The 468,297-nt window shown below is 39.4% G+C and overlaps 1 protein-coding gene across 6 annotated transcripts; it reads left to right on the forward strand.

The window, feature by feature from the left end:
- Nucleotides 1–62,154: 62,154 nt before the first annotated feature.
- On the forward strand, nt 62,155–418,408 carry DPH6 (diphthamine biosynthesis 6). Of its 6 annotated transcripts, none has more exons than XM_065593239.1 (15): nt 62,163–62,406; nt 67,371–67,465; nt 69,848–70,041; nt 160,606–160,679; nt 168,907–169,025; nt 189,616–189,677; nt 207,059–207,153; nt 214,249–214,336; nt 233,465–233,615; nt 236,503–236,634; nt 240,457–240,586; nt 247,738–247,912; nt 326,823–327,065; nt 354,613–355,018; nt 361,677–361,832. In XM_065593239.1, exons 1-15 carry the CDS (start codon nt 62,384–62,386, stop codon nt 361,796–361,798), a joined length of 2,109 nt encoding a protein of 702 aa, XP_065449311.1. In that variant the 5' UTR covers nt 62,163–62,383; the 3' UTR covers nt 361,799–361,832. The 6 variants fall into 6 exon arrangements, with proteins under 6 accessions (XP_065449313.1, XP_065449311.1, XP_065449315.1 ...); XM_065593240.1 differs by lacking the exon at nt 361,677–361,832 and adding an exon at nt 360,574–361,584 and having other exon boundaries at nt 62,172–62,406; XM_005299968.5 differs by lacking the exon at nt 361,677–361,832 and adding an exon at nt 418,069–418,408 and having other exon boundaries at nt 62,175–62,406.
- The last annotated feature ends 49,889 nt before the right edge of the window (nt 418,409–468,297 follow it).

Below are 468,297 nucleotides of genomic sequence, written 5' to 3' on the forward strand. Positions count from 1 at the left end.
GAAGGGATTTGAAAGCACAGAGAGATGGCACCTAGAGGAGAAGAAATGTGACAGTTTCAAGAATATATTTTATACCTGAAACACTTGCTAGACCCTCTGGAAGTTTTATTATGCCAGTGCCATTTTAAAAATATATATCACTGAGATGGGGTATACAACCCCCTCACAGGTCAGAAAGGGGTAAATGAGTTGCTGGGGGTTCAGTCAGGCAGTAGGTATCAGGCTTGGAGGGAGGGATCTGTTGGTAGTTGACTGGGAAGGACAGCAGACTTCCAGCTCTCACTCTGGGCGAAAGGCCTGGCTTGAGCCAGGAATAGCTTGAGATTGCTGACTGCCAGAGCCTCCCTGAGGGAAGGTAGGCCTAATATGAGACTATTGTTTGGTTTGTCATCAGTGACTTACCTGCTGGTGCACGTGAAGGGGGTGGCAACCAACAAGTCCATTTTGTTTCTTTACACCTGACTGGGGACCTGGTGGTAACTTATACTGAACCCAGTAGTGACCTAGTTATAATTACATAAGTTATATTTAGAACATAAGAATGGCCAAACCGGGTCAGACCAATGATCCATCCAGCCCAGTATCCTGTCTTCAACAGTTCCCAAAGCCAGCGGCTTCAAAGGGAATGAACAGAACAGGCAACCAACAAATGATCCATCCCCTGTCATCTATTCCCAGCTTCTGGCAGTCAGAAGCTAGGGACACCCAGAACATGGGGTTGCATCCCTGATCATTTTGGCTAGTGATGAACCTATCCTCCATGAACTTATCTAATTCTTTTTTGAAACCCACAAATTTTGTTTTGTGGGGGGAGGGATAGCTCAGTGGTTTGAGCGTTGGCCTGCTAAACCCAGGGTTATGAGTTCAATCCTTGAGGGGGCCATCTGGGGATTTAGTTGGGGATTGATCCTGCTTTGAGCAGGGGGTTGGACTAGATGATCTCCTGAGGTCCCTTCCAACCCTAATAATCTATGATTCTATGATAGTTTTAGCCTTCACAACATCCCCTGGCAATGAATTCCACAGGTCAACTGTGCCTTGTGTGAAAAAATACTTCCTTTTGTTTGTTTTAAACCCGTTGCCTATTAATTTCTAGGGTGACCCCTGGTTCTTGTGTTATGTGAAGGAGTTAATAACTCTTCCTTATTCACTTTCTCTACACCATTCATGATTTTAGAGACCTCTATCATATTCCTCACCTGTTGGTCATCTCTTTTCCAAACTGAAAAGTCCCAGTCTAATTAATCTCACCTCATATGGCAGCCATTGCATACCCCTAATCATTTGTGTTGCCTTTCTCTGTACCTTTTCCAATTCTAATATATCTTTTTGGGGATGGGGCGACCAGAACTGCATGCAGTATTCAAGATGTGGGCATACCATGGATTTATATAGTACATTATGATATTTTCTGTCTCTTTCCTAATAGTTCCTAACATTCTGTTCACTTTTTTGACTGCTGCTGCGCCTTGAGCAGATGTTTTCAGAAAACTATCCACAATGACTCCAAGATCTCTTTCTTGAGTGGTAACAGCTAATTTAGAGCCCATCATTTTGTATGTACAGTTGTGACTATATTTTCCAATGTGCATTACTTTGGGTGACAAAATGACAGATGAAATTGAGTGTTGGTAAATTCAGTCACCCAGTTTTGTAAGATCCCTTTGTAAGTCTACACAGTATCTTGAGTAATTTTGTATCATCTTCAAATTTTGCCACATCCCTGTTTACACTTTTTTCCAGATCATTTATGGATATGTAGAACAGTACTGGTTCCAGTACAGATCCTTGTGGGACTCCACTATTTACTGCTTTCCATTCTGAAAACTCGCCATTTATTCCTACCCTTTGTTTTCTGTCTTTTAACCAGTTACTAATCCATGAGAAGACCTTCCCTCTTATCTCATGCATTTTGATTAAAATTTTACACAAATAAAAAAATAAGGATATTCAAATTAAAACTGTCTATACCTTTCCCTGTCTGGTCTAAATATTGTAGTATAATATAAAGCTTGGTAGGTTTGTTGATGATGTGGTAGCACTTGCCCTTAGTCTTTCTAAATGTGTAAAGAACACTTTGATGACCACTCTCTGGTTTTGCTTTTTATCTTGAAATGACTTGGATGTTGTCAGACAATATCATGCATCATTTGTTGAGTATGGTAGCCAGATTTTATTCTGAGTTATGTTGGTGTAAACTTATTAGTTCTTAGCTAAATTAAGGTAAGAACAATACACTGTAATATAAACATTGAACTGTGAAACATGAAAATTCAAATGTCCATTATTTCCAATGAATCCTGATGCAGTAACAAACATCTGCATAGTCAGCACCTCAAACATGTAATTCTTTTTCATTTTGCTGCAGTAATTAAAATTATATTTATCTGTGGTCTTTTTCAAATGTATTAACTGTGGCCATTTCAAGCTCCTGGGGCATTAGACATTTAAAATTGTTTCACATAAATATTTAAATGGGACACTCAAAACAATATCTATACCAGTAGATCATACCAGATAAAATAAAGACTTCCTATAGTATCTTCCCAAACCCAAACATTTTCCATCCCAGCCTCAATAGAGACTACCAATCAACCTTTTGTCATCTGAGGACAATCCTAGAAGAAGAATTAAGTCTTGCTGTATGTCTTGAAAATAATCGAATCTGATTTTTGGTGACTCAAGGAGGAAATGAATTCTGAAATCTGGCACCCTTCATTGACAGTGTCACTGACACCACCCTCCCATGTATGTGCATTGTTTTCTGGCCTTTATATCTGAAGTATTTCTAAATCCCTATTTATCAGCATTAGAACTGACTGAAGTTTTTTTATTAATAAAAAACACTTTTTTGTGAAAAATTCACATTCAAAATAATACAATGGTCTCTTTATACTATGCTTTGATAATTTTACAAATCAATATGTTGTATGTATTGGATGGTCACTTTACTTAGTAAGTCACTTCAGAATCTTAAGTCAATAAGGCAAAAATAATTTTGTACAACGGATTGTACATTCATTTTCATTCAGGGCTCAATCCTGTTCCCACTGAGGTCAATGAGAAGAGGACTGGTCCCCTTAAGGATGAAATTAACATAATTTTTTAAACTGGTCTGTATAGTAAATGGGGTGGGGAGGAAACATTTCCAAGGACAAGCAAAGTGGCAATTGCCAAGTATCCATTTCAGGGACAAATTGTGATACGACATGGCATGGCGACACTAGCCAACTCTTGTAAAACTTTTGACAGTTGTTTTATCAAAAGCACCCGAAAGACCTTTAGTTCAATAATGTGCTGTTAGAATTCTGCAGGAGCTCTGTAAAAGCTGCAAATTAGTGGCCAAATTCTACCGAGACTTGAACCATTTTCATGTAAATCTATGTGAAATTTAGCCCTAAATGTTTATATTTAAAAGCTAGACAAGTTCGACCTGTTCTCTTTAGGAAATGTGAAAAACTAGCTTACCGGGAATAAATTATCTTAATTTATTTGACAGTAAATTGTACAAGATGCTGTAATTCACCAGCACTGCATTCTATTGGTTGTATACCTAATAATCACACTATTAAAATCAATGGATTGGTGTGCTAAGTGTTAAATGAAAGTTTGTTCAGAATGAACCACACTCATTTATTTTAAATAATTAATGCTGGGTATCTAACTCTACTAAGATATGGAAGGAAGTTGAACACTTGGTTATATGTATTTCATTTACAAAGTGAGATCTCAGTCATCCACCCTCTTACACCTCTATACAGTGCAGAGGTTCAAAGCAATGGAGTTTCCAGTGAAATATCCATGCAAATAGTGGAGAAGACAGTGCAACACTGTCTCCTAGACTCTGAACATGCACAAATCTGTCTTTGTGAACACTGCATATGGTGCAGCAAGGACTCCACTGCATTTTGGTTCATAGTAATGAGAAACTGGGAAGCAGTCACAATATATCTAGCTCTTTCCATTTATAGAAGTATTCTCATCCCAAGAGCTTCTCATGCTGCTCAGAGGTCTGTGGTGTCACTGGTCTGCAATGACCCTTAAAAAAGAAGCATACTAGCTCAAGATCTCCAATTATTTTAACTGCTATGATAACACATTTTTGCTTCTCCTCCTTTTTTCTCTCATTTTTCTATTTTTGCCCTCTTTTTGCCAGTGACTGCAATAAAGTGAACAGGATTTTTTTCCTTTCCCTTTTTCCACTTGGTAACTTTTCACATATTCTCCAACTTTTGACAATTTACAGAGTGGCAACAGGAAAAAGAAAATTCAGTAACTTTGGCACTCTATAACTTTTCAAAACTTCAACTTTTTTCAAAGATGGAAAAAAGTGGGAGAATGGCAGAAAAAATTAAATCGAAAATTCCAACATTTTTCAGTTTTCAAAAGCCAAAATAGATTTCAATTAGATACAAAACAAAACATAATTTTTAGTTTTGTTTCATTTCTAACTTTGCCATTAAATATTTAATCATTTCATCAAAAACACATTGTCATGTGAAAAACTTCATTTTCAACAAAAATCTTTTTAGTAGGAAAATTATTTAGCTGAAAAATTTTGACTAGCTCTAATTCATGCACTGAGTGAGATTTTCAAAGTACACCTCTACCTCAATATAACGTGACCCGATATAACACGAATTCAGATATAACGCGGTAAAGCAGTGCTCTGGGGGGCCGGGGCTGCACACTGCGGTGGATCAAAGCAAGTTCGATATAACACGGTTTCACCTATAATGCGGTAAGATTTTTTGGCTCCCAAGGACAGCGTTCTATATGGGTAGAGGAGTACTTAGCACTGGCCTTCCTCTGCTTCCACGGAAGTCACTGGGAGTTTTGAATTCACTGGGAGCAGGTAGCCAAAAGCTGAGCTCTTCTGAGAATCCCACCCTTATCAATATGTAAACCCTAACTTGAGATTTATTAATACTATTCTGAAGAATTAAGTTTTCCATCTGAAGGGGTGATACCGAAGTGATCTAATTTGACCAGTCCTCTATTGGAAACCAACAATCAAAAGTATCCCTTAATAAAATAGAACCTTGCTATTTTAAGAAAATTACACTCAGGTTTGTCACCTTTTCCGGAGCTAGAGTAAAAAACCATACTATGTGAGCTCCTGACAAATTGATTAATCATCTTCAGCTGCTGAAGTTCAGTCTAGTGAACAATTAAACATTCTAAGCAGCAATGAACCTTCAGAGATAATTTATGATAATTTTATGCACAGAGCTCAGTGGCTTTTTAATTTGATAGAATGTTAGTAGCAAGGATTTCTAACAAGGGAGTGTCAGTGCTCCATACATCACTGAGATTATTTAAACATTTCAAACGTGGTTGATGAATGAAGTTTCTTGAGATGTGGGGAGATACAGAAGGTGTTGGAAGGTTGAGATTATTCATCATATCAATTATTGAAAGTGGAGTCATTGACATCATACTCCCAGCTCATATTTTATAGCCACTGTATGGCTACAGGATCTTCAGGAAATCTGATCTCTTCCCCCCTTTTCTGGGGACTCATTCTCCTACCACAGGATGCATGTCACTTCCATTGGCTTCTCTGAAGGTGACTCATAACCTGTAACAGGAGAGCTGGACCCTCTGGGTATCAGAACTTAATACTTGGAAAACCTCCCATTTAAATGAATGGAAAAGAGAAAGTTAGGCCATCCATATATGTCCCTTTTGCTGATGGATGACAGGCTTCCCTGCCAGTGAATTGTATTACCCCAACTTTTGTCCTTTCATTGGCCTTACAAGGGAAGGGTGGAGGTGTTTAATAACTTGTCCACTCAAAGAAGCCAAATCTATTTCTTTCCCAGGATATTTTGTCCACTTTTCATTTATTTCTATTTATCATGCCCCTGTGATCCAAATATAATGTTTTAAATCTGGTATTTCTGCTAGTCCATTAATGTTTTTATTGCATGAAGTCTGCTTGTAATAAAAAAAATAAGGGATCCTGCTGGCCAGCCTACTTCCAAGGGGTCCCTAGATCTCTGTTTCAAGCAGAGCTGGTGAGTCAGGTAGGCAACTAGTGGGATATTCCTGAAAGATGACATGTTTACAGAGGACACATGATTAGCAAGACTTCTTTTTTACTTCCTCTCTCTCATCTCTAGCATATGTTTTTAATGTGTCACTTCCAACCAGATGTATAAGCCCCACAGGAAGATCAGAAGCTCAGTCTGCTCAACATCACTCCAGGACTTGGAACTCTCTCCTGCCTGAGGGTGGCAACAGACTCCCCAGGCATTAGCCTGCTTCAGCCTTGCTCTTGCTCCAGCCTTGCACCAATCCCACCCCGGAGGCCAATTTTAGCTCCAACCACTAGGCCTGACTGCTCCAGCTCTGACCACTAGGCCTTCCCACTTTCTGACATACTGGCATTTCAGTTGTGCTAGTGGCAATAACATTTACAGTGTAAATGGCAAGTGTAACAGCCACAAAATATGAAGCTGAAAACAATCTTCAGAAAGCCCAGCAACTGATACAAAACCATCAGCCCCATGATCCCTGACCAACCCTTTCGTCTCCTGCCAATCACTAGAAGAAGGTACTGGAGAGTCTTCAAGCAACTTATTTAACAGCCTAAGTACAGATTTGGTCTGAGATGTGTGTCACTGGAAGCTCCCATTATGATTCTGTGTCAGGATGTGGGATGCTTTAGCTGGTTCTTGCAGGAAAGGACTGATACTGAGCCAGCTCAGCTAATTATGTCATCGGGGAAACTCTGCTAAATCCCTGCCCCAGCACCTCCTCCTTCCTTCCCCATGTGGAATAGCTACCCAACTCAAATATAACCAAAGAAAAAAAAAAGTCAGCTAGGTTTGGGGCTTCTAGAAGCTTCAAATCCTACTCAGCCATGGAGATTGTCTCAACCCTGGCCACATGAAGATAATTCTTCTCCTGAGAGGAGGAGATACTAAACTCAAACCCCCACATGATCAGAATCCCCCTCCTGAGAGAAAAAGGGAGAGGACATTCATCTAGGCTTCAGCCCTCTGAGCAATGGGTAGTGAAAGGGAGATTAAGGCTGAGAATGGGAACTGATGCATATGGTGTAGATGGGGTGTCAAAAGACTTATCTGTGTATTTCCATATATTTTATTGTTTGCCTTGGTGATATATGTTGTCTGGTAACTTTAACTCCTGTGGTTCACTAGAAAAGAGTCCTAGTTTGACAGAGCTGATCAGATCCATCCTACTGGGCCTACTAGTGGGCATAGAGGTATGAGGGGAGCACAGATGGGAGGCCTAGATGTCCCTCATGATTCCCACAAATTCCTGGCTCTCTTCCTAACTGCTCTGCAATGATCACTGTTTCTCTTTCCTTTGAGGGTGAAATTTGGGGAAAGGGGTGGATGGCGGCATATATGGGGGAAAGAATGAGAAGACACTGATGCCTTCCCAACCCCATGACCCACATTTCCAGTTCTCCCTTCCCTGAGCCATTTCCTATTCACTCCTGCCCTCATATGCCTAACTCTGATTCCTTATAATCCCCACATTGCCTTCCTCCCTGCCTCTTTGTGGCAGTACTGACTGATACACAGAGAAGCCAGAACCAACACTTCCAGGTTCCCGTGTTTTGTTCATGGCATACACACAAAGAAGTTAGATAAAAATAGAAAATATCCTTGCGGAAGGTTGCAACATAACAGTACTTTATTTCTTAGAATTCAGAAAATACACAAGAACCCAGAACACACAGAGACAGAAGGAGGCTGCTCCCTAAAGCAGAGAGGCACAACTCAATCCATCTTGCTCTAGGCTGGCTCTCTCCAGATTGTACACTTCCCTACAGAGCCCCATTTCCTCTCACTCCAATCTGCCCAGGTAATCCCCATCTTTGTTCCCTCCCCTGCATTATTTTCTCCCACATGTGTCTCACAGACCCCTGAGAACTGCTGCTGACCAACCTACGTCCCTTGCGTCCCCATAGCGTTTTGAGCAGTGCTGGTGAGTCAGGTAGGCAAACTGGCAACTTCAAAAAAATGGAAGTAGCAGATGGAATCTGAAAGTTCCATTGGCTAATCTTGCTATAATTCAGTGTGAAATTAGCCATCTGTGGGGATTGTAGCTGTAAAGAAAAAAGGGGAAATAATTTCTAAAAGGGGCATTTTAAAATATTTCTTCTCCAAAAGTAATTAAATATAATACTAAAGGAATAATATAGAAAATGCATTTGTCCTCTGAAGAATTATTATGCCAAGTTTGGAGAATAAATTCAGTCCCTGAAGTGTGTAAAAGAGAAATGTTAGTCTTGATTTAAGTGTAAACCTCAGTACAACCTTGACTATGGAGTCACATTTTATGCTTCCATAATCTGCCAATCAATGTTCAAAAGTATAATTATTTGTTTGTCTTATTGAGGGAGATGAACAAAACCGTTCAGAACTCCCATTTTATTAATACATAGTAATGAAAATAAAATAGTAATCATTCAATCAACCATATTAAAGACCTAAAACTTGCATCTGTAAATACTCTCCATGTTTTGACAGTCACTTTATTAGCTAAGTTCCTGCCACCTATATGGTTGACATTTTTCAGGCAAGGATGGCAACAACATAAAGAAGACTGGTATATATTGGGTCAAATCCTACAGTCCTTTCTCAGACAAAATGTCAATTCAAAGCAATGGAGTTACACCAGGGTAAAACTGGAGTGACACGGTGGTAAACCAGGCCCATGGAGTACCTTGAATTTCCTGCAAAGTACAGTAACATGGTCTTTGGATTTGACCTATTGAATATTCTGATTTTCCAGTGGCTGTTGAGGCTGCAATGCTCTTCATTTGTTATTCATTTTACCTTCCCTGCTTTATTAATTTATATTAGCTTTAATGGTGGTGAAAAGTCCACACCTGTTGCTACCTAATGGCTACATTCAGCATAGACCCCTCCTTATTGCCATTCTAAAAATCCCAGTTTCAAACTTGCCTAAACAGATGAAGTCTGACAAACTCCATGAACGGTCCAAGGGACTGAGAGCAATAGGCTAACTGAGAGGGTCTACATTCAGTCGTCTCGGGATTTTCTCATGGGTTTGATAGAACTACACTATTATTCTTGTGCTCCCATTCCACTTCTTCTCCATGTAGCTACCCTCTCCCTAAGCCCATGGAGCCCCAAATGCCTTTTTCATGCAAACAGTTTTCCACACAGGGTTGGGCACAAGGGGGGAGGGCAAGCAGGGGCATTGCTCCCCTCCCCAGTATTCATCTAAAATATACGTATTTCTGCTTCAGCTCTGGCCCCAACCCCAGGCTGCTGACTGCGGTTTGCTGCCCCAGCCCTAGCCGCTGCTTCAACACCCAGCTGCTGCCCCTGCCCAAATGGCTGATCGCTGTTTGCTGCCCCAGTCCCTGCTCCAGTCCCAGCCCCAGGCCGCTGCTCTGGCCCTGGAGCCAGCAACTGCTCCATTCCTCAGCAACTGCTCCAGCCCAAGTAACTTGTTCTTTGAAGAGAGCATGGTCTGAAGGAATAAAGCCACAAGGTTATCTCAGGATTTCCTGATTCTTCTGAAGATGTGCCACAGACTTGCTATTTTAGCAACTCAATGTGAACCACTTTGTTTCAGTTTTCCACTCAGAAACTATGTTGATAGGCACTCTAGGCACACAAGCAAAACCAACCACTTCTGTGAAAACTATGACTTAAAACACTTGACTGGGAGTCCATCACCTCATTTCCCTCTTAGCCTTAGTGTTGCAATTTTAGTAGTCTAGCAATTCTTTTACTCCGAGACCTCTTACACATATCTATCTCACAAATCTATCTCACCAATCAGCACAACTACTATATCAAAGTGTTAAACATTTCTTTTTCTTTCTCTTTGAAAATGAACGTCAAGTTTGTTAAAACAGACAGACTAAGAATGGGTCTAGACAAAACCTAAGATTTTCCCATTTAGATAAACTCCTCTTAGGAAGTTAGCAGTTGAAAACAACTTTATTTGTATTTTGTTTTCCCCTGAATTTCTGACCAATTCTTTTTTAGTATGATTTTCACTAAGGGCTTGTCTACACTTGAAATTCTACAGAGGCACAACTGCAGACTGTAGCGCATCAGTGTAGATATTACCTATGCCAACAAGAGGGGTTCTCTAATCAGCATAGGTAGCCCACCTCCCTGAGAGAGGGCAGCGAGGGCAATGGAAGAATTCTTCCATCAATCTAAGATGGATTTTTCACCCCTGAGTAACATAGTTAAACCGACTGAATATTCTAGTGTAGGCCACACCTAAGAGTTCCTATCACAGCATTTTGTAATACATGCAATGTAATAACTATGCTTTTTAAAAACATATTCCACCTACTTCAGTGTAGGACTCAAATTTTCTTTACCTTTGGTGGTTTCTGCCCTGTTATTCTCATTTTTAAATGTAATTATAAATATACAGTGAATATATATCTTTTTTATTCCATGAAGCATATAGCATACCTTTCTCCAATATTCCAAATGTGGTCTCAGTCTCCAATCCCTTTATATAATACTCTTTTTTTCAATGTATTTGACTATTCCATGTAAATATTTCAACATTCAATTTAATTTTTCTAGTGATTCTAAGCAGTAGCAACAGTTATGTACTTTTATGCACCAGATCTATAGTTTTATCTATATTCTGTGGCCACTGAATACCCACAATTTATTTTAACTTCATACTTTTTCTCTGTCTTCATCTTTGTATTTTAATCTTAAAATATTTTGTCCTAATCATAATTGTAAATAATTTGCAGTTAATAATTTATCCAGATTTAGCCTGTCTTTCTGCTTGAAAAATGTCCAATGAACCTGATCCAAAACACAATGAAGTAAAAAGAAAAACATCTGTTAACCTAATGGACTTCAGAACAGGCCTTACTTAAAATTATTTTATTTTATTTTACTTTATTTTATTTTTGCTTTTTTTAAAAAAATTAGTCTCTGGACTAAGCAGTTTTCTGTGAGTTTCTGATATTCAGGGTTTTCTGTTTGGGCCCTGATTGGTCTGCTAAGTGACAGAGTATTGTTTCTGTGATGAGTGCATAAGTATTCAGCTCCAAACAGAATGCTAATCCAAAATCTTCTTTCAACAAATACTTGTGTGGCTTTTATATTTAATTTTGGCCAACTTTAATGCCAATGAAGCTTGATTGCTTGAATTTTTACAGAAAGTGAACACAAAAGTAGTGTGAATGCCTGAATCCCATTCATTTCAAAGTCAGAATGAATAAGTGCAGACAATGTTTTGCATTATTGGTTCATCTCTACTAATTATTATTAATTTGATTCCTTTCCAAGAGTGGACAGCAATCAGACTAGCAAGTTCTTTCCCTCCTTCACTCTCACCTCTGCCTTCTATGTGCCCAACCCTGAAAACATTACACACATGAGTAACTTCACTCAGATGAGTAATTCCATTGAACTCACTTCACACTTTAAATTCAAAAGGACTGCTCTTCTAAGTAAAGTGACTTGTGTGTGTAAGTGCTTGCAGGACTGAGACCTGTGTTTGCTGTTTTGAAATAGAAATCTGAAGAAGGAATAAAGATACTTTACAAATGATAAAGGAAATACCTAGTGATGGCATCATGCATTTTCAAAACTTAAAAAAAAAGAAGACTTATAAAGGCCAATTTGAAATTGCAATTCAATAGTCATTGAGATAACTGAGTAGAGAAAGAATGAGAAATCCTCTAAGGACTCCTTTGAAAGTAGTTGGTGAGTAGTTAGAACAAAGCATAATAGTTTTTATATGCTACCCCTCATATGAGAAGGCAGGAAAATATGGCTGAGGTAGAGATACTGCTCCTCTCCCTCCTAAAGGAAGCAATGCTGCCACTGAAGTCAGTGGCAAAATTCCCATTGATCTCATTGGTTGGTTGCAGCATCATGCCTTAGACTGCAAAAGTAGAAAGGAGGTGCGTTTTTTGCTTTGTTTTGTACTCTTGACAGACAGAACGAGAATGTGGCAGCCTGGAATGAAAGAAAATGTCTAATAAAGAAAGTGGAAAGGAGTGTTAGAGGCGGAAGGGGAGATTTAACAGTAGAATAGCCTTCCGAGGAAAAGGGGAATAACTGGCAAAGCAATTTTAAGGGCAAATTGCTTTAGGCCCTGGGGACAGAGTTTGTAGGCATGCACTTCTCAAAGCCAAGTTTCAAAATGATGTAATTACACACACAAACTGCAATTTAAAAGAAAATATAAGGTCTATATATAGTATATACATACACATATCTGCCAATAATACAAATTTCATATTTCAATGTGTGTTTCTATTGTTGTATTCTTGCTCACTTTATTTCATCTGCTACAACAATGTGAGCCAGACTCCAAAAGAGGCACCTGTTCTAAAGACATACATATAGTGGTTTCCCTTGGCAACAGGCATACATGAGAGCTCCCAGAAAAGCTTTTTTCTCCACACACGCTCAATTTTTCTTTCAGTTTGGTGCTTCATATGTACATGTAGGCTCAGGCTACAAAGTTTCTCAATTAAACTAGAACTAAACAGTTTGATTTCTGATTTATATTCTTCAGTTCTGCTTTTTAGAGTCTTGTGCTGCACATCTGCTGATGAACAGACTGAGCAATGTCTGGCAGAACATACAACTGAACTAGAAATAAGAAAACATAGACATCTGTGGTATAACTGTACATAGCATTTTCACAAAATTTTGATATGGGGGAGTATTTATACCTTAAGCCAGGGTGTCTATTTTCAATATAAATGGAGGAGGGCTTAACCAAAATTCCAAGGTTGAATTCTCCTCATGTTCTGACATGGTACCTGAATATAATTAATCTTATATTCTTACTTTACAAAAGTATTATCATCCCAAACACTCAGATGGAGAAAATGAGGCACAGAAAAGCAGTGTAAATCCAAGGTCACATATTGCATCAGTGGCTGAGCAAGGAAAAAAACTAAGGTTTCCTAATTCCTAAACCAGTGCCTATAAAACAGAGCTCATTCCCTCTATAATAATTGAATGTATGTAACTTGTATGCAAATATTATTTACGTAACCTATTTCACACAGTGGACGTGTCTAAGATCAGTATTAGCTTGTATATGAACGGTATGAAAGTGGCCATTTCATGTCTACATCTATTTCAAACATATATGTCTGCATAAAAATCTTACACTTTTCAGTATACTTATTAAAGTTGCTACATATAATTCAAAAGGAGACATGTCAGTAAACACATCACTAAAAGCTAAGGGCCAGATGGAGCTATAGTTTACATCACTTTGAAAAAAATCACTAACTAAGGTTACAGAAATAATTGTGACAGTCACCTTAACACCCAGTTCACATTCTTTAACTCTACTTCTATATATTTGTTCAGCATTTTGCAAATAATATTTTCTAATATTTCTATAGTCTCAAGAAGAAAACATGAAAATGTGATGTACCCAAAGAATCTGAACTCTACCCTGTGCAAAACATTCCTAATGCATACGGGGTATCAATTAATATTAGCCAGCCATGGCATAACTTTCCTTCATAACTGTGTATAAAAACCATAGTGTCTTTATGATTTTATACAACCACACTCAGTCTACAAAAATAAAGATTTTAACAATATATAGGACTTAACAGCTGCTCTTCTGCAGATGCAAAAAAATGGGTTGTCTGAGGAACTCAGCAGACACTCTCTTCTCCTGGTGAGTTCAGGTATACAATGCTATTTAATTTTTAAATCCCTCATCCCAAAGAGCCTTTTAAAGTTTAAATGAGTGAGATCTCCTTTCTGATGTGAAGATGTTCATCTAAAGTATCTGAACTTATCCATGTTTTTATGACCTCCCAAACAATTCAGCTGCAAAGTACAAGTTTAAGTGGAATTATGGTATCCATAAATATAAAGCTATGGGACAAAGGAGATGGATAAATTATGTTCCAGTAAATTGATCGGGATCAAATTCAAAGGTGAATCATCGAAAGTTAACATGCATTTTATGCCAACTAAACCTCCATTAAATTAATTGGGCCTGAGTCTGCTCTCAAGCCAGTTTTATACAAGTGTAGTTGCATTGACTTAATTGGTGTTAGTTCTGATTTAGGTTCAGATCCAAAGTCCTCTGGTGTCATTGGAAGTCTTTCCCCATGAGCTTCACTGTGCTTTGGATTAGGCCTTATGATAACTTAAGTGAGAATTGAATTGGGTTCACTTTTATACTTGTATCTATTTATATCATAGTATAACATGCCTTCTTGCACAAAATTGTGGCCTGGAGTCTAAGATAGGCTATATGAGTTTAAGACTACCTAAAAGGAGTCTCAGTTGGTGCAACATAAAGATTTGAGTGGGAAGGGGTTGGAAGAAGGTGTAAATTACACCAATTTAGACTCTTTTTAGATTTATTTAGATTTGCCTCTGATTTTGCCTAGTAACAGGAATAACACCTCAAGAGACATGCAAGAAAAAAACAGCGGCTCCTGCAGCGCCTTGAAAAAGTGCTGCATGCACTCCCTCCAGGTTTGGCCACATCCCTTGATCAACTCTAACACACCTTTCCGGGATGGTTAGCACAGCTAACGGTCCTAGAAATCTCTAACATAGCACTTTTAATGCTGTAGATCTCAAAGTGATTTACAAAGGATGTGTGCTGAAGGAGTACAGTAGTAGCATCTGAGTTGACTCCCATGTGAGATCACTAATGTCCTGATCCAAAGCCCATTGATTTCAAGTGGCTTTGGAGTAGGCTGCAAAGGTGGGATCTATGAAAGTACTTAGGTACCTAAACCCTAGAAGTTTAAGTGCCTAAACCCCAGTTTTGGCTCCACTGCCATCCACAAAACTCCTGCCAAATCCTATAGGTACCTAAACTCACTGGGTGCCTTAATTTTTCGGCATAAAAGGACCCTAGATGCCTATGTTTCTGCCTTCGGACATGTGCACTGCTGCCTTGCTATAGGTATCCAAATCTCCTGCCTAGGATTGCCAACTTTCTAGCTGCTGAAAACCAGACACCTGGCAACCTTATGCCTAAACCCCAGAACAATCCATGAACTAGGAGAAGACAGGTATTTAGCCACCTAACTCAAGTGCAGAGCCTGATCTGGCAGATGTGCTCAGAGTGTGCCTACCAGATGTGGTACCATTCAAAATCTGGATGGAAGAGGAGGGGATGGTGCTACTCACCTAATAACTTTTAATTCACTTGGGTTGTGGGAGACCCAGATTCAAGTACCCCATCTCCCCTTCTGGCTGTTTTGAGTGGAGTGAGGCAGGTGCCTAACTCATTCCTGGAAGAAATGCTTTAGGTGCATAAGTTGTCTGACTCTAGGCAGCTGGTTCCTGTTTGTGAATTGCTAAGCAGGGCAAGGTGCCCCCCTGCAGCCTAGATTTAGGCTTATCTTTGAGACAGGGTTGGGTCTTAGCACATATCCTTCTTGTCGGCATCTCCCACTGACTATCTTAGGTGTCTCCTTGCCTAATGTGCTGGCTTTTGTGGATCACATTCTTAGACAACTATCTCTCTCCATTCATTGTATAGGGAGCCTAGACATCTAAATCGGCTTTGTGGATCTCTGTGTCGTTCCTGTGCAGCTCACTGTATAGTGAGTAAGGTGAAGTGTGAAGGAAAGATAATTAACCATGGTCTGAAGCAGTATTAAAGGACATTTCTAACACTGGCTTTTGTGATTTGGGCTTCCAACTGTAAAATGTGGTACATAATTGACACTTTGATACTTTTAGGCTGTGGTGTATTCTCACACTCTCATGAAAAAAAATCACTTGCTGACACAATCAGGAAACAGATGGTGACAAAGATCTTGTATTTAATGTGCCAATCATTATGCTTTACTTGCATATTGCAAATCTCATTCATGAGGCCACTATATGAAGGAATTTTGTTGTGCCTCTGCAAATCAATCAAGATTGCTTTTAATACTTTTACTTGGCATAATTTAGGCATTCTTTTTCTTTTCTGTTTTTTAGTATATTTCAGGGGGACTTTCAAAGTGAATTTATTGCCCATGAAAAGTGCTACATTGACAGCACTGTAGTTATGTACAGAACAGATAGTGGTAGTGCAAGTTTCACTATAAACAATGCATCACTACTGGGTCTCTGCCCGTACTGAGAAGGACCACAGCAAAGGCTAGGGCGTGTGGATAGTTCAGTTCCCGTGTCCTGATCTCTCTGCTGAGACTATCAGTAAAGATTTCAGGAGTGAGGATGGGATTTATGCTGTAAACACCTATCCATCAGGAATTGCAATCAACACCTTATATAAACCACCAAGCAACTGTCAGATGGCAGGTTTATGCCTTTTCCAGTCATTAATGAGGAGTACCATATATGAACAACTGACCTAGAGGGGAGAGATTCTATATGATGCCATCATTTTCCCGAGTCATTCAGCCCTTTACTTTAGCTCTGACTACAGAAGTTCTCCTTGCAAAGGTCCTGACTCATGTGCCCACCATGGATGACTGGTTTACTGGCTCATGGAGAGGAGATGGGGCTTCTTGCAGTGCCTGAGAATCCTTGGAGAAACCTCTGTCACTGCAGATGTCAGCACTTCCACATGGATAGGCAGCCCCCCTTGCCCCATATTGCTGTCCAACATCCCCTGGCAGGATGCCCCTTCATGAACAGTGCATATGTTTAGTGGAAGTTCAAGAATCACTCTAGGATAACACCTGTTTCTTCCATCTCACACTCTCCCTTCTCCCACAATCAGTATCTTTTTCCATTTATAAGAATAAAAAACAATGTATTGCTGCTGCTCTCTGTCCAAGCCATTTGTCTGCTAAATAACATCACCAGCAAGGGGACTCAACATGTGACTTCACCAGTAACAAGTATCCAACTACCTAGGATGGGCTGTACTCATGAGTGATGTATAGGTATGCATCAACTCTCTTCCTCTCCAGAACCCTTCCTGCAAGGGGTATTAGACAAAGAACAGAGTTAATGCTGCTCTTCATGGGATTACATTCTATGAATATTTGCACTCTAAATTGTGTGTGTTCAACAAAAGCTCCAATTTACACCTCGTTAACGCTTCTCTCGGCTTTTGGGAAGGGGAGCGCATACCAAGGAGCCATAGCTCCACTCCTTAAACTGTGTTTTGAGCATTTTCCCCAGTGATGTACTGACCAGTATTGTAACAAGGGGCTCCTGCATAGTCTTTTAATCTGAGCTAACCCTACTATACAAGGCTAGGGTGAGTTTACAGAAAGGAGAGTGAGAGACTGGGGGAATCTATTCATTTTTTCCTCCTTAAACAAAAAGCTCTCTCATAACCATAACCAAGGGACAGTGGCAACTAATACCTCTGGATAAACAAACTTACATTAAGTGCAGTTGATGGAAATGTTTATATTTTGCTTCTGAAATATACTGCAGTACATCAAGGTGTTCAGCCTGTGTAATTTGAAGGTGGGTAACAACCCAAGGGGAACTTTCAAGAGGGATACTTCCTGTGATTTTTTAAATTATTATCTGCCATTTAGTGTAATCTACCCCATTCCATAATAAGGTTGCTCTTCAGAAGTATTTTTCTGCACCACAGGTATAAGTCTTCCGACAGAAGATTTATCAGCAGCCAAACAGGCAAGATGATCAGAAAGGTAAGGGAAACCAACCCAATTTTCTCTTCAGATTGGTGAAACAATTTTAACAAGGGATTTCTGGGACTCTCCAAGAGTCGCCTCTAGCTGGTTTTCACCTCCTTTTATTCCCCTTTGCTCACCTCCATGCTGTTCAACAATATTTTCAGGCTATTTGTAATGTACATGATTAGCCTATGTAATTAATAGCTGAATGTTCCATTCTCTCCCTCTCTCTTCCTCTTTCATAGGCACCAGGTGACAATTCTTTCAATCAATCCCATTAAATCTGTGATTAACAAAAGCAGAAGTCTTCAAAGGTGTAATTCTGTATTCCTTTTAATTGTTACAAGAAAAACAATATTAAATTCAGTGTTGTGTAACAGATGAGCTGTTCTTAAACAGGGGGTCAGATTTATTGTTCGTTTCATCACTTATCAATAAAAATGGCTTACACACCTTGCACTATCTACACAGCAGTCTCTTTGGACGTCAATAGTGAAGGTTTACATAGGCTCTTGACTTTATCCAGACTCTATGATGTACAATGTCACTGTAACAGGACACTTCCTCTTTGTTCTGGGGGAACTTGAGTCATAATGAGCCTGACTAGGGTGTGCTCAGATTGAGATAAAGAGCTATACACATAGGCCCTTTTTACAGAGAAACAGGTGTTGGCCTTGATTAGAGAAAAATTACATCATCTAAGGGAGAGAAGAAAAAAAGCAAAGCAAAGGGAAAGCACAAATAGAAAAAAAGTCGTGACCAGACACAAGTACATTTGCACATATAAAGCTGTTCTAATGAGAGCCAAATTGATTTGACATTCAGTGGCAGTTTGAAGCCAAGAAAAGTAAAGCAGCCTACAAAAGGCCCAGCTCATTGTTTATGGAGTGTCATACTTCATCATCTGTGAGACCAATAACAGTGATGGGAAGACCTTTTAAAACCAGGGAGTGTGCATGGAATGGCTATATGGATACCACTGATGTCAGATCCAATAGACCGATTGTGAGCTATTTCCTGAATTGAGATCATGTTTGTCAGATGAGGTGGATGTTCTCTACAGATTATATCTTCAAGAGCAGATTCTGTAAATTGTTAGAATTCTCTTCTGATTTCTGCTAGACAGACAGAGTCACAATGTCTGTTACTGTGACTGGTACTAATCATCAATCAGATGCAAAATAAAAATAGAGGAGATAAAATAAAAGGCTACATAATATGCAAATACCAATTTATGCCTCAGAGGAATGACTTTCTTTATGGAAAGGTACTGTGCATAAAACTATGCAAATTAATTTAGAATTCCTTGTATCATTCTTCTTTTCAAAGGGACTCTTGTAAATATTTTTAATACATATAAATTTCAATGTTGTTACATGAACAGAGCCCCCACCGTGAGTACACTGTAGAATGCAACTCACATATCTCTGCTTTCTGTTAGAACACCTGGTGTAGAGTGAGATGTTTATTAAATGTCAGTGCATGCCAACATGAATTAAATAGGCTTTCAAAGAAATATGTGAGACACTGCAGTGTTGTAGCAGGAAAGTATATGTGTAGAGAACAGTCTCTCTCTTTCTGCCTTCTAGCTATGAGCTCAATCTAGGTATCACAACATTGATATTAGGCTCTGATATTAACGTTGCTATTTGGATTTCACAAAGAAAATCTATTTCTTTCCTCAGGGAAAAAGTAAGGAATTTTAGACTCTTGGGTCTCAATTCTCTCATGATTCACATGAATATAAATATGTTTTAACCCTAAATTAGCCACTGTGAATTCACATTTTACACATCTTACACAGCACAGATTTATATTTCAAGCTGTAGTGCCAAAGTGACCATAGTCATAATGAAAGAGATAACAATAGGCTAATCAAAAATGGGAGACAGACAGGATATATGGATGTAGGGATAAATAACTAAGGAAACATTTCTTTTCATTCATGTTGAAGAGCAAAATTCAGTTCAACTTTCTTTGTGACTCTTTGCTTCTGGTAAACACTTGAGTACATGACTTTACTAGCACAGATATTCTCCACAAAAAAATTGTTTTTTGGCTCAAATGCTTAACTACTCACAAAGCCAAATGTCCAATTATACATTCAAATGTAAAATTCACAGTTCCTGGTGTCAGTTAATTACATACCATAAATCACATAGTATTGTTTCTGTTCTCTGAGTAGAGAAATCAGGTAACTAACCAAGCCAAAATAAATTACAAGTTGTGAATGTTACAAATGAAGATACAATTCCAACTTTATGCTGTGTTGGTCAGATACCACAAGCAAAGACCAGAGTAGGGTGACCAGATGTTCCGATTTTATAGGGACAGTCCCGATTTTGGGGTCTTTTTCTTATATAGGCTCCTATTACCCCCCAACCCCGTCCTGATTTTTCACACTTGCTGTCTGGTCACCCTAGACCAGAGTGCTCTGCGGCAAGCTGCATCTGAGTTTTACAGTAAAGCCTATGGTTGTGTTTCTCATACATTTTGGTGCAGCAACTAGGCTGGAAGTCCTGCAGCAGCAGCAACATTTATATTTAAAAGATAAGGTTTGATTGACTTAAATATGAACAAGCAATCCGTAGAGTAAGCCCCTGTGTTATCTATTTTGATAGCATAGTCACAGTTTGTTTTACACTGTTTTGATATGGTGTCACTTTTCTTATTGATGATGCATAGCTGCATTGTGAAAGCTTTCAGGAGGATCCAAGGGGGGTTGGCAGCTGGAAACTGTTGTGGGCTTTTGGCACCTAAGGCACTGGTTTTGGATTGTCAAATAAGCACATTTGCCTGGGTATTTCTACTAAATGAAATGTTTCTAAATGTTAACCTTTAAGCTTTGGTTTCAAAGTTAACACATGAGAAAGAAGGAGGTAGGCAAGACACTTGTTCAGTTTTAAACTGGACTGTCCAGCTTTTGTAATGTTTGTTCCGCATCCAGTACTGAGACAAAACCGGATGTGGTTTTGTCCTGTATTGGATAGGGTATGCATAACAGAGAGCACGCTGCTCTGCCCTCACCACATAAGGTCATGCCAATGGGGCGGCACAGTCTTCAAAACAATACCCAGTGTGCAGCGTGAGAGATCACACCAGTGAGGTTGGGTCACTCCAGCAGGAGCAGGCCCATACCATTCCCCAAAATACCAGAATGTCCAGTATTCCAGGAATTTGCAAGTGGCCACCCTAGGAGGAATGGAGCAGTTTACACTTTTCTTAAAGCTACTGTTACACACTGCCTGAAGACTCAGGCTATGTCTTCACTGAAAAAAAAATGTGTGTTTTAAATCAAGTTAGCTATCTTGCTATAAAATTCTAGTGTAGACAGGCACAGGTAGTTTTTACCTCAGTGTAGCTAGTCAAGTTCAGCAGTATGCCCCCAATTGGGACTTACCCCTACTAGCTACATCAAGGTAAAAGTACAGTGACTTGTCTACACTAGATTTCTTTATTGAAATAGCTAACAATGTGAAAACATGGCGCTTTTTTTTCCAATGAAGACATAGCCTCAGTCTGAGAACACTACATCTGTACTCTGTTCATGTTGAAAGATTCTCTCCACAGTCACAAGGGCTGGAATTTTTTTTTAACCTAAAGTTTACATTTTGCAGCACAATTCTGGAAAAAGGGGAAGATTCTGCATCAATTTCCTAAGATATAGAATCACAAAATGCATAGGCATACATAAATTAGTTAAACAAATCAGATACATTTTATTGGCACAAGTTACAGGTGTTAGTTACACAAGTTACAGTGAGAATTTCATTTCAGTTATAAATATTCACAATTTGCACTATGAATAACTTCCAGACCAAGACTTACTTGCTAAAGATTCATGAATCATCTCAAATAGTGACTAAATTTTAAAGTTGTGCAAACTGATCATGGACAATTCATAAACTGTGCGGGGGGGAGACAAATTCAAAAAATCCTTTTTTAATTCTGTTTTCTCCAGCTATAGAAGCATGCAACTCAAGGGAGGAAAAATGTTTTGAAGTGAGAGACTTAAGGAGCTCAATCTGTGCAGGTTATCAAAAAGATTGAGAGGTGACTTGATTATGGTACGTGAGTACCTTCAGGGGGGAAAAAATACCAGATGCTAAAGAGTTGTTTAATCTAGAAGACAAGAATAACAAGAACCAGTGGCTGTAAATTAAAGCCAGATAAATTTAAACTAGAAATAAAGCATTTTTTTAACACTGAGGGTTTTTAATCTTTAGAACAAAATACCAAGGGAAGCGACAGATTCTCCAACTACTGAAATCTTCATAACAAGTGTGGATGCCTTTCTGAAAGATATGTTCTAGCCAAATACAAGTTACTGGGCTCAATACAAAAGAAACCAGATGTAATTCTATGGCCTGTGTTACACAGGAAGTCAGACTAGATGACCCATTGGACTCTTCTGGCTTTAAAATCTAAGAATCTATGGACTCCTGTTAACATGAATAGGGCTTACATGTACACATCAAGAGGAGAAGGAAACCTGATGGAGGTCAGAAAGGTGAGAATTACAAGAATTCAATATTCCTAGACATAAATGCAGTTATACTCTGAAAAGTTACTATGTCCCCTGTGTGTATTCAGTCATATCTGCTTTTCCTTTAATGACAAATTTATTTGCACTGTTGTTTTTTTACTTCTATTAGCCCTGTAGAGTACACGTAGCCAAGACTGACTAAACCAGATTTTATTCTATTTCGTCCATTTTCAACAGGATTGTTTACTAAATCCCAATCTGTTACATCTGCCACAACCCATTAAAGCCAGTGGGCTTGCACCGGTGTCACTGAGGCCATAATCTGAAGAAAATGGGGTTGCACAAATGTAAGTAAAGGCCTGTTTGGCCTCCCCAAGCCTCCATTACATGCTGCCCATGCCACTGGTGCTTGCAATATCATAGAGAAGTAGCCCTTTCAGTTGATGTACTCCATCACAAGATGGTCTGAGGCCAAAATTGGGATATGATTGCCATCTATTGCCTCGCTGCAGTTAGGAAATCCCATCATTGCAAAGCCATCCACTGTTTCCTGCACATTACCCAAAATCACAGTCCTTGATTTCAGTTTATGATCATCGACATAACTTAAGTCGATTTAATTCTGTAGTGTAGACATAGTCTGAGTGTTCCTCTGTTTTCCATCTCTGTAGGGACAGGCTTGACTGTGCTCTCCTGCTCCTTGGGTGAGGAAATGCCCAGACAGGAGAAGAGGTAGGCTAAATCCCACAATCACCTAACTTTCCCCATTGCTCTAGGGACAGGCCTGTCCCTACAGGGAGATGTTTAGAGGCACCACCTCCATATCAGCCTACTACTGGGACCCCCATCAGCTGGCTGAGCAGCACTGCTATGAACCCCTAACTTGGTCACTCCAAGAGGGAGTTTTGTGCAGCTCCCTAACACTTCCTGCCTTGAAGAAAAGTCACCAATTTCCCCTACATGATCCCCCTGAGCAGTGGCAGCAGGTTCCACCTGCAAAGATAGAAGGTGGGTGGAGATTAAAAACATGCTGTGCCTCCTCCCTCTTGACGTAATGGATGTTTACAACGAGAAAGCGAATGGCTTTGCATTGGGAAGTTAAAATAGAGAATGAAGGCTGTGTCCAAGAAACCACAAGAAATATACCCACATACCCACGTTGGGAAACACAAACTCACCAGCTACACGTAGCAATACTGATGCACCTACACTTTTGGTGCACATCTTGGTCACTACTTTTTCAAAACTTTGACTGGTAGAAAGTTTTGCATATATGCTACAGAGCCTTCTTAGCCATGGTATTAACATCATCCTATATGACATTTAACTGCCTTCAGTAACTGAGGATGAAACTATGAAAAACAAATCAAATGGACTTCAGAGAAGAAGTTCAGGTAATTTGAAAGTTACTTAGTGGTAGGTTGAATTTCTCAGATGTTACTGTTCTGAAAAACAAGCAACAAATTGCCTTAATTTTTTGCCTGATGGGATTATTATTCTTAACATATTTTTCTGTGAGTAATAAATACCCTCCACATAACTGAGTGTTTTTAATGTACTGTTCCAACTTAATAGGCTCAAGATTATTATTGTTTGATATTGATTTTGAATTTAACTGTTAAATGTTGCCTAGACGAGTAAAACTTTGGAACAGACAACTGACCTATACAGTGGACATCATTTTCACTTGATTGCCCTGTCGTCAAGAAGGTCATGGTCCTCTTGGAAGAATTTTTTACACCTCATCCTGCTTGTACAAGGGACAGAAGTATCCCCATTTTTGTAAGAGTGCAGAACTGACTCACCAGGAAGCCTAATAGGTGGCTTCATTAGCTCATCAGCCCATGGAACCCAGCACATGTAGGAGTAATGGGCAATCAGCTGGCAGAAGAAACCTGAGGAGAGGTTTTTGGGTTGGGGCACAGGCTAAAAGTGCTGTGAGCAAAAGAAGCTGTTTCCTGCTATTTGATTCCCTCTGCGTTCAGAGACACAGGACTGCATACTTTTTTTTTGGTGTGTGTGAATAAACAAAACTTAATCAAAGAAATACAAATCATCAATTTCTACTCCCAATTGGAACACCTATAAGGCCCCAAACTTTGACTAGCTGCTTGGATCAAAAAGGGGCAACAATAGAATCACATTATGTGCATGTTGTGTTGATAGTGTGTAAAATCCAGAAGAGTAAAGTATCAGACACCTTTTAAAATCTTCCTCACTTTACTTAATTGCTAGATTTAAATTCTTTTAACATTTTCCAGTTAAGTATTTTAAATTGTAATATTGTTATTTTAGAATAGTGGGCCAGATCCTGTGCCCATTCACACTGGATGAGTAAATGGCCCATTGTATTTAAGGGGTGATTATTCTTTGAAAACCTACTTCATTAAAATGGCATTATGGAGTTCCATATGTGACTCCCAAAGACTTTCAGATCAAATTTGCTCCATTTTTTAGAAAAAAGAATGGCAGTTATAAAAGCATCCTGTACATTCAACCAGAGATCTGAGAGCAAAGCTAGTTTTTTCTAGCTTGCACTGGCTTGTACTTTATCATCGGGGGAGGGATAGCTCCGTGCTTTGAGCATTGGCCTATTAAACCCAGAATTGTGAGTTCAATCTTTGAGGGGGCCACTTAGGCATCTGGGGCAAAATCAGTACTTGGTCCTGCTAGTGAAGCCAGGGGGCTGACTCAATGACTTTTCAGGGTCCCTTCCAGTTCTAGGAGATAGGATATCTCCATTTAAAAAAAACATCAGAAACAAATTGAAGTTTAGTTAATAATTCCACTGTTAAGTGACACCCTGAATACAATCAAATTGATCAAGATAGACCTCACTGAAGTCTGCATTGTCTCTGCAATGGTAACAAGAGTAAAGAAAATTAATTTTGTATCTCTTATGATATTATGCAAGACACTTCTTTATTCTTTCCACATATGTATGTTATAGTACCTGGGAGAAATAATTCACTGTCTGGGGTCTTTGGTCAGTTGTAAAATGCCATCTGTATGCAGAAGTAATTTATGTTTTATAGACACCTCTTTCTTTTCTACTCTTTGTTTCTTATTTATTTCAAGTTTGGTTTTACTGAATATTATATTGAAATAGCCTTGTTCAGCCAGTCCGAGTGCAGGGATGTTGTACGGTCGCTGACCTACACTATACAGTTTTTATTCATTTAAATAATTCCTTACACTCTGATTGGCTTTGGGTGTATGATCTGCAGAATCACTGTATGGTTATTTCATAACTGTATAGTATGTGAATCTCTGTATTCTGACTGGCTAACAATCACTAAAGCAGGGATTTGCACCATCCCTATACAGCTATTTCTCAATAATTGTACTACAAATATAGACATCCCTCTACTCTGACTGGCTCCTGTATTTGAAATTTTCAAGCTGTTTGCCAACAACAAAGACTTTTCCTCAGCTTCTTACCCTTTGCAGCTGAAGCAGAAAACATTAGTGATTACTTAAAAGAGAAGGAGAAAAAATACATTTCCGTCTTTTATGCATGGTCCCGCTCCCATTGGAGTCAATGATAATTTTGTCATCAACTTCAAGGGAGTTGGATCTGATTCTCCCTCTCATCTTTCCTCTGTCCCCAACCTTTCTTTGGGCCAGCAAGTTTCTTTATTCCTGCAATAACTGCCATAAAATTGTGTTGTCACTGGGCCAGATTCTGCCACCTTTTCCTCATGTTGAACTCCTGAAGAGGTTTGGCTTTTCTCTTGTCCCTTGCACAGGTCTGTGCCTAAGGGCATGATCTAGACCTTAAAAATTTGTATACATTTTACCATACTGTTTCAATAGGATAAGAGAGAGAAGACAATTTTTTAAAATCTTCCTGACAATTCCCGAAGAACAAGCCTCTATTTTTGTTTAAAACTTTCTAGTTTCTCTGGATTTTGGCCATGAGTCTCCAATATTATTGTGATGTAAAAGTGCTTTTTCCCTTCAGTCAGAAAAAAATCTAGATGCAAATAGTTGGGGGCAGGGGGGTTCCTTAATAATTGGGTTAACAAATGTCACTCACTTTAATGACCAACAGTAGTGCGCTTAACTTTGTAGTGGTTTCCGAATTTTGTATTACTGCTGAAAAGTGTCTGTAAATGGAGAGCAGGGAGAGCACAGGAGAGTCTCTGTAAAAATGTGGAATAAAGCCATTTCCTTTGAGAGTTTCACTGAAGTAAGCCAAAACAACACTTGGGTAATGATCAAATTATATTGAAAAACCTCAGTTGCGCAAACAAGGAATTTTTTGGGTTATTTTTTTATTATTTTTTAAATTGTTTTGGATTTTTGGTTTTTTTAAGGAATGATGTGATCTAAAAAGAGAGGAAAAGCTTAGTTCAGTTATAGCTTTCATATAATTACCACAAACTCTAATGCAAATTAGACTGTAGCTCTGCTCAATGTACATTTCTGTGCTTGCCAAATTATGTTTGGCAGTGTGGTCAAGCAATAACAGATGCACACTGTGCCTAGTTTTCTCGGGCTGTTCAATAATTAGGAGGGCAATGTATTATAATAAACCACATCCCCTTGGCTGATATTTAGATGCAAATTGCACACTAATTCACTTCCAAGCTTTTTGGAAGCACACCAAAAGACATGGAAATAGGGAAAATATACTATTTACTTCAGGAAATTTGTTTAAAACTAAATAAGATTCATTTGTAAGCAGTGTTTGTGTGTCTCGTGCATGGAAGAAATTTTAGCAATAACCTCCCTTTGTCTTTTCCCTGTTTTGTTCGGCAGTAACTGGGAGAAGCTGACGTGACACATCTGAAGCGCTCACAGCATCTCTGTTATTCTTGTACTGAGAAAGTACAATGTAGAAGACAGTTCTCCACTTTATGTTTCTCTAAGGTATCACTGAGGTTGAGTGGATATCACTTCAATGAAAAAAACTGAATCCCACTGCTACTGAAATTCTTTGCAATCAGTTGCATTGTAATGTCATGGTGTTTATAGCAGGAAATTCATCTTTTGAAAAGGTGGCAGATTCTTTACCCTCCACTTTCACTAAAAGGCAGAATCAACAGATTTTATAGAAAAAAATATTAACACTTAATGAGGGGGTTTCTAGGGCATCCGGCAAGGACTCTATTGCTGCATAACATGTAACTAGATCCATCTCTGAAGACTTCTGGAGCAAGACTAGACCAAAATAGCTGCGCTCCAATACTAAAGGTATACAGGGATTAAGATGATCTTGGTCATTATAGGACAATGAGCTTCACTTTGGTACCAGTTAAAATACTTTAAATATAGAAATATAAAACAACCTACAGAGGTAGAATATGAGAGAGATACCTATTCTTATTTCTTATTTGTTTTGTGGTAGTGCCTAGGAGCCCAGTCATGGACCAGGACCCCACTGTGCTAGGAACAAACGCGGAACAAAAAGATGGTCTCTGCCATGCCTCTCTTACCTGATACATTTTGTTTTGAAGTAACAAAATGGTGGGTAAAGGGGAACAAGTGGAGATAATTTATGAAGTCTTTACAAAATATTCAGACTTCTTAAAGGTTTTTGATAAAATCCTTTGTTAAGAATACAATAAGACAAAAGCTTGGAAGCCAAAAAATAAGAGGCAAAGAATAGTAATAGAGTAACAACAGAACAGAAACAAAAAATAGTAGCAAGAGGCCAGTCTAAGACTGATTGGCAAGTGGCCAATCTCAGCCACGATGACCATGGAATCAATAGAAGCAGCACTAAGAGTTGGGGGTGGGATAGCTCAGTGGTTTGAGCATTGGCCTGCTAAACTCAGAGTTGTGAGTTTGATCCTTGAAGGGGCCACTTAGGATTTGGGGCAAAATCAGTACTTGGTCTTGCTAGTGAAGGCAGGGGGCTGGACTTGATGACCTTCCGGAGATAGGATATCACCAATAATTTTAATTTATTTAAAATTTAAGACGAATGTCAGTCACTATATTTATATAGTAACAGTCTGGGGGGGGGGAGTAAATAGTGAGATGTGAAATTTTGCTGATAACATAAACTCATTTGGGTTAGTGAAACTAGGGAGGATTGTGAGGAGCTCCAGAAAGACCTTGCAGGCAACTCAATGGAAGATGAGAGTCAACATAGATAAAGGCAAGGTAAAGCAGGTTAGCAGGAGCAATTAAATTATTTGTGCATACTGATGGTTTCTGAATCAGTTGTAACCTCTCAGGAGAAAGATCTCAGCATCACTGTAGACAGCACAATGAAGAGGGTTGCACAGTGATGATTAAAAAAGCAAATAAGTTGTTAAATTGCATTAAGAAGCAAATAGAGACAACAAAGGCGAAGATTACAGTTCTATTATATAAACTGATCACACAGCCTTACATTTATCACTGTATTCAGTTGGACATTTTATTTTAAACAGAACATAGCAGTAGAAAAGGTACAGTGAAATGCAATGAAAACTATCAGAGGTAGAGGCGTTATTTTTATGGTCTTTAAAATTTCATAGTCACTAAATTGTGCCAGGCCTCCTGGCCTCCAAAGGTGTGAGGGGATAGAGCTAGACAGTGACACAGTCTGTTGATCCCTGGCTGGTGGAATGGTCCCAAGGAAACCATCAGTGTAAGTGACTGCTCTAAGCTGCCCCAGGAGCTGGTTCAGCACCCCGGTTCAGGAAACAGGAAAATGTTCCACACATCCCCATCCATGAGCCATGTGGAGAGAGAGAAACCCCAAAGAGAGTCAATCCAGTCACTGTGGGGTGGGAAAAGATAGAGAGGCCAACCAATCAGCAAAGTAAAAAAGCTGAGCAGGTGCAGCTAGTCCTGTCAGGAAAAGTATAATGAGGGGTTAGAGATGTCTTTAGTCCACCTTCAGCTGTGTTGTGCATGAATGTGGATCATGCCCTTTGAATCTAAACCAACACCTCTACTTTCAGAAATAGCTCAAATTCTTTAATAAAGGATGCTTCCCAGTGATTCATGGGGAAGTGAAAATATCCATACTACTCAAACCCCTGAGGAATCCCTTTCTTGCCTCATTTTTTTCATCCTGTCTCCCTTTTAAATAATGCTTTTACAAAAGTTGCTATAGTAGTGGCTTGGAGGAGTGCCATGCTCTTTCCAGACACAAATACATGAGGGGCAGTCATGATTTGATCACATCTACTCTTGCTTTGCATCAAGTCAGGCTTCCTCAAAGACACTAGCTCAGATAGAATGTGGGGATGATTTTCAGCAGTGTATGAACGCTTTATACAATGGAGAGAGGGTAGGGCCAAAACAAACTAATTAGTATCATAGCTACTTCTTCTCTGCAGAGGAATACATGGGGCTTCTCTGTACTCACCACTTCTATTCTCAACCTTGTCTTGCTAAATATGGAAGGAGACACTGGTGATAGAGTGAATCTAAGCTGGGAAAAGAAGTTTATAATATCCCTTTTTGCAGATGATAATTCTGCTTTATATATCAAATATGGCTGAAAAAAGCTATCAAGACATGTTTGATGTATAAATGCTCCAATTGGCCATTTTGCTTATAGATGAATATATAGCTTCTATTCAGGTTTAGGGATACACTGAGAGAAATCCATAGTACCTCCAGGAGAAGTCATTGTGCAAATACCAAGAAAAATAGCTCTTAAATAGACTCCAAATAAACCATACACATATAAGTTTTATTTAAACTTATATAAAAGTAATCAGAGATGATCTATTATAATGAGTTAGAACTAAGAGAGAGAAATGGACTCATTTACCTCTTTCATTGATTGAATATATTAATATTATTAAAATGAACATTATTGCCATTTTTAATTTTTTTCAGCCTCTGTCAATATATCTGACAAGGTAGGTAGAGGAACTGAGGATAAGCAATACTTTTATTTTATTTATTTGTAATAATAAACTACCAAATCGGAGTTGGTTGAAAAAATAATAATTCTGAAATTTTAAACACAAAAATAACAAACTTTTAGCAAAAATAATCAGAAAATAGTTATCCTGTTTTCCCACCAGCTATGAAGATGGTTGAAAAAATCTGCATTCTGAAAAAAATATGAAAAATGAGGACACATTGTCCTGAATATTTTTGCAATTTTTCCCTGTTTCTTAACCAGATCTAAACCAGAGCAAGTTAAAATAAAACCTTTTCTCCCCCGGAAAAGTGGTGAATTGGCAGTACCATTCTTAAATTATTATTTCTTAGCTGCTTACTTGTAATTCTTGTTGAGAAAAAATAGTGTGTCCATTTAGTAAAACTGCATCTGATATACTCAATATACACCTAAGAATATACTATATGATTTCTAAAGATGAGCTGATCCCTCTCTCACAAAATTATTATCATCGATATGATCTATTTTTAGTTGGCAGAAATTCTTAAAGTCCTACAATTCTCCTCAGAAAGTCTCCCCTTTGTGACTCTAGTTTATAATCCTCATATACTGGAGCTCTTAAAGGGAGTCTTTTCCTGCAGTGGGATAAACTAGAAATTATATCTTTTGGTGATAGCTACCTACATCATGACCCAGAGGCCTTGAATCCAGATCCGCAGGAGTAGCTACGCTCCAACCCTCCACTTGGCAACCTGTGGCCAACTGTTTACCAGGACCCATGAAGCCCAGCCCTAGTCTGAGGCTCTGCCCAAAAGGTCCTATTGGCAGAGTCCCAGAGCAGCCAGTTGGCCTGCTGGCCCGACTTAAGCCAGTAGTGTACAGGGAGATTTTGGCAAACCAGCAAAGTGCCTGAAACCACTATGGCTTATTGTTAAAAGCAACCTATTAAGCAGTCTCAGCTTGACCAAGGCAGGAGGGGAGGGGGTTTGGGGTGCCACAGAAGGGGCAGCTTGACCCTGCATCCTTCCTGATAAGAATTGTGTTGAAGTTGCTGATACATGCATTTTAAAAGAGCAGGAATGTCCCCCAGGAATGTCTATTGGGGTCTCAAGGCTGAAAACTCTGGAAAAACCCACACCTGGTTAATCAATAATCAGAAGGAACTGCTTGCTTGACCATTGAAACAGCTTACTTTACAAATTTTCTTTAAGGGACATGTCATTCTATTACTAATGCATAAATAAGGGGAGGAAAGCTTGAGATAGTTGGACTCGTTTGGGGACTCTTTTGGACTCTTTTTGGACTCTCCCTCTGGATACATCTTGCGGTCCCCACCGGCAGATGGAAGATTTGGCCAACGGAAATCTGACGCTGTGTCACTCAAGAGCCACACTCAGCTTTGGTAATTATCAAGGGTTGGGGGTGTTTTACTAACTTGTGTGTAAGTGCTTGAGACTAAGTAAAGTTTAGCTTTAAGTGAAAGCACTCTTGTGTTGTCTTGTTTGTGCCAGTCATCTATCGGTCAGACGGCCGTGTCTCCCCTGATTTATTTCCTGACACCACCTCGCACAGAGCTTTGGGTTGAAAGAACCCCAGGTAACAGTAGCAGGAACAGGAAGCTATCTGAACAATTGGGATATACCCTACTCTGGACTGTGTGCCTTGTGCTTCCCTTTCCCACTTGACTTCCTGGCATCCCAACTTGACTTGAATTCTGGCATCAGATTTGTGGTTCTGATCTCCAGTTTGTCTCCTGCTTCTGATCTCCCAGAATGAGTTCTCAACTCCTCTCTTGTAAGTGTGGACTCTGGCTCTGACCACTAGGTCTGGCTGCCCATGACCCAGCCGTGACATTCCTCAATTCCACTTGTACAGATATCCAGACTTTTTGGAAGAATCAAAGTCCAACCTATTGATGTCAACTAATGATTATAGAACCAGTGGCAAAAGAGTTTCTAATTTATATTGGTTCCTAATGGGTAAATATAATGGAAAGATTACAACCAATTGGAAGAGAAACTTAATTTGAAATTACTCATTGGAGGAATGGAGTAACATCTGTGAACAAACGAAAACAATATAAATTAATGAAAGACACAGGCTGGTTCTTAAAAAGTGAAATTCACTGTGTACAGAGGGCCAGCAAAAGGTCTGTTCACCACTCAAGTCCCACTTTAAGCCCTCCAAATAAGGCTTAAATGGGATTTAAGTGGAGTTTTGGCCTTGTGCTGGTGTTATGCACAAAGGTGAATATTGTGAAGAATGGTATCATAAAACACATTAGCTTTGATAACAAAAGAATTGAGTTTGAAATTGAAATTTCTGTATGCATTTGAATTTTGTTCATGGAAGGAGGGACCTGGGTTTTTTTTGTTTTTTTTTTTAAATTAATCCTGCTTGATGTTAAGGGTTTTTTTTTTTTTTTTTTTTTTGCAATATTTTCTTTAAGTCTTTAATTTTCCGTATTGGTCCTACATATGAATGCTGGCCAAAAGGGAGGTATGTAGACGACACTATGGTTTAGCTGTCTAGGGGATTTGGATTCCCAACTCCCATTCCTTTTAATGTGCCAAAATCCATTCAACTCCCTTTAATATCTAAATCCCTTAGGTGACTTTGAAAACCTTAGCAATTTTTTAAAGTAGGATATAACAATCTCACAGACAGTTCTAACCATCTGGGGAGATTTTTGTATGCAATTAACTCACCTGTCACTTTGGCGTAACACTAAGTGCCAATTATTGTGGAGTACAGGGTCATTTAAACAATATTGCATCAAAATACAGGCCATGATACAGAATCTGAATGTAAAAAGATAACACTGAATATACCTAATAACTTGATAGTATTTTCTTAGATTATTATCTAATAGCAGTTTAAAAAACTAACAGGGGGTTAATTTAAAACTAAGCAGAATCTACTTCTTGTAGGAATGCTTTTTAAATCTGCTTTTATAATTTTTGCTTATCAAGGATTGCCCTTCTGCTATAACAACTGAGCCAAGACTCAGTTCTTAAATACTATGATGGCTTCTGTTAATTAGATAGTTTATCTGTGATGAGTTGTTGACACTGAGATGATTTGTGTTAAATAATTTTAAAATATTCTGTGGGGCACTAACTTGGTAGATAGATGCCTTGTTCATTCAATTTTCAGGCCCTAGCTTCAGTCAAGCTTGCAGCCCACAGTAAAGATGAATTTGATGTTTGCAGCATACTTCTTAAATGCAGAATCATTCATATTGCAAAGTTATATTTCAGCAATGATATATCCTCTCTCTTGACACCCTAACAGGGCTTTAAATGACAAATACCACTAGGAAGTTATTTATTAATATTATTTAAACAAGAATTTCAACTTCTGCAAGTTTTCTATCTTTTTTTTCCTCTCTTAAAATGTTTCTTACGTAATGTTCTCCTGCTTGCAAATCTCTCTCTCAACCTCCAATTCTGGAATGTGAGGCAAAATGCAGGAGATATAAGCAGAATGTGACACACCCTGTTTTCCATGTATATAACGTGATAGTCTGTATTTTTTCAGGCTTTTAGTCTCAGTCACAAGATGGAAGGGCTGTGCCCTGGGTGGGCATATCATTTTAGCTGTAAAATATACTGTTGGGTATTAATGACACAATCTGTGTCTTGTTTAGCAATGCTTGTTAAATACACTCTTTGAAATAAAAAAATAAATGAAAAGTACATGAAAAGAGGGATGGTGCAGTGGTTAAATACATTTAAGATTGTGAGGTACTCAGTATTATGGTAAAGGGAGGCAGGTATATTCGATTTTCTCTTCTTCCCTCCCATTATCCCAATTCACTCCCTCTCCCATATTTCTCTGTTCTTATTCCTTATCCTTTCCCACTCTCCCCATACACAGTCCTTTTCCTGTTTAATTTCTGCTTCTCTCCCCTTCCTTTATACTCTTTCTCTAGTTCTCTTCCATCTCTTAGTTTCTGCCTCCCTTTTTAGTCTTCAAGCCCCAACACTCCCCTTTCCTCCTCAGCCCCTCATCCGCTTTGAGCCGTGGGAGTGCTGCCCAGGGTGCTATAACACCTCAGACTGTTGTGATCTCCAGTCTGCATTTGCACATGGATATAGTCCCCTAATTGAGAGACTTTTAAAAAAAATAAAAAAGCATTAGACATTTATATGTAGGAATAACACTTGCAGAGACATTCTCTAGGTTAAAAGTTAAAAGGGATGTCAATCATCATACTTGAGAATATAAACAGATTGCCAGCGTGGGTTGAAAAGGAATTTTCCCCCACAGAATGATATAAGTTTGAGATGGAAAGGAACTATTAGGTCACCTAATCCCTCTACCTGCCACTGCAGGATTCTTCCCTATTGTGCATTTTCTGCTCCTTTTGTCCAGCCTAGTTATAAAAATTCCATGTGCTGTTGTAACCCACATGATTGCATTGCAGCATTTACAACAAGAGAAGAAATAGTGGGGAGGATACATAGCTTCTTGGGATTTTGTGTTGGGGACTCTGTGTGCCTGCAGACTTGCTGGAAGTGGCGGGGGGGAGGGGAAGGAGGGGGATTTTGCAGAATAGGCCAGAATCATCCAAAGACTGGGTGAGAAGTGCACTAGGTATGCTCATTAACTGTTTGAAACTACTTAGGTGACTTCTGTTGTGGGTAAGCAGTCTGGCAGGACAATACCCAGAGTCACACTAAGTGTTTTTCCAAATGAACCTAAAGGGAGGAGGAGGGGTTTATAATTAGGAGGAGAAGGAGCAGTGCAAAGACTAGAAGGGTCTGCTGTGAGGATTGTGTTCCAGGGACCTTGCCAGTCTGTTGGGTTTAGACTGCAGGCTCCCTCACGCCACTAGAGAAGGAGAGGAGGACTAGAATTTTCTGGAGGCTATATGAAATGTAGACTGATAGTGCAAAGATTCACATGGAGTGTGAAGGAGATTGTGAGACCATCATTTATTTCCCAACTTTGAGGAGCTAGCATGCTCTGCAGAGGCCAGTCCACAGAGAATGAGAAGAGTGAATTCTTCTAGAGAAGAGCCCCACGGGATGTATGCCTGTGCCGCATATGTTGCATTTGAACTTGTAGTAGGAACACATACTAAAACTTTTGTCTTTAAAAAAATGTATTGACAATATTCACATTTGTTTCATGGGTTGTATTATGTATTTATATATACACACACAGGGAGATATTTGCTAAATGTTTTCCTTTAGAGATTTTGTTACTTTTGTTCTATCAGAGATTGAACTCTATACAACATGTAGGTATAGATATATATCAAAGTTCTGAAAAGAAAAAACAAATTCTGGTCTGTATCCCAGCAGAGTGGTAAACTGAGGTGCAGGAAAGGGGAAGGAAATATTATACCTAACATTAGCATTGCACTTTCCCCAAGCCTGTTGCACTATAACTTCCCTTGGGAGAAAATTCCACAGCCCTAATGCAGGTCACTGTCAGATTTTGTCCCCTGAAATTTCATCTAAATTCTACCTTTTATTAGTTTCATCCCACTAGTCCTAGTTACATCCTCACATATCACACTAAGTAATACCTCTCCTAAACTTCAGTGTTTACACCCTTCCAACACCTGTACATGGTTAATATGCCCTGCATGTTTATCTCTAGCGAAGCTGGTTGTTATTACATCTTTTAAATTTTGTATACACATAAAAACTGTACTGCTTCCTACTGGTACAGTTAAATCAATACAACCTCCCTAACCAGAGGTTACACTGGTATAATTGGGCTTATACCAGTATGCCTTATTCCCATACAGGAATTGGAATAAGATATAATAATATAATTGCATCTACACTAGGGGTTGTACAAGTATAACTATACTGGTAAAAAAAAATGACACCACTAACTAATATAGTTATACCAGTACAAAAACTGCATGTAGAAGATCAGGCCTTAATCTTTCCTTATAAGTCAGTTCCTCCAGCATCTTGATAATTTTTGTTTTCTCTAAGATCCTTCCAATTTGTTAATAACCCTCTGGTAATGTGTTGCTCAGAACTGAATGCAGTATTCTAGATGTTGTTACTCCAGAGCTGTCGACAGAGGGACAATATGGTACAGCATAGCACAACTGGCTATTTGTATTATGGATAATTTTCAGCCTTCTTCTATGAGATTAAGTATGTCGCCAAAGATAAGACATTGGAGCGACAATCCATTCTGTTCTGACTATTCCTGTGTTCACTATCTATTGCCTCCTTCCCTCAAGCCAAACCTAGTTCTTCCCTTCTCTTAACCCCACATTATCATCTTTCTAACACCACAGGCTTCTCAGATTTAATGTTCTTCTATAGATTCTTACACTTTCTTGGCTGAACTCTTGCCAACTATTTTCAGATAAAAGCTTCCTAGCAACTTCCAGTATGTACTGTTCGCACTAACTCTGCAGATGCCTTGTATCTTTCCGATCTCTGAAGTTTCCAGACCTCCTGGAAGTGCACATAACAAAGTTGACTCAAGTGGTCCCATAGATAAATGTCTTCACCGGGAATGTTGTATTGCTGCCAGTGTATACTTGCCATGAACAGTTTCATTTCTATGTCAACTTCTATTAAAACTCTAACAGGAGTAAATAATATTATTGTAAAAATACAAGGCATGAAATGGTTACTGTAAAGTATCCTAACTAGACATCTTTCTGCAACTGTATATTTATATTTCTTTATACTCTTTGTAGATTAAAGTAAACACAATTAATTAATCATGAAAAGCAATCGCTACAGAGTAGAAGCAGAGTTTTAGCTTCCAAAGCAAATTCTTTGCCAGACCTGAAAAATCATTGTCAGACAGTATCACTTTTCCTAACCAGCCTTTGATTCCACGAGATGCAGCAACCAAAAACTGCAGCACTCTGCCTGTTTTTGACATGGATTCAAGATAGAAATATATTGGGCTATTTGCACCATCTGGTGCATGCATTTCTGTTGAATGAAAGCACATAGACTCCTGGGAACTTTGGTACTGAAATTCCAGGAAGAAAAGGAAACAAAATCCAAGAGATTAAAAGTATGAGTAAGGAAAAGACATCAGAATTAATATCATTGCTGGATCCTAGCTGGATCATTTCTCAGGTGCCTCACATTTACACATTTAAGAATCTGCACAACTGTGGGGTAAGAATGCTTTAAGTTTGACTATATGTTCTAATGGTCCCTTCTGGCCTCAAAATTTGTGAATATACATGAATTAATTTTGCCTTTTACAGTGGTTTCTGATGTACAGGCATCAGTCTGCTCCCATTTGTAGCTGTAGCTTTTCTTCTTACTAAATTCGTTGTACTAAAAAGGAAGTCTACTTCACATTGCTGTGACATCTTAGACAGAAGAATAATACATGATTAGCAGCATGCTGAGAGGTGTCACATTCACATTAACACTGATGTGTGAACCAGTGGTCAAATGGCAGATTACATGTCTGTCACAACACATCAGGGCAGTATTCCAGACTGCCGGCTCTACCCTGCCCTGCTTCTTCAAACAACAAGTTTTTGAGAAATGTGCAGCACAAAGAGAATGTCAAGGTTTTTGGGGTGGTGGGAGTGGGTCGTCCATGCTGTGGTCAAGCTTTTGGAGGTATAACCATATCAAGCTTCAGTGTGCCACTGATCTCTGACCCTTGCAGGTTACTAAAGTAGTCCATTCAGTAGAGGATGATTGTGACTCATGCACTGCTTAAATGGTCTTTAAAAAGTTTTTCTGCATGAAAGTCGTGTTATTGAAAATATGCTAAGGCATAACATTACATTTGGAGACACTGTGCTAGCTCTGTCAAGACCACAACAATCATTACCCAGCTCCAGAAAGAAAGCAAGTTGCTAGAATATCATTTCAAGCAGGAAGTTCCAATTCACTGGGAATTTCACAAAATGTTTCCCCCTCCTTTACATCAAAGTAAGAGACACTATTTTTAAAGGGTTTAATCAGACAAATGTAGACTAGCATCTTAATTTCTTAATGGAAAACTGTTGCACGTGGAATTTAAGTGCCCTTCAGTTGGCAATAGTATCTGAAACTATTAGACAAACTGATATTGAACATAATTTTAGTCCCTTGGGCAATAGTTCTATACATTAAAAACAAAACTCCAGTCAAAGTTATGTAATACCTCAATTTTGCAAAACATATCTCCAAACAAAGGTGCAGTTGAGGTATTTGGGGACATCATGCTCACCTGACCAACATGAACCAGTGTCTGCCCTTTTTAATGTTATCAGTCCCAAAAATAGATTCCCAAAAGTTTTTTGTTCTTTCAGTAATGGTATCGCTTCATTGGCCAATGTGAATTGGTAAACATTAAAATCATGGTGAAGAGCATTTAAGTCACTTAGAAGCTCAAGTCCCATTTTCAAAATCACCTGAGTCACTGAGGGTCTGTCTACATTTCACACTAAGCCTGGGGCTGTGGGAACTGGGCTTGTGAACTTGGTGTTTCCAAGCTTGCGCTTGAGTGTCTACCCTGCATTGTAAACTTGGGTTTACAGCTGTTGAATCCAGGTCTCTTAACTGTGCTAATGCATCCACACTGTACTATGCAGACCTTCTGATCAGCTCTGTGGCTTGGCCCGTGTCCACACTGCAAAATGACAGGGCTTTGACCCAAGTCACAATGGGAATCGGGCTCTGACACATCCCACAGCAGGATTCTAGGACCTGTGTTCTGAGTGCTTGCTGAGACGAGTCATACTGGTTGGCATGTGGTTTTGGGCTCAAACCTGAGGCAGAACCCAGGCTTAGTATGCTATGTAGACATACCCTGAGGAGCCTAAATCCCACCAATTTGCAATGGGACTTAGGTTCCAGAGTCACTTAGGTATTTCTGAAAATACAGAAACACAGCTTTTGGAGGTTGCATTTCCAAGAATGCCATCAAAATACTGTAATACTTCATGCTCTGAGTGTTCAGCATACCAGCCACAATTTGGAGAGAGCTGAAATGTGCAGATTGAGTCTTGGCTCATTTCTCTCTCTCTCTCATGTGTGTGTGTGAGTGTATTATACATATTATGGACCTGTTTATGATCTCACCAATGGCATTCCATTGACTGCAAGAGATGTACTCCTGATTTACACCAGTATGAAAGTAAAGTCAGTCCTTATATGTATTACATATATATGTATATATTAGGCTCATCTATATATTATTTGATAGGATTATACACCCATTTTGAACAGATGTAAATGACTAAATAAGAGGCCAGGTATGACTACATCATCATTTAGATATTACTTTAATCCCTATCTCATTTAGGTAATTTCTAACCATTTAAAATATTCACAAAATACTTTCTATATAGCTGCAGAAACATAGGAGAATACACAAAGTATACACATTTATTTTATACACAAATGGTCTGTTCTGGTGGTGTGCATGCCTTAATTTAACTGCAAATTACTATTTTGAGAAAAAATAAGACAGTGCTCTGTTAGGAGACCAACTTCATCTTTCCCAGCTACACTCAGCTGAGCCACAGTCCAGTTTGGTTCCCCTTCATGATTTCTGTTCCAAAATGTTGAACCTGCTGCCACTGTCGTAAAATGCAAAGTTTATTTCTGTACACAATTTGCTCCTCAATTCTGTATGAGGCACAGCAATGTTATTTTCTGCATATTGAATTTAGGCTTCTCGGTAATATATGTACAGGGCATTATAGGAGAAGGATAGTAACTGGAAGGTCTGGGTTCCACCTCTAATTATATCCTTTCTAATCCACTTAACATCAATTAAATAATTATTTTTAAGCAATGATCTCACTGTACATTACAATACAGTACATACAGAAGTAATAATAGTAGGCAGCAGAATGTGCTCTTGCACATAATGCAGATATAACGTTTCACCTTCAGAAACCTGGATTCAGAGTTGTGCATGGATCAAAAATTAAATGAGTTTACTGATATTCATTTAATTAGTTTAATTTAACTCCAGTTTTCAAAGACAGGCAGTCTTAAGAGAAGTGTATTTTAAGCTACTATATCAAATTGATAAATTTGAAAGAATTGTGCTCCATATCTGTAATCTAAGTCAAAAGCAAAAAAAGTATAGCCTTGGATCAAAATGCATTTCAGAGAAATGGAACTGTTATGTAATGCATATTATTTGAAAAATATTTCAATTATGATGATAATAAATCTGAGCACTTAAAAAGTGTTTTATCGGTAGCGTTTTCAAAAGCATTTAGCAATGGCCTAACTCCGCCCCTACTGAAGTCAATGGTAAAACTCACATTGGTTTCTGTGGAAGCAGAGTTATGTGAACATTGAGAGCTTTTGAAAATGTGGGCCTGGTTTTCATTTGCACAAAGGCTTCTTTCAGTGTAAATGAGATCAGGCCCTATATTTTTAAGTCCAATGTAAGCAAGCACTAACTAATTTAATCTTATAAAAACCCATCCACATAGGCAGATAAGTAGTAGTATCCCCTGAAGTCAATGGAGTTATACAAGGGATAAATTTGGCTAAATTAAGATCCACTTTTTCAAAATCATCCATTGAGTGTCTCAGTTGTCGATAGCCCAATATTTGGGACCTGTTTTTTCAAAGGTGCTATGCATTTACAATTCCAGCTAAAGCCCACTATCCCATTTAGGCATCTGAAAATTGAAGTACCCAAAATTAGTAGATAGTTTTTAAAATGTTGGCATGAGTGACTTCCCTGTTATTGTATCAGAGGGGTAGCCGTGTTAGTCTGAATCTGTAAAAAGCAACAGAGGGTCCTGTGGCACCCCAGGACCCTCTGTTGCTTTTTCCCTGTTATTATTATTTATTTGTATTACAGTAGCACCTGGGAATTCCAGTCATGTGTCAGGCGATGCACAAGAACAAAAAGACGGTCCCTGCCCAAAGGTCACACAGCATGCCAAAGTCTTCTTGCCATGCAAATAACACATATCAATCATACTCCCTCTGTACTCTCTGGAGCTCTTGGAGGGGTTGTGTCCTTATAGCCACATGCAATTTGCACAGTTTTACCCTCTGTTTTATTAAATAACTGTAAAAATCCTCAGACATTGTGAGAGTATTTTTCTTCAATATGAAATTTTAAACAGGTTTTTTGGCACATATTTTGTTTGTGCTGAGCTTGAAGTTGTTTATTGCATTAGCAGTTTGTGTGTTTACATTCTGTCTGTTCGTGAAGTATTTCACTGGTATCCTTACCCAGCATGTGGTCTTTACTTTTGTTAGCATGTATGGAACATCACATGTTCTGGCTGAGAGGCATTTAAACAGAGGTAAGTTAAACATTGCTTCCCTACAGTTAATTAAATGCAGATTTGCAGGTAATAATTATCACAGAAGTTAGAGATAGAAAATGCCTATAAACATATTTAAAGGTGAAAATGTCACTATATACCAATTTTTCCAACAAAGATAGCACTTTCACGTATTTTCTTTCATTACTCTCAACCCCATCAACAGATGTCAACTCTATGGATAACTGGAGAATTAGTAAGTTTGTGGCACCACAGATGTCATGGAAATGAAACCTGATTAACTGAGAGTTTATCTATATTAGAAATGGTGCACCTGTTCAACTAAATCATTTTTAAATGGTGCCAGTTAAGTAGGTGCAAACCCCGGTGCGGATGCACGTAAACCAGTTTAGCCCTCATTTAAATAAGTTTAGCTTATGTTAGCTTGTGTCAGTATATTACCAAATTAAGATAAATTGGCTGAATTGATGGCTAAACCAGTTTTAAATATGTCTGCATTTTAAATGTAATCTAGTTTAAATTGGTGCAGCTTTTCCAGGATAGATCAGATCTCAGAAGGGAAGTGATGGTTATTCAATATATTTAAAACTTTGTTTTCATTAGCACCTGTTTAATTTGAACCTGAATATATATTTGGTAGCAAAGCTCTTTGTTAAAGATTCAACTGCCTGGCAACTTTAATAAGGGGATGAAAGAGCTCCAAAGCCACATCTCTGATTCTCCAGAAAAGTCCTCCAACAAAGGAGGAAAGGCCAGAATTGACATTACTGATATTTCTAATGTTAAAATATAAACAAACATAATTTGGGGGGAAGGAGGAGAGCGAGATCCTTTCTCAGTCCCTTTTTATACATCAAGCAGAAGCAAAAAAGGGTACAAAATCAATTTCTTTTTCATCTTTACACAAATCTTTGTGGTGTTATTCATTTAGTACTACTCATCCAGACTAGTCTAGATCCAAAATAGTCAGGACCTCTTTTATGCAAAAGCATAATACTTCCTGGGAATGGTAGAAATAAAACATTAGACAATCAGTGTGAGCACAAGAATAAGGAGGTAAATAGAAGTTAATATAATATTACTAAAACTCTATAATAAGAGACCTGTTAGACCACTCTACCCATGTGGGCGCACTCTACAATAGAAAAGACATTACTAATGACAAGATCACATTTTGAGTAGGTATAATGGCTTTTGTCCAGAGGGATGCCAAAACAGTTACAATCAGTTAGTAAAAAGCTTTTATAAACTATGGACCCCTTGTGGGATTAAGGAGGAGTGGTTTGACCTGATGTTGGAGGTGCCTGTTCTTAGCAAAGAAATTGAAGGCTGTAGTAGCAGTGTATCTTTAAGACCCCTATACAGTATATTTCCAATTATCGAAATAGCATGGGGGACACAGATTTCATTTGAATAATCAGGAGTTTGGGTAATTGAGAGGGTAGGAGCCATTCAGCAGAGGGGTGGCCTTCCCTGAACTCCTCCCCTTCCTCGCAGTCCTGGCCCGGAGTCTGTGCTCTGCCCTGCATGCTCATTCCTGTGACAGTATGGCCATGGAGGGCTCTAGGGTTACCATACGTCCGGATTTTCCCGGACATGTCCGGCTTTTGGGGGCTCAAATCCCCGTCTGGGGGGAAATCCCCAAAAGCCAGGCATGTCCAGGAAAATCGGGAGGCTCGGCCGGGGCCTCTTTGTCCGGGGCCGGGTGCATGGTGCAGGGGGCCGGGCTGGGCGCGGGGCCGGGAACCGGGGGGCGCGGTGCCGGTCCGGGCCCGCGGAGCCGGGTCGGGGAGCCGGGCCGGGCCCGCGGAGCCGGGAGCCGGGCCGGGGTCGGGGTGTGCGCCGGGCCCGCGGGGCTGGGAGCCGGGGGGTGCGCCGGGCCGGGAGCCCGGGTCGGGGAGCCGGGGGGTGCGCCGGGGTCAGGGAGCCGGGGAGTGCGCCGGGGTCGGGGAGCCGGGGCCGGGAGCCGGGGAGTGCGCCGGGGTTGGGGAGCCGGGGAGGGGGCCGGGGTCGGGGAGCTGGGGCCGGGAGCCGGGGAGTGCGCCGGGGTCGGGGAGCCGGGCTGGGAGCCGGGGTCGAGGAGCCGGGGCGTGCGCCGGGGTCAGGGAGCCGGGGCCGGGAGCCGGGGAGTGCGCCGGGGTCGGGGAGCCAGGGTCGGGGAGCCGGGGCGTGCGCCGAGGTCGGGGAGCCGGGGCGTGCGCCGGGGTCGGGGAGCCGGGGTCGGGGAGCCGGGCTGGGAGCCGGGGTCGGGGAGCCGGGGGGTGCGCCGGGGTCGGGGAGCCGGGGGGTGCGCCGGGGTCGGGGAGCCGGGCTGGGAGCCGGGGTCAGGGAGCCGGGGCGTGCGCCGGGGTCGGGGAGCCGGGGCGTGCGCCGGGGTCGGGGAGCCGGGGCCGGGAGCCGGGGAGTGCGCCGGGGTTGGGGAGCCGGGGTCGGGGAGCCGGGCTGGGAGCCGGGGTCGGGGAGCCGGGGGGTGCGCCGGGGTCGGGGAGCCGGGGGGTGCGCCGGGGTCAGGGAGCCGGGCTGGGAGCCGGGGTCGGGGAGCCGGGCTGGGAGCCGGGGTCGGGGAGCCGGGGCGTGCGCCGGGGTCGGGGAGCCGGGGCCGGGAGCCGGGGAGTGCGCCGGGGTCGGGGAGCCGGGCTGGGAGCCGGGGTCGGGGAGCCGGGGAGTGTGCCAGGGTCGGGGAGCCGGGGAGTGCGCCGGGGTCCAGAAGCCGGGGAGTGCGCCGGGGTCCGGGAGCCGGGGTCGGGGAGCCGGGGGGTGCGCCGGGCCCGCGGGGCTGGGAGCCGGGGGGTGGTCGGCCGTGGGGGGACCATCCTGGGCCGCGCCTCCTCCCCCCCCCTTACCTGCTTCAGGCTTCCCGCGAATTAAATGTTGGGGCGGGGCGTGGGCGGAGCTGGGGGCGGGGCCGGGCCCCCGGGGAGTGTCCTCCATTTGGAGGCACAAAATATGGTAACCCTAGAGGGCTCCCTATGTTGCCTCAGGGCCGGTGACACCCACACCCTGCTGCATGCACCAAGTGAGGAGCAGAGACTCTGCCCTGCCAGGACTGCAGCCTTCCCTCCACTTTCAGCCTGCAGGGACAGCACAGGGAGCTATCTGCAGCTCTGCTGTCACAGCCCACTCATTCACTCCTGTGAAGCAAAGCTGCAGCGGGCCTCCCCCATAGCCAGGGGCTTGCCGTTCTTCTCCTCTTCCTCCTCATAATCCTGGCCATGGGCAGTATCCAAACCTCTGCATTATCCAAATCCCTTTCTTGTCATCCAGCATAAGATACCTGGGAGACAAGGAAGGGGTTGGGATAATAGGGGTTCAGATAAACAGGAGTATATTGTATTCTATTCCTGACCCTGCCAATTATTTGCTGTTTGACTTTGGGCAAGCCTATCCTCTCTGCACAATGGAGATAATGTCACTTACTTAGGTCACAAGGATGCTTTGAATGAATGCTTAATGCTTTTAAAATATTTTGAGACTCTCAGTGGAAGCCAGCATAGGAGCACAAAGTGTATGTTTGTTGGGGTGTGTATATTTAATTCATAATAAATGCATGTAAATGAGTTTATGATTTGAAGAAAATCTCCCCTCCCCAGCCCACATGCACAAATGGGGATCATTAGTTCCCCACTGGGATCCTGCTTTCCAGATCCAGCAGGATATAGTACCAGTGGAGGGAGCACCTGGGCAATCACTACCTACCTCTCGCAAAGTGGACTTGTAGCATGACAGCTTTTTGTTAGGCTGCAGACACGTCACCTACCACTGCCTACTTCCAGGAGATACATATTGGCAGGAGATTTGATGTGTTGTAGAAGGAAAGAGTCCTGCTTGCTCCTTCCCCTCAGCGGTGAGTTTTCTCCATCCTCTCTCCCCACAGAAGGTTAATTTGGGGGCATCACATATTAGGGCATGTTTATGGTTTGGGATTTGCAATCTTTGCTGATGTGCACAAGGTTTAACAGATCACCTTTTTTAAGTAGGGTCAGAAAGGTATTTTCCCGTCATGGCACAATAGTCCTGCCACATGGTTTTTTCCCCCCTTTCTGTCTTTCTCTGGTGGCAAATAGAGCAGCTCCCTGATTTCCCATTTATCTGGTGTCAGGGTCTATGGGGGCTTTAGTCCTGGTTTTGAGATTGTCAATCATTTATTTTTGTTTCCAGTCATTTAATGTTGCAAGTTGTTTTGGAGCAACAGTGGGGCTATCTTAGTCATTTCCCAAAATTTGAACCTAGGCTCTGGAACAGACACAGCTTTGGCATGTGTTGGGTGAACCTGACTTGTCTACAGCAGCGTTTAGCTTGAGAGGTTGTGCCTAGGGCAATGCTATTCCCTTTATTGGAGTATAGTCTTTGGGCCAGTGAGAGGCACAGAAGTTCTTCAAAGATAATTGAGCATGACCTCAGTGATTAAAGGTGCCATGTGACCTAGATGTTGTGTTACAGAAAATAAAGTTGTGGCCAGAGGACTTTAAACCCAAACACTTGTCCGTGTGTTTATTGGTGCCATCACTATTGACAAAGCAATATATAGTTTAAAAAATATTGCTCTATTTTTTTAACTGGATTTGTACAGTCCAAACATTTACTTAAAAATTAAACATTTTGGTATAAAAGACTCTACGAAATGCTGGCAGTGGAATAACTAACCTACACCAGATGGCAGAGGTTAAAGAAATACTATAAAATATGGCTTCCATTCATACAGTTCTCAGACAAACAGAACCCCAAGCACTGAAAACCTGTGAAGGTGGAAAACCTTTTCATTTGCTTACATTTCTCCTTGCTACTTAGCAAACCTGAGAGGTATTGTATCATCACGTATCAAGAAAGTAATATGCCAGACTGTTGTAACAGGTGCAAAATGTTTATCTGTAGCAACACTGAATGTGAAATAAAGAAAGGGCCAGATTTACTGCAGGTTTCCATAACTGCCTCCACAAAATTTGTAAGCACATCAGTTTGGTGCCTGTAAAACACCTATTTACATAAGTAAAATGTGTACCTGAATGAGTAAGTGCCAGTTTGCATTAATTCATCTGTTTTCCCAGAGAAATATGTTTTTTTGTACATGTAAATGTTTATGGGTTCAGTTAAGGAGGCCAGGTGAAAATCAGTTAAGGAGGCCAAAGATGGGGCGGGGGGGGGAGGGAGTTATTGCCTTTTAAAACAAATTTAACCATTTCATAAATGTAAAGACAACCAAAAGAATGTTCAAATATTTAGACATTATCACACCTAATACATTATCCTTCATGATTCTGTCTATATGCTTGCTTCTACCTTCATAATTGTTTTTTGTGTATTATATCTGCATTTTCTGTGTAATCAATGGCTAAAAGAAGTCATCAGAGTAAGAATTCTTGTAAATCTGAAATTAGGAGAACGTCAGTGCGCTTAGCTACAGTATCACAACATGAAATCTGCACTTCAGCCTGCTGAAAATTATGCATATTGTATGCATTGGTTTGATAATATATTTATTAAAATTTAATCTGATGAGCTCTCTTAAAAAAGTAGTTGGAATAGTCTTAAAGTGTATATAATTGGATTTTTTTAAAAAGGTGTGCTAGAATTTATAGGGTTTGGTGCAGAAATTACTAAGGAAGGTTCTGTAGCTAGTGTTATACAAGAGCCCAGGGTATATGAGCATAATGAGCATTCTATTCTATTTCTTCAGTTGAAAAAAGTGATTACTTCTGACATTTTCTTGACTTCTCATTATTCTGGCTGCTTCTCAGCAAACCACCTTTAAGGTCTTTTAAAGAAGTTACTTACACATTTTAGAATTTCTTCTCCTGTGGGGACTGGATCCTCATGAAAGAGGAAATGGATAAAGAGCTGTTCCCTTCTAAGTTATTGGTACAACTATAGCCCAGGTCAATAATGACTATCACAAGCCATTGGTCTTTGTGCACTGAGTACATGGACTCAGACCAGTCCTTTTTTGTACTCACAAGTGATTGCTCATACAGTTATTTGTGGAAGCAAATGAAGGTATGTAGATGTCTGTCTATCTGATCCTTCTTATTTTCATACAGGCCAAAGGGGTCATGACTTCAGTGAGTTTGACACCACTACCTTAAAACAGTCTTTGTTGACCTTCAGACCTGTGATTCTGCCATATATTATGATACAAATACATTTTTTTGCCAGTTGGAAAAAACATTATAAAGCCATTTCAGGCCATCCTTCCATGGCCAATAAAAAATGTAATGGAATGTAACCCACCCTCTTTTTACACATGTATATATTAGATCAAGCTCATCTCAACAAATTTTAGTGCTGTTAAACAAAAAGTAAGTAAAACCGACGATAAATAAAATGGATCTGGGCACAATGTGACAAGCTGTTAAAGGTATTTAGGCACCTAAAGATGCAGAGAGAATTTTCAAAAGAGCCTAGGCACCTAACGCTCATGATTTTAATGGGAGTTAGGTGCCTAGAAGAATTTTCAAAATGGTCAAAGTGCCTATCTGCATCTTCAGGCACCTAAATACTTTTGAAAATCTGGATCAGAGTCCAAAACAGAATCAGACCCTCTCTGTATAAAAAACTGATTAAAAAAAAAACATGAAAAGGAAAAGGTTGGGGAGAGGAGTGGAGGGAAGAGGCAAAAATGGTCAAAAAAAAAAAAAAAAAAGAGCTGACCCAAATAGAAAGCCTTTACGCTGAACTATGAAGACGGCTAAACAGTGGCTCTGCTGGACATTCAAAGGGAGGAGATTCGGTAGAGGAGGTATCTAAACTGAAAAGGCTCGCTATTGTCTTCATGATGAAGATGAAACCTCTGGATGTAGGTCAGTGACAAACAACCCAGCTAAGCTCAGCAGTCTGGGCATAGGCATTTCTCCCCTTGCTGGCTTCTGAGAAGTCAGAGAGGCAACCTTCCACTTCAAAAGCTGCTTACAGCTCCTGATGATACTCTTCTTGTTTCTGCCCTCTCTATTTCTGCTACCCCTTTCCTGTAAGGATGATGATGTTTTGGTGTGAACACAAAGCCCCCTTTTCTATGGGTAAAGTCAGCAATCATAATAAGCTCATTTCTTATTGCTAGGCAACACTCAGCAACTTGAATTTGTCACTTCTGTTTGGTGCAACTTTCAATTTCACCTCCAACTGTAACAATATAGCCTGCTATATTTTAGATGCCACTGTGGTTGGACGACATCCCAGGAAAGATGTGAACTACTACTGACAGGGAGTGAATGATTGGCACTGGGCATAAGCAGTTTCTGATTTTAAGTCTTGGCATATCATTAATTGTTAAACTTACTCTTTTATCAATCTCTTATCAGTCTCATACTTCATGAGTCCAGCTTACTGATTGCCTTTTAGATATTATTGACAATGATGGACTGTACCTCATAAACAGGTGGATTCCTCTGCTGGTATCTGATTTCTTTTTCACATGGTGCTAGCTATATTCATACTTTCCTGCATTAATTATCATTTTCAGGGATGACTTATAAGTGAATACAAGCCCAGTCAAATACTCAATGTTTTATTTACAGCATATGTAATTATTTATTTGAATAAACAAGGTCCTTAATTGGAGAAACTAAGAGATGGAATATGAGAGAGGCTGAGCAATTCCCACAAAATGCTGAGTGGCCCAATTCACGAGAACTTCAATGAGTGTTGAAGCAGCTCGGCACCTCTCAAGATCAGGCCTTTGTGGCATGAATGGTTTCATGAATGGTTCAGGAAAGAATGTGCTTTAGTCCCACTGACATCGTAAGTGCCTTTCCTGAATCAGAGCCTGCATTACATTCTTCTTTAAAGTTGCTCACAATTCCTTTGCCAGCTCTAACCTCAATCCCTGAAGAATATTCTGAGATTAGAACTGGTTTCAAAATGTGTCCTTTTATCTGGTGAAAAAAAATGAAAACTTTTCTACCAGCTCTGTCTAAGATATAACCAAAAAGACAGATCATTTTTCCTGTCCCAAATAAAATACACATATTTTAAGACAAACATAATAACAGTAATTAAAAAATCATCTCTCAAAGTCTTGGAAACATTTCATGATAACGTTAATTATAGAAAAGTGTCAAGCAGCTAAGAGTATTAATAGGGTTTTAGTAATGTTTCGCATATTTTCACTGATTCACTGGAAACAAAAGGAGTTTCTGTAACTGTGTGAATGAACCGTGGCCTGTGCATGTTCTTTTAAGAAAGGCCAAGGGTGCAGTTCTATTTTCTTAGCTCTGCTTTCATATTTATGTGTCTCATTTCCAGCTCATTGCTGATGCCTCAGTTGCGCTATCCATCAACACTTTTATCCTCCTTGTTCCTCAAAAAGAACATAAAATCCTTTTTTATGTGGTGGTAATATTATTGCAAATAAAAGCAAATACCAAAATCTTTATTAGTCTGCCAAAATAATAAACTATTTAATAAAAGCATGCTGTAAAAATAAGGTCATTTGCATCACTCAAGTTTCTTGCAGGAAATACAGAGAATTATTGGTCAAAAAGTACAAACTGACAGCAATTATTTCTGTTGTTGATCTAATGCAGCCTGAAATAGGGTTAAAAAATGCACTGAGGTTTTGCGTGTTTGCTGTCTTTAAATGTTTTCACACTGGTTGCACATAGAAGAGACTGGAAGAATCAAAATGTTCACTGCTCTGGTTTTGCCGATTCTTTCCATAATGGAGAGGGAGAGATTGGCAGGACACCATTAGAGATCATTACTCCAAAGCTCATGTTGACCTCATGGCTACCTTACTGTACAAGGTTTATTGTCCAAATATTTAACATTTTTACATTCAGTATTGTATTTTGTTTGGATTTGTGTCAGCTTAAGCTGTATGTTTTTTTCATCTTTTCCTTTTGTTGTTCATGAATACAGACTAATATTAAAGAAGTTAAATACTAAAAGGTAGCTGAAATGTTATCTCTAACTTACATATATAATGTCTGATTTCTTTGCAGTTTCCATCTCCAGCTAGCAGACTTGCAAATCCGTTATTGATATGTTTGTAACATAGAAAAATCAGATGCTGTCATGAGGATTATAATATCATTTGTGAATTCCTTGCAAAATTCCCCAGAATAACCTGCAAACAAATATTAAAATTGAGCAAATTCTTGTCAAATGTATTCAAAAGATGTAATATATTGACATGGCCTATTCTAACGTGAGATTTAGGGCCTGATCCTTTGAAGAGCTGAGTATCTCTCATGAGATTCTAAAATCCTTCAACTCCCATTGTCTTCAAATATAACAGTAATTGTTACTTACATAGCTTTTTGAAGTCATGTAGCTGAAAGTGCTTTGCAAAGTTTCACTATTCCCATTCTACAGATGGGGAAAACTGAGGCATCGAGGGGTGAAGTGACATGCCCGAGGTCACACGGTAAGTCATTGGCCAGCCTGGAAATAAATTAAGGACTCCTGATTCCCATAGCATGCCCCATCTATCATAACACATTGCTTTCACTCCTCAATTGCAGTTGAAATGCTCATCCTCTCACAGGATCAGGCCAGTATGAGATTGACAGATTTTTTTTAAAATACACTGTTGATACTGAAATGTATACTTTATAGAACCCTTTTAGTATGTTGGTTCATGCTTAAATCACAAAATGAGCAGTGTCAACACTTCTTACTTTATAGACCACAGTGTGACACCTGAAGCATGAACTAACCCACACATGAAATAATGGTTTGGGATGTAATGTCACATGACATGCCTGGAGTAACTGCAAAGTATTCATGTTGGAAGAGGCATTTTTATTCTGGAGATGGGGAACAATTTTACACTTGACAAATCAGTACAAATAATAAGCTTTTGTCCGGCACACACTTCACTAGGACTTTAGACCCACATTTAGCTAAATGGCTGTTTAATTAATAAACTGATCTAAATAAAAAGTATTTTACTTTATATTTGCTTGATATTTATTGGGAACACATCACTGAGACAAACTATATGGCTGGATTTTTAAAAGGTCTAGATAAGTTTAATTACATTTGTGGCTATTCAGGCTAGGTTAGTAATAAACATAGCATTGAATCAAGTACTTCAGAACATAAATAATACATTAATAATCCATAGAACTCAACTTCTTTACAAGGGTTATTTAAGAATTATTCTCCCTCTGATGGGTTGCTGAGGTATAGGATTGTTAAATAAGTTGGCAATAGTTATGCAAATCAGTGGCAGATACTTCTAAATAATATGCTGGGGTTCAAGAAAGTATAGATTATTCTCATAGGGTAAAATTCACTCCACTTGCGCAGAGCTTGAATATTAGGATTATATTGATGTATAGTGAAGGGAGGTTAGGGAATTTAAATCCACCCTTCCCTACACACACACCAAGTATCCAGGCTGGAATAGAGCTCACTACCCCTCTGGGCTGATTTCATAGGGGACAGTAAGGCTGCAGGATTTGTGCAACTATGTAGATCCTTGGCTATTCCCTTTCACATGAGGCTGTGCTGATGAATGTTAAACTTCTGCTCCTGTGTCATTTCTTCCACGGTGCTGGAAAGTAATTTGAAGTGAAATACTGATCTTTTTTTTCTGTTTTAAATATCCAAAATAAAATTGAAATGTGTTGTTTAAAAAGTCTGTGATAAAATTGAGAATAGAAACCAGATGTCCTGTCTCCTCATCCTATGCCCAATCCACTAGACCCTATTGACCCAACTGTGGGAGCTTATATATATAATATATAAATTGTATATCTGCCTCTTTGTAGCTCAAAATTAATTATTGTTGGTATTTATAGATGTAGCACCCAAAAGTATGGTAGGCACCTTTCAGACAAATAAAAAATATCTCTGTTCTTCAAAGCTCTTACAACCTAAAAAGAAAGCATCCTGTCAAAGAAGTGTAAGAAAGGAGGTAACACACCCTTATTTTTAGCTCTGGCCCACTTGCCACTCTCATATTCTGATCTGCTTTTCAAATTTAGTGTAATCTAATATGCATACTATATGCTTGTACAGATAATTTCTTCATTTCAGAGTCTGTAGAATTTGTTACAGACTTTCATACATTTCTTAAACCTATTTCAGAAATAGCACTGTCACCGTTTGTCTCAGTAATGTACAGAATAATGGAAATTGACACTTTTTATATAGAAGCAAAAAGTGTATCACTTTTATAAAAGACCAGATTTTCTTTTCTCAATCAAATTTGAATTTGATCACTTCAGGGCTTGCTATGTAGGATGCTTTTAAGCAATGGTCCCAGTGGTTGCAGGCTCTATCGCCTAATAATTGACCATGACAGGAGTTATATGTCCAAAGCCAACGGGTAAAGAGAATAGCATATGTCAGGGTCAATTATAAGGTGGAAGACCCTGAAACAAAAAAGACTGCACTGATTAGATCATGATGTTGACAAGAGAGTTGACACTTCAGTATTATTTTAAAAGGGCACTGTCACAGACTCCCCTACCAGATGCGTCAATATCAGACTATGTTTCCTGCATGGGGCTCTTCCCCATACAGTATAATCTAAAGTTTTATAAAACATTCCAGGTTGGCTTATTTTTCCAGTGAGAAACTCCTTTTTTTATTTTCTGTAGTTCAAAGCCACACCTGTCTTCCCAGCTAATGAGGTCAAAACAGCTCTATAATTAATGAACTGCTTCTCCCCTGAATATTCTGCTTATAAGAGAATACAATCTTAAATGTCATGCAGTCAAAAAGAGTTTGAATTATTTGCAAAGCCAAATTTAGACAAGATAGAACATGTGGAATAGAGAGAAATCATTAGTTTCTGCTAGTAAAAGATATTTAGTAGATATTTCATGATACAGACAGCATATTGCAGAGAAAAATAAGTAAAATTTTGTGTTGACTTTTACTCCATGAGACCCCAGTGGCTTCAGTGAGTTGAAACATACTTAAAGGCCCTGAGTCAGGGTGGAACTTAAACATGTGCCTAACTTAAAGTATGTAAGCAATACCAGTGGAGTCTATAGGTCTACTCATGTACATAAAGTTAAGCATGTTCGTAAGTACCTTCCTGAATTGGGGGCCTTAGTCAGCGAATAATTCAGCCCAATAAATTTCAAAGTACCTCTTAAAAATCATGACCTGGCTAATATTTATCTGTCTGTCTATCTATTTGTCATCCATCATCATGGTATCAAAGTACCTTCCACAAGAAGTAAATATAAAAATCTCTCTTCTCAGCCCTTCTAGCAGTAAAAGTAATCGGTGGGATTTTTAATAAATATATACTCTGTGAGAATGCTGATGCTTTATTTTTACTAAAATAAAGCTAATTCAAAGAGATGAGTTTTGCATTTAGTTCTGAATGCTGCAAGAGTGTGTGGTCATCCTTCTTGCTTCTCTATCAGGAGCAGACAGACCAGTACTCACCGATGTGATTGAAATCAAAGACTCATGTATACCATAGTAATTGCCTAAAACATTACAGTATTGCTATTGTTAGACACAGAGTTTGAGATATTAGTGGCCTACATTACTGTAGAATATTATAGTATTTTATAAACATTATTCCCATAAAGTCAATTCCCTGGCTATGCCAGACCCAGCTATTTTATAATAAATTAAGGCATATATCTTTTGATTCAAAGTCTGAGATGATGGTGAAATACTTACAACTAATTGAGCCCAACTGGTTCCTTTCTTTCCATTAGGATGGCTAATTAAAGGTCTACACTTTTACTTACCAATTAAGAAGAATTTCTGTTGAGTTTTTATAGGCAAATAGTATAATTGCATGGGAAACTTATATTATCAGGTTGTCTTGGGCCCTTATTCTGAACATACACGTTTTATTTACTGTGGAGTTGGTTCTATTGTATATTTGTATCAGTGATATCAGAATCAGGCCCGCTGTAGTTCACTTCCCTGCAATTTGAAAAATCCTATCAGAAATTCTCCATGTATTATTTTGCCATTTTGGAAATATTTATTTGTTACCCACTGTTGTTTCTAATAAATTTAAAATTTAAAAGTTTACTTCTCACAAGCATTTTCCCTTTCTTAGTGGGTGGGTGTGTGTGTTTGTGTGAAAGAAAGGAGGGAGAACGTGGGTCCTGATCCTGCAAACACTTACACATATGCTTAACTTTACTACCATAGGTAGTCCCATTGAAATCATGGGGGTGAAGTTTAGCCCATGTTTGTAGAATTGGATGGGGTTTTGTTTTATAATTTAGAATTGCTTTTGAGTACTGGGATGCAGCCATTTTGATTTATTTATTTATGTTTACAGAGAAAAAATGCTGAGGAACTTTATTAGTGGGGAAAAAACACAGTAAAATTAGATGGACTTTGCAAACACAAAAGAGAGTAAATAGTTTTGTCTGTTACACTCCCAGACCATGGACAGTTTTAAAACTGGAGTTCTATTAAACTCAGTATCAAAAAAACAAACAAGTACAGCTTCCACAAGACCCATTGCTGCTTAGTCCTTTCAAAGCACAGACCACTCTGCTGCTGCAACCTAAGTTATTCCCTTTAGTTCCTTCAATCCTTCAGTCCAGACCTTCAATCCTTAAAGGAACAGGGCACAGGTAAATGTAACCCTTACATTCCCTTGCGAGCGCTACACTTGTCAACCTTGACACTGTCTCTTTGTGACAATTATTATTAAAAATAAAAGTTCTGTGAACTGAAGATTAGTCTGATTAATGAAAAAAATGTTCAGCTGCTATATTATGACAGCTCCAGCAAGCTTCTAACATGAGTTAGTACCTGCTGGAAAGGTAAGTAGATTGGATGGTGTGAGGATGATGTTCTAATAAAGCTTTCAGTAAAGGACTGATTTTATCCTTCTGAGCCAATGAAGTAGGATAGTTTAAAACTGAATTAATAGAACTGAAAGAGTCCATCAAAGGATTAGAAAAACACCATACCATCATTAATGACCCTGACCTGTAAGTAACATACATGCATGATCCAAACTTAGGGACAAATTTTGGCCTCTATTGCAATGGGAAGTGGGTGAAAGGAAGGGGTCACAGACATAGCACTTTCTTGAATACTGGGTAGGAAAAGGGGGAAATTGATACACTTCACAGCTACACAAAAGCATGGCAACTTGGCAAGTCATCTAAGGACATCACCAGATACCAAGCCCCATTGCTATCAGCAGCAGGAACTGTGAGAATCTACCCCATGGCTTTTTTGTAGCCACAGTAGGAAGCATGGCAGAGGAATTTGCCCATGGTCTTTCTAAACCATCCTGCCTTGAGAGGCATGGATTTCTGAGTGACTTTCCATTCACTCAAGTGTCATCACTCCTCAGCATGCGTTACACTTGTAAAGGCCCAGTTTTATCAAAATGTAATTTCAACATATCCAGAGGAAGAGATATGGCATTCTGCCTGTTGTGGAGGGAAAGAACTGGGAAATTACTCAGTGACTGGCAGTTAAAGGTACTTCACAAAGCTTCTTAATTAAACAGACATAAAGCACCTTTTCTGTTCCAAAACTAACAACTAAATTGGAGCAGGAAGCATTTCCCTGCCCTTTGTAAGCTGCTTAGGTGTTAATAATGGCAGGCAAAATTCTGCCCTCTGTTACACCAGTGAAATCCCATTGACTTCAGTGGAACTTCATAGCTATTCCATAACTGAGTGCAAAAGTGTCCCATTGCCAACTGCTCCAAAGAAAAACACAACATCCTAATTTTGGGACTTGGCAAGTAAATGAAGGAGGAGCTGATTTTCAAAAACTTTGTTCTAAAATGTAAATACACTTCTAATGTTATGTCTACTCCATATATGCCTTATTCTGGTATTGATTTGGGATCTTAAACAGAAAATCTTCTTTTAATTAAGAACCTTAGTGGTCCAGCTTTCCCTGCCAGTCATTGGATAATTGGCCTTTTCCTAATAGGCACTGTAGCTCTGGTTTGCAAAAAGTGACTGTTCCTCATAATATACTGGTATTAAGATATTTTTGGATCTCATTTAAGAGAGAACTTAATTAACCATTCAGGTCATTAGGGATACTGCTGTTGTTCTTCTAATCCTCTGACAGATTCCTCCTAGTAATTCATTGTTACACTTTCCAACTTTACTGACTGAGAAGTATGAGAAAAATGCAACAAACCATTGTAATCACTCCCCTACAAAATGCCACACGAGATTCCGTGGAGTGGAATGAAGGCTTTAGTGAACTCTTTGTCAAGACTGCAACAGCATGTCAGGTCTGTGGGGGCAGAATAGCTCAGCTGGGGCTACTATAGGCCCTCCCAGGATTCAAACACTGAGGAGGAGAATACCATCCACAAGCTCACCCTCCACCAACCATGTGTGCTGAAGGAAGATCTTTTGCTGGGATTGGGGACAGCTTCCCAGAATCTGCTGTACCACATGGATTGGGGGAGATCCCTTCTGGATCTCTGTGATATAACTGGAAATTTCCATTACTTGCATCTGAAGAAGTGAGGTTCTTACCCACGAAAGCTTATGCTCCCAATACTTCTGTTAGTCTTAAAGGTGCCACAGGACCCTCTGTTGCTTTTAACATTTTACTGTTTTGCTTTCAACAATCTCTCATGCAGGTGCCAAGTACAGAGACAGACAATAGAAGCAAAATTTGCTTTTTATCACATATAAACTGTGGGTCTGAGTTACATTAAGGCTTGCCTTACACTCTGGTGAATCTATTCTAACTTATACTTAGGGCTGGGCAAGTCCCTACACAGCCCCCATATACAGGGAACATAAAGGAAGCTTAAAGCCAAATTTGCCTCCTGTCCTCCCTGGAGCAGGAATGGAGTAACTGAGAATCAGGCTCTATCACAGTTATTATGAAATAAAGTGGTTTCTTCTAAAGGTTTTGGATAGCAGGGACGTGGGCATTCACCCACGAAAGCTTATGCTCCAATACTTCTGTTAGTCTTAAAGGTGCCACAGGACCCTCTGTGGCTTTTTACAGATTCAGACTAACACGGCTTCCCCTCTGATACTTAAAAATTTGAATGTATTAAATTATGTAAGAAAATTTACTTATTTTATTTTTGTTTTATTTAGAAAAACTCCTCTGCTTATTAAAAATCTGTACTCAGTATCTGCTACCAGATTCTAGGAGCCAAATCCTGCTTATTTTATTCACGTGAATATAATAACCTCTTTAGTCCTCACAGAATGAAAGCCGAAGAGACCACTCACATGCAACCAGGGTTTGATTCTGAAACTTCACCTCTCTGCCTCTCTGCCTCCTATGCTTACCAACAGGACAGTGGAATTGGAAATTATTCTTAATTTAGGATCTGTGTTGTTGCCTTTGGTTGAGATTACACTTCTGTTCTTCAAACGAAAGGGCTGAGTAGTTTATAAACAGAGTTATGTCTTTTGAAAGAATGTATAATGAACTGCAACAGACCTGGCAGATGGAACAACAGTGTTATATCAGGGTAGATTACTAATAATGGAGACTTTGAGGATGGAGTGTACTTTAGAAGAATTCTCCTTTCTAGTCTTGGAATGATACACTATTTAGAACACAGCTATTACAAGTATTGGAACTTGTATTATAAAGCTGTCTGCTTAGAGCAACTGGTTTTATGGGTTCCCCAGTTTTTCAAAAAGGCAGAATAATTTATGTACATGATTTCTTAGACTTTTCATACACTGTTGCTAAGCTTTTTAAGACAACAGCTTTTAAATGTTCACAGCTACTAGTTGAATTCCTGAATTTATAAACATAAATAAAAACATATTTAAACATCTTTCAAAGAATGCAAATGTAGAGAGGTATGATAAAATAACCACAGTTTTTGCAATACAAACAAAGTACTTTGGTGCTACATGTTTTACAGTTCTTTAGGCAGGTGGTTATTTCCCATCAGATGAGATTATTATGCATTATTGTTTCATTTAATTTGGTAATCCCACTTAAAATCTCTACAATCCCTGGATTTACAGTTTTAATTCAGAACAGGCCTGCATTCCCCTCCTCACTCCAAAAATAAGTAAATAAATAAAGTTACCATCCCTTCTGAGAGTCACTAGCATTTTACATCCAAGCCATCTGATTGAGATCATTTACATTGTTCTGAATAGTAAAAGGAAGAATTTCTGAGAATAAACATTATAAAATTATTGTATTAATGCATGATCATCAAATTAAAGAAAATTCAGACTGCTTTGTAAATGGTATCAATAAAATAAATGGTTTTGTCTTGTGAATTGCTAGTCTATGATGGTCAGAACATACCCTGAGGTTATTTAAAAAAATACATTTGACCTATATATATATATATATTTGCCATGCATTTTAATGTGCTGTTTCAGTTCATACTATATTGTGACCCAAATCCAGCAAGGGACTGGAAAGACTGTATCCACTGTGTACAGTATAAAGTCCGGATGAATGGGAACCCTTAAACACTTGTCATTTTCCACTGTTGCTATTAATGCTGTTTGCAGCATTTTGGACTTCTCTATATTTAAAATGGGGAATTATTTAAAATATTGTGATTTCCATTTAAATGGTTCAATGGGATAAATGCAAGTTTTTAAATACCCTCAGCTGTACATATGTATTCTAAATACAATAAATTTACCAGCAACCCATTTTATGGGTTACCTAGCCTTCACAAATATTTATTGCAGCTTTTACAAATACTTCCTTTGTCTTTTTACAAAAGTTTAAACTAAGGCAGCAATTAGCAATTTCATGTATTATCAATTTCAGCTCTGGATATAACTGCGAACTTTTATTTTATATTTACAAGTTCTTGTGATTGCTTCTACATAAAACAAACATTTTGATTTTAATTGTATCATGTACTATACATTTTCCTAAAATATTATATTTGTCTTACTAGGCCCTACTCAACTGATTCTGGCATATTTAAATATTATATTCCAATTTTATTTTTGATCGAGGACACTGGTTCTTAACCTTTTCCCCCTACTGGGACCTCCCATCACTCCAGGATATAGCCAGGACTACTTTCCAATTTAGAAGGATGGTAGGGGCCGGGTAGCTGTGGCTCTCTGACACTTATTTATAAAACCAGGTTGATAATCCTCATTCTAGGCTATGTTGACTCCTGTGTGGTATTTCATATTTAGGCCCTGATCCTACAAATTACAATGTGCATGGTAGACTGTTGCACTATATGGAGGCCCAAAATAGACCTGATTTATCTTCTTGTAGTTTCTCTTTGGAAACACCGCATCATTATTTTTAACAGTAATGCTAACAACTACATGTTCTTATTTATTGTTGCCTAAGAGCCAATAATATGCTCTCTGTGTGTGATGATATATATATATATATATAGTATAAACTATGTGGCTTTATGCCACGTTGGCACCTCCCTAATTCTGGGTTACTATGATGACTCTAGCACAAAGGCTCCCCAAGGGCTCCTCTAATTTATCACAAGTGTTCTGATATTTGGTATTTTCTTAAAGCCTCAGCTCCTGGAGTGGAAGTGGAGGGTCTACATGAGAATTTTTTAAAAAGTAGGTTTCAAGTCCTCAAAATATGAGCCCCAATGCCTCAAAAAACAAAGGACAATAAAAAGAACCCCAAATTAATTAGTTTTTAAAATTCCATTAATTTTAAGCCTATCTCATGATTTTTTGGGGGGCTAACTCATAATTTTTCAGTGCGTGGGAATACTGGGATGTACAGCAACATTCCATGCTCTACAGCTCCGAAATGCAAATGCCAAGTGCTCCAACCACTCCCCACACACTGCCCTGTTCTGGAGGCCATGCATGAAGGTTGAATAGGAGTGCCTAATGTTGGCCTAATGCCAACACTTCACTCCTGGAAAGACCCCAGGGAGCCATTCCATCTCTCTTATGGTGCTGGAGCAGCACATAGTGCTTGGGGCAGGGAACAAATTAAGATAGGTTTAGTTAGTTCTTATAATATACTTGGACAGCAGGGAGGCCACCGAATGAGCTATGATGGTCTGTCCTGAGCCAAATCTGACATGTTACAGGGTAGGATGCCTGTGAAAGGACATGTGTCTGTTGATACCGTCCATCCATCGTGTTTTAGGTCTTCTGAGGGGGTCTTTTCCATCCTGTTTCCACTCTGTTTTCATTTTCAAGATGATTCTCACAGGGAATTTGATGGGCATTTGGAGTTGACCCTTGTTTATCAGATTGATTTTTGTAGGCTGTGAATCAGGTTGATCCAAGGCAAACACATTTATGGCTTTCATAGTAGTTAGATTCAAGTGGAGGGTCACTAGCTCATGCAACCCTAGGCCTGAGTCCCACAGGAAGACATGAGAACACTGGGGTGGGTGGCACCCAGTCAGATAAGGTTGGAGCTAGCCTAAAGGGTGCATTTAGTGCAGGTGATCAGGATGCCTACTGGCAGTATAGTTGAGGCAACTGGCACAATCCCAAAAGTGAAACTCCTTGGATGAATGCCTCTCCCAACCAGGGAACAGATACACCCTGAAGCTTTCTCCTGATTCAGCATATGCAGCATTTTTCTTTATCCTCCTGCACCCTCAGATGGATAGGGCATCTACTAGTTTCTGCCATTTATTTTGGTCTTATGCTGGTCTGTTCAGGCTTCTACGTGTCATGTTGATGGATCTGGCTTCTTCTATTGCTCTGCATAATGTTTCTCTAAGTCACACTCTTTTTCTCTTCTAGTGGTGTCCATATTATAAAGTGAAGTTTGTTTGAACCTGTCCATCTACCCTCACTGATTCCAAGGACATCAAGACGGTATCTATCCATTTATTTTAATTGCTTGAATAGCTTTCTTAGCTTTGTACATAGTTCTCATATTCCAAAGGCTGATTTTCATTACTTATCTGGCTTGAGCAAGGGAATTTTCAGGACATAGGCTTCCTTACAACTTTGACCAATGCCTATCATATACTTCATAGGAAGTGGAGCTCTTTTTCAAGTATGGCTCCCAGTGTTTATTTCTTTAGTAAGTTTGTGTTTACATAGTGGGGTTACCAGCCCCATGCACAATCTTCAGTTCATCACTTTTAATTCTTGATTTGGAGCTGTCCACATGTGGTCACTCTCCCATCTCCTATCCTGGGGACATGTTCGGTAGCTTTGGAAGCCACAAGCTATGCAGTCATAGATGGCTAAAATAGAGTGTGTGACATATTCTGCTTTTAGTTACATATTTACAACCTTGTTGACTTTGTACCACTATTTACAAAGGGATTTTTTCTGGATCTGAATTCCAAGGTGTTTGTATTCAATATTACTATTTGATTCCCTACACTGTTGGGAATGAATTGCAAAGTTTGAATCCAAATCTGCAGATGAATATCCTTAGTTTCAGGGTGCGTGGGTGTGTTGTTGCTGCTGTTGATCTACTGATGACACTGTTATTCAACATCTGAGTAGAGTTACACACTCTCCTGTTTTTTATTTAATAACTTTTAAAATAACAAACTAACTTCCCCATTTCAACTTCCCACCCCGCCATCCTTCATCTGCAACCGAGAGACAAGTGCCTGTAAACTGTGCCAAACTCTTCTTAACTACTCCCCAAAAAAGTGGGAGAACTTGCTTTAAACTTCATTGCGCCAGGTAAGGGCCTTTCCAGACTGCGGCCGTTGAATAGGAATGAAACAAACCAGCCGTCTTACTTTCAGCACCATTCAAAACAGTGGGCAGTCTTTGATAACTATAAGCAGGGTTGTCCTGGAGTCTGCAGGAATTAAAGATTAATCTTTAATTAAAGATTATGCCATGTGATGAAACTCCAGGAATATGTCCAAACAAAATTGGCAACCTTAACTGTAAGAGCCCTAAGGTGGGTGGGGTAATATCTTTTATTGGACCAACTTCTGTTGGTGCCAGGGACAACACCGGGTACTGCATCACTGCCAATAATAACTAGCTAGAGAGGGTATTGTCAGGGGGAAACAGGTTCCGGTAAGCAGGATGAGCACACAGGGCAGGCGCTGACAGCTCAGAGGTGACTCATCCTGATGTCACGCACTGGAACGGCTCTGAGCCGCGGGCCCGACGCGAACACCCCCAGGATCAGCCCAGGCCTCCCTGCAGCGCCTCCCGTCTGCCCTCGCATAGGCGACCAGCGCGGTGCCTGCATTTCAGCCCTCGCCGCCCCGCGCCGCTCACCCGCCCGCCGCTGCAGCCGCGGCCCGAGCGGCAGGGGCAGGGCGCTGGCCGGGCGCAGGGAGAGCGGCGCGGGTCGCCCCGCACCCCAAGCCCTTTGGTTCAGGCAGCCTCGGGGCTGCCCTGGGCGGGTCTGGCCGGGCGGCAGCGGCGCGAGCGTGTAGAACGGCGCGTGGCTCGGGAAGGAGGGCGCCGGCTGCAGCCTGTAGTAGCGCCCGTGTATCTCAGCTCCCCCCTTAGTGTCAGCCCAGCCCGGGGGGGTGCGAGCAGCATGAGAGTAGTGGCCTTAATCAGGTAACGTGGCTGCGGGGGGCTGCCCTGCTGCACAGACTGAGCCACACCTCGTGCCCCTGGAGGGTGCTGCCGAGCCCATAGCAGGGACTGGGCTGCTACCCCGCAGCCTTGCCTTTGGGACCCTCCTGCTCGTGCATTTCTTGCTTTCCTTCCTTCCCCCAAACACAGCAAGGAGTTTTAAACAGCTCTGTCTTCCGCAGCTTGCTCTGCCTCAGCTGGCTGCATCTCAGTGGTGGGTGTGTAATTGTATGCCTAGTAGGAGGCCTTGCACAAGTGCCTGGCTCTGACCTGGGGTGTTGAACATCCTGTCACACTTAAAAAAAGAAATAAATAAAGACCCACCGTACCATCATCACTCTGCCCTGCGTCTTGTAATGTGCTCTTTGTTGTAAGTGGCTGCCCTCCACCCCAGAGGCAGCTGCATTTTAGGGGTGCCCTGTAATTATATGTAACATGCTTTGGGAGGAGATGTGCTGTATATATGTGAGCTGCTGCTGTTTTTTTCTACCTAGTCTCACTCGTTTTCAGTTGATTTTCAGGCTGGTTTTTTTTTTCCTTTCCAAGTATCTCCCTTTTAGGATCAGTTTTGCAAATGTGTGTTTCAATGAGACATTTAATCTCACTCATCATTTTAAAAAAGCTTACTCATTTATGTAGTCACACCGAGCTTGACATAGCCCTCTGTCTTGGACTGTTTCTCCTACCCTTCTGCTGCTTCGTTTTCTGCACTTCTTATGCTCTAAATAGGTTTTAATATTTTCAGACATGTATTTAAATTATTTTTTCATTGAAGAAGACAGCTAGATTCTTTCATTGAGAAATGATAATACATTGATGGTTCATGTAAGCCAGGAAGGTTACTCAGGAACTTGTGCTTGTGTATTGGGTGAACCCTGTGATATTTTTATTTTTAGATGCTAACCCATAGCTTTTTTTTTTACTAAGGTACAGCTTCTATATTGACTTTCATTGTGCAGAGTCCTGCAAGCTGCATGAAGCCCTGTTAAAATTTGGGTTTCGCCATGGAGCGTCAGTTGCAGGATCATGGTTTAAAATTATCCCAAAAGAAAATGTTATACAACAAAAGGGACTTGTTTTTTGTTGTGAAAAATTGTACTTTTTAATCCAGATTTGTTTTTAATAGCAGATTAACACAGTCAATTTCCACACTTTCTCCTCCCAACTCGTAGAAAAGGCAAGATTTCAAGTTCTAGAAGTACTTATTTTGATATTGGTTATGCAGTGGAATGTGTTAAAAGGAAGCATGAAATAAAATCTTAAAAACAGGTTTGTAACATGACTGGTATTTTTGTGGGCAGTTTTCCTAGGTTTGATTTAGCTTAAGAAAAAGTTTTAAGAAGAGTTTTTTGTTTTAAAGGGACATCAAAGTCTGATTTTTTTTAACCTACCCACTTGCAAGTAATGTAAAAGATAAGAGAGAGAAAAATTCTCTATTTAAAAAAAAACTTTTGTGCTTTTGATAGGCAGGAGTAGTATCTGAATCAATTTTAACTAATTTTTTTTGTATTGACAATATTTCAAATTGACACTCTCTAAGGAGGTAGTGATTGAGTAAACCTCAAACTTGTGCTAAATCAGAAACCGTCAGGCATTTTAAAGCCAGTGATCTGTCCAAAATAAGTTTTCTTCCCATTCCCCCAATTTTAATTAGTCTAGATTTTTTTTTTTTTGCATGAACAGTGACATGCAGGAATATGAAGGACAGCCTTTTCAGAAGTCTTGGATAGTTGCTAAAGTAATCTTTACATTTCCTTTTTTTTCTCTTTCATATTTCCCTTGTCTGTAAGTCTGCCTATCATCGTGCCTGTGGCCAAAATTTGTCCTAAGTGTGGCTGTGCTTCTGTTGAAATCGTTAAGTGTCTCATATCTATTGCAAGTATCAGAGGGGTAGCCGTGTTAGTCTGAATCTGTAAAAAGCAACAGAGGGTCCTGTGGCACCTTTAAGACTAACAGAAGTATTGGGAGCATAAGCTTTCGTGGGTAAGAACCTCACTTCTTCAGATGAATCTGAAGAAGTGAGGTTCTTACCCACGAAAGCTTATGAATCTGAAGAAGTGAGGTTCTTACCTACGAAAGCTTATGCTCCCAATACTTCTGTTAGTCTTAAAGGTGCCACAGGACCCTCTATATCTATTGCAGTTCCTTCTTTTATTACATTCCCAAAAGTCTAAATGTCAGGGTACCCAGAATGCCGCAACCAGAAATCTGTCTTGCTCCAGGAACTCAGACCATCTGACTACCATTTCTGGCCTCCTATTATTTTCCATATCTCAATGATACTCAAATCTCAAACTGTGGCTCTAGAGCAGTGATACTCAGACTGAGGCTCACAAGCTGCAAATGGCTCTTTAATGTGTTTCCCGCAGCTCTTTGCAGCACATGATATTAAAACACTGTGATTTAATTATTAACCAATCAGGATGCTTTTGCTACTTATTAAGCAATTAAGTTATCAACTTGTACTAAGTTATGAACTTGTTTACTGTGAGAATTATATATATATATATATATATATATACCTCTACCTTAATATAACGCTGTTCTCTGGAGCCAAAAAATCTTACCGTGTTATAGGTGAAACCGTGTTATATTGAACTTGCTTTGATTCACCGGAGTGCGCAGCCCCGCCCCCCCTGGAGCACTGCTTTACTGCGTTATATCTGAAGTCGTGTTATATCGGGTTGCGTTATATCGAGGTAGCGATGTATATAATATGTGTATGTGTGTATATAAAAAAAAACTAAATATTTTCCCTGTCATACTATTTAAATATGAGTATTTAGTACAGTAGTAAATGAAACAATGAATTCACACTATTGTGGCTCTTTTGGGTAACTTTAATAGCTAATTTGGTTCCCGAACCACTGATGTCCCAGTATATGTCACAGATACAATACAAACAGTAGCAACACAAGTTTTCTTTAGATTTGTCCCAGCAACATGCCTCAACCCTGTTTCTGTGGTACCTCTGAGGTCTGAGTGTAATTTAGTTACCATCTCTATTAATTTCATGGTCCTTCTCTTGAGAATGCTAGCAAGGGCAATATCAAGACTGGTGACTTTCAGTTTCTGAGTTTGCACCTGCAATTTTGCTGGTACAAATAATTGTGGGTACATTTTATAGTGCTTAGATATGTAGCTTCCTGATTATACTCATAAATTGTGTCATTGGATATGTAAAAGCTACACAGTTCATGTATAATTGTTTTTGGCTGTAGTTATATTTAGGGACAAAATCGGGGCTAAGTTGAGGGCCTTAGTTTTGAGAAAGAAGTCTCTATAAGGGTAAGATGCTCTGTCCCATTACTGTTTCTTGATCCATCCAGTCTTTTTTCCAGTCTCATTGGTAACTAAATGAACCGTAACTAAGTTAACTATGCCAAGCATGTTCTATCAAAATAATAGAGATAGGGCTTTAAATTACATTGTCTGTTGGCTGTTTAGAAGAAATTTGATGTCATGGTTATTTTGAAAAGTGATTGAGCATCAAACTAGAAACTTGCTGAAAACCTGTTCATTAACAAATTCATGTTAAATTTTAACAGCAATGAAATGAGAGAGAGTAATTGATCATGGAATCATAGGACTGGAAGGGACTTCGAGAGGTCTTCTAGTCCAGTCCCCTGAACTCCAGGCAGGACTTAGTATTATCTAGACCAGTGGTTCTCAAACTTTTTTTCCCATGGACCACTTGAAAATTGCTGAGGGTCTCGGCAGACCACTTAATGATCTTTCCAAATGTTATTTGTACCATTAGCTAACTGTTGTAAATGCTTTGGATAAAAGTACTATATAATAAAAACTTAATAATAATTAACGTTTTCTTTGTTCTACAAATAAAAGTACACAACTCATATTTTAATATCAGTAGTCTTACCTTTCTAATGTGATGGATATGCCTCTCCCCCGCCACAGCAGCTCCTGAGCTGGGGCTGGGAAGGAGGGCCATCTCTCCCCAGCAGCCTCAGCCCTGGAGCTGGGGAAAGTCGCCTCTTTCTCTGGCCGCTGCAGCCTTGCACATCCCAAATTTGCCCCACCCCCTCTTCTCACCCCACTGTATATACCCCACTGCCTCCCTCCCCCCTTTGGGGCTGTGAGTTCTGTGCTTTGGCTCTTAGAGAGGTAAAGCATAGACTCTCCCCTCTGGTAGTGGTGCCGTGTCTATGAATTTGAAGATGGACGTTTGAAGTATAGTATTCTATAGATCAGATAGTTTTTGTTTTATTATTATTACTTGACATTTGTTTAAGACTTGATTATGTGTAACTGAAATAGGAGTTTTGCCATTACATTCAATGGGAACAGGATTCAGCCATTGCCATATTGACAGAGGTGGAGTATTCTTTTAGCTTTTGAATGTTGGGTTATTAATTTCAAAATCAAATCTATTTTGCACTTTATTATTTGTAGTAAATATTATATTACATCAGCACCTAGATGAACAACAGGAACCTGTTGTGCCAGTTGCTTTAAAATACACCTGTAATTAATTTTGTCCGCAGTTACATCTAGGCGCACAACCAGAAGCCAGGTTGTCACTGCTGCTTTTAAAAATCAGTACTTTAGAGAGGAAACATTCTGTGATCCATCACTAATCCTTTGAGCAAAAGACAGCCTCTTCTCCAAAGAGCTTACATACAATATAAGTTTTTCTTTCTCTGCCATCAAATTAGGAATTTCACATAAACCGTATGGATTTTAGATCTAACTGAACTCTTCAGCATTTTATAAATACTTTCTTTTCTTATACAGATTTTGTATGGTACAGTCTTAGACGTTTGTTACTGTTATAATTCTCTTTAATACTTCTTATTTGAAAACTTTATTCCGTGGCCCTGCGTTGTAATTTTGAAGTAATCAGGTAAAAGTTAAAAAAGGGCGACAGTGCCTAGTAGTGGCCTGGTTTAATTGTCTGATAATTTCATTTTTTTTTCTAATTCCAGTGGTGGAAAGGACAGCTGTTACAATATGATGCAGTGTGTTGCTGCTGGGCATCAGATTGTTGCTCTAGCCAACTTAAGACCTGCTGAAAACACAGGTAAGAATGCCTCATTGTTTGTAAGTATCAGGGGGTAGCCGTGTTAGTCTGTATCTACAAAAACAACAAGGAGTCTGGTGGCATCTTAAAGACTAACAGATTTTTTTGGCCATAAGCTTTTGTGGGTAAAAACCTCACTTCTTCAGATGCAAGAAGATGCATATGCCCATGAAAGCTTATGCCCAAATAAATCTGTTAGTCTTTAAGGTGCCACCAGACTCCTTGTTGTCATTGCTCGTAAGAAACTTTCCGAAATAGGAAACAGCTGAGGCACAGCTGTCTCTGAATTAAACCCTGCTATTTTTTTGTACATATGGCAGGTATCCTAGGACATCTTTACAGAGAAAGGTGAAAAAGGGGAGAGACAATTTAGAGAATTTGTTAAAGCCACTTGTAAAGCAGCAAACAAGAGAAAACAATACAAGAAAATGAAAAATGGTAAAAGAAAGGATTCTGTAGTTTAAAAGGAGGAAAATGCATAAATACTTTCTTGTACTGTAGTAAGGGGAGAATGCATGGGTACAGTAATGAAGGTAGTGAAAAGTGAGTGAGCCTTAGCATCAATCTTAAATTAAGATGAACAGGAAGGTTTCAAGGTGAGATTTGAAAAGGAGGTGACTTTTGTACCAGTGGGAGGGGAAAGAGGCCCCACAAGTGAAAAGGGTGTCACCTTCGCCATCTGAACTGTGGAGGTTTGTGAGGGAAGCAGAGAAGGAGGTGTGCCTGCTGGGAGGAGGAGTTCATGTGTGACTCATTGGTAGAGTAGGTGAATATAAAATCAGTAGGTTGGGGCAATTTATTCCTTTGGTACTCAGGACAAAACCTCTCGAATCTTATTGAAATATGTTTGTTGTAAAACTAATGTAGCCACATCAAAAATGTAGAATGTTGTCATTCAAATCATAAAATGGCCTCTTTACGTGTATGTGGTAGGAAATGCAATGGAAAGTTAATTGAGGTACCCCAGGCAGCAGTAGGGCCTATCCCATTCATTTTATTTTATCTTGTACCACTGTTGCCAGGAGACCCTCAAGTAATAAAGTAACTGCACATTCAGAACTAAGTGGCAGCTTAAAAGGGACCCTGTCTGTTCTTGTCAGGCATCATATTTTATATAAATTTAAAAATACTTTGTTTTTCTTGTAAAATCAACTTCTCCGGTCCTGGTTAATTTGTTAAGATTACAGAACCCGCTAGACCATTTTGATCAAATACCTGCTTCTCTTACTATTGGAAGTCACCATGTCCATTCTAAAAATCGTTACACACTATAGTAAAGTCAAGTACACTTATTTATAACGATCAGTTTTAGCATATTATGGTTACATCACAACTTGTTTAACGGCTTGTTTCCGTGATACAGGGACCTCTCCTTTCAAGCTATTCCATGTGGGCTCAGAAGCCTGCCCTCACAGAGCAGGGCCGAAGTTAGGGGAAGTTCCAGGACTACTCAGGGTGGTCTTAAAATAAAGTGAACTCTATCAAATTTTACCAGTGAATTGTAGCTTTGAGCAATAATTAAGTGTTTTTTATTATTGATCAGTTGAAAAATTATCAATAAAGATCACAATTGTTGGATAACTCCTGAGATACGTAAAATGTGAATTGCAAGGTTTGCGGTTTAATTATTACAATCTACATGAGCTACCTTCTTTGTTATTGATTAGCTGCCAACCAGTCGGTAAGAATGTTTAGTGAAATTTGTCTCTTAATTAAAGCAGTAACAGCAAGAAGTTTAGTGAGTTCTATCCTAAATTTTTAAAAGGAAAGGAGATTAAAAAGTCCTGGATGCAACAACAAAGATTTCCCTTTCTTTACAGTGTATTAAACAATATAAAATTACTGCCGTAATCCTCTATTGTTCCATTTATACTGAAATAACATGCTGTGAGTATCATGTTGTCAGTATTAAATGTATTAATGGCTAAGTTTCAGGAAGTTTTGACAGCCTATTTCTAACCACCAGAGTAAGTGCTGCAGTGTGTTCTATGTATATTTCACCAAGTATGCTGAAACACAGGTAAAAACTATTGGTCTGTGCCTCTGGGGTTGTGCTCCTCTTGCATAGCAAAGCAAAATTACCATTGGCTTCACTTGGTTCTGGGTTGGATCCGTAGTGGGGGATTTGTGGAGGAAGCACTGGAAATGGTAGGAGAGAAGTGAAGTGGACACCTCCATTGAGAAGTAGGCAGTTGCATGAGACACATTGTTATAAGAGGGGAGAAATCCATTTTTGTAGAGATGCCATCACAGATGTGTGTGTCAATGAACTAAGGAATAGTCAGATTTAGGTACTCTTGGTGCTTTTTAAAATATTATGATTTTCTATAAATGCTGAATGGTGTACTTAGAGTCATGTTTGTCTCTATTTAATTGTGGCAGAAGGGACAGATGAGCTGGACAGCTACATGTATCAGACAGTAGGACATCATGCCATAGACCTGTATGCTGAAGCAATGGATTTGCCTCTCTATCGTCACACCATAAAGGGTACCAGTGTGGACACTGGAAGAGTGTATACCAAGTGTGAAGGAGATGAGGTCGAAGATCTTTATCACCTTTTGAAACTTGTTAAGGTATGTTGCATAACTCACTCCTCTTGGAAAGTTTTGAAAATTTTAAAAAAATATTTATACTCTTGTATAATATTTGTTTTCTTTTCTGTTGTTCTTCCTTACAGTATAAATTCATGTGAAATGGGGATTTACTGTCTTAATCTGTTAAGATAGACCATACTGATTATCCCTCATTTTAAACCAAAAACCTTGATCATATACAATAAATAGATGCCCATAATAATAAACAATTGTATGCAAAAGTATTCAGAAAGTATTATATGTAAAGAGAATTATTTATCATGAGACTGTGATGTAAAGCTCTCTGAGGTTTATGCAACTGATGTAATATTTTGCTTGTTTACCACTGGTTCTCATAGATTTTGTGTGCATTTTGTTTATTATTAATGCACAGGAAATGTATGCATTTGCTTTTTCATGAAGTTATGTATTATAACGTAAAACGCAAAGTGCTAAAATATTATTCATACTGCATTTCAGACTCAAAGTATTCCCAAATACTTTACAATTATGATTTTGATGTTGGTAGTGCAGTGACTATGTTCAAATACCGTTATATACTCAGCAGTAGCTTTACCCAATCTTTTTAGTAATACAATCATTCTTTCAATAAAAATGGATATATTGGCTAAGACACTTGAAATTTTTTCTGCTGTTTTTCAAAAAATGTAATGTGATCTTTATTACCTGGGGTTTGATTCAAACCCCATTGAAATCAGTAGAAAGACATCCATTGGTTCCAATGGATTTTGGATCACAGAGAGGAAAGAAGCAACTTTGAATGACAGAGTTGAAGTTTCTTCATTGTCCTGAATGTCTTACAGCAGATTATGTTTGAGGTGTCCAGAATACGTAATCATATTTTTGTAAATGTCAGAAGACAGTATTAATTGTGAAAGTTGTTACTAAAATGAAATGATTAATTGGAATATTATTTACAGTCCTAGAAAAACTTCCTTAAGTTGCCTAAAAGATAATTCTGATCTTCGATTTAAGTGTTCAATATCTGTCCAAGTATAATTTTATTTCATCAGATTTATAATTGATAAACCTGAAAACGTTATGCTTAAATGGCTTGTTCATTATTTTATATTAAAATTGTAGGAATAATTTGGTTCTAAGATGTATGTTACAGAGATCAGAAACTATCATGGGGCAAGGTGACTAAACCCATTATGTCCTTCTTTGGTTGTTATAAGTTTTATTTAATTTTAGTATCATAAAGTTGGGAAGTTCTGGATCGGTTAATCTTTCCTCTGAAATTACTTCCTTTGTCTGTTATCCTACCACAGTTTCTTCTGATGGAATGGGTGAGATCCCTGGGATCAGTGGGAAGTGACCTGAACTCAATACTCTATACTCCTGCTTTCTGAGACCACACGTTACATTTTCTCAAAACTCTTTTAATTAGTGACAAAACTCTCAGAGGCTTCAGTGGGGCTAGGATTTTGCCCATAGTATCCATTAGTCTGGAGTACAAGATTCTTGATGTTTCTTCTAAATCTTTGTGGAGCAATAGGGCATTCGAGGCTATACAACCAGTATAGAGAGATCAGTGAAGTTTTTTTTTTTTTTTTTTTTTAAACAGTGTGTGTATAGGAGGCAGGACAGTAATTTGAGGAAACATGCGGCAGCACTTAAATTTTTTTTGAAAACGACAGCATTGGAGAAGGGAAGTACAGATATGCTATCTGTTGGAAGCTTCATGATAACAGCTTTCTAAGGCTGGGAAAGATAATAAATTACTGATCAATTTAATTAAAAATGGGGAGATTAGTGGCAATTAAGATGAAATTTCCCTTTCAATCCATGCTGTCTTTGGAGAAATGGATGCTTTGCCATTATCTTTATAGTAACAGTCAGTTATGACATAAATTAATGCTAATGTTAAATCTTGACAACTTCTGCTTTGGAAGTTCGTACACGATAATTATAACTATAGTTGAAAGAGATGTTATCAAGTTGTCTGGAACTAAATAACTGCTTCTTTCTTGTGTGGAAATATGAATTCCACTATAGGATATTTTACAGACATAAATATTGGAAATACATTGCCTTTATAGTAGACATTGTGTAACCATCTCCTTACAGTCAAACTCATATATGAAATTCTGGTGTAAAAATTGCAGTGGGGTTCTTGAGTACTTTAATGAATAATTGAGTAATTATAGGGAAGAAAAGAAATCTAGAAGAGCTATCACTCTTTATGTTGTTCTTCACTAGTTTTTAGAAAAAGATGGAACTGGAATTTTTTTACCTTTTGAATGTTAATGGCAAAATTAAAATCAGTTGATTGATTTTTATTTTAAGCATTTACTTATGGTAGTATGCAGTTTTGTAGCTTTAATGGGCAAGTCTTTAACCACCAATAGCTTTTTTTCTAAGTGATTCAAATTTTCTTTAGATGGTGTTACAATATAATTTTTTATAAAGAGAGCTCAATCTGCTGCCTGTTGAAAGTAGGGGTAAAAAAGAATTGATGAAGGTTTTTAATAATTCAGACTTTTATTAAAAGTCTTGAGTTGAAATAATTTGAAAGCACTGGCCAAAATAGCATCACTCTTTTTTTAATGTAATGCTTTGGATATGAGGATGCAGGAAAGAGTCTGTCTAGATGAAAACCACATAATATGTCTAGCTTTTAGTTTGTAAAGTATCTTTATATTACAAGTGCTTGTTTAATAATAAATTAAAACAAACCACATTGAAAAAACTTATATGAATTGAAAAGTATTAAATATTTTTTAAAAGTTTTATAAAAGCAAGATTTTTTAAAAATGTAAATATTCCCCTGCAGTGTTGGAAAGCCCACCACAGCAGTTTTGTGCTAGTGTATAAGACTGAGAGAGTGAAAATGACTGCAGACAAATGTGAAACTGACCATTCTGATGTTGTGTTCTACCCTATGTGAAATGTGTGACGTAAATTAGATTTATTTTAAATAGTCTAATGTGTTAGTAGGGGATAAAGATTGTTTAGGGTTACTATCTATATCCCTACATGTTACAGATAGGGCTGGAAGGGACTGCTTAGGTCACTGAGGCCATCAATACACGTATATTTATATAAATCCCAAACCATACAATCTACGTGTATTGATGACCTCAGTTTATATAAATCCAAAATCATACAAATTACGTGTATTGATGTCCTCAGTGCCTACTCCTGAGGGCATTCTGCACTAAAACATTAAAAATTCTGCGCCAAAAAAATTTAAAAATTCGGTACCAAAAAAAATTAAAATTCTGCGCACAATATTTTAAAATTCTGCAAGTGTCATTTGTCAATAAATAAATGCAGAGGCTCCAGCGTGGCAGTGGGTAGCATGGGCCACTGACTGCATAAAGGCGGGAGATCACCCTGCAGCCCCCTCACCCACAGGACCCGGACTCAGCAGTGAGGCTGCACCCAACCCTGACACAGTGCATGGTCTGGGCTTGCCCCAGAAACACCCTGGGGCCCCAAGTGTGGGTCAGGCAGACTCAACCAGGCAGGATCCAAGTGTGGAGGAGCTCAGTGTGGGGGGTTCCAGATGTGAGGTGAGTGGATTCTGGGTGCAGGCAGCTCAGTGTGGGGTCTAGGTTTGGGGGAATCTGGATGCACAGAGGCTCGTTGGGGGGTTCCAGGTGCAGAGGCAATGGGACTCTGCAGGGGCTTCCAGTTGAACGTGGTTGAAGCAGAGGGGTCTGGGTGTGGGGGTCTCAGCGGGGGGGGAGTGCTAGGGGAGTGGGGCTTGGTGGGGTGGGGGTCTGGTGCAGCTAGTTAGGGTCAGTGGTGTGGGGCTCTGGATGTGGGGGCTCAGGGTGGTGCAGGGGTGGTGCATTAGGGTGGTGGTTTGAGTGTAGGGAGCTCAGTGCAGGGTGGTCTGAGTGAAGGGGTGGGGGTCTGGAGGCAGGGAGCTGCAGAGGGCTCCAATTGCAGGGGTTGAAGTTCAGTGGGATGGGGGTTAGAATTATAGAATATCAGGGTTGGAAGGGACCTCAGGAGGTCATCTAGTCCAACCCCCTGCTCAAAGCAGGACCAATTCCCAACTAAATCATCCCAGCCAGGGCTTTGTCAAGCCGGGCCTTAAAAACCTCCAAGGAAGGCGATTCCACCACCTCCCTAGGTAACGCATTCCAGTGCTTCACCACCCTCCTAGTGAAATAGTGTTTCCTAATATCCAACCTAGAATTCCCCCACTGCAACTTGAGACCATTGCTCCTTGTTCTGTCATCTGCCACCACTGAGAACAGCCGAGCTCCATCCTCTTCGGAACCCCCCTTCAGGTAGTTGAAAGCAGCTATCAAATCCCCCCTCATTCTTCTCTTCTGCAGACTAAACAATCCCAGTTCCCTCAGCCTCTCCTCATAAGTCATGTGCTCCAGCCCCCTAATCATTTTTGTTGTCCTCCACTGGACTCTTTCCAATATTTCCACATTCTTCTTGTAGTGTGGGGCCCAAAACTGGACACAATACTCCAGATGAGGCCTCACCAATGTCAAATAAAGGGGAATGATCACGTTCCTCCATCTGCTGGTAGTGCCCCTACTTATACAGCCCAAAATGCCGTTAGCCTTATTGGCAACAAGAGCACACTGTTGACTCATATCTAGCTTCTCGTCCACTGTGACCCCTAGGTCCTTTTCTGCAGAACTGCTACCTAGCCATTCGGTCCCTAGTCTGTAGCAGTGCATAGGATTCTTCCGTCCTAAGTGCAGACTCTGCACTTGTCCTTGTTGAACCTCATCAGTTTTTTTCTGGCCCAATCCTCTAATTTGTCTAGGTCCCTCTGTATCTGATCCCTACCCTCCAGCGTATCTACCATGCCTCCCAATTTAGTGTCATCTGCAAACTTGCTGAGAGTGCAGTCCACACCATCCTCCAGATCATTAATAAAGATATTAAACAAAACTGGCCCCAGGATCAACCCTTGGGACACTCCGCTTGAAACCGGCTGCCATCTAGACATGGAGCCCAAGAAAAATTAGGATGTAGTTGGTGAGACTTGGCAGGAGTGTCTGGGTTTGGGAGGTCCGGGAGTTGGGTAGAGGGGGGAGCAGCTCCTTGTACAGTGACCCCTGCCCCCACAGTTAAGGAGCGATGGGTACAGGACGTGGGGGGATGCTGAACTTCCTGCAGCTGGGGGAGGTTTCTTGGAGTGGGTCTGATACAACCCCAGACACTCCTTGCAGGGGAAGAGGAAGTCCTGTCCTCTTCTGCCTCCAGCCCAGCTGGGACTAGCAGCTGATCCTGGCTCAGAGTAGGAGCCACTGGCTGAGGTGTCCCCAACCCCACGGTTATTTACTTTGCTGCCGGCTGCCTGAAACAATGTATCTGCTCTGCCAGGGAGTGGTGCATGACTGCTCTTGCAGCTTCCCTATGCTCCCCTGTCAGAAAGTCATTTTTCTGCGGGAAAGCAAAGAAATCTGCAGGGGACATGAATTTTGCGCACATGCAGCGACGCAGAATTCTCCCAGGAGTAAGTGACCTAATCGGTCCCTTCCATTCCTATGTGTAACATGTAGGGATATATATATAGTCCGTTTATAGCACCATGTGTGTTGAATGTGGGATATATAAATTCTGAACACTAAAGGCTAATTTAATTTTAATATACTAGGCAGGTCACTCTGGGAGTCTTACTGAATCCATGTGTCCAACCATGTGTATTTACTTGCAGGATTAGTGCCTAAGGCCCTGTTTCAACAAAGCAGTTAAACACCTGTTTAAATACTTAAATAAAGCCAATGGGACTTAAGTGTGGGCTTTTAAGTGCTTTAATGTCTGAAGCCTAAAACGGTACCAGATTTCCCCGGTTATCTGACTTTTCCTTTTATGGTCAAATCCTCCTTTATGAATGGAAAAGTATTAAATATTTTTAAAAACAGCTTTATGAAAACAAGATTTTTTTAAAATGTAAATATTCCCCTGAGTAATTGAGTAATTATAGGGAAGAAAAGGAATCTAGAAGAGCTATCATTCTTTGTTGGTCTTCACTAGTTTTTAGAAAAAGATGGAACTGGAATTTTTTGGCTTTTTGAATGTTAACGGCAAAATTGATATCATTTGATTGATTTTTATTTTAAACATTTATTTATTACAGTATGCAAGTTTGTAGCTTTAATGTGCAAGTCTTTAACCACCAATAGCTTTTTTCTAAGTGATTCAAATTTTCTTTAGATGGTCCTCCTTGTTGTGTGTGTTCAAAGCCTGAAAAGTGCTCAAGGGAACGGGCCAGGGAGAGCCTGTACAGAGTGCATTCTCAGAAGCACCTATCCTCCATCAGACAATCATAGGTACTTAAATGGCCCTCCATTACCATAGTGCTTGAGGCACAGGTTGGAGTGGCAGGTCAGTTGAGCGTTGGAGGTGTAGGATGTTTGTCTATGACATGTGGGTCCTGTGGCTAAAACTTCTGTCTAGGGGGTAGGTACAGTGGACCTGTAGACAGTACAGAATGCAGATTACTTTGTTGGTGCTCCATACCAGGCTGATGGGTGTCGGTGGAGGATTCTGCTCTCTCTACCAATCACCTGAGTAGGTCTCCTTACTCATACTCTTCGAAGGAAACCAGAACTTGGCCCTTAGTTGATAAGGTTTGTTGCTAAGACAGTTAACCTTTATAGAGTTCTTCAGGTTCATGCTGTGCTTCTGATGTATATATGTGTCTGTGTGTATATATAATGTACATTATAGATCTTGTTCTTAATAGGCATTTTTTCTTTGAAATATTGGCTTGTCCTTTACCATAATAAAATCTTCTGACATAATTATTCTTGAGTTTCTGGAAAGTTTATCCCAAATATTTATAATTCTGTTTATAATTTAAAGAAATTTATGTGAACCCATTTATGAAGTATGATTACATTTCCATCGTCTCTTGCATATTTCCAAAGTTATTTTGAGTTCTGTGTGTGGAGGACTTTGCAAGGTTAGAATCTTAAAGATTATTAAGAAGAAAAAACACATTTGAGAAAAATAGGTATGATGGACTTGATGACTGCAGGATAATTGCAGTATCTTCTACTGATCATCAGCTGAAAAATAAATATTGCAACTAGATCAATATAAAAAAGTGTTGACAAAAATATTTTAATTATTAAAGTCTTTTCCTGCTATACCATATCATGCCATTAATTTTTTCCGTGGAGGGGGAGGGAAGAGGAGGAAAGCGGAGTGGAATTCTGCTGTAAAAATGGTGAGACAACATGGATCAGCAATCTTATTGGCTGGTAATTAAAACCCACAAAAGCCCCAGCCAGAAACATTTGCTTTTTTAGTAGCAGCAGTAGAAAGCAGTATAATGCGTTTTAAACCTATTTTTTAAAATTAATTTTCAAGCTCAGGGGTGTATGGTTTTGGAATGGAAAAGGACTGATACTTATTCAAAGACAGCACATTTTTTTGTTTACTAGGAGTAATATTGTGATAACGGTTCTCTCATATTGTCCTGCATATGTTAAGGGGTTTGGTTCTCCTTTCTCCCTCTCAGTGTATGCACAATGTGCCGAGCCATTTGATGGTGTCATAATCAGCCAGATGGAGATCCAATAGCACATCGTTGAAATAAGTCAGTGGGCACTTGTCAAGGATATGCGAAATAGTCTGAAGTTGATTGCAGCTGCATTGCAGGTCATTAGAAAAAACCTTGTTCAAAGAGATTGGCTGCACAGTTGTCCTTTCCTGTTCGAAACTGGTTCAGAGATGACCACAGGTGCCTTGGCAGATCAAAACCTAGTGGACAGATGGTTGAGTCAGTGACGAGAGAGTGATTGACAATTGTCATCGCTGACCACTTGTTGCACCAAACAGATTCCACTATCATGTCCTGTGATGGCATAAATGACCATAATGGCATCTAGAAGACAGGCAAGCTGATGGGTGGTTGAAGAGGTTTGCGTACAATGGCAGGTCGCTATTCTCATTGATCCTGGCCAGCTGCACAACAGAGGCTTTCTCGTGGTGAATATGGGGTGGTGCTATATTAGTAAATATTGGCAGCTTTACATCGATCAGCATTGTGTGAAATGAGCAACACCAGACAGCAGCTCAGTACTCTGCTGGTGAATAGCAGACGGAAAGGGCTAATGTTCTAAGTATCTGGGTGCTTACACCCCAGGTTGAACCAGCAAATTTTCTGAGCAGCTTGTTCTGAGTGTTGACTTTGGCTGCCGTTGTCTTCAAGTGGTTGAGGTACATTAATGACCTATCCAGTGTCACACTGGGGCAAACCAGGTTTGGATTGTGCTGCAGATGGCCGTTGAAGAAAACATTTATCTCGTGGCTTGCATCATGCACATGAAATACACTAGAAACCGTCTTGGAAAAGCTCAGCTGCAGGTGCCGTCGACTACAATGGACTGCCATGAGCTTCATATCATCATTCAAGACCTCATCAATTTCTGAGAAGGACTGAGCTTGGTAGCTGCAGTAGATGTTGTCAGCATAGATAAACTTGTGCAAGAGTGTAGCTGGCAGATCGTTGCTGTACACATTGAACAGTATCAGTGAAAGAACTGAGCCTTGAGGAAAGCTATTGATCGGACACTTCTGAGAGCTACAGCAGTTGCCTACGTGTATTCTAAATCCGATATTTTGGAGAAAGAGCTTTATTATTTCAACCACCCATGTGGGACAACTCGAGAGAGTTTAAACAAAAGGTGTCTGTGTCAAACAATGCCATAAGCATCAGTCAAATCCAAGAAGATGGCTCCTGTTTTTGGATTTTGTTGAAAACTGTTCTCGATAAAGTTAGTCTTTTCCTGAACCCTGCCTGCTCGACCTGCAAGACATTGTCCAAATCTGAAGCAGTTCGTTGAAGGATCAAACACCTTGAAACACATTAACAGCAAGGATATTGGGTGGTAACTCGACACATTATAGGGGTGCTTGCCTGGCTTAAGAATGGAAATAATCTTTGCTTAATGCCAAGTGCATGGTAACTTATTCTTATTAATGACCTTGTAGCAGATTGGTGACTCACCGCCGTGGCGCCTCCTGCTGGTTGTCCAGGAATTAGCTCGATTCCAGCACTCGGAGTGCTCCCTGCTGGCCGGTTGCGCTTCTGCCTCAGGCCCCTGTGTCCCTCCCGGACCCTGGTGCCCCTTACCTTGGGATGCTGCCTTACGGCAATCCCCATACTCTGGGTCTGTCCTCCCAGGGGAACCCAATCCCCCTATGCCCACCTTGCCTCAGTGGCTACTGCCAGTTATTATCTAGCCCCCTTTCTCTGGAGCAAACTGCAGTCTGTAATGGCCACTCATCATTGGCAAGGGGTTTGGACCAGCTGCCTCTACCTCTGCAGCCCCAGTACCTCCTTCGGCCTTAACAAGGCCTCAGGCTGGAGCTCCCCAGCTCTTCTTGCCCTTCCCCAGCACTGCTCTACTGCTCTACCCTGTGCTCCAAGGCAGCTAGGTCCTTCCCACTCCAAGGCTGGAGTGAGACTGACCCAGCTCTTCTCTTAGCACTTATATCAGGGCCAGCTGTGGCCTGACTGGGTGTGGCCACAGCTGTGGCTGCCTCTTGCAATCAACCTACCCTTTTCCCTAGGAGCGGGGTAACTGCCCCGCTATAGACCGGTATGCGGAAGTTAGTAAGCCACTGTGACACCTTTGGTCCAAGGTGCTAGAGGAATTCCAGCAAGATGTTATCATAGCCTGCTTTGTAATCACATGTAGTGATTAGAATAAGCCAAATTCATCAATCCCCAGAGTAGTAGGTGAAAAGGGAGGAGCATTTGTTTGATAGGCTCCCTCACTCAGATCTCATGAAACATCCTGTAGGTACACTGCTACTTCGGGGTTCTATGGTAAGGGGGCCAGGGCTGGAGGTGAGAGGATGCAGCACTAGGTCATTGTAATGTATCCTCTCAGAGATGGAAGATGTGCAACATCATCTTCAGGAGCTGATTGAAAATGGCATAATTACCGAGTCCCGCAGTCCATTGGCCTCACCCATTGTGGTGGTCTGTAAGAAGAATGGAAAAAATTGGATGTGTATTGATTACCGCACCCTAAACAGGTGCACTGTAGTTGACCAGTACACCGTGTCTCGAGTACAAGATGCCTTGGACTATTTCCTGCATAGCCAGTGGTTCTCTGTATTGGACCTTCAAAGTGGATACTACCAGATCCCTCTGGGGAGAAGAAGATAAGGAGAAGATGGCCTTTATCTGTCCATTAGGGTTTTATCTGTCCATTAGGGTTTTATCAATTTGAACGCATGCCCCAAAGAATTTCTAGAGCACCTGCTACATTTCAACGTCTTATGAAGAAAGTTGTGAGATATATGAATTTAATGCAAGTGTTAGTTTATTTGGATGACCTGATTGTATTTGGAAGAACCTTGGAGGAGCATGAAGCAAGACTTCTTAAAGTTCTAGATCGGTTGGAAGCCTATGAGCTGAAGCTTTCAATTGACAAATGCCAGTTCTGCAGAACCTTGGTGAAGTATGTGGGTCACATTGTGTCTCAAAAGGGTGTGAGTACTGATCCCGATAAAACAGATGCCCTCACTGCATGGCCTTGCCCAAGTAATTACAGACAACTCAAGACCTTTCTTGGATTTAGTGGCTACTACTGCATATTTGTGAAGAGCTATGCTACCACTGTAAAACCTCTGAATGATCTTACCAGTGGATACCAGTCCAGCAAGAACAAATCTAAGACCAAGAATAAGGGGAGGTCCCCAAAGCCTCCTGAGCAGAGACACTGTGGCCCCTTAGAACCATTTGGACCATGGTGGGATGAGAGATGTGAAAGAGCTTTTCAGGAAATCATTAATTGCCTAACTCATGCTCCAGTCCTAGTCTTTGCTGACCCAAGCAAACAGTTTGGAGGGTCTGGAAGCAGTCTTGTACCAGGAAGCGGAAGGCAAATGTAAATCTGTATCCTTTGCTAGTCGAGGGCTATCTGATAGTGAAACTCGGTACCCCATCCACAAACTGGAGTTCTTGGCCTCGAAAGGGGCCATCACTGAGAAATTTCGAGACTATTTGTCTCCAGCTGGAGGATAGAGTTCTGCTTCTAAACATGACAACTGGGCAGAGCAAAAGTGCTAGACCAAAGCCACCATCCAGGATGGATAGTGGGCTCCCTGTGACTAACCTACACCTACTCAGCACATCTGAGAGTGAGTCTGAGGAGGAAGACACTACCATGGTGTATCCAAGGATGGAGACAAGATTTCGGTCTCGATTAGCTGAACCAAGAGAGAGCTCCACCTCTTCATCTCTAAACCCTATGGAGGAAGTATTTAGGCCCGTTCCTGGCACATTTGTGCCGCCAACGAGACCGCCCTGACACACACAGGTTATTGGACAGTGGAGACATACAGGTGGAAGGTGTCCTGGGTGCCTTGAACCTTCCACTATTAGTATCAGAGATTCAGGGGCCTATGTTAGTAGCTGAGAGACCTTCAAAGGAACCCTCACCATCCATCGCCCAAGAAGATGTCCTCCCTAACCCTGCAATGCACATTCTCAATAGGTGGGACAGGGTTATAAGGCCAGTAAACCGCTTAACTTATGATGCACCTGGGGTGGCTAGCGAAGAACCAATACACTTAGCTCACAGGCTTGCTGAAGCCATAGTGGGTTTCCTGAGGCCCTTCGGAGGGAATTAATGAATTTGGTATAATAGGGAGTGTGATTTGTTGGGATGACAAATTCTCGGCTGGGAGGAGGATGTAAGCAGAGTCTGAATGAGCTCTCTCGACATCTAGAGATGAGCTGTGGAAAAGGACTTCAGGAGCCGATCTCGTTTGCTCGGGCACACCCACCCTGCGTAGGTGCTCAGCATGATGGGATTGCTTGCCCAAATGATCACTTTTGGCTGGTGTGGGATCCACAGTCTCCTTGTTATTGGGGAAGGAGTAATAAAGGTTGTTATCCTTGTTGCGTGAATCAAGGGCAGCAGAACTGTACTTGGCATTTCCCAATTGAAGGACTCACCCTCAACTGAACAGCACTTGCTAGGCAGGGGACATGAATTCCAAAGCCCAGTGAGTGGAGAGAGGGTGGGGACAGGTACTTGTATCTTTTGGTGTGGGCCTTGTCTCAGGGCCCCAGACACCATTTGACCCTTCCTCTCTCCACTGTGTAATAACAGAGCTACTTTAGACTCAATTGAGAGTCTTGTTACATGCTGCAGAGCTGAAATCAATGATACCTAGGTCTAAGTATTAGACCTGCTTTGGGACAGTGTCTCTGATGCAAGAGACTGCCCAGTGTGCACCAGCAGTGAGGCTACCCCACTAGCAGCTGAAATCACTGAGAGATGTGTTAAGTGTGGGGGACCCTGAAGACATCTTGGCACAGCCAGCAGGGTGGCTGGCAGAGAGGCGTGCCGGGCGGCCAGCAGGGCAACTGGTGGAGAGGTGCGGCCAACGGAGAGGTGCGGCGAGTGGCCAGCAGGGTGGCTAGTGGAGAGTAGAGCCCCGCAGAGAGGGGCAGCGAGTTACCTCCCCCTCCATCAGGGGGGGAAGTGAACTCTGCAGATGCAGCTTTGAACTCTGGGTCTGCACTGTCCAAGGACAGCTACTATGAGTGGGCTGCAGAGAAGGGATGGGCACATTAAAGGGACTTTTGGATTGCTGGACTTTGAGAACCTGAGGGGAAAAGGACACTGCCCAGCTTACTTGGTGGTGGGTCTTTTGCTCATGGTTTATGTTTATAAACCCTGTTTGCGGTGTTTCCCAAATTGATGCTGCATTATTTCCTTCCTTTTATTAAAAGTTTTTTGCTGCACTCAGACTCTGTGCTTGTGAGAGGGGAAGTAGAGGCACCCAGGGGGTGGTGTGTAATTGTCCCAGGTCACTGGGTGGGGGCTCCAGCTGGTTTTGTGTTGTATTGTTGAAAAGGAACCCCTAGATACTGAACCTGGCTCTTGTTGCTGCTAACTCTGACTGGCAGAAGGATTACATTGCAGAGATTCTGGGTAGTGCTGCTGGGCAATTGTACTTTGGGGGACCTATAAAGAACGAAAGATACGTTTTCAATTGCTGCTATGCTAAGCCTGGGTAAAGGGAGGACTAAAAATGTATTTCTGCTTTCATACATATTTAATTTTATCCGTTATCTAAAGTAGTTTAGTCTGGGAAGAGCCCTTCCAGAAAGGTGCAGGGTAGGGGTGTGTGTGTGTGTGTGTGTGTGTAAATTTGGTTTGGTTTTGGTTTGGAAGCTATGAATGAGTATTGTTTTCTAATAATGTACATAGATTTTTAACATTAGTTATACAAACTGGAGAATTAGTGGCCAATAAACTACTAGTAATGTATTTCAGATATTATCAGGAAAACTGAATGCATAACAAAGTCTAACCTTCTTGGTATAACTATATTGCATAGTCTGTGTTTAGATTAGAGGTAAATTGGGTTTGGTTGGTAGTTGGCCGCATAGCATGTTTCATGGTATGCATATGAGATTACTAATAAGATGGTACTATATTGTGTAATAACAGTATGGTCATTGCAACTATTATATTTTTATTGAGTTACCCACTGCAGTTGCTGTATATAAAGTATTGTCTCTTAACGTATTATAAAGTATTGTTAAATATTTGTACAACTAAACCATTTGTCAACTGTGCAACTTTTCTTTGAACAAATGTTTTAGGATAATATTATTTCATAATTATTGAATTGAAATGTTATTTACCATTTACTTGACTTAGTCACAAATTTTAAAAAGTGTTTTTATAGCTTCAGTAACCTGTAGGTCAGCTAGAAAATACTACATCCAGTTTTGTTTAGTTAAGTCTACATTTGCAGATACTTAAAACAAGAATTTGTCTGCTTCTTTTGTCTTAAAACATTGATTTTTTTCTCAAAGCATCAGTACTGTGTGCTAATTTCACCATGACCTTTTCCTTCTTCTACAGTAGTACTTACAATGTACTGTGTTCTCTTCATGATGCACGCCTTGCTCCGATTAATGTGAATTACACCTGGGTGCTGAGAGGAAATAGTACTTCATTGTCTTTACTTAGTTAATTGAAGAATGACAGTATAAAATAAGGCCTGGTCTACACTAGGCGTTTATGTCGAAGTTAGCGCCGTTAAATCGAATTAACCCTGCACCCGTCCACACTGCGATGCTATTTAGTTCGACATAGAGGTCTCTTTAATTCGACTTCTGTACTCCTCCCCGACGAGGGGAGTAGCGCTAAATTCGACATGGCCATGTCGAATTAGGCTAGGTGTGGATGGAAATCGACGCTAATAGCTCCGGGAGCTATCCCACAGTGCACCACTCTGTTGACGCTCTGGACAGCAGTGCGAGCTCGGATGCTCTGACCAGCCACACAGGAAAAGCCCCGGGAAAATTTGAATTTGAATTCCTTTTCCTGTCTGGCCAGTTTGAATCTCATTTCCTGTCTGGACATCGTGGCGAGCACAGCAGCACTGGCAACGATGCAGAGCTCTCCAGCAGTGATGGCCGTGCAGTCTGGGAATAGAAAGAGAGCCCCAGCATGGACTGATCGTGAAGTCTTGGATCTCATCGCTGTGTGGGGCGATGAGTCCGTGCTTTCCGAGCTGCGATCCAAAAGAAGGAATGCAAAGATCTACGAGAAGATCTCTAAAGACATGGCAGAGAGAGGATACAGCCGGGATGCAACGCAGTGCCGCGTGAAAATCAAGGAGCTGAGACAAGGCTACCAGAAGACCAAAGAGGCAAACGGACGCTCCGGATCCCATCCCCAGACATCCCATTTCTACGAGGCACTGCATTCCATCCTCGGTGCTGCCGCCACCACTACCCCACCAGTGACCGTGGACTCTGAGGATGGGATACTGTCCACGGCCGGTTCCTCAGACATGTTAGGGGACGGGGAAGATGAGGAAGGAGATGAGGAGGGCGAGGCAGTTGGCAGCTCTCACAACGCTGATTTCCCCGACAGCCAGGATCTCTTCATCACCCTTGCAGAGATCCCCTACGAAGCGTCCCCAGCCATTACCCCGGACACAGAATCTGGTGAAGGATCAGCCAGTAAGTGTTGTAAACATCTAAACATTTATTTTTAACAAAACAGGAATATTAACAATTAAAAGAATGGGTTGTTCATGATTAGTGTGCCCTAGGCGCTTAACGGTTTAGTAAGGGGCAGTGCAAGTTTTGAAAAGAAATCTAGCAATGTCCGGTTTTCAGTGATTGTCCTGCACAAGCCGCTCTACTGTGTATTCCCTGCTACTGCAGCTACAGTAAAATGCGGTCTATATGTGCGGGGATAGAGCAGTAATCCTCCTGGGACATCTCGATGAAGCTCTCCTGGAGGTAACTTGAAAGCCGTTGCATGAGGTTCTTGGGGAGAGCGGTCTTATTGGGTCCTCCGAAGTACGACACGTTGCCGCGCCACGAGATTATCAGGTACTCGGGGATCATTGCTCTGCACAGCAGGGCGGCATACGGCCCTGGTCTTTGGAGGCTTTCCCGGAGCATTCTCTCTTTGTCGCTCTCGGAGATCCTCATCAGGGTGATGTCGGCCATGGTGACCTGCTTTTAATTAGGTAGGGGAATGTTAGTGTTGGGACTGCTTTCCCGTTCCGCAGCCGAAAGGGATCATTCCCGGGGACAGCCGCGAGGGGGTGGGACAGGGGCAGAGTTCCCGCTTGCCGGATTGCTGGCAGCAGGGACTGACATTGATTTAAATGTGAAATGAGGCCAGTGGTAATATAAAAGTTTTAAACTGCCACAAGTGTACGGCTTACCATGTCTGCCTGCAACAGAAATTCCGTTGTGCTGCCTCGCTTCTCAAATGTGCTGTTCAAGACCCCAGGCACAGAATGCGAAGGCCGAGAATTCGACCTTGTGCTGAGTGCGCATGTGAAAGGTGCTGTGCATGGTCTTGTTCACAGAGAAAGACTATGTTCTTTGTTCACAACTACATTTATCTTTCAGAGGAATTCACTCCCTTTTTCCCATTTCCACAGCCCCGTCTGCGACTGTCTCACAACCTAGCCTGGAATCACACTCCCAGAGGCTAGCGCGGATTAGGCGTAGGAAGAAGAGGACACGGGAGGACATGTTCTCTGAGCTTATGGCCTCTTCCCAAGCCCAGGCAGCACAGCAGACCCAGTGGCGGGAGAACTTGACCCGAATGCACCAAGCCAACATGGATCGGGAGGAGAGGTGGCGGCAGGAAGACCAGCAGGCGACTCAAACGCTGCTTGGACTACTGAGGGAGCAAACGGACACGCTCCGGCGCCTTGTGGATGTTCTGCAGGAACGGAGGCAGGAGGACAGAGCCCCGCTGCAGTCCATCTCTAACCGCCCTCCCCCGCCACCAAGTCCCATACCCACCTCACCCAAAGTGCAAAGAAGGAGAGGCGGCAGAGTCCCTGCTAACTCTCACTCCACCCCTGCAGAGAGCTCTAGTAGCAGAAGGCTCTCATTTCCCAAAATTTGAAAAGTTCTTTCCTTCCCGCCTGACACAAGCCCACGTCCAAGTTTCACCTCCCAATGCCATGTGTAGTTGATAATAAAAAATTCGTTTCTGTTAACTACTGTTTCAATCATGTTCTTTTGGAGGAGGAGGGGAAAGGGGGTTGGAAATTGGACAGGACAGTCTCCTTTGGCAGGGTACATAGTCGGGGGCAGGCACAGCAGCAGGGCACATACACAGTGCAGTGATGCAGTGACTAGTTGCCCCGGTTAGTCTGGGAGGTTGTTTTGATGTAATGTTGGGGGGGGTGGGTTGCTCTGTGACTTTGTGGCGGGGGAGGGCAGTTACAGATCTTAAGCGCCGGTCCTTAGACAGGATCACAGAGCCACACAGCATGGGATCTGTAACCGTCCTCCCCCTGCCACAAAGTCAAATAGACCTCCCATACACACAGTCCCGATCAGGAGGGGTGACAGGCTCCGTTGAAACAAGCATCCCACCGCAGCGGAGCCTGTCAATCCTTGAGTTTAGAAGCTGCATTCGCATCACAACACTAGACCCGCCCCGCACCACAGTCTGCGTCCCAGTTTTAAAAAATTCCCGCTAAAACAGTATTAAAGAAAACGGTGTGCTTTAACAAAGTAGAACTATTTTTATTTCGACACGTGTGTTGGAGGGGGGGTGAAGGGGGTATGTAACTGGATAGGATAGTCAACATTACCTGGGTAAAGAAACGGGGGCAGGTTTAGCTTCTCAGTACACAAACTATAAAATCACAGGTTACCCTGCTCACTCAGGAACTTTGCTTTCAAAGCCTCCCGGATGCACAGCGCTTCCCGCTGGTCTCTTCTAATCGCCCGGCTGTCTGGCTGTGAGTAATCACCAGCCAGGCTATTTTCCTCAACCTCCCACCCCGCCATAAAGGTCTCCCCCTTGCTCTCACAGAGATTGTGGAGCACACAGCAAGCTGCTATAACAATGGGGATATTGGTTTCGCTGAGATCACAGCGAGTCAGTAAGCTTCTCCATCTCCCCTTGAGACGGCCAAAAGCACACTCCACCACCATTCTGCACTTGCTCAGCCGGTAGTTGAAGAGTTCTTTTTCAGTGTCCAGGGCGCCAGTATAGGGCTTCATGAGCCAGGGCATTAGCGGGTAGGCTGGGTCCCCGAGGATGACTATAGGCATCTCCACATCCCCAACAGTTATTTTGTGGTCCGGGAAGTAAATACCTTGTTGCAGCCGTCTAAACAGACCAGAGTTCCTGAAAACACGAGCGTCATGAACCTTGCCCGGCCATCCCACGTAGATGTTGGTAAAACGTCCCCTGTGGTCCACCAGTGCTTGCAGCACCATGGAAAAGTATCCCTTTCGGTTAATGTACTGGGTGGCCTGGTGGTCCGGTGCCAGGATAGGGATGTGAGTTCCATCTATGGCCCCACCGCAGTTTGGGAATCCCATCGCTGCGAAGCCATCTATGATCGCCTCCACGTTTCCCAGGGTCACTACCTTTGGCAGCAGTACATCAACGATTGCCTTCGCTACTTGCATCACAACAACCCCCACGGTAGATTTGCCCACCCCAAACTGGTTCGCGACTGACCGGTAGCTGTCTGGCGTTGCAAGCTTCCACAGGGCTATGGCCACTCGCTTCTGTACACTCAGTGCAGCTCGCAACCGGGTGTCACTGCGCTTCAGGGCAGGGGACAGCAACTCACAAAGTTCCAGGAAAGTTCCCTTCCGCATGCGAAAGTTTCGCAGCCACTGGGATTCATCCCAGACCTGCAGCACTATGCGGTCCCACCACTCAGTGCTTGTCTCCCGTGCCCAGAATCGCCGTTCCACGGCATCAACATGACCCATTGCCACTGTGATGTCCTCGGCGCTGGGTCGCCTGCTTTCTGACAGGTCTGTGCTACTCTCAGACTTCAGGACATCACCGCGGTGCCGTAGCCTCCTTGCCTGACTTTTCTGCATCTGCCTCAGGGAAACCTTTATGATAAGCTGCGAGACGTTGAGAGCGGCCACAACTGCAGCGATGGTCGCAGCGGGCTCCATGCTCGGAGTACAGTGGCGTCCGCGCTGTCAATGACTGGAAAAGCGCGCGAACTGTTTTCCCGCCGGCGCTTTCAGGGAGGGAGGGCGGGAGTGATGGACGGATGACGACAGTTTCCCAAAAGCACCCTCGACTCATTTTGTTACCCAGAAGGCATTGCCGGCTACACCCAGAATTCCAATGGGCAGAGGGGACTGCGGGAACTGTGGGATAGCTGACCACAGTGCACCGCTTCGAATGTCGACGCTATCACCGTTAGTGTGGACGCACAAAGTCGAATTACTGTCCTTAGTGTGGACACACACGTTCGACTTTGCAATATCGATTACAAAAATTCGATGCAAGTAAAATCGAACTACTCTCGTAGTGTAGACAAGGCCTAAGAAAGAGACTTCAGTGAAAGTAATTATGCATTTTATAAAGGGATGAATTAACTTGTTACTAATTTAGTAATAATACTTTTAAAACGTTTAACCTGAGTATCTCAATGTCCTTTTTACCTAATTAGTTAAGCATCTTATCACCACATTGATTGGTAGTACTCTCCCTCTTTTACTAATGAATACATTTTGAAGACTCAAACAGGTGGTCAGTAAATTGATCACACAGTCCTATGGTTTGACCATCATACTCCAGTCTAAGAGAATTCCATTATTCTATTTTTTTCTGTTGAATGAATCTTTAATCAGTGCGGAGGTTCCTTTAAACATTCCTGTTATTACATGCAAAAAGTTGCAGAATATTGAAATTGCAGCAGGTGGTAGGCAATCTTTATGGAGAAGTTTTCAAAAGACATAACCACTGATATGTTCAGACTTTAAAATAACTGCAAACCAAGATGGGTGAGTATAGTTCTGATTTTTGACAAATAAGCTTTATATAGTGCATCAACTGAAATTTAAATTTGTATACAGCAAATGAAATTCATAAAGTGAATATTTAAAAACTAAATATTTTTTGTTACTCAAGTTAAGGGAACAGCAGTGAGAAACACAATAATGGCAGTTATTTTTATGCCTTCTGGTGCTGATTGGGTACTAATTATGTGGTCTAGCTATAGGTGAAAATTCTGGAACTGTGTATCCTGGCTGTAATGCTTAAATGCTGTGTGTTGCTCTGGGCAATAAAATCAGTGACCTATGCTGAGAGAGAAGTAAATAATTGAACTTCTCTTTAGGGGGTGAATTTTTCAGCACCGATTTCTGCATGTAGTTTTCATGTAGTGGATAGTAGCCTCTCTTCACTTTTTGAATGACTAGATCTTGTTCTTCAAGAATTTGCATTGTCCCTTGACACTCATGACCTACATGGCCAGCAGTTTGCTTCTGTTGATTCTCATGTGGAGCCTCTTGTCTTTTCTGGTGAAGATATAGGTTACCATTGTAGTAATTAACAATGAGTGACTTGGTGGATTAATGGAAGGAAGAAGTGGTCATGTGGTTGCCTACACAGTAAGCAGTGTAAAATAATTGTTTTCCTCTGTTTTGTATGTCTTCTTCTATTTACAAGTTGAGGGTTGGATTCTAGCTTGAATTTTAAAATGAGGGGGGAATGAGGAAGCTTGCTAATCAGCAGGATGCCTGCTATCCCCCACTTCTTGTCTGAAATGTTCAGGAGGGATATGTTTTCCTTTCAGAGTGGGATCTTAAGCAACATTTCAGAGGTGACTTCTTACCGTGAGAAATGTTGAACTTTATGTAAACAAGAAAGTCAATGTATTTCTCCCTGTTAGGTGTGTGGAATTGTTTTCTTTCACTCCCAGTTCTGTTGTGTTAATACTGAATAAGCAGAGACAGGCAGGCTAGTGGTGAAAGATGGTAAGCAAGCCTCAGGGCTTTTTCTGGTCAGCCTTAAACCTCTGATTGCCAGGTTTTCCTAATTTCCCATTTCCAGGGCATCGCTAGTGTGACCTTGCTTGCTGAATATGATGTTGTGGGTCTGCAAGATTCTCACATGCATTTGGAAATGAGCAGGCAGGCATTGTTTACAGGACGCCAAATGAACTGTGCACTTATAGCAAGTTTGATAAACACACATTTCCTCCTTTTATCAGTGAGATTGCAGAATGTGAAGTATGAGTTTCCAGTTTTACTCATTCCCTTCAAACCTTTTCCTGTTTAAAAACTGGGTCTCACTAATTGGATGCTGATCTGTTCCTAGGGTTTTTTTTGGTTTTGTTTTGTTTTAAATTCTGCTACTGGTAGTTGACTGTTTATTCCAGGACTTACCTAGGCCAGGTTTGGCAAGTCTTCAGAAAGAAACTTTTCCATTTATTCAGCACAGAAGAGGTTCATCCCTATGAATGTAAAGTGAACACTAATTAACAGTAATGACTGCTAATCACGTTGCTTTTATACTCCTTTAGGAGCACTGCTATTATCCAATGTAGTTAAATGAAATGCTTGTATATGAATCAACAATGCTGTATTTCTTCTAGCAGCTATTGCTCACAATCAAGCTTTGAATAAATTAGTTAGCTAAAATCGGCTTTAATACATTGCATTGCACAGGGAGGAAGTAACCTCAAGTATCTTGTTAAATACCTTGACTGTTCAGAAAGTTATCAACAGTACTAACATTTTGGCACTCAACATTATAGTTAAATGGAAAAATTCATTAGTGTTCAAATCAATTTTGTAAAAGTTATCAAAACTTTTTTCTTGGATTTCATTAGAATTGCTTTCAAAGTGTCATGCATAGATTCAGCAATCTCAATAACAGCAGCATTTGGATCCAATTGCAGGCCTGTCAAAATAAGAATGGAATGTATCACTTAAAAAACCCATTTCTCTGAATTAAAAGTACATTTACTTTTTCGTTAGCAACTACATGTTCCTTAAATTATTAAATCCATTTGTATTATTCCAGTTTTTGTAGGAATTTGTATTCTGTGTGTGTGTATATATATCTATATCTACCTATCTATCTAGTTAGTACCTAACAAAAGCTCTTAGTTTACTTGCATGCATGTAGCACAACTACAAAAAAATATTGCCTCAGGAGGAACCTAAACAAAAATAATTTAATTAATAATTTAAGGAAGCAATAGATGAGTGTTTGGTGTAGTTGTTAACTTAATACAGTGAAGCTTTATTTAACACTTTTCTGTCTAACTCTTGTCTTTCACTAGCAGAAAATAAGTTAAGATTGTGAATTTTAATAAACTGCAAGTATATGGATCATCTTTAATAACCATACAACGTTACGATTTAAGAGTTTAAACAAGTCAAGAAGTGTGTAATATTTCAGATCTCTGCCCTATGGGCTTGTTCCAAAACCCACTGAAGTCGGTAAAAAAAGTCTCATTGACTTCAGTGGCTTTGGATTAGGCCCTGCACTACCAAGGTCTGGTGAAGATGACAAAATATAGGATGAAGCCCCCTTTTCTAGCACACTTATATCCTCCTTTCCTTTCTCTTTGGATTGGTGCTAATCTTGATTTTGATTTGCCTAACATGTATGCAGTGTAGTTGTAGCCATGTCAGTCCCAGGATATTAGAGAGACAAGGTGGATACATCAGACTACCTTTACCAGAGCTGCAGAAGAGCTCTGTGTGGCTCGAAAGCTTGTCTCTCTCTGCAACAGAAGCTGGTCAAATAAAAGACACTACCTCACCCACCTTGCTTCTAATGTGACATGGTAATCTATTCTCATGTTGGTACCTTTCTATTTGGATGTTTATGAGTGCATTTCTTTCTACAGTTATCAATATGTTCTAAGCATTTCTTTGAGCATGCATATGGGTGAATGTCCACCAGGCAATGTCCATTAGCTTTTTGGTTATTTGTGCATCAGTTGTTGCTAAACAGTTCTCTGCTTGATGTCTCCCAATGGGACAAACCCATCTGTTTGCTTGAGCATTTTTTCTTCTATTTTAGCATTTTTTCTTATTTTTCATTGCTTAATTTGTTTTTTAGCACTTTGTTTTGGCCCTTTCTCCTTAACTCACAGGTGAAGCTAACGTTCAAGAGCTTTGTCATGCTGCTGTCAATCGGCCTACTACAGGTTTCAGTATTCAGTGTTTTCGGTTTCCTAGTTGGCAATCTCAATGTGCTTTTTAAGGATAAAAATGAAAAATATTAAAAATACTACTACTGTGTGCTGAGGTAATTGATTTCTTTATATTGTTTACAATGCCCTCATAAACCAGCATTAATGTCTATTTTAAAATTTATTAGCATTTAATGAAGTGTAATTGGGATTAGTTCTAATAAAATGTAATTGAGGATAAGAAAGCTTTAATCTAATTGAACAATAAAATATTTCATCAAATTTTGTATTCATAGGCTTCTTTTTATAAAGTGAATTTTACCTAAATATAGAATTAGTTATTTATGTAAGTGTACCATTTAACACCTCTCCCCTCCTCCCCCCCCCCCAACTGATATCATGTGTGTGTCTCTGTTTCAGTGTAGCAATAACTTGACTCCATTATGTTGAACTGGACACTTATTGTTGCTAAACAGATGCTGATCACTACGTTTAAATTCATTTCTTCTTGAAAGGTTAGGATTTCATTTGATATATATTTTCCTAGCATTACCATTTTTAGAATAGAAATGGTTGATTTGTAGCTGTCATTACAACAAGATAAAATATAGAATTGGCCTTTTCAACAAAAGTGCAGTGAGAAGGTATTCTTCCTGTTGATAGAATTATAGAAGAATTGCATAACAGTCCTCACTAATTTTCATATTGATTGTGGCCAGGATTCCAGTAATAGGTTGCTGTTTGCAAAGGATAAGGAGGTGCTATGATTAGTTACCTTTTCCATGGGAAGCACTACAAAAGGAAATGCCAAATGTGTGCATTGCAATATTCCTCTCAGTCTGACAGTCTGTTATGTGAAGTTTTTTTTGTTTTTGAAGTCCAGTCTTCTTCCGAAACAGAGTTTCTGTCTTTTTGCTTTTGCCTTACTATTGTATTAGGTTTAGTATATTTGCATCCTCTCCACTTTGTGGTTTGTGTGTTTGTGCGTGATGGTGGTCTTTTTTTTTGGTGACAGTTTTCTCTTCTTGGGCCATACTTCCATTGTAAAGCTTCAAAACTGATACAACACTGCCCTCTATAGTTTGTGTGTAAACAGTTACTGAATGAATGCAGCCGGTGTGAGCACACAGGTAAAGAGTAAGATGTTTAGATTTATTTTTAGCTCATACGAGAGCCCATTTTTTTAAGGAAACGTTTTGATTTTTACTGGCTGCTTTACATTGAAGGGAGTGAACAAAATAGACTATTCTGTCTTCTTTCAGATTTATTAGCTACTGCTTGTCATTACCCAGTGGCTATTCAGAAATTTTATCAGATATTCATCACAGTAATTTAAGATGGAATTTTCTGAGCCATACAGACTGTTCTTGAAGTTTTGTTTGAAGCTGAGCTTCAAAACAGAATAATTTTAAACTCAGACTCTTTGTGCTTATTACTTCTTCGTAACTGGCTCTTGCATGGTCTGCCTAGAACTTATGCTTACTTATGAACTGGATACATAGGCTTTATTAATGATGATGTTTTAATTCACACAATGACTGAAGTATTTGTCATTCATTAGTACTCATTTGTCTCCCAAACTCATTTAATGTTTAAATTTCTTTTTTTGTATCTCATTATAGTTTGTGTGCACGTAACTTTTTATTTTATGTTTTTTCCCCACTAAAAGTGAAATTTATTGGGAGGTCTTGTGTTTAAAAAAAAAAAAACCACACACAACCAAAAACACCTCACCACTCCTAGGATACTATTTAAATATTATATGCTACAATAAAAAAGTGTGACCTTTTTAAAAAAAAATGTTTTAACTACAATTAGTTCCCTCTATAACAGCATCATAAAAGTCACTCTGTGAGAAGTCAAATGGCTTTATTTTATGATGGGGAGTGTTAATGTAAGTGTAGAACACACTCTTAATGCACTTCTATGAATTGAAAATCATAAGTCATTGCAGTAAATTATCTTTAATGATGTAACCATTGATGGCTATTCAAAACATTCCTGTATCTCTGGTGATTTGTGTTAAACACATGACTGCCCACATCCCTTGGTACTTTTGGAAGAGTAGGTGGAAGGGTAGATTAATGCACCAGTTTTCTGTCTTTGAAGACCATTTTTGCCGTGTCACAAGTTTTAGGAGTTTCATTTGTAGTAGATACTATTCTGCATCACAAACCACTCTTGGCAGTGTTTGAGATCTGATAATAAATGAAGATGAAGACTACATTAAAATGGCACCTTCCGGTCAGAGGTGAGGTGCTTTGAGAGGGTAATACATAGAAGCTTTGATTTTTGTCTACCTAGTTTATGGATAATCTCTAGCCTCTAGTCATATCAGATCGTCACTTTTCACCAGCATTTGTGATTTTTATATTCTGAAATGCTGCTGGAAGAAGCAATTATCATGGCATGGAGCGTGCATCAGCTAATACAGAAAACACTCCCAAAATCTATTGTCTGTTGACTTATATGAGATAGAGAAGTTAAAAGGACAAGGATGTATTTGTGAGCAAAGTAACTGCTAACACATTAGCAGAAAAGAAGGAAGGAATGTTAAAACTCTGTTAAATAGGAAAATGGTTTTCATTAGTTCTAATAAAATTAGATTTTGTAAAGTGATTACACAGTTATTGCCAATATATACAATCAGTTTTGGTATTTAATGTTTTCTTTGGGTTGAACTGAATCTTCTTGTTAATGGTCTGATTTGGGGCTCTGCCACCTTCATAAGCTTCATATAAGGGTGTTGAGATGTCCTAAATTTCAGTAACCATATTTTGTGGATTTTAGGATAAAATTCATATCTACAATATCTTTTCTTTTTTTCCCCTTTCCCCATATGATAGCCCAGAAACGTATCAGAAATCTGCAGTTGACATTGTGGATTTTTCTAATTTTTGTTAAGTAACCTTGCAAGCAGTAATAGAGAAATGGCAGATGTTGGCCTGTAATGTTTTTATGTGGTGGATTGCATTTCATGTGTAATTTGTGAATTGGTATTTCATCTCCATTTTAAATCTTTTGGATAGCTACTATCAATGGACCTTCAGCACTCACACTGTATTTAGGCACAGTGCATTAAAGACAATGGGAATCTTGTCTCAGTAATGAAAGTCAATTTAGGTACAATAAAAACATTTTAATAATCAAAGCAAATATGGTAGTTCTTTAATTGTTTAATAGGCAAGGTTCAGTTGCAATGAGAAAAGTGTTTAATTTTAAACTCTAACCTCCAAGACAGACAAGATGCTGTGTATTGAGAAAAAAAATGGAATAAGGTATATTTTCTTGCAATAAAAGTACCAAATTAAGATTCAGTTTAATTAAAATAGTGATAAACGTAGATTACATTACTGGAGACAGTGAATTACAGCTGCTCTGTCTAGTGAGAGTCTGCATAATTTACCAAGACGATACGAAGAAGTGACAGAGCAACCACTGCAGACTGTTTCAGGAAATGTCCTGTTTATTCTACTAACATTTCTTTCTTTAATTAAAATGTCAATGATAATTTTACAACCCTCCACCAAAAAATGCAACCCTCCTGAATACCTGCTCCCCATGATTTTTCATGTGGGTGGATTATAAGGGAAACTGTTGTGGTTTCTGACTGAAAAAGAACCCATAAAGTAAAATAATTTTTAGAGTATATTTTAATTTTGTAGGCTGCAAACACTTATTTTCAAAGAAATTACTAAAGATTAACTGCTAAATAATTTTTGTCTGTCCTTTTATGAAGTCTGAGCTGAGACAAATTTTCAAGGGTAAGATTGAAAAGGAGGTTTTAACAGACAAAAGTATTTAATTTCCAAAACTTAACTGTCTTAGAAGAGCAAAAGTTATGCAGATTGAGTATTGAGGGTATCTATTTATGATATTGTATTTCTATGCCCAATCAATTCCTTTCTTTTAGATTTTCAGAATAATGTCATAAGAAATAAACTAAATATGCTATATAGCAATGGCTATGAAAGCTTTGGAGAAGCACAAATAATAGTTTAAAAGTCAAATTTAAGATCTGAAAATGCGTGTGTGTGCGTTTGTGTGTGTGTGTATATATATATATATATATATAATCAGTGACAGTTTCTGTAATATACTGTGCCTTGTTGGTATACTATATAAAATAAAGCATTACATAACTAAAAGAAAGATGACACTTCCCCCCTCCTCTGCCCTCCCACCCCCTGAGAGTTTAAGTGTCGCTGTTACATCCTTAGTGTCCCATTTGTTATTAACTTGGAATTGAAGTTTACAGACCATATTGATATTTTTTTCTTTCTGTGGTTTGAAGGAATAACATTTTTTAACAACAAAATACATTTTGTAATGTTATGTTATGCATATTTTTAAAAGTGCTATGGGAAGTAAAGTAGTATTCTTAAGGCTGCAGTAAAATGACATTTACAGTTAGATGATGAATTAGGGATGGAAGACCACTGGGTGCTTTTCCTCTTTTCCTGGTATTTCTTTTAATTTAGAACTATTTGTTCTGCATTCTGTTGGCCTCTTTTGTTGCTGTCCACAGACCACTTGTTTCGTGTTCTCTTCCTTATTCCCTAACTTAGTAAATGATTCTCTAGATAGCCAGTGGTGCTGCCTAGACTCTGTTTGATGTGGTTTGATACAAGACTTTTTTGTCAGGTATTTCTTGGTGTCTGAAACAATGATACCATCGTATACCGGCAGGGCACAGTGTATTACTGAAACTGTCATTGAAAGTAGATGAATTGAATTATCTAGTATAGCGTTGTCTGCTTGGTTTTCTTTAGCTTCCATGTCTCTGGCCCATGTGCTAGAACAGACAGACAGACAGACACACACACACATTTGACTTTTAAACTGCTATTTGTGCTTCTCCAAATCTTTGATAACCATTGCTATATAACTATTTGCCTCTCCTACTGAATTACTCATTCCCTTCCCTGTGTTCATCTTTCATTCTGCTACAATTTGTTTTTTCATGTAAGAGAAACAATTCTCCTTTTATCACCTTCTTTTAACTTTGTTAAGAGTTACTCTTGGTCTTCAGTTGTCAAGATGTTTGGTGCTGGAAGTACCCCTGTTGTCTGTCACACCCCCGTTATCTCTATACTACTGGAGATCAGATCATTATTCTTGGGAAAAGTCTATCAGTCATTATTTATTACCCACTAGCCATAGTGACTTATTCATTGCCTGAATCATCATCCCCCAAAGTATTGCTTTACAGAAATGGTGATGTATGCTGCAGAGGGAAGATCAATAAACGCTTTCAGAACAACTTTTATTGTGAGACTTAGATCTTATTTTTTATACAAGGTCCATGATATTAGCTACAGAGTGGTTTTAGAATTCTGTCATTAAGTATTCTGCCCTCCCTAAGGGAGAGACATTAATATGTTAACTAACTTCTATAGAGCAGCAGTGACTGCTATAGTTAAGGTTGCTTAATGGTTTCCATTCTAATTCTCTTAGTCATCTCTTTTCCAAGCTGAAAAGTCCCAGTCTTATTAATCTCTCCTCATACAGAAGTCCCCAAATATTTTTTCTTGTCCTTTTCTGAACCGTTTCCAATTCCAATATATCTTTTTTGAGATGGGGCGCCTACATCTGCATGCAGTATTCAAGATGTGGGCGTACTATTGATTTATATAGAGGCAATATGATATTTTCTGTCTTATTATCTATCCCTTTCTTAATGATTCCTAACATTCTATTCGGTTTTTTGACTGTCACTGCACATTGAGTGGATGTCATCCAGAATGGCTCCATGATCTTTCTTGAGTGGTAATAGCTAATTTTGACCCCATCATTTTACATGTATAGTTGGGATTATATTTTCCAATGTGCATTACTTTGCATTGATGAACATTGAATTTCATCTGCCATTTTGTTGCCCGGTTACCCAGTTTTGAGAGATCCTGTTGTCGCTCTTCGCAGTCTGCCTGAGACTTAACTATCTTGAGTAGTTTTGTATCATCTGCAAATATTGCCACCTCACTGTTTACCCCCCTTTTCTAGATCCCTTATGAATATGTTGAATATGACTGGTTCCAATACAGACCTCTGGGGGACACCACTATTTACCTCTCTCCATTCTGAAAACTGACCATTTATTCCTATCCTTTGTTTCCTTTTTTTTAACCAGTTACCAATCCATGACAGGACTTTCCCTCTTATCCAATGACAGCTTATTTTGCTTAAGAGCCTTTGGTGAGGGACCTTGTCAAAGGCTTTATGAAAATCCAAGTACACTATACCCACTGGATCCCCCTTGTCCACATGCTTGTTGACCCCCCTCAAAGAATTCTAGTTGATTGGTGAGGCATAAATTCCCTTTACAAAAACCATGTTAACTCTTCATCAACAAATTAAGGCTATAGAGTTCTTTGAATTATGATCAGAATAACACGTTGTGGAGCTGATCTTATCACCATATGAACCTACAAAGAACACAAAACCATTAGAGATTAATGTTGGTTTCCTCTTCGAGTAGCTTTGCATATTCCCACTTACAGGATACTGCACCATGTTTTGGTGCCTTGTGGTAGAACCCTCTTCCTGCAGCATCAGTTTAGGCACTCTGGCAACCTGACTCATCCCTCAGCATCTCCAGCATACTGAGGGCAAGGCTATATAGGGGGTGGAGCACCCTCCCCACCTCAGTTCCTTCTAACTGTGTACCTGAACGGATGTGAACCCCTCTCCTGTCTCTTCAAGGCTGGAGTCTTGTTTCTTTCAAAAAAGTTAGCGTTAGCTTATAGTAAGTTAGTGAGTAGTAAGGGTTTCTTCCTGGTTTTGTGGTATGGCAGAACTGAAAAAGGCAAAAAGAGCCAGAGGTTAAAAGGTGTGCTTTCTGCCCCACTGTCTTCTCAATATCAGATGACAGCGTGCAGTGCCTGAAGTGTCTGGGAGTAGGCCCACTTGCTTTCTAAGTATTTGATCTGTTGGAAATTCATCCCCAGAACCCACAAGGACAGGGAGGTTCGTCTGCAACTCCTGCTTAAGGAAGGCCTGAGCCTAGATCTTGTAGATCCATTCAGAATTATGTTTTAAGGTTTGAAGAGTCAGCCTCGGCCCTCATGGCTGCTGTCATTTCTGATTGACTGAAGGGTTCCAAGGATGTGCAGACCCTATTGGGCTTGGACTTGGTTCCTGTGGCTCCCTCAGTCAAACCCCTGAGGTGATATATCCAAATCATATGGCCATATATTCAGATCCCACTGCCCCACCCCGGTTCCAGAAGTAAGGTCAAGGACTAGTTTGGCTGCCCTCACTGGTGCCACACCTCCTGCATCACAGCAATCTGACCCTGATGTAACCCTTCCGGCTGCGGGATGAGGATCGGTTCTGGCTGCCTTCCCCAGATCCTGGAGGATGGATATAAGTGGTCCCTCTGAACTAGGGCAGTCAGCACCTTCAGTCTTCGATGCTGCAGCACTGAGGGAAAAAAAGTATAGGAACAAAACAGCCAAAGTTAGCAGTGCCAATTCCTGCTCATCAGAGTTATTGGATCTGTTCGATTCTGAGAGGGGCAGAGACCTGGTCCACCTCCAGCTTCAGTAACTAAGGAAATGAACCCATGTGTATCATCTGATCCAATGATGTCCAGACCTTCGGCTCTGCTGTTGTTTCCTGACTTGGTCTTTGTGTTGGTTCCAGCAAGTTCTGTGATTGTGGCAGCCTAAGTCCACCTTTAAGCTCTGGTGCATGCCTCAGATCCAGGTATGATGCTCACTATACCTAAAAAGAAGCATGTGTCCTCAGTTCTAGGGTCTTTGTCTCCTTTTAGGAAGAAGAGGCCAGATCCCATTGCTGTTTCTTTCCCAGAACACTTCCTGATCTCTCCTCCAGGGACCCTTGCAGGACAGTGCTTAATAGTGCCAGGGCTTACCAGGTCTGAGCACTGGCATCTCTGGGCTTGCTGCTTCAGTTATGAATGTAAAAAAGTTGCTTGAGCCCAGGCACCTCTTTCGTTACAAATTAAGCACTGCTGCAGAGTCTCCTTAAAGAGCTGAATCCCCATTCCTCCCTCCGGATTCATTACTATCTCTGGTACACTCTCTCAGATCCAGACCACGACCCTCTCCAGGAGGAGAATAGAAGTAGAATGCAGACACCTCTAGCTGGTTTGGACCATACCCTGTGGTCCATCGCTTGTTGGCATGTTCCCAGCCAGCAGCTGTTGGGGAGACTGGCAGTCCTGGAGACCATGGCCTTATTGGGGGCCACCTCAGGACCTCTTTCATTAACCTCTGCACGGATGGAGAGGTGATGTTTCGTCTTCAAAAAATCTGAAAGCCCAAACATCCTCAAATCTGACTCCATTGATACAGACAGATACCGAATTCTCTCTCTAAGAAGGAGGATGAAGAGAGAATTCCTCTCTTTGAATAGGAGCATTTAGAAACTGACTTTGAGCCTGATCTGTCGCTAGATGAACATATGGGAATGGCGTCAAACTCCTGTTCTTCTCAGGATGCTATGTAGCTCCACAATTTGTAATTCCTCTACCTGCGGAAGAGATTTCCTACCCGGTATTTGATGACCTCTGTGCTACTGCCAAAAGTAGGATATGACTCCCTATCCTGGATAAGTTGTTACAACTGGCCAAATCTGTGTGGTCCAATCTCGCCTCATGTCAGTCCGTCTCTAAGAAGGCTGACAAATTACAGCAGATACCATCTGAAGGGTTCTCTTATTTCCATACCCACCCTGTGTCCGATTCGCTGGTGGTGGCTGTTGCTGGCCAAAGGATGGGGTATGGACAATTACACTCCACCCCAGGTGATGGAGGGGAAAAAAGATTGATTCACTGGAGAGAAAAGTATTCTTTTCCTCATTGCTTGGTATCAGGGTGGTGAATTAACAGGCAGTCATTGCCCATTACCAATTCCATATATGGGGGAAAATGTCACTTTTTTCTCCAGGACTTGCCTGCTGATAGGAGATGGTTGGCAATTGCCATCTTATTGGAGGGTCAGAACATAGCTAAACATTCCCTCAGGGCCTCCTTCAGTTCTTTGGACTTCGCTGCCAGAGCGTTAGCTTTGCCTGAGACCATCAGAAGCCATGCATGGCTTCAAGCCTCTTCTCCAGCTAGAAATAAGATGGAAGATCTCCCTTTTGAAGATCTTGTCAGTGAAAAGACTGATAATTCATTAGAAAAATTAAAGGACATGAGATTGACAACTTGATCTCCGGGGTTGATTCCATCTACTCAAAGGGAGGCCTTCCACTCCTTCTGTCAGATACCAGAGGCAGCACTGTGCCCAGCCTTCAGTATCCTATTTTTTGTCCAGTACAAGACTCCAACGATACCATCAACGTGCAGCTTCACGGAACCATTATAGAAAGAGATATTTCAAACAAGATTCCATATCCAAACAGGCCACTTCCTTGTCTGTGCCCTTGACCTGGAACAGCAAGCCTCAGTTTTGATGAGATGACAGAGAGCCAAGAACCAACCAACTAGCACTTTTCTACCCCTATCTTTGGAGACAGGCTAGCCCACTTAATCAACACATGGAGGCAGATTACATCAGAGCAGCGGTCTTAAAAATTGTGGAAAAGTACTATGCCATAAAATTCAAAGACCCTCTCCCCAAAACTTCTCCTACCCCTCCCACTCTTCAGGTATGCCTCTCATAAGGCAATTCTTCTTACAGAAATAGAGAAGTTGCTTCTGATAGGAGCAGTAGAGATCCCACTTACTGAGGAGTCAGGGTTTTTACTCCTGATATTTTCTGGTGCAAAAGAAGGATGGGAGAATTGGGCCGATAATAGACTTGAGGGAATTGAACATGTACCTCTGGAAGTTTCAATTCTGCATGCTGACCCTGACCTCCATAATCCTTTCACTGATGGTCCTGGATTGGTTTGCGACTCTCGATCTAAAGGCCGCAAATTTTGCAATTTGACAAAATCATCAAAAGTACCTTCAGTTTGTGCTGGCTGGGCACCATTTCCAGTACAAGGCTATTTGGTGTTTCCATAGCATTGATTGTAGCGGCATATCTGAGGAACCAGGAACTTTTGGGTATCCTAACTTAGACGATTGGCTACTGAAGGCTGCTGTGAGCAAGGACTGGTTGCACCACGTAGTCAGTACAACCAGTCTTTTCTAAGACCTTCATTTTTTTTTTCAACTTTCCAAAGTCAAATCTTTGTCCTACACAAAGGATTCCTTTTATAGGCACCATATTGGACTCAATAGAAAAGAGAGCTTTTCTGCCAGAAGACAGATTTCTGAAAATGAGGCAATGTCTATTAAAGTTTCGCAGTTGTCCCACACAGAGGGTAAAGTTCTTCCTGGGTCTCATGGGTTTATGGCAGCCACTACTCCATTGCTTGTTTGAGAATGATACTTGTGTACCACTGGATATCCTAGGACTGCAGTCCAGATTGGGACAGTCTTCAGTTATTGATCACCATTAGAGTAGTCAATTAAACGTAGTTAACTCAAAAAAATTAATTGAGAGTAGTCGCAGTTTTAATCACACTGTTAAACAATAGAATACTAATTGAAATTTATTAAATATTTTTGGATGTTTTTCTACATTTTCAAATATATATTCTTCTGTCTCAGATCTCCAGTCCTAGGAAGGGGACAAGATTTTTTTCACCCCAACCTGTAGTCCCTTCTTCTGATGGCGTGTGTGATCAGACTTTGATTCTCTCCACTTGAGCAGTTAGGTTCTTCATCTGTGCAGGACATTAGTTACACTAGAAAAAGTTCCACTGGAAACTGCTACCATCTTAAGTGGTCCAGATTTCAGACATGGATGCATAAGAAGTTTGAGTCTCCTATGTCAACTTCCATTCCTTGTGTTCTGGAATACTTAATATACTTAAAAAATCAAGGGTTCTCTGATGCATTGCTAAAGGTCCTTTGGCAGCCATCTTTGCCTATCTTACTTTACTTGATGGTAGTTAGCTGTGTGTTCATGTTTCAATTTAAAAGTTTATGAAAGGTTTATGAAATGTATATCCTCCTGTTAAAAACACTTTCCCTTCTTGGGACTTCAGTTTAGTTTTGACTGCTATTGGCTGAGTATCCATTTAATCATTTCTCTATCAAAATGGCTTTTATTATGACCATTATGTGAGCTAAGAGAGTAAGTGAACTTAATGGACACATGGCAGAACCCCCTTTTGATTCTTTTCGCAAGGACAAGGTAATCCTTAGATTTGATCCTCAGCTCTTACCGAGGGTAGTGTCTGATTTTTCACGTTAATCTGTTAATTTATAATTTATTTTCCCTAAACCATGTTCTAACAAACTGACTCAAAGCACTTTACAAAGGAGGTCGGCATCATTATCCATGTTACAGATGGGAAAACTGAGGCACAAGGAGGCAAAGAGACTTGCCCAGCAGTCCAGTGGCAGAGAGAATAGGACCCAGGTCTTCTGAGTCTCGGTCCAGTGCTCTGTACTCTATGCCACACTGCCTCCCAAATAACATAGCGTTTTGTCAAATGATAATGATAAAGAATCACAGAATGCTACTTTCTCCTTACACAGAACAGGAAACTTTATTAGAAACAGCACTGTTGCCAAGTCCTACCATTTTCTCATGAGCCTTGTAATATTTGGGGTTTATTTAAGAGTTCTTATCAGCTTGATTTCTACCTTTAATCTTACGAACTTTTGACTTTATTCAGAATGGCCATTACTTCACCTAAGATCTTTTAAGCTGAAAAAAATTAAAGAAAAATATTTTGTATTTTTCAGTTTGTTTATTTTGTCCATTTGACAGCTTGTTGCACATAGTATATTTCTTTGTTTCCCTTGTTTGTTTGGATCTTTCACAACTCAAGAGCAGAAGCATGCTTTTAAAATGCAGGAAAATATAACTGTAAAACCACCCAAAAAATCGGCATGGTAAATTTGGGGTGAGTTGTACATAAAAATAGTTTTCAAGTCTTCTTTTTGCGGGAGGGAGGAGAAGGATTTCCTGACTGGATTTTAAGTTGACTATGCTATTTTAAACATCTCTGTGCTTTTGTAGCTCTGTCTGTAAAATGGCTATTAGCTGAGAAGGGATTATAGACTATTTTGACTAAAAATTTATTGTATTTTTTCAAGTGTACTGTGCCTGAGATCTGATTATGAACAGAATAAAGGGCCTAAATGTATGATTGTTCTGATTTTTCTTCACTTATTGTTTATTATGAAGTTTTTGAGATAAAAGTGTACCTTAAGTTACTTAATACTCCTGCTTCTTATTCTCCTGCTTGAAGTCATCATCCTACTTGTGACATCATAATTTGCTACTATGAAAAAACTTATGGTGTCACAAAGAATTGTGAGGAGGAATATGAAGGAAAAAATGAATTAAAGAAAAGGAGATTCCATTTTCATTCAAATATCCTTAGTAAAGTAATGAGGGAAAGAACTAAATCCCTAAAGTTGTATACTTTTCATTATGGTTGTCACAGAAAATGTGGACCCTCTGGTCTTCATGTTTTAAACTAATAACTCTCCCTTTTGACATCCATTGAATCTAGAATGTGTGTGTGTGCATGCAGGTGAAAAATTGAACAGACTTTATTGAGAGTTGTGACAGAACAACCCTGAAGAACGACAATTAGAACTTAGCAAAAGGCTCAGCTGCAACCCATACTGAATAAATTCTTTCTTACTTGGTTGGTGGTGTTACGATTTTACATACTGCTAATATAAGACCAAAGTTGGGCAGGATAAAAGGATAAACCATATAAAAAGTTAGTCATAACCAGCACAGTTCCTTCCACATTTTGGGAGGTGTAAGGGGGAAACTATATTAACTTTGGCATATGGAGTACTTACTAGTGGCATGCCGAGAGCTGGTTGGTCATGAAGTTTCAGCTTTCCTCCTGCTTTTCAGCAGTTTATTTACAGAAATTACCATAACTGAAAGGAAGCGTTTACAAAACGTAGAAATAAATAATCAGATATATATCCCCTTCTCCATCCACAGCAAATTACAGCTACTTGAGTGCAGACAGACACCTAATAAACTGACCTTTAAAAGGAAAGAACAATTAGAACAAAAAAAATTGCAAGTCTTGCTAGGTTACGCTTTAGTGTTGTTTATATATTTTAATTATCTCTTTATTAAGAAACAAGGCCTCAAGCTCAAGTTTTTGTTTAATTAAAGCTGAGTCAATTTAATCTTTAAGGTGCGACTTGCATTTGCTACACTTAACCATGACCACCAATCAGAAATTTGAAACTAGCTCAGGTCAGCAAGGATAGAAGTAGTTACCATCTAGTGATTGTTTGGTGACGATCTGAAATTAATTTGGAGAACTGAGGCCCGTTCCCAACTATCAGGTATCTAAATCACACACAACCCCCCCCTTCCACAATTAGTTGATACGTTTGTTTGCCATCTTAGAGGAGGCCAAGGATTGAATGGGCATGGGAAATGAACAATACTTTAATTGCTAGAGCTGGTTCCTCCTGATCAGAGTTAAAGCACACTGATTGGGCAAGCACATAGGAGACACTGCTTATGCTGTACCTGAACTGTGCATAAACAGAGGACTTTGATTTCCAGGGCTGTAAAACACTTTTCACAAACTATAAATTCACATATGCAGTTTTTAAAAACAGTAACCATTTCCAAAGACAGATACATTGGCATTAAAGTTCTAGCTCTCAGCCACTGAAATGCGTGAAAGAGGAGGAAGTGGAATGTCATATCTGCGGATTTTCTAGTTTAACAATTCCTGCTGGATGCAGGGATTACTGGGTGATATTCTATGGCCTGTGCTATGCAGGAGGTCAGATAAGGTTATTATAATTGTCCCTTTTGGCCTTAAAAATCTACAGATCTATGACAAACACTGAAGAAATATTTGTTCAGCTGTGGGGAGTAAGGGGAGAGGATTTGAAAGTGGGAGATTTGTGTAAATGCTGATTTATGTTTTTTTATTATAATTGCAAGCAATTTTTGAAAGTATTGTATTCAATTTTATCCAGTGTCATAATATAGATTTCAGAAACAAGTAGGTTTCAGAGTAGCAGCCGTGTTAGTCTGTATCCGCAAAAAGAACAGGAGTACTTGTGGCACCTTAGAGACTAACAAATTTACTAGAGCATAAGCTTTCGTGGACTACAGCCCACTTCTTCGGATGCATCCGAAGAAGTGGGCTGTATCCGAAGAAGTGGGCTGTAGTCCACGAAAGCTTATGCTCTAATAAATTTGTTAGTCTCTAAGGTGCCACAAGTACTCCTGTTCTTTTTGCAGAAACAAGTAGATTTACTGTCAAAAAGCATGGAAGTACATTTTAGTAAGTTAAGGGACAAGAGTGCCTCATGTCTGAGCAAGCTATGCTGTTTGTCCAGATGCCTTTTTTTTCATTGGTGCATGAGAGTGGTCCGCACTGCAGCGCCAGGCAGCAGAAAATAAGGGAAAAGACTCTTCAGGGACAAAGTTCTATTTTTTCCTTTGAGGCATCAGCATGGGGCATCAGCAAGGTTCCCTCCATTCTCTGACAAGCATACAGAAAGGCAGACCAAGTCATTCCTCAACTTGGCTCCCCATGCCATGTCTGCTGCCAGAATATGGCAAGTTCACTTCAGCCTCTGGTAATCAAAATAAAGGAAAAATAAAGTCCTAGCTGAAAGTCTCTGGAGTTGAGGGATCATCGTCTGATAAGGTTACTCAGTTGGTAATCCAGCTTCTTGTCTCAGTGCCTCCTGGCTCAGTTTCCTCTCCACACCAATGGAAGCAAAATTCACATCTTTGGTATGGACCAAGTAGTCTGTGCCAGGCTCCCTGTGCCTCTTGGAACAATTTGGTCAAGGAGCCTCCTGAGTGCTCAGTTGTGAGGACAAAGAAAAGCACATTCTCCTCAGGCATGACTATGCAATGAGTCTCCCAGGCAGTTCCTGCCCTTTCTTCAGGACTGGATCTGGGAGCTGCTGGCTCTGTTGTTTCTATAAATAGAAATAAGAGAGATGAAACACTTCTTTCTTAAATATTTGGCTTAATGTACCTGGGTAGAAACCCTCTCTCACTAGCTGGCAAGTTTTCAGGCAGGAGAGAGACTCTGCCCTTCTCTGCCAGATCTAGTGTGAGGTGTGTGCGCCCCATCACAAATCAGATTATGTTATTGGTGTTTTCAATGGGTTATAATTATAATAGCAACGCAATCTGTTATTAGTAAAAAAAAAAAAAAAGACAAGCTAAAAGGGAGTTGTGATGTCAACAGCTAAGAATAAATGCTTGGAATAAGAATTTTTAAATATGCAATTAATCATAGAACTTTGTGTCCATCACTGCATCAGGGATGCAGGTTGCTTCAATTCTGTTCATTATACCCTTGGAACATTTATGAAATCACTAAACAGCACAATGAAAAAAACTACAGGAACTTCATGGAGAACCAATCTGATTATGTTTTCCACTAGGCTTAGTGATGTGGAACTTAGCAACTCATTGGGCTGAATTCTGTGGTGTGAATCAGCCATTGCAATTACTTGTGATTTACAGAGGTGTAACTGAGTAGAATTCAGACCAAGGTCTTGAATATCAACTAAAAAGGCAATAATGTTTCTTTTTGAGCTACCTTTTTTGTTTCAGTAGCTTAATTTTGTAGGAAGCAGGTCATTAGTGGGTATTCCTTTGTGTTTAAAATAAACAGCTTAGGAAGAAATTGTTCCATAAATGTGCCGTGATTGGGGAATCTCCTTCTAACCGGTTTTCTAGTTGAATTTTGGAGACGCAAACAGTGTAAAAGCAATAGGCCCCATCATGTTAAATCAGTGGTTTAGTTTGCAAAACTGTCCTATAGTGGCGTATATACAAGTTTTATACCTTAATTTCTGAGTTGTACATACTATCAATAGCACCAATTCTCTCATTTATAATATTAAGTCTGGTGATTACCATCTGTTTTCTTCCATATGCACCAGAGACAATTGCAGTGTCTCTTGTTTTTGAAGAATTTGTTCAAACAAACCCGTTTAATTTTTTTAATTATGTACTTCTATAGATAAAAAGCTTACGTAGAAAGTCACAATTTGAAAAATATCGGGATCCCTTTTGTACTAGTGTAACCGAGAGTGGAATTTGGCCCTGTCTGATTGTTTCTTACCTGCTTGGCTTTGATTTCCAGCATGGCTGACTCTCTGATTCTTGCTAGGGAGCTAGTTCAAAGAGGTAGGTGTGTGTGTGTGTGTGTGTGTGTGTGTGTGTGTGTGTGTGTGTGTGTGTGTGTGCTTAAAGAAGACTTTACAGTACATTTGACAAAGTTTTTCTCCATTGTTCCCCAAGATATTCAGTTATCAAGCTTGGAACTAAACTTCTGTTCAAACACTCTGCCTAGTGGCATATTGTCCACTTGGCTTTTTTAAGGTTATAGGCGTGGGAAAGAAAATCGGAGTTTTAGTTTAGGTGAACAAAACAGTGTATACAATTTGATTACAGTGCATACAAAATGAAGTCATTTTTAAATTTAGGTGTGTTTTTTTTAATGTTGCCTGAGAGGATTATAATAATTTTTCTTTGGTTTTCCAAATTAAATCACTATAGAGTTGTGTGTGTATGTGTGTGTGTGTGTGTGTGTGTGTGTGTGTGTGTTTTTAAATTAACTCTCTTTTCCCATGATAGCTTTTAAAGGTACCAGAGATAGCTGAACCAAGGTTAATTACCAAAACATCACATGAAGGCAGAGAGTAAGAAATCACAGGAACTTTATTAAAGAATAATGATCAAATTACTAATTTCAAATAAATTAAATCTTATGTCTTGATTGCCGAGGAGATAGTTACGCATTTTACTGCCTGTAGTCTCCAGGGAAAGGAAAAAAAAGTGGTCAAATTGTTTATATTGTTTTTGTCCTTGCCTTCCAAAGAACATCATATGTTTCAAATTGATGTAAGTTCTAATGATGAGCTCACTTGTTAAATATATGATACAGCATAGTTCTAATGTCACCAAGTCTTTTCAGTGCTTATTAAATTCAATTAGTTTTCACTATTAAGACACACAAACCCAGTTATCATTGAAATCAGTGCTATTTGCCCACCAAAGTTCATCCTGTAGTCTGTATGTACTGTGAATGGCAATCATTGTTTCTTGTTTTTTCTTCACACATTAGAAGAACTTATATTTTATATTAATAGTGTTATTTGCAGTAAAATTACAAGTCCCCAATCCATATGATCATTTTCCTGCTGTTTTATCGTTTTATAATATAAAAATAAATGCAAGTGCTAAGAAATGTGCAATGGTGTCAGACTCCTGAAGGACTTGAGAAAATTGCCATAACTTCTGAAATAACTGAAAATCATTTGCAGGTCAGAAAAAGTAACATGCGGTATCACTTAGCTCTTTGCGTTCTTTTTCTCAAGTTTGGTTTGAGATTTGATTTTATGTGAAGTACATAAAACACTGTCAGTGAAACATCATCACTTTGTAAAAACTGTTTATAATATAGTCTGGTATAAAATGTGCAGAAAATTAAACAAACACATCTACAACTTTATGCACAGAATTTTAGCTGTACAACACTTATACATGTTAACTGGAGTCATGTATCTAAACCCACCAAGCATAGATTGACTATATCTCAACATTTGCCAATAATGTGTGTTTATCATCTAAATGCAATCTCACTTAGAGCTAAAAACTCATTTTTAAAAAGTATTTTTTTTTAAACTTAAATTTTGTTTTAAAAATATAAAAAGATGTTTTTTCTTTACAGTTCTGAGTCTTTTGTCCTATCCATTTCACAGTATTTCCATTTAAATGCAGATTTTGATTTTCCATCTGGGACTAGGTGGAATGCCTTTCTATTACAACACTAAAAGAATAATCCACTTTAACACAACATTTCTCCCTAAAGGGATGGTCTTTTCTAGTCATATGGTATTATTTTTCTCAGAATGATATTAACATTCATGATGTAGTGATTTTATCTTGATTTGAAAGATGTTTTGTTCTGGTGGTAAAAAGAGATTAAGGGATGTCTGTTTTATCCTGTTGCTGGAAAAATAAATAAATTAATAAAAATATGTATCTTTACCTTGCTAAAGATTAGGTATTAGTAATGTTCAGAGTACAATTTAGAGGGGGAAAAGTGACACGTATATCTATAGTTTAAAAAAAAATCTAAGTGCAGTAAAATGGAAATCACAGAATCCATTAGACTGAAAATCTCTAAACATTGATTTATACAAATGTATTTTACAGAAAGATATAAGGTTACATGTTTGAAAATATCAAAACATGTTAATTTTGCTAGTTACATTATTTCATGCCTCTGAAAATCGATGTATTTAGTAAATAAACCAGAAAAGGAAATGCTTGTAAGATAAATCTGTTTTAGCATTGAGTGCTGCAGCTGTTAAGTTTGCTCATAATAGTACAGCTTTTAAGTTTATTAAAACTTAAAGATGGAAAGGGATTAAATTAATTAAATGTATGTCTCAGACACAAGGGGCTAGAGGGAGGGTGGAAGCCTGTGAAGGCCTTTGCAGTTTGTCGTGCAGAGTCCTGCAGTGCAGAATGTAGATATGTGAGGCAGAGTGTGTACTGGGACGCTGTGTATCGGACGCCAGTGCCATGCCCCTAGGCGCACTGTCATTCAACCAGCAGATTAATTAACTGGGGGGGTTCACAATCATCCTACACATTCAGGCTTTCACAGTTGGCCCTTTCTTAGGATTGAAAATACAAGAAAAGGTTTTAAAAACCTTTGACAGAGAAAAAAAAAGTTTTTTAAAAAAAATCTGTTTGACAAACAATAGTGATTTTTTTCCCCCTCGTGATCTAGTATACATTGCTCTTTCCATAAATGAGTGGTTTTGTTGAACCTAAGACTTTTTAATGAAGCCAGGATCTACAATTTATAAACCAGATTGAGAGCGTTACTTTACTAGAAATGTGTATCTCTTTGAAAAGGTTGATAGATTAATTAAATCATAAGGGATAGTTTATTCATAAATCTTTTTATCATTCTTTTCAGGATTATAATTAGTTAAAACCTTTAATTGCATTTAATAAACATATTTCTACAAAAAATTCCCTAAGGAGATTAAAAAAAATTGATGTGTCTTTACCTAAGTAGTTGTACTTTATTCCTTACCACAGTTTCGTTCTCTTTTTTGCAGATACCTTTTTATATCCAGTAGTACGTTTGGAAATTAAAAAATTAACACAGATTAGAGTCAGTAAATATTTATTAGTTATCCAATGAGCTGAAATTTTAATTATCGATCTGATTAGGAATCTGATTGTGATATTCAAAATCTTTTTTTGTATTCAAAATCTTATTTTTAAATTTATATCAACACCTTTTTATACCAGTAAAACATTACAAGTACAATGAAAAGTTAAATAAAATCATAAGTAACTTTTTAAAACTGATTTCTGGCACAGAATGTAACATAAAAGATTGAGATATATTCTCAACATCATGAATAGAGTTTTGCTATTATTCATTCCTTTTATATAGCTGCATGGAGGGTAGTTTTGACTGCATTGCTTATTTTAGCATTCTGAACTTTGTTAATGGTAAGCTGAGACTGAACCATTTTACTTAGGGCCAAATTCTGCCCACAGTTAGAGGCTGAAAATACTGTAACTATGGGGAAAATTTTGGTCTCTAATAGAAGGCCCAATCCTGTAGAAACTTGAACAAATGAATAACTTTACATTTTAGGCCCCAATCCTGTAATTTACAACATCCAGGTGGCAAGCTGCAGGAACAGCAGACCACCTGTGTACACTTCAGTGAGGCTATATGTGTGGATTCAGCAGTCTGGCGTACATTGTAAATAACTATACCAGGGCCTCAGGTAGTAGTATTGAACTCAACTAAGGCTGCTTACATGAATAAAGTTACTGATGTGCGTAAGTATTTGCAGGATTGGACTTTTTTGCTTATATTATGTATTTATATTGTTTAAACCGATATTAGGATTAGTCCCTGATATGTTCTTAATTTATTCTTTTATTCAATATTTTAAAAAGTATATGTAATTATGAATTAAATACAAATATATATAATCTTTAAAAATCAGTTTACACATTACTAAGTGTGTTGCATTTTATATCGTTATGGTGGCAAAATATCTTCATGACTCTTGCACCCTAAGAATATGTGAGGGAACTTTTCTCAATAGAAAGAGCAGGGGAGTGTGACCATTGATATAGAAAATATCATTTCCATCTGTTATCAACGAAATCTTTTTGTTTTTCTGACATTGTCAGTTAGTGTTGTCACTTGCATTTATTTTGTTACAGTAAATAAAAGTTGAGTCATTGTTAAACATGAAACAGAAACTAGATATTTTACTTTTTGTTTTGTTTTTTGTTTCTAGACTAAAAGCTAAATTTAGGTAATGCTCTTAAATTCTGGCACTGCCTCTCTTTGTTACCTTCTATAGCAATTTTTTCAAATGTCTTAAATTAAAATTATTCTTGACATATCTGCATTCCTATTATGCCAAGTTGATCCTGGTCAGCTTCTCTTTATCTGCCCTCCTCTCCTCCCCACAATGGAATGCAAGGAGCACCTTGTAGAACTATGTTTTACAGTGCTTGGGAGATCTGGATTCCTTACACAGCATTCTAACCGCTATGCACCATTTTTGCTGTGGCCACAGTCTGTATGCTTACCCGGTAGGGGCAGGATTTTCCCCCAAGCAGAAATGACCTGTGTTTCTCAATTATTTTATTGCTGTATGGGTATCAAGGGGTGGAAATTCTGAATTGCACTTGAGAATTTTTGTTTAACAAACGGATGTTTTACTTTCTTCATGTGTGTGAGTCTTGCCAAAGATTTGACAAATCGAGGTTTTAAAAATTAACTTTGTGATGTCAGCTATTTTCTTTAAAAGTATCAAGTTTAAAAATACTGACAACTGTGTAATAGAAATAGCCATTAAATCTCTGGTTGGTACTTGCATATATGGCAAAATGTTTTTACTGTTATTGCACTAGTTTAGAGGGCCTCTTTAATGAGCTCTATATATCTAAAATGCCTTTCCTGTTTGAGGCTAGAAAAACAGTAAAAATGTAAAGGCTGAAAACTTCTGCTTTTGTTTAGTCTACAGCAGAAGCATTAATGAAGTTTTTGTGTTCCAGTGATTGATTTAAGAGTAATTTTTCTTTGTATTGTATTAAACATTGACTCCTCTGGAATTAGCTCAGTTATTTTGATCACTGAACTTTTGACTGCTGTATATAAAACTTATTGTGCAATCACATACGTACCTTACCTATAACTAATTTAGGTTTTCAAGTGAAACTGGCAAATATATTTACTAGGTTCCTATGAAAAACTAGATACATAATTCCAGCCAAGGATTTTCTTGGCCAGTTTGTAAGGACAGATCCCCCCATATTCATGTGCCTAAGTTGTAACCTGAATGAGGAAGCCACTACTTGTCTTTCATCATTAGAAAAGTTTTACTGTGGTAGACTAAACGTTGTTTAATGACTCTCATCATATTCCTCAGCTCCGTTGTGTCAGTACTTTGTTTAACATTTTGATTGTTTGCTTAGTTATTCTGCCCATCACTGAACACCTTCCAGAGATGTATTAAGTGATGTGACTGGCATCTGTCATATACGGTGATTCATTTATTTGCCCCTGGAGAAAAATATAGTGTGAATTTTTTGTTGTGCATGAAATGCTGTGTGTTTTTTGTTTGAAATACAAAGTCCAAGAAGTGCACCTTGTACTGGAAAATGACAAGGTTTGAATTAGTCCTTAATTCCTGTGGGATTGAGTTCCACAGACTAGACTTCTTTGTGTAGGACAGGGGTCGGCAACGTTCGGCGCGCGGCTCGCCAGGGTAAGCATCCTGGCGGGCCGGGCCAGTTTTATTTACCTGCTGACGCGGCAGGTTCGGCCGATCGCGGCCCCCACTGGCCGCGGTTCGCCGTCCCGGGCCAATGGGGGCGGTGAGAAGCGGTGCAGGCGAGCAATGTGCTGGCCGTGGCTTCTCGCCACCCCCATTGGCCCAGGACGGCGAACCGCGGCCAGTGGGGACCGCGATCGGCCGAACCTGCCGCGTCAGCAGGTAAATAAAACTGGCCTGGCCCGCCAGGGTGCTTACCCTGGCGAGCCGCATGCTGAACGTTGCCGACCCCTGGTGTAGGACATATAATCATGTAAATGTTGAGTGTAAACTTTAATTGGTTATATTTTCAATAAATTAATGTTAATGGATGTAATAAGTAGCTTTTAAGCAGCTTGACTTTGCACCTTGATAGAGTGAAGTAATCTTTCACCTAATATCTCAGATGTGGTAACAGATCTGCAAATTCTTATTTTATTTATGGTGCCTTAGAATCACAGATTCATAGAAGTGTAGGAGTGGAAGGGACTTTGAGAAGTCATAAAGTCCAGCACCCTGTACAGTGGCTGGATCAAGGAAAGCTAAGCCATCCCTGACAGGTGTTTGTCCAACCTGTTTTTAAAAAACAATTCTGATGGGGATTCCACAACCTCCTTTTAGAAGCCTATTGCAGAGCTTAACTACCCTCCCAGTTAGTAAGCATTTTCCTAATAACTAACCTAAGTCTCCCTTTCTACAGATTAAGCCCATTACTACTTGTCCTACCTTCAGTGGAAATCATGGGCCGTGGGTAGCATAGGCAGGGGAAGTCTGTGCATCCCCAAACAGCCTGACGTGGCCCCGCACACGATCCACCCACAGGTCCTTCGTCTATGCCGCCTGCCCAGCGCTGGGGGCAAACCACCCACGCCATCCACCTGGTGCTCTGGGGCTGGGGGCACTAGGACTGGGTCTGGGGATTCTCTGGCCTTGCTGCCCACCCACCCAGTGCTGGGGGCACTCCAGCCATGCTGCCCACCTGGTGCTCCAGGGCTGGGAGGTACATGGGGGACCGGCGGCCGTGGGGCACTCTGGGCTCTGGATGGAAGGGAAGGGGGCTGGGCCTCGGGCAGAGGAAGAGGGGACAGGGGCTAGCCTCCCCCAATGGTGCGTTCACCTGCCGCCCATGACGGAAATGGAAAGCAATTGATCACTGTCCTCTTTATAACATTCCTTAACATAAATGAAGACTGTTGTCAGGTTCCCCCTCAGTCTTTTTTTCTCAAGACTGAACATGCCCAGTTTTGTTAACCTTTTCTCATAAGTCAGGATATCTAAACCTTTTATCAGTTTTGTTGCTCTCCTCTGGACTCTCTCCAAATTTATCTAGATCTTTCCTAAAGTGTGATGCACAGAATTGGACACAGTATTCCAGCTGAGGCCTCACCAATGCCAAGTAGAGCAGGACAATTACATACAACACTCCTGTTAATACATCCCAGAATCATATTAGCCTTTTTTGCAACTGTATCACAATATTGACTCTGATTCATTGTAGCCCCCAGATTCTTTTCAGCAGTAATGCCACCTACGCAATTATTCCTCATTTTGTAGTTGTGCATTTGATTTTTCCTTCATCAGTGAAGTACTTTGTGCTTATCTTTATTGAATTTCATGTGGTTGAATTCAGACCAAATCAGACCAGTTCTCCTTATCTGTCTTGAGGAAGTATAACCATGAGATGTGTGAACAGGTAATGAACTACTTTTGTATTTTTGTTATTTTGTAAGTCAGAGGACAATGGGTCATAAATTATGACAAGAAAAACAACAGATTCCAATAGTCAGGCGGCTGTTGAAGAGTCTCAGTTGTTCACCTAATACAAGGGGTTGAAATCATCTTGATAGAGTTGTCACCTCCCATTATTCCTTCAGTGTTGCTTATTGGGACAAACACAGACTTGTGGATGTGACTAAGCAGCAGTACCTTAAAAGAAGAACCCCCAAAGTGAACCAAGAGTCAGAATGACTTTGCCTAATTGGGACTCAATGATGCAGTTGGGCTGAGAAAACATTTGATCAAGAGATCACAGGGGAGGTTCTGTGGTATGATACCAGCTTGAGTTTCACCCATAGAAGACCAGATAAACAAGGAAGATTTGTGCTCTTCTCAAGGTTAGCCCAGTGACAACTCAATGGTTAATGTTCATACTTCCTCTTCTAAGGAAAATAGAGACACAGACATCGCAGACCAGCCAGATGACTGGAGAACGATGCTCACTATCTTGACAGTAACTGGGCTAGAAGACATTGCCTGATTCCCCAAACTGCAGTTCCTGGTTGACTCTGAAGCTCTGCAAGACAAGCAAATTAAGAGCTGATACTTTTTCTTTTACTAAATAGCTTTCTTTTTTTATCTCTTTAACAGAACATTTGAACACCTGTGTAGGGATGCCTGCTAGGAAAGATGTGCCCCAGCCTCTCTTAAGTGTGTGCGTGCGCAAGTGTACATGCATGCATGTGGGGCTGTTAATAGTAATATATTTATGCTTATAAACCCATAGTGTTCAGGTAATAACTTGACCAGTTGTTGATCTTAAATTGTTATTTTTGTAGTTATCCAATTATAAGTTGTATTATTGTCAACTCCTTGATTTGACTAACTTGATTTATATTCTAATATCAATATTCATTATTGTATTGTTTAATATTTTAGGGAAATATAAGAATGTATCTAACTTTGTAGCTATTAGTGCTCCTGAATAAAAATTGTAATAATACACCAAATTGGTTTTCTTTGAACAACTGGTGATGAGGCAAAAACAAACCCTAAATAAAAGGGACTTTAATTAAATATTCATAGGATGTTGAACTCAAATCCTAAGAACAGTCTTATAATTTCATCTGTCTCCTGCACAAATGGGCTTACCTTTCCAGTTGGCAGTTCCATTGTGCCAAAGGAGCACAGTTTATGATGATGATGTTCTTGACTATGGACTGTGACGCAATCTTTAAGTATCCTGGGACTTGATCATTAGGATATTTGAAGGTAAAGACCAAATTTCATGAGAAGCCAACATAGTAAGAAGAAGAGCAGGTTTGGTGTGTTCAGAGCAAGCCTTTACTCCTAAGCAGATGCATTGTTGCATTCTGTACTAGCAGTTAGGGATGTAAAATGTTAACCGGTAGCAAGAAGGGTTTCTACAGGTATGTTAGCAACAAGAAGAAGGTCAGGCAAAGTGTAGGACCCTTGCTGAATGGGGGAGGCAACCTAGTGATAGATGATGTGGAAAAAGCTGAAGTACTCAGTGCTTTTTTTTTGCCTCGGTCTTCACAGACAAGGTCAGCTCCCAGACTGCTGCACTGGGCAGCATAGTGTGGGGAGGAGGTAAGCAGCCCTCAGTGGTGAAAGAACAGGTTAAGGACTATTTAGAAAAGCTGGACATGCACAAGTCCATGGGGCCGGATCTAATGCATCCAAGGGTGCTGAGGGAGTTGGCTGATGTGATTGTAGAGCCATTACACTGCTCTACAGCCAAAATGCTTCTGAAATAAATGTAGTCAAATTTTAATAATTCTGGGTCACTGAGAATGAAAATGATGCTTAAAATTGTTGATTGGCTCTAGTTTTCAAGATATGCTATTGGGTCAGTATATACGACCCTTGACTTGGGAATGGCGGAGGATAAGTGAGTTATAAAGGGAAGGGATCTCAATTTAAACCAAAAATGACTAAAATACATCTTTGACTGGATCTGTGAATAAATCTATGACTGGGTTTGGACAGTTCTTGCTTTTTAGGCAAAACAATGAATGATGCAATCTGAAGCTGGTATTGCGTCCTACCCGATATGAATTGCATCATGTTATTCCTAGAAGTCATGGATGATGCAATCATAACAAAGCTTACATCACTCTGCTGAACAAATTGCCCTATATCAGCTCTAGAAATCGTACAGTATTGTGCTCTCTTATTTGTCAGTGTTTGATTTTGCAAAGGGACACATTTCTGTTTAGCCAAAGTGAGCGGAGATGCCTCGTACTTGTGTGAACAGTGCAGATAACTTGTGCTATGTTTGTGGTGAAGTGACTTTTGCATCACAAAAGCGCAGTATAACCACTATGGTTAAGAAAGCCTGTCACCTTTATTTTGGCTGCAAAATTGGAGATCAGGACAAGAGGTGGGCCCCACACATATGCTACAACACTTGTGCAAGAAATCTTCGCCAGTGGTTGAACAGGAAAAGGAAATCTATGCCTTTTGCAGTGCCAATGATTTGGAGAAAGCCAACAGATCATACCAGCAATTGTTACTTCTGCATGGTGCCTCCAGTTGGGAAAGGTGTGTCAAAGAAGAAAAAGTGGAGTGTGCATTATCCAAACATTCCATCAGCTATAAGCCCAGTACCCCACGGAGAAGGACTGCCGGTTCCTGATGCACCAGAATCATTCTCACTTGAGTCAGATGAGGAAGAGGAAGAGGATGAAACTTGTGGTTCTGAACCATCAATGTCACAGGACCCAGATTTTCTCCCATCCTCCTCCTCTGAACCACACCTCATAACACAAGGTGAACTGAATGACCTTGTCAGGGATTTGGAACTACCCAAGAGTAAGGCAGAGCTGTTGGGCTCCAGACTACAGCAGTGGAATCTCCTGGCAGGTGATGTTAGGGTTTCCATGTTCCGTGACCGTCAAAAGGATCTTGTCCCATTCTTCTTCATGGAAGGTGATCTTGTAGCCTGCAACAACATGGATGGTGTGATGGCAGCCCTCAACATCGTTCACGATTCAGATGAGTGGAGACTGTTCATTGATTCATCGAAGATGAGTCTTAAAGCTGTTTTACTGCATAATGGCAATGTTTTGCCATCAATTGCAGTTGGTCATGCAGTCCATGTGAAGGAAACCTATGACAACATGAAACAACTTTTGAGGTGCATAAACTATGACCAACATCAGTGGCAGCTTTGTGTTGATTTGAAGGTTGTTGCTCTCTTGCTTGGTCTGCAGACTGGATACACGAAATACTGCTGTTTTCTCTGCGAATGGGATAGTCGTGCAAGAGATTCCCGCTACATCAAGAAAGATTGGCCACTCAGACAGTCATTGGAGCCTGGGAGGAAAAGTGTTCAGCATCCACCACTTGTTGAATCAAGGAAGATTTTGTTACCACCCTTACACATCAAGCTGGGTCTGATGAAGAACTTTGTCAAGGCCATTGACAAAACACAAGCAGCTTTCAAGTACCTCCGTGGAAAATTTCCAAGGTTAAGTGACGCTACGATAAAGGAAGGTGTCTTTGTTGGTCCTCAGATTCGTGAACTTCTTCGAGATGATGCATTTGACCATGCACTGCGTGGCAAGGAAAAGACAGCATGGAAAGCCTTCCAGTTAGTGGCAATACATTTTCTCTGAAACAACAAGACAGACACCTACAGGTTGTTGGTGGAAAACCTCCTCAAGGCATACAAAAGTCTTGGTTGCAACATGTCACTAAAGATCCATTTTTTGCACTCTCATCTAGATTTTTTTCCACTGAACTGCGGAGCAGTGAGCAACGAGCACGGCGAGCGATTTCACCAGGACATTGCAACAATGGAGAAACGCTATCAGGGCAAATGGAGCCCATCAATGCTTGCAGACTATTGCTGGACAATGACCAGAGATGCTCCATTTAATGAATACAAGAGACAAGCCAAGAAGCGCCGAATAGACACTGAATAGGACTAAACTATGTACATACTAGTTTTTTCCTTTTGTTTCATAATAAATTTTATTTAGATAACCCTTTTGCTGATTTTTAAAGTGTTACATAAACAGGACAGGTGAAATATTGTCATGTAAAGCAACCATAAACACATGAAAAGACCTAGGTTTACAATTTATGATTAAAACGCTACTATCTACACAATATACATAGACATAAAATGTAAAAACTTAAATATCTTAGAAACAGTAGCCAATCAGTTGTTTTAATTGTCATATTTGAATTCAGCATATCAAAATACATAATAAATAGCACATTTTATCTCTGAAGCAGATGACTTCTCAAAAATTGTAGACCAGTGTTATCTTTGAAAACTCATGGTGATCTGGGGAGGTCCTGGATGATTGGAAAAAAGCAAATATATTGCCCATTTTTAAAAAAGGGAAGAAGGAGAATGCGGGAACTACAGACTCCTCACCTCAGTTCCTGGAAAAATCATGGAGCAGATCCTCAAGGAATCCATTTTGAAGCACTTGGAGGAGAGCAAGGTGATCAGAAACAGTCAGCATGGATTCACCAAGGGCAAGTCATGCCTCACCAACCTGATTTTCTTCTATGGTGAGATAACTGGCTCTGTGGACATGGTGAAAGTGGTGGATGTGATAAATCTTGACTTTAGCAAAACTTTTGATATGGTCTCTCCCAGCAAGTTAAAGTAGTATGGATTGGATGAATGGACTATGAGGTGGATAGAAAGCTGGCTAGATCAACGGCTTGTTGTCTAGTTGGCAGCTGGTAACAAGCAGAGTGCCCCAGGGGTCTGTCCTGGGGCCGGTTTTGTTCAACATCTTCAATAATGATATGGATGATGGGATGGATTGCACCGTCGGCAAGTTTGTGGATGACACTAAGGTGAGGGGAGAGGTAGATACACTGGAGGGTAGGAATAGGGTCCAGAGTGACAGAGACAAATTGGAGGATTGGGCCAAAAGAAATACGATGAGGTTCAACAAGGAGAAGTGCAGAGTCCTGCACTTAGGACGGAAGAATCCCATGCATTGCTACAGGCTGGGGACTGACTAGCTAAGCGGCAGTTCTGCAGAAAAGGACCTGGGGATTACAATGGGCGAGAAGCTGGATATGAGTCAACCATGTGCTCTTGTTGCCAAGAAGACTAATGGCATATTGGGCTACATTAGTAGGAGTGTTGCCAGCAGATGGAGGGAAGTGATTATTCCCCTCTATTCGGCACTGGTGAGGCCACACCTGGAATATTGCGTCCAGTTTTGGGGCCCCTACTACAGAAAGGATGTGGACAAATTGGAGAGATTCCAGCGGAGGGCAACAAAAATGGTTATTGGGCTGGGGTACATGACTTACAAGGAGAGGCTGAGGGAATTGGGTTTATTTAGTCAGCAGAAGAGAAGAGTGAGGGGTGATTTGATAGCAGCCTTCAACTACCTGACGGGAGGTTCCAAAGAGAATGGAGCTAGGCAGTTCTCACTGGTGGCAGATGACAGAACAAGAAGCAATGATCTCAAGTTGCAGTAGGGGAGGTCTAGGTTAGATATTAGGAAAAACTATTTCACCAGGAGGGTGGTGAAGCACTGGAGTGGGTTACCTAGGGAGGTGGTGGAATCTCTATCCTTAGAGGCTTTTAAGGCCCGGCTTGACAAATCCCTGGCTGGGATGATTTAGTTGGGGTTGGTCCTGCTTTGAGCAGGGGGTTGGACTAGATGACCTCCTGAGGTCTTTTCCAACCCTAATCTTCTATGATTCTATGATTAGTCTTACTGGTTAACCCGCCTTAACCATTAATTCCCGGGCCGGCCCCAGTGGCCCCGGCTGGATCTGCCTCAGCCCCAGCTGCGCCAGCCGGCAATGAACCCCAGCTGCTTAATCGAGTAACTGTTTAAATGAAATATTTTTAAATAGTTTAAACGGTTAACTTTTTTACCAGTATTTACATCCCTACTAGCAGTAGTTTCCGAAGTTTCATAGTTTTCATGCCAGATAGGTTACAACCAGGAGGGAATGGAAGTGTGTATCAGCAAAACCAGGTCACCATCCGTGATGGTGGGACCCAGTCAGGAGATGGTGGAACACATTCCTAATGGATTCTGCTATATGATTACTTAGCTTCAATGAAGATTACAAAAGAAGTCCTAAACCACAGACTTCAGACTATGATATCAACTTGTATAGTTTCAAGAAATTAATTTGCTCCATTGCTTTCTGGTTGGATTTCTCTTGCAAGGTCATGTTAGAGAGCTTGTTTCCACTGGCACAAGAGTTTGAGCTTCATTATACTTTCTTAATTCTTCTAACTTTGACTCTTACAGGAGATATGAATTGCACTAGTAGGAAAAGCTTTAGTTTTCTCTGCCCACAGTGGTGTTTGGAGACTGTAGTATAGTTTGGTTAACATGATACTCAAAACCTATCAAACTGCTGTGGATCACATCAATTTAAGTACTATGCTGCCTCTAGAAGAGGTTTAGTGACTCAGATTAGTATTTTGGGGCTGCCCATAATTATTTTACTATATCAGAATTTTATAAAGAAGGTTTTTTTATGTTATTTTAATGATGCAAAAAATCTTAATATGGATGGACATTCCTTACACTTTTGTACAACAAACTCTTTGTCTTCATTGTCAATTCAGAAGTTATTCTGAACTCTCATACTCCATTTAAAATGATATAGAAATAGAGCCTGTCTCTGTGTTGTTATTTTTTGATCACGGATTTCCTTGCACAGTGTTGTCTTGCTTTCAATCTGTGATGGAAGAAACAACCAATTGACCCTTTCTTTATATGGTATATATCCTGTGTGTGTGTAAATGTAAAAAAAACAAAAACAAAAACACCCCAAAACATAGAGAGGATTTGAAGGGAGCATTGTCTGCAACATTAACTCCAGAATTGCTATGATGTTATAAGCCATACCTCCTCTACTTCTCTCAATATGGAAAATAAAATAAAAAAAATCTTCAGTTTTGCCTTCAGGTTTTATGTAATGATTTTACCTATCCTATGCGAGAGACTGAAAATCCATTACTGAAGTTTCATTTGTTACTTATAGATCTTTCCTTGGGGCGCATACCTATACCATGATTGACAACATCTATTGGGTTCTTAATTTCTTCAAACAGTTGGGTAGAAAAATGAACCCTTATTGAGACAGAAGAGACCTTCTTTTGCTAGATGAAGCTCCCTCATCACTGATTACCCTTCCCTATTTGTTCAAGAAAATCAGGACAGAGAACTAAAGTTTAGGCAGCTTCCTTTTTTACCCTTGTGCAAATGTCTTAGAGCATTCGGCCAAGACTAGAAAAATCCTGTTTCTCCCATGACACCAGTGACTCATACGGCTTAAAAAACAGCATTCTGGAAAGGAGATGGGGAGTTAGCCACATGTCTTGTAATTAAAATGAGTGGCTTATCTTATGGACCTCATCAAATAGAAGAAGAGAAGATGTAGATTAGGTGTGTTGCCTTTGCTATGTACAAGGAATATTACTAACAGTAAAATGTTTAATATGATTAAACTTTCTGCATGCCAGTAAGTAAAATCCAGAATTAATGTGAACTGTCTCTTGAAATACATTTGCTGTACAATCAACCACAAATGATGCAAGGATATGGTGACAGAACTTATTTAAATTAACTAAGGATGAAAGAATCTCACACCAAAAAAAAAAAAATAATAAAATAAATCGGGAGTGTAAAGTTTTTCCCTACTAAAATGATATAGTATAGTCTGAAATCAGCACAAATAAAAAATACGTATTTGTCCTAGATGCCATAAGGAAATGAGCGCCCAAAGAAGAGGAAAATCTGATTCTTCAAGAAAGTTTTCTGTATACAATATTGTTTTTCTACTACCTTAGCTGAAGTCTTTCTTTTAGGAGTTGGAACATCGCTATCATTTTAGTAATTGCCAAATAGCCTTATTTTATTTCAGCTACAGTGATCGTAAAACATAATCCAGACAGAGTAGCACTTTATAGGCGAATACAAACTGCAAATCATGGTCTGTCACTGTTTCTCATTGTAACTGGTAGAAAATTGTGGTGTTTCCAGCTCTAAGAGTACATGATGCCACAGAAAGCCAAGGAATATGAAGTTGAAAGCTTTTCCCCCAGTTAGTCACACCATTCTCTTTGTGTTATTTTGCTGAAAATGTCTGAACTGCCAGGAACTGAAAGCTATACTGAGTACAGTGCAGATACAAGACTTGTAGAATAGCAGCCATCAAGAAAAGAGGATACTATAAGCACTTACCTCCGAGTTGCATCAGCCAAAGGACAATAAGAGAGACAATCCAACTTGTAAAATATATCTTGAAGAGAAAATATATCTTGCAAAAAGTCACAATCTCTTACTTCCAAAAATGGTCCTCCATCTTTACTTTACATTTGTACAGGCGTAGGTGTACTGGCGTGAGGGGAACTGCACAGGCATGAATACATCCTCTTTTAATTCAGTTTTGGTGAGTGGAATTTTCTGATCATTTTGAGGTGCTGTATTCTGGCATCAATGCTAGTAAGATAAAAAAGTGAAAGTTTTGGTTAAGAGTATTACTAAAAACATACATAAGGGATTTTAAGTTGATACGATGGAACAAACTTCTAGTATTGTATGCTTGAGATTCCTTGGCATTTTAAAGTCCATTCATATCCTATTCACTTTTGGAAAAGTAACACCAGAAATTCTACTAAAATCAACAGGAGAAATCCTAAATGGCAGTTTTGCCATTGACTTCAGTGGAGGCAGGATTTCATCCCTGAGTTCTTTCCAGGCTGCAGGGCAGGAAGGGAGATCATTTTCTTCTAACTTAACATTTTTAGAATGTACTGCATACTGCCTCTGTTCAAGGAGAAATGATAAGATCAGAAGAAGAGTTGACTATTGCCAATGCAGAGGTGGGTGTTCTTTTTGAGAGGGTTAATCTAGAATACTTTGTCAGTGGAATAAGTTGGAATATGTAATGCTTGTTCGAGATCTTTGTATGAGATTTAGTGTGTGATATTTCAGAGGCCATTCAAAGTTGGGGACTAAAGAGAAATGAAAGGGCTGATTGCCTGATCCTCTTTTCTGATATGCAGGCTATTTGTCAATACTTACCTAGGATCTCCTTACATATTTTCAAGAAAAAAGATTGTCTACACATCTGAGGAGACTATTAAATCCGTAACATCTTAAATCCAACAGAATAGAATGTCATACATTGTAATAAGATTAAAAACAAAAACAAAAACTGAAAAAACCTTTTGTACCCTAGATTTAGAGATCATATACATTTTTACAAAATATAACATTTTAAGACTTAAAGAAGTTAGAGGTTTACAATCCGCTTCCTCCTCTCCCACAACCCACCCAAACTTTGTTTAGAACACCAGGGAACAGGTAGATTTAGATTTTAAAGAAAAAGATTCAATTTTAAAGCAACACTGTCATCTAAATAAAAATCTATAGCTATGCCAGTTACTTAAACAAGAGTGAAAGCCTCTTGGTTTTCAACCATTCTGCAGCCATAAACTCTGAAAATGGCTCCCCAGTATACACTTTAAGGAAGCTGTAGAAATGAATATACTTATCAGCATTAATCAGATGTGTTGAGACTATTTATATATAGCTCTCTACCTGTATGACCAAAAAATATCATGAGATAGCGTGGTAAAATAGTAAGAGAGGGCAACAGAGTGCCAAAGATCTTGCAATATAAAATGGGTCACAGATCCACTGTGACTTTACTCAAGTCGCATAACTTCCTAATGTCTTATTTAGTTCATCTCTACAATTGGGTAATAGGCAGACCTCTGTGACAAAGTGATGCTTCATCTGAGTGGTCCTTCTAGTAAGTAAACCAATAAAATAAATCTCAGTTGACAAAATGTTTACTGTGCAAATGAAAGTGAAAAGTGAATATAGCATGGGTTATTTGGTTACCAACCAGCTTTAGTAGGGGGAATCTAGTATTGAAGTATATTTGGGGCTAATCCTAACCCTGTTGAAGTCCCATTGATTTCAATTAGTTTTAAATTAGTTCCTCCTGAACTGAAATATTAGGATGATGTATACATATTAGGTGCATTAGAAAACAGTGTTGCAGAATCTAACATTTTATATAGTTTCTGTAAGGTGAGAGATGACTACATATGATACTGCGTGAAACATGATGACTTTTGGAAAGTATCTACAATAATAGTTTGATTGTCCATATTGTTACCTGTTATTTATTGTAATAACATACCGTAGTATCAATTAAGATGCTAATGATTTTTGTTGAGGTGAGCATCAAGATTTTTGACTTGAGGTAAATATTGATCAAGGAGAAACCAAGATTGATTATTGCTTTCAGAATTAACATCATTCTAGTTCTTCATCAGAACATGAAGACACAATGTGCATTCCAAATGATGCTATTAGAAATACCTGAAAGGAGAGGAGAATCAGGGAATAGTACAGTGATATCTACAGGGAAAGGCCTGATGAAAAACCAAACCCCAGTACCTGCCACAGGGAAAGGGGAAGATGCTGGGTTACTAAAGTGCTATCGTTGGCCCCAGATTGGGGCATCAGTGTTTTGGTCAGCCTCTGCTTTGGTCAGGATTGTGACACATTTGAACCTCATTTTTTGCTCTGGTTGCTGGAGGGGAGAAAGAGCTTGCTCCCACTCAAAGAAGACACATGATTTTTGTTAGTTTCATTATTAATGCTCATGTTTACCTAATAACTAAAGCCAGTTGGAGTCTTCAGTTTACTCTGCAGCTATTTGGGAAAGCTGTGAGGAGGAGCAGAGACACTGGAGATATGTCTACAGATTCAGGAAGACACCATTACAGGTGCATGATGTAGGACTCAAGCTCCAATTTCACGAAGAAATGGAGAATAGAGAGGTGGATTTTTCAAGAACTGTATTTGATTATATTTAACTATAACACTGGCATTTCCTAGTGATTACTGTTGTTGTTTATTATTATCCAAGAAAGTGCAGCTATTGCATAGCAAGATTTTAAATTGATAAAATTGAATGTGCAGATATGAAAAATGAGTGACATTGTTTCATAGAAAAGTGATGAAAAATAACTGCATGCATACAGAATGTATCAATTTTCCTGTGACAGTAATGGAACTGTTAGTATACTGTAAGTCCTTTGGGCTTGATTTTCATCTCACACAATAGCAGATGAAGAGTCACCCCACTAAAATCAATGAAATTATACTATTTATTTATTTATTTGTCTTTTCATACAGGACTCCACTGTGCTAGATGCTGCACAAAGACAGGAAAAAATAATGGTCCAGGCCTAGGATTTTCAAATGTAGTTAAATAGTAAAAAGAGTGCAATTCTTCAAAGAACTATATCCTTTTATGATCTACCTTTGTATGACCAAAAAAAAGTGATATTTTATGATCTATATGCGTATATTCTTGGTTCAGGTACTCCACAAACATGAAGGGCGTTGTTTTAGGGGAAAAAATTGTGTAGCTGTCTGATCCAATGGCTGTTGTTTGCTCATAGTGGGATACAAGTGTCTGCTTAAAGGATCAAAAGACGTACATCTTCAGTTACTGAATGAGCTCAACCAATGCTTATCGCCTTACAGTTTTCCTTCTCCTTATAATTCTATGCTCAATACATTTACAATCTTGTACTCATGAGGCTGCAGTAATTTCCTTAGAGCAGATTTAACATCACAGATCAGGAATTCAGACGTTTGATGGGAGGAGATATTATTATTTATTATTATTGTAGTGCCTAGAAGCCCCAGTCTGGGGCTACAGCTCCACTGTGCTAGGTGCTGCACAAACACGGAACAAAAATATGGTTCCTGTCCCAAAGAGCTTCCAATCTAAGTATCAGACAAGAGAGAACAGATGGATACAGACAGACTATGAGGGAGTATAAGGAAACAATGAGACAATATTAGTCAGCATGGTAGGCTGTGTTCCTAGCGCGCCAGCAGTTGAACCATTGACAGGTTTTGATATTATTAGAAATATATATTATTTCCAACAGAGAGAAAACTGTGTGAGTAACGCATGGAGATTAATTTTGTGTGGCTGTTTTTTTGTGAAATGCCCATGAATAAATTAATGAAATTATTGAATGTATTCCTCATTCAAAATTATTAGTCAGTTTCTTTAATGAATAATTCTTTGTGACTATCTGCAAACAGTTGCAAATATTTGAACTCGGCATTGTGTCGGGTAGTTATAAAAGTCACTTGGTATTGTTTTTATTTCCTCATTGGATGAGTTTTATAACTAATCAGTGGTGTAGATCAGAATTGCCTGTTTGGTTGTAAAAGGCTCAATTCAAAATTTGCAGTGTTTTTATCTAGTTATGAAATTTCCAATTTGCTCTCAGAGGATACTCAGGTTTAAATTTAGTTTTTCATGAGGATTTGCCAAGATAGAGCAAAATGCCCAAAGGGACTGTCTGTGACTCCATTTTAAGGCTGTATAAGGCTAGGTCTACAGTACCCGCCTGAATCGGTGGGTAGAAATCGACCTCTCGTCCCGTTGGGACGCGACAATCGATCCCCAAATCGACGCTCTTACTCCACCAGCGGAAGTGGGAGTAAGCGCCGTCGACAGGAAGCCGCAGAGGTCGATTTTGCCGCCGTCCCTACAGCGGGGTAAGTCGGCTGCGATACGTCGAATTCAGCTACGCTATTCACGTAGCTGAATTTGCGTATCTTAAATCGACCCCCCCCTGTAGTGTAGATGTAGCCTAATGCCTGAGGAATTTACACCTGTTACTGGGTTGGTGAAATCTAATTATAGAACTCAGAACCAGTTTGGGGTTTGTGCCCTGCTTCTTAACAGTCTGCCCTGAGGTTGGTATCCTTGTTTGTGAGCTATTCTAGATAGCATGACAGAAAGAACCTGCACTGTACAATGTGTCACTGAGTATTCCCAGATATATTAAGTAAATAAAGTTGCAGCCTAATTAAACCACATTCATTGCCTCTAGCCTTTCTTTCTGTGTTGCTAGGACAAGAAGTTAAATATATGTAAGTTACCTCACTTACTTGTAGTTCTCCTAAGTGAAACTAAGACTTCACTGGTTCCACACCAAAAAGTCCTATATGATTAATTGTAAATGCATAATAGACAGGGAACTACTTTAAAATGTTTTATATTATGATACATAGAGATTTAGCTTTATCAAAAGACACCCTTTGTAATTTCTTTTTCTTTCTGAAAGCTACATTTTTCTGAAAGAAATATGGGGGAGGAGTTGAAGGATTTTTTTTGTAAATATACAGGACAGCCTACTTTTGTCTAAGGTATGTTTTTCTCCCATGAGTCTTTGTTTTGTATATATTGCAGGAGGACAATGAAATGGCAAATAAAAGCCTGATTTTTGCTAGGGTTACCATATTTTAATTTAAAAAAAGAACACTCCGGCCCCGCCCCAACTCCACCCATTCCCCGCCCCAGTCCCGCCCCGACTCCACCCCTTCCCTGCCCCCACCCCCGCCCCCACCCTTCCCCAAAGTCCCCGCCGGTCAGCTGGGGCGGGGCGCGGCGCGGCCCAGTCTGGCCCCCCCGGCCGAGCGGCTCCCTCTGGCGGCCGGCCGGCCCAGGCGAAGAGGCTCTGGCCCCGGCGTCTCCTGGGCCCTGGGGCGCCGGCCCTGGTTCTGGCTGAGCGGCTCTGGCCTGCCCTGGCCCCGGTGGCCCCAGCACCGCCGGCCCCCGGCCAAGCACCACTGGCCCTAGGCTCTGGTCCGGACCCAAGCCCCACGACCCCTCCCTCCCTATTTTCCCGGACATGTCCGGCTTTTGGGGATTTCCTCCCGGACGGGGATTTGAGGCCCAAAAAGCCGGACATGTCCGGGAAAATCCAGACGTATGCTAACCTATTTTTGCAAACATGCATGCCAGTAATTTATGTGAAATGAACTGTTTACTTACCAGAGGAGTCAAGTAATTCTATGAATAAAGTTACTTGCATGTTTCAGCGTTTGTAAGAATGTATCCTGAAATACTGCAATAAATAAAGATCTCCATGAATTTTGTCTGCTATGACATCAGTCCTTTTCGGAACATAAAAAGTCACTGCTCTTTGTGCATATTAGATTTGCATTTCCAAATTTGTGCTTGCTTGAACCTTGCTTGTTCTGTTTCATGAATGCAAAGTACATTTCTTTGATAATCATACACATCAAGTGTACTCTTTTCAAATAAGTGTTCTGGTTCATTTCACATATATATTTTTAAACACATTCCTCTCCATAAATACAGCCCTTTTTAAAGAGGCAAAATCAGCTACTGATGTCTCCTTGTCTATCTTAGTTTGTAATTTATTTTTATGTAAAAATATATCAAGAATGAATAGAAAGCAAGAAGGGAAAACTGATTAAATATAAAATGTTCTCTTTAGCATTGAAGGACCTGTTCTGAAATGTAAGCAAAGTTGCTAAAGAGTTTAATCAACCAAATAAAAAACTAATACAAATAGGCAAGGATCACAGCATGAGCAAAGGAAAGTCTAAAGACCCCATATTCCTGTTAATCCTGCTTTATTCCAGCTGTGTGGTCTTCCATTCTCCATGATAAAACCCTGAGTGTAGACTGTGGCAAGGAGTTTGATTATGGTTGACCCAGCTCTTTCAGCTTTCACCCCCATTTCATTTTAGCAGTCATTTTCCTTTCCCTTGTAAGATACCCTTACCCTGACTCGTCATGTGCATATTGGTACCATGGCTGCAACATCAGATTTTACCTCATAGGTGATTTGGCTGCAGAGGAAACTGTTTCTATGTGGCCTGTGCAGCCTTTCTCATTTTCCCACAGAATCATGATCTGTGTAGTGCTACTGCCCTGATATGGGCAATCTAGAATTTTTAATCTGCATCTGTCATGCAGCAGTAAAATACACTGTACTCCATAAGGGTGACTACGATGTTGAAAGTAATCCAAAATACTGAGATTCATTGGGAGGGAGAATTCTGGTAAGCAGTTATGCTTGGCAACACCTGTGGGGGAAGGTGGCCATTAAATTGGACAGAATATGGCAATGAAGTGCTCCAAAATTAGGAAATGTTCAGAAGTAAGGTTGTCTGCGCAACTTGATCCAGCCCCATGTGTTTCTATACCCTATAATGGAGGATGAACTTTTTATTAGTGCGTAAGTGATTAATTTAATTAATCTCCCATTTTCAAAAGTGATTTCGGAACTTAGGAAAGTAAATGGGACTTAGGGTCCTAAGTCACTGGGGTGCTTCTGAAAATTTTACCAACAGTCTCTAATTACATGATAAGATACCATTTTTTTGCAGGATCTATACCTCATTCATTGCATATGGCGGACAGTGAATGAGGTACAGTTGCAAGAAAAGAAGAATATTCTCTTGTGTTTATGGCACTGAATTGAAAGCAAGAAGTTGAGTTCAACAGGACTGAATGAAAATTTTCCTTCAGAACTGTTTTTGGATGGAAATTGGGTTTTTGACTAAATGAATTTTTTCCCAAGAAGTATCTGCTTTCCATGGAATAATTTTGACTTTTTGTTAAAAAGTTGAAATTTTCCAGAAACTGCCTTTTCCACCTATATCCTGACCAGCTGTAGTTATATACCTGGCCCTGCCACAGACTTCTTATGAGGTTTAACACATATTAACTCAAGGCTTATGTGGTTTCTACTGAATTGGATAATAGTCTGTTCATTTTTAATATTTTTGCTCTGGGCTGGCTGGTGCTTTACAAGGACAATAAGTTGGCAACAGTCCTTGCCTTGAACAGTTTACAATCTAGGGGCTTGATTTGGCAACTCATACTACGTTGTAGCTTAATCCATGAGTAGTCCCACAGAAATCAGTGGAGTTAGCAGAATTTGAGATAGTTATGCATGCTACATATAACATAGAGAAACATTTAAAAAGTCAATTGGTGGGGGAAGTTGATCACCTTTAGTTCTTTTTACAATGGCATCCATGTACATCGGAAGCAGGATTTTAGGGGCAAATTTTTATAGTTGTCTCAACCACATTGCCACTGTTACAAACACAGTTTTTCACCCATATTTAATTGCAAGTGCAGGTGTTTGCATTTATATTTCTAATTATCTGGCTCTAATATATCTGGGTGCCTAAACCTGTCATTTGCATCTATGTAATTATAATCCATTTAGAAAAATGTGTATATATATATTTCTATATTTTGTCCCAGCAGTACAGAGCCATGTTTTCAGCATTTATTGCTGTTGAGATATCACACTACATATAGTGATATTTTACACTGGACATCTGTGGAGAGCTCACCCTTCAATGTGGAAACGACTGTGCCATCACCATCTGGAAGCTTGTTGTTGCAGTTTCCCCATGACCTCTTCCACTTGGTTCCCCCAAAACTCAGTGTGAGTTCAGTCTTGTTACTTAAGTTCCTTTATCTGGCATACAGCAAAGCTACCCTGAGTTTATCAGATTTAAATGCAGGGAGTCTTTGCAACAAAACTTTTCCTTATGTACAATTTTATTTAGCACTACTCGTTGGAGTTCCTTTTCTATCCAGTCTCAGGCTGCCACTAATACTTCCCCGGGGAGTCCTGAAGGACCTCAGTTGGATCTACTCCATTCCTCCAGTACCTTGGAAGCCTCCTTAAATTTAAACCTTTCCAATGCCATGGCTTAACTGCTGGGTTGTGATCCTTGACAGTAAAACTACACGTATACTAAACTGTGCATTATCTGCTACAGATTAATGGAGTCTGCGTCACGGCACTACTATGATGCGGTTTCCCCGAAACGTCTACCACTTAGTTCCCCCAAAACTCAGTTTAACCCAAGTCTTATCACTTGGGTTCCTGTATCTGGCACATAGCAAAACTGCATTGAGTTGATCAGACTCAACTATAGGGGGTGGATGCAGAATACATTACAAATCCAGAGTCATACAACAAAACTTCCATACATTTCTTATATACATTTCTGCCAATTCTCGCTCTTATCTATAGATTGCATCATACACTTCCTGAATGGGTTAGTTAATTTTCAGGAACCAATCCCTGTACAGCGTGCTCTGTCCATGTGCTGTTCATGCATAATCTAACCTCTTATCTTACATTTAGGCTTGTTTAGGATGTTCCTGCTGATCTTAGTCATCCTGACTCCAGAATACTGCTTGTTATGACTACTTCACTTTCCCTGTCAGACTCACTAAGAAATGAGGCAAGTTGCATATGTCAAGTTACTTATGTCAAGCCTGGCCTACATTTGTCATCCCCAGTTGCTATTGGCAAGTAGCTAACCAGTTTGGTGTAGTGAAAATAAAGATATACTGAAATTTTTTTTCTCACGTAGACAAGGCCTTATCTAGAAAGACTACCCTTTGGTCATTGTAACTCATTTATATAATCAAGATGCCATTCTTTTTTTAAAAAACGGCTATTTGAGGTGATGATGGTGGTATGGGGAGTATAAAACTCCAATAGCGAAATACTGGCTCAGTTGAAATAAAGGGGGATTTTGCTTTTGACTTTAGAGGGATCAGTTCACTCTAGGCCCCAGTCACATCTCTGAATCTTCTCTTTACAAGAAAAATGATAAAAAGAAAAGTCCCTTCCTCCTCCCCATTCTCAATTTAGCAAGTGTTTTTCCATATTAGAAGACATTTGGACTCAAATTTACCTTAAACACAAATAGCTATATAACAACAGGTCAGTAGGGTAGGTCTATCTCTAGTTTCAGTACACAAGGTCTTTTTGTTGTTTTTTTTGGCTAAAGATTCTGCCTTTCTTAATTGTAGATTCTCAATTTTAAAAGTTAAACGTATCAAATTACAGTAGTTGATTACTTTTTGATATAAAGGACCAAATGGGTTTTAAAATGTGATCTGTGTGTTTCATGGATGCCATATTTAACTGTTGTCGGTTATAAGACACTTGTTCTTAAAATGCCAAACAAATACACTTTTAATTTCAATGCCTGATATAAGACCAGAAATTCGTATAGGTATGTCACCATTTTGTAGATCTTTACTGGCATCTTGTCACTACACTATAATTTTCATTTATTCATTCTCAAGTTGCCTGCTCATGCTAAATTTGGTTATAAAGTTAAGCAATCAGTCCTTGTTGAGGTCACTTTATAAATAAGATTTCCTGAAAGAAGTGTCTGCAAGCGAGTTTGTTCTGTAATTATTTGAGCATTTAGAGTAGAAAATCCCAAAGGTGGAGAAGACATTTATGTGAAACCAAATCTCTTCACAAAATGAATTTTTTTTTGGCTGCAGACTGTTGTGTATCTAACAAAGACTTTGTAGTTTCCGATGTTGATATGGTAGGCCTCTTGTGCGCTCAGCAGATTTGTGCAAAGAAACAAAATAATAATTTTGTCATTGTATAGAGAGATCCTAATTAACCTTTTCAGTAACTAAATAGTTCAGTATTGATTTGGTTTTTGGTATTCTACTTTTTGTGGTAGGTATATATCAAGGTGGATTGATTTAAATCTTGGGATTTAAGTCACGCCTCAATGTAGATCATCAATTTAAATCAACTTTTGCATATTGGTTATTTTCTAAAGAACGGTGCATTTTCATTGGTTGGTATAACCATTAAAACATGTTGATTTACAGTTATATAGAGCCTTAACACTAGATTTCATACATCTTTTTGCTACCTAGGATGGTACACTATAACTATATATTTATAGCTTAATATTTTTGGATTCTTATTAATTGTACATTTTAGTATGTTAGAAAGTGGTGAATGGTATATTGCTTACTTACTAGATAATTAACTTTTTGCTCATGATTTGTGTCGAGCTGCATTAGGATGGTAACTGGAATTTAATTAAACACACAAAACAGCATATACAATTTAAGCAAAGCAATCCAAATGTTTTGGATTCATTAACTTCTCTTAACAAAACATGTTTCACATTTACAACTAAATTATAATAAGGTTAGGCCTTAACATGTTTTTTTTTATTGAAGTCAGATTTTATTTGAAACAGGTTTATTTTTAAAAAGAAAAAGTATTATATGTTAAAATAAAAAATCCAATGTATATTAAAAAATCTGATTTTTATTTAAAAAATCAATTAACTACCCTGCTATATACACATTTAAACACAATATTTATTATTTCATTTAGCACAATATATTTCTTTTGCATAAAATAAAACTAAATTTGAAAATAACATTGAATAAATATTTGTTTATTAAAGAATATCTTGAAACTCATTTTGTACTAACTATTCCAGTACCTGTTTAAAAAGCTCTGCAAATGCCAAACTACATTAGTTGTATTCCATATCATAGCTTATATGTGAAAATATGTTTAAAAATAAAACATTCACTGTTTAATCCATTAGTGAGTGAGTTCTAATTAGTTAGGCTAATTGTTCACTTTGGGTTTCAGTTTAACTGCATTTATGGTATGTCAGCATATTGTAGTTGCAGGCTGATAGGATCTCTATAGTGAACAGTTTTCTTAGGTTTGTAACTCCGCTATTCAAAATGCAATGCTAAAATGTGCTCTAAAGATTCTCAGTCTAATTAAATATAGATGAGAATTAAATATTTGTGTGTGCATGTGTGCACGCTCTAATATTAACACTCTCTCGCCATTTGAAGCATCCAGGCAGGAGACGGGCCACGTGCTAATTGTATACTAGGAAATTGCCATTAGAAACAAAAGATGTCATTGTCCCAGAACTGTTCAGTGCTTCCGTGAGCAAAGTGTAACAGCTGTTTTTTTTGTGGGTGTAATTTTTCACCAGTTCCATTTGTACATCTCCTCTTTCCCTTTTATACCACAATGGAAGCAAAAGTGTTGAGAAAGTGTGTAACTTAAAAGTACATAATCAATTAAAAAATAATCTCAAAGTAGTCTTGGTTCTATATCTACCCTTATGTTCTCTGACAATGTGAATCATAGAAATGTAGGGCTGGAAGGGAGCTCCAGAGGTCATCTTGTGCAGCCCCCCTGCCCTGAGGCAAGGCCAAGTATACCTAGACCATCCCTGATAGGTGTTTGTCCAACCTCTTCTTAAAAACCTCCAATTATGGAGATTCCACAACCTCCCTTGGAAGCCTATTCCAGTGCTTAAGTATCCTTTTAGTTAGCAAGTTCTTCCTAATAGCTAACCCTCCTGTGCTGCAGATTAAGCCCATTACTACTTCTCCTACCTTTGGTGGATGTGGAGAGCTTTATAACAGCCCTTAACATATTTGAAGACTGTTACCAGCTCCCCCCTCTGCCGTCTCAAAACTAAAGATGTCCAGTTTTTTTTTTTAACCTTTCCTCACAGTTCAGGTTTTCTAACCTTTTATCATTTATCACTCTCACATCTTTCTTAAAGTGTGGCTCCCAGAATTGGACAGTACACAAGCTGCGGCCTTACCAGTGCCGAAGATAGCAGTACAGTTACCTCCCATGTCTTCCATATGATACTCCTGTTAATGTATAACCCAGAATATTAGCCTTTTTCGCCACTGTATCACATTGTTGACTCATATTAAATGTGTGATCCAGTATTACCCCAAATCCTTTTTCAGCAGTCATATGGCTTAGCCAGTTCACAATTTTGTAGTTGTGCATTTGATTTTTCCTTCCTAAGTACTTTGCATATATCCATTGAATTTCATTTTGCTGATTTCAGAACATTTCTCAAATCTGTCAGTTGTTTTGAATTCTAATCCAGTCCTGCAAAGTGTTAGCAATCCCTCTCATCTTGGTGTCATCCACAAATTTTATAAGTGTACTCTCCACTCCATTATCTAAGTCAGTGGTGGGCAACCTGCGGCCCGCGGTCTCCATGCGGCCCATCAGGGTAATCTGCTGGCTGGCTGCCAGACAGTTAGTTTACATTTGCATGGCCGCCCGCAGCTCCCAGTGGCCGTGGTTTGCCATTCCCGGCCAATGGGAGCTGCGGAAAATGGCGGCCAGCACGTCCCTGCAGCCCGCACCGCTTCCCACAGCTCCCATTGGCTGGGAACGGTGAACCACGACCCCTGGGAGCTGCGGGTGGCTGTGCAAATGTAAACAAACTGTCTGGCGGCCCACCAACAGATTACCCTGACAGGCTGCAGGTTGCCCCACTGATCTAAGTTATTAATGAAATACTGAATAATACCAGACCAACCATATACCCCTGTGAAATCCCACTAGATAAGTCCTCCCAGTTTGACAGTGAACCATTAATAATTACTTTTTGAATATAATCTCTGAACTAGTTTTGCCACCCACCTTATAGTAATTTCATCCTTTGTTTGAGAATGTCATGTGGTACTGTGTCAAAGCCATACTAAAATCAAGATACATCACATCTACAGCCCTCCACCCCCATCCAGTAGGCCCATAACACTATCAAAGAAGGAAATTAACTTGGTTTTGCAAGATTTGTTCATCACAAATCCATGTTTGCTATTAGTTATAACTCTATTATCATGTGGGTGTTTATAAACTGATTGTTTAATAATACGTAACAGTATCTTTTTAGGTATTGAAGTTAGGTAACTGGTCTATAATGCCTCAGGTTCTCTTTGTTCTCCTTTTTAAAGATATATACTATGTTTGCCATTCTCCAGTCCTCTGGGATCTCATCCGTCCTCCATGAGTTCTCGAAGGTAATTGCTAATGATTCCAAGATTGCTTCAGCTAGTTCCTTAAGTATCCTAAGATGAATTCATCAGGCCCTGCTGACTTGAATACATCTAATTTATCCAAATATTCTTTAACCTGTTCTTTCTCTATTTTTGCTTGCGTTCCTTTTCTCACCTTATTGTTAGTATTAATAGTGTTAAGTATCTGGTCACCATTAACCTTTTTATGAAGACTGAAGTAAAATAAACATTAAACACCTCAGCTTCTTCTTGTCATCCATTATTAGCTCTCCTTCTCTGCTAAGTATAGGGCCAACACTCTACTCTCTTTCTCTTGCTCCTAATGTATTGAGTCTCTCATTATTGCCTTTTGTCCCTTGCTAGGTGTAACTCATTTTGTGCCTTTCTAATTTTGTCCTCACATGATTGTGCTATTCACATTTACTCAATCTTAGCATTTTTCCATGTTTCCACTTTTTGTAAGATTCCTTTTTGATTTTCGGGTTATCCAAGAACTCCTTATGAAGTCACATTGGCCTCTTATTATTCTTCCTATCTTTCCTTTGCATTGGGATAGTTTGCTGTTACATCTTTAATGTTGTCTGTCTGAGAAGCTGCCAGCTCTCCTCAACTCCTTTTTCTTTAGATTTTTCTTCGCATAGGACCTTACCTATCAATTCTCTAAGTTTGTTAAAGTCTGCTTTTTTGAACTCCATTGTCCTTATTCTGCTGTCACTCCTTCCTTTCCTTTCTTTTCTTTTCATGATAGCTTTCACCCAAGTTCCCGTTCACCTTCAGATTCAAAACCAAAATTGCTGCTTCAGAACTTATTAGTGTTCGATTTAAGGATATTTACTTGGTATATTTTGACATATAATGATGACAGTGTGTATTTGTAGGGGATGGGGCATAGGCAGTCACAGCTGGGCTAAAGTCTGTCAACCAGGGACAGTAGTCGCTGGGCAGGAGCTAGAGGAATTGCAAGAGCCAGGTTCTGTAAACAATAGTCAGGGTCGGAATCAGGCTGGATTCGGAGGCTGGAGATCAGAGACAATATTAGGCTAGAATCAGGAGGCAGGAATCAGGGTCAGAATCAGGCTGGAGTCGGAATCGGAGACTGGAGCTCAGTATATCAAGCAAAGTCTGGCATTGCAGCAGGCGAAAGGTAACTTCCTGGGACAACCCTTGGGGGCTAAATAAGGCTCTTGGCCAGTCAGAGGACTGCTGGGTACCATCACCCTGGATCTCTTCGTTGGTACTTCTTGCAGTGCACACTCTCCATAGTGCTCCCTGGCTGTGCCTCTGCCTGGCTTCCAGTGGCACTTTTGGAATTCCAGTTGTCCCAGGCAATCAATTTGCAAATACCTAGAAGATAATAAGTAATAAATAACAGTCAGCATGGATTTGTCAAGAACAAATCTTGTCAAACCAACGCTATAGCTTTCTTTGACAGAATAACAAGCATTGTGGATAAGGGGGAAGCGGTAGATGTGGTGTATCTTGACTTTAGTAAGGCTTTTGATTCTGTCTCGTATGACAACAAACTACGGCAATACAACCTAGATGGAACTACTATAAGGTGGGTGCATAACTGGTGGAAAATCGTTCCCGGAGAGTAGTTATCAGTGGTTCACAGTCATTCTGGAAGGGCATAATGAGTTGGGTCCCGCAGAGACATACACACATACAAAATGGGAAATGACTGCCTAGGAAGGAGTACTGAGGAAAGGGATCTGGAGGTCATAGTGGATCACAAGCTAAGTATGAGTAAACAGTGTAACACTGTTGCAAAAAAAAAGCAAACATCATTCTGGGATGTATTAGCAGGAGTATTGTAAGCAAGACACGAGAAGTAATTCTTCCACTCTACTCTGCGCTGATTAGGCCTCAACTGGAGTATTATATCCAGTTCTGGGCACCACATTTCAGGAAACATGTGGACAAATTGGAGAAAGTCCAGAGAACAAATATGATTAAAGGTCGAGAAAACATGACCTATGAGGGAAGATTGAAAAAATTGGGTTTGCTTAGTCTGGAGAAGAGAAGACTGAGAGTGGACATGATAACAGTTTTCAAGTACAAAAAAGGTTGTTACAAGGAGAAGGGAGAAAAATTGTTCTTCTTAACCTCTGAGGATAGGACAAGAAGCAATGGGCTTAAATTGCACCAAGGGCAGTTTAGGTTGGACATTAGGAAAAACTTCCTAACTGTCAGAGTGGTTAACCACTGGAATAAATTGCCTAGGGAGGTCGTGGAATCTCCATCATTGGGGATTTTTAAGAGCAAGACCATCCCTGACAAACACCTGTCAGGGATGGTCTAGATAATACTTGAGTGCAGGGGACTGGACTAGATGACCTCTCAAGGTCCCTTCCAGTTCTATGATTCTATCTCTTTGAAGCAGGGGCCATTTCTTTTTTTGTGTGTGTACAACTTTTAGTACAAAAGGATATTACCATGATAGAAATAATAATGATAATAGTAGCAGTAATAGGTTAAACATATTTCTAACAGAAGTGGAAATTTCCACGTTTTAAAATCAGAATTTAAGTAGCTGTGAGGCTGAGGGATTAACAGTGGCTGCTTTTGGTTCTTATGGTGTTGGAGCAGGTAATCCATCTTGTTTACCAATGGATCCCACATTATATATAAACATTGATTCTGCAGACCTATACACTGACTAAACGGGCAATAAAATAAAAATAAAACATGCAAATTATCAGAGCAAATCAACATTTAAAAAGAAAGTTGTCAGCATAGCAAAATGAATATAATGAAAATCTAATGATGGAGGAATCTCAAAATGTTACGTTTGGAGGTTTATCTGATGATGCCTCAAGGCCACATGTCCCTTGGCTCTGCATAAGATTTCCCACCCTTATCTTGCATTTGGGAGAAGGACTAGTGGATAGCGCCCTCCCCTCCCCCCCCCCCCCTTCTGTGGTGTCTTTAGCTAACAATCTTTCCTGGGATTCTGGAGCTGTTAGGCTGGGTTACCGCTGCCCGCCTCAAGTCCTTGGTGGGAACTCTGCAAGTGACAATAAGTGGCTTTCGTCTCCCACACTGCAGCTGGAAGCAGCCCAGAGTCTGAGCTCTGCAAGTATCAATGTGTGTTTGTTTTGTTTTGTTTTGTGTTTGTTTTTTCCTGGCCTGTGACAGAGGGAGCACAGAATGCACCTATATCTTTACTGAGACAGTTAGTCAAAATGAGTTTGATTAACTTACCTGATCCCAGAGGATTGGCTCAACCAATCAGAAAAGCAGACTCCAAAATGTGTGACTTACATCATTCGCCACAATTTAACTCAGCTCAAAGTTTGAAAATATAATATGAACATATGTCACATTTTGTTCAGCAAAAACATTTGTGAATGAAATTTCATGAAATCATTTTGAAATGTTATGAAAATGTTTCACTTAAAAAAAGAACACTTTATGATCTTGCAGATAGGCAGATTTCAATGAAAAGATACTGCATTTTGCTGTGACTATTTCACTCAGCTCTAATATTTAAAATGTATTAATAAGTTCAGTCCCTAATGATGAACAAGTATTTTCCCTCACAAAAAACCCACCACATTTGGCTCTGATAGGCATCTTTGTTGGCAACCTCAGCAAATATGCAAATTACCCTCTTAGACCAATACATGGTCTAAGATGAAGGCTGATGCACATTGGCAGAGCAGTTTGAGGAAGTTTTCATTTCTCCTCCTGCTGCTTTGCCTGTTAAGTGGACATCAGTCTCGAGGGCTTATCAGCTTGGCACTTTTCATCAGCACTGAACTCCATAAACAACATAGAGTAGAAAATAACCTATAAAAACATGCTTGATAGTGGTGCTTTACAGGTGTGATTTAAAGCCATAAAAGGAAAGAAATGAGGGGACAGTGGAGTTCTCTATCAGTAGGCTTCTGTGTAGAAAGTTATTCTACAGAGACAGTCAACAAAGACAGTCTGTCTGCTACCTTGATACCAAGGATTACTTGCCTCTCTTAAAAACTCTCATCCATAAACTACAGAGTGTTTTGCTGGGTCTCATCCTATCTGTCTGCCTCTCCTTTGCAGGCCTTCCCTCTTTCTCCATCGGTTTCTTTCAGGGCTCTGTTTTACACCATTCTGTCTTCTTCCTCTCTCTGTCTATGCGTCTTACTCCTGTCTGGACTATCTCTAATCCTCTAGCTTCAACTCCTGTCTTTGTGATTAGGGCACACTAGCTAGCCTCCATTCACACTCTCAGCCTCTTCAATTCCCTTCTACCATTTCTTTCTGGGTGTTCCACTGCTAATTTGACCTCAATTTGATGAAAACTTAAGTCAGCTAATCTTCACTTCCAAACACTCCCAAACATCTTCCTTTATGTGCTGCTGTAGGTTATTTTTACTATCCTCTTATTATCTCTTAGTCCCTTAGACTCACAACCTTGATATCATTTTGACTACTCATTCCATGCCAGGTATTGATACTAGGGCTTTATCTTGATTTTCTGTACATCATCATCAATAACATTCCTTTATTCCTCTGTATTTTCACTGCCAGCACTCAGTGAACACCTGCCCTAATCTTTCCTCACATTGACTACTGCAAACGTTTACTCCCTGGCTCACCAGAATTCTTGCCTCAGTCCATTTGCTTCCTAGACCTGTATACTCCCTCCTGTCCTCTCCTGAACTCTCCCACCCCATCTCATTTTCTTCTAGTCTCTCAAGGCTATGCCAACACTGAATGCTTTTGAAAATCTCCCCGTATGTATAATGAAACTTTAAACATTGTTCTTTCTATACTTAAAATATCTCTTTGTAAACTTCCTACTCCTCCCCACGCCCACCCAACAGCATCTCTAAAAATATTACAAGGCACTTTTAATTAGCAAAGCCTTCAAAATACGACAGATTTGTTGTTTGAAGACATCTTGGTAAACGGAAGAGCCAAAAAAAAGTTAGGACAATTTTTAAAAAGTGAAATGCTAAAAATTGGTACTTGAACACTCCTTTTCTGAACATTACCAAACTTTCCAGCTGAACCCTAATTTGAGATGAGATGCTGCATGCAAATTTAATGTAGATTATTTTTTTAAACAATCAAATTTGTAATGGGATGCCAGTTTAAACCTTAACTAGGGAATGACCCCTACCATTCCTGAATCATTACTTTTTTTACAGCCTTAGCTATGACTGCATATTATCTTGTAATATTATTTTCATTCATTTACTAAAACTGGTTTCAGACATCATTAGTTACTGTCTTTGTGCAGTGTTGTTGTAACTGTGTTGGTCTCAGGATATTAGAAAGACAAGTAACACCACTTCATCTTGAATGGTCCCTAAGAATATGTGTTAACTATTTATGCCAAACTATCTGTTCGATGTTGTATTTAACTGTGACACTTAGTACCTTTCCTAGACCTGAAGAAGAGCTCTGTGTAGCTCAAAAACTTGAATCTCTCACCAACAGAAATTGGTCCAATAAAAGGTATTACCTCCTCCACCTTGTCTATTTTTGTAAAATTGCTTATGTGAAAACTTAAGTGGCCCGAATATGCCCGCAAACTTTCACTACTTGTGTAAATCGTGGACTATGCATACAAAGGCTAATACACAGGACTGCCAGATATTCATCGGTTCATTCATAGAGTTTAAGGCAAGAAGGGTCCTTAGGTCAACTGGTCTGAGTTCCTCTATATCACAGGCCATTAAATTTCACTCTGTTACTTCTCTATTGAGTCCAATAACATGTATTTGAGTAAAGCATAACTTATATTTGGCTAAAGCATACCTTGCAGAAAGCCATCCAATCTTAATTTGATGACACGAGACTCCACCGCTTCCCTTGTATTTTGTTAATCATCCTCACTGTTAAAAATTGCTTTATTTCCTGTTTGAATTTGTCTGTTTTCATCTTCCAGCAATTGGTTCTTACTGTGCCTTTTTGCACTAAGTTAAAGTGTATTTTAGTATCTGGTATATTATACCTGTGAAATTACTCATACTGTATAATCTAGCAGGGTAGATTTGATTTAAATCATTATTTAAATCACTAATCATTAAGACTCGATTTAATCATGGATTTCTATTCTACATAAAAGTGCATTCTTGTTGGTTGTTATAAACTTAATACATTTTCTTCACAACTCAGAGATAGATGTAGGTTTCATTTTTAGAAGGTATACACTAAACATTTTTTAAGTGATTTATTTTGAAAACTTTTCAGATTAGTTTTACAGCTATAGCAGAAAATGAATGATTGTTTGGTTATTTCATTTATCAAAGGTAATTGAAGCAGTTATTTATGAAGTCATTGGGAGGTGAACTATCTCCAATTAAACAGTTTAATCATTAATATTTGGAGGATTTTCTTGCCATACTGTATTAGGAGGAGAAGATCACCAGACAGACATTTAAATTGTTTTATTTAACTAAAACAACAAAGTTATGTATTCTGGATTTTTTTCTTCAACAACAAACCTATAATATTTTAACAAAACAAGCATATGAATTTCTGAATTTAGTTAAACATTCAAGTTTTTTTAAAATCAGGTTTGTTTTTGTTTAAATTGTTTTTAACTAAAATAGTTAAATGAAATATATATTATTAAAAAAACAAAAATTAAATCGACTATGTCAGCCAGGTCAACATGAGAAACTTAAAATGTTGCTTTAGGATTAGGGTTAGTCCAAAGGAAGAAAATATTCTTTCTACACTGGCAAAAGAAGCTACTGCTGTTTAAAGTGAGATAATCACGTCAACAGTCTCTGAATCCAAGTGCTTAAGTGACTTCCACCAGTTCACTGGTGTGACTTTCTTTAAAACATCATCAGCAAACATATATTTCTTGAATGGTTCTTATTCCCAAACTGGGTCTCTCTTACGGCCTGCTGCCATTACAGGTTTTCCCTTCTAGTGAGAGAATGGTATAGTAGATCTCAAATCAATGAAGGCTACACTCAGAAAAACCTCAAGGCTTCTGGAATATGCTGCTCAAACAGTTTCACTTTTCTTTCTACTGCCTTTTTTCCTCAAAAAGCATTTTATCAAAAAATCCGATTTAAATAAAAAAAATCCGATTTTTTTTAATCATTGATTTTTATCCATCCTGTAATCTAGTCTCTCTTCAATCGTCTCTTTGTTTTCTCAACCCTTGAATAATTTTTGTGGCTCTTTTCTGCACCCTCTCCAGTTTTTCAACACCTTGTTAAAACTGCATTCATTGTTCCAATTCCAGTCTCACCAATGACATATACAGAGGTAAAATATCCTCCCTTCTTCACTCACTACTCTCTTGTTCATGTATCGAAGGATCGCATTTGCCTTTTTTTTGCCACAGCATTGCACTGGCAGCTTATGTTGAGTTGCTTATCTGCTCTGACTCCTAAATCCTTTTCAGAGTCACTCCTTTCCAGGATTCAGTGCCCTGTTTTGTAGGTATGGCCTGCATTCCTTGTCCTAGAGGTGTATAACTTCGCGTTTGGCTGTATTAAAACACTTTTTGTTTGAGAGGGCCCAAGAAGCAATGGCCTCAAGTTGCAGTGGGGAAGAACTAGGTTGGATATTAGGAAACACTATTTCACTAGGAGGGTAGTGAAGCACTGGAATGGGTTACCTATGGAGGTGGTGGAATCTCCATCCTTTTTTAAAGCCAGGTTTGACAAAGCCCTGGCTGGGATGCTTTAGTTGTTGTTGGTCCTGCTTTGAGCAGGGGATTGGACTAGATCTGAGGTCTCTTCCAACCCTAATATTCTAAGATTCTGCGTATATTTCTTAGGTTGCAGATAAATAGTGTGATACTGTCTAATTAAAGAACTGAATCATACAGTCCACTAATATTCTATAATACATATTATGCATGTGCACAAGGGGACAGAGTTAAGATTACATATGCAGCCTTAACATTGGTATTCCATAACATTTTATTCTTAACCATGTCATCTTACCATTATTTTTAACAATTTTTGTATAGAGTTTTTAGTTTTTGAAAAAAAGTATTAAGATGGAAAACAGGGGAAGAAAAAGCCCTGAAGAGAAGGAACCTAATTATCCTGTACTTCAAAACTGTGCTGGCTGATACAAATAAATAAATGGCAATAGTGCATGGGAATGCCATGCAATGGAAATACTAAGACACCACCAGAATGCTGTGTCCCATGCACCTTGGGAGGTCTGAAACAGAGAGCATCTCCTGAAAATGGTAGGAACTTTCTGCTTGGGGCAATCATTATTTTCTCTTATGGGCCTCTGTCTTGGGGTCTTCAAAATAAAGCACATCTTGAGAGCATCAATACCTAGGCACTAAGGAATGGATGATCTTTTAACTGATTTTTTTTCTTTTAGTAATATAGAAGCCTATTCTGAGACTTTGCTGACAGTGGACCTCTCAAAATCTCTTTCCTGTTATATTTTTCAGCGACAGTTCGATACCATCTTTGATTTAGTGTTTTCTCTGGCATATCAGAACTCCACGAAATAGTGTAGTGTAGTTGAAATCAACATAATCAGGGATTCTAGAATGCTTTGAAAACTATAATGCAGAACTGAAGTGTAAGAGTTTGCAAGCCAACTGAATAATAGTGAAGGTCTTAAAATCCTGTTATTGTAGTAATCAGGCCCTTGACAATATCTTGCATTGTAATTGGTAATACTGCAAATTACTGGTGAACATTGTTCAGAGACTAAAAATGATCTGAATCTTTAATTAATTTAAAATTTTACAACAGTTTAGTGTGACTAAGGCAAGCTTCAACTGGCTATTAATTTCAATTATGAATTTATTTACAGATAATCTATCATACTCCCTTGCCCTTTTAAGATGTTTTCTGAGTTCCATTGTTTTTTGTAAAGCTACTGTATAAATATTCAAGAATATTCAGTGTCTGTTTAAACATTAAAAGTAGCTATTGTCCTTTACTAAGCTGATTTGTCAAGAATACCTTTTTCTCCCAATACATGTTTGGTACGAATGGTGTTTATAGTACACTAGCCCTTTCTTTCTTTCTTTCTTTCTTTCTTTCTTTCTTTCTTTCTTTCTTTCTTTCTTTCTTTCTTTCTTTCTTTCTTTCTTTCTTTCTTTCTTTCTTTCTTTCTTTCTTTCTTTCTTTCTTTCTTTCACAGTTGTATGCAACATTTCTCTAAAGACAGACATTATTAAGGTGGTGAACAATTCTGTTTAGTTATATGCTTATCAGTAACCTTTACTCATAATGTGATATTGTCTGAATGTCTTATTTTGTTCAGCTTTCTCTGGCACTGATGAAGCCTAAGGCTGCTGTTTCTTTGAGTTACTGATAATTTTTTATCTGATTAACTGACACATTTAGTTGAAATCAGACACAGCCCTTAGGCTGGGCATGGATTTAATTTAAAAAGTATCAAAGGTTTGCACTGTGTGCTGTTTAATCATCATGTTTATCAGGCAGAGAAAAATTACCGGAAGGACCATAGGGAGAGGGTTATCTTAAGGAGCAGTAGCTTGGGAAATTGATAATAACTACAAGGTAATTTACTGCTAACTTTTACATTCATTAATATAACATTTCCCACTAATAATTAAAGTGCATGTAATACACTAATTAAATTGAAAGCATTATCACTAATTTTCTTCTTGCTGAACTCTGAGAGTGTTGGATAAAGATGTAAAAATGTGAAATTAAAAAAATCCCTTCTGCACTAATACTATTTTAAAGAGAATGTTTTGGTTTATAATAATGTTTTGGTTGATACTTTCATCAGTACGGTATGCCAGAGTGCAGTATATGTAGAGATTTCCTACCACTGCTATTCACCACCCTTAAATGAATATCTGTGGCTGAAATAAAAAAAAATGTTAAATTGAAATCACAATGTACAAAATGTAAACTATACATCATCTGTGAACCAGTGTGTCAGAATTACGTGTGTGCATGTGATATAACTACTTTAACAACTGGATAAGGAATAGTCTTGACATTTATGATTTGAGGCCTTTAGAGCAATTGTTTAATAATTTTTATACTACTTTCTAACAGAAGATATTTTAGAGTTAAAATATGAGTTTATGATGCATGAATCACAATACCTTTGAATTAATATTTATTAAACTATTTTAAAATAATATAATTTAAAATCTATGCAACTTGAAACACGATTTGTAAACCTTATTAAAAATTGTAATTGTCGAGGTCTACATGTTAATCTAGCACTAAGTCTTTAGGGGGATTATCCTTTGTTCATGAATTAAAAGCGTTGGGAATATATTAATTGTTATAATGGGAAATCTAATCATAATATACTCATTTCACCTACAGTGAATAATAAAGCTAATAATACTTACCTTTGTGTACAGCTAAAGTAAAGCCACTGCTGAGCCTTTTACATCATGTTTGATTAATAGATTTTTGTTTAAGACCAGTGATGTGTGTGATTTTTAAAAATTGTCAGACATTGATAACTTTAATGAGGAAAAATACTTTTTAAACATTTCAGTAAAAAAATTAAGTACATTAATTAGCATCCCAGATACATAAGTATATCTGCCTTTCTGGGTATACTGTCTACTCTGGAGATAAGTATGCTGTGAAGTGGTATATCACGGTGGGAATAAGTGTTTTGCGCCCTGTGCAAATTTTCTAAAGAGGAAACAGAATTATTACAATAATAGAGCATTAGTGTACAACTGTATTGGCAAAATAGGTCATGAGTAGAGCTGGTTTGGAACTTTTCAACAACATGTTTTTGTCACTGGAAAATGCTTATTTGTTGAAATTGAAATTTTTTGTGTGAAAATGTCAGGCTTGACAAATCTTTTGTATGGAAGGTTTCTGTGGTCAAGAATGGAATTTTGCTCTCTCTCTCTTTCTCTGCTTTTTTGCAAACAATTTAGAAAAGTCTCTGGTTCATCCCAAAAAGGAATGGGAAATGTTTTTAAAACTCAAAAATTATCTTGGGATGGGAAAACAGTTGGAATTTTAACCATCTTCTAGAAAAACTAAAATAAAGAAATAAAAACTTTCCCCCTATTGTTTTGCATATTTTTTTCTATTCCCTGTTACTTTGTTATATAAACAGAAAATTTAAAAACCTTTTTTCAAAGCTTTCCTAGGTTTGCTTCCTTGGCTGCTAAATTACTCTTGATGCCAGGGACTCGGTCCAGCAGAGCCCTTTGACTAGTGGGTGGGACTTTGCCTATGCTTAAATTCAAGCATGTGCTAAATTTTCTGCAAGATTGAGGTAAACTAAGTAGGAGGGCAAATTGAGACCAAATGTAGATCAGTTTATGAAAGTTAACACACAACATAGTTTACTTTTATCCCTGTATTCCCCTCATCCTCCTTTTTAAAAAAAATAATTTTGTTGTGTAAATTTAGAGCACTTAAGCCTTGAGTCCGGAAAGCACTGAAGCGCATGCCAGTTCAAGAAAGCATAAACAAGTGTTTTTTTCTGAACTGAGGTCTTTATTAGAACCATGTTGTAACAGTGACTTTACTAGGCCTAACAGACACTAAAAACCTAACAGTGATTTGTTTTAGTGCTCTTGGAAGATACCACATGGATAACTGTAGAAGTTGACATTCTCTCTTTAGCTGCAGAATGAATAAATCATGAATATTGGCAGTGTAAGCTTCCACAAAATGCCTGAAGCCTAACCTTGAGATGACCACTCACCCCAGCTACAAAATGTCACATTAAGGGCTGCCCATTCAAATAGTAATGTTTAAATAAATGTCATTAAATATTTATTGTGTTTATCAAAGGAAAATATTCAAGGAAGTAGTATAATCTGTACCTACTCTATACTGCCATTTAGATTGGGTCTAATATGGCTTTTATTTTCATCTAATGACCGACATGTAGCCATCAGGATAGCTCTTTTGTTATCACTTTCAGGACAGAGATAACTGACATGTTTAAGAGTGGCACCTGGGCCTTAGTTCCAACTGTTGTGCTTAGGTATTACAGGAGTTTATTAACAATACACGATGAAACATACTATTCCTTTTCACAAAAGGGTTATTCTGAGAGAGAAAAAAGTACTATACAGCGGTTGGGAGCACAGGATTAGATTTCTCAAAACTCTGAATAAATGGGTCTTGAAATGTACCCTAAAGGTTCACACATCTAAGCCATTTTAGTCCAAGGGGTATAGGGTGTATGTATGAGAGCAGAGACTAAAGTTGAAGGCTTCTTATGGAGACTATTCTTTTACTAGCAACTTCTCCTTTAAATTGAGTGTGTCTTCAGTTTGAGCACCTCTGCTGATTGTAACTGTGGTGGAATGGTGCAATTATACTGAGTGAGAAATCAGCAATATTCAAAAATGTATTATACGTTTGCATGCATAATAAAATATCATCTGCATTTATATATATAGAAACAAACCTATAAAGGTTATCAGTAAGGAAAGAATTTAGTGCCACATATACCACTGCAGCAAATACTGATCCCTCAGTTCATCATACATGACCTATATATTATTTATTTTGGTAAGGAAGGGGAAAGAGTAAGTAGTATGGAAGAGTGTGGAGAGCTGTGTGATGGATGATATGTATAAATATCAAATAAGTTTGTTTTTGAGACAACATTGTTAATGCCCTGTATTCATATATACCATGCAAGGTGGTGTAGTTTTTTTTTAAATTAAATGTAGTTGAGAGTGCAGCTATTCCTCTAGAGACATAGAACTGAAGAGTTAAGGAAAAAAATATCAGTATAATGTTAATCCCAGAATGCTTAAGTGGTCTTAAATATTATGAGTCTGTTTTCCGAAATATGCGAACGTGCATCCTGTGTTGAGGATATGGATATAAAATAGTGTAAGTGTTCTTATGGCAAATTAAATGGGAATTTTCCATGGGAGATGGGAAAATGCATATTGGAAACACTTCTGAATGCTGCTGTCAAGGCAGCTGCTATAGCTGAACACTTTTGAACACTATTTATTTCTGTAGATAAAGATTATATTAGTTAGTTGTATAATTCTTTGAATTTTTCTGTAAAAGCCCTGAAAATGTCACTTTACCTTATTAGCAAGGAAAAAAAAACATTCTTGAAAAAGTATAATAAAGGGCTTCAGATCCCTGTTGTATTTCATACTGTATTGGTTGCAGTGTGTGTGACTTTATTGTGTTGTAAAACAGATAAAATCCTCAAACTGAAAAATATGCAGATTTAGAGTAACTATAGAAATTAACAAATGATATAGGTTCAAAAGCTTGTGTCTGACCAACAGCAGTTGGTCCAATAAAAGATATTACCACACCCATGTTGTCTCTCTATAGAATTTCATTGTAATTTAGTCGCCTCATAAGGTAAAGTATCTACACACAATGTTTTTCTTTTGGTAATGTAAAACAGCACATAAATGATTATCATAATTATTTAATCAGTCACAGTGCTGAGACTGTGTCAAGCTCTCTACTTAATCAGACAGCTCTGGGTGTCAGCCTTTGTGAGTTTTTAAAATGCTTTATATTGCTGATACTCAGTGAAACATTAAAAAAATAATCCCTTGAGAAACCTCTTTCAAATAAATAAAAGTAAAATTTTTGAGTCTAGCTCCTTAAACCTCAGTAGTTTAAAGCTTCAATCATCTATTTACTTTCCATATGACATAATGTTCTAAGAATTCGCTTCTACCAGTTTGGACCTGATTGGTATTTGCCAAAGGGTAAAATTCAAAGATTTAAGAAAGGAAATCCAGTGTTGCTAATGACCACAGAAATTACTTGCATGACTAAATTGTATTCCCAAAAGTTCAGCTTTGTCTTTGCAATCGGTGACAGATCAAAACATTATTTTTATGAAGTCTCTCTGTTGAAAAGCCTCTTTGGTGAAAAACAATTCTTTGATTCAGCAGAAGAAACTTTTTTTTTCTGAAAAGAAGGAAATTAACAAGCTTTTTTATTTTACTGTGGTAAAGACTTCTTTCAAACAAACAAACAGTCCCCTTGTTTATAAATATATACAACATACATTTTTTATCTGTAGAGCATCGTGTCATCTAACAACTTACCAGCGGTCATTGTGGATACTCCATCACTGACCATTTTTAAATCAAGATTAGATGTTTTTCTAAGAAGTATGCTCTAGGAATTATTTTGGGGAAGTTTTATGGACTATTTGTACCAGCGGTCACGGTAGATGATCAAAACAGTCCCTTCTGGCCTTGGAATCTATAAATCTGTGAATGTCAAATAATTTACTTTCCACCTGTTCTTTTGAAACACCTGATTGTGAGACTTAATTTATATCTAGGACTAATTTTGTAACTCAGCCTGCTAGCAATGGATGCAGTATAACACTACAATTGAGGACAATGTTTCAGTTTCTGGTTGTGTTACCAGTAGCTGGTTATGCTTGTTACAGACATGATGATCATTTATAAGCTGGCTCTTCATTAGATTAGGCAGGGATGGTGATCATCATAATTTGCTAGGGAGTGTAAGAGAATTTAGCATTATTTACTGCATAATATCAATTAACGATGCTACAGAAGAATTCAACTCCAACAAAAAATACTGAAATGCCTTCTAATATGGTAAAAGTAATGATATCTGATATGACTTGGATCTGAAGCATCTAGAAAACTGGTGATGGGCATGCAATGTGTAAATTAAAGATTGTTTATGGTGTGACAGAATAGTTTTTTAACTTAAGGCACAACTTTGCAAGGTGCTCAGCACTCTGGTCTTGATCCATCAAAATTTAAGTGAAGTCAAAAGGACTACTTCAATGCTTAAAATTAGCAAGTGCCTCAGTGCTTTGATTAAACGAGGCAGAGAGCTCAGCGTGTTGCAGGATCAAGCCTTTATTTGGCTCTGATAAAGCTATGCATTCTAGTGTTCATATACATTTATATTCTTCAAAACATGTAAAATAGTGGATGCTACATCTAATTTGCAAACCCACTAATGCATAGAATACTCTTTAAGAGTCAATTAATTAGTGCACTACTGGAATCCTTAAAAGTAAGGTCTGGTTAGACCTTGCTTTAATTTTCAGAATGTAATGCTATATTATTGGACATCTTCAACTAATCATTTAATAAGGAAAAATTTACTGTTCTGCTAAGTAATTGAAACATCTGTGTGTTTCTTCATTCATGCTCTCCCAGCTTGTGATCAGATCTGCTTTACTACACATTTGAAATTCATTCAATCAGAATTATGTTTGAAAAACAAATAAATAGGGATGGCATGATCTCTACTACTTTTATTCGAAGTTGAAACTTTGTTGGTTTATACCATCACAGCTTGGTCTTTTTTAGGTGATTACCTTTAGGACCAAATCCTCCTCTCAGATGTGATCCATTACACACCAAAAATGAATCATATTGAATGAATTGACTTCTGTTTTAGTTCAGTGCCTAGAAACTACAGTGTTGGTTGCCTGCAAAGTATGTACACCTAGTTATTCTCAAAGTATTTCATAGTGTGGAACACAGGGGTAGATCATTTTTCCTGCTATTCATATTTGCAGGGATGCAGAACATCTCTGTGGCAGTTACAGTAATTGCTTCCATAGAAAAGTAATGTTAGGAAAGGATTTGAATTTTTAGCTGTCTTTAATGTGATATGTGTTTGTCCTTTTCGAAAGACACTACTCATATTTTCGATTTTTGCTATTCACTGCAGCATGTTCTTCTTTTCTTCATTTCTCCTGTCTTCCTGTTGCTAGGTCCTTGTCTTCCTCTGCATGTACTTACCTGTTATTTGGCTCCCCTTAACATGCTGCTCAGTCACCTTTTCCCCTCTTGTCTCTCAGCTACCCTAGATATAGTTACTAGTTGCATCATTTCTTTTTCCCATGGACATTCCTTTCCCACTGATAGGTCTTTACAGTGAAGAGCCCAGAGGTCTATAGAGACAGCTGGAAACAAGGAGAGAAGTCAGAACCCTGTGACCAGCCATCTATTGACATACTACCAGCCAGTGTTCTATGGGCCAACCAATGAGACAGAATAATTTGCAAACCAGCCAGTTAGATAGATAGACCTTGTCTTGAATAGTGATATTATTGTGTATTTGAATGGAAGATCAAACTCCTGAGTGTGGTTCTGGGGGCATGGATCAGTGTTCACGTCGCACTCCCCATCATTACCCTGCCCAAGCTGGGAAAGCTAATGATCCAGTCAGCGGACCAAATTCGGTTATAAATTTTGGTCGCATGCCACCTGAAGCATGTTGTACATACGCGAAGAAAAAGTGTGGTTCTTTTTCTGATTCCTATCATGTCTTTAAGTTTTGATTTAGCTTCAGTTTCAGTGCTGCTAGGTGAATATGGAATAATAGCATTGCAGATCCAAGCAGTAGTCAGTATTTAAATTATAACTAGAACCAATTTTAATTTTCTTTTTGAACTTTCGGGTTTTTTTTGTTTTAAATATAGCCCTCATACTTCATCTGTTCTTTACTATAAGATAAGAAAAAGTAGGTACACAAAAGACATGGAATTGTTAATATTTATTACATTTTCTGTATGTCTTCTGTGTTCCATATTAGTAAAAAAAATTATACCATTAATAATATCCATATTTAATTACAGTTTGCTGAGGAAAAATGACTGGTGCTGTAAAATTGCCGACTGGATAAAATTATTGCTCTTCAGTATATTTTATCATTGGGAAGGATGCAAGATGGAACTTAATCTAAATTCTAATTGACTAGTCAACAACAAATGACAAAAGTAGATTCTGCATTTGCACAATACATAAAACAAAAATAGCAAATTAATGTAATAAACTCTCACAGTGATGTAAAATCATTCATAACAGGAGAAAGGATTGTAGGACTTGATTCTGAGTAATGCTGGGCATCTGCAGTTCCTTTTTACTTCAGTGGATGCTCCACACCAGTTAGGATCAGGACCTTGGTCCTTTATAAGTAAGTCATGCAGACGGGACTAGATAAAGTCAGATTACCCACCAAGTGTCATTAGTTATCAGCATATTTGTTTAAGGTGTTAATCTCCTCTCACATTGGCAGCTTCACAGCTAGATTTGCCCTATAAGATGCACATGCAGCTCCTGTGAAGGAACGTTTTGGGGATGCTGTGAAACTGAAGAAAATCTGAGTGACTTAAATTGCACATGCATGGGCAGTTGTAAAAGTCAACCAAAAAAATAGAGCCAAATTTTATTGACTACAGTGGAATTAGGCCAGCAGAAAATTTGATTCATAATGAAGTTTAATTTCCTGCCTACTTCATACTGATCGATTGGGAATACAATATATGTAAGTCACTTATTTTTAGCATGTCCATTGCATTCTGATCTGATAATGGCCACGTTCATTCTCTTCTCTATCAATAAATTCCATATCTTAGTGACCTCTTCCCCCAGCAGTCAAAAGGGCGTTGTGGTCAATTAAAGGACTTTGAATTGGATCTGGAATTGAATGAGTAGCCACTATTATGTGTATTAGCAGCAGTGTGATATACACATAAGCTTGCTTGGCTTTGGAGAAGGCTTGCTGAATGCTGTACAGACTGGAGTGTTTATGTGGCCTTCACTTTCAGCCACCAGTAGAGTGGGTTGTAGTTGCTTAATCTGAAGTCTGTGAAGAGGATCACATGGCAAGGCCTTTTATGAGAAGAATGGGCATAGTCTCCTGCAGGTGGAAGAAGACATTCTTCTTTCCCTCACTTGCTAATGTTTCCAGAGGAAGGGATGAATCCAGTAAGATTCTAAGGCCTGGGCTACACTAGTGGGGGGGTTTCGTTATTCGCGTAGCTGAAGTCGAAGTATCTTAGTTTGACTTACCTGGCCATCCTCATGGCGGGGAGTTGACCCCCGCGGCTCCCCCGTTGACTCCGCTTACTCCTCCTGCCGGGGTGGAGTACAGGCATCAATTCGGGGATCGATTTATCGTGTATAGATGAGACGGGATAAATCGATCCCCCATACATCGAACACTACCCGCTGATCCGGTGAGTAGTATAGACGTACCCTAAGAGTGATGATTGGAGGGCTGACACCTTCACTGAGGTTAGTGATCTAGCCAGTTCTTTGAAGCATTTTCCATGCTTCATTTCTCTCTTATCTCAGAGGATTTTTGGGCCTACTTGCAGCATCTTACTGCCCTCACTCAGGTGTTTATTTCTCTTAAACACTAGGCCATCTAGATAACTACGCTGGTGGCAAGTGCTGAGAGAGAATCATAAGGCTAGGTGGCATTGGAGTAAACCATATCTCATGACTTCCCCAAGCAGCCTCACATAGCATAGGTGCTAAAAGAGAGAGAAAGTGGAAGGGATCATGACTTTTGGGGCTGCCCATCATGACTCTGGGATCTGTCCCAGAAAAGTGAGTGAAGCCAACTTAGTTGGACTGCCCTCTTCTACTAGGACTTTTATGTGAATCAGCAGTGCATTCTGAGTGTCTGTGTTGCAGACTGCTGACAAAAGGGTATTGATGTTTGTCACCTGTCTGTAGCAGTAAAGAAATTATTCATAAACTCTTCCAACATCCTCTTGTCTTGTATAATTGCGAAAGAGATTTAGTGGTCTTAGTTTTGACTCCAGCGTCCGTACTGGGAGCAAATCTGTTGAGAAGGTGCTGGTAGCCAAAGTCGTTTGTTTCTTGAGAACTGGCCAGGTTATAATTTCTTCTCTCTGGGTGTGTATTCAAAGCCATATCTGCTCACATTACTGAAAAGATTCTATTCAGATGTAAAAGAGAGAGGAATTTCAGTCAACTACAGTTCCTTAAATTTACAGTTAAACACGTGTGATGTAAAAAGTTACTATGCTACAATTTGTGCAGTTTAGAATGTCTGTCTATGCTTCTGAATTTTTGAGTCTTCTTAGCAAGGTAGATAAAAATCAATGATTTAAAAAATAAATGAAAAAATCAGATTTTTTTATTTAAATCGGATTTTTTTGATAAAATGCTTTTTGAGGGGAAAAAACCTGTCTGAAGATACATTATAGCTCAAAGATCTCTCATATCTCATCATAGAATAGGGATTATAAATTCAAATTCTATAGTATGAGACAATATATTCATGTAATGTTGAAAAAAATTTTTGTAAATGAGTTCCAATATTTCATGGATTAGGGAACCAATTTTATGGGGCTCCAGAGGCCTCTGTATAGATTATTTAGATTAATCTTTCTATTATCCAATGGGACTCAGTGCTTAGTCTAAGAGATACCATCAGAGATGCTTAGTTTTGCAGTTCTCAAACTGTGGATTTGTGTCTCCAGAGATAACATGCTTGTTAACATCAAAAATGTTTTAAAATAAATAAATAAATAAATAAATAAATAGAGGTGAAAAATAACAGACCTCAACCCTATTGTTGCTCTGCAAATTTCTGTACACAGAGTCAATCCCTTACCTCTCTATAAAAGTGCAGAGTTTCGAAAAGTTCAATGAATAGAAGATTGTTGGGGGTGGAATAGATCTGGACAAGGAGAAGAAGTCTGGAGATAAATGTGAGAAGGGAGGGAAAGGGAGTAGAAAGAAAAGTGAAACTGTTTGAGCAGCATATTCCAGAAGTCTTGAGGTCTTTCTGAGTGTAGCCTTCATTGATTTGAGATCTTAGGGTTACCATACGTCCTCTTTTTCCCGGACATGTCCGGCTTTTCGGCAGTCAAACCCCCGTCCGGGGGGAATTGCCAAAAAGCCGAACGTGTCCGGGAAAATGGCGGCTCTGCTCCTCCCCGACTCTTCGGCTCTGTTTAAGAGCCGGGCTGCCCGAGCGCTACCGGCTTCGGGCAGCCCCCGTGCCTCCAGACCCTGCGCCCCCAGCCGGGCACTTCCCCTCCCAGGCTCCGACAAGAATGCACTTTTATGTAGAAATCCACGATTAAATCAAATCCACACTGCTTCTTAGAGTCTCTCAAAGTGATGTTCTCTGACAATTGACCAGGTAAATATGACACTGTGGGGCTTAAATTAATATTTTTAATTTGCTCTGATTACAAGTAAAAAGATCTTGGGATTTATATAACTACAAATCTGAGATCTGAAAGTAAATCTCTTCTTTTTCTGGTTCATACATCATCACTAGTAAAAGGTTTTATGGCCCCAAATTTGCCCTCATTCACATTTATGCAACACCATTGCCTTTAACGTAGTTAACAATTCTGTTGATGTTACATGAGATCAGTTCACTTTCTTTTAGCTAAGTTGTTTTTCAGGGATCACTATAGTGAGCAGATATGACTTTGAACACACATAGGGATTCGATTTGTTGAGGGAAAAGATGCGGTTGTAGTAATTTTTCTAATATCTGAACTTTAAAGTTTAGTAAACTTTTCTTGATCTCTTATATTGATAATCTTAGTATTTTCAGACTCAGTCCCATGTCTGACTAAGCAGGTCGTATACTCCCAGTTTATTTACAGCACGTTTTCTGACAGCCTTATAATTCCTCACACTGTACAGTTTGTACAGTGCCTAACACAAGGGGGTCCTGGTCCATGACTAGGACTCCTAGATGCTACGGTAATACTGTACTACTTCTTCTAATGGTACAGAAACGTGGTTACCTTGAAACGTCTGTCATCAGGGTGCGGACATGAGGGTGGGGCCGGGGATGACGGTATTGGGGTACGGGAGAGGGCTCTGGGCTGGGGCAGGGGATTGGGGTATGGGGGGTATGGGCTCTGGACAGGGGGTGCGGGCTCCAGGTGTGGCCAGGAATTAGAGGTTCACGGTGTGGGAGAGGGCTCCCAGCTGGGGCAGGGGACTGGAGTGCGGACTCCAGCTGGGGGGATGGGCTCTGGGGATGAAGGGTTTGGGGTAGAGGAAGGGACTGGGGCAGGGTGTTGGGAGTTTGGGTGTGGGAGGAACTCCGGGGGTGAGGCAGGGGGTTGGAGTGGAGGAGGGTGTGTGGCATCCCGGCGGTGCTTACTTCGGTGCCCAGCCAATGGTCATGTTTCCTGCCAATGGGAGCTGCAGAGCCGGCTCTCGGGGAGGGGGCAGCGTGTGGAGCCTCCCTGGCTGCACATGTGCCTAGGGGCTGCAGGGGCCTGGTGGCCACTTCTGGGAGCCACGCAGCGCTAGGGCAGGGAGCCTGCCTTAGCCCCGGCTCCCGCTGCGCCGCCGACCGTACTTTTTACGGCCCGGTCAGCAGTGGCGACTGGAGCCGCCAGGGTTCCTTTTCGACTGGGCATTCTGGTCCAAAACTGGACGCCTGGCAACCCTATATATAAGCGCTACTAGTATTACTAAGAGCAGTACAAGTATCTCACATATCAAAGACAAACAGAACAAAGAAATACTTGAGAAAAGCTTTCAAATGTATAGTATACACGTTAAGTAGACCCAACAAGGCTCCCTGGAAAAGTATGAAAAGAATTCTATTCAGAGACAATTCTGCTTAGCTTGATCTTAGCTTGATTACTCTTTTTATTTTTAAATATAATAACGGACTGGGTGGGCAAGGGAAGTGCAATGGATGTAATTTATCTGTATTTTTAAACGTTCTTTGACTTAGTATCGTACAGAAATCTCAAAGAGAAGCAGGAGGAGTATTGTCTGGATAATAATATCAATGGATAATGAACTGCTGACAGATAAGATATCATAACTTATTATCAATAGTATTACTTAAGAATGTGCAGAGACATCAAGTGGAATCCCACATAGAGCTTGGTATTGAGATCAGTATTATTCAACATTCATTAATGACCTGAAGGAGAATGTAAATTCAACAGTGATCAAATTTGCAGATGATACAGCTAGGAGTTATGACAAATAGAATGGATTTGCAATCAAAAATACAGTTGGATATGAACAACTTGGGAATTTGGTTGGACTGGTATGAGATGAGAATTAATGTAAAGAAATATAAAATGATACACTAAGGAAAGGATAATGCAGCACAGGGAATTGTTATCTAAAAATAGTTATGAAGCAAGTGACTTGGGGGGTAATACTGATAAGGAACTGACTATGAGTTTTCAATTGAATGTCATGACAAAAAAGATGAATTTCATTCTGAGATACATATATGCATAGGTATATAGATGAAAGTTTTGTGAGAAAGTCTTGCTGCAAACTTCAGAGGATTGGTACAAGACCGTGTAACCTCAGAGGAGAAATTACACCTTAAAACCATGATCAGCCATGGCAGGAAAACTAATTCAGCTCAAGTGAGTTTTATTGGGTGAAAATTTATGAAAAAAAATAATGCTACTTCTGTTCCAGTATATTGGTTCTGATTTGAACTCAAGATAAAAAAACAAAAAACAGATGCTTCCCATGAATCATTTAAAAAGTACATTTATTTTAAAATGTAATGTTTCTACTATATTTGCAAAAAAAGAATATCAGCTTAAGTAATTAAAAACAGAAACAATGATCATATGGGAAAACAACCCAGAAAATCTGTTTTATAACAGAAGCTATCAAAGTCAACAGTTGCTCACAGTTACCACAGATATCTACTGTTCTGTGTATGGGAAAAAATCATAATCTCACACTCCACTCTGTCATAAACGTTGGCAAATAGTGTTTAATGGTGATCACTGTATCTTGATAAGATTTGTTTGTTGATGGAATGATTTTCCTTAGGGTGACAGAGGCCTGTTTTAAGGAAAAGTAGTAACTGGCTGTATAGTTTTTCCCAGGTTGCAGAGGTTCATTGTTGTGGCATAGGACCTTGTATGGGAGAAGAGCAAAGAATTTAAAGTAGAGAAAAATCATTAGGAATCCTCAGAGACTTTCTCTGTGGTGCAAAACATCCCAGCATAGATTGTAGGAGGGAGGAACATAATAAGCCTTCATTTGTGCTTCTAGGGGCAAAATGGCAAATCCTGCCTTTCTCCTGTTGGAATGAAGGGTACCAGGCATAATAGAACCAGAGCAGCTATACTGAATGGTGGTAGGAATTTTAGGAACAGGGAGCAGGGTAGGGTCTGATGCTTTGCAGATACACTGGACATTTCCTTTGTAGAGTAGTGGTACTAAGGTAGCAGAGTACTGTTCCCTCTGAGGTTGGAGTAGTATCCACGGAGCAGATCGGCCTCACAGCCTACTCTTTTTTTTTTTTTTAAATACTAGGTACTGAGAAAAGGATCCATCCTTTCTGGTTGGTTTTCAAAGTGAAGTACTATGTATTTCTGAATCTCCAGTCTGCCGATGAGTATGTGCATTAACATATCTGTAACACTACTATTCCTTTTTTTTCCCCCCAAAGGACAAGGAAGGAGTGGAAGGTGTCTCTGTAGGAGCCATTCTTTCTGACTATCAACGAGTTCGAGTGGAAGATGTGTAAGAAAATATTCTTGAGAAGTTACTTATAAACTTAAAAAAGATTTTTTTGTCAGTGATGTGAACAAAACCAACGAAAAGTCTGTAGTATAGAACAGAAACAGGTGCTTTTATTCCATTTTCTAAGATACCCGATTCGTAAAACATACTAACTGAAAGCACTGTGCTTTTCTCTTTGTATGTATATCTTCCATGTATACCAGTAGTGAAATTATAGTACATGGATTTGATGGAGTCTATAGCAGGGGCGGGGAAACTTTTTGTCCTGAGGGCTGCATCGGGTTCCGTAAATTGTATGGAGGGCCGGTTAGGGGAGGGAGTCGTGGCCCGGCCCCCACCTCCTATCTGCCCCCCCAGGACTCCGGTCCCATCCAACCCCCCCCCTTCCCTGATGGCCCCCTGGGACCCCTGCCCCATCCACACTCCCCCGGTCCCTGTCCCCTGACCACCCCCAGACACCTGCTGCCCCATCCAACCCCTCCTCTCATTCCTGATGGCCCCCGCAGGACCCCTGCCCCATCCAACCATCCCTCTCCCTGTCCCCTGACTTCCCCCGGAACCCTTGCCCCTGCCACCCCATCCAACCTCCCTCCTTCCTGACTTCCCCCCTGGGATCCCTGCCCCCATTCAACCCCCTGTTCCCTCCCTGACCCATATCCAGAGCTCCGCCCTCTGACCACCACCCCGAACTCCCCTGCCCTCTATCCAACCCCCCCCCCCCCCGCTCTGTACCCCCTTACTGCGCTGCCTGGAGCATCGGTGGCAGGAGGCGCTACAGCCGCGCCACCTGGCTGGAGCCGGGCCATGCTGCCACCATTGCCACCATGCAGCACAGAGCACTGGGTCAGGCCAGGCTTTGCAGCTGCGCTGCCCCAGAAGCTCACAGCCCCGCCGTCCAGTGCGTTGCGCTGGCAGCGGAGCAAGCGAGCTGAGGCTGTGGGGGAGGGGAAATAGCAAGGGAAGGGCCCGGGGTGAGCCTCCCAGGCCAGGAGCTCGGGGGCTGGGCAGGACAGTCCTGCGGGCCGTAGTTTGCCCACCTCTGTTCTACAGGCTTCTTTTTGTCTAATCCTGGATCCATTGAAATTGTTGAGAGTTTTGGCATTGATATAATGGGAGAGGTATTGGGCCATTTACTTCCACTGACCTTTCTCAGTTTCAGCTGGAGGATCCAGTAGTCCAAGGGAACAATAGATTCACTGCTCAATTCCAAAATCTAGAATTGACCAAAATAATCTGGTGGTCACCAGTTGACATTTTTCAACTGAAATTTCCATTAAAGACAGGAAATAAAAATGAACTATAATAAATATAACTTTGACCCACAAGAGTCTGAAAACAAAGATATATTGTAGAACATACAAAGCTCATCCACTGATTCATCCTACTTTCCCCAAAACCAGCTGAATCTAGCATCTCCTGAAAGATGATCAGGTATTAATAGAAAAAGCACCATAGCTTTTTCAATTAATAAAATAGATGTGACACCTGATATTGGCTGTACTCCCATTACTTCCTTTTGAAGACAAGCCAAAACTTACCAAAGTCTGTCACAGAAGAAGTTTGTTTAATAATAATTATAAAAAAATCATTAAGCAGCAGCTTGCATTTCTCATTTGTAGTGAGAAGATTCTTTTAATGTGGGTGTACCATACTCCCTCTTCTGAGAGTTTCAACAAAGATTGAATGTATCAAGATACACTTGCAAATATACACACCCTAGCAACATGCAGAAGACTTTTTGTGCTTTGTTGGGCTTTTAGAAAGTCTATTTTCAAATACAACTCTTGGAGCTTTGAAAACCTTAACATGAGGCTCAGAGTTTCAGGTGAAGTGACGGGTAGGATTTAGGTCAAAATGTCTGCCTCCATGGCTGCAGAGAAATCAAATGCTAGCTCTTCCCTGGTTAAATTTAGGCTAATGAAAAATCATTGATATTCTAAAGTGCAGTTAGTATAATCCATTTAGTCGCACAGCTTGTCCTATGCATCCATGTCATCCTGGGTGGTGAATACTAGTGGGCTAGTTGTGATTGTCAGTGCCTCTATTAGGGAGAGAAGGCTGCCAATTTCTCTTAGAGAAGCTGTGGTGTGTCCTATACACAAGAAAACACTACTTGATGCTCACCGTGTTTTCAGTATGCTGATGGCACTCCGTGCAGTTATTCCTGATCCAGCCAGTGTCTGAGGGAGACTTAGTATGCATGAGAACTGGTTGGCTGAAGCTCAGATGGGATAAGAATGACGTGATTCAGGTAGATTGGGGGAAGCAATTGGATGAGATATCCAGAATGATAGTCCAGTGAAGGAGGTGAGTTGGTGCCATATATTACATGGGTTCTCAATCTATGGGTTGTGCTAGCTCTCCGGCTGCTGTTGGATGATGATACAGCAACAGCATCCAGGATGCTTTTTACCATTTGAGTCTGACCAGGAGACTGCAACCATTTCTTTTGGGTGAGGACCTAACTATTATGATCTGTGCCTTTGCTGCCTAAAGACTGGATTACTGCAATACACTTTACATGAGGATATACTTTAGGTCAAACCAGAAATTTAAGCTTGTGCAGAATGCATCTATTAAACAGTGCTCTGAGGTTGCAGCATGTGTCACCAGTGCTGCATAATGTGCATGGCTATATAGTGGGTTCCATATTGAATTTAAGGTGTTAGTTTTGATTTATTAAGCCCTAAATGATGTGGTACTTTTCTACCTTAAAGTCCACCTCTTCTCATACCATACTGCCACAGTTGCTGAGACACTCAGTGAAAGTACTTGAATCTCCCTTAATTTGGCTGGTGAGAGGGCCTTCCCCATGCAGGGCCCTCAGCTTTGGAGCAAGCTTCTTTACTAGTCTGAAATATGCTGGGTATGTTGGCCTTTGGAGCATGCTGCAAGGTGCATCTATTTGTATGAGCTTCTGCAGAGGTAGTCTTTTCAGGGGAATCAGATATGTGGGTGGTAAAGTTAATTCTGTGTTCCTCAGGTTGTTTAAATTTTTGTTTTTGTAATTTACGGGAGGAATGCCTAGAGCCTTGGATAGGGGCCTCTTTTTATTTTTATGAATTTAAATAAATACAATTCTAGTGGTTTCATGACTAACTCACAAGTAGGATGGTTTAAAAAAAAGGTTCTAGGGAGACATTCCTTTTTGCAAACCAGAGAAAAATAAGAACTACATTACATTCCTATAAAAATCACTATTTATTAATAATACAGACTTCATGAAGATCATCCAATTTTCCTTCTTCTTGAAGGAGGAACTGGGAGTTTAGGATACCTAAGTCTATGTAAAAGTACTCAGTGTGAATGCTTGACTTATACAAACTAAGTAGTATTTTCCCCTGTCATAAGATAATTTAAGGAAATTTTAAAAGCTAAAGAAATTCTAAGAAAAACAGAGTATAGAATTCTGACTCCACATTCAATCTGGGAATATCAGAATCCTTATCTGTCCAGTACATAATATAATAACCTATTTGTGAAGCCCACAACATTTTAAAATTAAAATCCTATACTCCACTCTATATCTGTGTCAGTCAAATTAGGTCATTAAATAACTCTGCTCTACAGCCAAAATGCTTCTGAAATAAATGTAGTCAAACTTTCCTAATTCTGGGTCACTGAGAACGAAAATGATGCTTAAAATTGTTGATTGGCTCTAGTTTTCAAGATATGCTTTTGGGTCAGTATATACGACCCTGGACTTGGAAATGGCGGAGGATAAGTGAGTTATAAAGGGAAGGGATCTCAATTTATACCAGAAATGACTAAAATACATCTTTGACTGGATCTATGAATAAATCTGTGACTGGCTTTGGACAGTACTTGCTTTTTAGGCAAAACAATGAATGATGCAATCTGAAGCTGGTATTGCGTCATACATGATATGAATTGCATCATGTTATTCCTAGAAGTCATGGATGATGCAATCATAATGAAGCTTACATCACTCTGCTGAACAAATTGCCCTATATCAGCTCTAGAAATCATACAGTGTCGTGCTCTCTTATTTGTCAGTGTTTGATTTTGCAAAGGGACACATTTCTGTTTAGCCAAAGTGAGCAGAGATGCCTCGTACTTGTGTGAACAGTGCAGATAACTTCTGCTATGTTTGTGGTGAAGTGACTTTTGCATCACAAAAGCGCAGTATAACCACTATGGTTAAGAAAGCCTATCACCTTTATTTTGTCTGCAAAATTGGAGATCAGGACAAGAGGTGGGCCCCACACATATGCTGCAACACTTGTGCAAGAAATCTTCGCCAGTGGTTGAACAGGGAAAGGAAATCTATGCCTTTTGCAGTGCCAATGATTTGGAGAGAGCCAACAGATCACACCAGCAATTGTTACTTCTGCATGGTGCCTCCAGTTGGGAAAGGTGTGTCAAAGAAGAAAAAGTGGAGTGTGCATTATCCAAACATTCCATCAGCTATACGCCCAGTACCCCACGGAGAAGGACTGCCGGTTCCTGATGCACCAGAATCATTCTCACTTGAGTCAGACGAGGAAGAGGATGAAACTTCTGGTCCTGAACCATCAATGTCACAGGATCCAGATTTTCTCCCATCCTCCTCCTCTGAACCACACCTCATAACACAAGGTGAACTGAATGACCTTGTCAGGGATTTGGAACTACCCAAGAGTAAGGTAGAGCTGTTGGGCTCCAGACTACAGCAGTGGAATCTCCTGGCAGGTGACGTTAGGGTTTCCATGTTCTGTGACCGTCAAAAGGATCATGTCCCATTCTTCTTCATGGAAGGTGAGCTTGTAGCCTGCAACAACATCGATGGTGTGATGGCAGCCCTCAACATCATTCACGATCCAGATGAGTGGAGACTGTTCATTGATTCATCGAAGACCAGTCTTAAAGCTGTTTTACTGCATAATGGCAATGGTCATGCAGTCCATGTGAAGGAAACCTATGACAACATGAAACAACTTTTGAGGTGCATAAACTATGACCAACATCAGTTGCAGCTTTGTGGCGATTTGAAGGTTGTTGCTCTCTTGCTTGGTCTGCAGACTGGATACACAAAGTACTGCTGTTTTCTCTGTGAATGGGATAGTCGTGCAAGAGATTCCCACTACATCAAGAAAGATTGGCCACTCCGACAGTCATTGGAGCCTGGGAGGAAAAATATTCTGCATCCACCACTTGTTGAATCAAGGAAGATTTTGTTACCACCCTTACACATCAAGCTGGGTCTGATGAAGAACTTTGTCAAGGCCATTGACAAAACACAAGCAGCTTTCAAGTACCTCCGTGGAAAATTGTCAAGGTTAAGTGAAGCTAAGATAAAGGAAGGTGTCTTTGTTGGTCCTCAGATTCGTGAACTTCTTCGAGATGATGCATTTGACCATGAACTGCGTGGCAAGGAAAAGACGGCACGGAAAGCCTTCCAGTTAGTGGCAATAAATTCTGTCGGAAACAACAGTCAGACACCTACAGGTTGTTGGTGGAAAACCTCCTCAAGGCATACAAAAGGCTTGGTTGCAACATGTCTCTAAAGATCCATTTTTTGCACTCTCATCTAGATTTTTTTCCACTGAACTGCAGAGCAGTGAGCAACGAGCACGGCGAGCGATTTCACCAGGACATTGCAACAATGGAGAAACGCTATCAGGGCAAATGCAGCCCATCAATGCTTGCAGACTATTGCTGGACAGTGATAAGAGATGCCCCATTTAATGAGACAAGCCAAGAAGCGCCGAGTAGACACTGAATAGGACTAAACTATGTGCATAATAGTTTTTTGCCTTTTGTTTCATAAAATTTTTTATTTATATAACCCTTTTGCTGATTTTTAAAGTGTTACATAAACAGGACAGGTGAAATATTATCATGTAAAGCAACCATAAACACATGAAAAGACCTAGGTTTACAGTTTATGATTAAAATTCTGCTATCTACACAGTACACATAGACATAAAATGTAAAAACTTAAATATCTTAGAAATAGTAGCCAATCAGTTGTTTTAATTGTCATATTTGAATTCAGCACATCAAAATACACAATAAATAGTACATTTTATCTCTGAAGCAGACGACTTCTCCAAAATTGTAGACCAGTGTAATTGCTTGCTAAACCCTCTAAACAAACTGCAATACCATATGCATAAATATGCTAATAATATTGCTCTAAGTTTTAAATCATTTGGAACAGAGTGTTATTGTTCTTAATAATCAAGGAACACCCCAAAAAAATTAGGAGTGAAGATTATCTTCTGAGGTGAGAATCAGTTTGGGGCAATCAGAGTTCATCTTGTTGAAAATATTTTGTACAATAATTATTTTTGAGTAGATATATAGTTTGAAACTTTCACATGGTGTAGATTCATAAGGATGTTTCTTCCTTCATTTTATATTTTCACCCTTTATAGTTAGGCATATCAGTAAGATGCCGCTGTTTCATTTTGCCTATTCCATGTTTTGGAAAATTCAGTGAAAGCATTTGAGCAACTTACTTTGCATTGAGGCCTAGATTTTCAGAATGGGTTCTAACTCCATATTTAGACACTTATAGGATGGGAGGAATATGAATTTATTAACTTAACTTTGGGCCTCTAAATGTTAGTGTTTATTAATGGTGTTTAACTATTAAAAAAAAAAAGTACCTATTCAGGCCAAAATAATTAAACAATCTCAAATCCACTCCAAAACAACAACTAACCAAAAATGACTACTCTGTATTTGAACGCTTTAGAGGCTGTTTCGTTCGTTTTGCCCTCACCAATGGTTTATGTGCAGGTTGCTGAAAATTACAGAGAAAAGCAATAGAACCTTGCTAGTTATACACCTTAATCTAGCAGAAAATATCCCAACTTCCCAGAAAATATGTAATAGTAATTACATTACTGAATTGCTAAGACTTTCTTTTGCAAAAAAAAAAACAAAAAACAATAGAACAGTTAGGCCAAGTTTTTAAAAACTGAGGGTGGGTTTTTTTTTCAGGAGAGCTCATTGTTGACCTTTACATTGAAGTCAGTCATCACTTTCAGTGTTAGCAGAGTTAGGAAAATGCTGAATTCTTTTGAGGATGCGACATGAGGTGTCTAAATTTAGTATTCTGAATCCATATTTAGGTACCTGATTGTCAAAGTTGCCAAGCACTCAGCAGCTGCCTTGTACTTTTCTGCTGGGTGCTCAGCATCTTAAAAATCAGACCACTTATTTAAATGCCTAAATATTCAGGTGCATAACTGTAGGCAGACAAGTTGGCTAAGATAATATATTTTATTGGACCAAATTCTGTTGGTGAAAAAGACAAAATTTTGAGCTATAAAGAGCTTTTCTTCAGGTCCTTAATTCTAGGCACACATTTAAAAATAAGGTTAATTCTTCTAATACGCGGTCACATGTGTTAAATAATTGAAACAATGATGATTGACAAAATAAGTCTATTTTGTATGTAATTTGAGTAGTTCCATTATTTTAATAGGACTGCTCATGTGAGTAAGGTTATCCACTTGTTTGTGTTTGCCAGGTTTGGGCTGTAATGGACAAAGTCCCCTTGCTTTATTTTTGTTTTTATCCACTTTCTCACTAATTCACAAAATTTACTAATTTGCAATGGGTCTCTCCCTGTCAGTAGTGTGAATTAGTGATCATCTAATGTGCTAAATACAAATGCAATTTAAAGAGTATATAGCAAACTAACATTTACAAGTGTAAGTACAGCAGGTGAAAGTAGTCTTCTTGGGTTGGTATTTTGTATCTCTGGTACAGATTCTGTACTCATTCCATATATGGCAATCCAGTTAATCCCAATGTATAACAAATTCAGAATATACAGTGGCGATCTGCTCTGTGCATTCCACAGATAAGCAGTGTTGTCCTTAATATTGTGGACAGAAATATACCGTCTTCTGTATTTATATGGGGTTATGCATATGAAGTTTTGGGGCTTAATTTTGCCCTTGTTTATACTTATTTTACCAGTGTAACATTATTAACATCAGTGATTTATACAGGTATAATTAAAATCAGAATCAGGTTGTTTAGTTTTCTTTTTTCATACAGTACACACACTCACTGTTCTCTATAAAAGATAACATGTTTTTAATACATTCATTATGATAAAATATTGAAGGTTTAGAAAACATACACGTTTAATAGTAGGACACCCAAGAAATGTGTTACGTTTATTGTTGAACACATTTTTTTCGTGTAAAAGAGCATAATATTTGGAATTCACCCAATGACTTGTCTTTATTTTTCTTTTAAAAAGGTGTAAGAGGCTTAATCTGCAGCCTTTAGCTTACCTTTGGCGTCGAAACCAGGAAGCTTTGCTCAAAGAAATGATAACATCTAACATTCAAGCCATCATCATAAAAGTAGCAGCTTTTGGTAGGTATCCAGATTATGAACAGTGCTGTATGTTAACACTTTGGTAAACTTAATTTATTAATGAGCAACTGCAAAAGCATAGCAAGGAAAAAGAAAACAAAAACTCTGTTTTGTAATTTAAGGTGAGAAACAGTAATATGAAGAGGTGAAGAAGGATAGATTTTAAAATGAGTATTGCCAGAATATGACAATATGTCTGAACAATTAATGGAACCTATAAATAATACATAATGTACACAATAGATTTTTGTAGCTTAGTCATTAAATTCCTTCAGTTATTCCTCCCCCCCCCCCCCAGTATACATACATATATAATGCAATGGTCCACAGTACTATCATTCATAGGGAATACAAATTGATGGCTAGAGATGGGTTCAGAATTATAAAATCTCACAAAAAGATTTAACAAAGAATTAACAAATGAACATCCAACATTTATATTGGGACTTAAAGAACTTGTATAACAGCAGTCTTTAAATTTGTGAAGCTGATAGCACACACTAGGTGGTGTTCACTGATATTTGTTAAAGAATGACAGTTATAGTTTAGTTGTTTGAGGAAATCAGAGTTCAAAATCAACATATCATTTGACTTTCATTGGCGGTGGTTTAAAGCGTGACTTTTATATTGAAGCAAGCCGTTACAAATGATGCCCTGAATGTTTGCAAAGACAAAAGATGTACCCTAGTGGACTATTAAAGAAAGCTTTATTGAGTGGCATGTGTTCTATAACTATACAGAAGCAGATGAGTACCTTATTAATGGCACAATATATCATTTCCAAATTACAGGTCTCGAAGCAGTTTTTAATGTAAAAGTATCGGATTAGGGTTTAAGAATAAAAGTAACAAAACCCCCTTTTTCTTTTGGGGTCACTAGGGTTTTGTGGGTCATTAGACCAAAGAATGGCTAGTATAATAGAAGAGTCAGTTCTACATGGGTGAATAAAAATATATATCTGATAAATTGTGTCATATAACTTTGGTGTGTGACAGGTCTTACATTCAGCATATATGTGACACTTTCACATTGTGTCTAATGCCTTTTTCTACTTCTTTAAATACCCTTTTTTAAAAACAGGGGTAATATTGTGGTGTAATATTGTTTAAGAGTTATGTAGAGTAACTTTAGTTGTTTATTCATAGCCTGGCTTGAAACTACCATCACTTTAAACATTTTCTTTGTTGAAGTCCTTTCAGCTACATCTGGGTTTCCCTTGTCACAACCCTTTAGTTTTACAGCACTTACTAGTATGGTCTCATTTCATTGTTCTCAGTGGATCTTTCAGTGCTGTTAACATTATTAAAATGACTAGAAACACAAAATGTTGTCATTCACTCTCAGTTTACATGAGATGTTCCCATTTTTAATAGCATTTTCTCCTCTGGTGGGGGTGATTGGGTACAATATATAGGAATTAACTGCCTCGCTTCCTCTCTGTCTTTAAATAAAGAAAAAAGCTCAAGATCTTTTATTTAAAAGAAAGAAAGTTTCCCATTCATGTACAGCAAACAGAGAAGGGATGTTGCTTACATTTTTACAGCACTTATCTCAGTGTGAGACAAAAGAATAAGATTAACTAATATGCTTTTTCAGAACTAAGTACTTGTACGTCACCAACTGAACTTTGTTTCATTCGCTTTGCTCATAAGCAGCTCTCTTGAACTGTATGACAATTCAGTACGTCTTACAAATTGTTTAGAACCAAAATAATTTTTAGTTTATAAACCAAAATCCATTTAAAAAGTGGTAAGTGATTCAAAAAGTGACTTCAGGGGTGACATCGTTGGTGACCTGTATCATCCCTGAAGCAAGATAAACTTGTCTTTTGTATCTCAGACGCTTTTAAAAAGTTAGAATTGACTGGTTAGTACACAAAGAATGCTTTGTGGAGTATTCATTTAAAGAGCAAATACCGTAAATAGTTGTAGATAGTAATTAGATAGAAAATCACTGCTGCCTTTATTTTTTTTTTTGTTAAGGTAAAAAGAAAGATCTTATCAGACTCAATTTCTCACCTGCCTCAGGCAGTCATAATTAGATATAAGCAAATTTAATGGAGCTTGTGTGCTCTGGGGCCATTCTGCAATGCTTTAATAATTGCATGCTTTATTAAAGTAAGTTTAAGGTATGAAGGCTGTTTAACATATCAGGTGGCAAAGAAGCTAAAGATACAGGTTACCTACTTGCCTTTTAGTTTAATAATCAAAGGCGCTTTTAAGCCAAATTGCTATGAATGTATTTAAAATAACAGATTTAAAAGTCTGAGAGGTGATGCATTAGATGGTATACTGTACAGATGTTAAAACAACAAGCAAGTCAGGTAACTTGAGCTTGACATTCATCAGCATTGGCATGCCCACACACCCTCCCGTGTCCTGTTTTCCATTAACTTAGTGCTAATTTTGGAAAGGTAAAAGGCTTTTTATGGTTTATGTAGACAGCACATAATTATACAAGTAAATGAGCATTAATTTAGTACATTTCCTTAAATCCACCTTTACAAATAGTTAGCCTTGCCAGCAGCAAGAGTTTTCCACCTTGGAATAGAGTGCTACTCCAAATGATGGGAGACCAAGTATTTTCTCCTGTGTGCAACAGAAACACTGTTACCAGCACCGTACATAATGTATCTTCATGTGCCTTCTGTTATATGTTAGTTTTGGTTTGTCCCAAGGCCAAAACTTAAAGTGAGTATGTTTCAGAGGTGCCAATAATAGGAGATAAACACCCAATAACTCTGAGCAGATTTGACTAGGAACAGCAGAAAATTGTTTAAACACATTTATTTCCAGCACCCTCTTTGTGGTGCTCAGAGCTGCCTACAAAACTGTAACTGTGATGAGCTTTTTCCTAAAGTATTTCCACTTTAGCAAATTTAAATGATACAGGTTAGCCAGTATTAGCTGAAAAATTACCACAAGATCCTGCTATATCAATTGTCCAAAGGAAGCAGATGAAACAGAGCATAATAAAGGGTCAGCATAATCATGAAAGGCCTGATTTTGATCCCCTCACTCACCCTAGACTTCAGTTAGGTCATTTGTGGGTTAAAGTACTATTCAGCTTGAGTAACTGTGTCAGAATCTGTACCTAAGGGTATGGCTACACTTGCAGCTGTACAGCGCTGTGAGTAAAACCCGCCTTCTTACAGCTGAGTAGGGAAAGCGCTGCAGTCTGTCCATACTGACAGCTGCCAGCGTACTGGCGTGGCCACATTTGCAGCATTTGCAGCTGTATTGGGAGCGGTGCATTATGGGCAGCTATCCCAGCATTCAAGTGGCTGCAACGTGCTTTTCAAAAGGGTGCGGTGGGGTGGAGTGTGACAGGGAGTGTGTGGGGGAGAGAGAGTGAGTTTTTGGGGTGCTGAGAGCATGTCAGCATGCTATCTTGTACGTTCACACCCCCCTCTCCCCCTGCTTCTCACTCGGTCACTCAAAGCAAACAGCAAAATGTTTGCTTTTTCTCTCTGAAATGGAGCTTTGAAACTGCACTTCTGCATTCCTGCAGCCGATCACAACAATGAGAAGAGTGGCCACTTGATAAGGGGATTATCCAGCACAGTAAATTAACTCCTCATTCACACTGTCACCCGGGAGTTGTAGCCAAGGCACAGCAAACGTTATTCCTCTTGGGGAGGTGGAGTGCCAGAGGTGTTGTAGCCAGGGAGATACAGCGCTGTACGTGCCTTGCCAGTGTGGACGGGGAGTGAGGTACAGCACATCGGGCAGCATATTAGATGTACCTGTGATAGTTTACTTCCACTCCAGAGCAGTAGGGAGAGTACATCTTCGGGGATTCCCCACACCTCCCAATATGATCTATCTCACCATCAAGGATAATATGAAGATAACATTTATATTTAGTCTGATTACAGACCACTTTGGTAGACTAGTTTATATGACCCGAGTCAAACGTTGTCTGTAAGCCCTAACTACAATGATATATTAAATAACTAAATGATAAATTTGAGTTTTATCTATATCACTTGAATTATTTTAATGTCTTATTTACAGTTAAATTTACTTAACTTCAGAGCTGATAGCTTTTCCCAGTATTTTAACAATAATCTTCTGAAAGTCTATTAATCTTCAATACATTTTATTAAGGACTAGTACAGATTGTTTGCTTGAGGATCCAAGAAAAAATGGCTTATTCAATATTTTCATCAAAATCAGAATTGCAAACCAAAATTTTAGCTTTTATGAGATTAATATGTATTACTTCAGTCAATTTATACATTGCAGTTCCTTCCTGTTCTCTTACAGTATAATAATTATCCATTGTAAGATTAAACCTCTGAATAATAAATTGTAATTGTTAGGTCAAATAATAGAAGCATTCAGCTAAGAAGGCAAGTCTCTCAGCTTCCCATGGTAAATAATATTTCTTAATCCTAGCCCTTTTATTAGACCTTGTAAAATAAAATATATTGTAACTCTATTTATTTGTTTGGGAATAATGGAAGCAGAGAATATTGATTATTTATTTCCATTGCAGTATTGCACCAAAGGCAATCCTGGCCCCATTGAAGTCAATGGCAAAACTCCCATGGACTTCAGAGGAACTAGGATTTTTACCCAAAGTCTTTAGGAAAGACCTCAGCACCCAATAGCTCCCATTTAGGTACATAAGTGGGAGCTTCTGGCTGTTGAACTGTTTTTGAAAATCTGCCTCATTCAGTTAAATGGGAATGGGGTTCTTTTAAAAATTGTGCTCCAGTTGTCGTTTCTGAGTAGTTTTGAAAATCTGTTCCCTGAATCAGGATTGAGGGGCGGGGCTTCATGCTAGGTGCTATCAGAACACAGTGGAAGACCGTCTCTTCCCCTAAAAATTTGCTGTCTGATTTTCCCAGACAATTAAAAGACATGATTTGACAAGTGAGTGTTAACAAACAAAAGGAAAGAGGAGGAGAAGGGGAACAGATAAAAATCAATATAAGATCCCCTCATAGTCCTCCAGACTCCACTGTAAATACAAGCACTTTTTCACATTACATTAAAATTAAAGAACAGGATATTCTTTCTTAGCCAGTTAAGCTTATTTTAAGTTGTTTTTCCATTGCTTTTTCTGAGGTAGTCACCGGAGCTTTAATAGAGTTTCTGACAACATTTACAGCCTTTACTTTCAATGTTGTTTGTTTTTACTAATGGGAAAAATACTGCTTTCATTTATCATAATTTTAAATAGAAGATAAAATGGCAAATAATTTTCTTATGTATCACCAAATACAAGATTTTAATGATTAACTATTTTCTTGGAAATAAGATAAGACATTCTCAAACATGGCCTTTAAACATCTGTTAAAAAGACCCTTCTTCAACAAAGTTAGCCTAAATGATTTTCTTATGCACAAATCTGAAGGCTTGTAACTCGTTTTTATGATTGTATTCGTTGTACCATTGACATAATTGGTAAATCAAGTGGATGCCTGGCATGCACTTGAAGAATGGCTATCATGTTACTCCTTTTTTTTTCCTCCTTAAAAACCTTGTTTGTTTCCTAACCAGCACATACTATAGTAATTACATTTTTGAGTAAAGCTTCCATAATCTGCTCATACCCTATGGAATGTAAATGTATTTGACCTTTTTGCTTCAGTCATGTTTCCTTAATGCATTTGTGTGCTGAATTCAGGTAGCCATACAATTCACATTATTTAACAATAACGAAAAAGAAAGAAAGCTCTCTGTCACTTGTTTGTCCTGTACTATCAGAGGGATCATGTCTCTTGTGGCACCAGGAGCCATTTTGCCTTATTGCAGATATTCCCATTCCATACATAGGGCTCAGCATGGAAAATGAAAAGGTGGTTGTGGGAGTAGGAGGCAAAAACACAGTCAAAGCTAGCAAGGGATTCAAGGATGATGTGGTGAGAAAAAGAGTTGATAAGTGGGGAGAGATAAGCTGTGAAGGGCCTTGAAGAGAAGGAGAAACTTGATTCCAAGAGAGGGGGTGACATGAGAGGTTGAATGGAAGGAGACAGGCAAGGGATAAAAAGGTAGATTTTTGAGTCATCACCACAGAGATGGTAGTTGAAACCAAATGAACAGATGAGATCATCCAAGGAAAGGATGAAATGGGAAAAAGGGGCTACATATGGAGCATTGTTAGTCCACTCCAGAGAAAGAGAAAGGGAGCTACTGAAAGAGATGCTAAAAATAATGATCAGAGAAGTTTGAAATGGAAAAGGAGACATTGGAATCACAAAGGCTCAGGTAAACAAAGATTGTCAAGGAGAGAATGATGGAGATAATCAAAAGCAGCAGAGAAGTTAGAGTATGAAGGAAGCGAGGTCCTGGATTTAGCCTTCATGCTCTTAGTGAGAGCAATTTCAGTGGACTGAAGGGGCAGAGGCAGTACTGGAAGGGATCTGGGATGAAGTTGGAGGAGAGGCATTTGAGGTATCAGTTGTAGATGTTGTACTCTGAGTTTGGAGGTGAAGGGAGGCAGTACTAGGAGAGGATACCGTTGGGGACTAGGAAAGGCTTTTGAGGATGGGCTAGATGGGGGGAGGGATAGCTCAGTGGTTTGAGCATTGGCCTGCTAAACCCAGGGTTGTGAGTACAATCCTTGAGGGGGCCAACTAGGGATCTGGGGCAAAATCTAATACTTGGTCCTGCTAGTGAAGGCAGGGGGCTGGACGCAATGACCTTTCGGGGTCCCTTCCAGTTCTAGGAGATAGGATACATTTAAAAAATTAAATTAAAAGATCAGAACATTCTTTAATTGTGAGAAAATGGAGTCAAAAGAGAGTGAGAGGGTCAAGTCATGAAGAAAGATGGTTACTGGGGCAGGTGGAAGGATTAATGGAGGAGAATAGCCAAGAAACCTTATACCAAAAAGTTTGTAGACTTAATTTCATTCCATACCTTGAGTTTTGTAGTTGACCATTTGTGCCTCAGTGAGAGTGACTGTGTGCTCAGCACTTGGGAAAGTCAGCTCACTTATTTTAGGTGCTCAAATGTAGATTTAGTAGCCTGACTTTTGGTTCCTATTTTTGGAATTATTGGCCTATGATAATAGAGAGACAGGTATTGACCTGTGTACTGGAGACAGGTAACCAGAGACCTCCTGGTCACACAGTGTCTGTCTGTAGATATTTTACTAGAGGCATTGATAACTCTTAGGCAGAGGTGGGTAAAACAAAGGCAGTTGATACATATACAGTCTCCCTTTTCCCAGTTCTGGTGCCTAGCACCTCAACAACCGCGGGCTGCTTGAAGGAGGAATTGTAGGGAAAGTCTTGCTCTCAGCCCCTGCAATACTAGGCTGGAGCATGTTCAATCGCTCTGTGAAGATGGTGCATGCGCAGTCCAGTTGGTATATAAACTCTGTGAGGGGATGGAGCACCTCTGAGCAGTTTGTATCTTCAGAGAATTTATCTGCCAACCTCTAACAAGTCTCTACTAAGCATGTGCAAACTGTGATTTTTCACAGGTTTATAATTTGGGTGGGTTTTCATGGGGATAGTAAAAGGGAAAATCCTTAACAGTTGGGTAAGATCTACTCCCCTTACCCCTGCCAAATTTTAAATTCCTACTCCAAAGTATAGAGATGCTAGAACTTCTCAGTGAAACAATTGTAAGAATTTTTTTAATGTGGGGGCCGGGCCGGTTTGTTTACTTGCCGCGTCACATCCCTCGTTTTACCCACATTAAAGTCTTGTGCTGTCCGCGGCTTCCCGCAGCCCCGATTGGCCTGGAGCGGCGAACCGTGGCCAGTGGGAGCTGCGATCGGCCAAACCTGTGGACTCGGCAAGTAAACAAACTGGCCCGGCCCGCCAGGGGGCTTACCCTGGCAGGCCGCGTGCCAACGTTGCCGATCCCTGGTATAGACTTTAATTACATGATCACATACTGTTTTTTCCACAGACCCGCTACCTCATTCAGAGTACAGGATAGACTTGCTCTAAGGATGAATGAGGGTTTTGTTGTCTATTTGGCTCATTTGTTGCAGAAGTTGGAATGTGTGTAGTGACTAAGGTAGAGAACTGCAGAAAAAGAGAGAACATTTTCATGCTTAAAGTAATTTAATGCTGCTCTGGAGAACTGGATGCTCTTTCTGCCTCTGCCACAGAGTTCCTGTGTGATGCTCGGCAAGTCAGTTAAACCTGATTCTTTACAGGGAGTCACTAATGGAGTGTTCCTCGGTTTCTTGGAGCCTGATGTCTGATTTGAAAAAGTGCTAAGCACTCAACTGCAACTGAAGTCAAAGGAAGCTAGCTGAACTTATAAAGTGCTATATAATGCTAAGTACTCTGAAAAAAAGGGTCATAGGTGTCTCAAATACAACATCCAAAATTAATGGATACTTTTGACTTTACGGTGCCTCAGTTCCCCATCTGTAAAATTGGAATAATGCCACCCTCTCACCTCACAGGGGTGTTGTGAAAATCAATTAATAGATGTTTGTGAATCATAGTGATGAGCACCATAGAAAAACTCAGTAAATTAATAATTCTGCCTTCAGAGTAGGGTTCAATATATAAACCTTGGGGGTCACACACTGAACAATTAGGATAAACAAAATATTGAATAGCTGCTCATTAAGAGACTCCATCCTGTGCACTGAATGAGGCAAGGGTCTTGTGGAAAAAATATAATCATGTAATTAAAGAGTTTATCATTATGCACAAGGGACCGAATTAAGATGGAACAGGTGGCCTTAATTCTGATATTTCCTAACTTTTGAACATTTGCCTTTGCAATTGAATATTCTTTTAACATAGTTTTTTGTGAGTAATATTATATTATTGACAGCACAGGTAGTGCAGTTTATAGTTATAGTTTCCATTATAAGACTTTGCTTTCAGTTGTGTAGGAGAAAAACAAGTTTTTACTTTTTGGGGTTAAAGCAACAAGCCAAAGGCAGTTTATTTTGAGCAACTGTAGTTAGTCGGGAGAGTACACACGGGCAGAGTTTTTCCTTTCGAGCTAGGTTTTTGTTTTTTGATAAACAATTAAGGCAAGCATTTATGTCTGTTTTCCTTACTGACTCCCAATTCCAGCCTCCACCCTTAGAGTCCCTTGTCTAAATATTCCCAACTTCCCCTCAACCCCTTCCCAGCTTTAGTCCCTGTCTCCTTGCCCAGCCAGTCCCAGTTTTATTCCCTTGCCACCCTCCCCCGTCGCAATCTTGACAGATAGAGTCCAAATCTACTCCTTTCCCTTCCCTCTGTATTAAAATAAGGAAGCTTCCTACTCCTGGTGTCATCACTGAGAGCACAGAAGATATAGGCTCACTGCTCTCAGTTTCATTGGCCAGCACAGAGCAGCTATTACACTGAAAGTCAGAATGAGCATGGTCAGTTGCTCGGTGGAGATGACACATACACGGTCTGGTCAGCACTAGGAGCTCAGAGAAGCTTGAGCATGGTCAGTGCAATCTTTGCAGATTTTAATTGCTAAAATTGAAGAATTTTATACTGAGCATGTGCAAATTGTGACTTTCGAAAAGCTTATAAATTGGATTTGGATGAATTTTCACAGAGCTGGCAAAAGGCATGTCTCTGATTCAATGGCCTCTCCTCTGCCAAATTTAAAATCACTGCTGCAAGGCATGAGGGTGCTAAAACATTTCAAAGAAAAGAATGACAGAATTTTTTTACATAGGGAAAATTACTTCATTTTTCCCAACCTTGTTCTCTGACATGTACAAACTGTTTTGGCTGAAATTTCAGGAAAAAAAAAAGAACTTAGATTGAGGCAGACACCCAGCGTGGAGTCCTTGCCAAACAGTTGAAGGTTGTCAAAGTTATAAACATCTGAAAATGGGAGGTCTTATAATGGGAAATGTCAGACAATCTTAATAATAGGTAGTACTACCAGCCCCACCAGTCAGAAGTTCTTTTAAGGTTTTAGTCAGCTTTTGTGATGACTGAGTAAAACTGATTAGAACCTACCAATTTACAAGTTTTTGTGTTAACCATATTTTCCCAACCTGCTTCCTGATGAGCTGCAGCATGTACTGTATTGAATTTTGTTTTGTGTGATGGGAACACAGGAAATGGATGACATAGAGTTACCCAGTACTAAATAAAATTTCCCTACAACCTTTTTCTAAACCATAAAAATTTTAATGCTTTAAAAATATTTTCCTGAAAAAATGTTGTTTTGTCAGTTGATGAAACAATCAAAATTCTTCAAAGAGTTACACTTTTTAGAGAGATTTCCTTTACCTACATGGTCAGGCTAGATTGGCTTTGAAATCCTATATGTAACTGGAACAAAATTAGCTTTGATGTTCCAAAGACTCATTAGAGAGTAAAGATAAAATTCAATCTGTTAATATGAAGAGTTTTAGGATCTTTTACCAGCTAGAATTCTGAAATTTGATATCAGATTTTATTCTAGTTAACAAATATTTGATTAACTTTTGAAAAGCTTCTTTAGAACTGGATTAACCTGGAAAGTATAAAGCAGAACTGGCCTGGAAGAAGACAGTTATATTTAGCTTGACCACCTATCATTAGAAGGGTTCTGGAATCTCTACGTTCAGCCTTGGCATAATTCTAACACTTGGGTACATTATCCTTTAGAAAAACACAGTCGAATTAAGTTTATTAAACTATATTATACAATAATTAAAAAAGAATCAAGGTGGAAGATATATTTTAATGGATCTAACATATTCTTGCACCTTCCCCCTTTACATATATTTACAAAAATTCAACATTTTAAAAAAGTTAATATTTTCCAAAATTACATGTCAGGGAATCCATCCCACTAGCCATTGTTACACAGTCTTTCATTATATATCAACTTGCCCACATTATAGCACCCAACTAATGTTAACTTTATCTATATATAAAATGATGGGGTCTAAATTAGCTGTTACCACTCAAGAAAGAGATCTTGGAGTCATTGTGGATAGTTCTCTGAAAACATCCACTCAATGTGCAGCAGCAATCAAAAAAGTGAACGGAATGTTGGGAATCATTAAGAAAGGAATAGATAATAAGACAGAAAATATCATATTGCCTCTATATAAATCCATGGTATGCCCATATCTTGAATACTGCGTGCAGATGTGGTCGCCCCATGTCAAAAAGATATATTTTAATTGGAAAAGGTTCAGAAAATGGCAACAAAAATGATTAGGGGTATGGAATGGCTGCCTTTAGTGGGGTGGTCACCCACTCCAGCCCTGAAGGGGTAGAAGCAGCCCAGGGAAAGGGCTGTCCTGGAGAGTCAATAGGCGCGGCTGATTGGGGAAACTGCCTCAGCTGGGGCCATGCCCCAACCAGGCCACAGTTGGCCCTATAAAGGGGCTGCTAGGCTGGAGCTAAAGAAGTCTCTCTCTAGCTGTTGAGAGAGACAGGCCTCACTGCTGGGGAGCTGAGCAGGGTACCTGGAATGTAGCAAGGCTGGGGGAAGGCGAGAGGAGCTGGGGAGCTCCAGCCTGGAAAACCTCCAGGCTGCAGGCCTTGCTAAAGGCCAGGAAGGGTACTGGTGTTGCAAAGGTGCAGCCTAGGGTAGGCAAAGGCAGGAGGTCCAAACCCCCCTTTGCCAATGATGAATGGCTTGTACACTAAAGTCTGCCCCAGTGAGTGCGGGCTATATGGAGACTGGCATTAGCCACAGGCTGAGGCGAGGTGGAGATAGAAGGTTGGGGGTTCCCCCGTGAGGGGAGACCCAGATCTGTGAAGGTACTGCTAGGGCAGAACCCCAGGGAAAAGGGCACCGGGGTCCGGGAGGGACATGGGGGCCAGCTACAAGCGGGATGTCGGCCAGCAGTAGGCGCTCCGGAGGCTGAAAGGCTAATTCCCAGGATGACCAGAAGGAGGCGCCGCAGCGGTGAGTTTCGCATTGCTACACTGCCATATGAAGAGAGATTAAAAAGACTGGGACTTTTCAGCTTGGAAAAGAGATGACTAAGGGGGGATATGATAGAGGTCTATAAAATCATAACTGGTGTGGAGAAAATAAATAAGGAAGTGTTATTTACTCCGTCTAATAACATAAGAACTAGGGGTCACCAAATGAAATTACTAGGCAGCAGGTTTAAAACAAATAAAAGGAAGTATTTTTTCATACAACACACAGTCAACCTGTGGAACTCCTTGCCGGAAGATGTTGTGAAGGCCAAAACTATAACAAGGTTCAAAAAAGAACTTGATAAGCTCATGGAGGATAGGTCCATCAATGGTTATTAGCCAGGATGGACAGGAATGGTGTCCCTAGCCTCTGTTTGCCAGAGTCTGGGAATGGGTGAGAGGGGATGGATGACTTGATGCTTACGTGTTCTGTTCATTGCCTCTGGGGCACCTGGCATTGGCCACTGTTGGAAGACTGGATACTGGGCTAGATGGATCTTTGGTCTGATTCAATATGGCCGTTCTCGTGTTCTTACCTTCTTGTTTTGTTTGGAAACGGAAAATTCTCTTGGACATATGCTAATTGGTTTTATATTATTTACTAAGGGCTTCATTCTGCTCCATTAAAACCAGTAGGAATTTTTCTTTTGACTTGAGTGGGAATAAGGTCAAGTCTAGAATGTGTCATACATATTTTGAATGACTTGTCCCGTGATCCTTCATTCCAAGTATGAGGAGAACAGTTCCAATCACCCTTCCATGTGGTCCTCCCAGTCTTTTGTTCCCCATCCATTCTTGTGTGTAAGCTAGATGGTTAGTTTCCCAGTTCCTCCTCGCTGGACTGTTTTCTTCCTGGACTGAAAAAAGATGGCGAGAGAGATTATTTTTCTTCTCATGAATTTTCCCTCACTTTTTCTATGTTCTTTTTCGCCTCAACTTTCATTTGAAACCCTCTCTAATGAACTCGAGGTAAACCCCTTTCCTGCCTACCTTATCTCACAAGTGTGATCTCTGTCTTTTGTATCTTGGTAAGTCTATCACTAACCCTCCCAACAGTAAAAGGAATTTCTCAGCAAGGTCAACCAAACCAAGGATATTTAGAGAACATGATGGATTAAAAAAAATGTGGGAATGTTTTTCAAAAGGCAATGATAGTGGAAAATTTTAAATACCATAGCTATAAACCTATTTTCCAAGCTTCCCGGAGAAATTTTATCCTCATGAGATGTAGCATGTCAAATTTCAGGGAGATGTATTTTTGAGGGGTGCAGGGGGAACACAGATAAGAAGGGTTGGAATATCAGGCAATGACAAGGAAATCAGCTTCAACCTTAGCTATGGAGCACCTATTGCTTCTCTATAATTTGAAAAAAACAAAGTGGATCAGAATGGGTAGCTTGCATCTGGGATTAGAATCTGTCACCGTGTGGTTTATTACAAGAATTGCACAGCAGACTATTCATTGGAAGCAATAAATATGACTTACTGTATACACTCGTTCATAAGCTGAATTTTTTTAGTAAAAAAGGGAAGCACCAGAGAAGGGGGTCAGCTTATAAATGGGTATAGAGAAGGAGAGGTGGGACACAGCCCCTCCCCCCAACAGAGGGAGCAAGAAGAGGCAGCACAGCCAGCAGAGACATAAGGGAAGAGGTGGGACCAGAGTCTCTCTGCTTCTGGCCACGCTGCTCTTCCCCCAGCCTCTGAAGCAACTGCAGCTCCCAGGCTGGCAGGCTGCAGCTGTGGCCACGCTGCCCAGCCCGCCGGAGCACGCTCCAGCCAGGCCAGAGACAACTTCCCCGGCCCTCCCCAGATAAGGTGAGAAGGGATGGGATGGGGAGAGTGTGGGGGTCACGGACCGGGGGTGGGGTCATGTGGGGGGTGGTCACAGAGGTTACTCCCCTAACGCCCAGATTCTTCCCTCCCAAAAAATTTCCCCACCAGTTGCTGTCCCGGCCCGTCAGGGTAAGAAGCTGGCACGCCGGGACACTTTGTTTACTTAGGTTTACCTCCGTGCCTGCAGACGCTCGAGGTAAACAAACCATCTCAGCCCACCAGTGGCTTATCCTGATGGCCCGTGAGCCAAAGTTTGCTGACCCCTGAATTATAGGGTCGGCTTAAGAATGGGTCATAAAATGTTTCCGTTTTTACATATCCATCTTGGGGGGGGGTGTTGGCTTATAAACGAACCAGCTTATCATTGAGTATATACGGTACTTTGATTTTCCTTTAGGATTATTCTTTGTTGAAATAAAAGGAAGAAATTGAGATTTCGTCTATTAAAATATTTCATTTAAAAGCATATAGTCACTTAAATTCCAAAACATGCATACAAGAGAAGATCTTTTTCAAACTATGTTTTCATAGATATAAGGAGTTGTTACATTTTCTGTTGTGTTAAGTGAACATTATGTTATGAAAACAGAGCCTTGAGGGTTTTTTTAAATATCATAAAATGTATCTACAAGAGTGTGGATTTAATTTTAAGACTTTATGGTATACTTGTATGTGTGAACAAAATGGACAATTTAAAATATACTTTGCAGTCATGTAATGCACTCTGACTTTTCACTTCTGAAATGCCTGACTGTTAGTGGTCATCTGTACATTTTATGCATTTTTATGCACAACAGTGTGAGGATTGAAATTTGGTAAGTTTCTGTATAAGTCCTTTTACAATGTTGCAGTTAATTCTAGCAGTTGTCTTGTGGCATTGTGCAAAGTGGGTATTAACAAAAGATTGCTCTGCAGTCCTTGCTGACTAATGCAAGAAGATATTCAGCTCTTGTCAATGAATTTATCAGGAATTACAGATGGACTAGAAATTGCTTCTCAAAGTGATTACACCATTTGTACTACCGCATACTGATTTTACAGTAAAACTCTTGGCCACAAAAGTTGAGATGACCGCACAATTCATTTTACTGGGCACTGTTAAAAACAGCATTATCAAATCTTTCATGATGTTTCTCTCATCATATACTGGACTGTCTCAAAGAAATAAAGCCTCACTTGCTTTCTTGACAGCAGATAATAAATGAATGGATATAATTCAATTGGGGAGTTGAAAAATGCATTGAAAATAATGGGGCATAACATTCTAGGGTTAACATTTATTCATAGATGATGCAATTAAATAAAACAGGCATTAACTTCAAGGTCAGTCAGTAAAGTAATAAAATTGAATATTTTAATTGAATCGTAATTGCTTCCCGTTGATACATGCAAGTAAAGTAAAATAGATGTCAGCTCTGCAAATTATGGTTCTTCCTCCTAATTAATTTCTTAATTCTGTGTAGTTATCCAGGGTTTGGGCCTAGTTGTGGGTTTATCCACCCATCCAGCTTTCTTCAGAGCTGGTCACACTGAGGAAGAATCTGTATGATGTGATTAAATAACATGTAGTAAGGGTTTACAGTATATTCTTCTGCTTTAATCTATATTGTTATGAGACTCTATAAAGTAATCTATATCTTTCTTTAAGGAAAAAGAAATACCAAATAGTTAAAGTTAAGTTGGGTTCTATGATATATGATTATATATAAATATTGATAGTTCATTACATTGATAGAAAAAACAGGATTGGTAATTGCATCTAACTGATTATGAGAGCTTTCCTAGGTTAAATGTATACCAATAGAGAATCACAATTTGCAAGTGACTGGTTCTGAAGGTACTGTAAATTCATCTGGTTCTTAAGGCCTTTATTAAACCACAGTTTATATCCACTCCCCATATAGATTTCATTGGAAAGGATCACTTCTAAATTGAATGAAACTTCAAAGGAAATACATATTTTTCCTAAGAAAAATTGAAGTTGTTAGATAAGAGGAAGCTATACTTAGAAACTGAAAGCACGGTGACATTGCATTTTCACAGATTTTAACATAGCCTTAGACTATATTGCAAGTTTAATCTTGTGTACTTCCTACAGTATGGGTTTTTATTTGTAGATTGTGTACGTATTACATTACCATTATACGTTTCAAAACTATTCTGAATTCATGTGTGCCAAACAGGCAAATATAGTTTTCTTCATGCCTGGGGAAGCTGTGAAACTTATGAGTGATACAATGTGATATGCATTCTTCACAAATATAGTGCCAATCTATAAAAGGTGGAATAAGGACAACCCGGGGAATTACAGACCAGTCAGCTTAACTTCAGTACCTGGAAAGATAATGGAGCAAATAATTAAGCAATCAGTTTGCAAATACCTAAAGATAATAGAGTGATAAGTAACAGTCAGCATGGATTTGTCAAGAACAAATTGTCTCACCCCAACTGATTAGCTTTCTTTGACAGGGTAGCAAGCTTTGCGGATGGGGAGAAGTAGTAAATATGGTATATCTTGATTTTAATACAGCTTTTGATACTGTCTCAAGTGACCTTCTCATAAACAACCTAGGGAAATACAGCCTAGATGGAGCTACTATAAGGTGGGTGCATAACTGTTTGGGAAACTGTTCCCGGAGAGTAGTTATCAATGGTTCACAGTCAAGATGGAAGGGCATATCAATCCCACAGGGATCGGTCTTGGATCCGACTGTGTTCAATATCTTCATCAACAGTATAAGGGCATAGAGCGTACACTTATAAAGTGTGGGAGGGGTTGCAAGTGCTTTGGAGGATTGAATTAAAATTCAAAATTATCTGGACAAACTGGAGAAATGGTCTGAAGTAAGTACGATGAAATTCAGTAAGGACAAATGCAAAGTACTCCACTTAGGAAGGAACAATCAGTTGCACATACGTAAAACATGGGAAATGACTGCCTAGGAAGGAGTACTGTGAAATGAGATCTGCAGGGTCATAATGAATCACAAGCTAAATATGATTCAGCTGTGTAACACTGTTCCAAAAAAAAAGCAAACATCATTCTGGAATGTATTAGTAGGAGTGTTGTAAGCAAGACACGAGAAGTAATTCTTTCACTCTACTCCGTGCTGATTAGGTCTCAACTGAAGTATTATGTCCCGTTCTGGGTGCCACATTTCAGAAAAGATATGGACAAATTGGAGAAAGTCCAGAGAAGAGCAACAGAAATGATTAACGGTCTAAAAAATATGACCTATGAGGTAAAATAATAAAAATTGAGTTTGTTTAGTCAGGAGAAGAGAAGACTGAGGAGGAACATGATAACAGTTCTCAAGTACATAAAAGTTGTTACAAGGAGGCAGGAGGAAAATTGTTCTCTTTAACCTCTGAGGCTAGGACAAGAAGCAATGAACTTAAATTGCAGCAAGGGTGGTTTAGGTTGGACATTAGGAAAAACTTCCTAACTGTCAGAGTGGTTAAGCATGGGAATAAATTGCATAGGGAGGCTGTGGAATCTCCATCATTGGGAATTTTTAAGAGCAGGTTAGACAAATACCTGTCAGGGATGGTCTAGATCAGTGCTTCTCAAAGTCGGGCCGCCGCTTTTTCAGGGAAAGCCCCTGGCGGTCCGGGCTGGTTTGTTTACCTGCCGCGTGCGTAGATTCGGATGATCGTGGCTCCCACTGGCCGCGGTTTGCTGCTCCAGGCCAATGGAGGCTGCGGGAAGGGCGGCCAGCACATCCCTTGGCCCGTGCCACTGGTTTAGATAATACTTAGTCCTGCCTTGAGTGCAGGTGACTGAACCGGAAGACCTCTTGAGGTCCCTTCCAGTTCTGTGATTCTGTATCTATTTGTTATTGTGTCACATATTTGTAGCATGCATATTCCATGCTAAATTTTTAAGGGAAAATACTAGGTTTATTAAAGAAACTGGGTTGATTTTTTCAGAAAAGAAAGGTAGTGTGCTGATACACAGTCCATTTGGGTATAATGTGGATGGAAATTTGTAGAAGTTATATATATCTTAGTAGCAAACAAGTATACAACCAAATCCTGGATCCATTAAAATCAGTGGTTCAGGTATTAAACGAGTGTAAACTGGCATATCTCCATTGAAGTCAATGGAGTTATTCCAGAGTATCAGCTGAGGATCTATGCTAATAGGTTTTTTGCCATTGACTATGATGGTATGAGGATCCGGTCCATAGGAAATATGTAGGCATCCGGTTATACCATGTAAATAGGGTGGTTGTGATAGTTATAATCTCCTTAGCTCCATGATCATTGCATAAATTGAAAATCATTAGATAAATTTACTTTCTGCATCACTGTGGATATTGCTCATCTCTGTCCATAACATTGTTTCTCTTGCTATAGCACTTCATGGCAAAAAGCAAAGTAAGCTCAAAAACAATAAGCAAACAAAAGACAAATGCATTGTATAGACAAAATATGTGAAGGAATGGGGGCAGTAAAGTTTTATTACCACTTTTTCTGGAAAACCTGCACCAGTTGTGGCTGTACCACTCATGAATAATGATTTCTTTCCAAAACAGTAGTGATAAAATCTTTATAACACCTAACCCTATCATATATTCTATATTTGTAACATCATTGTGAACTATATCTTCTTGTCATAAATTCATGCATTTTGGATAGTATGTATATAGTTCCCCATTACTAAAATAATAATAAAAAATAAAAATATGCAAAATGGACACAATCTACCAGCACAGGTGACCAGATCTAAAGTATCAAAATAAGCAGGCAAACCTAGGCCAAAGGGGGGAAAAAATGATAGTAAACATAAAAAATACAAAAATGCAGATACAGTATTTCATTGATGAAAATTAAAAGAACGAATCAAAAATTTACAAATACTAAAAGAAATTGCAAATAAAGCATACAGAAATCTCTTCCTGTTCTATGGCTAATTAACAGATAACTGAATCTCCAACCCAGATTTGAATGCTTAGAAATAATGCACTGGTGGCCTGCTCCTGTGCAACTAAAATCAGCGGGAGCCTTGGTATTGATTTCAGTGGAACCAAGATTCTCTTGCGGTGCCCGATATAACCCCCAAAAGAAAATTAAAATATTTTAAAATGATTCTCATATTGGCCACAGTAATAATTGGATAGCATCTTATCTGAAATGCAGATTACATTATCAAATCTATACCAACACGAAGTTTCACTCTATTAATGACATACAGGAAAAAAAATGCCTGTTTCCATTTTAAAATCTAATTTATTTAAATTGTTTCAGCTTCACAAAATTTTAAATAAGCTGAGTCCGTTATCACCAAGTTCGAATGTTTGCCAGTTACTTGAAATTAGCAAAAACTTTATAATAATAATAATAATTAATATATCTTACATTTATGTAGTGACTTTCTTATTGAAGGATCCCAAAGTGCTTTACGAGCTATACTGTAGATATTGCTTCATCCGCTCCTGAAATGCAGCCATCTCTGATGGCGGAAACAATGTAGCCTAGGAAATAAGGGTAAATACTGTGTCCAGTGAAAAATATTGAATAATTTAGGTACAGTTGGCAGAACGTAACTATTCAGATTTTGTCAACATTCCTCCTCTTTCAAAAATCACCACTGGATTTTTATTAACTTCAAGTAGTTAGGACCTCTGTTTTTTTAAAGTTTCAGATGAAAGATGACACTTACAGTAGCATAGTGCCCCCTCAGAGCTAACTAGGATATTTGTTTTGTATTGACTGAGAAGGAGAAAAGTTACCTCGCACAACAGGTTCTGAGGTGCTATTGGACATGAAATTTTTTTCCATCCAAATACTGACTAGCTCCAGTTGTGTGCTCTGCTCCCAAGAACTGACTACATCATAGCCTAAAGTGATATGTCTGTTGACAAAACACAAAGGCAAAAAGCTAATACAGGAGCAAAGGCAGCCAGTTAAATGATTCCATTTACAAAAGGAAGGTCATCATCAATATTTACATCTCAATGAAAACCTAACTGTTCAGTCAAAATGAAAAATGGAAATACACAAACATTAAAAACACTTAAAAGAAAATTCAAAGATACAAAAAGAAATGCAGCAACAAAGGAGCCGCCACCTTCCAAACTGAAGAGACACTGCAAGTATAAACCGCTTTTATGCTGTGTGTGTGCGTGTGTCAGAGAGAGAGAGATACACATACACATACAGTATGTGGCTTGGCAAAGGCATATGTAAAAAAATAGTAGGGGTGCATTGGCAAATTTATCACTTCTGAATAATGGAGGAACTATAGACTTAGTTTTTTTTATAGCACCTCACTGTTATAAACAGCAGAGTTACAAACTGGCCAGTCAACCATGTACCTCATTTGGAACCAGAAGTGCACAATCAGGCAGCAGAAGAGCCAAGACCAAAAAAAAAGCAAATACAGTACAGTACTGTATTAAAAGTAAACTACAAAAAAAAGGAGAAAGCGGCATTTTTCCTCTTCGTAATAAAGTTTCAAAGCTGTATTAAGTCAATGTTCAGTTGTAAACTTTTGAAAAAATATCCATAATGTTCAGAGTTACGAACATTTCAGCGTTATTGAGGTGTTTGTAACTCTGATGTTCTACTGTATCTAAATACATAAACTTGCACAGACTGTGGTAGTATTTTATTACTATGAAACTGAATTATCTATATTCCCTTGTGCTTGATGAAGTTTCTTAGAAATGAAATCATACAGTAAAACAATACATTTTCCAGTTGACGCAGTGCAAAGGAAATAAGCCTTATTTTTTACAAGCATGGAAACTGGTTGCCCAAAGGGAATAAGTGAGAGAATTCCAGCTCAGTACATTTACTTTAGGATCAAAATGATTTTAAATATACAGGAACTGACTTCCAAAGGACAATGTTACAAAAAAAGTCCACTTTGATGTCTAAACTACTTTCATTTATTGTATTTGTTAAATATATTTTAATATATCTTGGCAGGTTTAGATCCAGATAAACATCTAGGAAAAACATTGGATCAAATGGAGCCTTATCTTTTGGAGGTAAGTATCACTTAAAGCATGCTCAAAATATGCAGTGTTTCAAAAGAGAAATTATATATATAGAAGCTCACTTAATAAAATTAACTTAATTCTGGAAACAGTTACTTACTTTCAGAAACAAGGTGTTAGGCTAAAGTTCGTTTTACAGAAGACATGGACATCTTCTGTGTACTTCATATGAGAATGGAACTCCTGTTAAAGTCAGTTGGCAAGAGGTGTCATATTGTATGTTTTGAAAAGTAAGGTAGAGGGTAAGAACCCTCAGTATTAAGGGCAAACTGACTTTTAGGTAATTATGATGGTCTTAAATACCCAAAAGTAATGTTAAAGTGGCTGATCATGACAGGGTCAGAATTAGATAAGTATCTAGTAGTACTGAGATATAAAACATTTTGGAGTTTGAAGTGGCAGCCATGTATTTGGGAATCTCTATGAAGCAGTTTTGTGCTCTGAAGCAGATGTGATGTGTGCACAACAATAAAGATTAATTTTAAGGGTTTTCTGGGAAGGTGTGGGCTGGAAAACTAAAGAAGGAATAAGTGGTTGTTTCCTTTCCCATAGCATCAAGGATGATGACTCCCTCAAAAGTCACCAACTCTCTTAGGAATAAGAGTAAAGAGTATGTATTGTAGTTAGAATATAGTTGATTATCTGCAATTTTTTTTTTAAAGTTTTCTAATTTTAACTAACAGGGATAGTATATGCTAAGCATCCAAATATAGACAATATTTACCCTGACACTTCATTTACAGGGAACTCTTTTCTCAGTATGGTCTCAGTAGCTTGTCTTGGCACTGAGATTATCTGAGAAAGAAAAATCTAGGCAGGAAACCTGCCTATATGCTAAAACATTTTATTGGCTGGAGTAACCTCCAAAGCCCGCTCCACTGAAAGGGGTCAGCTTGGAAAGACTGGAGCATGCACTTAGCCCCAGAAACATCGACCATATGCAGCCTCCCCACCATTCTTTGACCAGTTCAACTGCAACAGTTTTACTGCCAAAAGATCCCCCAGACTTGGAGTAGGGATGTAGCGGGAAGGATTTGTCCTGAAGTATATAATTAGTTTCTAGTGGAAAGGAATGGATTGTGTAATGTCCCCAGGAGCATTGGCGGGACTCTTTTCCTTACACAGACTAAAATTAGATAATCATTTGGCTGGATTTTTCGTTCTCCTGAACATGAAACACAACACCTAGATGTGTTGTTCACTATTTTGAGGAACCAAAGATTGCACATCTGAACCTGGTTTTCTATATTTAATTGTATGTCATGTGGAGTTGTGTGGCTGCAGAATGAAAGATGGATGCCACAACACAGACGCAAAGCCATCACCAAGATTACTTGTGGCCTTATACAGATGTTCAAACTTCTTTGTGACTTGAGTGTTTGTCAAGAAGGTTTTCCTTTAGGAATTATGTAAATAACTTTGCTGAATAGAATATCATCATAACCAACTATGTTTCTTGGAAGCTAAAATACACCACTAAGTTTTTTTTTTTTTTATGGAGATATCCCATCTCCTAGAACTGGAAGGGACCTTGAAAGGTCATCGAGTCCAGCCCCCTGCCTTCACTAGCAGGACCAAGTACTGATTTTGCCCCAGATTCCCAAGTGGCCCCCTCAAGGATTGAACTCACAACCCTGGGTTTAGCAGGCCAATGCTCAAACCACTGAGCTATCCCTCCCCCCCCACTGTTTAACAAAGAAACAGTGCTGTACCATGAGTTTTACAGATGAGGAAACTGAGTTACTGTGAGGTGAAATGATTTGGCCAAAGCAGCATAGGAAGTTAGTGTGAGAACTTGGACTAGAACCCAGTTTTACCAACTCCCAATCTGGTGCTCGAACCACTAAAGCATGCTAGCTCCTTGTGTTTACCACTTGCCGGTTACATTTCTGGGATAGCTTCACATTTTATAACATCTGCCCAGAAACATAACTGTTGCAATATTTAACTGCTGATTCAGTTTTTGCTCCTTGTCTTCTGTGTGTGGTGGGCTACCAAGTAATGCCCACTAGCTCATATTGCATTTGAGGCTTGGTATCCAAACCAGAATCCACGTGCAGTCCTGACCAAATCAGTACAAGATAAGACTTTGGCATTTGTTTAGCACAACAAGAAAGAAACCTCTCTCTGGGAAGCAGGTTTATTGACTAGCATGTGTTAGCTATGTGAGTGTACTACACAGGATGCAGTGGAGATGGCTTGGGAATGGTAAATTCACTACGTTCATTATTTGGAGACTCTCTGAGGCCAAAGGTAATGATAGACAGTTATGTGTAGATTAAGACCATAATAAACACTAAAGTGGTTTATTTTTTCCCACTGACTTCTGAAGTTCCCTTAAAAACAATGTTTCCATTATGCAGAAGTTGTTTCTACAAGATTCTGATAACTGTTTGCAAATGAGGTAATAAGATACTTTTGTGGTGATCATGGAATTATGAATAATGTACTTCAGCTCAGACTGTGTACAAGAAGCAAAAGGAACTGGAGCTTGGGGTACTTGGTGAGGGAGAGTAGAGGAATAATGTCTGGCTGTTGGAACCCTGCTAGATTAATAGGAGTGGGAAGATGCCCTAGAAATGGGGTGGTGAATCAGTGAACCCAGACAATATGAGGAAAGATGGTAGGATGGACCTGACCAATCTCTGGGAGCAAGAAGGGTGTCTCTGGCAAGAAACAAAGTGAGAGGTGAAAGCAGGAGAGAGGGAGAGAAACACACACACATGATAAGTAAGCCTTTCCTATGTTATTTTTCATATCTAATGTAAGTGTCAAGATATTAATTAGTTGCATAATAGTGACAACAAATTTATCTATGTTGTTCCACAACAGAAACTTCATCCTTGTGAACAAAGAGGGCCAGATCCTCAACTATTGCACATTGGCATTGTTCCATGACCAATAGCTCTGTGATAGGGGTTTTCAAACTTCATTGTACTGCAACCCCCGTCTGACAACAAAAATGACTACACAACCTCAGGAGCGGGGACCGAAGCCTAAGCCCGCCCGAGCCCCACCGCCCCAGGTGTGTGTGTGTGTGTGGGGGGGAGCGCAAAGCCAAAGCCCAAGGGCTTCAGCCCCAGGAAGGGGGCCTGTAACCTGAGCCCTGCTGCCCAGGACTGAAGCCCTCGGGCTTTGGTTTTGGCCCCAGCAAGTCTAAGCCAGTACTGGCGTCCCCATTAAAATGGGGTCGCAACCCACTTTGGGGTCCTGACCCACAGTTTGGAACCGCTGCTCTATGACCAGTTACACAATCTGAGGAGCTTACCCCTTTGTGAATAAGAAAATGGGAAGTATTTTTAACAGCATAATAATTGTGTCTTCAAACTATTGCATGACCATTCAATAATTGATTTTAAATAATTTTGCTTATAGGCTAAAACATATTTCCAATATTTACTTTGTATATGTGAATGAGAGAGAGAAAAATGATGGTGGTGTTAGTCCTTTTTGATTATTTTATTTGCCTCACACATTTTTCCCAATCCTTGTTGTCTATGGTATCCAAAGTTTCAAAGTAATTCTTACCAAAAATGTGAGCTTGGAGCATAATGTAACTGGTAATGAAGTAGAGAACATTTCACTGCTATGAATGCAGCACGTAGTAGTAGTGACCAGAAGTCATTGCTGTCTGATGTCTGTTCAATGACCTGTGTAAAATGAGTTGGCAGTCTCATTGCAGCTCCTAGTATACTGGTTCATGCATCACAAAAACTCTGTGGCTCCTTGTTGACCATCTCAAAAGAAAGGCAAGGACTGAATGGGTATAAAGGACAGAACTAACTTCTTACCAGGGTATCCCTCCAGGAGAGTACTGAAATAAGTTGGCAGGACAGCATGAGGAAGCTTACACAGCTAACATTGTTCTGTAGCTCTTTTTGTGGTATGCATGCTATAAAAGTCAGCACAAATAAATTACTTTGACTAGATAGGTGTCTTTGATTTAATGAAACTGAAGCATTAACTACAAACTGAAGATAAATGCTTGGGTTTATGAATTTTAAAAACTTATTTTCTAGCAACCTGATGAGGTCTTTCACATCAGAAACACTGACAGACACGAAGGGATAAAGAGAGAGCCCAGACATCATGGTGAGGGGGCAGAGAGGGGACATGATGCCTCAGCCAAATCAAGGAAAATATCACATTAATTCCATTAATAAGGCTGCAGCTCTCACAGACCCCCATAGGCAGGAGGAGCACAGAGGCTCCTGGTTCCCTCGGGGCAGAATGTCTCTATCTGCGGAGCCCTTTCAGACCCACCTGCTCAGTTCCCCAAGAGCTGTGATAATAGAGGCCATCTCCAGGCTCTCCTTTTTCATTGCTGCTGTTTGTGCTCCTCTCATCCTAGTCCTGTATATCTAAGGTATTTATATAACCCACCATGACTGCACTATTCGAGTGCCTCACAAGATTTCATATATCTATGAAATATAGCCAGCTAGGTTGTGAGGTACGTCCATTTTACAGATGAGGGAACTGAGGCACATAGAGACTACAGGCCAGATTTTCAAAGGTGTTTAGTCACCAAAAGATGCAGATATGCATTTATTGGGATTTTTTGAATAGCACCTAAGCAGGGTAGGCACCTAACTGACACTGAAATTAATGTGAGTCGGGTGCCTAACTTGCTTAGACACTTTTGAAGATCCCACTAGAGGTGGAGATAGGTGCCAGCTACCTTAGTAAATCTTGAGCAAAGTGACTTTCTTAAGGCCACCCGTAAAATCTGTGGTGTAGGAGGGAATTAAACTGAGGTCTCCCAAGTCCCAGGCTAACACACTAACCACTGAACCACCTTTTCTTTCCGGGCCACGCTCCCACTGTGAAAACCCTTCGTGGCTGCAGTTACAGAGACAGAGGCACTTTGCCCCCCAAAATGCCCCATTGTCTCTATGCTCTGATTTCTGATAGGCAAGAAAGGTGAATGATTTTATAAACACACACCTCTAGTCTCTATGGTTTATGCTCCAGCCATATATTAGATTAATCTAGCTGAGTCCGTAGAGACTATTCATGTTTAAATGTAGAGGGTTCCACTTCCTGTTTTCTTATTCTTTCCTGGGGAGATTCTGGCTTAGCCCATGAAAAAGCACTTAAAATCAAGAGTCTCCTGGTGTGGAGAGTGACAGAATGGGCCTGCAGTGCTCTCATTGTGCCATATATGTGGCTGTGATGCCACCTTCTTGCCCCAAACTCTGATGTTCTGTGACCAGAGGCAAAAGCATCAGGGTTGAGTTGTTGCATAAAAAACCCCCCAAAACACTATTTTCCTTTCTCCCCGTCAGCAGTGGAGATAGCACTAATAGCAGGTGTAAAAAGCTATTTTCTTTTTGCTGGTAGAGTTTGGCTGTGAAATGAGCTTTCTGAAAAAGGTAGGTTAAACCAAAGGATTCGATTTAAAACCTTTGTCTTTGGGAAACATTTCCCATAATAACCAAAGTGATGCGAGGAGAGGGGAAGAAGAGAGAGACATTGGATAGGGGAGAGCCAAGGGAATAAAGGGGCATGATTGCTGCTTCCCCCCTCAGTTCCTTCTTACTGCTCATGGTGAGAGGTGGAGCTCCCTGCTGCTTCTGAAAGCTGAACTTTGGCTAGACAGCCTTTGTAAAAAAGAAGAAAAAATCTTGTATATAGTTGTAGGTTATTTAGTTTAGTGTTAATTTAGTGTAGTGAGTAAGTTAGTTTAAATTGGGATTCACTATGGAGAAATCCCCAAGTTTTAAATGTGTCGTGCAGGGCCAAGACCCCTCTTAGCGATAAGCACAAAAGTTGCCTAATCTGCTTAGGTGAGCGACATGAGGGACAAATGTTCTATTTGTACCTCCTTTGAGACAAGAATGAAAAAAAAGAGGGATTTCCTCCTTAAAATACATCTTCTCAAGAAGGCAATGCATCCTAGAGGGTCCTTCTGGCTGCCTAGCCATGTATATGTTGAAAGATTCTTGTGCTGCCTTTCGATCACTGGGTATCTACACTCCAGTAACAAAGAGGAAGCAGTTCAAGTCCCAAACAGAGTACAGATCTTACCACTATCAGAGATTTCAGAATGCCTCTAGAAGTTGATCTAAGCCTCCTAGACATCGCCCATTGGCATTGTCCACAACACACCTTTCTACACCAGACTTTGATGACTTTGAAGCAGTCATTTTGATATCTCAGTTGAGGACAATGTCTCATCTTCTACATACATCCAAACCCTGTATTGTGGAAGTACCTTTCTCTCTTTTACAATGCATTGGTAGAGATTACATCAGACAAGTGGGTCATCAGCCCAGAAAAGGAGGGTTACGTTATCCAGCTCACCCTCCTCCCTTTCCCCAATCCACCTTTCAGGAATCTGTCTTACAAGACTATTTTAGATCAAGAATTATAGTCTCTATTGGAATTGGGGGCAATAGAGGAAGTTCCTTACCAACACAGAGGGAAAGGCTTCTTTTCCTGCTGTTTCCTGATTCTCACAAAGAGAGATGGTTTTAAGAAATCTGATTGAATTTATCCAAAAGATGAAATTTAGGATGGTCACCATGGTATCTGTTGTCCCTTCCTTGGAGACTGGAAATTGGTGTTTGCCAGTGACCTGCAAAATGCTTCTTGTCATGTGGAAGTACATCCCAGCCACTGAAAATATCTTCAATTCATGGTACCCATCATGCACTACCAATACACCGTGCTATTCTTCAGCCTATTGTTAGCCCACAGGGTGTTTTCCAAGTGTATGATAACGATAGCAGACCATCTGTGCCATGTAGGAGTTCAAATATTTCCTGACCTAGGCGATTGGCTAGTTTAGGAAGGGTCAAGGTCTCCCGTCCATAACAGCATCCTCCTTCTCAGACATCTGTTCTGTTGTCTAGGTCTAATATTGAATGTACAGCAATCAAAATTACATCAAACACAGCAAATACGTTTCATAGGGACTGATATCAGTGCCACGACTGCCATGGCTTACTTCCTGATGGACAGGTTCCAGTTCATAGCCTCTGTCTGAGAGCTCAAGACCAACTTGAGAACAACGGTGCATTCTTGTCTACAGCTCTTGGGACATATGGTCTTTTGTATGTACATGACTTAACATGCCAGAATTCACCTCATATGTCTGCAGGCCTGGCTACTGTCCAAGCATACATTCGCTGGACATACTCATTTACATACCCGTATGAGTGTGTAAGTCCCTGAATTGGTGGTGAGACCCTCAGAATGTATGCATAGGAGTTCCTTTCCTGCCACCAAAGCCAATTATGACATTGATAGGAGACGTGTCCACTAGGTGTTGGGGACCCATCTGGGCAAACTTCAGGTTCAAGCCCTTTGGATGCCTCTGGAACTTTCATTCCATATAAATATGCAGGAACTTTGAGGTATCGGGCCTCTGAGATGTTCATTTTCAAGTTCTCACTGACAATGCCATTAGTATGTTTTATCAGAACAAGCAGGAAGGTGCAATGTCATCTCAGCTGTGCCAGAGAGCAATCCACTTCTGCATAAAGAACAGTATCTTCCTAAAGGCCTTTCATCTCCCAGGGTTGAGGAACACTATTGTGAATTCCCTCAATAGGAATTTCATAGACCATCACAAATGCTCAATAAAAAGGGGTGCTCTGCAAGGAAGCTTCCATGAATGGGAATACCCAATAACAGACTTGCAACCACTCTAAACACCAAATGGAAGAGATTTTCTTCCAGGTTCTGACACAGATGCCTTTCTTCATGTCGTACCACTTGCGGTACATTTTTCCTCCATCCCTCTAATTCCTAGGATGATCAGGAAGCTCAGAAGAGACAAAGCAGCCTCATAGCATTTACCTGGCCACGGCAGTGCTGAAACAAAGATTTACATCAACTCTCCATTCATCCACCACCTCTGCGTGAGGATCTTTTGTCTCAAAAATCAAGGCAAATCACAGCACCCAAACTTGCAATCTCTTTACCTAACAACATGGATGATCTCTGGTTGAGCAATGAAGAAAGAGTTTGCTGCTGAGAAGTCCAAGCCATTCCGGTGAACAGCAGAAAAAATTCCACCAGAACCACTTATGCAGCATAATGGAAAAGGTTTTCAATCTGGGCAGAATCTCATCAGCTATCTCCTGATAATACAGACATTAGACATATACTAGACTACCTGCATAGTGTCAGGTCAGTGAGAGTCCATTTAGCAACCATTTCTGCAATACACCCCACCAGAGGATGGGGTTTTTTGTAGCCCTTGATATTTGGATTTTTAAAGGGTCTTATCAATGTGTACTCTTCAGTGTCCAATGCATTACCTTTATGGGACATAAACTTAATATTGATGTGTCCCCCCTTTTAACCTTTCTCCTGCAATTGCTGTCAATTAAGACATTGGTTTTGGTGGCAATTACCTCTGTAAAGAAGGTGTCAAAGTGCCAGGCACTTCTAGCTGACCCTTCTTTCTCTCAGCTTGGCCGGTCTTAAGATTCCTTCTTTCACGACCTGCCTATCTCTGAAATCTCTTTGCCAGAGGGCTACTTTCCCTTCCTTACATTCAGGGTGGAGTTTATTGAGCCATTTATGTCCCAATCCTGCAGTAGTAATTATCCTGTAGCTCTCTGCAAACAGAGTGAAGCAAAAGGAGAATGTTGCACCCTATATTATTGAGAAAATGCTGTTACCCAGTTAAAACCTCAAACATTTATTTAAAAATTAAGTGATTTTCTTTCCATGAAGAATTATCAAACCTCACAGCCCTGAAAAGTGCCATTGTTGAATATGTGAGGAGTTTCCACACAAGATTGTTACCTACATGGTACTTTTATTGATTCATGGGTAGTTGAAAGTAGTCTATTGACCATTACATTTCAAAATTCATTCATTATTTTGATGTCAGAGGTCAGTATTTAGAATATGGTCCTACAGTATTATTTTTGACATCATAACTTCTGCCTAGAGCAATAGAAAACAGTACACCCCAATGAACCCACTACAGTAACTCCTCACTTAAAGTCATCCTGGTTAATGTTATTTCATTGTTATGTTGCTGATCAGTTAGAGAACATGCTCATTTAAAGTTGCGCAATGCTCCCTTATAATGTAGTTTGGCAGCTGCCTGCTTTGTCCACTGCTTGCAGGAAGAACAGCCCATTGGAGCTACTTGGGGGGACTTGGAACCAGGGGGGACCGGCAACCCCATATCAGCTCCCCATTCCCCTAAGTTCCCTGTGCAGCAGCCGCCCAACAGGCTATCAATTGCCATCAGTTCAGCTGTCCCTCCCCCCACTGCCATGTGCTGCTCCTGCACTCTGCCTTGGAGCTGCTCCCTGGAGCCTCCTGCTTGCTGTGCGGGGAGAGGTAGGGGAGGTGGTAAGAGGGGGACTAATGTCAGGGTGTCCCTTTCCCTCCTGCTCCTGCACCCCGCTTACCCCATTTCCATAGAGCAGGGGGAGAGGGGAAACATGACAGGGCTCAGGATGGAGGGAGCTTCCTGGCAGCAGCTTCTGTCTCAACTTGCTGATCTACTTAAAAAGGCAATGTACTTAGAGTAGGGTCAGCGTACTTAAAGGGGCTTTGTGAATCTCTCTCACACACAGGGTGTGTGTCTCTGTCTGCTATGCTGTCTCCCCTTCCTCCATTCATGCTGCCTTGTACAGTGTGAGGCTACATTAACATCAATGGGTTAATCCTTGAGGGCTCAACTGATTGCTAGTTCATCATTTAGCAGTAAGGCATTCCCTGGGAAATATCGCACCTTCTGACTTCACCACCTCAGCAAAGCTTGACAATCATCATCGCTGTGTACCAGTATTAAATTGTTTGTTTAAAACTTATAGTGTGTGTGTGTTTGTGTGTGTGTGTATATTGTCTGGTGGAAAAAAATTCCCTGGAACCTAACCCCCCCCATTTACATTATTTCTTATGGGGAAATTGGATTTGCTTAACATCATTTCGCTTGAAGTTGCATTTTTCAGGAACATAACTACAACGTTAAGCGAGGAGTTACTCTAAGGCCAAAATGTTTTCATGTCGCAATTTTAGGTATGGAGAGAATTGTGTGTAGAGTAGTTAGAGGACTCTCTAGCTGTGGTTTTGTAGAATCAGTTTCTCTGTAGACAGAGATTGACTCTGCCTGAGTAATTTCATTAGATGTTTGGGATTATACAGTTTTCTGGCTAATAAAGTTAAATAAAGTAACTGTCTCTTATGTTTAAAATGAATAAGTGTGTAATAGATTCCCACTTTGGTGCTTCATTTTCCATTTGGAAAAACATGTTGTCACCTGATTTTCAGCTACTTCTTATAGCTTTAATTTATATGTTTAAGTCAAACCATATGTGTTGGATAGAAATTGGTCTCCCTTTTATATTAAATGGCAGGTGATTTCTGATGCCATATTAACTGTAAAATGGACATTAGCTAAAGTGAGATCTATTAAATGGAACAAACTTTGAATTAATTACCGTATATACTCGATCATAAGCTGGTTCGTTTATAAGCCGACCCCCCCAAGATGAATAAGTAAAAATGGAAAATTTTTATAACCTGTTCATAAGCCGACCCTATAATTCAGGGGTCGGCAAACTTTGGCTCACGGGCCATCAGGATAAGCTGCTGGTGGGCCAAGATGGTTTGTTTACCTCGAGCGTCTGCAGGCACGGAGGTAAACCTAAGTAAACAAAGTGTCCCGGCGTGCCAGTTGCTTACCCTGACGGGCCGGGACAGCAACTGGTGGGGAATTTTTTTCGGGGGGAGAAGCTGGGAGTCAGGGGAGTAACCCCTGTGACCACCCCCCACAAGACATACCCCTAGCCCGGGACCCCCACACTCTTCCCATCCCTTCCCTTCCCACCTTATCTGGGGAGGGCCAGGGGACGATGTCTCTGACCTGGCTGGAGCTGCTCCGGCAGGCTGGGCAGCACGGCCGCAGCCTGCTCCGGCGGGCCAGACCGGGCGGCGCGGCCACAGCATGTTCCAACATGCTGGGCCGGGCGGCACAGCTGCAGCCTGTTCTGGGGGGGCCGGGCGGGCGGCACGGCTGCAGCCTGCCAGCCTCGGAGCTGCAGCTGCTTCGGAGGCTGGGGGGAGAGCAGTGTGACCAGAAGCGGAGAGACTCTGGCCCCGCCTCTTCCCTTCTGGCTCTGCTGGCTGTGCTGCCTCTCCTTGCTCCCTCTGTTGAGGGGAGGGGCTGTGTCCCACCTCTCCCTCTCTATACCCGTTCATAAGCCAACCCCCTTCTCTGGTGCTTCCCTTTTTTCACTAAAAAAAATTCGGCTTATGAATGAGTATATACAGTAAGTTCTTTTCTGATTTATATCCTGGAGATTAAGGTTATGAGTGGAATGATGTTCTTCTGTGGCTTCTATTTTATTATGGATAAGGCCCTATGTGAATTGCAGGATGATTGTCAAAAAATTGCAGCTGAGTTGCAGACAAACCATGGAAAATTGCGGAAAAGTAGTAACAGACTTTATTATTTGCAATAAAAAAGTCATTATTACTTTTCTGCAATTTTCCGCTGGTGGGGGTCTGGGGCTGAGAATGAGAACAGGGGGCTGGATAGTGCGGGCTCCCACTGTCGGCCGCCCGGGACTGAGAGTGGCCACTCGAGGCTGACAGCGGGGGAGCCCACTCTCAGCCCTGTGGTGGCCAGGACTCCTGCTGTCAAAATTATGGTGGAAACCTAATATTGCAGAATTTGCAATTTCCTCAATATCGGAAGTTAAGTAGGGCCATAATCATGGGTCATTTTTATCAGCACAGTAAAATAATTATATTATTTCATTGTGACAAGAAAAGTTCTTGATTTATTTTTTTCTAAATAGCTCGGTGTTGATTCATTATGTTAAATTGAGATGATTATATTTGCGCTCTTGTCCAACTACTTGCCTTGTTCCAAAGATGCCCAATCCTTGCTAAAGTAGATGGCTCTATTGTCAACATGCCAAGAACCCTAATCTATGTAGAACTTTTAAAAAATCAAAATCAAATGCATGCAACAGTAATATTTGCTTGTACAGTATTTTTCCTTGATAGAGAATTAGAAATTGTTTGTGGTTTGAACAGTTGCACCAGAATTTAATTATTACTTCTTGGCCTGTTGGTGAAGATGGAGTGTATAGAAGGTTTAATACCTGATATGTTCTCTGACTGGGAGCTATAAAATCTTTCCCTTGCAGCAGGTTGGATTCAGTAATTGAATTGGCCTTTCCCATCTCTGACCACTAAAATTCTGTGATAAACTCAGCCTTTACCCTGCAGTTTCATGGTCAGGATAGCGGGAGGATGAGTTGTATTGAGTATGTGGGCTTCACTTTGTATATGTAATGAAAGCTTTATTTGTATCTTTGTTTGATGCTGGATTTCATCTAGTGTAAAAGTTGTTTCCATGATACTCTGGTATTTGTTTTAGGTTTAGAATTGCACTGGATATCAACTTTTCTTGAGTGGTGTAATTTGTAAATATAATGAGAGGCGAGGTTGTTTTGACCCATTACAACTATGAGGCAAGATCCCCCTCTCATGAAATTTAGGTTTAGCTTTAAAAGTTATTCTTATTGAGTTGTCATATTTATTATGCATGTCAGATCTAGCTTGCAAAACAAGATAACACAAGTCTGTAAAAAATGTTAGTATTTTAAAATATTTGAAAGCTGGTTCCTGTCTCACTGATGGCAGCTTGAAAAATATAGCTCAGCTTCTTTTACTTCTAAAAGGCACATTAAGAGCCTGATCCTTTGAGGTGCTAAGTATCTTCAGTTGCTAGTGATTTCACTTGGAGTTTAGAATGCTCAGGACCAAATATGATCCTAAGCCCAATGGCACTGAAAGTTGGGATTTCCCAACAAGGACAGCAAATTTAGACTCTCAGCTTTGAAGTGTTTGATGTTGGTTTCCAGGAAGAACTCACAGCAGTCAAGGCTTAAAAGCAGAACCATCAAGTTTAGAAATAACTTACACAGTAAACATTCATTCCTTATTCTCACTGTGAAATATTTTTAGTTAGGCTGCACCTGGAAAAAAATCAGACAAACTTCTTTGTTCCTCAAAAATACACGCATTTCATAGTTTTTTTTTTTTTTAAGACAAACAAACCTGTGTATTAGTTTTATTTTTCAGTAGTTCTATTTAGTATTCATTGCAGCAGAAGCTCTTGGCAGGAAGAAGAATAAAAGGTTCTGACTAACTGTTTTGTAAGTTGTCCATTCTTATTGTATCAACATTAATTATTTTTGATAGATTTGTCCTATAAAAACCTTGCTGCACTTTTTGACAGGTGAAACTGTCTTGTATGTCAGGAGTATAATTTTTGAAAATGAAAGCTTGATTAAATGTATGTTTGGTTATTTTTACACATGGAGATATTCTCTCTTTAGGAAGGAAATGCCAGTGATAACATTGCCTTTAAAAAGATAATTTTATCTTTATTTAAAACGAGATTTGAATTTTCCATCACAAAATGGGTAAACAGTCATGTAGAATTTTATGACAGATACCATCTTTGTCTGAGCTATTAGATATTTTTCAGAAATAAAAGGTTGAAGATAGTGCAAGCAAAATGGTATTTAACATTTTCCAGCTTCATATTCAGTGTCAAAGGGCTATGATTAAAAATGTGATCTTTGATCCTGTAAAAGGATTAAGTTCTTTGTACTACTTTCTTTTTTTTAGGTCTGTGTTCAGAGTCCCTGGTGTTCTTTATGCTAAGGTGATGACTCAAGTCATCCAGATCTGTTAAAAAATATTTTAAAAGAAATACTTATTAAAGAAAACTGGAAGCTTAACTAACACTCTCCATACTCAGGAATACTAGTACAGTTTTATTGTAACATATCAGACACATCCATTACCTGAAATCCTCTGGTAGCATTGTAAAAATAAATCCCCTAATATAAAAGTAACCTTAGTCTTGTGTAAAATATAAACAGTTTCACTGAAAATGTATCTATAAGACTAAATGCTTATAAAATAATGTTGCCTTAATTTTAGCCTGGAAAAAAAAGGATATGGGGGAGACTAATATTTTTGATCTCTCTCCAGTTAGAGACAGATACAGACAGTTGCTCTATCATGTATGAGGAATGAGCTGAGGGTGCTCAACACGTTAAGCATCAAATGCATAGTTTACAATGATTCAGAATTGAATTGAAGTCACAAGGAGTTGGATCAGCAAGGACAATAATAATAATAATTAATAAAAATTACACATAATAGATTTTAAGGCCAAAAGGACCATTGTATTATCTTGTCTGACATCCTGTCTATCATTGGCCATTAATTTAATCTAATTACCCTTGTATTGAGCCCATTGACTTCTGATTCATTGACTTCTAAACCACATCTTCCAAAGAGGAATCTAGTCATGATTTGATGAGCTCAAGACATGGAGACTCCACCACTTCCTTTGGTACTTTGTTTCAATGGCCAATCACCCTTACTGTTACCAAAAAAAAAAAAATATGCCTAATTTATTATTTGAATTTGTTGGGCATCAGCCTCCAGCCACTGGATCTTTTCCCACTAGATTAAAGAGTCCCTTACTACTCGGTATTTTCTCCCAGTTACTTGTACTGTACAGTTTAAACAAGTCACCTCTCAATCTTTTTTTGATAAGATAAACAGATTGAACACTTTAAGTCTCTCACTGTGAGGTATTTTCTCCAGCCCTTGAATAATTTTTGCGGCTCGTTTATGTACCCTTTCTGGTTTTTCAACATTTTTTTTTCAAATGTGGACCCCAGAACTGAACACAGTATTCCAGTGTTGGTCTCACCAATGCAGAATACAAAGTACAGTCATAGAATCTTAAAAATGTAGCGCTGGAAGGGACCTTGAGAACTCATTGAGTCCAGACCACTGTGCTCAGACAGGACCAAATAAACCTCCTTACAGCTACTCACTACTTCCCTGTTTATCCATTCAAAGATCATATTCGCCTTTTTTGTCACAGCATTACACTGAGGGCTCATGTTGAGTTGCTTGTCCTCTGTGACACCTAAATCCTTTTCAGAGTTACTGCTTTTCAGGATACAGGCCCCCATTGTCTTGGGCGCACACACAGACAGAGAAGGTGCAAGTGATGTGGTTTAATTAGGCAGCAACTTTATTAATTCAACTCCACTGGGAACTATCCAGCTAAAATATGTACAATGCAGGTCATGATTTCCCCTGGTGGAGAGCTGCTGTTAGCCCCCCACCCCGCCATAGCATGCCCTAGTCCATTGCTGGAAGCCCAATGCCTTCCCCTTGTTTGAGGGTTAAGGGTCTGGAGAAAGGGGGTTGTCTCCTCACTTTACCAGACATTAGGAATCCTAACCTCATTCCCCACGTTCTTTAGGGGATGCCTTCCACTAAGTCCTCTTCCAATTCCTTATTATCAGGGAATCAGATCCTCTATGGAATGAGTACCTCCACTTTATACTTGCCATGAGGAGGTGCCAGCAATTAGTTTGACTGCCTCCCTCCCACCCCAGCTTGTGTACCCAGATGTACTACGTCTACACGACAAGCTAGGAACCTGATTCCCTGCTAATGTACACATACCCCCACTAGCTCTCATTGAGCTAGCACAAGTATAAATAGCAATGTAGCATTGGTAGCATCAGTGGAAGCATAGCTGAGCCGTGTCAAGTATATACCCACTGGTTTCAGGCAGGTTTGTACTCAGAAGGGCTCAGCCAGGCCTCCTCTGCCGCTACCAGTGCTACTGCATCTACACTGTTATTTATACTTGTGCTAGCTCAATCAGAGCTAGCGTGAGTATGTGTACACAAGTAGGGGCATCATACCCCTAGTTTGTAGTGTAGATGTATCCATAGTTAACAGTTCCCTCCCTAACACTGGTCAAAAATATATCGATTCCCCAGTCAGAGAGGTGTACCCTATTGTCCCTGAATAATTCATGTAACATATATGATTTTTTGGTGGCTAATTGCCAAAACTCTCCATTCCAGATGCTTCACACATCTTCTGGCCTTGTCAACCTGTGGAGGCCTGGTGGGTTCCTGCTGTGTACTCCACTGCAGCATTTTAGATCAGTGTATAGTCACCTGCCTGGAAAAGGCCCTGGATCCTGCCCTAAGTCTCTGCCCTGATCCAGTGAGCTCCATTTGCCCTGATGGAAACCCCAGACCCAACTCCTCCGAGTGCATTCAAATCAGCTTTCAGGGCTGATTCTGGCATCCAGTCTTCCCATTCAAGGAAACCCTCCATGCACATAACTCCCAGTGAAGTCAATGGAAATTCCACAAAGGGAGAGATTGCAGGATGAACCTCTTAAAGGATAATACAAGTGCACAAGTAACAATGTTTATAACTTTCTTAAAAAGAATGAGGACCACTTAAAAGTCAAATTATAACCACAAAATCGTGAGGTGCAGGAGTGGAATCATGAGTCTAGAAAAGCTTTGTACTGTGTCCAATTAGCATTTTTACTGTATCATAGATTTAATGTGTGCTCTTAGCATAATTAAATTCCTACATTGCATGGTTACCACCTACCATTACACTGTTGTTAAAACAGAATTAGAATGTACTGTTCAAGAGATTGGCTCTACGCTCTTTACTCAAGCAAAACTTTGGATCAGACCTCAAGTGAGAAACTGCTAAATTGAGGATTTAGGATGATTAAAAACAGACAAATAGTATTCTTTTGCACTTGTTACATTTACTTTCATGTATAATGTATCTGACTTGTCTATCAGGTAAATACAAAACAAAGTGCAAAAAAAATATGAAAAATGTTCAGGGATGTAACCAAAAGAAAATGGCTAATGTTTCTTCCCCTCTAAGGGTAAAATCTTGGCTCCATTGAATTCAGTAGGAGTTTTGCAATTAACTTTAGTGGGGCCAGGATTAACTCTTTTACTTGAAGATTTGGGAAAGAGTTTGAGCCAACAAATACGTAGAGCACAATTGTTAAACCTGTTGCTATAATAATATTATGTTTGCTGAATTCAGTAGCTTCTGGTCAGAGCTTACAACACAAGATATCTCACAGACTGTATAATGAGGTCTGGGAGTGGATGTAAAGGTTATTGTTATTTTCTAGCCATTTCCTAAAGGAATCTTATTTCAACATCCTTCCATTTCTACCGTGGTGCAGTCACTGAGATTTTTTATCTGGATGGTGAAGTGTAACTATTGCAGAGATGAAAAACAACATGGCAGTAATTTTTGGAACATTAAAAATATTATGAATCAGTTTGTATAAAGTACTGTAGAGGAGAGTCAGAAACTTACAAGTACATCCAGTGCATTTTAGAGTTTGTTCCTTTTTTTTAGAGTTGTAGTGAGACACTTACATTGAGAAAATTACTATAAGCCCTGTACACACATACATTTTCAGTAAAATACATTTGACGCTATGTGTAAGAGCAGCAATTATTCTAACTACCTGTTTTTTCCTTTTGTCTCAGCTCTCTAAGAAGTATGAAGTTCATGTTTGTGGAGAAGGTGGGGAATATGAAACATTCACTTTGGACTGTCCTCTGTTTAAGAAGAAAATAGTTGTGTAAGGAACTGTTTCTTCCCCTTCCTTAAATTTAAGTGATGGGAACATATTAACATTTAGCTTGAGGCAACATTTGTTGGCAGGAGTAGAACATGTCCTCTAAGTTCACAAACAGTCACTTTGTTTAACGCTGGCAAAGTCCTCTGAAAACCTAAATCAATGCCTGACAAGACGAGGCCTTCATAGAAGGCTATAAACTTTTTAGACATTTGCACTTTCGTTTACTTGCTGATTATGGCCTGCAGTAAAACTGGTACCTACACACTGACACTTTTATCCTTTCATGAAGTGCGAATTGCCTGTAATATTTATCTTTCATTACAGCTACATTTGATAAACTGCCACATCAGTAGCCTGTGGGTTCCATTAACTCTGTGTCTTTTTTTTCTTCTTCTTTTTTTCAACTTTAGTGACTTAGAATGATAATGCTAAACATTTTCCATCAGTTACTAAGGGGACATTTTTGAATGTAAACTTGCTTGAATCCATCCAGCTACACTGAGTAGCTTATTTCTTTGCTGAAATTTGTTAAAATGTGTTTAGAGGTATATGCGAAATTTCTCTGTCTTAATTCAAGTTTCTCAGTACATGACGTTGAATAGCTTAGCCGTCATATTTTGAGATGTTTTGACTATTATTCCTATTCTTATCCAAGTAAACAGTCTCTAATAACGGAATGTCACTTGCATACCATTTCAGATACATCAACTTATGGAAGGTCAGCATTATGGCACATATGGACATTTAGTGCTGTAATGAAACAGGCCTATTCTTTTATATCTTCTTCTAGCAGTAGTAAGCAATAGAGGAAATGTGGCAAATTTACTGTGCAATTCAGGGCTGATACTATTCCTGTTGAAATCAATGGCAAATTACCATCAATTTCAGTAAGAAAAGGAGCAAGCATTTATGGCACTTTATTATTTTAGAGATAAGATCTGTTTGGTACAGTGACTTCATCAAGGTCTCTATTTTCAGCCAGACAAAATGTTGTGGTCTGATCAGCATTGTATTGTTAATTGGTAATATTGGTACACAACAGCATCATCCAGAAAAAGAGTGGCTAGCTTTCAGTCTACATTTGTTATAAAATTTGTTAGTTGACATCATAAGATATGTTCATATCAATGCATTGAAATTTGTTTGGCTGCTTTTCTTGCTTGCTTGCTTTCTTTCTCACGCTCACACTCACACACATTGGGATTGGGTGCCTAACTCCCTTAAGCCCTTCGAAGTCCCTGCCTGAATAAAGACAAGTCTGCAGTAAAATGATTTCATGTCTTACCAGAAAGTGTCAGTTATTGTTAAGGAGAGGAGAGGATTAATATGGAGACCTATATTATGCTCCTTAGTCTCAGGTCTAGTGGAACTGCATTTGGTACCGAATCTAAGGGTAGTTTCTTTGAGGTACCACCAGACTCCTCATTGTTTTTGTGGATACAGTCTAACACGGCTACCCCTCAGAAAATTAAGATGGAACATATTAAATGGATTAAAAACTGGCTAACTGATAGGTTGCAACACGTAATTGTAAATGGGGAATCATCACTGAGATGATGGATTTCTTAGTGGCATCCCACAGAAATCAGTTGTTGACTATCCTGTTTAATGTTTTTCTCAGTGACCTGGAAGAAAACATAAAATCATGACTGATCAAGGTTGCACAATACAAAAATTGGGGAGTGGTAGATAATGAAGAGGGCAAATCACTGACAGAGAACAAGCGAGATTGCTTAGTAAGCTGAGCACAAGCAAACAATATGGCTAAATGTAACTATATATATCTAAGAATAAAGAATGTAGATCATAGAGGACGTTATTCTGGGAAGCAGTGACTCTGAAAAAGATTTCGGGATGGGGTGGATAATCAGCTGAACTTGAGCTTCCAGTGCAACGCTGTGGCCAAAATAGCTAATATGATCTTTGGATGCATAAGCAGTGGAATGTTGTGTACAAGTAAAGAGGTTATTTTATCACTGTGTTTGACACTGGGACATCGGCTACTGGTGTCTCCAGTTCAAGAAGGATGTTGATAAATTGGAGAAGGTTCACAGAATAGCCACAATTATTAAAGGATTAGAAAATGTGTTTATAGTGATAGACTCAAGGAGCGCCATCTGTTTAGCTTAACAAAGAGAAGGTTAAGGGGTGACTTGATTACACTCTGTAAGTACCTACACGGAGAACAAATATTTTATAATGGGCTCTTCAGTCAAGCAGACAAACTTATAACAAGATCTAATGGTTGAAAGTTGAAGCTAAACAAATTCAGACGGGCAATAAGGCATAAAAAAATTAACGATTAGGTTAATTAACTGTTAGAACAATTTACCAGGGTCATGGAGGATTCTGTATGACTGACAATTTTAAAATCAAGATTGGATGGATTTTTAAAAAGATATGCTCTAGGAATTTTGGTGGCGGGGGGTGAGGGAGGAGGATTCTATGGCTTGTATTATACAGGAGATTGGACTAAATGATCACAATGGATCCATTCTGGCCTTAGAATCTATGAATCTGTGACTCTATTATTGCTTTTTTAGAGGTCCTTGACTATTTTGATAGATACTCTAGAGACTGTAGGTAGGCTATTCCATTCACTATGGTGGTGTAGATGCTAGGTGGTTAGATTGTCATAGTTCAAATATATTTCACTTCAGTAACATTTTGAAGCTTAGATGAAGATATACAAGTACCTCTAAGGACTTTTAAAGTAACAAAAATCCTATGTACTAAACTAGTCCAATTCTTCTCCCTAAAAATAACTTTGTCTGCATGAAATGTAGATCCCAGCAAAAAACAGTGAAGATGAGTCTTCCCCACAAAAATTGGAAAAAGAAAATCTAACTCACCTATTATAGTAAATAGACTCCTGGGTAGTATTTTTCCTGGATGATGTTTTTATCATACGTGTAATGTCTGACAAAATGCATTTCCTCAAATTTTTCTCTGAACAGAAAGGCAATCTGCTAGATTTGTGGATAAGAGAAAATTGCCAGTAGTGATGCTTGCTTTATTACGGACTGATGGCAGTCTAGTTAAGACTCTGTGACTTGCCTTCCCTTATAAGTCTGATTTTTTTCCTACCCTTCCCCCACCAAGCTCCCTTTGAAAATATCTCTTACTGCTGAAATTTCTCATGTATCCTCTCATGTCAGAGGAGAATTTATGAGGGACATGCTGAGTTAATTGAATTAGACATCTGAAGATGTACAAGTTTAAAGATATGCAAAATTTAGGAGAGAAAGGATGAACTTATGGCCAAAACAGGAAGGAAAGTCAGGAGATCTGGTTTTGCCAGAGTCTACTATAATTTGTTCACCAAATCACCTAGACTTGCTAGTTCAGAGGTGCTGAGCACTTGTAATTCCCATGGAAGCCAATGACACCTGTGGATGCCCAGCACTTCTGAAAAACAGACTTTAACCTTTTGCTTCAGTTGAAGGAGCCAAACAGTCTTAACTTGGCCCTGCAATGATACCATGCAATAACCATACATTCATGTTTAATGCATATTAGTGTCTTTGGTCCCAGATTAAATTAAACTGTTGGGTGTTTTTGGGGGGTGGGGGGGGGGAGGGAGAGGGTTAGTTGGATTGTTTCATATTTTTTTCTGTCATGGTATCAGTACTGGGCAGTGTTTGGGTTATTTGGGTGCCCTAACTGCATTTCTGTAACTTAGCATGTTTGGAACACTTCGAAGTTTAACCTTAACTCTGAATTTTCTGGGTTTATGCTATTTGGTTTTGAGATGATTACAGCATCCCTGAGATGTTTTTTTAATCTTTAAATTACTTATATAAAAGGCTAAGATTTAGTTATGGATATTTTTAATAAAAGTCATGGACAGGTGACAGGCAATAAACAAAAATTCATGGCCCATGACCTGTATTATATACCCCTGACAAAATCTTGGGAAATCTGATGGGAGGGGAGCAGCTCAGGGGCACTGCTGGTGCTCCGGGAAACTGGGGACAGCTGTGCGCGGCCCAGGACTGCTGCTGGTGCTGGCGGGAACGACCCGAGGCCACTGCTCGTGCTTCGGGGGCCCTGGGGTCAGTTGCACCGGCCGCTGCAGAAGTCCCAAAGGTCCTGGAAAGTCACAGAATCCGTGGCCTCTGTGACAGACTCGCAGCCTTACTTATATATCCACAAATTCCCTTCACTCCTGTCCTACTCTAATAGAACCCATCTATCCAACCACAGACCATCCTCAAATTTATCCTCACAGATTTAAACAGACTTCAATAACTGCCATGAACTACCATTTCTCTACTCTTTTTGTTCAAACCCACTGTACCTACCTTCTTCTTCTTCTTGATGGGGGTCTGAAATCCCCTCTTCTACTGCAGTGTTTCTTAGTTTTTTCAGCTTGGTGACTTTATTTAATGCCAAATACAGTAAAAACAAACAAACACCCCATAGAATGTCCTATATTTATTTATACATACATACGTACATACATACATACCTTAACATCATCATTTCCAAGTAGGAAATGTATGCATCCTGGAAAAGAAATAGACTTCCCTAAATATTTCCTGGAAATTAATCAATAAACAAGAAACATTTATCAAGAATATCATCATTAAATCCTGTGGTATTCCTACAATCCATCTCTTATTGTATGTTTTTATTCATGGCGCGCATGAATTTTATCTGTTTCCACTTCCTGCTTTGCATGAGAACAGAATTCAAAATGAATGACTAAAGATAATTATTTGTTTTCATACAGGAATATTTTATTGTCTTCATTTAATAACTATATACAACCGAGCCACAGATTTCATTATCAAGAATTTCTTCGTAATCCTGATTAAAAAATGCATTAGCATTCATTCACTAAAGCTGTCCTTTGGTATTATGTTATCATCTTAGGAGTTTTTAATGATCAATTCCAAAGCATGTTTATAAAGAAAAATGATATTTTTAACTGAACTCTTTAAGGAAATCATTCAAGTCTGACCAGATGCTTTCAAATGTTTCCAGTTTGGTTGGTATTATTTAAAAGGGTATATTAGAACTGAATCCCTGCACCTATGAAGTCTTATGTAGTACTGTGTCTTAGGGCTTGTCTACACGAACAACTAGAGTGCTTTGAGCGAGTTTCATTTCAAAGAGGACTAGATCAAAGTACTCGCACGAACTGTTCATGGGCATCAGCAGCACATGGACAGTTAGACCATGCCAGGCTAGCACGGGGTAGAGTCATACCCCAGCATGACATGAACTAATTATTCATGTAGGCAAACCCCTTATTTAAAGTATGCTTTACCTCTGAAAAATCATTATGTAAAAATGGAATTTTGGGGTTCCATGTTTATTCTCTCTCAGAGACTCAATAAAAAATTTGTTCAGTTGCCAAGTAAATGAGAGGTTTTCTAACTTCCAGCCCTACAAATTGAACCTGGGATCTGGACGGTAAGGTGGGTTCTTTTACAGTTTAGCAATACCAATGGAACTTAGAGTTAATTATTCTGTTGATGTGTGAACAACTATATCACCCATATCTCTCTCATTGTATCGATTCTTCAGAGCAAGGTATAACTTTTTGAAGTATTGGTAATAGAAACTTATTTTAGTTAGTGAAGTAGAAAATGAGAGTCTGAATACAGAGCAAAGTAGGTATCTTCTATAAAAAGATATTTTTTCAGTCACTTTTTGCCCATTGCTGTTCTTTAACGTTTTCCAAAGAGACATCTATTAGGTGTACCAAAGTAGTGAACCCTTGGGAACAAAGCAGTTGTAAAATTCACCAGTGGATTTTCAGCTTAAATCTTTCTGCTCCCGATATTGCTATTTCTAACCTACATTGACTGTCGTCCTGATAAAAATAAGCCAGATCATCACCTTTTGGAAATTGATATAGCTATACTCATTTAGACGAGCTGAGGATCTGATCCAAAATGTTTTAGGGAATATTTGCAATAAGAACACTCATTGGTTGTGTTCTGACTATAAACACTGGTTTCTCTAGCTGATGCCAATGTCCTTCCTTTAACAAACTTAATTTTATCATTTGACCCCCTGGATATCTTCCACTTACTCTGTAAATAGATTACATCCTGAAAGTCTTAGTTTACAAAGTAGAGTATCTGTACGTACACTTCCTTAGTGAAAATGTCAAGACTGGTTACTTCAGTGTAATTCCAAGTGAACTATCTGTGGGCCAATAGCTTTACTGAGTACAAAAAAACCCCAAATTAATAATTTTATGCATATGACTTTCTCTTGCACCTTCTGAGATTTTTTTGTATCTCATCTTCTGATACTGTATTTTCCCTTACCTATCTTAATTCCATTGCTAAATGTTCTAATTTTGAAACAGTGCAGGCAAGTGCAATAGATACTGCCTCTTATGAATTGGAGGTTGACAGATTAGGACTGTAAAAATGAAAACTAATTATTTACTAGTTTCAGTCAGCGTATCTGAAGCTTACACCATTCCCATTAATGCATTTGGCATTAGCAAGTTGTGTCTAGTAATCCTTCAACATGAGGTGTAAGATAGTTAAATGGCACAATCAGATTTCTCAATGGAACAAATATTATAGTGATTCCTGGAGCATTATTTAGTGGGAAATGAGGTTATCCCAAGATTTAAAATGCTGATAAAATAAAAACTTAGTGGTTCTCTTGACTAACAAAGGGTTGGCTTACTGTTGTGTCATCAGAGCTTCAGTCATCATGTCATTTATACCTACAGACATTCACACTAAGGCCTGGTTACACTGCTCTGAAAGTTTGAAATAGACTTAAAATGGGTGTAAATTGCATTTATTTTCCACACATTTTGCGGTTGAAAAGGAAGCTGAAGCTAAAACCCCATTGTTTAATGTTTTATGTTTTCTGAATTAAATTTATGACAAGGAAATAAAATGCAAATTATGAGAGTCTGCTGAGGTTTTTATTATATTAAACCAAAACTTCTGACAAAAAGAGTTTCTCCCAATTAATCATTTTTTTTTTTAAAAAGCAACAAAACCCTTGAGCAGTAGTTGGTAAACCATGTTGAATAGTAGTTGAGGGACAATGGGCTTAGCCTATCCATAAAACCATGCATTAAAATACGGTGTTTATGATTCTGTATTTCAGGGACTCATCCCAAGTAGTTGTACATTCAGCTGATGCATTTGCACCTGTGGCTTACCTCCGCTTTTTAAAATTACACTTAGAAGATAAGGCAAGTACATCTTTCTAAATCTTATGTTCCGTTTAATAGACAGTGAAGACATATGGACTACTTCCTTTTTATGTTGCTTTTCACAATTTGGACTTGAATCCTAGTTTTTGGCTCTGTCCTTCTATTTGCTGTAAAACCTGTACTTACTTTAACTGGTTTTTGGGAATTGCCATCAGAAAGACCCAACACAGATGCTCACTTGTGCCAAATGAATGAATGGAAGTAGTATTTGTATAGCATTTTTCATCTTGAAACCTCAAGGCGCTTAGCAGACACTGTTCAGCCAAGCACATGTGCAACCACTGAAGTGCAGCCACCCACGCTGTGGAACACAACTGATACTTTTGTATTAGCAAACCCTATAAACAACGTTCAGTTGTTGTGTGGTTGATTTTCTTATTGCTATTTTTGGTGAAAAGTAGATGTCGTTTAGAGACCTGTTGATCCCCAGTAGATGAGTTGTATCTACCAGACCCTCATTTCACATATGGTAGACAACCCAAGCTAGTAATGATTCTAAGTCTGGGAGTATCAGAGGGGTAGCCGTGTTAGTCTGAATAAATCTGGGAGGTGAAGCATCAGTTCCTAATCCTATTCCAGTCAGCTACCCCTCAGTAAGATGAGTTTACTGCAGAGGAGATATTCTGTCATATAAGGAGAGAGCTGACCAGCCAAACTTGATAGAGAGCTTAAGAAATATTAGCAGTAGTTCAAAGGGATTCAGTTTATTTTTAACTTATGATAGCATGGAAAGTGTGCAATGCAGGAGTAAGAGCTCTAGTAATGGTAATGGTAGAGGTACATGTGTGCTGAAAGATTCTTGAGTATTGCAAATTTACCCTGACTATAGCATTGCTAATGAGGTTCAAAGACAACATTCTTTTCTTCCTTTTTGTGAGCACATTTTACCATTCCATTTTCTCTTGATTATTATACACATGCAGTGAACCTTTCTGCCTTTTGCATGTTTGTAAATGGTAACATTTCATTTACAGACTTCTATACCCTTAGAGTAATTTTGAAATTTGGTTGTGCAATATTTCTGAATGATAAAAAAGAACATATTGACATGTTTCTGCAATTAATGACATGTTAAGAATTTTGTAAAGGGCTGCCAATAGTACATCAAAGTAGGACTTTTTGTTACCAACTTTATTTTACAACATTAAACTTAGGCACACTTACTAAATAATGTTAAAATGCAAGTAAGTTATATGGATAATAGATTTATAAGAGATTTCCTTGATGGCTTTTGCGTCAGGTATGAAGGAATTTCTTCTTTTAAGATCTATCTTGAAGACTGCTTTTGTTGAGGAAACATGCCTGTTGATCTTCCTGCTGTGCTAGAAACCTTCTTGGTATTCCTTGGGGGCGAGGAAAGGGGGTTCTGGTATTGCAGCTGATTGTAGTTTACTTTCCTTTTCTGTTTATTTTTACAGTCTGAAAATCAGTCAAGCTACTTCATATACAGGGATCATTACTGAATGCATCAGCGGGGTTTGGTTTTTTTTGTTCATCTGGTGACTTTTGAACACTTCAAGTACACATAGAGTATCAATTGTCTTTATTTAGGAGAGACAGATTGTATATTTTTATCAATAAGCAATACTGTCTCAATTTTTGCATTCTCTCTCTCCAAAGAGATAAAATGTTTTCCTATTTTCTTCCCAAATGACCTCATTCCTAGCTTTCCAACTGTGGCAGGTACTCCCTGCTTCATCCTATCCATTTCTTCTTTGGGATTTTTTAAATGTAAAATTTTAAAATATTTGTATGAGAGACTGTGTGAAAATGATGTCAACCAACTATGTGAAGTGAAACCAAATAAGCTGAATAATAGAAAACTCTGGTGAGGGAGAGTAGTGGAAATATATTAATATTTCTTTGGGGGCACTGACTTTATTGCTCATGGCAAACTTGATGCTAAAATGCACCATACATCACTACAGTGTGACAGGTTAGGGAAAATGAAAAACACAAAGCTTTACATAAATCAGGCAAAAAAATCGTATTAAAATGCATTACATTTTATATAAGAATCAAGATTTTACTTTTATCTATTCAGAAGCTCTTTTCCCCTTCTTATGTAGATGTTTCAGATTTTGTTAAAGCCTCACAGTTTCAAACAGTTTTATAGCAAATCATATTTCAAATTCATTGTAGACAAAGCTGTCACATTCTTAAAGAGGTAGGGTTATAGAAGCATGGTCTGGATTTTGGTATACACTAACATCTTCTAGAGTTAAAAAGGAAAATAGTTTGTTTTCTAATGATGGTGTCATGGGAAAAGGCATTAAAATCTTTTGGCTCTAGATTAATTTATGTCCTGGTATACTAAGCTATGTTTTCAAGAAGTTGTTACTATGGAGAGGCAGTCAATCTTTGAAGAGTGTAACATGTTACTAACTTAGCATAGTTTAACCACGAACTGTTTAAGTGACACTGTCAAGATTGATAACCATTGATAACTCTTGTAGTACGGTACCTTTTCTTCTCCATTATGTGTTTACAAAACCCATGAATTTTTTTTTTAATCAGTTGGTAATTCAGCCCTTGAGAGCTACCTTACCACAACAAATCACTGTGTATACACAATGGGAAAAATGTACTTCAGTAGAGAAATTGATTTTAGTTTCAAGAGGTTATTAAAAGCATGAGAAAAATATTTGCAATTTATGAAAAATATATAAAAGTATTCATTTATAGAAGCATTTTGGAGAATCCATTAATAGACTGCATAGTATTTCCAAACACTAAAAGGCACAGTGATATGTGGCTCTAATATAAATCACAATATCAGTTTTGTTATGCATATCTCATCGCTGAAATAACATGTCTATTTCTATGTTGTAAAAGTCCCTTCTCTTAGTTATGTTTCACAGGCATTAATTTTACATTCTTTGAATTGACTATTTTATAATCATTTCCACAATTTTGGGTAGTACAATAAAAGAAATCTGTGCTCTCTTTGCCATTCTGTGGTGCATTTTCTTCAGATAAATTTCTTCATGTTTAACTACAAAGACTGGGGGGAAATTTGTTTTAGATTGTTTCTGGCAGCACAATGAGCTGTTGTGCCTGAGGGAGATTAACATTTTATTCATTGTTCTCGTTTAATACATTACTGTGCAACTTCAAGACGTATTTTTGCATAATAATTGAAAAGCTTTTTCTCCACCCTCTTTTCTTTCATTTCCAATGATACAGAAAAGGCTAAAAAGATAATTTTCTTAATGTTTTTATTAAAGTTTATAAAAACATTGGGTATCAACAGATCAAATAAGCTTTTTTGCTTGGTTATTATAAACAACTAAAAATAATATTGTTATTAATAGCACATTCATTTTGATAGTCCATTGAGGCCTCATTTACTTCATCAGAAAAAACAAGGTCACCATTGTGTTGTAGAAATCTAGCTTCATCAATATTTTACTTCTCCTAGAAGAGCTTGGCTTTGTACAGCTAAAATGTGAAAAAGCTTTTCACTTGTTCATTGTTTGCTGTGCTTGCTGTCGATTCACACATACCCCTCCCCACAACACACATCCCATTACATGCATATAATGAGTGAAATCTTAAACCCATTGAAGTTGAATGGGAGTTTTGTCATTGGCTTCAGTGGGACTAAGATTTCACCCATTGTATTTTGCTTTATAGTGTGCCCATATGAAATCAGATGCTTCTACAGAAGATCACTGGTTTGAATCTGACCCAGGTGGTAGTGAGCTAAAATTGTTACTGTCTGATAACTGATCATTGGTATGTGAAATATACTGGTAGTCTTTGTCAAGTTCCTAGTGGACATGTGTCCATATTACAAAAGATAACATGACAAGTAACACCAATTGGCACCCTTGTTTATAATGTTTATAAAGAGGCCAAGGATTAAATGTAAACTGAAGTATGCTTTCACTCCTAGCAGTGGGCACTCCAGACTAGGGCTGAGGCATATGGAGCAGTGTGGGGAATCTGTGCTGTGCAAGTTTCTTGGAAACAGAGGATTTCAGTCTCCAGGACTGTCAAGGGGGCGTATCTTTCACAAGCACCCACATTCACTTCGCCAGGAAAAAAAAAAGACTCTTGAAACCTAGAGAGCTTGGTTGAAAAAGAACTGGTTCTGTCTGTGTACTTGACACTCTTGCGACCTTGGGCAAATTGCTGAATCTCTCTGTTCCCTAGCTTAATCATCAGTAAAAAGGGTATAATGTTATTGTAAAACAGCCTAGAGTGCTTTGGCATGCTGAAAGCATGCTATGATGTCAGGAGAAAGGGCAGTTACCTTGCTAAGTTATAGTGTCTCATGAATAACAAGGGATAGAAACCAATGCCACATACCACTGGAAAAATGAGAACCACACCATTTTAATGGACAATAGTTTTCTCTAATTCTGGTGAGTCATATAATATGAAACATTAAATCACATCCACCTTATAACATCCCCCGCCACCTTCATTTTTCTCCTAATTTTATTGGCTGATGTTTTAAGAACTGCTGATTTCATAAGCAGTTCTTGTTTTCATGTTCAAACGCAGGAAAAATTGCCCAGTAAAATTAAGTGGAGAAAATGTTAGGCTTTGAGGGAAAATAAAGGACTATAAGTCTGTTTACCTCCATTAGGATGTTGTAGCTCTAGTTGAATGCGTAAATTGGACCGGCTTATTGCCACAGCAGCATGGGATTCCACTGCTCTACAGCCAAAATGCTTCTGAAATAAATGTAGTCAAACTTTACTAATTCTGGGTCACTGAGAACAAAAATGATGCTTAAAATTGTTGATTGGCTCTAGTTTTCAAGATATGCTATTGGGTCAGTATATACGACCCTTGACTTGGGAATGGTGGAGGATAAGTGAGTTATAAAGGGAAGGGATCTCAATTTAAACCAGAAATGACTAAAATACATCTTTGACTGGATCTATGAATAATTCTATGACTGGGTTTGGACAGTACTTGCTTTTTAGGCAAAACAATGAATGATGCAATCTGAAGCTGGTATTGCGTCATACATGATATGAATTGCATCATGTTATTCCTAGAAGTCATGGATGATGCAATCATAACGAAGCTTACATCACTCTGCTGAACAAATTGCCCTATATCAGCTCTAGAAATCATACAGTGTCGTGCTCTCTTATTTGTCAGTGTTTGATTTTGCAAAGGGACACATTTCTGTTTAGCCAAAGTGAGCAGAGATGCCTCGTACTTGTGTGAACAGTGCAGATAACTTGTGCTAGGTTTGTGGTGAAGTGACTTTTGCATCACAAAAGCGCAGTATAACCACTATGGTTAAGAAAGCCTATCACCTTTATTTTGTCTGCAAAATTGGAGATCAGGACAAGAGGTGGGCCCCACACATATGCTGCAACACTTGTGCAAGAAATCTTCGTCAGTGGTTGAACAGGAAAAGGAAATCTATACCTTTTGCAGTGCCAATGATTTGGAGAGAGCCAACAGATCATACCAGCAATTGTTACTTCTGCATGGTGCCTCCAGTTGGGAAAGGTGTGTCAAAGAAGAAAAAGTGGAGTGTGCATTATCCAAACATTCCATCAGCTATAAGCTCAGTACCCCACGGAGAAGGACTGCCAGTTCCTGATGCACCAGAATCATTCTCACTTGAGTCAGACGAGGAAGAGGATGAAACTTCTGGTCCTGAACCATCAATGTCACAAGACCCACATTTTCTCCCATCCTCCTCCTTTGAACCATACCTCGTAACACAAGGTGAACTGAATGACCTTGTCAGGGATTTGGAACTACCCAAGAGTAAGGCAGAGCTGTTGAACTCCAGACTACAGCAGTGGAATCTCCTGGCAGGTGATGTTAGGGTTTCCATGTTCCGTGACCGTCAAAAGGATCTTGTCCCATTCTTCTTCATGGAAGATGATCTTGTAGCCTGCAACAACATCGATGGTGTGATGGCAGCCCTCAACATCGTTCACGATCCAGATGAGTGGAGACTGTTCATTGATTCATCGAAGACGAGTCTTAAAGCTGTTTTACTGCATAATGGTAATGTTTTGCCATCATTTCCAGTTGGTCATGCAGTCCATATGAAGGAAACCTATGACAACATGAAACAACTTTTGAGTTGCATAAACTATGACCAACATCAGTGGCAGCTTTGTGGCGATTTGAAGGTTGTTGCTCTCTTGCTTGGTCTGCAGACTGGATACACGAAGTACTGCTGTTTTCTCTGCGAATGGGATAGTCGTGCAAGAGATTCCCACTACATCAAGAAAGATTGGCAACTCCGACAGTCATTGGAGCCTGGGAAGAAAAGTGTTCAGCATCCACCACTTGTTGAATCAAGGAAGATTTTGTTACCAGCCTTACACATCAAGCTGGGTCTGATGAAAAACTTTGTCAAGGCCATTGACAAAACACAAGCAGCTTTCAAGTACCTCCGTGGAAAATTGTCAAGGTTAAGTGAAGCTAAGATAAAGGAAGGTGTCTTTGTTGGTCCTCAGATTCGTGAACTTCTTTGAGATGATGCATTTGATCATGCACTGCGTGGCAAGGAAAAGATGGCACGGAAAGCCTTCCAGTTAGTGACAATAAATTTTCTTGGAAACAACAAGGCAGACAACTACAGCTTGTTGGTGGACAACCTCCTCAAGGCATACAAAAGCCTTGGTTGCAACATGTCACTAAAGATCCATTTTTTGCACTCTCATCTAGATTTTTTTCCACCGAACTGCGGAGCAGTGAGCGACGAGCACGGCGAGCGATTTCACCAGGACATTGCAACAATGGAGAAACGCTATCAGGGCAAATGCAGCCCATCAATGCTTGCAGACTATTGCTGGACAGTGACAAGAGATGCTCCATTTAATGAATACAAGGGACAAGCCAAGAAGCGCCGAGTAGACACTGAATAGGACTAAACTATGTACATACTAGTTTTTTGCCTTTTGTTTCATAATAAATTTTATTTATATGATCCTTTTGCTGATTTTTAAAGTGTTACATAAACAGGACAGGTGTTTATGGTTGCTTTACATGATAATATTTCATATGAAAAGACCTAGGTTTACAATTTATGGTTTAAACTCTACTATCTACACAATATATATAGACATAAAATGTAAAAACTTAAATATCTTAGAAACAGTAGCCAATCAGTTGTTTTAGTTGGCATATTTGAATTCAGCCCATCAAAATACATAATAAATAGCACATTTTATCTCTGAAGCAGACGACTTCTCAAAAATTGTAGACCAGTGTAGCCTCTCAGGCTGAGAATCACAGCCGAAGTACTAATGTTAACTTTTCTTTGTCTACAAAAATATGAATTAAATAATTGAATAAAATAGGTAATATTCAAATTTTAAGACTAAAGTCATAACTTGTGCTGATCCTAGACAAATGATTGTAAAATGAATGTTTTGTTCCCTCAGTCCCAGTAGTGCCTGCACCAGTTGAGCAGGACCATTCACCTGCACCCAGTAGCACAATTCATAGCACTATCTGCTATCCCATAAGGTGGGTATATCCCAGAACTGGAAGAAAGAATAGTGAGGTTTCTTCCTGTAGCAGGCAGTAGAAAGAAGAAAGACGGGTGGTTGTTTTTCAGCCTGTGATAGGAGGTGGTAGCTATGTCTTCTGTGTTTTTTGGCTTGTAAGATGGCATGATGTCCTGTAAGCCAGCCAATCCACCTCTGTAAATTACATACCGAATCAAAGTCATGAGATGAAGCTCACTTAATTGTTTGTGAAGTTCTTTGAAATCCCTCAGCAGAAAGGTGCTGTAGCAATGCAAACAATTTCTAATACTCTTATGACTCTGTAAAAGGCTAGCAAATCTTTCTAGCAAGTCAATTTGAGGATATATTTGTAAATGCTAGAAAATGTGTCTGGGAAATGTTTTCATGCCTTATGAACTAAAGAAGTACAATACTGCATGTTAGATTTGATTTAACTACATCTAAATAAACCATTTCTGTCCAGCTTCTTAGAGCATGATATTTTCTGCTAATCTCCATTTGATCATGCTTCTCATTTTCAATACTACTTTGAAAATGCTGAAAAAAGAGCTTTGCATTTATTTGTACACTGAGCGTTAAAAACATCACCTAATCCATAAAACTTCTTCATCTTGGATTCAGACTATCAATGGCATATGCTGGGGAATGGAAAAACAGGAAAACCCAATCTACATCCATGGAGTGTTGTGTCTTTTTGCCCATTTGGCCTTCCATCTGGAGAATCTGCCACTTTTGAATGTCAGGTCCTTTCCTTCAGCACATTTAGGTTCTCTCTCCACATCCTAAAAGCGTAACTAACTCTGGCTCTAGGCATGCTTTCAAAACCTTTCTTACAAATGAAATGGAAGTTCTTTTCAATGTACACTGATTTATCTGAAGAGCTTAGTGAGCATCTCTTCTGTCGTGCTATTTGGAGTGGCTCATGACCATGAGTGCAGACCTTATGGCAGACTGTCCAAAACAGGGCAGACACCCTTGACTGGTGGTGTATTCTATAATTAGCTTTTATCAAGCCAGTAACAAATGTGAACTCCTGGATCTCTATAACAGGAGTCATAGACAGTCCCCTTAGACTCTCCAGTCTATCTTGCCACCCAGATAACCTGGATTTCGTGATAAATGGTCACTTATAACAAAAATCATAGCACATTCAGGTTTCTTCCTTTCTCAAGAGACCAATCACTTATACCCAGATCAGTTGGTATCCTAGATCTTATACCAAAGACAACATATGTAGCCAGTCCAGTAATAAATTATCTCAAGGTTTATTAGCTAGGAAAAAGAAATGAGAGTTATTTACTGGTTAAAGCAAGCAAACATACACACACACAAGTTACATTCTAAATCCGAAGAGTGACAGAACTGTAGTGATCTGTCAATACAAAGTGTCTTTCAGGTGGACCCAGGAGGCAGCCCCTGGGGATCTCTGTCTTCAGTTCAGAGACTCTGGCCCTTCAGAGTTCAACAGCCAAAAAGATGGAAAATTTTCCTGTGGCTTTTTTTTATTTCCTTCATTCAGCTTCCAAGCCCACAGGATGGGCACGTAGCATTTCCCAGGTGTAATAAGGCCATTAACCAATCCTTTGTATTGTGATAATAATTGATGGCCCATGTGATTTTGATAGTCTTTCTGGATGGGCCGAGGTGAGGGGGAGGGATGATTTCCAGACCTGAGTTAATAAATTTAGAGCAAACATTTTCAAAGTTATAAAGCAAAACTTACCTATTTTCTTACAGCATGGAATACAGACATTAGAAGTTAGATTAATGCATGCAGCAATTTACAAGCATTTCATAGAATCTGAACACTAAATACATTCTTATAAGACTAATGCCTGTTTTGAGCAAAACTAACATACAGGTGACCTGTCTGGTCTCAAGTTGCAAGGTTGTCATTTCTTAGCTAATGCCTGCAGCCTGAGTAAGAGCTGGCATCTGGCCTGCCAGTGCACAATATCCTCTCTACTTTATTCCATCCCAAAATTGCTCTATTTCTCCAATAAAAGGAATAGTTCTTTTTCTGTCCTTTTATATTTATCAAGATCCTTTTATTGAACAAAACCCTGATATTTCAGAATAATTTCTCTTGTGTCCCTACACAGTGCATGAATAACTGAAAGAAGCTGCATGTGGTCCTCCTCTATATGTTTGTTTTAACAAGCAATATGATCAAGTTAGAAAGCACGGAACAAAGAGATTATCATAATCTTTCCTTACGTTTTACGAGTTCTCTGCCATGTTCTATTCTGATTGCTATTGAGTGGGAGAACTCATTTTTAAATTTTGGTTGCAACAAGCTACCACACCTGCTTCTGTGATGGACAATTTAAGTTTCTTAATAAGACAAACACTAAGAGTCTGGTGGTTACTGGTGTTTCATATAACGGTACTGATGTGTGCGTGGAGCCTTAGACACATAGATAAGGTACCTGCTTACAAACTAAAGGCCTCTACCTAGAAACATGTATGCATGTGCTTGACTTTGGAACACTTTTGTGTTTGCTCAGCCATTAGAAAACCGTATCAAGGGTTTCTGTGGATTCTCCGTCACTGGAAATTTTAAAATCAAGTTTGGATGTTTTTGTTAAAAGGTATGTGGTAGTTCAAACAAGAATTTAATTCAAGGAAATCCTATAGTCTGTATTATACAGGAGGTCAAACTAGATGTTCATGTTGGTCTCTTCTGGCTTTATAATCACTGAATCTATTAATATAACTGTCAAGGCTGGATCCCCACTTTGAACTTTAGGGTACAAATGTAGGGGCCTGCATGAAAACTTCTAAGCTTAACTACCAGCTTAGCTCTGGTTCTGCTGCCACCATTTCAATGGATTCCATTCCTGGGAAACCTTGAAAAACCTTCACCAAATCCCTGGTGAAAACAGATCCAAACCCCTTGGATCTTAAAACAAGGGGAAATTAACCATTCCCCTCCTTCCTCCCACCAACTCCTGGTGAATCAAGATCCAAACCCCTTGGATCTTAAAACAAGGAGAAATTAACCATTCCCCTCCTTCCTCTCACCAACTCCTGGTGAATCAAGATCCAAACCCCTTGGATCTTAAAACAAGGAGAAATTAACCATTCCCCTCCTTCCTCCCACCAACTCCTGGTGAATCAAGATCCAAACCCCTTGGATCTTGAACAAGGAAAAATCAATCAGGTTCTTAAAAAGAAGGTTTTTAATTAAAGAAAAAGGTAAAAATCATCTCTGTAAAATCAGTATGGAAATTAACCTTACAGGGTAATCAAACTTAAAGAGCTCAGAGGACTCCCCTCTAGTCTCAGGTTCAAAGTACAGCAAACAAAGATAAACACTCTGGTAAAAGGTACATTTACAAGTTGAGAAAACAAAGGAAAACTAACACGCCTTGCCTGGCTATTTACTTACAAGTTTGAAATAGGAGAGACTTGTTTAGAAAGATGTGGAGAACCTGGATTGATGTCTGGTCCCTCTCAGTCCCGAGAACGAACACACTCCCAAACAAAGAACACAAACAACAGCCTTCCCCCCCCAAGATTTGAAAGTATCTTGTCCCCTTATTGGTCCTTTAGGTCAGATGCCAGCCAGGTTACCTGAGCTTCTTAACCCTTTACAGGGAAAAGGATTTTGGAGTCTCTGGCCAGGAGGGGTTTTATAGTACTGTACACAGGACAGCTATTACCCTTCCCTTTATAGTTATGACAATAACTTTACTCATGTCGTATGTCAGTACGACTCACATGAGTAGAGTGAAGCAAATGCATAAGTGTTTGCAGGCTCAGAGCCAAAATTAGATTGATATCATTCCATAGTGGATGGGGAAAGGGGAGAGAAACAGTAATTAATAGAAATGTTTACGTGAAAGAGCATGAGTGTTGTTTTGTGGTAACAAAGATCCTATACTATTTTTTATTTTTAAATGGACAAACACAGAAGGGAAGATGATTTGTACAACATCAGTCCCTTTATGGCAGTCTCTTCATCCTCTGTTTCAAGTTTCAACCTCCTAGGCAGATTAGTTTCTCTGTAGGCAGTAATGGCAGGCCAGTGTTTGTACTAGCTTTGAAAACAGCAACTAAACAGGATCTGGCAGCTCTGCCTATGCTGGCATTGAGCCCATAGCCCAAGCTAGTGCCAGGTCCCACACCTAATGCTTCTGCTGAAGCCTGCACCTGTGCTGGTTTTGATACTGATTGATTACCTGCATTGTTGGAGTAATCCAGGATTCTGCCTTGAAAAACCTTTGCCATTTATCCTAAGCCTTGCAAACAACAGGACTGCATAACTGTTTGTGCAGTCCTTTGTGTATTTACAGTGACATCAGACAGTTCCTACAGCTTGACAGTAATTTCCAAAAGGAATGTTGATGAACAGGTGTTTGTGTAAATGTATGTAATTATATTCAGTATATCCATATCTGTAAATGGATGTTGATAGGACTATAATATATACACATGCGTGCGTGCGCACACACTCATACATATAACTTTATCAATATTAATATATTTTTATTTACAAGAGAAAGAAGACAATGGTGGGAGTTACAAAGGTTTTATTTGGCTTAAGTTTGGGATGCTTGTATTATTCATAAATATCAGAGTCACAAGAGAATTCTGCAGGTGATCCTGAGCAAATGCTCATATAATCCTCATACCCCACACCATGCCATCATGAATTATGTGTATGATGCTTATTTTACAGAAAGGGTGTTTAGAGATTTACTTAAAAGTGCATGCTATAGAGCAGTGGTAGGCAACCTGCAGCCCGCAGGCCGCATGCAGCCCTTCAGGATAATCTGATTGCGGGCCACGAGACATTTTGCTGACATTGAGCATCCACAGGCATGGCCGAATGTAGCTCCCATTGGCCGCGGTTCGCTGTTCGCCAATGAAATGCTAAGGGAGATTAGAGAGGCTATCAAAATAAAGAACTCAATAATAGCGGGAGATTTCTATTATCCCCATATTGACTGGGTATATGTCACCTCAGGACGAAATGCAGAGACAAAATTTCTTGATACTTTAAATGACTGCTTCTTGGAGCAGCTGGTACAGGAACCCACAAAGGGAGAGGCAATTCTCGATTTAGTCCTGAGTGGAGTGCAGGATCTGATCCAAGAGGTAACTATAATACTATATACTTGGAAATAGTGACCATAATACAGTAACAATTAACATTCCTGTGGTAGGAAGAAGACTTCAACAGCCCAACACTGTGGCATTTAATTTAAAAAAGGGGAAGTATGCAAAAATGAGGAGGTTAATTAAACAGAAATTAAAAGGTACAGTGACTAGAGTGAAATCCCTGCAAGCTGCATGGACACTTTTCAAAGACACCATAATAGAGGGCCAACTGAAATGTATACCCCAAATTAAAAAAACACAGTAAAAGAACTAAAAAAGAGCCACTGTGGCTTAACAACCATGTAAAAGAAGCAGTGAGAGATAAAAAGACATCTTTTAAAAAGTGGAAGTCAGATCCTAGTGAGGTAAATAGAAAGGAGCATAAACACTGCCAAATTAAGTGTAAGAATGTAATAAGAAAAGCCAAAAAGGGGTTTGAAGAACAGCTAGCCAAAAACTCAAAAGGTAATAACAAAATGTTTAAGTACATCAGAAGCAGGAAGCCTGCTAAACAACCAGTGGGGCCCCTGGATGATTGAGATACAAAAGGAGCACTTAAAGACGATAAAGTCATTGTGGAGAAACTAAATGAATTCTTTGCTTCAGTCTTCATGGCTGAGGATGTTAGGGAGATTCCCAAACCTGAACTGTCCTTTGTAGGTGACAAATCTGAGGAATTGTTACAGATTGAAGTGTCACTAGAGGAGGTTTTGGAATTGATTGATAAACTTAACAGTAACAAGTCACTGGGACCAGACGGCATTCACCCAAGAGTTCTGAAAGAACTCAAATATGAAATTGCAGAACTATTAACTATGATTTGTAACCTGTCCTTTAAATCAGCTTCTGTACCCAATGACTGGAAGATAGCTAATGTAACGCCAATATTTAAAAAGGACTCTAGAGGTGATCCTGGCAATTACAGACTGGTAAGTCTAATGTCAGTACCGGGCAAATTAGTTAAAACAATAGTAAAGAATAAAATTGACAGACACATAGAAGAACATAAATTGTTGGGCAAAAGTCAACATGGTTTCTGTAAAGGGAAATCACGTTTTACTAACCTAATAGAGTTCTTTGAAAGGGTCAACAAACATGTGGACAAGGGGGATCCAGTGGACATAGTGTACTTAGATTTCTAGAAAGCCTTTGACAAGGTCCCTCACCAAAGTCTCTTACGTAAATTAAGTTGTCATGGGATAAGAGGGAAGATCCTTTCATGGACTGAGAACCAGTTAAAAGACAGGCAACTAAGTGTAGGAATAAATGATAAATTCTCAGAATGGAGAGGGGTAACTAATGGTGTTCCCGAAGGGTCAGTCCTAGGACCAATCCTATTCAACTTATTCATAAATGATCTGGAGAAAGAGGTAAACAGTGAGGTTGCAAAGTTTGCACATGATGCTAAACTGCTCAAGATAGTTAAGACCAAAGCAGACTGTGAAGAACTTCAAAAAGATCTCACAAAACTAAGTGATTTGGCAACAAAACGGCAAATGAAATTTAATGTGGATAAATGTAAAGAAATGCACATTGGAAAAAATAACCCCAACTATACATACAATATGATGGAGGCTAATTTAGCTACAACTAATCAGGAAAGAGATCTTGGAGTCATCATGGATAGTACTCTGAAGACTTCCATGCAGTGTGCAGCGGCAGTCAAAAAAGCAAACAGGCTGTTAGGAATCATTAAAAAAGGGATAGAGAATAAGACGGAGAATATCTTATTGCCCTTATATAAATCCATGGTACGCCCACATCTTAAATACTGCGAGCAGATGTGGTCTCCTCATCTCAAAAAAGGTATTTTGGTATTAGAAAAGGCTCAGAGAAGGACAACTAAAATGATTAGGGGTTTGGAATGGGTCCCATATGAGGAGAGATTAAAGAGGCTAGGACTTTTCAGCTTGGAAAAGAGGAGACTAAGCGGGGATATGATAGAGGTATATAAAATCATGAGTGGTGTGGAGAAAGTAAATAAGGACAAATTATGTACTTGTTCCCATAATATAAGAACTAGGTGCCACCAAATGAAATTAATGGGCATCACGTTTAAAACAAATAAAAGGAAGTTCTTCTTCACACAGCGCAAGGTCAACCTGTGGAACTCCTTGCCTGAGGAGGTTGTGAAGGCTAGGACTATAACAGGGTTTAAAAGAGATCTAGATAAATTCATAGAGGTTAAGTCCCTTAATGGCTATTAGCCAGGATGGGTAAGGAATGGTGTCCCTAACCTCTGTTTGTCAGAGGATGGAGATGGATGGCAGGAGAGAGATCACTTGATCATTACCTGTTAGGTTTACTCCCTCTGGGACACCTGGCATTGGCCACTGTTGGTAGACAGGATACTGGGCTTGATGGACCTTTGGTCTGCCCCAGTATGGCCATTCTTATGTTCCCAGCCAATTGGAGCTGCGGGAAGCAGCGGGCCACAGGTAGCCCACCACTGCTATAGAGAGGTATTAAAAATACAATTGGTACTGTTTCTATATCCCTTCACTTGTAAAATGCCTTCATACCACAAATTCAACCATACAGGATTTGGAACAGAGAAAAATTATAACAAACGTCTCATAATCATGTAAAAGAGCTTTCTACCTATAAGGTAGTGACTTTAAAGAAGCTAGTTTATCATCTACAAAGGCTAGAAACAAAGAGATTATATCAGTGGAAAGGGGGAATTCGTTCCTTTCTAATTATATATTCATAGTCATGATGGATCATGAAACCTCTGATTGGTAGAGGATCATGTTCTTTTTGAGCAGTAATTCAACATTTTGGAGGAGAAGGTAGAGAAAGTATTGTGACAAGCTGTTTTGGGGGCAAAACCAAGACCAACACCACGATATTGGCACTGGTATTATGATGGTTGTACACATGCTTATATAGGGGGTAGAAGGAAGGGGCACAACCAGGCCATCAAGGTACTGTTCAGCACTGGCTAATTTCATGGCAACACTGTTTTAACCTGCATTCACTGTGGTTCCAATGCTAAATGCCTGTTTCATGATACATACCGTCTTAAAATTAACCAGAGAAAGCAACTGTAAATTAATGAAAAACTAATTACATGCTAGCAGGAAAAGTAATACCTTTTTCTGCTTGGTTGCATTGCACAGCTTATAGACATATATGAAAGGAGGCAGCTCTTGGAACATCACTGTTTCCCATGTGGTTGCTCGTGGGGGGCAATCTAGTTTGAGTGTTACTTACATGCTGTCTGAGAATCCTACCCCTTTATTTTCTAGACATACTTGAGGGGTTGTGGGTCTCATGTAGCCCTGTAGACAACAGCAAAACAGAACTACCCACAGAAATAGTATAATTTGTTCAATTAACGGGAAATTATATGGATGCTGTTGGATACTAGTATGTTGTAATGTATGTAATGTTTGGAGTGCATATGTTGTTTGTGCTTAGTTGCAGCCTTCATCTTTCCACTATTACGTTACATTCGGTTGACTTGTTTTAATGTACAGTTGGCTCACATAAAATAGACTATTGCCCCGTCTTTTACACCTTCCAAAGAGGAATGAATAAAATGAGGTCCAATCAAAGTGCGTCAGCTCCTCTTAGAGCATAGTTTTAGTGTTTGCAGTTCTTGCTAAATTCCCCTTGAGCCTTTTTAGAGGCAGCCAGAGCTAAGGTTCCTCTCCGAGATAATGACCTTTTTGTAATTTAACCTTTTCTGAGAATTTCCAAACATACTGCTTTCACTTAGCTGGATCCTTTTACTCCCCAGTGAAGCCAGACATTTATGTAAATGTTGAGTTCTCAATGCAGACTTTTGACCCAAGCCATTGTGTGTGTGTTGGGGGGGGGGGGGGGGGAGTTTGCTAGGGATCAGCCCCATAACTTAAAGAGAGCACTTTAATACTGGAATGAACTATATCATACGTGTTTGGAGGGGCTTTTTTAGGAGAGAGGAAAAATACAAAAAGGAGATTATGTGGCTAATTATGATGGCCTAAATATTCAAAAGTGACTACTGATTTTTGGTGTGTCTGTTTTTGGATGCCTAGCTTGAGATACCTTGAAGGGGCCAGATGTTCAAAGGTGAGACGCACAGAGGAGCCAATTTAAGGTTAGACCAGTAACCTTAATTCTGGCATTTGCAAGTTTTGAGTGCTTCACTGTACAACATAAATTTGATTATATGTAGTTTGATGTATGTATTTCAACATATAATGTGTAATTTGTCTGCGTGCTTACAGGATACTTTCACCAGGTTCTAATTCATGCTAGAAGACTGCAGAATTGTTCATATTGTTTTTTGTATTCCTTTTTTATCTTGCTTTACTCTGTTTTTTCCTCATTTTGTAGATTTAGTGTGTAATAAAAATGCAATAATGTACATAGTTGCATAAGTTGCACACTGTAGGAAAAAATCATTTAAAATTATGGGCCATTGAGCAGCAAATGAATTAATAGCATATGGAGGTAATGCTTATAGTAATATTCAGTCAAAGACTATGGGCAAAATTCTACCCTAGCTCAGCATTGATGTGTTTAGATGTAGAGAAGCAGTATTAGCAAAGCCAAGTCTCTAGGAGTCACCATGCCATACAGAATGGGGTGTCTCATGAGGACTTGGTAAAAACACAGCGTACAGTGGTTCTTTTGTTGCTCAAAAAATGAGAACCATGCACACTCTTTCTTCCCATCCAATATCTGCTGTTGAACACAGAGTGCATGAGGGTGCATTGGGGCCTGGCCATGACCCTAAACCAACTAGTTATGCTTCCTTGGGTCTACGGAGTACTTGCAGATACATTAGTTAGGATGTCCTTTAAAATGTTCAAGAGAGTGCTAGTTATGTCAAGGTACAGGAGTAGGCACTTTGCATTTTTTCCTTCCTACTGCACTGAGCAACACAAGAAAAGAATTTACCCTTAGGGAATGTCTACACTGCAACTAAAAACCCATGGATGGCCCGTGCCCATTGACTTGGGTTCGCGTCGCTCAGGCAAAGGGGCTGTTTAATTGTGGTGCAGACGTTTGGGCTCAGGCCTTTAGTCTGAGCCCTGTGATCCTAAGTTTGCTGGCACAGGCCAGCCATGTGTTTTTAATCAGAGTGTAGACAAATCCTTAGTTTATACATTCTGGAAGGTGCTGTTTTCCATGGTCTAATCCAACTGCTGTGGATTTTAATAGGTGTTGATGATGCTTGTGGACTCACTAGATCAGTCCAATGAGTATTTTTAGGATACATTCATTTTTTGAAGTCAAACAGTCAATCACTGGAACATTTTTAACTTTCCTGTTATACTTTCCTAGTCCTCTGTGTCAAATATTTTATGTCAGAGATAACTATTGAATTCTATCTTTCTATTTTCCCTCCTGCCTTTGAATTGTACCACTGTCCTTTCCCTATCAGTAGTATCTCAGGAGGATGTTGAACAGCAGCTACTAAAGTTAGACATTTTTAAAATCAGCAGATCCAGATAGCTTGCATTCAAGAATTAAAAGAGATGGCTGAGAAGCTTGCTGGACCATTAATGTTGATTTGCAATAAGTCTATGGAGCTCAGGGAAAGTCCCAGAAAACGGGAAGAAAGTTAATGTTGTGCGAATACGTTAAAAGGGTAAACGGGATGACCTGGGTAATTATAGGCCTGTCGCCTTGACAGCGATCGTGGGCAAGATGGTGGAGCTGCCGACATGGGACTCGATTAATAAAGAATTAAAGGATGGTCTCTTCAATCTAGCAAAGAAGGGTATTACACAATCCAGTTTCTGGAAATTGAAGCTAGTCAAATTCAGACTGGAAATAAGGTGTACGTTTTAAACGATGAGAGTGATTAGCCATTAGAACAATTTAACAAGGTTTGCGGTGGATTTTCCATCATCAGCCATTTTTACATTTACATTTTCTTTAAAATATGCTTTAGGAATTATTTTGGGGAAGTTGTATGGCCTATACATTGGCCTGCTAAACCCAGGGTTGTGAGTTCAATCCTTGAGGGGGCCACTTGGGGATCTGGGGCAAAATCAGTACTTGGTCCTGCTAGTGAAGGCAGGGGGCTGGACTCGATGACCTTTCAAGGTCCCTTCCAGTTCTAGGAGATGGGATATCTCCATTAATTTCTTAATTTCTATACAGGAGGTCAGATTAGATGTTTACTAAAGTTCCTCGTGGCTTTGGAATATCTGAATCCCTCATTTCTGGTAAAGTATATCTGTACTGGATAATGGTGGTATAGCTTTTATTTATTACAGTATTGTCTTGTCTCTGTTACCTTGAATATCGTCAGTCCTTAATCCGTTGTTTTACGATGCTGAATCTGTGTTATAATTCCATACTTCACATCAGCAATATCATATTGTATTGTGCTCTTTTGCGTTCCAAATAATGATGAATCCTGTTGCCTTTCCTCTATTATTTGTCCTAAGATTAAATTTCATTTTAGCGCTAATATTCCTTGTTATAAAAATCTTAACGGTTGTTGTTTTTTTTTAGATTTGAACATGACGGTTTACCACAGCCTAGCACAATATTCGCTTGCTTATGTCAGAATATTTGTTTCAATCAGGTGGAAACTTCAGACAAGTTTATGATCTGTAGCTGTTCTTGTGAGATAAGCTGTAATGAGGTTAGTATGCCACCTGTATCTGAGGCAGATGGACCACAGAAAACCCCTCCTATCATCTGGAAATCATTGGAACATACTTCTCTGCAATACAGTGAGTTTTGAATACTACATACCGCTCTGTCTTTAGGCGAGGGAGTTATATTTATTTCATATACTATTGTGGAACATAATATTAAACATTATAAAAAAATTGTAATCTTTTTGCTGTCCAGACAGTCTGAAGAAAAAAATGCATCTGGGATAATGCATATAAGGAGAAATGTTTTGTCTCTGCCCAAGGAGATCATCTTGTGTGATCACATACAGTATTTATGCTTATGCATTTGAGATTAATTCCAGGACTGATGCTGCTTCTTGAAAGGATAGCCCTGTCAATTTTTTATAAGAGAAAACACCGAGTTTTCACAGCACTGCCTCTGTCCATGTAATTTAACCTGTTTTATAATTTAACCTTCAATTAATTGGATTAGAGAAAAGGTTATGGTGGCTTAAAACAAATCACATGCACTCCCCCCAGTCCCTGCATCTTTTAAAAATATAAAATAACAGCATGCTCTGCCTCAATTTTCAGTGTACCAAAAAATCCCTTATGTACTTTCTCTTGTGGTTGGAATGTGAAAGTGGTACTGTGACAACTTTCTTTTCAATCAAACTACTTTCACAATTTCATTTGGTGTCCATGCAGCTTCTTGTGCTGAGAAGTGACTTCAAGCTGTTCTGTCTGGAAGTGATTGACTCAGATTTATTAGGGTTACCATACGTCCGGATTTTCCCGGACATGTCCGGCTTTTGGGGGCTCAAATCCCCGTCCGGGGGGAAATCCCCAAAAGCCGGGCATGTCCGGGAAAATCGGGAGGGCTCTTTGGCCGGGGCCGCGGGGCCGGGGGCATGGTGCCGAGCCCGGCCGGGCGCGCGGTGCCGGGCCGGGGTGGGCGCGGGGCCGGGCGGGGAGCCGGGGGCGCGGTGCCGGTCCGGGGGCTCCGCGGGGCCGCGGGGCCGGGGGCTCCGCTGGGCCGCGGGGCCGGGGGGTCCGCGGGGCCGGGGGCCAGTCCGGGCCCGCAGGGCCGCGAGCCGGGGGGGCCGGGGGCTCCGCTGGGCCGCGGGGCCGGGAGCCGGGGGGGGCCGCTGGGCCGGGAGGGTCCGCTGGGCCGCGGGGTCGGGGGGTCCGCGGGGCCGCGAGCCGGGGGGGCCGCGGGGCCGGGAGGTCCGCTGGGCCGCGAGCCGGGGGGTCCGCAGGGCCGGGGGCCAGTCCGGGCCCGCGGGGCCGCGAGCCGGGGGGGCCGGGGGCTCCGCGGGGCCGGGAGCCGGGGGGGGCCGCGGGGGCCGCTGGGCCGGGAGGGTCCGCTGGGCCGCGAGCCGGGGGGGCCGCGGGGCCGGGAGGCGGAGGGGTCCGGGGGGTTCGCTGGGCCGGGGGGTCCGCGGGGCCGCGAGCCGGAGGGGCCGGGGGCCAGTCCGGGCCCGCGGGGCCGGGAGCCGGGGGGGTCCGCTGGGCCGCGGGGTCCGCGGGGCCGGGAGCCGGGGGGGGTCCGCTGTGCCGCGGGGTCCGCGAGCCGGGGGGGGCCGCGGGGCCGGGGGGTCCGCGGGGCCGGGAGCCGGGGGGTGCGCCGGGCCGGCAGTGCTGGGCGGGCCGGGGGTGGTGGGCTGGGGCCGGCACCCCAGGGCCCGAGCCGACCCAGGCTGGCCGCCTCCATGGGGCCAGCCTGGGCCGCGCCTCCTCCCCCCACACCACCCCTTACCTGCTACAGGCTTCCCGACTCAAATTTCGCGGAAGCAGGGGAGGGGGCGGAGACTTCGGGAGGGGGCGGAGTTGGGGCGGGGGCGGGGCTGGGGGCGGGGCTGGGGCTCCTGGGGGTGTCCTCCATTTGGAGGCACAAAATATGGTAACCCTAGATTTATATACATTGGTGAATTCATACATGTAATTCTAATTAGTGTTAATGAGCAGTACAACCTACCAATGTTGAACTCCTCCTTGATGACATGTCTATGCCTCCTAGCATTTGAACTGTAATGTTCTGAATCTTATTTATCTGAATTAGAGCCAGTTCCTGCAAATAGTTACTTCTGTCAAGGAATTACATTGACTTGCATAAAGGCAGTGGTACTCTACACAGAGCCCTGCATGGATACAAAATTTGTATCTGCATCTGATCTGCAATCTGCAAATATGGTCCACAGATATAGATATCTGCAGAGCAGGGCTTGAACTATACATGCAGGGGATTGTAGATTCACGCCCTTAGACTACAGCTCTGAGACAAGAGACTTTGGGTGAAATCCTAGCCCTATTAACATCAATAGTAAAACTCCCATTGACTTCAATAGAGCCAGAATTTCACCCTTCATCTTCCTCCACGTTATAAGGCATCATGTACGTTTTAGAAATAAATTATAACTCCACCTTGCATTAATGGAAATATGCACTGGGAGAATGTTGTGTTCAAGTAAGATGCAGAAAATATCCTCCCCCTATTTCCTGTAATTGTTAATTGAAGAAGTATTCTTAGAGTAATATTTTCAAAAGTGCCCAAGTCCCATTTTCAAATTGACAGTTTGACTTCTGAGTTCCTAGCAGCCAACATTTTCAAAGATATTTAGGCATCAAAAAATGTGGCCTGGGGCCTAATTGGTTAGACACCTACCTCCCATAGACTAGGCGGTATAGCTAGTGAAATTGCAAGACAGACAAATAATAATGCAATTTTTAAGAAAAGAATATATTCTGGAGAAAATCTGTGGGAGATGATTTTGTCAGGTTCCATGTGGAAGCGCTGATGACTGCACATTTATTTTTAATAGTTCTGTTATATCTTACTGTCTATAAATCATTTTTGAAGATGATCTAATATCTATAATTTTGCTCTAAAAGTTTTTTCTTCCTGAGCATAGACAATTCAGTTTAAAAGATTTTCTTTGATAAACCTTAATCTGATGTCTTTTGTTTTTGTAATCAGATTGATTTTCTTTCATTCCTTTAGGTAAGCCATTAGAATGTTCTGGAAAATCCCTAAGTGGTTACCAGTGGGTTTCAGGCATCACTGCCCGCTTCCTTCCACTAGAAGGAAGGAGTATTCAACATGCAGCTCAGGAAGCGTTCTCTTCCCTCCAAGGTGCTTTATTAATCTGAGCCATTATTTATCACTAAAACAATTGTTTTTTAAACACAGTGCAAAGTAAAGAGCTGATATATTTTTATGTTTTGATAACTTTAAATTCTATGATTATAAACTTACCATCTCAGGCTTGCCTCAGGCTGGCATCATGCTGTGAAGACTGCTAACTTTAATATTGAACACATTGTAATGTGCACAGATTTTGAAGACCCTAAAAAGCAAGGATAGGGGATAAAATCAGTATATCAGAATTATTTCCAAAATATTCTTAACAGCTTTGTGGAAGACAACTCTATCGTTTTATGTAATGGAATATATATAGTATATATGTGTATCTTTTTCTAGATATAATGTTTACATAGTCTGTCTGTGCATGTATGTTGTGGATGCCGGCTGCTTGGTAAAGTGCTTTTGTTACCACAATAATTTTAAATTAAGTTTTCCAGAAAGCTGTTGCTCTTGTACAGTTTGGCATCTAGGATTAGGTCAGTAGCAGTAAATCTCATTTATGTACTTAATGCAAAGGAAAAATTGCTGTCTTGGGAATCATGGAAGCCAGATTCCTTGCTATCACACTCTTACAAGATATTGACATATAAAACAAAATGTTCCAATTTTGTTTTGCAGTCTTTTTGCATTTTTAAACTTTAAATAAAGAATGCTTATGCAGGCTTCTTTTTCATTCATAAAAATGAAAATCATTCTTAGTGACTGCTTGGGTAGCCATGTATTCTTGTTCACGAATTCTTGTGATATATTGGCCCATAAAATCTTTACATTTGGCTTGTGCAGCTGAGTTCATGACTGAATACAGAATGATAAAGAATCTTTAGCATTTTTAGAAAGCAAAGAAGTCATGCTTTCTAGATGGCCTTTAAGCTTGTTTTTAACAGCCTGGAAATCAGCAAAGAGGGTGTAATCAAACTTGTAGTTAAAGGCACTAGTGTTTAGCGTAAATCTTTTGGGCATAATCTGTAAATTGAAGCAAAGGGGCTCTATAACATTTTCCTTGGTTCTCATTTTATTTGTTTGGATATCTGCCAATCCAAACATTATATGTTTTTGCCTTGCCATCCATCAGAAGTTTTTTTAAAAACCTACTTATTGTGTCATTGGCTAGTTGAGTAGCCTATTGCTTTCAGCATATTACTTATATTTACTGTATTCGCTGTATTGTTTTCCATTTCTGGCAAAATAGTAGCTTTTTGATCCTTGGTAATAAATGTCAATGCTCACATTTCCTGTGGGGTTTTTGCCTTTTCGTGTGGAGGGTGGGGAAAGCTGAATGAATTATGATCCTGTCATCTGAAGAAACCACAATATGTTTCTTTGCCAAGTTTTTCTGAGCGCTAAACTGATCATCTGCAGGTATGCATGAGCCTTTTCCTGAACTCTTACTAGCAATGTATGTAGGACTTCTGCCTGTTCTCTGTCATGTTGGAAGAATGGAGCATACACAAGTCTTTTTAACTTACTCCTTGCAAGGTTAATTAATTTAATCACCTCTAAAGAAGATGAGTTTTGCCAGAAAGATTTAGAAATGGAAATTTGCTACTGGACTTCATGAAACATACGATAATCCTAGCCCATAATATCAAAAGCCGAAGAGGGAATCTAGTGCTGTACTTTTTCCATTTCTTTACTTTTTCAACCTATATTTTTTATTCAAACTTTTCTTACATTAAAGTTTTTGGAAGGAGACAAAAATTACAATAGTAAATGTTATCAATAGAGGGTCAGTTCCTGAACTATTATAAATTGGCATCGTCCATAGGCGTCAATGATCTGGCCCAGAGTTGGATGTAGTACAAAGTACAGACTGTGCTGATGTTCTCTCTTGTGCATTTTCAGGATAAGGATCCTACTCAGGTCATCCATTAATAAATAAATGTGTGCAGTGTAGTTGTAGGTGTGTTGGTCCTAGGATATCTGAGAGACAAGATGGGTGAGGCAATATCTTTTATTAGACGAATTTCAGTTGGTGAGAGAAACAAGCTTTTGAGCCACACAGAGCTCTTCTTCAGAAGCTCAAAAGCTTGTCTCTCTCACCAACAGAAGTTTTCCAATAAAAGATATCGTTACCCACCTCGTCTCTCTAAATAAATAAATAGCATTCTGACCAATAGTACTTTCATTTCAAAAGCAGTTCTGTCCTAATGAGGCTGAGTCATACCTGACCAAATCCTACAGACTCCTAGATGGCAGTGAAAGGCCCAAAACTCATTAGAAATACCATGTACTTCTTTTGTGTATCATGGATGAAAGCTCTGTGGAGGCTATCTCTATGAATGAATGGATGGAGGATTTGTAGGTGGGCCAAGAAAATGGTGTGTGGGTGTGTAGGTAGAGAGTGGTAGTTAGAAGCTTCACCAACTGTGCCTTTCTACCAGACACAGTCCTTCATGTCACCAGCAGTACCCTGCCTCTGTATTGGGAGAAAAATTCCATCTCCCCACTCCCCTCAACACACATGCATAATTCCTTTGGCAGGGCAGGGCAGAGCAGGATTTCACCTTTACTATATTTTTTTAAAGTGATCCTTTTTATAACAAAGTTAAGAATTATGAACATTAAGAAATAAATTCCCTTTCCTTTCAATTTGGTCAAATACAGTTATACATCATGCAAATTAGCTTTTTCGGTTTAGCCCAGTATTTCCTCCCCAAAAATATGTTTCAAATCACACACTTCTCACACACTTGAGAAAAAAAAATGCTTGGCTAAAATGTTCCATTGACTGTAAATTTGAAAAGTGCACTTATTTCCTAGCTGACTGAAGAAGAGCTCTGTATAAGCTCAAAATCTTGTCTCTGAATATATTTAAAAGAATGGAGACATTTTACATGAAAACTATTTGCTTTCACTTTAGCCTCCCTCAGCAGATTATCTTCATGCTCTCATCCTACTTGCTAATTAGAATGAAAATATCTATGTCCAATCTATAACTTTAAAGGGCAATATAGCCAAAACTATCATGAAGGGAGGCTTGCGTAGCAGTTAACTCATGTCACATGGGACCCTATTACTGTATATGTTCTGTATTCTTTCACACTTTTCAGAGAAAGCTTTGTACTTAATTTAGCTTCTGTAGCTCCTGAGACTTAAATGCAGAATACAGGACCACACAGTAATATACTGTCCCACAAATTTTGATAAGGCGCTCAGGATGGAAATGTGTGTTCTAAATTGCATCCTGTTAACTCCCCTAACTTTATTCTTCTTCCTCTATATAATCAGCTCTGGTTGAGTCCATTTTCTCACCAATACCCTTTTATCCTGAACCCAATTTACCTGTTCTCTGACACCAAATATGTGTGTCCTTCCTTCACCCCTCTCCTTTAGTCTCTCCAACCATTTACACCCCTTTACTTATATTTATACTGAATTTGCCATTGCTTGATCTCCAGCAAGTGGATGATAAATTGCTGGAAATTGTAGTTTATTCTACTATCCATTATTTTTATTTTTGCACAGTAGTGCAGTGGAATGTAGACTGCTGTATATATGTATTTATTAAGATACAATGTATTTTCTTAAGGCAAGTGTAAATTCAGGTTCGAAGAATTTTCAGGTATGTTTTATCTCCTTATTATCAGATAAAATTAACACAAAAAAGCACTTAATAAAAAATAAGGCTATACCATCAAAGATTATTGTAAGGGGAAAAGTAATATATTACTAAAGCACTCAGTCATGTTAAGTAAGTGTTAGGTTATTATCATTTGATTTTCTTGGACAAACATAAGATGCCTCTGCTATCTTTCTATGCTCATTTAAAATGTCCTATCTTTAACAGCTATATTATTTTTTTTCTGGTAGCTAATATGAATTCAAAGGGATTGGAATTGAAAGATATTATTTTGGTCCATCTGTATATGAAGAACATGAAAGATTTTGCTGTTATAAATTCAGCTTATATGACAGAGTTTGATTTGTGTCCACCGGCAAGGTAGGATCAGACTCTTGCTATGGTATATTTATGATACACTGTAATATACTGTATTACTACTACTGTATTTATGAAGCTTTTGTACACATTTTTGTGTCTCTCACATATCAAAAGTAGGCTTTTGTCCACCTTTTTCTGGGGAGCATGCTATTTTTTTTTCATATAAATTTTTATTTCCTTGATGGAACAATTGCTACAATAGCATAAGCATATCTACTGTGTAATTAAAAGCATGTGTGTGGCAGGGAGATGCTGTCAATGTTCCGAGTATGGTGAGCCTGACTCCTTTTGTTGGCAGAGACCAAGCTTATCCCTTTTAGTATATGTCTAGTGTCTATCAGACTAGAACTCCAAACTTCCTGCCAAACCCAGGTCTGTTGGAATGAGCCAATCTAATAGTCTAGGCCTGCAAGATCACTCACAGTTCCAATTCTGTACTGCTCATGACTTCCAGGTTATGTAGCAGTTTTATGTTGGAAATTGACTGATGTAGCAAATGCTTTGGTCACTGAAAATCTTACTACAATTTTTGAAAGTTGAGTGTCAAATCTAACAAATTTCATTTACAGATAAAGTAAAAGAGAATTGTCTTTTTGTTTTGGATTGTTTTTTTTGTTATAAGAGTACATGATGGGGGGGGGAGAGGAAGATGTGATATAGCTCAACGTTAGTAAGGCTTTTGATGCTGTGTCACGTGACCTTCTTATAAACAAACTAGGGAAATATAGCCTAGACGAACCTACTATAAGGTGGGTGCACAACTTGAGAATTATACTCAGTGACTGGTGAACAATCAGGCTGAAAAGGTATATTGAGTGGGGTCCTGCAGACATCTGTCCTGGGTCTGGTTCTATTCGATATCTTCATCAGTGATTTTGATAATGGCATAGAGAGTATACTTATTAAGTTTGCAATTCCTCCCAGATTGGTATCGTCTGCAAGTGCTTTGGAGGAACGGATTAGAATTCAAAATGAACTTGACAAACTGGATAAATGTTCTGAAATAAATAGGATGAAATTCCTTAAGGACAAATGTGAAGTACTCCACTTAGGAAGGAATAATCAGTTTCACAAATACAAAATGGGAAATGATGGCTTAGGAAGGAGCACTGCAGAAAGGATCTGGGGGTCATAGTGGATCACAAACTAAATAGGAATCTACAATGTAACGCTCTTGCAAAAAAAGTATTTAGTTCAGGGCACCACACTTCAGGAAACAGGTAGACAAATTGGAGACAGTCCAGAGGAGAGTTTCAAAAATGATTAAAGGTCTAGAAAACGGGATCCACAAGGAAGGATTGTAAAAATTTGGTTTGTTGAGTCTGGAGAAGAGAAGGCTGAAAGGGGACATGTTCATAGATTCATAGATTCTAGGACTGGAAGGGACCTCGAGAGGTCATAGAGTCCAGTCCCCTGCCCGCATGGCAGGACCAAATACTGTCTAGACCATCCCTGATAGACATTTATCTAACCTACTCTTAAATATCTCCAGAGATGGAGATTCCACAACCTCCCTAGGCAATTTATTCCAGTGTTTAACCACCCTGACAGTTAAGAACTTTTTCCTAATGTCCAACCTAGACCTCCCTTGCTGCAGTTTAAACCCATTGCTTCTGGTTCTATCCTTAGAGGCTAAGGTGAACAAGTTTTCTCCCTCCTCCTTATGACACCCTTTTAAATATCTGAAAACTGCTATCATGTTCCCTCTCAGTCTTCTCTTTTCCAAACTAAACAAACCCAATTCTTTCAGCCTTCCTTCATAGGTCATGTTCTCAAGACCTTTAATCATTCTTGTTGCTCTTCTCTGGACCCGCTCCAATTTCTCCACATCTTTTTTAAAATGTGGTGCCCAGAACTGGACACAATACTCCAGCTGAGGCCTAACCAGAACAGAGTAGAGCGGAAGAATGACTTCTCGTGTCTTGCTCACAACACACCTGTTAATACATCCCAGAATCATGTTTGCTTTTTTTGCAACAGCATCACACTGTTGACTCATATTTAGCTTGTGGTCCACTATAACCCCTAGATTCCTTTCTGATGGTAACAGTCTTCAAGTACATAAAAGATTGTTATGAAGAGGAGGGTGATAAATTGTTCTCCTTGACCACCTAGGACAGAACAAGAACCAATGGGCTTAAATTTCAGCAAGGGCAATTTAAGTTAGACACTAGGAAAAACTTCCTAACTTATAAGGGTAGTTAGCACTGAAACAAGTTACCTAGGGAAGTTGTGGAGTCTCCGTCATTGGAAGTTTTTAAGAACCGATTAGACAAGCATCTGTCAGGGATGGTCTAAGTAATACTGAGTCCCGCCTCACTGCCGTGGACTGGACTAGATGACCTATTGAGGTCTCTTCCAGTCCCACATTTCTGTGATTTCCAGAATGAGAACTAGAAAGACTCTTGCACCTTACAGTGCTTAGCAACTGAAATACTGATAGGTTGACTAACTGCTTTTCATTTAGTGTACAGAATCCTACAATATACTTAAAATTTGTAAACTTTAACTTCAGGTCGGTTAAGGTAAAATTCAGTTTTTGTTCATGTATATAAAACATCTAACATCTGCATAAATGTAGGAAGAGTTGAGATGATAATCATTCAATTAATGAAAGTGCCATACATAATTAATTTTATATTAATAAATGATTAATAAAATGGCTTTGTTATAACAATTTATTGCTATATTAATATATATTTACCTATATAATAATTAAATTTATTATATAGGTAAATATATAGCAATACATTTCCGGATGTGATTTGGTGGAGCAATACCTTTTTGACTCAAAATATTCTTTGCATAAAAAATAGCCTAGTCCATTTTCCAGGTTTGAGTAAACAGAACCATGAAAGATCTATGTTACAATATTCCCTACAAAATACTTTCTTTTAATTCAGAGTTAAATGTGCCTAGTGATGGGGATACCATCACTTCATTGAGGAAACTATTCCTATCCCTAAAATCTCTGGTTGAGAAGAATTTCTCATATTTTCTAATATTTTCTAATATAATTCTAATATTCAGCCTAAATTTTCATTTTTAAAAATTACATTCCATTTCTCCTAATTTTGCCTGCCTGAACAACCATAAACATTTCCATGGTTAGCTTTTACACTTTTCTGGACTCTCCAGATTGTCAATATCTTTTGGAATTCATTTCCCAGAAGTGAAAGCAATATCCAAGGTGCAGTCATACCACAGGGGTAGGAAGTGGAACTGTTTCCTCAGTGTTCTTTTGTGTAATGCCTGTGTGTTTGCTGGCCCAAATTGTATAGAGCATTTTATTGGCTGCCACGTTGCATTGCTAACTCTTGTCTATTGTTTTGGCCACTGTCACCACTGCATCTCTTTCATCATTGCTGCTTTCCAAATTTTTCCCTCCCATTGAACATCTGTGTTTGGGATTATAAATACCCAGAACAAGCATACTTGCATTTTCATCATACCTAATTTGGTATTCTCTGTGAATTTATTATCTTAATACGTACCCTCTCTCCCAGGTCATTAATGGAAATATAAATATATAAAGTTAAAGGACTGTACAAGTGACAAAATGATTTTTTTTTAGTGCTGCATAAAATCTTTTATAGGAAGCAAGTTCTTTGCTTTTTCCCATTGTGCAACAATGAGGGCTTTATTACTTATTCAAGTTAATAAGGTCTATTTTCCACTACTTAGTAATAGCTCTACTAGTAATTGGATCTGTGTTGGACTCATTGCTTCGAAGGCTTCCCTAAGATAATTATCCATGGATCCTTACTAATGTCATGCCCCAAAATTTACAAATCTTCCTATATTTTATCCCAATATACAATCAGTGGAGAAGAGGTCCAAAAATAATGAAATTAAGTTGCAAGCTTGCATTTGCTACAGAGTGAATAAGATTTATACAATATATAGTAGGAATTATGCAACATAGCAGCACTGTAGTAAAGATAAAATATAATCTGTTATTCAATCATTATTGCTTTATTACCAATCTGAATACTACTGAGCTTGCCTTGGCCCATACCAATCATAACTATTTGATTTGATTTTTTTATTCACTCTTTCATCTTTTGTCTATACCTGGTGTATTTCAAGCAACCAGTGTGTGGCTACTGTTACAAAAATTAAAAATAATATCATCATAGATATATGAACATAAGCACAAAGGGGGAGAAAGAAGAGAAAAGGATAAAAAGTTATAACCCTAAAGAGAGGGATTGCCTTACGTGAAGCACATTACCATTTAAAAGTAAATATGCCATCTTTTCCTTTTTAAAACTGTTTGTCAAAAATGTGTATCTTCTATTAGTGAAATTATATAAACAAACTAATGGAAAATGCATACACCTTTGAGATAATGGCAGAGTTAGAGCATTGTCATGTGATAAATGCCAGTGCAAATACTCTGTCAAAATAAGTCTGTGGACAACATTGCTGTGACAAGATGCTATTCCACTTGCACTATTTATATTGCATCAAATGCAAATAAAGTCAGTTCTGTTCAGATGTCATTATTGGTGCTCTCACTGTAACCAAAGGGTGTAGATGTGCTAGAGTGACAATTTTTCACTTGACCTTTCATAAAAAAAAAAATTTCTGCCTTAGCCACAGTAACTAAAAGAGTATATATTTTTAAATGTTTTCCGTATATTTATTGTATTTGAATGATTGGCTAGAATTATTGCTAATTGTATATAATGGTCAGGTGACCTAATAAATGATTAGTCAGCCCTGGTTTTATCTGGCATGATATGAGACAGCAGTAAAGTTATCCCAATAAAGATATCAGTTTGCAGTGTACTCGGTTTCAAAAGCAGTCAGAAACTGTAAAGCTTGGAAATAAAGGTTTTCTATCTACGCATCCTTTGTTGTCCTGTGTCTGGTGTTGTATGTTCTTAATTTTTCCTCTTGAGGTATGGAGACATCAAAGGGGATTGATTTTACAATCCTTTAGGAGAATATACAGTAGTATGGTATGTTTTTCTAGGCAACTCTGTCTTTGCTGGCCTGCCTGAGATACAGAATCATCGAAGACTTTCTCTCAATTTGTAAAAGTTTATTTATGGTCCTACACAAACAACACTGATCTGGGCCAGCACTATATGGGGCAAATAAATTGCATCCTGTGAAGGGGCGTGGCAATTTACATTCCCCCTAAGAAAAAAGAGGGATTTGGGGTGGAATTGTCACTAAGTCACTTCAGAATTGTAACCCAGTTCCAAGGGCTTCTTCAGGGAAATCACCACTATACACTGCCCCGTACTCAGTGCTGAGCCTTATGGTTCAATCAAGCCCCAAGAGTGAGAAGAAAATCCTTAACCAACTCAGGACCTGAAGCTATTGAAAAGAAGTTGTCTTTGTAGTCCACAGTGGGGTGACAACTCTCACCAGGAATGAAAACAAAAATTACTTAAAGAATTACAGAAAGACAAGGTGGGTGAGGTAATATTTTTATTGGACCTGCTTCTGTTGGTGAAAAAGACAAGCTTTCAAGCTTAAACAGAAAAAGAGCTCTGTGCAAGCTCAAAATCTTGTCTCTTTCACCAACAGAAGTGGGTCCAATAAAAGATATTACCACACCCACCTTGCGTCTCTCATATCATATCCTGGGACCAACACAGCTGCAACAGCACTGGAAACAAGAATGTAAAGAATTATAGGTGTATTTGGGATAATGTATCTTATAACAGATCCACAGTCCCCCACCCACCTTCCCTGCATGGTTGGAGAATTTTGTATTACTTTATGTGTTACGTTTTCTGTTCCAATGGATGGTTAGATCCATTACATACTGTTACCCTTGCCTGGCTCAGAATGAGCCACCTCACATGGGACTGGTTAGCTGCTGTGAAATTTTAAATCTACGGACAACACACTGTGTATGATGTGATAATTTAGACCTAAATTATATATTGAGGTCCTGACCCAGGTAGCATAAGAACACTGAGATCTCTTATAAACTCAGAATTATGCAGCCATGTAAATTGATTATGAAATAATTTAATTACTTAGTGCGGCTCCTGAAATAAGGTAGTTGGGAATGGGCAGTACCAGAAGAGGCTAAAGCACTGCATAAAAGGGAGTGGGGAGAGGCTTCTAGGAGATGCAGGCAGCCATCCAGGGTTACTAATCCAGAAAGACATGGCGTTCTCTTTCTGCATAGTCTAAGAGGAGAACATGGCAGGTTCTGTTCCTTACTGTACAGCTTGTAAAGCTGCACAAGAGCAGTTCTCCACTTCAGTATATTTTAAGTACAGTCCCTCCTCCTGCTCCATCCTCTTCTGCTCCTCAAGCTACTGCATGTCTTTTGCTCCCTTGTTTGCATTGCTAGCCATACAATCCCCTATCCCTTCATGTGGAGCTTATAAAAGAACAGGAAAAAAGGTTACAAGCTGGGAGGATGCAGGAAAATCGCTTTTTAAGATTATTTATGTAGCACAAGCAGACTTGTGCTGCATTTTGGTCAAAAGAAAAATTATGCACATATTTGCATGGCTGCATAATTGCATTATGCACAGAGACCTGGCTATGGGAGTTCTCACTAGTAATATGCTAGGAGTACAGACCCAAGGGTATAGAGCTACAATAAATTTGCAAAATTGTCTTGAAAATTTAGCAGCCCAAGCAGAAAATCTACTCACCCATCCTTATGATGATGATAATGGCGGGGTGGTGGGCAGAAAGATGAAATGTTTTGCTTGCCTGTGGTGAAAAAAAGTTACTTTTCCTGAGTAGAATTTCACAAGACTGTATTATAAGATACTTCCTGAGAACACACATTTACAAGTCATTTTCTGTTGAATTTCTTCTGAGAGTAAAATGTTACCTCTTTATGTGTGGACTGCAAACTTAATTCTTCTTCAATAGCTGTAGGCTCTGAGATGCTGCTCTCTTACTAGCTCTTTTTAGTGGCTTGTTTTCAATAGGCTAAATCATTATCTATATAATATGACACATACACACACACACACACACACACATATATATTTATGAATGAATGAACAGGTTGGACAAACACCTGTCAAGGGTGGTCTAGGTTTACTTGGTCCTGCCTCAGTGCAGGAGGCTGGACTTGATGATCTCTCAAGGTCCCTTCCAGCCTTATATTTCTATGAGTATGTAAGATAATCATAATCTTTCATGATTTGTGTTTTCAGAGTATGTGTAGAAGCCCCATTGCTTGATGGAGTACTCTTTTGGATGGATTGCCTTGCACATAAGTGTGACGTTACCATCGGTGATGTGCACTGTTATCAAAAACAGATCATGCATGTACAGAGCATTTCTCACTGGGCACCTGCTAACATAGGACCTTATAGTCAGTCCATCAAGGTAAGCAATCTTTGTTACTGTATATGAACTATTTACCAGTTAATAAAGTTATCAGCTCTTTTCATTTATTTTAATCTGCATAGAAGAAAAAAAAGTTTGCACCTTTTTGTAATATGTTTTTTTAAAAAACTACAAAAAATGAAAAATATAAGTATATACATTTAACATTTTAAAACCTCTGTGTATGACACCTTTTCAATTCTTTTGCTGCAGTTTATCAAACCATTAACTCTGTGATCATCAGGCAGGGCTAAGGACAATTATTTCTTTCAGAGCATCACTCTGCGCAAAAACAGTATGTTGAGGTTGTACACTATAATTATAACAGTAAGTAATTATAGTGCATGTATATTTCCATATGCTTTCTGAAATTTAACTATTAATTGAAAACATTTCAGGGCATTTTAAATTCTTTATGTTCAAAGACAACAAGTTCACACTTTTTCTTAGGAAATCAACGCTTAAACACATGTAAATGAATTCCCTTATGAGGCTCTAGATATTAGTATTGCAGTACATAAAAGCAAATCAGGATTGATGAAGTATTTAGTATTTTTAAAATTTACATTTAATACAAAGTGGACGGGACAAGATATGTTGCTTAACAAATATGAAAGAGTAGGCAGCCCACTTCCCAACTCCTAATGCCTTCCTGAGTATTAGGGAAAAGTCTTGTCTTTAACCTTGCAAAAGAGAATTTGTATGCACTCTTCTCTCCACCCTCCTGTCTGTACAAAAGAAAGAAGATCTAGCCCAAACTATGCTATTACTAGTAGGAGGATCTCTGACTTACACAATATTTTATTTCATATATTGTAATTCTTCTGAGTTGTCTTCTAATTTGCAAACAAACCTATTATTATACTGCTGCAACAATGTTTTGTTTTGTTTGGTGTTAGCTACATTCCGTGTGTGTGGTGATGGCTTAGGCTCGATATCAGGTGGACTTACCCAGGAAGGACATAGAGGGTGGTTATCACATATAACACATAATTTATCTTTGTTTACCTATTTAAAGAAGGTTCATTTGTCAAGAGTAGGAAGTTGCTTTGGTGGACTTTTTCTTCACTCCATTTTAAACACTCTGGGTCATGCTTTGGCTGGCTCTGCCTTGTTTATTCACGTGAGAAAATGCAAAGAACCATACAGTCATTTTGCACCCGTACTGGGGCAACCACATTCTGTATAGTGCAGAGGTGCTGAACTAAGTGAATATCCTAGACCTGGCACAATCTGGATTCGGGCCAGGACATAGGATCGAAACTACTTTAGTAATACTGGTGGATGATCTTCTGCTGTCAATGGATAGAGGATGGACATCCATTTTCATCCTCAGAAATCTCTGCAGCATCTGATAGTCAACCATAGGATACTGCCTGAAAGAAATGGCAGAGTCCAAAGTAATATGTTTAAATTTTTCAAGTTCTTCCTGGAGAGACGCATTGAAAGAGTAGAGATTGGAAACTGCACCCCCTCTACTAGACCCCTCACTTGTGGAGTCCCAGAAGAATCCGTTCTTTCTCTGGTCCTTTTCAAAATCAACATGAGACCACTAGCTGAACTGATAACACAACATGGACTCAGTGCCAGCAATATGGCGATGACATACAGCTATGCTTATCCTTTACTTCATCTGACCATACCACTACCACCAAGATGGCAGCATGCTTGAGTGAGATCAGTTCATGGATGAAAAACAGCTGGTTGGAGCTAAGCGCAAGCAAAACAGGGGTGATGCTGGTGGGCAAGGGTTAGCACTTTGCAGAATTTGCAGTCATGGTGCAGTCTCCTTTGGTTGATGGTACATCCCCACTGTTGGCCAGTTCAGTCTGTAGCCTAGATCCCTCAGTAATGCTAAGCTGTCACATAATAGCATCCACAAGCAATACTTTCTGCCATTTCTGGTTGGCTAGGAGACTCCAGCTCATCCTAGCAGAGGTTATATATGTCTTCAATACCTCCCATCTGAACTACAGCAGTGCAGTATAAGTGGGCACAAAGACATCAGCCCTTAGAGAGCACCAACTAATACTGAACATTCCTTAGCAATACTGACTGCCACAAGCATATCAAACCTATCCCTGGACCTCTACACTGGTTTCCTGTAGAATATCAAGTGAGGTTCAGAGGATGGTCCTCATCTTCAAGGCACTCAATGACCTGGGCCAGGCCTATCCAAAGAATTGCCTTAAGCTCTGTGATGAAGATCATGGTTGACTCTTCCACTCCTCTGGCACACCTGAACTTTCTACTACCAGGGTAAAGCTCGTCTGTGCAGGAGACAGACCTTTCTCAGGTACTGGTCCCAAGCTCTGGAACAAACTAAGTCAGGAACTAAGAACAACCACAAACCTCACCACCTTCCACTTTGAATGCAAAGCACTTTTTTTTAACTCGCCTTCTCTAACATAAACATATAACCGCATGTACATTTAAACACACACACACACACACCAAAATTTTCCAAAACAAAACACTCCACTGTCAACATTATTCTCCTCTTAAGGAGAGGATGAGAGAAAGCACAAACCCCATGTGTCCGTTATTAGTCACACAGTATTGTTGTACTTGTGTCGGTTCCCGAATATTAGAGAGATAAGGTGAATGAGGTAACATCTTTAATTGGACCAACTTCTGTTGGTGAGAGAGACAAGCTTTCGACCTGCAGAGAGGTCGTCTTCTGGTCTGGGAAAGGTACTAAGAGTGTCTCAGCTAAATACAAGATTGAACTGGATTTATGGCTTACTATAACAATTTGTAGCGCACTAACCCTCCTTTTTGTTCTATGACTGCAGGGGTGTTAATGGGCCACTCTACCTTGCATGGTCTCTTAGGATATGTGCTAATTACTTATGCTGAACTATGTGATCTTGTATTTAGCTGTGATACTGATTACACTGCACATTAAAGGGCGGGGTGGGGGAGAGGGAGGCTGTTGTCTGGTTTGCTGGATAGAGATGGTACCTCTTTAAGGGAGAGAGAGAGAGTGATTTTGTGACAGAACATGTCAGCGTGGGCACACTGACCCATTCCTCTCCTCCCCCCGGGTGACTGGAAGAGAAGGGAGGTTATATAAGTACATGCTGAGTAGGAGAAGCCCTCTTTTACCTGAACCAGGCAGAGCAGCACTCACCCTCCCACACATGGAAGTGGCAAAATACCAGGTTTGGTCAGGAACCACTGTGGGCACTGCACTAGTCGTCCTTTCTTGAGCAGTGGGCTGAGAAGAAATTTTTCCCTCACCACCAGATTGGCCTAGGCAAAGTGCAGGGATTTTCACCTTCCTCACAGTGGGTTCGTGGGGCTGGAGGGATTCGTTATGGGTAAACATGGAACAGGAGTTAGGCTGTGATGTTGCAACTAGTTATGTTGACGTGATTGCAGATGTCCAGTGCAGGTACTCCATAACGAAGTGATATAGCAACAGAGAGTCCTGTGGCACCTTTAAGACTAACAGATGTACTGGAGCATAAGTGCGTGAATACCCACTTCGTCAGATGCATGTAGTGATATAATGATCAGATAAATGGATTGGTAAAGGATTTAAAGGCGGTATTCATTAAATGAGCAGAAACAAGGCAGCTTCGGGGCTACTTTGACTGGTACAGTAGGGAGCCAATCCCCTCACCCTTTATGACCCACCTTAACCCTCATTCAAGGTGGAGGGATGGTAAGCTCCCAGCAGCAGGTGTGCTGGGGACCATGATGGGAAAGGGAGAGGGCTGGCAGAAGTCCACCAGATATGTATTGAAATGATCATGGAAATACCTGCACTATACATGTTTATCTGCTGGGTACTCCCAGACAGTTAATAACCAAGTTGCAACCACATCCAGTGTCTTCTGTCCTTCTTCTGGCATAGCTGGACAATCTAAGAACCTTTCCCAGGCTTTAAGAAGAGCTCTGTGTATCTTGAAAGCTTATCTACTACAGAAATTGGTCCAATAAAAGATATTACTTCACCCACCTTGTCTTTCTAAGATGTTAGTCATGTCACTTACCTCACTACTGGAAGATGGTTAGATACCCTACGATAGTAAGGGCAGTATAAGAAACTGTATATAATAGAATAGAACTAGTGCTAATGTTTAATCCAGCCTCCCTGAAGAGGATGGATTGAAGATAAGGTGCCAATCCTGCTTCCCCTTACTTGCCACGCTGGCCAGAAGATGAAAGAGAAAGCACATGCGCTGCCCTTTCAAAGGGTTGTGGATACTCACTTGTAAAATTCAGTCAAAATTCTTTTAGGGCTGTTCCATTGCTGCATGGCCTATTTATCTATGATGTCATATCTTTGAAAATGCTGTTGCCCAGGCTATTTATCTGTGATGTAAAATCTTCAAAAATGTTGTTTCCCAGGATTAATATTCTCTTTCTCTTCACTGATTGATATGCTAAGCATCCTTGACTTCTTTGCTCTCTCTATTTTGCAGTAATCTAACTACAAAAAAAAAAAAAAAAAACCTACAAGATTTTGTCTTGCTTATTTCAATCAGAAAATTATCTTCTTTTTTTCTAGTGTAACTTTATTTTATTTTATCAAAAATGTGTATCTGTTTACTAAAATAGCATATAAAATATATACCCTAAAATTTATTCTTGAAAACACCTTACTGAAAAATACACAAATGCACAATGCAACATACTTACCTTTGGAAGTATGTCAATTTTAAGCTCAAATATGGGTCCCATATAATTTTGAATGTACCTTTTACAAAGTGAAAAGCTTCTAGTTGCCTGTGTTTGGAAATCTATTGAAGCTAGATGCGTGAACATGTTATTCAGTTCTTTGTAAAGTCGCTGGCAGAACAATTTTAGTAAAGCATTTCAAAATTGGTTTTTGGAATAGACTATTTTCCAGTATGTATGAAGTTTGGGGGTTTGATTTTATAAGTATAGTAACAGGGATAGATTGGGAAAGATAAAAATCCTTTGCTCATCATCCTGGAATGTTGACATTTTGATCAATCTTGCATCTTTGAAGAGCAGAAATTTACGGATCTTGTAATTTTAAAGCGTTAATGCTTTTGCCTTTTACATTTTGAGACCTTGGTTCTAATTTGATTATGTCACAAGTAGAAATAAGTAGCTGATCTTAATGGTTCCTAGTGAACTTTTGTTTATATTACAAAATCACCATGCATTTTTGCAAAAATTGTCACGCTTCTCTGAATAGACCCAAGACTGTAACAGCAAGGGTATGTGGCAGCCAAGATTGATGTGCATTGGCATAAATACTGTCCTGGCAACTGAAATTTAGTGGAGGTAGTCCATGCAAATTACAGGTATTTGCACTACAGGCTCAACAAATCACTCAGAAGAGCATCCATTTAATTCTGTAGAAACTTGCAGGATCCTGCCAACTGAAGCATGAGAAAAAAATGTTAAAATTAGAAATATACCATGAGAGTGTCCTTCTGACCCCAGGCTGACAGAAGCAAAACAACACTTACAGAATGTAGTTTTGATCTGAATTCCATTCAAAATATTCATAGCAAAATCAGAATTCATTCCCTTTCTTGAAATTACATGCTTTAAAATCAACCCCAAAGCTTCTGTTCATAGTATGTAGGATATAATCTGTGGTAGGATATAAAGTGGCTGACTTTCCCATTTGTAAGGACAAAATTGTTTGTGCTAACTTAACATATTTTTCTTGGCTCAAATCTTTTACTGGTGCAGAAGCCTCTGTCCATCTGAGTGTTCATCTGTCAGTAACTTCAGTATAAAATATACATCTATGCTGTAGTAATGACTATCCTTCTGGCCTCAGTAAATATGGTACAAGTGTACTTAAATCCAGGATAATGTGAGATTACAAACTCTGCCTTGCTTCCAATAGGCAATAAACCAATTATTTGCCACTGTTTAGCCCTGTGTTACATCTGTCAAGAAAGACAGTTGTATTTTGCACTCAGTAGCAGTGGATTGTAGCCACTTTTAAAGAAGGATTAAAAAAGGGCTTTTTTCACCCTCACTGGAGAGAAGGGCCAATTGCAATATCCTCTTACAAGTGGGACATTCAACTCTGGGAAAAATAAACAACCCTAATAGCAGTAGTAGGTTATCATCATGTATGTGGACCAGCACTAGAGAGGGATGAGACACACTCTTTGCAAGTGGGTTTCACAGATAATTGCTGACATCAGAGGGAACCATTGATACTGTTGGAAATGGTAAGTAAACTCAGCATGAGCCCCGACTGCCTTGACCATCATTAGAGGCCTCACTTCTCTCCTTTTCCTGAGTCTCTTGCCTCACCAATCTCATGCTAGCAGAGAAGGGAACTAAATTATAAAAATGAACATGAGTTCAAATACATATTTTTATTTATTTGAGTTTCGCCATGATAAATGACAGTTCTAGACAAAGGGTCGGATTTTCAGCTAGTATAAATTGGCTTAGTTCCATTGACTTCAGCAGAACTTTGGCAGATGTATACCAGCTGAGAATCTGGCCCAAAATCTTTATAGAATGCATGTTTAAAAGGGACGCATGGAGCTGCATGGCTAGAGGGAAGTTTTGTATTTAAATGTTGAACCAATATTTTTAAATTAAAAATAGCCTTTTAGCAATATTTACAGAGTTAAAAATTTACTTATTTTACCTGATTCTAATTATTTTGCTACTATGTGTTAAATACGAGGAAACACATTTCTCTTGAGCTAGTTTTTTTTATTGCTGAATGCAATCTACAAGTTCACTGAATATTTAGAAAAAAAAATTCTTCCACAAATGTGAAATTTGAAGTAGATTCACATTGCAAAATAAGCAACAGAGGGTCCTGTGGCACCTTTGAGACTAACAGAAGTACTGGGAGCATAAGCGTTCGTGGCTTGCCTTCTTGCATCTGAAGAAGTGAGGTTCTTACCCATGAAAGCTTATGCTCCCAGTACTTCTGTTAGTCTCAAAGGTGCCACAGGACCCTCTGTTGCTTTTTACAGATTCAGACTAACACGGCTACCCCTCTGATAATTGCAAAATAAGACTGCCTGATTCATGTCTTCCATAGATTGTCATTGTATAGTATCTAAAATTACAATTTGATTACAATATATCAGTCAAATTGCAACATATGTAGTGGTATTTACAATGAATGATACTTCATGGTAGAGGAGCTTGGATAGTAGTGAACCACCCTGAAGAACAGCTTTAAGGGTAAAATATATGTTCCATATTAAAACCACAAGATAGATGCCTGGTGCCATATACATTAGTATCTGTTATCTGAGAGTTACACAGAATTGTCTTCCAATTTTTCTTCAGTTAATGTTATACTAGTTATGTGTTACACAAGACTGTACTGTGCATCGATATTGAGGCAAAGGAAGGTATAAAATTAGAGACCTCCTTGTAGAAGTGAGGCAGTACAGGGAAAGCACTGCATCTATTGGAGGAATGATACAGGGCAAGCAGCAGCTGGTTGGGAAAATTGGCAACAAATGTTGATCACAGTATTAGCAAATCATTCAAGTAAGATCAGAATCCAAGTTAGCATATTAACATGCACCAAACAGATGTCTGGACTAGATAACTAAGCTAAACCATAATACCTAGACGTACAGATCTGAACAATAAAAACGTACAAATGATGAATTTTTAAGGGAAAAAAGAAGCTGAAAGTGAGTAATCACAGTCTGTGTATCTGCCTTTTAGTATTGTTATTAGATTCAGGAGGATACAAATGAGAAAATTACATAACTGTGGAAAAAGTAAAGCAAGAGCTCTTCTGAAGCATGAGTCATGTGACACACTGGCTATGTCTACACTGCAGTTAAAAACCCCACAGTTGGCCTGTACCAGCTGACTCGGCTAAGGGGCTGTTTAATTGTCATGTAGGCATTTGAGTTTGGGCTGCAGCCTGGGTTCCCAGAGCCGGGGCTGCAGCCCGAGCCTGAACGTCTACGCGTCAATTAAAAAGAACCTTATCCTGAGCCCTGCTAGCCCAAGTGAGGTGGCATGGGCCAGCCACAGGTTTTTAATTGCAGTGTAGACATTCCCTCAGTAGCCCAGTGAAAGATGGTTAGTGCTGACAACTGTTGAACAGACTAGTGTGATCAGAAATTTTGGGTGAATCTGTCATTCCACTGTAAGAATGACAAAGGAAATGTCAATGTCTGCCTTAATTTTTCTTTTTGAAAGTCCTTTAAAAACAGTGTGTGTGACATTTAGTACTTATGAAAGTACGGGACTGCTGTCTGTCGTAGGGTTTTATACTGCGCTCTGTTTTTACCCCACAGCCTCCCCCCTTGTCGTTTGGTAAGAATCAGAGCTTTGCTCATTATCCAGAAAGGATTCCTGGACATAAGGCAGCATCTCAGGGGACAGGGTGCTGGAGATCTTCAGAGATGGGCAAGTCTGGGATTGTTATCACATGGTTGTATTTTCGTATTATTGCTGCGTCTCTTTGGAGAGCTAGCATGAGTATGTGTGCTCATGCAGGGGAATCCCAACCATAGATTGTAGTGTAGACATAGCCTTAAACTGCAGCATCCAGAGCTGCATAGAGTACTCCAGATGAGGCTTCAACGGTGCCAACTAGAGCAGGACCATTACTTCCCGCGTCTTACATATCACACTCCTGTTAATACACCTCAAAACGATAGTAACCTTTTTTGCAACTGCATCACATTATTGACTTATTCAATTTGTCATCCACTATAACCCGATCCTTTTCAGCAGTACTATGGCATAGCCAGTTTTTCCCGATTGTGTATTCATGGTCCTCAGTGTAATAATTTGTACTTGTTTTTATCGAATGTCATCTTGTTGATTTCGGACCAATTCTCCAATTTATTATTGTCATCTTGAATTCTAATCCTCTCCTCCAAAGTGTCTGCAACTCCTCCCAACCTGTCTCCAACTTTTATAAGCATGCTCTCCACTCCATTATTCAAGTCATTAATGAAAATATTGATCTGTACCAGATCAGGGACACATTCCTGCCAGACCACGCTTGATATTTTTTAAGTATGGTCTTTAAGTACCCTAGGATGGATTTCATCCTGCTGATTTGAATACATCTAACTTAACTAAATATTCTTTAATGTGTTCTTTCCCTATTTTGGCTTGTGTTCTTTCCCCATTGTTGTTAATATTCATTTTGTTAAGTATTTGATCACCAATAACCTTTTTATGAAAACTAAAGCTAAATGGGAATTAAACACCTCAACCTTCTTAATATCATGACTTTCCTTCATCTTTCTCTTGCTTCTAATATTGCCTTTTATGTCCCTTTCTAGGTGTAATTCATTTTGTGCCTTCGCCTTTCTGCTTTTGTCCCTACATGTTTGTCTTTTGTATTCATCTGTAGCATTTTGTCCATGTTTCCACTTTTTGTAAGATTCCTTTTTGGCCTCTGACTATTCTTTCTCTCTTTCCTTCACTTCAGGATATTTTGTGTGATGCCTTTAATAATGTCTCTCTGAGAAACTTCCAGCTCTCCCGAACTTCTTTTTTCCTTACAGATAATGCTGTAGTGGATAGTAAACTATCCAGTTATTACTTTGGTATAACGATGTCACTTAGGGGTGTAGATTATATCGACCTAAGTGCTGGTGTAGCTTCTCCCACTGACATAGCTACCTCCTCTCGCAGAGGTGGAATTATTAAACCAATGGGAGAACTCTCTCCTGTTGGCTTAGAGTGTCTTCACCAGATGTGCTACAGTGGCACAGCTGCATTGGTGCAGGTGCGCTGGTGCAAATTTCTAGTGCAGACAGACCTTTAGATTTTCTCCCCATAGACTTTACCTACCAGTAAGTCCATTGTCCTTATTCTGCGGTTCTCACTCCTTCCTTTCCTTTGAATCATTATGTCTATCATTTCATGATCACTTTTCACGCAAATTGCCTTCAGGCTTCAGATTTGCAACCAATTCCTCTTTGTTAGTCAGAATCAATTCTAAAATGTCTTTCCTCCGGTTACTTCCTCCACCTTCTACGATAAGAACTTAACACCAATACATTCCAAGAACGTACTGGACATTTTGTGTTTTGCCATATTACGTTTCCAACAGATGTTTGGATAATTAAAATCCCTCATTGCTACCAGGTCTTATGTGTTCTAGAAATGCCTAATCACCCACCTCCTCCTCCTGATTTGGTGATTTATGACATCTACCATGAGGTTGCCCCTCTATTTTTCTCCTTTTTTCTTTACCCAGAGACTTTCATCTGGTCTACCTCTCACCTCTTTCTGGACCTCAGAATAAGTGTATATTTTTGATGTATAATGCAGTACCTCCTCCCGTTTTTCTCTGCCTGTCCTTCCTGAACAAGCTATATACCCCTCTGTACCAATATGCCAGTCAGGAGATGTATCACACCAAGTCTGTGTGTGTGTGTGTGTCTGTGTCTGTGTGTATTAGTGATTCAATAGAGTTGAATTTATTTCAAGATTTTTGGTCTGGAAATACTAAGCAGAGATTTTATTAAAATTGGGTGAATATTGCCTCAGAGTTAATTTTATGTGCTTTTATTGTCTAGGGTGTTGGTGAGCATTCCCATTATCATTTCATGTGGTTTTGTTTGGGAGAACTATTCTCCAGATTTCAGACTATCAAATCCATTTTTTCTTGTGACTCACCCGAGATTTGAACCCTATCCCCATAAGTACAGTGCTTTTTTATAATCCACTGTGCCACTTTCCTCCTCATTTTGATTTTGTTTCTAAAAACCTTTGGGTAAATCACGAACTATGATTTCACTTAGGCCTGTTCTACACTACAGGGGTAAGTTGGCCTAAGTTACGCAACTTCAGCTACGTGTATAACGTAGCTGGATTCGACGTAGCTTAGGTTGATTTACTGTGGTGTCTACACTGCACTGCGTCGATGGGAGAAACTCTCCTGTTGACTTACCTTACACTTCTTGTTCTGGTGGAGTACTGGAGTCAACGGGAGAGCAATCTGCGCTCGATTTAGTGTATCTTCACTAGATCTGCTAAATCGACCCCCGGTGCATCGGTCGCCGCAGCATTGATCCCCGGTAAGTGTAGACATACCCTTAGTTTGTCTGTTCCGTTGTCCAGTAAATAGATAATGCTGTAGTGGATAGTAAACTATCCAGTTAAAAATGAGAGAACTATCAGTCTGTGATGATCAGCAGATATTATCCAAACATCTCTACCAACAAGGAGATGTTCTGTTCCTGCCTGCACATCAGTGCTTCTGTGAAATCTGATCCAGGTGGCTATTTAGTTGAAATATGAAGGGAAATCATCTTTTTTAGTTTATCAGATTGAAGTAATTACTCAAAAATCATTGCAACCAAATCTAAGGAGGGGCCACAAGGTTTAATTCTGGGTGTGCTATTTACAGATTAATTAGTACATTTAACTTCATTTTTAATACCACAGAATTAATCCCATAAAAATTAGTGATCTCAGAGGAGTCAGTTGTCAACTTCTGACAGGATCTCTTCGCCATAATCTATTAAAATGCTGCTTTTATCTTGTCTTGCCTGTGTCATATTTTATGGATTTTTTCATAAACACTGCCTATACTTCATAAATGTCTCAATTTTCTAGTCTATTAACATTACTTCAAAAGCAATTGATAAAAGAGTAGGGCATGCATGAAATAATACACCAATAATGTGAAGTGCTGGAGGCAAGAACAGTGGGTAGTATCTGCACAGCTTGTGAGCTGAAACAATGAAAGGATGTTTTATCTACTACAATAAAGAAACAAATGATCATTTTTGATAGTAGAAAAAAGATTGCTAGTAATTGGGCAGATGAAAAATGAGTTACACGGGAAATATAGCGTATTTTGAAAATGATAACTGAATTGCGAAAACAAACATCTGTGAGCATATATTTACAGTTTTCAGGACCTTTCCCCTTTGATTATGATGGTTATTGCAATCATTTTCATATTTTATATATTCACGTTTTTTCTATATATAGGCAATAAACCTGTAGGTATAGATGTATTACAGGCGGATCCAGGCTTCTGCACATTTAGAGTCAAGGATGCTATGCTGAGTGAAAGTATAAGCAAATGAATATTTTGGAGGCTATTTTCAGTCTCTTATGATTTACCATAATTCCTGAACTAAGGAAAGAGAGAGAGAAAAGATCACTTAAAGTAAATAACATGTTTTATCCTTGCTTCTGGTTGACCTTAATATTTCACATTGTTATGAGAGATCCCATTTTCCAAAATTACAATGTTAGCCATGATACAAGTATCAGCTGACTGGGACGAGGGCAGTGTAGGCTAGTGGTCAGAGTGGGCATCGGGAACCAAGGACTAGGTTGATCAGACCCAGAGTCAGTAGTTGGAAGCTGGAGCCAATGGTCAAGCCGGAGGTCAGGAGCTAGATACAAGAGCCAAGGGTCAAGCCGGAGGTCAGGAACTGGAGCAAGCAGGGTAGCAGACAGGGAGTCATGCAAGTCAGAAGTGGCAGTCTCAGTGGTGGGCATGAGTAGCAGCCAGTGAGCCACTTCTGCGGCTTAAAAGGTGTCCTCCTGGGCACTCCAGCCAATCAGCTGGCATGGCCAATCAGGCAGCTTACTGCAGTCCTCTGTTGCAGGCCCCGATTCCTGACAACAAGGGAGCATTGTGAATATTACAAGGAAGGCAGGTATCAAAGAAGCAACTTCTGTCTTGCAGAAGGTCATTTATTGCTCATTCACTTGTGGGGTACGTACTATATGTACAGTATTGTGACCAAAAAAGTAAATATGCGAACACCGTAAAAATGGCTAAAAAAGACACCCATCACATCATCTCTGCCAAGGCGCTGAGCACCCTCATCTCCCACTGATATTTAAATGAACTCTTAGAGATCAGTAGGGGCTGAGGGTAGTCAGAATCTGTCAGACTCAAGCCTTCATTCAGCAGAGGTAAACACCAGAACAAAGTAGGCATATGTTGGCTAGATATCTAGCCATCTATATGAAGTATTTATATGGCCCACGTTACCATAGTATCGGAGCGGCTTGCAGTCTTTAATGAATTTCTCCTTACAATTCCCTTGTGAGCTAAAGAATGGCTATTATTCCCATTGAACAGATGGAGAAATGAAGCACGGAGAGACTAAGGGTATATGTACACTGCAGCTAGATGTGTGATTGCAGCTTGTGTAGGCATACCCAAACTAGCTTTAATTTAGCTAATTCCGCTAAAACTAGCAGTGAAGATTTGGCAGCACAAATGGCAGTGCAGGCTGTACAAACCCACTCAAAACCCTGGACACATACTCATATTGCTAGCCCATACCCAGGTCCATGCAACTGCATCTTCGTGACAACTTTTAGCTGTGCTAGCAAGATTAAAGCCAGGGTGGGCATACCTACACAAGCCGCAGTCACACCTCCAATTGCAGTGATTGACCCAACATCACACAGGGAGTGTGTGGCGGAACAGGGCAGTGAAACTTGGTCTCTCGGTCCCAGGCTAGTGCCCTAACTGGACCATCCTTCCTGTCTGCAGCAAAGATGAGGTAAAATCATATGGTGAATTCTTGATCCCATTGAAGTCAATGGGAGTTTTCTATTAGCTTCAGTGGAATGAGAATTTCACCTTTAGGCTCCGTTTCTACAAGCACTTACATATGTGCTTACCTTTATACATGTGAGTAGTTCCATTGAACTCAAAAGGACTATTTTCATATATACAGTTAAGAATATATGTAAGTGACATTTATGTGCTGTATATCTGGACACCAGCATACCTATATGTTTTGCAACTGTTATAGAAAAGTATTTACGTATGTTATTGATATGGAATATGATCATAGACTTGAACCATTGTCAAAGAAGATTGTGTATTTGAAAATTAATTTGGCACATCACTGCAAACCTATGCTCATTGAGCAGTGCATGCACCCTTTTCTATGGCAGGACAAAGAACTTCACTAGGGAGACTAGAAAAAAACTAGTTTCTAACAACTAATAGAAAAAACTGTTAGTGATTTATGTTTCAAAGCAGAGGCAATATTTGCCATTAGCAAAGTAAAGGAATGTTACTTAGTCTGATTTGGGTACTGAACTATAACATAAAGGTTAGTTTTACTTTCTCAGCATTCTGAGACTGAAAGGTGGCTCTCAGACAGTCATTTTAATTAATAAACTATTAGATTTCCTGTTTTAACAGCTTATATTGATCACACTCCTGTGTAACCCTTTGTAGAATTACAAAGTATAATCTATATTGTGATGCTGGTGGGATTCTTCTCTCTGAGTCACTACTTGAACCAGTGCTTTTCTACAATATGTGTGAAACACTATGCTTTAGGAGGTGCCATCTTGCACACAGAAATAAAATTGAGGTCCTGATAACTTGTGGTCAAAATCCAAGGCACTGTTTCCAAATATCAGGGTGTTGACTTCAGAGTGGTCTTGACCATAATTTATGTTGGATAATTAGATAATGTCTTACTGAATTCCATATTCAGTTCCAGTTGGGTAAAATACTCACTTTCTCTCCAGTTGTTTTGTAGTAGTATTATGAGCCGTCAAGCAGCTGCTGCCTTTCATTCCAGAGGTAGCTGCATATCAGTGGTGGATGAAGTTTCCTGTATATAGTTTTATTTCTATTTGTAAAGCATTTGGGGATCCTCAGGGAATAAAAATACAATATATATGTAAGATGATTTGCTGGTAGTACTCTGAGGATTCATTTTATTTTCTAATTATTTTTTATATTTGTGTAGCTGTAATTCTTAGCTCTTTTGCACTGGTGAGAAAGGGAATTTATTACTGATACACTGTAACATTTATTTTCTTTCTTGCATTTCCTGTGCCATTTTCCTTATTCATTATAACTAATTATATAAAATTTGTGTGTTGTAACAAATATGCTTGCTTCCTTGCAACCTAATTGTTCTCACCCTCAGTCTGATCCTTATATAATTACAATACTTTGTGACAACATAACAGTTATCATTGGAATGCATTGTGATTTTACAAGCAGTGGCATGTGAATCAAATCAGGAACATGAAGGAAAGAAATTTCGTTTTGTGTGTGATGAATATAGTTCCAGTTTAAGTACACATCTTCATTAGGAAATATTGCAAGTGCTAACTTATTCATATTAGAGTTTTATTTGTGTTCACTTCTTTAGTTTGCTTCCAAAATGTACCTATTTATTATTAAAACTAACTCATTTTTTGTGAAAAGATTTATGATAATTACACAGAAACATGCCTCATCTAGAACATCTCATTCTGAAGTAGGATTTCTGAGTTTTAGAATGTTAGATCTTTGTGATGTGGAATATTTTTTATTAATTGTACATTCTATCTATATATCCAGCGATCTTTGATCCTTATGTTTATTGTGATGATTATTGCCATACCCACATGGCAAGATATTATTAAAACATGAGCTAATAAATGAAGAATTCTGTTTAATTGAGCTTGTGTAAAGGCAGGAAACATTTTATAAATAAGCATTTCCAAAAGGGAATAATAATTTTGAAGGAAATGTTACAATGAAAGTAAAACAAGTATGATAGATTTTAGATACCAGGCAGCACCGCAGGAACATTGTATACAGCAGAAAGAGCGCAATACTTAGGAAAACATCTTTTCAACACACAGTGTCCTTACCGTCTTTTTTTTCTCAAGTAGTGTTTTCAGGAGCTTCTTGTCTGAGTGAAATATTGTGATATGAAGCACATTTTTTTAAATGTTCTTAATTTGTTAAGAACCTTACAAGACCCATCTCTTTACTCGGGGTTTTGGGGAAGGAAGTTTGTGATAATAGCTGACAATTGTTGGGAAGAGACTTATTGTTTGGACTTGATTTTTTTTATGCTTGGTCAGTCTCTGTGACTTGGGGGTGAGGAGCAGCCACTCGGTTTACATTTGTTAGTTTTACTTTTTGGCAAAGGTGCCTAGAGCCTGGGCTAGATGCCTTTGTCCTTTCTGTATATTTATTATGAATTAAAATAATTATTGAATATAGTTGAAATATTTAAAAGTAGTTCTAGTCGTAATTTTTCCATGTATTCCTTTTTGGAAATTCAGGGTTCCTTTCACAATGCAGTACCACACTCTGGGCATATAATTGTGGTATGTTGTGACAGAATTTTTTATTTTTTATTACCCTGAGACACAGAAATCACCTGTACTGCTAATGATGTTAGATGCAAGAAGTGCATTGGATATGGGGGTTACCAACCCTCCAGGATTGTCCTGGAGTCTCCAGCAATTAAAGATTAATTTTTAATTAAAGATTATGTTATGTAATGAAACCTCCAGGAATTCATCCAACCAAAATTGGCAACCCTAATTGGATACTAACTGCACTTCTGTTAAACTCTAGGGATGAAATCCTGTCTGCATTGAAGTCAATGGGAGTTTTACCATTTAACTTGAATGGGACCAGGATTTCACAGAAGAACTCATGGGGAGGTGCTGCGGGAAAGAGGAGACGAAAGAAATGGAAAAATGGCAAAGGTTAGGATTAGATGGAGTAACATGGCAAAGGAACAGACAGGCAGTAAAGGGTACAAAGAAATATGCCAAAGTGGGAGGGGGAAATGATAAACACTTGGAGGAAAAGGGGAAGATTGTCAAAGGTGGGGTGAGAAGAGATTGGCAAAGAAGGGAGAGGGCAAATAAATAAAAAGGATGAAAATAAGAGGTGGGAGGGAAACTAGTTAGACTGAAACCAGGCAAGGGTAAAGAGAGACAAGAAAAGAGAGAGGGAAAATTCATCCTACCAGAGACGGCTGCTCCTGTCAGTCACAGATAAGTGTTGCTTCTAGGAAGGTCAGTACAGACATCGCCAAATGACAGAAGTGATAGGGGAATACCACATCATCTGACCTAAGGTAAATAAAAAGAAAAATAAGGCTCAAACCCATTTTTTGTCATTGGTAGGATTCTGTCTACTTTGACAAATTTATGAATGTACCCTGGAATTGTGTGGGAAGTTCCAGTCCCCATTCATTTTTCTGTTATCTCCTAGTGTCTAAGATTCTCCTACCCACACATGCCTTATAGTATATTTTACAAGTGACTAGAACATTTGAAAAGCTAGAAAGAAATTCATAAGAAAGACTGCACACAAGAGCTGCTTAGATACTGGGTAATACTGAATGTTTCTTGAAGGCCTTACAACACTTGAAAACTATTCTTTACTGTAAGTAAGGTTGCATGTTTTATAAGGAAAACATGTGTAACATCAGAATAAAGCTACGGTCATTTTGTTTTATTTTTTTGAAGATATATCACATAACCTCTTTAAAATATTGTCCATCAAGTGTAGCTCTTGTTTGAGATTTTGCTGTCCTCTATGAATATTAGTGCATTCTTTCTTCCTCTAATAGAGTATTAGAAATTTCTGACCTGCAGCTTTCTTTATAAACTGTTAGTGCTCAGTTGTGATGACTGTAACAATAGGAAGGGCAGCAATGTCAAGTTATTTATAAACCTTCAGCATTTCATTTTCATGGAGGTTAAGGTTACCATACACTTTTGATCCAGTAGACTAGGTTAATAACTCTCCTGCTATCTCTCACCTGCCTCCCCAAGTAATTCACATAATAGAGAATGTTTCCCTTAGACCAGTTTGATTTGCTTTATTCGTGTTTGTTATGAACCATACGAGGGGATTCTGTGTTTTTAATTAATTTTCTTTTACTTCAGAAAAGCTGTTTTATTGGATCATTTCAGATTATAATAATCAATAGAAAGGCATCATATATAGAAAAGCAAAACAGCATGATAAACGTTGTGACCTTCTAGTGAAAAACGGTGTAGCATGCATAAAAGACGGCTGCATTAGATGGAGGAGGGGGGAGAAGGAAGTGGGTAATTATTTGTAGCAGTGCTTTTACTGTTGTTGGAATGAGACAGACTAACAGTGGCAGCAGTCATTTTGCTGAATCAAAGTCCATGTTAGTCGCATTATACACTGCCACAAAAGGTTGTTAAGGCTGGTATTAGCATGTACCACTGAGGACATTGGAAGGACTCGATCTGTCACACTAAATCGCCTTCTTGCCCTCAACCATTGAAGTCTCCAGCTCCTCTGACATGTTCTTTCATTAATGGCCTGGCCTTGACAACTGATCCTAATTGCCTCTGAACCACACTTCATGTATTATTGGTGTCTGCCTGCCCTGGTTCATGTCAACAAGCCGCAGCATGCACAGGGTGTGCCCGGTGCCTTTTGCTGAAATGATGCTCACATAGTCATTTACCTCTGAGGGTTTGGGTCTCACTGGGAATGAAGTATAAAGCTAAAGATCTTCCTGTCTCATCTCAGTAATACCTTAATGTGGATCTGTGCTATGTACTTATTAGGCATGTATGAAGACTCAGTAAAGCATCAAACCAATTATGCAAGATTCCATTAAAGCATAGACTGTAAATGCTAAATAAAAGTTGCCTATATTTTAGTTACTTTGTAAATGTTTATCCATTCTGAAAAGCTTGCTGAGCTAGAAAGACAGTATGGCTTACTGTCTGGCTTACTTCGTTTTTCATTTTAAAAAACTATTCTTATTTAAAGTAATAGCATAAGAGAAATAATATCTTTAATATTGATACAGTTCCTGTAGATTGAAATGCTTTCACTATAAAAATAGGTGGAAAAAGGTCTCTGTTAGTTGAGATGTAAATTAAAATAAAAGCCATTAAAAATCTCAATAGTCTACCCATATATTTGCCTAATTTCCCAGAAACTCAATTGCTTTAAAATTATAAGTCTTATTGCATAATGGGTTCAAATTGTTTTCTTAGTTCTAAAATCTTTTTAACGTTATTCATCTGGGATACAAACGTTGAGGTACATTTTAATTCAAAATTCTGTAATATGCATTATTTGCATATAGTGAGTTTTTATTTTAAAGCCCAAAATAAAATGTTTAGCTGCCCAGGATATTTATTTTTTCTTAACAGTTTGACTTTACATCATTCCTGTGACTTTTTTTTTATGATCACCTCAGTGAACAATAAGACTGTATTATTTCAATCTTTTCATCCTTTTTTATTTATTGAAGGCATTTTTCTGGGGAGCATTTTAAGCATGCAAGTTCTACCAGTGATAATAAAAAATAAATCATAGAAGCTCTTTGGTGCTAGGTATCATTTAGCCTAATCTAGACAGTGACATTTGGGCCACTAACAGCATAATCATAGTTATTGCTACAAATTGCTCCATGTTTGAGTTTTAATGTTATAAGTAAATTATGCCACAGGATAAAATATATGTTTCTTTGGGAATTAAACATGTTTATTTCAGCAATGTGGATATAGAATATCACGTATATGGTAGGTTTGTTTCGTGTAGTAATACTGCCACCTTCTGAATCAGTGAAGAATTGTCCAGAAAATTTACCTTTCTATCTCCCCACCCCACCTTTTCTTCTTTCCTGGACGCTTTTTCGGGAATGTTTTGCAGATTGACTGTTTGCTTTGAAGCCAGCAGCATACCCTTCCAAAGTCAAAAGCACTTGAGACTAGAAATAGCTAGAATCCTATCATCAAAATGATTGGTTCAAAAGCCACTGTGGGAGAAGGCTTAACTTCTCGGAGATGCTGCATTCCCAGTGTGACAGTCTGACAGGCTAGGAGAAGTCAGCAAGAAGAGTCAATGTGCAACATTTGGTAAAAGTACTTCTCTAAGAATACCCTTTAACTTCAGGACCACAAAATTGTCCTTGTTGGTAATTTTCATGCACTGCCAAAAGGCTATATAGATCATAAGTTAATTCTGGTGTAGGAATTATATAGCAGAAAAGGTTGCTTGGTGGTTGTAGGGCAGAGGTGGCCACAGCTGGGATTAGGAAATGAAGGGGATTGCAAACATTCTTTCACCATCATTCAATCAGACAACGTGCCCTTCAGCAGAACAGCAAGCCCTCCTGATTCTCTCGAATTAGGAAGATTAGCATGAAGCGCATAATGCGGGATGATGGAATTTGTCATAATTTGCATTGTCCTGGAAAGATTCTGTTTGATAGAGCGATGCGTCTCGGAGCATGTCATGTCCCACGGGCAGGTCATGGAGGAAGCTTGGCAGAAATAATTTTGCGATATGTGCATCGGTTGTAAATGCCTCATAACCAATTTGTCAAAAAAAATGGAGGTCAGGAGAGTTGAACGAGGTGGGCATTTACCCAAACAGAAGGAGAAGTTTGTTACAGTGATGATAAATCAGAATTGTAGCATTTGGAGTAAGATGTGATTACATATAATTAATGTGTACTCTCACTAGATATCTGATTGGTTACTGGCATAATTTCTCTTTCTGCAGTTTATAAGAAAGGTGAATTTCTTGCTAATGAACATCACTGTAAAGTTTACTTATGAAAGGTGCGTATAGAAACTATAAGACACAAGAGCATCAGGAGGGGTTTTCTGAGTGATTGCTTCTGACCTTGATAATGTTCCCAAACTGCAGATAGAAAAGGATAATCAGCATGTAGTTGACAAAACGGACATGACAGTGTTACTTATCTGCTGCGGCATTTCTGGAAATGGGCATGTAGAATTCAGACAGGCAAGGGGAACACGCTTATTTACAGTAGTATAGCAAGAAGAAAAGGTCCAATGTCATGAATTGACCGGGGTTTATTTATGGACCACCTGACAACGATGCCACTATCTTTGATATTTAGAAATTTCTTCCGCCCAAGAACATTATAACTAGTGCTCATAGGTTATGTTATTTATCATTTCAATATCTGGTTCTACTTCAAGAAGATATTTTCTGTTGTCTCCTTTATTTGTCTTTCTTTATGCATTTCAAACAAAAGATTAATGTTGGCGGTTCAGTAACACTGATCTTTTGTGACAGTTGAGCATTTGTGAGTTGAGGGTCTAATAAGAAAATAAAATAAAAAAGGGGGAAAATGAAAAGAAAATTGTCACTTATAAAACCAATCTTACAATCTGTGGTATACAAATGTTTCTTCTTACCTAAAGGTTGATAGTCAGACTGTTCTGTCTTTCAGATGGTTATAATTGTAGAATTAGGTTTTTTGAAAACTGAATTACCTTAGGGTGCAGCTCAACATGAATAAATCTTTCAACACCCAGTATCTGGAAACATGATACATGTGAAACTAATAATACTGTACAGTAACTAGATCAAGAAGAACTGTGTAAAGAAAAAAGAAAAACAGGATTATTTATAGGGCTCTACAGCCTAAAAGTGGGTTTTAATAATGTTAGTTCAGGTCTTTCTAAATCATTTGTTGCTTGCAAAATAATAGCCCTTTATATACGCTTTATGAGGTTTTTAATCTGTCTCTCTGTCATCCATAGTTTACAGTTCTGATTAAGTTTTCAAACAAACTGTGATGCTAGTCAGATATAATAATTGATGTGTGTCAGTGAAAAAAATTCATTTTTCATAAAAGGAAATTTTCCCATAAAAACATTCTCTGTGAGAACATGAAAGAAACTGTACTTTTGTTGAGTTGCAACCCCCCTATCTTTATGCATTAGTATTGCACTGTGTGCAGTGAACTAAGTATCAATTTTTTCAGAAGGCTAGGTGTATTTTAGAAGATAGTATGGTAAATATATTTTTAAATTACAGATTACATGCTTCTTTTCATTTTTGCATTCAAAACATGGCTTATATTTTTCAGAAGGCCCATTTTGCAAACACAGTGACACAAAAGCAACAGGTGTCTATGATATGTCTAATTTCTGTGATTGCAGGCCTTTAGAAAATGTTACACACTGTCAACCACTTACATTTCATCATTCAGCCATGTTAGATTCTGAGAATTTTGAGAACTAATAATAGTAAATGGATAAGCATGGAGTTAGCAGGTAGTATTCAAATCAATAGCGGAAGTAATTTCCTGCATAGTAGAATCAAGGGCCCTGGAGACAATAATTGGAGATATCATAAGCAGATAGTCTAAAAGTTTGCAAAGCTGACCTAATGGCATAACAATGTTCCATTGTTCAGTCTCTCCACTCACCGTGAATGTTAAATTAAGTTTATTTTAATCTACGTAAGAAACATCACATAAATGTTTCTACACTCACCTGTGTGGAATTTTACCCGACATATATTTGATTATGGATTTAAAACATTCCCAAGGAGATTCCCTTGTTTGGAGAAAAGAACAATGCAAAATATATAGTGCTTAATGTACACTTACAGACAGTTCTGTTATGAAGAGAGATCCTCCACCAATGAGTAATGCAGAGAATCAGTTTGGATCTGAGAAATGGGTGATGCAGTTTCCTAAACATAGTCTTCTAAGTCTGCACCCATTTCTGATAACACTGCTCTACAACCAAAATGCTTCTGAAATAAATGTAGTCAAACTTTACTAATTCTGGGTCACTGAGAACGAAAATGATGCTTAAAATTGTTGAATGGCTCTAGTTTTCAAGATATGCTATTGGGTCAGTATATATGACCCTTGATTTGGGAATGGCGGAGGATAAGTGACTTATAAAGGGAAGAGATCTCAATTTAAACCAGAAATGACTAAAATACATCTTTGACTGGATCTATGAATAAATCTATGACTGGGTTTGGACAGTATTTGCTTTTTAGGCAAAACAATGAATGATGAAATCTGAAGCTGGTATTGCGTCATACATGATATGAATTGCATCATGTTATTCCTAGAAGTCATGGATGATGCAATCATAATGAAGCTTACATCACTCTGCTGAACAAATTGCCCTATATCAGCTCTAGAAATCATACAGTGTCGTGCTCTCTTATTTGTCAGTGTTTGATTTTGCAAAGGGACACATTTCTGTTTAGCCAAAGTGAGCAGAGATGCCTCGTACTTGTGTGAACAGTGCAGATAACTTCTGCTATGTTTGTGGTGAAGTGACTTTTGCATCACAAAAGCGCAGCATAATCACTATGGTTAAGAAAGCCTATCACCTTTATTTTGTCTGCAAAATTGGAGATCAGGACAAGAGGTGGGCCCCACACATATGCTGCAACACTTGTGCAAGAAATCTTCGTCAGTGGTTGAACAGGAAAAGGAAATCTATACCTTTTGCAGTGCCAATGATTTGGAGAGAGCCAACAGATCATGCCAGCAATTGTTACTTCTGCATGGTGCCTCCAGTTGGGAAAGGTGTGTCAAAGAAGAAAAAGTGGACTGTGCATTATCCAAACATTCTATCAGCTATACGCCCACGGAGAAGGACTGCCAGTTCCTGATGCACCAGAATCATTCCCACTTGAGTCAGACGAGGAAGAGGATGAAACTTCTGGTCCTGAACCATCAATGTCACAGGACCCACATTTTCTCCCATCCTCTTCCTCTGAACCACACCTCATAACACAAGGTGAACTGAATGACCTTGTCAGGGATTTGGAACTACCCAAGAGTAAGGCAGAGCTGTTGGGCTCCAGACTACAGCAGTGGAATCTCCTGGCAGGTGATGTTAGGGTTTCCATGTTCTGTGACTGTCAAAAGGATCTTGTCCCATTCTTCTTCATGGATGGTGAGCTTGTAGCCTGCAACAACATCGATGGTGTGATGGCAGCCCTCAACATCATTCACGATCCAGATGAGTGGAGACTGTTCATTGATTCATCAAAGACGAGTCTTAAAGCTGTTTTACTGCATAATGGTAATGTTTTGCCATCAATTCCAGTTGGTCATGCAGTCCATATGAAGGAAACCTATGACAACATGAAACAACTTTTGAGTTGCATAAACTATGACCAACATCAGTGGCAGCTTTGTGGCGATTTGAAGGTTGTTGCTCTCTTGCTTGGTCTGCAGACTGGATACACAAAGTACTGCTGTTTTCTCTGCGAATGGGATAGTCGTGCAAGAGATTCCCACTACATCAAGAAAGATTGGCCACTCCAACAGTCATTGGAGCCTGGGAGGAAAAGTGTTCAGCATCCACCACTTGTTGAATCAAGGAAGATTTTGTTACCACCCTTACACATCAAGCTGGGTCTGATGAAGAACTTTGTCAAGGCCATTGACAAAACACAAGCAGCTTTCAAGTACCTCCGTGGAAAATTTCCAAGGTTAAGTGAAGCTAAGATAAAGGAAGGTGTCTTTGTTGGTCCTCAGATTCGTGAACTTCTTCAAGATGATGCATTTGACCATGCACTGCGTGGCAAGGAAAAGACGGCATGGAAAGCCTTCCAGTTAGTGGCAATAAATTTTCTCGGAAACAACAAGGCAGACAACTACAGATTGTTGGTGGAAAACCTCCTCAAGGCATACAAAAGCCTTGGTTGCAACATGTCACTAAAGATCCATTTTTTGCACTCTCATCTAGATTTTTTTCCACCGAACTGCAGAGCAGTGAGCGACGAGCACGGCGAGCGATTTCACCAGGACATTGCAACAATGGAGAAACGCTATCAGGGCAAATGGAGCCCATCAATGCTTGCAGACTATTGCTGGACAGTGACAAGAGATGCTCCATTTAATGAATACAAGGGACAAGCCAAGAAGCGCCGAGTAGACACTGAATAGGACTAAACTATGTACATACTAGTTTTTTGCCTTTTGTTTCATAATAAATTTTATTTATATAACCCTTTTGCTGATTTTGAAAGTGTTACATAAACAGGACAGGTGAAATATTATCATGTAAAGCAACCATAAACACATGAAAAGACCTAGGTTTACAATTTATGGTTTAAACTCTACTATCTACACAATATACATAGACATAAAATGTAAAAGCTTAAATATCTTAGAAACAGTAGCCAATCAGTTGTTTTAATTGTTGTATTTGAATTCAGCACATCAAAATACATAATAAATAGCACATTTTATCTCTGAAGCAGACGACTTCTCAAAAATTGTAGACCAGTGTAATGTGTCCCTCCACCTGTCCCCCTTTTTCTTTTCTTTTTTTAATGGTGTCTATTTGCATTGGACTCTTAAGATATTGTGCCAAGCTCCCATTATAGAAGTTAATAGAATCAATCTTTTCTTGTATGGTGTCTCCTCTAGGCCTCATCTTTAAATTATTTTTGGAAAAGCGCGATAAACACTACCAGATGTTCTCTGTCACTAGGATCTTAAATGGGGACTTTCTAAAAAGACAATATCCTGTAAGAATGGAAGTCTGATATTAATGGAAAGCATATTTTTATAGCTTATCAACTACTTACTGAATGTGAAAATGTTCAAGATCGGTTTACTTTTATGAAAATATGATCTTGGTAACACTACCCCAATCAGAGAGATGAGATGATGTGCTCCTACAAGAAGTATAGTTGACATTAAAAGAATTTTGGAAAGGAAAACACACATAGCTAGTGATGCCTTTCCTTTTCTGCTTTTTCCACCATTGTTTGACATGCATTTCTTCTTCTTAAAGTGATGGTCCCTATTGTAGTTCACTAAGGGGTTACACATGCGCACCGTGCGTCCGGAATCAGAGAATTTGAAAGTAGTGCCTGTTGGTCTACGCATGCACCCTAGCTTGCCTCGTGCTTCCATCTAAGGCAATAAAGAGCAGGGCAGACCGACACACATTGTCAGTTCCTTCTTACCGCTGCATGGTCTGAATCGGAACCCTGTGTCCATGTCTCTGATACACTTCTAGAAACAATAATTGTATGAATTTTTAAAGAGCTTTTACAATAGATTACAAGTTTTATTTCTTTTCTAGTTTTAAAAGTTTTTAATAGTTACTTAGCTTCATTTGTTTTAGATAGATATGGAGTTTTCACTCCTACTTTACCCCCGTTCCCATATGCAGGTACTGGACTATTCCCGGGACTCTGCACCTCCTGCCCATGATCCTTCTTGGTCAGTGATTACCACCAATGCTGCTTGGGAGAAGCTCAGATCGCAGTGTGGTGCAGTATTTGTCAATCCTTCCCCAGCTGCATCTGAGAAGGCGGGGCATTTTGCCTTCAGAAACATCTCATGGAGCTCGCCATGAGACGAAGTCTTCATCCAAATGAAAGAAGATGGACATTCCTTCCACCACCTTGTCCCAAGGGGACAGAGTATTGTCTAAGACGCACAAGCATGAGAAAAAAGACCCCAAAATAATGGGACCCAGCGGTTCCGGGTGCCGACCTATCTGTATCACTATCCTAGGCATCCCATAAGACATGGGATCCTCCTGCACTGGGAAAGACCCCAGCACTGGTTCTGATGATAGCCTTCCTCTGCAGCATGTGTCCCGGGTCACTTGCAAGTGAAAACTAGTGTAAATGGTGGATTCTCTGTAACTTGAAGTCTTTAAATCATGATTTGAGGACTTCAGTAACTCAGTCAGAGGTTAGGGGGCTATGAAGGAGAGAGTGCCTCTCACTCTGAGAAGTTCTAGAACCATAGCTGCTCCCTAGGAGGTCTTTGTCTTCTTGGATCCAGACCTCCCCCCACCTCCTTTGGACCCTCTACCTCTAAAGAGATTATATCTCCACTAAGAGATGTGCCTCCAAAACAGGGCCCCTCACCCAATGCTCTGCGCTCTTCCACCGGCTCAGATGGTACTGCCATTAGAAACTGGATCTGCCTTCTTCTCCTCCAACAACTCAGAACTAGGAGAAGAACCTCCTTTCGCTTACTACCCTTATGCACCACAGAAACCACCATATCCGTGGCAACATTTACTTCTGTAACCACCACCAAGCTGATGGTACCCTATGCTGTGGGGACCCCCATAACCTCCATTGGATGCAACCTATTGGCCATATTGGGGTCCCTGGGCAATACTTCAGGGATCCTTCCTCCAGAAATACAGACCCAATGATGGAAGAAGAATTTTTAGCCCGATTCCCCAACAGTTCTGCCAGAAGCACCAAGGTTCCCCTCTTCGTCTCCTGACAACATGGTGGCCACATCACCCTCAACTAGATGACTTCGGGCAATTCCAGGAATAGACCATTGCAGCACAATACATCTTAGTGCAGAACTTGGCAATGGATGCCTCCTTCACCACAGCAGTTCTACGCACGACCATTCCATCCTCATCCTCAACCCTCCTCCTGCTTAGGTACTGTTTGTCAGCCATCCTCAGTGGAATACAATAGGAGCCATCACTTGAAGAAGAAGAGGAGGTTACTTACCTGTAACTGGAAGTTCTTCGAGGTGTGTGGTCTCTATCTGTATTCCACTCCCACCAGCCTTTCTCTCTGATGCAGATTGCTCAGTTCATGGTAGAGAAGGAACTGAAGAAGCAGTTGGTCCACCCCGCCCTTTATTACCTTGGAGACAAGCACAAGGCAAGCCAGGGCGCATGTGCGGACCAGCAGACAGTACTTGCAAATTCTTCAACTCTGGATGCATGGTGCACATGTGTAGCCCTTTGGTGGAATACAGATAGGGACGATACATCTCAAAGAACCTCTGGTTACAAGTAAGTAACCTCTTCTTTCTCACCTAAGTTTGCACATCTGGCAAGTTTCCTCAGATGCACACTGAATTATCAGAAATAAAGTATTTGACACCATTCACTTTAAGTGTGAATTAAAAAATTACCTTAAAATGGCATTGTGGGTCTCCATGTTTATCAACTCTCAATGACTGCCAGATTCTTTATATCATATTATAACAACATATTGTTGTTTTCTTTTTTTCTAACTGCCAGCACTGCAAACTCACTCTGGGTTCTGAAAGTGAAGCTGGGTTCATTGTTGCACATCACTATTAGCTATAAAGATTCTTCTGGTCAAATTCCGTCCTTATTTACACCTGTGCAGCCCTATTATCTACTAATTCTTTCTTCAGTTACACCGTGTAGGTTTACTGAAGGCTAATAGAATTGCACAGCTGTGACTGAGGGCTTAATTTGAAGACGGTGAAGATGCGTTGTCTGAAGGCAGAATTTGGTTTACAAATTCCTTGGTCCTTATCCTTGGCTCTCAGCTCCTGGGATGACTGTACATTAGACCACTCACACAGCAGAAGTTAGAACAGCCTGAAGAATCAGTAAAGTAGCTGGGAGTTGTAGAGGGAGAGAGAAGTCTGGCCATGTCCCCTTTCTACTGGCCACAGTGAAGGCAGGTAACATTGGAACTTGTTCCACTTGCTGCTAGAGAATGACTTTGGGATGACCCTCTAGGAGACAGATATGATTGCATAGGGTTATGTGCAGAGCAGTGCAAAACAACCATAATGTAGCTGAGGATCACTTTTTTACAAGTGTTGATGTCAGTTGATGAGAGATACAGCGTCCCCACAATGCCATTTTTAGAGTCATTTTTTCAGCGTGGAAGTATATTTAAATGATAATTGTTCTAGGCCACATGTTTGTTTAAATAATATGAAATGTGGGGCGTGAGAAACAAATGGGGCTCTGAATATTTAAATCATTTTCGTAATTGAAAATTCTTATCTAGGTTAAAAAACAGTTACTCATAGCAACTACTGTAAAATTCCCCGTGACAGTTTGTGAATGTGATTAGCATTACTTTTTATAATACATTATTGTATTCGTGCCTAGAGGCCCCAGTTAAGATTGGAGTTCCATTGTGTGGGCTGGTGGACCCTACCTCACCAGAGGCATTGCCCACATATCTCCTTGTTAGAGGAGACATCCAACATCTCCAATTGGCCCAGACTTGCTGTTAAAACCAGAAGGAGACACACAGGAGGTTGTCTAAGCAGCTAGGTGTTCCAGATCCTTGCTTCTACTCCCCAGGCCTTTGCCTCTGACTGTGGCTCTGACCCTGGCTCCAGCTCCAGTAGCTGGTTCCTGACTCCTGCTCCAACCACTATGCATGACCACCACTGCTCTGATCACTAGTTCTGACCACCTACATCCCAGTCCTCTACAAGAGCTTACATCCTCTGCATCTGGTTTTAAATTAGATTGTAACAGAAAATGAGAAGGAATAAGGGAGGAGGAAATAGGAACAGAGAAGTAAGAATGTGAATGTGTGTGTGGTGGGGGTGTGAAAGTGTGACAGGGTGTCATTTTGTAAGAGAGGATGAAATAAAGGTGGTCTTATGTGTATGTACAAGAGGGAGGAAAAACAGCATTAGTGCTGTGTTTGTGTGAATGAAAGTGAGTGTATGTCAGTGAAAGCATGGGCGAATGGGACTAGGGTTTTTGATTTTAAAAGAGCTAACTTTAAAGAATTAAGGAAATTAGTTAGGGAAGTGGATTGGACTGAAGAACTTGTGGATCTAAAGGTGGAGGAGGCCTGGAATTACTTCAAGTCAAAGTTGCAGAAACTATCAGAAGCCTGCATCCTAAGAAAGGGGAAAAAATTAATAGGCAGGAGTTGTAGACCAAGCTGGATGAGCAAGCATCTCAGAGAGGTGATTAAGAAAAAGCAGAAAGCCTACAAGGAGTGGCAGATAGGAGGGATTAGCAAGGAAAGCTACCTTATTGAGGTCAGAACAAGTAGGGATAAAGTGAGAAAGGCCAAAAGCCATGTAGAGTTGGACCTTGCAAAGGGATTTAAAACCAATAGTAAAAAGTTCTATAGCCATATAAGTAAGAAGAAAACAAAGAAAGAAGAAGTGGGACCGCTAAACATTGAGGATGGAGTGGAGGTTAAGGATAATCTAGGCATGGCCCAATATTTAAACAAATACTTGGCCTCAGTCTTTAATGAGGCTAATGAGGAGCTTAGGGATAATGGTAGGATGACAAATGGGAATGAGGATATGGAGGTAGATATTACCACATCCGAGGTAGAAGCCAAACTCGAACAGTTTAATGGGACTAAATCGGGGGGCCCAGATAATCTTCATCCAAGAATATTAAAGGAACTGGCACATGAAATTGCAAGCCCATTAGCAAGAATTTTTAATGAATCAGTAAACTCAGGGGTCGTACCGTACGACTGGAGAATTGGTAACATAGTTCCTATTTTTAAGAAAGGAAAAAAAAGTGATCTGAGTAACTATCGGCCTGTTAGTTTGACATCTGTAGTATGCAAGGTCTTGGAAAAAAATTTGAAAGAGAAAGTAGTTAAGGACATTGAGGTCAGTGGTAATTGGGACAAAATATAACATGGTTTTACAAAAGATAAATCGGGCCAAACCAACCTGATCTCTTTCTTTGAAAAGGTAACACATTTTTTAGACAAAGGAAACGCAGTGGATCTAATTTACCTCGATTTCAGTAAGGCATTTGATACGGTTCCGCATGGGGAATTATTAGCTAAATTGGAAAAGATGGGGATCAATATGAAAATTGAAAGGTGGATAAGGAACTGGTTAAAGGGGAGACTACAAAGGGTCATACTGAAAGGTGAACTGTCAAGCTGGAAGGAGGTTACTAGTGGAGTTCCTCAGGGATCGGTTTTAGGACCAATCTTATTTAATCTTTTTATTACTGACCTTGGCACAGAAAGTGGGAATGTGCTAATAAAGTTTGCGGATAACACAAAGCTGCGCAGTATTGCTAATACAGAGAAGGACCGGGATATCATACAGGAAGATCTGGATGACCTTGTAAACTGGAGTAATAGTAATAGGATGAAATTTAATAGTGAAAAGTGCAAGGTCATGCATAGGGATTAATAACAAGAATTTTGGTTATAAATTGGGGACACATCAGTTGGAAGTAACAGAGGAAGAGAAGGACCCCGGAGGATTGGTTGATCGCAGGATGACTATGAGCCGCCAATGTGATATGGCCATTAAAAAAGCTAATGCGGTCTTGGGATGCATCAGGCGAGGTATTTCCAGTAAAGATAAGGAGGTGTTACTACCGTTATACAAGGCACCGGTGAGACGTCATCTGGAATATTGTGTGCAGTTCTGGTCTCCCATGTTTAAGAAGGATGAAGTCAAACTGGAACAGGTACAGAGAGGGCTACTAGGATGATCCGAGGAATGGAAAACCTGTCTTATGAAAGCAGACTCAAAGAGCTTGGCTTGTTTAGCCTAACCAAAAGAAGGCTGAGAGGAGATATGATTGCTCTTTATAAATATATCAGAGGGATAAATATCAGGGAGGGAGAGGAATTATTTAAGCTTAGTACCAATGTGGACACAAGAACAAATGGATATAAACTGGACATTAGGAAGTTTAGACTTGAAATTAGATGAAGGTTTCTAACCATTAGATGAGTGAAGTTCTGGAATAGCCTTCCAAGGGGAGTAGTGGGGGCAAAAGACATATCTGGCTTCAAGACTAAGCTTGATAAATTTATGGAGGGGATGGTATGATAGGGTAGCCTAATTTTGGCAATTAATTGATCTTTGATTATTAGCAGGTAAATATGCCCAATGGTCTGTGATGGGATGGGATCTGAGTTACTTCAGAGAATTCTTTCCTGGGTGCTGGCTGGTTAGTCTTGCCCACATGCTCAGGGTTTAACTGGTCGCCATATTTGGGGTTGGGAAGGAATTTTCCTCCAGGGCAGATTGGCAGAGGCCCTGGAGGTTTTTCGCCTTCCTCTGCAGCGTGGGACACGGGTCACTTGCTGGAGGATTCTCTGCACCTTGAGGTCTTTAAACCACGATTTGAGGACTTCAATAACTCAGGCATAGGTTAGGGGTTTGTTACAGGTGTGGGTGGGTGAGATTCTGTGGCCTGCGTTGTGCAGGAGGTCAGACTAGATCATCATAATGGTCCCTTCTGACCTTGAAGTCTATGAATGGCTGAGGCGGGCGTGGCGGCAATGAGCGTGGCAATGTGAATGGAAGAAGCCTTGGGAAGAGAATTAGAGGAATTCGTTTGGGAGTGGAAGGAGAAAAATTGTGGATTGGAAAAGAGGATTAGTGACGGCACGGCTACACTGGAAATTTCAAAGTGCTGTTGCGGGAGCGCTCCCACGACAGTGCTTTGATGTATGAGTGTGGTCGCACGCGAGCGCTGGGAGAGAGCTCTCCCAGCACTCCTGGTAATCCACCTCCACGAGGGGATTAGCTCCGAGCACTGGGAGTGCAGCTCACAGTGCTTGGAGCCTGTCTACACTAGCGCTTTAAAGCGCTCGGACTTGCTGCACTCGAGGTGATTTTTCACCCCCCTAAGGCAGCAAGTTAGAGCACTATAAAATGTAAGTGTAGCCAAAGCCTGAGTGAGTTGGAAGGAGACATTCAGGAAGAGGAGGGAGAAAGGAACACAATGGAAGGTGTGAGAGAGGAAAAGACTAAAAAGAAGAAAAGACTAAAACAAAGTAGACGAGAAACTGAAACAATATAAGGAGATAACAACACGGAAAGGTGAGATACGGGGTATCTACAGTATTAATACTACAGAAAAATTAGAGTGAAGGCAAAAAGCTGAATAAGAGAAGAAAATCTATGCCCTGGTGTGCAGTAGAAAGAAAGCATAAATAAATAAATAACTAGAAAAGAAGGGCTAGAAATATATCTGTGGTTCTTATGTGGCCTTCCATTATCATGGTATCTGAGCACCACACACATTAATTTATCTCCCTCACCAACACCCCAGTGATATAGGGAAATGTTATCTCCTTTTTACAGATGGGAAGCTGAGGCACAGAAAGACTAAGTTATCTGTTAAAGTTCACACGTGAAGTCTGGGGCAGAACAAGGAATTGAACCTAGATCTCCCTTAACCACTATTCTGTTCTGTTTTAATACTATACTCCTCACTCCAGGACCTGAGCACCAGGCTCGTCCTTCTTCCTAAAACAAACTAATTAAAAGCAAATGAAGCAATAAATGTAGGACCGTGGCTGAATGAGGCCATGTTTTCATTATTTGTGTTTATTTATGTAGAGAATAATGAAAATACTATTCTATAGTCATATGCAATACAGAGCTGGCTGCAATTTTGATTAATGTGAAATTTCAGAGTTTGAAAAAATACTGGTAATGTGTGTGAGAAATTTTTCATTTTGGCTTGTTTTCTGATAAACCACAGAACTGTTAAAATTTCAAAATTCTGAAACTATGGGGAGAAATTTTCAACAGAAATATTGTAGATATCCCCCTTTTTTAAAACCAGTTCTAGTTTAAAATGTTGTTGAAGTGACTGTTTTCTTCAAGAAATGTTAAAATGCCAGTCATAATTGCAAACTATAAGCCAGCAGTGCCACTCTGAGAAACACTTGGCATGGGGTGGGAAAGCTGGCCTGGGAAGGAAAAATAGGGAGTGAAGTACAGGAGTTAATGAGAGGCCACAGAGATGACTGGGTCCTAATCACATCATTTATCCCTGTGTTTATTATTGAATATTGTTTCCTTCAAGTTATAGAAAGTGATTTTCTTTGCTACAAATTAACCACTTTTGTAACCTAATATTTAGAAGAACACAGTATGACACAACCTTAAAATAAAACCAGTATGTGATTTCAGTATACAGGTAGCTAACCAATTGAATTTTCTCATTAGCATTACAATTCAGTATTCAGTAGCTCCCATAGTTCTCAGTCCTTATGTTGTTCTCAATGGGAATCGCTAGGTGCTGAGTATTCTTGAAAACATGGCCACTACTTTTAGATACGTAATGGAAGTAGAGTTCTTTTGAAATCTGGTCTCAGTTGTGGGTTCTGAGCTCTTTCGAAACTTTGGCCAGCCATAATAAATGGAATAAAGTAATAGTAATTCTATCAGCATCACTGCTGTTTTATACAGCCATATGTTCCTGCTTTTTTAAAATGATTTCTTAATTTAAAATATTGATTGGTAGTTTAATTCTGTTCTGAAAATTATACCAGTGTAAATCCAGCATAACACAATTGAGTAGAGTAGTATAACTTATTATGTTAAAAAATGATCCTTCACAGAAAATGTCTTCAGCTTTCTTCAGGGGACAACTGCCAATATACAATGCAAGAGTAACATGCATTGATGGTCTAATGGAGCTCCACTGAAATCTATGGGAGTCTTTCCATTGACTTCAATGGTGCTGGATTAGGTTCTACATATGGCCAAAAACATCTAAAGTAGCATTAATACTTCTTCGAAGTCAAGATATCACTCTGAAAATAGCAGTGTGGGTTTTTTTTAAGCTTTTAGAGACTGGTGAGGTCACAGTATTTCATTTAGCCATTAAAAGACCCACAAAGATTTTAATCCCTGTAAACTTTGCCATCCCACTAATTTTATATTAGTTCCAGTACTGTTTTTACTTGATTCACCCTCCTCTTCATAGCTTTATTAATGAATATTTTTAGCACTTTGTCATCTCATCCCAACTAGATTCAGGAAGTACAGTAAAACATACCAAGTTAGTTGAACTCCCGGACAAAAATTAGGTTTGATTTGAGCAAAGTTCAGGCTCACTCTTATTTTATCTGAATATGTTTGCCAATCCCTTTATTAGTCACCGGTTACATTCATTTAACTATAATCACTTTTAGATCTAGATAATTCTGAGGTTCAAGCTGAAAAGAACTGGAAGAAAGAACTATTTCGAGTGATTTTAAGTGGAGCAAGAGTGTCATGCAGCTCTCTCTCTCTTTCTCACTCTTCCTGCGCCCTACCCAACCATGTGACCCTTTCTTTGTGTTCTCAAATATTAAGTATCTCTTCTTTCTGGCTGAATATAGCTAGGAATAGTCAAGTGATTACTAAGGGCATTATTAAGCATTACATTTTTATTCTTTTTTTGCCATGTTTATGTGTTCCACTTGCATCTTGTCAGCTCTTATCCTTACATTTAACATATTAGGCCAAATTCAGATTTGAGGCTAGGTCTACACTACGGGGGGGGGGGAAGGTCGACCTAAGATACGCAACTTCAGCTACGTGAATAGCGTAGCGGAAGTTGCGTACTTTAGATTGACTTACCTGGCTGTGAGGACGGCGGCGAGTCGACCGCTGCCGCGCCGCCGTCTACTCCGCTTCCGCCTCTTGCCGCGGTGGATTTCCGGAGTCGACGGCAGAGCCATCGGGGATCGATTTTATCGCGTCTTCACTAGACGCAATAAGTCGATCCCAAATAGATCGATTGCTACCCGCCGTGCCCTGAGTCTAAGGGAGTAACTTCTCTTTTTCCCTTTGAAGTGTGCTAAAACAACACAGATGCATGCATACACTCTTTAACTTACAGCTTCTTCTTCTTGTAATTTATATTGACTTATACTCAGTTACCAAGATGTAATTTACACCACCTGATACATCACCTCAGGATTCTGCCCACTGTGTGGTGAGAAGTCAGAGAAATTTCAGATAGCATGCTAACTGTTCTGTGTTCAGCAATTTGGGATGAAAGGTTTTCCACACAAAAAAGGACTTTTTGCAAAAATGTATTTAACTGATAGGAGTATAGTGTCTCCAAAATGAGGACAAGTCTCAGTTTTGCAGTTTTTCTTTTTCTGTGTTTGAAGGCTCTATTCATTCATGAGCAAAAGTTAAAATATCCTCTACTTTGTTCTATTTTATTTATATTATCCTCATGCCTACAGGGTCTATGACTCCACTCTGCTAGGCGATGTACAAACACTGAACAAAAAGATGTTCCCTTCCCCAAGGGACTTGCAGTGTGTAAGACAAGAGACAACAGATGGATATAGACAGATGGCGGAGAACTAGTAAATGAGACAATATTGGTCAGTATGATAGGCAGTGGTCTCAGCACACCAACAGCCTAACTGTTGTCATGTTTTTTGTAGACATCATGGCAAAGGAGAGTTTTGAGGAGGGATTTGAAGGTAGATAATGAGGTAGCTTTGCAGATGTTTACATGGAGCTTCTCCTATTCAGGGAAAAAAAGAGGGTTGTATTTCAATGCTCATTAAGGCCTTTTCTGTAATCGTTTGTGGCACACCTTGTTCTAAAGCCTGATGTGAAGATTTGTCTTTTATACTTCTTTTCAAATGCTGAATTTGAAGTAGTCACTGGACTGTCCCAGTAAATTTAAGATGCTTCTCTATTCCTCTCCTACTAGTGACTGTATAAGTGATACTTTATTTCAAACAGGAAATGGAGACATGAGGCTGAATCTAATTTTAATAAAAATGCTGCTTTATGAGTGACCCAGCAGAGCTTATCAAGATGGAGGATGGCACTTCTTCAAAAGACTGTAGCACTAAGACATATGTACCAGAGCCGATGATCCTGATCTTGCTCCTTCAGATCAATGCTTGGTAGTTGGCAGAATTAAAAATAAATACTATAGGAGGAAGCCAAGCCACGATATTCAAATATTTCCATTATATAGAAAGTAATTTCTTTTTGTGATAGGGTACAACAAAAGGTCAGGCATCCTCTCTAAAAGTAAAAGATGACAAGAGTGTTACGTAGGACAAATAGTGAATGTATTAAAAATAATTACCGGTACTACTTTTCTCTGAATTGATGCAGATCCTGTATTACATTTTGCAGTTTATATGAGGTAAGAAACTAAGATTTCAAATCAATTAGAAATTTATTTTGGAACAACATGTCCATCTAGTGTAAAACTTTTGCATAATGCAGAAATTGATGCCAAGATTGGGAGTTAAGAGGCTACATTGTATTTTCTGTTCATTCATAAATTTATTAGTTGATGATGCAATGAAAAGTTAAAGCTTTTCCAACAGAGTGTAACAAAGATCTTTTTAGATTTTAATTTCCCTGTAGTTTGCATGTCTTTAACCTAATCTGTCTTAAATGCCTTTAATGTCTTAAAACTAATTGATCATTGTTTGGTCAATTTAGCCAGCGTTTAATTTTATTATTATTATTTACTTTTTTATTCTTCTTAGCATACGCACAATGTGGCTGAGGCGACACGTGACCAGGATTCATCACCAAATTTTTATTTTACTATTTAAATGCATTTTGTTAGATTGAGTTTATAAAAGAGAGAAAGATAAGTTTTTGTTTTATTTTATTTATTTTTAAATGCAGGAATGTTTTTATCCAAGACAAGAAATTTTGTTAATCTGGAGTTACGATTGAGAGTAGATATTGGTAATTTAAGGGTAAAAATCATTGTAATCTTCCCAAAACTAGTCTGACAAATCCAGGAAATTCAGACTGAATCTGAAGGTTAAAATTAAAGAAAAAACAAGGATAGAACATATTTAGATGTGGATCAAAAGCTAAACATTAAATCTAATTTTAATATGTTTCTTGCATTGGCTTTACTCAGAATTTGCCAATTTTTGTGTAGCACACTGTTTCAAAATCAATAAATAAAAATTTGACATCTCCCTCTCCCCTAAAAAAGGAAAACAGACAAGTGACATGGACAGATTTCAGCCACAGCCCAATTTAATATACTTCCTTTCAAATCCATTAACAAAACAAACACTAGATAGAAAATTCAGGGATAAAAATTACTACATTAAAATTTCACCTTGGAGGACCATAATTGTGTAGAGAAGAACAGAAATACATGGCCCACTTTAATCCATTTCAGAATGCAATCTCTAATTTGGAGTCACAATCAAGCGCCTCCATAATCTTAACAATTAGATGCAGCAAACATTAATAACTTAGCTTAATTACCTGATTTATTCAAATATAGCCTTAAGAGTTTTTGATGATTTTTAACTATATGCGATATTTTAAAGATCTGATATTCAAATCATTCAAGACTTATAAAATTGAGGAAAGGGATGCATATCTGAACTGACGTGTTGATTTTTCACTCAAACTTATTAAAAGATGTACTTGTAAGTTCGCTGTATTTTTGGAGAGGATACATTATATTATTCACACAAAGCAAAGATTGTAGCCCTTCTTTAGGTATAAATGGAACTCAAACCTAACTATGGCATTGAGACCAGTGCCTTCATAAATATAGCTTTTGTTTCCATAGTTTAGGTTTTGTAAATTTCAATTATCAATCACTATTTTTAAAAAGGTGTATACCACAAGGCATTGTGAACCAATGGAATTGAGTATTCAGGGCTGGAAGTTGAGAGTTCTATATCAGGGCTTGCTTCCGATTTGCTGTATCACCTTCAGCAAGCCACTTAATGTTGCTGTCTGCTTTTCCCATCTGTAATCAGGATACACAACATACTTTACATGGGCGATGTTATTGTTATTGAAGGGATGGTCCCTGTCCAAGACTCAACTATTAAGACTGTCAAACAGACTTGAAATGAGGCTACTTGTGGGCTTAAAGTTAAGCATAGGCTCAAGTGCTTTGTGATGTATGGTCTTTAATCTCTGTCTCTCAATTCCCATCTGAGGATAATACCTCACAGGAGTGACTTCGGGATCAAGTCAGTAAGTTACCTGGGAGATGCTCACATGATACATTGATGGGGGGCCCTATAATTTGATATATAGATACCTAGGGGATTATACCCTGCCTTTGCTGGGGAATAGACTCATTTACCTAAAAGGCATCTTTCCCATCTATGACTGCTATAATCCCTTCCCCACCAAAAAAAGTTTTTAAACCTTCTTTGTGACTTCATATAAACATAGATTGTGCTGTTTTGTTCAATTTAACTATCCTATTTTAGAAAAAAAAAAATATCCTTACTCATGTACAAAATTAGTGACTGTCCTGACCATGCGTAACAAGTGTTTGGACTTATATTTACTATTACAGGTCCATTTTTAATTGCAGATTCAGAGTGCAGGTATACTACCCATTCTACCATTTTGTCTCAGCAGAAAGGCCAAGGATTAAACTAGCCTGGAGACTGAACTCCAGAGTTCTTCCAGAACAGGTTTCAGGCAGAGTGATATCATGGGAGCTTGCAATGATGCTGCCTATGCCCGTACCTGTCGTGTGAGTAAATACTGCACTTCAGTCACCAGGGCTATTGATCTCATACCTTTCAGAAACAATACGTTTACTTGTAAATCTGTATTATTAATGAAAACCATTTTAACTGCACCTGGATGAATTTTAATCTGTGGATTTAAATATATATATATTTATTTTTAAAGGAAGAAAAGCAATTTGCATGAAAATAGAAATGTTTGTCACCGAAAAGAGTGGAAGGAAAATTCATGGACAGATTGAAATGTACTGTGCTGTGAGCATTATGTGTCTTTCAGGATCAACTTACTTAGGCTAGGTCCACACTACCCGCCCGATTCAGCAGGTAGAGATCGATCTTCTGGGATCGATTTATCGCGTCTCATTTGGACGCAATAAATCGATCCCAGAAGCGCTTCCCCGTCGACTGCGGAACACCTGCTCGCCGAGAGGAGGAAGCGCTGTCGACGGGGGAGCTTGCCTGCACCGCGTGGACCCGCAGTAAGTAAACTTAGTTCGATCTAGGAAACGTCGACTTCAGCTACGCTATCCTCGTAGCTGAAGTTGAGTTTCCTAGATCGATCCCCCGCCCCAGTGTGGACCACCCCTTAGCGTACCTCATTGTGCCTAGGTTTTGTTCCCAATGCCTCCATGGAAAACCAAGTTGAGGGGCCTCTCTTCCCCTCAACCAGAGATAGACTGCCCCAGACAGAAGACAGGGATGTATAACTGGGGGGAGGGATAGCTCAGTGGTTTGAGCATTGGCCTGCTAAACCCAGGGTTGTGAGTTCAATCCTTGAGGGGGCCACTTAGGGATCTAGGGCAAAATCAGTACTTGGTCCTGCTAGTGAAGGCAGGGGGCTGGACTCGATGACCTTTCAAGGTCCCTTCCAGTTCTAGGAGATGGGATATCTCCATTAATTAAATTAACTAGGGATATTCAGTGGTGTGAACATTTCCAGAATATTAGGTTTCCCAATATGAATGTCAATTGATTATGACTATCGGCCTATTTCCCCCATCCTTTCTGTTAACTAAACAAGAATACCTTCAGCAAAGGAATAAGCAGACATATAATCCTAATGAGAAAAAATACAAATTTGCATATTTAGGAAGAAAAAAATTGTTTTTTAAATTGTAATTTTATATAGGAAAAAACAAAACAAAGCAACTAGTTAACTCATGCAGTAACTTTTCTATATGGATTTTTGGCTTTGTAACCAAGGAAAACTATTGTCTCTAAATATCTGAAAGGAAATTTACAGTCCAGCAGGAACTGGACAGTGATATCATGGAACAAGGGAGAAGGGGTCTCAAAGAGTGTGGCAATTGGCGCCAGTTGGTGAGCATTAGACTGGCAGAGAGTAAGTTGGTCAGAAACCGGTCAGGCAGGTAGTCTCTGAGGAACAAAATTGCACTGTGGCAGATGGAAATATGTGCCAAATACAGTGAACTGTTTGTTTAAACTATCTGTTGTCCTGCCAATCCTTTTGAATGAACAAGAACTGTTTAGAATCCTGTGAGGGCTAAAATGACACAGAGATCAAGACAGAACTCAGTTCTGAACACTATGACTACAGAGTCATCTTTAATGAACTTGTGCAGCTGTCCTGGTGCCAGGTCACTAATTCATAATTTCAAGAATTCCCTGAATATGCATTTGCAAATATGATCTTAGATCAAATCAATTCTAAAAGAGCCATTAAATCAGCACTCTTAACTCTCTCATAATTTCCACATGAAATTACTATTTGGGACTGCTGTTATATATCATTGATGCTTCAAAACTGGCTGGGCTAAAGGATTCTCCATAGCACTCGGAAACTTCTATGACCATGATAGGACCTGAGAGAAAGCATGGTCTTGAGTCTAAGACAATGGACAAAGGATATCTGGGTTCAGTTCCCAGTTCTGCTGCACACTTCCTGTGTAACCTTGGGCAAGTCACTTAATCATGATGTCTCACTTCTCCATCTGTCAAATGAGAATAATATTTCCTTCCTCCCACCCTAGAAGGCTACTGGCCTATCTCCCCCAGGAAGGATTAATGCCATGCCCAGAGTCTGTTCTGGCTCTTCCTTTAGGACACAGTTTTATTCTTCAGAAATAAAACTCTCAAAGTAACACAAAGTTATTCCTCTGACCAAATCAGGCTGAAGAAGCTCATAGGTCTTTCCCCTTGCCTTTCTCTCCCTGCTCTAGGCCAGCCACAGGAGCCAACTTCCTTCCTGCGGCTCTCCTCCTCCGCTGAGCTCTTCACAGCAATCACTTGAGCCATTCCCAGCTGGGTATGAAAATAGGGCTGACTGGCCCTTGGCCCTTAAAGGACAGACCACCTGTTACACATCTCTTACAGTCTCAATAGATAAGACAGTTATTCTCTTTGAAAGTGGAACTGTCTGTCTATACAGCACCTAACACACTAGGGCTTCAATCACTAGATGCTTTTCTAATGTAAATAATAGTAATAAATGACATTAGAGAAGCCAGTTTCAATAGATGGGCATATCCCTGTCAGGTTTTTTTTTAGTTAGAAAGTAGGAAAGATATATTAATTTAAAAGAGTATGTCTAAGGAGGAGAATGTTCCTCCATTTCTTCTCTTCTCCAGGCTCCTCTGAGTTCCACTGGTCCTTCCATCAGTTGCTGCACTTGAGAGATTGGGAAGTGTGTGTGTGGGAAGGCTAAGAGGTGCTAGCAGCACTGAATGTTCTTCTATCTACTTAGCACCACCTAAGTGGAAGGAGTGCTGCAGTATCTGTTCCAATATCAATGCTACCTCCTTTCCAGGTGGTAATGATGCCATGTGAGTTAGTGAGTGAGCAGGACTGGGAGTTGCTGACCAAAGGCTGGAGCATGGGAAATGTTTGCCTATAAAATCCCTGAATCATTCACTTCAGAAGTTTGATGGTGTGTAGTGAATGAACCAAAAAAGCCACGTGTGGATCAGCAAGGATTAAAAAAATAAATATTAATGGTTGCCTCATTCTCTGAACACCATCCAACCTGCACACTGAATGAGACAGAGTTCCTGCAGAAAATGTAGTATGTGATTATATAATTAAACACTACATCGTAAAATATACATACAAATGTTTAGCATTGAGGTTGTTCAGGAAGACTTAACTTTGAGAATTCTTGACTTCTGAGTATTCCATCTTGCATCTTTAACATTCTTTTGGACTTAGTTTTTTAGTGTGTCTGTATTAATCATTTTTGGAGGTTTTCTACATTTTCAAATATATTGATTTCAATTACAACACAGAATACAAAGTGTACAGTGCTCACTTTATATTTATTTTTATAACAAATATTTATTTCCACTTTAAAAAAACAAAATAAATAGTATTTTTAAATTCACCTAATACAAGTACTGTTGTGCAATCTCTTTATCATGAAAGTTGAACTTATAAATATAGAATTATGTAAAAAAAAAAACTGCATTCAAAAATAAAACAATGTAAAACTTTAGATCCTACAAGTCCACTCAGTTCTGCTTCTTGTTCAAGTTTGTTTACATTTGCAGGAGATAATGCTGCCCGCTTCTTGTTTACAATGTCACGTGAAAGTGAGTACAGGCATTCGCATGGCGCCGTTGTAGCTGGCATTGCAAGATATTTATGTGACAGATGTGCTAAAGATTCATATGTCCCTTCATGCTACAACCACCATTCCAGAGGACAGGTGTCCATGCTGATGATGGGTTCTGCTAGATAACAGTCCAAAGCAGTGAGGACCAACGTATGTTCATTTTCATCATCTGAGTCAGATGCCACCAGCAGAAGTTTGATTTTCTTTTTTGGTGGTTCAGGTTCAGTAGTTTTTGCATCGGAGTGCTGCTCTTTTAAGATTTCTGATTTCAGAAGGCACTTCATTTTCCTAAATCTTGGGTCGAGTGCTGTAGCTATCTTTAGAAAGCTCTCTTTGGTACCTTCTTTGAGTTTTGTCAAATCTGCAGTGAGTGTTCTTAAAATGAACAATATGTGCTGGGTCATCATCCGAGACTGCTATACAATGAAATATATGTCGGAATGCGGATAAAACAGAGCAGGAGACATACAATTCTCCCCCAAGCAGTTCAGTCACAAATTTACGTAACACATTATTTCTTTTAATGAGCATCGTCAGCATGGAAGCATGTCCTCTGGAATGGTGGCTGAAGAATGACGGGACATACGAATGTTTAGCATATCTGGTACATAAATACCTTGCAATGCCGGCTACAAAAGTGGAATGCGAACACCTGTTCTCACTTTCAGGTGACATTGTAAATAAGAAGCAGGCAGCATTATCTCCCGTAAATGTAAACAAACTTCTTTGTCTTAGTGATTGGCTGAACAAGAAGTAGGACTGAGTGGACTTTTAGGCTCTAAAGTTTTAAATTGTTTTGTTTTTTGAGTGCAGTTATGTAACCAAAAAAATCTACATTTATAAGTTTCACTTTCACAATAAGAGATTGCACAACAGTACTTGTATGAGGTGAATTAAAAAAATACTATTTCTTTTGTTTATCATTTTTACCGTCCATATATTTGTAATAAAAATAAATATAAAGTGAGCACTGTACACTTTGTATTTTGTGCTGTAAGTTGAAATCAATATATTTGAAAATGTAGAAAACCTCCAAAATATTTAATAAATTTCAATTGGTATTCTATTTAACTGTGCAATTAAAACTGCGATTAATGGTGATACATTTTTTTAAATCGTGATTAATTTTTTAAGTTAATCGTGTGCGTTAACTGCAATTAATCGACAGCCCTAATCCAAATCGAAGATGATACCCAGGTTATGGGTCTGAATGACGGGCAGGATGGTGGTGTTGTCCACAGCAATTGAGAAAGGAGGTAGCGGGAAGGCCTTGGAGGGAAGATTAAGAATTCTGTTTTAGCCAAATTGATTTTGAGCTGATGGCTAGACATCCATGAGGAGATGTCAGGGAAACTGGCTGAGATATTAGTCAGTATAGGAGGAGACCAGGAATAGTGTTTATGGATGCGTTTACCCAGAAATAAGATGTAGAGGAAGAAGAGATGAGGATCAAGGCTAGAGGCCTGTGGATTCCACACACAAGCTGGAGAGGGGATGAGGAGGATCCTGCAAAAGAGACACTGAAGGAGCAATTAGAGACGTAGGAGGAGAATCAGGACAGGACAGAGTCATGTAAGCCAAGGACAAGATTTCAAGAAGAAGTGCATGGTTGATGGTGTTCAAGGCAGCTGACAAGTCGAGGAGGAGGATGATATACTGGTTATGAGCTTTGGCTAGGAAGAGATTATTAGAGATTTTGGCAAGAATGGTTTGTGTGAAATGCAAGGAGCAGAAGCTAGATTGGAGAAGGTGTAGGATATAATTGGAGTAGACAGTGAGTTTAGATATGAAAGAAAAGAGGTAGCACGGTATTTGGAGAGGCAAGTGAGTTCAGGCATGGCTTTTATTTGTTTTTTGTTTTTAAGATTGGAGAGACTAAAACGTGCTTACATTTTGAGTGGAAAGAGTCTGAGGAGAATAAAAGGTTAAGGATTGCTCAGGTCTGTTATGATGGGGAGAGATTTAGAGTGGAAGGAGGAAGGAAAGGCAAGCCATGGGGAGGGGAAAGGTCATGAGGTATTTTGTCAGTTTTCTCTTGGAAGAAATCGGCAAGATCCTGTGTAGAGAGAAAAGTGGAGGAGGAGAGAGTTGGAATATTGCTATTCTTCAGCACAAAATGAATTAATTGATAAAATTAAGGCTGTAGCAGCTGTATAATGTAAGTTTGCAACCATATTTAATCAGAATTAGTATTCTGTGGGAGTGGATAGAGAGATTACAATGAAGCTTTCATATGCTTTAGGCTCTCCACAGAAGGCTACTAAGAAATGACTCTGCAGGATAGGAAGGCTGAAGAATCCTATTCCTCGTACAGTGAACAAGCACTAAAGCAGGTAGTTAAATCAGTAATTTATACTCTGTAGGCTTTCATATTTTGAAATACAGCTTGAAATAAAGTTAGCAAAATTGTCAAGACATTATAAAGAAAATGTAATATTTCAACACTAAAAATATTCTGAGCATTGTTTGATTCTGAGCATTATGGAAAGCTTCTAGAAATTGCATATTCACAAAAGCACTTTCATCTACTAGGTGTGCCACAGTGGATCTGAGACATGATGTAAGAAGGAAATGACCAGATTGTTACATAAATGTTTACATTATTCTATTCTATATAGGTTTTTATACTGCACTAATCACTGTAGCGTCTGAGTGCGTTCCAGTAATGCATTAAGCAATGTGACTACACATCTGTCGCATGTTGTTTGTTTGTTCTCTCATCCTTTCCCCAGAGGGAGAAGTATGTGCAGTGGAGTGAATTGTTTCAGTAAGGTGGTTTGTTGGGGGTTTTGTACTTTTTTAATTTTAAATACCTGTTTCCATGTATCAGAGGGGTAGCTGTGTTAGTCTGTTTCCATATGTTTACATTAGAGAAGGCAAGGTCAAAGAAATGCACCTATCACTTGGAGCAGAAAGTGGTCAAGTTTGTGATAGTCTTTAGTTCATTCCACAGACTCGGACCACCCCGGAGAAGGCCCTGTCTCCCACACAAATGAGCTTTACGCTTATTGTTGAGAATTCCATTGTGCCAGAGGAGCAAAGTTGTCAAACATGAGCTTTGTCCCAGAACTTTAAAGGGTGTTTTAGGTGTCCTGGCGCCAGGCCATGGAGCACTTTGAAGATAAGGACAGAGACCTTAAACTTGATCTGAAATGCTGCCCACATATATATGCTGGGTTGAAGCACTAACAAAAATGCTTTTTGGTTTAGCCTTGCTGTTGTTCATGAAGACATAGCATTCAATGGTATAGTTTTACTTTGTAGTTACACTTTAATTCAGCAACCTAACTGCATATTTATCTTGTAGTGGTGCTTTATAATATCCATCATTGTAAATTGTCATTTGCATTCAAATTCCTGCATTGCCTGTACCACTATGTACTATGCTGAAAAGACCCTAGGACACTTGGTTTGGAGAGAAAAAAGACAGGAGACCACACTTTTATTGAAAAGTAATGTATATATTGTACATACCTAACTGGCAGAATAGTTCCCCTATCATCATGCATACCTTCCCATGGAGGGCAACATAATTAACATGTGCCTCTATTTCCAAGGGTCTTGGTCTGATCTGTATGTTCTCTAATTTGTCATCTTCGTCACATGTAGTATTGAGTATTCTATAGCTGTGTATAATGGTAAAGCTTTCTCCTGTGATTTTTCTGTTTCTTTAGTCCTTTTCAATTTGTGTCTTGTGTTTTTGAAAGGATCCTTCTCCACTTCCTCTACAACCAGGAACTAAAACCATTCAGTCAGTACCACAGCACTGATCCCTGTAACTTTTACATGTCCAATAGATATGCAAAACTAACAGCCTAAGTTCATATTGATTGAATTCAGATACATTGAAGCATTCTGACTTGAACCTACCTGAAAAACTGGACAAGGGTAGATTTCTAAAATTATTAATGATGGATAAAACCCAAGAAGCCTGTCCTTATGTTGTCTGCACTTCCCAAATGCTCCATAGAGTGGATTAGCAATGTGGAGACCAGCCAGTATACTAGACGAGGTTGCTTGTACTTTGTCCCAACATACCTGCCTGTGCCCCAATCATGTGGAAGGGTGATAATTATAACAATGCCAGTCACAATAGCATATGGAGAGGTGGGCTTCCTGTGGAGGCCGGAATAAGAATAGTAAATAATATATTAACACTTGTACTGCAGCTGAGTTACTGTAAAGCATATTTGTTTCTTGTGTCATGCATCTAATGTGACTTACATATGTCATTATTGTTTTGTGAGAGGCAAGATGGGTGAGGTAATATGTTTAATTTGTGACAGAGACTCAGGGAAGGTACAGCGGAGATTTTATTTTCTGCCTTTTTGACTTTGCCTTGCAACTCCCATTCTCTACACACACTTTTAAATTCCTTAGAACTTTCTCAAGAAAACTCCTTTCCAGATGAAATTTTCTGTTTGTTCTCTACCCAAAGCTCATGAGAATTATAGTAGAAAGTGTGAACAAATTGATTTGGCCATTGTTGGTTGAGTTATGCAAGTTGGGAGACTGGGGGAAGAATCCCATATGTTTTATTGAAATACATGCATTCATATAATGTTTTTGAAAATGTCTTAATCTGGAAATTTCCAGTTTGGCTTTTCTGCAGCCCCTTTGAGGAAGGAAAAATTATTTAAGTCTGTGCAGGATGAAAGTTGATCTTTGATGTCATATTAAAGTAATTTTAACAGATACTGGATTCAATGAGAATTTTCTTAATAAATTACAATCAAATTCCATTTCTTCTTCATCTCAAATTTTCATGGCTAAAGAAAACACTGTACATACAATATGTTTAGTCTGACAATGTTCGTGCACATAGATCTCTGTATGACTCTGGATGGAGGCTTTGCTTGGACTCTCAAACTCTTACAGTTCTGGGTGCTTAGATCTCTCTCTCTTTCTCTCTCATCTCAGTATTGTCTGAGCACATTCCAATAGTGCATGAAGTGACATGACTAACATGTCACTTGTGGTTTGTTCTTTCTCTCCTTGCGGGGAATTGTCTGTGCAGTGGAAGTTAGGTAGGTTCCTGTATGGTTTCATTCTCCAAGCTCTGACTGGTCTCTTAGAAAGCGCCATCTTCTGCACAGATGAGTTTTACTCTTGTGGTTGAAAGCTCCACGGTGCATGGGGAGTGGAATTATTGATCATGGAGTTTTAGGCAGTCTTTTAGGTCACTGAGAGCTGGCTATTGAGTGATTTGAAGATAAGAGCTGAAACCTTGAAGTTCACATTTAAAACATATATTCAATGTTTTCATTACATTCAGGAAATGATAAAGGAGCCGTCCTGTATATAATTTAACAGGTAAAATTCTCATGCATTGTAAGCAAAGTAAATTTGGCCTTGCTGACGAAGTTGACAAATAGAATTAACCTTGCATCAAAGGCAGATACTTGAAATCCAAGTGATGGTCTCCGTTTATTAACAGTTCTTCATATCGTTTTTCTCTGAGTCAAATTGATCATGATATTACATTTTCAACATCAAACTGACTTTAGGAAGTGTTTGTAATAACAGTGCTGCTAAATTATCATGTCTTCTGCGATATCACTAGGAGTATCCCTTCATCCTACTTGGGAGACCAGTAGCATCATTGGAGGATTTTTTTCTCCTTCCTGTTAGTTCTGCTATAGAGGCCAGATAAACAATAGCACTGTGGTGCTGGAACTAAGTGTAGTAACACTTTATAGAAAACTGGGCTGTTCAGTCTCTGCTTCAGACAAATGTATTTTTTGTTTTGTTTTATTTTTTTGTGGGAGGGGAGGGGGGAATTAAGCTTTGATTTTTGTAAGCCTTTATTTTTAAAGTTTATTGAAAGCATTTCTGGAAAGTTTTTAAAGTGTTATTTTTCTTATTTTAATAATAGAGCTCTAAGAAAGGGGAATATGTATGAATAATCTACCAGTAACAATATAAAAGTTACAGCCTATAAAAAATATAAAAGTGAGATTTCCCTGGACAATGATTAAAAATTAATTGCCTCTGAACATAGCATCAAAATCTGCACCTCTCTTTAAACTGCTGCTGCACTTAGTGCCAGCACCACAGTGCTGCTTTTAATCCTTCCAGACTCTCTAGTAGGATTTGTATAGAATCAGAGAAACATTCCAATGAAAACAGTAAACTGTTCACTCATAGACTTTAAGGCCAGAAGGGACCTTCATGATCATCTAGCCCAATGGTTCTCAAACTAGGGCCACGGCTTGTTCAGGGAAAGCCCTTGGCAGGCCGGGCCAGTTTGTTTACCTGCCGCGTTCCCAGGTTCGCCCAATCGTGGCTCCCACTGGCCACGGTTTGCCGCTCCAGGCCAATGGGGGCTGCAGGAAGCGGCCTGGGCTGAGGGACATGCTGGCCACCCTTCCTCCAGCCCTGCGGCAGGTAAACAAACCGGCCTGGCCCATCAGGCGCTTTCCCTGAACAAGCTCAGTGGTTTGAGCATTGGCCTGCTAAACCCAGGGTTGTGAGTTCAATCCTTGAGGGGGCCACTTAGGGATCTGGGGCAAAATCAGTACTTGGTCCTGCTAGTGAAGGCAGGGGGCTGGACTCGATGACCTTTCAAGATCCCTTCCAGTTCTAGGAGATAGGATATCTCCATAGTTTGAGCACCACTGATCTAGCTTGACCTCCTGAACATTGCACAGAACCTCACCCACCCACTCCTGCAATAGACCCCTAACCTCTGGCTGCGTTACTGAAGCCCTCACATCAGGATTTAAAGACTGCAAGTTACAGAGAGTTCACCATTTACACTAGTGTAAACCTGCAAGTGACCCATGTCCCATGCTTTAGAGGAAGGTGAAAAAAAAAACAGGTCTCTGACAATCTGATCTGGGGAAAAATTCCTTCCCGACCCCAAATATAGTGATCAGTTAGGCCCTGAACATGTGGACAAGAATTCTCTGTAGTAACTCAGAGCCCTCCCCATCTAGTGTCCCTTCACCAGCAGTTGGGGCTTTTGCCGATGGGCCAAATGCCATTGTAGGCAGCCCCATCATACCATCCCCACCATGAACTTATCAAGCTCAGTCTTGAAGCCAGTTAGGTTTTTTGCCCCCACTGCTCCCCTTGGAAAGCTGTTCCAGAACTTCACTCCTCTGATGGTTAGAAACATTCATCTAATTTCGAGCCTAAACTTGTTGATGGCCAGTTTATAGCTACTTGTTCTTGTGTCCACCTTAGTGCTTAACTTAAATAACTGCTCTCCTTCCCTGATATTTATCCCTCTAATGTATTTATAGAGAGCAATCGTATCTTCTCCTCCTTGATATCACATGACTAGATTGCCCCTCCCACAGAAATATCCATGGTAGAGAAAATCTCCCTGTGGTTCCTCTTGTGAAGTTTTTACCAGATTGTTCCATCTGAAGATATGGGGTTTCCTTTCTTCTTCAGATATTCCAAGGTCCATGCAGATCTCTAGGAAAGCCCTGTACCTCCACCCCAGTTCCAGGTCTCCTTTCTCTTTCTGGCTCACCTGCCTATGAACCTCCCTTTAAAAGGGAATTCCTAAGTGTTAAAATTTTTTAACAAATCACATCCCTCCCCCCCCCCCATACTCCTCTTGATCACCTTGATCAATTGGTCCTTCAGACCTCAGATAGATTGCGCCACTCACAACATGTCTTCCATTCTTCTCTTATTTTGGCCTTCCTTCTCTATGTGCAGCCATCCCTTTTCACGATAAAATCTTTCCATCTCATTGGAGGTCAGCTGAGTGGTGTTTCAGTTCCCGTGGATATCACTCGGTGACAGCTGTAGTCCATTTATTGTCAGTGAGCCTAACTATATGCCTGGTCCATCGCATTTTACTGTACCTGCTTTCAACAACGGTGTTCTGCACTGCACCCTGCTGTCTGATCACTTCACTGGGGACTCGGCCACGGATTGAAATCCCCAGAATTCTTCTTTCCAATGCCCTCTCTGTAACAGACAGTTGTTGCTCCTCTATCTTCGTCAGTACCCATGTTTCACTGCCGTACAACATTGCCAACAATACTGTTGAGTTGAAGAGGTTGGTGCGTGTTGTCTTGTTGATTTTTTCTTGGAGGACATCCTTGATAGAATTGAATGTGTGCCAATCAGCTTTCTTTCTTCCTTCGTGAGAGTTTGTCTTCCTGATCATGGCCTATGTTAATTTCTTGGCCCAAGTAGACGTATTGTTCAACTTCTTCTTTCCTCGATATAATAATAATTTAAAACGTGAGTCATGTATGTGTATACTTGTCTGTTATTGAGATTACAGTAAAGGAAAAAGATATGAAAAATATATGCATTCTACCAACACAAGTGACCAAATCTGCAGTATTTTATTACCAAACTTTTATTCTCTGGCAATCAGGCCAAAGAAAGGAAAATAATGATGATAATCAACCTAAAAAAATGCAAATGTTCAGCTACAATACAAAGGTTCCTTAATGAAAACTAAAAGAAGCAAAACTTTTTAATAGTTTTACAAATACTAAAAGAAATAGCAAATGAGACATTCAGAAATTGTGTCCCATTTATGGATGATTAACAGATCACCAAGGAAGAACCTTGAACCCAAATATATATATATGCATGAGTAGTCACGTTAAAAAGGCACTGTAACATGGTGGTTTGTCCCATAAGGGCTGAATGCCCGGAGCCATGATTATTGAAAAAGCTGCTGCAACCCACCTGTGCCTCATTAAAAGGCTTGATGTGGCCCTATGGAGGACAGTTGATACCCCTTATAAAGAGCAGCAGGAAGCTGCAGAGCGTGTGGAAAGGCTCCTTCAGGGAAAACCCTGATACTGTCCGAGTTGCCCCAGCTAGGAGGACTAGGGGTAGCCTGCTAAGGTAGGAAGAAGAAGAAGTTTGGAAGTCAGAGCCTGAAGGCTGAGGTCCAGCCAGGGAAAGCTTGAGAGATGATGAACTGAAACCCTGCTCCAGGATGGAGACCTGGGGACCTCTACCAAGGGGCAAAAATGACACTGAAATGAGAATGTGGCCTGAAGGGTCAATGTGTGTAAAGATTAAATAAATTGGATCCCAGAAGGAAATGTTTTAAGCTACAATTTAGACTGTGATCTTGAACAACCAAGAGGGGAAACAGAGGCAGGATGCCACAGTGACCTCTGGCCACAAGGGGGTGCTTGAGAGACAGCTGCCTTGCTACAGGAACAATTGAAGTTTAGCCACCTTTTGGAGTTCATAAACCAACAGAGGAGCTCTGAATTCAGCAAAAACTATCAAGTTAGCTATAGTTATCTTTTGTTTAGCTTGACCATTTCAATGGCCAATCCTTTTCTAAGATTGCTGGTTTTATACAGATTTCATCCTTTCATTGATGAACTGTTCTTCTTTAGCTTGACAGTTTCTACATATGAAATACTTGTCATCACGTATTGCATATGTTACATTGATTACATGAAAGAATGTTGAAGCCTTAATGATCTATGTTTTGTCAGTGTAAGAACTTAGCAATAGCCATCAGGTGATGTTGTTCAGTTTGACAGTTATACTTTGGGGAAGATATCAAAGCTAATATCTAATCTGTAGTATAAGTAACCTTCCAAGGGTATAATTTAGGATGATTTGGGACTACCATCATCCCAGTGCTTCTGCTATGCTCAGCATTTCCAAGGATTTATATTTCTTTTTGTTAATCTTTCCACGTTACCTTTTAATTGCCTTTACAATACTAGTGATCATTTCTTATTTTTCTTTTAGTCTTATATTTCTATTACAGACATAATAGAGTCTAAAATATAGCAACTCAAAGAACTTGTCCTTGGATATGATTTATTTGGAAAGAAATGCAGGAAAAGATTGTCCAGGCTGTAGATTTAATGGAACTTTATGCGATATTGGTATAGTTATGGTATTGTGTGGCGTTAGAATGCACTTACAATAATTTTAAAGCTGGGGAAGTGACTGCTGCATTGACAAGATGAAAGTAGTAGTTGGGGGTGAAGAACGTTAATTTAGTGCTGAGACATCTAAAACGTGACTCAGTTCCTCCAGATCATGTAGATATTTAAAGGGAGTGTTATTGACCAGACAATTCTTGAATTTTAGGTTGATTCCTATCCAGCCTTCAGTGCACCACTTTTGGAACTCCATGACTTAGGGCTTATCTACACAGTGTGGCAGTGGGGAGGAGAGGAATTTTGAAGCATACTAATGTAGGTCCTGCTGTTGCACACTAAAAGTTCCCTCCTCTTTAACATAGTCAGAGCTATGCGCAACAGGTTAGTGTACTTTAGAATTCAAACTCGTGTAGTGTGCATTGCTGCACCATGTAAACAACCCCTTAATCCTCACTTATTTCTATTCATTTTCATTTTGTTGATTCTCAAACTGATGTATTATTATTGATTGCTATATGTACATATGTACACATGGCATTTTATAAACAAATAAGTTCCTGCCCTGATCTCTACTGTGTAAGAACTCTATCTTACAAATACATATTAATAAGTAGAGTGCTTAATGCTAGGTATAATCCTATTGACTATAATTGAGCACCATCTCAGTTGACTTGGGTAGAACGATGCTCTGCAGTAGGTATTGTGCAAGGTAGTAAGTGTTGCAGGATCAGGCCCTAAAGTTCTGATGAAAGAAGACACTAAGAGAACTGAAGAGTTTGGGTCATGTCTCTGCCCACTGTTACCAACACCAGTTAAGCTTCACAGGATGTAGCAATGTTTGGAGCCACAATCTAGAAGGACCACCACTGCTGCTCCTATGTTATGCACTATGACGTGTATCTGGGCTCAGATCCTAGTTAAAATGGCTCCAACAGCCAGCAGCTCATCTATTCTAGGGCTCCTAACATTGGTTAACTCCTATGAAGCTGAACTTGTATGAGCGATTGTAAGTCGCTTTTAGAAAACTTTCTTAGTGTAGATGTGGCTTTTGAGGGCAGCAAGTTTAGATTCTAGTATCTGGGGGAAGAAAGTAAGTTTTGTTTTTCATTTTGGTTTTGGGGATTGTTTGTTTGTTTTCCCCTCTCAATTGCATGTTTTTAATACTTTTAAATTAAGTTCTCTTGTCACTGGTTACTTTTGAGGCATAGCAAGGAAGCAGTACAGATTTTCATTCACCATTTTGTTTTTAAATTTACTCTGTGATTGTTAATGATGTTTACAGATCACAGAACTAAGGGAAGAAAAATGTTGCATCACCTTGCATGCCTCATATATTGTAGCCCAGTTATGCATCTAAAGTAGAGTTATAAACTATGGTTGCAAATTAGATTGCAAACAAACTTTGCTTAAGGCATGAACCATAAATTAAAGTAATAATCATCTCTGTAAGACGCAACTTTTTTCCACTGTTCTTTTAAAATAAAAAGGAAAGTAGGTCAGGGAAATTTAGGATATTTTAGAGTATGTACAGTATTGTATTGTTTGCCAGTACCTAATTTACAATTACAGAGCTCCATGAATATTGAAATGATTCAGCTTCCCATTATAAATGTATGTGGCAGTTTGGTTGTTGATCAGTTTATGAAGTTAATGCAAATGAAACTGTCTTCCTGTCAGCATTTGAAATATATAATGCAGTCATGTTGTATATTCAGGGACAGGCCATTGACAGTCAATTAACAAGTTTGATTGGTATGTCAACTCATTCTTTTGAATTGTTAATAGTATGTTAATAGCATTCATTTCTTTGTGCAGTCCCATTTGCAGCTTCACAGTTACAGCTATTTTTTATAATTCTGAGTAACCTAAAATAGTGCCTTAATAATAGATTATTAAACACCTGTCTGGTGTAGCTTAGGGAGGTTTTTCTAGACTGGGAGTTTGCAGTGGATCCCTTTGATATTCAAATCAACAAATGATAGCCTTTTTATTCAAAACGTAAGTTCTTTTGATGGTTAGCTTGTTAAGAAATATTCAGCTCCAGTCTGACCTGATCTGGTTTCCCATGGAAAAGATCTGATGCTGTTTGAAGGTTCATAAATGGAATGCCAATGACAATTTGTTGTTGACGTTTTGCTGCCTCAGCCTTCAGATGCTGCTGGTTGATGTGCCGCTTTAGCTTCACCAAATAATGCTTGCAGGTAAATGATCTTCTGATTGATCAGATGGTTTCAAAGCAAAGAGTTCTCTTCTGTGGTCTGTAGTCATGGTTTTTTAGGCTTGGAGGGGTACTTTAAAAGATGCATCAAAGTTGACAGATGAATCTTGAGGCAGGGAATGATGGGAGACAGCAGAATTATGGGAATATTTTTAGTGAATAACATATTACTGAGAGTTTTGAAGACCTTCAAAGATCTATCAAACCAGTTCCCCAAAGCAGAGTTATTTTTCCTTTAAAAACAAAACAAAAATAAAAAAACTCTGGGTACACAGGTTAACTCTCAGTTTCCTGTGCTAGAGAAGCAGTTGAGCTATCAATCGGTATTATTCTCTAATGGTATTTTATAGCGCATATTTCATTTCTTTTCAACATCACTCTTTTCTCCATTAAGAGCCCAAATTCTGCATGCTGCAGAGTGTTCTCAATTCCCGTGGAAGTCCTGGCACTTCATCACTTTGCAGGGTCTAGACTTGAGATAATGAAGCTGTATATAAAACTCCTTTACACTGAGGAATTAGTAGGTTTTCATTCTCAACAATAAAGTCAAAATAGGAGGGGGGAAAATCACACTGGCGTTATTCTGTTTCTCCTCCTTCTTCCACATTGTTCCTACATACCTTTCTTCATTCCCCATTTCTTTCCTTCCTGAGTATTACTCAGATATTATTTGTAAGAATCAGATTAACAAGTAAAAATCTTCAAAATGTATATCACAAAAATAGCTTTTTTCACTTGGGTCTGAGTATTTAATTCTTCCCTATCGTGTGATTTCTTCCCCTCCCCCCCCCCCCCCCAAAAGCAGGTGATTTTGGTTGAAGAGTGACTTGAATTAACTTGTTCAGGCCAGAACAGCAGTAACCTCCGTGGTTTGTTGTTGAATGTCATGCATTAGTATGTTGCCAAGTGTATCTTTTGACATAAAAGATTAAAAGATATTATACATTAGTTTTAACAAACTAACCTCCATATTCATAAAAATAATTCCATTTGGTTTCATCTAGAGCAAAAATTATTTCACAACTAAAACATTGGCTACATCTATTTATAAAAAATTGTTAATTAAAACTCACAGGTAGAACGACTAAAGTCCCATTAGATTTCAATCCAAAAGATCATGTAAACTATGTATTGTGTAAAGTCTCTTGGGGATTAATTTAACACTTGTATCCTCAGTTTTAACATTTTTTGACAGAGGTTTATAAATATTGTGTGTTATTTTGACTGACATTGAAGGCCATAGTTGAAAGCTATTTCCTCTCAGGTTGTAAGGGTAGAATGTAATACCCGAACCTGCATTGGCTATTGGAAGTCACTTTTACAATGAAAGGACCCAGTGGTTTCCCTATAAGATTCAATTTAAAAAAAAATATTCTTTTAAACTGTTTTCAGAATAATTTGTATATATTAATTCTGATGAAGCATCTGGTTTTAGCATGAGGAATTAAAAGATCTTGTCTGAGCTGATTTCAAATTTCCAGCTATAATACCAATAACTTCTTATTTTAATATCAATGATAACTTTCTTCGTCTTTTAGTTTCTGTTCCTCATATACATTTCAAGTAGTACTTGTTATGAAAAACTTCTTGGGAACATCTCATGATGCCCAGAACCTTGTGTAAGTGTTTCGGTTTCCTTTTATTTTCATGTCGGTTTTATTTAGATTTTCTCCCTATCATTTTCATTTTACCTCATCATGTCTCACAGGCCTGAAAGAGATTAGAAGAGCAAGGCATTTTACCCTAAATGGAGACTACGTTTCATTGTTTTAAATACAGAGTCATCTTGTCCTAAATGTTCTACAACATAAGACTTACCACATGCTGAAATATCTCTTTTTATTGTTAAACAGAGTCAATATTTTAAAACATTGTTGATTTCTTTGCTTTAACTACCGGACTAAAACAATCCAACTGTCTGAGACATAGTCATTATTAAACAGCTAAGACTAAATTGCTGGACTTAGCAATTACTCTCATGAGTAGTTCCACTGACTTCAGTTCACATGAGCTTTACAGGTCATCTGTCCAAGCCTGACACCTTTTACAGAGATGGGGAATGGACATTCCAGACAGCAAGAGAAATAAAATTTAGCTACACAGCATACTACCCATTAAGGCACTGATCCTGTGTTAACGAATTCAGTAAGTTTGTGCACAGGTGGTGAAATCCACACCAGCGGATCCTGAGGCAGGATATAATACATATAATATATGTGTATTTGTTATCTTTTGTGGAATTGGTATGGTCTGTCTTTGCTTTAAGTTCATTATGTTTTTAAATTAATTGTCAAGGATATCGAATGTGTAAGATAGACCATTATATGTGCATAGTTAAGTTTGCTTCATAGACTCATCCCCTGTATTGCACACTAAGGAAGACTGTGCTACTGGTTCAAATGAAAATGTATAGTACATACGTACTAAAAAAAGTAATACATTTTCATACACCTGGGAATATGCTGAGTCTCCATCCCGTGTTATAGCCTGATCCTGCACCAGTGGTGTCAATGGGAGCTTTGTCATTGACTTCAGAGAGTGCAGGATGAAACTCCTAGTATCCCAACTTGTGCTTTTCTGGAGTTTGGCTTTATTGCATATGAGAGAAGACCATGTACATGGTCAAGCATGTTGTATATGCTGTTGTATAAGGCATTATCTATTCTCTGTCTCTCACACGGAATACTCAGATATTAAAATGTTCAGCCTATAAAGTGAACAGTTGGGCTGAATATTTTGGCCTGAATAGTCTTTGTCTAAAGATTCAGGGAAGTGTGTTAATATTGATTGAGCTCTTATTTAATTTTTAATTTGCTTAGTTACTATATATCAAGTCCCTGTGAGACTAGCTATACACAGAACATGATTACAACAGTATGAAATGACACTATTCTGATAATATGAAAGTGACCACTTATATATTGATAGTGTGGTCAGCGTTTGCAAATAGGTTTTATGAGGTTCCTTCTTACCTGTCTCCGTATTATCCCAAAGCAGCATCTTAAGGCAGCCAGTGACATTCATGAAAGGCATATTTTGAATAAAAATATGAAGTCAAGTGGCTGCTAGGAAAGTGCATCTTTACCATGAGAATGGAATGTCACTGTTAATGTGTTTCATACACTGTGAAATACTGTAGTGTGATGTACTGCTTTCACCTTTCAATACAGAGTATTTTGGCTGCCTAGCCATCTCTCTTCTGTTTATAATCACACTAATCTATGGAGACGGTTGGCATGAGTAAAGATTGTAAAGACAGGTAGGAATGGCAAAAACCTAACTCATTCTTCATAAAATTTTATGACTGCAATCTTGATTCTCCTTGGATGCCAGATTCCAGCACAATGTCACAGCCTTGAATGGTAGCAGCCTAGAAATTTCACCAGTACTATTTTATAACAGTAGTTCTGGAGTGATATTTTAATGTACAATTTAGTTATTATAAAGAGACATATTCTTAGTGGCAACTTTCATTACTGTAGGTGTACAATGAGATTCCTTTCTAAGTACTGTGTGTGTGTGTGTGTGTGTGTGTGTGTGTGTGTGTGTGTGTGAGAGAGAGAGAGAGAGAGAGAGAGAGAGAGATGGATCATACCACATTTTTTATCTATCTATATAATGTGGCCATCCCAAATTCATGCCAATAGATCAGCTTTATACCACATTGCCTTATCGTTTTTGTCTCTTTTCTTATATCTATCCTGCGTATAGTGAGCATGTATGTGAGTGTGCTCTACACAATCTCTCTCTCATTGTTCATTCTCTCTCCTTCCCTATCTCTGTATCCGTGATATAGATACGTACTGGGAAATAGACAAAGAAGATACAGTGAGAAAGATAGTGTGTGCTTGTGTGCTATATATTTCTATCTATAGGAAAAGAGACAAGCATGATTGTGTCATATAAAACTACCTTTATCAGCATAAATTTGGGACATGATTCAGAACTGGAAAATGCACAAATGAAACCATCAATTATATATCCATGGAGGACATCCTAAATGACTGTTTACAAAACCTTGATACCACACCACCCTATTATGTAAACTGTGTAGGCTGCATATTTTATAACCTCACAGAGACTCTGAAAAAAAGTTATTTTTTCTATTTTGTTTAGTCTCTTTCCCCCCCAGAAAAATCAAATACCATGCCATAATACCATGAATCCATGTACAAAAACCTCACAAGCACATGCCAATGTTAACTACTAAATTTTAAAATGTCTTAAAAATACTTAAAATATCCTTTTTGCATAATCAAGATATGAAGTCTGATATCTCAAGACCTTTTACAGCCAGACCCAAGTGCTGTAGAACTTTGGAAATATGAAAATCACACTTTTTAGCTGTGTGGAGAACTTAAACATGTCAGTGGGCCAGAACTAACTATTACCTGTCTTAGATAAAGCATCTTCCTTGTGCTAGTGCTGCTGAATTTGGCCCTGTGTGTGATCTGTGGTTGATATCTTTGGACAGAGACTACATCGTCCTCTGTATTTGCTGAACATACTTGCACCCAGTAAATAATAATAGTTCATCTTATATTTTCTTTTTGGGGCTTTCAGCCTATTACTTCTAGTAACACCGCTTGCATCGCTCACAGTATTTCCTGTCCCTCTTAGGGCTCTTTGAAAATTTTCCATCAAAACCATATTTCATTGGAAAACTGGATTTTTGACTAAACATGATTTTTTGTGAAAAGTATCTTGTTTCTAAAGAAAATTTTGACTTTGTCAAGATGGAACATCTTGGAACTTCCTTGATGCATTGCGGCAGTAAGAGAGGGTACATGATGCATCCTGATGATTGTTGTCCATCCTTTGAGCGAGACCCATTGGGGCATTAGGCAACAAAACTACACCTGCCATGAGACACCGCAGAAGTATTTCTGAATCAAAATGCTAGGTTGTTGGCAAAACTTTTCTAGTTTTGAGTGATAGTTTTCAGTTTTTTGCGCAAAACTTGAGATTTTGTGTGGGAAAATTTAGACAAAAATGGTTTTTATTGTATTTTTGTCACTTTTCGAAAATATTCCAACCAGCTCTATCTCCCTCCTTGGTATTTACACCCTTCCAAATACAATTGTAATTGTCAAGCTGGTAGAACCTTTAGGCATTGCTTAGTTTTTCAAATTCTACCTCATCAATCAGTACCACCATCCCACTAAACATTTTATGTTCTTCTTCCCTATCTTCCTGCCAACTTACGTATACCATATCTTTCTGGTATTTATGGTGCCCAGAATTGAATACAGTATATTGCGTGCTATTTCACCCATATCATTTAGAGTCTCTTTGTCCTGTGATATGAAGCTTTAGTGTATGAAAGCCCATATCTTCTTGCAAACTCTCATCTTATTTCTTACACTACAATTGAAGGTCACTTTCATTGCTACTGCTGTCAAGTTTTCTCCCTTCTTTGAATATCTGTATTTCAGAATATATTTTCCCCAGATGTTCTGGGGTTACTTTTCATTTTTCCCAAGATGAATCTCATTTTGTTATTTCTTGCCCATATTTCTAACTAGTCTAGGTCCGTTTGTATTATTTTTGTATTTTCATTGGTGCTCATAAGACCTTCCAAGTTAATCTTTTTTGTGGATTTCATTAATATGCGGTTAATCTTTTCTTTCATTGATTTAATAAAAATGTTAAACAAAATCTGGCCTAACACCAGTACCTAAAGCATCCCACTAAACATGTATCCCAACTTGGTACATGGCCATTTTTCATTATACTTTCCTAGCAATCCCTCAGCTAGTTAACAATATTTATATCCAAGCCAATTTAAACTAACTTATTGAGACCTTGTATCAAATATTGTTAAAATCCAGATCTGTTACATGTACTTTATTGTAATTTTGTAATTGGTATGGCTGGCATGATATGCACTTTATAAACACTTAATATTCATAGCTCAGAATCCCATCTATAATTACCATTACCTTCTATTTCAATCACTTTCTTTCCCTTTTAAAAGTTGAACTCCTCTATGTATTCTTTTTTAAGGTGGTGGTGTTTATATCACATATATTTCTTTATTTATTCTCAAACAAGGCCAACCATTCTTTCAAGGGCCATTATATAAATACAATTAATATTAATCAGACTTTTCAGATTGTGGGGCGGGAGGTTGTTTCGTTTTCCTCTCTCTCTCTTTCTTACTTTGTTTTGCAAGGAGTTAAAGTTAGATTTACTGTACGGAAAATGTCAAAGTCACTGTTCTTTCCTTTTATAATATAACAACAATTTTATTTTATTTTTTTCAGTCCTCTGGTATCTTCCTAGTTTTTCATTATTTCTAATAAATAAATAATTGTCACAGATCTGGTGAATTTTCCAAATAGCTAAGTCAGTGTTACAATTGAAGATTCATATTATTGAGACTTACTGATTTATATATATTCAGGTTTTGAAGATTTCCCTCACCTATTTTTATAAAGAACTGTTTTTATAGGAGGTTAACATAAGCTTCAAGTTTGGATCTAGACATACCCATGCTTCTGGGGATATTCAGTCCCAGGGTTTGTATTTGGTTCATTTCTAATCACTAATTAATTCATTTATTTGTTTATTGGACTGGCATCTAGGAACGCCAGCTCCTTTCTGCTAGGCAAACATATAACAAAAAGTACCGGCCCCAAAGAGCAACTTATTTATTTATTTATTTGTAAAACGCTGACTTAAAGCAGGGTTTAGTTTCCCATTAGGTTTAAAGTTATTGGAGATAGATTTGTTACAGTACCTTTTTGCTTCTGATATCTTCATTCAAACTGGTAACTTCTCTCCAGCTTTTAGACATCATAAATGTATTTTATGTTTACACAGTTGACAATCTGTGCAAATGCAATAGTGTGGGAGTTTGACTTTTTTCCAAGGTTGTGAGAAGAAACCATAGACCATTTGAAAAGTGGTAGAATGATAGTCATGGAGACTATCTATTCTCTATTCTTCCACAGAAGAAATGCATTACAGGACAAAGCCAGTGCAGCCTTCTTCACACTGATCTACCTGCCTGTGAGATTTCTCTTTCTATACTGGAGGGACCCCCTTTTGAGATGAGAGAATAGTTCACCATTTATGCCCACTGAACCCTTAACCTTTCTGCTTAGACTGCCAGCAAGAACTCCAGTTAGTCCTGTGCCTGTGTGGGGCTTTGGCCCAACCAGACAGGAGAAGAAACACTGTCTTGGGAGCCTGGCCTGAGAAAGGAAGCATAGTTTAGCTCTGCTTCCTCCCTCCCCTTCCCCCCAAATTCTGGGGACTCCACATGGGTGGAGATAGGGGTAAGTTGGGGTGGGTCTCTGGCCAACTGCCGTGTCCACAGTGGTTGTGGTTGGTTGGTTGGTTTGGATGTGGTGGGGAGGTAGCCCTTGCCTATCCGGTTTACAAGTGTCTCCGTGGTGGAGCCTAGCCATTTGTAACTACAGTTGCAGCCGTCATTTAAAGGCACAATTTTGGTATTTTTTGTGATCTCGACACTCTGGGAATAGAAATATGAATGCAGAGCCATGAGATGCTTTTATGTGTGAACTTGAGTTTCTGAAACTTTGTCTTCCATAAATCTGAATGTTCTGTTTCCTACATCCCTTAATTAGAGACCATGATGTAGAACAAAATAAAATTGATTTGCCTTTGATCAAACTTTAAACATAACTATTATATCCTGAAGATTATATATGCAAACGATATACTGGTATGATTTAACCATGCATAAGTAATAAAATTCAGAACTGAAGCTGAAACGCTGACCTTATTCTCTCTTGAACATTTTGGCCTGATAGTTTACTTTTGTTGCATCCAGGTAATTCTCATTGAAGTGTGTGGGAGTTTTGCCAGCATGAAGCCCCATATGTAAGGCTGCCTGTTATTTGGAGCTCAAAACAATATATAGGTTCAGAATTTTGTTGTGCTTGGTTGATTGCGTGGTTAGTGGTGGAGGGGAGTGGAAGGAGGGTGCACTTTTTTTATTAAAGTGGATTTGGCATACATGATGCTGTTAGATATCTGGTTCTTCAGACCTATTGTCAAGTCAATAATTGTGGTAAAATTTACCAGATTTGTGTTACTGTGTATACACAATATGCTTCTTTCTGCTCCAGCTGCCCATTGATAACAGTATATATTCCTCATTATGAATAGGAATTTGTATCTTTATTAATTGAAATATACAAAACATGTTTAGCTGTGTTTATAGCATCACTACAATACGTGCTATAAATATGTATTATTGGTATGGCACATTTAAATTTTATGAAACTGTAGTAAAAAAAATGCATAGAACATAGTTATTGCATATGTAAAGCTGAATTTTCTTATTTCACTTTAATATCAAAAGTGTCTAATCTGCTCTACATAATGGACTAAAACCCCACAGATATGTAATCTGAAAAAGTAAAATGTAAATCAGTTCAAGAAAGTAAACTTTGGTACTGGGGGAGAATGCAAGGAAAGTAGTGTTTCCGTTCCTGTAACATACGTGGCCAAATATCTATTATTTTGAAATACACGTATAAAATTCCATCTCAAAATTAGATGTGGCAGGTTTCAGCCAGATGCCAGTGTTCTGAAGCTGTGTCATAAACCTCTGAAAACTGCATGTCTGTAATGGAGACGGCACTAATGTAATTAACTGTACTTCTACAAGCTTAGCCAGGAAAAAAATTCCGTTTTTATTTAAAGGACAGTACTAGAATTTAGATTATGATATTTTTAAGTAATATGCACGTTCTTATATTTGTCTTGGGGCTTTTGTAGTAGGAGTGGATAATGACCATTAGATTTTCCATTTTTCAATTAAAATAAATCCTTTGTTTTCCAACTACTGTTATTGTAGCCATTTCTCAGAAAGGAAACTTAAATTAAATGGCTATCGATCCATTAATAGATTTGCACAGAATTTTAAAATGAAATATGTGCTAGTTCAAGAAAGAGAATGTATGTTTATACTTGAAGATCATAACGTTAAAATTGAGTGAGTCATAGAATTCAAATGCACGTTATGTACTGAAAATGTTTTCATGTTATTGTTTAAATGGTATCTTAAAAAAAAAAAAGCCTTATTCACTCTGGATAACTGAATCAAAGATTCCACATTAAAGAAAGCAATTTCACCATCATTAGCTAAATAAGAGGGCCCTAGGAAGAAGGGATTATCATATATTAAATTAAAAGTTCACCACTTTACAGCTTTAATCCTGTTAGAAAAGATGATTTCTATCTAACTTAATCAGCAAGAGGTTGTTATTGCCTGAAGAATTAATTGATTTAGGTCCTCATTAAGGTCAGAGGTACACTTGGCTGACCAGGGGCAGCCAATTAGCACATTGTCAGTTGTGCTTATTTACATTGACTGACCATAATGGTAGGTTATTTGACTGTTAGGTCAAGGGGTCACTGAATCTTTTGTGCACTGTGACCTCGTAAAGGGCAACAGTCACTCAGACACCAGACTGCATTTACAACAAAGATTTAGTTTATTATGTATTGACTCCGTTCAATCCTAGGAAACAGGTGTTTGTTCCTGCTGGGCAATTAGTATATTATTACCAAATAAAAAGTAACAGAGGGTCCTGTGGCACCTTTAAGACTAACAGAAGTATAGGGAGCATAAGCTTTCGTGGGTAAGAACCTCACTTCTTGCATCTGAAGAAGTGAGGTTCTTACCCACGAAAGCTTATGCTCCCTATACTTCTGTTAGTCTTAAAGGTGCCACAGGACCCTCTGTTACTTTTTACAGATTCAGACTAACACGGCTACCCCTCTGATACTTATTACCAAATAAATACTTTTATGTGAGTGGATGAAATATCTCCCTTAGAAAATTTAAAAAAATCTTGTTCAGATACCAATATATCATTTGAAACTTTTAATAGCACATTTAAATAAAATAATTAAACTTTAACAGCATATGCACACTGTAATGCACATATTCTATATTCTGATACAGACATGGCATGTTATTTTGTTAGCCACCCAAGTCCAGGAATGATCTTGGGGCTTTAACTAGTCAAACCACAAGCAGTGGTACTAATGACTAACCAGGATTACATCCAAAGACCCTCCTTAGCAATGAAAGGGATGTACTACACTGTAGTAACTACAGGCTCAATGCTGGTGAAAGGAGGAGAGACTAGAGGTTTAAAGTGATACTGTAATCTTAATAAAAATGTAGGACCGGAAGGAACCTCAATAGGTCATCTAGTTCAGTCACCTGCATTGAGGCAGGACTAAATATTATGTAGGTCCCTGACAGGTTCTGTCTAACCTGTTCCTAAAAACTTCCGATGATGGAGATTCCACAGCCTCCCTATGTAATTTGTTTCAGTGCTTACCAACCCTTACCATTAGGTAGGTTTCCTAATGTTAAATCTAAATCTCCCTTACTGCAATTTGAGTCCATTACCTCTTGTCCTGTCCTCAGTGATTAAGGAGAATAATTTATCACCCTCATCTTTATAACAACCTTTTACATACTTGAAGACTGTTATTATGTCCCCTCTCAGTCTTCTCTGCTCCAGACTAAACAAGCCATTTTTTTCCATCTTTCCACATAGGTCATATTTTCTAGACCTTTAATTGTTTTTGAAGCTCTCCTTTGGACTTTCTCTAGTTTGTCCACAGCTTTCCTGAAGTGTGATGCCAAGCACTAGACAATACAGTTGAGACTTCATCAGTGCTGAGTAGAGTGAAAGAATTACTTCTCAGTGTCTTGCTTATAACACTCCTGCTAATACATTCCAGAATGATGTTTGCTTTTTTTGCAACAGTATTACATTGTTCACTCATATTTAGTTGTGATCCACTGTAACCCTCAGATCTTTTTCCGCAGTACTCCTTCCTAGGTAGTCATTTCCCCATTTTCTATTTGTGCAATTGATTGTTCCTTCCTAAGTGGAGTTCTTTGCACTTGTCCATATTGAATTTCATCCTATTTATTTCAGACCATTTCTCCAGTTTGTCAAGTTCATTTTGAATTCTAATCCCATCCTCCAAAGCGCTTGCTACCCCTTCCAGCTTGGTATCTGTGATGGTGCCCCCCATAAGGCTTTATGAAATATGCTTATGATTGTATATGTGACATAACTGAAATATGTTTTAGGCTACATATGCCATGTAACATATCTATGTAAAGGTTATGATCTACTGAATGTATTCATCCTATTTGTATGCATGTGTCATTTTTGTATTCGAAGTTATGAATATTGGCTGTGTACTGGCTTGATTTTAACTAGCCTAGTAGAGCATTTGATCAGCTTCTTGAGAAAAGTACAAATTAAGTGCCCAGTTAAAAACTACTTAAGCCAACAATGAACTTGAAGATGCCAATCCACATCTGAGCTTTCACAGGAATGTGGCTTGGCTGGTAAAAACTGAATCATGCATGGACATGTGGCTTGCCCATGTGACTCCAAAACTCCATCTTGGAGCTGGACTTTGCATAGGAGAGAGGAGGGGGTCTCCACCCACAAGTGAAAGTCTACTTAAACCCCTGGGAGACCCCTCCATTTTGTCTTCATCTGGCTAAAAAGATAGCCTCTCCACCTCCAAGGATACCTGAAAGAAACTGGAACAAAGGACAGTAACTACAGGGTGTAAGTGATTGCTGGATCCAGACTAGCAGGAGACTAGTCTGTAAAAGGAAGCTTACTGGAACTGGTGAGGTTTTATTTGTATTCAGTTTCTTAGACATAGACTTGCGTGTTCTATTTTATTTTACTTGGTAATTCACTTTGTTCTGTCTGTTTCTACTTGGAACCACTTAAATCCTAATTTTTGTATTTAATAAAATCACTTTTTACTTATTAATTAACCCAGAGTATGTATTAATACCCGGGGGGAGGAGCAAACAGCTGTGCATATCTATCTATCAGTGTTATAGAGGGTGAACAATTTATGAGTTTACCCTGTATAAGCTTTATACAGGGTAAAACGGATTTATTTGGGGTTTGGACCCCATTGGGAGTTGGACATCTGAGTGTTAAAGACAGGAACACTTCTGTAAGTTGCTTTCAGTTATGCCTACAGCTATTAGGGGACGAGGTTCAGACCCTGGGTCTGGGTTTGCAGCAGGCTAGCGGGTCTGGCTCAAGCCAGGCAGGGCACTGAAGTCCTAAGCTGCCAGGGCAGGAAAGCAGGGGCAGAAGTAGTCTTGGCACATCAGTTGGCAGCCCCAAGAGGGTTTCTGTGATCCAACCTGTCACAGTATCATCCACAAACTTTATAATTGTACTCTCTGTTATTATCCAAATAATTTATGAAGATATTGACTAGAACCAGACCCAGAACAGATCCCTGAGGAATTCCACTCGATATGCCCTTCCAACTTCATTCTGAACCATTGATAACTACTCTTTGAGTATGCTTTTTCAGCCAGTTGTGCACCCACCTTATAGTAGTTCCATGTAGGCTATATTTCTCTAGTTTGTTTATGAGACGGTCTTATGAGACAGTATCAAAAGCCTTACTAAAGTCGAGATATGAGACTTCTACTGCTTCCTCCCTGTCCACAAGGCTTGTTACCCTGACAGAGAAGGATATTAGGTTGGTTTTACATGATTTGTTCTTGATAAATCCATGTTGACTGTTGGTTATCACTCTGTTATCTTCTAGGTGCTTACAAATTGATTGCTTATTTGTTCCATTATCTTTCCGGGAACTGAAGTTAAACTGACCAGTCTATAATTCCCTGGGTTGTCTTTATTCCCTCTTTTGTAGATAGGTACTATATTTGCCCTTTTCTAGACCTCTAGGATCTCTCTCTTGTCCTCTGTGAGTTCTCAAAGATAATTGTTAATGGCTCAGAGATCTTTTAATCCAGTTCCTTAAGTATTCTAGAATGTATTTCATCAGGCCCTGCTGACTTGAAAATATCTATCTTGTCTAAGTAATTCTTAACTTATTTTTCTATTTTAGTCTCATATCGTAAGACTTAACCCATTAACACTGATGTTCACGATGTTAGGCGTTCAGTCGCAGCTAACTTTTTAGTGAGAACTGAAACAAAAAAGATATTTAACACTTTGGCCATTGCTGCATTTTCTGTTATTGTCTTTCCCTTCTCAGTGTGTAATTGCCCTACTCTGTCCTTGCTCTTGCTTCTAATACTTACAAAATGTTTTCTTGTTACCTTTTATGTCTCTAGCTAGTTTAAAAATTTGTTTTGTGCCTTGGACTTTCTAATTTTGTCCCTACATGCTTGTGTTGTGTGTTAGTTTCCCCCCTTCTTGTAGGACTCTCTTTTGAGTTTCAGGTCATTGAAGATCTTCTGGTTAAGCTGGGGTCATCTGTTACCATATTTTCTATTGTTCCTATGCATTGGGATAATTTGCACTTGTGCCATTAATAATGTCTCCTTAAAAAACTGCCCACACTCCTGAGCTCTTTTTCCCTTACACTTACTTCCCACAGGATCTTGCCTACCAATTTTCTGAGTTTGCCAAAGTCTGCTTTCTTGGTATCTACTGTGGTTATTCTTCTGTTTTCCCTCCTACCATACCTTAGAATCATAAACTCTGTCATTTCGTGATCACTTCCACCTTCAAATTCTGAACCAGTTCCTCCATGTTCCTAAGAATCAAATCAAGAATAGCCTTTCTCCTACTTGCTTTCTTCACCTTCTGTAATAAAAAAGTTGTCTCCAATGCATTTCAAGAATTTGTTGGATAATCTGTGCCCTGATGTACTGTTTTCCCAACAGACATCTGAAGTCCCCCATTGCCACCAAGTCCTGTGTTTTGGATGATTTTGCTAGTTTTTCTAAAAAAGCCTCATCTACCTCTTCCGGATTTGGTGGTCTATAGCAGACACTTACCATTACATCACCCTTGTTTTTTACTTTTTATGTTTACCCACAGACTTTCAAATGTCTGCCTCCCGTTTCTATCTCATCCACAGTTCAACTGTATACATCTTTGATATGCAAGGCAACACCTCCTCCCTTTTATACTGCCTGTTCTTCCTGAAAAATCTGTACCCTTGTATCTTCCAATCATGTGAATTATCCCACCAAGTTTCTGTGATGCCAATTATGTCATAATTGTGATTATTCACTATTCAGTATTATTCAGTATTTCTACTTCTTCCTGTTTGTTCCCCATACTTTTTGTATTAGTATATAGTCATAGTGAGACAGGCATTAAACTAGGTTCAATGTGGGAGGAGACAAAAGCCCACAGGCAAGTCCAAAACATGGAGACCTGGGTTGGAATCGGGGGGAGGGGGAGGCGTTGGGCAATCACAGCAGGGACAAAGGAAAGACAAGAGGGAATACAGAGGGGAAATCTAATGAACTTCCCCTCTGTATTCAAAGATGCTCTTCCCTTCCTTGATAGGTGGACCCCCATCTCTGCTCAGCAGTCCTTCTTCTCTGAACAGCATCCCACGGCCAAGGAAGCCGAAGCCCTCCTGGCAACACCATCTGCGCAGCCATGCATTCACCTCCAGCATGTGTCTGTCTCCATGTGTCTGAATGTATCTGAACTTGTGATTGTATTTTTACAAAGAGCACCTAAGATTACTATAATTGAAAAAAAATAGAGGGAAAAAACATCTTTCCCATATTTTGCTTACTTTATACATTGGATAGCACTTTGTGTTACTTTCCTTTTTCCCTTGGATAGTCAATCAGGGCCAGATCTTGCAAATGCTCCCAGATATAAAGTTAAGTATGGGTGTAACTGTTTAACTGTAGGATCTGAGCCTCAATTAGTTAGTTCCTCCTATTGTTTGTATGATTCTGTGGGGTCCAGATGGGTCAAAAAGAGGCACAAATAAACACCTTTTTCACGCATTCAAAAGCCATCTGCATGTCAGTTGACCAGGTGAACTTAGTCCTTCTGGAGGAGGGATGTTATAGAAGCTACAAGTTTAGAGAATCCTTGGATGAGTTGCTGGTAAAAATTTGTGAACCTGAGGAACTCATGGACTTTAAGGTCAGAAGGGACCATTGTGATCATTTAGTCTGACCGCCTGCACATTGCAGGCCAGAGAACCTCATCCACCCACTCCTGTAATAGACCCCTAACCTCTGGCTGAGTTACTGAAATCTTCAAATCATGGTTCTAAGACTTTGTTACAGAGAATTCACCATTTACTCTAGTTTAAACCTGCAAGTGACCCGTGCTCCATACTGCAGAGGAAGACAAAAAAAAAAAATCCGGGTCTCTGCCAATCTGAACCTGGGGAAAATTCCTTCCTGACCCCAAATATGGTGAACAGTTAGAACCTGAGCATGTGAGCAAGACTCACGAGGCAGATACCTGGAAAAGAATTCTCTGTAGTAACTCACAGCCCTCCCCATTTAGTGTACCATGCATATATTTGAGGGCGCTTTCCACTTGGTGATCGTTGTAGTGTTGCAGGGTCCATGGCGAGTTTCGCCAGGGAGATAAAATAGCCCAGAAACTGCATGGTGTCTTTAACAAACTCATATTTCTCAGTTTTCACATAAAGTTGATTTTGGCAAAGCTAGTCAAGAACAGTGCTCACTTGGTGGTCAGGGAGTTTTAGATTCTCTGAAAAAATTTGAATATTGTCTAAGTAGATGATCATGAATTTTTCGAGGTTTTCTCTGAAATAGTCATTCATGAAATGCTGGAAGGTAGCAGGGGCTTTACACAGACCAAACAACATGGCCATATTTGAAATTGCCATATCTGGTCTGAAATGCTGTCTTCCATTCATATCCTACCAGATTCTGACCAAGTTGTATGCTCCATGCAGGTCTAGCATTGTGAAGACCCAAGCCAAATGGATTATTTCCAGGAGTTTGATTATCAGAGGAAGTGGGTATGGATTGTGGATGGCGATCTTATTTAGGGCTTGATAATCAATGCAAGGACAGACGGATGCATCCTTCTTGCCACAAAGAAGATAGTGCTCATGCTGGGGGAGTCAAGATTTCCCTTGACATACTCCCAGAGGCATGCAACTCAGGTTTAGCGAGGGCATAAATGTGTCCGAAAGGAATCTCCATTCTCGGTTGAACATCTATTGGGCAATTGTAACTGCTGTGAGGAGGTAGAGTGTTCACCTTCTGTTTGTCGAATACCTTGGCATATTCTCGGTACTTGACAGGAATTCCAGACACTACTGAAAAATCTTCAGATTGTGATTCTGGGTCCTTCAGTGGCTGGAATGTGCCACAGAATGCAAACGGCTGTTTGCTGGAGCTGGGAAGGCAAACTTGTCGGCACCACAGGGAGCAGAAGAGTATAGATTGAGAGCACCACCTGATTCACTGCTCCTGAGTGATGATCCAGGGGACACCAACGATGAGTAGCAAATGCAGAGTGCATATGACCCAAAACTACAAGATTGCCAAAGTAATGACCTCCAAGGGGACTGTCTGATGTGTGATGGGGCCTGAAGCTCAGGGAAGTCCTTGTGGAGGATGGGAATTCAATGCCCCTTAACAAACACCTTGTAAGTGGAAGTTGAGCACGGTAGACTGCTGGAGTCAAAAAGGGAGATGGAGTTGGGTAATGCGGTGGTTAGGGGTTACCAAGATTTGGCTGGATAGGTGGCAGCATGATTCGCTGTGGGGAGGAGTAAAGCACCAACCCAACCCAACCTTAGCCCCCCAATAATGGGGCTGGGCTCTGGCATTTCCTGACCCAGGGCTGGGCCAGGCCTTGGCCCGGCACCCTGCTACCGTGTTCCCAGGCATCTCTCAATATGGACACAACCCCAATGCCTGTCAATGGTTCTTTTTGTCCGCAGAAAGGTGGGACTGGGCTGGATCAACTGCATAAGTTCAGGGTCTGGTCGGACAACTGGAACCACAGAAGACAGAAGAGTTCTGGCCGGCTGGGATCATGCAATGTGCTGTTTTTTCTTGAGCTTGCTCCATTGGCTGATCATGAGTCCTAATGCAAAGTTGAATTAAAGCTCCTAGGCTAGATGGATGTTCTACCCAGGCAGTTACATCTTTGATAGAATCATTGAGCTTCTACCTGAAGTGGAGTCACTGCATGGCCTCATTCCAATGGGTGTCTGCAGCCAGACCATTGAATCGACTGCATGTTTGGCTGCACACCTGGGACCCTGATTGGGTGGGGGGGGGGCATGGAGAGCAGCTTCTGTAGTCTGTTCTTGATTAGGGTCATCAAAGGTGCCCACCTTTCCGTGTACAAAGGAGAGGAGAGGGGAAACCCACTTCTGGGCCTCTTCGGTGAGCAGGCTATGTACTAATCTCACTCTGAACTGATTTGTGGGATACAGGTGTGGCTGGAACACTGACCAGGGGCCTGGATGGGTCACACTGAAAATGCTACGCTCAAGACAGACTGCAAGGAATAGGGCAGGCAATTCCCAAAACTGGTGATTCATTCTGTAATTAGATTCACCAAGCCAGTAACAAAACAGCTTCTGTAACACCACAATGGTTAACTAGAAGCCAAGTACAATCCCGTGTAAGCATTCCAGCCCTTGATTCCCATCTAGACAGCCAAGTCTAATATAGTGAGGGGTACTGAAAACCTGATTCACCATATGTGAGGTTCACCAATCTCAAAGGAGTGGACACTTATCCCCACGTCAATATGACTCTCAGATCTTACCCAATAATCACACTGATCCCAATCCTTTAGTAACTAAAACTAAAGGCTTAATAATAAAAGGAAAAAGAAAGAGGAGAGTTAAAAATGGTTAAAAGATCAATATACATACAAATGTGTAGAGTCCTTAGATAAGTTTCATAGCAGAGATGTATAAACTGCTCACTTGTAAAAGTCTCTCTTGAATCATCCCAACAGGTCAGAATCCAAAGGCAGTTTAGATGTAAAGTCTGTGAGTCTTTTAAAGCATTTTCCAGGTTATTCCAAGTCATTATTTTAAAGATCTCCATCTTACTACTTACACTTCCCCTGTTCAAAGTTTAAGCAGACTCGACATGGCAGGATCAGGTTCAGGGCTTTCCTTTATATCTCTCTAATAAGATGACAAGGCTCTTAACAAAGCAGGACTTTCCCCTGAGGAAGAATAGGCAGTGCAGATTGTCTGTGGACCATTGCTTTGAAGCTTATCCTCTATTTCTTATGCATATACAGGTAAACTAGTTGCATTCATTCACATAAGGTAATTAGCCAGTATTTCATTATAGCAAAGATAGCTAAACTGAAGACAATGTAAATAAAATTATTAGTTTCCTGCCTTATCTTACGTCTTTGATCTTAAGGTTAACTGAACCAGCCACATGATGTGTGGTGGAGCCTGAGGCATGGAAAGCATGATTTCCCTTTAGAAATAAGCTTGATTTGACCTTAATGGGTTATATTTGTCCAAATGTTTAATTGTTCTATTCTAAATAACACTCTCAATTATTCCTGCTAAGAAGGTGTTCCCCCAGCATCAGCTACATTAGTGGCACCCAGTTAGCCCCATTAGCACTTCATTTTCTAAAATAGTTTCTGGATGTGTAATTTTTATTATGTTTAAGTTCGCAGAATGATAGAAATATAAAGCTGAAAGGGATCTCAAGAGATCATCAAGTCCAGCCCCCAGCACTGAGGCAGGACCAAGTAAACCAAGACCATCTCTAAAGGGGTGTGTCTAACCTGTGCTTTAAAATCTCTGATGATAGTGATTCTACCATCTCCCTTGGAAGCCTATTCCAGAACTTAGCTACCCTTATTGTTAGAAAGTTTTCCCTAATATCTAACCTTTTAAATCTCCATTGCTGCGGATTAAGTCCATTACTTCTTGTCCTACCTTCAGTGGACATGGAAAACAATTGATCACTATCCTCTTTATAACAGCCCTTAACATATTCATAGATTCCAAGGCCAGAAGGCACTATTGTGATCATCTAGTCTGACTTCCTGTTTAACATAGGCCATATAGAGCTTCCCCAAAATAATTCCTAGGGCATTTCTTTTAGAAAAACATCCAATCTTTATTTAAGATTGCTCTTGGTAAGTTGTTCTCCCAGTTAAAAAATTACACCCTGTTTCCACTCTGAGTTTGTCTAGCTTCAATTTCCAGCCAATTTCACTGCTAGATTGAAGAATCCATTATTAAATATTTGTTCCCCATGTATATACTTACATACTGTAATCAAATCACCCCTTAACCTCCTCTTTGTTAAGATAAACAGATTGAGCTCTTTTAAGACTGTTATAAGGTCCCTCCTCAGTCTTCTTTCCTGAAGATTAAATATTCCCAGATTTTATAACATTTCCTCATCGGTCTGGTTTTCTAAACCTTTTATCAGTTTTGCTCTTCTCTGGACTCCCTCCGGTTTATCCACATCTTTCTTAAAGTGTGGCTCCCCAGAATTAGACACAGCAGAGGTCTCACCAGTGCCAAATAGAGCAGGACTGTTACTTCCCATGTCTTACATATAACATTCCCCATTTTGGAAGAAAATTGGGTTGGTTTGGCATGATTTGTTCTTGCTAAATCCATGTTGGCTATTATGTATCACCCTGTTATTCTCAAAGTGCTTACAAATTAATTGTTTGATACCTGGAAAGACACTGGAACAAATTATTAAAGTCAGGCTGACTGGTTTAATTCCCTGGATCCTCTTTATTCCTCTTTTTAAAGATAGGTACCGTGTTTGCCCGTATCCAGTCCTCTGGGACCTCGTCTGTCCTCCATGAGTTCTCGAAGATAATTGATAATGGTTCTGAGATTGCTTCAGCTAGTGCCTTAAGTGCCCTAGGATAAATTTCATCAGGCCCTACTGACTTACTTATCTAAATATTCTTTAACCTGTTCTTTCCCTATTTTGGCTTGTGTTTCTTCCCTTTGTTGTCAATATTAATTGTGTTGAGTATTTGATCACCATTAACCTTTTTAGTAGAGACTGATGCAAGATAAGTATTAAACTCAGCCTTCTTGATGTCATCAGTTATTAGCTCTCCCTCCCTCCTTAGTGAAGGAAAGTGTAGTTCTTCTCTCTCTCTCTGGCTCCTAATGCATTAATAGAACCTCTTCTTTTTCCCTTTTATGTCCCTTGCTGGGTGTAACTCATTTTGTGTCTTGGCCTTTCTGATTTTGTCCCTATATGCTTGTGCCACTCTTTTGTATTCCTCCTTAGCATATGTCCGTGTTTACACTTTTTGTAGGATTTCTTTTTTATTTTCAAGTCATTAAACAGCTCCTGATAGAGCTGCTATTTTTTCTATCTTTCCTTTTTTATCAGGATAGTTTGCAATTGTGCCTATAATATTGTCTGTTTAAAAAACTTCCAGCTTTTGTGAATATGATCAAACATGTTCACTGGGAATTTAAAATACGTATATAAACAAACATATATTACAGTGTACTTGGAAGTTATATAAACAATTTACATGGGACAGAACATGGAACAAAATACTACCAAGATTTAGCATGATTTCAAATCTTTCTTTCTTTCTTAGGAACTCCCCTCAGTTATTTTCCTTTAACTCTCTTCTCCTATTCCAATTCCTTTGCAAGCATAGAAAAAGAATGTATTCCAATGCTAGTGCCATTATTAGGATTAGCCAGTGAAGGTATTCTAAGGAAGGTATTCTAAGCAGGACTTTTGGAACAACCCAAAGAAAGACAGTCTTCAAACAATCCATTGTTTTACGTTTGGCTCAGGACTTACTGGAACAGAACTGTGGAAGTTTTATTTAGTGCTTGGAGGCCTGTGTAATATAGGTCACTTCTGAACGTGTTACTGGTAACAGTTTATTAGACAATGAGTGTAAATTACAAAGTGGTCTTAATTGCACTGATTTAGAGTCTGTGCTAGTGGAAAAGGAGTCTTAACTTCAGCTAAAAGTTGGCATGCCCTGCTCAAAATTTGAATTCGTGAAATAATGCATTGTGGCTTATTCGCTCACCTGTTTTATTAAGTGGAATCTTCAATTTTATACACATGAGCTATTTGTTATGAAATAATAAATAAAGGAGGTACAATTATATTGTGTTTGAATTAAAGTGACAAAGATTTTTGTCTGTGTATATCTCACCCTTTGTGGACTCACCCATAGATTTGCCATGAGCCAGAGTAAGGAGCAGTGCATTGTTGTGGTTCTTCAGAAGTAGCCCACTGGGGAATTTGACACTCTCAATTTGTGAGCTTCTCTGTGGTGAGAGCACACTGTACCGGATCTATACCTGGCACAGCATACACCAGCTACGCTGCCTGGCATGTTGGAGAGGCAGAACCAAGACCCCAGCCATTCCTTCCTGCTCACCTTATTTTGATGGGGGGAGAAAGAAGAGGGTTACATTTCGGCTCTGCAGTCTACTTTCCCTCTCCCAGTGAGAGCAGTGTTAGGGGTAGGCAGCAACTGGAAGTAAGAGGGTACCTTACACCTCCTTTGCTCCAGCACGCAGAACGTGCCATGATCTGGCCTTGTATTGTGCTTAGATGTTGCAGCACAGCTAGAATATATAAGAGAATTCACCCACTGAAAGGTTGGCATTCCTAGCTATAACAGGGAGAACTAAAGACTTTGGGGGCCTGTTTCTCCTTTGCCTTGCACTTTGTGTAGTCGTTTACACCTACGCAAAATGAACATAGATTGATAGTTTATTAGACCCACTTTTGCACTTTGCACAGGTGTAAAGTGACACACAAGGTGCAAGGATCTGTAGAATCATTTACGACAATCTAAATCCAAATTTATTCCATTGACTCCTGTGGAGTTACTCTGGATGTAGATTGGTGTAACTGAGATCGGAATCTGGCCCAGAAGGACAAGCCTTAAGTCAGAGAGTGCTTTCATTTGCTGGTTTATCAGATCTTTAATGGAATTTTAATGTAGGAAATATTTTAATGGGCTACAATGGAAATAAAATTCACAGTGCAAATGGAATGATGACATTGGTGTGTGAATGCATAACAATTATATTGCACTTCTGTTTCCATTGATAATGTTGGTTCTCTGGACTCGATATTCTGTGAAACTGTAGTCTGTTAAATTGTCCATTGTTGTCTTAGAGGTTCCAAAGAAACTGTTGCAAAGCTTTAGCAAGGTTTTGCCCAGCACTTTCACAACACAAGGATTGCCATCATACATTGTGACATCTCCTGTTGTATGATTTCAATACTGCAAATGAGATAGTATGGAGTCTTTAGATGGGTTTTTACTTTGCTATCCCCTTTCTGTATGGTATTTAAAACACTGTACAGACAGCCCTCTGAAACCTGCTAAAACACTTTGTTATTTGCTGCTTTGCCCTTGTTGATTATTTGTTTATTGATAGCTGTATGCCATGATCAAACCATTGGGAAAGAGGAGGAGAGGGATGTGCTTCCCCTTCCCCTTTTAACTTAAGCTATGTCCCTCTGCAAAATAGTTGCTAATAATCTGTGACCTTGTTTTGATTGCTTCTCTTTCTTCCCACCACTGGCACTCACCTTTTTATAACATGGTGGCATCTTGGGAATACAGTTTTTCCATTAATTATGTCTTAAGATGCAAACAAGTATGTTAAGACCAGAGGGGTAAAAAAAGGTTGTTGGGGTTTTTTGTTGTTGTTGTTGTTTTTAAATCTCTGCACAATTCCCACTGAATTTGAGCCAAAAGTATTGCCAGTTTTGCTCAAATCTTTCAGAGTTTTGTTTTGACCCTGCTTATGACCAGCAGGGCTAATTGTATTGGAACTATCCAGGAGACTTTAAGAAAATGCTGTCTTAGTGCATATTTCAAAACACTGACAGATATTTTATCATTAATTAGTATTCATATTATGTCTCAAACAATCTGTTCAAGAATAGAGGAAATGAACTGGTTGAACAGCTCTTCTGTCTATCTAGTAATTAACATGGGTGATGCATGTAAAGCCAGGGGCCTAACAGGGGAAGGAGAAGTGGTGCTGGGGAGATTTCTCTATAGAAGATTACAAATTACCTGCACTGGAGGCTTTGTCTTATCCAAAGATTTAATTTAGCGGAGGTGAGAACAAAGGCCTCTTTTTCAAAAATAAACCTGTGCCTCTCTGAATCATATCTTCCTGGATTTGCTTCCTATCTTGTCAGTATGCCTCTTGATAGCTGGCTGGACTCCCTTGTTCAGTGGCACATATTTTAAAATAGAAGAGCCTTAAAAAAAAAAACCATTTGTTCTTTTTAACCAAAATATTGCTTGCATTTCTTTTTTCAAAATTCGGGGTTATATATAGCATTATCAAAACAATATTTTAGACATCTTATACAGTTTTAAAAGATCATTTGATGGGTGTCAGCTAGTCTATTATGCTTCCTCTGTGCCTCCTCCCCCTCTTCAGCTGCTAATCATAGAATTTGTATGCCAAATTGTGTAAGACACTCTTCCAATAGTTACATGTGTGAGTCTTTTGTGAGACACAGACAGTTATGAGGACAGATTTGGAGTTGCATATGGGTCTGTCACATGGTTTGATTGCCATGTCTTCCAGGACACAGATTTCTTTATTACTTAGCCTTAATTCTGAGGAATTTATACAGTTTATACAAAAAGTTCTGCAAAATTTCTCATAAAGAATTCTTACACAATCCATTTTACATAGTGAAGCAGAGCTTTCCCCCAACTCTCTCTACTTACAGCAATATGTTTCCTGTGCTGGTTTCAAAGCTGCTTACACCCACTATACATCCAACTTCTGTACTTAGTTTTTGTGTCATGTGGAGTAACATTCACTGCTCAGAAATTGTATAGACTCCTTAGAGAAATAAAGAAAAGGGAAATGAAGGATCTTGATGTTTACATTAAATTCATAAGTCCTGAAGATATCTGAACAGTTGGAACCAATGTTTCTCTGTTAGCTGTGGTGAGAATGTAGGTCTTGAGAGTCTTGCCCAGTAGGTCTTGCCTGATAAGCTTGTGAAAAGCAGCCCAAACTAGCTACGCTTTAGTTGCAAAATAACATACGTTGTTCAGCTACCGTGTCTGAGCAGTATATCTGGCAACCAATTAGCTCTTGAAGCAAACAGGCATTCTAGTTAGATTTCTGGAAGGTAAACCCAACACCCTAGGTCCCAGAAAGATTCTTCTTCAGCAATCATCAGTGTCCTGTTCCTTGGTGGTGGCTTATCATGAATTGTACAACTGCCCGTTAGCTGGGTATTATTTTTAATGATACTTAAGTTATGTCAAGGGCACCAAGAGTATTATGGATAGTTGCCTTTGTAGTGTTTGTATACATCTAAAGAAATAAAAATAAAATAAAAAAATGTAAGCAGCAGCAAACCAGAGTCGTCATGCATATATGTAAAAAAAACCCATAACATACAGTAGGCCACAACTCCACCTGTTTAACCTCCTGGAAACTTTGTAGATTGTGCAAATATACTTGGAGAAAGCAGAAGCAGCCAACCATTCAGCATATTTGGGGATTGGCATGTTGTAGAAACAATAGCAAAATTTAACGTCAAACAGAGCTGTTAGGTTAATACACTGTAGGGAATGGTTACCTTGATATGATTGCCTTAAAATAATGAAAAATATTGTTGTCCATAAATTGTAGAAGTAAAATGATCCATTTTTCTACATACCTGAGTTGTCAGGCTGTAAACAACTTATTTTTAACTTGACACAAACCCTTTCAGTGATTGCAGAGAAATATTGTGACATTGTGAAAGGTTAAATTTACATATTTCTAGACTTATTTCATCAGTTCATGGCTGATTCTTTTGAAGATTATGCACATTTGACCACCCATGTATTAACTCTGTGGCTAAAGTTTATTACACTGTGATACTTTTATAGTGTAACTAAATCCCTGTCGAAAATGACCTTTAGGTTGGCATACTTGCTCCATTTGTGGCAAAGTCAGAGGTGCTTCTTCGATGACAGAGAACAGCAAGTGCTGAAAGAGAATGCTTATAAAAAGGAAAGAAAAATTCAAACTTGTTTTTTTTTCTTATTCTCTTCTAGATTGGAGAAGTTCTATACTGTGCTGGGCAGATTGCATTAGTACCTTGTACCATGCAGCTTGTAGGTGGTGGCATACAAACGGAGGCTACAGTTTCCCTAAGCCATGTCGAGAAAGTCCTTAAAGCTATGAGCCACAACGTTGAACTCCACCACATCCTTATGGCAAATTGTTATGTAACTGACAGCAAGTACATTCCTGTCGCTCGCGCTATATGGCAAAAGAAATTAAGCGAACTTAAAAAGGTAAGATCCATTTTCTTCTTTCTAGTTTAAAAAAAAAAGTCAATTTATAAAAAGGTTTTTCTGAGTCTTGCAGTAATATCAGAATTTTCTCAGTGCATTTCAGAAGGGTTCAAGTAAAACTGATTTAATAAGGTTTGAGCTGTTATGTTCTGGCTCATAAGTGGCTGTGTACAATTGAGAAGGAAAATTGCTTAATAGAAAGTTATAGTCATCACTAACTTCGTCTTAATTCCCCAAAGCAATAAGTTAAAAAATTGTTTACGAACAGCCAATCCCTCCTGAAAAAATTTGAACAATATTCAATTTGAAATAGTTCTGCCTGTGTATCTTCTGTAAAGGTGTTGGGCAGTTTCTCTGAATGTTTTTTGAATTATTCTGCTGGTTTTCTTGTTTCCGTGTTTATTATAAGCGATATTTTCATGTAAATGGAATTCATTAGCTTTTACTGCTTATTTTTCACCTGAACACATAAGGCCAAATTCTTTCCTGAGCAAGTTTGCATGGTTATTAGTGACTCATATCCTCTCTGACAATATAATAATTTGCACAATGATTTCTTATGATGCAATAATAATACTTTATATTCCTGTTCCATTTTTTTCTTGAATGATCTCAAAGAACTTTACAGGCATTAAATAATGAATGGTCACTACACTTCTGCATAGTGTCCATTTTACAGGTAGATAAACTTGAGATAATTAGTACATAATTACCATAAGTGACTCAACATGTTCTGACTTCTAAGGGGAACAGATAGCTAGAGCAGAAGAAACTGTTTTGAAGTTGAGTTCATGTGTAATACAAATATTCAAGGAACCTTCTGAACTCTACTCAGTAACCTTCCTTTCCCCTTATTTCTGCCCCCTCCACTTTCAGCGCCTCTGCATCAGTGCAGCCCTCTCTTTGAATGAGGAGGGATGCACACAATTTTACTCAAAGACCATCACATTTCTCCTTCATTTATTGGAAGGGAACTCTAATGAATAATGCCTTCCATTTCTCTGAGAATGAGTGTGCTGCCTCTCTAGAGTTCCTGGCCTTCACCTACTACTCATTTAGCTCTACCAACCTTGGATCTCAGTTTCTTAATTCAACTGTAGTATTTGTGCATGTTGCACTTTCTGTAGCTTCTTTTTTTGGGGCATAATGTCAGATTTTTTTCATCTGCTCCAGTCCTTTCTGGGGGGCATGCACTGGCAAAAAGGTGAGTCATTACAGCATGATCTAAATAAGTCAATTTATGGCTTATCTACACTTGGAAATTTATCAAAATAGCTATTCCAGAAAAATTATTCCATAACAAATATTTTGTGTAGACAAGCCCTTAGACTCTTCCTGTTTCCTGTGGAGAATGTGCCCTATCTCTTTCTTCTTAGAATTTATACTTGTTAATCATATTTATGTCAGAGGATTGCAGCTGCCATGGCATTTCCTTAAGGTAACATGGTCCTTAAGATAATATGCTTCTACTTAAGGGTTTTATAGATTAATAGCATAACCTCTAAGTGGAACTATTAGTGAATGGAAATCCAGTGCTGATTCCAGAGCACCAGTGTAATATGCTCTCTTCAGCTGGAATCATTGAGGAGATGGATAATCTCATGATACACCAGATGGGACAATTTCACAAACATCTTATGCAGTCCCATTCCAGGACCACAATTGTCAGGGAGAGAAGAGTCAAATTTTTCATGTTAGCTGACAACTGGAGGAAGGTGCTTTTGGTGTGTCTAGCTATTTGTCAAGGGCATTGATGAGTGCAACATGGCCATAGACACCATTTTGTCTATGGGAAGTGTGTGCCCTCATTTGAAGGCAAATTGGTGGTGGTTGCCAATTCTTGGAATCGCTTCACTTTTCCTCCTAGTCTGTTTTAAGTCTTTACTGGGTACAATGTGACCCAGCCATTCTTCATCCACTCTCATATTTCCTCCATGTACTGAAATTGCTGGGAGATAGGGCTGTCTGGGCAAGGTGAAAAATGCATATATATAGAACTGCATGTCATCAGGATATTGCTGGTATCATAGCCCAGGTCAGCTCATGATTGTCTCAAGAGAATTTAAATTAGAGCAGTGACAGGTATGAGCCTTGCAGGACTCCATATATAAGAGCTTTTGGGGAGAAGGATTAGCTCCCCAATAGCACTCTGTGGGATTTGTTAGGCCAATTTGGAGCCACTTCATAAACTCCTCTCAGGTCCCATAAGAAGGTCAATCCTTCATGAGTGGCAGTGTCAAAAACAGAGGAAAGATTAAAAAGCATCACATTTTTCAGTGTTGTTAGTCATCCTGGGAGATTGTCCATCATTGCAACAGTTCTGTGCCTTGGCTTGGCCTGAAGATGGGTTGGACGGTTCTTAAAAATATCAGTGGAAGTTAAATGTTGCTATAACCAGTTTCCTACCACTTCCTCTATAATCATGCTCGGGAAAGAGAGGTGTGGATGCTGTGTTTTTTTAGTGTGTTGAAGCCTTTACTGGTGGGGGATGGTTTATGTAAAACCCACATTAAGGCAGGGAAAGAGGTAACTCCCTTCTATCAAAGGGAGGCCTGTTTTTCTCTGAGAAGCTGCCTGGCCTGTCAGCTGGAAACAGAAGAGTCTCACCTTGATCCATCAAGGTTTGTGTGGAAGGGGAAATAATAGATTAGGCATTCTTATGGAGAATTGAGTGTTCTCTCTCTCCTCTGACCAGGGAGGAATAGAGCCAGGAGGCTTGAAGGCCTTGGGGAAACTAGAGAGCTGTACTTCTCCTTCTCCTAATCTGTGGAGGCAAAGAAGCCAGGAGACCTCCAGGCTTCCGGGATCTGGCACTTACTTAACAAATCCCTTTGACCCAAACTGAAGAAAGCCTTAGTATTACTTTTCTGTGAGCAGACAAGGCACTGTGGCTGCACACTGAAAGGTGTGTGCATTAAAGAGAGAGGATTTTCTCTCTTCTTTTATTGTGTGTTCCCTTTCTTTGCTGATGTCCCAATACTACAGCCCTGGGTCATTATAGCATGAAATAATGTTCTATTCTAGCCAAATAAAACAGCCAGCCTGTTATTCGAAAGAGTTTTCTTCGTTTCAAGCATTGGCCAAAGATAGGCATGAATGAATAGCAACCTACGGGTTACCTAATAAGAGCAAACAATGTATAGATTGGAATTATTCAGTTTCAGTCATTCCATGAAAAACAGACTGTGTGTAACTGTGCAAATAAAATTATTCAGTTCGAGCTCATTTCTTCCAGACCAGACATTATAAACCACAGATTTAATTAAATTTTTAAAGGGCTTTCAGACTTGTGTTTGATTGTTGAATGTTCTGAATTTAACAGAGAAATGACAGTGTAGTGTGATTACTGAGGTATTTGTATTTAACATTGTTCCTAAATAATATATATCATACTTCTCAACTGCCAAGGATTATTTATGGAACACCAAAAAATTATTAGTAGGGTATCATAAAGATGTGAGATGAATTTCTCCTGCATAAATAACATTTTTCTAAAACTTCAGTTGAATAATTCTATATATTTGATGTCAATAATATAGAAGAGTACAAAATATAATACATAAATTGTGTAGGACAGAAGTGAATTCAGTCCAAAGGAAGGGACCATGGAGAAGTGTGTGGGTGAGCATCTATTTGTGTTTATATACACAAAAACAATATACTTCTAGGAAGATGATAATGTAGAGCATGAACATGAAGTCGATCGGAGCTTAGTCTGAATCAGGGCCACAGGATCAGACCCATAGTTCTGTTTAGTCCCTTTCTTATCACTATCCTCAGTGATAGAAATGAGCACTATTCATTAGGCATTGTTACCTGTCTTGAAAAAATGAAGATGGTTTCCGACTGTCCAAATTACTTCACTGATACCCACTTTCAAACATGTATCAAAATATTAAAGAACTATTGTCATGCAGAGACAGCATGATATAATGAACATGGAACTAGTCTGAGAGCTAAGAGACCTTTCTTCTCTTCCTGGCTCGTCTATTTTCTGGCTAAATTACCTTTTAGCAAGCCACATTACTTCTCTGTGCCCTTTGTCTGTATACGTAATCTGTTTAAATTGTAAATTCTTCAGGGCAAGGGCTGACTGTTACTATGTATTTGTGAAGTGGCTAGCATAATGGGACCTGTAGGATCTTCTGGGCACTACTGCAATACAAATAAATAATAATACATTTCAGTTAAAGCAATTTCATTTTACTAAATTTCATTCTACTAATATTACTAAACTAAACTAAACTAAAAATATTAGTTTTTTTCCTTATTTCAGGTGTCAATTGCTGTTTGTCATATATACCTTTTCTCTCATCGTACTGAGCAGCAACAATTAGAAACATTGCATGGCTTCACCAGAAGCAGTAAGTAAAAGATGTGTTAGTCAAGGCTAGTATATCAGCACCAATCCACTGATTTCCTTTCTATTTTTCTTTGACCAGTGTAGCATGTAAGATTACCTGCCCTGTGGGCGGGTGGCATATGTGTGCATTCGGTGCAAGGAGCTCCTGGCCTTCAGAGACCGCGTATGGGCTTTGGAGGCCAGGGTGGAGGAATTGGAGGAGCTAAGGGAGGCAGAGAAGTATGTTGATGAGGCTTTCCGGGACACTGTAGATTTGTCCCACCTCTGGTCAGACAGCCCCTGTGCTGTTAAGGAGGATGAAAGGCTCAGGGAAGGAGAGCAGTTAACGGGAGCAGAGGGAAACCTTCCCAGAGTTGGGACCCTCCTTCCAGATGATGTTGGGGTATCCTCTTACACTTAGGTTACCCCTCCGGGGGAGGGAACTCCAGTCATTAGGAAAAGGCAGGTGTTAGTAATGGGAGATTCGATTATTAGAAACATAGATAGCTGAGTTTGTGATGACCGGGAGAACCGTATGGTGACTTGCCTGCCTGGTGCGAAGGTTGCGGATCTCTTGAGGCATCTAGATAGACTTATGTGTAGTGCTGGGAAGGAGCCAGTGGGCGTGGTACATGTAGGTAACAATGACATAGGGAAGGGTAGGAGAGACGTCCTGGCTGCTAGGAGAGAGACTGAAATCCAGGACTTCTATGGTAGCATTCTCAGAAATGCTTCCAGTTCCGAGCAGGGCCAGGTAGGCGGGCAGAGCTTCAGAGTCTCAATGTGTGGATGAGACGATGGTGTAGAGAGGAGGGGTTTAGATTTATTAGGAACTGGGGAAACTTTTGGGATGGGGGAACCTATACAGGAAAGATGGGCACCACCTAAACCAAAGTGGATCAAGACTGCTGGCACTTAACATTAAAAAGGTTGCAGAGCTTTTAAACTAAGAGATGTGTGAAAGCTGATTGCTGCAGAGGAGCACGTGGATCAGACAGAGACTTCTCTTAGAGGAGAGTCTATTATTAGAGATTCTCTAGGTTTTTGTCAGGAGGAGAGGATGGAAGAGGATAAAGTATGGGCCAGATCAGATGAGAAACATTCACATAAAAAAGAATCTGACACATCAGAAAAGAGCAGACAAATAAACAGTGACAAGTTTTTAAAGTGCTTGTACACAAATGCTAGAAGTCTAAATAATAAGATGGGTGAACTAGAGTGCCTCGTGTTAAAGGAGGATATTGATATAATAGACATCACAGAAACCTGGTGGAGTGGGGACAATGAATGGGACACAATCATTCCGGGGTACAAAATATATCTGAAGGACAGTACAGGTCATGCGCGCGGGGGGGGCGGGGGGAATACTTAATCCTGAAAACTGTCAGTTCAATCTACAGGAAGTTTTAGAAACGTTATGCTATAAACTTAAAAAAAGTAAAAATTAAACATTAAAAAGGGAGAAGCTCTAAACGTTAACTACTGGGTTAGCCAGAAACTGCCCTAGCACCTGAACACACAAAATTATTATTAATAATTATTTATATTACAGTAACTTGAAAAGTGTACTACCTGCTTTACAGACATTCAGGAAGACACAGTCCCTGCCCCAAAGAATGTACAAGATGCATGAAAAGTGGGAGAACATTATCGACCACCTGACCAGGACAGTGATAGTGATGATGAAATGCTAAGGGAGATTAAAGAGGATATCAAAATTAAGAACTCAGTAATAGTGGGAGATTTCAGTTATCCCCATATTGACTGGGTACATGTCACCTCAGGACGAAATGCAGAGACAAAATTTCTTGATACTTTAAATGACTGCTTCTTGGAGCAGCTGGTACAGGAACCCATGAGGGGAGAGACAATTCTCAATTTAGTCCTCAGTGGAACGCAGGATCTGGTCCAAGAGGTAACTATAACAGGACAGCTTGGAAATAGTGACCATAATATAATAACAATTAACATTCCTGTGGTGGGAAGAACCCCTCAACAGCCCAACACTGTGGCATTTAATTTCAGAAAGGGGAACTATGCAAAAATGAGGAGGTTAGTTAAACAGAAATTAAAAGGTACAGTGATTAGAGTGAAATCCCTGCAAGCTCCATGGACATTTTTTAAAGACACCATAATAGAGGCCCAACTGAAATATATACCCCAAATTAAAAATCACAGTAACAACCATGTAAAAGAAGCAGTGAGAGATAAAAAGGCATCTTTTAAAAAGTGGAAGTCAAATTCTAGTGAGGTAAATAGAAAGGCGCATAAACACTGCCAAATTAAGTGTAAAAATGTAATAAGAAAAGCCAAAAAGGAGTTTGAAGAACAGCTAGCCAGAATCTCAAAAGGTAATAACAAAATGTTTTTTAAGTACATCAGAAGCAGGAAGCCTGCTAAACAACCAGTGGGGCCCCTGGACGATTGAGATACAAAAGGAGCACTTAAAGACGATAAAGTCTTTGCGGAGAAACTAACTGAATTCTTTGCTTCAATATTCACTGCTGAGGATGTTAGGGAGATTCCCAAGCCTGAGCCATCCTTTGTAGGTGACAAATCTGAGGAATTGTCACTAGAGGACGTTTTGGAATTAATTGATAAACTTAACTTATTAATTAATTGATAAACATCACTGGGACCAGACGGTGTTCACCCAAGAGTTCTGAAAGAACTCAAATGTGAAATTGCGGAACTATTAACTATGGTTTGTAACCTGTCCTTTAAATCAGCTTCTGTACCCAATGACTGGAAGATAGCTAATGTAACGCCAATATTTAAAAAGGGTTCTAGAGGTGATCCCGGCAATTATAGACCGGTAAATCTAATGTCAGTACCGGGCAAATTAGTTGAAACAATAGTAAAGAATAAAATAGTCAGACACATAGAAGAACATAAATTGTTGGGCAAAAGTCAACATGGTTTCTGTAAAGGGAAATCATGTTTTACTAATCTATTAGAGTTCTTTGAAAGGGGTCAACAAACATGTGGACAAGGGGGATCCAGTGGGCATAGTGTACTTAGATTTCCAGAAAACCTTGACAAGGTCACCAAAGCTTCTTACATAAATTAAGTTGTCATGGAATAAGAGGGAAGATCCTTTCATGGCTTGAGAACCAGTTAAAAGACAGGGAACAAAGAGGAGGAATAAATGGTAAATTTTGAGAATGGAGAGGGGTAACTAATGGTGTTCCCCAAGGGTCAGTCCTAGGACCAATCCTATTCAACTTATTTATAAATGATCTGGAGAAAGGGGCAAACAGTGAGGTGGCAAAGTTTGCAGACGATACTGAACTGCTCAAGATAGTTAAGACCAAACCAGACTGTAAAGAACTTCAAAAAGATCTCACAAAACTCAGTGATTGGGCAACAAAATGGCAAATGAAATTTAATGATTTCTCTTTACAGAAACCAATGTAAAGTAATGGACATTGGAAAAAATAACCCCAACTATGCATATGATATGATGGGGGCTAATTTAGCTACAATTAATCAAGAAAGAGATCTTGGAGTCATTGTGGATAGTTCTCTGAAGACGTCCACGCAGTGTGCAGCGGCAGTCAAAAAAGCAAACAGGACGTTAGGAATCATTTAAAAAGGGATAGAGAATAAGACGGAGAATACCTTATTGCCCTTATATAAATCCATGGTATGCCCACATCTTGAATACTGCGTACAGATGTGGTCTCCTCATCTCAAAAAAGATATACTGGCATTAGAAAAGGTTCAGAGAAGGACAACTAAAATGATTAGGGGTTTGGAATGAGTCCCATATGAGGAGAGATTAAAGAGGCTAGGACTTTTCAGCTTGGAAAAGAGGAGACTAAGGGGGGATATGATAGAGGTATATCAAATAATGAGTGGTGTGGAGAAAGTGAATAAGGAAAAGTTATTTATTTGTTCCCATAATATAAGAACTAGGGGCCACCAAATGAAATTATGGGCAGCAGGTTTAAAACGAATAAAAGGAAGTAGTTCTTCACACAGCACACAGTCAACCTGTGGAACTCCTTGCCAGAGGAGGTTGTGAAGGCTAGGATTATAACAGGGTTTAAAAGAGAACTAGATAAATTCATGGAGGTTAAGTCCCTTAATAGCTATTAGCCAGGATGGGTAAGGAATGGTGTCCCTAGCCTCTGTTTGTCAGAGGATGGAGATGTATGGCAGGAGAGAGATCACTTGATCATTACCTCAAAACGAGACTGAAGGAATGTGAAAGGGGAAGAAAACCCCTAATACCTGGTAAAAGATTCTCACCTCATTCTATTCATGCAATAGTTTAACTTCAAATGGAGGAAAACAGGTTAAGAACCAAGTCACTGCTGTTATGAAATATATTGCATAATGTTCTTAGAAAATTCATTTCTCTTGTTTTTTAAAAATGTGTCAATCCCAAAGTAAATTCATAAATTGGGCTTCTGAACTATGTGTGGAAATTTACTGGGTTTTGAAAGACATCTAATTTCTAAGATTTTGAATTGTTTTAGAAAGTGCACTACCTATCAATAATATTCTTGTATAACTTCCAACTCAGCTTTGTTTGTTTTTGTCTATTTTAGTAAATAAAGATCTGTTGTTCCATTTGATCCAAAGGCAAGATAACATCAGAAATACTGAATTATGAACAGGAGGTGATGGTAAAAGATTATTTAAGAACATTCATGCAGGGTACCATCAATTTCCTGCAATTATATAGCTTCTGTCTGTAATCTTACCAGATTTTATAATTTAAGTTGTGATAGGCCTGGGCAGTACGTTTATTAGACTTCCAAGGAAAGCACAGATACTGGATGAATTCCATAGTGGCTCATCACACACTCTTCCCTGTGATTCAGTACTGAACCAATGCCCCAGGATGGTGTTAGCAGATGACAGTACTGCTGGAGGTGTTGTCTTTCAGATGAACCAGAACGCTAAGATCCTGACCATCTGTGGTTATTAAAGATCAAAAGGGTATTTTTTGTAAGAATAGGGAAGCTAACCCCAGTATCTAGGCCAATTTCACTTGTGATTCAGATGGCAACAGGAATTTCCATTTTCTGCTGTGAGCTTTTGTGTATCATAGCTGGGTGCTGCTCAGCAGCCACTGTGTTCAACACTGATTATGGCAACATTTCAGTGTTGGTGAGTGATTCCTTACCTATGCAGTGTTGAACACTTTGGGATCCTTCTGGCTGAAATGTGTTACAGACATATAAATGTTTAGTTATCACAAAATGCCTGTAGAAGTATTGAGTGTTGCATGGTGGTAACTGAAAAGCTTCCCTTGCTGCTTTGACATTGTGAGAATCTGAGTTTCTTTGCAAACAAGGTTTCACTGAGAATTTTTTGAAAAGCTAGACAGAGGACGTCAGAGTCAGCACCAGTTCTTATTTCTTCAGAAAGGCAACCCTTTTAAAAGCCCAGTCCCCAGGAAGATACTGCACCAGCAGTGAGGCACAGGAGAAGCTTGTGGGGCAAAAAAGTTTTTTTTACCTGCCCATGCCACCAGCACAGGGACCAAGCCGGAAACATTGGGTCAGCAAGTCATATGGATTGTTATTACATGGTGATTATGGTGGAAGTAAATAGTTGAGAGGTAGGCAAGGGTTAAAGTCAAGATAAAACAAAAGATAATAGCAGAAGCAATTAAAATAGAATATAGACAAGGGTAAGAATATGAATAGTCAAAGGCGAAAAAAATAATTGGAACTAACAAGCCATTTGGAGTTATCACCCCAATCACTTTGTATGTTGTAACCCTTCTCCTCTGTTCCCCCACTTTTCATGCGTCTTGTACATGCTTTGGGGCAGGGACTGTGTCTTCCTGAATGTCTGTAAAGCAGGCAGTACACTTTACAAGTTACTGTAATATAAATAATTACTAATAATAATTTTCTGTGTTCGGGTGCTAGGGCAGTTTCTGGCTAACCCAGTAGTTAACGTTCAGAGCTCCCCCCCCCCCTTTTTTTTATTTTAAGTTTATAGCATAACGTTTCTAAAACTTCCTGTAGATTGAACTGACAGTTTTCAGGATAAGTATCATCTTGTGTTTTTCTTTTCTTCGCATCTTTTTAATGACATTGTCATGTAATATGATGATTTTGTGAGTGGTTTTGCTAACTCATTCATCAGAGTAATCAATAGAAGAAATAAGCCATATGGATTGTAGTCCATTTGTATTGGATGGGACAGATGGCATTATTGATAGATGGAAATATTCCAAATATTTATTGTATAATGATATAACAGTGACTCTGGCTGCAAAATTTTATTAATTTAATCTGTTTAAGTACTTTACTCAGTAAGGGTTGAATTGTGTCTTTTAGGCTGTTCTCACTGTGTGGGGTCAAGCTTCTTTGCCCCAAGGGGAACTCCAGGAGGAACTGCTTGCAGGAGTCCCCACAGCACAAAGGGAGTAAACCCAATGATACCCCCTTTCAACTGGTGCACTATACTCCTCCCTGAGTGCCCAGCCAGCTCAGCTGGGTGGTCTAGCAAAGCTGTGGCCCCACTTTCTTTCCATCTGTCCCCATTCACTTTGGGGCCTCTTGTTCCCCAAAGGATGCATTAAGGTGTGCAGTTTAGGTGTGCATTAAGGTAGTTTTCAACAATTCCTTGTGCCTCTAACACATGGTGCAGCTACAGTGTAGGTGGGTACAGTTGGGCCAATAAGAATATATTGATTCTGATCATCTCTGGGTGAGAATTAAGGCTTTAAATGTGTTTTTCTTTCTTTTCCTAAAGTTTAGGGTTGGAAGAGACCTCATTAAGTGATCTAGTCCAACCCCCTGTTCAAAGCAGGACCAACCCCAACTAAATCATTCCAGCCAGGGCTTTGTCAAGCCGGGCCTTAAAAACCTCCAAGGACAGAGATTCCACCACCTCCTTAGGTAACTCATTTCAGTGCTTCACCACCCTCCTAGTGAAATAGTTTTCCTAATATCCAACCTAGACCTCCCCCACTGCAACTTGAGAGGGACCATTGCTCCTTGTTCTGTCATCTGCCACCAGTGAGAACAGCCTAGCTCCATCCTCTTTGGAAAACCCCTTCAGGTAGTTGAAGGCTGCTATCAAATCCCCCCTCACTCTTCTCTTCTGCAGACTAAATAAGCCCAGTTCCCTCATCCTCTCCTCATAAGTCATGTGCCCCAGCTCCCTAATCATTTTTGTTGCCCTTTGCTGGACTCTCTTCAATTTGTCTACATCCTTTCTGCAGTGGAGGGCCCAAAACTGGACACACTACTCCAGATGTGGCCTCATCAGTGCCGAATAGAGGGGAATAATCACTTCCCTTGATCTGCTGGCAATGCTCATACTAATGCAGCCCAATATGCCATTAGCCTTCTTGGCAACAAGGGCACACTGTTGACTCATATCCAGCTTCTCGTCCACTGGAATCCCCAGGTCCTTTCCGCAGAACTGCCGCTTAGCCAGTCGGTCCCGAGCCTGTAGCAGGGATTCTTCTGTCCTAAGTGCAGGACTCCACACTTGTCCTTGTTGAACCTCATCATATTTCTTTTGGCCCAAACCCACAATTTGTCTAGGTCACTCTGGACTCTATCCCTATCCTATCCCTACCTCTCCCCCTATCTTAGTGTCATCTGCGAACTTGCTGAGGGTGCAATCCATCCCATCATCTAGATCATTAATGAAGATATTGAACAAAACCAGCACTAGGACCGACCCTTGGGACACTCCGCTTGATACTGGCTGCTAACTAGACATCAAGCCGTTGATTACTACCCGTTGAGCCCAACGATCTAGTCAGCTTTCTATCCACCTTATAGTTCATACATCCAATCCATACTTCTTTAACTTGCAGCAATACTGTGGGAGACCATATCAAAAGCTTTGCTAACGTCAAGATATATCCATGTCCACTGCTTTCCCCATATCCACAGAGCCAGTTATCTCATCATAGAAGGCAATCAGGTTGGTCAGGCATGACTTGCCCTGGGTGAATCCATGTTGACTGTTCCTGATCACCTTCCTCTCCTCCAAGTGCTTCAAAATGGATTCCTTGAGGACCTGCTCCATGATTTTCCCAAGGACTGAGGGGAGGCTGACTGGTCTGTAGTTCCCCGAATTCTCCTTCCGTTTTTTAAAGATGGGCATTATATTTGCCTTTTTCCAATCGTCCAGGACCTGCCCCGATTTCCATGAGTTTTCAAAGATAATGGCCAATGGCTCTGCAATCACATCAGCCAACTCCTTCAGCACCCTCAGATACATTAGATCCGGCCCCATGGACTAGTGCATGTCCAGTTTTTCTAAATAGTCCTTAACCTGTTCTTTCACCACTGAGGGCTGCTCACCTCCTCCCCATACTGTGCTGCCCAGTGCAGCAGTCTTGGAGCTGACCTTGTCTGTGAAGACCGAGGCAAAAAAAGCATTAAGTACTTCAGCTTTATCCACATCATCTGTCACTAGGTTGTCTCCCCCATTCAGTAAGGGTCCCACACTTTCCCGACCTCCTTCTTGTTACTAACATACCTGTAGAAATCCTTCTTGTTACCCTTCACATCCTTTGCTAGCTGCAACTCCAATTGTGCTTTGGCCTTCCTGACTACACCCCTGCCTGCTCGAGCAATATTTTTATACTCCTCCCTAGTCATCTGTCCAAGTTTCCACTTCTTGTAAGCTTCCTTTTTGTGTTTAAGATCACAGAAGATTTCTGTTAAGCCACGCCTAGTTGGATTTCATCTATGAGTTAAGGGTACTCTAAGGCCTTTGACTACTTTTGAAATGTTGTTCCCCACAAATAGTAGCTGGATAGTGAAAGTGGTTTTCATCTCTTATTCAGATTTGATGGTGTATACAAAACTTCAGGTGGTAGGTTTGCCAAAACTGTACAGAATTTTATCTCTTTTTCTTTTCCTTGTCCTAAAAAAGGAAATATTTGTTTAAACACTTAATATATGTGGTGATGTTGAGGGCATTTTTTTTTTACTTTTACAGGTTTTAAATTTAGTTTTTAAACTTCATTCTAAACTTTGAGTAATAAGTGAGAATTTCCAGATGGTTACATGCATTTTGTGTGATAATGAAGCAGTAGTTGAATGGGGAGTTTGGGGAAATGGATGAAACAGAGATCAGAAAGAACTGGAAAGATCAGAACAAATTTCCATGACAAGATGTGGAATAAATGTGAACTTTATAGAGTAAGATAACATTTAACATCATAGCAAGATCTATTGCTAATTCTAACACCAGTTAGTCTACATCCATTGATTCAAGCAGTTCATTTTATATTTTCATTTTCTTTCTATAAATTATGATATTATGGTTGAATGTGTTAGTTCCATGTTGAATTAATTCTTTTACTTTGACTATTCCCAGCATATCCATCATCATCATCAATATCAATGAACTTTGCATTGAAAAATCCAGTTAGTGGCATCAAAAAGTATATGCATGCTGGGTGTTTTTGCCAGATTTGGATTTGGCAAAACAAAATTTCAGGCATGGACTGCTTATCTCACTCCATTAAATACTTTCCAACAAAGACAGTAAAAAATTAAAAACATACTCCATCCTGAGCACACAGGGAGGATTGCAGCATATTGCAGCAATTAAAAGACAGTAACATTGGATTTACTGCCTTTGTTCTGTGGGGGAGTCCTACAAGGAGTTCCCCAAATGCTTTTTTATGGCACTCATTCAGTGTGAGTGGTTGTGAGAGCCCATGATTGCTTCAAACCCAGAAATAAGTGCTACTAATTACTTTTACTCTGCCAGATATACCGGTTGGGTTACTGACAATATGCATCTTAATGGCACATCATGTAGAAGTTGAGGAAAGAGATTTGCCATATTTTATCCGATGGATATCATGTCTATGTACCTTGCTTATTTTAAATTTTGGGCAAAACTTTCAAACCTGGTTGTGTAAACTAACTCCTTAATACAAGTGTGGGTTCCTAAATAAAGGTGGCCTGATTTTCAGAAGTGTTGAGCACCAACAAATCCCATTGAATTCGATGGGTGCTCCAGGATTTATGAAAATCAAGCCACTTGTATTAAGGTGCCTAAATATGGATTTAGGACTGTAACTTTAAGTGCCCAAATGTGAATCTTTTGGCCATGGAGCCAGATTTACAAAGTATTTAGGCACCTAAAGATGCAAATAGTTATTTAGTGGGATTTTCAAAAGAACACCTAAGCAGGTTAGTAACCTAATTCCATTGGCTTCCATGGGATTTAGGCACCTAACATGCTTAGGGACTTTTGAAAATTGCTACATAACCCTATTATTCTGCCACTGAGGCTGTAGTCATGAGTCAGAACCTAAAATAGGAAACCAAGGGAAAGGCTCCCAGGAAACTACCTTCTTTACAGGCCAATCTTCATCTTTAAGATCTTTCAATTTCTTTGTAAATCTGGCCCTTGGTATTTTAGTATATTGGCAGTCGTTAATTTGAATACAATTTGTAAATGGCCATGGCTATTTATCCTAGTAAGAACAGAAAGAGGTTATATTCAAACACTGGACAACAGGGACTACTCCTGCTAAAAAGAATTGGACAGAGGCTTGAGATCCTCTTTATCCATTGAGTAGATTACCTTTTAGCTTAAAGAGGGCATGGAAACTTTTGAAGAAAAATGGACTCCACTGTGAGATCCTAGATCTGTGTGGATGGATATGTACTCTTTCACTATTCAGAGTAGATGCTATAAAGCTATAATAGACAAGGAAAATGTGTTTGTATACATATTTTAGTGCATGTACTTATTTATATTTTATATTAATATTTATAATAAGATATATAAACCATTATTTGAAATTATGCCATATACTTTGACCTGTAGGCCATTGTATAGGAAATGCTAGTTAAAGTCACCCCCTTCTTCACTTGGTAATTACAAAGAGAATAATTGAAATATAAGATACAGAATTTAATGAACAGTATAAAGATGTAAAATGACAGGTACATTAAACTCTGCTACATTTTCATTGCTGAAAAGATCTCCTACATATTAATTAATATAATTGGTCATATTATCAAAAGAAAATTAATAATTTTGAAAAATATGGCCATAAACCAATATCAAAAATTCAGTAGTCTGAAAAGGCGTCTTTCTGTGTCCTCCTTCTCTCACATCAGGTTTATGATATTTATTTTGCAGCTAGATGATGTTTTGAATGTTCCATTTGAGATATTAAAACAGGTCTTTTTTTACAGCCCATGTTAAGAACATGCAGTGCATTCAAACAGCACAGTAGCAGTGGGTCTTTCATCTTGTGCCTAGTGTATATCATTTCCCCAGGGTTAGGATTAAACAAAGCTTTTGTATTCATTTGAAGTAATTGTAATAAGAATATTTAACACGGGTCAGATGCAGATAGTGGAACTCTGGAGGACCTTGGAAATATTCTGGCTTTTTGACACTTGCCCACAGTGGGATGTGAAAGGATTACCACTATTTTTTTTATTTTATATTTGTAAGGAGGGAGATTATAATATTCTGTTTGTAAAAATAATTAAATCTATATCGACTGGTGCATTTAAAACAGAATATAATTAACAAAGGGAACAGTGAAACAGTTTGTGTGGTCTTAACTAAAACCTTTATTACAAATTAAATGTATGTGTATGCGAATAAAAAACCATTACAGAGTAATTAATGTTCTAATAAGCATGGATGAAGATTATCTTTAAAACACATTTTATTCATTCTGAACATAAATGTAAAATAGTTATAGTCGTGTGTGTGTGTCTGTTTACTTACTTCATGGGAATATATCAAGCCAGACCACAGCTGGTGTAAATCAGCATCCTTCTGTTGTAGTCAATGGAGTATGTTGATTTACACCAGTTGAGGATCTGGCCCATATTCTTTATTATCTAATTAGAATAGAGGCAAAGAATTTAGTGTCCAAATTAGACACAGTGAAGAATTGCCCGTCGAGTTGTTCAGAGTGGTAAACAGCCTGGTTCATCAAGACTGACTGTTTTTCCCCTGCAGCAGTCTCTTTATCTGAGTGCTTTGAGTGATTTTCCATCTTCTTTGCAGAGGAGATTAGTTGTGTTTTAAGCCTGTCACTTTTGCACTAAACAAGGGGTCATGAATGCATCCACTGTCCTGGATGGGTGAGACAATATCTTTGCCCTGTGACAACCTCTGGTCAGATTCCATACCTGTCATGTCTTGTGGAGGCCATTAGGAACTTTTTCTCATTAGTTGGGCCCCTGTTATCAGTGCTTTCTTAAGGAAGGCAGAATGCTGGTCTGTTTAAAAAGTGCTGAAAATGCAACCTTTGCTTGAAAAACGACCTCATGAAATTGGAGACCTAATTACACACAGTCATACATCATCTCAAACCTCCCTGTTAGAGGAAAGATCAAGAAAGTAGTTGGATAATCAACCTCAGTGGCCTCTGCATGGAACAGGGTTCGTTGTTACCTTCAGTCTAGGGACTTGTCCTAACAGAGTGTGTAGTTAGCATTAGTTTGTGCAATAAGCACTCTTCAACTGACAGATGAAAGACCGTATCAGATATGTTTGCAGCTTTTGCTATCCTTAATCATAAAACACTACTAATCAAACTGTAAGTGGTTCCACTCCTTTATTTCCGGTATAGAAGGTTTCATTTGGTGGTGATATGGGGGCCAAAAGGCTCTCTCCTATAGAGTCCCGTAGGAATCTATTTTATCACTGCTGCTGTAATATGGTTTAACAGGGTAGGACTTTATCAGATCAACAGGAAAATAAAATTCAGAGCCCAAGATCCCTCTGTAAGAATGGTCTGTCTTCTGTATTAAGGCTTCAATCTGGGAATCCAGGAATAACCAAGGATCCAAAAGGACAACCACTGTTGCAAACTCCACAAACAGAAAGTGCATTTTTATTAACCAATGACCCGGCATTTAATAGCATGAACTGCATAGTAGCGTCCCTTTTGAAAGCTCCAGAGAAGACACTTTCAACAAGACCATTGGGTCTGATATCAAATGCTAAATACCTGGTCTACATCTAGAAAATGGTCTCTTCCTTATGAATCCTCTCATACTCATCCCACAAATAGCCAAGAACCCACCTCTAAGGAGCCAGTCAACTACCACAGTGGGCCTCACATCCCAACTCTAATGGCAGTACCCTTATAGCCACCACTCAGTAGCCATTGATGAGTTGTATCTGCTGTAGTGGAACAAACAAATAATATCCTCTAGGGCAGGAACCAAAGCCCTTCTACTGTGTGTGAACAACAAATTGCCCTTAAACCCCACAATGAAATAGGAGAATACAAACTAGAACTCTCCCCTCAAACCCCAATCAAAGCCCACCACCCAAAACAAATCACCCTTCAAGTCCAGACCTTATGGCTCTCTCATTTCTACTGGAGTGGGAAGTTGCTACATAACCCTATTATTACTCTGCCACTGAGGCTGTAGTCATGAGTCAGAACCTAAACTAGGAAACCAAGGGAAAGGCTCCCAGGAAAGTACCTTCTCCACAGGAAAATTCTCCCAACCTAATTTATAGTACAATCCAAGGTATCCTACTGAACTCCAGTACCCTATTATAATCTCAGGTTCCTCTGTTCTGGCCATAATATAAAATGTCTTTCCCTTCACTCTTATCATATGGGCCAAAAAATATAACTCCACATCTTCACCAATCTACTTACTCATAAATGTCAAAACAAAACAAAATCTTTGTCCTTTTCTCTACTCCCCTTCAAGCTAGTACTCATAGTGACATGAATGTGAACTAACATTACTTTTATGCCACTTTAAACTTCTGCACATCAGACAGTGCTAACTGTTGACCCAGTAACATGTATGCCAGCTCAGCAGTGAATAATTACTTTAACTTCCTCTCTGTTGTTGTTCTTTGCCATGAAGCAGAATAAATGCTTTCAGCTAGTGTGGTACATTCTTGTAACTCCCTGTCAATCTTCTAGTTGTAATTTTTCAAACAAAGCTGGAAACAAACTTGAAACCTGGGGTTTTAGTTTCGTCTGGGACATGTATTAATGATAAATATTGTGGAGGTGTTTTTGAGTAGGTCTTGCACCAGTAAAATTTTTTGTTGAAACATCCAGGATAATCTTCTATGATTGACTACAAAAAGCATTTGTGCATATAGATAAACCATATACCTCAAAATAAAAAGAAATCTAAAGCCACATAGTTTAGAAAATGAAAGAAAAGAATATTAAGTATTTACTGACAAAAATATTAATTGCCAACATTTTTCAATTCTTGATCTGTAGTTTTGGTAATATTTTTATTAGCTTTTAAAATGTGTCCTTTACTGTTTCTGAGCACATTTTGTATGTAGTTAGATGTCCATATACAATATAGCTACACATGTAGTGAGTGTGTATGTCTCTGTGTATTGATATTGTGTGTACTCAATGTATTTTTAAAAATATCTTAGTGTAACAAATGGTAAGAAGTATGTATCTATTAACAAATCCAGACTCTGTTGGATCAACTTCTGAAGTGAGTTCCAGAGTCAAGGACCCTGTGCTGAATATATCCTGCCTTAGCCTCTCCAGATGCCCAAATATATGAACTGTTATCAGCTGGTCTCAACTGCAATGGCACAGCCTAGCACTGCCTTCCAGTCTCTCAGAAGCTAGGGTCCAAACTATATAGGACTTCAATGACTAATACCGACATGTTGAATTGCACCTGGAAATGAATAAGAAGCTAGTGTAGTCCATGCAGGACTAGTGTAATTTGCTCCGTCTCCCTATAGCTGACCTTTCTATGCCATCAGGGTATTATATTCTGCCATAGATGTAGCTCCCTACATGCTATAAACAAAGCAAAAACAGAGAAATGGGATTAAGGTTGATTAATTGTGACAATTTGCAATGCAAATCCTCGAAAGCAAGGAACTGCCAATTTATGAAACTCTTCTTAACTGCACATCCACGCAACATGTTACCAATGGCAGTGGCCTACTCTATGGGTAAAATACTGACCCCACTGAAGTCTATGGGGGTCTTGCCATTGACTTCAGTGCAGCCAAGATTTTACCCTATATCCCTACAATGAACTTCTTTCTGCCTACAACAAATAAGTAAACACACACCATATTAACCTTCCTTACTATATAACACAAAAGCTTAATTACAACCTCAGCAACATTAGCGTTGACATGTTCACAGGCTAAGTGGGCGGTATATAATGTATTCTGGAGGAAGTATGGAGTCGTAATTAAGGTTTTGTGTTTGAAAATAAACCCCACAGCTCAAGTGTGTTCAAGACTTCAGATGCAAAGCAGACTTGCAAAGACAACTTATAGCAATACCTGACATTTCCACTGTGAATCTTAAAGTAAGCCATTTTAATGGCCATGGAAGAGATTTTGGGCATTAAATTTTCTTTTGTCCCTATTTGAATATACCTCCTCAACTGCTTTTCATCAGGTAGAATATTTCCACCTTTAACATCCTTCATTCAGTTACTCTCTTTCCAAAAGGGCTTATTTTTGACACTGCACATGAAGTATAAAACCCTCAAGAGTGACAGTCTGTGATCATGTTTCATGTGGCAGACTTCATTTGCTTTCAGTTTATATTGCTATCAATTTATGACTTTGTTCCTTGAATAGGAATCTTTTTTCCACATTGTAACTGATATATTGAATGATGTATGTTTGAGACGTATTTCAAGGAACCTTAACTTTAATCATTAACTGGTTTTATCTTGGCTCAAGAACCTTCAGTTTGGCAAGAGAAAAGTTAATATTTTTAAACCAAAGAAAATAGCTTTTCAATATATAATTATTTTCTTATCAATTTCACATTTTCATGCCCTTCTGATCATCTGGCATATAGTGCTTGACTTTACATTTAGCTCTGCAGGAACTGCTTTAAACATTATTATTACAAAGAAAGAAATCAGAAATCAAAGTGAATTCTTAGTACAATACTGAGGTATAGGAAGGTGCAATTGCTGTAACAGCAGCCTGCATTATACTATAGAACTAACTCACAGCTTGATAGAAAGTCCCTGCTGGGGAGGAAATGTAGGGGAACTGGCAGAGTTTTGCTACATCTGCTCCCTGCTGCTAGTAAGCTTTAACCTGTTTCATTTTTATTATGCTTACTGTTTAGATATTTTGCTTCCAAAATTATTTCCGTAGCTATGAGAACACATAAAAGGAAGCACAACATAGGGCTGTTTAAAAATTTAAAACTATCAGCAAAGGAGATTAAAGGCCATGATGAGTAAGATGGTTGCCTTCTCAGTATGGGTGTTTAGAGATCAGGCACAGAGGCGCTGGTGGAAAGACAGAATAAGCAGTGGGTAGGACATAAAGCCCACTCTACATTTTCAATGCTTTGCAAAGGATGCATTCATTTGCATAGTACCAGTAACTATTATTTCTTCCTTTGTGTTGTTGAAGTACAGATTCATTCATAGCGATACGGTACTAAATGAAAAGAAGCAATCACCTAAGATTTTGCTTCTCTTAGAACTCTAGCTCACTGCTATAAATTCATCAAAATTATTAAACTCCTATCTGTTACACCTTTTGATAAATCAGTTGACTTAGATGTGGCTTATTCCTAATGTTACATGATTCTGCTCTGTGTGCAATTTATCAGACTCTAAAGAGTGAACTTCTTCAAATGTCACTAGTTTAAATAAACACTCTCAAGTATTGTGTACAGGAAATCTGGTATAATCAGTACTCTCAATTAAAGTTATTTTCATCTTAAAGTATAAGAAATTTCCTTGTATACTTTCCATTGTTATTCTGTGACTTTTTTCCCTAGGTTGATGTCCAGCAATGTAAAAATCTTGTCATGCTCTCATGCTGATATACATTGTGTCCTCTGACTATAAAATGTGTTTTGAAAAGAGATTGAAATGAGTAAAATTAAATGGCTAGTTGAAAAATCACAGACAATAGGGTTCTTGAGCCTTTGTCACTAGATAATGAGACAGAAAAAAAAGTACGATCCTTAACTAATAAATTAAGCAAAAGGGAATTCCATCTGAAATTATGTATGGCTTCGGGACTATGTACACAGAGGATTTTTTTTTTAATGGAAACAGGCAGGTGGGTAACTTTGGGGGGGGTTTTCTTGTTTACTTTTTGTAATTTACTATAATAAAATATTTATGTGAATTTAGTGTTCAAGAAAGCTGCCTGATTGACCGCCCTAAAAGCAGGAGCCTTGTATAACACAGGTATTATGATCTGTCCATACAGTCTTTCCAAAGTTCTTAGAGTTTTCAGTTACTTATTCGTTCTAGAGATATGGGTTCAACACTTGCTATGTCAGAAGTGAGATGCGATTCTGGTCTCTGTTGTGTTCTCAGTGGATATTTGTTTGTCACACAACCTAAATATAGTTAGCACCCAGCCTCTTAAATTTCTCAAATAAATTATATTTAAAAATCCAAAGATATAAAACAAGGTAGAAGAGAACCAGAACTAGAAATGAAATGTTACGCACCAATCTTGGTATCCCTTATATTAAAAGTACACCAGAAAGATTTCTGTATAATTTATGCCTTAAATGTCAATGAGGCCTACTGTACATCACAGAATCATCAAATAATTTAATACAATTAATACTTATTGTATTAATAAGTTAATACAATCTCTGCTCATGGAAGTCTTAACAGCTAGAATAACTGACGGTGATGCATTAGCACAGTTGTGTCTAAAAACCTGTACCATACTTGGGTATAACAGTTCAGTGTCTAAGCACTTTCGGTCGTCATGAGCGTCTACATTTGCTTAACTTTTTAAAAAAATCCTCTGAGGAAAAAGTGTGTATAATACTGATTTTTCAGATCAGAATTATCTGTAGGACTTTAGTCACTATGGTCCCAGTCCTATAAAGACTTACACAGGTGCATAACTTTATACACTGTGAATAGTCCCATTGATTTTGGAACTCCTCACAGTGCATGTAGTTGAGCACATATGTAAGTCTTTGCAGGATGAGGCCTAAGGGGGCATCTTTAGTTAATTCTTTGGTGAGTTGCTTTTGACATGCTTGGTTGACTACAGAAGAAGTTTAGGTGGTCTGTCCTCATGACAAGCCCTGACTCTAACCAGTTGTATCCCTCACTCCCATATAACCCAATTCCCTTACATTCCTTTTGTGCGTAATTGGAGTTGCACTCGTATACACTCAAAAATGTCTTAAGTTAAACTGACCATCTTTCATCTGTAAAAAGCAACAGAGGGTCCTGTGGCACCTTTGAGACTAACAGAAGTATTGGGAGCATAAGCTTTCGTGGGTAAGAACCTCACTTCTTCAGATGCAAGTAAGATGACTTCAGATGAAGAAGTGAGGTTCTTACCCAGGAAAGCTTATGCTCCCAATACTTCTGTTAGTCTCAAAGGTGCCACAGGACCCTCTGTTGCTTTTTACAGATTCAGACTAACACGGCTACCCCTCTGATACTTGACATCTTTCATCTGATTGCTAACTTCACAGCACCACCATAGAGTTTTACACCATGATTATGCATAGAGCCTCATTTGGAAGTACTGAAACCGATGTGAGACAGTCACCTATATTCCTTTAAAAATCTTGCCCTAAGTTTCCAAGCCAATTTTTGACCACTTCCCCTGTTTTTAAAAATGCATGCAAAAGACCCACACAAACATCAGGGGAAACTGTCTATAAATTGTACAGGTAGTGAAAGAAGCCATTCAGAATGTGCTATCAAATGCACAGAGTAAACAAACTGAAAAAATAGAGGCCCTTTTTGTCTAGTCTTTATCAATTACAGTAACACTGAGTGTTACTTTTAATAACAGTAAATAAATAAGGCCCCCATTCTCCAGTTGACCCTCCACAAGAGGGCTGCAGAACCCACACAGAGCCTCACCAAAGTCCAAGTACACACCACTCTGTGCAACACATTGCAGAATTAGGGTGCAAAATTTCAGACAGAAACATGATTTTTAAATAACAAAGTCCTTTTTGCTTCCATAATAAATACTAAAGCTTTTAAAAGACCATTTTAATCTACCCATCTTGGATACTGCCTTTAAATTGTGGGGGTTTTTTAAGTACACAACAAATAACCTGTGTAATTTCAGAAAGGAATTCAAAATACCAGGCGGTATTATTTCTTGTAGTTCACAACAGTAAGCTTTGGAAAGAAAAGATTCTTCACACTTAATTTTATCACTGTGAAAGACTGGACCTGCCAGATTTACCCACTGAAATCAATGGAGTTACACCAGAGATGTTTGACAAACTAGAATGCTGAAAAGAAGGTTTACTTCTGTCTTACTATCCTCAGGAATTAACTTTTTATTTCTCTGCAGTTTTCCTAGTGGAATCTCCACTTATAAAAGTCGTAAACCTATTGTTCTAGGAGACTGTAGCAAAGCTTAAACTAGATCTCTGGAGTTTGGTACAATCTGTTTTATGCAGACAGTGTAAAGGAAATTTTAAATGTATTATTTAAAGGCACATTAATCTTGCCACTGTAATGGTGTAATAATATATACCAGAGAAGGTTTGCATAAACTAAACTTCTAAAAGAAACATAACCGTTTTTGTTCTCTAAGTCAGTTCTTTGTAGAACTAGCAGTTACGCATATATTTTTCTCTCTCAAAATGTAGTCATATCCCATATTCACTCATGAAATTACTAAACCTTAACCTCCACACATACAACAAAAGGATATCTCCCAGCAGCCTGGGGAAAATCAGACCCACCTCTACCTCCGGGAACTCCTGCAGCTCCCCAGCTTTGAAGGCAGCACAGAAGTGACTGTGGCAAACCTGTGAACCTCCTATAACAGCTTTGAAACCCCACCCCACCGCAAACCACTTTTTAGGTTGGGACCTTCACAATTACAACAGTATGAAAATTGCAGATGTAAACATCTGAAAATGTGAAATTGACTAAATTTTGAATTCTATAGCCATGAAATTGATCAGACTGGACTGTGAATTTGGTAGGGCCCTATGTATGAGACAGTTTGGGTTCACAGTGCATGTCTTTCACTCAGAATGATTATCATTTGTTGAGTTTGAAAATGTACTTTATCTTGGCCTTTCTTGTATTTCCTCTCATATTCTAAATGGCAGCTGAAGGCAAGCAGAAATACTAAGTAATTGATTTAACAACCTAAGACAAGTACAAGAAAAGAGAAAAGTTTGTCTCAATGCATGACTTGACCTGAGAGAGCTTCTTTAGACTTATTTTCTAAACAGTACCTCAGCACCTTGGGCCAACAAAGTGGCCTTTAAGCCTGAATGAGCATGACTTTTTTTTTCCAGTGCAAAGCACCAGTATTTCATCTTTTCAAACTGTTTTACAGCACTCAGAGCAGAATTATATTGACAAGGTTAGAATTCATCTCCTGGAGGAGAATACTGTGCTACTGTTAAGTGCTAATATAACATTTATGTGTTGGTACCTTAATAACAGCCCCAGCTTACCTAATGAAAGTACTGAAAGCAAACAGTACTCAGTGAGATTTTATTATGACTGAAGTGACTGCAATTTGAGACAAATTATCCCTATTTCTGGTCCCATATCAAAAACAGAGATGCTAAAGCAATTGCTATATGTTTGGTATGGAATTAGACTCCACTATCGTTAATCTAGAAGTAAGTGCATTTTTCATGTAAACAGCTCACGAGGGTCAAGCAGCAGAGACTTTTCTGTGGAAAAATGGTTGTCAATAACTTTGTGAGTGAATTTTGAAATAAAGTGCCTCTAACCTGTCATTATTCCTTCCTCTCGAAGTCGAGAGTGAGTGGATGAAAATTGAGCATGTGAATTGAAGGCAGGGTGAGTGTTATGGCCTTATCGACTTAGGTAAAATGACTGTTTTAACTTGTTATTATTTTTCCATTCATAGGTCAGGCAATGTACAGAATTACCAGTAGAGACTGTAGTATAAGCAAATTGGTATATAAAAAAGTTGTTATCAATAAACACAAAGGAGAAGAAAGTGTAAGCCACTAATATCAAGAGTACTTAATGTCTGATCTCTTAAAAAAAATGAAAAAAGCTATTGACCAGAGAGAAAATCTAAAACTTGTTTAAATAAAAATTCATATGCTCAGAAGACAGGTAAAAGTAATTTATTATTCCTTCAACACAATATTCCTTCAGGGGGATATATATATAATAAAATAAGATTTACTTTCATAAACAGATTTATTTTCATTTAACAGGTTTCATGAGTGAAATGTGTTTGGAACACATGCATACATAAGATGGTACTAATCATTTGGGCCCCAATTCAGGAAAGTAGTTAGGCACATGTGTGGAGAATTGGAAATATCTGTATTATTTTTTATAAATCTATTGTATGTCTTTGTGTGCTTGTTTATAATGGACTGCTTGCTGTGGAGTTAGATCAAAGGGGGTTGTTAAAGAAACCAATCAAGAAAAGTAGAACAATGGCCTAGATAAGGAGCATCTCAACAAGTTCTCCAACACAGCAACGTGGTGCATAGCCTTGAAGAGGTAGCTCCTGGGCCCCACCCTAGTGACATAGATGTTTTGCCAAGGATGAAAAGATAGAGATCTAAGGGACCCCAGACCTAGAAAAGGGAGCAAAGTTGAGTGAGTGGCCAGAGATTGCCCAGGGAGTGTCAACGAAAACTGACAGGCTAGGAAGGGAATAACCAGAGAGAGCATGTTGTAAGCAGTACATCTGTTTCTCCCAGCAGGGCTGAGGAGCATTTACTAAAGCTGGCACAGAAAGATTAAGGTATAAAAGCCATGTATATAGTAGGTCTTCTGTTGTTTTTCTCCTTTGCTCTACATACTTTGTACCTTTGGGGAATGAATAAATAATGCTTTGTTTTGAAGATGCTACTTTTGAGTCACTTTAATCAACTCCCTCATCCCCCATCCCTGGAGTGGAAGGGTTTACAGGTGTCAAATGCAGCTGGGCTTCTCATATTAATGCAGTTGAGAAACAAGGGAACTGCTGTTGAGTGATTGGGCTGCATGGTTCCACTCAGAGTGAGGTGCAGGAAGCCAGATTTGTCACCTGAGAAGTGCACGTCAGAGGGACTAAAAGGGGTCTGAGGCATATTTCACTCTGTAACTGTGACAATATATTTAACTTTAAGCACTTAAGCCCATGCTTAACTTTAAGGTTGTTGGAGGCTAAAGTATGCCATTCTGAGTTTCTGTTCAGGTTTTAAAATCCTAGAGCCTTATGTTGCTATCCTGAGGGAGCTGTGCTGTGAGAAGAAAAGGGATAGAAGGTGCAGGGCAATACCAGCGGGGCACTCTCTCCAGCAGTCAATCCCTGGATTAGTAAAAATTCAGAACAAAGTTCTATATGAAATGCTTAACTATTAGATTTAAAAGGGTGCACTTTCTCAAATTCCTCCCCTCATTCCCAGAGGAAACTTTAGTGAACATGCAGTGGTCTGCGGCCCTTTGTTCCCTTCCCAGAGTTGTTATCATGGTACAGTAAAATTTAGCTTGTAATTTTTGCAGGACTTGTAGAGAAAGTAAGAAGCTAAATATTATCCCAGTTCTTGTTTGCCATTATTAAATACAGCTCACAGGCACAGCAGTTGGCTTGCCAAGTAATGGGCTTTGGTGTAAGAATAATCTCAGACCTGCAGGGCAGTACAGGCTGAGCTTTGTCACTAGGGAGAGGCTCTCACCCTTTAGAAAGCTATGTTCAAGACAAGCTGCTTCTCAGAACAGCCTGTGTCATTGGTAACCGAATTTGTTTCAGGGAACATAAATATTGTGCTCATTTATTTCCATGGCCTCAGCAGCGCCATGTAACATTTCTTACATTCAAAGAAAATGACTGGACAAATGTCACATTACATCCTGTTTTACTGTTTGATTCCTGTCTATTGTATAAGAATAAGCATAAAGTTTGTTAAGATCAGTACTCCTCCTTTGAATGACAAAGACCTAGTAGGAGGAGAAGGTTAGGAAGATGAGCAGGTATTAGCTGTTAAACTCATAATTGCTTAAGATTACTTTCTTAGTAAGAAAGATTGCAGAACAAACCAAAGCATTCTTGAGAACAATACTGAAGTATTCATATAAACACAATGTGAATATATCATAGTATACACACTGTATTTATTTTAATATACATAACGGAATATGAGTCATTCCTTTCACTTTAACGTTTAATGTGTTTGCTATTTCTTTATAGCTTTGCCAGTTTTATAAATTAAATTCTCATGGTGCAGGTTCTGTGAGGGTATATAAAATTCTATTTCTTGTGTTTTTTCCATTCCTTGCTAATGCCCAGGATATTTTGTTTAATTTTTAGGCAGAAGATCCAGAGATGTACAGTGATCTAGCTGCAGTCTGTGGAACTCTAACTGTGGTCGTGGTTCCCCACCTACCCAGAGATGCACTCATTGAGTGGCATGTCACTGCAGTAGTGGATGATCCACCAAAAAGGAAAACTTTTGTGATGAAGATGTTGTCAGAGGGCTGCCAAATTGTATGTGAAGCTGTGGAGTCCAGTTCTGCATCTAGTGCATCTATCTCAATATGCCTAAGCTTAATTTCACCATCTGCTTCGTCAGTCGATTTAGATAGGACTCTTCATGATATGGTTGCTGTGTTTAGACAAGCTGTTGAGAAACTTTCAGAAGATTGCAGTGCAATTCCATTGTGTTTTAGAACTTTCTACAGGAAGGATAGTTTTGATGCTGGAACACTACAAGCAGGTAAGACTACTGTTGGGAGGAAGGGGAATATTTGTTTACCTATATCTAAAGCTTAGCTGGAAAAGCACCTGTGAAGAGTAGGCATGATTAGGGTATGAATGTTCCTTTTCTGACCACCAGCCATATTACCACTTAGCAAAAAAACATTAGCCTGGCAAGAAATCTGGCAGTCCAAATAGATGACAAAAACAAAAATGAGTCAGACTCTGGAAGGATGAATCTTCTGCCTAAAAGTCTTTGAACAGTTTAATTACCGAGCATTCGTATTGCTGATCATGTAGAGCATAGCTGGTAATTTCCAGATGCTAGCAGGCAAAAATTATTTAGAGCAGAAACAAGATTAAAATATAAAAACAATGAAAAAATGTCAGTTTCTCTAAGGTAGAGAATAGTGGTGAGTGCATGAGTGTCTTTAAATGTGGACTGGGTGTTTTGTCAGTCAGTGGCTTTAAAATAGACCTGTCTGAAGGGATGAATGACAGCTGAGCAAACAAATTTAGTATATTGTTTGAATCATTAATGTTTGTTGCAGAATTAGAACTCTCTAGAATTTCAATTCCCTTGCAAAGTAAAGAGAGCTCAAACCAATAATATTATAACTATAATTTATCTCCTATGTCATGATGTCTAGGGTCTGTGCTACGTTCAGTTAGAGAAAACAGTAAGGACGTGCAACTGCACAGAAAACTCTTTCATTTGACAGGCCTACAAAATGTTTAAAGACCTAATCCTGCTCTTATTGAAATCAACAAGAGCTTAGCCATTGACTTCAACAGAAGTATAGTAGAACCTCAAAGATATGAACACCAGAGTTACGGACTGACTGGTCACTCAGACACCATGTGAAACCGGAAGTAGACAGCAGCAGAGACAAAAAAATAAGCAAATACTGTACTGTGCCTGTACGGCATCTTAAAGGTAGGCACATCTGGGTTGCCTGTCCCCATCCCCATCCCCACCCCCACACATAGGGCAGCCACTTACAGCAAGATGCTGGGGCTGCCAGACCGAGACAGACAGAGCCAGGAGCAGGAGTCTGCACCACTTTCAAACCTTCCTCCCCCATCGGGAGGGCGGGAGACAGGCTGCTTTTACCACACACAGCCCCGGCCAGGAGAAGACAGGCTGTTCCCCCCACCCCGGGAAGGGGACATGCTGTTCTCTCTCTCTCTCTCTCTGGCACTGAGTAGGAAGTTTTGCTGCTGCTTAAACCTGACCTGGCATGTCAACTGCTGGATCTGGATTCCGAACTGTGCTTTGTTCAGAGTTATGAACATTTCAGAGTTACGGACAACCTCCATACTGTAGGATCAGGTCCTTAGTCTATATCCATCTCTTGTGCGCATGCACATATACACACAAAAAGGTATTTGTAAAACCACAACGGATCCATATTAATTAGCTGACATAAAAGCTAACCCTCAAAGATCCTACTTTTTTTTTACTTAACCTGCAGCAGTTTTTGAAGGAAATTCAACTTGACATTGTTTAATAGATTTAAAATACAAGAATAGAAAGCGATAAAAAATGTGGCAGAAAATAAGCATGCTTAATCCAGGAAGCAAGAAATGAACATATAGCCTGACAGAATGTTGTTGTTCTACTATGCCTTGTTTGAGAGCTAAGAAGAAGCCTGATTAAAACATGTTCCTAGCATGCGATTTACATTATCCTTTTGCCTGCTTCCTCCCTGATGCTTCACAAGGCATATAATAATTACTTTGGAATAAAGTACATTTGCCTTATTTCAGTCTAGAATTGAGCAAAATGTATAAATAGATGGGATGGGGGGAAATGTGACTGTTTGGTATTTTATGTTATACTAATGGCATGGGTATAGAATGAGTCATCATAGTTTTTATTTATTCATTCATCCTGGGTTCCTTTTAAATCTCTCTAAGGCCCTAATGACCATCATCATTATCATCATTGGTAAGAAATGCATTCTTGTGAAAACGTAGTAGGCATTACATTTACAGCCAGCACTAAATTACCAGTAAAGAATTTAAAAGGAAACTTCACCCATGTTGCTTAACACTTCTGTTCAAAAAGTTCATATGGAGAGAAGAAGCACTGTGCAATGTATCTAAAAATAAAATTTCCAGTAAAGTGGCTACTGATGAGGCTACTCTTCCTGTTAGCTACCACTCTGACAGTACACTGTAGACCCCAGATACGAGAATTTTTAAACCAGTTTCCTTTCTGCTGTAATGAAGGATCAAAATCAGAAAAAAGGTCTTTAATACAGCATTAAGGCACAACAAGGGGTATGGTTAAGTGCTCCATTAAAATACATTCTGGGTGCATTGTGAAGAATAAGGCCTCCAGTGGAGTTGCTTCAACCTCTCAAGGGATGCAGTATACTAATGGACCACTAAAATACCCCCTTGAGTCTCTTCATGCTATTATTATATAGCTCATGAAATATAAATTAATATAAATTTTATATATTCCGACTGTCAGTTTTGAAACAATGTTTACAGTTTTTTAACTATATAATTCTGCATATCAAAGGGGTCAAACATGTAGGAAGAAAAAGAGTATGAAATCCTTTTCTTTCCTACTGTTTTCAAACCTTTTTTATTGTTTTCCCAACCTTTTTAGTAATAGAATCCAGAATATTGTTTTGATTCTATAATTCAATGACAATTTAGATTATTAGTTTTTGAGATTGTGCTGTTAAAATAATTGTCAAATTAGTTGAAGTCCTGTTGTTGATAGACATATACTAAATAAATAGGTTTTTACATAAAAATTCTTAGCTTAATAACCTGGTTATTAGGTTCTAGGAACTTTCCACTTATACTTTATTAGGGTCATACTTTGTTTTGATGTCACTAGAGTAATGGTAATGTGCTTTACAGGAAAGGCTTTTTTTCTGTAGTCCAAAGAGGAGTTCAACTTTTGCCTTTTATGCTGCCATATTTGGTGAAACTTAACCATAGGCTTTTTATAATTAGTAAAGCTAGCTTTTGTTGCTGACTCTGTGTTGTTGACTTTTTAATTTAAATGCTAGTCCACCATTTGAGATTAAAATACATAAGAGATTCAACTAGCGCCTTGCTAACTTACTATAGAAACACATTGCCTTTTACCTTTTTTGACTAAAAAATAGAACATTCTTCTTTGAGTAAGTATGTGTCATTGTGCATCCTATTGTAAGTGTGCATGAGCCTCAGTGCTCACAAGACTGGAAACTTTCAAGTAGTAGTGTCTGTTCACCTTGTGCCTCTTTATGCCCCCATGTGAGGGTATAAAGGACAGAGCAGCATGATGTTTCCTTGCAATTCGAAGACTGTGTCAGCGAGATGGAACCTGGTGAGTATCCAGCACATTAGTTCTTAGCTTTGGCTAAACCGTCTGCAAACTTTCTGATTTTCTTCAGAACTCCTTTGATTACCTTTATGTTCAACCTCAATCATCCTATTGACCCATTTTAACTGAGTATCAATGACTACACCCCCCTGTTGACACCCCCACCTCCTTAATGTGGCAGACTTGAAACCTGCAGGTTTAAAGCCCTGTCCATCCTGCAATGGACTAATCCCCTTCAAAGTGGGATTAGTTTGGGGGAATCACACATACCTAGCAGATGCTCAGTATGCCTGTCTGTCATTCTCTGTTAGAATGCGTAAGTTGAGAGACACAAGGCTGAAACTCCATCTTCTAGAACAATCCGTGAAGATCTCATCAGAGCCTGAGGAAACAATTCCAGAATCCTGTTAGTGGACAAGCCATCATTATCTAGCACCCCATCCAATAAATACACTACATCTGAGACCAATGCAGAAAAGATGGCGCTGAGAAAAGAACTGGCACTGCCACCCCTGGCACCGAAGCTGGCATCTACACCATCGATGTCAAAACAGACATCTCTGACATCAAAGGGCACACTGACAGATGTCACCTCAGTAGCCTCCCATAAGGAGAGACAACGCAAAGCCTTGGAGAAAAATCTACCAGTCCCACAAGGAATCAAGGGCTGGGGAGAAGGAACCACCTATGGTATTCAACACCGTGTTGACACCAGCCCTGGCTGTGGACTGCCTCCCACAGCATTGACACCAATCATGGAAGACAAGCTTAGGAGAGAATAGGAACACTCACTCATGCTAAAGTGCCTCCCGGTACCAGTACAGGCCCCATTATTGACAGTGCAATTCACATTGGTGCTACCCCTAAAAGAGGTCTGTTGCTCTTCACTGTCAGTGGGCTATAAGTTCTCCTCATCTTCAAGCACAAAACTTCTCCTTTCAGAGAGGCTTTCCAGATTCCCCTACTGGTATAAGCCACCACCAGCATGTCAAGACAGGCACTGAACTAGGTATTAAATTATCTGATGAGTTCACTTGTCAGCAGCATTGGCATGTCACACTCCAGTACAATTGTGCTTGATCTTCTCACGGCCAACATTATCAAAATTCCCTAGTGTCTTCCTTCATATTTGCCTTCTGGTTCAGGATCCAGCTCCCTCATGGGAACTCAGTTTTGTCCTCTATGGAGCCTCTCTTTGAACGACTATCACCATGTCTATGCACCACCTTATCATCACAAACTATCCTTTCTAGTAACCATCACTTCAGCTCTGAGAGTCAGTGAACTCCAGGCTCTCATGGCCGGAGTGTCTTACACAGTTTTTCATATGAACAACCTGGTGCCTGAGACTGCACCCCAGTTCAGCCCTAAGGAGTTTTCAGACTTTCATCCAAATCAATCCATTACCTTGCCAGACTTCTTCCTGAAGTTGCATTTGATGCCAGGAAGGAAGAAACTGCACACCCTGGATGTATCCAAAGCTTTACTGTGTTACCTTAATGAGCTATTTCAGCTGTCTCCTGGCCACTTTGTGGCCATTTCTGGCCTGTCAAAAGGCCAAACCATCTTTTCTCAGAAAATTTCCAGATGGACCATGGAGTGCATTTCCACTGTTATCAGCTGGCTGGCAAACCTCTCTCTTCAAACATTAAGGCACACTGCACCAGAGCACAGGCTGCATCTGTCACCTGCTTCATTAACATTCTGATCTCTGAGATTTGGAAAGTTGCAACATGGACTGACACACTGTGCCCTTATGAAACACTATGCCCTTGACAGGTGCTGGGGCAGACACCAAGTTTGGGAGAGCAATACTTCATTCCCTGTTTGACTGATTCATCTAATGATACTCACTCCCACAATCCCGAGAGTATACTACTTGCCATTTACCTACAGTGGGATCCACATTGACACGTACTTGAAAAACAAAGAACTGCAGTTCTTCAAGGTGTTGTATTCAGGGTGGATCCCATGACCCACCCGCCATCCCTGCTTTTCAAAGTCCTTATTTACCATAGGCTTCAAACTGCAAGGGAACTGAGAGAGAGTTGTGGTGGGTCCTCTTTTTATGACCTCATATGGGAGGTCATATTCTAACTAAATTCTAACATATTCTATTCTAACTAAACATTGCTGTGTTTCTAGATATTGATGGGTTTCCATTGATAGCTTTTAGGATAAGAGGGAACACTCCACAGGAGACAAACGTAATAACCATACTCTATTGTTCCATTCCTGAGGTTAATTCAGTAGCTGGCATCAGCAGACTTTTTGGTGAGCTCAGAACCCCAATGCATTGTCCATTCTACAAGGAGATCAGTGTGGACATGAAGGGAAAGAAAGATGCTTTACTTAAGTAGAACTTGAAAACCTTGAGGCAAGGAAAGGAACACCACCAAAGATCTTCTCAAATGAGATGCTGATTAGAAGAGTGCTTTTTTGGCACAATGACTTTCAATGTTCATTTGAACCAGTCCAGGCAAATTAGAGCAGCCTGTTTGCAGCTGACAAAGTAAGATGGGAACTGAGAATATGTGCACTCTCTGTGTTGTAATAGATTACTGGAAAGTATTATTGCCAGTGTTATTGATGTCAGAAGCAGCTAAAGGTTTGTGATGCAAATTTGAGAAAGATAGCATTCTGTCAGCCTAAGACCAAATGTAAAGTTTTATTAAACAAAGTGTACTACTGATGGTGAACTTCTCAGAGGCAATCCCTCATAACATATGAGAGCATTATAGGCACCGTGCTGAGACCACAGGACGTGTTAGAAGTAGGAGGATTAGATTAAGCTGACATATATACTTAGTAAGATGCTGTTAAGCCTTTAGAAGTCTTTAACATAAATTTGACCATTTCTTTCTTATGCTCATTTACATACACATTAATATAAACATGTCAGGATGATTTGCCATACCATCCGGAAGACTAGATTATACCTCAGTATAGGAGTGATGAATGACCATAATTCACACCATTAGCATTTCACAAACCTTGTTCACACACTCTACACAAAAATACTTTTGAATCTTTAATAGGGAGTGCATAAGGACTTGCATTTGCTAAAACATCTTGTTATATAATGCTGATTTTTTAATAATATAGGAAAAAACTGGGACACAATAAGACAAAAGAGAATATAAATCAAAATGTAATTTGGTAACAGTATAATATTAATAAATATGTGCTCAGTTTTAAAGTGTGATTCTACTCTGAAAAATAACTCTGGAATAAAAGGATTTGTAGACGTCCATGTTTATTAAACCTCAGTTATTCCCATATCAGACTTGCACTGTGCAAGAAAAAGATGTTTCTAACAGCCAACTCTGCTATTTCATCCTAGAATCTGAAAGTCCAACCGTAGTCTTTATGAGTTGTGCATCATTTCCAGTGACAAAAATTCTGCAAGATGTATTCTGTCATCTGTTACACATGTGTACTGCCATTTTCTTCAATAAGGTCTGAGACCCGTATCCCAGAACATGAATTGTACCTGCAGGTAGAACTTAGTTAACAGTTTTGTTGATGATTTTGGGTGAGTCATAATACAATACGGGACACTTTCCTATAACTGTTGGTCTTTCAGTACTGACAGGAGTGAAGATTAATACAAACTTTTTTTTTAAACTTAAGTAAATTGGCACTGAATACATGCAGGAGCAGATCGGTTAAGTAACAAGATGTCATTATTGCCTACTCACTTTTAAAAGTAGTGCTACACTTTAAGATGAGACTATATGTAATTTTGTCAACACTTTTCATAATGGTGTATGTGTGCCTTCCCATTACATATATTGTCCTTTGGGAATAGTACAGAAGGAATAAGGGGGCAAGGTTGATCACCAGAAATCCACTTTGGCAGCAATTTGCTTTTTTTCTATTTGTATCTTGTATGTATTTGACTGAGCATTGAGAGTTAGAAGAGAATTAAGAAAAAAACACCATGTCGTTATTGGGATATTGAAGTCATAACAAGTACTGTGACCTGACAGCTAGTACTTTGGCAAGTCATCTATTCTGAAGCACTTTACAAGAGATCAAAATAATCCCAACCCCACTTTTTCATCCAGGTTTTTGAAGACATACTCATGGAAAATTTAGTTGGGATACTGCCTACTGGAGCTCGCAAATAACGTGTTACGTTGCCATGTTCATTTCTAACCTGACATGATAATGACCTACAAGAAATAAATACAATGTATTGCTTCTAAACTGGTGGTTTTCCATCAGATTAGGTGCACAGCATTGAGTTTATTCAGATACTATAGCATCTGAGCACAATAAGTTTCCAATATTTGATGGATGATGCATTCTTTAGGGAATCATAGTGAATAAAACTAAGAGTAATAAGAGGAAGTTGAGCAAAGTTACAAGGAAAGATTTTCTTTAGGGCATGTCTAGACAGGGACACTTCGTGAATTAAGCTAAAGCATTCTAAGACCACTTTACTTCTGAGTGAATCATTGAGTGTTAAATAATGCATGTTAAATTTACATCTTCAATTAATTCAGTTTAACTTTCCTGCGTATCCCTGTTTAGACATACCTTCTGTTAAATAGTTTCTGGAAGGAACTGGGGGAATCTCCACCACTTACAGCCCCAACCTACAAACACGAACATGTTTCACTTTTCTCAAAACATCTAGAAAGAGGAAAAAAATAGAATATTGTTCAATTTTTGTCCACACAGGACCTGTCTTACATGCTCCGGATTAAGGGGAAATGAGAGTGTAACAGTTATAGTGACAGAGAAAACAGCAAATTTTTGGGGAGATTTAAGTATTGTCACTTAATTAGATATTCTCAAAATCTTTGATATCTGAAAGGGAAGGTGAAAACTTGTCAGAGTATACAAATAAAGAAATGCATCATCGCCTTCAGATATAAAAGAAATACTCAATATGTGGACGTTTGATATCTTGCTGAAAATATTGAAGGTTGCATGCTTTCTGTGTATTAAAGAATTATCTTAGCTTAAGACTCCCATGAGCATCTGTTTTGTTCTTTTTGTTGTTATCTGTATAGGGTCTGTAGATGCTGCTGGAAATCAAGATAGGGATCCTATTATGTTAGGTTCCATACAAAACAAATACTTATATTACAAATGTGCTCCCTGCCATGAAGAGTTTATAGCTAATACAGAAGACAGGCAAATGCTGAGAGAAAAAAATACAGCATTTCAACGTACAAGCAGGATAAATACAGTGATGCTTACCAAATGGCATGTTGGTTCCACATTTTTTTAAAGTTTATTTTTCTATATTTCTCCTTGTAATTTTTTAAAATATGTGGAGCTAGGATGCTATGAAGGAGAAAGGGGACAGTACAGAGAAGATGAGAAGAGGAAAATGAGAGGATGATAGGAGCACAGAGGGTCAAGAGTGTGAGGCTGCCAGGAAAGTAAAGGAACAAGAAAAGGTCAGAACAAACCTAACACTGAGTCTAAACTGAAAAAGTCAGTCTGAGGAAATCACCAATTTCCGGAGATTATGTGCTCTGTGTCTGCTCCAGTTGCTTCTGCTAAGACTCTTTGCTCTTAGGCTGACTCCATATTGGGAGCTGCTGCTTTTACTTTCCATAAGTCCATTATGTCTTAACTGCAGAATTAACTTGGGCTCTTACTCGAGTGTTGCCCCTAACCTCCCTCCACACACAAACCTCTGACATGAGTTTAGTGGTGCTTTCAACTCAAGCTAGCTGGTTTATGTGGGACTATAAAATAAAGCTGGGACGCTGCTTTCAGTCAGGCTGGTAACCAGCTAACTTTGCAGAATTACAAGCATGAAGAGTATGTCTTCTAAAACCGGGGGTCTCAAACTGTGTGTTGTGAACCCTCAGGGGGTTACAAGGTCATTACATGAGGGCCATGAGCTGTCAGCCTCCACCCCCAAACCCCACTTTGCCTCCAGCATTTATAATAGTGTTAAATATAAAAAATACAGCTGTCAATTAATCGCAGTTAACTCACATGATTAACTCTAAAAAGATAATCACGATTAAAAAAATTAGCCGCAATTAACCATACTGTTAAACAATAGAATACCAATTGAAATTTATTAAATATTTTGGGTGATTTTCTACATTTTAAAATATATTGATTTCTATTACAACACAGAATACAAAGTGTACAGTGCTCACTTTATATTATAATTTTTATTACAAATATTTGCACTGTAAAATGATAAACAAAAGAAATAGTATTTTTCAGTTCACCTCATACATAGTGCAATCTCTTTATCATGAAAGTGCAACTTAAAAATGTAGATTTTTTTTTTGTTATATAGCTGCACTCAAAAACAAAATAATGTAAAGCTTTGGAGCCTAAAAGTCCACTCAGTTCTATTTCTTGTTCAGCCAATCGTTAAGACAAACTAGTTTGTTTACATTTACGGGAGATAATGTGGCCTGCTTCTTATTTATAATGTCACCTGAAAGTGACAATAGGCATTCGCATGGCACTTTTGTAGCCGGCGTTGCAAACCTCGTCCCTCTCAGATTTTGGAAGGCACTTCAGATTCTTAAACCTTGGGTCCAGTGCTGTACCTATTTTTAGAAATCTCACATTGGTACCATCTTTGTGTTTTGTCATATCTGCTGTGAAAGTTCTTAAAACGAACATGTGCTGGGTAATCATCTGAGACTACTATAACATGCAATATATGGCAGAATGTGGGTAAAACAGAACAGGAGACCTACAATTCTCCCCCAAGGAGTTCAGTCACAAATTTAATTAACGCATTATTTTTTTAACAAGCATCATCAGCATGGACACATGTCCTTTGGAATGGTGATTGAAGCATGAAGGGAAATATGAATCTTTAGTATATCTGGCATATAAATATATTGTGACGCCGGCTACAACAGTGCCATGCGAACGCCTGTTCTCACTTTCAGGTGTTATTGTAAACAAGCAGTGGGCAGCATTATCTCCTGCAAATAGTAACCAAACTTGTTTGTCTGAGCGATTGGCTGAAGTAGGACTGAGTGGACTTGTAGGCTCCAAAGTTTTACATTGTTTTATTTTTGAATGCAGTTATTTTTTGTACATAATTCTACATTCGTAAGTTCAACTTTCATGATAAAGAGAATGCACTACAGTACTTGTATTAGGTGAATTGAAAAATACTATTTCTTTTGGTTTTTTACAGTGCAAATATTTGTAATAAAAAATAAATATAGAGTAAGCCCTATACGCTCTTTATTCTGCATTGTAATTGAAATCAAATATATTTGAAAATGTAGAAAAACAAAAAATATTTAAATACATCGTATTCTATTATTAACAGCATGATTAATTTTCTTAATAGCATGATTAATCACGATTAATTTTGTAATCACTTGACCACCCTAATTAATAAGTGTTTTTAATTTATAAGAGGGGGGGTCACACTCAGAGGCTTACTGTGTGAAAGGGGTCACCAATACAAAAGTTTGAGAACTGCAAGCTAATGTGAAAATAATGTTGTTAGATGTTCAAAACAAAGTACATGGGATGCTACTCTGCCAAGAATCTAAGTAACATATATGTGTATTATTTGTTCATTCACAACTAATCCTACATGCCATAACAGACATCACACATGCAAATACACAGAGGGCTATAGGCCCACCCACAGATCCAGATAGCATATTCAAATAGGTAACATAGGGGAAAAAATAAAAGGAAGGAAGCTTCAGAAGTAACTCAAGAGGCGCAACAGCTCTAGTGGCAGCTACAAGAAGTGGATGGAGGACAAACTAGGGGCTTTAACTCTCCCCAATCATCCTCCAGTATGATGGGCAGGGGCAAGAGATTCAGCAGCACTAGAAGCAGCAGTGACTGGGAAGATAAAGAGGGACATTGGTCCCCCACTAGCCTTCTCTAACATGGTCGAAGGGGCCCAGATGCTCAGTAGATCTAGTGGCAGTAGCCAGGAATTATTCTTTTATACTCTCCCCGTTTCCCTGGTCTCAGGCCTCAGCACAGGCAATTAAAGCCATTTTTTCCCCTTGATTAGCAATGAGATCTTAATCGGTTATTAAGTTCAATCAGAAAAGGAGCCACTAAGGGTTTCTAGAAGAAGGGTAGTGGGATTTGAAAATATTTGTGCCTACATAGCACCTCCATCAGACTCTGTTAAAGTGCTTTACAAATATTAATGAATTAAACCTTACAGCATCCCTATGAGGTAGAAAAATATTATTACTTTCATTACACAGATGGAGGAAGTGAGACACACAATTTATGACTTAACTAAGATCATGAAGGCTATGGGAGAGCTAAGATTAGAACACACGGACTCAGTTGTACATGTATGATTCCCTCTGAATGGGCATAACGCCTACTGAAGTTAGTAAGATTTGTGCATGTGCAACTGATGGCATGATCAAACTTCATCTCCTGATTCCTTCCCATACCTCTGCCATAGCCATAAGAATCATAAAAGTCAGAGATGGAAAAGTCCTACAGGTATTTGAAGTTCCAGTCCAGCTCCTAGCCAATGCAGAATTGTTTCCTACAGCATATTTTCTATTTATTAATGTCCAGGCTAGTTTTCACAGTCCTGAACCATAGGGCTCTTCACCTTCCCTTAGGAAACTATACCTATCTCACTGCTAGGACATTTTTACTGAAATTAAGATATTAAGCCTAATTTCTTATTTTATTAATTTCATCCCATTACTCCTAACTATAACTCTGCATGTCACCCAAATACTCTGTCTTTGTTGTTTACACTCTTCAAGTAATGATAAACTATTATCAAGTATTCCCCTCCACCCCAACACACACAGATTATATTAAAGCTATATTTATTGAACTTGTTTCATCTTTCCTTGGTCACCATTTTTGGTACTGTTCTCTGGACTTACTCCAATACGTCAGTATCTTTTGGTAATGAGTTATTCATTATTGTTGTGCATTACTGAATGCAATATTTGCTATATTTTATATTAATGAAGTGTAAGGGACAGTTTATAAAGGCTACAAAATCAGTGTTAGAAATGTGGCTGGTTTGTAACTGATTAGCTTTGCCATCACCAGCAGATGATGCAGAAATGGGAAAATATGTGGTGTTGTGACTAAAGTATATAATTTGGTCAGACAAAAATATTGTAAATATGTCATAATGCAGTCTGAAATAGACTGTAAAAACAGAGCTTGGTTTTCTACCAAACCCTATTAATTTAGGTTAAATGGAAAATCTGGGAAACCGTTGCCAAACTTGAAGAAGAGGAAAATTCATTTTTAATTCCTTAAACTTCCTGTTAAAAAAACAAAGAATTTGCCAAGTATACTAGTTGAGGCATTAGTTCTCTGCTGCTGTTCCAATAAATAAATAAATAAATAAATAAATAACTGGCTAAAGTAGTACTTGGGGAAATGAGTCATGTTATAATATATGTAATCAATTAGGAAACATTGACTTAATCCACTGTGATATTTTGAAATGATGTTTTAAAAAGGTGAAAGTAGCTAAATTTAGTCTTCGACCACAGAAAGTGGCTTAGGAATCTTGTTATTACTGCCCAAAAAGTGTCCAATCAAGAAACTTTAGATATTAAATTAAATGGTTGTTAATGCTGGCAATTGAAACTTTTTACACCTGTTTTTAAGGTCGTTCTTTTATTTCATCTACCAAAAGTCATTTTGTAACATATTTTTAGAAAAGCTTCTCACATCGAGTTATGGCGGAAAGGATTGTTCAAATTCATTTTTATGTTTGCTACCCTGAATTTTGTAAAATTCTTTTAAAATTAGTATTACCAGTTGGCTGAATTCTTGTATGAACATATTTTTGCCTATGATGCAGTTGTTTAAATATATTAGTTCTTTCTTTAGAGCATAGGCCCTCTGTTCTTTAGTATTGCAAGTTTTATGTTCCAACTGTGCAGCTGCCAGAAAGAGAGATCTCCAACTGCCTTATGCTGCTCAGGGCCAAAGCCAGACGTCAGAGCCAGAAGCCGTGGTGAGAACTCCTAGTTGTGAAGAGTAGACCAGCATTTGTCACTTGAAGGTGGTGATATTGCAAAGTCTCATACCACAGAAGTCTTGGCCTAAACTTTAGATGGAAATAAAATCTTTTAATAGACTTGCCCAGTGATTAGTTTGAGATGACACCTTTTATTCTTGATCCAGAATATTAACAAGATATTGATGAAGACATTTTGAAACTACTGTGTAACTCTCCATGTTGTTTTTAAGATCTCTGTTAATGAAATCAGAGATACGTTTATAATCTACTTCATTCCTGCATAGAATTTTCACAGCTGTGTGTCAGATTTTGTAGTCTGTTTCCAAGCAATTCACAGAATTCACTTTTGTGCATAAAATGTACTTTTTAATTCCCCAGTTCATTTATCTTTATGTAATTGGATCCATGTCAGTAAAGCACCTGCAGATATACACAATTTTCATAGAAATAGCCATAGATTATAATGACGAATTTCGAGGTTTGCTACCATGTAGGAAACTGGTTTTGGAACAGCTTTAGAATGTTTTCTCCTTAGGCAATTGGATGCTATATTTTTTAAGGAGGCCAGTCATTTTCTGGTGACCTTGGCAATGCTTGATGCTATTTGACCTTATATCTCAGCAGTAATGTGGACCCCTCAGAAGTAGCTGACTAGTGGGTGAAAAGCTTCAGTGAGGGTGCTCAAAATGATGGAATAAAATTCTGCTTCCTTATACAATAGATTGTAAGAAAATTAGTTTTATATTCGCCAGAAAAGAATCTAGGTAATACAGTGTCCTTTAGAAAAAATAACTTTGGTGCCTGAAAGTTACACAGATATATATATATATATATATATATATATCAGTGCAAGCATTAACTACAGATGGCTTTGTATCATGCCAAAATGAGGGCTGAGAAGCTTTCTTTCAGTGTGGTATTAAGACAGCACCAATATGTAAACATCATATAACGATGATTTCAGGCAGGAAAACTTAGCAAAATTGTGTGGCATATAGGTCTCCACTATAGGATAGTCTCCATCCATCCAGAAATCACAGTGCCTCTTGCCTAACATGTTCAGTGCCCTTGTGAATTACGTACCAGGCGGGGCAAAACATTCATTAAATCCTTCCCTGAAACTAGCTCACCATGCCCCCGCTATGGCTCAACCTATGCATTTTTGAGCCTCAGCATATTGAAAAAAAATAACTTTTTGCATATGTCCATAGTTGACATGTGTCACTTGAACCAAATCCTTCTCTGTATTCTTTTTTATTGGTAAGGGCAGTTATCCTAGTGGTAGGAATAAGCTACAGCACTGAGTACAAGTAACAAGCTGTCTTACTGACTCTCAGAATGCACATTGTTACACTGAGGCATGCTTATGAGCCAAAATAAATGGAAGAGTAAAAGTAAACTGTCGATGTTGCAAAAGGGAACAGAGCTCAGGATTACACTGCCAACTGGTACCAACACAAATAATAAATTAAATACTTTACAATAGGGACTCTTATAATGGGAGAGTGGATCACATGTACCTGGAAAGGTGAGGAAGAATGAAAAAAATCTTCAGTACACCTGCACCTCTCTAATATGACAACGTAAGCACATGATTTTAATGGGTCATCTAGCAGTGTTGCCTGGCTACTGTTAGTCTGTCATCATTCACAATTAGAATCATCATTCTTAGGTCTGGGCACTCTCTATCCCAATAAATGCTGGCTGAATCCTACATAACCTACTCTAACCACTCTTTGGTACTGCTGATTGATAGCTTAGGGTGTCATTTGGCACCTGTGGTGACTGACAACCACAGAAATCACTCAGGCCTCTTGAACTGACTAAGAGCAATGTATTGATATACTGGGAAATTGATAGTGTTACCCACTTGGCTTCGGGGAGTGGACCCAAAGCAGCCGCCACTGCAAATCTACTTTCCCTGTGGCTGAGGAGAGTAGTAATCAGCTTACTATATTGCTATTATTCAAGCATATCTATATTTCTAGTATCTTGTTTCTGCTTATGAAAACATATGCAGAGGTTTGAGTTTGAAATATATATTTTGAAGTTCCTTTTTGTTGCTACCACTTTCTTAAGACTTGGGGAAAACTGCCGCTGGAAACAGGCCTGAAAGAAAGCACTTTGTATATATTGTCTGAGTTTTGCAAGTACTATAAACCAGCTCTGATTAAAATCTTTTCCACTGTGCAGTTATGTAAGGGTTTGGGTTTGTTTTGTTTTTTTAGTTTTTGAAGCACCTTTGAAAGCCACACTCTGAGTCTGACTCAGAAGAAGATCTATGAAAATTATGTTTACCATCCATATAAGTACTGCAATTTTGTTCTACCACCTCCAACCCTTTTAACAAGTATTTGTTGTTCATTTGTTCGTTCGTTCTTTCTGTCTTTCTCTCTTTCTTCCATTTATCTTCTATAATGCAGGCATTACAACAACAAAAAGTGCAGAGGAAAAATAAAAGTTTTTGCCATCTGAAGTGTAACTTTTAAGCTGTGAAAATAGCTTTAAGTAACTACCAAGAGAGCTGAAGATAAAGTATTTTGCTATTGTCACAGTGCTTAAGAGTTGGCTTTATGTAACATGTATGATAGGACCCTTACATTCCTAATTCTCTGTAAATTACTAGTGAATTCAGATTTAAAATAGTCTGTGGTTATTGGGCATTATAGCAAAAGTTACTATAATTACAAAGTCAAGCAATGAAGTCTTATTTTGTTAGTCCCTTGGCCTTTTCTCTGCTTTTCTAGTCATGCCTCAAAGCTGCTGTCTGGAAATCCAGTGAATAGACCTAATTTGCCAACCGCTGTAGCAAAAGCAGTAGTGTCTTGATCCAATCATAATATAGTCCTTTAAATTACCTTTTTAGTGCTTCTGTTTGCGGGATGGTCTAATAACTATATATTCTAGTATATATTTAACTGTGAAACGTGTATATACACAGAGTTCATATAATGTGAAACAATCAAATTTAAGAAATGGTCTTTTGTCTTTGATAACTTTTTAATTTTTTTTCTCACAATAAATTAAATTTACCCTACTAAAATTATAACAATATGTAAATCTATTTTAGAGAATTTTATGTAATACAGCCAGTTAGAAAGATACCTATATAATGTCTTATTTTTTAAAATGGGAGCTATTTGGATACTTAAACATTAGTTCTTCGAAGGAGCGGAGGTAAAAGGGTGGTTCCATTGTATGTTCTTGAAGTTCTGTGTGTGCATTTCATTTTATAAATGCATTTACAGCCTGCCATTCTTGATTAGCTACTTATTGCTAGTTTACATTTATTCATGACTCAATATAGAAAAAAGAAGAATGATCCCCCTGAGGAATTGCCTTCTTGATAGCCCCGCCCACTGACTAAGGCTCAGCCAATTAACAGAGGCTTCTAGCTTTCAAACCTTACTTTGAAGCTCACAGGTTCCAACTGCCAGCCACAGCACACAGTCCTTCAAACAACGAAACAAACAGACAGACAAACACAAGCTCAGCACACAGCAAGTAACCCCCAAACCCAAACACACCCTACAGACAGCCACTTACCCCAAGGGTGCTGTATTTGTTCCTCCTTCACCTGGAGAACTCCCTTGCAAAACTCCCTGTTAGCAGCCCCTGTTTGCAAAGCTCTTTTGTGCTATTTCAAGGATGAATAACATTTTTATATAAAAAAATTAATGTTCACTCTTTTCAGATAACTGGGAAAGTGACTTTAAAACTGAATACTGGTACATCAGCTGCTTGGCATTTGGAAAAAGTATCAGCTTGTAAAAACATTTATTCTTATTCAGAGTTTTAAAAGGCTTTTCAAACCACATACATTGTGGAGTTGAATCACTTGTTTGAATTAAACAGATACTGTCAACCTGAAACCTAGTCAAGTAGGAAAAAATTAGTTAAAAGAAATTTCAGGACCTACACTCCTCCTTGAGACCTGTAACTAATTTTCGTGGTTTTGCAACCACGGTTTCTTATTTTTTAAACCTTAATTTCCCCACCCTTGCTGCATAAAGATCCACATGCATGACAGGGAAAACGGACTATCCAGAATGTGCTGTCAAATAGACAAAGTAAAGAAGCCAAAATAATAGCAAGAGGTTGTTTTCCCCAAGATGGGGCTATTTTTATAATCTTTTATGAAAATTCTTCCAAGACGAAAAATGCTCAAAACATAAATGTGGAATATCACACAGTTCTAAAAAGGGCAAATGAACAGAGAAAAGTCCCAATTCCCATGTCTGATTTGCCCTCAAAATGTAACAGTATATTCTTTTCAGGAACCAAGGCATGAGGTATCTTTTTTGTCTATTATACTTTTCTCTCATTGCCTTATCAGGTGAGTCATTAAGCCGAGCAAGTCTTTTGCCTCCTTAGCCTCATTTCTGAGTAACACATAAAGGGTGGGAAGGGGAGATTTCTAAGGGAGTATCATTAAAAAGGTTGCAGAGCAGTTTTTTAACTAGGAGATGGGGGAATGCTGACTGCTGCAGAGGAGCATGTGGATCGGACAGAGACTTATCTTAGAGGAGAGTCTATTGATAGAGATTCTCTAGGTTATAGTCAGGAGCAGAGGATGGAAGAGGATAATGTAAGGGCCAGATCAGACGAGAAACATTCACATAAAGAACCTGACACATCAGAAAAGGGCAGACAAATAAACAGTGACAAGTTTTTAAAGTGCTTGTACACAAATGCCAAAAGTCTAAATAATAAGATGGGTGAACTAGAGTGCCTCGTGATAAAGGAGGATATTGATATAACAGGCATCCCAGAAACCTGGTGGACTGAGGACAATCAATGGGGGACAATCATTCGGGGGTACAAAATATATCTGAAGGACAGAACAGGTCGTGCGGTGGGGGAGTGACACTATATGTGAAAGAAAATGTAGAATCAAATGAAGTAAAAATCTTAAGAGAATTCACATATTCCATAGAATCTCTATGAATAGTAATTTCATGCTCTAATAAGAATATAACATTAGGGATCTATTATCGACCACCTGACCAGGATAGTGATAGTGATGATGAAATGCTAAGGGAAATTAGAGAGGCTATCAAAATTAAGAACTCAATAATAGTGGGGGATTTCAATTATCCCCATATTGACTGGGAACATGTCACCTCAGGACAAAATGCAGAGACAAAATTTCTCGATACTTTAAATGACTGCTTCTTGGAGCAGCTTGTACGGGATCCCACAAGGGGAGAGGCAACTCTCAATATAGTCCTGAGTGGAGCGCAGGAGCTGGTCCAAGAGGTAACTATAACAGGACCACTTGGAAATAGTGACCATAATATAATAACATTTAACATCCCTGTGGTGGGAAGAACACCTCAACAGCCCAACACTGTGGCATTTCATTTCAAAAAGGGGAACTATGCAAAAATGAGGGGGTTAGCTAAACAGAAATTAAAAGGTACAGTGACAAAAGTGAAATCCCTGCAAGCTGCATGTATGCTTTTTAAAGACACCATAATAGAGGCCCACCTTAAATGGATACCCCAAATTAAGAAACACAGTAAAAGAACTAAAAAAGAGCTACCGTGGCTTAACAACCACGTAATAGAAGCAGTGAGAGATAAAAAGGCATCTTTTAAAAAGTGGAAGTCAAATCCAAGTGAGGTAAATAGAAAAGAGCATAAACACCGCCAAATTAAGTGTAAAAATGTAATAAGAAAAGCCAAAGAGGAGTTTGAAGAACGGCTAGCAAAAAACTCAAAAGGTAATAACAAAATGTTTTTTAAGTACATCAGAAGCAGGAAGCCAGATAAACAACCAGTGGGGCGCCTGTATGATCAAAAGGAGCCCTTAAAGACGATAAAGTCGTTGCGGAGAAACTAAACAAATTATTTGCTTCAGTCCTCACGGCTGAGGATGTTAGGGAGATTCCCAAACCTGAGCCGGCATTTGTAGGTGACAAATCTGAGGAATTGTCACAGATTGAAGTGTCACTAGAGGAGGTTTTGGAATTAATTGATAAACTTAACATTAACAAGTCACCGGGACCAGATGGCATTCACCCAAGAGTTCTGAAAGAACTCAAATGTGAAGTTGCGGAACTATTAACTAGGGTTTGTAACCTGTCCTTTAAATCGGCTTCTGTACCCAATGACTGGAAGATAGCTAATGTAATGCCAATATTTAAAAAGGGCTCTAGAGGTGATCCCGGCAATTACAGTCTGGTAAGTCTAACGTCAGTACCGGGCAAATTAGTTGAAACAATAGTAAAGAATAAAATTGTCAGACAGTTAGAAGAACATAAATTGTTGGGCAAAAGTCAACATGGTTTCTATAAAGGGAAATACTGTCTTACTAATCGATTAGAGTTCTTTGAAGGGGTCAACAAACATGTGGACAAGGGGGATCCAGTGGACATAGTATACTTAGATTTCCAGAAAGCCTTTGACAAGGTCCCTCACCAAAGGCTCTTACCTAAATTAAGTTGTCATGGGATAAAATGGAAGGTCCTTTCATGGATTGAAAACTGGTTAAAAGACAGGGAACAAAGGGTAATAAATGGTAAATTCTCAGAATGGAGAGAGATAACTAGTGGTGTTCCCCAAGAGTCAATCCTAGGACCAATCCTATTCAACTTACTCATAAATGATCTGGAGAAAGGGGTAAAAAGTGAGGTGGCAAAGTTTGCAGATGATACTAAACTGCTCAAGATAGTTAAGACCAAAGCAGATTGTGAGGAACTTCAAAAAGATCTCACAAAACTAAGTGATTGGGCAACAAAATGGCAAATGAAATGTAATGTGGATAAATGTAAAGTAATGCACATTGGAAAAAATAATCCTAACTATACATACAATATGATGGGAGCTAATTTAGCTACAACAAATCAGGAAAAAGATCTTGGAGTTATCGTGGATAGTTCTCTGAAGACATCCATGCAGTGTGCAGAGGCAGTCAAAAAAGCAAACAGGATGTTAGGAATCATTAAAAAGGGGATAGAGAATAAGATGGAGAATATATTATTGCCCTTATATAAATCGATGGTACGCCCACATCTTGAATACTGCGTACAGATGTGGTCTCCTCATCTCAAAAAAGATATACTGGCACTAGAAAAGGTTCAGAGAAGGGCAACAAAAATTATTTGGGCTTTGGAATGGGTCCCATATGAGGAGAGATTAAAGAGGCTCGGACTTTTCAGCTTGGAAAAGAGGAGACTAAGGGGGGATATGATAGAGGTATATAAAATCATGAGTGATATGGAGAAAGTAGATAAGGAGAAGTTATTTACTTATTCCCATAATACAAGAACTAGGGGCCACCAAATGAAATTAATGGGCATCAGGTTTAAAACAAATAAAAGGAAGTTCTTCTTCACACAGCGCACAGTCAACTTGTGGAACTCCTTGCCTGAGGAGGTTGTGAAGGCTAGGACTATAATAGCGTTTAAAAGAGAACTGGATAAATTCATGGAGGTTAAGTCCATTAATGGCTATTAGCCAGGATGGGTAAGGAATGGTGTCCCTAGCCTCTGTTTGTCAGAGGATGGAGATGAATGGCAGGAGAGAGATCACTTGATCATTACCTATTAGGTTCACTCCCTCTGGGGCACCTGGCATTGGCCTCTGCTGGTAGACAGGATACTGGGCTAGATGGACCTTTGGTCTGACCCAGTATGGCTGTTCTTATGTTCTTATTCACCTTTTCACTTAATTCCATCTTGTATCCATTCCAAAAGCAAATGTAAGGCTACAATTATAAACTTTTTCTACTGTGTCTCTCATGACCAGCTGTGTTTGCATAAATAGCACTTTTCTATTTAAGAACATAAGAACAGCCATACTGCGTCAGACCAAAGGTCCATCTTGCCCAGTATCTTGTCTTCTGACAGTCGCCAATACCAGGTGCTTCAGAGGGAATGAACAGAACAGGTAATCAACAAGTAATCCATCCCTGTCACCCATTCCGAGCTTCTGGCAAACAGAGGTTATGGCCACCATCCCTGCCCATCCTGCCTAAAAGCCATTGATGGACTTATCCTCCATTAATTTATCTAGTTCTTTTTTGAACCCTGTTATAGTCTTTGTAAAATGATTCCAGAACACCAGACTGGACTCTTAGGTGGAGAGATTAAGTTTTTAGAATTTTAACAAATACTATTCCTATTCTGTATCTGCAGTATTTTTTAATGTTAATGAAAAGGTAAAAGCATGTCCGACCTCTAGGCAGAGGCTGCAGTTCCCGGCCAGAGGGAGCTGTGGAGCCGGGGGTGGGTGCAGCACGCGCAGCTTTCCTGATCACCCCTGCGCCTAGGGGCCAGATATGCCAGCCGCTTCCGGGAGCTGCGCAGAGCCAAGGCAGGCAGGGAGCCTGCCTTAGCCCCTCTGCACCGCTGATCGGACCTTTAACGGACTGGAGCCACCACGGTCCCTTTTCGACCAGGTGTTCCGGTTGAAAACTGGACACCTGGCAACCCTACAATGGGAGCTTTCCCATTGACTTCAATAAGGCCACAATTATCACCCTTGGAAAGCAGTGAGAAGAGTGTTTTAGTGGAGTAAGAGACTTCATTCCAGTCTTGGTAGTCCAAAGCACAGAAGAAGGCAACAGAGTGCAACAACCAAAATTCTGCCAAAGTGGAATTTGACTGCCTGGAATTGTACTGTATAGAACATTAGAAAATATTGCTAAAAACACTTGGATGTAAACAACCAACAGGAATGTCATTTAATTGCTAATATTATGTGAACAAAATATCTCAGCCTATTCTCTGTCGTGAATGCAGCCCACTCTCACAGCAGTTGACTAACACTTCTTATTGCAGTATTCAGTATTTAAACTAAAAAACAAATCTTTCCTACCATAGTGTTTCCAAAGAAGGGAATAATTTAAGTGTCAATGTTCATTTTCTTACTCATTTCCATGGGGTGTGCAGATTTGTCCCTCTTTCTTTCCTGGTTTCTTTGTCTCAGTAGAAACTCATAAGTGCACGATTAAATTATCATTGGGCTGTGATATTTCTGCAAGTGTAAAACCAGTGTGTCTCCAGGGTCCAATACATTTCACGATGTTAGAGACACTTGAGGTTGAGGCAAGTTGTTACTATTATGAAGCTGAATCATTTATATTATCAGTAGACTTCTCTCTCAAATTTGCAAAAATTTGTAAGATTTCTTCATTTAAACTTTCATACACAGTTATTGTCTGATTCTGGGAGGATGGCACTGAGGTGAGGCTTACTACATTTCTTTAGATAATCAGAAGGGGAAAACTGTGTTGCGGAAATGCATTACTCCTTAAGTACACCTCTGTTAGTAAATGAAAATCAGTTTCTCCCAAAGACAGGAAGAGAATTGCTAACCTTTATCAGAAACTAGGCCTTAGGTAAATAGGCATAACCAGTAGATCCTTCATGATGAGATGACTTGACAAAGCCATCCATAGTACTTCCTCTCCTCTTACCCCTGCAGCTAGGATAGTTTCCCTTTGGCAAGCCATAAATTCATCATGAGTGTGATTTTAGCCCTTTATTGAACTAGGTTTTTGAACATTACTGAACTCTAAGTACTCTTGGTTTGTGGGATAAATATCTAAACTAGAAAATCTCTTTCAATTTTAGCAGAGGTTTTCAAGGATTTCTTTCTTTCTTACTTACTGTACTCTGTTAGCATTTCTATCTTGCTGCAGATTTGAATAGACTCAATAAATATTCCATGCCTTAATTCTTGGTCTGCTGTTTCTCAATGAGTGGATTTAGAAATGCCGGGTATAAAGTTTGCTGAATGACTGAGTAACTTTCATCCATCATAATATATTAGTTTGAAACACATATGACTCACAGTCATGGTGTTTCTTGTACTTACAAATTTTGTTATGAATTACAGATGTGTGGTTGCTCAGGACTCTTAAGAGATATTGGCATCACTATTAGGAAGGAAAATTAGACTTTTAATGGGTTCATGCAAGTTTTCATAGTGTACTTCCAACTAAAATAACTAGGACATTTCACAGATTTGAATTTTTTTTTTGCAGTTTTATTATTCCATTTTATGTCTGAAATGTGAGGATTTAAATCTGATCTTCTTGTTGCTTCCCGCTGCAGTAGCCACTTCTCTCTACAGTCTTTCCACCAAATCCATCTGTATTTCAGCAAGTGACTTTTAAATACTTAATTTTTTTTCCCTTGGTGTGCTTTTGTCATATACAGCAGAATTCTTTCATTTGTAGTGATATTGATATTGTCTTGATTTGGTGTTTCTTTTTATCAAATCAGTCAAGGCCAGAAAAGATTGGGCATATATTGTCTGAATATATCACAAATGGGGGGGGGGAGGGGAATCTTGTTGTTGAACTAAAATGGTACCTCTTAGTGTCTTGAAAGAGAACATAATAGAACTTGAGAAAGAGAGGGGTTTTTTTATATATCTTTGTATAGTGTTAAAAGCTAATGCAGGGTATTTTCAAAGGCACAAAGGGGAGTTAGGTGCCCATGGGAGTCTGGTATGCATAAGGCCCTAAGTGCAGTAAAATAACATGGTTCCATTGGAGAGGCAGGGTGTAAAGTGGGTCCATAAGAAAATATTTTACCCACTCCTCAGGTCACAGTAGCTCACAAAAGGGAAATCAGGGTAACTACATTTTCAAAGCAAACCGCCACTGGAGGGTACAGCAGCTATAGAATCAACTACAGCCCATGGGCAGTAGTGGCCATAGAGCCCAGCTGATGGGAGTGGAGTATTCTGCCTCATTGAACACCAGAAAATAGCACTGCACAAATCCCATTTTCTTAGGCTTGCACAGAGAAACAGATTTGAACCTAAGGAATTGAAATTGCAAATGTTTGCTGCAATATATTTTTAGCTCTCCAGTGAAATGTAATATTTATTTTTTTCTCAGCATCTCAGCTTAACAGTTCCCTAAAGTGTTATATATTTTACAGGGTGTCCTCTTACCTGGCATCTGAGTGCCATGATTTGTGTAGTTTTCATGAAAAGGTATGCAGACATAAGAAATACACTTTTCATCTTATTATAGAGGACTTTTTTCTATCATAGTGAACCAAAATTAAAACTTATTTACAAAAATATTGAAATAAGAGATAATTAGAATCCTATCTGTGAAAGACTTTGTGAATTATAATTCACAATACCTCAGTGTAACCTTGAGTTTTGTATAGTAGCCTGTGAACTCACTGGGCCTGAATACCAGTTCATCTCAGGTTATTGTATTTTTTAAAAAATAAATAAACTTGTCATAATTTTCAAGGCTTTAAAATTGATTACCTCTGCCACTGGAGTACTTCAGTGGGATGGTATAACATGGGTTTAACTTCCAATAAAGTAAAGATGATATGGAATTGGGAAATGAAAAATTAATTCTCCTCAGCCAGTAGTAGTATTTCTGAAAGAAACAACAGACATGTATGTTGAGCACTTTTGTATCTAATATTTACAACATACTGTACTGTCTTTAACAGTCACTGCAGGAAAGTTTTCTGATGAGGAAATATTCCAATTTCTCTCGACTCTATTATCTTTAGTAAACAGACATATAATATCTTATTTTACAATTGGGGGGAAATATTTACCAGCATAATCCATGTTTACAAGTGTAAAAAGAAGAACAGGAGTACTTGTGGCACCTTAGAGACTAACAAATTTATTAGAGCATAAGCTTTCGTGGACTACAGCCCACTGTGTTATTTTTCTAAGTTTTGTATTCAGCAGACTGACCATTTGGCTGAATTCAGACTTAAGTATTTTGCCTTGATATCAAAGCACTTTATAGATACTAACGAAATAAGTCCCCTTGAGGTAAGTATGATTATCCCCATATACTCACAAGGAAACTGCAGCACAGACAGGTTAGCTGACTTGCCCAAGTTCACACAGAATGTCAGTGATACAGGATAGGCTTTATTTTTACCTGTAGCTCACGTTGACTTCAGCGGATGTTGTGAATACTCAGCATCTCTGAAATTCAGGCCCTGTTCTTCAGAAACAATAGCATTTAGTAAGAATAAACAGAACATTGAAGTTGTGTAGTTCATTTAAATGCTCATCTTGTCATAGAAAAAAAAGGTATGAGATCAAGTCTGTTATGAGATTGCTCTTCTCTTAGACACTAGTTCATCATTTTAGAACTGTCAAAGGGTCTTGTCACTTCCAGATTTTTATGAAATGCATGACTAATTGTATGTAGCCTCAGGCATTTCCCACAATTACATGTATAAAGATAAATGTATACTGTTCTATCTGATTAATCCAATATTTTTTCTGTATTAAACACATAGTAATGAGTTCTGAATGCTCTTGTTTCATATTACATACTGTAGCACACCTGCTGTGGCTTAATCAAGCATTTGGGCCACTCTAGATGACTCAAATTATAACAACATCAGAAACAATCAGAATCTCTGTCTTCAGATTAGGTTGGTGTTTTATTTATTTTTCTTTTAAATTTGAATCATTTGACACATCAGAATGTATTATGAATTGATTTTCTTTTAGCTGTGATAATATGAAAATCACTAACTCTTGCTCCTACACATCTAAACGTCCAGAAACAGAAATCTAGGCTGTTTAATAGTGCTTTCACTAAAAGCACTGCTTGTCACTTTAGGGCTTAATTTGTTCAAAAATACTATATGTGGGAGATCTGCAATTTCTTTCAGCTATTAAGCTTTCATTGCAATAAGAAACATGCTATGTAATGCTACCTGGATATTGGGGGTCATGTTGTATTGATTGCCCTGGAATAAAGCGATCATGTGGGGAGTGTTATAAAATGGTTTCGTGGATTTTAGATTGATTGGCTGCTTGACATGAGTTATTTTGTAGTAACACACACTGGTTGGAACTCATTATCATTTTTATCTTTTTTTTAAGATGTCATTTTATATGAGTATGCTACAGAACAGGCTTTTGGGCACCGCAGAAGCTTGCAGCATATCAGTCATCCCAGCCCAAAATTGATAGTTACTCTTAAAGCAAGTTCCTTGTTGTAGTTCGTTGTTTCCATCTTAAAAATAAAATTTTCTTCAAATGTTGTCTTTGCTTAAGACAAGTTTTCCCTCCAGCTGCATCTGTTTCAAAAAGTGCATTAATGTGGGCTTACAAGGTCTGTCTACACAGCCCGCAAAAGCAAACCTCCCAGCCCGGGTACTTGGGCAAGTGCTATAAAAATAGGTTTCAGAGTAGCAGCCGTGTTAGTCTGTATCCGCAAAAAGAAGAACAGGAGTACTTGTGGCACCTTAGAGACTAACAAATTTATTAGAGCATAAGCTTTCGTGGACTACAGCCCATATGCATATAGCTATATGCATCCGAAGAAGTGGGCTGTAGTCCACGAAAGCTTATGCTCTAATAAATTTGTTAGTCTCTAAGGTGCCACAAGTACTCCTGTTCTTCTTTTTGCTATAAAAATAGCTCTGTAGACAGTGCTTTGAATTTGCAGGTCAGGCTCTGAGGCCTAGGGACAGTGATGGGCCCTACCTATGCTCCAGCCTGAGCCACAACTTCAAAGCACTGTCTACCCAACTATTTTTTACAGTGCTAGTCTGAGGGAGGCTAGTCTGTGTGCTGTGTAGACACACTTCAAGTTGGTATTTTTTAGCACAACCGCAGGCTCTATAGGGACCTTCAATTATTTATCTTCACCTTTAGAAGACGTATGTTTCAAATCCTTGTCTCCCAACAAGACATTTAGGAGAGAGGCCTGAACTTCACATAATTTCCTGAAGATAAGACAGCCTCCTCCTCCTCATCTAGCACATCTTCTGAAGGAGCCTGTGTGATTCCCTGTGCTTCAGCACACAATGGAAAGGGATGAGGACAACTGGCAGTATAGTCCAGTTCAGAGAATATGTAGTAGTAGGGTCAGGGCACTGTCCCCTCCACACCAGCTTGACTGTGCTGGGAGGGGGTGCAGCAAAGACCATCTCTTATTGTGTTAATTTTTAGGTGCCCAACATGAGACATGTTGAAGGGGCCTAAGTTTCAGAAAACACTGAACCTCTGCTCTGAAAATGAGGCCACGTTAAGGTGTCTGCCTTTGGGCACCCATAGTCACTAGGCACTTTTGAAAATCTTGGTCATTTTGCCTTTTGCAACTTAGAGTGAAATCGTAGCACCACTGAAGTCAATGGGAGTTTTGCCATTGACATCAGTGGTCCAAAATTTCACTCCACAGTGCCTCCAGGCAGTACACCTCTTTCCCTTCCAAAGCACTGTTCTCCATGTGAAGAGGCATAATTTGGTCCTTAATTTTCAAACCTTTATTTCCAACTACTCCACTCGCTCAACCTTTTCGCCTTACTTAAGTTGCTCCTCTCTCCTCTTAGTCTGTTATTCTCATTCTCCTCCCACCCCCCTTTTTATTTCCATTCTTCCCTAGTTATCTGTTCTGAATTCCGTTCATCACTTTTCAGGATGGGTCTTGGAATTTTTAATAACAAAATTAAACTTTAAGGCAAACATAGTGAACCAACTGCAACAAAACAAGTCTGTAAAAAATCAGAAAGAAGCAGCCTGGGATATGAGGTGGTCCAGAAAAAGGAGATGTGGCTGACACTTACTGGAATATAACAAACACCACAATACAGCCAAAGCTTCTGTTTAAAAATGTGTTTGACTATGTTCAAAATATGATCGTAGATGAAAAGTAAGGATGAATGGTGAGGGAAAGGATGCATACAAGAATTCACAGCTTGGATTTTACTGGGTGTTATTTATTAAATTAACAGTAATTAATATTTTCTCCACCCGCACTTCAGAAGAAAAATAGTGGCATTGGAACAAAATAAAAACTTGATAGATCACACACATTCTCACCCCCATCGCAAACGCAACATATCCTGTTGATGTTGTTAGTATTTAAAACTGGAAATGTTTTGTATTAACATGGCGGGGAAAGGAATTTTAAAGTAAAATACCCTCTTTTAGGTTCTGATACAGTGAAGTGCTGTGTATCGCCTGAGAGGTGCAAAATGCTGTTCACTCCCATCATTGGAGATTTTTAAGAGCAGGTTAAACAAACACCTGTCAGGGATGATCTAGATCAGGGATCGGCAAAAGTGGGCCAGGCTGGTTTGTTTACCTGTCGCATCCGCAGGTTCGGCCGATCGCGGCTCCCACTGGCGTCAGGAAGCGGCAGCCAGCACATCCCTTGGCCTGCAGCTTCCTGCAGCCCCCATTGGCCTGGAGCGGTGAACCAGTTATCAGGTCTGTGTTGGTCAATCAAGAGTCAGAGTCTGTATCAGAGCTGAGGATAATGCCAGAAGTTCAGGAACAGAGAAGCAGGGCAGTCATGGCAGCTAGCTAGAGATCCGCATTGTTGCCTGGACACTTCCTGGTCTGCCTCATCGACTTCTATAGGGACAACGAGCCAATCAGGGATCAATAAGACCACTGTCAGATTCCTCGAGAGGAGTGTTCTCTGGCATTGAACCTCTGTGGATTGTGGATCCTAGGGAGTGGCTAAATTACAGCTGTTGCTGGGTGATAGTGTGGAGATGTTAGTTGCCTGGTAGCCTTACAGGCCTGGGTTCAAGTCCCATGAATTCTTACAGTAGGAAGCTGAAGAACTCTTCTCTCTTACCAGTGGTCCTTTTCTCCTGGATTTCTGATAGCACATCACCTTTTAGGTTGACAGTTGATACAGTTCTGCAACCTCTGTGCATTAAATTCATGGGGTCGACCTGCATCATGCAGAGTTGAGCCTTTTGCTTTGTAAACCATCAATAGTTTATAAAATCCATTGAGAAATAATATTGTTTCTGAAATCAGTTTCTGTTGTAAACCTTCATGTTATCAATGAAAAACATGAAATTCGGATGATTAAATACATGTATGTTCTAATTATTATAAACCATTGATGGATAATATGGTGAATGTTGAGAAATGTTGATCACCTCTTAAGAGCATAAAATATCCATGAAGCATTATTATTATTACGTATTTTGCAGAACCCCCCGTCAAAATAACAAATGCAACTGAACATTTGAGAAACTATGTGGGTGTTGTAGTAAATTTCATTGTGTCACACTTAATTAGCTCATACTGGCATCATATCGATTGTGAGGAAGCTTTTAAAAATGACAAAAACATGACAACAGACAGTGTCAGAGGATCTATTGCTATGAATGCATTAAACATGTGGTGTGTCGTTGGCTATCCTTCAATACGAAGATGATGTCTGCCATGGGGGGAAAAGTCATTGATCACTTAAGATGGCTGAGGAATCCAATATGTGCTGTACAGGTTTTTCCACATATATGACAGGTGGTTGCTTGGAGGGAGTACAGCTACTGGCCGGGATGCTGTACCCTTTCCTTCCTCCTGTTTCCTAGTCTCTGGAGCAAGGCGATTCTCTTCAAAACAGGCTCAGGCTTGATGTATTATGCAACACCATTGCAATCTATTGCCAGCCAGCTGTTCCCAAGTTTTGAGGTCAGTGCCTCCCCTTCTTAAAATATACTTTCAGGGTATCCTTGTAGTGTTTCCTCTCTCCCCCGGGAGTCCTCATGACTAAGTTGAGAAAAAAGGACTTGCTTCGGAAGATGAATATCAGTCATCTGCACACAATGGCCAGCCCAGCAAAGTTGATGTTTCATAAATTAATATTTTTACTGCACATGTTCAAGAAAATTACTGCACTAAATATGGGCCCAGTTGAGGAAAGCATTTAAGTACATTTTCAAGTTCACCTCTACAGTACTTAAGCATGTGCATAAATCCCAGTTTCTTGCTGAATAGACATGCTCTCATGATTTGGGGCCTATGTCTGAAAAGGGTATGGCCAGCCTACAGACAGTCAATAGAAGGAATTGGCTGATGCACAATCACTCATCAATTGCCACAAGCAAACACAAAATAAGTGGTTTCTTGTGACCAGAGTTGAAACTAAAGTAAAAGAGTAAGGTTTCCTGTAGCCGGATGAGGGCTAAACTCAATGAAGCTAATTCAGGGAGATGAAAATAATAAGATGCATGTAAAAATACCAAGATCATTGTTTTCAACACAAAAGTCACCTTTGTTCAAATATTGTCTAGGGTCAGCTCAAAAAAGGCCCTCATTTTTGGAAAATGGGCTAATTTTTGAGTTATTAATGAAATACAGGCAGTCCTCGGACTTACGACACAATTGGTTCCTTACAATTGCGTCGTAAGTCAGAACATCGTAACTCGGAACCGCAGTCTACTCTATTGCGGGACCAAGCTTCGTAAACTCGAAATCTATAGTCGTAGTTGAATCAGGGTGTCAATGCAGAAGCGTCGTAAGTGCCGTTCATCATAACTCGAACATCGTAAAGTCGAGGACTGCCTGTACAAAAAACATAAAATGCCATACAGTTTTGCATTTTATTATGAGTATTTTTCCCAGCTGTGGTTTTTTAACCTCTCCCATTTCCAAGCACAAAAGATGACTTACATTCACAGTGCCTTGTCACCTCCTTATGATATGATTTTAATGCATTCATTCATACTCTTCTTTTGGATATTTTGGATTTTATTGTTGTTTTCTTAAATGATGTGACTCTTGGTTTATGTAATGAGCGAGGGACTAATAATGGTCAGCGACAGGTGTAATTTGAGCAAGTGTTCTCCAAGCTTTCCTACACAGTTCAGCCAAAGCATCTCACTACTTACACTGAACAGCCCATGGGTATTCTTGGAAAGAGTTGTGTGATGAACAGAGATTCTCTAGTGATTAGGCTGAGACCACGTCATTCCTTTTCTTTTAAGAACTAAGACAGAATTAAATTGAGGTCTTCACGTTGAGCACCCAGTTCAGTTTCTCTCTTACAAGGCTTCTTTAGCTTTTTTCTCACCTACCTTAAATTCACTAAAGTACTCCAGCAAAACAATATTTCTTTTAGCATTTAAATGCATAACTCCCAGGGAAGGGTTTTTACTAAGAGTAGAGTATTTATTAAAATATCTGTGCAGCTATAGCTTCTAATAACTCTTTTAGTAGAGGAAAGGCACCTGAAGACAGATTCTCTATACAGCTCCAAAATTATTGTAAAATTACGTTTCCTTCTCTCTATCATTTTAAGAGTCTGTTTGATTTATCCCAGCATGGCATATTAGAATAGACATGAGGGATAGAAACAGTCCTATAGTAAAAAAAAAAAAATGTCTGCACATGAATCTTCTCTGGCTCCCATCTCTCTGCCAGGAAATTTTTTTCTGATGTCAATCAACTGATCCCAATATCATCTTAAAACAGAACAAACATTTTAAAGTGCAGAGGTCTCTTCCCTCTCCACCCCTTTGAATACCTCTATTCCTCAGCAACCTTTAGAAGTAAAAGGAGCTTTTTTCCCCCTAACTGGCAAGTTATCTTGTTTATGTGAATGGAGTTTCATGGTCTTAGCCATATCTTGATGCATTTAGTTGCCGTGCATGTAAGAAAACATTAAGGAAATAACAGGGCCATAGATTTTGAACAAAGTTTCTTTTAAAGGAGATATCTATGTCATAAAATGTTTCAATGATGGAAGTCTCTGTATTGTCAACCCTGGTGTAATATTGAAGTCATACCATATTGTGGAAAGGTGAGTGTTTGCAATCTCTTCTGCATATTTGTCATGATTTTTTTCAAAGTTATCAGTGCTTTTCTATATGTCCTTTAATACTATTATTCATGGTAGACGAGAAAGGATAGTGTAAGCAGAGAGCTGAGCGTCTTGACCTCCTCAGTCATGCTCCTGAGCTTGTAACGCTACCTTTCTATGTGGCCTTGGACAAGTTGCTGAGCCTTACTGTGCGTTACATTCCACAACTGTAAAATGGGAATCATATAACTCTCCTGCTTCACAAGGTGCATGAATTAGTTAATAGTTTGCAAGACATTTTGAAGCAGAACTGTAAATGCTAAGTAGAAGTATCATTGAGAGCAAATCTCAGCTCTCCTGCCTGTAAAGAGAAGAGCTCCTTAACTTCTAATCTTTTATACTCTTCTAGATACAGTATAAATATTCACTAGCTTAAGTATTTCTAAATATACTACCAAAAATCCTCTAAATGACAAAGCATACATACATTCATTACGTGTGACAGACAGTGACCCTAGATCAGAGAAGATATGGAAGGCGGTATAATTTACCTAACAGTCAGTGGAAGTAAACTCTAGTTTAAGCTGTTGCAGTTACACAACAAGGAGCCAGAGAAAAGTGTAATTTAAAGAAGGTAGTTTAATACATCCTTAACCCCTCCTGCATTTCCTGCTGCACTCTTCTCTTCCATCTCCCAGGGGTGTGAGTTATACCAAGTTAGAGCCCATTAGAAGCAGACACAGTGGGTCAGCTTCAGAGATGGTGTTTAAGGGAGATGAAAGTTACACGTCAGTAATTGCAAACTGGATTCGTATAATGTATATGCTGAGTAATCTAGAAGACAGTCTAAGTTTGATCATCTTAATCACCACTGGATTTGGACCCATTGTGTGTGTTTGAGTAATTTTTTTTTTAACACAAAGAACCAGACCAGTGGTGGATAATATTAGTTCACATTTTACCATGGGGCTGTGAGGATGGCCCACGTACTCTTTAAATGAAAACATATATATTGAGGCTACTGTGAGTCCTAGAAAGGAACTATTTCAAGTAATGGGTAACATGCAATACCAGAGTGCTAAACTAAATACTTCATGCCCATGAAAAGTTAACAAGAAAGTTTCATTTTTAAACTGAGAGAGATGTATGACTTCGAGTGATTTTTTCCATGATTCTGTGGCTTAGCTTTTCTGCATTTTTCTTTATTGCTGGTTTAATAGCTTTGAGAACAGATGTGCTCAAAACAGGTACAGAAAAGGCAGCGGCAGCAGCAGTACAAGCTTCCCCAAACTTCCTTGACAAAGGGCCTCCAATCTGACCTGGACGAACCACTTCTAGGGTGTGACGCTTCCCAGGAGTACCCAAGCATCTCACTACCACCTGTCCTTAGTGTGAGGAAGTCTTGTCTGTACCTACTGTGGGTCAGCATCCTGACTCCACTAGCCTCTGGCAAGAGAAGCACTGGCTCCCAGGCTTCCTCAGGCCTTGCTCTCTCTGTAAAGGTAGTGATAGGTACAAATCAACCCCCACATCCTTTGAGCATCCTTCTGGAGTGCCCACACCCTGATCTGTAAATGTTTGAATAGAACTCCCAGATTCTGAATTCCCATAGAACACCTGCATACTAGTTTCTGCTCAGTATCAGCACTTAGATATATTTTTAGTGAAAACAAGAATATGTGTATTATCAAAGAACAGAGATTCAAATGATAATAAGAAAGAATATTGGAAACAAATGGTTACATATAAAACAAAATCACAGCACATATAAAATAAAATCACAGCATGCTTTCTGGAGCCTAAACTTAACTCTCAAGACATTCCCCTGACTCCTACAAGATAGCTAACCCCAAGTCTTTTTCCCAGCATTTGCAACCAGGATGGCTGAGGCCCTCCTTTCATAAGATTAAACCTGCAGGCAGCTTGTCTTCCACTTCTGTGCAGTTACAGAATTTGATCCCTTACCTCAGGAGGTCCCCTCATCAGAGGCTTATCTTGGTGTTCTGTTGTCTTTGTAAATATTCAGGCCTGTACCTGGCCAAACAACAAATAGCCTGTCTCCAAGTCTGACCATTGTCTTTTATGCTGATTGTGTTGGCCTGGAGGAATACAATACGCAATGATCTACCAAAGAGATAATGGTTTATTGCCCCCATGCTATCTAGAATCTGTTTATCACCTTCTGGTGACCTGTCTTAACTTAGCAACAAAGGGTCCTGTGGCACCTTAAAGACTAACAGAAGTATTGGGAGCATAAGCTTTCGTGGGTAAGAACCTCACTTCTTCAGATGCAAGTAATGGAAATTTCCAGAGGCAGGTATAAATCAGTATGGAGATAACGAGGTTAGTTCAATCAGGGAGGGTGAGGTGCTCTGCTAGCAGTTGAGGTGTGAACACCAAAGGAGGAGAAACTGCTTCTGTAGTTTCAACTTCCAACTAAAGAAGCAGTTTCTCCTCCCTTGGTGTTCACACCTCAACTTCCAACTACAGAAGCAGTTTCTCCTCCCTTGGTGTTCACACCTCAACTGCTAGCAGAGCACCTCACCCTCCCTGATTGAACTAACCTCGTTATCTCCATACTGATTTATACCTGCCTCTGGAAATTTCCATTACATGCATCTGAAGAAGTGAGGTTCTTACCCACGAAAGCTTATGCTCCAAATATTTCTGTTAGTCTTAAAGGTTCCACAGGGACCCTCTGTTGCTTTTTACAGATTCAGACTAACACGGCTACCCCTCTGATACTGTCTTAACTTACTTTTCAATATACATACTAATTCCTTATACATTGTGTACCTACATTTTGCCATGATTATGATGACTACAAGGTTTCAGTAGAGACCTTACATTACCCTGTTTGGTGAACCCAGAGGATCCCTGTAATCTTATATACCCTGGGCCCTCTACCAGTTGGCACCAAGAGGTTTCTGGGTCACATAAGGATGGGAAGGTGATTTGGGCAACATGCCCATTCACTCTTTGGCTCACCTCTGAGCCTGCAAACAAGAATTCCATTGGGACCTTTCATAGTGATTTTGTGATGAGGATTAATGTCCATTGAGAACAGGACTGAAACCACTAACACATTTAATGAGATTAACAAGCCTCAGGCAATAATAATTTTCACTCAATACCAACATGGTTTGGATTGGAACCAACGACAACACGTGAAAATGGAAGACCCATATCAGGTTCGCAGCTCCAGGAATCAGTCAGTTCCATGCCCCTTTCCCTTCCCTCAATTTCCCCTCATTCTAAGATTTATTTTTTTACATTTTTGTTATGACTATTCAATTTTCCTCAAGATTTGCCATGACATTAATGCAGCTCTAGCAATATCTGAAGAAAAGGACAGAAATAAACAATGGAAACTGAATTACTCTTGACCCAAAGGGTGCACTTCAAAACGTCTCTTTAGCCCTACTCCTGTGTTACACTGAACCACAGAACAGTGCATTTTGTCACTCAGGTTCAGAAAAGCTGTACTACCCATAAGGAGACTGCTGGGGCCAGTCACCTCCCACTGTTACAGATCAGTTTCAGGATTTCTCTAACTTTCAGCTGCATGCAGCTTCTTCTTAAGCGGTTGTTACAGCAGCTGATACCAGAACTCAGTATGTTCCAGCCTCAACCCTTTCCTCGGTGGTGTAATACAGCTGGCCACTCTGACAGCATAAAGCAGCCTTAAAGCTGGCCTGAGTGGCACAAATCAGCTTTATGAGGTCAAGTGTTTGATGTATAATGTTTTGCATTTCTATTACGGTCAATACTAAACCTGGTGAAAAGAAATTCCAAATGAAGGCTGAAGTAGCTCTGACTTCATCTGTTGTGTCTCATTTTAGCACATAGTCTATTAGTGCTTACAAAAGTTGTACAGTTGTATTACTTTACAATATGTTTCATGGTGTATTCTGTATCACACTAAGTGTTCAGTTGCTGTGAGCTAAATTCAGCCCTGGTGTGAGCAATCGCAAATCCTATTGACTTAAAATGGGAGAAGTGATGCACATGCCAGAGATTAATTTGGTCTGATTTTGATTATATTTAGTTTCTTTATTAATCATTCATTTCTTTGCTTTTGAAGACTTGCTACCTTACTTAATGTTTCCTGGATTTTTAATGCATTTGTTTTTTCTTAAGCAGTATAGCAAGATCCTTCTTAAAAATTCACAAAAGCAAGTTTTAATAATTTTTCTTGGGCTGAATTGAATCCAGAGATTGTTTGGATCTTTTATATGTGTATAAACTCTCAGTCAGTGATACAGAAGACAGCTACATGTTTTGGCTATTGCAAAATCTACCTGGAGATGCCTCAAAGTGCAGTTCTCTCAAATACTTCCATATCAAATTTGTTCAGTTTTCAAGTAAAAAGGGTATTTTTATTCTTAGTACCAGCTCTGCAAACTCATCTTGGGTTCTGAGATCTGGCTTCTTTTAGAGTTGATTTTTTCTCAGTTCTGGTTTGTGACCCCGGGGTCTAAAGTGCTCTGTTTATCCACAGACTGGCCGCAATAAAGCAAGCTTCTCTATGCCCATTTTTTGTGTGCCTCAACCGTTATCTGGAGAGACTATTTCTGGGGCAGAAATGGAATTCAGGCTCCATGCTTGTTCAGTCCTTGGTCTGCTACAAACCTGTTTCTCTTCAGTTATTTTGGAATCTTTTGCTGCAGAGAGGTTGCACAGGTGCCACTGACATTTTGCCCTGCAAAATCAGGTGTTGTGTGAAAATGAAAGATCCCAGTTTAACTTTCAGATCCCAGGATGAGTTTGCAGAACTGACAGGAGAGAACAATATGTTTTACTGGTATAACAAACAAATTTGACATGAGAATATTTGGCACAGCAAACCAGTCACTTTTGTTGAAAGAAGTGAAGCAGACTTTTTGCTGCCAAACTCTGAACCCTAGTCAGCATTTTGCAAGAGGTTGATTGCTATTGCTACAGTACTGAGTGTTAGCATTACTAGTAGTGTTATGTTTGCAAACTGACAATTCCTTATCAGGGCATTTGAGTAATGCTGACTTTAGACCAGATTTGAATGTTATCCCCTCCTAAAGGCTAAATATTCTGCATGTTTGAAATTAATTGCATCTGCTTCATTAATCCTCTATAAGGTCTTAAAGTTGCTAGCTGATATTTGAGGTAACTTCCTTGGTCAACCCTCCAGCTCCATTTCATAGTTGTGAACTGGAATTTGACACCATGGTTGACATAAACGGGTTTGATTATGATAGTTGTTGTTGCTTTCTTTATGGATCACAGATTTTATCTGTTAGCCAAGTCCAATGAAAAGTCAAATAATAAAGAGGAAAAGAAGTAGCATATATTTAAAACTGATGGTGACCTATATCATCCCTTAATAAGCATAATTGTGGCATATTACTGAAATCACCAGGTCTCCACTCAGCCCCTGGGGTCCTCTCACACATATCTCATTGCAAGATTGAGACCAGAGTGAGGTGTCAAATGAATTGTCGGCCATTTTGCGAGTTGTGAACCAAAAAAGTCGATAACCAGTGCTAGAGAATGTAAACTGGTAGTACCTGAAAATGAAGGCTCTGATCCAGCAATGAGCTCTAGATATTGCAGGTTCACTAGATGCAGCACTGGTGACATGATCAGCTGTACCCAAAGAATATGTGCAATATACTTCATTGAGCAGAGAGGTGTTTGAAAATGTGCATATTCAAATAATACATCAATTTTTACTAATTGTATTAAATGGAATTGTGGCATTCCATGTTTATATCTCATTGATTTCCATAACAAATAGTACTCAGTCTACAAGATATTTTTAATAACTGCCAGCACTGCAAACCCACCTTGATATCCCAGCGTCAGATTAGAATCTTTCCTCTTCTGCATTATCATTAGAATTAACGATTCTGTAGACCAAATTACAGTTACAATTTTCCCTAGGGAATCTTGCTGACTTCAACCGGATTGCACGGGCATATCTGACTGGAACTTAGTAAGCAATTTTGTTGGTGATAATAATAGTAATAGTAATACCGAACTTATATTGTGCTTTTCATCAATAGATCTCAAAACACTTTACAAAGGATCAGGGCCGGCTCCAGGATTTTTGCCGCCCCAAGCAGCAAAAAGAAAAAAAAAAAGCCGCGATCGCGATCTGCTTTACCGCCGCCGCTTCAGTCTTCGGCGGCAATTTGGCGGCTGGTCCTTCGCTCCGAGAGGGAGTGAAGGACCCGCCACCGAATTGCCGCCGAAGAGCGGACATGCTGCCCCTCTCCGTTGGCCGCCCCAAGCACCTGCTTGCTGGGCAGGTGCCTGGAGCCGGCCCTGCAAAGGAGGTCAGTATCATTATCCCCATTTTACAGGGGGGGAAACTCGAGCATATACAAAGGAAGTGACTTGTCCAAAGTCACCCAGGAAACCACTGATAGAAGCAGGAACTAAACTCAGGTCTCCTGAGTCCTCATCAATTACCCTATCAATCCCACTCTGTCCTAACTGTGCTTGCTTTGCAGTGCTAAGCATAGTAAAAAGGCAGTGAAAATGTATATAAGTAACTAGAGTAGGCAGATGTGATTTTGAATACACACAGATGGTAAGAAATCCTGGCTCCATAGAAGTCAATGGGAAAACTCCCATTGACTTCAGTGGAGCCAGGATTTTACCAAGGGAGCCAGGATTTTACCAAGGGAGTAGATCAGAGTAAAATGGTGCCTTTTTTACAGTCACTTTTTAAAATCTAATCTGTCTAATTTAGGTTTCTCTATTGTGCCCATCGCCATAGAATCTAAACATCTCAGAGTAAAATCAGACTTCGAAATTATCAAAAATATTGGTGTGTGATCTTGTGTAGGCATAAAGCTTTTAGCCAATGCTTAACATCACTTCTCTGTATGTATAAATTGTGTTCTTTTATAGGAAGGAATGATAATTGAATATCGTTAACTGAGTTAAGCTTTATTTTTATTATGACCTTTAGTAATCATGTTTAGGTCAAATTGATCTTGCTTAGTTCCTTTGTAAATTACACATCTACCCTGATATAACGCTGTCCTCGGGAGCCAAAAAATCTTACCGCATTATAGGTGAAACCGTGATATATCAAACTTGCTTTGATCCACCGGAGTGCGCAGCCCCACCCCCCTGAGCGCTGCTTTACCGCGTTATATCCGAATTTGTGTTATATCGGATCGCGTTATATTGGGGTAGAGGTGTATTTTTTTATTCTGAGTGAATAAAAGTTATTTCATTTGAACTGAAAACAAAATTCATTATTGATTTAAGGTTCAAATTCTTTGAAGCATGTATTAGTGCATGCTGTAGATACAGGAAGTAATTAATATGGGAAGAAAAGAACAGCTCTCAAAACATTATCACATAGAGAACTTCCTATGTTTTTGTGAAGACTAAGCACATGCAGTATTTGGCATTAAAATTATTACTGGCCTTTTCAGGTTAGCAGTTTCCGTTGATGCTAAGCTGTTCTAGAAGGAGTATTATTTGCTGGCCAGTTACCCAACAGATGGATTAACCCGGTGGCAGACACAGCTAGTTCATGAACCTGTAATTAAAAGTTTGGTTGAAGAACATGCAGAGCCCATGACAGCAAGGCTGCTGGTAGTAGCTCTGACCATTAACTTTCTCTTGTGTGATTTTCACGTGTTTCATTACCTTTGCGGTTAAACTGAGCTTTTTCCTCTCCCAATTAATAGCCTGTGGCAGTGGGAGATGAGAATTCACTGAGACATGGAAGACGAGAAAGGAAAATGGATGACAAAACGAAATAATTTGTATTGAACAGCAGTGAATTGTTCTCTGAGTAGCAAATGTCTTAAAAACATCCTGTCATAGCAAGTGTTTCCAGTATTCCCTAATGTTAATTGGGGATAAAGCTATTAGAATTAGTAAAGTCCATATAGTGAAGTGCTGTCATAAGCCTCAAAATAGTTTTTCACACAGTATATTGATAATGTAATACATAAAGTCACTCGTGAGGGCAATTGCTTTCTTGAATGAATCATTTTCCTAAGGACATCCTCCCCTCATGCATTTCAGCCACTCATCATCTTCAGGGAATTGTGGCTAGTACTTTACTTAATTAAAGTGGTTCCAATAGGCTGCCAGAAAGAATACCATTTACTATAACTCACAAGAGAATTTAGTCTGTTTAGGAGAGAAGTGTTGACCATGGGGATCTATGACAGTAAAAAACATGAGACAAAAAAATCCTACATGAAAAATAGAGAAAGTTGTAATAGGACAGAGATCCAAAATGAAGCAGTAGTCATAGTAATTTCTGCATAGTTTTAGGCTTCAGATATTCCAGTAATTTGCTTTTCATCTGAGTGTCTCAACGCATTTCACAAATATTAGTGAATTAAGTCTGCTCCCCCGCTCCACTAGCACTCTTTCAAAAATACCATCTTTACAGGATGCAGCAATAAGAAAAAATAGCAATGGTAAGCATAAGAGACGCAGATACAGAAACTGAGGAAAAAGCCTTCTTGGCCTTTCTTTAGTGTTTGTGTATAATGACATGTGGTGATATGTAATTCAGCAGCTGGACTGGGTACCCATCTCAACTCCTTTAGTGCTGCAGGTCCCCATCTTAATTTTTAGATGTTGCTTTTTCCATAGGAAATGTTTCATGCTATTGTGTTAAAATATTGTTGAACAAAAAGTGTCTTTGATTTTACATTATGTGAAATGCTACCCTCAAAAGGCAGATGATGGTCTGTGGGAACGTCATGGTAGTTTTGTTTTTTTTGAAGTCTATATCCTAAATATATGGAACAGAAGATAAAATGCAGGAGAGACATTTTAGGTAACAGAAGTTCCCGAGTATATACTAAGGGCCCACATTAGACTAATTTTACAAATAAATGATCAAAGACATGCTTATGCACCTCAAATCAGCATCAAACCCACAGAATATATATGGTCTAGTAGTGGGAAGTGGAATCATAGTTAGATGATGCTTTAAGTAATATTAGTAGAATTATGTTGCAGTAAGCTATGTAGGCACCACCAATATTTTGAGGTATGAAGCTATTGTAGACAAAAAAGTCTCCTTATTTGTCTCTTATTGTCAAAACTGATATTCAAGTCATGTTACAATTATGTTTCATAGTAAAGTCGTAACATGCATACATACGTTTTACCATTTGTATATACAATACTCTTTTGAAAATGGCATCTCCCCCAAATTACACAGATACAATGCAGCTAGAAAATTAGAAAGGTATTAAGGCTATCAATTAATCGCAGTTAATTTACGCGATTAACTCAAAAAAAATTAATCATGATCAAAAAATTAATCACAGTTTTAATCGCACTCTTAAGCAATAGAATACCAATAGAAATTTATTACATATTTTTGGATGTTTTTCTACATTTTCAAATATATTGTTTTCAATTACAACACAGAATACAAAATGTACAGTGCTCACTTTATATTTATTTTTATTACCAATATTTGTGCTGTAAAAAACAAAAAAAATAGTATTTTTCAATTCACCTCATACAAGTACTGTAATGCAATCTCTTTATCTTGAAAGTTAAACTTACAAATGTAGACTTATGTACAAAAAAAAACCCCTGCATTCAAAAATAAAACAATTTAAAACTTTAGAGCCTACAAGTCCACTCTGTCCTACTTCTTGTTCAGCCAATCAATTTGTTTACATTTGCAGGAGATAATGCTGCCTGCTTCTTGTTTACAATGTCACCAGAAAGTGAGAACAGGCATTCTCATGGTACTTTTGTAGCCGGTATTGCAAGGTATTTACGTGCCAGATATGCTAAATATTCGTATGCCCCTTCATGCTTCGGCCACGATTCCAGAGGACATGCTTCCATGCTGATGATGAGTTCTGCTTGATAATGATCCGAAGCAGTGTGGACCGATGCAAATTGTAAATTGTATTCTATTATTTTTTAACAGCACAGTTAATCCCACGACTAATTTTTTTAATTGCTTGATAGCCCTAAAAGGTATGCTAGAGGTTGGTTTTAAAGGAGGATTGAATGCAAATTGGTTTTAAAGGAGGATTGAATGCAGTTTTACAAGTAATTGAAAAACTGTTGATATGTATTATAATTACTCTGCAGGCCAGTAAACCTCAATATGGTCCTCGACACAGACCCATAATTCTTTATATGTAATAGCTCAAAATCTGGAACCCAATATTGGAAATGGAAAGTTGTTTTAATAGTTAAAGTTGAGGTTATAATCTTTTACTTTTCAGTTACTGGCACTATTCTGCATGAGACTGAGTATATACAACTAGTAATATATTTATTTTATATGATGTTCCTTAAAGGAGGAATGAGCTCTACATTGCCATAATTTACAATTGGACCAGATCCTCAGCCCTAGTTGCTTTCAACTATATGAGCAAAACAAAGCTGCCCTAAAAGGGGAAGGCCTGCATAGCTGCTATTCTTTGGTATTTGGAGGAAGCATTATTGGGGTGGATAATTTTTGCCTTTCATTCCCCTTTCTGGTTGTGGATTTTCTGCTGGGCACCTGTTCCAGTTTTTTGCACTCAGTGACATCTGATGGCATCACAGCTTTGCAATACACCACTGTTTTAAAGTGACTGTGATACCAACTAATGCAGAACCTTGAATTCAGAATTACCAGCTAAGTGGAGTAAGAAAATAATATTAAAATGTTTTAAGCAAATATAAAAGTCTGTGCATAGGCTCTATACTTTTGGATCTTAAACAGTTTTTAAATATCTTAAAAAATAAAAACTGTCTTTTTAAGAGAAATCTGTAGGGCTTTGTAATTCCACAGTAAATAATACAATCCTTCAGCACCACTACTGGATAGACTTGAAATGCATACTATTTTATTAGCAATATGGTCACTTTTATAGCACTCATTTTCCTCAATCTAGACAAGAGAAGATCTGTCCATTATTTAAGATCTCATTTATTGTCTTCTATCAAGGATAATGTGTATAGATATGTACGGTCTTTAACAATGTTCAGTCCTAAGTACTTAATATGCGAATTAGTGATCTTAAATGGTTATCCTTTAATCAGATCAGAATTATCCATGGCAGCTAATGGATGTATCAGTGAAATGGAACTTGTCCATTAATGATATAAAGATTTCCAGAGATGTTTTAAGGTGAAGTAAATAAAGCATTAGATCTGTATATAGGGGTATGTTACGGTAATCAGATCTCATACTAGAAATATTTTAAGCTATCACCATATACACACACATAAATGGCAGAGGAATTTCTGATATTAGTAGCCAAAGTGCAGATAACATAAAGGAGAGAGGACACTCTTGTCTCTCAGTGCATTAAATGGGAAGGGTTCCATATTTTTTTAAATAGACATTAAGAGAATTGTATTCCACTTTAATCCGGTTTATAATGGGATGCATTTTTAATTTACTTTCCCATAGATGAAGAGGTAGAATAATAACTGCTGCTCAGCTATTTCCTGTCTATGATCACAATTTAATGTTAATGTAGAGAGATGCTGTTCATTATGACATCAATCAATGAAGTTGGATTATATTTTCCTTAAGAGCTCAGTCCTTGGCCCAGATTTTCAGCTGTGTTGTAGTCACTTTCCACAAGTCTGTTAGCACAAAGCAGCCATAAACCTGGTGGATCCAGCCTTGGAAGGATTCTCCCTGTGCAGGGGAAACCACTATTAATGTAGATACATCATCTCCTACCATGTCCGCCCTGCCCCAGTGTAAGGGAAAAGTGAGCATGATTTCCCAGAGATTCAAGTGTCAGGTTCACACCTTGGGGTCTGTTCACTGCCAGCCTGTCCCTGCTCTGCTTAAGACAGAAACCAAATGATAACTAGATGGTCCCAGAGAGGCATAGAAGTTGCTGAAAGCCATCCTTCCGCATTCCCTTCCCATGATGTGCTGAGCACATTTTAAACACATCACAGGATCTGTCCCATTGACTTCAGTGAAAGTTTTGCCTACATGAAGACTGCAGGATCAAATTGTAACAGAGCAGCAAGAATCTTAGCCAGAATTGTCCTATTTTTGAGTAAGGAAAACTGGCATGAACCGTAATTTTGAGAGTCCTTTTGTTCATGAAGATGGGTTAGAGTAAAGGAAATAGCTGAAGGGAAATTGCAAACACACAATACATGAATCAAATTAAGCAAGGACTAATGCTAAATCCTGCAGTTTCTTCACCAGCCAAACTCCCACTGACACCAGCTGAGTCAATAGGAAGTTGGTCTGAATAACGTTTGCAGAATTAACCTACAGTACTTATGAGCTTTATTGTACACTTTTGGGAGCTTTCTTGTGCCTCTTGGTTGAAATCCTGGTCCTATTGAAGTCAATGGGAGTTTCGCCATTGACTTAAAATGGGGCCAGAATTTAACTCCTTTAGTCCAGGCCCAGCTCTAGATTACTTTAGCAACAAGGGCTACCCAAGTAGCATCTGTTTAAAGCATCTTATCAATACCACTGGTAAAAATAGCACAGTACACAACTATAGCTGATAAATCCCTTCTTTCTTTCTTTCTTTCTTTCTTTCTTTCTTTCTTTCTTTCTTTCTTTCTTTCTTTCTTTCTTTCTTTCTTTCTTTCTTTCAGGGGGAAATTAAAGAACAAAAAACTAACATCACTGCAGTGGTAGGGTTTAGAAATAAAGGAATCAGAAGTCAGCAAATTCCAAAAGTTAAGGTTGTTCCCACATTGGTTACTCAGACACACTACCCCATCCTTGGCCAATTTCTCCAATCAGTTCCATTTGGATAACTGAGGACAGCATTAGCCTACAATATGTAGCATTTTCTTTTCCAGTTTTTTTGTTAACGGCATTATAGCCTGCAATTAAGGTATACCATAAAATATGCAGAATGTTCATTGTGACCAAATTTAATCTTCTGGGAACAACCTTTAACTTTTAGAATTTCTTGACTTTTGAGTGCTTACTTTCTCAGCCTCTGAATTTCATTAATACTAGTTTTTGCATTTAATATATTATATTTCATATTATACATTCAACCCACATCGGTAAAAGCTTTATGAGAAATACTATAATTTCTTCATCATAGCCATTTTTTCAAAGTTAAATAGTTCATCCATGTGTTCCTCCTCCCGCCCCCCAAGGGTCCAATTAACTATTTTGGCTGTTTTACATTTTACTTCTTTCAAAATTCCACAAAGGATAAAATTATATTAGGGACTAATTGGCTGCCAGATAGCATTATTAAAACTGAAGGAGTACATCTCAGTTGTTATACTGTACCATGTTCCACACTGCAATTTTAAGCATTTCAGGCACCAGGTGAGAATGTTGTTATAAGTATGTATTTATTGGATTTTTTTAAAGGCTCCAGAATACACTACATCTCATTCATCTTTTTGATCTGTGCTCTACGCTCCTTAATTTTGTGCATCACTTAGCTGAAACAGTTGTAGGTGCTACAAAAATACCTTAGCTAGCTTAGCTAAATGGTGTAGTGCCAACAATGTACTAGGCATAATACATATAGATAAGACACAATCCATGCTTTGGAGAGCTTGCAGCCTTACTCAATACAATTCTGCAAATCACGTCTTCCTACGGAGAAACCATTGGGGCCAGAGAGGCAGGAAACCTCTGCAAGACTAACCTCATTAGTCCCTCTTGGAGGTGAGGGCTTACAGGGGGCATTAAATTTAGAAGAGGCCTTTCAATTCCTCAGATCCTGGTGGGATCCAGAGGCAAGAGTCCCCCAAACCAAGAAGAACTGTCTGTATGGATGGCTTTCCTTCAGCAGTTTGACTACTTCCCCGCACCTACCAGCATGACTCCTTGAGCTTTTGCTGCTATATGCTGGGACCACTTGAGGCTGCTCAGTAGAGGTTATATTGAGAGAGTTAATACATCTCCAACCTGATTTAACTTCAAGGGTCTATCTTCATGGATTTTCCATGTGGGTCTATGGTACAGGAGAAGGTACTGAAGAAAGTGCTAGTTCTTTCCCTCTCAAAAGCTTCGTCCCACCTCCCAAGCTCTGTGAACACCTACCTCATAGGGCTCCAATAGAGGGTTTTCCAGAGGATTCCACTAAGTGGGGGTGAAGGTGTCACTGAGGCAGTACTCTCACACTTCCATTAAGGCAGGAGGAGATCTGCCTGCTGAGGAGATACTGTGGCCCTCAGATAATATTTGTGGGGGCCGGCATAAATTCCGATGTACTACCTCTTAGCTGAATTGGTTCTGCAGTGCTAAAAAGAGTAACAACATATTTTTACCTGTAAAATGTGTGTGTTTATACGCATACCTACTATTACATATATAGGGGTGGTATCTAATTGCCTTTCTCATGCACCTTTCACTGCCCCACCTAAACTCTGTTAGCTAACCTGTCTCCACTAATGTCCCCCTGTGTCCAGGGCTACTACTAATATTCCACATTCCTGAACAGCTTTAAACAATTCTCTTTTTTTAATGTAATCACACTGCCAGATAGATGTTTCCTTCTTTTTACCCCTTAACATTAAGTTTGGCCTGTGGTCCAAGTTGGGCAATATTTAGGCCTGCCACAGTGACAAGTTTAAGGACCAGTCTTTCATCCAAGGCTTTCAAAGTTAGCAGAGACAAGCCAAATACAATCCACACAAGGAGCAGATCTGTTGAGTAAAAAGATGCCATTTTTATGTAGTCACTTTTCTGATTGTAACCATACAGCTGATCTATTTCCTTTTAAACTTCTCCTCAGCTGAAAACATTGTGTGGAAGATTCCTGCTCACATCAAATTACATTAATACCTCTGGGAAGCAGGAGTGGTAAGAAGAAACATAGATCTAAATCTACTAGGGCGACCAGACAGCAAATGTGAAAAAGCGGACAGGGGGTGCAGGGTAATAGGAGCCTATATAAGAAAAAGACCCAAAAATCGGGACATCTGGTCACCCTAAAATCTATTAACATTACTAGAAACACAGATCTAACGTTAACTATACATTAGCTATACTTAAATAGTTTGGCTATAAGAAGACTTACATCTGTGGCTTTATGGTCTTTATTCAGTATTGACTATATTTTCCCACTTAGAATTAGCATTATATTCATAAGGATGAGGAAGCTTCATTTCTACTGCCCAGGCTACATTGCACATCCGAGGCAGAGCTTAAATCAGGATGGATTGGTATAAGCAGGACCCACAGATTCTACAATTGCATGGACACGAAATTTGCCATACAAGCAGTTGCTGCAGAATTGTGCTCCAAAATTTGAGCTATTGTTATAATTAAATTTATATATCCATCCTTCATGGTTGTGAAGATAACCTTGAATATGTGAACCATGTGTAAATCAGTGCAGTGTAGTTTTCCTAAATCTGTAGATACTAATATAATTGACATCAGAATCTGGCCCAATAGCTGTCAGCCATGTGCACTGTTCACATGCATCTCAATGAATTGTTAACTCTGAAATCTAAAGATGTAACTGCAAGTGTCAACATTTCACTGCTGATTATTTTAGCAGAAATAGCCAGCTAGGGTGCTTATTCCACAATCTCAAACTGACCCCTGAAAAGTCCCCTAGCTAGTTGCCAAAACCTCCAGCGCCATCTTGACATTCTACTTGGAGTTGAGTGTAGTCATTATAAATATTGTATGTATTTTACACTATAATGGTTGTACTATTCCTTCTCGTAATCATGAAAAACCTCCATTTTGTAACAAAAATGAAGCTGCCTCAGCAAAGTGCTATAGAATCCAAGGACCTTGCAACTGAGTTTGCGTCCAGCTTGCCAGAAAGTACATCAGGTCTTGAGTATAATGTGTATGCAGTGGATTTGTAACTACTTAATTGAAAAAAAAAAAATCTTTCAATCTAATCGCTTTTAGTGCATGAGTTATATTCAGTCCATAAACTCCTCATTATTCATCCACAGAAGTATGTATTTAATGATTAAGACCCGAAGGATTTAGTTGATAGAATAATCTGCATTTCTAAAGAAAAAATAAGAAGTGTGCTTTTTAATTCTTTAGAAGAAAAGTTGTGATGCATGTCAAAATATAATACTGGCTCTTAGTTTTTAAAACAATATCCACAATTTACCTATCCATTGGCTCGTTTGGTTGGGTATCTGTAATGTACAGTCTTGATCAAATAATGCCTAATTATGCAGTTGTTTATCAGCTCATTTGAAACATTTTGAAATTCAGTCTAGCTCAGCAAATTGCTGTGCTTAAGGCATTTCTACATTCTAGGAAATTATAATATCCCCAGAAGGCAAAGAATTAATAATAAAAATCCTCTTTTGTAACAGATTATCATTGCAGAGCAAATGGAGCAGATCTTCCCTATCCTAGTGCATTTAATATTCTCATTTTTTTCCCCTGAAAGTTTGATGGAAAGACTATGTGAGAATCACTGTTTTATTAACTTGTTAAGAGACACATTTACTGAACCAGTGCAGCATATTGATTTCAGGATCTGTTATACAGTAAGGAGCCAGTAGTAACACATGACTTTTAAACATTTCCATTTTGGGACCAAAGTATTCTTTAGATATTTTGTAACCTTATCTATATCGGTCTAATATTAGCTATTCTAAAAGGGCATCTTCTCACTTATAACCACAAACAATTTCTTACTAGCATGAGTGAACCTACTGGGAGTATACATGTGACCAGAGGGTTACAGAATCAGACTCATAGTTTGCATCATTCTAATGAAAATGATCAGTACTGATCAATGGGTCCCAAGCTTGCTAGTCAAATGAATAGAGAAGTGAATGCAACATACTTCACATATAGCTCTTTTTGTGACTGGATAGCAAACATTATTCAACTGATCCATTGTGTAACCTCTGGTTTGGACACTGAACGTTATTTCATGTCATGCTACACAGTAGTCTTGAGCTCATTGTTTTTATAGCTGATTTGGAATTTTTTTGTTGAGCAAAAATTCATCCACCATGAACTGGATTGAAACTATCAAGATTCCTTTCACACAATTCTTCCAGTCCAGTATCCTACCTACCTATTAACTTAACGATACCCCTACACTTTTTTGGGGGGGAAAGACTTTTAGTTACTTTTGTTATTAATCTAGGTGTCTAATATTCTTGTGATCACAATAATTCATCTGAACATTGGATGATTAGCATATTGAGAAAAAATCAAACCTAAGAGAACACAGCAGTGTCTGTGACCCTTTACCTTACAAAGTGTGTGATCTATCTAGGCAGGGGTTGACATCATTAGGAGACAGTGTGGAGAACTAATTTCAATGTGTCTGCACTTTATCAGGCTTGTGGATAAATAGAAAATTCCACTTTTTCAGCTGAATGTTTTGATTCCCCAGCAGTCACGAGCATAATAGTTCAACTCCATCCTCCCACTCAAAGAAGTAATTTATTCTTGCTTTGGGAATATGCAGAGGGATATTTAAGTGTTTCTGTATTGTTTTTACTCCAGAAGGCAAGTGGCACTTTGGACAGAAGGATAGCAGTTCTTAAACTTAGATTTTTGTGTGTGTGGATTAATTGTAAATTATTGGGAGTGGAGGTGAGGTGGAAGGTAGCAGCGTAGGTTATTGTGAATTTTTGCTCAAGATATCAGTTTGAAAATTAAAAGTGGATAAGTATTATTATCCCCATTTTACAGGCAGGGAAACTGAGGCACCAGAGAGCTTAAAGGCCTGTTTTTGAGAGGTGCTGAACACCCCCAACTACAACTGAAGGCAACAGGAGCTGCAGGTGCTCAGCACTTCTGAAAATCAGGCACCAAGGCCCCGATTCAGCAAGGCACTTGAGTACATGCCTACCTTCACATCATTGGGAGCAAATTTAGGCATGTCCTTACATACCTTGTTCAATTTGTCTGTATGACTTACCCGAAGTCTCACAGCAAGTCAACAGCAGAGCTGTGAAGAGAATCTGCATCTCCTGACTCTTACTCCTGTGCCTGTTCCACTGGACCACTAGCTGATCATTCTACAGAAGGTGCTGTATGAAATATGAAGTCCTTTTTGTTTCTATTATAGATACAGTAAAATAACAGATAAGGAGAGATTAAGTACAATGAAGGAGTTCATTTGAGAAATTCTGACAGTATCTACAGTATGCAAGTGAAGCAGAAGCAGTTTATGGCTTGTTCAGAATTTCAAGACTGAATTACAGTTTTAGTAATCATCAGCTCCCCTTCTCCTCTGTCAGTTTTTTGGTTAATGTATTGCATGGAAGAGACTTACGGTACAAGTTTTATAAGCTTGCAATAAAAATATAACTACTGTTGTATTAAATTATTTAAGTTGTAAACCATTGTAAAAAGGGGAAAAGATTTTATTGACATAGAGGCAGAAAAAAATGATTATGATGGAGTGTAAAATGTATTGTGCTGATTACCACAGAGTTTTTGCCCAGTTTAGCATATTGTAAATCTTCAGCAGGCCTTGAAAATGAAACACTCCATGAGAGGGTTTCTTTAAAAAATACTGGCCTGTGGTTTGAGAAAAGGGAAGGCACAATAGGATTTATAATTTGCAAACAAATCAGTGGAGTTCTTACAGCAAACAAAAAATGTCTAAGAGGTCAAAGGGGAAGAGAATGGTGACAAAGCTAAGGATCAGTGAATGATTTTAAAACTTCCAGATTTCCCCTGAGAGAGAGAGAGAGAGCTGGAACTCTGGAAAAATGAATAACCAATGTCTGTATTTTCAAGAAATAGTTTACTACTTTAATATTTTGTTTTATTGCTTATAGTAGAGAGAGAAACCAGTAATTTAAAATCAGGATACAGATCTATGTATCGATTGAAAATTTCACATTTACCTAAATTAGTTGCTAAAACTAGAAGAAAAAGCATCTTACAGAGATTGATTTATTCTGCCTTTGACAGAATAAATTATGAGCCTTTGACATGCACATGTGCAGATCTAGTTAATATTATTAACTATTTTCTCTCTGCTTCTCTGGTACTTTTAAATAAAAAAAAAGGTAGATTTTTTTTAAACTAAACAAAAATATCTTACGTTTCTTCATGTTTCACCTTTTCAGTCTTTAGGGCTTTAATGACCACAGATGATCTCATGGCAGGCTGCATATGAGGTTGCTGTGTCCAGCAAAGTGATTTGGCAAAAATTCAGCCAAACTGAGCTTGTTTTATTTCCCTCCTTCCTTTCCATGTGTGCCTTGTGCACAGAAGCAAAAGGAGGTGTACCTCTTCCAATGACTCTCTCTACCTCAGTACAATCAAAAATAACCTTTAAGGGCCCAGAGAAACTTTTTAAAAAATCATAGTTAATTCAGCTGAGATAAGTTGTGTTGTATGTATTGATAGATCACTGGAATTGTAATATCATTGGAGAACCCAGCCCCTTTCTGAAATGATTTCAGGGCCTTCTGTAGATTGTCCTTCTCACTACCATGTTCTGTAATACAAGATGGTTTGATGTTCACTGACAAGTTAAGGCCCATGGCATATAGTATCAGTGCTGACCAAAGAGAGGGTTACATCGACATCTTTGCTTTACTTTGAAACTGACATCTCTTATTGGACACTTTAGTACCCTCTAGCAGTACTGCTATATTGTTAAAACCAGATACTGTACCACAGATCACATCTTTTCAGAAAGTAGGTAGAAGAACATTACAAAATCTTGTTTCATTGTGCCTCATGGCTTGAGTTTCTGTTTGTGGGGGAATCTTCCTAGCCAAAATAAAGGTCATCTCTCCATCACTCACTCTTCATGTTTCTTAAAAGTGATTAGAACGTCACATCAGTTTTCTTTCTGAGCATTCTTAGTTTCATTAATCCAATATCCATTTGAGCTAACGTCCACTTATAGTTATTGGTGGAGATGTGGCTTAAGCCTCCAGAACCGGTAATTCTGTTGGGCCTGTGTCATGAAACAGTTTGATGTTGCTTTGTCTTTGTTGGTGCTGAGTCACAGAAGCAGCACGTGTGGAAATTGTGTTCTGTGCTGAAAAGAGCCCTTAGGGAGTAGGTCAGTTCCAGACAGTTTTTAACATTTATTCTTAGAATATTCTGTTTATGATAGTGTAGTTAATTTTGCCATACATGTGGCTACAAATCAAACTAGTTTGTAAAAATTATGCCAGACAGTATAATTTGAATAATGCTAAAAGATTCTTCATAGAAGGGCTTTTTTTTAAAAAAATAGGTGACTGAGAGCCATACAATATGGTGCTAATCTTTTTTATAATTGCAACTTCATAGGGAGCTTGTCTTTTCTTAACTTTTTTGTTACACATTTTCTCCAGTTGTAGAGCCTTTTGTTGTATAATCTAATATTTGCTATATACACCTCTACCCCGATATAACGCGACCCGATATAACACGAATTCGGATATAACGTGGTAAAGCAGTGCTCCGGGGAGGCGGGGCTGTGCACTCCGGTGGATCAAAGCAAATTCAATATAACACAGTTTCACCTATAATGCGGTAAGATTTTTTGGCTCCCAAGAACAGCGTTATATCGGGGTAGAGGTGTAATAATACTGGGTTTCTAAGCTCTCATAAGATTATAGAACAGACTGGGTTTCTAAGCTCTCATAAGATTATAGAACAGATAATCCTCTGGAACTGAGGTAGTTCAGGTTCAAGGTCCTTGACCATTCTCTTGAGACTGTCAGCAAGGATGACACATAGGTTATCAATCAGGAGAGAAAGGACGGTCTTCTATGTAGCGGACCGGCCGGGGACAGGAGATGTGGGTTCAGCTGTTGGCTTTCCACAAACTTCCTGTGTTATCTTGGGAAATCAAAAGATCTTTCTGTGTCTCAGTTCCTCATATGTCAATGGGATGATACTTCCTTTCTCCCACCCTCTGTCTTACCTCATTTGACAGTTTTTCTATGTGTTTGTTCAATGCCTAGCACAGTGGCACCTCAATCTTGATTGGGGCCTGTAGGCACTACTGTCATACAATTTATATTACTAATAATTTGGAGCTAGGTATGTGAATACAACCCAACATTTGGCAATTCAGCAATCAGTACTTGGTAAAAATACAAGCCACGTCCAGTTATTTGGCTGGTTTTGGATACAGTTGTATACCTCTCCCTATCCCATTCCCCCAAGTATATATCTAACAGGTATCACTTTACTGGAAGCCAGGGGAGGGACTTCTCCTGTCCTACCCTTTGATGAAGTGTATGAGATCTTCACTGCTCTTCCCCTTCCTTCCATGGAGGATGCCAGTGCAGTGATTTTCACTCCCCCTCGCTGGAGGCCATAAGATGGGAGCTAAAGATTTTTCTTCTGTCTGCCTCCTCTTCCTTTATTATGGGGGACAAGATGGGACCCAGATGCTCAAGCTGTGCCAGACAGTAATTGATCTATTTATCCAAACTCAAATATTGGTAATATTTGGGAAATATTTGCCTACTCTCACTAGTAACTTAATCAAGATTCCTCCAACTTACTTCATGTAAGTCATGAGATACAGTAGTAACTAATTCAGTCACTAACAGCCTGGTTCTGGGTTTGATGGAAGGCTATGTATTCCAGGACCAATCTCCTGAGCCATCCATTCCCCTTTCCAGAAAACATTGATTAAACTGTGCCATGAAGCCAGATCTAGATCAATAGAAAATAACTACAACAACCTAATCATGTATTTAACATGTTCCAGTGTAGTTTTATTTGGTTTGTTATTGTATCCTCTTTATTCTAGTGCAGTAGATTGATTTAAATCTTCAGAACAGTAAACATCTAGAAATAACCTCGCTAGCTTTCACATAGCACTATATATAAATATGAAATCCAGATAATTGACCAGGTCATTTGATGGTGTAAATCAATGTAGCTCTAATGTATACTACCTTAGGCTCAGGCATAATAACTAAAAAGTGTTGCTTTATCAGTATTATTTTACATTATCACCTATTAATTTGAAGAATACAAGGTGTTCTTTGTATAGCTTGTCATGTATGGTCCGCTCTGTAACAATTGAAAATAATTAATTGTTGAACCACAAAATATTTTTCAGACACTTTTTCTGTTGTTTGCAGGCCAAAGTCTACCACCAAATACATGCATGTAATTTTTTGCCAGAGTTACACATGAATCTCTTGTGGTCCAATTTAGATCACATTATCTCCAGTCTGATGTTTCCAAAGACTACAGATTTTAGAGAGTACTTAGCAAAGTGGATGAACAAACCAACAAATGTTGAATTTATACAGAACATATCATCCTGGGATGTCAAAGCACTTAACAAACACTGTTACAACTGAGTCCATGTGTAACCACTGAAGGACATATTTGCTTCAGTATGTCTCATGACAGCTTCTTTTAAAAAATATGTAAGTGAATTTAACACTTGTGAAAGGTGCCAGATTGACAGCTCTGGAGATAAAAGTCCTTGATTTACCAGCAGGCACAAGCAGAGCTTCCTACACAGTGCCCCACCAATGTTCCCCAACCCTTACCTAAAGGACATAACTGCCAACTGTCCCAGATTTTGCAAATCTGTGCCAGGTAATTTCCGTGTCAGTCAGTGCTCTGAGATTCTGGGCAGTGGTAAGCAGTTGTAACTCAGCCACAGAGGTGAAAAAGCAAGTGTTGTCATCACTACACGTGTGCTATTTCATTTGATAATTTGGGGGTCAGATTTTTAACTTACTGCTAAAAATGTGTCCACAATATTTGCATGGTAGTTGTGTGTGTGAACCAGTGGTGAGTAATGCAGCTTGCTCCATCTGCACAGGCAAATTCAGGTTTCTGTGTGAGCAAACAAGTGGTGCAAATACTGCAAGTGGTTTTTAGATGCCCACTTAAAAATCGGTCCTTACTATTGTATATGTTTGTAATAATCTGTCTTCATTCATACCTCATCCCAACTTGGTAGCATTATGCCCTTTCCTCCCCAGAGACTAAACACAGCTTAGAAGCTCAGTAACCATATTTCTGTTAAAGAGAGAGAACCTTATATAGATCTTGAGGCCACCGGAAGATGGTATACAAAGAAAATAAGTTTGTGATTTCTGTACTCTGTCATGCCTTTAGAAAAATGGAAATTTTCACTTTTCAGCTCTGGTGCTCCCGGAGCAATCATATTCACTAAAGTTCAGTTCCTCCTTTCCCCTGGAAATTATATTTAGCCTTTCCTGTGAGTATTGGAAGAGAATGTTTAAGTGTTTCTTTATTCAGTGTAGAAGGCTAATGACATTTTAAACAGGAGTGCACATTTTTAACCTTGTGTAGGCTGACTATTTACAGTACCTTTATGTAGGACAATGCTAAATATGGAACAACGAAGAATACCAGCAAAGACTGTTACATGCTGTTGCTGTGCTATTTTCTAAACTACAGCCAGCAGCTTGAAAAAAATGATTATGAAAGCTAGAACTTAATTTTGTCTACTAAAAAATAGCCATAACTAATATGCAGAGGAGCTCAGCAAGCATTTGTTTATCTTTAAAAGAGTCACATTTCTTTCCATGACCTGCCATTGATGTGCATGATAAAATACCTAATTTGACTAGTTGTGTGTATTCCAGAAGATGGTTTTACATATATTCAGAGAGAGCTACGTGGGGCATAAATATCTTAAGAATGTTATTGAGATTCTAATTACAATTGTTAGAAATATCTACATGAAAAATGTGTCATTTTGGTTATCTTGCTTGATTTTCTTACTCCTACAGCACTGTAAGTGCATCTAGCACATTGATATTAGAACTTTGTGAAACATTCCTATCAAATCTCAATGTCCGTGTACTTGGGGAGAGGATATCAGACAGCAGAGGAATTCATAGAACTCCATTCAAGCTCTTCCTCCTACAGCCAGCCTCATTCTCTTTCTCAAGCCAGTCTATCATAGGAATTAGAGACGGCAAAGACCTGTTAAGTCAACTAGTCTAATCCTCCGCCAATGTAGGAACGTTCTCTATAGTATATCATTCAGTACTTTGTCAACTCTAATTTTAAATGTCCCATGTGACTTGGTTTCTTCCTCCACATACTAGTAGATCTCATTGTCAGGATGTTTTTCTTGATATTCACATCCTTTCACTTATTTCATCCCATTTCTCCAACTTTTATGCACACCCTGTACTATCCTATGTTATTCCTCTCCTTGTTTGTCTCTTTCAGCATTTCTGCTTCCTGTGCCTCACACTACTGTGTGGTCTTGTGTTTAGTGTGGCAGCAGCAGGAATGGAAAAGTGTTTCCTTTCCCTCCTGCCCTTGAGGGTGGGCTCAGGTCACTTGCTGACCCACTCCTCCCTAGAAGGGGCAGGGCAGTGGCCTGGTCTTACAGTTATACCACCACACCCCCACAAAAATACAAGAGGAGAGAAGCTTCTACATGGCACCCTCTTTAAGATCTATGGATAAGGACCACTGCCTCTGAAAACATCATCAGAGGATGTTCTTAGGATATATCTTGGTGCATAACATTGAAATTGTACAACTCTACATAAGTGTAAGTGCTATTACTAATTTTGTCTGGAAGAGGGACAGAGCTAGGGCCCCAAAGGAGGAGGGAGGGAAGAGAGATTCTCTCAGAGGTTTGAGTTAGTCACAATCAAACCTTCAAATGAACAGAACGGGGTTGGTTCCCTCCCATCCCCTTGTGACTTGAATTACAGGGTTGAATAAGTGAAAATGATCATAAACCAAACCCTGCAGAGTCTGCAAAGCACTAATTAACACCCCCAGTCAGTAACTTCTCAGAAACTGGTCTTTAAGCAAACTTTACTCTAAAAAACAAAACAAATTAATTTGGCGGCCTGATAAAAGAGATGCATTGCCAAAGCTGACAGGCCCACAATTGAACCAACTCTAAAAATAACTTTTTTTCTGTTCAATGTCTTTAAGATGCTGAAAAATTTATAAGCTACAAAAAATTCCACTTTCTCAGCCAAGTGACTCAGCTCTAGGAAAGCAAGATTCTTGTAAATGTTCACACCCGCCCCATCCTTGAGCATGCCCCCTTCCCACCTGCCCCCATCTCAGCAGAACGGAAAGGAAGTTGGTCAGACTGGAGGCCACCTTTAAGGTCCTTCAGCGCTGGAGGGCAGTGATGCCCTCTGATGTTGGCCCTTGTCCCACCCCACTGTTTTGTGGATGGATATGGAGCCCATGCAGGGTGGGTAGGATGAAATCCTCAGCTATTCAGTGGACATTTTGGAGGACGGGGAGTCATTTGTCTCTCTGTGCCACCTCCCCTTCTCTGCATAAAGCCCTTATGGTCCGATATAATAATAAATATGTGCATTTTGGTAGTGCCCAAAAAAGGCACAGTGACAATTGTGGCCCCATCAGGCGCAGTGTTTACAAACAGAAATAGAGACAATCCTTTTGAACTGGTAATAAGTTGAATCACTAGTGCAGCAGCTCTGAGAATTTGCCCTGGTCCTTCCTGTCCAAATGATTCTCATCTGCCATATGATTATGTGAAAAGGAGATCATCATCTGAAACAGGTTTAACAGGTAAAACTTTGTAGCAGCAAGGATCCACACAAGTGGGATGGGTCCATAGACAAGAAATAAATAAAAATGTGATGAGACAATTTTTCAAAGGCACAATATTAAGGGCTACATATTTGCACTCATGAAAACAGACAGATGCATCTCTAAATGGCTATTTTGGCATCTGCCCGGCTATTTGTACTGATACAGACCCATTTCCACATATAATCACGGTAACTGTATCTGCAGTTGTAGCTTTACTTTTTTGCATGTGCATTTTTGTAAATAGACCTGACACTTCTGAAAATGTATCATGTATGAAATGTTAGTGTAGAAAAACATTATAGCAATTTTGAAGCAACTTGTGAAATCTTCACAACATAGATTGGATTTTTAAGTTAGGTGGCAAGTGGATTGATGCTTTTACTTTAGGCATCCTACTCTTAAATCCTAATTTAGTGTAGCTCCCACTAAAAATGAGTTTGCAGCCTCACCCTAATCCCTGGTGGACATTTGTCACACTTACCACCACATCAGAAAACCACGTAACAATTCAGCATGATTGGTAGCCTCTGATCTAGAGCAGAGCCCCAGGCAGGGAACACCAAGGTGGTTGAAGTTCAGAATTGAAGTGCATTAGCTGTACGGTATGGAGAAGCTTGCACAGCACCTAGAAACCTCCACTGTGCCAAACCTGCCCCACTCATGAGTGCCAAATATACACATTAAAATATGTAAAGCAGTTTTATGTAAAATTATAGTTTTAATAATAATAATCACATATACAGTGCTTTACAAACCATTATTAACCACTGAACTCCCATGAGAGGTAAGTAAATCAGCATTAGCTTCATGTTACAGATGAGAACCAGACAAAGAGACCTTGTGACTTGCACAAGGGCCGAGGATAATTGATATTATAATCGGGATAAGAAATCAGTAGTTACTGGCACCCAGGCCTGTGCTAAAATCACCTTTTTGCATGTGTAGCAATTGTCAGATCCTGTTTTCTCCTAGTATTTGTTTCAAAGTTCCTGATTGCAAAATCTTATGATCCCAACTTTAAGAGCCTGAAATAAAAATATAATAACATATAGTAATGTATTTATGGCCATATTTTCCATCCACCTGCAGGGTGCTTAGTCCTTTTGAACACTTTGTTTAGGTACCAAAATGGGAGCAAAGCTTTTTTGAAAATCTGCCCCCAGCTGTCGGGAGCTTAGCACTTTTGAAAATCTGGCCCATATACTTTTCAAGGGGAATGTCCAATATGACTGATTTTAAAAATATCATTAGGACAGTGAAGGAAGAGATAATAAAGGAGCTAATGAAAAGCTAAGTATCAAAGTATATAAAATGTCCAGATTTTTCCTTAGAAAACTAGAATTTTGCAGGAGAAAATCACTGCAGATCATCCTTTAGGAAACAGTTTACTTTTATTTCATTTTTATTTTTTCATCAGATTTTTCTTTCAAGGTGTTTTTATTTAATAGGCTCAGTGCTTATTCTGAGCAAGTGGATTTTAGCCAGAATAAAGCAAGTAGATTGTACACATTTTGTTTTGAAATTCTGCATTTACCCAAAACACATTGTATTATTCTAAGAACAAACTTGGAAAAAAAATAAATTGATTTCTCTGGCACATAGGCCTGGTACAAAACAGCAGTAAAACCAGTTAATTTTCTGAAATGTATTTTCCTTCCCTGCTACTGTTAGCCATAAAGACAGTCACTTGGATCTTTTTTTAAAGGCATCAAGCTTCCTCATGTTTCAGCTTTTCATTGCACTGCCTGATCATTTAGGGAACAGGCTTGTTCCAGACAGCTTTAATTAAACTGTGCTGTGAAACCAGATATAGATCAATGGAAATGATCCATAACAAGAGGCTAATCATGTATTTAACAGTGTTCAGTCCAGTTCAATCACCTTCTACCATTTCTGTGGCTTTACATTCATGTGGCGAAGACTGAATGTGTGTATGTATTTTTTTTTAATCCATCCCATTAGTGGCCATATGCTTTGGCTTCAAGGGAGACAAGAACTGTCTGCAATCTGCCAGGGATTTAGGGACATCAATAATTTTTGAATAGTCATGTTGGTACTGGTCGAAGGGTTAAGTGCCCTGCGCACCAGGGGTACATCTTGTGGGACTGGAACTCATAGTCAACTGTTAGGAACCTGATCCCCTCTGAGGCTTCTCTTCGAAGTACATGCTTCAAGTCAAATCCATACAGCTGAAGCAATGGAGCTTTATTAGCTCAGGGATTTAAAGACCTGAACTAAGTGATGTAACAATATCTTTTTGATTACAAAGTGAAGGAAAAGTGTAGTTGTAACATCAAATAGATTGTTATGTTCTGGGTGAAACACATGCTCTTTCTGCTACCATTTTCCATTTCAACGCAGGCTAGTTCTCTCCCATAATGAGCTGGTGGAGAGTGCTTACCACTACAAGTATCAGGATAATGGCCCTGGTTTTGCAAGCATTGCCCATGTGAGCAGTCTCATTGACTTCAGCTCATACAAGTAAGAACTGCAGAAGAGGATCTGAGGGTCTTACTAAAGTCAACTGTAGCGCAGGTGTAAAGACTATTTTTGTAAAGGTTAGACTGATTCCATAAAAGGATGCTGTTGCATTCATGGAGCAGTTTAGCATGAAGACCACCTTTAAAAGCAATAACTTATAATGTTGGAAAGTGCCATGGTAAAATGTGAAGGGTATTAGGTCAGTATGAAAAGTCACTGCACTATTGATCTGAATTATCTCCTGTTGTTACAGAAAGGACAATAAGAACAAATAGCACTGGTTGATTTCTTTGTTGGTTTGAGGCAATTTTATTTCAATTTCCAGTTGTGTCCACCTTCCTTTGTGTTTTCATGTGTCCCTCAGTTGTTCCTGATTTAAGTAGAAAAATTTCTGGTGACAGTCTGGGGCCCATGCCTCAATTCTTGTTGAGCACAGTGGGTGTGGAGAGCACCCATAGAGTTACGCTCTCATCTGCATTGGGGTAACACCAAGTAGAAATGGGAAGAGTTACATGTGACTGAAAATGAAAATACAGTATTTATCACTTTAATAACTGCTTGTTTACTGCCGTTTGAAATAAATCACTAAATTTTCTATCAGACTTGAAAAATCTGGTGCAGGGCACATTAAAGAGACAGTTTGGACTAGCATAGATCATCAATGAAGTATATTTATTCCTCATAGCCCCCTCCTCCAACCCCACCCAAATACACATGCCCAATCCCTCCATATACACACACCACCACCATCGGCAGCCATTCCCCATGTTTTTATTTACAGGAACGACATGCAAGTGAACAATTGGTTCAATATTCAGCATTGATAAAAAGCTACTTGAAATCTTAGCCATTTAAGCAAAGAATTACTTAATATAAAAAATAATAAATAATGCTGACCTTGAGTTATTTATCTTAAAGCATCGCTTGCTGAAAACCTTAAGGATTTGTTTTTATTAGTGCTGCATCATTAAAATGGTGTAACTAGTAGAGAAAAGGACTTAGAGGATCAACTATTGTTTTATTTATAACAGATAAAAGATATAGTCTTTGTATTCTTGAATGAATTAGCTATGTCCATTTGAACTGATGCAATTTCACTAATAGTGCAGTGCCCCTCTCCCCCCATACTTTGGCTTACAGTTTGATTTTTATTTTTAGAGGTCCATCCTCCCATACTGCCAGTGAAATTTGCACTTGCAGATTTTTACCCCCACATTTTTAGACTGACAAAATGAGCTGCAGATCCAAAACAGAATACTTGCCCATTAAATACCTGATTTTCACCTGTAATAGGACAGTGGGAGGTCCAAGTACCCAGATTTTCACCCATAATTCAACTGAAGGTGAAAAACGTGGGTGCAGATTTTGCAACTGCAATTTGCACAAACAAGAAGGAAAGTCATCTTTTGAAAAAGTGGCCCTTTCTGACTCAAAACTCACCAGAGAGTTTTCCAGAGTAAATATTTTGGGTCGCCTCCAAGTACCAAAATTGTTGAGTTCGCTATCAGAACTACCTCCTTGCCAAATATCCTCTTTGAAAACGATACCCATGTTTTTTGTGGTGGTAGCACTGGGCTACAAACCTGTGAAAAGTTAAAGTGGCAGAAGGGATGATTTCTGACTGTCTAAAAACTAAAAATAAAATAAAAATAGCCTATTTTAAAATGTAATTTATTTTTTTCATTGAGCTGACAACTTTCTGCATACTTTGACCCAATGCCTTTTGAGCCAGCATAGCTATGAAGTTTGGAAAATCAAGTTCCAAAAATCAGAGTTTGGAATAGAAATGCCATCTGACCCTTAATCAGTGTGTCACTACTGAATCGCAGTGATACATAGATTGAGTTGCTTATTACACAGAACATGAAGTCCTTTGACCCTCCGGTGAATATTGATCTTAGGTTCACCTCTGTCAACGTTCATCTCTAATGTCAACAATTTTCAATGCAAAATAACACAGCAGCATTTTAGTAGTCTTAGTCTGTCCCTCTGGTTGCAACATCTATATAGTAACATCCCTGTTACAAGATATTCAGATGTATTCCTTCTGTTGCTGTTCAGTAGAAACAGTAGGTGAAATCCTGACTCCACCGAAATCAGTGGCAACACTTGTATTGATTTCAGTTGGGCCAGAATTTCACCAAGTACATGTTAACACTTTGATTGAACTATATATTCACAGCCTCACATTCAGTGGGAAAAACCATAAACCTTTTAAGTTCTGCCCTCTTTACACTGTTTATCTAGTCAAGAATTTTTAGTGTTGTGAAGTGTCGGTAGAATCACAGACGTTAAAGACAGAAAAGACCTATTAAAACCTAAACCCTGCAGCCCAGATTCAGTTCCTTCAATATAATTTTTAGCACTTTTCCAATCAAGTTTTAAAAGTGCTATGTGACGGGGCTTCTGCCACTTCGTTAGCGAAGCTATATGTGATGTTCTTGATATTCAGCCTAAATTTGCCATTCCTTAATTCCATTCCATTAGCCTTCTAATGAGACACTCTCTTTATGCATCACATGAATTCCACTCCCTCCACAATGTTTGTACCCTTTAAACTTTTGTAGACTGTTGGCACATCCCTTCTTAGTCTTCAGATTCTGTGTTTAGTTGTTTTAATCTTTTCATAAATCATTAACTCCGGACTCCTAATCATATTTGTTGCTCTTCTCTGGACTTTTAGAGGCTTTACCCCCATTACATTTTATAGGACAGTTCCATAAGGAGATGCAAAATATCTAATGTAATTTGTTACATTTCTATGATTTGATAGCAGTAAGAGTATACAGTATTTCTGTTGATTTTAAATGTGACTTGCAAACACTTTAAAAAAAATCAGTGGGGCACGTTTCTTCCAGGATACATCAGTGCAACATTTATCACAGTGGGGTTCTACAAGTGCAGCAAGGAACAGAATTTGACCTGGTAGCTGTAGAGAGCTATGTGCTGAATATTCAAATATGAAGAGTAAAAGAGACATTCAGAACATACAGTAACTGAATTTAAACTTACTCCCATATTACCATCCCAAGTCACAAATTAGGTAAGGGTAAATTGAAACTTGGTAAATTGCTGAGTACCTCTGTTACCTTTGCTATTTGGGATATTGACAAAGCTTTGGCTGGGATGATTTAGTTGGGGATTGGTCCTGCTTTGAGCAGGGGGTTGGACTAGATGACCTCCTGAGGTCCCTTCCAACCTGATAGTCTATGATTCTATGATATTAAAAATCCTACAAATTAGTGATTTTTTTAAATGTATATGTAAGTCATTTTTAAGACAACACACCTCTTACAGTATAAAATGCATTTGTTTAATGACTATAACACAAAAACCAGAAGGTATTCATCATTCATTTTGTTCCTGTTTTAGGACTGCAAGATTACCTAGAAGATCAGTTGAGGGAGAAGACTCCAGCTCTGATTCTGGTACCTGTAGTGGATTTACCTGAAAAGGAAGTTATTCATGTAGCATGCTGGCTGAGCTAATCATTTATAAGTGATCAGTTGATATCAAAGCATGTATTCCACCCAGAAGAGAGTGAAGAGAAGAGTTGATCGTGATTATGTTGAATATTTTCATTAAACATCAAGGTGTACATTGCTTGATTTGGGCCAAGCCTGTCTTAAAATGTTAATATTTCTATGGACAGTGCCTGACGATAAATGACACATTCCGCCTTTGAAGGAAAAATAAAGATTTTGGTTCAAAATACTGTCCTGTTTTTTCTCAGATCTAAAGTGTTTTCTTGCATCTAATAACACAAGCAGCTCACAGGAGATGGTAATAACTCTGGAATCCTAAGGCTTGGGCACACTAGACCAGTTGTCATCTTCAGCCGTTGTTTGGAGGATCAGTACATGAGCTCCTGCATCATGCGGGAGGTCAGACCAGATGATCATAATGGTCCCTTCTGACCTTAAAGTCTATGAGTCTATACAATCTTGGAGATTTCTTACATTAATTTTGCACTGGATACACTGACTTCAGACCAGCTCCTGAATTTCTTACTCCTGGCCAGATTGTGATCCCCCTTTCCAATGCTGGTGAACAGTTATTCACCTGAGTAGTCATAACACACATTTAATCAATCTGAATAACAGGGGTCACAGTCTCCGTTTTTTCACAGTTATTCAAATTCTCATTGTCAAAGAACACAGCATTTGCCACCTGTTTTCCAGAAACAGTACAGAGTATTTTTATACTTTCTATCCATTGTAGAGCTCTCATTACAGAACTACTGGTATTCCCTAAGGACCCGAACTAGCTCCCTGTAAAGTCAGTGGGAATTTTGCCTTTGGTGAAGTGGGATCAAACTCTAAAGGTGAAATCCCAGCCTCGTTGAAGTCAGTGACAAAACTCCCATTGAATTCAAAGGGGCTAGAATTTCATCCTCAATGAGTTTAAGGGTCAGTATAGTACAGATAGCCTTCTTGATTTAGCTGGAGTCTCCAAGGCACTATAGAGAAAGCCCATCCTCAGGCAAACCCTGTAAAACTAAACCTTGGGGAAAGAGTGATGTTCTTATCTCCATGTTACACATTCATGAATTCCCTCCCTAATGTTACACTTGGAAGATTATTTTTTTAAGAAAATACAATCTGATTCACAATCAGGCATGTAATCATTCCTGGAGGAACTACACATACAAGGGCTCCAGTTGGCTCTCAGTTCCACCAGTGTCAGTCTGAAATAACTCCACCGAAGTCAATTGAATTTACACTGCTGTGACTGAGAAGAGATTTTGGCCTTATGGCTTCATTTTCTTCCCATTTCCAGTTATGTATTTGGCAGCTGATACAGAGCTAGTGACTAAAAATAAGAGGATCTTCCTCGGTATCCTCTTGCCTTGTATATCTGATATACTGTGCTAATTGTGATTTGGGAGTCAGACTTGTCGTTATTCCTTATCACCACACAAGAAAATACAGTACAGTAGCCACAGTGTTAAGTGAGGGTTGTTTTCATCACAGCTATTCTCTCTAATAATTAAAAACTCATCCTGAAGCTTTTTCTACTAATTGGGGTAATTTTTTGTTTAAATTCATAATGTGTAAAATGTTTGTTGGTCAATTATTAGTTTGTTTTCATTCAAACACTTTTGAAAGAAGGGGGAAGACACCGAGGTAGTTACATACCATTATACAATACAGATGCTTAGACAGATTTAACTTAAGATTCTTATTCCTGATTCATTACCTGAGAAAATGGGAAAGAGTCTGGTATCAGGGAGGTGCTATTATCAACACATTCATTTAGGAATAGTCAGTGTCATTTTTTGATTAGCCTAAGACCTGTTATAATAATGTTGATGGAATAAATTGGCCCAAAGACTCAAAGGTGTTAACATGACCCTGAAACTGTCCAACATTAAACAGTTTTCAAGAAGGTTTGGGGTTTAGTATGCACAGATCTCAGCCTGCTTAGTTCAAACACACCATTTAAAAGCTTTTAACCTTTTATTGAGGATATAAACAAAAAAAAAAGGAGAAACAGTCGAAGCATTTGAAAAGTGAAATATTAAGTAAGGCTTTCTTTTTAACAATATCCCTTGTTCCCTTTCCTTTAGCTGGAGAGTTTTTAGAAGGAAACCCCTTGTTTGGTGGTTGTTTAGATAGTGTTAAAGATGGTAAAAAACTGCCCTTTTGGAGATGGGGTGGGACAGGAAGAGAAAAATTTATTTGGATGAGCTGGAGCTGTTGTTATTGCTGCTGCTGCTGTTCAAGTCTGAGCCCATATTCTCGAAGACAAAACAAGACAAACACACACAAAAGGGGAGAGAAAAAAGAACAGCAAAGATGGAAAATGCAGCTTCCATCTCTTGTGTTGACTCTGACTTGCACCTGTGATTTGCACCTCACTGCAAAACAGAATCATGCCACACAGTTTTACTGAGCACTCCAAGACCTGGCTAGCTTGTACCAGGGTCCGGCTGTTTAGGGCATAGCTTTTATCTACTTCTGTGGTCACAGGCTTAGGGCAGCGTTGCAAATTATGCAGTCTTGGCCAGCTAAGCCAGACTCTTATTTGACAGAAGGCAAAAGGATAGGGATAGGAAAGAGAAGAAATAAGATGGGGAAAGAAAAGAACATACATGAGATGGGGATGACAACAACGTGGTGGTTGGGATTTAGCCAAAACTGGTGGAGGTGACAATGTCATCTGCGTCCCGCTCTTAGGCCAGTGTGGTCAGGACGTGTGTCAGGATCAGGACAATGAAGGCCTAACAGTTTCACAGTGGATCCTGGACTCCCAGGAGACAGAAGGGTAGCAGCCTCTTGGTGAAGCTCACTCCTTCCCCCTCTTTCAGTCAGTGCCTCCAGTCCATTTTTCCCCCAAAGGTTGATTCTTTTAAAGACCCAAAATTCAATTCCCTATCTGCTATGGACTTCCTTTATGACCAAGTCATTAGCCTTTCTGTGCCTCAGTTCCCCATCTGTTAAACAGGAGTTATAATGTTTCCCTACCTCACTGGGCAGTGGTGAGAATAAATACCTTAAAATATTATGAAGCACTTTCAGCACTAAAGATGAACAGGGCAATATACGAAATAGGGACCATTAGGTGTTCCTAGCCCAATTGCGATGAGAGAGGGCTTCTCTGGAACTACACCCCTCCTCCTGAAGGGGACTCTCCCTCACCTGGTCCAGCCACTTAAGTTTCTCCCCGTTCCTCCCTGCTCCATCCAGGTGAACCTTTCTGCCACCCAGTTGCAGAGGTGTCCAAGGAAAGGGCAATATCCCCGCACCCCTTTCTCCTGGCCAGCCAGACAAGCACTCACCATATTCAGCTTCAATGAGCATGTTTATTTTCCTAGCTTTTAAAATACACGCATTTTATTAGTTGCAATGTGAAGAGTGGCCAGACGACAAGGCACAAGGTGGGGACCAGTGGGAGAGGAGATGGAGACAAAGCTTTCAAGTGAGGATGAGTGCTTTTAGCTTTACACAAAAAGAGACGTGGCACCAGAGAAGAGGTATGAATTTGCCCATCTCTGTACCATATCTCATTAATCTGTTCATACTGACCTTAGAAAAGGCATTCAAATGCACTTTATCCTAGCATTTGTACTACAGTGAATGATACAATATATACTCAGCTGACAGGATACTTGTTCTCAAAAATGTCGCGCTTGTCTGATGTCAAGATTTCAAGCCTCAAACTAGCCCCCCCTTCCTTCCCCCCAAAGTGGGTTGATAATTTGTGTAGGTGCTGAAAAGTGGTGAAGCAATGCATTGGTCCAAGAAATGCTTCCAGCCAGGAATTCGTTCCTTTTCTTGAAACAGCTAGAAGAGCTTTAAAATATTTTCTCTGTGAATAGCTGGGGGGTGGGAGGGAGAAATAGTGTCTTTTGGTGCTGACTTGAAAGGCTTCATACCTCCTCGCTGTAATGCGAGTAACTGAGGTTAGAAGCTGGGTTTGCTGAGCTTTAAATATGAACAAGGTAATTTGTTAAATATTGAAACGCAAGTTAAAATGCTGCTTCATATAGAGACCTATGACATTAATAACAGAAGGAAATGTCTTAACACCTTTTTATCTGCTGTATGCTTTGGTACTTTCAGCATAACTACCTGGCCCTGCTGTGAATGGGAAGTTTCACAGAGCTCTTCTTCAGTCTCTTTGTAACCAAAGAGTGTTAGCTGAGGGGGCAGGGGGGCTGACAGAGAGAGCAGGAGTGGGAGAGGAAAAAGGACGCTAATATCTGAAATGTATAAATGTAACTTTTACCATATGATTGACAGTGCTGTAGAGTTTACCTAGACAGGTTTTGATCTTGGGTGTGTAAATACATATGCTGAGGTAAGATATTGGTTTTGAGAGCTTTGGTTTTTTCTGTAAACACACACATGCACACAAATTCTTCTGGTTTTTTGATTTTTTATTAAACCCCCTAGGAAAATTTACGATTTATTCATGTTTATACGTACGATTTATACGAAAGGTACGTTGATGAAGATTTCAGCACTGAAAACACAAATGTGGGGAAGATACATTTCAGTCCAACAAGAAAGCTGTGGGAAATGATTTTTTTTTTAAATGTAACCCAGAGACTTAAGTTCTGCTGTCTCCCTTTTATTCTGTACCAAGAGCTCAAAATATACTATGAGATTTTTTTAAAAAAATAGGTGAGATCTATTTCTTGTATTGGTTACAGAGTTGGATGTCAGTGAACTTTGTCTTCTGCCTCTTTTAAGAACAATCTGCATACCTATTTCTTTAATTGCACAGAAATAAGCTTAATGGAAATGACCAAGTGGGACTGCAGGAGAAAAACTGATTTAATAACTTTGTGTTTCACTCATTTCAAAAGCCGGATGGCTACAATCCCATTAAGCTTGTACAGTACACATGGTTGGGCTTCCATAAAGCCATCAGAGCTGATCTTCCTAAATAGGTTAAAGGATGACATTGAGATATTTTAAGCAGAGATTATTTAATATTTTTCCTTTCAGATTTTATAGTTAGGTGATTCAAGAGCTGATTTGTTACACCACATAGCATTGGTGCATCTTTCCCCCACAGCTTTCAGAAGTCTTGCAAGCATTGAAAGCAGAATATCTCCTGGGTATAAGAGAGGTGATCTGAAGCAAATATTCTCCTTCAAGGACATTCTGTTCAATCCATTATCTCCTGCCTATGTGCAATATTGTACTCTATCAAAATACAGTGACTGAATACAACTTGTATTTCAAATAAATGAATGCATTGATTTAATGGAAGATTTGTACTGTATGGTATAAAGTTCTCCAAATGAACACTGAAATCCTAAACAGAGAAACTTTTTGTGTGTCCAAAGTTAAATCATCATCGCTTCTTTCAGAAAGCGTTGACTTCTACAGATCCAACTTATTCTGTGTGTGAAAATGAAACTATTCTGATCTCTCTGACTAGTAGCTGGCACTAATATTTTAGCCTTTTTTGGTAACCTGTTTTTACTATTATAAGTATGTCTGGCACCAGGAATACATATTAAGAACACTTGACAATTTACTAATTTATGATGTCTTTACTTGTATTTTAATATTTTTGGCAGGCCAGCCAGTGTTGATGTATTAGCCAAGCATTCAAAATACAGACTTGAGATCTTGAAGGCTTTTTTTTTTCAACTTTCTCTCATCTGAACACTGAATATTTTTGACATATTTTAAGATTTAATTTTAAAAGCCAGACGGGGTACCTGAGAACTGCACCCTTCTGTTTCATGCAAGTGCCCTTTTACCAGTGACTCACTGCTCTTGATTTCTGGCTTCATCTTTTGTATAATTAATTCATGGGTAGATTTTGCCCATTGTTGATCCTCCTACTACTGTCTTTTCTCTTTTGATACCTATCTGTCTGAACTTTCCTGACATTTTCCTGATTGCTGCTCATTGCTGGAATCTCATTTATTTTGGGATCACATTCAAAACTTCTCACCTTCCTTTTCTAAAACTTCCATAGACTGACTTCCTCCAGCCTACCTCTTCTCTTCAGGCACTGGTTCCTTCCCATCAAAAAATCTGATTACTGACAGACAAGAGAGCCTTCTTCTCTGCAGCTCATTCAACCAGGAGCAGCCTTCTTGTTTCATGAGCCCTTTGACTCTCTATGCTATTTGAAATCTCTTCAAACCATTTTTTACCTTTGACTGTCCAACCTAAGTTTGCTGTCTCATTGCTGTTTATCTTTGTAGTTGTATTATTTAACGCTAAAGGATTGTGAAATACATTGTGTACAATCTGAAGTCTTTTGCAAGCATTTTGAAAGACACGGTGTACAAAATAAAGTTGCAGTGAACTGAATTTAGGTCATGCTTCTTTTTCCTGTTCTCTGTTTTTTCAAAAATCTTGAGTCTTTTTCAAGTTATGCACAAATCCAAGTCAAAGGTGGATGATATCTTTGAAAAAAAAGATCATGAATACGATCATGAACACCAATTTGCTTGTGCACCAGCTGGAAAGTTTGGAGTCTGGTTTGCTATATCTGTAGCAGTCACAGGAGGAGTCATCTCAATAAAACTAAAGATCTTGAGAACATTCATGATAATCTGTTGCATTTTTATAGCACATTTAACCTCACAGGATCCTGAAGTGCTTTACAAATTATGTATACAAGATTCCCTTTGTCCACCACTGGAGTATTTAACAGCGCAGAGCACCAATACACAACACTGTAGGCCATAACGTGCACAATCAGTCCCTCTCCACAGGCCTGGAAAGTCCCGGACATAGATGAGCTTTTGTGGGTCTGCTGCATATAGGGGGCATAGGGGAGTACCATCAGAGACTGTAAACCTTATATACTGTGGAGCAAAACTATGCAAATCCACTGGTCAGACCTCCAGAAGCAAAGTTGTCACATAATGAACTGCAACCTTACAGCTACAATGGCAACCATGAAGCTTTATTATTTTCTGTGACTCAGGAAAGAAGAGTCTACCACTCACAGACTTCTGCTGTGAGCCCCTCTGCCTGTCTGTCTGACTCTGACAGGGAGAGGCCTTCGCATTCCTTCGTAATTCCTATTGAGAAATGTTCACATATTTTATACTGATGCCAAATCATTATTATTTCCCAATTTTTTCAAAAAGAATGTTGTTCCTTTGAGATAAGAGTTCTAGTTTGGGTCAGAGCTAAGGCTTATTTCTGTCAGAAGCTTCGCCACACCTTCTATCAGTTCTCATCTTTTATTAGTCAGAAAAAATACATTTCTGGGGCATCAGATTTCTCTTGTCACATCAGAGAGGAGACCCAATCCCATTCTGTAGAACAGACATTCAAACCAAAACCTTGCCTATGAGTTCATGATGAGAGCAGATCAAGAAAAAAACAGGTTCATTCAAATGCAAAACCAATGCAGCCAAACTTGGGAGATTTTGCACAGTTCTAATGCCATGACTACTGAGATTCAAACGGAGAGCATTAAATGGTATGAGACAATGAGGAAAAGAAGACAAGAGAGAAGGCCAGTGCCAAAAGTAAAGGTATTATTAAGAACTAATCAGAAAGCCAAAAATAAACAAGAATAAACCCAGAGGAATGAGGACCTGGGAGAATGACTGCTCTCTGTTTATCAGATGGCTTTGGGGAAATGGGCCATGGCCTGCCACCTCAGCGTTAGTTAGTGGTTTGTAATCAGTAAAATATTAATATACCAAGGAAAAGAAATATTGTATCCAAGAAAAAGATCATTAAATGCATTTCAATATCTCTATAGTTCTTAAAACAAGATTTTAAAGTGGTAATGCAAAACTGCCCTTAATCCATATGCTCCATATCTGGGAAAATCAGCAGAGACAATGGTTCCAGAAGTTGGGGCAGAAGGGGTACCCTAAAGGAAGAGAACAAAGTGGGAGATAAGTGATGGAATCACCATTTATTTGCCATCTTTCTGTAAATGAGTGACCTGTCCTAGGTGCCTCTGCATAACAAATGATAAATACTAATCACAGAGATTGGGTGGACAATTGGCATCTGCAAAATCCTAGGAGGTTACCCTTGACTGCTTTCATTTTTGATGTAGGAACTAAAATACACAGACATTCAGATCCATGGTTTGGACACAGGCCGTTTCCTTAATTGTTATGGATCTCATTTAAAATTAACGATTTAAATAGAAATAGTCAAAATATCCCCCTGCTGCTGTTCAGGTTAAGCAGTGCCAGAGATGAGTCTCTATAGTACAATCCCCATTGCAGAGAAAAAGCTTTCACAGGTTGAGATCCTGACACTCACATAATTATTTAGAGAAAGACAGTTCTGGTACTTCAGCTTTCGTACTTCAGAAGAGGAATGGAAACATTAGGAAAAGTTTTTTCTTTGATGTAGAATATGCTGCCACTTTTTTGTTATTAAAATAGGAGCTAACTTTAAATAAATAAAATTTTGCCTGGAGGCTTCTGAAAACTAATGTTGTGTTTTGACAGTGTCATTTTTCTGATTCCTGAAAGCATTATGTGAGTTAACGTAGGACTTCATCATGAGTTTTTCCTCTGCGCTACATACAGTAAATTATTTTTTCATCTCCGTTTTTTATTTGATTTCTCTCCCACACATATACCGCTTCGCAACTTTCTTGTTTGACAGCTGTTACCCATCACCTTTGCTCCCCCTTTTACTGTAGGGCAGATATTGTGGATGTGATGGAGGGGTTAAGGAAAGGAGCAGAGGTGTTGGGAGACTGCTCCCACTATTTTTCATTGGGTGAAATGGATGAAGAAAAATATTCTTTGAAAGTCCTTGAAGAGGAAAACAAACTAAGGAAATGAAGAAAGGTCAAACAAAAAGATCTTTGAGATGAAAGAACTGTTTTTATAAAAAAGGACATTCAAAGAATATGCAATTTGTATGCAAAGCCTCTTTAATTGGACTTGTAGGTTTTATATCCTCCAAATTCATGTCTTGCTTTAAAGAATATTGATGAAAGGATGATACAGGACTTTCAAAAGAAGCAGATAGTGTTCAAATAACAGCTGATTTGAGACCTCAGTATTTGATGATAATATATGGCCCTCTTTTAAAAAGCCAAGATTCTTTTAGGTCTATGCTCAACTAGAAAACTCAAATAATGTGTGCTTAGTGAGTGAAAAAAGATTGCTAAAAGCACAATGTGTCTTACAACATAAAGTGCAACCCTAAAATTACACGTTGCTGAGCATTCTTAATGTGCTGTGAGCAATTTCATATACTGTATTTCAAATACTGAGTGCTCTCTCACTCTCTGTGTGTGTGTGTGTGTGTATATATAAATACACATACACACACACACACATATATATATATATATATATATATATATATATATATATATATATATATATATATATATATCAACGGTGGTCAAACTTTTTGACATGTCACAGAGTGAGTTCAAGTTGTAAGTAGCTCTGACCGAAGGACAACAATTCTGTTTTGAGACAACTATCAGGGTTTCCAAACGAAAGATGCTCAGGGCCAGTGCAACCCATTAGGCGACCTAGGCGGTCGCCCAGGGCACTGCGATTTGGGGGGCAGCAACCATGGCAGTATTTCTGCGCCGGGACTTTCCGCCGCCTCTGTGTGGGGGCGGCATTTCGGGCCAGGACTTTCCGCTGCCTAGGGTGGCGGAAAAGCTGGCGGCGCTCCTGAAGATGCTGGACATTTTCGTGAAATGGAATAGTTTCAAAATATCTGTTTTCTGAGCTAAAAGGTCAGGTTTTCAATTTGGATTGGTTTTCTCTCTCTCTCTCTCTCTCTCTCTGGACCTCAGAACTGTCCCATCAAAAATGTAGTCCAAATTGACAGATCTTCACAAAATGTTTCAGCTTCAACAAAACAGAATATTTCTGTTAAATTACATGTAATCAAAAATTTTCCTCCCAGTTCTACTTCTAAGGCTCTGGGCTATCACTCGTCGTGATTGCTGTTAACAAAGCAGCCATGTGTAATTGGGAGGCAGCAGAGGCAAGCAGATCAAGCACAGGTCTGGGCGATAGGAACGTTTAAATTCTAATTCCGGTTCTGCCACTGACTACTATGCTCTTAAACAAAATTCTTAGTCTCTCTGTGCCTCAGTTTCCCCACGTGTAAGATGCGGATAACTGTAATCAGCTTGTAAAGTATAGTTAGGATTTAATTGGTTTATGTATGTGAAGTGCTTGTAAGGCTGTTATTAGCAGAGTGGCTGCGGAGATGTCTGAGGCTGCTTACACATGTAATGGATTCCATTGGTAATGTGGTAAGTAATTTTAGGCCAGCACAGTCCTTACCACAGCAACTAATTCTCAGTAAAATGAGAGAGGATGATGATATGACAGGAGGAGAGGTGGGACTTGACAGAGGTTTTGGTTGACAGTCTGGAACAGGGAGCCGCAGATCTCTTCTCCCTACTTTCCCACCCCAAGAAACAGTTCAGAAATAAACACTGAAAACAGTGTGAAGTCAGAAATAGTCATTCCTCTTTCTCTTTCAGTCCGGTTCTTTTCCAGTTGTCCAACCTTGTTAACTCAGGCCAGCACTATTGCTCTGGAAACACCCAGAGTAAAGTTTTAGAGAAATGGAGTTTTCTGCCTGTGTCAGACAGGTGTCACTGTTTCTGACAAGAGTGGATTTTCTTTCTCTGTAGTGCCAACCCACATGCTCAAAAATCATGAGATTGGTTTTAAAAATCATGGGATTTAAAAATAATTTTGGAGTTCTTTTTATTTGCCTTCTGGTCTCTGAGCCTTTAGGCTACACTGGCTTCATATTTTCAAACTTTTCTCTAGAAACACAAGGGCTAGAAACTTACTCTTTTTTTTTAATGAAAATGGATATGCTCAAATAATCACTTGACTCCAGGAGCAGGGGCTTAAAAAAAACAGGAAATGTTGTGAGACTCACTATAAAATCATGGAGTTGGCAACACTGCTTTTTTGTTTTCTTCCTGCTTTGCAGCTCATTTATCTCCTCCTTTTTGGTTTTTGGGCGGTACTTTTCTCCTGCTCTTTTGTTTCCTTTTCCCCACTTTGTCTCTCTTTTCTCCCTTCGCTATGCCACACTCTCCTACTCTTTAGTTATTATCTCTCCTCTTTAACTTCCTTTCCTTTGGTGCTTGTCTGCTAACTCCTCCCTTTCATCCCTCCTCTGCCATTGTGTGTTTTCCCCGCTCTTTCCCTTCCTTGCCTCTTTTTTGTCTGTGTTCTCTTATCTCCCTCTATGTTGCCTATTTGTCCTGGCCAAGCTTCCTGGATGCTCTCGCTCCCCCTCTTTGTTGCACCAGTGAGCTGTCCTGCAGCTTTTCCAAGAGGCACCAACAAGAGGCACCAACAGTAGAAGGGACTGAACTCAACATTTCCTCTCTGTTATCTGCTCCTCTCTCTCGCTGAGTCACCTTCAGGTGTTTTGACATTTTGAGACAGGATGGGGAACTAACACATAGGTGAACTGCTGCCTCCTAATGGGCTACATGAAAAGCCTCTAGGGTCTGCACTTGCCCCTCTACAGAATATGGAATTAGTATCATCATAAATAGTAAACAGAGACTAATGGCTTTTTCCACAGCTGCATCAAGATACTCACCGATTCCACCTCAGGTGAGCAAGGCCTCTCTGATTTCTCTCAGAATTTCACCAACAAGGTTCAGTGATAGCTTAACCCTTTCAGTCACTGTTGCTGAAAGTGAAAAGTTTGGGTAGGATTTTCAAAGCACTGACCGTCAGAGGGGTGAAATATTGGAACGGCCTTCCGAGGGAAACGGTGGGGGCGAGGGACCTGTCTGGTTTTAAGATTAAGTTAGACAAGTTTATGGAGGGAATGGTTTAATGGTAAAACATATTAGCTGAGGAATACCGAGCAATGGTAGGTAAATAGTATAATGGCTAACAAGGGTCAGGCTGGAGACTCTTGCCTACATGCTCGGGGTCTGACTGATCGCCATATTTGGGGTCGGGAAGGAATTTTCCTCCAGGGTAGATTGGCTGAGGCCCTGGAGGTTTTTCGCCTTCCTCCGCAGCATGGGGCAGGGATCTCTAGCAGGAGGGTTCTCTGCCAATTGAAGTCACTAAGACACAGGATTTGGGGACTTCATTAGCAGAGTCAAGGAAAGGGTAGGGATGGTTTTGTGGCCTGCAGCATGCAGGAGGTCAGACCAGATGATCATAATGGTCCCTTCTGACCTTAAAGTCTATGAGTCTATGAGTGCACAAGTCCCATTGACATCTAAATGGATTAGTGCTTCCAAACCACTTAGGGCATGTCTACACTATGGTCAGTGGTGTGACTGCAGCATGTGTGGACATACCCGAGCTAGTTTTGCTCTAACTAGCTCCAATAACAGTAGGAGTGAAGTTGTGGCAGAAGAGGTAATACAAGCCTCGCTGGGACTCTGGGTATGTACTTGCAGCTAGCAGGAGCTGCCGCCTGGGCTGCTGTGGCTTCACTGCTATTGTTATATGATATACCCTTAGGAGCTTTGGAAAAATCCCACACTTAGGGCTTGTCTACACTTACCAGTAGATTGGCACTGTTGCAATCGATGCAGCAAGTGTCGATTTAGCGGGTCTGGTGAAAACACGCAAAATCGATGGGAGAGCACTTTCCCATCGATTTGTGTACTCCACCTCCCTGAGGAGCATAAGGGAAGTCAACGGGAGACACTCTCCCATTGACACAGCGCAGTGTTGCCACCGTGGTAAGTGGATCTAACTTTGTCGACACTGAAGTTGCATAAGTTAGATCAATTTGCCCTGGTAGTAGACCAGCCCTTAGTTCCCTAGCCCACACCAACCTAAAGGCAGGAAATAAGGAAACTTGTTCCCTTCCCTAGTATCTTGAACCAAGATTTCCTAGGTTCACACAAAGGGGCATAACAAACACATGGTTGAATCAATCTGGCACAAAAATGGACACATTTTACAAAACCTTCTGTGTTTTTCTTGTCTCTTTCCTGCTCATTAATACTAGATTTTCAAAGGAGCTCAGTGCTCATTTAAGTGGCCCAAGTAAATATGTATATATTGGGTGCTGATCTGTTTTGAAAATCTGACTTTTATGTCGGTATCTAAATGGGAGCAAATCTCTTGTGAAAATCTGGCCCTAGTTGTGGGTACTGAAAACTCAATAAGCTGGCACTAGATACTGTTCCGATTAATGTTGCCCAGGCCATAAGTACATTACTGATTAGAGACAGAGCAAGTTGAAAATCTTGCTACTCAGATGCCAGAACATTTTTAACTGTTCCAAGCACAGGAGGCACTGAAGCTGCAGTAATTGTGAAGTACTGTCTGTGGTGTCAATTTTATGTCATGATCTTGTCGTGAAAGAGAAATCTGAGACAAGACTTGTTCTGAACATGTAACAGACTGAGGGAGCATGAACTATATGAGCCCCCAAAAGAGAACTTGTCTCTCTCCCCCCCCCCCCCCATGCCTTTCTTGAGTGCCAGATTTTCTTCTGCCTTTAATTAAGTTTTCCTTAGGCTCACAAGCTTTTCTTAAAGGGAGCCTGCTTGCCCTGATGTGTTTTTCTGAATTCTCACTGTTCCAAGCTCTTCCTGCAATATTCAGTGGACAATGCTGCCTCCAAGTGTCCAAGGTATAGAAGACAATTGACAATCTTTTTTTTTTTTTACACTTTACTTTTTTTCCTCTCTCTCTCTCTCTCTCTCTCTCTCTCTCTCTTTTCTATTCCAAAATTAATTTTGGACAAATTCCGAACGAAACAATTTTTGGAATTGTAAATACCAGCCTTCAAATTAAATACTAACCTCCTACGCATGTATTATTCACAGTAGTTAAAGTAATCTTGTGAATTCTGAGGTTCTTTGTGAGTGTGCCAATTAATAATATGAATGTTATACCTACATAAAGTCAGTGGAAAAATTTGCTGGCTGTATAATTAGTCTTGGTACCTTGTGGAAAAGATTTATGATGCCATCGCTTGGCCTTTTTAGGTATTGCATATGGTGTAATGTATAACTAAATCCATATTCCATTTCCATGTTGAAGATTTTGGTTTTGTATCGGTCTTGTGTACCTTTAAAGAATTCACTTTTCACTCCTGGAAATTCAAATGTTAGGACCAAATTGAGAGGAGATATGTAATTGGTTGGAGTGTGATTTATACATGGAGAGGGCAGAAGGGCAGGACTGTAGCAGGAAAAAACAACCAGCAGGAGGGGTTACATTTATGAAAGAGGAGTCTCTTTACCTTACACCCATATTGGTTGCTTTCTTGTTCTATATACCGCCCCCTACACCCATTTGTACTCTCACAATTTACCAACATGTACTTTAGGTCATCCCTGTATTAGTCCCCATTCCATCATTCAGATAAAATAAAATAATCAGCTGCTTTCTTTCCACAAAGCCACCATTTTCAGATTTGGTGTATTTGACGAATTTGAAAGAAATAGGCTGCTGGGGTTGTTTGTCTGACAGCATGAGGTATTGCGACGCAAAAGGCCCAGTGTTGGATTTAGATGTGTATTGGTGCTCTTCGGGCCAGTCAGGTTTGGAATGGCCTAGGATGGGGACATTACCCAGGAGGACCAGGATTTAGAGGCCCTCCAAGCATTAGCAGGTCAAGCTCATATCCCAATGATCAATGGAGTTCTGGCAGGTATAGGATCCAGGGTTCAGCATCACTTGGACTCATTACGCTATTTCCGGACCTCACCACTGAAAAGGGGAGGAATCAGGAAGCACAGGGGTTGGAGATTCTGGTTGGGGTTGGCTCCAATTGTACTGTGCTGCCTATTATGTTTGAATTTAGTTAGCTCTTAGGCTATGCATTATGAGGCATGATCTGATACTTCTTAATGCACAGGGCAGTAGTATGGTAAAGGTCAGCAAATGGCAGGAAGGTAAGCCTAGCAAGGAGGCTTTAGAGACAATCAAGGTCAAAGGCAAGCAAAGAGACCCTGGGCCCACCAGAGAATCAGTGACATTTTCCATTAAGCTAAGCACCATTATTGCCTGGCTATAAGAGGCTCAAAGCTTGAGTTTGCTGGGTCAGCAGCTCAAGAGCTGAATTTATCATTTTTAAGAACTCACATCTTTCTAAGGGCTGCTAAAGGAGGTAGGGAAGTGAGGAGAAAAGCTGAAAGGAGAGAGAGAAAAGGAGAAGGGGGGGTGGTGGTGGAAAAGAAGCTATGAACAATGGTTAAGAATGGGGCCAGAGAAAAGATTGGGGGAAGAGAATTTTTGAACGAGGATGAGTTGGGGAGAGTCAAAAAATAGGGTCTGGGGAAAAGTAGAAAAGAAAGTGGAGAAAATAAACTAAAATGGAGCAAGGAAGAAAAGCAGAAAACCTGGAAAGCTATTTTTTTCCTGATCAAAATAGTTGTCCTGCATTCTTTTACATACAGGAGGCAGGCGATATGGATTATATAAGTGAGCCTGCAGTATGTGTTGTAGTGACCAAATATGAAATATTCGTATTTTTAAATCAATGTTATGATTTGTTTGGTAATTATTTTCCAGAAATACCAGTAGAATTTGAGTTTAGGAACAAATGCTCTATGATACCAAAAAACATAAGAGGCTTTAGGACAATTTAACAGGATTTCACATGATCAGTCAAAACATCCTGTAACTACTCAAATATTCAAGCAGTGATTGCTATCTTTATTGGAGTATTTGAAAATCAAGCAAGCTTTACTGTGTCCAGATCTGTAATGACTTGTGTGTGGAGAGACCCTCTATGGTATTCTCCGCTTAGATTGCATTGGAACAAAGTGATCAGGGTCTCCTTACACACAAGTCTCAAAAAGGCAGCTTGTAAACAGTAACTGCAGCAGCAGCTTGCTCCTAGGCCAACAAAAGTGAGGGGTAAAGGGAAAACAAGAGGGAGACAAACGTGCAATCCTGCCCATGGAGCATTAGGTAGCCCATTTTGGCAGCCCTGAAGGTGCAGATGTGTTCCCTCTTAATATTTTAATGAGTTGAGCAACTGACAATCCCAACTGATCACTCCTTTTTTTTCCCATGGCTGTTGCTAAGCAAAACAAGGGTAAAACCAGCTCTTTTTTCATAGCCTTCTCGAGCGGCTTGTCTGAACTGTGCAGAAATTCATGCCACCCTAAGCCAGTCTATCTCCCAAGCCCCACTCCACTCTCTCCCGCAGACCCCAGTCCCCACTGACTCACATCCCATCCCAGCCTCTCAGACATACCAGTTTAGTCTCTTCAACACATCCCAAACCAACATATCCACTTCATTCACCCACACGCACCTATCCTACCTACCTTATCCCAGTCTATCCCATAGCCAGCCTTGTCTCTCCCATGCCCCACTCTTTAGCACACTCCAGCCCAACACACCTCAATCCAGCCTGCACCAGACTCTCATTTCTTCCCTTATGTGAACTGTATTGGACCTTAACGCCACAGCTCACACCGATTCCATTAGAGAGCAGCGAGGTAGAGCTCACTGTCTGTCACTGGCTGGAGGTGCTGCTTCCGGGAAGGAAGGTTTTGCTTTGCTTTGTTTCTTTTTCCACTTCTTCCATGACCTCTACCCATCCTGTTTTCTTCCTTTTTTCTTCTCTCAGCGTTCTATCTCCTGACTCCTTTCTCTTTCTCACCTCTCTCTATCTGTCTCACTCTTTTTTTTTTTTTAATTCTCACTTTTTCCTCTCCTTTTCTCTTATCTTTCCATCCACATTGTCTTTAGCCAACCAAAGCTCCAGCAGAGTATTGCAGTCATGGCCACCCTATGGAACTTCTGATTTGAGAGGAAATTGGGTAATGCCATGAGCTCCCCACTTATCCGCGATATATGTTCTTCCAACCCCCTCATTGGCTTTGTCTACAGTGAGCAAACACATTGTGTTAGAAAACATTTTAACTATTATTATTATTAAATATTATTATTATTATTCATCATTTGTATTACCATAGCGCCTGGGGGGGCCTAGTCCTAGACTAGAACACCATTGTGTGGGGCTCTGTACAAACACAGAACAAAAAGACAATTCCTGTCCCAAGGGGCTTACAATCTAAGTATAAGACAAGAGACCACAGATGGATTTAGATAGACAGAGAACTACAAGTAAACAATGAGACAATATTGGTTAGTATGTTAGTGTTCTCAGCAAACCAAAGGCCTAACTGCTGTCAAGGTTTTTTGTAGGTATCACAGCGAATGAGAGTTATGAGTGATCAACATACAAAGGATTTTGAGGTTCTAGCTACCGTTAAATGTGTACAATTTTGCCTTAGTGTTAGCAAGGATGGTTGTGTTTCAAATGCATTAGTGGGTTGTATTTCACTCTAGAATCCCATTCTCCACAGCATGAAACTCTCTCTCTCCTCTTCATTCCATGGCTGGTATTTTATTTGTTTTTATGAAACACCTATAGAGAAACTCAGCACTTGCTAGTTAAATGTCCCCTCAGCATTGAAAACACAGCCAAAAAACTCCCTGGATGATGTTGATATCTGGTCCTCAATCTCTGTACAATGACACATGTACTACAGGCATATTTGGGACCACAGCAAGGCCAGATAGAGCAAAACCACTGAGGAGCAGTCATGGTGTTCCCAACACTCAAACACAGCAGTAATTAAAACACAGAGATCATTCAGCCAAGATGAATGTCTGGCCCTCACAGATCCTTCCTTTGTCTACTGATTCCATCACTCCAGAGTCTATCCCCCACTTTTGCTGCTTCACAGTTGTTTAATATCTTTATTAATGATCTGGAGGATGGTGTGGACTGCACTCTCAGCAAGTTTGCAGATGACACTAAACTAGGAGGCGTGGTAGATACACTAGAGGGTAAGGATCGGATACAGAGGGACCTAGACAAATTAGAGGATTGGGCCAAAAAAAACCTGATGAGGTTCAACAAGGACAAGTGCAGAGTCCTGCACTTAGGACGGAAGAATCCCCTGCACTGCTACAGACTAGGGACCGAATGGCTAGGTAGCAGTTCTGCAGAAAAGGACCTAGGGGTCACAGTGGACGAGAAGCTGGATATGAGTCAACAGTGTGTTCTTGTTGCCAAGAAGGCTAACGGCATTTTGGGCTGTATAAGTAGGGGCATTGCCAGCAGATCGAGGAACGTGATCGTTCCCCTTTATTCGACATTGGTGAGGCCTCATCTGGAATACTGTGTCCAGTTTTGGGCCCCACACTACAAGAAGGATGTGGAAAAATTGGAAAGAGTCCAACGGAGGGCAACAAAAATGATTAGGGGTCTGGAGCACATGACTTATGAGGAGAGGCTGAGGGAACTGGGATTGTTTAGTCTCCAGAAGAGAAGAATGGGGGGGGATTTGATAGCAGCCTTCAACTACCTGAAGGGGGGTTCCAAAGAGGATGGAGCTCGGCTGTTCTCAGTGGTGGCAGATGACAGAACAAGGAGCAATGGTCTCAAGTTGCAGTGCGGGAGGTCCAGGTTGGATATTAGGAAAAACTATTTCACTAGGAGGGTGGTGAAACACTGGAATGCATTACCTAGGGAGGTGGTGGAGTCTCCTTCCTTGGAGGTTTTTAAATCCCGGCTTGACAAAGCCCTGGCTTGGATGATTTAGTTGGGAATTGGTCCTGCTTTGAGCAGGGGGTTGGACTAGATGACCTCTTGAGGTCCCTTCCAACCCTGATATTCTATGATTCTATGATTCTATGATAATTTAGTGGTTGGCATTAAAAAATCAACATTTCTTCACAGTTCCAACGCAGCGGTATTGTACTACCACAGTTATTTCCTGTACTAAGTAAAGGGGAGAAATGTGGTACCTTAAACCCTTGTTGGTACTTTGATGGCAACCACTAAACCTCAGAGTCCTTTTTGCCATAGCTGCCTTCTTGTACATGTGCTGAGCTCATGTTTAATAGGTTACAATTCTATGCCCCTTTTTTATCAACCACTTTCACTGATTTCTGGATTCCATAGCTTTCAAGCATAGTTAACCAGTTGCACAGAGAAAAGGAATTTAATAAATCATGGAGGCGCACAGTCAAGGATTTTTACGCATTCCGTTCCTATGTAAATGGTCTGTAACTTTTTCATGAATCTGATCCATAGACTCTTGCTTTCACACTTCAACCCCCTTACCCCCACCACCAGTACAACAAATGTTTCAGGATCATTTAAATTGTAGAAGACAATTAAAGGTTAGCTTTGCATATCAGTGACCTACCAGCAATTCCCTATAAAGCTCTGATGTATATAATGTGTTTGATCTGCAGCTGGATGATTCAAACAGAAGTGATTCCAGAAGTACTCTGTACCCCATGGAGGATAGGAAAATAGCCTCGGGAGACACTGCATAATAGCTGCTACTTCCTTAAAACATTATGCGGTCCTAGGACACTACAGTAAGTTGCCAGGACTTTTGGCTTCCTTCCTGTTTTGCAGGAATCATAAATCATTAGGATGGTTTGGCCTGTCTTATTAGCAAGATTTAAGAAGTTTAATAAAATACATTTGGCAGGTTATACAGTGGCTCTTCTTACACCTAGCCACAATACTTTTAGAAAAAGGGTAGTCTCTATTCCCAAGGGCAGAAGCAAGAGATTTATAACAGGGGCTGCCTTGCAAGAAGCAGAGTTATTGCTTTTTCTTTTCTTTTCTTTTTTAATTAGTAAACCATACTGTGGGGGAGGGTTAATTTGTGATTTCTAAATTGCAGCCACACCAACCTTGATCTGCATGTTTTCTTGAAGGAATGAAGGCGCCTGACAATATGGAGCTAATGTGTGTGACTTGATCAAAGGAGGAGTAAGCGGTTGGTACAGTACAGTCTACTGGTGTTGGAAAAACATGTTTTGAAATATGGGTATGAAATATAGTTGCAAAAACTAGCAGGGTCTCGTCCCTTAGCTAGATTTGGAGCAAATTATAAAATATTTGGACAAGATTTCCCTAGAGTCTCTCCCATTGGAAAAGCACTTTAATATGTATAAAATAAATTAACAGCTCTCCAAAAGAGTCGCTGTACATTTAAGAAAATATTGTTGCACAGCATGACTGGACAATTTCATTCCTTTTGAGACAGTTTTGAAAGATGGAAATTATTGTAATAGTGGATGATGGAACAGCACCAAACTCTTTTCAGATTTCACTAGAACAGACATAGTCTCGCCATCATTGTCTTAAAAGTGGCCTTACAATATTTATAAATAATGAATGGCAAATTGATCATATTGTACAGTTTTCTTGGAACTTGTATATCCTCTTATTAATCTGACATTTATAATATTGCTGTCACCCCGACACTGAAATGAGTCATCCTTCCAGCTACTCCCCATCCTCTTTTAAAATGAAAACAAGGCAATGGAAACAATGCTCTGATTTATTCCAAATTTCAGAGATTGTGATTCTGTCAGTGTGTGTTCTGATAAATGTTATGTTAACGGGTTCTCTGTTTGCTTAATGTTTTCCTAAGGAGGGCTGAATTTGAGCAATATCATATCTTTAAAGTGCAGCATTAAGTCTGCAATGAGAGAGATGGACAGGGTCACGGGTGGTGTACTAGTAATACACACGAGCCATACAGTTGATAGCCTCTGTATTTTTTTGGCAAATGTTTATTCGCATCACAGACCACCACGCGGCTTGAAAAACGTTGCTCAGAAAAAACCCAGGATAGAAATTAGGCAGAGTGCTGCAGATCAGGATTGAAGTACATTAATAATCAGACCTATGGGATGTGTGGGAACTTGTATGACACTGACCTGTATTATGCCTCGCTCCTGCCAGTATTGTCCATCTTCCACTTCGTGTCAGCATTGCTCCAAAGAGCCTGCTGAGCTTTTTTAATTAATTGATTTGCATATGCACAATCATAATGCTCGTATTCATTCTGCTTTCTTTTGGGTATGTGTTTTCACCTGTCAGTATTAGGGAAGGACATGTTGAATCAATCCTGAACAGGATTCCACTTGTACACGAATCCTCACTTCTCAAGAGGCCATTTGGAATTGCTCAGATAGTGACTCCTCAAATCTTGGACTATCACCTGTTGCCCTGTATCGTCCTCAGTGGTTGCATGTGTTTAATTGGCCATTGATTAAAATGAACCAAACTGGGTCCATTCAGTGTGAGGACTCCTTTGTATCAATGTAGGCAGAATGAGTTAAAAAAAACCCACTGTGGGTTGGTTTTTCTCACTGAATCAGAGTAGCCCTGCTGGAGTTGAGTAGGGTTTTTTTTAAAGTTATACTACCTAATGGGAATGCTATGTCTGCACATCAGCTGTGAGAAAACAGGTAGAAACCCAGCTTCTGGAATTTATCAGAAGACCCAATGGAAAGGATTAATGGGAAGTGCTCTGTGTCAGAGTTTTGATTCACCTCAAACACCAAGAACCATACATAGGATTAGGGAGGAGAACACTGTCCAAAGGAAGACATGGACAGTAGATTATCTGGAAGTTGTCAAGATCCCTGTTGGATGAAATAAGGATAGCTGATAACTAGACAATTTACATTTTGGAGGTGTTAGACTGTCCCTTCTGTCCCCAGCACAATCTTCCCTCCTCAAGTTATTTTTCAGATAATGTGGTGCCTGCTGTGTATGGGTGAAGCTACTCTCAAGAGATATTAATTCTGAAGACTGGGATCTGCTGTTTATTCATGGCTGACACATAGAATAATCCCATCCGTTGTTGTTTTTCTTGGTCTCATAGCCCAATGGAGGACTAAAGATTTCAAAAAGAAAATCACAGCAGCAATTATACTACATTTTTTCTGAGCTTGCTCAATATATGTCAAATTGCCAAAGAGTGGCCATATGGTTCTCTAAATAATGCTCTGAATGTAGCGAAAACTTTTGGTGACCTTAATGTCTACCATTTAGCGTGCTGCTCAACATGTCTCCACTGGCTCAATGGCAAATGGGAGTCATAGTTTTATGTAGCCCATACTTTAAGGCTGATCCAGTTGATAGCCTGTTTCCATAGTTACAACAAGGGCTGTAACTGTACATCTTCTAACACTTTGATGCTTGGCAGTTCAGGGACTGCATTTTGCTGTCCTACAAATAAGGAGGCATCTTTGCCCTATTTCTGTTAAGAGACGTCACTTCTGATGAATATTTACTTCTAGAACTGAGGCAATTGCCAAAGACATTGTAGAATGGCCATAGCCTGCACAAGCAATGCCACCTTTCATAGAAGAGTTCTTGAACTAGCTGACTAAAGCCCATCTCTGGCCCATCTCTTTGTCAAGATGTTCCTTTAATGGAGGGAGAAAGAGGAATTACACAACAAGGACAATTTGCTTACCAAAGATTCTGTTTGCCACTGTATTCTGCTTCCCTGCTGTACTTTCCATTCTTTTTTTCACCTGAGCTGGGTGAAACTTATACTTGTCATTTGTACTTTGGATTTTATTGCTTTGGACATTTTCCAACAGTGCAGGTTGCTGGAGCTCTTATGTCAGTCATAATTAACTGTTCGTTTTGCCTCCTTGTTTGCTGGTAGGTGTAGACATACCACTGTCTGTCAAGATACTACTCTGTATGATAGGTGAAGAGGTACAGTAGGCTGACAAACAGAATTGTCACTAAGTCATTCTCTCCTAAAGATTAAAGTCTTCCTGTCTCCCCAGGGGAGGTGAGGATACTTCATTATATTTTTATTCACTGAAGCTTTACAAAGCTGGAATGAAAGCCATGACATGAGCAGGTGCATTTCCTTCCTTCTCCAAAAATAGGGCCTGATTAGCCATTACACTGATCTCACACCAGCTGAATTCCGTTGAAATCAATGCTGACCTGTCTGATGGTGACTGCCTGTGCTGGTACTACCACATAAAAGAGATTGGATGTGGGAGCAGGTGGGAGAACATGTATGTTCTCCCCGATCATCTATAGGATAGGAAAAAGATGGAGGGAACATATCCCCTGACCTCCTCCAGTGGTTGCAGTAGAACTCCATTGAATTCAGTGGAGTTACATTGATATAAAATAACAGAGTGAAGAATTGAGCCCACACACAGTGAAAAGTCAAACTTATCACCTCCCTGGGGATTTGCCTTGTGTCAGGGACTGTCTTTATTCTGTGTTTGTACAGCACCTAATACAAAGGGTCCTGATACATGACTAGGGCTCCTAGGCTTTACAGTAATACAAATAATTAATGATGATGATAATTAATAACATAACTCTTGGGCACAGCTTTCTCCCCAAGCCAGGCAGTGATTAGAGTTTCCTGCAGGATCTCCATCTCTCTGCATTTAGCTCCCTCTGACCAGAGGGTTATGTCTACTGCCCTTATATCCTAGGGGAGTTAAGAAGCCCTAAGAAGCCTCACATGCCATAGTGAGTCAGAAGAATTTATTCAGGATTCTCTCCTGCTAGCAGGTTGGGTCAACACAAGAGCCCTGCATCCATTTTGTAAATTCACTGACCTTTACCACAATTGTTATTTGGGATTTTTGAGAGAGGTGGCCACATATGCAAGCACTGGAGGGACTGAGGGAGACATATTTCCGCCAACATTTTACTATCCCGTTGATGTGTCTCTCAGAACAGGTCCCACAGTTGCAGGACTCTTGGTTCCTCTACCTTTTCAGGGTGGCTGCACCACTGCAAGTGGTGATCATTCTCTATGGTCAGCCAACTTTCTCTCTATCATAGAAGTACCTTATTGGCCTGGCAACACATCTGAAAAAATATATATGTTAAATAAGCTTCTATTGTTGTTATTTTACCAGTGGCTATGTCTACACTATGCGTTAGGGATGTGATTCCCAGATTGTGTACACATACTTGCACTAGCTTGATGAGAGCTAGCATGAGTGTAAATAGTAGTGTAGCCATTGTAGTATGGACAGTGATGGCACAGCTTAACTGTACCAAGTACATACGCACAGCGCTCAGGCAGGTTTGTACTTGGGGTGGGTAAACCATGCCACCACTGCCACTGCCTGCGCTACCGCAGCTAGACTACTATTTATATTCATGCTAGCTCTCACCCAGTGTACGTGAGTTGGGAATCATACCCCTGGCTTGTAGTGTAGATGTAGCCTTAAGCAAAGCCTCATGTTTGAATAGTGGTAGGCTCTGCATTTTCAGGCTTATTCTGCTTTGCATCCCTTTGAAGGGTCAAAGATCATCTGTCTCTGAAATGTCCAAAAAAATCCAATTCTGGGGTGGGTGGGAAGCAATATTTTTAAAATGGCAATTCCAGGTCTTAAGGTAATAATAATCTGTGATGGTGAATGGTGAGAATTGCTGAAGCATTTTTTCAAGCAACTCTCTTATCAGACCTGAGATGCTTAGGGAGCAGAGTCAGCTTTACCACTGGCTTGTCAAGGTGAAGGTGAGAATAAACTATTAGCCTTGATGAAATGGACCTGAAATGTACAACCGGGGATTCAAGGGATGTTTAAATAGATTAACAAAAATCCTCCCTCCTCCATCAAATCAGGACATTCTAATAAAAACTGGCCACATTTGGGCCAGTTTATTTTGACATACTTTAGAATCCATAGGCGTGACCCCAGCACCACCCACAAGTAAGGCCAGATCTAATCAACCACATACTTACCTTCAGTATTTAACAAGAGTATGGAAAGACACCAGTAATGACTTCAAACAGGGTAAAGATTTGCTCTTTTTTTTTTAAGCTGATCCATTCCTTTTCCTCAGCCTCCCATGGGCCTCCCTTACTTCCCTCTGCCCATACTTCAGACTTCTTGTGGCTTTTCTCTATGCCAAACTGACTTACTGCTTTTAGCTATCTTCTTACCCATGATCTCTCTGACGCTTCCATCTCTCTTCTACCCATAATCCCCTTCAGCCTCTCATTATCAACATGATTAAGCTCTTGCAATATGTTAGTCTCTCTACACTGGGACCAGAATCACTCCATTTTCAATCATGAATACTTTGGCAAGTCTGCTGTGAAGAGTTCCACAAAAACAGACAACATTTGATCAGAGTGATGGCTGGTCCCAGGGTAGCACAGCCACAATATCAGAGATGAGGTCTACTACCTCCACCTGAACTGTCATGGTGGTGTTTAGTATTAATCCATACATTACTAAAGTGCCTATCACCTGTGTGTCTGTGTGAGCTTGACATAAAACTTCTACTTACCCACTTCCCCTCCTTTCTCAGAGCCACATTCTTAAATGAGAACAGCTACTGGTGGAGACAGGTCAGCTGAAGAATTTTACTGGGAAAAGGCCTGCACAAAGAGATGATTAATTGCATCTTGCCTTGAAGGTGGCAAGACTGTCTTGTCGATTGGAGTCACAAAAGGCTTTCCACTATGAACAGCTTGCCTCTATCCATTGCAAAATCTATCCTCATTCAGCAATATCCCCTCCAAACAGAGGCATGCCAGACATGCCAGATAGCAGAAAGAGAAGCTATCTCTGAGGCAGTCAGGCCCAACCCAGTTAGGGCTTAGAATTCAAGGACCAGGACTTTGTGTTGGACTCAGAATTGAACTGGACGCCAGTGTAGAGTTCAGATGACCACTGCAGTGTGTGCTGATCAACTTGGCTTATTTGAAAGGTGCACCACTGTATTCTGATCCTGCTGCTGCTTCCAAGTGGCCTCCAGGATCATCATCAGGTAAAGCACACTGCTTGGATGGGGTATATTTGACAGGACCATTGCAGATGCCTCCGTAGCTGTATTCTAGCTAACATGCACAGAGTATTTCCAGATGTTCTCAGTAGGTGTAGAGACTACCTGGAGAGTCATATAGTTGTCATGAAGGGCATGAGATCTTGAACCAGATAGCTAGAAATATCTTCATGGACACTGAAGTCACCTAAGATGATGACTTTTGGGAATTCTTTGATAAGAAGGTGAAACTACAGGGTGCTTACTTTCCCACCATGATTCTCATATTGGCTTTGTCCTAGGCATCACATTTTGTGGACATATCTGAATGAATCTGGCCACTCCTCCTCCCATGCCACATGTAGACTTGTACAGCAGTTACCAGCAGAAGCAGCTGTGGCAGCATTATCTGATGAGTCTTGCTGCCAGATTTGATTAATTACCAATTTGTATATTGTTACCTTCCGTAAATGTTAAGGAGACGTCAGTCTATTAATGGCAACATTTGCATATAACTCTTGACATTCATGCATCTAATAATCCAAGTATAATTCCTTGGCTCTAACCAAGCTGTAGTCAGCACAAGACCTCAGATATGGGCAAAGGTGGCTGTATTTAAAGGACAACCTCTTTCAAAATGCCCCTGCCACATCCTCTGTGGCAGGGAGTGCAAATGGGGTTGGCCTAGAGCTGGTTATTCCCCTACTGAAGGGGAATCTGCAGCTGGGCACTTGCCAACTTTAAGTCATTTTTGGCCACTGAAGTAGTACAAAGCAGGCTTAGCAGGACTCACATTCTGGCATATGTGCTGATAAAGATCACAAACACAGGGAGTTATTTTAAAGGAGAACATTAAGTAGCTGTATTGTGGGAAATGACTGAAGAATGTATAGTGAATTAATGCTGATGATTACCCCTAGAGAATTGCCTCATTATACTTATGTCTGTGGCTATCCACTACATTTCATGGCTATAGTAAAGAGGCCTGGTGTTTGTTAAATATCTTTAACCCCTGCTACGATCACTACGTAGTGTCAGAGCAGTACAAAAGGACCATAAATCAATTCTAAAGGGGCTTCTAAGGATACATCCCGGGGCTGACATAAAAACCAGCAAGCTTTATGACACATCCTCTCCTCACTCTGGCATCTCCCCAGCAGCCATAACTTGAAGCAGCACTTTGGCTGCTCTAACTTATGCCAACAGTGCAAGGTTCAAGGAAGTGGAACAATGGTTTGGTTGCAGGGCTCTGGAAACTTGCTATGTGGTATCTGTCTGGGGAATTCAGTAAGAAATCAATCAGCTCAAAGATGTCTTTTTAAAAAATATTATTATTACTTGTTGGGTTTTTTGTTGCACTGAGCTGCAGAGAATTGCAAAATGGCCTGCAAGACAGAGAGCTCAGGATTGCTGATCTTGATGCCACAGGATTTTTAAGTTTCTGACTATAGCAAAGGAATCAATTTTCTGGCCTACAGAGTTAATCCACCTACCCTGAGATTGTAATAACTCCTTGTATGGCAGAGCAGCAGCTATGATGGTATAAAATATTTCATCTGGCAAAAATAATTCAACCTCACACATACTATTAGGGAATTTATCCATTTTGTTGTGGGGAAAGGAGTGTCTTCAGATACACAGTTTCAATTTTGGGAGGTGTTTTGTTTTGGAGAAGGAATATCTGTAACTTTAAATTGTCCCCCAATGATCAAACATGACAACTAGCTACAGACAGTCAGGTAGCTAAAATATTTAGTTTATAACGAGTCTCGTTTTTTCAGATGAACAGTGATGTTAAAGTTAACGCATCCCATTAGCAAGCAAGATTTTCTACTCTCACAACTGACCTGATTGGGCCCAATTCTCCACTGCCTCTGCCCTGGTGTAGTCATTCACCTGACTACGAAAGGTGGATGTAAAAAGCCATCTCTGATAATAGAAAATTCAGTTGGGCCTGATCCTCAGCACCAATAAAGCTACTGTGCACCACTCTGATGGTGCAAAGCCATCTTAAAACTGACCTACACATAGTGAGTGTGCTGGGATAGAGGCACGGCCCTTCACTGCCACAACAGTCCTTGGGGCTATTGCAAGTAATCATTAATTAGAGCAGCCCTGCAGCTGCTGCAATTTATACCAGTGATTTAGGGGATCCATAAATGTGGCTTAAAACCACTACCCCTTTGATTCTGTTCTAAGTGCAGTTCAGGTAGACACAAGGCAGGCAGTTTCTCTGCAGCTGTAAAATGGGAGAGGACCATAGAAGTTAGTGATGGGCAGTTCTCAAAAGAGTCACCATTCTGATTTTATCAGGTAAGTACCCAACATAAGGCTGCTTTCCTGGAGATCATCTGAACTGGAGTTTGCAAACTCCCACTGGAAATCACAAAGCAATAGACTTTCACAAGATTCCTAGTACTTCCGCCTTCCAATCAGGCTGCACATACAAGTCACAACAGTTTGTTCCATGTTTCTCAGCACTTCCCCTCCTAGATACAGGCAGAACCTGGAAATGGAGATTGGCGCAAGAATAAAACAGGGGAGGAGTTAAATTGACTCATAGACTCATAGACTCATAGACTTTAAGGTCAGAAGGGACCATTATGATCATCTGGTCAGACCCCCTGCATGCTGCAGGCCACAAAACCGTCCCTACCCTTCCCTTGACTCTGCTGATGAAGTCCCAAATCCTGTGTCTTGGTGACTTCAATTTGCAGAGAACCCTCCTGCTAGCGATCCCTTGGGCTGACTTTCCATTTGAAGTTTGGGCAAAAGATTTTTTTCCCCTGTGTGGGAGGGAGGAGATGCCTAAACAATTTGCTTATTGTTAATGGAAGCCCTTCCGTATCGCCCAGGATTATGTAAAACTTTGGGCCTCGTTCTCCGATGCGCTGAGTTCCCTCAATTCCTACTGAATGCTCCTATAGTGAGCACTCAGTGCCACCTTGAAGGGGCTCAGTACCTCCAAGGATAGCTCCCTTTGAATCTAGAAGCAGCTGGAGCACCAATCATGCAGAGCCAATGAGAACTTCAAAGCTTCTTATGGAGCTGTTAATTCCAAGGGTTCTCTGGGGGCTCATCTTACTTGAGCATGTTGAAAAATGATGAATTCTCACGGTGACTCCTGCAGCATGGCCTGCTTTGTCAGTGATGATCATCCATGTGGTTTAAGTGTGTTCAGCACTGCACAGAGCATCCCAACATAGCTTGGGGAATAAAATTATTGCGCAATTATTTCATTTGTAAAATTTACTATTTATATAATAGTGTATAATGAAAAGTGTATTTTTCAACCCCAAGAAAAGCACCTTTCATCTACAGTATTTTACGAGCTCTGTAAAGTATCTACAGATATTTAACTGATCACATTACTTCCCACGCTGTAAAACTGCAATTATTAAAATTTATTATCTTACTGAACCCAAAGTATGCAAAGTGCTTCATACTGCAAAAAGAAGGCCTGGTACCTGCCTAGAAGAGCTTACAATCTAATTTAGATATTGCATAACAAATGGCATGGGGTGGCAGGGTAAGGAAAGAGGCTACAGCAGTAGGATTATGTGGCTATGCAGCAAAGGCTAGTATAAAGCATAGTGATTCAATTTTTTATAAGTATAAAAATGCATATCTTTTATAATGGAATTTAATAATAATGGAACTTTCTGTAATGCCCCCGGTGAGGTTACTCTTGCTATTAGAATGTCCAATTCCGAAGAAATAAAAGTTAACAACTGATCAAATCTAATTAAAATATAGAATCCCCAGCATACTCTTTCATCATCCTTTAATGGCATGTAAAAAGCACATACTTAGAGGACCAAGTGAATTTGAGCAAATATTTATGCACAGATGTCATGGGCAAAGACTTACCTCACCCTGTACAGTATTCTTTTGAAGAGTCGTAAACCTAAAACTAAATCCAAATGTATAATTGCCTAGGGAATCTATTTCCAGAGAGCTGAACCAGATCCTTTGTGGGAGAAAATATCCAGTCCAGCACATGAGAAATCTTTGATTTTTACATCCAGTTTAAATGTTCAGTACAAACTTGTATATAAAGAGCAGTATACACCCAAATGTGCCAGTCAGACTCCAGTCTTTGCTTGCAGAGTGTCTGATGGGATTGCCTTTGTATAAATACTTTGAGAATTGGCACAAAAATACAGTACTCCAACATGATCCTAAAAAGATTTTTTTTCTTGAAAGTCAACTTCAGTGCTTGTTCCTTGTTTCTGTGTTCAAAAAGTTTCCATATAGGTCCCTTCTCTATCCCCATTTTCAAAATCCTTGAGACTGTTTCTGTTCTCATCAAGTGATCCATCCCCCATCACCCTTTCCCAGCTTCTGGCAAAGAGAGACTAGGGACACCATTCCTGCCCATTCTGGCTAATAGCCATTGATGGACCTATCCTCCATGATTTTATCTTGTTCTTTTTAGAACCCTGTTATAGTCTTGGCGTTCATAACATCTTCTGGCAAGGAGTTCCACAGGTTGACTGTGCAATATGTGAAAAAATACTTCCTTTTGTTTGTTTTAAACCTGCTGCCTATTAATTTCATTTGATGGCCCCTAGTTGTTGTGTTATGAGGAGGAGTAAATAACACTTCCTTATTTACCTTCGCCACACCAGACATGATTTTATAGATCTCTGTCATATCCCCCCTTAGTCGTCTCTTTTCCAAGCTGAAAAGTCCCAGTCTTTTTAATCTCTCCTCATACGACAGCCGTTCCATAACCCTAATCATTTTTGTTGCCCTTTTCTGAACCTTTTCCAAGTCCAATATATTTTTTTTGAGATGGGGCAACCACATCTCCATGCAGTATTCAAGATGTGGGTGTACCATGGATTTATCATTCTGAGTTTTGCCATGGACTTCAGTAGGAAGAGGATTTGGTTTTTAACATTACTTTTGGACCCCTTAACATATGTAAATGAAGAGCCTGGTCTTGCACCATTGAAATCAATGGGGGGTTGGCATTGATATCAGTAGGTGCAGGGTCAATGCCTAAATGATCATCAGTTCTCAATAGTAAAATCTGCAAAGGCAATTAAAAATTAATAAACAACAAGATCATCCACTTCCTCTCCATATGGCAAATGGATACACTTTATTCTCTTTGTTCTTTTACTCTTCTGTCCCTCATTCTATAGTTCAGTACCATATTTTCTTTAATCATACTACTCAAGGCATTGGGCCAATGATCCATTTTGCTTTCCTTGCTTTCTTGGTGATGTCCATTAATGAAGCCTTACCTTTCAGTGCCAGTGACTCCGTTATCTAAATGATTTACTTGGGACAGCAGTTTATCAAACTTCTTGCTGAAGTTGGCAGTTGCTTACTGGATCAAATTAGAATTTCCTATTGATTTCCTCCAGTGAAGTGTGTAGAGATCCATCATGCTTTAAAGTGCCAAAACAAAGATGGTAAATGTTGGGGCTTGTGCACATTGAATGAAGATACTGTGGACTAGAGCTGACCAGAGAACAACTATTCCATTTTGCAACCATTTTTGAGGTTTCAACATTTGTTTTAGTTTTGCATTGGAATGAAAACAAAACTCATTGAACATTTTTACAAAAATGGAATGGTGTCTTGATATCTGGGAAGATGTGGGTGGGTCAGTCTATCCCCTGGTGGTTAAGGCACTGATCTGTGGAAGACAGACTCATGTCCTTACTTGATTCATAGCAGACTTTTCACTTTAGCTCACTTAGAGCAAGGATTTGGCTCTGGGTCTACTCAGGGCCGGCTCCAGGCACCAGCCGAGCAAGCTGGTGCTTGGGGCGGCAGATTGAACGAGCGGCATTCTGCCCAATCCTAGGGCAACACAGATTTTTTTTTGTTCCGGCCGCCCTATAGGGGGCGGCGGCGCGAAGGACAGGAGCACCCTGCAGCAAGCCCGGCAGGGCAGCCCACGTCCTTCCCTCCCAGCCGACCGGAGCGGAGCCCTCCCGGCAGGTGGCGCGGCGTGGCGGGAGGGGCCGCGTGGCAGTGCCCCTCTGTAGCCCTGGCCGCCCCCCTTCTCTCTCTCTCCCACCCGCTTCCTTCCCCTCCCCCCCGCTAGTCGGTCCCCCTGCACCCGCGCTGCAGGTTGTTTTTTGTTTGTTTGCTTGGGGCGGCCAAAAAGCCAGAGCCGGTCCTGGGTCTGCTACATCCTAAACTAGTATCCTAACCACCCAGCTATAGAGTCCCTTCTGTGTGTTCTCAGACACACACACAAAGCCTGGAACCAGACCAATTTAGCCAAAACTGAAACGTCTCTGCAAAATGTTTCATCTCTGATGAAACCGCATATTTCAATGAAATTTCATTTTGTTGAAAATATTCCAAACAGCTCTTCTGCAGACATGATTGCCTATTATGTTGACTCTTGTGTTGTCATTTACACCTGTGCAAAATCAGTGTCAAATGCTACCAAATCAGCATGGCAGCTTTTATACCACTTCACACAGCTGTAAAGCCCCAATGCAGGGGACCATCCATCAGCACTTAAGCATGTGCATATGATTAAATAAAATCCCATTGAAGTCAATGGGATTAAAACATTGTAAATCACGCATAGTCTTAATTGCTGTCCTAAATAGGGATTAAGCATGTGCTTTCCTGAATCAGGGCTTAAATGACTGTACAAGTTGCAAGGAAGTGGAGAATCAGACCCAGACTGGTAGTTTGGAACCAGGGATTTTGTCTGGGCCAATCTCTCAGCACTATCTATCATGCTGATAGGTGCTACACAAAAAACCTAAGGGCCCAATTCTTATTCTGCACTGAATAACATTTAAATGTGTAGTCCTATTGACTTCAGTGGGTCTACTGGCATGAGTAAATGCTAGGACTGCAGAGTGTGGCATAGAAAAGCAGAGAAAAATTAAGAGGAAAAAAATCTTGTAAATAAAAAAGACCAAAATTACCTATCGGCAGGGAATTAGTAAATGTTCTGGTAAAGATTCGTAAGTGAAATATTATTAATCATATTTCTTACAGAAATGCCTAAGGGACAGCCAGGATCGAGGCCCCATTGGGCTAGGTGCTGCACAGACACAGAGGAGCAGACAGTCCCTGTCCCAAAGAGCATTCAGTGTAAATAGACAAGACAAATCCAGGGTGAGGGAAGGGCACAAGCAGAGGGAACTATGTGGTAGTGGCAAACAGCATGTTAGTTCCATGATATATTTTTTGGTGGGCAAGGCAGGGCATTAGTTAGCAGGGGATAACCAAATGGAAAGCAAAGAAAAGGGAAGGCAGGTGATGGGTGCAGGGCAAGGGAGATGAGGGATAGGTGTGAAGTGAAGCTGAGATGAACAGACTTTGAGGGAGAGGGAGGGTGGGAACAAACAGCCAAAGTCTGGTCAAAACTGTGGAAAGTTCTCTGACTGGCCAAGGTCCCTGCTTTGGCTGCTTCTGCAGCTTGTCCTATCAGCTTGAGTGTCTGGCTGGATTCTCTCTCAGTTTTCCCCCAAGAACATGTGGTACATCTGGGTCCTACTTTCCCCAGAATGGGGGAATCACCCCTGAACAATTCTGAGTTGAAGAGGAGAGTACTTCCACGCAGAGCCACAGACCCTGCTTGGCTGCTTCTGCAGTTGCTCCTACCCACTGGAGTCTCCTCTTAAAAATACTGTTAAACAAATTGTTTGCTTTCACTCTATTATGTAACCAGCTCAACAGGAGCATAATAAAAGCATTTGAAACTAAATAGCCTGATAAAGTTTCAACGAGGCCAAAATTCTCTTCAATCTACTCCAGGTGGCTTGCTACAAGCATCTTCTGTGTTTGTAATGGCCAGATCTGTAGATTTCAGCATAAAATTGCTCACTTTGTTGATGAGTCTCCTTTCTTTCACTGTTTCTGACCACCAGCTAAAGAAGAAAAATCAGGAAACATGTCTCTTAGCAATAAAATATATATATAATCTGCAGTGACAGAATGTTTCTTGCAGGGACCAAAACGTCCTTCCCCTAAGTCATGAATAATGTTTTTTATGGCTGCGTGGGGTAACAGGAAAAATTTCCTCCCTCCAGGTCCTCCATCTTTTCTTATTTAGATTCCAAATGTTGCCAATTCTATTCCTCTATCTGTAGAATCTGTGTAAAGAAGATCTACATTAGAAACCTGTGGAGGCAATTGCTTTTATTTCAGTGGCTGCTGGTGTAAAAGAATAAGGGGGAAAAGCAACAGAAGCTACCAAAGCAAAAGAACATTTCAAATCATTGATTAAAATTATTCTTACTGGCTGCGAGGGAATGTTCTTCATACCATTACTGAATGGCTTGCTTGCTGTTAGAATAGGCTTTGAATGCTAAATATGTCGGTTATGGAGTTTGTTTCTTGGCTTGCTACTTTTCTATCATGTTGCAATACAAGTGTGGAACATGAATCCTGGACCTGAGGGACTGACAAGGGCTGCTATCACTGTTTCCTCTGTGACCTCCTCCCACCCCATATTTGTTTACAGGACTTTTTTATGGCACTGATCGCTAGTAGTGTCCAAGCACCTCACAATTAATAATTATTTTATCCTCACAACTCTCCTGTGATGTAGGAAAGCAGTATTATCCCCATTTTACAACAAGGGAGCTTAGGGACACACAGAGAGACTAGATTCTGAGGTTGTGTCTACACCACTGTAGTATAGACACTTGATACAGCGACAGAAGAGTTTTTGTCATTGTAGTAAATCCACCCCCTCGAGACATGGTAGCTGGGTTGATGGAAGAATTCTTCTAGTGGTATCTATACCAGAGCTTAGGTCAGCTTAACCATGTCTTTCAGAGATATGAATTTTTCACCCCCCTGAACAACATAGCTAGGTTGACCTATATTTCAGGTGTAGATCAGACCTAATTCTTCCACTTCCAGTCATTTGCATCTGTGTAAGATGGGTGTAAAAAGCTTCCATTCAGATGTAGTAACATGTTTTGCTCACATTGTACATTGTAAATAACAACACAAGATACCAAGCAGTGGAGAGTCCGACCCTAAGGACTTGTCTACACTGCAGAGTTATCCAAGTTATAACTTGAGTATTGCCCCTAATTCGAGTCCTGTCCACATGAAAAAACCTTTACCTTGCTTTTAACTCAGGTTGGCTGGTCCATGAATGGGGACAGATTACAACTCAAAGTAGCACAACTTGTTATTGCTAACACAATCACCTTGTGCAGCAGGGTGTCTGCTCTCACTTGAGCTAGGCTAACAAGAATGGAGTTATCTCAAGCATACATAAATCGAGTTAACTTTGCAGTGAAGACAGCCTAAAAGACAAGTGACTTTTCCACAGTAACACAGGATGTCTATGGCAGAATTAGGAATGTAAATCAGATTTGTCTACACTCGAATCTGGAAATATGTGTAGACATATCTGAGCTAGCTTGATCTAGCTAGAGCAAAGCTAGCTCAAGAAACAATGGCAATGAAGCTGCAGCACCACAGGAAATGACACAGACTAGCCATACCCATCCAGGACGCTGGGTATGGCTAGTCAAGTGGCTAGCCAGTACCACCACATGTGCTGCCATGGCTTTACTGTTGTTGTTCCTCAAGCTAGCTTTGATTCTAAGTCTAATTTGAGTACCTACTGAGCACCTGGGAGAAAGAATGTCATTATTAAAATATCAGGACCACCACTTCTTCAATTAAAGTGTGAAAGCTTGCTCTATATAACTCTGACACCCCTAAGATGTCCTTTCCTTTCCCCCACTTGAAAAAAAAAAAAGAAAGAAACACAAAAACAATCTCAAAACAAAAGACCAGACTTGCCACTGCTTATTTTTGCTCTTAGAAATATCAGCAGAAAAAAAATGTTGATATCATAAAGAACAATAAAAAGATAGAAACACAGCATTTTACAAAATCCTTTGCAGGTCACCCTCAGTATTGCTTCTTGGCAGAAACCAGTGTGAGTATTTATGGCTACACCCGTGAAAGTGCAAGTCATAATGGAAATGCTGACCCTTAACTACCACAATGCGAGTGAGTGCAGCCCCAGTGAAAGTTCTTATAAGCTCTTTGCTATAAAAACATCTTACTTTCAGCTCGCCAAGTGTCAGTCCTTTGTACTGGTTAATATTATCGAGGGAATCCTTGCCTGACAGAATATAATTTAGCATCTATTAAATATGATTACTTGGCCTTGAAAATGATGGATATTGAACAGAATTATAGGATCACTTTACAAAAGAAAGGTCTCTTTTACATCCTTTCTTGTGGGGCATTAAAGCAAGCCTGGGAAAACTCCTAAGGGATTCATGGCCTTTATAGGTTACATTTATGAAAAGGGGGATTGATATTCATATTAAAAACTGTAAAAAATGAACAGAGTGATGTGGCAAGCATGTGGACAGCTCTGACATGTATCTAAAAAGTGAGTGGCATGTTCAACAACTGTTTTACTTGCTTTAATTATATTAGGGATATGAAAAGTGCATTTAATTTCAAACTAACCTTTCGTGATCTCTGTTGGAATATTAACCCCTAGTGGCTTCCTAAAGTTTCTGTATTTCCTACTACATTCAAATTTGTAGCTCATGCTAGTAGATTTCCTGTCTCTCAGATGACCTGATAGTTTCATTTTCACCTGATTCAGGTTTTTTATTAGGTTTCTGTTGAAACTGAATTTGAATACATATATACACACACACGCTATGTTGGAGCGGTTTTAAGCCACACTAAACCTATGGGCCAAATTCTGTCCGATATGAGAAAACAGCATTGTAAGGCCAGGAAATTCCATGAACTGAAATGCTCACAGTTTCCTATTCATCAGGGAGGGCTGAGGGCAAGTTTGTCTCTTCCAATGAGTGGGCAGCGGGTGGGGCCTCCAAAAGCTATTACAAAAATAAAAGACATGAATTGCTCCTAGTAAAGATAAACAAATATATTCAGCAGCCAGAGTGAGGAAGGAGGAAGGAAAAGAAAAACAAGGAGGACTAATTCTTAGGCCTTCACCTTTGCCTCTCTCTCTCATGAGTCATGACATAACTTCCTCTGGGCCCTTGCTGTCATCAGAACCCTGCCTGAATTCAGCTCAAAACTTCTCCTCAGGTAGAGATTCACCTCACTGAGGATAATTCTGTACCCTATCACCTGAAAATCATTCATTAAACACTAGGGACAAATTCATCACTAAAGTTAAAATCGTGTTTTTCTTTTACTTCAGTCACATAACTAAAATCATTGTGTGTCTGAGGAGAACATAAGACATATGGCACATTGACAAATCTTGGTTTGCACTATTTCTGTTTTGAGATGAGGAACGGTATTCTCCTATAGATGAGTGAAAATTCCAAGTTGGCATGCCAGTCCTATATTTCTGAAGGAAGATGACTTCTTTTTTTAATTGCTTTGTTGTTTTGATATATCTGATATGATAATAGTGTGGTACAATGGATAAAGCATCTGACTTGCTGTACCTAAACAAATAGTGAGAACTCTGTTTTTCTCCGACAATATTGTATGACTGTATAATAACTAGCATGTACTGACACATCATAATCCACCTCTAACATATATAATATTCAAAAATGTAAATGTATGTTCACTCAATGCTACTAAATTACTTCCTGGATACGATATGTCTGACAATAATCAGTGAACATTTGAAGCATATTAGACTACCTGCAGAGCCAGATTCTCTGCTGCCTTGCACGTTTTGCAGACATTTGAACACGTGCAAAGTGGACGTAAAATATTACCAAACCAGAGCTGTCCACCCATTGACACTGGTGATAGCACTTACATCCATTTTTCAGAGATTTCAGTGGCTATGCAAGGCGTAAGAGAAGGTGGAAGGAAGAAGGAAAATATGCTTGCAAAACAAAAAGAGCATAATTGGGCCCTTGATCTGTGTACTAAAAATTCTTTAACTATTTTCAACTGTATGGAAATACACATAAAACTATATTTTCCCAGTTTATATATTTATTCGCCTGTAGACAGCAGCCTTGAGTGTCAAGATTGGGTTGGAAGCAAGTTGTTACAACTGCGACATAAACCTCGGCAAAATAGGAACATATAATGGAAATGCTGACACAACCTTAACACTTCAGGTGGAAGGGTATAATTGAATTTAAGAACAATGTATCTCATCCATTAAGTCATTAAGTATATTGTTACAATCTGACGCGTTTGTTAAGTACTACATGAAAGTGGTTATCAATGATATGCAAATAAAATATTCTTCCAGGATTAGCTGATTTCATATTGTGTTTGCCAAATTTTTACAATAAAATACCCTGCAGCTTTTTTCAATGTTGTGTCATTTATATAAATGTTGTTAAACATGATGCTTAAGTAGTCTAACAAAATGCAATATTACAATGTGATTTTTCTTCCCTCCAGATTCTAGAATTGAGTTTAATTAGAAATTAGGACATTTGTAATGGGCATAACAACCTCTAATTCAAACTCAATTTATGATGACGTGTTATAAAATAAGGACTGTATTCTTCTCTCTGTTACACTTGTTTTATCCCATGCGTCAGGATTAGACTATAAGCCTGATTTCTAGCATGACAGTGTAAGGCAGAGAAGTCAATGCAGTTACCTCAGTGGAAACCTTTGTAAGTGAAACCAAAATCAAGTCTTATGTTGCAGTACCCAATCCTGCAGACCTGCTGCAGGCAAAAGTCTAATTTTTGTTGGCCAAAAAGATATTTCTATCACAATAAATAGATTTATGAACATGAAAATATTGAAATCTAAGAGTGATCTAAGCACTGAGCTCTGGAATAATGGGGGGACAGGGGAAAGGCTTCCTCAAGCTTTCCTGTGGAAGCTGTCTGCTATGTATTAAATAATTAAAAAATTGCAGGGTCAGAGGTTGGGAGGGGAGAGAATGGCACTATAGCCCGGTGGTTATGTTACTCGGGGTTCTTTCAGTCCAAAGCTCTTGGTAACTTTTACTCTGTACGAGGAGGTGTCGGGAAATAAATCAGGGGAGACACGGCCGTCCGACCGATAGATGGCTGGCACAAACAGGAGAACACAAGAGTGCTTTCACTTAAAGCTAAACTTTACTTAGACTCAAGCACTTACACACGTCTGCAACAAGATTAGTAAAACACCCCCAACCCTTGATAATTACCAAAGCTGGGTGTGGCTCTCGACTGGCACAATGGCAGTCCGTCTGCCGGTTGGGAACACGAGATGCATCCAGAGGGAGAGACCAGTCCTGAAGAGTCCCCACACAAGTCCCCTTATTTATACATTAGTAATACAATGACATGTCCCTTAAAGAAAACTTGTCAAGCAAACAGTTCCAATGGGCAAGCAAGAGGCTCCTTCTGATTATTGATTAACCAGGTGTGGGTTTTTCTAGAGCTTGCAGTCTTGAGACCCCAATAGACATTCCTGGGGCATATCCTACTCTTTTAAAATGCATGTATCAGCAACTTCAACACAATTCTTATCAGGAAGGACGCGGGGTCAAGCTGCCCTTTCTGTGGCACCCCAAAACCCCCTCCCCTCCTGCCTTGGTCAAGCTGAGACTGCAGAATGGCCTACAGCTTTCTGACTAGGTTGTCTTTAACAATAAGCCATAGTGGTTTCAAGCACTTTACTGGTTTGCCAAAGTCTCCCTGTACAGTTAGGGCACCCCCCTTGGTGATAGGAGACCAGTAGGATCACCAATAGAGATAGGTGCCTCTCTGCATTCTAGATTGAGGTGCTAATGTATCATGACCAGTAGAACTGGAGTCAGAAGGCAGAGAATCCCTATAGGAACTATTATTGAGAGGACACCCGGGAAACTAGGAATGGCTGGAAGCAACTCACCCACTGGGTTTAAAAAGGCACCTATTCCAGGGTTTGTGGATTCCACTGCTAGATGCCTAAAAATTAGACATTGCAACACCTAGGCTGCTAGCAACTCCAGGCAAGTATCTAAGGCCCTGATTCTGCAAGCTGCTCCATGCGGGGAGATTCCTGTGTCTGCATAGAACCTCGTTGACTTTAAGGGGGCTCCACACAGGTACAGGCATCCACCTGCATGGAGCTACTTACAAAAAGGGGGCCTTAATTACTAGTTACTAGGCCCCTGATTCTGCAATTTATAACACATAAGTAGACAGCTGCATCTACATGGAGCCCCAATGGTTTCACTGGGCCCCTGATCAGGTACCAATTTTTCCACATGTTGTGAATTGCAGGATCAGGCCTAAATGAATATATATATAAATGAATATATGTATATATAATATACAGGATATCTGGATTTGGAGAAGTTCCTTTTATTTTTACATTATTTATCTACCTCAAAAAACTTATTGATGGACAAGATCTTTGTACAAAGATAGCATGTCTAGCACGCCCTTTTTCACCTACCATTCAAGACTGTAGTGATGATCAAAGAAGTTACATAGTCTTTTTGGTAAGAAAACAAGAAATAAGTTTGGGTTTTTGTTGTTGTTTACTGTTTCTTTAAAACAACAACAACAAAAACCCCTCATAATATTTTAAAAGACTTAAGGTATTTTGGGTGAATTAGAATCCTGAATGTTGGTTGGAGACAATAACATAGATACCATTTTTTTAAATACAAGAGTTGTTCATCTTTTATATTACAAAATCAACATGGAAATTATTAGAATGATTAAGCAAAGCGTATAAAAATTGTGCAATTATTCAAATTTCATGTAAAAGTCACATTCTCATTTTTTAAAAAACGAAATCCCTTCTTGCAAAATAGCTCAGGTATAGTGACTAGTGGGCTTAGGTATTGTAGTTAAAACACAACCCCCTTTCCATACCATCCACAAATTGTAATGAATTAGAACTGGAACTGACAGCAATTTCCAATTCTCAAAAATCAGTCCATGTAGAGTGAAAAGGGATAAACTGTTTTCTTCTAACATTAATCCTACCCTCACAACTATGCTAGGGAGGGACACTGGAACTAGGTCTGCCCACTGGAATTTCAAAACTTTTAACTGCTTCATTCCCAGCTCACGTGTTGCTTGGTAACTCATAGTCTCTCAGGTCTCTAAAAGAGACAGAGGTTAAAAATTAAATAATTACAAAAAATCCCCTACCAGGACCTATATTATTAAAATGTGTTTGATTAATAACCCTGAAAGAATTTTAAAATTCTGCTTTTCACCATTTCTTTTTACTTTCATTTTTCAGCTGTAAATTGAAAAATAGATCAGTCAATTTCACTTCTGTTTCTAGTCAGTTTCACATCCACTTTTAGCTACTCAAGCATTAGCACAATATTGCAATGTTTGGCTTACAGATTTTGTAAGGGGATGTTTACTTATGTTCTAGAGTTCATCTAAACTAACAAATGCCACAAAATGTGAAAAGTCAGAAAACAAAAACACACCTTTCAAAAAAATAACAGGAGTACTTGTGGCACCTTAGAGACTAGCAAATGTATTTGATCATAAGCTTTCGTGAGCTACGGCATCCGATGAAGTGGGCTGCAGCCCAAGAAAGCTTATGCTCAAATAAATTTGTTAGTCTCTAAGGTGCCACAAGTACTCCTGTTGTTTTTGCGGATACAGACTAACACGGCTGCTACTCTGAAACACATTTCATATACGTGCATAATTTTATTCTGCATTTGTGTCTTTCACTCCTGGGTCACCAGAGTTTCCTTTTCAACTGAAACAAATAACTCTAGGAGAGGGGAACACACGGAGAGGGAACTTTCTCCAGTGTGTGCCAATCTGTAGATTAATTAATACATTGATTACATCTGAGAGTCTGTATGTACCGGTCTTCCCACTGAGAGACCCACCGTGCAAATGGTGGTAATTTAAAAATCAATTGCTCGTCTGTGGTACTTAAGTTTGTCCATTTAAATAGATATAATTGATAGTGCCTGCAACTAATTTCAAAGCAGTGATTCTTAAGGGATTCTAATGATTAAGGGATATGAGCCAAATGTTTTTGATTGTTTTTTCAACAACTGAACATCCAAGGTAAATAAACTGTTGGAGGGAGTATTGGTTGAAATGTCTTAGTTTACATAAATTATAATGACAAGTTTCAGAGTAGCAGCCGTGTTAGTCTGTATCCGCAAAAAGAACAGGAGTACTTGTGGCACCTTAGAGACTAACAAATTTATTAGAGCATAAGCTTTCGTGGACTACAGCCCACTTCTTCGGATGCATATAGAGTGGAATAAATATTGAGGAGAGATATATACACACATACAGAGAGCATAAACAGGTGGGAGTTGTCTTACAACACTGTTTATGCTCTCTGTATGTGTGTATATATCTCTCCTCAATATTTATTCCACTCTATATGCATCCGAAGAAGTGGGCTGTAGTCCACGAAAGCTTATGCTCTAATAAATTTGTTAGTCTCTAAGGTGCCACAAGTACTCCTATAAATTATAATGTTGCACTTATGATTGAAGTTAATCTTGAAATATATTGCCAGACAGCCAAATAGTTGTACTTTAGCAGCTTTTATTAATTATATTTATTATAATAGTTTAACTATATTAAAATGTAATTGTATTCGTATTTTATACTGAATGCATTGAAACAAATGTGCTTTTCATAATATTGCATTATATTACTGTACTTAAAATGTAGCACTTTGACATATGCCTAATTATTAACAAATCTATATAAATGAAGTTTACTTTTCTTTAAAATCTGATTAAAATGTATTCTTTTTTGTTGGGAGGATAACAGAGGGAGCTGAGGATTAAGGAACTTTTGCTACTCACGTTTAGTCCAGAAAAATATGATGCTCACATGCATAGAATACATAGTTCTAAGATTAATTAAATGCCAATTTCCCCCCAGGCAATTCATTGTTATGCACCAGAGGGTTCCCAGGGGAGGACTATTTAGAAAGGAAAAAAGGATAAGGCCAGCACTGATGCATAAGAAGTACATATACAGTTTTAAAAGTCTGTGCAATTTGCTTTCATCCTGAGGTGGCATTAACTAATATATTAACAATGTAGACAGGGTATTGTATGCCTATTTTTAGATTATTTTCATTTAATACTAGCAGGAAATACTTGTATCACACAGCATATAGAGCATGTGTGTTTTGAAATACAGAATGCATTCTTAAAGAGACCAGATACTGCACCAATACCAATGTGCGCCAGTTAACTAACATGCTTCTCCTGTAGTTTCAGTTCTAGAATTGCCAACCGTCCCTGAGTTTGCAGAGATTTTGAAGGGTCTTAATTTTAGAACAAAGTCTTGCAGGGGGCAACATTCCTAATCAAGTAGAATAGAAGATTAGTAGAAAAGGGCATTGTCTCAGCACAAAGAAATTCTGGAATGGGCTCCCCACAATAAGAACAATGAATCATTTTATTATTATTATTATTATTATTTATTATTAAATCCGAAGCACTGTCATTTACAAAAACGATGTGGCTTCTCTGAGAATGGGTGTCATACCATACATTTAAAACATTAATTTAAAAAAAGCTACACAACACATGTCACCCAACAGACCACCACAAGAAAAAGGGCCTAAAATCAGAAAACAAAGAGCTTAAAATTCAAGACCTGAAAACTCAATTCCAAAGAACAAAATTACAGTAGTTGCTGACTTCTGTCATGGGAAGGTTTAATGTTCCTTTGTTATGTTCTGTTTTTTTTTTTTTTTATCCTTTATGCTGAAAAAATAAAAAATTCAGAGGCGGAATCTAACATGTGACAATTATTTGCCATCTTTATAAATGGATTTTAACAGACTCCAATGTTAAATCAAAACATGTGTGTGTAAAGGGTTTACAGTATGCCCTTATATTATTTCTGTGGTTAGATGTCTGCTGATGAATCTCCACCCATTAGACTTTTTTTTTTTTCCCTCTTGTATTTGCAGAATTTTCTTCTGAAACATATTGAAGGAGTTAATCTGTTTTGTAATAACTGAGGCCTAAGCTTACATCTGATACTTTTGGAGTACGCTTTGTTCTAACTTGCAGAACTATACAAATAAATCCACAGCTGCCATAAACTGTCCTAGCTCCATTGACTTCAACAGAATTGTGACAACTTACACCAGCTAAGGGTTTGTCCCATTAACCTGTTATTGGTCATGGCCTGGATCCACAAAGCCTTGAAAATCACTGGACTCCACAAACCCTGGGGTAAGCACCTAGGCTTCCTAAATGATGCATGGTGAGAGATAGATGCTTGACAATGGGATCCACAAAAGTCAGCACACTAGGTGGGGAATTGCCTAAACTAGCCAATGGAAGATGCTGAGACTCTGGTGTGTCCTAAGTCCTACCCTTCTCACAGAGTTAGAGGCCTAAATCTGGGCTGGAGAGAGGTGCCTATGTCTGCTTGGAATCCATAGATGGGAAAACCTCTCTTGGAGTCATGCACTAAGCTGTTCTTGCAAGAAGAGCTTTGAACAGGAGTTCCCCACCTCTCAGAAGTGTACACTAACTACTGGATTTTGAGATATTCTGACACAGGTCTCTTGCTTATTGAATCTGTTCAACTTTGCATTCAATAACTGGGCCAGAGGTAGAATGTAAATGACACAGCCCTATTCAAATCCCATCTCTTCATCAGGCAGAAGGGGGAACTCAACTAGGGTCACCCATATCCTGGGTGAGTTTGCTAACTGCTGGGCTAAAGGTTACAAAAGAGATTGTTGCTACCTTTCTCTCTTCCCTCTCCTTCCCCCAGCTGTTTTGTATGGTGTTAGGTGTGTTTAGTGCACATCTACCGGATAGGGTCCTATAGCCACATAGGCAGGGCCTATCTTCACCTGGTTTGAGAATTGCACTGTGGCTAAGGCATCAAATAGGTATCCAGATGACTGCCTGAGGTAGCACTGGTTCGGGACTATTTAGAAAAACTGGACGTGCACAAGTCCATGGGGCCGGATGCGCTGCATCCGAGGGTGCTAAAGGAGTTGGCGGATGAGATTGCAGAGCCATTAATCATTATTTTTGAAAACTTATGGCGATCGGGGGAGATCCCAGATGACTGGAAAAGGCTAATGTAGTGCCCATCTTTAAAAAAGGGAAGAAGGAGGATCCGGGGAACTACAGGCCAGTCAGCCTCACCTCAGTCCCTGGAAAAATCATGGAGCAGGTCCTCAAGGAATCAATTATGAAACACTTAGAGGAGATGAAAGTGATCAGGAACAGTCAGCATGGATTCACCAAGGGGAAGTCGTGTCTGACTAACCTAATTGCCTTCTATGATGAGATAACTGGCTCTGTGGATGAGGGGAAAGCAGTGGATGTGTTATTCCTTGACTTTAGCAAAGCTTTTGATACGGTCTCCCACAGTATTCTTGCCACCAAGTTAAAGAAGTATGGGCTGGATGAATGGACTGTAAGGTGGATAGAAAGCTGGCTAGATCGTCGGGCTCAACGGGTAGTGATCAATGGCTCCATGTCTAGTTGGCAGCCGGTTTCAAGCGGAGTGCCCCAAGGGTCGGTCCTGGGGCCGGTTTTGTTTAATATTTTTATTAATGGTCTGGAGGATGGTGTGGACTGCACTCTCAGCAAATTTGCAGCTGACACTAAACTAGGAGGCATGGTAGATACACTGGAGGGTAGGGATCGGATACAGAGGGACCTAGACAAATTAGAGGATTGGGCCAAAAATAACCTGATGAGGTTCAACAAGGACAAGTGCAGAGTCCTGCACTTAGGACGGAAGAATTCCATGCACTGCTACAGACTAGGGACCGAATGGCTAGGTAGCAGTTCTGCAGAAAAGGACCTAGGGGTCACAGTGGACGAGAAGCTGGATATGAGTCAACAGTGTGCTCTTGTTGCCAAGAAGGCTAACGGCATTTTGGGCTGTATAAGTAGGGGCATTGCCAGCAGATCGAGGAACGTGATCGTTCCCCTTTATTCGACATTGGTGAGGCCTCATCTGGAATACTGTGTCCAGTTTTGAGCCCCACACTACAAGAAGGATGTGGAAAAATTGGAAAGAGTCCAGCGGAGGGCAACAAAAATGATTAGGGGTCTGGAGCACATGACTTATGAGGAGAGGCTGAGGGAACTGGGATTGTTTAGTCTCCAGAAGAGAAGAATGAAGGGGGATTTGATAGCAGCCTTCAACTACCTGAAGGGGGGTTCCGAAGAGGATGGAGCTCGGCTGTTCTCAGTGGTGGCAGATGACAGAACAAGGAGCAATGGTCTCAAGTTGCAGTGGGGGAGATCCAGGTTGGATATTAGGAAACACTATTTCACTAGGAGGGTGGTGAAGCACTGGAATGCGTTACCTTGGGAGGTGGTGGAGTCTCCTTCCTTGGAGGTTTTTAAGGCCCGGCTTGACAAAGCCCTGGCTGGGATGATTTAGTTGGGGATTGGTCCTGCTTTGAGCAGGGGGTTGGTCTAGATGACCTCCTGAGGTTCCTTCCAACCCTGATATTCTATGATTCTATGCCTAGATGAGACCCTGGGAGAGCAATACAGCAGTGCACAGACAATCCAGGAAGTTTTTGGAGAGTGTTGGGGACAACTTCCTGGTGCAAGTGCTGGAGAACCAACTAGGGACCATGCTCCTCTTGACCTGCTGCTCACAAAGAGGGAAGAATTGATAGGGGAAGCAGAAGTGTGTGGCAACCTAGGCAGCAGTGACCATGAGATGGTCAAGTTCAGAATCCTGAGAAAAGGAAGAAAGGAGAGCAGCAGAATACGGACCCTGGACTTCAGAAAAGCAGACTTTGACTCCCTCAGGGAACTGATGGGCAGGATCCCCTGGAAGGCTAATAGGAGGGGGAAAGGAGTCCAGGAGAGCTGGCTGTATTTTAAAGAAGGTCAGAGAAAGTGTGGGACTCTTATTGAATGGGGAAGGCAACCCAGTGATAGAGGATGTGGAAAAAGCTGAAGTACTCAATGTTTTTTTTACCTTGGTCTTCACAGACAAGGTTAACTCCCAGACTGCTGCACTGGGCAGCACAGTATAGGGAGAAGGTGAGCAGCCCTCAGTGGTGGAAGGACAGGTTAAGAACTATTTAGAAAAGCTGGACATGCACAAGTCCATGGGACTGGATCTAATGCATCCGAGGGTGCTGAGAGAGTTGGTTAATGTGATTGCAGAGCCATTGGCCATTATCTTTGAAAACTCGTGGCGATCGGGGGAGGTCCCAAACGATTGGAAAAAGGCAAATATAGTGCCCATCTTTAAAAAAGGGAAGAAGAAGAATCCAGGGAACGACAAACCTCAGCCTCAGCCTCACTTCAGTCCCTGGAAAAATCATGGAGCAGGTCCTCAAGGAATCCATTTTGAAACACTTGGAGGAGAGGAAGGTGATCAGGAACAGCCAGCATGGATTCACCAAGGGCAAGTCATGCCTGACCAACCTGATTGCCTTCTATGATGAGATAACTGGCTCTGTGGATATGGGGAAAGTGATGGACATGATATATCTTGACTTTAGCAAAGCTTTTGATACAGTCTCCCACAGTATTCTTACCAGCAAGTTAAAGAATTATGGATGAATGGACTATAAGGTGGATAGAAAGCTGGCTAGATCGTTGGGCTCAACAGGTAGTGATCAATGGCTTGATGTCTAGTTGGCAGCCGGTATCAAGTGGATTGCCCCAAGGGTCAGTCCTGGGGCTGTTTTTTTAAACATCTTCATTAATGATCTGGATGATGGGATGGATTGCACCCTCAGCAAGTTCGCGGATGACACTAAGTTGGGGGGAGAGGTAGGGATAGAATAGGGTCCGGAGTGACCTAGACAAATTGAAGGATTGAGCCAAAAGAAATCTGATAAGGTTCAAGGACAAGTGCAGAGTCCTGCACTTAGGACGGAAGAATCCCATGCACCACTACAGGCTGGAGACCGACTGGCTAAGCAGCAGTTCTGCAGAAAAGGACCTGGGGATTACAGTGGATGAGAAGCTGGATATGGGTCAACAGTGTGCCTTTGTTGCCAAGAAGGCTAATGGCACATTGGGCTGCACTGGTAGGAGCATTGCAAGCAGATCAAAGGAAGTGATTATTCCCCTCTATTCGGCACTGGTGAAGCCATATCTGGAGTACTGGGTCCAGTTTCCTCCCCTGCCCACCCCCACAGAAAGGATGTGGAGAAATTGGAGAGAGTCCAGCAGAGGGCAATGAAAATGATTAGGGGGCTGGGGCACATGACTGATGAGAAGAGGCTGAGGAAACTGATCTTATTTAGGCTAGGTCTACACTACCCGCCTGAATCGGCAGGTAGAAATCGATTTCTCGGGGATCGAATTATCACGTCTCGTCAGGACGCGACAATCGATCCCCGAATCGACGCGCTTACTCTACCAGCAGAGGTAGGAGTAAGCGCTGTCAACGGGGAGCCGCGGAGGTTGATTTTGCTGCCGTCCTCACAGCGGGGTAAGTCAGCTCCGATACGTCGAATTCAGCTACGCTATTCGCGTAGCTGAATCTGCGTATCTTAAATCGACCCCCCCTGTAGTGAAGACCTGCCCTTGGTCTGCAGAAGAGAAGAGTTGGGGGGGGATTTAATAGCAGCCTTCAACTACCTGAAGAGGGGTTCCAAAGAGGATGAAGCTAGGCTGTTCTCAGTGGTGACAGATGACAGAACAAGGAGCAATGGTCTCAAGTTGCAGTGGAGGAGGTCTAGGTTGGATATTAGGAAAAACTATTTCACTAGGCACTTGGTAAAGCACTGGAATGGGTTACCTAGGGAGGTGGTGGAATCTCCATCCTTAGAGGTTTTTAAGGCCCAGTTTGACAAAGCTCTGGCTGGGATGATTTAATTGGGGTTGGTCCTGTTTTGAGCAGAGGGTTGGACTAGAGGACCTCCTGAGGTCTCTTCCAACCCTAATTGTCTATGATTCTGTGCCCAGAGGCAAAAATGTAGGCGTCTAGGGAACCTTTAGATTGAAAATATAGTTGCCAAGTGTGTTTAGGTGCCCACAGGGTGAGGTGACAGCTGAGCAGGGGTTTTATGGATCACACTATTGCCTAAATCTGGACTTTAGGGCCCATATCCACAAAAATATTTAGTGTCCTAATGTCTATTGAAATCAGTGGAAGTTAGTAGCCTAAGTCCCATTGTGGATCTGGGTCCATTGGCATAACTCAGATGGTAGTGCTGTTGCTTCAGTATCAGACAATCCTGCAATAGCACATAATACGTTGGGTGGAATAGTGAGGCTGCTTTTGAGTGAGGAGTGAGGCTGCTCTGTTATGAAAGATGCTGTCATTCAGAGGAGTTCTGGAAGGGCCTGTAGAAAAAACAATATCGTTAATTAAGACTTTAAATTTCCATATGAGATATGTCAATCATTATCCATATGTTACAATTGGGTAACTGAGGCACGGAGAGGTTAAGTGACTTACCTAAGGTCATTTCATGAGTCAGTGTCAAAATCAGGAGTGAGTCTCCTAACTCCCAGTGCCCTACACTAACCACAAGACCAAGCTGCCTTCCAAAAGAAATAAATAATATTATATTAAAGCAATCATTAATATTATGGGGATTGTCTCATTGCTAATGTAAATTTCTTTGCAAATAAATTTTGTACTGCAGTACTAAAACTTGATCCATGTACTGCTGCCTCAGGTCAGACGTTATTTAGAACCTCTGCAGACAAGAGACTGTGATTTGATTTCTCCCACTGTCAAACTAAGGAATGGCAACTGTACAGGCAATAAATTTCTGGATCTCAAAACTCCTGGCAAGAACAGTCCCCAAGAGGTGCAGGAGCCTGGAAAGCATTTTTTTGAAACCAGTAAATGCTGCCAACTTTCCCTCCCCCACTAGCACACAGAGAATCCATTTATAAATGTATTAGTGGCTTTTATACACCAATAAGGCAAATACAGAAGGGTAGTAACTGTGACCTAACTGTACTTGTGAGAGAGAGGTGCTTAGGTGCACCTGATATCCAGGGATGTAGTTACATTATGGTAATCTAATTACGTGTTTCTTTTTTATTGTGTAATCATCTGTTACCATACTGGCAGCATCTGGTAATAGTACTGTAATGACTTGTACTGCATATGCTTCATGTCAGTAAAAGCTGAATTACTCCCAGGATTAATTATTCCTAATAATAACAGTGTGGAGGTATGAATTATGACTCTGACCCTGCATCCATTTGTAGGTAAATCTCCCATGGGACTCAATGAGAATTTTATCTGAGTAAAGAGTACAGGATCAGACCTCAAAGTAATAGAAATAAGGGTGAAAGCCTCAAGACAAGGGATTTAGACACCTTATCTTCTATGAATAATAGTGCCATAGAATACTTTGAAAATGTCAACCAATATATATTTTTATTCCCAAAAAATGTATCTGGCCTGTTTATTAAGCATGTTTATCAATGTATCATCTTTTAAAAAAATTAGCTGAGCTTTTGTGTTTAATTTGTATATATGAGAAGCTAAAGTAACTGTATATTATAAATGCTAAACTCAACCAGTGGCCAAAAAACAAACTAAATCTCCCCTCTATGGGTTATTCTCACATCAAAGGAAAGTGTCATTGTCACAAAATGAAAATCATGGAGTTCTTTTGTATCTTAGCTGTCAGGGCAACAGAGGGTTTGGGTTTAAGCCTACCCTACCCTGCAGAAGAAAATTGAGATTCCATCCCATAAACTGATTGACCCTCAGGGAGAGCCTTTACTTCCTCACTGCCACTTGGGCTTCCCTTTTCATTTATCCAGCTTCCCATAGCCTTGGCTTCAACAGCTTCTGAGGAG

The sequence above is a fragment of the Chrysemys picta genome, chromosome 4 (genome assembly GCF_011386835.1).
Source record: "Chrysemys picta bellii isolate R12L10 chromosome 4, ASM1138683v2, whole genome shotgun sequence".
Taxonomy (NCBI): domain Eukaryota; kingdom Metazoa; phylum Chordata; order Testudines; family Emydidae; genus Chrysemys; species Chrysemys picta.

What these genes read in the sequence shown, in the direction of transcription:
- DPH6 (XM_065593239.1), top strand. Translation starts at nt 62,384, where the DNA reads ATGAGAGTAGTGGCCTTAATCAG. An exon ending in AGAGTAGTGGCCTTAATCAG is followed by an intron (nt 62,407 to 67,370) that starts GTAACGTGGCTG and finishes TTCTAATTCCAG; the next exon opens with TGGTGGAAAGGACAGCTGTT. An exon ending in ACATACTTCTCTGCAATACA is followed by an intron (nt 233,616 to 236,502) that starts GTGAGTTTTGAA and finishes TCATTCCTTTAG; the next exon opens with GTAAGCCATTAGAATGTTCT.